Source organism: Pongo pygmaeus, chromosome 11, assembly GCF_028885625.2.
Source record: "Pongo pygmaeus isolate AG05252 chromosome 11, NHGRI_mPonPyg2-v2.0_pri, whole genome shotgun sequence".
NCBI lineage: Eukaryota > Metazoa > Chordata > Mammalia > Primates > Hominidae > Pongo > Pongo pygmaeus.
In genome coordinates, this window is record NC_072384.2 from 4,606,010 (window position 1) to 5,182,725 (window position 576,716).

The following is a 576,716-nucleotide window of genomic DNA, read 5'->3' on the forward strand; positions in this document are numbered from 1 at the left end:
TCCACATTCTATTCCATTCCACAATCCATTCCACTGCATTCCATTCCTCATTCTTTTCCATTCCACATTTCACTGCATTCTGTTCCACATTCCAATCAATTCCATTCCATTCCATTCCACATTCCATTCCATTCCGCATTCCATTCTACTTCATTCCATTCCACGTTCTATTCCATTCCACATTCCATTCCATTCCTTTCCACATTCTATTCAATTCCATTCCATACCATTCCCAATTTCATTCCATTCCTTTTCATTCCACATTCTATTCTGTTCTACATTCCATTCCACTACATTTCACATTCCATTCCATTCCATTCCACATTCCATTCCATTTCTTTCCATTCATTTTCCTTCCATTCCAATTTCTATTCCTTTCCACATTCCAATGCTTTCCTTTCCACATTCCATTCCACTACATTGTATTCCATTCCTACCCACATTCCATTCCATTCGATTCCATTGCACATTCTATTCCATTCCATTCCACATTCCATTCCACAATCCATTCCACGTTCCATTCCACCTTCCATTCCTTTCCATTCCACATACCATTCCATTCCATTCCACATTCCATTCCTCTTTCCATTACATTCCATTCCACATTAAATTCCCTTCCATTCCACATTCCTTTCCATTCTATTCCACATTCCATTCCACATTTGTTTCCATTCCATTCACCATTCCTTTCCACATTCCATCCCATTCCATTCCATTCCACATTCCATTCCACATTCCATTCCATTCCTTTCCACTTTCCGTTCCGCATTCCATTCCATTCCATTGCTCATTCCATTCCACATTCCATTCCATTCAATTTCACATTCCATTCCATCAATTCCACATTCCATTCCACATTCCATTCCACATTCCATTAAATTCCGTTCCACATTCCAATCCATTCCATTCCACATTCCATTCCATTGCATTCCACATTGCTTTCCATTCTATTCCACATTACTTTCCATTGCATTCCACATTCCATTCCACATTCCACTCCACTCCATTCCATATTCAATTGCATTTGATTCCACATTCCATTCCATTACATTTCATTCCACATTCCATTCGACATTCCATTTTATTCCATTCCACATTCTATTCCATTCCATTCCACATTCCATTCCACATTCCACTCCATTCCATTCGATACAACATTTCATTCCCCTTTCCATTCCATTCCATTCCACATTCCATTCCACATTCCACTCCATTGCATTCCACTTTCTGTTGCATTCCGTTTCACATTCCAGTCCACATTCCATTCCAAGTTCCATGCCATTCCATTTAATATTTCATTCCTTTCCATTTCATATGCCATTCCATTCCATTCCATTCCACTCCACAATCCATTCCACATTCCTTTCCAAGTTCCGTTCCACATTCCATTCCACATTCCATTCCTCATTTCATTCTGTTCCATTCCAGTTTCCATTCCACATTCCATTCCACATTCCATTCAGCATTCCATTTTACATTCCATTCCATTCCATTCCACATTCCGTTCTCAATCCATTGCATTCCTTCCCACATTCCTTTCCACTCTCCATTCCATTCCATTCTACATTTCACACCAGATTCAATTCCACATTCCATTCCATGTTCCATTCCACTTTCCATTCCATTTGCCATTCCATTATATTCCATTGCTCGTTCAATTTCATTCCATTCCACGTTCCAATTCATTCCTTTCCACATTCCATTACACATTCCATTTCACATTCCTTTCCAAATTATATTTCACTTTCCATTCCATTCCATTCCATTCCACAGTTCGTTGTAGTCCATTCCATTCCATTCCACCTTTCATTCCATTGAATTCCGCATTCCATTCCATTGCATTCTATTCCATTCCATTCCTTTCCATTCCATTCCATTGTATATTCCACTCCATTCCATTCCATTTCACATTCCATTCCATTCCATTCTACATTCCATTCCACATTCCACTCCATTGCATTCCACTTTCTGTTGCATTCCGTTTCACATTCCAGTCCACATTCCATTCCAAGTTCCATGCCATTCCATTTAACATTCCATTCCTTTCCATTTCATATTCCATTCCATTCCATTCCATTCCACTCCACATTCCATTCCACATTCCTTTCCAATTTGCGTTCCACATTCCATTCCTCATTTCATTCCGTTCCATTCCACTTTCCATTCCACATTCCATTACACATTCCATTCAGCATTCCATTTCACATTCCATTCCATTCCACATTCCGTTCTCAATCCATTGCATTCCTTCCCACGTTCCTTTCCACTTTCCATTCCATTCCATTCTACATTTCATACCAGATTCAATTCCACATTCCATTCCATGTTCCATTCCACGTTCCATTCCACTTGCCATTCCATTATATTCCATTGCTCGTTCCATTTCATTCCATTCCACGTTCCAATTCATTCCTTTCCACATTCCATTACACATTCCATTTCACATTCCTTTCCAAATTATATTTCACTTTCCATTCCATTCCATTCCATTCCACAGTTCGTTGTAGTCCATTCCATTCCATTCCACCTTACATTCCATTGCATTCCGCATTCCATTCCATTCCATTCTATTCCATTCCGTTTCTTTCCATTCCATTCCACGGTATATTCCACTCCATTCCATTCCATTTCACATTCCATTCCATTCCATTCCACATTCCATTACATTCCTTTCCACATTCCATTCCACTTTCCATTCCATGTCGCATTCCATGTTCCATTCCACGTCCCATTCAATGTTGCATCCCTTTCCATTCCACATTCCATTTCATTCCATTACACCTTCCATTCCATTCCATTCCATGTTCCATTCCACGTTCCATTCCACTTTCCATTCCACGTTGCATTCCAAGTTCCATTCCATTCCATTCCATGTTCCATTCCACGTTCCATTCCATTAAATTATACGTTCCATTCCATTCCATTTCAAATTCAATTTCATTTTGCATTCCATTGAATTCCACGTTCTATTCCATTCCATTCCACATTTGATTCCACGTTCTATTCCATTCCATTCCGCATTTCATTCCACTTTCCAATCCATTCAATTCCACGTTCCATTCCACGTTCCATTACTTTCCATTCATCATTCCTTTCCATTCCACTTCACATTCCATTCCATTCCATTCGACACTCCATTGCACGTTCCATTCCATGTTGTGTTCCATGTTCCATTCCACGTCCCATTCCACCTTCCATGCCTTTCCATTCCACATTCCATTCCATTCCATTCCACATTCCATTCCATTCCATTCCACATTCCATTCCATTCCATTCCACATTCCATTTCTCATTCCATTCCTTTCCATTCCACGTTCCATTCAACATTCCAATCCATTCAATTTCACGTTCCATTCCATATTCCATTCCACATTCCATATCACATTCCCTTCCAGTTCCATTCGACGAACCGTTCCACGTTCAATTACAGGAAGCATTGCACGTTCCATTCCACATTCCATTCCATTCCATTCCATTCCATGCCAGCTTGCCTTCCACATTGCATTCCACATTCAATTCCATGTTCCATTCCACATTCCCTTCCATGATCTATTCCACGATCCATTCCAGTTTCCCTTCCATTTCATTCCACGTTCCATTCCACATTCCATTCCTTTCCATTCCACATTCCCTTCCACATTCCATTCCACGCTGCATTCCACATTCCATTCCACGTTCAATTCCACGTTGTATTCCAAATTCCATTCCACGTTACATTCCATTCCATTCCACGTTCCATTGCACATTCCATTCCAGGTTCCATTCTACTCCATTCCGCTTTGCATTCCACATTCCATTCCATTCCATTCCACCTTCCTTTCCACATTCCATTCTACGTTTCATTCCTCGATCCATTCCACGCTCCATTCCATTTCATTCCAAGTTCGATTCCACATTGCATTCCATTCCATTTTCCATTTCACATTCCATTCCACATTCCATTCCACATTCCATTCCACATTCCATTCCACATTGCACTCCGTTCCATTCCACGTGCCACACCACATTCCATTCCACATTCCATTACACTTTCCATTCCACATTCCTTTCCATTACATTCCATTCCATTCCACGTTCCATTCCACATTCCATTACATTCCATTCCACTTTCCATTCCATGTTCCATTCTACGTTCCATTCCTTTACATTCCACATTCCATTCCATTCCATTCCACATTCAATTCCATATGCCACTCCACGTTGCATTCCACATTCCATTCCACATTCCATTCCAATTTCCATTCCAATCCATTCCACGTTCCATTCCATGATCCAATCCACATTCCTTTCAACGATCCATTCCATTACATTAGACGTTCCAGTCCATGTTCCATTCCATTCCATTCTATTCTACATTCCCTGCCTTTGCATAACACGTTCAATTCCACATTCAATTCCACATTCAATTCCACATCCCATTCCGTTCCATTCCACATTCCATTCCATTCCATTTCACATTTCATTCCATTCCACATTCCATTCCATTCCATTTCACTTTGCATTCCATATTGCATTCCATTCCATTCCTCATTGCATTCCACATTCCATTCCACATTCCATTGCACATTCCATTCCATTCCATTGCATATTTCATTCTACATTCCATTTAAATCCATTCCACATTCCATTCCACATTCCATTCCACATCCCATTCTAACTTCCATTCCTTTCCATTCCACCTTCCATACCATTCCATTCCATATTCCATTCCATTCCATTCCACATTCCACTCACTTTCATTCCACGTTGCATTCCATGTTGCATTCCACGTACCATTCCATTCCATTCCACTTTCCATTCCATTCAATTCCACGTTCCATTCCATGTACCATTGCATTCCTTTTCACTTTCCATTCCATTGCACGTGCCATTTCATTCCATTTCACATTCCATTCCACATTGCATTTCACATTCCATTCCACATTCCATTTCACACTCCATTGCATTCCATTCCATTCCATTCCCCATTCCTTTCCATTCAACATTCCATTCCATTCCACATTCCATTCCATTCCACATTCCTTTCCATTCCATCCACATTCCATTCCATTGTATTCCACATTCCTTTCCATTCCACATTCCATTCCATTGCGTAACACATTCCATTGCATTCCACATTCCATTACATTAAATTCCACATTCCATTCCACATTCCATGTCACATTCCATTACACATTCAATTCCTCATTCCGTTCCACGATCCATTCAATTGCATTCCACATTTCACTCCATTCCGTTCAGTTCCACATTCCATTCCATTCCATTCTGCATTCCATTTCATTCCATTCCACATTCCATTCCATTCCATATTGCCTTTCATTCCATTCCACGTTCAATTCCATTCCGTTCCACATTCTATTCCATATTCAATTGCACATTACATACTGCATTCTAGTCCCTTCCATTACACATTCCATTCCATTCCATTACACTTTCCTTTCCATTCCATTTCACATTCATTCCATTACATTCCACTTTCCATTCAACATTCCATTCCATATTCCATTCCGCATTCCATTCCCTTCCGTTAAACATTCCATTTCATTCCATTACTCATTCCATTCCATGTTCCATTGAACTTTTCATTCCACGTTCCATTCCACTTTCCGTTCCACATTCCCTTCCATTCCATTCCAAATTCCATACCATTCCATTCCACATTCCATACCATTCCATTCCATTCCATTGCACGTTCCATTACATTACATTCCATTCCGCATTGCATTTCACATTCCATTCAATTCCGTTCCACACTCCATTCCATTCCTTTCCACATTGCAGTCCATCCCATTCCACATTCCATTGTATTCCATTCCACGTTTCATTCCATGTTCCATTCCATTCCATTCCTCGTTCCGTTCCATTCCCTTCCAATATCTATTTCATTCCATTCCACAATCCATTCCACATTCCATGTCACATTCCATTCCATATTCATTTCCACATTCCATTCCACGATCCATTGCATTCCATTCCACATTCCATTACTATCAATTGCACATTCCTTTCAATTCCATTCCACATTCCACTGCATTCCATTCCACTCCACAATCCATTCCATTCCATTCCATTCCATTCCATTCCATTCCTTTCCCTTCCACATTCCATTCCATTCCACGTTCCATTCCATTCCATTGCACGTTCCATTCCATTCCGATCCACATTCCATTCCATATTCCATTTCACATTACATTCCACATTCCAGTCTCTTCCATTCCACACTCCATTCCATTCCACATTCCTTTCCATTACATTCAACGTTCCATTCCATTCCACTCCACTTTCCATTCCACGTTCCATTCCACATTCCTTTCCGCATTCCGTTCCCTTCCATTCTACAGTCCATTCCATTGCATTACACATTACATTCCACCATCCCTTCCACGTTTCATTGCACTTTCCATTCCACGTTGCATTCTATGTTCCAGTCCAGTTTCCATTCCATTCCATTCCACATTCCATTCCATTCCATTTCACATTTCATACCATTCGATTCGAATCCATTTCGAATTCCATTCCTTTCAATACTACATTCCATTCCATTCCTTTCCACATTCCATTCTATTCAATCCCACATTCCATTCCATTCCATTCCACTTTCCATTCCATTCTATTGCATGTTCCCTTTCATTCCATTCCACAGTCGATTCTACATTCCATTTCACATTCTATTCCACATTCCATTCCACATTCCATTTCATATTCCATTCCACATTCCATTCCACTTTCCATTCCGCATTACGTTTCACTTTTAATTCCACATTCCATTTAACATTCCACATTCAATTCCTTTCCATTTCACGTTGCATTCCATTCCACATTCCATTGCATTCCATTCCAGATTGCATTCCGTTACATTCCCCATTGCATTCAAATCAGTTCCACATTCCATTCCACATTCTAGTCCACATTCCGTTCCAATCCATTCCATTCCACATTCCACTCCAAACAATTCCTCATTCCATTCCATTCCATTCCATTCAATTTCACATTCCCTTCCACATTCCATTCCACATTCCATTCCTTTACACTTTTCTTTCCACATTCCATTCCACTCTATCCCACATTCCATTCGACATTTCATCCCTTTCCATGACATATTCCACTCCACATTGCATTCCATTCCATTTCACATTCCATTCCATGCCATTGCATTCCATTCCATTCCACATGCCATTCCTTTCCACTGAATTCCACAATCCATTCCATTCCATTCCACATTCCATTCCATTTCGTTTCACATTACAATCCACAATCCAATCCATTCCTCGTTACATTGTATTCCACCTTCTGTTCCACATTCCACCACATTTTTCTTTCCATTGCATTCCACATACCATCCCACATTCCAGTCCACATTCCATTCCATTCCATTGCACATTCGATTCCACATTCCGTTCCATTCCACTCCATTCCACATTCCATTCCATTCCATTGAGTTCCATTCCTCATTCCAGTTCAATCCATTGCATTCCACGTTATATTCTATTCCACGTTCCATTCCACATTCCACTCCACATTCCATTCCATTGCATTCCACATTGCATTCCACACTCGATTTCATTTAATTGCACATTCCATGCCATTTCATTCCACATTCTATAACGTTCCATTCCAAATTTCATTCCACATTCCATTCCAAGTTGCATTCCTCATTAAATTCCGAATACCATTCCTTTCCATTTCACATTTCATTCAACATTCCATTCCGCGTTCCTTTCCACATTCCATTTCACATTCCATTTCATTCAATTCCACATTCCACTTCACATTCCATTTCATTCCATTCCACCTTCCAATCCACATTCAAGTCCATCCCACTTTGCATTCCACATTGCGTTCTATTCCATTCCGCATTCCATTCCACATTGCTTTCCATTTCATTCCACGTTCCATTCCACATTCCATTTCATTCCATTCCACATTCCTCTCCACATTCCATTCCACATTACCTTCTGTTCCATTCTCTTCCATAATCCATTCCATTCCGCATTCCATTCCTTTCCATTGCACTTTCCAATCCATTCCATTACACATTCCATTCCATTCCACATTCCATTCCACATTCCATTCCAGACAATTCCACATTCCATTCCATTCCGTATCACATTCCATTGTATTCCATTCCATTCCACATTACATTCCTTTCCACTCCAATTTACATTGTATTGAATTCCATTCCATTCCATTCCATTCCACATTCCGTTCCATTCCATTCCACATTCCACTCCACATTCCTTTCCATTGCATTCCACAATCCATTCCACATTCCATTCCATTCCATTCCACATTCTACTCCACATTGAATTCCATTCCACTTTCCATTACACATTTCCTATCAGATTCCATTCAATTCCATTCCACATTCCATTCCATTCCTTTCTACATTCCATTCAATTCCATTCCATGTTCCGATCCATTCTACTCCATTCCATTCCACATTCCATTCCACATTCCTTTCCTTTCCTTTACACATTCCATTCCACATTCTATTCTATTGTATTCCACATTCCATTCCATTCCTTTCCACATTCTTTTCCATTCCATTCCACATTCCATTCCACATTGAATTCCATTCCCCTTTCCTTTACACATTCCCTTCCAGATTCCATTCAATTCCATTCCACACTCCATTTCATTCCATTCAGTTTCATTCCACATTCCATTGCATTGCATTCCACATTCCATTCCATTCCATTCCACCTTCCATTCCATTCCATTCCACATTCCATTGGATTCCATTCCATTGCATTCCACATTCCATTCTATTCCATGAAACATTCCATTCCATTCCATTCCATATTCCATTCCACACCATTCCACACACATTCCATTCCATTCCACATTCCATTCCATTCCGTTCCACATTGCATTGCAATAACTTCTACATTCCATTCAACATTCCATTCCATTCTATTCCACATTCCATTCCAAACTGTTTCCCATTCCATTGCATATTCAATTCCACATTCCTTTCCATTCCATTCCATTCCATCCCATTCCAGTCCATTCCATTCCACTTTCCATTCCGTTTCATTGAATTCCACATTCCATTCCATTCCATTCCACTATCCTTTCCATTCCATTACTCATTCCATTACATCTTCCATTCTACGTTCCATTGCAGGTTCCATTACACTTTCCATTCCACGTTCCATTCCATTTTCCATTCCATTCCATTGCACATTCCTTTCCATATTCCATTGCATTCCATTCCACATTCCATCCCATTCCATTCCATTCCACATTCATTTCAATTACATCCCGCATTCCATTCTATTTCATTCCACAATCCATTCCATTCTATTCCACATTCCATTCTATTCTATTCCACAATCCATTCCACATTGAATCACATTCCTTTCCATATTCCATGACATTCCATTCCATATTCTATTCCACTTTGCATTCCATTCCATTCCACATTCTGTTACATGCCATTCCATTCCATTCCATTCCACATTCCATTCCGTTCCTTTGAATTCAACTTTCCGTTCCATTCCATTCCACATTCCATTCCATTCCATTCCACATTGTGTTTCGAATTCCAAACCATTCCATTCCACATTCCATTCCATTCAATTCCACATTCCATTCCACATTGCATTCCATTCTATTGCATTCCACATTCCATTCCAGTAAATTTAGTTCCATTCCACATTCCATTCAATTCCATTCCATTCCACGTTATATTATATTCCAGGTTCCATTCCAAGTTGCATTCCACATTCCATTCCGCATTCCATTCCATTGCATTCCACATTACATTCCACATTCCATTCCATTCCATTCCACATTCCATGCAATTCCATTCCACATTCCTTTCCACATAGCATTCCGTTCCATTCGACTTTTCATTCCACATTCCATTCCATGTTCCATTCCACATTCCATTCCACATTCCATTCCATTCTCTTCCACATTCCATTCCATTCCATTCTACTTTAAATTCCATTCCATTCCACACTCCATTTCATTCCCTTCCATTCCACTTTCCATTCCATTCCATTCCACATTCCACTCCATTCCATTTCATTCCATTCCTTTTCACATTCTATTCCATTCCTTTCCATTCACTTCCATTTCAATTTCCATTCCATTCCATTCCAAATTCCATTCCTTTCCATTCCATTGCATTCCACATTCCATTCCTTTCCATTCCATTCCACATTCCAATCCATTCCGCATTCCATTTACCATTATGCTCCATTCCATTCCACTTTCCATTCCACATTCACTTCTATTACCTTCCATTCTACATTTCATTCCACGTTCTAGTCCACTTTCAATTCCACATTTCATTGAACATTCCATTACACATTCCACTCCATTCCATTCCACATTACATTCCAAATTCCATTCCATTCACTACTATTCCATGACACATTTCATTCCATTCCATTCCATTCCAGATTCCACTCCATTCCACATTCCATTCCTCATTCCATTCAATTCCATTCCACATTCCATTGCGCATTCCATTTAATTCCATTCCAATTTCCATTCCATTCCATTCCACATTCCTTTCCATTCCATTCCACGTTCCATTCCATTCCATTCCAGGTTCCATTCAATTGCGTGCTCCCATCCATTCCATTCCACGTTCCATTCCATTCGATACGGCATTCCATTCCATTCCATAACAGCTTCCATTGCATTCCGTTCCACATTCCATTTCATTCCATTTAACATTCAGTTCCACATTCCATTTTACATTCCATTCCACATTCCACTTCACATTCCATTCCACTTTCCATTTCACATTCCATTCCAAATTCCATTTCAAATTTCATTCCTTTCCACATTCCAATCCATTCCGTCCACTTTCCATTCCATTGCATTCCACATTCCATCCCATTCCACTTTCCATTCCACATTCCATTACCCATTCCATTCTATTCCATTCAATTCCACATTCCATTCCATTCCATTCAACGTGGCATTCCTCATTCCAATCCACATTACGTTCCACATTCCATTCCACATTCCATTCCACATTCCATTCCATTCCATTCCACATTCAATTCCATTCAATTCCAAATTCCATTGCATTCCATTCCACATTCCATTCCATTCCACTGTATTCAACATTCCATTGCATTGCACATTCCATTCCACATTCCATTCTTCGTTCCATTCCGTTCCATTCCATTCCACTTTCAATTAAATTCCATTCCACATTCCGTTCCATATTCCATTCCACATGCCATTCCACTTTCCATTCCATTCCATTCCACATTCCATTCCATGGAATTCCACATTCCATTCCATTGAATTCCACATTCCATTCCATACCATTCCACATTCCATTCCATTCCATTCCATTCCATTCCATTCCATTTCATTCCACATTGCATTCCATTGCATTCCATTCCACAATTCATTCCACATTCCATTCCATTCCACATTTCATTCCACATTCCATTCCATAGAATTCCACATTCCGTTCCACATTCCAATCCATTCCATTCCACATTCCAGTATAGATTCCATTACACATTCCATTGCATTCAATTTCTCATTCTATTCCACATTCCATTCCACATTCCATTCCATTCCATTCCACATTCCATTCCACTTTGCCTTCCATTCCATTACATATTCCATTCCACAATCATTTCCATTCCATTCCACATTACATTTCATTTCATTCCATTCCATTCCACATTCCGTTCCATTCCATTGAATTTCACATTCCTTTCCATTCCATTCCACATTCTGTTCCATTCCATTCCATTCCGCTTTCCATTCCACATTTGAATCCATTCCATTCCACATTCCATTCCACATTCCATTCCATTCAATTTCTCATTCATTACCACATTCCATTCAATTCCATTCCACATTGCATTCCACATTCCATTCCATTCCATTGCACGTTCCATTCCACGTTCCATTCCACGATCCATTCCATTCCATTCCACATTCCTTTCAATTCCATTCCAGATTCCTTTCCACATTCATTTCCATTCCATTACACATTCCATTCCATATTCCATTCCATTCCATTCCACATTCCGTTGCATATTCCATTCCATTCCACACCCCATTGCTTTCCATTCCATTCCACATTCCATTCCATTTCACAATCCATTTCTCATTCCACTCCATTCCATTGCGCTATCCATTACACATTCCCTTCCATTCCATTCCATTCCACATTCCAATACACGGTATAGTCCACTATCCATTCCATGTTCCATTCCACACTCAAATCCATTCCATTGCATATTCCATTCCATTCCATTCCACATTCCATTACACAGTCCACTCCATTCCATTTCACATTGCATTCCAAATTCCATTCCATTCAATTCCCTTCCATAACACATTGCATTCAATTCCATTCCATTCCATTCCATTGCAATTTCCTTTTCATTCTACATTTCATTCCTCATTCCATTTAATTCCATTCCTCATTCCATTGCACATTCCATTTCATTCCATACCACATTGCATTCCATTCCATTTCATTCCACTTTCCATTCCTCATTCCATTCAATTCCATTGCACACTGCATTGCACATTCCATTCCATTCCATTCCACAATCCATTCCTCATTCCATTCCATTCCATTCCACATTGCATTGCATATTCCATTTCATTCCATTCCACATTCCATTCCATTCCATTCCACATTCCATTCCATTCCATTCCTCATTCCATTCCACATTCTTTTTCATGTTTTATTCCATTCCATACCAGATTCCATTCCATTCCATTCCACATTCCTTTCAATTCCATTGCATTCCACATTGCGTTCAATTCCATTCCGCATTCCATTCCTTTCCATTGCATTCTATTCCACATTCCATTCCATTACATTCCACTTTGCATTCCATTCCATTCAATTCCCCATCCATTCCACATTGCATTCCACTTTCCATTCCACATTGTATTCCACGTTCCTTTGCATTCCATTCCACATTACATTCCATTGCATTCCACATTCCATCCCATTCCACTCCACGTTCTATTCCATTCCAATTTCCATTCCGTTTCACATTCCATTCCACATTCCATTCATTTATATTGCACTTTCCATTCCACATTCCATTCCACATTCTCTTCCATTCCATTCTTTACCACATTCCATTCCATTCCCTTCCACAATCCACTCCATTCGTTTTCACGATACACTACATTCCATTCCATAATCCACTCCATTCCTTTCCACATTACACTACATTCCATTCCACATTCCATTCCGTTCCATACCACATTCCATTCCATTGAATTTCACATTCCATTCCATTAAATTTCATTCCACATTCCATCGCGTTTGATTCCGCATTGCATTCAATTTCCTTACGTTTTATTCCACTTTCCATTTCATTGCATTCTGTTAAATATTCCATTCCTTATTCCATTCCACGTTCTTTCCACGTTACATTCCATTCCATTCCATATACTATTCCATTCCATACCACATTCCCTTCTATTCAATTCCACATTTTTGACTTTCCATTGCATTCCACATTCCATTCCATTCCATTCCGAATTCCATTCCATTCCATTCCATTCTATTCCACATTCCATTCCATTACATTCCACATTGCATTGCATTCCATTCCATTCCACATTCTATTCCAAATTCCATTCAGCATTTTCTTCCACGTTCCATTGCATTCCATTCCACATTCTGTTCCATTCCATTCCACATTCCATCCCATTCCACTCCACATTCTATTCCATTCCGTTCCATTCCATTCCATTCCACATTCCATACTATTCCATTGCATTCCACATTCCATTCACTTCAATTACACATTACATTCCTTTCCATTGCACGTTCCATTTCATTCCGTTCCACCTTCTATTCCACGTTCCATTCCATTACATTCCACGTTCTATTCCGCCTTCCATTCCCACATTCCATTACACATTCCACTCCATTCCATTCCATATTCTATACCATTCCATTCTATTCCACAATCCTTTCAGCATTTCATTCCAAATTCCATTTCAAATTCCATTCCACATTCCATTCCATTACACATTTCATTCCATTTCCCGTTACCTTCCGCGATATATTCCACATTCCACTCCATGTTCCATTGCATTCCATTTCATGTTCCATTCCACATTCCATTCCATTCCTTTCCACCTTCCATTCCACATTCCATTCTTCATTACATATGCCTGTGCATTCCTTTCCATTCCACAATACATTCCACATTCCATTCCATTACAGTCCACAATCCATTCCACATTCCACTCAAGATTCCATTATACATTCCATTGCATTTCGTTCCACATTCCATTCCATTCCACTCCACATTCTATTGCACATTTCATTCCATTCCATTCCAGATTCCATTGCACATTCCATTCCACATTCCATTCCATTCCTTTCCACATTCTATTCCATGTTGCATTCCATTACATTCCACGTTCCATTCCACGTTCCATTCCACATTCCATTAAACATTCCACTCTACATTCCGTTCCATTCCATTCCACATTCCATTCCACTTTCCATTCCAACTTCCATTTCTCATTCAATTAAACATTCCATTTCACATTCCATTCCATTTCATTACATATTCCACTCCATTCCATTCACATTCCATTCCACTCCATTCCACTTTCCATTCTGTTCCACATTCCATTCCATTCCATTCCAATTCCGTTCCATTACATTCCAGATTCCATTGCACTCCTTTATGTTCAACATTCCATTCAATTCCATTCCACATTCCATTCCATTACATTGCACATTTTATTCCACATTCCTTTCCACATTCCATTCCACTTTCCTTTGCATTCTGTTCCGCATTCCATTCCATTCCATTCCATTCCCCATTCCTTTCCATTCCATTCCACATTCCATTTCATTCAATTTCACATTGCATTCCATTACATTATATTCCACATTCCATTCCATTCCATTCTGCATTCCATTCCATTCCATTCCATTGCATTCTATTCCACATTCCATTCCGTTCCATTCTTTTCCACATTCCATTCCGTTATGTTCCACATTCCATTGAATTACATTCCACATTCCATTCCAAGTACCATTCCAAATTCTACTCCACTTTCCATTCAACTTTCCATTCCACCTTCCATTCCATCCAACATTCCATTTCACTTTCTATTCCATTGCATTCCACATTGCATTCCACATTCCCGTCCATTCCATTCCACCTTCCATTCAATATTCCATTACACATTCCATTCCCCGTTACTTTCCACATTCCATTTCACATTCCATTGCATTCCATTCCATATTCCATACCATTCCATTCCATTCCAAACCACAATCCTTGCCATATTCCATACCATTCCATTCCATTCCACAATCCATTCCATTCCATTGCACATTGCATTAAACATTCCATTCCACATTCAATTCCTTTCCATTCCAAATTCCATTCCATGCCATTCCACATTCCATTCAAACTTCCTCTCAAAATTCCATTCCACCTTCCATTCCAGTACATTCCACATTCCATTTCACATTTCATTCCATTCCATTCCACATTCAATTCCACATTCCACATTGCATTCCATTACATTCCACATTCAATTCCACAATCCATTCCAAATTCCATTCCATTCCATTGCTCATTCCATTACACGTTCCGTGCCATTCCATTCGACGTTCCATTCCACGTACTATTTCATTTCCCATTCCATTACATTCTACATTACATTCCAAATTCCATTCCATTGCATTCCACATTCCATTAAAAATACCATTGCACATTCCATTTCATTCATTTCCACATTCCATTAGACTCTCCATTCCATTCCATTCGACATTTGGTTCTACGTTCTTTTCAACATTCCATTCCACATTCCATTCGACATTTGGTTCTACGTTCTTTTCAACATTCCATTCCACATTCCATTCTACATTCCAATTCATATTCCTTTCCATTCCATTCCGCATTCCATTCCATTCCATTCCACTTTCCATTCAACATTCCATTTCACATTCCATTCCACATTCCATTCCATTCCATTCAAAATTCCATTCCACATTCCATTCCACATTCCATTCCACATTCCATTCCACATTCCATTCCATTCCATCCCACATTCCATTGCACGTTGCATTCCATTCCATTTCACATTTCATTCCACGTTCCATTCCATTACATTCCACTTTCCATTCCATGTTCCTTTGCACGTTCCATTGCACATTCCATTCCATTCCATTCCATATTCTATACCGTTCCATTCCATTCCACAATCCATTCAGCATTCCATTCCACATTCCGTCTCCCAGTCCATTCCACTTTCCATTCCATTCCATTCCACATTTCATTCCATTCCAAGTTCCCTTCCACGATGCATTCCACATTCCACTCCACGTTGGATTCCATTACATTCCACTTTCCATTCCATTCCTTTCCACTTTCCATTCCACATTCCATTCCTCATTACATTCGACAGTGCATTCCTTTGCATTCCACATTACATTCCAGATTCCATTCCCCATTGCATTCCATTCCAATCCACATGCAATTCCACATTGCACTCAACATTCCATTTTACATGCCATTGCATTCCATTCCGCACTCCATTCCTTTCCACTCCACATTCCATTCGACATTTGATTCCATTCCATTCCACATTCCATTGCACATTCCATTCCACATTCCATTCCTTTCCATTACACATTGCATTCCATATTCCATTAAATTCCATTGCATATTGTATTCCACGTACCATTCCACATTCTATTCCACATTCCTTTCTACATTACATTCCGTTCCAATACACATTTCATTCTACATTTCATTCCACAATCCATTCCACATTCTATTCCACAATCCAATGACATTCCATTCCATTCCATTCCTCATTCCATTCCAAATTCCATTCCATTCCATTCCACATTCCATGCCACATTATACTCCATTCTATTCCACATTCCATTCCTCTTTTCTTTCCACGTTCCATTCCACATTCCATTCCTAGTTCCATTCCATTCCATTGCACGATCCATTCCCTTCCATTCCACGTTCCATTTCATTTAATTCGGCCTTCCATTCCACTTTCAGTTCTACCTTCCATTTCACATTCCATTAAACATTCCATTTCACTTTCCATTCCATTGCTTTCCATTCCATTACATATTCCATTCCATTCCAATCCACATTGCACACCATTCCATTCCACGTTCCATTCCGATACACATTCCATTCCATTCCGTTCCACATTCCATTCCATTGCATTCCACATTCCGTTACATCACATTGCAAATTCCATTCCATTCCATTCCACATTCCATTCCATTCCTTTGCATATTCCATTCCACATTCCATTCCAAGTTTCATTCCATTCCATTCCACATTCCATTTCATTCCTTTCCCCATTCATTTCTATTCCACATTCCTTTTCATTCAAATTAATATTCCATTCCAGTCAATTTCACATTCCATTCCTTTACATTGCATTCCACATTCCATTCCATTCCATTCCACATTCCATTCCATTTGATTCCCTTCTATTCCACATTCCATTCCATTCCATTCGATTCCACATTCCATTCCATTCCATTCTATTCCACATTCCATTCCATTCTATTCCACTTTCCATTACATTCCATTCCACATTCCATTCAGTTACATTCCACATTCCATTCCACTTACCATTCCACATTCTATTCCGCTTTCCATTCCAGATTCCAATTCACATTTCATTGCATTCCATCCCACATTCCATTACACTTTCCATTCCATTCCATTCCACATTCCATTCCAATTTTAATTCCATTCAATTCCGCCTTCCATTCCACGTTCCATTCCATGTTCCATTCCCCGTTCCTTTCCACATTCAATTCCACATTCCCATCCATTCCATTGCATATTCCTTACCATTCCATTCCGTTCTTATCCACAATTCATGCCACATTGGTTAACATTCCATTCCATACCATTCCACAATCCATTCCATTCCATTGCATATTCCATTCCACATTCCATTCCACATTTAATTCCTTTCCATTCCACAATCCATTCCACATTCCATTCTGTTCCATTCCACATTCCATTCCGCACTCCATTCCACATTCCATTCCACATTCCATTCCACCTTCCATTCAAAATTCCATTCCACATTGCATTCCATTCCATTCCACATTCCGTTCAACTTTCCATTCCATTCCATTCCACATTCCATTCCACATTTCATTCCATTACGTTCCACATTTCATTCCACAATCCTTTCCACGTTCCATTCCACTTTCCATTCCATGTTCCATTCCATTCCATTCCACGTTCCAAAATACGTTCGATTCCATTCCATTCGACGTTCCATTTCATGTTACACTCGATATTCCATTCCATTCCATTCCACCTTCTATTCCATTTCATTCCACATTCCTTACCATTATATTCCACATTCCATTCCACATTCCATTACATTCCAATCCACATTCCATTCCACATTCCATTCCATTCCACTTTCCATTCCATGTTCCATTCCACCTTCCGTTCCAGGTTCTATTCCACTTTCCATTCCATTCTAATCCACTACACATTCCATTCCATTCCACGTTCCATTTCATTTCAATCCACTTTACATTCCACATTCCATTGTACCTTCCGTTTCACATTCTATTCCACATTACGTTTCACTTTCTATTATATTTCATTCCATTCCATTGCACATTGCATTCCGTTCTATTCGACATTTCTTTCCACTTTCCATTCCACATTATATTCCACATTCCGTTTGTCATTCCATTCCACATGCCATTCCATTCCATTCCACATTCCATTCCATTCATTCCACATTCCATTCCACATTCCATTCCACTCCATTTCACCTTGCATTCCGTTGCATTCCACATTCCTTTCCACTTTCCATTCCACATCCCTTTCCTCAATCCGTTACACATTCCATTCCACATTCCATTCCATTACATTCCACATTGCATTCCATTCCATTCCATTCCGCTTTACATTGCACGTTCGTGTCCACGTTCAATTCCACTTTCCATTCTTCGTTACATAGCATTCCCTTCCATGTTCCATTCCATTCCATTTCACATTCCATTCCACTTTCCATTTCTCATTCCATTCCACTTTCCATTTCATTCCATTTCCCATTCCATTCCAATTCCCATTCCATTCCACATTCAGTTTCACATTGCATTCCACCTTCCATTTCAGATTGCATGCCATTCCATTCCCCATTCCATTCCATTCCATTCCACATTCCATTCCACTTTGCATTCCATTCCTTTCCACATTACATCACACATTCTATTCCATTCCATTCCACGTTACATTCCACGTTCCATCCTAAGTCCCATTCCATTCCATTCCATGTTGAATTCCACACTCAATTCCATTCCATTTCACGTTCCATTCCAAATTCCATTGCATTCCTTTCCACATTCAATTCAATTTAATTCCACATTACATTCCATTGAATTTCACATTCCACTACACTACATTTCATTCCACCTTCCATTCCATTCCATTCCAATTTCCATTCAATTCCATTATATTCTATTCCACATACCATTCCATTCCATTCTATTCCGCATTCCATTGCATTCCATTCCACATTCCATTCAATTACATTCCACATTCCGTTCCACATTCCATACCACATTATATTCCACGTTCCATTACACATTCCATTCCACATTCCATTCCATTCCATTCCACATTCCATTCCATTCAATTTCACATTCCACTACAATAAATTGCATTCCACATTCCATTCCATTCCGCATTCCATTCCATTCTATTTCATTCTTTTCAACATTCCATTCCATTCCATTCTATTCCATATTCCATTGCATTCCATTCCACATTCCATTCATTTGCATTCTACTTTCCATTGCACATTCCATTCCATTCCATCCTACATTCCATTACTTGTTCCATTCCTTTCCATTCCACATTCCATTCCACATTCCATTCCATTCCATTCCACCTTCCATTTCACGTTCCATTCCACTTTCCATTCCACGTTCCTTTCCATGTTCCAATCCACATTCCGTTCCATTCCATTCCATATTCCATACCATTCCATGCCATTCCATTCCACAATCCATTCCATTCCATTCCACATTCATTTCCACATTCCGTTCCACATTCCACTCTGTTCAATTCCACTTTCAATTCCACACTCCATTCCACATTCCATTTCACATTCCATCCATTCCTTTCCACATTCCGTTCTACATTCCATTCTGTTCCATTCCACATTCCATTGTATTGCATTAAACATTCCTTTCTTCGTTCCAATACATTCCAATCCGCATTCCTTGCCATTCCATTCCACATTCCATTCCACATTGTATTCCACATTCCATTCCACATTCCATTACATTCCATGCCATGTTCCCTTTCACATTCTATTCCACATTCCGTTCCACATTCCATTCCACAATCCTTTCCATTCCATTCAACATGCCATACCACAAACCATTTCACATTTCATTCCACTTTTCCTTGCATTCCATTCCAAATTTCATTCCATTCCATGTTCCCTTCCACGTTTCATTGCACGTTCCACAACACGTTCCATTCCAATCCATTCCACGTTCCATTCCACATTCCATTCCATTACATTTGACTTTCCTTTCCACATTATATTCCACTTTACATTTCAGATTTAATTTGTTTTCATTACACATTCCATTCCACATTCCATTCCATTCCATTCCACATTCCATTGCATTCCGTTCCACATTCTATTCCATTGCATTCCACATTCCATTCCATATTCCATTCCATTCAATTCCACATTCCATTCCATTCTATTCCACATTCCATTGCACATTACATTCCACATTTCAATCCATTCCATTCCACATTGCATTCCACTTTCCATTCCATTCCATTCCACATTCCATTCCGCATTCCATTCCGTTCCGTTACACATTCGATTCCACATTTCATTCCACTATCCATTCCGCTCTCCATTCCGCATTCCAACCACATTCCTTTCCATTCCATTCCTTATTCCTTTCCTCATTCCATTCCATTCAATTCCACATTCCATTCCCCTTTCCATTCCACGTTGCATACCATTCCATTCCACATTACCTTCCACATTCCATTTCACATTCCAGTCCACGTGCCATTCCTCATTCCATAACAAGTTCAATTCCACGATTAATTCCACGTTCCATTCCACCTTCCATTCCACTAAATTCCACGTTCCATTCCATATTCCACTCCATTCCATTCCATTCCATATTCCTTTCCATTCCATTCCACATGCCATTCCTTTCCATTCCGCATTCGATTACGTTCCACGTTATATTCCAGAGTCCATTCCATGATCTACTCCACTTTCCTGTCCATTCCATGCCACATTCCTTTCTACATTCCATTCAATTCCATTACACATTCCATTAAACATTCCATAACACATTCCATTCCATTCCATTACACATTCCATTAAACATTCCATTACACATTCCATTCCATCCCACGTCCCATTAAACATTCCATTCGACTTTCCATTCCACATTCCATTCCACGTTCAATTACACATTCCATTGCATTCCTTTGCAAACCACTTTCCATTCCATTCTATTACAAATTCCATTCCACATTTCTTTCCATTCCATTCCACATTGCATTCCATTCCATTGCACATTCCATTCCACATTCCGTTCCATTCCATTCCACATTCCATTCCACATTCTATTCCTTTACATTCCGCATTCCATTCCATTCCGTTCCACTCCACATTCCATTACATTCCTTTCCATTCGACATTCCATTCCACATTTCATTCCAATACAATCCACATTCCATTCCACTGCATTCTAAATTCCATTCCTTTCCACTCCCCATTCCATTCCACATTTCATTTCATTCCATTCCACAATCTATTCTATTTCATTCCACATTTCATTCCACATTCCATTCCACATTCCATTCCACCCCAATCCACATTCCATTCCTTCCCAATCCACATTCCATTCTTCATTCCATGCCCCATTCCTTTCCATTTCATTCCATTTTCCATTCCACATTCCATTCCATTCCACAACACATTCCATACTGTTCCACATTCCTTTCCTTTCCAGTCCTGATACTGTTCCATATTCAATTCCATTTCAATCCACAATCCATTCCTTTCAATTCTACTTTCCATTCCACATTCCATTCCACATTCCATTCCAGATTCCATTCCATTCTAATCCATTCCATTACAAAATCCATTCCTTTCCAGTCCACATTCCAATGCACATTCCATTCCATTCCACATTCCATTCCTTTCCAGTCCACATTCCATTCCACTTTCCATTCCTTTCCATTTCATTCCATTCCGCATTCCATTCCATTCCATCCCATACCACGTTCCATTCCACTGCATTCCACTTTCCATTGCGTTGCATTCTACTTTTGTTTCCATTCCAATGCACTTTCCATTACATTCTATTCCACTTTCCATTCCATTCCATTCCACATTCCATTCCATTCCATTCCACATTCCACTCCATTCCACTCCACATTCCATTCCATTACTTCACATTCCATTTCACATTCCAGTCCACAATCCATTCCATATTCCATTGCATTCCATTCCACATTTCACTCGTTTCCTTTCCATTCCATCTTCCATTCCACATTCCTTTCCATATTCCATTCCATTCCATTCCACTTTCCTTTCCACATTATGTTCCTTTCCATTCCACATTCCGTTCCATTCCATTCGACATTCCATTCCACATTCCATTCCATTCCACATTCCCTTCCACGTTCCATTCCATTCCATTCCACACTCCATTCCATTCCATTTATCATTCCATTCCATTCCATATTGCATTCCATTCATTCCACATTCCATTCCCATCCATTTCTCCTTCCATTCCATTCCAATCCACATTCCAAGTTCCATTCCACATTCCAGTGCTCATTCTTTCCATTCCATTCCAAATTCCATTCTATATTCCATTCCAAGTTCCATTCCCCATTCCAGTGCTCATTCTTTCCATTCCATTTCAAATTCCATTCTATATTCCATTCCAAGTTCCATTCCTCATTCCAGTGCTCCTTGCATTCCATTCCATTCCCAAATCCATTCCATATTCCATTCCACTCCACATTCCATTCCACATTCCGTTTCTTTCAATTCCACATTCCATTACACATTCCATTGCATTTCACTTCCCATTCCACTCCACATTCTAGTGCACTTCACATCCCATTACACATCCGATTCCATTCTGTTCCATTCCATTCCATTCCACATTCCATTCCATTCCCTTCCACATTCCATTCCATTCCATTCCACTCCATTCCAATAAATTCCATTCTATTCAATTCCACCTTCCATTCCATATTCCATTCCATTCCAGTCCACATTCCATTCCATTCGCATTCCATTCCACTCCATTCAACATTCCATTCCCTTCCATCCCAATTTCCCTTCCCTTCAATCCCACATTCCATTCCCTTCCATTACACTCCTCATTCCATTCCATTCCCCTTTCCATTCCATTCCATTCCATTTCATTCCACATTCCATTCCATTACATTCCATGTTCCATTCCATTCCATTCCACTTTCCATTCCATTGCATTCCATTCTTTTCAACATTCGATTCCATTCCATTCCACATTGCATTCCATTCCATTCCACATTACATTACATTCCATTTCACTTTCGATTTCATTCCATTCCATTCAACATTCGATTCCATTCCATTTCTCATTCGATTCCATTCCATTCCATTCCATATTCCGTTACATTCCATTACATTCCTTTTAATTTCACACTACATTCCATTACATTCCATTCCTCATTCCATTTCACATTGCATTCCACATTCCTATCCATTACATTACATGCCATTCCACATCCCATTCCATTCCACATTCCGTTACACATTCCATTCCACATTCCATTCCATTCCGTTACACATTCCATTACACATTCCATTCCATTTCATTCCATTCCTTTACACATTCCATTACGCATTCCATTCCATTTCATTCCATTGCATTACACATTCCGTTACACATTCCATTCCATTCCACATTTAATTGCACATTCCGTTAAATTCCATTCCATTCCACATTCCATTCCAATCTATTACACATTCCATTCCATTCCATTGCACATTCCATTCCATTACATTCCACATTCCATTCCATTCCGTTCCACATTCCAATCCTTTCCATTCTGTTCCATTCCATTGCTCCTTGCATTCTAGTTTCCTTTCCACATTCTATTCAACATTCCATTCCATTCCATTCCAATCCACGTTCCATTCCACATTCCATTGCACATACCATTCCATTCCATTGCACATTGCTTTCCACATGCCATTCCATTCCATTCCATTGCATATTCCATTGCATTCCATTTCATTCCACATAGCATTCCATTCCATTCCACATACGATTCCATTCCATTGCACATTCCATTCCATTCCTCTCCATTCCTGTCCACATTCCATTTCATTGCACTGCATTCCAAATTCCGTTCCATTGCATTCAACATTGCTTTCCATTCCATTCTAAAACCCACTCCATTCCATTCCACATTCCATTCCACGTCCATTCCATGTTCCATTCCTTGTTCCATTCCGCAATCCATTCGAATTTCCATGGCTTTGCATTCCACAATCTATTCCATTCCATTCCATTCCACAGTGCATTCCATTCCATTCCATATTCCATTCATTTCCATTACATTCCATGGTGCATTCCATTCCATTCCACCTCCCATTCCATTGCAATCCATGTTCTTTTCCATTCCATTCCACTTTCCATTCCACATTCCATTCCATTCTGTTCCACTTTCCATTCCATTTCATTCCTGTCAACACTCCATTCCGTTCCGTTCCATTGCACATTCCATTCCATTCCATTCCATTCCACATTCCAATCCAATCCAAATTCCATTGCACTCCATTCCACATCACATTCCATTCCGTTCCACATTCCTTTACATTCCATTCCACATTCCATTGCATTCCATTCCACATTCCATTCCACATTCTATTCCATGCCACATTCCATTCCATTCCATTCAACTTTCCATTCCACATTCCATTCCATTCCGCATTTGATTCCATTCCATTCCACGTTCCATTCCATTCCACTCCGCATTCCATTCTATTCCATTCCACATTCCTTTCCATGCCATTCCACATTCCATACCACTTTCCATTCCATCCCATTCCACTTTCTTTCCATGCCATTCAACATTCCTTTCCACTTTCCATTCCATTACATTCCACATTTCATACCATTCCATTCATTTCCAGGCCATATTCCATTCCATTGCTTTGCATTCCACATTACATTCCATTTCATTCCACATTCCTTTCCATTCCATTCCACAATCCATTCCATTTCATTGCACTTTCCATTCCATTCCATCACACGTTACATTCCACGTTCCATTCCTCTTTCCAATCCACGTTCCATTTCGCTTACCATTCCACATTCCGTTACACTCCATTCAATTCCACATTCCTTTCCTCCTTCTATTCCATTGAATGGCAAATTCAATTCCATTCCATTCCACATTCCATTCCATTCATTCCCAAATTCCATTCCATTCCATTTCCTTCCAAGTTACATTCCGCATTGCAGTCCTTTCCATTCCACGTTCCATTCTGTTCCACGTTACATTCCATTCCACATTCCATTCCATATTCCATTCCAATCCAGTCCACATTACACATTCCATTTCACTTTCCATTCCACTTTCCATTCCATGTTCCATTCCACGTCCCATTCCACGTTCCATTCCATTTCATCCCACGTTCCATTCCATGTTCCATTCCATTCCATTCCAAATTCCATTCCATTCCATTACACCTTCCATTCCACCTTCCATTCTATTCCCTTCCACATTCCATTACATTACATCCCACATTCCATTCCACATTCCATTTCTTTCCATTCTACATTCCATTCCATTCCATTCCACATTCAATTCCACATTCCATTGCATTCCATTCCATATTCCATTCCATCACTTTCCACATTCCATTGAATCACACTCCATTACATTCCACATTGCATTCCACATTCAATTCTATTCCATTCCATTCCACATTACATTCCATTCCAATCCATATTCCATGCCATTCCATTCCACATTACATTCCTTTCCATTCCGCATTCCATTACATTCCCTTCAATTCCACATGCCATTTCACATTTCATTGCATTCCATTTCACGTTCCGTTCCATTCCACTGCATTGAATTCCCTTGCAAATTCCATTCCACATTCCATTCCATTCCACTTTAAATTCCATAACATTCCATTTCATTCCATTCCATTCCACTTTCCACTCCATTCCATTCTACGTTACATTCCTATCCATTCCACATTCCATTCAATTCCATTCCACATTCCATTCCACATTCCACGCCATTCCGTTCTTCTTTCCATTCCAAATTCCATTCCCTTCCATTCCACATTCCATTTCATTCCATTCCACATTCTCTTCCACATTCCATTCCACATTCCCTTCCATTACATTACACATTGCAATCCATTCCATTCCACCCCACATTCCACACTGAAATGCATGTTCCATTCCACTTTCCATTCCACTATTTATTGCATTCCATTCCACATTCAATTCCACATTCAATTTCATTCAATTCCACCTTCCATTCAATTCCATTCTACCTTCAATTCCATTCCATTCCACGTTCCATAACATTCCATTCCACGTTCCATTCCATGCCATTCCACGTTCCTTTCTGTGTTCCATTCCATTCCACATTTCAATCTATTCAATTCCATGTTGCATTCTATTCCATTCCACTTTCCATTCCGCATTCCATTCCGTTCCATTCCACATTGCATTCCATTCCATTCTGTTCCATTCCACACTGCATTCCATTCCATTCCATTCCACATTCCATTAATTTCCATTCCACGTTCTATTTCATTGCATTTGGTGATCCATTCCATTCCATTACACGTTCCATTCCCAATTCCATTCCATTCCAAATTCCGTTGCATTCCACTTTCCATTCCATTCCATTCCACTTTGCATTCCACATTCCATTCATCTCCACTCCACATTCCATTCCACATTCCGTTCCACAGTGCACTTCCATTCCACTCTCAATTCCATTCCATTCGACATTCGATTCCATTCCATTCCACATTAAATTCCACATTAAATTCCATTCCATTCCACATTATATTGCATTCCATTCCACATTGCATTCCAATCAGTTCCGCATTCCATTCCATTCCGTTACGTTCCGCATTGCATTCCATTCCCTACCACATTCCATTCCATTCCATTCCACATTCCATTTCACTTTCCATTCCATTCCATTTCACATAGAGTATAGAATGGAATTTGGAATGGAATCTGCAGTGGAATATAATTGAATGTGGAATGGAATGTGGAATGGAATGGAATGGAATGTGGAATGGAATGGAATGGAATGAGGAATGGAATGGAAGAGAATGGAGAATGGAATGGAATGGAATGTGGAATGGAATGTGGAATGGAATTGAATGCGGAATGGAATGAAATGGAATGTGGAATCGAATGGAAAGGAATGTGGAATGATATGTGGACTGGAATCGAATGGAATTTGGAATGGAAAGTTGAATGAAATGGAAAGGGATGTGTAATGGAATGGAATACAATGTGGAATGGAAAGGAAGACAATGTGTAATGGAAAGGAATGGTATGTGGAATGGAATGTGTAAAGGAATGGAGTGGAATGTGCAAAGGAAAATAGAATGGAATGCATTGGAATGGAATATGGAGGGGAATGGACTGGAATGTGGCATGGAATGGAAATTATGTTGAATGGAACGGAATAGAGTGTTTAATGGAATGTGGAATGGAATGGAATGGAAAGTGGAATGGAATGGAGTGGAATGTGGAATTGAATGGAATGGAATGTAATGTGGGGTGATATGCAATGGAATGTGGAATGGAATGTGGAATGAAATGGAATGGAATGGAATTGAATATACAATGGAATGGAATGGAATGGAATTTGGAATGGAAAGAATGGAATGGAATGGAATGGAGTGGAATGTGAAATGAAAAGTGGAATGGAATGGAATAAAAAGTGGAATGGAATGGAACATGGAATGGAAAGGAATGGAATGTGGAATGGAATGGAATGGAAGTGGAATGAAACGGAATGTAATGGAATGTGGATTGGAATGTAATCGAAAGTGGACTTGAATGTAATTTAATGTGGAATGCAACGTGGAATGGAATGTGGAATGCAACTTTCAATGGAAAGTGGGATGGACTGTTTAATGGAATGTGGAATGGAATGTGGAATTGAATGGATTGTGGAATGTGGAATGGAAAGGAATCGAATGTGAAATGGAAAGCATTGGAATGTTGAATGGAATTGAATGCAATGTGGAATTGAATGGAATGGAATGTGGAATGGAATGGAATGGACTGTGGAAATGAATGGAGTGGAATGTGGAATGGAATGGAACAGAATGGAATGGAATCAAGTGTGGAATGGAATGGAATGGAATGGAATGTGGACTGTAATGGAAAGGAATGTAATGTGGAATGGAATATAATCGATTTTGAAATGGATTGTGTAATAAAATTGAATGGAATGAAATGTGGAATCGAATAGAATGGAAAGGAATGAAATGTGTAATAGGAATGAATGGAATGTGGAGTGGAATGTGGAATGAAATGAGATGGAATGTGGAATGGAAACTGGAATGGAAAGTGGAAAGGAATGTGGAATAGAATGGAATGGAATGTGGAATTGAATGCAGAATGGAATGGAATGGAATGTGGAAGTTGAACGTGGACCGGAATATAATGGAATGGAATGTGGACTTCAATGGAATGGAACGGAATATGGAATGGAACGGAAAGTGGAATGGAATGTTAAATGGAATGGAATACAAGGAGGAATGGAATGGAATGCAATGGATTATGGAATGGAATGTGGAATGCAATGGAATAGAATGAGGAATGGAATGGAATGGAATGTAAAGTGGAATGGAAAGTAGAATGAAATGGAATGGAATGTGTAATGGAATGTGTAATGGAAAGGAATGGAAAATGGAAAGGAATGTGGAATGGAATGGAATGAAATGTGGAATTGAATGGAATGGATCGTGGAATGGAATGGGGAAAGGAATGTGGAATGGAATTGAATGGAACATGGTGTGGAAAGTGGAATGGGACGTGGAATGGAATGGAATGGAGTTGAACGTGGAATGGAATGGCATTGAAAGTGGAATGCAATGAAATGTGTAATAGAATGGAATAGAATGTGGAATCGAATGGAATGGAATGGATTGTGGACTGGAGTGGAATGGAATGGAATGTGGAATGCAGTGAAATCGACTGTGAAATGAAAAGTGGAATGGAATTGAAAGGAATGTAATGTGGAATGGAATGGAATTGAAAGGAATGAAATGTGGAATGGGTTAGAATGGATTGTGGAATGGAATGTCGAAAGGAATGGGATGGAATGTTGAATGGAGTGTGAAATGGAAAGTGGAATGAAATGTGAAATAGAATGGAATGTAACATGTAATGGAATTTGGAATGGAATGGAATGGAATGTGGAATAGAAAGTTCAATGCAATGTAATGGAATGTGCAATGGACTGTGGAATGCAAAGGAATGGAATGGAATGTGGATTGGAATGGAATGGAATGTGGAATGGAATGGAATGGAACGGAATGTAATAGAATCCGGAATGGTATGGAATGGAATGGAATGGAATGGAAAGGAATGTGGAATGGAATGGAAAGTAAGGTAGAATTGAATGGAATAGAATGGAAGGTGGAATGGAATGGAATGTGGAATGGAATGTGGAATGGAATGGAATCGAATGAGGAATGTAATGGAATGAAATGGAATGTGGAATGGAATGTAGAATGGAATGGAATGGAATGTGTAATGGAATGTGTGATGTAATGGAGCGGATTTTGGAATGGAATGTGGAATGGAATGGAATGTGGAATGGAATTTTGACGGGAATGGAATGGAATTAAATGTGGAATGGAATGGAATGGAATGTGGAATGGGTTGAAATGATATCTGGAATTGTATGTGGAATGAAATGGGATGGAATGTGGAATGGAACATGGAATGAATAGTGGAATGGAACGTGGAAAGGAACTTGGAATGGATCATGGAATAGAACGTGGAATGGAAAGTAGAATGGAACACGGAATGGAGTGGAACTGAATGTGGATTGGAATGGAATGAAATGGGGAATAGAAAGGAATGCTATGCGGAATGGAATGGAATAAAGTGGAATGCAGACAGGAATGCAATGGAACAGAACGTAATGTGGAAAGGAATGGAATGGAATGGAATGAGGACAAGAATGCATTGGAATGGAATGGAATGTTGAATGGAAAGGAATGGATTGTGGAATGGAATGTGGAATGTAAAGGACCGGAATGTGGAATGGAATCTGGAACGGAATGTGGAACGGAAGGTGGAATGGAATGCAATGGAAGGAGGAATATAATGGAATGGAATGGAATGGGGAATAGAATGGAATGGAGTGGAATGGAATGCGGAATGGAATGGAATGGAATGTGGAATTCAATGTAATGGAATGGAATGTGAAATTGAATGGAATGGAATGTGGAATGGAATAGAATGGAATGTGGAATATAATGGAATGGAATGGAAGGTGGAATAGAATGGAATGGAGTGGAATGGAAAGCCGAATGGAATGGAAAGGAATGTGGAATGGAATGGAATGGAATGGAATGTGAAATTGAATGCAATGGAATGTGGAATGGAATGGAATTGAATGTGGAATGGAATAGAATGGAATGTGAAATGGAAAGTGGAATGGAATGTGGAATGGAAAGTGGAATGGAATGTGGAATGCTATGGAAGGGAATGAGTAATGGAATGTAATGAATGGTTGAATTGAATGGAATGGAATGGAATGTGGAATGGAATATGGAATGGAATGTGGAATGGAATATGGAATGGAATGTGGAATAGAATGGAAGGGAATGTTGAATGGAATGGAATGGAATTTGGAATGGAATGGAATGGAATGAGAAAAGGAATGCATCGTGGAATGGAATGGAAAGGAATGAGGATTGGAATGGAATGGAATGTGTAATGGAATGGAATGGAATGGATTGGAAAGTGAAAAGGAATGTGGAATGGAATGTGAAATGGAAAGTGGAATGGAATCTGGAATGGAAAGTGGAATGGAATGAATTGGAAAGTGGAATGGAATGGAATGGAAGGTGGAATGGAACATCGGATGGAGCGTGGAATGGAATGTGGAACGAAATGTGGAATGGAATGTGGAAAGGAATGGAAGGTGGAATGGAAAAAGGAATGGAAAGGAATGGAATGTGGTTGGAATGTGGAATGGAATGGAATGGATTGTGGAATAGAATGGAATGGAATGGTATGGAATGTGGAAGGGAATGGAATGGAATATGGAATGGAACGTGGAATGGAACGTGGAATGGAACATGGAATGAAATGCGTAAGGGAGTGGAATGGAATGTGGAATGGGATGTGGGATGGAATGGAATGGAAAGTGGAATGCAATGTTGAATGGAATGTGGAATGGAATGGAAGGGAATGTGGCATGCAATGTGGAATGGAATGTGAAATTCAATGGAATGGAATGTGGAATGGAATGCGAAATGGAAGGGAGTGAACTGTGAAATGAAATGTGGATTGGAATGTGGAATGGAATGTGGAATGCAATGTCGAATGGAATGAGTAATGGATTGAGGAATGGAATATGGAATGGAATGTGGAATGGAAAGGAATGTAACGTGGAAACGAATGGGGAATGGAAAATGCAATAGGAAATGGAATGGAATGGAAAGGAATGTGGAATGGAAAGTGGAATGGAATGGAATGGAACGTGGAATGGAACACTGAATGTAATGATTAGTGGAATGTGGAAAGGAATGTGGAATGTAATGGAATGGAATGTTGAATGGAATGGAATGTGGAATGGAATGTGGAATGGAATGGAATTGAATGTGGAATGTAACATGGAAACAAATGTGAAAGTGAACATGGAATGGAATGGAATGGAATGTGGAATGTAAGGTAATGGAAAGTGGAAAGGAATGTGGAATGGAATGCAATGGAATGTGGAATGGAATGGAATGGAACGTAGAATGGGATGTGTAATGGAATGTGAAATGGAACAGAATGGAATGTGAAATGGAATGTGGAATGGAATTTGGAATGGAATGTGGAACGGAATGTGCAATGAAATGTGGAATGGAATGTGGAAAAGAATGTGGAATGGAACAGAATGGAATGTGAAATTAATTGGAATGGTATGTGGAATGGAATGGAATGGAATGAGGAATGGAATGCAATGGAATGTGGAATGGATTATGGAACGGAATGTGGAATGGAATGTTTAATGGAATGTGGAAAGGAATGTGGAACGTAACGGAATGGAATGTGAAATGGAATGGAATGAAACATGGAATAGAATGTGGAATGGAATGGAATGGAATGTGGAATGCAATGGAATGGAATGTGCAATGGAATGGAACCTGGAATGGAATGTGGAAGGTAATGTGGAATGGAATGTGGAATGGAATGGAATGCAATGTGCAATGAAATGTAGAATGGAAAGTGTAATGAAACGTGGAGTGGAACGGAATGTAATGTGGAACGAAATGTGGAGTTGAGTGTGGAATGAAATGTGGAAAGAAACGGAATGGAAAGTGGAACGGAATGTGGAATGGAATGTGGAATGGAACTTAAAATGTAATGGAATGGAATGTGGAATGGAACAGGTAATGGAATGTGGAAATGATTGGAATGTGGAAAGGAATGGAATGGAATGCGGAATGGAATGGAATGGAATGTTGAATGGAATGGAATGGAATTTGCAATGGAATATGGAATTGAATGAAATGGAATGTGCAATGGAACGTGGAATGGAACGTCATATTCAATGGAATGGAATGTGGAATGGAATGGATTGGAATATGCAATGGAATATGGAATGGAATGGAATGGAAAGTGGAATGGGATGTGAATTGCAATGTGGAATAAAACGTGGAATGGAATATGAAATGGAATGTCGAATGGAATTTGGAATGGAATGGAATGAAATGTGTCATGGAATGTAGAATGGAATTTAATGGAAAGTGGAATGGAAGATGGAATGGAATGTGGAATGTAAAGTGGAATAGAATGGAATGGAATGGAATTTAATGCGGAATGCAATGTGGAATGGGACGCGGAATTTAATGGAATTGAAAGTGCCATGGAACTTGGAATGGTAGGGAATAGAACGCGCAATGTAACATGGAATGGAATGAGGAATGGAACTTGGAATTCAATGTGGAAGGGAGTATGGAATGGAAAGTGGAATGGAATGGAATGGAACTTAGAATGGAATGGAATGGAATGTGGAATGGAAGGGAATGGGACGTGGAATAGAATCTGGAAAGGAATGTGGAATGGAATCTGGAATGTAATTGAACGGAATGTGAAATGATATGGAATGGAATGTGGAATAGAGTCTGGAAAGGAATGTGGAATGGAATCTGGAATGTAATTGAACGGAATGTGAAATGATATGGAATGGAATGTGGAATAGAATGGAATGGAATGGAATGTCGAAGACAATGCAATGGAATAGAATCTGGAATAAAATGGAATGCAATGGAACTGTATGCGGAATGGAATGGATTGGAATGTGGAATGCAATGAAGAGGAATTGAATGTGAAACTGAATGGAACGTTATGTGGAAAGGAATGCAATGGAATGTGGAATTGAATGGAACAGGAAATGGAATGTGGAATGGAATGTGGAATGGAATGGAATGGAATGAGGAATGGAAGGTGGAAAGGAATGTGGAATGGAATGTGGAATAGAATGGGGAATGGAATGGAATGGAAAGGATTTGGAATGGAATGGAATGGAAAATGGAATGCAATGGGATGGAAAGAAATAAGCAATTGAATGGAAAGGAATATGGAATGGAATGTCATGGAAAGTGGAATGGAATGGAATGGAATGTGGAATGGAATCTGCAATGGAACGTGGAAAGGAATCTGGAATTGAACGTGGCATGGAATGTGGAATGGAATGTGCCATGGAACAGAATGGAATGTGGAATGGAATGTGGAATTGAGTGTGAATTGGAACGTGGAGTGGAATGGAATAGAATGTGGAATGGAACATGCAATTGAAGATGGAATGGAATGGAATGGAATGTGGAATGTGAAGTGGAATGGAATTGAAATCAATGGAATGGAATGTGTAATGGAATGGACTGGAAAGTGGAATGGAATGTGGAAAAGAATTTAATGTAAAGTGGAATGGAATGTGAAATGGAATGGAATTTCCAAAGGAATGGAATATAATGTGGAATGGAATGCGCAATGGAATGTGGAATGGAATAGAATCTGGAATGGATTGTGAATTGGAATGCAATCGAATGTGAAATGCAATGTGGAAGGAAATGCAAAGGAATGAGAATGGAATGTGGAATGGAATGCAATGGAATGTGGAATGGATAATGGAAATGAATGTGGAGTGGAAAGTGGAATGGAATGGAATGGAATGTGGAATGGAATGAGGAATGGAATGTGGAATGGTATGTGGAATGGAACGGAATGTAATGTGGAATGGAATGTGGAATGGAAAGTGGAATGGAATGGAATGGAAGGTGGAATGGAACATTAAAGGGAACGTGGAATGGAACATGGAATGGAATGTGGATTGGGATGTCTAATGGAATACGGAATTTAAAACTGAATGGAATGGAATGGAACATAGAATTGAACGTGTAATGGAATGGAGTGGAATGTGGAAGGGAACGAAGAATGGAACATGGAAAGGAATGTGGAAGGGAATGTGGAATGTAATGGAATGGAATGGAATAGAATGTGGAATGCAACCTGCAATGTATCCCGGAATTGAATGTGGAATGGATAGTGGAATGGAACGTGAAATGGAATGTGGAATGGAATGTGGAATGGAATATGGAATGGAAAGTGAAATTGAATGGAATGGAATGTGGAATGGAATGCATTGGAAAGTGAAATGGAATTTGGAATGGAACGTGGAATGGAACGTGGAAAATAATGGAATGGAACGTGGAATGGAATGTAGAATAGAATGGAATGGAATGTGGAATGCAAAGAAATGGAATGTGGAATGGAAAGGAATTGAATGTGAAACGGGATGTGGAATGGAACATGTAAAGCAACGTGGAATGGAACGTGGAATGGAATGTGGATTGCAACGGAATGGAATGTGAAATGTAATGGAAATTAATGAGGAATGGAACTGAATGGAGTGGAATGTGGAATGGAATGGAATGGAATGGAATTCGGAATGCAATGGAATGGAATGTGGAATTGAATGGAATGGAATGGAATGGAATGTGGAATGGAATGGAATGGAATGGAATGTGGAATTTAATTTAATGGAATGAGGAATGAAATGGCTTGGAATGTGGATTGCAGTAGAAAGGATCCTGGAGTGGAATGTGGAATGGATTTTGCAATGGAATGGACAGGAATGGAATCCGGAATAGAATGGAAAGGAATGGAATGAGGAAAGGCATGTGGAAAGGAATGTGCAAGGGAATGGAATGGAATGTGTTATGGAATGGAATGGAATGTAATGGAAAGTGAAATAGAATGTGGAAAGAATTTTGAAATGGAATGTGGAATGGAATGCGGAACGGAAAGAAATGAAACGTAGAATGGAATGGAATGGAACATGGAATAGAATGCAATGGAACGTGGAATGGAGCGTGGAATGCAACATGGAATGGAATGTGGAATGGAATGTGGAATGCAGTTGAAAGAAATGTGGTATGAAATGTGGAATGGAATGAAATGGAATGCGGAATGGAATGTGCAACGTAATTCAATGGAAAGAGAATTGAAGGTGAAATGGAATGGAATCCAATGTGCAATGGAATGTGGAATACAATGGATTGAAATGTGGAATGGAATGTGGAATTGATTGTGGAATGGAACGGAATGGATTGTGGAATAGAATTTTGAATGAAACGTGGACTTGAACGTGGAATTGAATGGAATGGAACTAGCAATAGAATGTGGAATGGAATGCAAGGAAAGGTGGAATGAAATGTGGAGTGTAATGGAATGGAATGTGGAAAGGAATGGAATGGAACGTTGAAAGGAATGAGTAATGGAACGGAATGAAATGTGGAAAGGAATGTGCAATTGAATGTGGAATGGAAATTGGAAGGGAATGGAATGGAATGTGGAATGGAACGTGGAATGAAAAATAATGGAACTTGGAATGGAAAGTAGAATGGAATGTGGAATGGAATGGAATGCAATTTGGAAAGGAATTTGGAATGTAATGGAACGGAATGTGGAATGTAATGGAATGGGATATGGAATGAAATCTGGAATGGAACGTGGAATAGAATCTGGAAGGCAATGTGGAATGGAATGTGGAATGGAACGGAATGGAATGTGGAATGGAATGTGGAATACAAAGGAATGCAATGTGGAATGGAATGTGGAATGGAATGGAAAGCAACGTGGAATGGAACGTCGAAGGGAACGTGGAAAGGAACGTGGAAAGGAAAGTGGAATGGAATGTGGAATGCAATGGAATGGATTGTGGAATGCAATGTGGAATGCAATGTGGAATGGAACGAGGAATGAAAAGTGGAATGGTACGTGGAATGGAATGTGGTATGGAACGTGGAATGGAATGGAATATAACGTGTAGTGGAACATGGAATAAAACGTGGAATAGAAAGTTGAATGGAACGTGGAATGGAACATGGAATGGAATGAAATTCAATGTGGATTGGAATGGAAGGGAAGGTGGAATGGAATCGAATGGAATGGAATGTGGAATGGAATGGAATGGAATGGAATGCAATGAGGAACGGAATGGAATGGAATGGAATACAATGTGTAATGGAATGAAATGGAATGGAAGTGCATGAGGAATGTAGTGGAATGGAATGTGGAATGGAATGGAATGGAATGTGGAAAAGACTAGAATGGAATGGAATGGAAGGTGAAATAGAATGGAATGAAATGTAAAATGGAATTCAAAGGAAGTTGCAACTGAATGGAATGGATTTAGGAATGGAATTGAAAGGAATGTGGAATGGAAAGTGGAATGGAATCAAATGGAAAGTTGAGAGGAGTGGAAGCGATTGCAGAATGGAATGCAATGGAAAGGAAATTGGAGTGGAATGGAATGGAAAGGAAAGGAATGTGGGGTGGAATGGAATGTGGAATGGAATGGAATAGAAAGGAATGGAAGGTGGAGTGGAATGGAAGGGAATGTGGAATGGAATATGGAATGGAATGGAATGGAAGGTAGGTTGTAATGGAATGGAATGTGGAATGGAATGTGGAATGGAATGGAATGTAATTTGTATTGGAATCGAATGGACTGGAATGTGGAATTGAATGAATGGAATGGAATGGAATGTGAATTGGAATGGAATGGAATAGAATGGATTAGAATGGAATGGAATGGAATGTGGAATGGAATGGAATGGGATGGAATGTGGAATGGAATGTGGAATCGAATGGAATGGAATGTGGAATGGAATGTGGGATATAATGGAATGCAATGTAAAATGAAATGTGGAATACAATGGAATGGAATGTGGAAAGGAATGCATTGGAATGTGGAATGGAATGGTATGCAATGGAATGGAATGCGGAATGGAATGGAATGGAATATGGAACGGAATGAAATGGAATGTGGAATGGAATTTGGAATGGAATAAAATTGAATACGAAATGTAATGGAGTGGAATGTAACGTAAAATGGAATTGAATGGAATGCGAAATGGAATGTGGAATAGAATGGAATGGAATGTGGAATGGAATGTAATTGAATGTGAAATGGAATGGATTGAAAGTTAGAAAGGAGGAAAGGAATTGAATGGATTGGAAACTAGAATGAAGGAAAGGATGGAAAGGAATGTGGAGTGGAATGAAAGTGAATGGAAAGTGGATTGGAATGTTCCATGGAATGGAAAGAAATATGGAATGGAATATGGAATGGAATGAGGAATGGAAAGTGGAATTGAAGGGAATGGAATGCAATTGAATGGAATGGAATATAACGTGAAATGTAATGGAGAGGATTGTGGAATGGAATGTGGAATGGAATGGAATGGAATGGAAAGTGGAAAAGACTATGTAATGGAATGGAGTGGAATAGGGATTGGAATGGAAAGGAATATGGTATACAATGTGGAATAGAATGGACTGATGAATGGAATGTGGAATGGAATGGAATGTGGAATAGAATGTTTAATGGAATGGAACGGAATGTGGAATGGAATGGAATGGAATGGTATGTGGAATCGAATGGATTGGAATGTGGAATGGAATGGAATAGAATTTGAAATGGAATGGAATGGAATGTGGAAAGGAATGTAATGGAATGCGGAATGGAAGGTGGAGTGGAATGGAAGGTAATGTGGAATGGAGTATGAAATGGAATGGAATGAAATGGAAAGAAAAGGAAGGGAATGGAATGTGGAATGGAATGGAATATAATGTGGAATGGAATGTGATGGAATGTGGAATGGAATGTGGAATGGAAAGTGGAATGCAATGGAATGAATGTGGAATGGAATGTGTAACTTAATGGAATTGAACGTGTAATGGAATGGAATGGAATGGAATGTGCACTTGAATGGATTGGAATGGAATAGAATGTGGAATGGAATGGAAATGAATGTGTAATGGAACGTATAATGGAATGGAAAGAATGTGAAATAGAATGTGGAATGGATGGAATAGAATGCGGAATGCAATGGAATGGAATGTGGAATGGAATGGAATGGAATGGAATGTGGAATGGAATGGAATGGAATGGAATGGAATGGAATGGAATGGAATGTGGAATGCAATGGAATTGAATGGAATGGAATGTGGAATGGAATGGAACCGAAAGGAATGGAATGCAATGGAATGTGGAATGGAATGTGGAATGAAATGGAATGGAATGGAATGTGCAATGGAGTGTGGAATGCAATGGAATGGAACGTGGAATGGATCGTGGAATGGAATGGAATGGAATGTGGAATGGAATGGAATGGAATGCGGAATGGGACATGAAATGTAATGGAATGAAATGGGGAATGGAACGTGGAACGGAACGTCAAATGAATCGTGAAATGTATTGTGGAGTGGAATGGAATGGAACGTGGAATGAAACGTGGAATGGAACGTGCAATGGAAGGTGGAATGGAAGGTGGAAAGGAATGGAATGCAATGTGGAATGGAATGGAATGTGGAATATAATGGAATGGAATGTGCAATGGAGTGGAATTTGGAATGGTGTGTGAAATGGAATGTAATGGAATGTGGAATGGAAAGTGGAATGGAACGGAATGGAATGGAATGTGGAATGGAATGTGCAATGGAATGGAATGGAATGGAATGTGGAATGGAATGGGGAATGGAATGGAATGGAATGTGGAATAGAACACAATGGAATGTGCAATGGAATGGAAATGAATTTGGAATGCACTCTGGAATGGAATGGAATGGAATACTGACTGTAACCTCGAATGGAATGGAGTGGAATGGATTGTGGAATGGAACGTGGAAAGGAATGGAATGGAATGTGGCATGGAATGCAATGGAATGTAGAGTGGAATGTAGAATGGAATCGAAAGGAATTTGAAATGGAATGGAATGGAATGAGGAATGGAATGGAATGAAACGTGGAATTGAAAGTGGAATTGAATGGAATGGAATGTGGAATGGTATATGAAATGGAATGGAATGTAATGTGGAATGGAATGGAATAGAACATTGAATGAAATGTGGAATGGAATGGAATGGAATGTGGAAGGCAATGCGGAATGGAAAGGAGTGGAACGTGGAAAGGATTGTGGAATGGAATAGAATGGAAAGTGGAATGGAAAATGGAAAGGAACGTGGAATGGAACGGGGAATGGAATGTGGAATGGAATGGAAAGGAATGGAATGGAAAGTGGAATGCAATGGAATGGAATGGAATGTGGAATGGAATGTGGAATGAAATGTGGAATTGAAAGGAACGGAATGGAATGTGGGTTGCAAGGCAATGGAATGGAAAGTGGAATAGAATGCAACGTAATGGAATATGGAAAGGAATGGAATGGAATGGAATGGAATGTGGAATAGAATGGAATTGAATGTGGAATGGAATGGAATGGAATGTGGAATGGAACGTGGAATGGAATGGAATGGAATGTGGAATGGAATGGAATGGAACGTGAAAGGGAATTGAATGGAAATTGGAATGGAATGGAACGGAATGTGGAAAGTGATGGAATTGAAAGCGGAATGAAATGGAATGCAATATGGAATAGAATGGAATGGAATGGAATGTGGAATGGAATGTGGAATGGACTGATATTCAATGCGGAATGGAATGGAATGGAAAGTGGAATGGAAAGGAAAGGAACGTGGAATGTAATGTGGAATGGAATGGAATGGAATGGAATGGAATTTTGAATGGAATGGAATGGAACGTGGAATGGATCGTGCAATTTAACGTGGAATGAAACGTGAAATAGAACGTGCAATGGAATGCGGTATGGAAAGGAATGGAATGTGGAATGAAATGTGGAATGGAATGGATTGGAATGTGGAATGGAATGGAATGGAATAGAATGGAATGGAATGGAATGAAATTTTAAATGGAAGGGAATGGAATTTGGAATGGAATAGAATGGAATGTGTAATGGAAAGCGTATTGGAATCGAAAGTGGAATGGAATGGAATACGAAATGATATGGAATGTGGAATGGAATGGAATGGAATGTGGAATGGAATGGAATGGAATGTGAACTGCAATGGAATGAAATGTGGAAAGGAATGTAATGGAATTTGGAATGGAATGTGCAATGGAATGTAAAGGATTTTGGAATGGAATGGAATGTGGAATGGAATGTGAATGGAATTGAATGGAATGTGGAAAGGAATGGAAAGTAATGTGAAATGGAATGGAATGGAATGTGGAATGGAACGTGGAATGAAATGGAACGGAATGTGGAATGGAATGTGGAATGGATAGAAATGGAACGTGGAATTGAATGTGGAATGGAAAGTAATGGAATGTGGAATGCAATGAAATGGAATGTGGAATGGAATGCAATGGAATGTGTAATGGAATGTTGAACGGAATGGAATGGTATGTGGAATGGTATGTGGAATGCTTGGAATGGAAAGTGGAATGGAATGGAATGGAATCAGAATGGAATGTGGAATGCAATGTAATGGAAAGTGGAATGGAATGTGGAATGAGATGGAATTGAATGTGGAATGGGATGGAATGGAATTTTTAATGGAACGTGAATGGAATGGAATGGAATGCAGAATGGAATGTGGAATGAAATGGAATGGAATGTGCAATGGAATGTGGAATGGAATGGAATGGAATGTGCAATGGTATGTGGAATGGAAAGTGGAATTGTATGGAATGGGATGTGTAACGGAATGTAATGGAAAGTTGAATGGAATGTGGAATGGAATGGAATGGAATGCAATGTGGAATGGAATGGAATGTGTAATGGAATGGAATGGAATGTGAAATGGAATTTGGAATGGAATGGAATGGAACACGTAATGGAATGGAAACGAATGTGAAATGGAATGGAACTTGGAATGGAATGTAACGGAAAGTGGAATGGAATGGAATGGAATGTGGAATGGAATGGAATGGAATGTGGAATGGAATGGAATGGAATGTGGAATTCAATAGAATAGAATGTGGAATGGAATGGCATGGAATGTGAAATGGAATGAAGTGGAATGCGGAATGGAATGTGGAATGAAATGGAATGGAATATTGATGCAATGCAATGGAATGTGGAATGGATTGGAATGGAATGTGTAATGGAATGTGGAATTGAATGAAATGGAATGTGGAATGGAATGTGGAATGGAATGGCATGTAATGTGGAATGGAATGGAATGTGGAATGGAATCGAATGGAATGGAATGGTATGCAATGTGGAATGGAATGGAATGTGGAATGCAATCGAATGGAATGGAATGTGAAATGGAATGGAATGGAATGGAATGCAATGTGGAGTGCAATAAAATGGAATAGAATGGAATGTGGAATGGAATGGTATGCAATGTGGAATGGAATGGAAAGAAATGCTGAAAGGGATGTGGAATGGAATGGAATGGAATGTGGAAAGGAATGGAATGGAGTTTGGAAAGGAATGTGGAATGGAATGGAATGGAATGTGGAATGGGATGGAATGGAATGTGGAATGGAATGGAATGTGCAATGGAAGGTAATGGAATGTGGAAAGGAATGGATTGCAACGTGGAATCGAATGGAATGTCGAAGGGAATCTAATGTAATGGAATATCAAAAGAAATGGAATGGAATGTGGAATGGAATGTGTAATGTAATGGAATGGAATTTGGAATGGAATGTGATGGAATGTGGAATGGAATGGAATGGAATATGGAATTGAATGGAATGGAATGGAATGTGGCATGCAATGGAAAGAATTGGAATGGAATGTGGAATGGAATGGAATGGAATAGAATGTTGCCTAGAATAGAATGGAAGAGAATGTGCAATGGAATGTGGAATGGAATGGAATGGAATGTGGGATGGAATTGATCTTGGAATGGAATGGAATGGAATGTGGATTGGAATTGAATTGAATGGAATTTGGAATGGAATGGAATTGAATGGAATGTGGAATGGAATGGAATGGAATGTGGAATGCCATGTAATGGAATGGAACTTGGAAGTGAATGGAATGGAATGGAACGTTGAATGCAATGGAATGGAATGGAATGTGGAATTGAAAGGAATTGAATGGGGAAAGGAACTTGGAATGGAAAGTGGACTTGAATGTGGAATGGAATGGAATGGAACGTGGAATGTAATGGAATGGAATGTGGAATAGAATGGAATGGAATGGAATATGTAACGGAATGTGCAATGGAATGTGGAATGGAATGTGGAATGGTATGGAATGGAATGTGGAATGGAATTGAACTTGGAATGGAATGCAATGGAATGTGGATTGGAATGGAAAGGAATGGAATGTGGTATGGAATAGATTGGAATGTGGAATGGAATGAGGAATGTAATGTGAAATGGAACGGAATGGAATGTGGAATGGAACGTGGAATGGATCAAGGAATGGAACGTGGAATGGGATGTTCAATGGAATATGGAATGGAAAGTTGAATGGAATGGAATGGAACGTGGAATTGAATGTGGAAAGGAATGGAATGGAATGTGCAATGGAACGTAGAATGAAACATGTAAAGGAATGTGGAATGGAACGTGGAATGGAATGTGGAAGGGAATGTGGAGAGGAATGCAATAGATTGGAAAAGAATGTGGAATGGAACGTGGAATGTATCATGGAATTGAGTATGGAATGGATCGTGGAATGGAACGTGAAATGGAATGTGGAATGGAATGCGGAATGGAATATGGAATGGAACGTGAAATTGAATGCAATGGAATGTTGAATGGAATGCAGAATGGAATGGAATAGAATGTGAAATGGAATGTGGTATGTAATGGATTGGAATGTGGAATGGATTCTGGAAAGGAAAGTGGAATGGAATGGAATGGAATGTGGAATGGAACGTGGAATGTAATGGAATGGAATGTGCAATGGAACGTGGAATTGAAACTGGAATGGAACGAGGAATAGAATGGAATGGAAAGTGGAATGGAACTTGGAAAGAATGGAATGGAACTTGGATTGGAATGTGAAATGGAATGTGGAATGGAACGTGGAATGGAACGTGGAATGGAATCAATTGAAAAGTAGAATGGAATGGGATGGAACTTGGAATGCAATGTGGAATGGAATGTGAAATGGAACGTGGAATGGAAAGTGGAGTTAGATGGAATGGAATGTGGAATAGAATGGAATGTGGAATGGAATGGAATGGAATGTGGAATGGCATGGAATGGAATGTGGAATGGAATGGAATGGAATGTGGAATGGAATGGAATGGAATTTTGAATGGAAAGGAATGGAACGTGAAATGGGAGGTGGAATGGAACAAGGAATGCATCGTGGAATGGAACGTGGAATGGAATGTGGAATGCAATGGAATGGAATGTGGAATCGAATGGAATGGAATATGGAATGGAATTGAATGGAGTGGAATTTGGAATCGGAACGAATAGAATGCAGTGGAAGGCAGAATGCTATAGAATGGAATGTGGAATGGAATGGAATGCAATGGAATGTGGAATGGAATGGTAGAGAATGTGAAATTGAATGGAATAGAATGAGGAATGGAATGCATTAGAATGTGGAATGCAATGGAATGGAACTTGGAATGGAATGTGGAATGGAATTTGGAATGGATTGTGCAATGGAATGGAATAGAATGTGGAATAGAATGGAGTGTAATGGAATGTTGAATGGAATTTGGAAAGGAATGCAGAATGGAATGGAATGGAATGTGGAATGAAATGGAATGGAATGTGTAATGGAATGGAATGGAAAGTGAAATGGAATGTGGAACGGAATGAGAAATGTAAAGTGGAATGGAATGTGGAATGGAATGAAAAGGAACGTCGAATGGAATGGTATGGAACGTGGAATGGAATGGAATGGAACGTGGAATGGAAGGTGGAATGGAACATGGAATGGAAAGTGGAATGGAATGGGGAATGGAATGTGGAATGCAATTGAATGGAATGTGGTATGAAATGTGAAATGGAATGGAATGGAAAGTGGAAAGGAATGTGAAATGTAATGCAATGGAATGAGAAAGGAATGTGGAATGGAATGGAATGGAATGTATGACGGAATGTGGAATGGAATGGATTGGAATGTGGAATGGAATGTGGAATGGAATGCGGAATGGTAGGGAACGGAATGTGAAATGGAATGTGGAACGGAATGTGGAATGAAATGGAATGGAACGTGGATTTGAATGGAATGGAACTTGGAATAGAATGTGGAAGGGAATGGAAGGGAATGTGGAATGAAATGTGGAGTGTAATAGAAAGGAACGTGGAATGGAATGGAATGGAACATTGAATGGAATGTGGAATTGAACAGAATGGAATGTGGAATGGAATGTGCAATGGAATGTGGAATGGAAAGTTTAATGGAATCGAATGGAATGTGGAATTGAACATGGAATGAAATCAAATGGAACGTGGAATGAAAAGTGGAATGGAATGTGGAATGGAAAGTGAAATGGAATGGAATGGAATGTGGAATGGAATGTGGAATGGAATGAGGAACGGAGTTTGGAAAGGAATGGAATGGAATGTGGAATGGAATGTGGCAGGAAATTTAATGGAATATGGAATGGAAAGTGGATTGCAACGTAGAATGGGTTGTGGAATGGAACGTGGAATGGAATAGAATGGAAAGTGGAATGGAACGTGGAATGGAATTGAATGGAAAGTGGAATGGTATGTGGAATGGAACTTGTAATGGAATGGAATGAAATGGAATGTGGAATGGAAAGTGAAATGCAATGGAATTGATCGTGGAATATAACGTCTAATGGAACGTGGAATGGAATGTGGAATTGAACATAGGATAGAATGTGGAATCAAGTGTGGAATGGAACAGAATGGAAAGGAATGGAATGCAGAATGGAATGTGGAATGGAATGTGCAATGGAATGGAATGAAATGTGGAATGAAATGTTTATTGGAATGGAATGGAATGTGGAATGGAATGGAATGGAATGTGGAATGGAATTTAACGGACATTGGAATGGAACGTGGAATGGAATGTGGAATGGAATGTCAAATGGAATGGAATGGAATTTAAAGGAATGTGGAATGGCAGGTGAATTGGAATGCAACGGATTGTGGAATGGAATGTGAAATGAAACACAATGGAATGAGAATGGAACGTGGAATGGAATGTGGAAAGGAATGTGGAAAGAACTGCGGAATGGAATATGGAATGGAATGTGGAATTCAATGGAATGTGGAATAGAATGTGGAATGGAATGTGGAATTAAAGGGAATGGAATGTGGAATGGAATGAAATGGAATGTGGAAAGGAATCTGCAATGGAATGCAGTGGAATGTGGAATGGAATGGAATGGAATGTGGAATGGAATGTGGAATGGAATATGGAACGGAACGGAATGGTATGTGGAATGGAATGTGGAATGGAGTGCAGAATGGAATGTGGAATGGAACAGAATGGAATTTGCAATGGAATGCGGAATCAAAAGTGGAATGGAATGGAATGGACGGTGGAATGGAATGTTATGGAATAGTATGGAATGTGGAATGGAAGGGAATGGAATGTGGAATGGAACGTGGAATGGAATGTGGAATGCAACGCGGAATAGAATGGAATGGAAAGTGGAATGGAATGTGGGATGGAATGGAATGGACCGTGGAATGGAATGTGGAATGGAATGTGGAATGGAATGGAATGGAATGTGGAACGAAACGGGGAATGGAATGTGGAATGGAATGTTGAATGGAATCGAATGAAATGGATTGGAATGTCGAATGGAATGATGAGGAATGTTTACTGGAATGGAGTGGAATGGAATGGAATGTGGAATGGAATGGATGTGGAATGGAGTGGAATGCAATGTGGAAAGGAATGGAATGGAATGCATGGCGGAAATGAATGGAATGGAATGTGGAATTGAATGAAATGTAATGCGGAAATGAATGTTTAATGGAACGTGTAATGGAATGGAATGTAACGTTAAATGGAACGTGGAATGGAACGTGGAATGTGGAATGGAATGGAATGCAATGTGGAATGGAATGGAATGGAATGGAGAGGAATGCAATGTAGAATGGAATGGAATGTGCAACGGAATGGAATGGAATGTGGGATGGAATGGAATGGAATGGAATGTAGAATGGAAAGGATTGGAATGGAATGTGGAATATGAAATGGATTGGAATGGAATGTGGAATGGAATGGAATGGAATGGAATGCAATGGAAAGTGGCATGGAATGGAATGGAATGGAATGGAAGTTGGAATGGAATGGAAAGCAATTGCTTGAAATGTAATATAATGCGGAATGTAATGTATTGGAATGTGGAATGGAATGGAATGGAATGTGAAATGGAAAGGAAATGAATGTGGAATGGAATGGAATGTCTAATGGAATGGATTGGAATATGGAACAGAAAAGAATGGAATTTGTAATGGAATGGAATAGAATGTGGAATGGAATGGAATGGAATGGAATGTGGAATGGAATGGAATGGAATGGAATGTGGAATGGAATGGAATGGAATGGAATGTGGAATGGAATGCAAGGGAATGGGATGTGGAATCGAATGTAATTGAATGGAATGGAATGGAATGTGGATTGGAATGGAAAGGAATGTGGAATGGAATGTGGAAGGGAATGGAATGGAATGGAATGGAATGGAATGTCGAATGGAATAGAATGGAATGGAATGGAGTGGGGACTGGATTGGAATGGAATGGAATGTGGAATGGAATGGAATAGAATGTGGAATGGAATGGAAGGCAATGTGGAATGGAATGGAATGTGTAATGGTATGGAATGGAATGGAATGTGGAAAGTGGAATGGAATGGAATGGAATGGAATGTGGAATAGAATGGAATGTGGAATAGAATGGAAGAGAATGGAATGTGGAATGGAATGGATTGGAATGGAATGTGGAATGGAATGGAATGTTGAAAGGAGTGGAATGAAATGTGGAATGGAATGGAATGGAAAGTAAGGCGGAAATGAATGGAATGGAATGTGGAATTGAATGGAATGGAATGTGGAATTGAATGTGAAATGGAACGTCGAATGGAATGTAATGGAACGTGGAATGAAACGTGGAATATGGAATGGAATGGAATGTTCAATGGAATGGAATGGAGTGTAGAATGGAATGAAATGGAATGTGGAATGGAATGGAATGTGCAGTGGAATGGAATGGAATGTGGAATGGAATGGAATGGAAAGTGGAATGGAATGGATTGGAATGGAATGTGGAATGTGAAATGGATTGGAATGGAATGTTGAATGGCATGGAATGGAATGGAATGCAATTGAATGCAATGGAAAATGGAATGGAATGGAATGGAATGTGGAATGGAATGTGGATTGGAATGGAATGGTATGTGAAATAAATGGAATGGAATGTGGAATGAAATGGAATGGAATGTAATGTGAAATGGAACGGAATGGAATGTGCAATGGAACGGAGTGTCTAATGGTATGGAACAGAATATGGAATTCAACAGAATGGAATGTGGAATGGCATGGAATGGAATGAGGAATGGGATGCAATGGAATTTGGAATGGAATGTGGAATGGAATGGAGTGGAACGTGGAATGGAATGGAATGGAATGGAATGGAATGGGGAATTGATTGGAATGGAATGAAATGTGTAATGGAATGGAATATTATGTGAAAAGGAATGGAAGGCAAAGTGGAATGGAAGGTAATGTGTAATGGAATGGAATGGAATGGAATTTGGAAAGTGGAATTTAATGGAATGGAATGGAATGTGGAATTGAATGGAATGTGGAATCGAATGGAATAGAATGGAACGTGGAATGGAATGGATTGGAATGGAAGGTGGAATGGAATGGAATTTGGAATAGAATGGAATGTGGAATCGAATGGAATAGAATGGAACGTGGAATGGAATGGATTGGAATGGAAGGTGGAATGGAATGGAATGTGGAATGGAATGGAATGGAATGTGGAATGGAATGGAATGGAATGTAAGGTGGAAATGAAAGGAATGGAATGTGCAATTGAATGGAATTGAATGTGGAATTGAATGTGGAATGGAACGTGGAATGGAATGGAATGGAACGTGAAATGGAACGTGGAATGGAACGTGGAATGTGGAATGGAATGGAATGGAATGGAATGTGCAATGGAATGGAATGGAATGGAATGTGGAATGGAATGGAATGTGCAATGGAATGGAATGGAATGTGGAATGGAATGGAATGGAATGGAAGGTGGAATGGAATTTGTTGGAACGGAATGTGGAATGTGAAATGGATTGGAATGGAATGTGGAGTGGAATGGAATGGAACGGAATGCAACGGAAAATGGAATGGAATGGAATAGAATGGAATAGACTAGAATGGAATGTGGAATGGAATGTAAAGGGATTGTTTGGAAGGTAATGTAATGTTGAATGTAATGGAATCGTATGTTGAATGGAATGGAGTGGAATGTGGAACAGAAAGTGGCATGGAATTTAATGGAATGTGGAATGGAATGTGGAATGGAACGGAATGGAACGTGGAATGTAATGTGGAAAAGAATCAAATGGAATGTGGAATGGAATGGAACGTGGAATGGAACGTGGAATGCCAAGTGGAAAGGAAGGTGGAATGGAAAGGAATGGAATGTGGAATGTAATGTGGAAAGGAATTGAATGGAATGTGGAATGGAATGTTTTATGGAATGGAATGAAATGTGGAATGAAATGTGGAATGGAATGTGGAATGGAATGTGGAATGGAATGGAATGGAATGTGGAATGGAATGGAATGGAATGTGGAATAGAATGGAATGGAATGTGGAATGTGAAATGGATTGGAATGGAACGTGGAGTGGAATGGATTGGAATGGAACGCAACGGAAAATGGAATGGAATGGAATAGAATGGAATGGACTAGAATGGAATGTGGAATGGAATGTAAAGGAATTGTTTGGAAGGTAAAGTAATGTTGAATGTAATGGAATCGTATGTGGAATGGAATGGAATGGAATGTGGAACAGAAAGTGGCATGGGATTTAATGGAATGTGGAATGGAATGTGGAATGGAATGGAATGGAACGTGGAATGGAATGTGGAATGGAATCAAATGGAATGTGGAATGGAATGGAACGTGGAATGGAACGTGGAATGCCAAGTAAAAAGGAAGGTGGAATGGAATGGAATGGAATGTGGAATGTAATGTGGAAAGGAATTGAATGGAATGTGGAATGGAATGTTTTATGGAATGGAATGAAATGTGGAATGAAATGTGGAATGGAATGTGTAATGGAATGTGGAATGGAATGGAATGGAATGTGGAATGGAATGGAATGGAATGTTGAATAGAATGGAATGGAAGGTGGAATGGATTGGAATGGAATGGAATGTGGAATGGAATGGAATGGAATGTGGAATGGAATGTGGAATGGAATGGAATGGAATGGAATGTGGAATGGTATGCAATGGTATGGATTGTTATGTGGAATGGAAGGGAATGAAATGTGGAATGTTATGGAAGGGAACGTGGAATGGAATGGAATGGAATGTGGAATGGAATGGAATGGAATGTGTAATGAAATGTGGAATGGAATAGAATGGAATGGAATGTAGTTTGGAATGGAATGGAATGGAATGTGGAATAGAAATGAATGCAATATGGATTGGAATGGAATGGAATGTGGAATGGAATGGAATGGAATGGAATGGAATATAGAATGGAATGGAATTGAATGTGTGATGGAATGGAATGGATGGAATGTGGAATGGAGTGATATGGAATGGAATGGAATGTAAAATTGAATGGAAAGGGTAAAGGAATGTGTAATGGAATGGAACGGAATGGAATGTGGAGTAGAAGGAAATGAAGTAGAGGGGAATGGGTTGAAGTGGAGTGGAATGGGGTGGAGTAGAGTGGAATGCATTGGAGTGGAGTGGATTGGATGCAGTGGAGTGTAATGGAAAGTGACGGAATGGAGTGGAGTTGAATGGACTGGAAAGGAGTGGAATGGAACAGAATGGAATGGCACGGAGTGGAATGGAATGGGGTGGAGTAGAATGGAGTGGAGTAGAGTGGAGTGGAGTGTAGAGAAGTGGAGTGGAGTGGACTGGAATGAAGTGGAGTGGAAAAGAATGGTGTGGATTGGAAAGAACTGGAATGGAGTGTAGTAGAATGGAGTGGAATGGAATGGATTGGAGTGGAATGGAATTGAATGGAGTGGAGTAGATTGGAGTGGAGTGGAACGGAGTGGAGTTTTATGGAATGTAGTGTAGTGTAGTCGATTGCAAAGGAGTTTAGTGGAGTGGAATGGAGTGGAGTATAGTGAAACGGAGTGCAATGTAATGGAATAGAATGGAGTGGAATGAGGTTTTGTGAAGTGGAGTAGAGAAGTGTAGTGGAGTGGAGAGGAATGGAATGGAAGGGAGTGGAATGGAGTGGAATGGAAGGGAGTGGAATGGAGTGGAGTGGGATGGAATGGAATGGAAAGGAAAGGAATGGAACATAGTGGGATGGAACATATTAGAATGGAATGGAACGGAATGGAGTGGAATGGAGTAGAGTGGAGTGGGGTGGAGGGGAGTGGAATGGAGTGCAATGGAATGGAATGTAATGGAGTGGAATGGAATGGAATGGATTGGAATAGAACGGAATGGAATAATGAAATGTGAGCTGAGATAATGCCACTGCACTCCAGGCTTGGAGACATAGTGAGATACTATCAAAAGAAAGGAATGGAATGTAATGGAGTGGAATGGAATGGAATGCAATGGAATGGAATGGAATGCAATGGAATGGAGTGTACTGGAGTGGAGCGGAGTGAAGTGGAGGGGAGTGGAATGGATAGGAAGGGAATGGAATTGAATGAGATGGAATGAAGGGGAGTGGATTGGGGTGGAGTGGAGTGCAGTGGAATGGAGCAAAATGGAATGTGATGGAGTCGAATGGAGTGGAGTGGAGTCCAGTGGAGTGGAGAGGAGAGGAATGAAATGGAATGGAATCGGATGTAATGGAATGTAGTGGAGTTGAGTGCAGTGGAACAGAGTGGAATGGAATGGAAATGAATGCAATGGACTGAAATGGAATGAAATGGAATGGAATGGAATGGAATTTAATGAAATTGAATGCAATGGAATAGAATGAAATGCAATGGAAAGTTGACATGTAATGAGAGTTGAGATCGTGCCACTGCACTCAAGCCAGGGTGACACAGTGACATACTGTTGAAAGAAATGAATGGAATGCAATGGAGTGAAATGCAATGGAATGTTATATAATGGAGTGGACTGGAGTGGAGTGTTGTGGAGTGGAGTGGAGTCGAACGGAGTGGAATGGAATGGATTTGAATGGAATGGAATGGAATGGAATGCAATAGAATGTAATGGAATAGAATGCAATGTAACGGAAAGTTGTCTTGTAATGTGAGCTGCGATTGTGCCACTGCACTACAGCCTGGCTGACACAGTGATATCCTTTGGAAAGAAATGAATGGAATGCAAAGGAGTGAAGTGGAATTGAACGGAATGGAGTAGAATGGAGTGGACTGGAGTGGAGTAGAGTGGAGTAGAGTGGAGTGGAATGGACTCAAATGGAATGAGATGGAGTGGAATGGAATTGTGATGAGTTCAGTGGATTGGATTGAAATAGAATAGAATGGAATGGGATGGAATGGAATGCAATGGTATGATGAAAAGAAAGGTCAGCTGAGATTGTGCCAATGCACTCCAGCCTTTGTGACAGTGTGAGATCTTGTTGAAAGAAAGGAATGGAATGGAACTGAGTGCAATTGAATGGAATGGAATGGAGTGGTGTGGAGTAGAGTGGAGTTCAGTGGAGTGGAGTGGAGTGGAATGAAATGGAGTGGAGAGAAGTAGAGTGGAATGGAGTGGAGTGGAATGGAGTGGAGTGAGTGAAATGGAGTGGAGTGGAGTGGAAGGGAACTGATTTGAGTGGAATGGAATGGAAAGGACTGGAATGCTATGGAATGGCATGGAGTGGAGTGAAATGGAATGAAGAGGAGTGGGATGGAATGGAATGGAGTGGAATGGAATGGAGTGGAATGGAGTGGAGAGGAGAGGAGTGGAATGGAGTGGAGTGGAATGGAGTGATGTGGAGTGGAGTGGAGTGGAATGGAATGGAATGGGGTGGAAAGGAAGGGAATGGAATGGAGTGGAGTGGAATGTAATGGAATGGAGTGGAGTAGAATGTAATGGAATGGAGTGGAGTGGAATGTAATGGAGTGAAGTGGAATGGAATGGAATAGATTTGAATGGAATGGAATGGAATAGAGTTTAATGGAATGGAATGGAATGCAGTGGAATGGAATGCAATCGAATGCAGTGGAATGGAATGGAATGGAATGCAGTGGAATGGAATGGAGTGGAATGGAATGGAATGGAGTGGAATCGAGTGGAGTGCAGCGGAGTGGAGTGGAGTGGAGTGGAACAGCGTGGAATGGAATGGAATTGAATGGAATGGAAAGAAATAGAATGTAGTGGAAAGCAATGAAATGTTATTAAAGAGAATGCAGTGCAAATGGAAAGATGTCCTGTAATGTGAGCTGTCATTTTGCCACTGCACTCTAGCCTGGCTGACCTAGTGTTATCCTGTGAAAAGAAATGATTGAAATGCCATGGAGTGAAATGGAATGGAATGGAATGGAAAGGAGTGGAGTGGAGTGGAGTGGAGTGGAATGGACTCGAATGGAGTGGGATGCAGTGGAATGGAATGGTATGGAGTAGTGTGAAATAGAATGGAATGGAAAGGAATGGGATGGGTTGGAATGCAATGGAATGATGAAAAGAAATCTGAGCTGAGATTGTGCCACTGCACTCCAGCCTTTGTGACAGTGTGAGATCCTGTGGAAAGAAGGGAATGGAATGGAATGGAGTGGAGTGGAGTGGAGTAGAGTGGAGTGGAGTGAAGTGGAATGGAATGGAGTGGAGAGAAGTATAGTGGAATGTAGTGGAGTGGAAAGAAGTGGAATGGAGTGGAGTAGATTGGAATGGAATGAAGTGGAGTGGAATGGAATGGATAGGAGTGGAATGCTATGGAATAGGATGGAGTGGAGAGCAATGGAATGAAGAGGAGTGGAATGGAATGGAATGGAATTAAATGGAGAGGAATGGAATGCAGTGGAGTAGAGTGGAATGGAATGGAGTGGAGTAGAGTGGAATGGAATGGAGTGGAGTAGAGTGGAATACAATGGTGCAGAGTCGAGTGGAATGGAATGGAGTGGAGTGGAATGGAATGGAATGGAGTGGAATGGAGTCGAATGCAATGCAGTGGAGTGGAATGGAATGAAATGGAGTGGAATGGAATGGAGTGGAATCGAGTGGAATACAGTGGGGTGGAGTGGAAAGGAGTGGAGTGGAGTGCAGTGGAGTGGAGTGGAGTGAAGTGGAGTGGAGTGCAGTCGAGTGGAGTGGAGTGGAATTGAGTGGAATGGAGCAGAGTGGATTGAAATGGAATGTGGTGGAATGGAGTGGAGTGGAGTTGAATGGAATGGAGTGGAGTGGACTGGAGTGGAATGGAGTGCACTGGAGTGGAGTGGAGTGGAGTGGTATTCAATGGAGTGGAGTGGACTGGAATGGAATGGAATGGAAAGGAATGAAAAAAAGAAATGTGAGCTGAGATTGTGCCACTGCACTCCAGGCTGGGTGACAGAGAGAGATACTCTAGAAAGAAAGGAATCGAATGGCATGCAGTGGCATGGAATATAATGGAATCAAATGGAGTGGACTGGAATGGAATGGAGTGAAGTGGAGTAGAGTGGAATGGAGAGGAATGGAATGGGTTGGAATGGAATGGAATGAAGTGGAGTGGAGTGTGGTGGTGTGGTGTCCAGTGGAATGGAGCGGATTGGAATGGGATGGAGTGGAATGGATAATAGTGGAGTGCGTTGGAGAGGAGAGGAGTGGAATTGAGTGGAATGGAATCGGAAGTAATGGAATGTAGTGGACTGGAGTGGTGTGGATTTGTACGGAGTGGAATGGAATGGAATTAAGTGGAATGGAATGGAATGGAATGAAAGGCAATGCAATGCAACGGAGTAGCATGAAATATAATGGAAAGTTGACGTGTAACGTGTGCTGAGATTGTGCCACCCCACTTACCCTGGGTGACACAGTGATATCGTGTAGAAAGGAAGGAACGAAATGGAGTGGAGTAGATTGGAATATAGAGGAGTGGAAGAGAATGGAGTGGAGTAGAATAGAATGGAGTGTATTGGAAAGGAATGGAATGGAGTGGAGTGAAATGGAATGGAATGGAGTAGAGTGTATTGGAATGGAGAGGAGTGGAAAGGAATGGAGTGGCATGGCGTGGAGTGGATTGGAATGGAGTCTAATGGAGTGGAGCATAGTGGAATAGAGAGGAATGGAATTTAATGGAGTGGAATGGAGTGGAATGTAATGGAGTGTAGTGGAATGGAATGGAGTGGAGTGGAGTTTATTGGAGTGGAATAGAGTGGAATGAAATAGAGTGGAGTGGAACGCAGTGGAGTGGAGTGGAGTGGAGTGGATTGGAATGGAATGGAGTGGAATAGAATGGAGTGGAATGAGGTGGAGTGGAGTGGATTGGAGTGGAGAGGAATGAAATGGAATGGAGTGGAATGCAGTGGAATGGAATGGATTGGAGTGGAATGGAATGGAATGAAATGGAGTGGAGTGGAATGGAATGGAGTGGAATGGACAGGAATGGAATGGAGTGGAGTGGAATGGAGTATAGTGGAATGGACAGGGATGGAATGGAGTGGAATGGAATGGAATGGAATAGAGTGGAATGCAATGGAATGGAATGGAGTCGAATGGAATGGGATGGAGTTAAGTGGAGTGTAGTGGAGTGGAATGACGTGGAGTGGAATGGAGTCGAATGGAATGGAGTGGAGTGAAATGGAATGGAGTGGAGTGTAATGGAGTGATATAGAATGGAACGGAACTGGATGGAATGGAATGCAATGGAATGATGAAAAGCAAGGTGAGCTGAGACTGTGTCACTGCATTCCAGCATTTGTGACAGAGTGAGATCCTTTGGAAAGAAAGGAAAGGAATGGAATGGAGTGGAATGCAATGGAATGGAGTAGACTGGAATGGAGTGGAGTTGTGTGCAATGGAATGGAGTGGAGCAGAATGTCGTGGAGTGGAATGGATTGGTGTGGAGTGGAATGGAGTTGACAGAAGTGTAATGAAATGGAGTGGCGTGGAATGGAATGAAGTGGAGTGGACTGGAGTGGAGTTGAGTAGAATGGAATGGAATGGAGTGGAATGCAAAGGTTTGGAGTGGAATGGAATGGAGAGGAGTGGAAAGGGATGGTATGGAATGGAGTGGAGTGCAATGGAATGGAGTGGAGTGGAATGGAATGGAGTGAAATGATATGGAATGGAATCGAGTGGAGTGGAATGGCGTGGAGTTGAGTGGAATGGAATTGAGTGGAGCAGAATGGAATGGAGTGGAGTGGAATGGAATGGAGAGGCGTGGAATGGGATGGAATGGATTGGAGTGGAGTGGCATGAAATCTAGAGGAGTGGAATGGAATGGAATAGAATGGACTGGAATGGAATAGAGTGTAGTGGAATGGAGTATAGTGATGTGGAGGGGAGTGGAATGGAGTGGAACGGAATCGGATGAAATAGAAGTAGTGTGTTGGAGTAGAGTGGAGTGGAATGGATTGGAATGGAATGGAATGGAATGGAACAGAATGGAGTGGAACAGAACGGAGAAATGTGTGCTGAGATTGTGCCACTGCGCTACAGCCTTGTGACAGATGGAGATCGTGTTGAAAGAAAGGAGTGAAATGGAATGGAATGGATTGGAATGTAGTGTAGTGGAATTGAGTGGAATGGAATCGATTGAAATGACATGGAGTGGAATGGAATGGAATGGAATGGAGTGGAATGAAATGCAAGGTTGTGGAGTTGAATGTCATGGAATGGAGTGGAAAGAAATGGAGTGGAATGCAACGTAATTGAGTGGAGTGGAGTGGAAAGGATTGGATTGGAGTGGATTGGAGTGGAGTGGAGGGGAGTGGAATGGAGTGGAGTGTAATGGAATTGAATGGAGTGGATTGCAATACAATGGAGTGGAATAGAGTGCAACGGATTGGAATGGAGTGTAATGGAATGGAGTGGAATGGAACGGAATGGAGTGGATTGGAGTGAAGTGGAATGGAATGGAGTGGAGTGTAATGGAGTGGAGTGGAGTGGAATAGAGTGGAGTGCAGTAGAGTGGAATGGAGTCGAGTGCAGTGGAATGGAATGGACTGGAGTGAAGTGGTGTGGAGTGTAGTGGAATGGAGTGGAGTGGAATGGAATTGAGTTGAGTGGAATGGAATGGACTGGAGTGGAATGCTATGGAATGGGATGGAGTGGAATGAAATGGAATGTAGAGGAGTGGAATGTAATGGAATGGAGTGGAATGGAATGGAATGAAGTGGAATGGAATGGAATGGAGTGGAGTGAAGAGGAGTGCAGTGGAATGGAGTGGAGTGGAATGGAGTGAAGTGGAGTGGAGTGGAATGGAACGGAATGGGGTGGAATGGAGTGGAATGGAATGGACTGGAGTGGAATCTAATGGAATGGAGTGGAGTGGAATGGAATGGATTGGAGTGGAACGTAATGGAATGGAGTAGAATTGAATGGAATGAAGTGGAATGGAATGGAGTGGAGTGGAATTGAATGGAGTGGAGTGGAATAGAATGGACTGGAGTGGAATCGAGTGGAGTGGTGTGGAATGGAGTGGAGTGGAGTGGAGTAGCGTGGAATAGAATGGAATTCATTGGAATTAAAAGGAAAGGAAAGGAATGGAAAGCTTTGGAATGTAATGGAATAAAATGCAGTGCAATGGAAAGTTGTCTTGCAATGTGAGCTGAGATTGTGCCACTGCACTAAAGCCTGGCTGACACAGTGACATCCTGTCGAAAGAAAGGAATGGAATGGAATGGAGGGGAATGAAGTGGAGTGCAGTGGAGTGGAATGGACTCGAATGGAAATGGAAGGAGTGGAATGGACTGGTGTGGAGTGGTGTGTAGTGGAGTGAAATTGAATGGAATGGAATGGAATGGGATGGAATGGAATGCAATGGAATGATGAAAAGAAATGTGAGCTGAGATTGTGCTACTGCACTCCAGCCTTTGTGACAGTGTGAGATCCTGTGGAAAGAAAGGAATGGAATGGAATGGAGTTTAATTGAATGAAATAGAGTGGAGTGGAGTGGAGTGGAGTGGAGTGGATTGGAATGGAATGGAGTGGAGTGGAACGGAATGGATAGCAGTGGAATCCTATGGAAAGGGATGGAGTGGAGTGCAATGGTATGAAGAGGAGTGGAATGAAATGGAGAGGAATGGAATGTAGTGGAGTAGAATGGAACGGAATGGAGTAGAGTGGAGTGCAATGGAGTGGAATGGAGTGGAATGGAATGGACTGGAGAGGAGTGGAGTGAAATGGAAAACAATGAGGTGGAATGGAGTGGAATGGAATGGAGTGGAGTGGAATGTAATGGAATGGAGTGGCGTGTAATGGAAAGGAGTGGAGTGAAGTGGAGTGGAATGGAATGGAATGGGGTGGAGTGGAATGGAATGGAATGGAGTGGAGTGGAATGGAAAGGAGTGGTGTGGAATGGAATGAAATGGAGTGGAATGGAATGGAATGGAATGCAGTGGAATGGAATGGAGTGGAGTGGAAATGAATGGACGGGAGTGGAATGGAATCGAATGGAGTGGAATCGAGTGGAGAGGAGTGAAGTGGAGTGGAGTGGAATGGAGTGGAGTTGACTGGAATGGAGTGGAGTGCAGTGGAGTGGAGTGGAGTGAAGTGGAGTGGAGTGCTCTCGAGTGGAATGGAGTGGAATGGAGTGGGATGGAATGGAGTGGAGTGGAATGGAGTGGGGTGGAATGGAGTGGGGTGGAGTGAAGTTGAATTGAATGGATTGGAGTGGTGTGGAGTGGAATGGAGTGCAGTGGAGTGAAGTGTACTGGAGTGGAATGTACTGAAGTGCAGTGGAGTGGACTGTAATGGAATGGAATGGAATGGAATGGAATGAACTGGGGTGGAATGTGATGGAATGGTGTGGAATGGAAGGGAATGGAGTAATGAAATATGAGCTGAGATTGTGAGACTGTGCTCCAGGCTGGATGACAGAGTGAGATAATCCAGAAAGAAAGGAATGCAATGGAATGCAGTGGCATGTATTGGAATGGAGTGGACTTGAGTGGAGTGGAATGAAGTGGAGTGGAGTGTAATGGAGAGGAATGGAATGGGATGGAATGGAATGGAATGAAGTGGAGTGGAGTGTGGTGGTGTGGTGTGAAGTGGAATGGATCGGATTGGAATGGAATGGAGTGGAATGGATAGAAGTGGAGTGTATTGGAGGGGTCAGGAGTGGAAAGGAGTTGAATGGAATCGGATGTAATGGAATGTAATGGAGTGGAGTGGTGTGGAGTGGTACGAGGTGGAATGGAATGGTATTAAATGGAATGAAATGAAATGCAATGGAATTCAACGGAATGCAACGGAATAGCATGCAATGCAATGGAAAGTTGACGTGTCATGTGAGCTGAGATTGTGCCATTCCACTCCAGACTGGGTGACACAGTGATGTCGTGTGGAAACAAAGGAACGAAATGGAGTGGAGTGGGTTGGAATGGAGAGGAGTGGAAGGGAATGGAGTGGAGTTGAATAGAATGGAGTGGATTGGAAAGGAATGGAATGGAATGGAGTGGAATGGAATGGAGTGCATTGGTATGGAAAGGAATGGAATAGAATGGAGTGGCTTGGCATGGAGTGGATTGGAATGGAGTCAAATGGAGTGGAGCATAGTGGAGTGGAGTGGAATGGAATTTAATGGAGTGGAATGTAACGGAGTGGAGTGCAATGGAATGGAGTGGAGTGGAGTGTATTGGAGTGGAATAGAGTGGAATGGAATGGAGTGGAGTAGAATGGAGTGGAGGGGAGTGGATTGGAATGGAACGGAGTGGAATAGAATGGAGTGGAATGGAGTGGAGTGGAGTGGATTGCAGTGGAGAGGAATGAAATGGAATGGAGTGGAATGCAGTGGAATGGAATGGAATGGAGTGGAATGGAATGGATAGGAATGAAATGGAGTGGAATGGAATGGAGGTGAGTGGAATGGAATGGAGTGGAATGTATAGGAATTGAATGGAATGGAGGGGAGTAGAGTGGAGTTGAGTGGATTGAAGTGGAGTGGAATGGAGTCGAATAGAGTGGGATGGAGGGGAATGGAATGGATTGGAGTGGAGTGGAGTGAAATAGAATGGAATGGAATTGGATGGAACGGATTGCAATGGAATGGTGAAAAGAAAGGTGAGCTGAGACTGTGTCACTGAACTCCAGCATTTGTGAGAGAGTGAGATCCTTTGTATAGAAAGGAATGGAATGTAATGGAGTTTAATGCAATGGAATGGAGGGGAATGGAATATAGTGGAGTGGAATGGAGTGGAGTTGAGTGCAATGGAATGGAGTGGAGCAGAATGTCGTGGAGTGGAAGGGATTGGTGTGGAGTGGAATGGAGTTGACTGGAGTGGAATGGAATGCAGTGGCATGGAATGGAATGTAGTGGAGTGGACTGGCGTGGAGTTGAGTAGAATGGAATGGAGTGTAGTGGAATGCAATGGAGTGGAGTGGAATGGAATGGAGAGGTGTGGAAAGGGATGGAATGGAATGGAGTGGAGTGGAATGCAATGGAGTGGAGTTGAATGGAATGGGGTGGAGTGGAGTGGAGTGGAATGGAGAGGAGTGGAGTGGAACGGAATGGAGTGGAAGGAGATGGAGAAGAATGGAATGGAGTGGAGTGGAATGGAGTGGAGTTGAGTGGAATGGAATTGAGTGGAGCAGAATGGAATGGAGTGGAGTGGAATGGAATGGAAAGGCGTGGAATGGGAGGGAATGGAATGGAGTGGAGTGGAATGGAATCTAGAGGAGTGGAATGGAGTGGAATGGAATAGAATGGAATGGAGTGGAATGGAATAGAGTGGAGTGGAATGGAGTGGAGTGGAGTGCAGTGGAGTTGAGGGGATTGGAATGGAGTGGAACAGAGTCGGATATAATGGAATGTAGTGGAGAGGAGCAGACTTGAGGGGAAAGGACAGGAATGGAATGTAACGGAATGGAACAGAACGGAGCGGAATGGAACGGAGAAATGTGTGCTGAGATTGTGCCACTGCGCTACAGCCATGTGTCAGACTCAGATCCTGTCGAAAGAAAGGAGTGAAATGGAATGGAATGGATTGGAGTGGAGTGGAGTGGAATTGAGTGGAATGGAACAGAATGGAAATGCATGGAATGGAATGAAATGGAGTGGAATTGAATGTAAGGGTGTGGAGTGGAATGCAATGGAATGGAGTGGAATGCAATGGAGTGGAATGCAGTGGAATCGAATGGAGTGGAGTGGAGTGGAATGGATTGGATTGGAGTAGATTGGAGGGGAGTGGAGTGGAGTAGAATGGAGTAGATTGGAAAGGAATGGAGTGTAAAAGAGTGCAATGGAGTGGAATGGAGTGGAATGGAATGGATTGGAATGGAAAGGAGTGGAGTGGAATGGAATGGAATGGAATAGATCGGAGTGGAGTGGAATAGAGTGGAATGGATTGGAATGGAGTGGAATGGAATTGAATGGAGTGGATTGGAATGAAATGGAATGGAATAGAGTGCAATGGAGTGGAATGGAGAGTAACTGAATGGAGTGGAATGGAATGGAGTGGAGTGGGGTGAAGTGGAATGGAAAGGAGTGGAGAGTAATGGAGTGGAGTGGAGTGGAATAGAGTGGAGTGGAGTGGAGTGGAATGGAGTGGAGTGGAATGGAATGGAGTGGAATAGAATGGAGTGGAATGAAGTGGAGTGGAGTGGATTGGAGTGGAGAGGAATGAAATGGAATGGAGTGGAATGCAGTGGAATGGAATGGATTGGAGTGGAATGGAATGGAATGAAATGGAGTGGAGTGGAATGGAATGGAGTGGAATGGACAGGAATGGAATGGAGTGGAGTGGAATGGAGTATAGTGGAATGGACAGGGATGGAATGGAGTGGAATGGAATGGAATAGAGTGGAATGCAATGGAATGGAATAGAGTGGAATGCAATGTAATGGAATGGAGTCGAATGGAATGGGATGGAGTTAAGTGGAGTGTAGTGGAGTGGAATGACGTGGAGTGGAATGGAGTCGAATGGAATGGAGTGGAGTGAAATGGAATGGAGTGGAGTGTAATGGAGTGATATAGAATGGAACGGAACTGGATGGAATGGAATGCAATGGAATGATGAAAAGCAAGGTGAGCTGAGACTGTGTCACTGCATTCCAGCATTTGTGACAGAGTGAGATCCTTTGGAAAGAAAGGAAAGGAATGGAATGGAGTGGAATGCAATGGAATGGAGTAGACTGGAATGGAGTGGAGTTGTGTGCAATGGAATGGAGTGGAGCAGAATGTCGTGGAGTGGAATGGATTGGTGTGGAGTGGAATGGAGTTGACAGAAGTGTAATGAAATGGAGTGGCGTGGAATGGAATGAAGTGGAGTGGACTGGAGTGGAGTTGAGTAGAATGGAATGGAATGGAGTGGAATGCAAAGGTTTGGAGTGGAATGGAATGGAGAGGAGTGGAAAGGGATGGTATGGAATGGAGTGGAGTGCAATGGAATGGAGTGGAGTGGAATGGAATGGAGTGAAATGATATGGAATGGAATCGAGTGGAGTGGAATGGCGTGGAGTTGAGTGGAATGGAATTGAGTGGAGCAGAATGGAATGGAGTGGAGTGGAATGGAATGGAGAGGCGTGGAATGGGATGGAATGGATTGGAGTGGAGTGGCATGAAATCTAGAGGAGTGGAATGGAATGGAATGGAATGGACTGGAATGGAATAGAGTGTAGTGGAATGGAGTATAGTGATGTGGAGGGGAGTGGAATGGAGTGGAACGGAATCGGATGAAATAGAAGTAGTGTGTTGGAGTAGAGTGGAGTGGAATGGATTGGAATGGAATGGAATGGAATGGAACAGAATGGAGTGGAACAGAACGGAGAAATGTGTGCTGAGATTGTGCCACTGCGCTACAGCCTTGTGACAGATGGAGATCGTGTTGAAAGAAAGGAGTGAAATGGAATGGAATGGATTGGAATGTAGTGTAGTGGAATTGAGTGGAATGGAATCGATTGAAATGACATGGAGTGGAATGGAATGGAATGGAATGGAGTGGAATGAAATGCAAGGTTGTGGAGTTGAATGTCATGGAATGGAGTGGAAAGAAATGGAGTGGAATGCAACGTAATTGAGTGGAGTGGAGTGGAAAGGATTGGATTGGAGTGGATTGGAGTGGAGTGGAGGGGAGTGGAATGGAGTGGAGTGTAATGGAATTGAATGGAGTGGATTGCAATACAATGGAGTGGAATAGAGTGCAACGGATTGGAATGGAGTGTAATGGAATGGAGTGGAATGGAACGGAATGGAGTGGATTGGAGTGAAGTGGAATGGAATGGAGTGGAGTGTAATGGAGTGGAGTGGAGTGGAATAGAGTGGAGTGCAGTAGAGTGGAATGGAGTCGAGTGCAGTGGAATGGAATGGACTGGAGTGAAGTGGTGTGGAGTGTAGTGGAATGGAGTGGAGTGGAATGGAATTGAGTTGAGTGGAATGGAATGGACTGGAGTGGAATGCTATGGAATGGGATGGAGTGGAATGAAATGGAATGTAGAGGAGTGGAATGTAATGGAATGGAGTGGAATGGAATGGAATGAAGTGGAATGGAATGGAATGGAGTGGAGTGAAGAGGAGTGCAGTGGAATGGAGTGGAGTGGAATGGAGTGAAGTGGAGTGGAGTGGAATGGAACGGAATGGGGTGGAATGGAGTGGAATGGAATGGACTGGAGTGGAATCTAATGGAATGGAGTGGAGTGGAATGGAATGGATTGGAGTGGAACGTAATGGAATGGAGTAGAATTGAATGGAATGAAGTGGAATGGAATGGAGTGGAGTGGAATTGAATGGAGTGGAGTGGAATAGAATGGACTGGAGTGGAATCGAGTGGAGTGGTGTGGAATGGAGTGGAGTGGAGTGGAGTAGCGTGGAATAGAATGGAATTCATTGGAATTAAAAGGAAAGGAAAGGAATGGAAAGCTTTGGAATGTAATGGAATAAAATGCAGTGCAATGGAAAGTTGTCTTGCAATGTGAGCTGAGATTGTGCCACTGCACTAAAGCCTGGCTGACACAGTGACATCCTGTCGAAAGAAAGGAATGGAATGGAATGGAGGGGAATGAAGTGGAGTGCAGTGGAGTGGAATGGACTCGAATGGAAATGGAAGGAGTGGAATGGACTGGTGTGGAGTGGTGTGTAGTGGAGTGAAATTGAATGGAATGGAATGGAATGGGATGGAATGGAATGCAATGGAATGATGAAAAGAAATGTGAGCTGAGATTGTGCTACTGCACTCCAGCCTTTGTGACAGTGTGAGATCCTGTGGAAAGAAAGGAATGGAATGGAATGGAGTTTAATTGAATGAAATAGAGTGGAGTGGAGTGGAGTGGAGTGGAGTGGATTGGAATGGAATGGAGTGGAGTGGAACGGAATGGATAGCAGTGGAATCCTATGGAAAGGGATGGAGTGGAGTGCAATGGTATGAAGAGGAGTGGAATGAAATGGAGAGGAATGGAATGTAGTGGAGTAGAATGGAACGGAATGGAGTAGAGTGGAGTGCAATGGAGTGGAATGGAGTGGAATGGAATGGACTGGAGAGGAGTGGAGTGAAATGGAAAACAATGAGGTGGAATGGAGTGGAATGGAATGGAGTGGAGTGGAATGTAATGGAATGGAGTGGCGTGTAATGGAAAGGAGTGGAGTGAAGTGGAGTGGAATGGAATGGAATGGGGTGGAGTGGAATGGAATGGAATGGAGTGGAGTGGAATGGAAAGGAGTGGTGTGGAATGGAATGAAATGGAGTGGAATGGAATGGAATGGAATGCAGTGGAATGGAATGGAGTGGAGTGGAAATGAATGGACGGGAGTGGAATGGAATCGAATGGAGTGGAATCGAGTGGAGAGGAGTGAAGTGGAGTGGAGTGGAATGGAGTGGAGTTGACTGGAATGGAGTGGAGTGCAGTGGAGTGGAGTGGAGTGAAGTGGAGTGGAGTGCTCTCGAGTGGAATGGAGTGGAATGGAGTGGGATGGAATGGAGTGGAGTGGAATGGAGTGGGGTGGAATGGAGTGGGGTGGAGTGAAGTTGAATTGAATGGATTGGAGTGGTGTGGAGTGGAATGGAGTGCAGTGGAGTGAAGTGTACTGGAGTGGAATGTACTGAAGTGCAGTGGAGTGGACTGTAATGGAATGGAATGGAATGGAATGGAATGAACTGGGGTGGAATGTGATGGAATGGTGTGGAATGGAAGGGAATGGAGTAATGAAATATGAGCTGAGATTGTGAGACTGTGCTCCAGGCTGGATGACAGAGTGAGATAATCCAGAAAGAAAGGAATGCAATGGAATGCAGTGGCATGTATTGGAATGGAGTGGACTTGAGTGGAGTGGAATGAAGTGGAGTGGAGTGTAATGGAGAGGAATGGAATGGGATGGAATGGAATGGAATGAAGTGGAGTGGAGTGTGGTGGTGTGGTGTGAAGTGGAATGGATTGGATTGGAATGGAATGGAGTGGAATGGATAGAAGTGGAGTGTATTGGAGGGGTCAGGAGTGGAAAGGAGTTGAATGGAATCGGATGTAATGGAATGTAATGGAGTGGAGTGGTGTGGAGTGGTACGAGGTGGAATGGAATGGTATTAAATGGAATGAAATGAAATGCAATGGAATTCAACGGAATGCAACGGAATAGCATGCAATGCAATGGAAAGTTGACGTGTCATGTGAGCTGAGATTGTGCCATTCCACTCCAGACTGGGTGACACAGTGATGTCGTGTGGAAACAAAGGAACGAAATGGAGTGGAGTGGGTTGGAATGGAGAGGAGTGGAAGGGAATGGAGTGGAGTTGAATAGAATGGAGTGGATTGGAAAGGAATGGAATGGAATGGAGTGGAATGGAATGGAGTGCATTGGTATGGAAAGGAATGGAATAGAATGGAGTGGCTTGGCATGGAGTGGATTGGAATGGAGTCAAATGGAGTGGAGCATAGTGGAGTGGAGTGGAATGGAATTTAATGGAGTGGAATGTAACGGAGTGGAGTGCAATGGAATGGAGTGGAGTGGAGTGTATTGGAGTGGAATAGAGTGGAATGGAATGGAGTGGAGTAGAATGGAGTGGAGGGGAGTGGATTGGAATGGAACGGAGTGGAATAGAATGGAGTGGAATGGAGTGGAGTGGAGTGGATTGCAGTGGAGAGGAATGAAATGGAATGGAGTGGAATGCAGTGGAATGGAATGGAATGGAGTGGAATGGAATGGATAGGAATGAAATGGAGTGGAATGGAATGGAGGTGAGTGGAATGGAATGGAGTGGAATGTATAGGAATTGAATGGAATGGAGGGGAGTAGAGTGGAGTTGAGTGGATTGAAGTGGAGTGGAATGGAGTCGAATAGAGTGGGATGGAGGGGAATGGAATGGATTGGAGTGGAGTGGAGTGAAATAGAATGGAATGGAATTGGATGGAACGGATTGCAATGGAATGGTGAAAAGAAAGGTGAGCTGAGACTGTGTCACTGAACTCCAGCATTTGTGAGAGAGTGAGATCCTTTGTATAGAAAGGAATGGAATGTAATGGAGTTTAATGCAATGGAATGGAGGGGAATGGAATATAGTGGAGTGGAATGGAGTGGAGTTGAGTGCAATGGAATGGAGTGGAGCAGAATGTCGTGGAGTGGAAGGGATTGGTGTGGAGTGGAATGGAGTTGACTGGAGTGGAATGGAATGCAGTGGCATGGAATGGAATGTAGTGGAGTGGACTGGCGTGGAGTTGAGTAGAATGGAATGGAGTGTAGTGGAATGCAATGGAGTGGAGTGGAATGGAATGGAGAGGTGTGGAAAGGGATGGAATGGAATGGAGTGGAGTGGAATGCAATGGAGTGGAGTTGAATGGAATGGGGTGGAGTGGAGTGGAGTGGAATGGAGAGGAGTGGAGTGGAACGGAATGGAGTGGAAGGAGATGGAGAAGAATGGAATGGAGTGGAGTGGAATGGAGTGGAGTTGAGTGGAATGGAATTGAGTGGAGCAGAATGGAATGGAGTGGAGTGGAATGGAATGGAAAGGCGTGGAATGGGAGGGAATGGAATGGAGTGGAGTGGAATGGAATCTAGAGGAGTGGAATGGAGTGGAATGGAATAGAATGGAATGGAGTGGAATGGAATAGAGTGGAGTGGAATGGAGTGGAGTGGAGTGCAGTGGAGTTGAGGGGATTGGAATGGAGTGGAACAGAGTCGGATATAATGGAATGTAGTGGAGAGGAGCAGACTTGAGGGGAAAGGACAGGAATGGAATGTAACGGAATGGAACAGAACGGAGCGGAATGGAACGGAGAAATGTGTGCTGAGATTGTGCCACTGCGCTACAGCCATGTGTCAGACTCAGATCCTGTCGAAAGAAAGGAGTGAAATGGAATGGAATGGATTGGAGTGGAGTGGAGTGGAATTGAGTGGAATGGAACAGAATGGAAATGCATGGAATGGAATGAAATGGAGTGGAATTGAATGTAAGGGTGTGGAGTGGAATGCAATGGAATGGAGTGGAATGCAATGGAGTGGAATGCAGTGGAATCGAATGGAGTGGAGTGGAGTGGAATGGATTGGATTGGAGTAGATTGGAGGGGAGTGGAGTGGAGTAGAATGGAGTAGATTGGAAAGGAATGGAGTGTAAAAGAGTGCAATGGAGTGGAATGGAGTGGAATGGAATGGATTGGAATGGAAAGGAGTGGAGTGGAATGGAATGGAATGGAATAGATCGGAGTGGAGTGGAATAGAGTGGAATGGATTGGAATGGAGTGGAATGGAATTGAATGGAGTGGATTGGAATGAAATGGAATGGAATAGAGTGCAATGGAGTGGAATGGAGAGTAACTGAATGGAGTGGAATGGAATGGAGTGGAGTGGGGTGAAGTGGAATGGAAAGGAGTGGAGAGTAATGGAGTGGAGTGGAGTGGAATAGAGTGGAGTGGAGTGGAGTGGAATGGAGTGGAGTGGAATGGAATGGAGTGGAATAGAATGGAGTGGAATGAAGTGGAGTGGAGTGGATTGGAGTGGAGAGGAATGAAATGGAATGGAGTGGAATGCAGTGGAATGGAATGGATTGGAGTGGAATGGAATGGAATGAAATGGAGTGGAGTGGAATGGAATGGAGTGGAATGGACAGGAATGGAATGGAGTGGAGTGGAATGGAGTATAGTGGAATGGACAGGGATGGAATGGAGTGGAATGGAATGGAATAGAGTGGAATGCAATGGAATGGAATAGAGTGGAATGCAATGTAATGGAATGGAGTCGAATGGAATGGGATGGAGTTAAGTGGAGTGTAGTGGAGTGGAATGACGTGGAGTGGAATGGAGTCGAATGGAATGGAGTGGAGTGAAATGGAATGGAGTGGAGTGTAATGGAGTGATATAGAATGGAACGGAACTGGATGGAATGGAATGCAATGGAATGATGAAAAGCAAGGTGAGCTGAGACTGTGTCACTGCATTCCAGCATTTGTGACAGAGTGAGATCCTTTGGAAAGAAAGGAAAGGAATGGAATGGAGTGGAATGCAATGGAATGGAGTAGACTGGAATGGAGTGGAGTTGTGTGCAATGGAATGGAGTGGAGCAGAATGTCGTGGAGTGGAATGGATTGGTGTGGAGTGGAATGGAGTTGACAGAAGTGTAATGAAATGGAGTGGCGTGGAATGGAATGAAGTGGAGTGGACTGGAGTGGAGTTGAGTAGAATGGAATGGAATGGAGTGGAATGCAAAGGTTTGGAGTGGAATGGAATGGAGAGGAGTGGAAAGGGATGGTATGGAATGGAGTGGAGTGCAATGGAATGGAGTGGAGTGGAATGGAATGGAGTGAAATGATATGGAATGGAATCGAGTGGAGTGGAATGGCGTGGAGTTGAGTGGAATGGAATTGAGTGGAGCAGAATGGAATGGAGTGGAGTGGAATGGAATGGAGAGGCGTGGAATGGGATGGAATGGATTGGAGTGGAGTGGCATGAAATCTAGAGGAGTGGAATGGAATGGAATGGAATGGACTGGAATGGAATAGAGTGTAGTGGAATGGAGTATAGTGATGTGGAGGGGAGTGGAATGGAGTGGAACGGAATCGGATGAAATAGAAGTAGTGTGTTGGAGTAGAGTGGAGTGGAATGGATTGGAATGGAATGGAATGGAATGGAACAGAATGGAGTGGAACAGAACGGAGAAATGTGTGCTGAGATTGTGCCACTGCGCTACAGCCTTGTGACAGATGGAGATCGTGTTGAAAGAAAGGAGTGAAATGGAATGGAATGGATTGGAATGTAGTGTAGTGGAATTGAGTGGAATGGAATCGATTGAAATGACATGGAGTGGAATGGAATGGAATGGAATGGAGTGGAATGAAATGCAAGGTTGTGGAGTTGAATGTCATGGAATGGAGTGGAAAGAAATGGAGTGGAATGCAACGTAATTGAGTGGAGTGGAGTGGAAAGGATTGGATTGGAGTGGATTGGAGTGGAGTGGAGGGGAGTGGAATGGAGTGGAGTGTAATGGAATTGAATGGAGTGGATTGCAATACAATGGAGTGGAATAGAGTGCAACGGATTGGAATGGAGTGTAATGGAATGGAGTGGAATGGAACGGAATGGAGTGGATTGGAGTGAAGTGGAATGGAATGGAGTGGAGTGTAATGGAGTGGAGTGGAGTGGAATAGAGTGGAGTGCAGTAGAGTGGAATGGAGTCGAGTGCAGTGGAATGGAATGGACTGGAGTGAAGTGGTGTGGAGTGTAGTGGAATGGAGTGGAGTGGAATGGAATTGAGTTGAGTGGAATGGAATGGACTGGAGTGGAATGCTATGGAATGGGATGGAGTGGAATGAAATGGAATGTAGAGGAGTGGAATGTAATGGAATGGAGTGGAATGGAATGGAATGAAGTGGAATGGAATGGAATGGAGTGGAGTGAAGAGGAGTGCAGTGGAATGGAGTGGAGTGGAATGGAGTGAAGTGGAGTGGAGTGGAATGGAACGGAATGGGGTGGAATGGAGTGGAATGGAATGGACTGGAGTGGAATCTAATGGAATGGAGTGGAGTGGAATGGAATGGATTGGAGTGGAACGTAATGGAATGGAGTAGAATTGAATGGAATGAAGTGGAATGGAATGGAGTGGAGTGGAATTGAATGGAGTGGAGTGGAATAGAATGGACTGGAGTGGAATCGAGTGGAGTGGTGTGGAATGGAGTGGAGTGGAGTGGAGTAGCGTGGAATAGAATGGAATTCATTGGAATTAAAAGGAAAGGAAAGGAATGGAAAGCTTTGGAATGTAATGGAATAAAATGCAGTGCAATGGAAAGTTGTCTTGCAATGTGAGCTGAGATTGTGCCACTGCACTAAAGCCTGGCTGACACAGTGACATCCTGTCGAAAGAAAGGAATGGAATGGAATGGAGGGGAATGAAGTGGAGTGCAGTGGAGTGGAATGGACTCGAATGGAAATGGAAGGAGTGGAATGGACTGGTGTGGAGTGGTGTGTAGTGGAGTGAAATTGAATGGAATGGAATGGAATGGGATGGAATGGAATGCAATGGAATGATGAAAAGAAATGTGAGCTGAGATTGTGCTACTGCACTCCAGCCTTTGTGGCAGTGTGAGATCCTGTGGAAAGAAAGGAATGGAATGGAATGGAGTTTAATTGAATGAAATAGAGTGGAGTGGAGTGGAGTGGAGTGGAGTGGAGTGGATTGGAATGGAATGGAGTGGAGTGGAACGGAATGGATAGCAGTGGAATCCTATGGAAAGGGATGGAGTGGAGTGCAATGGTATGAAGAGGAGTGGAATGAAATGGAGAGGAATGGAATGTAGTGGAGTAGAATGGAATGGAATGGAGTAGAGTGGAGTGCAATGGAGTGGAATGGAGTGGAATGGAATGGACTGGAGAGGAGTGGAGTGAAATGGAATACAATGAGGTGGAATGGAGTGGAATGGAATGGAGTGGAGTGGAATGTAATGGAATGGAGTGGCGTGTAATGGAAAGGAGTGGAGTGAAGTGGAGTGGAATGGAATGGAATGGGGTGGAGTGGAATGGAATGGAATGGAGCGGAGTGGAATGGAAAGGAGTGGTGTGGAATGGAATGAAATGGAGTGGAATGGAATGGAATGGAATGCAGTGGAATGGAATGGAGTGGAGTGGAAATGAATGGACGGGAGTGGAATGGAATCGAATGGAGTGGAATCGAGTGGAGAGGAGTGAAGTGGAGTGGAGTGGAATGGAGTGGAGTGGAGTGGAATGGAGTGGAGTGCAGTGGAGTGGAGTGGAGTGAAGTGGAGTGGAGTGCTCTCGAGTGGAATGGAGTGGAATGGAGTGGGATGGAATGGAGTGGAGTGGAATGGAGTGGGGTGGAATGGAGTGGGGTGGAGTGAAGTTGAATTGAATGGATTGGAGTGGTGTGGAGTGGAATGGAGTGCAGTGGAGTGAAGTGTACTGGAGTGGAATGTACTGAAGTGCAGTGGAGTGGACTGTAATGGAATGGAATGGAATGGAATGGAATGAACTGGGGTGGAATGTGATGGAATGGTGTGGAATGGAAGGGAATGGAGTAATGAAATATGAGCTGAGATTGTGAGACTGTGCTCCAGGCTGGATGACAGAGTGAGATAATCCAGAAAGAAAGGAATGCAATGGAATGCAGTGGCATGTATTGGAATGGAGTGGACTTGAGTGGAGTGGAATGAAGTGGAGTGGAGTGTAATGGAGAGGAATGGAATGGGATGGAATGGAATGGAATGAAGTGGAGTGGAGTGTGGTGGTGTGGTGTGAAGTGGAATGGATCGGATTGGAATGGAATGGAGTGGAATGGATAGAAGTGGAGTGTATTGGAGGGGTCAGGAGTGGAAAGGAGTTGAATGGAATCGGATGTAATGGAATGTAATGGAGTGGAGTGGTGTGGAGTGGTACGAGGTGGAATGGAATGGTATTAAATGGAATGAAATGAAATGCAATGGAATTCAACGGAATGCAATGGAATAGCATGCAATGCAATGGAAAGTTGACGTGTCATGTGAGCTGAGATTGTGCCATTCCACTCCAGACTGGGTGACACAGTGATGTCGTGTGGAAACAAAGGAACGAAATGGAGTGGAGTGGGTTGGAATGGAGAGGAGTGGAAGGGAATGGAGTGGAGTTGAATAGAATGGAGTGGATTGGAAAGGAATGGAATGGAATGGAGTGGAATGGAATGGAGTGCATTGGTATGGAAAGGAATGGAATAGAATGGAGTGGCTTGGCATGGAGTGGATTGGAATGGAGTCAAATGGAGTGGAGCATAGTGGAGTGGAGTGGAATGGAATTTAATGGAGTGGAATGTAACGGAGTGGAGTGCAATGGAATGGAGTGGAGTGGAGTGTATTGGAGTGGAATAGAGTGGAATGGAATGGAGTGGAGTAGAATGGAGTGGAGGGGAGTGGATTGGAATGGAACGGAGTGGAATAGAATGGAGTGGAATGGAGTGGAGTGGAGTGGATTGCAGTGGAGAGGAATGAAATGGAATGGAGTGGAATGCAGTGGAATGGAATGGAATGGAGTGGAATGGAATGGATAGGAATGAAATGGAGTGGAATGGAATGGAGGTGAGTGGAATGGAATGGAGTGGAATGTATAGGAATTGAATGGAATGGAGGGGAGTAGAGTGGAGTTGAGTGGATTGAAGTGGAGTGGAATGGAGTCGAATAGAGTGGGATGGAGGGGAATGGAATGGATTGGAGTGGAGTGGAGTGAAATAGAATGGAATGGAATTGGATGGAACGGATTGCAATGGAATGGTGAAAAGAAAGGTGAGCTGAGACTGTGTCACTGAACTCCAGCATTTGTGAGAGAGTGAGATCCTTTGTATAGAAAGGAATGGAATGTAATGGAGTTTAATGCAATGGAATGGAGGGGAATGGAATATAGTGGAGTGGAATGGAGTGGAGTTGAGTGCAATGGAATGGAGTGGAGCAGAATGTCGTGGAGTGGAAGGGATTGGTGTGGAGTGGAATGGAGTTGACTGGAGTGGAATGGAATGCAGTGGCATGGAATGGAATGTAGTGGAGTGGACTGGCGTGGAGTTGAGTAGAATGGAATGGAGTGTAGTGGAATGCAATGGAGTGGAGTGGAATGGAATGGAGAGGTGTGGAAAGGGATGGAATGGAATGGAGTGGAGTGGAATGCAATGGAGTGGAGTTGAATGGAATGGGGTGGAGTGGAGTGGAGTGGAATGGAGAGGAGTGGAGTGGAACGGAATGGAGTGGAAGGAGATGGAGAAGAATGGAATGGAGTGGAGTGGAATGGAGTGGAGTTGAGTGGAATGGAATTGAGTGGAGCAGAATGGAATGGAGTGGAGTGGAATGGAATGGAAAGGCGTGGAATGGGAGGGAATGGAATGGAGTGGAGTGGAATGGAATCTAGAGGAGTGGAATGGAGTGGAATGGAATAGAATGGAATGGAGTGGAATGGAATAGAGTGGAGTGGAATGGAGTGGAGTGGAGTGCAGTGGAGTTGAGGGGATTGGAATGGAGTGGAACAGAGTCGGATATAATGGAATGTAGTGGAGAGGAGCAGACTTGAGGGGAAAGGACAGGAATGGAATGTAACGGAATGGAACAGAACGGAGCGGAATGGAACGGAGAAATGTGTGCTGAGATTGTGCCACTGCGCTACAGCCATGTGTCAGACTCAGATCCTGTCGAAAGAAAGGAGTGAAATGGAATGGAATGGATTGGAGTGGAGTGGAGTGGAATTGAGTGGAATGGAACAGAATGGAAATGCATGGAATGGAATGAAATGGAGTGGAATTGAATGTAAGGGTGTGGAGTGGAATGCAATGGAATGGAGTGGAATGCAATGGAGTGGAATGCAGTGGAATCGAATGGAGTGGAGTGGAGTGGAATGGATTGGATTGGAGTAGATTGGAGGGGAGTGGAGTGGAGTAGAATGGAGTAGATTGGAAAGGAATGGAGTGTAAAAGAGTGCAATGGAGTGGAATGGAGTGGAATGGAATGGATTGGAATGGAAAGGAGTGGAGTGGAATGGAATGGAATGGAATAGATCGGAGTGGAGTGGAATAGAGTGGAATGGATTGGAATGGAGTGGAATGGAATTGAATGGAGTGGATTGGAATGAAATGGAATGGAATAGAGTGCAATGGAGTGGAATGGAGAGTAACTGAATGGAGTGGAATGGAATGGAGTGGAGTGGGGTGAAGTGGAATGGAAAGGAGTGGAGAGTAATGGAGTGGAGTGGAGTGGAATAGAGTGGAGTGGAGTGGAGTGGAATGGAGTGGAGTGGAATGGAATGGAGTGGAGTGGAATGGAATGGAGTGGAGTGGAATGGAATGGAGCAGAGTGGAAAGCAGTGGAGCTGAGTGGAATGGAATGGAATGGAATGGAGTGCAGTGGGATGGAGTAGAATGGAGTGGAATGGAATGTAGAGGAGTGGAATGCTATGGAATGGGATGGAGTGGAATGCAATGGAATGAAGAGGAGTTTAATGGAATGGAATGGAGTAGAGTGGAAAGGAATGGTATGGAGTGGAATGTAATGGAGTGGAGTGGAGTTGATTGGAGTGGAGTGTAGTGGAATGGAATGGAGTGGAATAGAATGGAGTGGAATGGATTGGAATGAAGTGGAGTGGACTGAAATGGAATAGAGTGGACTACAGTGGCATGGTATGGATTGGATTGGAATGGAATGGGGTGGAACGGAATGGAGTGGAATGGACTGGAATGGAATGGAGTGGAGTGGAGTGCAGTGGAATGAAGTAAAGTGGAACAGAATGGAGTGGATTGTAAAGTAATGGATTGGAGTGGAGTGGAATGGAATGGAATGGTGTGGAATGGATTGGAATGGAGACGATTGGAATGGAAGGGAGTGGAGTGGAATGGAATGGAGTGGTTTGGAAAGGAATGTAACGGAGTGGAGTGGAATGGATTGGAATGGAGTGGAGTGTATTGGACTGGAGAGGAGTGGAATGGAATGGAGTGGCATGGCGTGGAGTGGATTGGAATGTAGTGAAATGGAGTGGAGTGGAGTGAAGTGAAATGGAGTTTAATGTGAGTGGAATGGAGTGGAAGAGAATGAAGTGGAGTGGAATGCAATGGAGTGGAGTGGAATGTATTGGAGTAGGGTAGAATGGAATGGAATGGAGTGGAGTGGAATGGAGTGGAGTGGAGTGGAATGGAATGGAGTGGAATAGAATGGAGTGGAATGGAGTGGAATGGAGTGGAGTGGACTGAAATGGAATAGAGTGGACTACAGTGGCATGGTATGGAGTGGATTGAAATGGAATGGAATGGAATGAAATTGACAAGAATGGAATGGAGTGGAGTGGAGTGGAATGGAGTGGAGGGGAATGGAGTGGAATAGACTGGTGTGGAATGGAATGGATTGGAGTGTAATGGAGTGGAATGGAATGGAAATGATAGGAGTGGCATGGAGTGGAGTGGATGGTAGTGGAGTGCAGTGGAGTGGAGATGAGTGGAGTGGAGTGGAATGGAATGGAATGGAATGGAATACAGTGCAATGCAATGGAATGGAATGGTATGAAGTGCAGTGGAATAATGAAATGTGAGCTTACACTGTGCCACTGCACTGCAGGCTTGGTGACAGAGTGGGATACTCTTGTAGGAAAGGAATGGAATGGAATGCAGTGCAATAGAATGGAATGGAATGCAATGGAATTGACTGGACTGGAGTGCAGTGGAGTGAAGTGGAGTGTAGTAGAATGGAGAGGAATGGAAAGGAACGAGATGGAGTGGAATGAAGTGGAGTATATTGCGGTAGAGTGGAGTACAGTGGAATGGAGAAGAATGGAATGTGATGGAATGTAATGTATAGGAGTGGAGTGCAGTGGAGTGGAGAGGAGTGGAAAGGAGTGGAATGGATTCAGATCTAATGGAATGTACTGTAGTGGACTGCAGTGGAGTGTAACGGAACGGAATGGAATGGAACAGAATGGAACAGAACGGAACGGAAAGGAGAAATGTGTGCTGAGATTGTGCCACTGCGCTACAACCTGTGTGACACAGGGAGAGCCTGTTGAAAGAAAGGAGTGCAATGGAATGGAGTGAAATGGAATGGAATGCAGTGGAGAGGAGTGGAATGGAGTGGAATGGAAAGGAATGGAACGGAATGGAATGTAATGGAATGCAAGGGAATAGAACGCAATGCAATGGAAAGTTTACATGTATTGTGAGCTGAGATTGTGTCACTGAACTCCAGCTTGGGTGACAGTGATATCCTGTCGAAAGAAAGGAATGGAATGTAATGGAGTGAAATGGCATGGAATGTTATGCAATGGAGTGGAGGGGAGTGACGTAAAATGGAGTGGAAAGGAATGGAGTTCAGGGGAATGGAGTGGAGTGGAATGCAATGGAATGGAGGGGAGTGAAGTGGAGCGGAGTGGAATGGAGTGGAGAGGAGTGGAATGGCGTGTAATGTAATGGAATGGAGTTGAGTGCAGTGGAATGCAATGGAGTGGAGTACAACTGAAAGTAAGGAGTGGAGTACAACTGAAAGTAAGGAGTGGAGTGAAGTGGAGTGGAATGGAATGGAGAGCAATGGGATGGAATGGAATCAGTGGAGTGAAGTGGAGTGGAATGAAATGGAGTGGAGTGGAGTGCAGTAGAGTGTAGTGGAGTGGAGTGGATTGGAATGGAGTCTAATGGAACGGAGTGGAATGGAATGGAGTGGAATGGAGTTGAGTGGATTGGGGTGGAGAGGAGTGGAATGGAATGGCATGGAGTGGATTGGAGTGGAATGGAAAGGCTAGGATTTGAATGGAAGAGAATGGAATGGAATGGAGAGGAATGGTATGGAATTGAAAGGAATGGAGTGGAATGGATTGGAGTGGATTGGAATGGAATGGAGTTTAGTGGAGTGGAGTGTAATCAAGGTGAGTGGAAGGGAGTGGAGTGGAGTGGATTGGACTGGAGTGGAAAGGAGGCGAGTGAAATGGAGTGGAGTGGAGTGGAGTGGATTTTAGTGAAATGGAATGGAATGGAATGCAATAGAGTGGAATGGAGTGGAGTGGAATAGAGTGGAGTCCAGAGGAATGGAATGCAATGAAGTGGAATGGAGTAGAATGGAATAGAGTGGAGTGGAATGGAATGGATTGTAATGGAATGGAATGGAGTAGAGTGGAGCGCAGTGGAATGGAATGGAGTTTAGTGGAATGGATACGAATGGAGTGGAATGGGATGGAATGGAGAATAATGTATTGGGGAGGAGTGGAACGGAATGGAATGGAGTGGAATGTAATGGAGTGGAGTGGAATGGTGTGGAGCGGAGTAGAGTGGAGTGGAATGGAGTGGAATGGAATGGAGTAGAATGGAGTGGAGTGGAATAGCGTGGAGTGAAGTCGAAAGGAATAGAATGGAGAGGAAAGGAGTGGAGTGGAATGAAGTGGAGTGGGATGGAATAGAATGGAATGAAATGGAGAGGACTGGAATGGAATGGAATGAAATGGAGTGGAATGATGTGGAGTGGAAAGGAATGGAACGGAATGGAATGGAGTGGAGTGGATTGGAGTGGAGTGGATTCGAGTGGAGTGGAAGGGAGTGTAGTGGTGTGGAGTGGAATGGAGTGGAGTTGAATGGAATGGAATGGAGTTGAAACGGGTGGAGTGGAATGGATTGGAATGTAAAGGAGTCGACTGGAGTGGAGTGGAATGAAGTAGAGTGGAATGGAATGGAATGATGTGGAGTGGAATGGAATGGATGGGAGTGGAATGGAATGGAAGGGAAGGGAGTGCAGTGGAATGCAATGGAGAAGAGTGGAATGAAATGGAGTGAAATGGAACGTAGTGGAATGGAATGTAGTGGACTGGAATGGAGTGGAGTACAATGGAGTTGAGTGGAATGGAATGAAGTGGAATGGAATGGAGTGGAATGGAGTGGAGTGGAGTGGAATGGACTGGGTTGGAATGGAGTGGAGTGGAATACACTGGAGTGGAGTGGAATGGAAAGGAATGGAATGGGGTAGAATGGAGTGGAATGTAATGGACTGCATGAGAATGGAATGGAATGCAATGGAATGGGGTGGAATAGAGTGGAGTGGAGAGGAGTGGAGTGGAGAGGAGTGGAGAGGATTGGAAAGGAATGGGGTTGGATAGAATGGAGTGGAATGCAGTGGAGTGGAGTGGAGTGAAATGAAATGGAATGCAGTGAAATGCAGAACAATGGAAGGGAGTTGAGTGGAATGGAATGGAGTGGAATGGAATGGAACAGAGTGGAGTGGAATGGAATGTACTGGAGTGAAATGGAATGGATTGGTGTTTAAAGGAGTGGAGAGGAGTGGAATGGAATGCAGTGCAGTGGAGTGAAGTGGAATGGAGTGGAAGAGAATGGAGTGTAGTGGAATGGATTGGAGTGGGGTGGAAGGAATTGGAGTGCAGTGGAATGGAACGGAGTGAAGTGGAACCTAACGGAGGGGAATGGAATGGTTTGGAATGGAGTGTAGTGGAATGGAATGGAGTGGAATGGAATGGAATGGAGTGGAAAAGAGTGGAGTGGAATGGAATGCAATGGAATGGAGTGGAATGGTATTAAATGGAGTAGAATGGGGTGTAATGCCTATGTCATGAATAGTAATGCCTAGGTTTCTTCTAGGGTTTTTATGGTTTTAGGTCTAACATTTAAGTCTTTAATCCATCTTGAATTGATTTTTGTATAAGGTGTAAGGAAGGGATCCAGTTTCAGCTTTCTACATATGGCTAGCCAGTTTTCCCAGCACCATTTATTAAATAGGGAATCCTTTCCCCATTTCTTGTTTTTCTCAGGTTTGTCAAAGATCAGATAGTTGTAGATATGTGGCATTATTTCTGACGGCTCTGTTCTGTTCCATTGATCTATATCTCTGTTTTGGTACCAGTACCATGCTGTTTTGGTTACTGTAGCCTTGTAGTATAGTTTGAAGTCAGGTAGCATGATGCCTCCAGCTTTGTTCTTTTGGCTTAGGATTGATTTGGCGATGCGGGCTCTTTTTTGGTTCCATATGAACTTTAAAGCAGTTTTTTCCAATTCTGTGAAGAAAGTCATTGGTAACTTGATGGGGATGGCATTGAATCTGTAAATTACCTTGGGAAGGATGGCCATTTTCATGATATTGATTCTTCCCACACATGAGTATGGAATGTTCTTCCATTTGTTTGTATCCTCTTTTATTTCCTTGAGCAGTGGTTTGTAGTTCTCCTTGAAGAGGTCCTTCACATCCCTAGTAAGTTGGATTCCTAGGTATTTTATTCTCTCTGAAGCAATTGTGAATGGGAGTTCACTCATGATTTGGCTCTCTGTCTGTTATTGATGTATAAGAATGCTTGTGATTTTTCTACATTGATTTTGTATCCTGAGACTTTGCTGAAGTTGCTTATCAGCTTAAGGAGATTTTGGGCTGAGACAATGGGGTTTTCTAGATATACTATCATGTCATCTGCAAACAGGGACAATTTGACTTCCTCTTTTCCTAATTTAATACACTTGATTTCCTTCTCTTGCCTAATTGCCCTGGCCAGAACTTCCAACACTATGTTGAATAGAAGTGGTGAGAGAGGGCATCCCTGTCTTGTGCCAGTTTTCAGAGGGAATTCTTCCAGTTTTTGCCCATTCAGTATGATATTGGCTGTGGGTTTGTCATAAATAGCTCTTATTATTTTGAGATACGTCCCATCAATACCTAATTTATTGAGAGTTTTTAGCATGATGGGTTGTTGCATTTTGTCAAAGGCCCTTTCTGCATCTATTGAGATAATCATGTGGTTTTTAAGCAATGGCAACAAAAGCCAAAATTGACAAATGTGATCTAATTAAACTAAAGAGCTTCTGCACAGCAAAGGAAACTGTCATCAGAGTGAACAGGCAAGCTACAAAATGGGAGAAAATTTTCGCAACCTACTCATCTGACAAAGGGCTAATATCCAGAATCTACAATGCACTCCAACAAATTTACAAGAAAAAAACAAAAATCCCCATCAAAAAGTGGGCGAAGGACCTGAACAGACACTTCTCAAAAGAAGACATTTATGCAGCCAAAAAACACATGAAAAAATGCTCACCATCACTGTCCATCAGAGAAATGCAAATCAAAACAACAATGAGATACCATCTCACACCAGTTAGAATGGCAATCATTAAAAACTCAGGAAACAACAGGTGCTGGAGAGGATGTGGAGAAATAGGAACACTTTTACACTGTTGGTGGGACTGTAAACTAGTTCAACCCTTGTGGAAGTCAGTGTGGCGATTCCTCAGGGATCTAGAACTAGAAATTCCATTCGACCCAGCCATCCCATTACTGGGTATATACCCAAAGGACTATAAATCATGCTGCTATAAAGACACATGCACACGTATGTTTAATGCAGCATTATTCACAATAGCAAAGACTTGGAACCAACCCAAATGTCCAACAATGATAGACAGGATTAAGAAAATGTGGCACATATACACCGTGGAATACTATGCAGCCATCAAAAATGATGAGTTCATGTCCGTTGTAGGGACATGGATGAAATTGGAAATCATCATTCTCAGTAAACTATCACAAGAACAAAAAACCAAACACCGCATATTCTCACTCATAGGTGGGAATTAAACAATGAGAACACATGGACACAGGAAGGGGAACATCACACTTCGGGGACTGTTGTGGGGTGGGGGGAGGGGGGAGGGATAGCATTGGTAGATATACCTAATGCTAGATGACGAGTAGGTGGGTGCAGCGCACCAGCATGGCACATGTATACATATGTAACTTACCTGCACGTTGCACACATGTACCATAGAGCCTAAAGTATAATAATAATAATAATAATAATAATAATAATAATAATAATAATAATAATCAAAAAGAAATCAAAAAAAAAGAAAATTGTTGGTAAAAAATAAAAATAAAATAAAAAAAAAGAATGGGGTGTAATGGAGTGGAGTGGAGTGAAGTGGAATGAAATGGATCAGAATCGAATGGATTGGATTGGATTAGAATGGAGTGGAATGGAGTGAAACGGAGTGAAGTGGAGTGGAGAGGAGTGGAATGGAGTTGAGTGTTGTGGAATGGAGTGGAGTGGAGTGGAACGGAGTGGAGTGGAGAGGAACGGAGGGAGGTGGCTAGGAACGTAATTAAGTGGAGTGGAAAGTAAAGGAGAGGAGTGGAATGGAATGGAAAGGAGTGGAGTGGAATGGAATGGAAAGGAGTGGAATGGAATGGAATGGAATGCAATGGAAGGCAATGAAAAGGAATGGAACGCAATGGAATGGAATGCAATGGAATGGAATGGAATGGAATGGAATGCAATGGAATGGAATGGAATGGAATGGAATGGAATGCAATGGAATGGAATGGAATGGAATGGAATGGAATGGAATGGAATGGAATGGGATAAAGAAATGTGAGTTGAAATTGTGCAACTGCACTCCAGGCTGGGTGACAGAGTGAGATACTCTCGAAAGTAAGGAATGGAATGGAATGCAGTGGAATGAAGTGGAATGGAATGGAATGGAGTGGACTGGAGTGAAGTAGAGTGAAGTGGAATGGAGTGGAATGCAGAGGAAAGAAATGGGATGGAATGGAAAGGAATGAAGTGGAGTGGATTTGGGTGGAGTGGACTGCAGTGAAATGGTTCGGAATGGAATAGGATGGAGTGCAGTGGAGTGGTGTGGAGTGGAGAGTAGTGTTATGGAGAGGAATGGAATTGGATGTAATGGAATGCAGTGGAGTGGAGTGGAATGAAACGGAACGGAACGAGACAGAAAGCCACGGAATGGGACGGAACGGAGAAATGTGTGCTGAGATTGTGCCACTGAGCTACAGGTTGTATGACAGGGGGTGATCCTGTCGAAAGAAAGAAGTGTAATGGAATGGATTGGAAAGTAGCGGAGTGGACTTGAGTGGAATGGAATGGAATGGAATGGAATGGAAGGGAATGGAGTGGATTGGAGGAGAGCGGATCAGAAAGGAATGGAACGTTATGTAACGGGATGGAATGTGAGATGAGATTTCGCCACTGTGCTACATACTTGGTGACAGAGTGAGATACTCTCGAAATAAAGGAATGGAATGGAATGCAGTGGAAAGGAATGGAATATAATGGAGTGGAGTGTAGTGAAGGGGAGTGAAATGGAGTGGAATGGAGAGGAATGGAATGGGATGGAATGTAATCGAATGAAGTGGAGTGGATTGGGTTTGAGTGGAGTGGAATAGGATCGGATGTAATGGAGTGGAGTGGAGTGGAGTGGAACGGAGTGGATTGGAATGGAATGGAATACAATGGAATGGAATGCAATGGAATGCAATGGAATGGATAGAATGCAATGAACCGTTGTCATGTAATGTGAGCTGAAATTGGGCCACTGTACTCCAGCCCTGGTCTCACAGTGATAACCTGTTGAAATAAAGGAATGGAATGCAATGGAATGAAATGGAATGGAATGGAATGCATTGGAGTGGAGTGGAGTGGAATGGAGTAGAATGGATTGTGATGGAGTGGAATGGAATGCAGTGGAGTGGAGTGGAGTGGAGTGAAATAGAATGGAATGGAATGGGATGGAATGGTTGCAATAGAATGGTGAAAAGAAATGTAGGCTGAGTTTATGCCACTGCTGTACGGCCTTTGTGACAGAGTAAGATTCCGTGGAAAGAAAGGAATGGAAAGGAATGGAGCGGAATGGAATAGAATGGAGTGGAGTGGTGTTGAGTGGAGTGATACTGAGTGGAGTGGAGAAGGGTGGAAAGGAGTGGAGAGGAGTGGATTGGGGTGGAGTGGAATGGACTGGAGTGGAGTGGAATGGAATGGAATGGAGTGGAATGGATTGGAAAGGAATGGAATGGAGAGTAGTGCAGTGGAATGGAATGGAGTGGAGTGGAATGGAATGGAGTGAAGTGGAAAGGAATGGAATGGAGAGGAGTGTAATGGAATAGAATGGAATGGAGTGGATTGGAATGGAGTGGAGTGGATTGGAATGCAGTGGAGCAGAATTGAAAAGAGTGAATAGTGGTGGAGTGGATTGGGCAGGAGTGGAATGGAGTGGAGTGGAGTGGATTGGAATGGAATAGAGTAAAATGGAATGCAATCAAATAGAGTGGAGTAGAATGGAATGGAGTGGAATGGAAGGGAATGGAATGGAGTGGAGTGGAGTGGAATGGAATGGAGTGAAGTGGAAAGGAATGGAGTGAAGTAAAGTGGAAAGGAATGCAATGGAATGGAGCTGTATGTAATGGAGTGGAGTGGAGTGGATTGTAAAGGAGTGGAGTGGAGTGGAATGTAATGGAATTGAATGAAACGGAATCAAGAAATATGTGCTGAAATTGTGCCACTGCTCTTCAGCCTGTGTGACAGAGTGAGATCCTATCGAAAGAAAGGAGTGAAATGGAAGGGTTTGGAATGGAATGGCATGGAATGGATTCGATTGGAGTGGAGTGGAATTGAGTGGATTGGAGTGGAGTGCAATGGAATAGAATGGAATGGAATGTTGAAATGAAAAGTGAGCTGAGATTGTGCCAATGCACACCAGGATGGGTGACAGAGTGAGATCCTGTCAAAAGAAAGGAATGCAACGGAAGGGAGTGGAATGGAATGAAATGGACTGGAGTGGAGTGGAGTGGAGTGCAAAGGAGTGGAGTTGAATGGAATGGAGGGGAGTGCAATGGAATGGACTGCAGTGGAGTGGAACAGAGAGGATTGGAATGGAGTTGAGGGTAGTGGAGTGCAATGGAATGGAGTGGAGTGGAATGGAAAGGAGTGCAGTGTAATTGGAATGGGATGGAATGGAAAGGACTGGAGTGGACTGGAATGGAGTGGAGTTGAGGGAGTGGAATTGATTGGAGTGGAGTGGAGTGGAATGGAATAGAATGGAAGGGAGTGTTGTGGAGTGGAGTGGAGTGGAATGGAGTGGAATGGAATTTAGTGGAATGGAATGGAATGGAGTGGAGAGGAATGGAATGGAGTGCAGTGGAATGGAGTGGAGTGCAGTGGAATTGAGTGGAGTGGAGTGGAATGGAGTGGAGTAGAATGTAATGGAGTGGAATGGAATGGAATAGCGTGGAGTGGAATGGAATGGAATGAAGTGGAATGGAATGGAATGAAGTGGAATGGAATGGAGTGGAGTGCGGTGGAGTGGAATTCAGTGTAATGGAGTGGAATTGAATGAACTGGAGTGGAACGGAATGGAGTGGAGTGGAGTGGAGTAGAATGGAGTTTAGTGGAATGGAATGGAATGGAGTGGAAAGGATTGGAGTGGAATGGAATGGAGCAGTATGGAATGGATTGGAGTGGAGTGAAATGGAATTTAGTGGTGTGGTGTGGAGTGGAGTGGAGTGGAACAGAATGGAATGGAATGGAATGAAGAAATGTGTGCTGAGATTGTGACACTTCTCTTGAGCCTGTGTGACAGAGGGAAATTCTGTCGAAAGAAAAGTGTTGAATGGAAGGGATTGGAATGGAATAGCATGCAATGGATTGGAGAGGAGTGTAGTGGAATTGAGTGGAATGGAGTGGAGTGAAGTGGAATGGAATGGAATGCAATGGAATGGAATGGAATGTTGAAATGAAACGTGAGCTGAGATTGTGCCACTGCACACCAGGAAGGGTATCAGAGTGTGATCCTGTCAGAAAAAGGAATGGAATGGAATGGAATGGAGTGGAACGGAGTGAAATGGAGTGGAGTGGAGTAGAGTGGAGTGCAAAGGAGTGGAGTTGAAAAGAATAGACTGGAGTGCAATGGAATGGACTGGAGTGGAGTGGAAAGGAAAGGATGGAATGGAGTCTAGTGGAGTGGATTACAATGGAATTGAATGGAGTATAATGGAATGCAGTGGATTGGAATGGAGTGGAGTGGAGTGGAATGGAATGGGATGGAATGGAAAGGAGTGGCGTGTACAGGAATGGAGTGGAGTAGAGGGAGTGGAATTGATTGGAGTGGAGTGGAGTGGATTGTAGTGGAGTGGAATGGAATGGAATGGAATGAAGTAGAGTGGAGTGGATTGGAATGGAGTGGAATGGTGGGCAATGGAATGGAGTGGAATGGAATGGAATGTTGTGGAGTGGAATGGAAAGGATTGGAGTGGAATGGAGTAGAGTGGAATGGAATGGAGTGGAGTGGAATGGAATGGGTGTTGTGGAATTGAATGGAGTGGAGTGGAATGGAGTGGGTGGGGTCGAGTAGAATTTAGTGGAGTGGAATAGAGTGGAATGAAGTGGAATGCAGTGCAGTGGAATGGAATGGAGTGGAATGGAATGGAGTGTAGTGGAATGGAATGGAGTGGAATGGAATGCAATTGTGTGGAGTGGAATGGAATGGAGTGGAAAGGAATGGAATGGAGTGAAGTGGAATGGAGTGGAGTGGAGTAAAATGGAATGGAGTGGAATGGAATGGAATGGAGTGGAGTGGAATGAATTGGAGTGGAGTGGAATGGAGTGGAGTGGAGCAGAATGGAGTGGAGTGGAGCGGAATGGAGTGGAGAGTAGTGGAATGGAGTGGAGTGGAATGGAGTGGAGTGGAGTGGAATGGAATTCAATTGCGTGGAATGGAACGGAATGGAGTGGAGTGGAATGGAAAGATGTGGAGTGGAATGGAATGGAGCGGAGTGGAATGGAGTGGAGCGGAGTGGAATTCAGAGGAATGGAATGGAATGGAATTATATAGAGTGGAATGGAGTGAAGTGGAGTGGAGTTAAATGAAGTGGAATTGAGGGGAATGGAGTGGAATAATGAAATGTGAGCTGAGATTGTTCCACTGTACTCCAGGCTGGGTGAAAGACTGAGACACTCTCGAAAGAAAAGATTGGAATGGAATGCAGTAGAATGGAATGGAATGGAATGGAGTGGACTGCAGTGGAATGGAGTGGAGTGAAGTGGAATGGAGTGGAATGGAGAGGAATGGAATGGAATGCAATGGAAGGGAATGAAGTGGAGTGGAGTGGGGTGATGTGGAGTGCAGTGGAATGGAGCGGAATGGAATGGTATGGAGTTGTATTGAGTGCAGTGGAGTTCAGTGGAGTCTAGAGGAGTGGAATGGAGTGGAGTGGAATCAGATGTAATGGAATGCATTTTAGTGGACTGGTATGGAGCACAACGGAATGGAACAGAATCGAACAGAATGGAACAGAACGGAACGGAATGGAATGGAATGGCGAAATGTGTGTGCAGATTGTGCCACTGCACAATAACCTGTGTGACAGAAGGAGATCCTGTTGAAAGAAAAGAGAGGATTGGAATGGAATGCATTGGTGTGGAGCAAAGTTAAATTCAGTGGAATGGAATGGAATGGAATGGAATGGAATGGAATGGAAAGGAGTGGAATGGATTGGAATGGAATGGAGTGGAATGGAATGGAAAGGAATGGAATGGAGAGGATTGGAGGGGAGCGGAGTGAAGCAGAATGGAATGGAACGGAATGGAATGTCAGCTAAGATTGTGCCACTGTTCTCCAGGCTGTGTGAGACAGTGAGATACTCTCCAAGGAAAGGAATGGAATGGAATGTAGTGGAATGGAATGGAATATAGTGGAATGGAATGGAATAGAATGGAGTGGACTGGTGTTGAGTGGACTGGAGTGAAGTAGAGTAGAATGGAGTGGAGAGGAATGGAATGGGATGGAATGGAATTGAATGAAGTGAAGTGGAGTGGGGTGCAGTGGAGTGCCGTGTAATGGAGCATAATGGAATGGGTTGGAGTTGAATGGAGAGGAGTGGAATGTGGTGGAGTCTGGTGGAGTGGAATGGAGTGGAGTGGAATCGGATGTAATGGAATATAGTGCAGTGGAGGGGAGTGGAGTGGAACGGAATGGGTTTCAATGGAATGTAATCGAATGAAATATAATGGAATAGAACGGAGTGGAATGGAATGAAATGAAATGTAATTTATTGGAACGAAATGCAATGGCTGGCAATAGAATACAATGCAATGCAATGGAAGGTTGACATCCAATGTTATCTGAGATTGTGCCACTAAACTCCAGCCTGGGTGACACAGTGATATCCTGTTGAAAGAAAGAAATGGAACGCAATGGAGTGAAATGGAACGGAATGGAATGGATTGCAGTGGAGTGGAGTGGAGTTGAGTAGAGTGGAGTGGAGTGGAGTGGGATGGAGTGGAATGGAGTCGAATGGAATGCAATGGGGTGGAATGGAATGGAGTGGAGTGGAGTGAAGTGGAGTGAAATAGAATGGAATGGAATGGTATGGAATGGAATGCAATGGAATGGTGAAAAGAACTGTGAGCTGAGATTGTGACACTGCACTCCAGCCATTGTTACAGAGTGAGATGCTGTGCAAAAAAGGAATGGAAAGAATGGATTGGAATGGAATGGAATGAAGTGGAGTGGAGTAGAGTGGAATGAAGTGAGTGGAGTGGAATTGAGGGGAGTGGAATGGAGTGGAGTGTAATGGAAAGGAATGGAGTGGATTGGAATGCAATGGAGTGGAGAGGAATGGAATGGAGTGGAATGGAATGGAGTGGAGTTGAACGGAGTGGATTGGAGTGAAATGGAGTGGAGTGGAGTGGAATGGAATGGGGTGGAGTGGAATGCAATGGAGTGGAATGGAATGGAGTGAAGTGGAACGCAATGTAGTGGAGGGAAATGCAGTGGAGGGAGTGGAATGGAATGGAATGGAGTGGAATGGAATAGAGTGGAGTGGGATGGAGTGTAGTGTAGTGGAGTGCAGGGGAAAGGAGTTGAATGGAATGGAATGCAGTGCAGTGGAAAGGAGTGGAGTGGAATGGAACGGAGTGGAATGGAATGCAGTGCAGTGGAAAGGAGTGGAGTGGAATGGAACGGAGTGGAATGGAATGGAGTAGAGTGTAATCAAACGGATTGGAATGGAATGGAATGGAGTGGAATGGAATGGAGTGGAGTGGAATGGACTGTAGTGGAGTAGAATGGAATGGGTTGCAGTGGAATGGAATGGAGTGGAGAGGTATGGACGGGAGTGGAGTGGATTGGAATGGGTTGGAGTGGAATGGAATGGAGTGGAGTGTAGTGGAGGGGAGTGGAGTTAAATGGAATGGAGTGCAATGGAATGGAGTGGAGATATATGCAGTGGAGTGGAGTGGAATGGAATGGATTGGAGTGGAATGGAATGGAGTGGAATGTAAGGGAGTGGAATGGATTGGAATGGAATGGAGTGGAGTGGGATGGAGTGTAGTGCAATGGACTGGAATAGAATGGAATGGAATGTAGTGGAGTGGAATGGAATGGAGTGAACTTCAATGAAATGGTGTGGAGAGGAAAGGAATGGAATGGAGTGGAGTGGAAGGAAATGGAGTGGAGTGGGGTGGAATGGAATGGAGTGCAGTCGAGTGGAATGGAGAGGAATGGAATGGAATAGAGTGGAGTGGAATGGAATACACTAGAGTGGAGTGGAGTGGAATGTAGTGGAATGGAGTGGAGAGGAGTGGAGTGGAGTGGAGTAGAGAGAAGTGGAGTGGAATAGAGTGGAGTGGAATGGAATGGAGTTGAGTGGAGTGGAGTGGAGAGGAGTGAAATGGAATGGTATAGCGTGGAATGGAGTGGAGTGGAGTGGAGAGGAGTGAAATGGAATGGTATAGCGTGGAATGGATAGGAGTGGACTGGAAGGGAATGGAGTGGAGTGGAAAGGGATGGATTGGGCTGGAATGGAAAGGAATGTGTTGGAGAGGAGTGGAGTGGAGTGCAGTGGAGTGGAAAGGAATGGAATGGAGTGGTGTGGAGTAGAATGGTATGGAATGGAGCGGAATGGAATGGAGTGGATTTTATTGGAATGGAGTGGAGTGGAATGGAACGGAATATAGTTGAGTGGAGTGGAATGGAATTCATTGGATGGAGTGGAGTGGAATGGATTGGAGTGGAGCGGAATGGATTGGAGTGGAGCGGAATGGAATGTAGTCGAATGAAGCAGAATGGAATGGAGTGGAGAGGAAAGGAATGGAGTGAAATGGACTGGAGTAGAATGGAATGGAGTGGAGTGGAAGGGAATGGAGTGGAGTGGAGTGGAAAGGAATGGAATGGAGTGGTGCGGAATGGATTGGAATGGAATGGAGTGGAACGGAATGCAGTGGAGTGGAGTGAACTGAAATGGATTGAAGCAGCAAGAAATGAAGTGGAGTGGAGTGGAAAGGAGTGGAGTGGAATGGAATAGAGTGGAGTGGAGTTGAGTGGAATGGATTGGAGTGGAGTGGAGTGGAGTGAAATGGAATTGAATGGAATGGAATGAAGAAATGTGTGCTTAGATTTTTCCACTGCACTGCAGCTTGTGTGACAGATGGAGATCCTATTGAAAGAAAGGAGTGGAATAGAAGGGATTGGAAAAGCATGGCAAAAAATGGATAGGAGTGGAGTGGAGTGGAGTGCAGTGGAATAAAATGGAATGGATTGGAATGGAATGGAAAGGAATGGAAATAGAATGGAATGGTGAAAAGAAATGTGACCTGAGATTCTGCCACTTCACACAATCCTGGGTGAAAGAGGGAGATCCTGTAAAAAGTACGGAATGGAATGGAATGTAGTGGAATCGATTGAAATGGAGTGGAATGGAGTGGAGTGGGAAAGAGTGGAGTGGAATAGAATGGAGTGGAGTGGAACGGAATGGACAGGAGTGGAGTGCAATGGAATGGAGTGGAATGGAGTGGAGTGGAGTGGAGTGGAATGGAATTGACTGGAGTGGAAAAGAATGAAGTGGAGTGGAATGGAATGTAATGGAGTGGAGGGTAGTGGGGTGGAGTTGAATGGAGTGGAGTGGAGAGGAATGGAGTGGAGTGGAGTGGAATTGATTGGCGTGGAGTGGAAAAGAGTGGAGTGAAATGGAATGGAATGAGATGGAATGGAAAGGAGTGGAGTGGACTGGAATGGAGTGGGGAAGACTGAAATGGATTGGAATGGAGTTCAATGGAATGGAGTGGAGTGGAAACGAATGGAATGGAGTCTAGTGGAATGGAATGGAGTGCAGTGGAATGGAGTGGAGTTGAATGGGGTGGAGTGGAATGGAATGGAGTGCAATGGAATGGAGTGGAATGAAGTGGAGTGGATGGGATAGGATTGGAGTGAATTGGAATAAAGTAGAATGGAGTCGAATGGAATGGGATGGAGTGGAATGGAATGGAGTGGAGTGTAGTGGAGTGAAATAGAATCGAATGGAATGGGATTGAATGGAATGCAATGGAATGGTGAAAAGAAAAGTGAGCTGAGACTGTATCACTGCACTCAAGCATTTGTGACACAGTAAGATCCTGTGGAAAGAAAGTAATGAACTGGAATGGAGTGGAATGCAATGGAATGGAGTAGAATCAAATGGAGTGGAGTGGAATGGAGTGGAGTTGAGTGCAATGGAATGGAGTGGAGTGGAATGGAGTGGAGTGGAATGGATTGGAGTGGAGTCGAATGGAGAGGATTGGAGTGGAATGGAATGGAGTGGAGTGGAACAGAATGGAGTGGAGTGGAATGGAGTGGACTTGAGTGGAATGGGAAGGAGTAGAGTGGATTGGAGTGTAGCGGCGTGGAATGGAGTGGAATGGAGTGGAGGGGAAAGGAATGGAGTGGAGTGGAATGGAATGGAGTGGAGTAGAATGGATTGGAGTCGAGTGGAATGGAATGGAGATGAGTGTAATGGGATGGTATGGAATGGAATGGTATGGAGTGGAATGGAATGGAGAGGAGTGGAATGGCATGGAATGGAATGGAATGGAGTGGAATGGAATAGAGTGGAGTGGAGTGGAATGGAGAGGAGTGGAATGACATGGAAAGGAATGGAATGGAGTGGAATGGAATAGAGTGGAGTGGAATGGAATGGAGTGGAGTGGAGTACAGTGGAGTGGAGGTGAGTGGAATGTAGTGGAAAGGAATCGAATGTAATGGAATATAGTGCAGTGGAGTAGAGTGGAGTGGAATGGAGTGGAATGGAACAGAACAGAAAGGAACAGAACGGAATGGAATGGAACAGAGAAATGTGTGTTGCTATTGTGCCACTGTGCTACAGCCCTGTGATAGAGGGAGATCCTGGTGAAAGAAACGAGTGGAATGGGATGCAAAGGAAAGTAATGGAATGGATTGGTGTGGAGCGGAGTGGGATTGAGTGGAATGGAATGGAATGGAATAGAATGGAATTGAATAGAGTGGAGTGGAAAGGAATGGTGTGGAGTGGAATGCAATGGAATGGAGTGTAGTGGAATAGAATGGAGTGGAGTGGAAATGAGTGGAGTGGAGTGGAATGGAGTAGAGTGGAGTGGAATGGAGTAGAGTGGATTGGAGTGGAGTGAAGAGGAATGGAGTGGAGTAGATAGGAGTGGAGGGGATTGGAATGGAGTGGAATGGAGTGGAAACTAGTGGAAAGGAGTGGAATGGAATGCAATGGATTGGAATGGAATGGAATGGTATGGAGTGGAATAGAATGGAATGGAATGCAATGCAATGGAATGGAATGCAATGGAATGCAATGGAATGGAATGAAAAGGAATGGAATGTAATAGAATTGAATGGAATAACGAAATGTGAGCTGAGATTGTGAAACTGAACTCCAGGCTTGATTACAGAGTGAGATGTTCTCGAATGTAAGGAATGGAATGAAATTCAGTGGAGTGGAATGGAATGGAATGGAATGGAGTGGACTGGAGTGGAGTGGAGTGAAGTGGGGTAGAGTGGAAAGGAGAGGAATGGAATCGGATAGAATGGAGAGGAATGAAGTGGAGTGGAGTGGGGTAGAGTGGAGTGAGGAAGAATGGAGTGGAATGGAAGGGGTTGGAGTGGAACTGAGTGGAGTAGAGTGCAGTGGAGTGGAGAGGAGAATTGAATAAAATGTAATGGAATGTAGTGCAGTGGAGTGCAGTGGAACAGAACGGAATGGAATGGAATAGAATGCAACATAACGAAACGGAATGGAGAAACATATGCTGAGATTTTGCCACTGTGCTACAGCTTGTATGACACGGGGTGACCTGTCGAAAGAAAGGAGTGGATGGGAATGGAATGGAATGGAATGGAATGTATTAGAGGGGATCAGAGTGGAATCGATTGGAATGGAATGGAATGGAATGGAATGGAATGGAATGGGATGGGATGGAATGGAATGGAATGGAATGGAATGGATTGGAATGGAATGGAGCAGACTAGAGAGAAGCAGAATGGAACGGAACGAAATGGAACAGAATGGAATGGAATGGAATGTGAGCTGAGATTTTGCAACTGTGCTACAGTCTTGGTGACAGAGTGAGATACTCTGGAAAGAAAGGCATGGAATGGAATGAAGTGGAAAGGAATGGAATAGAATGGAGTGGACTGGAGTGGAGTGGAATGGAGTGAAGTGGAGTGGGGTGGAGTCAAGTGCAGTGGAATGGAGTGGAATGGAATGGGATGGAGTGGACTGGAGTGGAGTTGAGTGCAGTGGAGTGGAAAGGAGTGGAATGGAATGGGATGGAGTGGAATGTAGTGGAGTTGAGTGCAGTGGAGTGGAAAGGAGTGGAATAGAATCGGATTTAATGGAATGTAGTGGAGTGGAGTTGAATGGAGTGGAATGGAATGGAATGGATTGGAATAGAAAGGAATGGCATGGAATGGAATGAAATGGAATGCAAAGGAACAGAATGCAATGCAATGAAAAGTTGACATGTAATGTGACCTGAAATTGGGCCACTACACTCCAGCCTGAGTTTCACAGTGATAACCTATCAAAAGAAAGAAATGGAATGCAATGGAGTGAAATGGAATAGAATGGAATGGAATGGAGTGGAGTGGAGTGGAGTGTAGTGGAGAGGAGTGGAGTGGAATGGAGTCGAATCGATTGGAATGGAGTGGAATAGAATGGATTGGAGTGGAGGGGAGTGAAATAGAATGGAATGGAATGGGATGGAACGGATTGCAATGGAAAGGGGAAAAGAAATGTGGGCTGAGATTGTGCCACTGCACTCCAGAATTTGTGACAGAGTGAGATCCTGTGGAAGGAAAGGAATGGAATGGAATGGAGTGGAATGGAATGGAATGGAGTGGAGTGGAATGGAGTGGAGTGAAGTGGAATGGAGTGGAGTGGAGTGGAGTGAAGTGGAATGGAGTGGAATGTATTGGAATGGAAAGTAGTGGAGTGGAGGGGAATGGAATGGAGTGGAGTGGAAGGGAATGGAGATGATTGGAATGGAATGGAATGGAGTAGAATGGAATGAAATGGAGAGAAGTGAAATGGAATGGAATGGAATGGAATGCAGTGGAGGGGAATGGAATTGAGTGGAGTGGAGTGTCGTGTAGTGGAGTGCAGTGGAATTCAGTGGACTGGAAAGCATTGGAGAGGAGTGGAGTGGAGTGGAGATGAGTGGAGTGGAATGGAATGGAGTGGAATGGAATGGAGTGGGGTGGAGTGGAATGGAATGGAATGCAGTGGAAAGAAGTGGAATGAAATGGAGTGGAGTGGAAGGGAATGGAGTGGAATGGATTGGATTGAAATGGAATGGAGTGGAGTGGAATGGAATGGAAAGGAATGGAGTGGAGTGGAATGGAATAGAGTGGAGTAGAATGGAATGGAGTGGAGTGGATATGAATGCGGTGGAGAGGAATGGAATGGAGTGAAGTGGAATGGAGTGGACTGGACCGGAGTAGAATGGAGTGGAATCAAATGGAGTGCAGTGGAATGGAATGGACTGGAATGGAATGGAATGGAGTGGAGAGGAGTGGAATGGAATGGAGTGGAGTGGAATGGAATGGAGTGGAGTGGAAAGGAATGGAATGGAGTGGAGTGAAATGGAATGGAATGAAATGGACTGGAATGGAATGGAGTGGAGTGGAGGGGAATGGAATGGAGAAGAATGAAATGGAATGGAATGCAGTGCAATGGAATGGAGTGGAGTGGAGTGGAATTAAATGGAATGGAGTAGAGTGGAATGGAATGGAGTGGAATGGAGTTTAATGGAATGGAGTAGAATGGAATGGAGTGGAGTGGAATGGAATGAAGTGGAGTGGAATAGAATGGAGTGGAGTGGAAAGGAGTGGAGTGGAGTGGAATGGAGTAGAGTGGAGTGGAAAGGAGTGGAGTGGAGTGGAATGGAGTAGAGTGGAGTGGAAAGGAGTGGAATGCATTGGAGTGGAGTGGAGAGGAATGGAGTGGAGTGGAAAGGAGTGGAGTGGATTGGAATAAAGTGGAATGGAGTGGAATGTAATGGAAAGGAGTGGAATGGAATGCAATGGATTGGAATGGAATGGAATGGAATGCAATGCAATGGAACGCAATGGAATGGAATGGAATTGAATGCAATGGAATGGAATGAAAAGGAATGGAATGGAATGGATTTGAATGGAATAACGAAATGTGAGCTGAGACTGTGCCACTGAACTCCAGACTGGGTTAAAGAGTGAGATATTCTCGAATGTAAGGAATGGAATGAAATTCTGTGGAATGTAATGGAATGGAATGGAGTGGACTGGACTGGAGTGGAGTGAAGTGGAGAGGAGTGAAAAGCAGAGGGATGGAATGGAGTGGAATGAAGTGGAGTGGAGTGGGTTGGAGTGGAGTGCGGAAGAATGGAGTGGAATGGAAGGGGATAGAATGGAAGGGAGTGGAGTAGAGTACAGTGGAGTGGAGAGGAGTGAAATAAAGAAGAATGGAATCGGATGTAATGGAATGTAGTGGAGTGGAGTGAAGTGGAACAGAACGGAACGGAAAGGAATAGAATGCAACATAACGGAACGGAATGAAGAATCATGTGCTGAGATTTTGCCACTGCTCTACAGCTTGTATGACAGAAGGTGACCTCTTGAAAGAAAGGAAGGGAAGGGAATGAAATGGAATGGAATGGAATGGAATATATTAGAGGGGATCAGAGTGGAATCGAGTGGAATGGAACGGAATGGATTGGAATGGGATGGAATGGATTGGAATGTAATGGAGCAGATTAGAGAGAAGCCGAATGGAACGGAACGGAACGGTACAGAATGGAACGGAATGGAATGTGAGCTGAGATTGTGCCACTGCGCTACAGGCTTGATGACAGAGTGAGATACTCTCGAAAGAAAGGAATGGAATGGAATGAAATGGAAAGGAATGGAATAGAATGGAGTGGACTGGAGTAGAGTGGAGTGAAGTGGAGTGGAGTGGAATAGAGAGGAATGGAATGGGAAGGAATGGAATCGAGTGAAGTGGAGTGGAGTGGGGTGGAGTCGAGTGCAGTGGAATGGAGTGGAATGGAATGGGATGACGTGGAATGGAGTGGAGTTGAGTGCAGTGGAGTGGAGAGAAATGGACTGGAGTGGAATATAATCGAACTTAATGCAACGTAGTGGAGTGAAGTGGAGTGGAGTGAAATGGAGAGGAATGGAATGGAATGGATTAGAATGGAAAGTAATGGCATGGAATGGAATGGAATTCCATGGAATGCAATAGAACAAAATGCAATGCAATGAAAAGTTGACATGTAATGTGACCTGATATTGGACCACTGCACTCCAGCCTGAGTTTCACAGTGATAACCTGTCGACAGAAAGGAATGGAATGCAATGGTGTGGAATGGAATAGAATGGAATGGAATGGAGTGGAGTGGAGTGGAGTGGAATGGAGTCGATTTGGACTGGAAAGGAGTGGAATGGAATGGAGTGGAGTGGAATGGAGTGAAATAGAATGTAATGGAATGGGATGGAATGGAATGCAAAGGAAGGGGGAAAAGAAATGTGGGCTGAGATTGTGCCACTGCTCCTCAGAAGTTCTGACAGAGTGAGGTCTTGTGGAAAGAGAGGAATGGAATGTAATGCAGTGGAATGGAAAGGAATGGAGTGGAGTGGAGTGGACTGGAGTGGAGTGCAGTGGAATGGAGTGGAGTGGAGTGGATTGGAGTGAAGAGGAGTGGAGTGGAATGTATTGGAATGGAAAGGAGTGTAGTGTAGTGGAATGGAATGGAGAGGAGTGGAAGGCAATGGAGCAGATTGGAATGGAATGGAGTGGAATGGAGTGTAGTGGAATGAAATGGAGAGGAGTGGAACGTAATGGAATGCAATGGAATGCATTGAAGGCGAATGGAATTGTGTGGAGTGGAGTGGATTGCCATGTAGTGGAGTGCAGTGGAATAGAGTGGACTGGAAAGGATTGGAGAGGAGTGGAGTGGAGTGGAGTTGAGTGGAATTTAATGGAGTGGAATCGAATGGAGTGGAAAGGAATGGAGAGGAGTGGAGAGGAATGGAAAGGAATGGGGTGGAAAGGAGTGGAATGGAATGGAGTGGAGTGTTAGGGAATGGAGTGGAATGGATTGGATTGAAATGGAATGGAGTGGAGTGGAGTGGAGTGGAATGGAGTGGAGTGGAGTGGAATGGAATGGAGTGGAGTGGAAAGGATTGGAATGCCATGGAGTGGAACGGAAAGGAGTGAAGTGGAGTGGAGTGGATTGGACTGGAGTGGAATGGAGTGAAATCGAATGGAGTGCAGTGGAATGGAATGGAGTGGAATGGACTGGACTGGAATGGAATGGAATGGAGTGGAGAGGAGTGGAATGGCATGGAATGGAGTGGAGTGGAGTGGAATGGAATGGAGTAGAGTGGAATGGATTGGAATGCCATGGAGTGGAATGGAAAGGAGTGAAGTGGAGTGGAGTGGATTGGACTGGAGTGGAATGGAGTGGAATCGAATGGAGTGCAGTGGAATGGAATGGACTGGAATGGAATGGAATGGAGTGGAGTGGCATGGAATGGAATGGAGTGGAGTGGAGTGAAATGGAATGCAGTGGAGTGGAATTCAATGGAGTGGAATGGAATGGAATGCACTTGAAGGGAATGGAGTGGAGAGAAATAGAATGGAATGGAATGGGATGGAATGGATTGCAATAGAATGGTGAATACAAATGTGGGCTGAGACTGTGCCACTGCACTCCAGCCTTTGTGACATACTGAGGTCCTGTGGAAAGAAAGGAATATAATGGAATGGAGTGGAATGGAATGAAATGGAGTGGAGTGGAATGGATTGGAATGGAATGGAGTGGAGTGGAATGAAATAGTGAGGAGTGGATTGGAATGGAATGGAATGGAATGGAGTGGAGTGGAATGGAATTGAGCAGAGTGGAGTGGATTGGAATGGAGTGGAGTGGAGTGGAATGGAGTGGATTGAAAAGGAGTGGAGTGAATTGGAGTGGAGTGGAGTTGAGTGGAGTGGAATAGAATGGAGTGGAATGGAATGGAGAGGAATGAAGTTGAGTGGAACGGAGTCGAGTGGAGTGGAGTGGAATGGAATGGAATGGAGTGGAGTGGAAGGGGTGGAGTAGAATGGAAAGGAGTGGAATGGATTAGTATGGAATGGAATGGAGTGGAGTGGAGTTGAATGGAATGGAGTGGAGTGGAGTGGAATGGAATGGAGTGGAGTGGAAGGGAATGGAGTGGAGTGGAGTGGAGTGGAATGGAATGGAATGCAGTGGACTTGAAAGAAACTGAATGGAGTGGAGTGGAGTGGAATTGAACGGAGTGGAGTGGAATGGAAAGGAGTGGAGTGGAATGGAATGGAGTGGAGTGGAGTGGAATGGAATGGAACGGAATGAAGTGAAGTGGAGTGGAAGTGAGTCGAGTGGAATGGAATGGTGTGGAGTTGGGTGGAGTGTAGTGGATTAGAATGGAATGGAATGGAATGGAATGGAATGGAATGGAATATAATGAAGAAATGTGTGCTGAGATTTTGACACTGCTTTTCAGCCTTTGTGACAGAGGAAGATCCTGTTGAAAGAAAGGAGTCGAATGGAAGGGATTCAAATGGAATGGCATGGAATGGATGAGTGTGGAGTGGATTGGAATTGAGTGGAGTGGAGTGGTTTGCAGTGGAATGGAATCGAATAGAATGGAATGGAATGGTGAAATGAAATGTAAGCTGAGATTGTGCCACTGCACACCAGGATTGGTTACAGAGTGAGATCCTGTCCAAGGAAAGGAATGGAACGCAATGGAGTGGAATGGAATGAAATGGAGAGGAGTGGTGTGGAGGGCAAAGGAGTGGAGTTGCATGGTTTGGACTGCAGTGGAATGAAATGTACTGGAGTGGAGTGGAAAGGAAAGGTGTAGAATGGAGTGGAGTGAAGTTGAGTTGAGTGGAATGGAGGGGAGTGGAGTGGAATGGAGTGGAGTGGAACGGAATGGAATGGAATGGAGTGGAGTGGAATGGAATTGAGTGGAGTAGAGTGGAATGGAGTGGAGTGGAGTGGAATGGAAAGGAGTGCAGTAGAATGGAATGGAGTGGAAAGTAATGGAGTGGAGAGGAATGGAATGGAATGCAGTGGAATGGAATTCAATGGATTGGAACGGAATGGAATGGAGTGGAATGGAATGGAGTGGAGTGAAATAGAATGGAATGGAATGGGATGGAATGGATTGCAATGGAATGGTGAAAAGAAATGTGGGATGAGATTGTGCCACTGCACTGCTGCCTTTGTGCCAGAATGAGATCCTGTGCAAAGAAAGGAATGGAATGGAATGGGGTGGAATGGAATGGAAAGGATTGGAGTGGAGTGGAGAGGAGTGGAGTGGAGTGGGAAGGAAGAGAGTAGAATAGAATGGAATGGAGCCGACTGGATTGGAATGGAATGGAATAGAGTGAAATGGAAAAGACTGGAATGGATTGGAATGGAATGGAGTTGAGTGGAGTGGAGTGGAATGGAATTGAGTGGAGTGGAATGGAATGGAGTGAAGTGGAGTGGAGTGGATTGGACTGAAGTGGAATGGAGTGGAGTGGGCTGGAGTGGAGTGGAATGGAATGGAATGGAGTGGAATGGAGTGGAATGGAATGGAGTGGACTGGAATGGAATGGAGTGGAATGGACTGGAATGGAATGGAATGGAGTGGAGTAGAGGGAATGAAATGGAGTGCAGTGGAAAGGAATGGAATTAAGTGGAGTGGAAAGGAATGGAATGGAGCTTTATGGAAAGGAGTGGAGTGGAGTGGAATGGAATGGAGCATAGTGAAATGGAATGGAGTGCAGTGGAGTGGAGTGGAATGAAATGGAGTGGAATTGAGTGGAGTGAAGTGGAATTGAGTGGAGTGGAGTGGAGTGGAGAGGAGTGAAGTGGAATGGAATGGAATGGAATGCAATGGAATGAAGAAATGTTTGCTGATATTGTGCCACTGCTCTACAGCCTGTGTGACATAGGGAGATGATGTAGAAAGAATGGAGTGGAATGGAAGGGATTTGGAATGGAATGGCATGGAATGGATTTGGATGGAATGGAATTCAGTGGATTGGAGTGGAGTGCAGTGCAATGGAAGGGTATGGTGAAATTGAATGTGAACTGAGATTGTGCCAATGCACACCAGCATGGGTGACAGAGTGAGACCATGTCTAAAGAAAGGAATGGGATGGAATGGAGTGGAATGGATTGAAATGGAGTGGACTGGAGTGGAGTAGCGTGCAAAGAAGTGGAGTTGAATGGAATGGAGTGTAGTGGAATGGAATGGACTGCAGTGCAGTGGAATGGAACGGAATGGAATGGAGTGGAGTAGAATGGAGTCGAGTGTAGTGGAATGGAATGGAATGAAGAGGAGTGGATTGGAATGCAGTGGAGCGGAATGGAATGCAGTGGAGCGGAGGGGAGTGGATTGGACAGGAGCGGTATGTAGTGGAGTGGAGTGGAGTGGAGTGCAATGGAATGGAATGGAGTGGAATGAAATGGAGTGGAGTGGAATGGAAAGGAATGCAATGGAGTAGAGTGGAATGGAATTGAGTGGAGTGGAGTGGAGTGGAGTGGAATGGAGTGGAGTGGAGTGCCATGGAGTGGAGTGGAGTGCAGTGGAAAGGAACGGAGTGGAATGAAATGGATTAGAACGTAGTATATTGAAGTGGAGAGGAATGGAATGAAATTAAGTGGAGTGGAAGGGAGTGGAGTGGAGTGCAATGGAATGGAATGGAGTGGAGTGGACTGGAATGTAGTGGAGTGGAATGGAATGGAGTTAAATGGAGTGGAGTACATTGGACTGGAGTGGTATGTAGTGGAGTGGATTGGACTGGAGTGGGTGGAGTGCAATGCAATGGAATGGAGTGTAATGGAGTGTTGAGGAATGGAGTGGAGTTGAGTGGAATGGAATTGAGTGGAGTGAAATGGTATGGAATGGAGTGGAATAGAGTGGAGTGGAGTAGAGTGGAGTGCAAAGGAGTGGCGTGGAATGGAATGGAGTGGAGTGGAATGGAGTGGAGTGGAATGGAGTGGAGTGCAATGGAATGGAGTGGAATGGACTGGAGTGGAGTGGAGTGGAATGGAATGGAGTGCAGAGGAATTGAGTGGAATGGAGAGGAACTGAATGGATTGGTGAGGAACGGAATGGAGTGGAGTGGAATGGACTGGAGTGGAGTGGAATGGAATGGAGTGGATTGGAATGGAGTGGAGAGGAGTGGAATGGAGTGGAATGGAGAAGAGTGCAGTGGATTGCAATGGAATGGAGCGTAGTCGAATGGAATGGAGTGGAGAGGAATGTAATGGATTGGAGTGGAATGGAGTGTAGTGGATTGGAAGTGAGTGGAATTGAATGGAGCGGAGTGGAATGGAATATAATGGAGTGGAATGGAGTGGAGTGGAGTGGAATGGAGTGGAATGGGGTTTAGGGGAGTGGAATGGAATGAAGTGGAGTGGAATGGAATGGAATGGAGTAGAATGCAATGGAGTGGAGTGGGATGGAGTGGAGATGAGTGGAGTGGAATAAAATGGAATGGATTCGAATGGAGTGGAATGGAATGGAGTGGAGTGGAATGGAATGGAGTAGAGTGGAGTAGAGGGGAATGGAGTGAAGTGGAGTGGAGTGGAATGCAGTGGAGTGGAATGGAATGGAATGGAGGGAAGAGGAAGTGAATGGAATGGAATGGAATGGAATTGACTGGATTGAAGTACAGTGGAGTGGATAGGAGTGGAGTGGAGTTTAATGGAGTGGAATGGAGTGGAGTGGAAAGGAATGGAATAGAGTGAAGTGAAGTGTAATGGGATGGAATGGAACGGGAGTGAAGTGAAGTGTAATGGGATGGAATGGAACGGGAGTGAAGTGAAGTGTAATGGGATGGAATGGAACGGTATGGTTTGTAGTGGGGTGGAGTGGAAAGGAATGGAGTGGAGTGGAATGGAATGGAGTGGAATGGAGTGCAATGGAGTTCAGTGGAATGGACTGGAGTGGACTGGAATGGAGTGGATTGGAGTGGAATGGAGTGGAGTGAAGTGGAAGGAAATGGAATGGAGTCGAATTGAAAGAAGAAATGTGTGCTGAGATTGTGCTACCGTGCTTACACCTGTGTGACAGAATGAGTTCCTGTAGAAAGAAAGGAGTGGAATGGAAGAGATTGGAATGGAATGGAATGGAACAGATTGGAGAGGAGTGCAGTGGAATTGAATGGAGTTGATAGGAGTGCAGTGGAATGAAATGGAATGGAATGGAATGGTGAAATGAAATGTGAGCTGACATTGTGCCACTGCACACCAGGACGGGTGACAGAGAGAGATCCTGTCAAAAGAAAGGAATGGAATGGAATGGAGTGGCATGGAAGGGAATGGAGTGACATGGAATGAAATGGAGTGGAGTAAGGTGGAGTGGAAAGGAGTGGAGTGGAATTGAATTTAGAGGAGTGAGAAGGAATGGACTGGAATGTAGTGGAATGGAATGGAGAGGAATGGAGTGGAGTGGAGTGGAGTGGAATGAAATGGAGTGCAGTGGAATGCAATGGAGTGGAGTGGAATTTAATGGAATGCGATGCAATGGAAAAGAGTGGAGTGGACTGGAATGGAGTAGAGTAGAGGGAGTGAAATTGAATGAAGTGGAGTGGAGTGGAATGGAATGGAATGGAAAGGGACGGAGTGGAATTTAGTGGACTGGAATGGAATGGAAAAGAGTGGAATGGAATGGAGTGGAATGGAATGAAATGGAGTGGAGTGGAATGGAATGTAGTGGAGTGGCATGGAGTGGAGTTGAGTGTAATGGAATTGAGTAGTGAGGAATGGAGTGGAGTGGAAAGGAATGTAGTGGAGTGGAGTGGAATGTAGTGGAGTGGAGTGGAATGGAGTGGAGTGGCGTGGAATGAAGTGGAAAGGATCTGAATGGAGTGGAATAATGAAATGTGATCTTTAACTGTGACACTGCACTCCAGGCTGGGTGACAGAGTGAGATTCTCTAGAAAGAAAGGTTTGGAATGGAATGCAGTGGAATGCAATGAAACGGAGTGGACTGGAGTGGAGTGGAGTGAAGTCCAGTGGAGTGGAATGGAGAGGAATGGAATGCTATGGAATTGGATGGCCTGAAATGGAATGAAGTGGAGTGGAGTGGGGCGGAGTGGCATGTAGTGGAATGGAGCAGAATGGAATGGGATAGAGTGGAATGGAGTGGAGTGGAGTGCAGTGGAGTGGAGAGGAGTTGAATGTACATAAACGGAATCGGATGTTATGGAATGAAGTGAGTGGAGTGGAGTGGAACGCAGAGGAATGGAATGGAATGGAACAGAATTGAACGGAATGGATCGGAATGAAATGGAGAAATCTGCGTTGGGATTTTGTCACTGAGCTACAGCCTGTGTGACAGAAGGAGATCCTGTCAAAAGAAACGAGTGGAATGGAATGGAATGGATTATAGTGGAACGAAGTGGAATTCAGTGGAATGAAATGGAATGGAAATGAATGTAATGGAGCGAATGGAGCAGAGTGGAGTGGAGTGGAATGGAACTGAATGGAATGTGAGATGAGATTGTGCCACTGCACTCCAGGCTGGGTGACAGAGTGAGATACCCTCGAAAGAAAGGAATGGAATGGAATGCAGTGAAATGGAATGTATTGGAGTGGAGTGGAGTAGAGTGGATTGGAATGGAATGGAGTGGAGTGGAATGGAATGGAGTGATATCGAATGGAAAGGAGTGGAATGAAATGGAGTGGACTGGAATGGAATGCATTGGAATGGAACGGAATGAAGTGGAATGGAGTGGAATGGAATAGCATGGAGTGGAGTGGAGTGGAATGGAATTTAGTGGAATGGAGTGGAGTGGAGTGGAATGGATTAGATTGGATTTGAATGGATTAGGTTGGATTGGAATGGAAAGGAGTGGACTGGAATGGAGTGGAGTGAAATGGAATGGAGTGGAGTGGAATGGAGTGGAGAGTAGTGGAATGGAATGGAGTGGAGTGGATTGGAGTGGAGTGAAATGGAATGGAGTGAAGTGGAATGGAATGGAATGGAGATTAATGGAATGGAGTGGAGTGGAGTTGAGTGCAATGGAATGGATTGGAATGGAGAGGACTGGAGTGTAATGGAGTGGAGTGGAGTGGACTTGAGTGGAGTTGAGTGGAGTGGAACGAAATGGAATGGAATGGAAGGAAGAAATTTGTGCTGATATTGTGCCACTGCACTTCAGCCTGTGTGACAGAGGGAGATCTTGTCAAAGAAAGGAGTGTAATGGGAGAGACTGGAAAGGTATGGGATGGAAGGGATTGGAGTGGAGTAGAGTGGAATTGAGTGGAGTGGAGAGGAGTTCAGTGGAATGGAATGAAATGGAAAGGTGAAATGAAATGTGAGCTGACATTGTATAACTCCACACCAGTATGGGTGACAGAGTGAGATCCTGTCAAAAGAAAGTAATGGAACGGAATGGAGGGAATGGAATGAAATGGAGTGGAGTGTAGCGGAGAGGAATGGAGGGGAGTGGAATGGAGTGGATTGGAATGGAAAGGAATGGAGTGGCATGGAATGGAAAGGAGTGGAGTGCAATGGAATGGAGTGGAGTGGTATGCAGTGGAGTGGAAACGACTGGAGTGGAGTGGAATGAAATGGAGTGGAGTGGAATTGAATGGAGTGGAGTGGAATGGTATAGAAAGGAGTGGAATGGAGTGGGGTGGATTGGAGTGGAGTGGTATGGAGTGGAAAACAGTGGAGCGGAATAGAACGCAGTGGAGTGGCATGGAGTGGAGTGGAATGGAATGGAGTGGAGTGGAATGGAGTGGAGAAGAATAAAGGGAAGTTGAGTGGAATGGGACGGGGTCAAGAGGAATGGTGTGGAATGGAGTGGAATTGAGTGGAGTGGAGTAGAGTGGACTGGAAAGGAGTGGAGTGAAATGGAATGGAATGGAGTGGAATGGAGTGGAGTGGAACGGATTGGAGTGGAATGGAATGGAGTGGAGTGGAACGGAATGTAGTAGAATGGAATGGAGTGGATTGGAATGGAATGGAGTGGAGTGTAATGAAGTGGAGTGGACTGGAATGGAAGTGGAGTGGAGTGGAATGGAATATGATGGAATGGAATGGAATGGAATGGAATGGAGTGGAGTGGAATGGAGTGGAATCAAGTGGAATGGAATAGAATGGAGTGGAATGGAATAGAATGGAGTGGAATGGAGTTGAGTGGAGTGCAGTGGAATGGAGCTGTATGGAATGGAGTGGAGTAGAATGGAATGGAATGTAGTGGAATGTAGTGGAGTGGAACAGAGTGGATTGGAATGGAAAGGAGTGGAGTAGAATGGAATGGAGTGGAGTGGAATGCAATGGAGTGGAGGGGCATGGAATGGAGTTGAGTGTAATGTAACGGAGTGGAGTGGAACGCTATGGAATGGAGGGGAATGGAGTGGAGTGGAGTGGAATGGAATGGAGTTGAATAAAATGTAGTGAAATTTATTGGAATGGAATGGAGTGGAGTGGTATGGAATGGAGTGGAGTGGAATGGAGTGAGGTGCAGTGGAATTGAGTGGAATCGAAAGGACTGGATTGGAATGTAGTGGAGAGGAATGGAATGGAATAGAATGGAGTGGAATGGAGTATAGTGGAATGGAAAGGAATGGAACAGAACGGAAGAGAGTGGAGTGCAGTGGAGAGGAGTGGATTGGAACGGAGTGGAGTAGATTGGAGTGGAATGGATTGGAGTGGAATGGATTGAAGTTAAGTGGAATGGAGTGGAGTGGAGTGCAGTCTAATGGAGTGGAGTTGAGTGGAATGGAATGGAGTGGAGTGGAAAGGAGTGGACAGCAGTGAAATGGAATGGAGTGGAGTGGAGTGTAATGGAAAGGAGTGGAATGGAATGGACAGGAGTGGAATGGAGTGTAGTGGAATGGAATGGATTGGAATGGAATGGAATTAGAGTGAAGAGAAATGGAATGGAGTGGAGGGGAATGGAAAGGAGAGGAGGGCAATGGAGTGGAGAGTAGTGCAATGGAGTGGAGCCTAGTGGAATAGAGTGGAGTGTAGTGAAATTAAGTGTAATGGAATGGAGTGCAGTGAAATGGATTGGAGTGGAGTGTAACGGAATAGAATATAGTGGAAAGGAGTGGAGTTAAGTGGAGTGGAATGGAATGGAGTGGAGTGGAATGGTAGGGAATGGAGTGGAATGGAGAGGAGTGGAGTGGAGTGCAGTGTAATGGAGGGGAAGGGAATGGAGTGAAGTGTTTTGGAATGGAGTGGAGTGGAGTGGAATGGAATGCAGTGGAGTGGTATGGAGTGGAGTGCAGTGGAATTCAGTGGAATTGAATGGAGTGGATTGGAATGGAATGAAGTGGAGTGGAATGGAATAGAACGGAGTGGAATGGAGTGAAGTGAAGTGGATTTGAATGGAGTGGAGTGCAATGGAATAGAATGGAGTGGAATGGAGTGGAGTGGAATTGAATGGAGTGGAGTTGAGTGGAGTGGAGTGGAGTGGAGGGGAATGGAGTGGAATGAAGTGGAGTGGAATGGAGTGGAGTGGAATGGAAGAGAATGGAGTGGAATGTAGTGGAGTGGAATGGAATTGAATGGAGTGGAGTGGAGGGCAGAGGAGTGAAATGGAGTGGAGTGTGGTGGAGTGGAGTGGGCTGGAATGGAATGGAGTGGAGTGTAATGAAGAGGAGTGGAGTGGAATTGACTGGAATTGAATGGAGTGGAGTGGAGTTGAATGGAATAGAATAGAGTGGAATGGAGTGGAGTGGAGTGGAATGGAGTGGAGAAGAATAAAGAGAAGTTGAGTGGAATGGGACAGGGTCAAGAGGAATGGTGTGCAATGGAGTGGAATTGAGTGGAGTGGAGTAGAGTGGACTGGAAAGGAGTGGAGTGAAATGGAATGGAATGGAGTGGAATGGAGTGGAGTGGAACGGATTGGAGTGGAATGGAATGGAGTGGAGTGGAATGGAATGCAGTAGAATGGAATGGAGTGGATTGGAATGGAATGGAGTGGAGTGTAATGAAGTGGAGTGGAGTGGAATGGAAGTGGAGTGGAGTGGAGTGGAATGGAATGGAGTGGAATGGAATAGAGTGTAGTGGAATGGAGTGGAGTGGAGTGGAATGGAAGGGAGTGTAGTGGAATGGAGTGGAGTGGAAAGGAGTGGAGTGGAGTGGAGTGCAGAGGAATGGAATGGAGTGGAGCGGAATGGAAAATGATAGAATGGAATGGAATTTAATGGAGTGGAGTGGAATGGAGTGGAGCAGAGTGGAATGGGTTGGAATTGTATGGAGTGGAGTGGAATGGAGTGGATTCGAGTGGAATGGAATAGAATGGAGTGGAATGGAATAGAATGGAGTGGAATGGAGTTGAGTGGAGTGCAGTGGAATGGAACTGTATGGAATGGAGTGGAGTAGAATGGAATGGATTGTAGTGGAATGGAGTGGAGTGGAACAGAGTGGATTGGAGTGCAATGGAGTGGAGTGGAATGGAATGGAGTGGAAGGGCATGGAATGGAGTTGAGTGTATTGTAATGGAGTGGAGTGGAATGCTATGGAATGGAGGGGAATGGAGTGGAGTGGAGTGGAATGGAATGGAGTTGAATAAAATGTAGTGAAATTTATTGGAATGAAATGGAGTGGAGTGGAATGGAGTGGAGTGCAGTGGAATTGAGTGGCATCGAATGGACTGGATTGGAATGGAGTGGAGAGGAATGGAATGGAACAGAATGGAGTGGAATGGAGTGTAGTGGAATGGAAAGGAATGGAATAGAATGGAACAGAGTGGAGTGCGGTGGAGAGGAGTAGATTGGAGTGGAATGGATTGGAGTGGAATGGAATGGAGTTAAGTGGAATGGAGTGGACTGGAGTGGAGAGGATTGTTATGAATTAGAGTGTGGTGGCGTGGGATGGAGTGGAATGGAATGAAGAGGAGTGGAATGGAATTGAGTAGATTGGAGTGGAATGGAGGGGAGTTGAATGGAGTGGAGTGGAGTGGAATGGAATAGAATGGAGTGGAATGGAGTGGAGTGGAATGGAATGGACAGGAGTGGAATGGAGTGGAGTGGAGTTGAATTGACTGGAATGGAATGGAGTGGAGTCGGATGGAGTGGAGTGGAGTGGAATGGAAGAGAATGGAGTGGAATGTAGTGGAGTGGAGTGGAATGGAATGGATTGGTTTGGAATGGAATGGAATGGAGTGGAATACAGTGGAGTGCAGAAAAGTTGAGTGGAGTGGAACGGAATAAAATGAAATGGAGTGGAATGGAGTGGAATGTTATGGAGTAAAGTGGAATGAATTGTAGTGGAGCAGAGTAGAGTGGAGTGGAGGAGAATGGAGTAGAGTGAAGTGCAGTGGAATGGAGTGTAGAGGAATGGAATTGAATGGAGTGGAAAGGAGTGGAGTGGAATGAAATGGAATGGAATGGAGCAGAGTGGAGTGGAGTGGAGTGGAGTCGCATGGAATGGAGTGGAGTGGAGTGTAATGGAATGGAGAGGAGTGTAATGGAATGGATTGGATTGGAACGGAGTGAAATGGAATGGAGTGGAAGGGAGTGGAGTGGAGGGGAATGGAGCAGAGTTGAGTGGAATGGTATTGGGTGGAGTGAAAAGGAATGTACAGGAGGGGAATGCAGTGGAGTGGAATGTAATGAAGTGGAATGGAACGGAGTAGAGTGGAGTGGAATGGAATGGAGTGGAGTGCAATGGAATGCATTGGAGAGGAATGGAGTGGAGTGGAGTGGAATTGAGTGTAATGGAATGGAGTTGAGTGGAATGGAGTGGAGTGGAGTGCAATGAAATGAAATGGAGTGGAATGGAATGGAGTGGATTGGAGTGGAATGGAGTGGATTGGAAAGGGTTGGAGTTTAATGGAATGGAGTGGAGTGGAGTAGAGTGGAGTGGGAAGGAATGGACTGGAATGTAGTGGAATAGTAGAGTGAAGTAGAGTGGAGTGGAGAATATTGGTGCAAAAATTTGCAAAACGCCTAGCAAACTGAATTAAACAATACATAAATAGGTGATTCATAATGACCAAGTGGGATTTATCCCAGGGATGCAAGGATAGTTCAACATGCAAATCAATGAATGTGATAGATCACATAAAGAGAATGAAGGGGCCAGGAATAGTGGTTCACACCTGTAATCCCAGCAATTTGTGAAGCCGAGGTGGGTGGATCACCTGAGGTCAGGAGTTTGAAACCAGGCTAGCCAACATGGCGAAGCTACGTCTCTACTAAAAATACAAAAATTAGCCAGGCATGGTGGTGAGCACCTGTAATCCCAGCTACTCAAGAGGCTGAAGAAGGAGAATCACTTGAACCCGTGAAGCAGAGTTTGCATTGAGCTGAGATCATGCCATTACACTCCAGCCTGGGTGACAGAGGGAGACTACATCTCAAAAAAAAAAAAAAAAAAAAAAAAAAAAAAAAAAAAAAACAAGGACAAAATCCATATAATCATTTCAATTATGCTAAAAAAGTTTGATAAAATTTAATATTCTTTAATAATAAAAAGCCCTTTGAAAACTGGGTATGGAATGAACATACCTCAACATAATAAAGTCATATATGACAGACCCACAGCTAGTATCACACTAAGTGGGGAAAAACTAAAAGCCTTTTCTCTAAAATCTGGAAGATGACAAGAATGTCCACTTTTACCACTGTTATTCAACATAATGCTGAAAGTCCTATCTGGCGCAATCAGAAAGGAGAAAGCAATAAAACGCATCCCAATTGGAAAAGAAGTCAAATTACCTTTTTTTTTTTTTGCCAATGTTATAATGTTATATTGGAAAAGGCATAAATACTCCTCTGATAGGGTTTGAATGAGTGTTCCCTCCCAAATCTCATATTTAAATGTAATTCTCAATGTTGGAGATGGGCCTGTTGAAAGGTGATTTAACCATTGGGGTGGATTACTATAAATGGCTTAGCACCATCCCATTTGGTGCTATCCTCATGATAGTGAGTGAGTTCCCATAAAATCTGGTTATTTAAAACTGTGTAACAACTCGCCCCTCTGTTTTTTGCTTCTGCTTTTTGCCCTGTGATGTGCAAGATTCTGCTTCAACTTCTGCCATGACTGTAAACTTCCAGAGACCTCCCAAGAAGCATATTCCAGTACTATGTTTTCTCAACAGCCTGTAGAATCATAAGCCACTTAAACCTACTTTGTAAAAAATTAATTATCCAGTCCCACTCTCATAGTGTTGCAAAAATAGCTTAATACAAAAATTGGCACCAAGGAATGGAAAATAGTTATAAGAATACCCCACAATGTGGAATCAGCTTTGTAATAGGGTAAACAGGCAGAAGTTGGAAGAATTTGTGGGATTCAGAAGACAGAAAAATGAGGGAAAGTTGAGATTTTCTTAGAGAGTGGTTGAATGTCTGTGATCAAAATGCTGATAGTGATCTGGACAGTGAAGGCCAGGCTGAGAAGGTCTCAGATGAAAACTAGAAACATATTGGGACTGAAACAAAGGTCATGCATGTTGTCTTAGCAAAGTGGTTGGCTGAATTTCCGTCATGAACTAGGGATATAAAAAGGTTTGAATTTGAAATTGATGATTTAGGGTTTCTGTTGGAAAAATGTCTAAGCAGCAAAGCATTTGTGATGTGACCTGGCTGCCTCTACCAACCTATGCTCACATGTTCTAGCAAAAAGATAAAAATAAAATAAGTAGTAACTTATACTTACAAAAGAAGCATAATGTAAAAGCTTGAAAACTTTGCAGCCTAGTCATATGGCTGAAATATAAAAAGCTTTTATAAGAGAGGAAGTCAAGCAGGATATGTGTCAACCACTTGTTAGAGATAATTGTATAACCTAAAAAAAAGCAAGTGTTGATAGCCAAGACAATGGGAAAGAGGAACTGAAGGCATTCTAGAAATCTGAAAGGCAGCAACCCATCACAGGCCCTGAGGCCTAAAAGAAGAGAATAGTTTGTGTGATCAGGCCTAGGAACTGCTGCCTTGGGTAGCTTTGGAACAAGGCTCACTGCATCCTTGCCACTGCTTCAGCTCCAGGTGTAGCTCATATTGACCCAGTTACAACTCCAGTCACTGCTTCAGAGGGTGCAAGCCATAACCTTGGTAGCTTCCATATGTTGTTAGGCCTGTGTGTTTACCAAATGCGAGTAGTTGAGACTTGGGAGCCTCCACCTTTATTTCAAAGGATGTATGAAAAAGACAGCATGTGCAGGCAGAAGCATGTTGCAGGTGTGGAGCCCTCATGGAGATCCTCTACTAAAACAATGGAGAAAAGAAATGTGGGGTGACAGTCCCCAGGCCGGTTCCCCACTGGGTCATGGCCTAGTAGATCTGTGAGGAGAGGATCACTGTCCTCCAGACCTCAGACCCCAGAATGGTAGATGTAGCTACAGCCTGCACCTTGCACCTTGAAAAGCCAGAGGCACAGTATGCCAGCCCATGCGAGCAGCTGTGGGGGCTGACCCATGCAAAGTCACAAGGTAGAACCTTCCCAAGGCATTAGCATGCCCTGGAAATGGGACACAGAGTCGAAAATAATTATTTTGGAGCCTTACAATTCAATAACTGCCCTTCTGGGTTTCAGACTTTCATAGATCCTGTGACCGCTTTCTTTTGGCTGATTTCTTCCTTTTAGAAGAGGAGTATTTACCCAATGCCTCTGCCTCATTTGTATCTTGGAAGAACCTAATTTGTTTCTTTATGTTACAGGCTTATAGGAGGAAGAAATTAGCTTTGTCTTAGATGAGAGTTTTGACTTTTGAGTTAAGGCTGAAATTAGTTAAGACTTTGGGGATTATTGGGAAGTCATGATTGTATTTTGAATTATGAGAAGTATTTGAGATTTGGAACGGCCAGGGGAAATTGATACAGTTTGGATGTGTATTCCCACCAAAATCTTATATTGAAATATAATCCTCAAGGTTGGAAGTGGGCCTAGAGGGGAGGTGATTGAATCATAAGGGCAAGATTTCCACGAACAGTTTGGCATCATTTCCTTTGGTGCCATTCCCACAATAGTAAGTTTTTTATCAGAGCTGGTTATCTATAAGTGTGTGTAACACTTCCCCCCTGCCCTCGCACTTACCATGTGATGTGCAAGCACTGGATTTATTTTTGACCTTGTCAGTTGTCAGAGGCTTCCCCAGAAGCGGAAGCCAGTGCTATGCTTTCTGTACAGCCTGTAGAAACATGAACCAATTAAACCTATTTTCTTTATAAATTAACCAGTCACTGATTACTTTTTATAGCAATATGAGAATGGCCTAATACATCCATCAAAATCTATTAGAGGTAATAACTTGAGTAAATTTGCAGAATACGAAATCTACACATACAAATCAGTAGGGTTTCTATATGCCAACAGTCAACAAAGTGAAAAAGAATTTAAAAATGTAATACTATTTGCAGTAGCCACAAATAAAACAAAATATGTGGGAATTTACCAAAGAAATAAAAGTTCTCAACAATTAAAACTGTAAAACACTGATAAAAGAAATGAAAAAGGACCCCAAAATTGGAAAGATATTTTTATGTTCACAGATTGGAAGAATCAGTATTTTTTAAAAAATGTCCATACGATCCATGGCAATCTATACATTTCACACCATCTCTATCAAAATAACAGGCCAGGGGCAGTGTCTCATGCCTGTAATCCCAGCACTTTGGGAGGCCGAAGTTGGTGGATCATGAGGTCAGGAGTTCAAGACCAGCCTGGTCAACTTGGTGAAACCCCACCTGTACTAATAATACAAAAAATTAGCCAGGTATGGTGGTGGGTGCCTGTAATCCCAGCTATTCAGGAGGCTGAGGCAAAGAATTGCTTGGACCCAGGAGGTGGAGGTTGCACTGTGCCCAGATCACATCACTGCACTCCAGTCTAGGTGACAGAGCAAGACGCCACCAAAAAAAAAAAAAAAAAAGAAAAAGAAAAAGAAGAAGACATTCCTCACAGATATAGAAAAATAATTCTGAAATTTATATGGAAACATCACAAAACACCATAATAGTCAAAGCTATGCTGAGTATATAAAACAAAACCGGAGGAATTCCATTACCTGGTTTTAAATTATACTACTAAGTTGTAGTAATTAAAACAACACGACACTAGCATAAAAACAGACATAAACACAGATGGAACGAAATAGAGACCTGAGAAACAAACTTATACAGCTAAATTAATTTTCAACAAAAGTGCCAAGAACATACAATAAAAAATAAGACAGTGTTTGTAATAAATATGGTTGGTAAAACTGGCATTCTGTGTGAGGGACAAACATTCAGATGCTCATAGCAGTGTTCTGGAATCCCCTGTGAGGAACAAACATTCAGACCCTTGTAGCAGTGTTCTGGAATCTTATGTGACAAACATTTGGAATCCAGCAGCAGTGTTCTGGAATCCTATGCGAGGAACAAACATTCAGACCCTCATAGCGGTGTTCTGGAATCCTATGGGAGGGGCAGCTAAATTAATTTTCAACAAAAGTGCCAAGAACATACAATAAAAAATGAGACAACTTTTGTAATAAATAGGGCTGGGAAAACTGGCAAGCCATAGGCAGAAGAATAAAACTAGAACCCTATTTCTTGCCACTTACAAAAATCAAATTAAAATGAATTAAAGACTTAAACCAAACGCCTCAAACCATCAAACTTTTACAAGAAAACATTGGAGAAACTCTTTAGGGCATTGGTTTGGGCAAAAATTCCTTAAATAATGCCCCAGAAGCACAGACAACTAAAACAAACATGGACAAATCGGATTACAGAAAGTCAGAAAGCCTTTTTAAAGTGAAAGAAAGAAGAAACAAAGTGAAGAGAAAATCCACAGAATGGGAGAAAATATTTGTAAATTATCCATCTGAAAAGCAATTAATAGCTACATGATATGGTTAGGATTTGTGTCCCCACCCAAATCTCATATTGAATTGTAATCCCCAGATGATGAGGGAGAGGTTGGTAGAAGGTGATTGGATCATGGTGGTGGTTTCCCCCATGCTGTTCTTCTGATAATGAGTGATTTCTCATGAAATCTGATGGTTTTATAAGGGTATCTTCCCCCTTTGCTTCACATACATGCTCTCTCTCCTGCTGTCATGTAAGAGGTGCCTGCTTCCCCATCTGCCATTATTGGAAGTTTCCTGAGTCCTCCCCGGCCATATGGAACTGTGAGTCAATTAATCCAATTTCCTTTATAAATTACCCAGTCTTGCCAGGTGCCATGGCTCATGCCTGTAATCTCACCACTTTGGGAGCCTGAGGAGGGTGGATCATGAGGTCAGGAGTTCAAGACCAGCCTGGCCAAGATGGTGAAACCCTGTCTCCACTAAAAATACAAAAATTAGCCAGGCATGTTGGCAGGTGCCAGTAATCCTAGCTATTCAAGAGCTGAGGCCGAGAATTGCTTGAATCAGAAGGTGGAGGTTGCAGTGAGCCGAGATTGCACCACTTCACTTCAGTCTGGGCAAAAGATCAAGACTACATCTCAGTAAATAAATAGATAACACAGTCTCAGTTATTATTTATAGCAGTGCAGGAACAGACTAATACACTACAATATATTGAGTTCCAAAAATTCCATAGAAAAAAGTAATAACCAAATAAAGAGTGGACAAAAAATTTAAATAGACATTTATGAAAAGAAGACATACAAATGTGAAACAGGCAAATGAAAAGGTGCTCCAGATTACTGATCATCATCGAAAGGCAAATCAAACCCAAAATGAGATATCATTTCACCCTAGTTAAGGTGGCTTTTATTCAGAAGTCAGAAAAAAACAAATGCTGGTGAGTATGTCGAGTGAAGGGAACCCTTGTACACTGCTGTTGGGAGTACATTTAAGGACAGTTTGGATGTTCCTGATATAACTAAAAATAGAGCTACTATATGGTCCAGCAATCCCACTGCTCATTATATGCCTACAAGAAAAAAAATTAGTAAATCAAATTCCTATTGGCACTCTCATGTTTGCTACAGCAAGGTTTATAATAACCAAGATTTGGAAGGAACCTAAAAGTCCATCAACAGATGACTGGATAGAGAAAATGTGGTACATATACACAATGGAGTACTATTCAGCTGTAAGAAAGAATGAGAGGCTTCCATTTGCAATAACATGAATGGAACTGAAAGCCTTTATGTTAAGTGAAATGTCAGGCACAGAAAGAGAAATGTCACATGTTCTCACTATTTGTGGGTGCTAAAATTCAAAACAATTGGTGTCATAGAGGTAGAGAGTATAAGGATGGTTACCAGAGGCTGGGAAGGGCGGGGAGGGAACAAGGGGATAGTGGGGATGCTAAATGGGTAAAAAAACAATTGTTAGAAAGAATGAATAAGACAGCATTTGATAGCTCAACAGGGTGATTATAGTAAAAAATAATTTAATTACACACTTAAAAAAACTAAAAGAGTATAATTGGATTGTTTATAACACAAGCTATAAATGCTTGAGGGGACAGATACCCCGTTTTTTATTATGTATTACTCATTGCATGACTGCATCAAAGTGTGTCATGTACCCCCATGAATATATACACCAACTATGTACCCACAAAAATAAATTGAAAATTGAAATTGAAATTAAAATTAAAACAAAACGGATGAGAGTATAATGAGGCATGTGTGACCCATGGCTTGAACTAGCTTTTCAGGTTAACTTTGGAAAGTCCTTATCCAAGAAGAGAGGTCCATTTAATCAACAGGGGATTAGACATTTATTTTTAGTTTATAAATGGAAAAAAGAAGGATTTTAAATCTTGAGCCATAGTTCTCAGTCAATCAATCATTGCAGGGAACTCTGTTCTTTACTCTGGAGATAAACACTAGTTTTCTTTTCCATGGAATAACATCGCATTTCAAAATGTGGGAAAACATCTTGCAACTAAGAGGTGTGGCCTTATTAAATTTGATTTGGTTTCCATTGTAATTAATTTAATCATATGTGTTCTAGAGTTTGTCCTCAGTCTTCCCCTAGTATAGGCCCATGATCTGTTGAATGTGCTCAGCTCCCTGCTCAACAGCAGGAAATCAGAATTATTTAAAAACCTCATTGTGGCTGGGAGTGGTGGCTCTCGCCTGTAATCCCAGATATTTGGGAGGCCAAGGTGGGCAGATCGCTTGTTGTCAGGGGTTTCAGACCAGCCTGGCCAACAGAGGGAAACCCTATCTCTACTAAAGATACAAATATTAGCTGGGTGTGGTGATTCATGCCTGTAATCCCAGCTACTTGGGAGGCTGAGGCAGAAGAATTGCTTGAACCAGGGAGGCACAGGTTTCAGTGAGCCAAGATAGTGCACTGCATTGCAGCCTGGGCAACAGAGCAAGACTCTTTCTCAAAATAATAATAATAATAATAATAATAATAATAATAATAATAATAATAATAAATAAGTAACAATAAAAATCTCATTTTGTTTCAAACAAAATTTCTTTTGAATATCAACTGTATCAACTTGCATATTAACTGTAATCATTTTGTTTATTTGATATCCAATCTTGAGAAATCTTTGAGGAGTAATTTCACTCTTTTCTGCCATTTTGAAAAATATACCAAATGCCATTAAACAAAATGCACAAAATTCCTGAGAAATACATTTTCTCCTTGAGGAGTAGACTTGCTGTGTTAGAGGAACTCATGGTTACCTAGCTTCTAGTTTAATAAACATGACTAGAATATTCTATCTTAATATGAGTAGCTAGGTACTCACAGGGCATCTAGAAGACTAATGTTCATGGTCTGAAAATAGTCACTTTTTTAACTGGCCACAAATTACAATTGCAGAATATTTGTGGTCATACAAGACATCTTCCAACAAGCCTGAAAAATGTATAAATGTCCTAGGAGTGCAGCATTTTTTGTAAGGATATTATTAATGAGCTAGCTTAGGTCAATGGGTTAATGGTTATTGTTAAAACGAATAGCCACGACTTTAGTGACTACATCTGCACCTTCCAAGTTTAATTATAACTCTTTATCTTTATAGTTACTTATAAGTAGAGACACTAACAAAAGACAATGCATTCCTGCTCTTGTTTTCTGAGGATGTCCAACTCTGTAATGGAGTAATTTCTAATAAACTTGCTTCTTTCACTGTGCTCTCTAACTCACCTCAAATTTTTTCCTGCAGAAGATCTAAGAATCCTACTTTGTGGTCTGTATCATGACCCTCTTTTCCAGCAACATCTTTCAGCAACACCATGAACGGACAACAAGACAAGACCCCCACTCCAACGGAAACAATCCACACAGAATCAATCAGCTGACACCTGGCAAGTGGGCTGTCTTTTAGAGTCGTGAAGCCATTCTGGTGGGCAAGAATATTATTCACTATTATAATACTCAGATTAGAGGCCAAGCCCACAGGGTTAGAGGCCCTGGGGAATATTGAGAAGAATGGATTTGGCTAAACAAGATGTTTGCCACTTTCCCTTTTTGGACTGTCCACCTTGTGCTTTTGGTCCCTCAACTGAGTGCTCTACATCTTGTCACCTTTCTGCTTATCGCCTCTGTTTTGCAGTAGCCTGGAGGCTGCCCCAGGACAGAGGCCCCAAACAATTTAGCTTTTACTTTCCTCAGCGATCATCTGACTCTTAACTGACTGCTTGTTTAATTTGCCACTTATCCAAGTAACATTGAAAAAAAGAATTGTCTTGGAACCTAGTATTTTTGTACCTTAATTATCAGAAAAGATCAGCAGTAACCTCTACATCATGACTGAAGTTGAAATGTGGTATTTAAGAGCTCTACATGATAAGATCAGATATGCCTGTTTAGTGACAGCCTCTTTTATGACAACACTTTGCAAACAATTACCCTCAAGATGGAGAACATGAGACTTTTTCTTAACAGTTTTCTCTCATTTCTTAACCATAACGCCATCTTTGATGAGCTGGTATAGGGCAGCTGGACCCTGCTTTCTTAACCCAGCAGGTCACTTTTTCCTGAGAGAGTTTTGTCAGATTTGTCGTAGCAGTGTGAAAATGGACTAATACCATCAGAGTGAACAGGCAACCTAAAAAATGGGAGAAAATTTTCGCAACCTAGTCATCTGACAAATGGCTAATATCCAGAATCTACAATGAACTCAAACAAATTTACAAGAAAAAAACAAACAACCCCATCAAAAACTGGGCAAAGGATATGAACAGACACTTCTCAAAAGAAGACATTTATGCAGCCAAAAGACACATGAAAAAATTCTCATCATCACAGGCCATCAGAGAAATGCAAATCAAAACCACAATGAGATACCATCTCACACCAGTTAGAATGGAGATCATTAAAAAGTCAGGAGACAACAGGTGCTGGAGAGGATGTGGAGAAATAGGAACACTTTTACACTGTTGGTGGGACTGTAAACTAGTTCAACCCTTGTGGAAGTCACTGTGGCGATTCCTCAGGGATCTAGAACTAGAAATACCATTTGACCCAGCCATCCCATTACTGGTTATATACCCAAGGGATTATAAATCATGCTGCTTTAAAGACACATGCACACGTGTGTTTATTTTGGCACTATTCACAATAGCAAAGACTTGGAACCAACCCAAATGTCCAACAATGATAGACTGGATTAAGAAAATGTGGCACATATACACCATGGAATACTATGCAGCCATAAAACATGATGAGTTCATGTCCTTTGTAGGGACATGGATGAAATTGGAAATCATCATTCTCAGTAAACTATCGCAAGGACAAAAAACCAAACACTGCATGTTCTCACTCATAGCTGGGAATTGAACAATGAGAACACATGGACACAGGAATGGGAACATCACACTCTGGGGACTGTTGTGGGGTGGGGCTGGGGGGAGGGATAGCATTAGGAGATATACCTAATGTTAAATGACGAGTTAATGGGTGCAGCACACCAGCATGGCACATGTATACGGATGTAACTAATCTGTACATTGTGCACATGTCCCCTAAAACTTAAAGTATATATATATATATAAAAGAAAATGCACTAATACATTACAATATACAAGTTACAGCCTTCCTATTTTCCCTGTTTGTTCTGACTCTTATTTTGCAGCTTCATTTGTTTTATAGAAGAGAAACTAAGAGGGAGGAAATACATTATATATAGGCTTCTCTGATGCTTGGTCAGGATAAAAATTTAAAATGGGCTTCTATATGTTTGATGGAGGAAAAGACAAAACAGGGATGGCACATAATTGATTACCCTTTTAATGCTAGTTACTCTTAATATTAGGCTTTTCTTAGCTGGGTCTGAACTTCCCCTGCCAGTCCGAGCACCCCATAAGAACACAATCAGATTCCTTCCAGTTCTAGTGAGGTGTGCAACATATTATTAATTTCTTCTAGTTTTCCAGGGTTATGTAGTGTCCGCTCATCATCTTCTCCCTGCCCTTCGAGTCCTGTCTTATGTACATACCCCACTCTCGAAACACCCGAGCTTCACCAGAACAACATGTAGTGTGGCCTCTTATCAGCTGGCAAAGTTGAATATTTGCCCTCTCTGGGAAGTGACAGATGATAATAGGGACACTATATTGAAGGAGTGGCCCGTCTCTCCACACCTGTGAGCGTTTCTCGTCAGGTAGAACTAGAGGCTTGTGAAAAGAGACGCAGAGACAAAGTATAGAGAAAAAGTGGGCCCAGGAGACAAGAGCTCAGCATACGGAGGACCAGCGCCGGCACCAGTCTCTGAGTTTCCTTAGTATTTATTGATCATTATCGGGCATTTCTCGGAGAGGGGGACGTGGCAGGACAATAGGGTAACAGTGGAGAGAGGGCCAGCAGGAAAACATGTGAACAAATGTCTCTGCAACATAAACAAGGTAAAGAAAAAAGTGCTGTGCTTTTGATGTGTATATACATAAATATCTCAATTACTTAAAGAGCAGTATTTCCTCCAGCATGTCTCACCTCCAGCCCTAAGGCAGTTTTCTCCTGTCTCAGTAGATGGAATATACAATCGGGTTTTACACTGAGACATTCCATTGCCCAGGGACGAGCAGGAGACAGATGGTTTTGTCTTACCTCAACTGCAAAGAGGCTTTCCTCTTTTACTAATCCTCGTCATCACAGACCGTTTACAGGTGTCGGGCTGGCGGATGGTCAGGTCCTTCCCTTCCCATGAGGCCATATTTCAGACTATCACATGGGGAGAAACCTTGGACAATACCTGGCTTTCCTAGGCAGTTGTCCCTGTGGCCTTCCGCAGTGTTTCGCGTCCCTGGGTACTTGAGAATAGGGAGTGCTGATGACTTTTAACAAGCATGCTGCCTTCAAGCATTTGTTTAACAAAGCACATCCTTCATATCCCTAAATCCATTAAACCTAGAGTCGACACAGCACATGTTTCTGTGAGCACAGGGTTGGGGCTAGGGTTACCGATTAACAGCATCTCAAGGCAGAAGAATTTTTCTTAGTACAGAACAAAATGGAGTGTCTTATGTCTACTTCTTTCTACATAGACACAGTAAAAGTCTGATCTCTCTTTCTTTTCCCCATACTATATAGGTAAATGTACACTTTTCTATATCTGAATTAGCCATATGCAAGGAAAAACTAAAACAGTTTTCAGAGGTTCCGGGAAAATTCATAGACAAATTTAAAAGGCTAACCTTGACATATGATCTGACCAGACAGGATTTGCATATATTTATGTTCGCCTGCTGCATGGTAGAAAAGCAGTGCATTATGGGAGTGGCTAGAGCACATGCTAATAGGGTGGCAACCTGCAACCAGGGGCATGACACCTATAAAGTAGGAGGCACAGCAGTGCCTGACTAGGACCCAAAAGAACTAGAATCTAGAAAAAACAAATGAATTAGGAAGAAAGTAGGATATAGAGAGAAAAAATTATGATTCACTCCGTGAAGGAATAAAAAAAAAGTGTGATACAGCTTTTTAATTTTAATAAAGTCTGGAAAATTATTCAGGGAAAAGATGAAAACCTAGCCTTATTACAACGGTGGATAATTTAGACCTTGAGGAAATACACTAACACTGACCCTGACTCCAAAAAGGGACAGGCATTTCTAGGAGTTTAATTTATAGCACGGTCTCCTTCTTATATCTGCAGGAAGCTGCCAAAAGCAGCCTTAGGCTTCCAGACTCCCATGGATCAGATTTTAGACTTGGATTCTGCAGTTTTCCATCAAAGGAATTGAGCAGAGAAAACATAAAATAAAGCAAATCTTCCAAGAGGCCCAGTTCTAGCTGCAGCCTTGTGCTCTCCACCACTTCAGAGGCAGCCCCTTAACCCCTGGCCTTCACAGAGGAAGTGAGAAGGTGAAAATCGCAGTCTGTGCCTCTGGGTCACTGCGCCTTGTGTATAAATCTGTGTGACTTCTGTAGGAAGGTAAGCCTCTGCCGAAGGAAATGCACTGTGCTTCCAAGGGAGCCATCATCAGAGCCCAGCAGACTCAAAAGTGGCAGGGCCTGATACTTCCTACCTCCACTCCCATTGGACTACTAGCTATCGAGAGATGGAGGATCCTCAGGTGGCTCTTGAAGTAGCAGGTAGGAGTATTAACTTCGTATTAGTACTCTGTACTGATTTAATACAATGGTCTCCTGTCTTCTCATGATGGACAAGCCCCAAAACACCCCTTTTTGTATCTTCTAAGTTGTCCTCCAGAGCCTCTAGGTTTCTTGCCTGCCTTTTTAGTACTGTCTGATTGCCTGACCTCTTACTGGGAAGAGGTTTATTGACTGAGGACACCAAGTCATGGTCACCTTCACAGATCATAAAGCATAGAAACTGTTACTTTTGTTCCTGACCCATCAGGGGAAAAATAAGAATGAGCTGTCACATTTACCACCTGAGGTGTTGTCTTAAGTAAATCTTGAGGTTTGGGCCACACAGGCTCTGGGAAACGCACTAAACACCTCCCCCATTGAAATGCAACTTCACCCTAGTACTCCTCGACCTCAGAAGAGACAATATATTTTAAGGCAAGAAGCATGAGGGGAAATTCAACCACTTATTGCCAAATTCTTGCCATATGAGTTATTAAGCCCATGAGAGTCTCCTTACAATACTTGCATGTTACCAGATAAAAAGCCTAATGGCAAGTACAGATTTGTCAGAACCCTTAGAGGATTAAGAAATGCAGTTGTCTCCATACACCTCATTGTCCCCAATACTTATGATGTCCCAGGGGATGCAAACTGGTTTACATTCTTAAATCTGAAAGATGCACTTTTCTGGATCTCAATGCATCCAGATTCATAATATGTTTGCCTTTGAATGGACTGATCCAGATATGCATTCAGCCACAAAACTAACCTGGACAGTCATCTCTGAAGGGTTCTGGGATAGCCCCCACTTATTTGAAATTACTCTAGCTAAGGACTTAACAAATCTATAATTGGAAAGGGACACAATTATTCAGTATGTAGGTGACTTGCTCATTGCTAACCCAACTAAAGAAGACTCATAATAATAATGTTAAGTTGGTAAATTTCCTGGGAACTTGCAGATATAGGGCATCACCACACAGAGCTCAGATTTTGACTGAAAGACTTAAATATTTGGAATCTGTTTTAACCTCTGGAACTGATCAACCTCCCTAGAAGATAAAAAAGTTATTTTAGTCACCCAACAGTCCCTGTCCAAAAAATGACTGTGGGCTTTTTTAAGAGATGGCTGGGTACTGCTGCTTAGGGGTCCCCAGATTTGGGCATGTAGCCAAGCCTTTATATGATACACTAAAGGGAAAGATTTAGAGCTCCTAGAATGTAATGAGAACTGCAAGCAAACCTTCAATACTCTCAAGGAGAAATTGGGCTCTGCTGCAGCCATGGGAGTCCCCAAGTTGGATGAACCATTTTTTCTTTATGTGACCGAAAAGCAAGGCATAAGCCTTGGGTAATCTTGTCCTAAAACTGGGGGACCTTCCAAGGCCAGCAGTCTAATTTTCTAAGCAGATTGACAAGGTGGCCTCAGGGTGGCCTTGATGTCTTAGAGCTATTTCCACTACCACTTTTCTAGCAGGCAAAGCTAATAAACTAACATTAGAACAGCACCTACAGGTTTTTGACCCCACACCAAGGGAAGGTGGTCCTAGAAGCTAAAGGGCAGCAGTGAATAATAAGAGAACATTTATGAAAGTATCAGGGCTTATTGCTAGACACTCCAGACATAACCCTTAAAGCCTGCCAAACCATAAACTCAGCTACTTATCTGCCAGAGTCCACAGGTTCTTCTAGCCTTTCTGGTATACAGGTTGTATTAGACTGTTCTCATGCTGCTAATAAAGACATATCTGAGGCTGGGTAATTTATAAAGAAAAGAGGTTTAATTGACTTACAGTTCCACATGGTCAGGGAAGCCTCACACTCATGACAGAAGGCAAATGAGGAGCAAAGTCACATCTCTTACATGGCAGCAGGCAAAAGAGCTTGTGTAGGGAAACTCCCCTTTATAAACCCATCAGCTGTAATCCCAGCACTTTGGGAGGCCAAGGCAGTGGATGACCAGAGGTGAGGAGTTCGAGGCCAGCCTGGCCAACATGGTGAAACCCTGTCTATACTAAAAGTACAAAAATTAGACAGGCATGGTGGTAGGCGCCTATAATCCCAGCTACTCGGGAGGCTGAGACAGGAGAATCGCTTGAATCCAGGACTCAGAGGTTGCAGTGAGCCAAGATCATGATAATGCACTCCAGCCTGAGCAACAGAGCAAGACTATGTCTCAAAAATAAATTAATAAATAAACCATCAGATCTCATGAGGCTTATTCACTGTCACAAGAACAGCATGGGAAAGATTCATCCCCCGATTCGATTGCCTCCCACTGGGTCCCTCCCACGAAATATAGGAATTATGGGAGCTACAATTCAAGATAAGATTTGACTGTGGACACAGCCAAAGCATGTCACAAGTTATGAAACAAATTTTTTCTAGCAGTCCAGACTTAAGAAAGATGAGCCCCTTGACCATCCCAAGGAAGATTGGTTAACAGATGTAAGTTGTTTTATGCATCAGGAAAACAAGAAGGGTAGGTATGCTATTAGTAGTAGGCACAAGTCTTGCTGGCCTCGACCTCAGCTCAAAAAGCTGAGTTAATTGAACTTACTCAGCCCCTGCAATTGGGAAAGGATTTAAAAGTTAACATTTACACTGATTCCAAGTATGACTTTTTAGTGCTTCATGCTTATGCTGTAATTTGGAATGTGTAGGGACTCCTGACCCGCAAGGGATTTTCCATACAACATCATTCAAATTTTATGCTTGTTAGAATGCTGCTTTGCTGCCAAAAAGTGACTATAATTAATTGCAGAGGACATCAAAAGAGAGACTGACCATGTAAAAAGAAATGCCCTTGTAGATGCCACAGCCAAGGCCCCTGCACTGAAAGGGCCAATGAAGCTTATGGGCGTGCTTTACAGCACACATAGAAGTGGGCCAGAACACTTTGAAGAAGAACAAAAATGGGCCAGGGTTTGCATTTCAGTCCAGGGCCCCTCTGGCTGGCTGAATGATGTTAATAAATTACTAATGCCAAGTACCAATCATAGGAATATAATTCAGCACTTTCATTATTCTTTTCACCCTAGAAGGGATTCTTGGTTTCTGTTAATGTCTCATTTGTTTATAGGGGTAAATCTTTTCAAGACACCAAAACAGGTGACTCAGCCCTGTGAGCTCTTTGCCTGACATGACCCAAATGGCCAGCAATTTTCTCCTTCTCCAGATAAACCTGTCCAAAATTGAGGACCTCTCCAGGTGAGAACTGGCAACTCTAGTTTACTCAGATACCTTTCTGCAGGAGATTCAAATATTTGCTAATGCTTACTGATACCTTCACCGGTTAGATCGAGGTATTTCCCACCCCATCTGAAAAATCTTTACCAGAAGAAATATCTCCTCAGTTTGGGTATTCTAAAAGCCTGCAAAGTGGCCATGGCCCGTCTTTCACAGCAGGTGTATCCCGACACCTATCCTCAGCTTTAAGAATCCAATATTACCTTCACTCTGTGTGCAGACCGCAGTCCTCCGGAAAGGTGAAAGGGCTAATCCTACTCGAAAGAAGAATGTCGCTAAATCAGACGCCTGACTATCTCTAACACCCATAGCTTACTGTGGGTTTGAACTGTTCCAAAGTAAAACTTATAATTAAATCCTGTTGAGTTAACATTCGGAAGACCTTTCCTAAGCACAGATCTCCTAATAGATGAAAAGACTCATCAATTACAACAATATGTTATCAATCTAGGACAGGTGCAAAGGCACTCTGTGAATATGGAAACAAGAGTCTTCCCCTCCCACATGGGAGGAAAATTCAGTTTCAGCTCAACTAGGGATTTAGTCTTACTAAAGATGGGGGAGGAAGTTCTCCAACTGACCAGCTTTCCCCAACGTGGAAAGGACCACAGCAAGGACACCTGAGCTCTCCAATAGACGTTCAACGCCAAGGGATTCACAGGTGGGTACACGTGTGTGGAAGTAAAGCTGTTACTTATCTGGGAGCCGAATCCAAGGCTGAGAGAGGTGGGCGCGGGGCGATTTCAGCGTTGGTGGAGCGCGGGCTGGGTAGCTATGCGTCTGCTCCTCCTTCTCGCTTTCTCCTGCCGCTGTAATCCCGCCTTGGCCATGAAGGAAATCGTGCTCAGGCAGGCCAGGCGGTACGGAACCAGATCGGCGACAAGGTTGTATTTGACTCCATAAAAATTAAAATTTTGTATGAGAGAAAAATGCCTCTAAGTCAAAAGTCAAAAGACTGGGGAAATAGATCTGCAACATACAAGACAGAAAAAAAGCTAATTTGGGATATATAGATATATATAGATATATATAGATATATATAGATATATATAGATATATATAGATATATATAGATATATATATAGATAGATAGATAAATAGATATATTTAAATATCCGTTTTTAACACCATTTAAAATAAATCGTCCTTTCCCCATTGAAAATTGTTGACGCCCTTGTTAAAAATCATGACCACATTTTTTGGTTCTTTATTTCTATTGCATTGGTCTTTGTGTCTGTCTCTATGCTGGTACAGCATTGTTTTGCGTACTGAAGTTTGAAACCAGTTGTTAGTCCTATAACTTTGTTAGTTTTTAACATTGATTTGGCTGCTTGGGGTTTTTTGAGATTTCATCTGAATTTTAGAAGAGGTTTTTCTATTTTTGCAAATATTGGAATTTTTGTAGTGATTTTATTGAATCTGTAAAACACTATAGATAACAATGGCACCTTGACAAGATTTTGTCTTCCCGTCCATAAAAACATGATGTCTTTTCATTTATTTGTGTCATCTTTAATACTTTCATGCCATGTTTATAGTTTTTGCTGTACAGGTTTTTCATTTCCTTGGTTAGGTGGGGTTCTAAGTATTTTATTCTTTTGATGCTGTCATACATGAGACTGTTGTCTTGATTTCTTCTTCAGATAGTTTATTGTTATTGTAGAAATACAACGGATTTTTGTGTATTATTTTGTATTCTGCAGCTTTGCTGAATTTTATTTATTGCATCTGAGAGTTTATTTCACAGAAACTAAAAGATTTTTAATATATAAGGCTATGTCATCTGCAAACAGATAATTTTACTTTTTAAAAAATTGGAATATCTTTAATTCTTTTACTCAGCTTATTGTTTAACTAGAACCTTCAGTACTATATTAAATAGAAGTAGTAAAAGCAGGCATCCTTGTTTTTGCTCTTAGGGTAAAAGCTTTCTGTCTTTCACCATGTTAGCTGTGTTTTTTTGTTTTGTTTTCTTTTTTGTATGGCATTATGTTAAGGGTTTTCTTTCTTTTTATAGTTTATTAAGTATATTTTATCATGAATGTGGGGTAAATTTTGACAAATGCTTTTTCTTCTTTGATTAAGATGATCACATGAGGGTTTTTTCCTTCTTTATGTTAATGTGATATTATGCTGATTTTCATGTGTTGGATCATACTTTTATTTCAGGAGACAATTATACTCATTCATAGTTTATAAACCATTTAATGTACTGCTAATTTTTAGTTGGTGGTATTTTGTTGAAGATTTTTGCATCAGCATTTATAAGGGATGTTTGTTTGTAGTTTTCTTATGGTGCCTTTGTCTGGCATGGTATCAGGGTAAAACTAGCCTCATAGAATAAGTTAGAAAAAATTACCTCCTTTTCAACGTTTTGAAAAAGTTTAAGAAAAAGTGGTGTTAATTCTGCTTTAAACATTGGGAAGAATTCAACAGTGAAGCCATCTGGTCCAGGCTTCTCTTTGTTGCTGGGTTTTTGATTACTGATGCAATGTTCCTGCTGAATCTCCTTGCTGAATAGGTTTATTCAACTTTTCAGATTCAGTCTTAGTAGATTTTTTGTTTCTAGGAATTTGTTCATTTTATTTAGGCTATTCAATTTTTTAGTGTATAGTTCCTTATGGTACCCTCCTACATCCCTTTTTTACTCCAAAAATTTGTTAGTAATGTACCCATTTTATTTTTGAGTTTAGTAATTTGAATATTCCCTTTTTTCTTAGTCAATCTAGATAAAATTTTGTCAGTTTTGATCTTTTTCAGAGAACAAACTTGGTTTTGTTGATTTTTGATATTGTTTTTCTAGTCTCTATTTCACTTATTTAAACTGCTATCTTTATCACTTTTTTAATTTTGCTAGCTTTTAGTCGTCCCTCTTTAACAGTCTCTCTTTTTCCCTCTGTTTTTAGTTCCTTAGGAGTAAAGTTGTTGATTTGGTATCTTATTTTTTATAGTCACTTATAGCTATAAATTTTTCCCTTATGGTACTGTTTTTGATGTATCTCTTAACTTTTGGTATTTCATGTTTTTAATTTGTCTCTAGATATTTTCTATTTTCTCTTGTGATTTCTTCTTTTATCCATCCTTGAGTGTTTCATGCCTATATTTTTAGACATAAAATGTGTAACCTACAAAATTTTCTTGATTTGTTAGTTCTATTTGTTGTAAGTTTTTATTTCAGAATTAAATGTGTGTATCAACATTTGTTATGTTCTCATAAACTTTGTAATACATGGAGATTCCGGGTCCACTTATGTAAGTCTCTACATGAATATTATTTTGAAACATTTAACCTTCTGTTTTAATATTTCAAAGGTCTAAATGAAATTGCGATTTTGGTTTCTGAGATGAAATCATTGTAGATGACTGAGAAACGCTTAAAAATTAGCCAAAACTTAAAATTAAGTAAAGTTTACCTTCAATATTCAACCTGAATAAGTCACCCTGTATTGCTGGTAATAAAGGATAAGTCTTTAATGGTATAAAAGGAAACTTCAGAGAATTTTTTTCCCCAGTTGACATATAAATTAAAAGATGTAAAAACTTTTTATGGCCTTATGCATTTTTTACTTTAGAATTCCAACATTTTATGGTTAAAATTTTTCCAAACAGATTCCTTTGTATTTGAAAGACAGTTTTTTAGTTGAAATGTTTAAGCAGTTAAATAAAGCCATGAAAGTTTCTTGAACTTGTGGGAATCCGTGAGAAAATCTGACATTGTGTTCTATTCTCTTGGAAGGTATAAATATCGTTTGAATTCTGTTTTGCTGACAAGAAATATCCTGAGCAAGGCTACCTGGGACAATGACCTCACACATGGAAAATGTTGGAGCCCATGTGTTTCCAATCCGCTTTTTTTCCAAAAATTAGGGAAGTTCAGTTTTACCTTTGATACCCTCTGTTACTACCAATCCCAATGCCAGGGCTGTCCTACTTCTACAAGTGACAATGACAAATATAGGCCAGAAAAAAGATGAGCTGATGGCATTCCCAGCTTATTACCTCTCCTTGGGGGCCTTATCTTACCTACATGGATTCAACTCATAGACTCAGCTGGGTGAGGATCTATTATTAAGCTACATTAGAAGTGACTGCTTAAGACTCAGGTGTGTGGTGAAATGAGGCAGAATTTTCTCAATGGAGTGTTAGGAGAATTTTCCCCTCATAATTACCATCTTACTATCACTAAATCATAGCTAAAATGAGGAAATTATTCAAGAAGAAATAGAAATGTAATCTTATGAGGACATAAATTTAGAGATTTGTGGAGAGCTCTTCATAATTTAATGGTGTTCTCTTTGAGCTGAGATTATAGTTGACTTTTCATTATAATATATTAGCTGTTCCAGACTATGCATTTATGTAAAGTTTTCTTTGTTGTACTTTAATTTCTGTGATACATGAGCAGAGCATGCAGGTTTGTTACATAGTTATTCACGTGCCATGGTGGTTTGCCGCACCCATCAACCCGTCATCTACATAGGTATTTCTCCTAACGCTATTCCTCCCCTAGCCTCCCACCCCATGACAGGCCCCAGTGTGTGATGTTCCCCTCCCTGTGTCCATGTGTCCTCACTGTTCAACTCCCACTTATGAGTGGGAACATGCAGTGTTTGGTTTTCTTTTCTTTTTTCTTTTTCTTTCTCTCTCTCTTTTTTTTTTTTTTTTTTGAGACAAAGTTTCACTCTTGTTGCCCAGGTTGGTGTGTAATGGCGTGATCTCAGCTCAACACAACCTCTGTCTCCTGGGTTCAAGCGATTTTCCTGCCTCAGCCTTCCAAGTAGCTATGATTAAAGGTATGTGTCAAAATTCCTGGCTAACTGTTTGTATTTTTAGTAGAGACGGGGTTTCTCCATGTTGGTCAGGCTGATCTCAAACTCCCCACCGCAGCCTCCCAAAGTTCTGAGACTACAGGCATGAGTCACTGCTCCTGGCCTGGTTTTGTTTTCTTTTCTTTTGTTAGTTTGCTGAGAATGATGTTCTCCAGCTTCATCCATGTCCCCGGAAAGGACATAAATGCATAGTATTCCATGGTGTATATGTGTCACATTTTATTTATCCAGTTTATCATTAATGGGCATTTTTGTTGGTTCCAAGTCTTTGCTATTGTGAACAGTGTTGAAATAAACATGCAGTGCTGAAATAAACATACAGTGCATGTGTCTTTATAGTATAATAATTTATAATGCTTTGGGCATATACCCTATAATGGGATTGCTGGGTCAAATGGTATTTCTGGTTCTATGTCTTTGAGGAATTTTCACACTGTCTTCCACAATGACTGAACTAATTTACACTCCTACCAACAGTGTAAAAGCATTCCTATTTCTCCACAGTCTCATCAGCATCTGCTGTTTCGTGACTTTTTAATAATCGCCATTCTAACTGGCGTGAGATGGTATCTCATTGTGGTTTTGATTTGCATTCATCTAATGACCAGTGATGATGAGCTTTTCTTCATGTTTGTTGGCCACATAAATGTCTTCTTTTGAGAAGTGTCTGCTCGTTTTCTTTGCCCAATTTTTGATGGGGCTACTTTTTCTTGTAAATTTGTTTAAGTTCTTTGTGGATTCTGGATATTAGCCCTTTGTCAGACAGATAGATTGCAAAAATTTTCTCCCAATCTGTAGGTTGTCTGTTCACTCTGATGATAGTTTATTTTGCTGTGCAAAAGCTCTTTAGTTTAATTAGATCCCATTTGTCAATTTGGGCTTTTGTTGCCATTGCTTTCGGTGTTTTAGTCAGAAAGTCTTTGCCCATGCCTATGTCCTGAATGGTATTGCCTAGGTTTTCTTCAATGGTTTTTATGGTTTTAGGACTTATGTTTAAGTCTTTATTCCATCTTGAGTTATTTTTTGTATAAGGTATAAGGAAGATGTCCAGTTTCAGTTTCTGCATATGGCTAGCCAGATTTCCCAACATGATTTATTAAATAAGGAATAATTTCCCCATTGTTTGTGTTTGTCAGGTTTGTTAAAGATCAGATGGTTGTATGTGTATGGTCTTATTTCAGAGTTCTCTATTCTGTTTCATTGGTTGTTTTTGTACCAGTACCATGCTGTTTTGGTTACTGTAGCATTATAGTGCAGTTTGAAGTTGGGTAGTGTGATGCCTCCAGCTTTGTTCTTTTTGTTTAGAATTGCCTTGTCTATTTGGGCTCTTTTTTGGTTCATGAGAATTTTAAAATACTTTCTTCTAATTCTGTGAAGAATGTCATTGGTAGTTTAATGGGAATAGCCTTGAATTCTTTTATAAATTACTTTGGGCAGTATGGACATTTTCAGGAATGAATTCTTCCCTATCCATGAGCATGGAATGCTTCTCCATTTGTTTGTGTCATATCTGATTTCTCTGAGCAGTGGTTTGTAGTCCTCCTTGAAGAGCTTCTTCACTTCTCTTGTTAGCTGTATTCCTATGTATTTTATTCTGTTTGTAGCAATTGTGAAGGAAGTTCATTCACGATTTGGCTCTCTACTTGCCTGTTGTTTGTGTATAGGAATACTAGCAATTTTTGCACACTGATTTTGTATCCTGAGATTCTGTTGATGAGATTTATCAGCATAAGAAGCTCTTGGGCTGAGATGATGGGGTTTTCTAGATACAAGATCATGTCATCTGCAAACAAAGATAATTTGACTTCATCTCTTCCTATTTAAATACCTTTATTTCTTTCTCCTGCCTGATTGCCGTGGCCAGATATTCCCGTACTAAGTTGAATAGGAGTGGTGAGAAAAGCCATCCTTTTCTTGTACCAGTTTTCAAGGGGAATGCTTCCAGCTTTTGCTCACTCAGTATGATATTGGCTGTGGGTTTTTCATATATGGCTCTTATTATTTTGAGGTGTGATCTTTCAATACCTAATTTATTGAGAGTTTTAAACATGAAGGGATGTTGAATTTTATGGAAGGTCTTTTCTGCATCTATTGAGATAATCCTGTTGTTTTTGTGTTTAGTTCTGTTTATATGATGAATTGCATTTATAGATTTGCCTGTGTTGAACCAACCTTGTATCCCAGGGATGAAGCTGTCTTGATCATGTTGGGTCAAGGTACCCTTATCAGTATTAAGTTTAGTCTTTTTACATAATCCCATATTTCTTGAAGGCTGTGTTGTTCTTTCTTTTTTATTCTTCTTTCTCTATTCTTCTCTTCCTGTCTTATATCAGACAGATAGTTTTGAAGCTCTGAAATACTTTCCTCCACTTGGCCTATTCTGTGAGTGATAGTTGTGGTTGTGTTGTGAAGTTCTCATGTTGTGTTTTTCAGCTCCATCATGTCAGTTATGTTCCTCTCTAAACTGAATATTCTGGTTATCAGCTACTGTGTTCTTTTGTGATTTTTAGCTTCTTGCATTAAGTTAGAACGTGCTCCTTCAGCTCAGAGAAGTTTGTTATTACCCACCTCCTAAAGTCTACTTTTGTCAATTCAGCCATCTCAGCCTCGGGTCTATTCTGTGCCTTGTTTGGGAGGTGTTGTTTTCATTTAGAGGAGAAGACGCATTCTGCCTTTTTGAGTTTTCAGCTTTTTTGTGTTGATGGTTTCTCATCTTTGTGGGCTTATCTACCCTTGATCTTTGACGTTGCTGACCCTTGAACGGAGTTTTTAGTGGGGTCTTCTTGTTGATGTTTTTTTCTGTTTGTTTTTAACAATCAGACCATCTTCCCTAGGGCTAGGACTGCTGTGGTTTTGGGGGGTCCACTCTGGGCCCTAGTCACATCAGTCTCTCCTGCACCTGGAGGTATCACCAGTGAAGGCTGCAAAACTGCAAAGATGGTAACTTGATCCTTCCTCTGGGAGCACCAGTCTAAGAGGGTACTGACTTGATGCCAGCTGGAACGCTCCTGTAGGAGGTATCTGGAGACCCCTGTTGGGAGGTCTCACCCAGTCAGGAGAAACAGGATCAGGGACTGCTTAAAGAAGCAGTCTGGCTGCCCTTTGGCAGAGCAGGTGTGTTGTTCTGACCCCCAGGAGTCTCCAGAGCCAGCAGGCTGGAAAGATTCAGTTGGCTGAACTGGGGAGACAGCAGCTACCCCTCACCCTGGGGACTTCATCCCAGGGAGAAATCAGAGTTCTGTCCATAGAAATCTGGCTGGAGTTGCTAAAATTCTGATGGGGAGGCCCTGTCCAGTGAGGAGGGATGGATTTCGGTCTCACTTAAAGAAGCAGCCTGGCCACGATCAGTCACAACATCTGTACTGTGTTATAGGGTATTCCTCCTGGTCCCTAGTGCCAGCAGGCTAGAGTGGCCAACTCAAATCACAGATAGCAGCTGCCCCTCCCCCTGGGAACTCGGGCCACCTCTGGCTTTCTCCAGCCTGCTGCCAGTGGCCAGCTGGAATTCCAAGCCAATGGGTCTTGTTAGGTGCTGTGGGAGTGGGGCCTCAGAATGTTGTCACTTGGCTCCCTGGATTCAGCCCCCTTCCTAGGGGAATGCACAGATGTATCTCCCAATTTGCTGGAATTCTTGGGGCAGAGTATGCAAAATTCCTGGGTTTCCATGCATGCCCCAGTAAGCCAGCAAGGACTCCACTGAGAATCCACATAGCTCTGTGCTTCAGACCCGAGTCCGTGGTGGCTGAACTCATGAAGGGATCTCCTGATTTGCAGATTGCAAAGATCCATCGGAGAAGCATGGTTTCCTGTGCAGAGTCGTACAATCACTCATGGCCTCCCTTGCCTGCGAGTGGGGACTTGGCTAGCTCCGTGCCACACCTGGGTGGGTCATCGACCCACTTGCTTTTCCTGACTCACTGTGGGTCGAGCTGTCTGCCTAGTCAGTCCCAAAGCAAGAAACTGAATACCTCAATTGAAGGTGCAGAATTCACTCGCAGTTTTCATTGCTCTCTGTGAAATCCACGGGCCACAGCTGCTTCTAATCAGCCAGTTTGGCCCCATCTAAAGTATGATTTCTTAATACATGAGATGTTTTAAATACGTAACAATAATTATATTTATCACAAATATATTTTGTCTCAATGTGATATACAAATTGCTAATAAATCATTTCTTTTTTGGTTACCACAAAGTTATCTGGAAATGTAACGTCTGTCATTTATAAAATTTTTGTAGAGTTAATAGAACTTTACTTGAAGGGAGGCTGGCAATATGCATCATGACTTCAGGCACTGCCAGTGAAGTTGTGGAGTTTGAAGTGGTACTCACATCTTGTTACTGGGATTATAAATTAGTACAAATTATATCAATTGTGATTAAACAAAATATACCAAAATTATAAATGGAAATACTCTCTGATTCAGCATTTTCATTTCCAGAAATTTACCCTACAGACATACTCATGATGCCTGGAATTATTTATGAATGGGAGAAAGTATTATACCACCTTTTTAATTAACAAAAGTCTAGAAATAACCTTAATGTTTATCAATCACATTAATGATTATCACCTTACTCTTTATTGAAATTATGATTATTCATATGATAGAATACTATGCAACTATTTAAAAAAATAAATTTTAAAAGGATGCTCAAAAATGATGTCCAAGATATGTTACAAATTAAAAAACCTGGGTGTAGAGCCAATTGTCTGATATGCCTCGATTCCTATAAAATCAGAGTGTATATAAATGCATAGAGTATCTCTATTAACTGGTAACTGTTACAAAATTCAAAGTTAATGCAAACAAGCCCTTTCTTTTTATGCTAAAACTCCAAGGAACTGCACAACATTTGAGGATTTCCAACACTTGCCAATCTACCTTTGAACCTACAGATTTTAGGAAATGAAGCTCTTGAAAAATGAAGCATTAATATTCCTAGCTACAGTTGTTTGGAACATAATTAGAATGGTCTATTCTTTGAAAGTCTGTAAAATTTGCTCATACAACCATCTGGGCCTAGTCCTTCCTTTGTTAAAGAATTTATTTTACTAGAGGTTTTATATTCTTCATGTTATAGTACTTCTTAGGTTTTCTATTTCTTCTTGATTCTTGAGTCAATTTTGGTACCACTTAGTACCCCACAGGGTGCTTGGGCTCAGAATATATCAGCCAAAGGAAGAGAGAAGAAAGGAAGGCAGGAAGGAGGGAAGAAGAAAGGAAGGAAGGAAGAGGATAAAGAAGGAAAGAGAGAAGGAAGGAAAGAATGAGAGAAGGAAGGATGGAGGGAGAGAAAGAGGGAAAGAGAAAAAAGAAAAGAAACAGGGAAGCAGGGAGGGAGAGAAAGAAGAAGGTAGATTCAGGAAGGAAGAAAGGAAGGGAGAGAGAGAGGGAGGGAGGGAAAGAAAGAGAGAAAGGTGAAAGGTAGGGATGGGAAGAGAAGAGGAGCCATCCACAGGGTACAGGCTGTTTGTTCACTCTTTTAGTTAACCCAGGCAGTTCTGCCTTTTAAATATTCCACCTTCTGCTATGAGTTACACTGTTCAATATTCATTCCTATGACCATTCAAAGGTCTATGTGTGCCCTGCTATGATGGAGCATGGGTTCAGCTCCCAAACTCAACTCTCAGCCAAAATATTCATGATTGGTCTCTCCCATATTCTCATCAATCCCCCATGTATGGTCTTCATGTGTCCCCTGGAGCTCAAGTGTTGGAAATTTAATCCTCTATGTGACAGTGTTGAGAGGTGGGGCCTAATAAGAGTGATTGGGTTATAAGATTCTGCCCCCATGCATGGATTAATGTCACTTTCTCAGGAATAGGTTAGTTATCTTGGGGGTGGGTTAGTTATCTTGGGAGTGGGCTTATATTAAAAGCAAGTTCAGCCCCTTTTGCTCTGTTTCTTTCTCAAAGTCTTGCTCTGCTGCCTTCAGCCATGAGATAACACAGCAAGAAGGCCCTCACCAGATGCAGACCCCTCATCCTTGGACTTCCTAGCCTCCAGAACTCTAAGAAATAAATTTATTTTCTTTATAGATTCCCTAGTCTATGGTATTCTGTTATAGCAGCACAAAATGAGTTAAGATGTCCCATTACATGGAGAGTGCTGATCCACAGCGTTGAGATCATTGACTTAGGAATTGGAGTCTTATACAACACCCCTACGGGAGTTGGCCTCCATATTCCCTAACTTCCAGGAATCTCAAATGGTGATCTCAGACCACAATATAGCACAGATATTTTGCATTTGGCAATATTGCCCACTTTTCCACAACTTTATCGTGGCAGCTTTGATGTGTTCACTTCTATGATCCCTGAAAGGATATGAGTTCAAGATCCTGCAAGGTTGCAATCCAAGGATAGAAGAGCCTAGACAAGAGTTACATCACCTGGTTGATCAGTGCAGAGATATGTCACAAAGCCCCCGTTGGCAGAGCCTAGTCAAGAGTTACATCACCTGGGTGACAGGCAAACAACAATGGCAACTTATTTTCATCCCCACTTCAGTCTTTGAGGTTAGACAGACCTGGATTCAAATCCAATCTCCACCCCTCGCTGTGTGACCTTGCTTATGCTGCTATCCTCTCTGAGACTTGACTCTTCATTTGTAAAATGAGGATAAAGCCCCTTCTCTCAGGGGATGTGCCAAGGATGAAATGAGTCATGCATTGGTCAGGACAGGTGTTGCTGTGTAACAAACAAGCCCCCAAACCTCAGTGGCTTCAACAGCAAAGTTGACTTCTTTTCTTTTTTTTTTCAGGGGGTGGGTTGCGGTGGATGGAGTCTCACTCTGTCAGCCAGGCTGGAGTGCAGTGGTGCAATCTCAGCTCACTGCAACCTCCAGCTCCTGAGTTCAAGAGATTCTCCTGCCTCAGTCTCCTGAGTAGCTGGGACTATAGGCGCCTGCCACCACACCTGGCTAATTTTTTGTGTTTTTAGTAGAGACGGGATTTCACTGTGTTAGTCAGGATGGTCTTGATTACCTGACCTCATGATCTGCCCGCCTCAGCCTCCCAAAGTGCTGGCTTTACAGGCGTGAGCCACCACACCGGGCCTTGACTTCTCCATTGATTTCACATCCATCACGGGTCAACAAGGGGGCTCTGGTGGTCGTAGTCATTCAGAGACTCAAACAGATAGACCCTTATCCCAGAAGATGCTCCCACAGTTCAAGAAACGGTGCAAAGAAAACACAATCAGCCATAAGCCACTTCTTAAATCCCCTGCCCGGAAGGGATACACATTTCTTCTGTCACAGCTGTTGCCCAAAATGTCTCAAGCGGCCAGGCACAGTGGCTCACATCTGTAATCTCAGCATTTTGGGAGGCAGAGGCAGGCAGATCACCTGAGGTCAGGAGTTCAAGACAAGTCTGACCAACATGGAGAAACCCTATCTCTACTATTAATACGAAAATTTGCCGGTTGTGGTGGCAGGTGCATGATAACCCCAGCTACTCTGGAAACTGAGGCAGAAGAATCACTTAGACCCAGGAGGCGGAGATTGCAATGAGCCGAGACCAGGCCACTGCACCCCAGCCTGAGTGACAAAGTGAGAGTTCATCTCAAAAAAAAAAAAAAAAACTCAGGGTATGTCTGAACTAGGAGGGTAGAAAGAATAGTCGTTTTCGCTGCCACCAACCATTGAAACAAAGATGCAGATCATTGACGTAAAATTACAGTTAGTTCTTTCCCACTCCTTTTCAGCTTCTCTTCATTGCTATGAGCCAGCGTCTCCAGTATCAGTTTTCAGTCTGTTTCCTCCCAACCCCTAGTGCACCTTTCAATACGTGCACTGTGATAAACTGGGAAACACTGTTCAATATACCCTCTGGAAGTGAACATTCTGCAGGCATCTAGGTAGAGGATGGAGAGACTGCAAGGGGCAGGAGCTCTCTGGCTGGACCTTGATCATGTTCAAGCCCCAACCACAGACCTAGGCATCGTACTTCAGCCACCTTGTAGCCTTGGCTTGCAACATCTCCACATGGAAACCAAAACGCAGCAGGGCCGATGTGATCTGAAAGATCCTGAAGTTTCCCAGACCCCCTCTTGTACCCCTTGCGCAACATGCACACAGTGACCTGTATTCCAGAGGGTCCGCACAGAGCTGCCTTTCCTTCTGCCAGACCCTGCGGGACTCACGCATTCTGGAGGCTTCCTGCCCTACAAAGGCAGCCAGATTCCCACCATTCATCCCTGCACCAGTGGTTCATGGCCAGCTTCCTCACCTGCACTCCAGAGGCTCATGGCCAGCTCGCTCACCTGCCCCAATGGCTCACGGCCTGCTCCATCCCCTGCACACCAGCGGCTCACGGCCGGCTCCCTCCCTGCATTCCAGCTGCTCAGGGCTGGCCCCGTCACCTGCACCAGCGGCTCACAGCAGTCTCCCTCCCCCGCACGCCAGTGGCTCACGGCCGGCTCCCTCACTTGCACTCCAGTGGGTGGCCTAGTGCTTGTGCAAAAGCCCTGCCCAAATCCACAAACGTCCCTTGTGTGGTGGCTGAACCACATTTTATGACATCTGAACACCTTTCAATTCTGTGCTTCCTTGGGTACCTCCCTCTGCACTAGGGCACCTGGCAGAGTTGCTTTATGTCTTACAGTGACTCTTTTATCATAGTTTCAATCCTTTATACTACACTTCCCCGTTAGACCCACTATGTGGTTTCTATCTCTTGATGGGACCCAGGCTGCTACACAACTTAACCCATGCAATTGCACTTCATTAGTTCCTCACCATTGGCCCAAGATCATGCTCCACCACCCCTCTCTGCCCCCTGGCTTCCTTTCCTTAATTGAAACCCCTAAACGCCCTCTTTGGACCCAAAGCTTACCTGCTCTTCCTTCCCTATATTCTTGGCCAGACATAAAAATCTGATGCTCCGGCAAATGCAGAAATGGGGAGAAGACAGGGGAATCATTTCTCCTCCCTTAGGTAAGTACTGAGAGTTATGTTATTCCATTGTGTGAGGAATAAAAAAATGAGGCATAGAGAGCTGCCGTGATTTGCCTGGACCAAGGACGTTGTCCTGGCAGATGTGAAACCAAGATTTAGGTGTCCCGAATGTCAGTCCAGCTCCTATGCCTTCAGAACGTGCCTTGGAGGGAGACACTGGGGGACCCCCCTCATGCTAAGCACTCAGGGGTACCCAGATGCTGAGAGTGGGGACGTGACTGGCTGAGTTGACTCTGTCCAGTCCTCCTACACCAAATAAGGATGGAAACCCTCCCATAATAGAAGTGAAGAGAGGGAACAAAGCCAGGAACTATTAAGAGGCTGATGCCTGGAAGGCCTGGGCAGAATGACAGGGAGATTGGAGCAGAACAGAGGCCGTAGATGGGGACAAGGGGAAGGAAGTGGCCTCAGTGGCCAAATGGCACCTTCCATCTAGTCTTTGTGAACTACAATCATTCTGCCCTATGGTTCAACGAGTCCTGGAGAAAATGTGTTTTCTGCAGTCTGGGGAGGTGAGAATAAAACAATTCAGCCTTAAGAAGTTGAAAGCCCAGGAAATCATAGCACGTGGAGATGGGATTCATACTTAAACTTCCTGCCCTTGACTTCTGGTTTGGCCACGTGACTCACTTTGGCCAATGGATGTGGTAAAGTGGTAGTCTGCCCATTCTCAGCCTGGGTGGTAAGATGAGACCTTCACATTTCCCTTTGTTCTTTGCACTCCTGCCATTGCCATGAGAAGAAGGCACCCTGGTAGACCCCAAACCCAGGAGGATCAGAGACACTTGGAGCAGATCCAGCTCAGCCAACACAGTTTGAGCTGAAACCTCCCAAGCAACCCCTGCTCATGAGTGAGAAATGGTGGCCTATGGTCGTAGGCCTCTGAGGTGTGGGGTTACTTGTTACCAAGCAAGAGTTAACTAATAGAGATTTCTACCTCACATCCCTACAAATCAAAGAACAAAGGAAATAAAACAGAATCTGAGAAACAGATTTCCAATTTTTAGAAGAAAACAGAGGACAGATTTTATGACACTAAGCAAAGAAAAGCTTTTTTTAATATGACACAAAACACAGACACCATAAAAGAAATTACTGATAAATTCAATCGTATTAAATGCAGAAGCTTTGATCTGACAAAAAAGGCAATGAATAAAGTTAAAACACAAAGACAGTGCATGATATGGTTTGGCTGTGTGTCCCCACCCAAATCTCATCTTGAATTGTCCTCCCATAATTCTCCTGTGTCATGGGAGGGACCTGGTGGGAGATAATTGAAATAATGGGGGTGGTTCCCCCATACTGTTCTCCTGGTAGTGAATAAGTCTCACGAGATCTGATGGATTTATCAGGGGGTTCCACTTTTGCATCGTCCTCATTTTTCTCTGGCCACTGCCATGTAAGTAGTGCCTTTCACCTCCCACTATGATTCTGAGGCCTCTTCAGTCATGTGGAACTGCAAGTCCAATTAAACCTCTTTTTCTTCCCAGTCTGGGGTATGTCTTTATCGGCAGTGTGAAAATGGACTAATACAGTGCACCAATAGGGAAAACATATTTGTAAGGTATTTGGCCAAAAAAGCATTGATATCCAGATCATTAAAATCAAAATTGGCCAGACGTGGTGGCTCATGCCTGTAATCCCAGCACTTTGGGAAGCTGAGATGGGTGGATCACCTGAGGTCGGGAGTTCGAGACCAGTCTGACCAACACGGAGAAACCCTGTCTCTACTAAAAATACAAAATTAGCCGGGCGTCGTGGCACTTACCTGTAATCCCAACTACTCAGGAGGCTGATTCAGGAGAATCGCTTGAACATGGGAGGCAGAAGTTGTGGTGAGCCGCGATCATGCCATTGCACTCCCACCTAGGCATCAAGTGCAAAACTCCATCTAAAAAAAAAAAAAAAAAAAAAAGCACTTACAAGTCAGCAAGGAGAAACCAAAGACCCAACAGACATATGGGCCAGGAGCTATTCACAGAGGAGGAGACCCAAAGGGCTGGGAAACACAAGGCACGCATTCAGCTGCACAGCAAAATCTAGGAACAATATCAGAAAGTGCGATAACAAATATCGATGAAGATGAGTGAAGACGGATGTGGGCACTGCTGGCGAGGGGCATAGTGAGGTCTCCAGCCCCAAGGTCATCTGGCTGTGCTTCCTAGGAAAGAAGGGCTGACAACAGACCTGTCCCAAGACCCCAAGCCTCACCAGGCTATGTGCAGGCCTTGGACCAGAACATCAGCATCAACTTGGGGTGGGGGTTGAATGGGGCGTTGCGCATCCTTTGCTCACCAGAAATGCAGGATTCTAGATTCATCTGGAAGATATTGTTGAAGGAAAAAGCAACTTTCAGGAGAGTATGTACAGACTGATATTTGTATAAAATTGCAAAAACAGACCAAAGAGCACTATCCATTCTTCATGGACAGGCACACTAGGTATTAAACATGGATGGGAAGACACATATTGACTTCAGAATAGTGGGGAGGGAGGCGGTAGCTGGACTAGAAAAGGGATATATAACTCGAGTGTCAGCGTGAACATTATGGCTGAATCCGTAGTTTTCTTCCCTTAAACTCCGAGCAAATGCATCCAAAAGCTACCACGTTTGAATTTTAACTGGGAGGTACATGAAAGTTTGATGTCATTATCCCCTACATAGTCCTGTGTGTTTGTAATATTGAGCCATATTTTTTAAACACTTGACACAGCATGAAAGGAAGCTTGCCTACATGGTAACAATGGTTATCTTTAGGTAGCAGAATTCAAGACTGCTTCTTTTTCTTTTTTTTCCTGCTTGTATATTATCTCTATTTCCCTGTGTGAGGATTTAAGACTGTTGTGTTGAAAAGGCTAGTATTCTAACGCCATGCATCATAAGCATAAACCGTGCCCTGGCTGGCAGGACGGGGAAGAGGGAGCATGTCTATTTACCTGGCCAGCCCTAGGCAACTCTGCAGAGAAAAACACAGGCACTTCCCCTCTGCAGCCAAAGAGTTAAGAAGGCTTGATGTGAAATGAATCATTCCAGGGGAGCTAAATCCCGGCCTTATCTAATTCTGTATCCTGAGGCTGACTAATTTAAATTCAAAAATAAAATAAACATCATCTTTAAATAGGGATTAAATACTCAGCGGGGTCCCTAGTTGAACAAACTCACATACATTTTATGGTATGGATTCAGGGGGCCTGGGGTGGGGCGAGGGGTATCTGTGGGGATGCTCTCTGAGCGAAGGTGAGAAAATCGCCAGTGCTCCTGGATTCCAGAGCGCATTCACCTTTAGCTTCTTTTCTGGATACCCACAGAAAACCAAAGAGCCACGCTGTGGCAGGATCTTCACACAGGAAGTGGGCTTGTGCCCTGTGTCCCTGAGGGAGAAGGGATTAGTGGAGGGAATAGGTGAAGAGTTTGGAGGAAGTCCCTGATGTTCTTAGAAAACAGTAGGAAACAGATTCCCTTGCCTGGGCATTGTTCCCAAATAGGAGACAAGAGCATGAACTAAAAACAGAGACTCCCGGCTCCCTCCATGTTCCCTGAGTTCAGAAGGGAACCCAGGGAGGTGAGGCAAGGAAAACATTGACGGGCTGACATGTGCCTGGAGGGACCCACGAACCTGAGTCAAGCATGAGAGTGGGCAGCTGGTGGATTCTTCCAGGCCTGCATCACAAAGCCATGCGGACGTCCCAAGAACAAGCCATGTCTGCAGAGGCCTCTACTGCATCCCTGCCTCGTGGGCACAATGTCACAGAACAGAATTACATCATGTGGGAGACCATGGGCAGTGTGGTTGTCATAATGGAGCTGGACTCAGAAGGTCCCAGACCCAGGTACAGCTATGTCTCTGCTATAGTCATGTTTTTGTGCCCCTAAAATCCGTGTGTTGAAACTTAACCCCTGATAGGTTAGGTTTGAATTAGGAGGCAAAGACTTTAGGAAGTGATTTCATCATGAAAGCAAAGACCCCATGAATGGGATAAGTGGCCTTGTAAAAGGGAACAAAGGGAGCTTGTTCTCTCCTTCCACCATGTGAGGACACAGCTAGGAGGTGCCTTCTATAAGGAACAGGCCCTCAACAGACACAACCTTGACCTTCCACTTGCCAGCATCCAGACCTATGAGACATAAATTTCTGCTGCTTATAAGCCCCCTAGGCTAAGGTATTTTGTTACGGTAGCCCAAATGGAATAAGACAGCCTCTGACCATCTTGAGCAACTCACTTATCTGCTGAACTCTCCACTGATTTAACTGTGATGAAATCCCTTCAACAGATGTATATTGAACACCTACTGTGTATAAGGACACACTGTGTTATTGGATAGGGTATAAAGCAAGTCACAGTTCACCAGAGGTAGGCCCTGCAATAGCAGAAGAGCAAACCCAAGTTGCTGTGGCCAATGGGGGAAGGGGTGGGTGTCAGAGAAGAAGAGAACATGCTAGAGTCCTTGTCTGCAGCAATATTGGAACGTCTAATGGATGGTTACCAAAGTGGTGACTTCTCATCTTCTTACAAAAACTCATAGTTGTCCCTGTGTAAAGTCTTCCCAGAAGTGCAGGGCAGTTGAGAATATGCAGATCAGAAAAGAGAAGAGGACAGACAGAACACATTGTTGGCATCAGCAGCCACGGACTTCTTGCAGAAAGGAAAGAATTTCTCCTGGATCCCTGGGTAGCAGATAAACGTACTGAAATACATTTGTTGTCTATTTGATACACTGACTTTGAACATTTGCAGACCGAGAGGCTGAGAATCTTCTCCAACCAGATGGTGTGGGGCGTGGAAGTACAGAAAGGGATCAAAGGAGGAGGAAAACAGAGCAATGAGAAGGGAGCTCTCAGCATGACCAACACAGAGACCTGGGTCTCTGCTACTAACAATACAAGCTAATGTATAATGATTGCAGGTCTGCAAACAGCAGGCTTTCCATATCACATATGAGAAGCTCTGATGACAAACCTGTGTGACAGGTATTGTTGTCAGAGGCAGAGAGTTGCTAAATAATCACACGCAACTGGTGGAATGCCAGAGAGTTTGGTTTTAATTGGTCATCTTCCTGTTTGCTTTCTATTTGTCCCATCTGTAGTCTCCTCTCCTTTTCTTCTTTCTCTGACTTCTTTTGAATTTGTTGAGTATTTTTATTTCATTTAATCTTCTTTTTTGGCCTTTTACATCTAACTATTTTTGCTTCATTTGGTTTTGAGTTTTAATCATTGCTCTTTGGTTTATGGTATATCATATGGTTTGGATCTGTGTCCCTACCCAAATCTCAGGTGGAAATGTAATCACCAATGCAAAACGTGGGGCCTGGAGGGATGTGATTGGATCATGGAGCCAGTTTCTCATGGTTTAACACCATCCCCGCTTGGTACCACATAGCGAGTGAGTTCTCACAAGATCTGGTTGTTTAATAGTGTGTGGCAACTCCCCCTCTCTCTCTTCCTCCTGCTCCAGTCACATAAGATGCGCCTGCTTCCCCTTAGCCTTCTGTCATGATTATAAGCTCTCTGAGGCCTCCCCAGAAGCCGAGCACATGACAGAATCACGTTTCCTGTGCAGCCTGCAGAACTGTGAGCCAATTAAACCTCTTTTCATCATAAATTCCCCAGTCTCAGACATTTTTTTTTTTTGAGATGTAGTCTCACTCTATCTCCCAGGCTGCAGTGCAGTGGTGCGATCTCGGCTCACTGCAACCTCCGCCTCCCTGGTTCAAGTGATTCTGCTTCCTCAGCCTCCCAAGTGGCTTAGCTGGGACTACAGGCATATGCCACCAAGCCCACCTAATTTTTTTTTGTATTTTTAGTAGAGACAGGGTTTCACCATATTGGCCAGGATGGTCTCAATCTCTTGAACTCATAATCCACCCGCCTCAGCCTCCCAAAGTGCTGGGATTACAGGTGTAAGTCACCATGCCCAGCCCCAGTCTCAGACATTTCTTTTTTTTAATTTATTTATTATTATTATTAAATTATTGTCATTATACTTTAAGTTTTAGGGTGCATGTGCACAACGTGCAAGTTTGTTACATATGAATACATGTGTCATGTTGGTGTGCTGCACCTATTAACTCGTCATTTAGCATTAGGTATGTCTCCTAATACTATCACTACCCCCTCCCCCAACCCACAACAGTCTCTGGTGTGTGATGTCCCCCTTCCTGTGTCCATGTGTTCTCATTGTTCAATTCCCACCCATGAGTGAGAACAGGAGGTGTTTCGTTTTTTGTCGTTGTGGTAGTTTGCTGAGAATGATGGTTTCCAGCTTCATCCATGTCTCTACAAAGGACATGAACTCATCATTTTTTATGGCTGCATACTATTGCATGGTGTATATGTGCCACATTTTCTTAATCCAGTCTATCATTGTTGGACAGTTGTGTTGACTCCAAGTCTTTGCTATTGTGAATAGTGCCGCAATAAACATATGTGTTCATGTGTCTTTATAGCAGCGTGATTTATAATCCTTCGGGTATATACCCAGTAATGGGATGGCTGGGTCAAATGGTATTTCTAGAAGAATCACCACACTGACTTCCACAATGGTTGAGCTAGTTTACAGTCCCACCAACAATGTAAAATTGTTCCTGTTTCTCTGCATCCTCTCCAGCACCTGTTGTTTCCTGACTTTTTAATGATCGCCATTCTAACTGGTGTGAGATGTTATCTCATTTTGGTTTTGATTTGCATTTCTCTGATGGCCAGTGATGATACTGTGGTTTTGATTCACATTTCTCTGATGGCCAGTGATGATGAACATTTTTTCATGTGTTTTTTGGCTGCATAAATGTCTTATATTGAGAAGTGTCAGACATTTCTTTATAACAGTACAAGAACAGACTAATACAGTATATGTATTTAACTTAGCATTGGCTGCCATCAACATTATACCACTTCACATAGAGGATAAGATCCTTAAAACAGTGTCCGTTCATTTCCCTCCTTTTGGGTTTTGTGTTATTGTTTTCATGCATTTTACTTCTATAAGTGCTGTAAACTCACATTAATTTGTTATCATTTTTTGCCTTAGACCGTCAATTATCTTTTAAAAATGCTTTTTAATGTTGTATTTTTGCTCACACATTTGCCATCCCTGGTGCTCTACATTCTTTTGTGTACATCTGGACTTCCATCTGGTTTCACTTTCCCTCTGCCTGAAGGATTTCCTTTAATATTCCTTGTAGTGAGGACTTGCTGGTAATGTATTCCTCAAGTTTTCAATGTCTGAAAGTCTTTATTGCACTATCATCTTTGAAAGATATTTTTGCTGGGTGTAGAATTGTAGACTGACAATCGTTTCATCCTTAAGTATTTTATAGAAGTCACTTTTACTACCCTCTGGTTTGCATTGTTTCTGTTTTTTTTTTTTTTTTTTTTTGAGACAGTGTCTTTCTCTGTCACCCAGGCTGCAGCGCAGTGGCATGATTTCAGCTCACTGAAACCTTTACTTCCTGGGTTCAAGAAATCCTCTCACCCCAGCCTCCCAAGTAGCTGGGACTACAGGTATGCGCCACCACACCCAGCTAATTTTTGCATTTTATGTAGAGGCCAGGTTTTGCCATATTGCCCAGGCTGGTCTAGAACTCCTGGGCTCAAGTGATCATCCTGCCTTAGCCTCCCAAAGTGCTGGGATAACAGGCATGTGCCATCACATCTGGCTTTGCATTGTTTCTAACCAGATGTCTGCCAACTTTTTTTTTGAGACAGAATCTCACTCTGTTGCCCAGGCTGGAGTGCAATGGCACCATCTCAGCTCACTGCAACCTCCGCCTCCCAGGGTCAAGCGATTCTCCCTGCCTCAGCCTCCTGAGTAGCTGGGGTTACAGATGCGTGTCACCAAGCCCTGCTAATTTTTGTGTTTTTAGTAGAGACGGGGTTTTGCCATGTTGCCCATGCTGGTCTTGAACTCCTGGGCTCAAGTCATCATCCTGCCTCAGCCTCACAAAGTGCTGGGATTACAGGTGTGAGCCACCACACTCAGCCCATTTTCATCTTTGTTCCTCTCTGTATAATGTCCTTTTCCCTTTGGTAACTTTTCAGATTTTCTCTTTGTCACTGGTTTGGGGCAATTGGATTATGATGTGCTTCAGTGTGTCATCCTTATGTCTCTTGTGCTAAGGGTTCCTTGGTTTTTAGATCTCTGGGATTACAGTTTTTCTCAAATTTAAATTTTTTCAGCCACAGTTTTTTGAAATATTTTTTCTTCTACTCCTCTCCACCTTCTTCAGGAACTCCAATTACACATATATTAGTCCTGTTGGTGCTGATTTTCTGTTCAATTTTTTCCATTATTTTCTCCATGTTCCATTTTTGATAGTTTCTACTGCTACATCTTCCAGTTGACTAATCCTCTTTTGTATAACATCTATTCTATTTTAAATGCCATTTAGTATATTTTTCATCTCAGACGTTGTGTTTTTCATCTCTAAAAGTTCAAGCTGGGTCTTCCATGTCTCTACTTCCATGTTCTAGCTTCCCTTTACTTTCTTCTTGTGGAATGTTATCATTACAATAACTGTTTTAATATCATTGCTTATTAATTCCATCTTATTTGTCATTTCTGCATCTATTGATCAAGTTTTCTTCTCATTATTGAGACATTTCCTTTTTCTTCACATGCCTGGTAATTTTCAGCTGGATGGCAGACAACATGAAATATATCTTATTGTGTGTTGGATATTGTTGGGTTCCTATAATATTATTGAGCTATGTTCTAGGATGCAGTTAAATTATCTGGAAAGATTTTGGTTCTTTGAGGGTTTTCTTTGAGGTCTTGTTAATTAGGACCTTAGCAGCCTCGGCCTAGATCTAATCTTCCGCAATGCTGAGGCAATTCTTTTCTGAGTGTTCCATCCAATCGTCTGGAAAGTATAAGATTTGTCCACTGTTGCTGGTGGGAACACCAAATATGCCTGGTTCTGTGGGAGGTTCAAGCATTGTTCTTTCTGTTTCCTTCAGGTATTTTTTCCGCCAGACTTGTAGTTTACACACATACATGTGCTGATAAGTATTTAACTGAAGACTGGAGAGTTTTTGTTTTGTGACTTTGTCTTTTTCAAGCCCTGAATACTCTGCCCTGCAGAGTTTATCTGAGCTTCTTTGGTCTCCCCGGACTCCAGCTTCATCTACTCAACTCAGGACAATCACCAGGCTCAGCCTGGGTTCTCCATCCCTGAGCTGTGGCCTAGAAATGGTCTCCACTCCCTGATTCCTTTCTGTTCACAGCACCTGGGCAGCCCAGAGTCACAAGAAACTCTAGGCCATGTGGCAGAATGCCCATTAGCCCCACTTCACCACACTGTACTCTCTCCATCCAGTGCTAGCTGCAGCCACGCTGTCTCACAGTCCAGAATGCTAGCCAGAGACCAAGCTTTCTGCAGTGCCTTGGCTGGGGCCCACAGATAAGGATGGCCAAGCAGTGCTCACAGAAACCAGCAGATGCCATCAATCGGTTTTACATCCGCCAGGCACTGAGAATCTCTGGACACCAGAAGTGTCCTCTGTTGCCAGAGCTGAACGCTCAAGTGAAGACTCCAGAAGTCCTGAAATGTGGGCAGGCTCCCATCATTGTCTATCAGTGGCCACAAGGACAAACACTCTTTCCATGGCTGGTGAGATGTCCAGCACACTTGGGAATCTGGAAAGCCCCTTTTCAACTTTATGCCTTAGCTGGGCTCTCCATTTACCTCAGGTCCGGCAGTGCACATTATGGGGAACACCACTGGGTGCTGGGATGAGAATGGCACTTGGCATGTGAGCTAGGATTGAGAGCCCACTGCTCTCTTCCCCCGCGAGGCAGTGGCCTGTTACCATCTCTGGCTTCTGTCCCCTTACCAGCCTCCTCTGCTACAATTGCATTTCTGGCAGGCAGTGGATCAGGAAAGCACTGGCAGTTGAGAACCATGTGGAGAACCACTACTGGCCAAGCATTCTAAACCTGAGAGCAGAACAGGAATACAGCAGTGCTGAGGTGAACTTGACAGAGAACTTTGAGAACATGAAGGCAGCCAACACTTCCAACTTACCACAACCTGCCTCTCCCATAGATTTATTGAAGACCAACTCAACCATCTCCATGTCAACAAGAAATGGTCCTCACTCTAAGCCATCACCCTTGGATTTAGATCATGGGACTGTCCTGTCTTTAGTATGGAACTGAAAAGCTTTAATTTCCACAAAAATGTAAGGTTTTGGGCTACAGCCTTATTAAAACAAAGAAATATGAGCATATTGGTCTACAGATGGAATATCTGGGGCTCTAAACAAACTGCTATTTGAAAGTATAATCACTGTCTTTTTGTCTGTTTCTTTAGCGTGGTAGGAAAATATCAGAAATTTCTTTGGTCATAGGGAATATAAACCATAGTTTGAACAAAAGCAGCAATAAAGCTACAAATTATTTTTTGGTGTATTTGCTTAAGTATAAGATAGCTGATTGGGGCTTTATCATGTGATGTTAGTTTGCTTAGTTTTCATTAAGTTTGTTAAACTTGAATTGTGAATAAATATATGGCTGATTCATATTGTAATTAAACTGCACATTGACAAAAACTGTACATTAAAAGTTGCTGCACATTGTCATCCAAAATAATACTTAGGTAAAACCAAAAATACTATAAACCAATGTCAAGGAACCTACCTTAAAATAAAAATACAGTTAACATGGAATTGCAAAACCAGAATGGGAGAAATATTTACCCATAAAATCTTGTTTGGAACATTGATATAACACTAGAAAATAATTTTTCTAAATAACTACAATGTTCAACTGTGAGTGTGCATCTGTGAAGACCAGGCATTTTGAATCATTGCCCTGTAGTGTGTGGCAGTACAATTTTACAGAAATACACTACAGTAATTAATGAAATTCTCTAATGGGAAGATTTAAGTGAATAAGTATTTACACTGTAAATATTTGTAATATTGGTGCTATTATTTCACAAAATAAAAAAGCTGTATTACAGCCTTTAAAAGCAAATAATAGCCTTACATTTCTAAATAAAGAAAAAATATAAATTTTATGAAATATGGTTAAAAGTAATTGATAAAATAAAAATTGGGGCACAAATTATATTATAGTTTGGACAGAGGTTGAAAAAAGTGGATGAAAATTTTAATGAGCCCTTTTTGCCTGCACTAAACTTAATCTTATAGGAGAACATTATAATATATATAGGGTTCCTACTTGCTATGTAATTTACTTTTCACACAATGTATAAATCCTTGCCTATTGGTCTTAATATTTGAACCTAAAATAACACACAAACATACAAGAGAACAAAATAAGGAAGAAATGTATGGAGACAGTGACATTATCAAAGTGGTGGAAGAGGGGGTCCCTACTTTTGTATTCCCCTGCATCAATAAAAACTAATCATCCATCCATCAACCAAAGTAACTTTATGAGAGATCCAGGCACGGGGGCTCATAACAGTAATCTCCTCCATTTAAGATCCTGAGGCAGGAGGACTGCCAGGCCAGGAGTTCAAGAACAGCCAGGGCAATATAGTGAGCTTTGGGATACAGGGCCTTATGAAACCTTGCTAAAACCCAAGATCGAAAATTGTCATTTTGAGAAGGCAGGCCCTTTGGGTAATAAGGGGTCATGTTATCCAAAGCAATCTGTAAGTTAACTCAAATCCCTATCAAAATCCCTGTCCCAATTTTTATAGTAATAGAAAGTGTAAGCCTACAATGTAGGCTGAATCGCCAAACCAATCATGAGGAATAAGAAAAAAGCTGGGGACATCATACTCGTGACTCACACAAAACAGTTCAAAAGTCACTGTTTGTAGATAAACTGGGGAAACCCTGCTAGGTACTCAGTGGAAGCCACACTCAACCACACATCTGCTATTAGTCCCAGCATATAGCAGAACCTGCCCTAGTGCCTGCTCCACAGAACAAAGCCCTGAAAACAATCCAGCCTGCCGAAAAACATGACAGAACTCACAACCATACGTGCTCCTGGCAACAAGCCCACTAAAGGTAAAACTCACTCCAGATTCGGCAGCGACTTTGTGATGCAGCTAGAAGCCTTTTTACTGCAAACCCAGTAAAGATCTCATCAGCCTTGAGACCCAAAAGATGAAGATCTTTACCTACTAAAACCAGTTTATAAAAATGAAAAGAGGTGGCTGGGCACGGTGGCCCAAACCTGTAATCCCAGCATTTTGGGAGGCCGAGGTCAGGTGTTCAAGACCAGCCTGAACAAGATAGTGAAACACTGTCCCTACTAAAAATACAAAAATTAGCCGGGCATGGTTGTTGGCGCCTGTAATCCCAGCTACTCGGGATGCTGAGGCAGAGAATTGCTTGAACCCAGGAGGTGAAGGTTGCAGTGAGCAAAGATCGTGCCACAGCACTCCAGTCTGGGTGACAAAGCGAGACTCCATCTCAAAAACAAAACAACAACAACAAAAAAAAAAAATGAAAAGAGGTGTTTGCTCCTTCAAATGCAAAAACACCAATGCAAGTCTATATTATGCCCATTCTAACGGTTCTATTTTAACATAGAACTGGAAGTCCTACATAGAATAATTAAGTCCTACGTCAAAAACTTAAGCAAGAGAAGCTAAAAGATCCAAACTGAAAATAAGAAATACCGTCACCGTTTGTAGATGACATAATATTATATATAAAAAACATAAATAATACATTTAAATAGTGCATTTAATTCATCTATATATAAATAGTGCATCTAATAAATGCACTCAGTAAAGAAGCAGAATATACAATTAACATACAAATATCAGGTTTGTTTCTGTATGCTAGCAACAAACCAATAAAAAAGAAAAATAATCTCATTCACAATAGCAACAAACTAATAGATTTCTTAGCAATAAATTTAACCAATGTGGTGAAAGATCTTTACAATAAAAAATAAAATATACTGATGAAAAAATTTTAAAAAAATACAAATAAATATAAATATATTATATGTTTATGGATTAGAAGAATATAGTCTAAAAGCCATATTATCCAAAGCAATCTGTATATTAATTTAACTTCCTATCAAAATTCCTGTGTCACTTTTTACAGTAATAGAAAATAAATTCTGCAGTGTATATAAAACTATAAGAAATATTGAAAGGCCAAAGCAATCATGAGGAATAAAACGAAATCTGGGGACATTATACTTTATTATTTAAAACTACATTTCAAGACTACAGTAAACATAATAGAATGGTATGTTTATAGGAACCCACAAGAAAACCAATGGAACAGAATACAGAGCCTATAAGTAAATCTATGCATCTAAAGTTAATCTTTGACAAGGGCACTATGAATACACAATACAAAAAGTGCAGCCTTTTCAATACTTAGTGCTGGGAAAACTGGATACTCACAAGCACAATAATAAAACTTGATCATATTTCTTACGCCAGACACAAAAATTGACTTAAGACAAATTTAATACATAAATTCTTAAAATAAAATCTTTAAAAAAGCATAGGAAAAGCCTCCATGATACTGGTCTTGGCAATTTTTTTAAAATATAATATCAAAAGTATAGCAATAAGATCAGACATAAAGTTGTAGTGTATTAAACTATTGTGCACAGGAAAAGATAAGAAAACTTTTAAGATGAGATAAAATATTTGCAAATCATATATTATAAGAGGATAGTATTCAAAATATAGCAGAAACTCATACAAATCAGAAGCTAAACAATAATAATTATAATACCCAACTAAAAAATAGGCAAAAGACTAAACATTACTTTTTAATATTATTATACTTTAACTTTTAGGGTACATGTGCACAATGTTCAAGTTTGTTACATATGTATACATGTGCCATGTTGTTGTGCTGCACCCTTTAACTCGTCATTTAGCATTAGATATATCTCCTAATGCTATACCCCCCCGCCCCCATCCCACAACAGTCCCCAGTGTGTGATGTTCCCCTTCCTGTGTCTATGTGTTCTCATTGTTCAATTCCCATCTATGAGTGAGAACATGCGGTGTTTGGTTTTTTGTCCTTGAGATAGTTTGCTGAGAATGATGGTTTCCAGCTTCATCCATGTCCCTACAAAGGACATGAACTCATCATTTTTCATGGATGCATAGTACTCCATGGGCTATATGTGCCACATTTTCTTAATCCAGTCTATCGTTGTTGGACATTTGGGTTGGTTCCAAGTCTTTGCTATGGTGAATAGTGCCGCAATAAACATATGTGTGCATCTGTCTTTATAGCAGCATGATTTACAATCCTTTGAGTATATACCCAGTAATGGAATGGCTGGGTGAAATGGTATTTCTAGTTCTAGATCCCTGAGGAAATGACACACCGACTTCCACAATAGTTGAACTAGTTTACAGTCCCACCAACATTGTAAAAGTGTTCCTATTTCTCCACATCCTCTCCAGCACCTGTTGTTTCCTGACATTTTAATGATCGCCATTTTAACTGGTGTGAGATGGTATCTCATTGTGGTTTTGATTTGCATTTCTCTGATGGCCAGTGATGATGACCATTTTTTCATCTGTTTTTTGGCTGCATAAATGTCTTCTTTTGAGAATTGTCTCTTCATATCCTTTGCCCACTTTTTGATGGGGTTGTTCGCTTTTTTCTTGTAAATTTGTTGGAGTTCATTGTAGATTGTGGATATTAGCCCTTTGTCAGATGAGGAGATTGCAAAAATTTTCTCCCATTCTGTAGGTTGCCTGTTCACTCTGATGGTGGTTTCTTTTGCTGTGCAGAAGCTCTTTGGTTTAATTAGATCCCATTTGCCAATTTTGGCCTCTGTTGCCATTGCTTTTGGTGTGTTAGACATGAGGTCCTTGCCCATGCCTATGTCCTGAATGGTATTGGCTAGGTTTTCTTCTAGTGTTATTATGGTTTTAGGTCTAACATGTAAGTCTTTAATCCATCTTGAATTAATTTTTGCATAAGGTGTAAAGAAGTGATCCAGTTTCAGCTTTCTACATATGTCTAGCTAGTTTTCCCAGCACCATTTATTAAATAGGGAATCCTTTCCCCATTGCTTGTTTTTCTCAGGTTTGTCAAAGATCAGATAGCTGTATATATGCGGCATTATTTCTGAGGGTTCTGTTTTGTTCCACTGATCTATGACTCTGTTTTGATACCAGTACCATGCTGTTTTGGTTACTGTAGCCTTGTAGTATAGTTTGAAGTCAGGTAGCATGATGCCTGCAGCTTTGTTCTTTTGGCTTAGGATTGACTTGGCGATGCGGGCTCTTTTTTGGTTCCATATGAACTTTAAAGTAGTTTTTTCAATTCTGTGAAGAAAGTCATTGTTAGCTTGATGGGGATGGCATTGAATCTATAAATTACCTTGGGCAGTATGGCAATTTTCACAATATTTATTCTTCCTACCCATGAGCATGGAATGTTCTTCCATTTGTTTGTATCCTATTTTATTTCATTGAGCAGTGGTTTTTAGTTCTCCTTGAAGAGGTCCTTCCCATCTATTGTAAGTTGGATTCCTAAGTATTTTATTCTCTTTGAAGCAATTGTGAATGGGAATTCACTCATGATTTGGCTCTCTGTTTGTCTGTTACTGGTGTATAAGAATGCTTGTGATTTTTGCACATCGATTTTGTATCCTGAGACTTTGCTGAAGTTGCTTATCAGCTAAACGAGGTTTTGGGCTGAGATGATGGGGTTTTCTGGATATACAGTCGTGTCATCACAAACAGGGACAGTGTGACTTCCTCTTTTCCTAATTGAATACCTTTTATTCCCTTATTCTGCCTAATTGCCCTGGCCAGAACTTCCAACACTATGTTGAATAGGAGTGGTGAGAGAGGGCATCCCTGTCTTGTGTCAGTTTTCAAAGGGAATGCTTCCAGTTTTTGTCCACTCAGTATGATATCAGCTGTGGGTTTGTCATAGATAGCTCTTATTATTTTGAGATACGTCCCATCAATACCTAATTTATTAAGAGTTTTTAGCATGAAATGTTGAATTTTGTCAAAGGTCTTTACTGCATCTATTGAGTTAATCATGCGGTTTTTGTCTTTCGTTCTGTTTATATGCTAGATTATGTTTATTGATTTTCGTATGTTGAACCAGCATTGTATCCCCAAGGATGAAGCCCACTTGATCATGGTGGCTAAGCTTTTGGATGTGCTGCTGGATTCGGTTTGCCAGTATTTTATTGAGAATATTTGCATCAATGTTAATGAAGGATATTGGTCTAAAATTCTCTTTATTGGTTGTGTCTCTGTCCGGCTATGGTATCAGGATGATGCTGGCCTCATAAGATGAGTTAGGGAGGATTTCCTCTTTTTCTATTGATTGGAATAGTTTCAGAAGGAGTGGTACCAGCTCCTCCTTGTACCTCTGGTAGAATTCCGCTGTGAATCCATCTGGTCCTGGACTTTTTTTGGTTGGTAAGCTAGTAATTATTGCCTCAACTTCAGAACCTGTTATTGGTCTATTCAGAGATTCAACTTCTTCCTGGTTTAGTCTTGGGACAGTGTATGTGTCAAGGAATTTATCCATTTCTTCTACATTTTCTAGTTTATCTATATAGAGGTGTTTATAGTATTCTCTGATGGTAGTTTGTATTTCTGTGGGATCCGTGGTGATATCCCTTTTGTCATTTTTTTTTTTTTTGCGTCTATTTGATTCTTCTGTCTTTTCTTCTTTATTAGTCTTGCTAGTGGTCTATCAATTTTGTTGATCTTTTCACAAAACCACCTCCTTGATTCATTGATTTTTTGAAGGGTTTTTTGTGTCTCTATTTCCTTCAGTTCTGCTCTGATTTTAGTTATTTCTTGCCTTCTACTGGCTTATGAATGTGCTTGCTCTTGCTTCTCTAGTTCTTTTAATTGGGATGTTAGGGTGTCAATTTTGGATCTTTCCTGCTTTCACTTGTGGGCATTTAGTGCTATAAATTTCCCTCTACACACTGCTTTGAATGTGTCCCAGAGATTACAGTATGTTGTGTCTTTCTTCTCGTTGGTTTCAAAGAACATCTTTATTTCTGCCTTCATTTCGTTATGTACCCAGTAGTCATTCAGGAGCAGGTTGTTCAGTTTCCATGTGGTTGAGCGGTTTTGAGTGAGTTTCTTCATCCTGAGTTCTAGTTTGATTGCACTGTGGTCTGAGAGACAGTTTGTTATGATTTCTGTTCTTTTACATTTGCTGAGGAGTGCTTTACTTCCAAGTATGTGGTCAATTTTGGAATATGTGTGGTGTGGTGCTGGAAATAATGTATATTCTATTGATTTGGGGTGGCGAGTTCTGTAGTTGCCTATTAGGTCCGCTTGGTGCAGAGCTGAGTTTAATTCCTGGGTATCATTGTTAACTTTCTGTCTCGTTGATCTGTCTAATGTTGACAGTGTGGTGTTAAACCCTCCCATTATTTCTGTGTGAGAGTGTAAGTCTCTTTGTAGGTAACTCAGGACTTGCTTTATGAATCTGGGTGCTCCTGTATTGGGTGCATATATATTTAGGATAGTTAGCTCTTCTTGTTGAAGTGATCCCTTTGCCATTATGTAATGGCCGTCTTTGTCTCTTTTGATCTTTGTTGGTTTAAAGTCTGTTTTATCAGAGACTAGAATTGCAACCCCTGCCTTTTTTTTTCTATTTGTTTGGTAGATCTTCTTCCATCCCTTTATTTTGAGCCTATGTGTGTCTCTGCACGTGAGATGGGTTTCCTGAATACAGCACAATGATGAATCTTCACTCTTTTCCAATTTGCCAGTCTGTGCCTTTTAATTCGAGCATTTAGCCCATTTACATTTAAGGTTAGTATTTTTAAGTGTGAATTTGATCCTATCATTACGTTGTTAGCTGGTTATTTTGTTCGTTAGTTGATGCATTTTCTTCCTAGCCTTGATGGTCTTTACAATTTGGCAAGTTTTTGCAGTGACTGTTACCGGTTGTTCCTTTCCATGTTTAGTGCTTCCTTCAGGAACTCCTTTAGGGCATTTCTGGTGGTGACAAAATCTATCAGCATTTGCTTGTCTGTAAAGGATTTTATTTCTCCTTCAATTATGAAGCTTAGTTTGGCTGGATATGACATTCTGGGTCCAAATTCTTTTCTTTAAGAATGTTGAATATTGGCCTCCACTCTCTTCTTTCTTGTAGAGTTTCTGCTAAGAGATCTGCTGTTAGTCTGATGGGCTTCCCTTTGTGGGTAACCCGACCTTTCTCTCTGGATGCCCTTAACATTTTTTCCTTCATTTCAACTTTGGTGAATCTGACAATGTTGTGTCTTAGAGTTGCTCTTCTCGAGGAGTATCTTTGTGGTGTTCTCTGTATTTTTTGAATTTGAATGTTGGCCTGCCTTGCTTGATTTGGGAAGTTCTCCTTGATAATATCCTGCTGATTGTTTTGCAACTTGGTTTAATTCTCCCGGTCACTTTCAGGTCCACCAATTAGACGTAGATTTGGTCTTTACACATAGTCCCGTATTTCTTGGAGGCTTTGTTCGTTTCTTTTTATTCTTTTTTCTCTAAACTGCTCTTCACACTTCATTCCATTCATTTCATCTTCCATCGCTGATACCATTTCTTCCAGTTGATCGCGTTGGTTACTGAGGCTTGTTTATTCATCACGTAGTTCTGGTGTCATGGTTTTCAGCTCCATCAGGTCCTTTAAGGACTTCTCTGCATTGATTATTCTAGTTATCCATTTGTCTAATTATTTTCAAAGTTTTTAACTTCTTTGCCATTGGTTTGAACTCCCTCCTTTAGCTTGGAGTAGTTTGATCTTCTGAAGTCTTCCTCTCTCAACTCATCAAAGTCATTCTCTATCTAGCTTTGTTCCATTGCTGATGAAGAGCTGCGTTCCTTTGGAGGAGGAGAGGTGCTACGACTTTTAGAGTTTCCGGTTTTTCTGGTCTGTTTTTCCCCATCTTTGTGGTTTTATGTACCTTGGTCTTTGATCATGGTGAAGTACAGATGAGTTTTTGGGGTGGATGTCCTTTCTGTTTGTTAGTTTTCCTTCTAACAGTCAGGACCCTCAGCTGCAGGTCTGTTGGAGTTTGCTAGACGTCCACTCCAGATCCTGTTTGCCTGGGTATCGGCAGCAGTGTTTGCAGAACAGCGGATATTGTTGAATCAAAAATGCTGCTGCCTGATCATTCCTCTAGAAGTTTCATCTCAGAGTAATACCCAGCCTTGTGAGGTGTCAGTCCAACCCTACTGGGGGATGCCTCCTAGTTAGGCTACTCGGGGTTCTGGGACCCACTTGAGGAGGCAGTCTTCTCATTCTCAGATCTCCAGCTTCATGCTGGGAGAACCACTACTCTCTTCAAAGCTGTGGGACAGGGACATTTATATCTGTAGAGGTTATTGCTGTCTTTTGTTTGTCTGTGCCCTGCCTCCAGAGGGGGAGCCTACAGAGGCAGGCAGTCCTCCTTGAGCTGTGATGGGCTCCACCGATTTCGAGCTTCCCAGCCACTTTGTTTACATACTGAAGCCTGAGCAATGGCGGGCGCACCTCCCCCAGCCTCACTGCCACCTTACAGTTTGATCTCAGACTGCTGTGCTAGCAATGAGCGAGGTTCCGTGGGCATAAGAACCTCTGAGCCAGGTGCAGGATATAATCTCCTGGTGTGCTGTTTGTGAAGCCCATTGGAAAAGCACAGTATTTGGGTGGGAGTGACCCGATTTTCCAGGTGCCATCTGTCACCCCTTTCTTTGACTAGGAAAGGGAATTCCCTGACCCCTTGCAGTTCCCCAGTGAGGTGATGCCTCACCCTGCTTTGGCTTATGTGTGGTGCACTGTACCCACTGTCTGGTACCCACAGACTGGCACTCCGCAGTGAGATGAGCCTGATACCTTAGTTGGAAATGCAGAAATCCCCCATCTTCTGCATCTCTCAAGCTGGGATTTGTAGACTGGAGCTATTCCTATTTGGGCATCTTGCCTCCAACGACCAAGACTAAATATTTTTTACAAACATATTCAAAAATCCAACAGGTGTGTAGAAAGATGCTAAACATTACCATTCATGAGAAAATTGCAAATGAAAAGATACCACTTTACAGCAGTTGGAATGGCTAATATCAAAAAAAGAGATATGACAAGTGTTAACAAGGCTGTGACAAAATATTTCTGTACAGTCTTAATGAGTTGTAAACCGGAAGAGTCATTATGAAAATTAGTATGCAGGTTATTTTTAAAAAATTGAACTATTGTACAATCCCCAAATTCCACTTCTGTCTATAAACAAAATAAAATCAGCATCTCAAAAATAATCTGCACCCCTGTATTCAATGCAGCATTATTCACAACTGTCAAGAGTACTTTTTTAAAAAAATGACTTATCTGTAGATGCTGAATGGATAAGAAAAATGTGGTAAAGTAGACAACTGAATATTATTCACCCATAAAAAGGAATGAAATTCTGCTATTTCAACAACATGAATGGACCGGGGTACATTATGCTATGCAAAATAAGCTGGGCACAGAAAAACAAACACTGTATGTTCTCGCTTAAATTGAGAATTTAAAAAGCCTGAATTCACAGAAGCAGAGAGTATAATGGTAATGACCAGGCCTGGAGGTGGAAAAAATGATAAGTTGCTCAAAGAGTACAAACTTTCAGTTATAAGATAAATAAGTTTTGGGGGTCTAATGTATAGCTTTAAAATGTAGTTAATAACAGTTTTTTGTATGCTTAAAATTTGCTACAACAATAGGAGACCTCACATGCTCTCACTACAAAATCATAACCATGTGAGGTGATATAAATGTTCATGAACTTAATTGTATTAAACATTTTACAATATATATCTATCAAATTATTATAATGTAGACAATGCATTATTATGCAATTTTTATTGGTCAAAAAATTAATGTTATGTACACATGCATATATTCACATAAGTGTGTATATACACATATATAAAACATATAGATATATATCAATTACATATGTTGTTATATATATACTTGTGTGTGTGTGTGTATATATATATATATATACACACATACATATCTATGACAAAATCCTAGTAAGCATCAAACTAAACAAGAGAAAATTATAAAATGATAACTATTAAAAAATCAGGAAACAAATGGGTATTTAATACATGCTCAGCAATATTCTAAGTTACTCAATGGCAAAGTACATGTTTTAAATGTAGAAAGTAGATACATTAAACCACGTTACAGTTTAGGAATTATGGCACAGAGTGTTTACAGCTTTACCGTCAATACATAACAAAAACTTAAAATTTTGAAGTAAAATAACATTAGGTTTTATTATATGGGGCAGAGGCTTAGTGTTCTGATAAAATTATTGAGTATGAATTTCTGTAGAATCACATTTGAAACCTTCACAGGATATGAAATTATAAAGCAGAAAACATACGACATCTGGATGTGGTGTTTCTGCGATTTCTATCTAAACCAAATCCCAATATCTCCACTACTCTCACACATTTTAGACAAGACTCAAAATGGAAATTAGACAATGTTTAACATAGAGTTCCTTAAAAATCACAGACGGTCCCATGTCCTCAAAAGCAATAAAAGAGCAAGCAGCCAGGTCCTCCAGTCCCTTGCAAGCCATGCAAAGGGTTTGATTTTCTTTGTAACTTAGATGAATGATCTTTGAAGGGGAAGTCCAGTCCTAGAAAACTGAAGAGCATGGGGCAGAAGATGTCTGTCTCTAATAAAAGCAAGAGAAAGAAACTAGGGCTTCTCAGAAAAGATTTCCATTGGAGTATAGCTTCGCAAACCACACTTTAAGATCTGGCTTTCTCCTTGACCTTTGGACATCTCATCTGTGTCATCTGCCTTATTCACTTCCCCCTCTTTGGATGTTTGGCTACTATCTCCTGTCTCCTCACACTCTGGGGCTTTTTCTTTTTCTCAATGTAGGTGATCAGGTTTAGCTTAGAGAACAGCCAAGGACTCTGTATTAGAAAATGTAATATGACTTATGCTGTGATTTTCCAATTACTACTTAGTACTGTGTTCAGTGGAAAAAAAAAGAACATTATAAAAGAGTCTAAAAATGTAATAACAAATACTATTTCCTCACAGAAACGTTATGATATTTAAAAACTTTTCTAAATTTGTGGGTCCTTAGCTCCACGACCCAGAGCTGCTGAATCAAAACTTGGTGGTGGTTGGCTGGGCATGGTGACTCACACCGCTGATCCCAGCACTTTGAGAGGCCAAGGCAGGCATATCACTTAAGTCCGGGAGTTTGAGGCCAGCCTGGGCAACATGGCGAGACCTAGTCTACGGGTTGAGGGTGGTGAGGAGGGGGACAGGTGATGGTAATGGGAGGTGGTAATGCGATTATAAGGTGTGGACAATCATATTTTGTACCTCTAAATTTGTGGAGTTACCACTAATCTAAAATTAAGGATACATATCAGCTGAAGAAAGAAAAACATTTATGTCGAGATGAAACCTCCTCGTGGGGGTCCGCAGCTGCAATACCGCCAGGAGGCAGCATCCCACCTCTTCTGCCTGGCTGCAGCCTCACCAGGAGCCCGGCTCCAGCTGGGGCGCTGTGGCAGGTACTAGACCCCAAAGGCACAGGCTAGGGTTTCCTGCCCTCCGGGGTGTCTTCCCAATCCCCGGACCCCAGGCAATTCAATTCATTCCTCAAGTGCCACTGCAACTGTCCAAGCTGGGGCAGCAGGTCCCACAGTCGCCAGCCAAGACCTCCACTCCAGAACATGTGGGCTGCTTTCCCCGGGGGAAGGACATTGTTTTCGCCAGCCACGAATAAATCCGTCCCTGTGCACCCTGTTTCCCATTGCCACTGACTTCGTGTAAACTCAAATCCTGAGGACACAAGAGAGACCCAGGCCTGGCCCCGTGGACACGCTTGGTGCCATGGCTTCCACCTGATGGACGGGTGCACTCTACAAATCTCAGGGACCACCACACCTAGGAGACAGAAGGACCCTATGAAACGCACCCCCAAAGCAGCCAACCAATCCAAGAAAAAAAAACCAAACACGTCTCAGGGCTCCGTTGGTTTTCCAACTTGGGCGGTCCTGACCCCCTGTTCTAGCCTGGCCCAAGCACCCTCCACCTCACCCTGGCCTGCTCAAAGTTTCCCTGTCTACCTGAGCAGAGCCTCCTTCTCCAAGGCTCTGTCTCTCTTGCTCTACAACTCCCTCACCGTCTCCCTTTCTCTATTTCCCCCTCCACCTCTCGCTCTTCTGTCACCTTCTGTCTCTCTCCTCTTCCACCTTTCTCTCTCTCCCTACATTTCTATCTCTCCATCCCAGTCTCTGTAGCTCTCTTTCAAGCTGTGTCTCTGTCTTTGCCTGTATGTACTTGTGTGCGTGTCCGTGTGTGTGCTTGTGTGCCTGTGTGCGTGCACGCATGTGTATCTGTGTGTGTGTTGGGGTGGGTTTGCTCGTGGTGTTGGTGTGGTGTGTCTGGATGTCCGTCAGCCCCTCTTTCCCGGGATCAGGCTGCCGGGGATCTAGTGCCAGCGTGGGGCAAATCAGGGCCTACCTTTCCCATTGGCCATGGGCGGGTACTCGTCGGGACAAGCAATGATGGTGTGGGCATTGTGAGAAAAAGGGCTGGGCAGGCTGTTCGCCTCTGGGCAGCCCTGGCAGCTCTGGGTCTGTGGGGCAAGAGGGGGCCTTGCAGGAGGGGCAGCGAGGGATCCAAAACAACTTTTCCGTGGTAAGGCAGAGGACTGGAGGGGATCCCAGAACTGTGGGCCCCGGGCCCTGATGCCTCCGAGCACACCCTGTCCTGAGCCGGCGCAATGTGTTGGAAGCTCGGGAGCTCATGAGCCAGGGGAAGGCCTGGAGTGTCAGTGAAAGGGAGGCCTCCTGGTGGGCCTGGAGCCAGAGCAGGGGACTGAGGCATCACAGCCTGATGATGCATTCCTGTTTGCTGCAACATTGGCAGTCTCCAAAATAGCCTGTTTGGAAACTGCAAAGGAGAGTGAAGACACAATGCTGCTTTTCCATGCTTCGCTGGAGGTTTCTGTGTCCCCACAGAGCTCGGGAAACAAACAGTCCACATGGTCACGCTTTTGGGGGCCAGAGACCAGTGAGCAACAGGCCACCTTGCAGAGGGCAAAGGAACGTGGAATCCGGAATCATGGTTCACTCGGCTTGATTGTGACTCCTGTGTGGATGGGAGTATCTGCCTCGTGCTCTGTTGCAGGCTTAGCATGGGGATATGCCATCCGTGAACCATGTGGATGAAAAACAGACAACGATTCGAGTCTCGGCTCTGCTCTTTGGGGAATTCGCTCATTCCTTGGGAGGTAGAATTCATCTGAATCGCTCCCAGATGAATTAACCCAGGCTGAAAATCCCGAGGGCCGGTGAGGGCACCGTCGGCATACACGGCCTTTGGCCGAGCACTCAGCCTGCACTGGGCACCCAACATTTTCCCAGAATTCGAGGTCCTGCTGGTCCTGGAGGCCGAAGACAGCTTTTCTCTTTGCCTTCCTTTCTCTGTTTCTTGCTCATTTTCTCCCTCTGTCCATCCTTCCCTCTATTCTTCCTTCTCTCCCTCTCTCCCTCCCTCTCTTCTTCTCTCCTTCCCTCTCTCCCTCCATCCATACCTCCATTTCTCCCTCCTTCCCTCCCTCCATTCTTCTCTTTTTCTTTCTCTCCCTCCCTCCATCCCTTCCAAGTTCCCTCCGTTCATCCGTCCTTTCCTCCCTCTGTCACTCCCTCTCACTTTGTCTGCATTCCTTTCCCCATCTCTGCCTGGCTTCACTCCTGCCTAGAAAGAGCAGATCCACAGTTTGAGAGATCTCGGGGTCTACATTTAGTTGCCAGGAATTCCACGTGATGCCAGGGAGTATGGCAGGGCATGGGTGCGCGAGTGATGGTGGATCGGGGAGGCAGTGGAGTTGAGCCATGGAAAAGAGAGCAGGCCTGTCCACTGCCCCGGCCGGTGTTTCCCGGAGTGGAGTTCTCCACTTACACCACTGAAGAACGCGGGGGCGGGGGGGTACAAGGCGTAGGGGGGCTGGGGAAGGGAAGAGAGCCCTGACTGGGCTGGTCCCAAACCCTAGCCGGCTGCCCATGGACCCACGCATGGGCAGTAGACGGCCCATCTCTGAGTACCTGTGCTGGCTCTGAAATCCCTGAGATGCTCAGAAAAGAATGACAGCCCTCCTTTCTGTGGAGTCTCTTGCCGAACCTGGACTCAGGAATCCTAGACAGGTCAGCTGGAAGGGAAGACACAGGTCTCCATACCGAGCCAGAGGTTCACTGCGAAAGAAGGGCCACCCTCCTGTCCCCATCCTTTCCCAACCCTGCGTCTGAAAGCTCCTCCAACTGAGCCCAGTGTTCTTCCTGGCTGAGGAGTGGTTCCAGAAAATAGGGCTCTTCCACGTCCTTCAACTCCCCCAGTGGCTCCATTGCTAGGAAACGATGTGCCTTTTGCTGAAATTCTGGGGTCGACAGGAGTTCATATAGCAGGGTGGATGCGAGTGCAGATGTATGCTCCAGCTCCTGGAGCGGTTGGGAGGGTGTCTGGTTGGCTTACATCTGCTTCTGACAGGCAGAGGCCTCCATGGGCGTGAGCTGCGGAGGTAGATGTGCCTCAGCTTCGCGTCCCCACGTGCCCTGGTGACTTGGAGACCCTGGCCCCAGCCCCAGTACGGACTCATGTGGGACGTGTGCAGTGCAAGCACACCTTGCTCCTGTGACTCAGCCTGAGCGGCTCAAGTTGTCCCACTGAGCAGGTACCTAGAAGGCCACCTTGCTGTGGGTCCTGGTCCCCCTGCCATCTGTTTGACTCAGCGTGAGTGGCCCAAGCTGTCCCATTGAGCACACACACAGAAGGCCACCGTAGTGCGGATCCTGGTCCCCCTGCCGTCTGTTTGGGTGTTGAGGTCACCCAGGTGTCTGAGGGTTGGTCAGCGCCACTTCCGAAGGAGCCAGGACAGCAAACCCAAAATCCCCGTGTTCCACGGCAGGTTGGGAGATTCTGTCTGCCTGGGAAGCCTCGCTGGGCTGCAGTAGAGGGGTGAACATTGCTGCCTGGCTAACGAAATCCCCCTGTACCCCACGCCCTGGTGGGGATGAAGGCGACCAGGGAGGGAGGGTGGCACCCTTGTGGGCTGCATTGCACAGGCCGTCTGCATGCGTGGATTCCCTGCCACCCTGGCCTGGATGCCTGAACCTTCGATTCTGACACGAAATCTGAATCCAGGACTCTAAAAGGCAGGTCTCTCTGGCCAGTTCAGGTAAAGGTTCCACTCAAAGCACGCTGGCAGGGCATCTTTTTCGTTCAGGTTACAAACGAGTCCCTTTGCTGTCCTCGTCCTCAGGCTTCCACGGGGAAAGGGCTGTCAGAAAGTGTCGGGAGAGCCATCGTGGGGGCACCTGGCCGGAATTTCATGGAGAGACAAGGGCAGAGAGTGGCCGGCAGCTCCCGTGTGCCTCAGTTGGCCTTTGTGCTGCATATAGGTCCAGTCAGGAGTCCGACCCCACCAGTGGCACTTATAAAGACCCACCAGCTTCACCCCTTCACGAATATGCATGAGTACCCAAGGGCCCTGGATAACCCGCCCTCTGAAGCCAGAGACCACAAACACAGGGCCAAGTGTGGTAGATGATGAAGGTGGGGCCAGATCGGCCAGGAAAGGGTGGCTTCTGGGGCTGTCTCTCTGAATTCTCCAGAATTCTACGGAAACTGGAAGTTTCTCTCTGGGCTCACACACGATTTCAGGGAGAAACCACCTTGGAAGGGTGGAGTGTAGAACTGAACATCCATGATAGTCTTGAGTTTTTCATGCCCTCTCTGTGGAGGCGGCAATGCCTGTGGGTGTTGCTGTTGCCGTGATAGTCTCACACACGCAGGTGTGTGGATCGCATTCATTTTCTTTTTTATTTAATTTTATTTTTTTATTTCTGCCTCTTAAAGTCAATAATAAAGTCACAAGTGTAAAATGAATGCATTTAAAAACATAAAAATACATTTCAATGACAAGAAGTATGCAATGATCATGAAAATCTACTGTACACTTTGCCAAAGTCAAAGAATGAAAGACATTATGGAAAACCCAATCTTCAAATATATCCTTAACAAAAACTCTCTCCTGCATAGTAAAAGCATCATCTAAACAGCAGTTCCAACAGAGAAAAAAAAACAAAACAGCAGGGTAGATGGGACAGACAACTTTCCCCAGGTTTTCCAGATAAAAACATTTGGTCACCAGGAATTCAAGATAACTTCAAAAGCCACATTTAATTCAGAATAAAATGAACATTTCTGACAGATGACAACAGTATGATACTGATTTTTTTCTTTCCTAGATACAAATCATATGGGGCATTTCTTAGCAGTTTAGCAATCATCTAAGAATAACTGTAGAATTAACCCCAATTCCACCATCCTAGCCACTGGTGTAATACAAATAATCTTCCATTGATACTGCCTTTCACATAACTAAAATATCCTCACTTACTTGGAACAATTTCATGCTTACACATGATCACAAACACTTGTTTTCAGATGTTTTGGAATTATTCGGGCTGAGATTTTTGAAACAATATCTTAATCTTAGCAGAGAGATAATAATCCTTTCATTATACTTTGATTGGGCTTCCTTAACCAAATCTGAGCAACTACTTTAAGAATAATCCTGGTGGTAATCCATGATACTCTCAAATTTTTCCCTTTAAGAAATATATAATCCATGTAACTCTAGCAAATATGTTACATTGCACACTTTCTTAATAAGGAATGGCTGTTTTCAGGCCTTATTAGGAAAACAAACAAGCAAACAATGGCAATTAATACCTGTTTTTTATCACTGATAAGCTACAATAAAGCTCAAATATGGACAGTTTAATTGTGTGATATTAAGTAAAAAATGAAAACCATTATAGTTTTACCAAAAGAAACACAAAAAATATGGGAAGAAGTCAAATGAGCAGGGCATGAGTCCCAAAGATTACACTATGATTCTGAACAGGATTTTCCAAACAAAAGGTATCTAGATACAATTTCTGTGAATATTTCTTGTACTAGAAAGATCCAAAGCAAGTGTAGGCTCAGCCCTACCTTGTCAAGGATAAATATTCAGGTAAACTAGAAGTTCCATCTGCTAAAGTGCATCCACTGACCAGGTCTACCACGGCCCTGCTACTTACAGACATCTAAGAAAGTGGTCTCACTCATGCTCATTCACTTGTTCTGTGGCCTATCAAGAGTCACACATAATGATGATTTTGCTTTTAAAAAAAAAACAAATACTTTATACAGTGAACTATAGAAAAAACAATTCTAAATATAATTTAAAAATTCTAGAGAGTCGGCGCAGCCAAGATAGCTGAATAGGAACAGCTGCAGTCTACAGCTCCCAGTGTGACTGACACAGAAGACGGGTGATTTCTGAATTTCAATCTGAGGTACCGGGTTCATCTCACTAGAGAGTGCTAGACAGTGGGCACAGGGGAGTGAGTGCAGCACGCCATGTGCAAGCCGAAGCAGGGCTAGGCATTGCCTCAATCAGGAAGTGCAAGGGGTCAGCGAGTTCCCTTTCCTAGTCAAAGAAAGGAGTGACAGATGGACCTGGAAAATCGGGTCACTCCCACCCTAATACTGCACTTTTCCGACGGGCTTAAAAAAGGGCAAACCAGGAGATTATATCCCGCACCTGGCTCAGAGGGTCCTACACCCACGGAGTCTCACTGATTGCTAGCACAGCAGTCTGAGATCAAACTGCAAGGCGGCAGCGAGGCTGGGGGAGGGGTGCCGCCATTGTCCAGGCTTGCCTAGGTAAACAAAGCAGCTGGGAACTTCGAACTGGGTGGAGCCCACCACAGCTCAAGGAGGCCTGCCTGCCTCTATAGGCTCCACCTATGGGGGCAGGGCACAGACAAACAAAAAGACAGCAGTAACCACTGCAGACTTAAATGTCCCTGTCTGACAGTTTGAAGAGAGGAATGGTTCTCCCAGCATGCAGCTGGAGATCTGAGAACGGGCAGACTGCCTCCTTAAGTGGGTTCCTGACCCCTGAACTCCAAGCAGCCTAAGTGGGAGGCACCCCCCAGTAGGGGCAGACTGATACCTCACACGGCCGGGTACTCCTCTGAGTCAAAACTTCCAGAGGAACGATCAGACAGCAGCATTCGTGGTTCATGAAAATCTGCTTTTCTGCAGCCACCGCTGCTGTTACAAAGGCAAACAGCGTCTGGAGTGGACCTCTAGCAAACTCCAACAGACCTGCAGCTGAGGGTCCTGTCTGTTAGAGGGAAACTAACAAACAGAAAGGACATCCACACCAAAAACCCATCTGTACATCACCATCATCAAAGACCAAAAGGAGATAAAACCACAAAGATGGGGAAAAAACAGAGCAGAAAAACTGGAAAATCTAAAAAGCAGAGTGCCTCTCCTCCTCCAAAGGAATTCAGTTCCTCATCAACAACGGAGCAAAGCTGGAGGGAGAATGATTTTGACGAGTTGAGAGAAGTCTTCAGATGATCAAACTACTCCAAGCTACAGGAGGAAATACAAACCAAAGGCAAAGAAGTTAAAAAACTTTGAAAAAAAATTAGACGAATGTATAACTAGAATAAACAATACAGAGAAGTGCTTAAAGGAGCTGATGGAGCTGAAATCCAAGGCTTGAGAAATACGTGAAGAGTGCAAAAGTCCCAGGAGCCAATGCAATCAACTGGAAGAAAGGGTATCAGTGATGAAAGCTGAAATGAATGAAATGAAGCGAGAAGGGAAGTTTAGAGAAAAAAGAATAAAAAGAAACGAACAAACCCTCCAAGAAATATGGGACTGTGTGGAAAGACCAAATCTACGTCTGATTGGTGTACCTGAAAGTGACGGGGAGAATGGAACCAAGTTGGAAAACACTCTGCAGGATATTATCCAAAAGATCTTCCCCAATCTAGCAAGGCAGGCCAACATTCAGATTCAGGAAATACAGAGAACGCCACAAAGATACTCCTCGAGAAGAGCAACTCCAAGACACATAATTGTCAGATTCACCAAAGTTGAAATGAAGGAAAAAATGTTCAGGGAAGCCAGAGAGAAAGGTCGGGTTATGCACAAAGGGTAGTCCATCAGACTAACAGTGAATCTCTCAGCAGAAACTCTACAAGCCAGAAGAGAGTGGTGGCCAATATTCAACATTCTTAAAGAAAAGAATTTGGACCCAGAATGTCATATCCGGCCAAACTAAGATTCATAAGTGAAGGAGAAACAAAATACTTTACAGACAAGTAAATGCTGAGAGATTTTGTCACCACCAGACCTGCCTTAAAAGAGATCTTGAAGGAAGCACTAAACATGGAAAGGAACATCTAATACCAGCAACTGCAAAATCATGCCAAATCGTAAAGACCATCTAGGCTAGGAAGACCCTGCATCAACTAACAAGCAAAATAACCAGCTAACATCATAATGACAGGATCAAATTCACACATAACAATATTAACTTTTAATGTAAACGGACTAAATGCTCCAGTTAAAAGACACAGACTGGCAAACTGGATAAAGAGTGGAGACCCATCAGTATGCTGTATTCAGGAAACCCATCTCACGTGCAGAGACACACATAAGCTCAAAATAAAAGGATGGAGGAAGATCTACCAAGCAAATGGAAAACAAGAAAAGGCAGGGGTTGCAATCCTAGTCTCTGATAAAACAGACTTTAAACCAACAGAGATCAAAAGAGACAAAGAAGGCCATTACATAATGGGAAAGGGATCAATTCAACAAGAAGAGCTAACTATCCTAAATATATATGCACCCAATACAGGAGCACCCAGATTCATATAGCAAGTCCTGAGTTACCTACAAAGAGACTTAGACTCCCACACAATAATAATGGGAGACTTTAACACCCCACTGTCAACATTAGACAGATCAACGAGACAGAAAGTTAACAAGGATACCCAGGAATTGAAATCAGCTCTGCACCAAGTGGACCTAATAGACTTCTACAGAACTCTCCACTCCAAATCAACAGAATATACATTTTTTCAGCACCAAACCTATTCGAAAATTGACCACATAGTTGGAAGTAAAGCTCTAATCAGCAAATGTAAAAGAACAGAAATCGTAACAAACTGTGTCTCAGACCACAGTGCAATCAAACTAGGACCCAGGATGAAGAAACTCACTCAAAACTGCTCAACTACATGGAAACTGAACAACCTGCTCCTGAATAACTACTGCGTACATAACGAAATGAAGGCAGAAATAAAGATGTTCTTTGAAACCAATGACAACAAAGACACAACATACCAGAATCTCTGGGACACATTTAAAGCAGTGTAGAGGGAAATTTATAGCACTAAATGACCACAGGAGGAAGCAGAAAAGATCCAAAATTGACACCCTAACATCAGAATTAAAAGAGCTAGAAAAGCAAGAGCAAACACATTCAAAAGTTAGCAGAAGGCAAGAAATAACTAAAATCAGAGCAGAACTGAAGGAAATAGAGACACAAAAAACCCTTCAAAAAATAAATGAATCCAGGAGCTGGTTTTTTGAAAGGACCAACAAAATTGATAGACTGCTAGCAAGACTAATAAAGAAAAAAAGAGAGAAGAATCAAATAGATGCAATAAAAATGATAAAGGGGATACAATCTCCAATCCCACAGAAATACAAACTACCATCAGGGAATACTACAAACACCTCTATGTAAATAAACTAGAAAATGTAGAAGAAATGGATAAATTCCTCGACACATACACCCTCCCAAGACTAAACCAGGAAGAAGTTGAATCTCTGAATAGACAAATAACAGGCTCTGAAATTGAGGCAATAATCAGTAGCTTACCAACCAAAAAAAGTCCAGGACCAGATGGATTCACAGCCGAATTCTACCAGGGTACAAGGAGGAACTGGCACCATTCCTTCTGAAATTATTCCAATCAACAGGAAAAGAGGGAATCCTCCATAACTCATTTTATGAGGCCTGCATCATCCTGATACCAAAGTTGGGCAGAGACACAACAAAAAAAGAGAATTTTAGACCAATATCCTTCATTAACATTGAAGCAAAAATCCTCAATAAAATACTGGCAAACCAAATAAAGCAGCACATCAAAAAGCTTATCCACCATGATCAAGTGGGCTTCATCCCTGGGATGCAAGCCTGGTTCAATATACACAAATCAATAAATATAATCCAGCATATAAACACAATGAAAGACAAAAACCACATGATTATCTCAATAGATACAGAAGAGTCCTTTGACAAAATTCAACAACCCTCCATGCTAAAAACTCTCAATAAATTAGGTATTGATGGGACATATCTCAAAATAATAAGAGCTATCTATGACAAACCCACAGCCAATATCATACTGAATGGGCAAAAACTGTAAGAATTCCCTTTGAAAACTGACACAAGACAGGGATGCCCTCTCTCACCACCCCTATTCAACATAGAGTTGGAAGTTCTGGCTAGGGCAATTAGGCAGGAGAAGGAAATAAAGGGTATTCAATTAGGAAAAGAGGAAGTCAAATTGTCCCTGTTTGCAGATGACACGATTATATATTTAGAAAACCCCACTGTCTCAGCCCAAAATCTCCTTAAGCTGATAAGAAATTTCCGCAAAGTGTCAGGATACAAAATCAATGTACAAAAATCACAAGCATTCTTATGCAGAAATAACAGACTAACAGAGCGAAATCATGAGTGAACTCCCATTCACAATTCCTTCAAGGAGAATAAAATATCTAGGAATCCAACTTACAAGGGACATGAAAGACCACTTCAAGGAGAACTACAATCCACTGCTCATTGAATTAAAAGAGGATAGAAACAAATGGAAGAACATTCCAAGCTCATGGGTAGGAAGAAACAATATCGTGAAAATGGCCATTCTGCCCAAGGTAATTTATAGATTCAATGCCATCCCCATCAAGCTACCAATGACTTTCTTCACAGAATTGGAAAAAACTACCTTAAAGTTCATATGGAACCAAAAAAGAGCCACATCGCCAAGTCAATCCTAAGCCAAAAGAGCAACCCTGGAGGCATCACGCTACCTGACTTCAAACTATACTACAAGGCTACAGTAACCAAAACAGCATGGTACTGGTATCAAAAGAGAGTCATAGATCAGTGGAAGAGAACAGAACCCTCAGAAATAATGCCGCATACATACAGCTATCTGATCTTTGACAAACCTGAGAAAAGCAAGCAATGGGGAAAGGATTCCCTATTTAATAAATGGTTCTGGGAAAACTGGCTAGCCATATGGAGAAAGCTGAAACTGGATCCCTTCCTTACACCTTATACAAAAAATAATTCAATATGGATTAAAGACTTAAACATTAGACCTAAAACCATAAAAACCCCAGAAGAAAACCTAGGCATTACCATTCAGGACACAGGCATGGGCAAGGTATTCATGTCTAAAACACCAAAAGCAATGGCAACAAAAGGCAAAATTGACAAATGGGACCTAATTAAACTAAAGAGCTTCTGTACAGCAAAATAAACTACCATCAGATTGAGCAGGCAACCTACAAAATGGGAGAAAATTTTCGCAACCTACTAATCTGACAAAGGGCTAATATCCAGAATCTAAAATGAACTCAAACAAATTTACAAGAAAAAAACAAACAACCCCATCAAAAAGTGGGCGAAGTACATGAACAGACACTTCTGAAAAGAAGACATTTATGCAGCCAAAAAACACACGAAAAAAATGCTCACCATCACTGAACATCAGAGAAATGCAAATCAAAAACACAATGAGATACCATCTCACACCAGTTAGAATGGCGATCATTAAAAAGTCAGGAAACAACAGGTGCTGGAGAGGTTGTGGGGAAATAGGAACACTTTTACACTATTGGTGGGATTGTAAACTAGTTCAACCATTTTGGAAGTCGGTGTGGTGATTCCTCAAGGATCTAGAAATAGAAATACCATTTGACCCAGCCATCCAATTACTGGGTATATACCCAAAGGACTGTAAATCATGCTGCTATAAAGACACATGCACAAGTATGTTTATTGCAGCATTATTCACAATAGCAAAGACTTGGAACCAACCCAAATGTCCAACAGTGGATTAAGAAAACGTGGCACATATACACCATGGAATACTATGCAGCCATAAAAAATGATGAGTTCATGTCCTTTTTAGGGACATGGATGAAATTGGAAATCATCATTCTCAGTAAACTATCCCAAGGACAAAAAACCGAACACTGCATGTTCTCACTCATAGGTGGGAATTGAACAATGGGAACACACGGACACAGGAAGGTGAGCATCACACTCTGGGGAATGTCGTCGGGTGGGCGGAGGGTGGAGGGTTAACTTTAGAAGATATACCTAATGCTAAATGTCGAGTGCTAAATGGGTGCAGCACACCAGCATGACACATGTATACATATGTAACTAACCTGCACATTTTGCACATGTAATCTAAAACTTAAAGTATAATAATAATAAAAAAATTCTAGAGAGTTAAGATAACCTCATTTTTTAAAATACTGAAAATGTAAAGGGTCCATATAAAAAGTTGTGTTAAGTACATACTTCCTATTTTAATAATTCACTTGCTTTGCTCTTAATAACTCTATGAAAGAAGTCCATATTTTACTCATGTCTTTTGGAAAGAGATTTAAAAGCAAAAGTAGCTGTGCTGTGAAATTTCATAAAATTTGTGGGATTTATGCAAGCTGAATTATTCAGTATTTTGTATTGTTATTACAGTCATATATTGCCCAGAATATATATACAGCAACCCAGCAACAGTGATTGCAACAAAATTAAGGTAAATAGGTCTACAATCATTTGATTTCCTTATTAGATAAATGAAGTTTTCTTAGAGGAAATGCAAATTCAGATCAGGTTACATAAGTTTAACTATTATTTAAACCTTATATAAAATTAAATCTAACCCTCACAACTGCAAATCTGTAAGGAATCACTGTAAGGAATCTACAGGACTTGGCTCGTATTTTCATGTGACCCACACTTAGAAATTTCATAAATGATGAGATGCAGACCAAGGGGATTCCTCAAAGGGCTCCACCCAAAAGGAAAGGAAAGAGAGTTAAACAGAGAATTACCACTTACGTATTTGTGGGTGATCAGCTTATTCCTCAGCCTCTAGACAGTGAGGAGGATGAAAAAATGGAAGAAGATAGCAAAGAAGAGGAAGAAAAAGATCACAGTGAAGCGATGAAGCCAGAGGAGTAACCTCGAAATTTACTGAGAGAAAAAATCGTGAAACTGCCCCTCCCTGAATCTTTAAAAGCTTACTTGACATATTTTAGAGACAAATAACTTAGATCAAGAAGAAAGAATGCCTACTGATAATTCCTTTAGTCCTGAAAATGCAGCATTTGTGAGGAGTTAAAAGAATTATTTCTTTCATCAGAGCAAATTATAGTGGAAAAAATATCACTTGTTACTCTCAGTAACTTAAATTATGTATTGAGTGAATAAAAGAATCCCTTTTATAAAATCTATTTTTCTTTAAATCTTGGAAAACTGTTGTTTTAGCTCAAAGTGATTTCAAAGTGGAATGCAACAGTAGTGAAGACTTGTGTACCATAAATTCTTTTCTGATTCCTTACGAATCTCGTTCATTTTCATGTAGAAAACGAGAGCAAAACTACAGAGAAAAGAAACGCCCGGTGCATCACGGCCTGACGATGGTTTCCTGTTTCCTAAGAAATGGGGAGTCTCCACTATGACCTGTTTCCAAAGAGGAAACTGGAAAGGAGAGCGAAAACAAGATGCTGCTTTTCCACTATTCTCTTGAGGTTTCTGTGTCCCTACAGAGCTCGGGAAACATACAGTCAAAATGTTCACGCTTTCGGGGGCTAGAGACACAAGAGCAACAGGCCCCCTTGCAGAAGACAAAGGAACGTGGAACCCAAAACCATGGTTCAGTCGGCCTGAGTGGGCCGACTCCTGTGTGGGCGGGACTATCCACCTCACGCTCCGCTGCAGGCTCAACGTGGGGCTATCTCATCTGTGAACCATGTGGATGAAAAATGGACAATCATCCGGGTCTCTGCTCATTACTCTCTGGGTAATTCGCTTATTCCTTTGGAGACGAAATTCATCTGAATCGCTCCCAGATGAGGTAACCCAGGCTGGCGATCCAGAGGGCCGGTGAGAGCCCCGCAGACCGACGGGGCTGTGGGCCGAGCACTTAGCCTGCCCTGGGCACCCAACATTTTCCCGGAGTGCAAGATCCTGCTGGTCGTGGAGGAAGAAGACCGCTTTTCTCTCTGCCTTCCCCTCTTTGTTTCTTGCTCCCACCCTCCATCCCTCTTTCCCTCCGTCCCTCCCTCAGTTCCTCCCTTACTCCCTCCCTTCCTCCTTCCCTCTCTCCCTCCTATCCCTCCAAACCTTCCAAGGTCCCTGGGTCCATCCGTTCTTTTCTCCCTCCATCGCTCCCTCCCTTTCTGTCTCCGTTCCTCTCCCCATCTTTGCCTGAGTTCCCTCTCGCGTATAAAGGGCAGCACCCCAGTTTGCGCGTGGTCTCGGGTCTGCATTTAGCTGTCAGAAACTCCACGGTGATGTCGAGAAAGCTGGCTGGGTAAGGGTAGGCGAGTGACGGTGGGGCGGGGAGACAGAGGTGGCGAGACGCGGAAAGAAGAGTAGGCTTGGCACCTGCCCTGGCCAGTGTTTCCCGGGATGGAGGTCTCCGCCCGCCCCACTGAAGAACGCGGTGGGGTCACAAGAGGGAAGGGATGAGAGCTCCGCCTGAGCTGGTTAGAAAACCTAGGCTGCTGCCTGCTAACCCGCGCATGAGCAGTAGACACTCCACCTCCCGGTACCTGGACGGGCCCTGGGATCCCCGGGATGCTCAGGAAAGAATGACAGCCCTCCTCTGAGTGGAGTCTCTCATGGGACCTGGAACTCAGAGATCCTAGGCAGGTCAGCTGGAAGGGAAGACACGCCTCTCCATACCGAGTCAGAGGTTCACCGAGAAAGAGAGGCCGCCGCCCTGCCCCCACCCCGCCCCATCCTCGCGTCTTAAAGTTTCTCCAGCAGAGCCCGGTGTTCTTCCTGGCTGAGGAGTGGTTCCAGTGAGCGGGCTCTTCCACTTCCTTCAGCTTCCCCAATGGCGCCGGATCTAGGAAAGGTTGTGCCTTTTGCTGAAACTCTGGGGTTGACAGGAGCTCATCTAACAGGCTGGAGGTGAGTGTAGACGAGCGCCCCGGCTCCTGAAGCGGTTGAGAGGTGCCTGGATGGCTTGCATCTGTGCTTGATGCGGAGGCCTCTTGGGTCAGTAGCTTCGGAGGTGGAGGTGCCCCTTCTTTGGTTTCCCACACCGCCCTGGCGACCTGGGGCTCCAGACCCACCACAGACTCCGGTGGGACATGGGTGGTGCAAACACACCTTGCCCCTGTGACTCAGCTTAAGGGGGCCCAAGCTGTCCCACTGAGCATGCGCCCAGCAGGCCGCCATGCTGCGGATCCTCATCCTCCTGGCATTTGTTGGGGTGCAGAGGCCACCAAGGTGTCTGAGGGTGGGACAGTCCTACTTCCAGAGGAGCCAGGGCAGTGAACACAAAAATTCCCACGTGCAATGGCAGGTTGAGAGATTCCTTCTGCCTGCACAGCCAGGCTGGGCTGGAGAGGGGGGACGGCCCTTGCTCCCTGGCTCACGAAAGCCCCCTGTGGGAGAGCCCCAGGCATGCAGGACGTGTGTGGTGCAGAAAGCCCCGTTCCCCATGCAGAGATGTGGGCGAACTCGATTGAGGAGTGAGGAGGATGACACCCACTGAGGGTGTTAATTAGTAACCACAGTGGCCTCAAAGAGCTCAAATGGAAGGAAGAATTGCAGTTCTCTCACTTTAAGTAAAGAGCTAGAAATGATTAAGCTTACTGAAGATGTAAAATTTTCATCGCTAGAGAGACTTCAACACTTGGCTTCAAAACTTCAAAGGATGGGCTGACTGTCTTTGAGGACCATTGCAGTTGGTGACTTTAAGTTAGAGCCAATGCTCATTGACCACTCTGAAAATCTCAGTGCTCTTAAGAATTATTCAAAATCTATTCTTTCTGTGCTCTAGAAATGGAACCTCACAGACTGAGTGACAACACAACTGTTAACAGTATGGTTTACTGAATATTTTAATCCCACTATTGAGACCTACTGCTCAGAAAAAAAAAAAAGAGTCCTTTAAAGGGATTGCTGCTTGTCCTGGTGCAGTGGCTCACACCTATAATCCCTGCACTTTGGGAGGCCGAAGTGGTTGGATCGCCTGAGATCAGAAGTTGGAGACCAGCCTGGCAAAAATTATGAAACCCCATGTCTAATAAAAATACAAAAAATTAGCCGGGCATGGTGGATGTACTTGTAATTTCAGCTACTTGGGAGGCTGACACAGAAGAATGGCTTGGACCCTGGAGGCGGAAGTTGCAGTGAGCCAAGACCACGCCACTGCCCTCCATCCTGGGCAACAAGAGGGAAACTATATAAAGGAGAAAAAAAAAAAGGAAAGAAAAGAAAAAAGGAAAAAAGATTGCTGCTTATTAATAATTCTCCTTGCTACCCAGAAGCTTAGATGGAGATGTACTTGGAAATTAATGTTATGTTCATGGCTGCTAATACAATATCTATCCTTCAGCCTGTGGATCAAAGAGTGGTTTTGACTTTCAAGTGTTTTTATTAAATAATAAATGCATTTTGTAAAGGTATAGCTGTCATAGATAGTAATTTCTTTGATGAGTCTGGATAAACTGAATTGAAAACCTTTTGGAAAGGTTTCACCATTAATCCCTTCATGATATTTCAAACTCCTCCTGTGAATCACAAATGTCCTTAATAGCAAATGCCATTAAGAACATTTGTGTTTGATGGGAGGAGGTTGAAATATCAACATAAGAGGTGTTTGGAAGAAGTTGATTCCAGCCCTCATGGATGACTTTGAGGGCTCAGGATGTCAGTGGAGGAAGTCCCCACAGATGTGGTAGAAATCACACGACAATCAAAATTAGAATTAGGTCCTTAAGATGAGATTAAATTGCTGTAAACTCATGATGAAACTTGAACAAGTGGAGAGTTGCTTCTTATGTATGAGCAAAGAAAATATTTTCTTGAGATGGAATCTACTCCAGGTGGAGATGCTATGAACATTGTTGAAATAACAACAAAGGATTTAGAATATTCCATAAACCTAGTGGATAAAGCAGCAGCAGGGTTTGAGAGGGTTTACTCAATTTTGAAGGAAGTTCTACTGTGGATAAAATGTTATCAAACAGCATCACATGCTACAGAGAAATCTTTTGTGAAAGGAACAAACTTCATTGTTTTAAGAAATTGACACAGGTACCCAAACTTCAGCAGCCCCCATACTGATCAGTCAGCAGCCATCAACATAGAGGCAAGACCCTCACTGTAGAGAAAGGAAAGAGAGATCAGACTGTTTCTGTGTCTATATAGAAAGAAAAGACATAAGAGACTCCATTTTGAGAAAGACTTGTACTTTAAACAATTGCTTTGGTGAGATGTTGTTAATTTGTGGCTTTGCCCCAGCCGCTTTGCCCCAGCCACTTTGTCCCAGCCACTCAGACCCAACCTGGAGCTCACAAAAACATGCGTTGTATGAAATCAAGGTTTAAAGGATCTAGGGCTGTGCAGTACGTGCCTTGTTAACAAAATGTTTACAAGCAGTATACTTGGTAAAAGTCATCCCCATTCTCTAATCTTAATAAACGAGGGGCAAAATGCACTGCAGAAAGCCGCAGGGACCTCTGCCCTTGAAAGCGGGATATTGTCCAAGGTTTCTCCCCATGTGAAAGTCTGAAATATGGCCTCATGGGATGAGAAAGACGTGACTGTCCCCCAGCCCGACACCCGTTAAGGGTCTGTGCTGAGGTGGATTAGTAAAAGAGGAAAGCCTCTTGCAGTTGAGATAGAGGAAGGCCACTGTCTTCTGCCTGCCCCTGGGAACTGAATGTCTCAGTATAAAACCCAATTGTACATTTGTTCAATTCTGAGATAGGAGAAAATCCGCCCTATGATGGGAGGGCAGACATGTTTGCAGTAATGCTGCTTTGTTATTCTTTACTCCACTGAGATGTTTGGGTGGAGAGAAACATAAATCTGGCTTACGTGCACGTCCAGTCATAGTACCTTCCCTTGAACTTAATTGACATAGATTATTTTGCTCACATGTTTTTTGCTGACCTTCTCCTTATTATCACCCTGCTCTCCTACTACATTCCTTTTTGCTGAAATAATGAAAATAATAAGCAATAAAAACTTCTCCTTATTATCACCCTGCTCTCCTACTACATTCCTTTTTGCTGAAATAATGAAAATAATAAGCAATATAAACTGAGGGAACTCAGAGGCCGGTGCCTGTGCAGGTCCTTGGTATGCTGAGTGCCGGTCCCCCGGGCCTACTATTGCTTCTCTATACTTTGTCTCTGTGTCTTACTTATTTTCTCAGTCTCTCGTCCCACTTGACTAGAAATACCCACAAGTGTGGAGGAGCAGGCCACCCCTTCACTCACCAGCAAAAACATTATGACTTTGTAAGGTTCAGATATTCATTAGTATTTTTCAGCAATGAGGTATTTTAAGTTAAGGTATGTACATGGATTTTTAGACATAATGTGATTACTAGTTAATTAATTAATAATTATTAAATACTCATTAGACTACAACACAGTTTATGCATAACTTTTATAAGTACTGGGAAACAAAATGTTTATGTGACTAATTTGATTGTAACATTTGCCTTATTGTGGTTGTCTGGAACCAAACCTACACTATCTCTGAGTATTCTTGAAAGTTTTTGGTTGTTCTTTGTTTTGAGAAGGGGTTTTGCTCTGTCACCCAGGCCAGAGTGCAGTGGCATGATCATAGCTCACTGCAGTCTCAAACTGCTGGGTGAAGTGATTGTTCTACCACAGCCTCCTGAGTAGCCGGGACTACAGGCATGCAGCAATATGCTTGGATTTTTTTTTTTTTTTTTTTTGAGACGGAGTCTCGCTCTTCAGCCCAGGCCAGAGTGTAGTGGCTCTTTCTTGGCTCACTGAAAGCTGCACTTCCCGGGTTCATACCATCCTCCTGCCTCAGCCTCCCGAGTAGCTGGGACTACAGGCGCCCACACCAGGCCCAGCTAATTTTCTGTATTTTTAGTAGAGATAGGGTTTCACCGTGTTAGCCAGGATGGTCTCGATCTCCTGACCTCGTGATCCACCCGCCTCAGCCTCCCAAAGTGCTGGGATGACAGGAATGATCCATCGCGCCCGGCCTGTCTTTTCTTTCTAGTGGCACAAGCCCCATGGAGTGTGGTGCGTCTCATCTGCGATGCTTTTGAACAGTGTAGAAAGTGTTGCTGTCTGTATTTAATTTTTTCATACATGTATGGCCGCGATCGATCACAAGATCAATAAGCCCTTCTCCGTATTCTACTTCCCTTTCTATCAATGGAGAACTTTGATTGGATTTTTCCTGCCTACAGGCAGGAATGAGTCTGCTGTTTTGTTTTTTATACCCGAGGGGACTGACCCTGAAGGCCTGGAGCGTGGCCACCCTCCCCCAACCCCCAACTGGTGATTGTGGTGGTGGTGGTGGTTGTTTTGTGTTCCAGCTTCTGTTCTATTGCAGTTGTTGTTGCTGCTGCTGCTGCTGGTGCTGTCGTCGTTGTTTTGGTATTTTACAGACTTAGGGGGTGTACCTGCTTGTTTGTTAGATCAGCATACTACTGCCTCCGGATGTAGAAGTGGACCTCCAGTGTATCCGATACCCACGTGGCGAACGTTGTCTCTGACGGGCGATTTATTCATCCCTCGTCCCCCTGTTGTCCTCCTCCTCCCTTTTGGAGTGTCTGTTATTTCCATCTTGATGACCGTGTGCGTACCCACTGTTTACCTCCCACTTTTAAGCAGAAGGCAGTTCACTGGGTACATACTTGCTTCCAGCTCTATCCATGTTGTGGGAAAAGACGTGAAATCACTCTTTTTTGTGCCTACACCATTAGAGAATTTTAACTTTCTTGGTGATTGTTTTTCTTTTTTCTTTTCTTTTCTTTCCTCCTCCTCCCCCTTTTTTTTCATTTTTTTCAGCTGGGCTCTCCTACTTGTGTTGCTCAGTTGATCAGGTTGGTCTCCTGGCCTTGACACTTCTCCCGTCACATCCACCGCCTGGTTGTTGAAATGAGCATCTCTTGTAAAATGGAAAAGACAAAAAAAAAATAAAGAGAAAGACAAAAAGTATGGGGTGAACGTTTCTCTTGCCACCTCCCAGGGTGTACCTTGGACCCGATAGGACGGAGGGAGCTTGCCTGTGTGGGTTTTCTGTGCTAAATCCTCCCGGGGGCCTCCTTCCCTCTCCCCCTTGTCCCTGCTTCTCCCCCAGCCAAGGCTCCCACCGCCGCTGTGGGATTTTCCGTGGGAGAGGTATCGGAGAGGACTGATGCACCTTCCAGATCTATATCCTGCCTGACGTCTCTGGCTCAGCATCCCCCACTGGCTACCTGGCACCTTCCAGCGAGCTCTGAGGCTGATGCGCCGTCCCCCTTCATGTCCCACCACCCTCTCCTGGCTGGCCGTTGCCTGGTGACCCCAAGGGAACTGCGATGACGTTTTCTTTTTTCTTTTTTTAAATTTTATTATTATTATACTTTAAGTTTTAGGGTACATGTGCAGAACGTACAGGTTTGTTACATATGTATACGTGTGCCATGTTGTTGTGCTGCACCCATTAACTCGTCATTTAGAATTAGGTATATCTCCTAATGCTATCCTTCCACCCTTCCCCCACCTCACAACAGTCCCCGGTGTTTGATGTTCCCCTTCCTGTGTCCATGTGTTTTCATTGTTCAATCCCCACTTATGAGTGAGAACATGCAGTGTTTGGTTTTTTGTCCTTGCGATAGTTTGCTGAGAATGATGGTTTCCAGTTTCATCCATGTCCCTACAAAGGACATGAACTCATCATTTTTTATGGCTGCATAGTATTCCATGGTGTCGAATCCTCCAGTGAAGACTTCCACCAGATACCCCGGGTGGGCCGGATGGGATGAGACTGGGCCACCCCGGACCATGCTGTTCTTGGGGGTATGTTGACATACAGGGTGGACTGGCAGCCCCAGAATTGTAAAGGGTGTCCAGGTATGGAAATGTCACATAGGATGTCCTCCGTCCCGTCAGCCTGCCTTCAGCTTCCTCAGGCATGAAGACAACTTCCCATCAGAACCTCTTTTCTTTCCTTTCTCCACCACACACATGAGACGCATGAGAGGGAGAAACAGCTCAATAGATACTGCTGACCTTCATTTGTGGAATCTTCAGTCATCTACACACAGACAGGTGAATAGGCAGGTACCCAAATCAAACACCATTTCCACGTCCTCATGGTGGGATTGGTCTCTCTCTCTCACACACACACACAATTTCCACATCTAGTTCACAAACCACACTAATTTACCCTTTTCACAGTACGCAGTCTGAGTAAAACCCACCCCACCCTCCACCGTGTGGTTGACAAAACTCCTTCTCTACAATTTATAAAAAAGATCATCTGGGCTGGGCACAGTGGCTCACGCCTGTCATTCCAGCACTTTGGGAGGCCAAGGTGGGTTGATCACTTGAGGCCGGGAATTCAAGACCAGGCTGGCCAACATAGTGAAACCCCATCTCTATGAAAAATAGAATTACCAGTTCTGGTGGCATAGGCTTGTAATCACAACTACTCAGGAGACTGAGGCAGGCGAGTTGCTTGAATTGGGGAGGCCGAGGTTGCAGTGAGCTGAGATCATGCCATGGCAATTATTGAGACAGAGCGAGACTCCCTCTCAATAATAATTATAATATTTTATAAGATTAGTTTTCCGTGGTAATACCTGCCTGTAGTCGCAGCTACTCGGGAGGCTGAGATAAGGAGAAGAACACTTGAGGCCCCACAGGTCGAGGCTTCAGTCAGCTGTATCCTGGGCAGTCACCAGTCAAGGAGATATGCCCCTCCCCGTTTTCTTTTCTTTTCTTTTTCTTCTCTTTTCTTCTCTCTTCTTCTCCCTCCCTCCCTTTCTTTCTTTCTTTCTTCTTTCTTTCTTTCTTTCTTTCTTTCTTTCTTTCTTTCTTTCTTTCTTTCTTTCGTTTCTTCCTTCCTTTCCTGCCTGACTGCCTTCCTGCCTTTCTTCTTTCCTCCCTTCCTCCCTTCCTTCTTTCCTCCTGCCTCAGCCTCCCAATGTGCCGGGATTACTGGCGTGAGGCACCATGCCTGCTTGGCCTAAAGAGACACCCTTTGAAAATAAGACACAGACAGCACCTTCCAGTGATCTGATTGATTGATTGACTGATTTAGAGGCAGCATCTCACTCTGTCAACCTGGCAGTGGTGCCATCATAACTCACTCACTGCAGTGTGGACGCTCCTGGACTCAAGCAATCCTTCCACCTCAGCCTCCAGAGTAGAGTACCTGGAACACAGGCATGTGCCACTCTGCTCAGATAATTTTTATTTATTTATTTATTTTGTTTCCCGAGACAGAGTTTCTCTCTTGTTGCCCAGACTGGAGTGCAATGGCACGATCTTGACCCACCACAACCTCTGCCTCCTGGGTTCAAGTGATTCCCCTGCATCAGACTCCCCAGCAGCTGGGACTGCAGGCATGCGCCATCACGTCTGGCTGACTTTGTATTTTTAGTGCAGACGGGGCTTCTCCATGTTGGTCAGGCTGGTCTTGAACTCCCGACCTCAGGTGATCCGCCCTCCCTGGTCTCCCGAAGTGCTGGGATGGCAGGCATGAGCCACCGAGCCTGGCCTTCATTTTTCAATGTTTTAACACAGATAGGGTTTCATCATTTTGTTGCAACCCACCTGACCCGGTGCCTCAAAGTGCTGGCGTGACAGGCGTGAGCCACTGCGCCTGGACTCTGGGGAATGATTCACGACCACGACCACTGTACTGATTCTTTCTTTCTTTTTTCTTTCTTTCTTTCTTTCTTTCTTTCTTTTCTTTCTTTCTTTCTTTCATTGATGATTTTTTTATTAGTGATTGATTGATTGATTGATTTTGAGACAGAGTCTCGCTCTGGGCGAGGTGAGGCAAGGCGAGGTGCAATGCTTTGGAAGCTGCAGCACTGCCTTCTAAAGCCCCATTCAAATGCACAAAGCCCTATTCGCTTCCTGGACTTGGAGCTGATGCCTTCCATTACCTTGGGTTTCTCTCCATTCAGAAGCTTTTACAGGCACAACCCCACACAGAGGCTGGCTACGGCTGAGGATTACGGGATGTGGTGGGGCTGGAAACTCTTTCCCCTATTGTTGCAAGCTCAGCCAAGATATCCCCCGACCCCCATCGCTTGCTCACCCTTTGAGATCCCCTCCCTCCACCACCTTGGAGGCTGACCTCTTACTTTAATTTCTGTCTTTATTCCTATCCTGCGTTTGAGGAGTGTGTGCAGGAATGAGGGTGTGTAGGGGGAGGGGGAGTGGGGTGGGGACAGAGGGGAACGTCCTAAGGGTCGATTTAGTGTCATGCCTCTTTCACCGCCACCACCGAAGATGAAAGCAACAATCAGTTAAATACCGCGTGTTCTCATCCATAAGTGGGAACTTATAGATGAGAGTTCTGCGTGGGCAGAACGAGGGACACGAGAGACGCGGGAGCCTACTTGAGGGAGGAGGGGTGGAAGGAGAGGCAGCTTCAGGAGAAACCAAAACAAAACGAAACATGAAAACTGTCGAGTACTGCGCTCAGTGTCTGGGTGATGAAATCATTTGCACACTGAATCTCCCATCAGAAATTTACCTATGTAACAATCTTGCACATGTATGCTTGAACAAGAAATGAAAGTTAGAGGAGAAAAAGAGAGAGAGGGAGAGAAGGAAAGAGAGAGAGAGAGAGAAGTGAAACGAAACACCACCTCCTTGACCTGAGTCAGGGGGTTTCCGGCCTTTTGGGGGAACATTTAGCGACAATGTAGTATTTGGGCCTGTTCTTTCTTTTTTTCTTCGTTTCTTTTTTTTTGGACTGAGTCTCTCTCGCTCTGTCACCCAGGCTGCGGTGCAGTGGCGCTGTCTTGGCTCACTGAAACCTCTGCTTTCCGGGTTCCAGTGATTCTTCTTCGGTAGCTGGGATTACAGATGCGCACCATGACAGACGGCTAATTTTTCTATTTTTAGTGGAGATGGGGTTTCTCCATGTTGGCCGCGTTGGTACTGAACTCCTGACCTGAAGTGATTTGCCCTCCTGGGCCTCCCAAAGTGCTGGGGCGACAGGCCTGAGCCGCAGAGAATTCGGCCTTTAAAAGTGCCGGCCCTGCCAACTTTCACTGCGGCCCTTACACTCAGAATGACGTGTCCTCTCTGCCATAGGTTGATTCTTTGAGTCCCCTATGCCATTGCACTGTAGCCTGGGCAGCAAGAGCGAAACTCCGTCCCCCCACCTTCCAGTGCAAAAAATAAACAAATAAATAAGTAAATAAATAAAATAACTACACGTGACTTATAAGTGCGTGTTCCCATGAGTGATTTCTAATAAATGGCACTGTACACTGAAAGCAGTGGCTCACGTCTGTCATCTGAGCACTTTGGGAGGACGAGTTGGGTGGGTCACGAGATCAGGAGTTCAAGACCAGCCTAGCCAACATGGTGAAACCCCGTCTCTACTGAAAATACGATTACAGGTGGAGCAGGCACCTGTAATCCCAGCTACTCTGGAGGTTGAGGCAGGATAATCACTTGAACCTGGCAGTCGGAGGTTGCAGTGACCCGGGATGGCGCCACTGCACTACAGCCTGGACGACAGAGTGAGATTCGGTCTCTAAATAAATAAATAGAAAGAAAGAAAGAAAAGAAAAGAAAGAAAAGAAAAGAGAAGAGAAGAAAAGAAAAAAGAAAAGAAAAGAAAAGAAAACCAGAAAAGAAAGAGAAAATGAAAGAAAAGGCACTATATTGCTACTCGGCTAGGACCTTCTCTCTGTGTTTCTCTCTGTCTCTCTCTGTCTGTCTTTGTCTTTCTCTATCTGTCTCTTTCTCTGTCTGTCTGTCTCTTTCTTTCTCTCTATCTCTGTCTCTCTCTCTCTGTCTGTCTCACTGTGTCTGTCTTCTGTTTAACTCTCTTTCTCTGCCTGTCTGTCTCTCTCTGTCTCCCTCCCTGTCTGTTTCTCTCTCTCTCTGTCTCTCTCTTTCTGTCTGTTTCTCTCTGTCTCTCTCTGTCTCTGTTTCTCTCTGTCTCTCTCTGTCTGTCTCTGTTTTTCTCTGTCTGTCTCTTTCTTTTTCTGAGTCTCTCTGTCTGTCTCTCTCACTCTCTCTCTCTGTGCCTATCTTGTCTTACTGTCTTTCTCTACTCGTCTGTCTCTCTCTCTGTCTGTCCCTCTTCCTCCCTTTCTGTCTCTCTCCCTCTCTCCCTCACTTTCTGTCTGTCTGTCTCTCTTTCTGTCCGTTTCTGTTTCTCTGTCTCATCTCTGTCAGTCTCTCTTTCTGTCTGTCTCTCTCTGCCTGTCTCTCTCAATGTGTCTGTCTTCTGTCTTGCTCTCTTTCTCTGCCTGTCTGTCTCTCTCTCTGCCTGCTTTTCTGTTCTCTCTCGCTCTGTCTCTCTTTCTGTCTCTCTCTGTCTGTCTCTGTTTGTCTCTTTCTCTGTCTGTCTGTCTCTCTCTCTCTTTTTTTTTTCACATGGAGTCTCACTGTGTCGCTAAGGCTAGAGTACAGTGGCACCATCTTGGCTCACTGCAAACTCCGCCTCCCAGGTTCACGCCATTCTACTGCCTCAGCCTCCCGAGTAACTGGGACAATAGGCGCCTGCCACCAAGCCCGACTAATTTTTTGTATTTTAAGTAAAGACGGGATTTCACCAAGTTAGTCAGTATGGTCTCGATCTCCTGACCTCGTGATCCACCCGCCTCAGCCTCCCAAAGTGCTGGGATGACAGGAATGAGCCACCGCGCCCAGCCTGTCTCTCTCTTTCTTTCTTTCCTCTCTCTCTCTCTCTCTGTGTGCCTATCTTCTGTCTTACTCTCTTCTCTGCCTGTCAGTCTCTCTCTGTCTGTCTCTCTCCCTCCCTGTCTGTTTCTCTCTCTCTCTCTCACTCTTGCTCTCTCTGTCTCTCTCTCTTGCTGTTTCTCTCTGTCCGTCTCTGTCTGTCTCTTTGTCTGTCTCTCTCTTTCTTTCTCTCTGTCTCTGTCTCTCTCTCCCTCTGCCTGTCTCTCTCACTGTGTCTCTCTTCTATCTTACTCTCTTTCTCTGCCTGCCTGTCTCTGTCTCCCCCACTCTTTCTGTTTCTCTCTATATATCTCTCACTCTCTCCATCTCTCTCTGTGTTTCTCTCTGTCTCTGTCTTTCTCTGTCTGTCTCTGTCTCTATCCCTCCCTGTCTGTCTGTTTCTGTCTCTTTCTCTATCTCTGTCTCTCTCTGTTTCTCTCTGTCCATCTCTGTCTTTCTCTGTCTGTCTCTTTGTCTGTCTCTCTCTTTGTCTCTGTCTCTTTCTCTCTCTCTCTGCCTGTCTCACTCACTGTGTCTGTCTTCTGTCTTACTCTCTTTCTCTGCCTGTCTGTCTGTCTCTCTCTCCCTCACTTTCTCTCTCTCTCTCTGTCTCTCTCTTTCTGTTTCTCTCTGTCTGTCTCTGTGTGTCTGTCTGTTTCTGTCTTTCTCTGTCTCTCTCTCTGTTTCCTCTCCGTCTGTCTCTGTCTGTCTGTCTGTCTCTCTCTCTGTCTCTCTCCCTCCCCGTCTGTCTGTTTCTCTCTGTCTCTGTCTCTGTCTCTCTCTCTTTCTGTCTGTTTCTCTCTGTCTCTCTCTGTCCATCTATGTCTTTCTATGTCTGTCTCTTTCTCTGACAGTCTGTCAGACCCCCCATGACGGAGAGGGCCCTGCCCCTTCCACGAAAGTGAGAAGGACCTGCTTAGAGAGGCCGAGAGGAATCGAGACAGACAGGCCTTGCTACGCTTCACCACTCGGTGTATGATTTTGGGAGGTCGAGGCCGGGTCCCCACTTGGATGGAAGGGGCATTTTCAGACTTTTCTCTCTGTCACATGTGGCGTCCCTACTTCTCGTATTTCCCTGATAAGCTCCTCGACTCAAAAATACATGGTTAAGGCCAGGCGTGGTGGCTCATGTCTGTCATCCCAGCACTTCCGGAGGCCGAGGCGGGGGATCACTTGAGGTTGGGAGTTCGAGACCAGCCTTGCCACCATGGTAAAACCCCGTCTCTACAGGAAATACTAAACTGAGTCAGGCATGGTGGGGTATGCGCCTGTAATGCCAGCTACTTGGGAGGCTGAGGTGGGAGAATCACTTGAACCTGGGAGGCGGAGACTGCAGTGAGCCGAGATCGTGCCACTGCACTACAGCCCAGGCTGTAGAGTGAGTAGGACTCTCTCTCTAAACAAATAAATAAATAAATAAATGAATAAATAAATAAATAAATGCATTCTTTTCCATGCTGACTGACACTTGCACACATCGGTTGTCTTCGGGCATCATCTAGCGGCCACTGTTCTTGAAAGTCTAGGTGACATGGAGGGAGATCTTGCTTACTTCACTGAGCCTGGGCAACGGGTTTCTCTCTCTCCCTTCTGGAGGTCCCTTCCTCTCTCCCTGGTTGCCTAGGGAACCTCCGCCCTGGCGGGGGCCCTATTGTTCTTTGATCAGCGCTTTAGTTTTCTTTGTGTGTTGGTTTCTTTCATGCACGTAGACTCTTCTACTTGGGTTATAGGAGGGGTCACTTTAATTTTCAAGTTGCCTCCCGGCTCCCCCCACTACGCACGTCCCTTTACCTTCATTTAGTGAGTCAGTTAGGTGGGTTCCCGCCAAACCCCCCACCCCCCGCCTCCCAACACCCTGCTTGGAAACCTTCCAGAGCCACCCTGGTGTGCCTCCGTCTTCTCTCCCCTTCCCCCACCCCTTACCGGCGATCTCGTTCTTGCCAGGCTGACATTTGCAACGGTGGGCATCAGGCCTCACTCGGTGGCCACCATTTTTGAAGATGGGGGTGGCACGGTCCCACTTCCCTGGAGGGAGCTCGGGCTGATGGCATAGCCCTTGACCCGTGTGGGCAAGCGGGCGGGTCTGCTGTTGTGGGGTTTTTCCCCCCACTTCCCTCCTCAGGCCTCCCTCCCTACGAAAGCTTCACCCTGGCTGGGTCTCCATCACCTTTTATCATGATGTTTTAGTTTCTCCGCCCATCAGCCAGTAGTTTCACAATGGGAATGGCATCACAGCTCTAGTCTGGGCGTTGTTAGTATTTGCCCATAATAGAAACGTTTTCTGAAAACTAATACTTTGCTCACTTAAGATTTCCAGGGACGGTGCCTTGGCCCGTGTTTGTTGTTTTGTTTTGTTTTGTTCATGTTTTTCCTTTTTCGTATGTATTTCTTTTCAGGTGAAGTAGAAATCCCCAATTTTCAGGAAGACGTATCTTTTCCCCAAGACACGTTAGGTGCTGTTTTCTCCTGTTGTTAACTAGCACTTTTGTGAATCTCTCAACGTGTAGTGAGAGCCGGTTGATTTTTACTTCAGAACATCTTATTTTCTAGAAATCCATAAGCGAATGCTGCTGCTGCTCTTGCTGCTGCTGCTGCTGCTCTTGTTGCTGTTGTTGTTGTTTTCAAAGCACACCCCGGCCACCCTTTATGGAATCAAAAGCCTTATAAAATATGTGTAATTATTTCCTGACCACACCATTCCTCCTCCTGTCTCTGACTCTCTGTCTCTTTCTCTGTCTCTCTCTCTCTGCCTGTCTATTTTTTTCTCTCTCTCTTTGCCTGTCTCTCTCACTGTGTCTGTCTTCTGTCTTAATCCCTTTCTTTGCCTTTCTGTCTCTCTCTCTCTGCCTGTCTGTCTGTCTCTCTCTCTCCCTGTCTGTCTGTTTCTCTCTGTTCGTCTCTGTCTTTATCTCTGTCTGTCTCTTTCTTTCTCTCTGCCTCTCTGTCTCTGTGTGACTCTCTCTCTGCCTGTCTCTCTCACGGTGTTTGTCTTCTCTCTTTCTTTCTCTGCCTGCCTCTCTCTCTCTCTCTTTCTCTCTCTCTGTCTCTCTCTGTCCATCTCGCCTTTCTCTGTCTGTCTCTTTTTCTGTCTGTCTGTATCTCTCTTTCTGTCTTTGTTTCGCTGTCTCTGACTCTCTCACTGTGTCTGTCTTCTGTCTTATTCTCTTTCTCTGCCTGTCTGTCAGTATCTCTCTCTCTCTCTCCCTGTCTGTCTGTCTCTCTCTGTCCATCTCGCCTTTCTCTGTCTGTCTCTTTTTCTGTCTGTCTGTATCTCTCTTTCTGTCTTTGTTTCGCTGTCTCTGACTCTCTCACTGTGTCTGTCTTCTGTCTTATTCTCTTTCTCTGCCTGTCTGTCAGTATCTCTCTCTCTCTCTCCCTGTCTGTCTGTCTCTCTCTCTCCCTGTCTGTCTGTTTTTTTCTCTCTCTTTGCCTGTCTGTCTCTCTGTCTCTGTCTCTCTGTCTCTCTCTCTTTGTGTCTGTCTTCTGTCTTACTGTCTTTCTCTTCCTGTCTGTCTGTCTCTCTCTCCTTGTCTGTTTCTCTCTGTCTCTGTCTCTGTCTGTCTCTCTCTCTGTCTGTTTCTGTCTCTCCCTCTGTCTGTCTCTTTCTCTCTCTGTCTCGTTCCCTCTGTCTGTCTTTCTCTTTCTTTCTCTCTGTCTCTCCAACTGTCTCTGTCTCTGTGTGTGTGTGTGTCTGCTTTCTGTCTTACTCTATTTCTCTGCCTGTCTGTCTGCCTGTCGATCTGTCTCTCTCTGTCTATCTCTCTCTCTTTCTGCCTCTGTCTCTCTTTCAGTTTCTCTCTGTCTCTTTCCATCTGTGTTTTTCTCTGTGTCTTTATCTCTCTGTCTCTCTCTGTCTTTATCTCTTTGTGTATCTTTGTTTCTCTCTATCTGTCTCTCTGTCTCTGTCTCTGTGTCTCTCTCTCTCTCTTGCTCGCTCACTCTCTGGCTCTCTCTATCTCCCGCCCTCTCTTTCTTGGAAAAATATGTTCAAGTACATCTAATCTAATCCATTACCACGGCCTGAATTCTTAACTTTAGACATCCCAGATGTGATCTCCGTACAAAATGCTGTACAGAACTGGAGAGTTGATTTCTGGACTTGGATACCTCATAGATAGTACATATTAATAAAGATCCAACCCTAAAATCTGGGTTTGCCTCTAGCTCGACTGTCTCAAAAAATCATACCTCTCTTCACCTAGGATGCTGGGAGGGTTTTCTCAATGTGCATCTGCTCATGTCCTTCATGACCTTTGACCAAGCCCTGTCCCTTCTGTCTGAAATATGTATCTGCAAACACTTCTCTCCATTTCCACAACTACCCACGGCCCATTGTGGAACCACTGGCTCTTTGAAAAAAAATCCCAGAAGTGGCTTTGGCTTTTTGGCTAGGAGGTCTAAACCTGCTGAGAACTTTCCTGCCCAGGATTCTGTGTGAACAAAAGTGCTTCTGATGGGAGCTGGGATCCTCAGGACCATGCTTGCTAGCTCTGTATGAGTCTCTGGAAGGACGCACGGGACTCCACAAAGCTGACCTGTCCCACCGAGGTCAAATGGATACCTCTGCATTGGCCCGAGGCCTCCAACTTACATCACTGTCACCAACCGTTACCTTCAGCATCCTTGTGAGCCTGGCCAAGGCCCCGACTCCAGGGAGACTCTTGGGAGCCTGGCCTTCATCAGCTAAAGTCCAAAGGGATGGTGACTTCCACCCACAAGGTCCCCACTGAACTGCAAAGATGTGGAGCGTAGGTCAGAGAGGGGACCAAGAGGGGAGACGTCCTGACAGGCAATGAGTTCCCTAGGCTCTGGCCACCCCACTCACGTCCCATGTACTGAGCACCCACGGGACACCACCGCTTTATCCCCTCCTCTGTCCACAGCCACCACAACGCCACCCCACAACCCAGGCACACACACTGGTGGTTACAAAACCACACGGCCTGAATAGAGCCTGACGGAGTGAGAGCTCATTTCACGAAGCGGGGGGGGTGGGTTGGGGTGGTGTGGGATGGGGGTTGGGGGTCTGTAGAGAGCCTGATTCTCCCTCGTGAGTGGCTACAGGATACAAATGAATATCACTTCTTGGGCGGAGGGGCTTCTTTAGGCCGTCACGTTTGCCTTCAACGTTTGTGGGACTGTCTCTCAAACCCTTCCTTGAGGCCACAAAATAGATTCCACCCCACCCATCAACGTTTCCCCGGCTACTGGATGTATCCTGTCAAGAGACCTGAGCCTGACACGTTGAGTTAAACACCTTTATTGGCTTTCTGTGTTTGTTTGCTTCTGAGATGGAGTCTTGTTCTGTCCCCCCATGGCTGGAGTACAGTGGCGTGATCTCAGCTCACTGCAACCTCTGTCCCCTGGGTTAGAGTGATTCTCCTGCCTCAGCACCACCACACCTGGCTCATTTATTTATTTTTCGTAGACACGCGATTTGACCCTGTTTCATTGGTTTTCACTGGAGATTCTAGATTTGAGTCACACCTCATTGTGTGCCATATAATGACTTCTTTTTTTTTAAAGCACAATATATCTGCTTTATTTGAGTGGCTTTGTATATCGTTATAATTGTGTTATAGATGAAGAAAAGGTATTAAACATGGTGCTAATGATAGTGAAAGTGAAAAGAAAAGAAAGACTACCTATTTTGTAGATAGAACAAAGTTGCTCAGTATTTAGAGTTACCTAAATACGTCAGCATTTAAACTCCTCCTACTAAAAGCTTGCCAGTCTGAATAATCCTCCTTTAAACACAATTTTGATATGGATAAGGTTTTTAAGAATGTGACTCCTGCGGAATAGCTGGACAGACAATACACATTTAAAAAAGAACAGCACAAGGATCCACCAGACTTGGGAAAAAAATCAAAAACAACACAAGCCTTATGAAGAACTGAGTTCTTAAAATATTATGGAGAACATAGCTATTGGAAGAGATGGCAATATTGGCAAGTTGATTGTTACATTGGTTAGCAATAGCTAGCACTATTTTTCTGGCAATCTTTCAGGCACTGCAACTACTACTGCAAAATGATATATAATCCATTAAACAACATAATCACAAATCAAAAAATATTTTAGTAATATAATGCTTCAGATTTAGAAGCAAATCAAGTGTTAAAACTCAACTGCTATATTAACTAACCCCAAAGATAACTGTATCTGACAAAAAAGCTTCTGCAGAGTTACTACTTCAGAATTATACTTTCTCTTGATATTTATTTTATTTTATTTTTATTTTATTTTTTTCTTGAGACAGCGTCTCACTCTGTCGCCCAGGCTGGAGTGCAATGGCATAACCTTGGCTCACTGCAACCTCCACTTCCCAGGTTCAAGCGATTATCTTTCCTCAGCCTCCTGAATAGCTGGGACTACAGACGCCTGCCACCATGCCCAGCTAATTTTTATACTTTTAATATAGGCGGGGTTTCACCATATGGTCTCGATCTCTTGACGTTGTGATCTGCCCACCTTGGCCTCCCAAAGTGCTGGGATGACAGGCATGAGCCACCATGCCTTGCCTTCTCTTGATATTTAAACTTTTAAGTCAGTCCAGAGAAATACAATAAATGTCAACCGTAAGTATGGTGTTGAGGCAGAAGTAGGACCAAACTTTTTCATATGTTATTCAGTTGATAACAATATGACCTGGGTAGTAATTTCCTATGTGTCTACTTATACACAAATACAAAAAAGTAAAACAGAGATACTGCTAAATAAAGAATACATTAAGTTCTTAATAGTAACTCAATAAACTGGAACATTGTCAAAAAGCAACTAGTGAACTTTTTCATTGTTTTTTCTATTATCCAATAAGTGAATTATGCTATTCCTTTCCAATTTCCCAAGCACTTTTTGTCCCAATCACCATTTTTGTGTTCGAAGAAAATGTAACAAATCAAGTAACAAAACTAAACAAGCAAACAAACAAAACACAACTACAGTATCTGCAAAAGTTTTGTAGAAGACTGAAACTGTTGAGTATAAGCATCTCGTATTCTATTATCATTAGTTAACTGAAGAGTTTGTTAAAGACATACATTTCATAAAAAAAGTTAGTTTGAAGTTATTGACCAGTAGGTACCATTCGTAAGTATTAGTAACAAAATTCATGACAATAAAGAGCTATCTAACAAGAAAAATTAGTTACTACCAGCACCATCAACAAGACTTTGTCTTTACAATTCATTACCACTTACCATGCATTGTAATGTCTAGGATTGACTCTGATAGCATTTCAAAAACAAGCTAATGCTTTGTCCAATTCTTCAGTTAAGACAAACCCTCGCCCTAATAAAGTATAGGCATAAGCATAATTTGGTTCCACTTGGATAGCTCTCTGGAAGAATTTATTTGCAATATTGTGTTCCCGTTGCAGACTGAAACAGTTCCCTGCAGCACACCAGGCCTCTGGCGAATTTTTATCCATCTCTGTTAAGTCTTTTGACAGAAATGAAAGAGCGACATCTTTTTGAAGATGCCAAAGTTTTGTAGAGTAGATTTCCATGCCTTCGACTCTATAATTCTCAATCCTTCTAACCTCTGAGAATATTCTTTCAGCTTGCATGTACTCTGAAAGTTCAAAATAGGACCTTCCAATTTGGCACAGTACCCAACCAGTATTGAAGTGGTGAGAAGGTAGATGGCTCGAAATATTTATAGCCTCTTTGCAGTGGTATGAACATAAAGCTAAATAACCTTTCCCCCTTTCACGAAGAAGGCTCATCAAGCCTTCTGCTGCTGCTTTTTGTAGATTAAAAGCCTGAATCTGAGGTGTGATTGTGGATATTTCCTCTTCTGAATTGATGGAAGAGTCCAATTTTGTAATTTCCAGGTTGTCATTTATATTAGATTGAGTTATTCCTCTTTTATTAGTTTTACTTTTTGTTTTTCTGTTTGGGATTTTAGGTGGAAACTTCATTTTTAATTTCTTCCTAATCTCCTTGGTTGTGGAACTGTCACTAGTAAAGACTCATGAACTTCTTCGATGCAGTGCATTTGGGGGAGATGTCATAGTGGGGCTCATTACCTGAGTTGTTGTAGTTATTTATGGACCAGAACTTTCTGTTAGTGAAAGAATTGGAGTGACCTCTCGGCTATTTCCACTCTGCGAGAAGACAGATTTTGCTCCAGTTTGGCCAATTCTGGCAACAGACTTTTTTGAAGGGACTCCAGTGGATGGCACATCAATTACAGAAGGTGTATTACTGTAGTTTTGTAAATAAGATCTATCTCCAGGACTTGGGGTTTCTAATGGCAAAATCCCAAAACTTGGGGTAAATGGACTAAGAGCTGCTGGTCCTGTTAATAAACTTCGACCAGTTTTTGGTTTATTTTGAACCTGTTTAGATAATATGGAAGTTCCTATTCCCAGTGGGATAGTTTCAGGTGAAATTACAGCTGAATCAATAAAAGACACTGGGGAACCTGTATTCAACGAATACTTTGAATTGGAAGATTCTAAATTGACTCTGTTTAATTCAATTGTGTCCTGGGGTATTTCCATAAGAATGGTCTCAGGCTGTCTGTGACATAAACTGTGATTAGGTACTTGTGTTGTGCAAGAGTTGGGCAGAGAGTTGCTAAAGTTCTGTAAAGATGTGAATTTACATGTTTGGTCAGGATCTGGCTTTTCATCTATTTCACATAATGATTCAAAGGGATAACAGAGGAAAGGATTTAAACTAAGTCTCTTTTGGAAACATTCTTATCCTTCGGCAAGCCGATCTGTCTTGCAATATACACATCCTAACAATGGAAGGGGAAAGCAAACTGAATCACCAAACTCAGTAGCAATATCATCATGGCTTTTCTCCTTATTAAACACTCCACCAGATAAGATTTGTTCCCAGTCTGCAAGCTTACTGAGATCAACACAACATTTTGCAAGCAGGTATTTGCATTGCGGTGTAGGACAACTGTGTCTTTTCAAGAGTCTATATGCTTTATAGGCCTTTCCTGGGAGGTAAGAACAAGTCGCCATTAAAAACAAGGCTTCTTCTGAGTGTACTTCTGCATAAAGGCGTTCTGTGAGGAAAACCCCATCTCGGTAAGCATAGTGGTTTAGTGCTTGCCATATAGCAGCCTGGAAGGGTTCCTGCAGCACTGTCATCCTTGAGGCAAAGGCCCAATTTCTGCAGTGCCTCAGGAAACCCCCACCCCACCCACCACCCTCCCCCCTGTAGCGGCTCCGGCCCGGCCAGCCTCGGCTCATTTAAATTCACCAGTTACCGGGGGATGGGGGTGGCCGAGCCAGAATGACTTCTTTATCCTGCGGACTCTGGAAAGCCCGGCCCCTTGTGATCCATTGCAAAGCGAAAGTCACCTCATGTTTGGGAAACAGATCCAATCCCAAGTTCAGTGGAGGGATGTGGCATGTAGGACGAAGGACTCTCTTCCTTCTGATTTGGTCTGCACAGCGGGGCCTAGGGCTGGAGTCCTCTCTGTGAGGACGGCTGACTCCCTCTACTTTGGGTTCCATTGGCCCCACCCTGGGACATGGGCCTTGGCAGATTCTGGCCCTTCCTGGCCTTTAAATTGCTGTCAGAAACCCCATCTCGTGTTCGGATGCCCCAAATAACTGTGGCTCACGCCTCTCTGGAAACATTGGAAATCTCTCCTCTACACATGGTCACCTAAAACCCCAGGAGCTCCGGACACACGTCTGCCATCCACCTCACTGCTTTCGGGAGAGAATGCTGAGAGTCTCTTGCCAACTCTCTCTTGACTTGAGTTCTTCATGGGTGTGAGGTTAAGACGTAGTGAGACCAGATGTATTAACCCAGGCCGGGTGCTGGTGGCTCACGCCTGTAACCCCAACACTTTGGGAGGCCGAGGCTGTAGGATCCCTTGAGGAATAGCCTAACCCTGGGGAGGTTGAGGCTGCAGTGTGTGAGCCATAATGGTGTAATTTGGATCCAGCAGTTTTCTAAACAGTCATTTTGTAGAATCTGCAAAGAGATATTTCTGAGCCCATTGAGGCCTACGGTGAAAAGGGAAATATTTTCAAATAAAAAGAAAACAGAAGCTTTCTGAGAAACTTCTTTTTGATGTGTGTATTCATCTCACCGTGTTGAAACATTTTTATTGAGCAGTTTGGAAACAGTCTTTTTGTAAAATCTGCAAAGGGATATTTCTTAGCCATTTGAGACCTAAGGTGAAAAAGAGATATCTTCACATAAAAACTAGACAGAAGCATTCTGAGAAAGTTCTTTCTGATGTGTGCATTCGTCTCACAGAGTTGAACCTTTCTTTTGTTTGAGCAGTTTGGAAACAGTCTTTTTTTAAAATATGCAAATGGATATTTGTGAGCCCTTCACAGCCTACGATGAAACAGGAAATACCTTGACATAAAAACTAGACAGAATCTTTCTGAGAAAATGCTTTGCAATGTGTGCTTTCATCTCACAGAGTTGAACTTTTCTTTTGATTGAGCAGTTTCTAAGCAGTCTTTTTGTAGAATCCAGAAATGGATATTTGCAGTGCTTTTAGGCCTATGGTGAAAACGGAAATATTTTCACAAAAACACTAAAAAGCAGCTTTCTGAGAATCTTCTTTGTGATGCCTGGATTCATATCACAGAGCAGAACCTTTCTTTTGATTGAGCAGATTGGAAACAGTATTTTTGTACAATCTGCAAATGGATATTACTGAGCCGTTTGATGCCTATAGTGAAAAAGAATTATCTTCACATAAAAACTAGACAGAATCATTCCGAGAAACTTCTTCCTGATGTGTGCATTCATCTCACAGAGTTGAACCTTTCTTTTCATGGAGCAGTTTGGAAACAGTCTTTTTGTAGTATCTGCAGAGGGATAATTGTGAATGCTTTAAGGACTATGGTGAAAAAGGAAATATCTTCACAAAAAAACCAGACAGAAGCATTCTGAGAAACTTCTTTTTTATGTGTGCATTCATCTCACACAGATGAATCTTTCTTTTCATTGAGCAGTATGGAAAGAGTCTTTTGGTTCAATCTGCAAAGGGATATTTCTGAGCAGTTTGAGGCCTATGGTGAAAAAGTAATATCTTCACATAAAAACTAGACAGAAGCATTCTGAGAAACTTCTTTTTTATGTGTGCATTCACCTCACAGGGTTGAAACTTTCGTTTCGTTGAGAAGTTCAGAAACACTCTTTCTGTAGAATCTGAAAGGGATATTTTTGAGTCCATTGAGGCCTGTGGTGAAATAGGAAATATCGTTACATAAAAACTAGACAGAAGCTTTCTGAGAAACTTCTTTGTGATGTGTGCTTTCATCTCACAGAGTTGAGCCTATCTTTTGATTTAGCAGATTGGAAACAGTCCTTTTGTTGTATCTGCAGAGGGATATTTGTGAACGGTTTGAGGCCTATGGTGAAAAAAGAAATACCTTCACATACAAAGTAGACAGAAGCATTCTGGGAAACTTCTCTGTGATGTGTGCATTCAACTCACAGAGGTGAACCTTTCTTTAGATTGAGCAGTTTGGAAACGGTTCTTTTTTAGAATCTGCAAAGGGATATTTCTGAGCCCATTGAGGCCTAGGATGAAAAAGAAATATCTTCACATAAAACTGGATAGATGCATTCTGAGAAAATTCTTTGTGATGTGTCCATTCATCTCACAGAGTTGAACCTTTCTTTGGATTGAGCAGTTTGGAAACAGTCTTTTTGAAGAATCTGCAAAAAATATTTGTGAGCTCTTTATGGCCTACGGTGAAATAGGAAATATCTTCACATAAAAACTAGACAGAAGCTTTCTGAGAAACTACTTTGTGATACGTGCTTTCATCTCACAGAGTTGAACTTTCTTTTGAATGAGCAGTTTGGAAACACTTTTTGTAGAGTCTGTAAATGGATATTTGGAGCACTTTGAGACCCATGGTGAGAAAGGAAATATTTTCACATAAAAACCAGACAGGAGCATTCTGTGAAACTTCTTTGTCATGGGTGTATTCATCTCACAGAGTTGAACATTTCTTTGGATGCAGCAGTTTGGAAACAGTCTTTTTGTAGTATCTGCAGAGGGATATTCATGAGCAATTTATGACCTATGGTTAAAAAGGTTATATCTTCACAAAAAAACCTCGACAGATGCGTTGTGAGAAACATCTTTGAGATGTATGCATTCAACTCACAGAGTTGAACCTTTCTTTGGATTAAGCAGTTTTCTAAACAGTCCTTTTGTAGAATCTGCAAAGGGATATTTCTGAGCCCATTGAGGCCTATGGTGAAAAACGATATATCTTCACATGAATGCTAAACAGAAGCTTTCTGAGAAACTTCTTTGAGATGTGTGCATTCATCTCACAGTGTTGAAACTTTCTTTTGATTGAGCAGTTTGGAAACAGTCTTTTTGTCCAAACTGCAAAGGGATATTTCTGAGCCTTTTGAGGCCTATGGTGAAAGAGAAATATCTTCACTTAAAAACTAGACAGAAACATTCTGAGAAATTTCTTTGTGATGTGTGCATTCATCACACATATTTGAATCTCTCTTTTGATTGAGCAGTTTGGAAACAGTCTTTTTTTAGAATATGCAAAAGGATATTTGTGAGCCTTTACAGGCCTATGGTGAAATAGGGAAAATCTTCAAATAAAAACTGGACAGAAACTTTCTGAGAAACTTATTTGTCATGTGTGCCTTCATCTCACAGAATTGAACTTTTCTTTTGATTGAGTAGGTTGGAAACAGTCTTTTTGTAGAATCTACAAATGGATATTTGCAACGTTTTATGCCTATGGTGAACAGGAAATATTTTCACATAAAAACTAGACAGACGTATTCTGAGAAACTTCTTTGTGATGTGTGCATTCATGTCACAGGGTTGAAACTTTCCTTGGATTAAGCAGTTTGGAAAGAGTCCTTTTGTAGTATCTGCAAAGGGATATTTGTGAGCCCATTGAGGCCTATGGTGAAATAGGAAATGTCTTCACTTAAAAACTAGACAAAAGTTTCTGAAAATCTTCTTTGTACTGTGTGCTTTCATCTCAAAGAGTTGAACCTCTCTTCTGATTGAGCAGTTTGGAAACACTCTTTTTGTAGAATCTGCAAAGGGATATTTGGAGTGCTTTGGGGCCTATGGTGAAAAAGGAAATATCTGCACATAAAAACTAGACAGAAACTTCTGAGAAACTTCTTTGTGATGCGTGCTTTCATCTCAGATTTGGACCTTCCTTTTCATTGAGCAGTTTGGCAACAAGTCATTTTGTAGAATCTGCAAAGGGATATTTGTTAGCAGTTTGATGCCTATGGTGAGAAACTAAATACCTTCACATAATACCTGAACAGAAGTATTTTGAGAAAACTCTTTGTGATGCTTACATTCATGTCACTGAGTTGAAACATTCTGTTCATTGAGCAGTGTGGAAACATACTTTTTGTGCAATCTGCAAAGGAATATCTGTTTGCGGTTTGAGACCTATGGTGAAAAAGTAATATCTTCACATAAAAACAAGAGAGAAGCATTCTGAGAAACTAATTTTTTATGTGTGCATTCATCTCACAGAATTGAACCTTTCCTTTGATGAAGCAGTTCGGAAAGAGTTTTTTGTAGAATCTGAAAAGGGATAGTTGCGATCCCTTTGAGGCCTAAGGTGAAATAGGAAATATCTTCACATAAAAACTAGACAGAAACTTTCTGAGAAACTTCTTTGTGACGTGGGCTTTCATCTCAAAGATTTGAAACTTTATTTTGATTGAGCAGTTTGGAAAGACTCTTTTTCTAGTATCTGCAGAGGGCTATTTATGAGCAGACTGAGGTCTATAGTGAGAAAGGAAATGGCTTCTCAAAAAAACTAGACAGAAGCATTACGAGAGACTTCTATGTAATGTGTGCATTGATCTCACCAAGTTAAATCTTTCTTTTGATTGATCTGTTTGGAAACACGCTTTTTTGTAGCATCTGCAAGGGTATACTTTTGAGCCCTTTGAGGCCTATTTTGAAATATGAAATATCTTCACATATAAACTAGACAGAAGGTTTCTAAGAAACTTCTTTGTGACGTGTGCTTTCACCTCACAGAGTAGAAACTTTCTTTTGATTGAGCAGATTGGAAACACTCTTTTTGTAGAATCTGCAAGTGGATATTTGGAGCGCTTAGATGCTCATGGTGAAAAAGGAAATATCTTCACAAAAAACTAAACAGAAGTTTTCTGAGAAACTTCTTTGGGATGTGTGCATTCATCCCACACATTTGAACACTTCTTTTGATTGCTATGGTGAAAAAGGAAACTTCTTCACATAAAACTATACAAAAGCATTCTGAGAAACTTCTTTGTGATGTGTGCTTTCATCTCACAGAGTTTAACCTTTCTTTTCATTGTGCAGTTTGGAAACAGTCTTTTTGTAGAATCTGCAAAGGGATGTTTGTGAGCAGTTTGAGTCCTATGGTGAAAAAGGAAATACCTTCACATAAAAACCAGACAGAAGCTTTTTGAGAAACTTCTTTGTGATGTTTGCATTCATCTCCCAGAGTTGAATCTTCCCTTTCATTGAGCTGTTTAGAAACAATCTTTTTGCACAATTTGTAAAGAGATATTTCTGAGTGGTTTGAGGCCTATGGTGAAAAAGAAATATCTTCACATAAAAATCAGACAGAAGCATTCCAGGAAACTTCTCTGTGATGTGTGCATTCATCCCACAGATTTGAAACTTTCATTTCATTCAGTAGTTTGGAAAGAATCTTTTCATAGAATCTGCAAAGGGATATTTCTGAGCCCTTTGAGACTTATAATGAAATAGGAAATATCTTCACATAAAAACTAGACAGAAGATTTTTGAGAAACTTCTTTGTGATGCTTGCGAACCTTCTTTTTGATTGAGCAGTTTGGAAACAGTCCTTTTGTAGAATCTGCAAAGGGATATTTCTGAGCCCTTTGAGTCCTATAGTGAAATAGAAAATGTCTTCAAATAATAACTAGACAGAAGCATTCTGAGAAACTTCTTTGTGATGTGTGCTTTCATTTCACAGAGTTGAACGTTTCCTTTGATTGAGCAGTTTGGAAACACTCTTTTTGTAGAATCGGTAAATGGATATTTGGAGCGCTTTGAGGCATAAGGTGAAAAAGGAAATATCTGTACCTAAAAACTGGACAGAAACTTTCTGAGAAACTTCTTTGTGATGCATGCTTTCATCTCACAGATTTGAACATTTCTTTTCATTGAGCAGTTTGGGAACAAGTCATTGTATAGAATCTGCAAATGTATATTTGTGACCTGTTTGATGCCTATGTTGAAAAAGTAAATATTCACATAAAAGCCAGACAGAAACTTTTAGAGATAACTTTTTGTGATGTTTGCATTCATATCAAAGAGTTGAACCTTTCTGTTCATTGAAGAATTTGGAAACATTCTTTTTGTGCAATCTGCAAAGGAATATTTCAGAGTAGTTTCAGGCCTGTGGTGAAAAAGAAATATCTTCACATAAAAACTAGCCAGAAGCATTCTGAGAAACTTCTTTTTCATCTGTGCATTCACCTCACAGAGTTGATCCTTTCTTTTCATTGAGCAGTTTGGAAACAGTCTTCTTGTAGTATCTGCAAATTGATATTTGTGATCCCCTTTAGGCCTATGGAGAAATAGGAAATATCTTCACATAAATACTAGACAGAATCTTTCTGAGAAACTTCTTTGTGATGTGTGCTTTCATCCTACACAGTTGAACCTTTCTTTTGATTGATCACTTTGGAAACAGTCTTTTTGAAGAGTCTACAAATGGATATTTGGGGAGCTTTGAGGCCTAAGGTCAAAAAGGAAATATATTCACATAAAAACTAGACAGAAGCACTTTGAGAAACTTCTTTGTGGTGTGGGCTTTCATTTCAGAGAGCTGAATCTTTCTTTTGTTTGAGCAGGTTGGAAATAGTCTTTTTGTAAAATGTGCAAAGGGATATTTCTGAGCCATTTGAGGTCTATGGTGAAAACGAAATATCTGTACATAAAAAGTAGACAGAAGCATTCTGAAAAACTTCTTTGTGATGTGTCCATTCATGTCGCAGAGTCGAACCTTTCTTTTGATTGAGCAGTTTGGAAACAGTCGTTTTGTAGAATCTGCAAAGAGGTATTTGTGAGCTCTTTATGGCCTGTGATGAAATACGAAATATCTGCACATAAAAACTAGACAGAAGATTTCTGAGAAACTTCTTTGTGATGTGTGCTTTCTTCTCACAGTACTGAACCTTTCTTTTGATTGAGCAGTTTGGAAAGTCTTTTTGCAGAATCTGCTAATGGATATTTGGAGCTATTTGAGTCCCATGGTGAAAAAAGAAGAATCTTCACATAAAAACTAGACAGAAGATTTCTGAGAAACTTCTTTGTGATGCGTCAATTCATGTCACAGAATTCAACCTTTCTTTCAATTCAGCAGTTTGGAAACAGTCTTTTGTAGAAGCTGCAAAGGGAAATTTCTTAGCCTTTTGTGGCTTATGGTGAAAAAGAAATATCTTCACATAAAAACTAGACAGAAGCTTTCTGAGAAACTTCTTTGTGATGTGCCCATTCATCTCACAGAGTTAAACTTTTCTTTTGATTTAGCAGTTTGGAACATGTATTTTCTTAGAATCTGCAAATGGATATTTGTGAGCCCCTTATGGCCTATGTTGAAATATGAAATATCTTCACATAAAAACTAGATAGAAGCTTTCTGAGAAACTTCTTTGTGATGTGCACTTTCCTCTCACAGAGTTGAACCTTTCTTTTTATGGGGTGGATTGGAAACAGTCTTTTTGTAGAATCTGCAAATGGATATTTGGAGCGTTTTGAGGCCTATAGTGGAAAAGGAAATATCTTCACATAAAAACTAGACAGTAGCTTTTTGAGAAAACTATTTGTGACATTTCCATTCATCTCTAATAGTTGACCATTTCTTTTCATTGAGCAGTTTGGAAACAGTCTTTTTGTACAAACTGCAAAGGGATATTTTAGAGTGGTTTGAGGCAAATGGTGAAAAATAAATATCTTCACATGAAAACTAGACAGAAGCATTTTGAGAAACTTCTTTGTGATGTGTGCATTCATCTCACAAATTTGAACGTTTCTTTTGATTTAGCAATTTGGAGAAAGTCTCTTGGAAGTATAAGCGGAGTTATATTTGTGAGCAGTTTAAGGCCTATTGTGCAAAAGGAAATACCTTCATATAAAAAGTAAACAGAAGCTTTCTGAGAAACTTCTTTGTGATGTGTGCTTTTGTCTCACAAAGTTTCACCTTTCTTTTGATTGAGAAGTTTGGAAACATTCTTTTTGTAGAATCTGCAAATGGATATTTGGAACAATTTGAGTCCTATGGTGAAAAAGGGAATATGTTCACATAAAAACTAGACAGAAGAATTCTGAGAAACTTCTTTGTGATGAGTCCATTCATCTCACAGAATTGAAACTTTCTTTGATGGATCAGTTTGGAAACAGTCTTTTTGTAGTATCTGCAGAGGGATATTTTTGAGTGGTTTAAAGACTATAGTGAAAAAGGAAATATCTTCACAAAATAACTAGACAGAAGCATTTTGGGAAACTTCTTTGTGATGTGTGCATTCATCTCACAATGTTGAACGTTTCTTTTGATTTAGCAATTTGGAGAAAGTCTCTTGGAAGTATAAGCGGAGTTATATTTGTGAGCAGTTTGAGGCCTATGGTGCCAAAGGAAATACCTTCATATAAAAAGTAGACAGAAGCTTTCTGAGAAACTTTTTTGTGATGCATGCTTTTGTCTCACAGAGTTGCGCCTAACTTTTGATTGAGCAGTTTGGAAACATTCTTTTTGTAGGATCTGAAAATGGATATTTGGAGCAATTTGAGTCCTACAGTGAAAAAGGAAATATGTTCACATAAAAACTAGACAGAAGAATTCTGAGAAACTTCTTTGTGATGAGTCCATTCATCTCACAGAGTTGAAACTTTCTTTGATGGACCAGTTTGGAAATAGTCTTTTTGTAGTATCTGCAGAGGGATATTTTTGAGCGGTTTAAAGACTATGGTGAAAAAGGAAATATCTTCACATAATAACTAGACAGAAGTATTCTGAGAAACTTCTTTGTGATGTGTGTGTTCATCTCACAGAGTTGAACCTTTCTTTTGATTGAGCACTTTGGAAACAGTCTTTTTGTAGAACCTTCAAAGGAATATTTGTGAGCCCTTTATGGCCTCAGGTGAAATGGAAATATCTTCACATACAAACTAGAAAAAAGCTGAGTAACTTCTTTGTCATGTGTGCTTTCATCTCAGAGAGTTAAAAATTTGTTTTGATTGATCAGTTTGGAAACAGTCTTTTTGTAGAATCTGCAAATGGATATTTGGATCACTTTGAGGCCTATGTTGAGAAAGGAAATATCTTCACATAAAAACAAGACAGAAGATTTCTGAGAAACTTCTTTGTTATATGTGCATTCATCTCACAGGGTTGGACCCTTCTTTTGATTGAGCAGTTTGGAAACCGTCTTTTTGTAGAATCTACAAAGGGATATTTCTGAACGGTTTTATGCCTATGGTGAAAAAGAAATATCTTCACATAAAAACTGGACAGAAGCATTATGAGAAATTAATTTATTATTTCTGCATTCGTCTCACAGAGTTGAAACTTTCGTTTCATGGAGCAGTTCGAAAACTGTCTTTTTGTAGAGTCTGCAAAGGGATATTTGTGAGCCATTTGAGGCTTATATTGAAATAGAAAATATCTTCACAAAACAAGTAGACAGAAGCATTATGGGAAACTTCTTTGTGATGTGTGCTTTCATCTCTCAGATTTGAATCTTTCTTTTCATTGAACAGTGTGGAAACTCTCTTTTTGTAGATTCTGCAAAAGGATATTTGGAGGGCTTTGAGGCCTACGGTGAAAAAGGAAATATTTTCACTTAAAAACTAAACAGAAGCTTTCTGAAAAACTTCTTTGTGATGTGCATATTCATGTCACAGAATTGAACCTTTCTTTTCATTGAGCAGTTTGGAAACCATCTTTTCGTACAATCTGCAAAGGGATATTTCTGAGTGGTTTGTGGTCTATGGTGAAAAAGAAATATCTTAGCATAAAAACTACACAGAGGCATTCTGAGAAACTTCTTTTTCATGTGTGCATTCATCTCCCAGAGTTGAACATTTCTTTTCATTGAGAAGTTAAGAAACAGTCTTTCTGTAGAATCTGCGAAAGGATATATGTGAGTCCATTGAGGGCCATGGTGAAATAGGAAATATCTTCACAGAAAAACTAGACAGAAGCATTCTGAGAAACTTCTTTGTGATATTTGTATTCATCTCACAGAGTTGAAACTTTCTTTTGATTGATCCGTTTGGAAACAGTCTTTTTGAAGAATCTGCAAATGGATATTTGGAGCACTTTGTGGCTTGTGGTGAAAAACTAAATATCTTCACATAAAATCTAGTGAGAAGCTTTCTGAAGAACGTCTTTGTGATGTGTGCTTTTATCCCACAGAGTTGAACTTTCTTTTCATTGAGCAGTTTGGAAGCAGTCTTTTTGTATTATATGCAGAGTGATATTTGGGTGCGGTTTAAGGCCTATGGTGAAAAAGTAAATATCTTCACATAAAAACTATACAGAAGCATTCTGAGAAAGTTCCTTGTGATGTGTACATTCATCACACAGAGTTGAAAATTTCTTTTGATTGAGAAGTTTGGAAACAGTCTTTATGTCCAATCTGCAAAGGGATATTTCTTAGACGTTTGAGGCCTATGGTGAAACAGAAATATCTTCACATAAAAACTAGACAGAAGCTTTCTGAGAAACTGCTTTGTTATGCATCCATTAATCTCATACAGTTGAAATTTTCTTTTGATGGAGCAGTTTGGAAAGAGTCTTTTTGTAGATTCTGTAAAGGGATATTTGTTATCCCTTTATGGCCTAAGGTGAAATAGGAAATATCTTCAACTGAAAACTAGACAGAAGCTTTCTGAGAAATTTATTTGTGATGTGTGCATTCATCACACAGAGCTGAATGTTTCTTTTGATTGAGCAGTTTGTAAACAGTCTTTTTAAAGATTCTGCCAAAGGATATTTGTGAGCCGTTTCAGGCTTATGGTGAAAATGGAAATATCCACTAATAAAATCTGGACAGAATCTTTCTGTGACACTTCTTTTTGATAAGCGCATTCATCTCACAGAGTTGAACCATTATTTTCATTGAGCAGTTTGGAAACAGTCTTTTTGTAGAATCTCCAAAGGGATATTTTAAGTGATTTATGGCTTAAAGTGAAAAAGGGAACATCAACAAATAAAATCTAGACAGAAGCTTACTGAGACACTTTTTTGTGATGTGAGCATTCATCTCACAGGGTTGAAACTTTCTTTTGAGTAAGGAGTTTGTAAATTGTTTTTCTGTAGAATCTGCAAAGGGATATTTTTAAGCAGTTTATGGCTTATGGTGAAAAAGGAAATATCCACAAATAAAATCTAGACAGAAGATTTCTGAGACACTTTTTTTTATGTGAGCATTCATATCACAGTGTTGAAACTTTCTTTTGATTGAACAGTTTGTAAAGTGTCTTTTTGGAAAATCTGCAAAGGGATATTTGTGAGCAGTTTGAGGCCTAAGGTGAGAAAGTAAATATATTCAGGTAAAAACTTGACAGAATCTTTCTGAGAAATTTCTTTGTGATGTCAGCAAGCATCTCACAGTTTGGAACTGATCTTTTGATTGAGCAGTTAGGCAACAGTCTTTTTGTAAAATCTGCAAAGGGACATTTGTGAAAGCTTTGAGGCTAAAGGTGAAAAAGGAAATACATTCACATAAAAGCAAGACAGAAGCTTTCTGAGAAACCTCTATTTGATGAGTGCATTCATCTCAAGAGTTGAACCTTTCTTTTAATTGAGCTGTTTGGAAAGAGTCTTTTGTAGATCTATAAATGGATATTTGTGAGCGGTTTGAGCCCTATGGTGAGAAGGGAAATGTCTACAAATACATACTAGAAAGAATCTTCCTGAGAAACTTCTTTGTGATGTCTGCATTCATCTCATGGAGTTGAACCTTTCTTTTGATTGAGCAGTTTGGAAATAGTCTTTTTGTAGAATCTTCAAAATGATATTTGTGAACGATTTGAGGCTTATGTTGAAAAAGGAAATATCTTCACATAAAAAATAGACAGCAACTTTCTGAGAAGCTTTTTTGTGATGTGTGCATTCATCTCACAGATTTCAACATTGCTGTTGATTGAGCAGTTTGGAAACGGTCTTTTTGTAGATTCTGCAAAGGGATATTTGTGAGCAGTTTGAGGCTTATGGTGAAAATGAAATATCTACAAATAAAATCTACACAGAAACTTTCTGAGAAACTTCTTTGTCATGTGTGCATTCATTTCACAGAGTTGAACTTTTCTTTTGATTGAGCAGTTTGGAAATCATCTTTTTGGAGCAACTCCAAAGGGATATTTGTGAGTGTCTTAAGGCATATGGTGAGAAAGTAAATATATTCACATAAAAACTAGACAGAATATTTCTGAGAAACTTATTTGTGATGTGTGCCTTCATGTCACAGAGTTGAACCATTCTCTTGATTGAGCAGTTTGGAAACAGTCTTTTTGTACAATCTGCAAAGGGATATTTGTGAGTGATAGGAGGCCTATGGTGACAAAGGAAATATCTTCACATAAAAACCAGACAGAAGATTTCTGAGAAACCTCTTTGTGACGTGTGCATTCATCTCTCAGAGTTGAACCTTTCTTTTCATTGAGCAGTTTGTAAACACACTTTTTGTAGAATCTGAAAACTGATATTTCTGAAGGCTTTGAAGCTTATGGTGAAAAAGGAAACATCAGCCCATAACAACTAGACAGAAGCTTTCTGAGAAACTTCTTTGTGGTGTGTGCATTTACCTCACAGATATGAACCTGCCTTTTGATTGAGAAGTTTGGAAACCGTCTTCTTGTAGAATCTGCAAAGAGACATTTGAGAGAGCTTTGAGGTCTATGGTGAAAAAGGAAATATCTTCACATAAAAACTAGATAGAAGCTTTCTGAGAAACTTTTTTGTGATGTGTGCATTTGTCTCACAGAGTTGAACCTTTCTTTTGATTGAGAAGTTTTGAATCAATCTTGTTGTAGGATCTGCAAAGGGATATTTGCGATCCATTTTTGGCCTACAGTGAAAAAGGAAATGTCTTCACATAAAAACTAGGCAAAACTATCCTAAGAAACTTCTTTGTAATGTGTGCATTCATCTCACAGAGTGGAAATTTTCTTCTGATTGAGCAGCTTGGAAGCAGGCTTTTTGAATAATCTGCAGAGGTATATATGTAGGAGGTTTGACATCTATGGTGAAAAATGAAATGTCTTCACATAAAAGCTAGACAGAATCTTTCTGAGAAACTTCTTTGTGATGTGTGCATTCATCACACAGAGTTGAAACTTTCTTTTGATTGAGCAGTTTGTAAACGGTCTTTTTGTAGATTCTGCCAAAGGATTTTTGTGAGCCCTTTCAGGCTTATTGTGAAAAAGGAAATATCCACTAATAAAATCTGGACAGAATCTTTCTGTGAAACTTCTTTGTGATGGGTGCATTCATCTCATGGGTTTGAACCTTTCTTTTGATTGAGGATTTTGGAAACAGTCTTTTGGTAGAATCTGCAAAGTGATATTTCTGGGCACTTTGAGGCATATGGTGAGAAAGGAAATATATTCACATGAAAACTAAACAGAATCTTTCTGAGAAACTTCTTTGGTGTGTATGCATTCATCTCACGGATTTGAAGCTTCCTTTTGATTCAGAATTTTAGGAGCAGTTTTTTTATAGAATCTGCATAGGGATAATTGTGAAAATGTTGGGGCATATGGTGAAAAAGGTAATATATTCACAAAAAAAAACTATGGAGAAGCATTCTGAGAAACTTCTATGTGATGTGTGCATTCATCTCACAGAGTTGAACCTGTCTTTTTATTGAGCTGTTTGGAAACGTCTCTTTGGAGAATCTGCAAAAATATATTTGTGAGCAGTTTGAGGCCTAAGGTGAAAAAGGAAATATCCACAAATAAAAGCTAGAAAGAAACTTTCTGTGAAACTTCTTTATGCTGTGTGCATTCATCTCACAGAGTTGAAACGCTCTTTTGATTGAGTAGTTTGGGAGGTTTTTGTATAATCTGCAAAGTGGTATTTGTGAACAATTTGAGGTTTATGGTGAAAAAAGAAACATCCTCACAAAAAAACTAGACAGAAATTTTCTGAGAAACTTCTTTGTGATGTGTGCATTCATCTCACAGAGTTGAAGCTTCCTTTTGATTGATCCGTTTGGAAGCATTCTTTTTGTAGAATCTGCATAGTGATATTTGTGAACCCTTTGAGGCCCATGGTGAAAAAGGAAATATCTTCATACAAAAACTAGACAGAAGCATTCTGAGAAACTTCGTCATGTTTTGTGCTTTCATCTCACCGAGTTGAACCTTTCTTTTCATTGAGCAGTTTGAAAACAGTCTTTATGTAGAATCCGCATAGGGACATTTGTGAGTGATTTGAGGCCTATGGTGAAAAAGGAAATATCTTCACATAAAAACTAGACAGAAGCATTCCGAGAAACTTCTTTGGGATGTGTGCATTCAGCTCACAGTGTTGAACCCCTTTTTAGATTGAGCAGGTTGGAAACAGTGTTTCTATAGAATCTGCAAAGGGATATCTGTGAGCCCTTCGATGCCTATGGTGAAAAAGGAAATAGTCACAAATAATATCTTGACAGAAGCTCTCTGAGAAACTTCTTTGTGATGTGTGCATTCATCTCACAGAGTTGAATCTTCCTTTCGATTGAGTAGTTTGGAAACAGTCTTTTTGTAGAATCTGCATAGGGATATTTGTGAGCCCATTGAGGCCTTTGTTGAAAAAGGAATTATCTTCACATGAAAACTAGACAGAAGCTTTTTGAGAAACTTCTTTGTGATGTGTGTGTTCATCTCACAGAGTTGAAACACTCTTTTGATTGAGTAGTTTGGAAACAGTCTTTTTTAGAAACTGCAAGGAATAATTGTGAGCAATTTGAAACCTATGGTGAAAAAGGAGTTATCTACAAATAAAATCTAAACAGAAGCTTTCTGAGAAACTTCTTTGTGATGTGTGCATTCATCTCACATAGTTGACCTTTTATTTTGATTGAGAAGTTTTTAAATAGTCTTTTTGTACAATCTGCAAAGAGATATCTGTGAATGCTTTCAGGCTTATGGTGGAAAAGGAAATATCTTCACCTAAACCTATAAAAAAGCTTTCTGAGAAACTTCTTTAGAATGTGTGCATTCATCTCACAGAGTTGAACATTTGTTTTGATTCACCAGTTCAAAAACAGTATTTTTGTAGAATCTGTAAGGAGACATTTTTGAGCTCTTTGAGGCCTATAGTGTAAAAGGAAATATCTTTACATAAAAACTATACAGAAGTTTTCAAAGAAACTTCTCTGAGATGTGTGCATTCATCTCACAGAGTTGAACCTTTGTTTTGATTGAGCAGTTTGGGAAGAGTCTTTTTCTATAATCTGTAAAGGGATATTTGAAGGCGTTTTGAGGCATATGGTGAAAAAGGAAATACCTTCACATAAAAAGTAGACAGAAGCTATCTGAGAAACTTCCTTGTGATGTTTGCATTCATCTCACAGAGTTGAAACTTTCTTTTGACTTATCAGGTTGGAAACAGTATTTTTGTAGAATGTGCAGAGGGATATTTATGAGTGGTTTGAGGTCTGCAGTAAAAAAGGAAATATTTTCACATAAAACCTAGAGAGAAGCATTCTGAGAAACTTCTTCATGATGTGCACATTCGTCTCAGAGAGTTGAACTTTTCTTTTCATTTGGGCAGTTTGGAAACCGTCTTTTTGTAGAATCTGCAAAGTGATATGTTTCAGTGGTTTGAGTCCTATGGTGAAAACGGAAATATTGAAAAATGAAACGTAGACAGCAGCTTTCTGAAAAACTTCTTTGTGATGTATGCATTCGTCTCACAGGGTTGAAACTTTCTTTTGATTGAGCAGTTTGGAAACAGTCTTTTCATAGAACCTGCAAAGTGATATTTGTGAAGGCTTTGAGGCTTATGGTGAAAAAGGAAATATCTTCACATAAAAACTAGACTCATGTTTTCTTGGAAACTTCTTTGTGATGGGTGTATGCATCTCAAAGAGTTGAATCTTTCTTTTGATTGAGCAGTTTGGAAACAGTCTTTTTGGAGAATCTGCAAAGGGATGTTTCTGAGTGGTTTGAGGCATGTGGTGAAAAAGGAAATATCTTCATATAAAAACTAGACAGAAGTATTCTGAGAAACCATTTTGTGATGTGTGCATTCATCTCACAGAGTTGAATTTTCTTTCATTGAGTAGTTTGGAAGCCGTCTTTTTGTAGAATATGCAAAGGGATATTTGTGAGCTTTTTGAGGTCTGTTGTGAAAAAGGAAATATCCACAAATAAAATCTAGACAGAAGCCTTCTGAGAAAATTCTTTGTGATGTGTGCATTCATCACACAGAGTTGAATCTTTCTTTTGATTGAGCAGTTTGGAAACAGTCCTTTTGTAGAATCTACAAAGGGTTATTTATGAGCAGTTTGAGGTCTATGGTGAAAAAAGGAATATCGACAAACAAGAACTAGACAGAAACTTTCTGAGAAACTTCTCTGTGATGTGTGCATTCATCTCACAGACTAGAAAGCTTTCTTTGATTAAGCAGTTTGGAAACAATCTTTTTGTAGAATCTGCAAAGGGACGTATGTAGGTGATTTCAGGTCTATGGTGAAAATGGAAATATCTTCACATAAAAACTACACAGAAGCTTTCTGAGAAAATTCTTTGTGATGTGCTCATTCATTTCACAGATTTGAAGTGTTCTTTTCATTGACGAGTTTGGATGGAGTCTTTTTGTAGAACCTGCTTTGTGATATTTGTGAGCTCTTTGAAGCCTATGGTGAAAAAAGAAATATCTTCACACAAAAACTAGACAGAAGCTTTCTGAGATACTTCGTTGTGATGTGTGCATTCATCTCGAAGAGTTGAAACTGTCTTTGGATTGAGCAGTTTTGAAACAGTCCTTTTGTAGAATGTACAAAGGGATAATTGGGATCCCTTTTTGGCCTATGGTGAAAAAGGAAATGTCTACACATAAAAACTAGACAGAAGCATTCTATGAAACTTCTTTTTGATGTGTGCTTTCTTCTCACAGCTTTGAACCTTTCTTTAGATAGAGCAGGTTGGAAAATGTTTTTGTAGAATCTGCAAAGTGATAATTTGAATGCTTTGAGACTTATGGTGAAAAAGGAAATACCTTCAAATAAAAACTGGACAGAAGCTTTCTGAGAAACTTCTTTGTGATGTGTGCATTCATCTCAAAGAGTTGAAGCTTTGTTTTGGCTGGACAGTTTGGGAACAGTCTTTTTATAAATTCTGTAAAGGGACACTTGTGAGCACTTTGAGGCCTATATTGAAAAAGGAAACATCGTCAAATAAAAACTAGACAGAAGTTTTCTGAGAAACTTCTTTGTGATGTGTGCATTAACCTCACAGAGTTGAACCTTTCTTTTGATTGAATAGTTTGGAAACAGTCTTTTTGTAGAATCTGCAAAGGGTTATTTATGAGTGGTTTGAGGCCTATGGTGAAAAAGGGAGTATCAACAAATAAAAAGTAGACAGAAACTTTCTGAGAAACTTCTCTGTGATGTGTGCATTCATCTCGCAGAGTGGAAACTTTCTTTGAGCCGTTTGGAAACAGTCTTTTTGTAGAATCTGCAAAGGGATATATATAGGCAGTTTGAGGTCTATGGTGAAAAGGGAAACATCTTCACATAAAAACTAACTGCTCAATGGGAGGAAACTTTTACTTCTGTGTGATGAATGCACATGTCAGAAAGGAGTTACTCAGAAAATTTCTTTATACTTTTTATGTGAAGATATTTCCTTTTTCACCATATGCCTCAACGTGCTCCCAGATATCCCTTTGCAAATTCTATGAAAAGAATGTTTCCAAACTGCTCAATAAACAGAGTGGTTCAACACTGTGAGATGAATGTGCACACCACAAAGAAGTTTCTCAGAAAACCTCCTTCTCTTTTTTGTGAAGATATTCCCTTTTTGAACATAGTCCTCAATGCACTCCCACATATGCCTTTGCAGAATCTACAAAAAGACTTTCCAAACTGCTCAATCAAAAGAAAGCTTCAACTCTGTTAGATGAATGCACACATCAGAAAGTAGTTTCTCAGCAAGCTTCTCACTAGTTTTTATGTGAAGATAGTCCCTTTTTCAATGTTTTGCCTTAAAGCACTCAAAAATAACCATTTGTAGATTCTAGAATAGCAGAGTTTACAAACTGCTCAATGAAAAGAAATATTTACCTCTGTGAGATGAATACACATATCTTAAAGCAGCTTCTCAGAATGCTTCTTTCTAGGTTTTATGTGAAGATATTTCTTTTTTCACCATAGGCCTCAATGCGCTCCTAAATATCCCTTTGCAGTTTGAACCAAAAGGATTGTTTTCAAACTGCTCAATCTGAAGAATGTTTCAACTCTGTGAGATGAATGCACACATCATGAAGAAGTTTCTCAGAAACTTTCTTTATAGTTTTTCTTTGAAGATATTTCCTTTTTATCACCTCAAAGCTCTCACAAATGTCCCTTTGCAGATTCTACAAAAAGACTGTTTCCAAACCACTCAATAAAAAGAATTATTGAACACAGTGAGATGAATGGACACAACTCAAAGAAGCTTCTCAGAAACCTTCAGTCTAGTTTTTATGTGAATATATATCCTTTTTCACCATAGGCCTCAAAGTGCTCCAAATATCCATTTGCAGATTCTACAAAAAGACTGTTTCCAAACTGCTCAACCAAAACAAAGGTTTAACTCTGTGTGATGAATGCACACATCACAAGGAAGTTTCTCAGAATGCTTCTGTCTAGATTTTAAGTGAAGATACTTGCTTTTTCACCGCTGTCCTCAAAGTGCTCACAAATATCCCTTTACAGATTCTACAAAAATACTTTTACCAAATTGCTCAATCAAAAGAAAGGTTCAACTCTGTGAGATGTATGCGCACCACAAAGAGGTTTCTCAGAAAGCTTCTCTCTAGTTTTTATGTGAAGATATTTCCTTTTTCACCATAAGCCTCAAAAGGTTCACAAATATCCCTTTGCAGATTCTACAAAAAGACTCTTCACACACTGCTCAATCAAAAGAATGGTTCAACTCTGTGAGATGAATGCTCACATCACCAGAATGTTTCTCAGAAAGCTTCTGAATAGTTTTTATGTGAAGATATTTCCTTTTTCACCATATGCTTCAAAGGGCTCATAAATATCACTTTGGAGATTTTACAAGAAAAGAGTTTCAAATCTTCTCAATGAAAAGAAACAGAAACATCTGGGAGATGAGTGCACATATCACAAAGCAGTTTCTCAGAAACGTTCTGTCTAGTTTTCATGTGAAGGTATTTCCTTTTTCACCACTGGATGCAAAGTGCTCAAAATTGTTTCTTTGCAGATTCTACAAAAAGTCTGTTTCCACACTGCTCATCAAAAGAAAGTTTCAACTCTGTGAGATGAATGCACGTGTCAAAAAGAAGTTTCTCAGAAAGCTTCCATTAAGTTTTTATGTGAATGTTTCCTTTTTAACCATAGGCCTCAATGCCCTCACAAATATCTCTTTGCAGATTCTGCAAAAAGACTGTTTCCAAACTGCTCAATAAAAATAATTATTGAACTTTGTGAGATGAATGCACACACCTCAAAGAAGTTTCTCAGAAACCTTCAGTCTAGTTTTTCTGTGAATATAATTCCTTTTTCACCATAGGCCTCAAAGTGCTCCAAATAGCCTTTTGCAGGTTCTACAAAAAGACTGTTTCCAAACTGCTCAAAGAAAAGAAAGTTTCAAATCTGTGAGATGAATGCACACATCACTAAGAATTTTCACAGGAGGCTTCTGTCTAATTTTTATATGAAGACATTTCCTTTTTCACCATAGGCCTCCATCTGCTCACAAATATCCCTTAGCAGATTTTACAAGAACAGAATTTCCAGACTGATCAAAGAAAACAAATGTTTTCCTCTGTGAGATGAATGCACACATCACAAAACTCTTTCTCAGAAACCTTCTTTATACTTTTTATGTGATATTTCTTTTTTCTCCCTAGGACTCAAAGCACTCAAAAATATCCCTTTGCAGATTCTACAAAAAGATTGTTTCCAAACTGCTCAATCAAAAAAATAGTTCAACTCCATGAGATGAATGTATACATCACAAAGAATTTTATCAGAAACCTTCTTTATAGTTTTTATTTGAAGGTATTTCCTTTTTCACCATAAGCCTCAAATTGCTCAGCAATATCCCTTTGCAGATTCTGCAAAAAGGCGTCTTCCCAACTGCTCAACCAAATAAATGTTTGAACTCTGTGAGATGGATGCACACATCACAAAGAGGTTTCTCAGAAATCTTCTGTCCATTGTTTATGTGAAGATATTTCCTTTTTCACCATAGCACTCAAAGTCCTGAAAAATATCCCTTGCAGATTCTACAAAAAGGCAGTTTCCAGACTGCTCAATCAAAATAATGGTTGAACTCTGTGAGATGATTGCACACATCACAAAGAAGCCACTAAGAAAGCTTCTGTCTAGTTTTTATGTGAAGATATTTTCTTTTTCACCATAGGCCGCAAAGCACTCACAAATATCCCTTTGAAGATTCTTCAAGAACAGAGTTTCCAGACTAATCAGAGAAAATAAACATTTACCTCTGTGAGATCAATGCACACATCACAAAGCTGTTTCTAAGAAACCTTCTTTATACCTTTTATATGAATACATTTCCTTTTTTACCATTGTCCTCAAAATGCTCATAAATATCCCTTTGCAGATTCCACAAACAGATAGTTTCCATACTGCTCAATCAAAAGTAAGTTTCATCTTTGTGAGATGAATTCCCACATCACAAAGACGTTTCTTGGAAAGCCTCTCTCTAATTTTTATGTGAAGATATTTCTTTTCTCACCACAGGCCTCAAAGGACTCATAAATATCCCTTTGCAGACTCTACAAGAACAGTTTCCAGACTGACCAGAGAAAAGAAAAGTTTACCTCTGTGAGATGAATGCTTACATCACAAAGCTGTTTCTGAGAAACCTTGTTTATACTTTTTATGTGAATATGTTTCCTTTTTCACCATAGGCTTCAAAGCACTCATAAATATCCCTTTGCAGATTCTACAAAAAGACTGTTTTCAAGCTGTTCAATCAAAAGAGTGGTTGAGCTCTATGAGATGAATGCACACATTGCAAAGAAGTTTCTTGGGATGCTTCTGTCTAGTTTTTATGTGAAGATATTTCCTATTTCATTATAAGCCTCAAAGCTGTCAAAAATATGCCTTTACAGATTCTACAAAAATACTGTATCCAAATTGCTCAATCCAATTAAAGTTTCAAATCTGTGAGATGAATGCACACATCATAAGGAGGTTTCTCACAAAGCCTCTCTCTAACTTTTATGTGAAGGTATTTCTTTTTACACCATAGGCCTCAAAGGACTCATAAATATCCCTTTGCCGACTCTACAAGAACAGTTTCCAGACTGACCAGAGAAAAGAAAATTTTACCTCTGTGAGATGAATGCTTACATCACAAAGCTGTTTCTGAGAAACCTTGTTTATACTTTTTATGTGAATATATTTCCTTTTTCACCATAGGCCTCAAAGCACTCATAAATATCCCTTTGCAGATTCTACAAAAAGACTGTTTCCAAACTGTTCAATCAAAAGAATGGTTGAGCTCTATGAGATGAATGAACACATCACAAAGAAGTTTCTTGGGAAGCTTCTGTCTAGTTTTTATGTGAAGATATTTCCTATTTCATCATAAGCCTCAAAGCTCTCAAAAATATGCCTTTACAGATTGTGCAAAAATACTGTATCCAAATTGCTCAACCCAATGAAATGTTCAAGTCTGTGAGATGAATGCACACATCTCAAGGAGTTTTCTCAGACAGCTTCTCTCTAGTTTTCATGTGAAAATATTTCCTTTTTCACCATAGGCATCAAAGCATCACAAATATCCCTTTGCAGATTCTACCAAAATACTGTTTACAAACTGCTCAATCAAAAGAATGTTTCAATTCTGTGAGATGAATTCTCGCATCTCCAAGATGTTTCACGGAAAGCTTCTGTCCAGTTTTTACATGAAGATTATTCCTTTTTCACCATAGGCCTCAAAGCGCTGACAAATATCCATTTGCAGATTTTACAAGAACAGAATGTCCAATCTGCTCAATGAAGAGAAATGGTTAACTCTGTGGGATGAAATCAAACATCACAAAGCAGTTTCTCTGAAATATTCTGTCTAGTATTTATGTAAAGATAATTCCTTTTTCAACATAGGACACAAAGTGCTAACTAATAACCATTTGGAAATTCCACAAAATACTGTTTCCAAACTGCTCATCAAAAGAAAGATTCACCTCTCTGGGATGAATACATATATCAAAAAGATGTTTCTCAGAAAGCTTCTATCTTGTTTTTATGTGAACGTGTTTCCTTTTTCACCATGGGCCTCAAAGTGCTCAAAAGTATCCCTTTGCAGATCCTAAAAAAAGACTGTTTCCAAACTGCTGAGTCAAAGGAATGGTTCAACTCTGTGAGAAGAATGCACACATCACAAAGAGGTTGTTCACAAACCTTCTTTATAGTTTTTATGTGAAGATATTTCCTTTTAACCATAGATCTCAAAGCACTCACAAATATACCTTTGCAGATTCTACAAACAGACGGTTTCCCAACTGCTCAATCAAAAGAATTGTTGAAATCTGTGAGATGAATGCATACATCCAAGGCAGTTTCTCAGAATTCTTTAGTCTAGTTTTTATGTGGACATATTTTCTCTTTCACCATAGGCCTCAAAGTGCTCAGAAATATCCCTTTGCAGATTCCACAAAAAGATGTTTCCAAACTGCTCAATCAAAAGAAAGTTTCAATTCCGTGAAATGAATGCACACATCACTAAGAAGTTTCTCAGTAGGCTTCTGTCTTGTTTTTATGTGAAGACAATTCCTTTTTCACCATAAGGCTCTATGCACTCACAAATATCTCTTAGCAGATTCTAAAAACACAGAGTTCCCCAACTGATAAAAGAAAAGAATCATTTACCTCTGTGAGATGAACGAAGACATCACAAAACAGTTTCTCAGAAAACTTCTTTATAGTTTTCTTTGAAGATAATTCTTTTTCTGCATAGGCCTCAAAGTGCTCAAAAATATCCATTTGCAGATTCTGTAAAAATACCATTTCCAAACTGCTCAATCAAAAGAGAAGTTCAAATCTGTGAGATGAATGCACATATCTCAAAGAAGTATCTGAGAAACTTTCTTTTTATTTTGTATGTGAAAATATTTCCTTTGTCAACATAGGCCTCAAAGTGCTCAAAAATACCCCTTTTCAAATTGTACAAGAACAGATTTTCCAGACTGAACAGAGAAAATAAACCCTTACCTCTGTGAGATGAATGCACACATCACAAAGCTGTTTTTAGGAAACCTGCTTTACAGGTCTTTTGTGAAGATATGTCCTTTTCCACCATAGGCCTCACAGCACTCCAAATATCCACTTGCAGATTCTACAAAAAGAGTGTTTCAAAAATGTTCAATCAAAGGAAAGGTTCAACTCTGTGAGATGAATGCAAACAACAGAAAGAAGTTTCTCAGAATCCTTCTTTCTAATTTCTATGTTAAGGTATTTCCTTTTCCACCATATGCATCAAAGTGCTCTAAATATCCACAAGCAGATACTACAAAATGTCTGTTTCCAAACTGCTCAATCAAAAGCGTGGTTTAACTCTGTGAGATGAATACACACATCACTAAGAAGTTTCTCAGAATGCTTCTGTCTAGTTTTTATATGAAGATATTTCCTTTTTCAAAAAAGGCCTGTAATAACAACAAATATCCACTTACAGATTCAACAAAAAGAGTGTTGCAAAGCTCCTCAATAAAAAGAAAGGTTCAACTCTGTGAGATGACTGCACACATCACAAAGAAGTTTCTCAGAATGCTTCTTTCTGGTTTTTATGTGAATATATTTCTTTTCCACTATAAGCCACAAAGCGCTCCAAATATCCACTTGCACATTCTACAAAAAGAGTGTTTCAAAACTGATCAATCAAAAGATAAATTCAACTCTGTGAGTTGAATGCACACATCACAAAGAAGTTTGTCCAAAATCTTCTGTCTCTTTTTTATGTGAAGATATTACCTTTTCCAACATAGGTCTCAAAATACTCTGAATATCCAATTGCAGTTTCTACAAAAACCGTGTTTCATAACTGCTCAATCAAAAGAAAGGTTCAACACTGTGAGGTGAATGCACACATCACAAAGAAGTTTCTCAGAGTGCTTCTGTGTACTTCGTATGTGAAGATACGTCTTTTCCACCATAGGAATCAAAGCGCTCCAATTATTCACTTGCAGATTGTACAAAAAGAGTGTTTCAACAATGGTCAATTAAAAGAAAGATTCAACTCTGTGAGATGAATGCAAACATCACAAAGAAGTTTCTCAGAATGCTCCTCCTTAGTTTTTATGTGAAGATATTTCCTTTTCCACCAAAGGTCCCAAGGCTCACCAAACATCCCCTTGCAGATCCTACAAAAGGACTGTTTCAAAACTGCTCAATCAAAAGAAGGGTTCAGCTCTGTGAGATGAATGCACACATCAAAAAGAAGTTTCTCAGAATGCTTCTGTCAAGTTTTTATATGAAGATACTTCCTTTTCCACCTTAGGCCTCAAAGCGCTCCAAATATCCCTCTGCAGATTCTACAAGAAGAGTGCTTCAAAACTGCTTAATCAAAAGATAGTTTCAACCCTGTGAGTTAAATACACACATCACAAATAAGTTTCTCAGAATGCTTCTTTCTGGTATTTATGTGAAGATATGTCATTTTTCACTGTAGGCCTCAATCTCCTCCAAATATCCATTGGCAGATACTACAAAAAGAGTGTTTCAAAACTCCTCAATCAAAAGAAATGTTCAACTCTGTGAATTGAATGCACACATCAAAAGGGAGTTTTTCACAATGCTTCTGTTTAGTTTTTCTGAAGATATTTCCTTTTCCACCATAGGCCCCAAAGATCTGCAAACATCCACAGGCAGATTCTGCAAAACAGTGTTTCAAAACTGCTCAATCAAAAGAAAGTTTTAACTCTGTGAGTTGAATACACTCATCACAAATAAGTTTCTCAGAATGCTTCTGTCTAGTATTTATGTGAAGATATGTCCTTTTCCACCATATGCCTGAATCTGCACCAAATATCCATTTGAAGATGCTACAAAAAGAGTGTTTCAAAACTGATCAATCGAAGGAAAGGTTCCATTCTGTGAGTTGAATGCACACATCACAAAGAAGTTTCTCAGATTATTTCTGAGTAGTTTTTATGTGAAGATATTTCCTTTTCCATTATAGGCCCCAAAGTTCTCCAAACATCCAAAGGCAGATTCAACAAAAAGAGTGTTTCAAAACTGTTCTACCAAAAGAAATCTTCAACTCTGTGAGATGAACACACACATCAGTAAGAAGTTTCTCAAAATGCTTCTGTCTAATTTTTATGTGAAGATATATCCTTTTCCACCATTGACCTCAAGGTGCTCCAAATATCCACTTGCAGATTCTACAAATAGAGTGTTTAAAAACTGCTCAGTCAAAAGGAAGGTTAAATTCTGTGAGATGAATGCACACATCACCAAAAAATTTCTTAGAATACTTCTGTCTAGTTTTTATGTGAAGATAATTGCTTTTCCTCCATGGGCCTGAAACAGTCCAAATATCCAATTGCAGATTCTACAAAAAGAGTGTTTTAAAACTGCTCAATCAAAATACAGGTTCAACACTGTGAGATCAATGCACACATCACAAAGAAGTTTCTCAGAATGCTTCTGTCTTGTTTTTATGTGAAGATATTTCCTTTTCCACTGAAGGACTCAAAGCGATCCACATATGCACTTGCGGATTCTACAAAAAGAGTGTTTCAAAACTGCTCAATCAAAAGAAAGTTTCAACTCTGTGAGATGAATGTACACATCACAAAGAACTTTCTCAGAATGCTTTTGTCTAGTTTTTACGTGAAGATATTTCCTTTTGCAACATAGGCCTCAAAGTGCTCCAATCACCACTTGCAGATTCTGCAAAAAGACTGCTTCAAAACTGCTTAATTAATAGAAAGGTTCAACTGTGTGAGATGAATGCACACATCACAAAGTAGTTTCTCTGAATGCTCCTGTCAAGTTTTTATGTGAAGATATTTCCTTTTCCAGTAAATGTTGCATATCATGCAGAATATCCACTTGCAGATTCAACAAAAACTGTGTTTTAAAACTGCTCAATCAAACTAAAGGTTAAACCTTGTGTGTTGAATACACACATCACAAAGAACTTTCTCAGAAATCTTCAGTCTAGTTTTCATGTGAAGACATTTCCTTTTCCACCATAGACCTCAAAGCGCTCCAAATATCCAATTGCAGATTGTAGAAAAAGACTGTTTCAACACTGATCAATTAAAAAAATGATTCAACACTGAGAGATGAATGCAAATATCACAAAGGAGTTTCTCAGAATTCTCATGTTTAGTTTTTATGGGAAGATATTACCTTTTTCACCATAGGCCCTAAGGCGCTACAAACATCCACTTGTGGATTGTACAAAAGGACTGTTTCAAAACTGCTCAATCAAAAGAAGGTTTCAACTCTGTGAGATGAATGCACACATCACACAAAAGTTTCTCAGAATGCTTCTGTCAAGTTTTTACGTGAAAATATTTCCTTTTCCACCATAGGCCTCAATCCACTCCAAATATCCATTTGCAGATACTACAAAAAGACTGTTTCAAAACTGCTCAATCAAAAGAAAGTTTCCACTCTGTGAGCTGAATGCGAACAGCACAAAGAAGTTTCTCAGATTACTACTGTGTAGTTTTTATTTGAAGATGTTTCCTTTTCCACCATAGGCCCCAATGCGCTCCAAACATCCACCTGCAGATTCTACAAAAAGAGTGTTTCAAAACTGCTCTATCAGAAGAAAGGTTCAACTCTGTGAGATGAACGCAAACATCACAAAGAAGTTTCTCAGAATGCTTCTGTCTAATTTTTATGTGAAGATATTTCCTTTTCCACCAAAGGGCTCAAAGTGCTCCAAATATCCACTTGCAGATTCTAAAAAAAACAGTGTTTCAAAACTGCTCAATAAATAGAAATGGCCAATTCTTTGAGATGAATGCACACAAGAAAAAGAAGTTTCCCAGACTGCTTCTGTCTGTTCTTTATATGAAGATATTTCCTTTTTCAGCATTGACCTCAGAGATCTTCAAATATCCACTTGCAGATTCTTCAAATAGATTGTTTAAAAACTGCTCAATCAAAAGAAAGTTTCGACTCTGTGAGATGAAGGTAAATATCACATAGATGTTTGTCCGAATTCTTTTGTCTAATTTTTATGTGAAGATATTTCCGTTTCCAACATAGGTCTGAAAGCTCTCCAAATATCCACTTGCAGATTGTACAAAAAGAATGTTTCAAAAATGCTGAATAAAAATAAATTTTCAAGTTGGTGAGATGAATGCACACATCAAAAAGAAGTTTCTCAGAATGCTTCTGTCCAGTTTTTATGTGAAGATATTTCTTTTTCCACCTTAGGCCACAAAGTGCTCCTCATATCCACTTGCAGAGTCTACAAAAAATGTGTTTCAAAACTGCTCAAACAAAAGAAAGTTTCAACTCTGTGAGTTGAAATCAGACACCACAAAGTAGTTTCTCAGAATGCTTCTGTCTTGTTTTTATGAGAAGACATTTCCTTTTCCACAATAGTCTGTAAAGTGCTCCAAATATCCACCTGCAGATCCTACAAAAGGAGTGATTCAAAACTGCTCAATCAAAAGAAAGATTCAACTCTGAGAGATGAATGCACACATAGCAAAGTCGTTTCTCAGAATGATTCTGTCTAGTTTATTGGGAAGATACTTCCTTTTCCACCATAGGCCCCAAAGGGCTCCAAATATCCACTTTCAGATTGCACAAAAAGTGTGTTTCAAAACTGCTTAATCAAAAGAAAGGTTGAACTCTGTGAGATGAACGCAAACATCACAAAGAAGCTACTCAGAATGCTTCTGTCTAGCTTTTATGTGATGGTATTTCCTTTTTCACCATAGGCCTGAAATCACTCAAAATATCTGCTTGCAGGTACTACGAAAAGAGTGTTTCAAAACTGCTCAAACAAAAGAAAGGTTCAACTCTGTGAGATGAATGCACACATCACAAAAATGTTTCTGAGAATGATTCTGTCTGGTTTTTACATGAAGGTGTTCCCTTTTCCACCATAGGCCTCAAAGGGCTCAAATATCCAATTGCAGATTCTATACAAAGATAGTTTAACAACTGTTCAATCAAAAGAAAAGTTCAACTCTCTGAGATGAATGCACACATCACAAAGAAATTTGTCAGAATGCTTCTCTCGAATTTTTATGTGAAGATATTTCCTCTCCACCATAGGCCTCAAAGCGCTCCAAATATCCACTTGCAGATTCAACAAAAAGTGTGTTTGAAAACTTCTCAATCAAAAGAGAGGTTGAAATCTGTGAGATGAATGCATACATCACAAAGAAGTTTCACAGAGTGCTTCTGTCTACCTTTTATTTGAAGAAATTTCCTTTTCCAACATAGGCCACAAAACGCTCCAAATATACAGTTGCAGACTCTAAAGAAAGAGTGTCTCAAGCTCCTCAATCTAAAGAAAGGTTCAACTCTGTGAGTTGAATGCACTCATCAGAAAGATATTTCTTATAATGCTTCTGTGTCATTTTTAAGTGAAGATATTTCCTTTTCTACCATAGGCCTCAAAGCACTCCAAATATCCACTTGCAGATTCTGCAAAAAGAGTGTTTCAAAAATGCTCAATCAAAAGAAAGGTTCAACACTGTAAGATGAATGCACACATCACAAAGGAGTATCTCAGAATGCTTCTGTGTAGTTTTTATGTGAAGACATTTCCTTTTCCGCCATAGGATTCAAAGAACTCTGAATCTCCAATTGCAGATTCTACAAATAGAGTGTTTAAAAGCTGCTCAATCAAAAGAAAGTTTGAACTCTTCGAGATGAAAGTGCACATCATGGAGAAGTTTCTCAGATTCTTCTGTGAAGTTTTTATGTGAAGATATTTCTTTTCCACCATAGGCCTCAAAGCACTCCAAATATCCACTTACAGATTCCACAAAAAGAGTGTTTCAAAACTGTTCAATGTAAAGAGAGGTTCAATTCTGTGAGATGAATGCACACATCACAAAGAGATTTTTCAGAATGCTTCTGTCTAGTTTTTATGTGAAGATAGTTCCTTTTCCACAATAGTCTACAAAGTGCTCCAAATACACATTTGCAGCTTCTGCAAAAAGAGTTTTTCAAAACCACTCAATCAAAAGAAAGGTTCACCTCTGTGAGATGAATGCACAAATCACAAAGAAGTTTCTCAGAAATCTTCTGTGTAGTTTTTATGTGAAGATATTTCATTTTCCACCATTGGCCCCAAAGCACTCCAAATATCCCCAGCAGATTCTATAAAGAGTGTTTCAAAACTGCTCAGTCAAAAGAAATCTTCAACTCTGTGAGATGAACACACATATCACAAAGCAGATTCTCAGAATGTTTCTAATTTTTATGTGAAGATATTTCCTTTTCCACCATAGGTCACAATGCCCTCAAAATATCCACTTGCAAATTCTACAAAAAGAGGATTTTAAACTGCTCAATCAAAAGAAAGGCTCAACTTCATGAGATGAATGAACACATCACAAAGAAGTTTCTCAGAATGCTTCTGTCTAGTTTTTATGTGAAGATATTTCCTTTTCCACTATAGGCCTCAGAGCACTCCAATTATCAACTTGCAGATTCTACAAAAAGAGTGTTTCAAAACTGCTCAATCAAAAGAATGGTTTAAATCTATGAGATGAATGCACATATCACAAAGAAGTTTCTCAGAATGCTTCTGTCTAATTATCATGTGAAGATATTTCCCTTTCCACTAGAGACCACAAAGAACTCCAAATATCCACTTGCAGGTTCTACAAAAACAGTGTTTCAAATCTGCTCAATCAAAATAAAGGTTCAGCCTGGTGAGATGAATGCACACATCTCAAAGTTGTGTCTCAGAATGTTTCTGTCTGGTGTTTATGTGAAGATATTTCCTTTGCACCTTAGGCCCCTATCTACTTGCAGATTCTACAAAAAGATTTTTTCGAAACTACTGTATCTAAAGCAGTGTTCAACGTTGTGAGATGAATGCACACATCACAAAGAAATTTCTCATAATGCCTCTGTCTTGTTTTTAAGTGAAGATGTTTCGTTTTCCATCATAGGCCTCAAATCGATCCAAATATCCACTTGCAGACTCTCCAAAAAGAGTGTTTGAAAACTGCTCTATCAAAAGAAAGTTTCAACTCTGTGAGATGAAGGCACACATCACAATGAAGTTTCTCAGAATGCTTCTGTTTAGCTTTTAAATGAAGATATTTCCTTTTCCACCATAGACCTCAAAGCACTTGAAATATCCACTTGCAGATTCTACAAAGGAGTGTTTCAAAGCTATTGAATCAAAAGAAAGTTTCAACTCTGTGAGATGAATGCACACATTACAAAGAGGTTTCTCAGAATGCTTCTGTCTACTTTTTATGTTAAAATATTTCCTTTTCCACCATAGGCTGCAAATCTCTCCAAATATCCACTTGCAGTTTCTACAAAAAGAGTATTTCTAAACTGCTCAATCAAAAGAAAGGTTCAACTCTGTGAGTTGAATGCACATGTCACTAAGAAGTTTCTCAGAACACTTTTGTCTAGTTTCTGTGTGAAGTTATTTCCTTTTCCACTATACGCCACAAATCGCTAAAAATATCAAGTTGCAGATTCTACAAAAAGAGTGTTTCAAAACTGCTCAATCAGAAGAAAGGTTCAACTCTGTGAGATGAATGCAAATATCGCAAAGAGGTCTCTCAGAATGCTTCTGTCTAGTTTTTATATAAAGATATTTCCTTTTTCACCATGGGTTGCAAAGTGCCCCAAATACCCACATGCAGATTCCATAAAAAGAGGGTTTCAAAACTGCTCAATATATAGAAAGGTTCTACGCTGTGAGATGAATGCACACGTCACTAAGATGTTTCTCAGAATACTTCTATCTAGTTTTTATGTGAAGATATCACCTTTTCCACCTTAGGCCTCAAAACGCTCCAAATATCCACTTGCAGATTCTACAAAAAGAGTGTTTCAAAACTGCTCAATCAAAAGTAAGGTTCCACTCTGTGCGATGAATGCACACGTCACAAACAAGGTTCTGTGAATGCTTCTGTCTAGTTATTATGTGAAGATATTTCTTTTCCACCTTAGCACTCAAAGTCTTGCAAATATGCTCTTTCAGACACTACAAAAGGAGTGTTTCAAAACTGCTCAATCAAAAGAAAGGTTCAACTCTGTGAGAGGAATGTGCACGTCACAAAGAAGTTTCTCAGAATGCTTCTTTGTAGTATTTATGCAAAGACATTTTGTTTTCCACTAGAGGCCACAAAGTGCTCCAAATATCCACTTGCAGATTCTACAAAAAGAGTGTTTCAAAACTGCTCAACCTAAAGAAAGTTTCAACTCTTTGAATTGAATGCCCACTTCACAAAGAAGTTTCTCAGAATGCTTCTGTCTAGTTTTTATGTGAAGATATTTCCTTTTCCACCATAGGCCTCAAAGCGCTCCAAGTATCCAGTTTCAGAAACTACCAAAAGATTGTCTCCACACTGCTCAATCAAAAGAATGGCTCAACTGTGTCAGTTGAATACACACATCACAAGGAAATTTCTCAGAATGCTTCTGTTTTGTTTTTATCTGAGGATATTTCCTTTTCCACCATAGACCTCAAAGCCCTCCAAGTATCCACCTGCAGATTCTATAAAAAGAGTGTTTCAATACTGGTTAAAAAAAAGAAAAGTTCAACTGTGTGAGATGAATGTATACATTAAAACCAGCTTCTCAGAAAGCCTCTGTCAAGTTTTTATATGAAGGTATTTCCCTTTCAACTGTAGGCCTCAAATCGCTCCAAATATCCACTTGCAGATTCTACAGAAAGTGTGCTTCAAAACTGCTCAATCAAAAGAAAGTTTCAACTCTGTGAGTTGAATGCACACATCAGAAAGAAGTTTCTCAGATTACTTCTGTGTAGTTTTTATGTGAAGATGTTTCCTTTTCCACCATAGGCCCCAATGCACTCCAAACATCCACGTGCAGATTTTACAAAAAGAGTGTTTCAAAACTGCTCAATCAAAAAAAAGTTCAATTCTGTGAGATGAACGCAAACATCACAAAGAAATTTCTCAGAATGCTTCTGTCTAATTTTTATGTGAAGATATTTCCTTTTCCAACAAAGGGCTCAAAGAGCTCCAAATATCCACTTGCAGTATCTATGAAAAAGGATTTCAAGACTGCTCAATCAAAAGAAAGTTTCATCTGTGTGAATTGAATGCACACATCACAAAGAAGTTTCTCAGAATTCTTCTGTCTAGTTTTTATGTGAAGATATTTCATTTTCCTCTATAGGCCTCAAAGCACCGCAAATAACCATTTGCATATACTACAAAAATACTGTTTCCAAACTGCTAAATCAAAAGAAAGGTTCAACCCTGTGAGTGGAATGCACACATCACGAAGAAGTTTCTCAGATTTCTTCTGTCTAGTTTTTATGTGAAGATATTTCTTTTTCCACCATAGGTTTCAAAGCTCTCCAAGTATCCAATTGCGGAGTCTACAAAAAGAGTGTTTCAAAAGTCCTCAGACCAAAGAAATGTTGAATTCTTTGAGAGGAATGCAGACATCACATGGTATTTTCTCAGAATGCTTCTGTCTAGTGTTTATGTGATGTTATTTCCTTTTCCACCATGGGCCTCAAAGTGCTCCAAATAACCTCTTGCGGATTTGACCAAAAGAGTGTTTCAAAACTGCTCTGTCAAAAGAAAGGTTTACCTCTGTGAGATGAATGCTCACATCACAGAGAAGTTTCTCAGAATGCCTCTATCTAGTTTTTATTTGAAGATATTTCCTTTCTCACTATAGTCCTCAAAGCTCTCCAAATATCCATTTGCAGATACTACAAAAGACTGTTTCCAAATTGTGCAATCAAAGGAAACGTTCAACTCTGTGAGTTGAATGCACACATCACAACGAAGTTTCTCAGAATGCTTCTGTCTAGTTTTTATGTGAAGATATTTCCTTTTCCACTATAGGCTTCAAAGCGCTCCAAATATCCAGTTGCAGATACTACCAAAAGACTGTTTCCAAACTGCTCAATCAAAGGAAATGTTCAACTCTGTGAGATGAATGCACACATCACAAAGAAGTTTTTCAGAATGCTTGTGTCTAGTTTTTCAGTGAAAATATTTCCTTTTCCATCCTAGGCCTCAATCCGCTCGAAATATCCACTAGCAGATTCCACAAAAAGAGTGCTTCAAAACTGCTGAATCAAAAGAAAGTTTCAACTCCGTGAGATGAAGGCACATATCACAAAGAAGTTACTCTTAATGCTTATGTGTAGTTTTTATGTGAAGATATTTCCTTTTCCACTATAGGTCGCAAAGCTGTCCAAATATCCACTTGCAGATTCTACAAAAACAGTGTCTAAACTGCTCAATAAAAACAAAGTTTCAAATCTGTGAGATGAAGGCACACATAACAAAGAAGTTTCTCTGAATCCTTTTGTCTAGTTTTTATGTGAAGATATTTCCTTTTAAACTGTAGGCCTCAAAGCGCTCCAAATATCCATTTGCAGATACTATAAAAAGACTGTTTTCAAACTGCTCAATAAAAAGAAAGGTTCAACTCTGTGAGTTGAATGCTCACATCAGAAAGAAGTTTCTCTGAATGCTTCTGTGTAGTTTTAATGTGAAGATGTTTCCTTTTCCACGATAGCTGCAAAGCACCCCAAATAGCCACTTGCAGATTCTAGAAGAGTATATCAAAACTGCTCAATCAAATGAAAGGTTCAACTCTGTGCCTTGAATGCACACATCATGAAGAAGTTTCTCAGAATGCTTGTGTCTAGTTTTTATGTGAAGATATTTCCTTTTCCATCATAGGACACATAGTGCTCCAAATATCCAATTGCAGATTCTGCAAAAGGAGTTGTTCAAAACTGCTCAATCAAAAGAAAGTTTCAACTGTGTGAGATGAATGCAAACATCACAAGGAAGTTTCTCAGAAGGCTTCTGTCTAGTTTTTATGTGAAGATATTTCCTTCTCCACCATAGGCCTCAAAGTGCTCCAAATATCAAGTTGCAGATTCTACAAAAAAAGTGTTTCAAAACTGCTCAATTAAAAGAAAAGTTCAACACTGTGATTTGAAAGCACACATCAAAAAGTAGTTTCTATGGTTTTTGGTCTAACGTTTAAGTCTTTAATCCATCTTGAATTAATTTTTGTATAAGTTGTAAGGAAGGGATCCATTTTCAGCTTTCTACATATGGCTAGCCAGCTTTCCCAGCATCATTTATTAAGTAGGCAATCCTTTGAGCTTTGCTTGTTTTTCTCAGGTTTGTCAATGATCAGATATTTGTAGATATGCAGTGTTATTTCTGAGGACTCTGTTCTGTTCCATTGATCTATATCTCTGTTTTAGTACCAGTACCATGCTGTTTTGGTTACTGTAGCCTTGTAGTATAGTTTGAAGTCAGGTAGCATGATGCCTCCAGCTTTGTTCTTTTGGCTTAGGATTGACTTTGCGATGCAGGATCTTTTTTGATTCCATGTGAACTTTAAAGTAGATTTTTCCAATTCTGTGGAGAAAGTCATTGGTAGATTCATGTGGATGGCATTGAATCTATAAATTTCCTTGGACAATATGGCCATTTTCACGATATTGATTCCTCCTACCCATGAGCATGGAATGATATTCCATTTGTTTGTTTCCTCTTTTATTTCATTAAGTAGTGGTTTGTAATTCTCCTTGAAGAGTTCCCTCAAGTCCCTTTTAAGTTGGATTCCTAGGCATTTTATTCTGTTCTAAGCAATTATGAATGGGAGTTCACTCATGATTTGGCTCTCTGTTTGTCTGTTATTGGTGTATAAGAATGCTTGTGATTTTTGTACATTGATTTTGTATCCTGAGACTTTGCTGAAGTTGCTTATCTGCTTAAGGAGATTTTGGGCTGTGACAATGGGGTTTTCTAGATATACAATCATGTCCTCTGCAAACAGGGAAATTTGACTTCCTCTTTTCCTAATTGAATACCCTTTATTTCCTTCTCCTGCCTAATTGCCCTGGCCAGAACTTCCAACACTATGTTGAATAGGAGTGGTGAGAGAGGGCATCCGTGTCTTGTGCCAGTATTCAAAGAGAACGCTTCCAGTTTTTGCCCATCCAGTATGATATTGGCTGTGGGCTTGTCATAGATAGCTCTTATTATTTTGAGATGCATCCCATCAATACCTAATTTATTGAAAGTTTTTAGCATGAAGGGTTGTTGAATTTTGTCAAAGGCCTTTTTGGCATTTATTGAGATAATCATGTGGTTTTTGTCTTTGGTTCTGTTTATATGCTGAATTACATTTATTGATTTGCATATATTGAACCAGACTTGCATCCCAGGGATGAAGCCCACTTGATCATGCTGGATAAGCTTTTTGATGTGCTGCTGGATTCTGTTTGCCAGTATTTTATTGAGGATTTCTGCATCAATGTTCATCAAGGATATTGGTCTAAAATTCTCTTTTTTTGCTCTGTCTCTGCCAAGCTTTGGTATTAGGATGATGCTGGCCTCATAAAATGAGTTAGGGAGGATTTCCTCTTTTTCTATTGAATGGAATACTTCCAGAAGGAATGGTACCAGTTCCTCCTTGTACCTCAGGTAGAATTCGGCTGTGAATCCAAATCATAAAAACCCTAGATGATAACCTAGGCATTACCATTCAGGATATAGGCACGGGCAGGGACTTCATGTCTAAAACACCAAAAGCAATGGCAACAAAAGTCAAAATTGACAAATGGGATCTAACTAAACTAAATAGCTTCTACAGAGCAAAAGAAACTACCATCACAGTGAACTGGCAACCTACAAAATGGGAGATAATTTTGACAACATGCTCTTCTGAGAAAGGGCTAATATCCAGAATCTACAATGAACTAAAGCAAATTTACAAGATAAAAAGAAACAACCCCATCAAAAAGTGGTCACAGGACATGAACAGACACTTCTCAAAAGAAGACATTTACGCAGCCAAAAAACGTGAAATAATGCTCACCATCACTGGCCATCAGATAAATGCAAATCAAAACCACAATGAGATACCATCTCACACCAGTTAGAATGGCATGCATTAAAAGGTCAGGAAACAACAGGTGCTGGAGAGGATGTGGAGAAATAGGCACACTTTGACACTCTTGGTGGGACTGTAAATGATTTCAACCATTGTGGAAGTCCGTGTGGCTATTCCTCAGGGATCTAGAACTGGAAATACCATTTGACCCAGCCATCCCATTACTGGGTATATACGCAAACGAATATAAATCATGCTGCTATAAAGACACATGCACACATATATGTTTATTGTGGAACTATTCACAATAGTAAAGACTTGGGACCAACGGAAATGTCCAACAGAAATACACTGGATTAAGAAAATGTGGCATATATACACCATGGAATACTATGTAGCCATAAAAAATGACGAGTTCATGTCCTTTGCAGGGACATGGATGAAATTGGAAATCATAATTCTCAGTAAACTATTGAAAGGACAAAAAACCAAACACCGCATGTTCTCACTTATAGGTGGGAATTGAACCATGAGAACACAAGGACACAGGAAGGGGAACATCACACTCTGGGGACTGCTGTGCGGTGGGAGGAGGGTGGAGGGATAGCATTAGGCGATATACCTAATGCTGAATGAGGACTTAATGTGGACAGCACACCAGCATGGCACATGTATACATATGTAACTAATCTGCACATTGTGCACATCTACCACAAATCTTAAAGTACAATAAAAAAAAAGAAGTTTCTCAGAATGCATCTGTCTACTTTTTATGTGAAGACATTTCCTATTCCACCCAAGGCCTCAAAGCACTCCAAATATCCACATGCAGATCCTAGAAATAGAGTGTTTAAAAACTGCTCAATCAAAAGAAAATTTCAAATCTGTGAGATGAATGCACACATCACAAAGAAGTTTCTCAGAATGCTTCTGTCTAGTTTTTATGTGAAGATATCTCCTTTTCCACTGTAGGCCTCAAAGCGCTCCAAATATCCATTTGCAGATACTACAAAAAGATTGTTTCCAAACTGCTGAATGAAAAGAAACGCTCAACTCTGTGAATTGAATGCACATATAACAAAGAAGTTTCTCAGAATGCTTCTGTCTAGTTTTTATGTGAAGATATTTCCTAGCCCAACAAAGATCTCAAAGCATTCAAAATATCCACTTGAAGATTCTACAAAAAGAGTGTTTCAAAACTGCTCATTCAAAAGAAAGGTTCAACTCCGGAAGATGTATGCACACATCACAAAGTAGTTTCTCCAAATGGTTCTGTCTAGATTTTATGTGAAGATACTTCCTTTTCCACCATAGGCCACAAAGTGCTCTGAATATTCACTTGCAGGTTCCACAAAAAAAAGTGTTTCCATACTGCTCAATGAAAAGAAAATTTAAACTCCACAAGATTAAGGCACACATCACAAAGAAGTTTTACAGAAAGCTTCTGTGTAGTTTTTATGTGAAGATATTTCCTTTTCCACAATAGGCCTCAAAGCACTTCAAATGTCCACTTGCGGATTCTACAAAAATTTTTTCAAAACTACTCAATCAAAAGAATGGTTCAACTCTGTGGGATAAATGAATACATCACAAAGAAGTTTCTCTGAATGCTTCTGTGTAATTTTTATGTGAAGATATTTCCTTTTCCACCATAGGCCTCAAAGCGCTCAAAATATCCACTTGGAAGTTCCACAAAAAGAGTGTTTCAAAACTGCTTAATCAAACGAAAGTTACAACTGTATGACATGAATGCACACAACACAAGAAGTTTCTCAGAATGATTTTGTGTAGTTTTAATTTGAAGACAATTCCTTTTCCATAGTATACCTCAAAGCACTTCAAATATCCACTTGGGGATTCTACAAAAAGAGAGTTTAAAAACTGCTCCCCAAAAAGAAAGTTTCAACTCTGTGAGATGAATGCACACATCAAAAAGTAGTTTCTCAGAAAGCTTCTGTGTAGTTTGTATGTGAAGATATATCCTTTTCCACCATAGGCTGCAAATGGCTCCAAATATCCACTTGTAGATTCTATAAAAAAGAGATTCAAAACTACACTATCAAAAGTTAGTTTCAATGCTGTGAGTTGAATGCTCACATTACAAAGAAGATTCTCAGAATTCTTGAGTGTAGCTTTTTGTGAAGATATTTCCTTTTCCACAATAGGCCTCAAATTGCTCCAAATATTGACTCGCAGATTCTACAAAAAGAGTGTTTCAAAGCTGCTCAATCAAAAGAAAAGTTCCACTCTGTGAGATGAATGCACACATCACAAAGGAATTTCTTATAATGCTTCTGTGTAGTTTTCATGTGAAGATATTTCCTCTTCCACAATGTGCCTCAAAGAGCTCCAAATATCCACTTCTGGATTCTCCAAAATAATGTTTAAAAACTGCTCAATCAAATGAAAGGCTGAACTCCGTGAGATGAATGCCCACATCACAAAGATGTTTTTCAGAATGTTTCTGTAGAGTTTTCATTGGAAGATATTTCCTTTTCCACCATAGGCTGCAAAGGGTTCCAAATATCCACTTGCAGATTCTACAAAAAGAGAGTTTCAAAACTACTCTGTCAAAAGATAAGTTCAACTCTGTGAGTTGAATGCACACATCTCAAAGCTGTTTCTCAGTATGCTTCTTTGTAGTTATTCTGTGAAGATATTTCCTTATCCACCATAAGCCTTAAAGCGCACCAAATATCCACATGCAGATTCTACAGAAAGAGTGTTTCCAAACTGCTCAATCAAAAGAAAATTTCAACTCTGTGAGATGAATGCACACATCACAAAGTTGTCTCTCAGAATGCTTCTGTGTAGTTTTATGTGAATATATTTCCTTTTCCACAACAGGTATTTAAGCATTCCAAATATTCACTTGCAGATCCTACAAAAAGAGTGTTTATAAACTGCCCAATCAAAAGAAAAATTCAACTCCTGGAGATGAATGCACATACAAAAAGGAGTTTCTCAGAATGCTTCTGTGTTGCTTTTATGTAAAGAAATTTCCTTTTCCACCATAGGCCTCTAAGTGCTCCAAATATCCACTTGCAGATTCTACAAAAAGAGTGTTTCAAAACTGCTTAATCAAAAGAAAAGTTCAACTCTGTGAAATGAATGCACACATCACAAGGAAGTTACTCAGAATGCTTCTTTGTAGTTTTTATGTGAAGATATTTATTGTTCCACAACATTCCTCAAAGAGCTTCAAATATCCACTTGCAGATACTAAAAAAAGAGTGTTTCAAAACTGCTCCATCAAAAGAAAAGATCAACTCTGTGAGAAGAATACACACATCACAAAGAAGTTTCTCAGAATGCTTCTGTGTAGTTTTTATGTGAAGATATTTCCGTTTCCACCATAGGCCTCAAAGTGCTCCAAATATCTACTTGCAGATTATACAAAAACAGTGTTTCAAAACTGATCAATCAAAAGAAAACTTCAACTCTGTGAATGAATGCACACCTCACAAGGAAGTTTCTCAGAATGCTTCTGTGTAGTTTTTATGTGAAGATATTTCCTTTTCCACAGTAGGCCTCAAAGCCCTTCAAATATCCACTTGCAGATTCTATAAAAAGGACTTTTCAAAACTGCTCAATCAAAACAACGTTTCAACTCCGTGAGATGAATGCACACATCACAAAGAATTTTCTCAGAATGGCTCTCTGTAGTTTTTATTTGAAGATATTTCCTTTTGCACAATAGAACTCAAAGAACTCCAAATATCCTATTGTGGATCCTACATAAAGAGGGTTTCCAAATTCCTCAATCAAAGGAAACGTTCAACTCTGTGAGATGAATGCTGATATCACGAAGAAGTTTCTCAGAATGCCTCTGTGTAGTTTTTATGTGAAGATATTACCTTTTCCCGTTAGGCCTCAAACTGCTCCGAATATCCTCTTACAGATTCTACAAAAAGAGTGTTTCAAAACTTCTCAATCAAAAGAAATGTTCAACCCTGTTAGATGAAGGCACACATCACAAAGAAGTTTCTCAGAATGCTTCTGTGTAATTTTTATGTGAATATATTTCCTTTTCCCTAGAGGCCTCAAATCGCTCCAAATATCCACTTGCACACTCTACATAAAGAGTGTTTCCAAAATGGTCAATCAAAAGGAAAGATTAACTCTGTGAGATGAATGCATACATCACAAAGAAGTTTCTCAGAATGCTTCTGTGTTGTTTTTATGGAAGATAATTTCCTTCCAAAATAGGCCACAAGGGCTCTAGTTATCCACTTGCAGATTCTACAAAAAGAGAGATTCAAAGCTGCTCAATCAAAAGAAAGTTTCAATTCTGTATGATGAAGGCACACATCACAACAAGTTTCTCAGAATGCTTCTGTGTAGTTTTTATGAGTAGATAATTCCTTTTCTACAATAGGCTTCAAAGCACTCCAAATATCCACTTGCAAACTCTATAAAAAGATTGTTTCAAAACTGCTCAATCAAAAGAAAGCTTTAACTCTGTGAGACGAATGCACACATCACAAAGAAGTTTCTGAGAATGCTTCCATGTAGCTTTTATGGGAAGATATTTCATTTTCCACTGTAGGCCTCAAATTGCTTAAAATATCCCCTTCCAGATTCTATAAAAGGAGTGCTTCAAAACTGCTCAATCAAAAGAAAATTTCAACTCTCTGAGATGAATGTACACATCACAAAGGAGTTTCTCAGAATGCTTCTGTGTGGTTTTTATGTGAAGATATTTCAATTTCCAAAACAGTCCACATAGGGCTCCAAATATCCTCTTGCAGATTCTACAAAAAGAGAGATTCAAAACTGCTTAATCAAAAGATAGGTTCAACAATGTGAGTTGATTGCACACATCACAAAGAAGTTTCTCAGAATCATTCTGTGTAGTTACTATGTGAAGATATTTCCTTTTAGACAATAGGCATCAAAGTGCTCCAAATATCCACTTGCACATTCTACGAAAAGAGTGTTTCCAATCTGCTGAATCAAAAGAAAGGTTCAACTCTGTGAGTTGAATGCACACATCACAAACAAGTTTCTCAGAATGCTACTGTGTAGTATTTATTGAAAGATATTTCCTTTTCCACAGTAGGCCTCAAAGAGCTCCAAATATCTACTTGCAGATTCTGTAAAATAGTGTTTCCAAACTGCTTAATCAAAAGAAAGGTTCAACTCAGTGAGATGAATGCACACATAACAAAGAAGTTTCTCAGAATGCTTCTGTGTAGTTTTTATAGGAAGATATTTCCTTTTCGGAAATAGGCCTCAAAGGGCTGCAGATATCCACTGGCAGATTCTACAAAAAGAGTGTTTGAAAACTGCTCATCAAAAGAAAATTTGAACTCTGTGAGATGAAGGCATAGATCACAAAGGTGTTTCTCAGAATGCTTCTGTGTAGTTTTTATATGAAGATATTTCCTTTTTCACCATAGGTCACAAAGGGCTCCAAATATCCTCTTGCAGATTATACAAAAAACAGAGTTTCAAAACTGTTCATTCAAAAGATAGGTTCAACTCCATCAATTGAATGCGCCCATCACAAAGAAGTTTCTCAGAATGCTTCTGTGTAGCTTTTGTGTCAAGATATTTCCTTTTCCAACATAGGCCTCAAAGCGCTCCAAATATCCACGTGCATATTCTCCAAAAAGAGTGTTTCCAAACTCCTCAATCAAAAGAAAGTTTCAATTCTGTGAGATTAGTGCACACATTGAAAAGAAGTTTCTCAGAATGCTTCTGTACAGTTTTTATGTGGAAATATTTCCTTTTCCACAACAGGCCACCAAGTGCTCCAAAAATTCACTTGCAGATTCTGCAAGAAGGGTGTTTCAAAACTGCTAAATCAAAAGAAAGATTAAACTCTGTGAGATGAATACATACATCATAAAGTAGTTTCTGAGAATGCTTCTGTGTAGTTTTTATGTGAAGATATTTCCCTTTCCAAAATAGGCTGCAAAGGACAACAAATATCTACCTGCAGATTCTACAAAAAGAGTGATTCAAAACTGCTCAATCGAAAGATAGTTTCAACTCTTTGAGTTGAATGCAAACATCACAAAGAAGTTTCTGAGAATGCTATTGTGTAGTTTTTATGTGAAGACATTTCCGTTTCTACTATAGGACTCAAAGTGCTTCAAATATCCACTTGTAGATTCTACGGAAAGAGTATTTACAAACTGCTCAATCAAAAGAAAGGTTCAACTCCATAAGATGAATTCACACATCACAAAGAAGTTTCTCAGAATGCTTCTGTGTAGTTTTTATGTAAAGATATTTCCTTTTCCACAATAGGCCACAAAGGGCTCCAAATATCCACATGTAGATTCTACAAAAAGACGGTTGCAAAATTGTTCAATCAGAAGAAAGTTTCAAAAAGAAGTTTCTCAGAATATTTCTGTGTTGTTTGAAGGCTGCAAAGGGCTTCAAATATCCACATACAGATCCTGCAAAAAGAGAGATTCAAAACAGCTCTATCAAAAGATAGGTTCAACTCTATGAGTTGAATGCAAATATACCAAAGAAGTTTCTCAGAATGCTTCTGTGTAGTTTTTATATGAAGATATTTGCTTTTCCACAGTAGTCCTCAAAGGGCTCAAAATATCCACATGTAGATTCTACAAAAAGAGAGATTCAAAACTGCTCAATGAGAAGATAAGTTCAACTCTGAGAGTTGAATGCACACTTCACAAAAAGTTTCTCAGAATGCTTCAGTGTAGTTTTTACGTGAAGATATTTCCTTTTCGACAATAGGCCTCAAAGCTCTCCAAACATCCACTTGCAGATTCTGCAAAAAGAGAAATTCAAAGCTGCTCAATCAAAACGTAGTTTCAACTCTTTGAGATGAATGCACACATCACAAAGAAGTTTCTCAGAATGCTTGTGTGTAGTTTTTATGTGAGCATATTTGATTTTCCAAAGTAGACCTCACAGCACTCCAAATATCCGCTTGCAGATTCTACAAAAAGAGAGATTCAAAACTGCTCAATCAAAAGATAGGTTCAACTATGTGTGTTGAATGCACCCATCCCACAGAAGTTTCCCAGAATCCTTCTGTGTAGTTTTTTTGTGAAGATTTTTTTTCCACATTACACCTCAGAGGACTCCAATTATCCATTTGCAGATTCTACAAAAAGAGTGAATCAAAACTGCTCTAACAAAAGAAAGGTTCAACTATGTGAGATGACTGCACACATCACAAAGAAGTTTCTCAGAATGCTTCTGTGTAGTTTTTATGTGAATATATTTACTTTTCCACAATAGGCCTCAAAAGGCACAAAATATCCACTTGCAGATTCTGCAAAAAGAGAGATTCAAAACTACTATATCAAAAGATAGTTTCAACTCTGCGAGTTGAATGCACACATCCCAAAGAATTTCTCAAAATATTTCTGTGTAGTTCTTATGTGAAGGTATTTGCTTTTCCACAGTAGGCCTGAAAGGGCTCCAAATAGCCACCTGCAGATTCTGCAAAAAGAGAGATTCAAAACTGCTCAATGGAAAGATAAGTTCAACAGTGTGAGTTGAATGCACACCTCACAAAGAAGTTTCTCAGAATGCTTCTGTGTAGTTTTTATGTGAAGATATTTCCTTTTCCACAATAGTCCTCAAAGCCCTCCAAACATCCACCTGCAGGTTGTGCAAAAAAAGAGTTTCAAAACTGCTCAATCAAAAGATAGGTTCAAGTCTGTGAGTTGAATGCGTACATCACAAAGAAGTTTCTCTGCATGCTTCTGTGTAACGTTTATTTGAAGATATTTCCTTTTCCACCATAGGGTCCAAAGGGCTCCAAATATGCACGTGCAGATTCTACAAAAAGAGAGATTCTAAAATGCTCAATGAAAAGATAGATTCAACTCTGTGAGTTAAATGCACACAACACAAAGAAGTTTCTTAGAATGCTTCTCAGTAGTTTTTATCTGAAGATATTTCCTTTTCCACAATAGGCCTCATAGGGCTCAAATTATCCACTTGCAGATTCTAGAAAAAGATTGTTTCAAAACTGCTGAATCAAAACAAAGTTTCAACTCAGTGAGTTGAATGCACACATCACAAAGAGGTTTTTCAGAATGCCTCTGTGTAGTTTTTATCTGAAGATATTTGGTTTTCCATGGTAGGCCTCAAAGGGCTCCAAATATTCACTTGAAGATTCTACAAAAGAGTGTTTCAAAACTTCTCAATGATAAGATCAGTTCAACGCTGTGAGATGAGTGCACTCCTCAAAAAGATTCTCTGAATGTTTCTGTGCAGTTTTTATTTGAAGATATATCCATTTCCACCATAGGCCACAAAGGGCTCCAAATATCCTCTTGCAGATTCTGCAAAAAAGAGATTCAAAACTGCTCAATCAAACGAAGGTTCAACTCTGTGAGTTGATTGCACACATCCCAAAGAAGTTTTTCTGAATGCTTCTGTGTAGTTTTTATGAGAAGATATTTGCTTTTCCACAATAGTCCTCAAATGTCTCCAAATATCCACCTGCAGATTCTGCAAAATGAGTGATTCAAAATGGCTAAATCAAAAGACAGGTTCAGCTCTATGAGTTCAATGCATACATCACAAGGAAGTTTCTCTGAATGATTTTCTGTACTTTTTATTTGAAGATATTTCCTTTTCCACCATACGGCACAAAGGGCTCCAAATATCCACTTGCAGATTCTCCAAAAAGAGAGATTCAAAACTGCTCAATGGGAAGATAAGATCAACTGTGTGATTTGAATGTACACCTTGCAAAGAAGTTTCTCAGAATGTTTCTGTGTAGTTTTTTTGTGAATATATTTCCTTTTACACAAAGCCTCAAAGCTCTCCAAACATCCACTTGCAGATTCTCCAAAAAGAGAGATTCAATACTTCCCAATCAAAAGATTGGTTCAACTCTGTGAGTTGAATGCACACATCATAAAGAAGTTTCTCAGAATGCTTCTGTGTGGTTTTATTGGAAAGTATTTTATTTTCCACAGTAGGAGTCACAGCGTGCCAGATATCCACTTGCAGATTCTATGAACAGAGAAATCCAAACGGCTCAATAGAAAGGTAGGAACAACACATTGAGTTGAATGCACACATCACGAAAAGTTTCTTAGAATGCTTCTGAGTAGTTTTCATTTGAAGATATTTCCTTTTCCACAATAGGTCGCAAAGGGCTCAAAATATCCACTTGTAGATCCTTCAAAAAGAGAGGTTCAAAACTGCTCAATGAGAAGATAAGTTCAACTATGTGAATTGAATGCACACATTTCAAAGAAGTTTCTGAGAATGCTTCTGTGTAGTTTTTATTTGAAGTTATTTCCTTTTCCATCACAGGGCACAAAGTGCTCTAAATATCCACTTGCAGATTCTACAAAAAGAGAGATTCTAAACTGCTCCATCAAAAGATAGATTCAACTCTGTGAGTTGAATGCAAACATCACAAAGAAGTTTCTCAAAATGCTTCTGAGTAGTTTTTATGTGAAGATATTTCCTATTCCACAACAGGCCTCAAAGGGCTTCAATTATCCACTTGCAGATTCTACGAAGAGTGTGTCAAAACTGCTCAATCAAAAGAAAGTTTCAATTCTATGAGATGAATACACACATCACAAAGAATTTTCTCAGAATGCTTCTGTGCAGTTTTCATGTGAAGAGATTTCCTTTTCCACCATAGGCAACAAAGGACTGCAAATATTCACTTGCAGCTTCTACAAAAAGAGTGTTCCAAAACTGCTCAATCAAAAGAAAGTTTCAACTCTGTGAGATGAATGCACGCATCCCAAGAAGTTTCTCAGAATTCTTCTGTGTAGTTTTTGTCTGAAGATATTTATTTTTCCACGGTGGGCCTCACAGCGCTCTAAATATCCCCTTGCAGACTGTACAAAAAGACTGTTTCAAAACTGCTCAAGCATAAGTTAGCTTCAACCCTGTGAGATGAATGCACATATCACAATGAAGTTTCTCCGAAAGTTTCTGTGTAGTTTTTATTTGAAGATATTTCCTTTTCCACCATAGGCCATAAAGGGCTAAAAATATCCACTTGCAGATTCTGGAAGAGACAGATTAAAAACTGCTCAATCTAAAGATGGGTTCAACCCTGGGAGTTGAATTCACGCATCACAAAGAATTTTCTCAGAATCATTCTGTGTAGTTTTTATGTGAAGATATTTGCTTTTCCACTATAAGCCTCAAAGGGCTCCAAATAACCACCTGCAGATTCTGCAAAAAGAGAGTTTCAAAACTACTCAATCAAAAGACAGGTTCAACACTGTGAGCTGAATGCACACATCACAAAGTAGTTTCTCTGATTGTTTCTATGTAGTTTTTATTTGAAGATATTTCCTTTTCCACCATATTATGCAAAGGGCTCCAAATATCCACTTGCAGATTCTACAAAATGAGAGATTCAAAACTTCTCAATGAGAAGATAAGTTCAACTCTATGAGTTGAACGCACAGATCACAAAGAAGTTTACAGAATGCTTCTGTGTAGTATTTATGTGAAGATATTTCCTTTTCCACAGTAAGATTCAGAGCTCTCCAAACACCCATTTGCAGATTCTGCAAAAAGGGAGATTCAAAACTGCTCAATAAAAAGATAGGCTCAATTCTTTGAGTTGAATGCACACATCCCAAAGAAGTTTCTCAGAATACTTCTGTGTTGTTTTTATGTGAAGATATTTCCTTTTCCATCATAGAGGTCAAAGAGCACCAAATATCCACTTGCAGTTTCTACAAAAAGAGTGTTTCAAAACTGCTCCATTAAAAGAAAGTTACAACACTGTGAGTTGAATGCGCCCATCAAAAAGCAGTTTCTGAGAATTCTTCTGACCAGATTTTATGTGAAGATCATTCCTTTTCCACTGAAGGCTTCAAAGCGCTTCAAATGTCCACTTACATATTCTACAAAAGGAGTGTTTCAAAACTGCTCAATGAAAAGTTAAGTTCAACTCTGTGAGTTGAAAGCACACATCACAAAGAATTTTCTGAGAATGCTTCTCTCTAGTTTTTATTTGAAGTTATTTCGTTTTCCACCATAGCCCACAAAGCGCTTCAAATGTCCCTTTCAGATTCTAAAATAAGAGTGTTTTAAAACTGTTCTATCAAAAGAAGTGTTCAACGCTGTCAGTTGAATGCACACATCACAAAGTAGTTTCTGAGAATGTTTCTGTCTAGCTTTTATTTGAAGATATTCCCGTTTCCAATGAAGTCTTCAAAGTGCTACAAATATCCACTTTGAGATTCTACAAAAAGAGTGTTTCAAATCTGCTCTATCAAAAGGAAGGTTTAACTCTGTCAGTTGAATGCACACATCACAAAGAAGTTTCTGAGAATGTTTCTGTCTTGTTTTAATGTGAAGATATTTCCTTTTTTGCCGAAGGCCTCAAAGCGCTCCAAATGTCCACTTGCAGATTCTACAGAAAGAGTGTTTCAATACTGCTCTACCAAAAGGAAGTTTCATCTCTGTGAGATGAATCCACTCATCACAAAGAAGTTTCTGAGAATGCTTCTGTCTAGTTTTTATGTGAATTTAATCCCGTTTCCAACCAAGGCCTCAAATCGGTTCAAATATCTACCTTTGGATTCTACAAAAAGAGTGTTTCTAAACTGCTCTATCAAAAGGAAAGTTCAATTCTGTGAGTTGAATGCACCCATCACAAGAAGTTTCTGAGAATGCTTCTGTGTAGTTTTTATTTGAAGATATTCCCGTTTCCAATGAAGGATTCAAAGTGCTCCAAATATCCACTTGCCAATTCTTCAAAAGGGCGGTTTCAAAACTGCTCTATCAAAAGGAAGCTTCAACTGTGTGAGTTGAATGTACACATCACGAAGTATTTTCTGAGAATGTTTTTGTCTAGTTTTTATGGGAAGATATTCCTGTTTCCAATGAGGGCCTCAATACGGTCCAAATATCCCCTTTCAGATACTGCAAATAGAGTTTTTCAAATCTCTTCTATAAAAAGTTATGTTCAACTCTGTGAGTTGAATACACACATCACAAACTTGTTTCTGAGAATGCTTCTGTCTAGTTTTTATTTGAAGATATTCCCGTTTCCAACGAAGTCTTCAAAGCACTCCAAATATACACCTGCAGATACTACAGAAGGAGTGTTTCAAACCTGCTCCACCAAAAGAAAGTTTAAACTCTGTGAGTTGAATACACACATCACAAAGAAGTTTCAGATAATGTTTCTCTCTAGTTTTTATTTGAAGATATTTACTTTTCTACCATAGCCCTCAAAGCGTTAAAAATGTCTATATGCAGATTCTACAAAAAGAGTGTTTCAAAACTTCCCTGTCAAAAGAAATATTCAACACTGTGAATTGAATGCACACAACACAAAACAGTTTCTGAGAATGCTTCTGTCGAGTTTTTATATGAAGAAATTCCCGTTTCCAACAAAGGCTTCAAAATGCTCAAAATATCCATTTGCAGATTGTACAAAAAGAGTATTTCAAAACTGCTCTACCAAAAGGAAGGTTCAACTCTGTGAGTTGAATGCACACATCACAAAGAAGTTTCTGAGAATGCTTCTGAGTAGTTTTTATGTGAAGAGGTTTCCCTTACCACCGAGGGCCTCAAAGCACTCCAAATGTCCACTGGCAGATTCTAAAAAAAATGTGTTTCAAAACTGCTCTATCAAAAGGAAAGTTCAACTCTGTGAGTTGAATGTACACATAACAAAGAAGTTTCTGAGAATGCTTCTATCTACTTTTTATGTGAAGATGTTTCCTTTTCCACCAATGGTCACAAAGCACTCCAAATGTCCACTTGCAGATTCTGCAAAAAAAGGGTTTCAAACGTGCTGTATCAAAAGAAATGTTCAACTCTATAAGTTGAAGGCAGACATCACAAAAATGTTTCTGAGACTGCTTCTGTCTAGTTTGTATGTGAAGGTATTCCCTTTTCTACCATAGGCCCCAAAGCAGTCCAAATATCCATTTGCAGATCCCACAAAGAGTTTTCAAAACTGCTGTATCAAAAGAAAGGCTCAACTCCATGAATTGAAAGCATACATCTCAAAGTAGTTTTGGAGAATGCTTCTGTCTAGTTTTTATTTGAAGATATTCCCGTTTCCAACGAAGGATTCAAAGAGCTCGAAATATCCACTTGGAGATTCTACAATAAGAGTCTTTCAAAGCTGCTCTATCAAAAGGAAGGCTCATCACTGTGAGATTGAATGCACACATCACAAAAAAGTTTCTGACAATGCTTCTGTCTAGTATTTATGTGAAGATATTTCCTTTTGTACCAAAGGTCTCAAAGGGCTCGAAATGTCCTCTTGCAGATTCTACCAAAAATGTGTTACAATATTGCTCTATCAAAACAAAGGTTCAACTCTGTGAGTTGAATACACACATCACAAAGATGTTTCTAAGAATGCTTCTCTCTAGTTTTTAGGTGAAGGTATTCCCGTTTAAATTGAAAGCCTCAAAACGGTCAAAATATCCCCGTGCAGATTCGACAAAAAGAGAGTTTCAAAACTGCTCTATCAAAAGAAAGCTTCAACTCTGTGAGTTGAATGCAAACATCACAAAGAAGTTTCTGAGAATGCTTCTGTCAAGTTTTTATCTGCAGATATTCCCTTTTCCAACGAAGGCCTCAAAGTGGTCTAAATATGCACCTACAGATGCTACAAAAAGAGTGTATCAAAACTGCTCTATGAAAAGTTATGCACAACAATGTGAATTGAATTCACACATCACAAAGAAGTTTCTGAGAATGGTTCTGTCTAGTTTTATGTGAAGACATTCCCATTTCCAATGAAGGCCTCAAATCGGTCCTAATATCCACTTGCAGGTCCTTCAAAAAGAGTTTCACAACTGCTCTATGAAAAGGTGTGTTCAACTCTGTGAGTTGAATGTGCACATAACAAAGAAGTTTCTGAGAATACTTCTGTGTAATTTTTATTTGAAGATATTTCCTTTTCCACCACAGCTCTCAAAGCGCTACAAGCAACCATTTGAAGATGCTGCAAAAAGAGTGTTTCAAAACTTATCTATCAAAAGAAAGGTTCAACTCTGTGAGTTGAATGTACAAATCACAAAACAGTTTCTGGGAATGCTTCTGTCTCTTCTTTATTTGAAGAAATTCCCGTTTCCAATGAAGGCTTCAAATCTCTCCAAATAGCCAATTGTAGATTCTACAAAAAGTGTGTTTCAAAATTGCTCTATAAAAAGGAATGTTCAACCCTGTGAGTTGAATGCACACATCTCAAAGAAGTTCCTGAGAATGCATCTCTCTAGATTTTATGTGAAGATACTTCCTTTCCTAATGTAGGCCTCAAAGCACTCCAAATATCCACTGGCAGATTCTACAAAAAGTGAGATTCAAAACTGCTCTATCAAAAGAAATGCTCAATTTGGTGAGTTGAAAGCACACATTACAAGGTAGTTTCTGAGAATGCTTCTGTCTAGTTTTTATTTGAAGGTATTACCGTTTCCAACGAAGGCTTCAAAGCACTCCAAATAACCAGTTGCAGATTCTACAAAAAGAGTGTTTCAAAACTGCTCTATAAAAAGGAAGGTTATATCGTGTCAGTTGGATGCACACATCACAAAGAAGTTTCTGAGAAAGCTTCTGTGTAGTTTTTATATGAAGATGTTTCCTTTTCTACCTTAGGCCTCAAAGCACTCCAAATATCCACTTGCAAATTCTACAAAAAGAGAGTTTCAAAACTGCTACATGAAAGTGAATGTTCAATCCCATGAGTTGAATGCACGCATCATAAATAAATTTCTGAGAATGCTACTCTGTAGTTTTTATGTAAAAATATTTCCTTTTCCACCTAAGGTGTCAATGCACTCAAAATGTCCACTTGAAGATTCTACAAAAAGGGTGATTCAAAACTGCTCTATGAAACGTTAAGTTCAACTCAATGAGTTTAATGCACACATCACAAAGAAGTTTCTCAGAATGCTTCTGTCTAGTTTTTATATGAGGATATTTCCTTTTCTATCATAGGACTCAAAGTGCTCTAAGAATCCACCTGCAGATTCTACCAAAAGTGTGTTTCGATACTGCTCTATCAAAAGTAAGATTCAACTCTGTGAGTTGAATGCACACATCAGAAAGAAGTTTCTGAGAACCCTTCTGTCCAGTTTTTATGTGAAGATATTTCTTTTTCCAGGAAAGGCCTCAAAGCCTGCCAAATATCCAGTTGCAGATTTTACAAAAACAGTGTTTCAAAACTACCCTATCTAAAGGAAAGTTCAACTCTGTAAGTTGAATGCACACATCACAAATAAGTTTCTGAGAACACTTCTGTCTAGTTTTTATGTGAAGATATTTCCTTTTCTAGCATAGGCCACAAAGCTCTCCAAATATCCACTTTCAGATTCTACAAAAAGAGTGTTTCAAAACTGCTCTATCAAAAGGAAGATTCAACTCTGTGAGTTGAATGCACACATCACAAACCAGTTTCTGAGAATGCTTCTGTCTAGTTTTTATGTGAGGATATTTCCTTTTCCAGCATAGGACTCAAAGCCCTCCAAATATCCACTTGCAGATTCTACAATAACAGTGTTTCAAAACAGCTCTATCTAAAGGAAGGTTCAACTCTGTCAGTTGAATGCCCACAACACAAAGAAGTTTCTGTGACTGCTTCAGTCTAGTTTTTATGTGAAGATATTTCCTTTTCCACTGAAGGCCTCAAAGTGATCAAATGTACACTTGCAGATTCTACAAAAAATGGTTTCAAAGCTTCTCTATGAAAAGTTATATTCAACTCTGTGAGCTGAATGCACATATCACAAAGAAGTTTCTGAGAATATTTCTGTTTAATTTTCTTTGAAGATATTTCATTTTCCACCATAGCCCATGAAGCGCTACAAATGTCCATTTGCAGATTTGACAAAAAGAGTGTATCAAAACTCATCTATGAAAGGTAATGTTCAGCTATGTAAGTTGAATGAACACATCAAAAAGCAGTTTTTGAGAATGGTTCTGTCTTGTTTTTAGTGGAAGATATTCCCGTTTCCAATGAAGGTTTCAAAGTGCTGCAAATGTCCAATTGCAGATTCTACAAAAAGAAAGTTTCAAAGCTGCTCTATCAAAAGGAAGATTCAACTCTGTGAGTTCAAAGCACCCATCACAAAGAAGTTTCTGAGAATGTTATTGTCTAGTTTTTATGTGGAGATATTTCCTTTTCAACTGAATGTCTCCAAGCGCTGCAAACATCCACTAGCAGATTCTACACAAAAAGTGTTTCAAAACTGCTCTATAAAATGGAAGGTTCAATTCTGTGAGTTGAATGCACACATCACAAAGAGGTTTCTGAGAATGCTTCTGTCTAGTTCTTATGTGAAGATATTCCCCTTTCCAACAAAGGCCTCAAAACGATCCTAATATCCTCTTGCAGATTCTACAAAAAGAGTGTTTCAATCTGCTCTATCAAAGGTAAGGTTGAACTCTGTGAATTGAATGCACACACCACAAAGAAGTTTCTGAGAATGTGTCTCTCTAGTTTTTATGTGCAGATATTACCGTCTCCAATGAAGGCCTCAAAGGAGTGCAAATATCCACTTGCAGATTCTACAAAAAGAGTGTTTCAAAACTGCTTTATGAAAACCTATGTTCAACTCTGTGAGTTGAATGCACACATCACAAAGAAGTTTCTGAGAATGCTTTTGGGGAATTTTTAGGTGAAGATATTTCCGTTTCCAATGAAAGCCTCAAATCGGTCCAAATATCCACTCGCAGGTCCTTCAAAAACAGTGTTTCACAAATGTTCTATGAAAAGTTATATTTAACCCTGTGAGTTGAAGGCACACATCTCAACGAAGTTTCTGAGAATGTTTCTGTCTAGTTTTTATGTGAAGTTATTTCCTATACTAACACAGGCCTCAAAGCGCTCCAAATATCCACTTGTACATTCTACAAAAACATTGTTTCAAAACTGCTCTATCAAAAGGAAAGCTCAACTCTGTAAGTTGAATGTACAAACCACAAAGGGCTTTCTGACAATGCTTCTGTCTAGTTTTTATTTGAAGATATTCACGATACCAAAGAAGGCTTCAAACCGTTCCAAATGTCCACTGGCAGATTGTACAAAAAGAGTGTTTCAAAACTGCTGTAACAAAAGGAATGTTCAACTCTGTGAGTTGAATGCACACATCAAAAGGTAGTTTCAAAGAATGCTTCTGTCTAATTTTTATATGAAGATATTTCTTTTTCCACTGAAGTCCTCAAAGCACTCCGAATGTCCACTGGCAGGTTCTACAAAAAATTGTTTCAAAACTGCTCTATCAAAAGGAAGGTTCAAATCGGTGAGTTGAATGACGTCATCAGAAAGAAGTTTCTCAGAATATTTCTGTTCAGATTTTATGTGCAGATATTCCCGTTTTCAACGAAGGGCTCAAATCAGTTCAAATATCCCCTTGCAGATTCTACAAAAAGAGTGTTTAAAAACTGCTCTATCAAACTGAAGTTTCAACTCTGTGAGTTGAATGCACATATCACAAAGAAGTTTCTCAGAATGCTTCTGTCTAGTTTTTATGTGAAGATATACCCGTTTCCAATGAAGTCCTCAAATAGGCCCAAATATCCACTTGCAGGTTCTTCAAAAAGCGTGTTTCACAACTGCTCTATGAAAAGGTATTCTCAATTCTGTGAGTTGAATGCACACATCACAAAGGAGTTTGTGAGAATGTTTCTGCTTAGATTTTTATGAAGATATTCCCCTTTCCAACGAAGGAATGCAACCGGTCCAAATATCACTTTGCAGATTCTACAAAAACAGTGTCTCAAAACTTCTTTACCAAAAGGAAGGTTCAACTCTGTGAGTTGAATGCACACATCACAAAGACATTTCTGAGAATGCTTCTGTCTAGTATTTGTTTGAAGATATTCCCGTTTCCAATGAGGGCCTCAAATTGGCCCAAATATCCACTTTCAGGTTCTTCAAAAAGCGTGTTTCACAACTGCTCCACGAAAAGGTATTCTCAACTCTGTGAGTTGAATGCACACATCACAAAGGACTTTGTGAGAATGTTTCTGCTTAGATTTTTGTGAAGATATTCCCCTTTCCAATGAAGGAACACAATCGGTCCAAATATCGCTTTGCAGATTCTACAAAAACAGTGTCTCAAAACTGCTCTATCAAAAGGCAGGTTCAACTCTGTGAGTTGAATGTACACATCACAAAGACATTTCTGAGAATGCTTCTTTCAGTTTTTATGTGAAGATATTCGCGTTTCCAATGAGGGCCTCAAATTGGTCCAAGTATACAGTTGCAGGTTCTTCAAAAACAGTGTTTCACAACTGCTCTATGAAGAGGAATGTTCAACTCTGTGAATTCAATGCAAAAATCACAAAGAAGTTTCTTAGAATATTTCTGTCTAGTTTTAATTTGAAGATATTTCCTATCCCACCATAGCCCTCAAAGCACTACAATTGTTCACATGCAGATTCTGTAAAAAGAGTTTTTCGAAACTGCTCTATCAAAAGAAATGTTCAACTCTGTGAGTTGAATGCAGACATCACAAAGTAGTTTATGAGAATGCTTCTGTCTATTTTTTATTTGAGGATATTCCGGATTCCAACGAAGGAACCATAGCGTTCAAAATATCCACTTGCAGATTCTACAAAAAGGGGGTTTCAAAACTGCTCTATCAAAAGGAAGGTAAATCTCTGTGAGTAGAATACACATTTCACACAGCAGTTTCTGAGAATGCTTCCCTCAATTTTTTATGTGAAGAAATTATCTTTACCAAAAAAGGCCTCAAATCGGTCCACATATCCCCTTGCGGACTCTACAAAAAGAGTGTTTCAAAACTGCTCTATGAAAAGGTATGTTCAACTCTGTGATCAGAATGCACACATCACAAATAAGTTTCTGAGAATGCTTCTGTCTAGTTCTTATGTGAAGATATTTCCTTTTCCACAGAAGGCCTCAAAGCCCTCCAAATGTCCACTTGAAGATTCAACAAACGAAGTGTTTTGAAACTGCTCTATCAAAAGGAATGCTAAAATCTGTGAGTTGAATGCACACATCACAAAGAAGTTTCTGAGAATGCTTCTGTCTAGTTTTTATGTGAATGTATATGCGTTTCGAATGAAGGCCTCAAAATGGTGCAAACATCATCCTGCAGTTTATACAAAAAGAGTGTTTCATAACAGCTCTATCAAAAGGAAAGTTTAACTCTGTGAGAAGAATGCACACATCACAATGCAGTTTTTGAGAATGCTTCTGTTTAGTTTATATTTGAAGATATTCCCATTTCCAAGGAAGGATTCAAAGTGCTCCAAATATCCACTTGCAGATTCTACAAAAAGAGATTTTCAAGCCTGCTCTATCAAAAGGAAGTTGTAGCTCAGTAAATTGAATGCACACATCACAAAGAAGTTTCTGAGAATGCTTCTGTCTAGTGTTTATGTGAAGATATTTCCTGTTCCACTGAACGCCTCAAAGTGCTCCAAATGTCCACTTGCAGATTCTACAAAAAGAGTGTTTAAAAGCTGCTCTATTAAAAATTATGTTGAACTCTGTGAGTTAAATGCACTCATCACAAAGAAGTTTCTGATAATGCTTCTGTCTACTTTTTATGTGGATATTTCGTATTCCACCGAATTCCTAAAAGTGCTCCAATTGTCCACTTACAGATTCTACAAAAAGAGTGTTTCAAAACTGCTCTATGAAAAGTTATGTTCAGATCTATGAGTTGAATGCACACATCACAAAGCAGTTTCTGAGAATGTTTCTGTCTAGTTTTTATGTGAAGATCTACTCGTTTCCAAGGAAGGCCTCAAATAGGTCTAAGTATCCCCTTGCAGAATCTACCAAAAGAGTTTTTCAAAACTGCTGTATCTAAAGGAAGGTTCAACACTGTGAGTTGAATGCACACATCACAAAGAAGTTTCTGAGAACGCTTCTGTCTTGTTTTTATTTGAAGACATTTCCTTTTCCACCATAATCCTCGAAAAGCTCTGAATATCCACTTGTAAATTCCACAAAAAGATTGTTTAAAACTGTTCTATCAAAAAGAAGGCTGTACACTGTGAGTTGAATGCACACATCACAAAGTAGTTTCTGAAAATGAATCTGTCTAGTTTTTATTTGAAAATACTCACGATTCCAAAGAACGCTTCAAAGCACTCCAAATATCCACTTGCAGATTCTACAAAAAGAGTGATTTAAAAGTGCTCTATCAGAAGGAAGTTTCAACACTGTGAGTAGAATGCACACATCAAGAAGTTCCTGAGAATGCTGTTGTGTAGTTTTTATGTGAAGTTATTTCCTTTTCTACCACAGGCCTCAAAGCGCTCCAAATATCCACTTGCAGATTACACAAAAAGAGCGTTTCAAAACTGTTCTATCAAAAGGAAGGTTCAATTCTGTGAGTTGAATGCACACATCAAAAAGAAGTTTCTGAGAATGCTTCCGTCTAGTTTTTATGAGAAGATATTTCCTTTTCTTCTATAGGCCTCAAAGCACTCCAAATAACCACTTACAGATTCTAGAAAAAGAGTGTTCCAAAACTGCTCTATGAAACATTATGTTCAATTCTGTGAGTGGAATGCACACATCTCAAAGATGTTTCTGAGACTGCTTCTGTCTAGTTTTTATGTGAAGATATACCCGTTTCCAAAGAAGGCCTCAATTCGGTCCAAATATCCACTTGCAGGTTCTTAGAAAGCATGTTTCACAACTGCTGTATGAAAAGATTTTTTCACCTCTGTGAGTTCAATGCAAACATCACAAAGAAGTTTCTGAGAATGCTTTGTCTAGTTTTTATGTGAAGATATTTCCTTTTCTACCATACGCCTCAAACCACTGCAAATATCCACTTGAAGATTCTACAAAAAGAGTGTTTCAAAACTTCTCTATCAAAAGGAAGGCTCAACTCCATGAGTTGAATGCACACACCAAAAATTAGTTTCTGAAAATTCTTCTATCTAGATTTTATTTCAAGATATACCCTTTTCCAATGAAAGCTTCAAAGCACTCCACATATCCCCTTGCAGATTTTACAAAAAGAGTGTTTCAAAATGGCTCGATGAATCGTTATGTTCAACTCTGTGAGTCGAATGCACACATCACAAAGAAGTTTCTTAGGATACTTCTGTGTAGTTTTTATATGAAGATATTTCCTTTTAAACTGAAGGCCTCAAAGAGCTCCAAATTTCCTCTTGCAGATTCTGCAAAAAAAGTTTTTCAAAACTGTTCTATGAAAAGGAAGATTCAACTTGGTGAGTTGAATGCTCACATAACAAAATAGTTTCTGAGAATGCTTCTGTGTACTTTTATGTGAAGATATTCCTGTTTCTGATGAAGTCTTCAAAACGGTCCAAATATCCCATTGCAGATTCTAGGAAAAGAGTGTTTCAAAAGTGTTCTATCAAGAGGAAGGTTCAACTCTGTGAGTTAAAAGCACACATCACAAAGAAATCTCTGAGAATGCTTCTGTCTAATTTTTATGTGAAGATATTCCCGTTTCCAACAAAGGCCTCAAAACGCACCAAATTTCCACTTGCAGATTCTACAAAAACAGTGTTTCAAAACTGCTCTATGAAAAGGAAGGTTCACCTCTGTGAGTTGAATGCACACATCACAAAATAGTTTCTCAGAATCCTTCTGTCTAGTTTTTATGCGAAGCTATTCCAGATTCCAATGAAGGCCTCAAATCGGTCTATCCCCTTGCAGAATCTACAAAAACAGTGTCTCTAAACTCCTCTATCAAAAGGAAGGATCAACACTGTCAGTTGAATGCACACATCACAAAAAAATTCTGAGAATTCTTCTTTCTTGTTTTTGTGTGCAGGTACTCCCATTGCCAAAGAAGGCCACAAAGCATTCCAAGTATTCACTTGCAGATTCCACAAAAAGACAGTTTCAAAACTGTTCTATGAAAAGATATGTACAATTCTATGAGTTGAATGCACACATCACAAAGAAGTTTCTGAGTATGCTTCTGTGTAGTTTTTATTTTACGATATTTCCTTTTCCACCATAGCCCAAAATCACTAAAAGTGTCCATTTGCAGATCCTAAAAAAGAGTGTTTCAAAAATGCTCTTTAAAAAGATAGTTCAACTCCTTGAGCTGAATGCACAAATCACAAAGAAGTTTCTGAGAATGCTGCTGTCTACTTTTTATGTGAAGAATTTCCGGTTTCAAATGAAGGCCTCAAATCGTTCCAAAATTCCACTTGCAGAAGATAGAAAAAGAGTGTTTCAAAACAGCTCTATGAAAAATTATGTTCAACTCTGTGAGTTGAATTCAAACATCAGAAAGAAGTTTAGGAGAATGCATCTGTCTAGTTATTATGTGAAGACATTTCCTTTTGTACCGTAGGCGACAATGTGCTCCAAATATCCACCAGTAGATACTTCAAAAAAAGTGTTTCAAAACTATCCTATCAAAAGGAAGGCTCAACTCTGTGAGTTGAATGCACACATCACAAAGTAGTTTCTGAGAATGCTTCTGTCTAGTTTTCATTTGAAGATATTCCCGTTCCCAATGAAGTCTTCAAAGCGCTCCAAATATCCACTTGCAGATTCTACAAAAAGAGTGTTTCAAAACTGCTGTATCAAAAGGAAATTTCAACACTGTTAGTTGAATGCACACATCACAAAGGAGTTTCTGAGATTGTTTCTGTCTAGTTTTTAAGTGAAGATATTTCCTTTTCTACCATAGGCCTCCAAGTGCTCCAAATATCCAATTTCAGATAATACAAAAAGAGTGATTCAAAACTGGTCTATCAAAACAAAGTTTCAATTCTGTGATTTGAATGCACACATCACAAAGATGTTTCTGAGAATGTGTTTGTCTAGTTTTTCAGTGAAGACTGTTCCTTTTTACCATAGGCCTCAAAACGTTCCAAATGTCCCCTTACAGATTCTAGAAAAAGAGTGCTTCAAGACTGCTCTATAAAAGGGAAGGTTTAACTCTGTGAGTTGAATGCACACATCTTCAAGAATTTTCTGAAAATGCTTCTGTCTAGTTTTTATGTGAAGAAATTCCCGTTTTGAACCAAAGCCTCAAATCGGTGAAATATACCCTTGCAGATTCTACAAAAAGAGTGTTTCAAAACTGCTCCATCAAAAGGAATGTTGAACTCTGTGAGATGAATGCATAGATCACAAAGTAATTTCTGAGAATGCTTCTGTCTATATCTACACATAAAAAATGTGCAGATATTCCTGTTTCCAATGAAGTCCTAAAAGCGTTCCCATTATCCACTTGCAGATTCTAAAAAAAGAAGGTTTCAAAACTGTTCTATGAAAAGTTATGTTCAACTCTGTGAGTTGAATGCACACGTCACAAAGAAGTTTCTGAGAATGCTTCTCTCTAGTTTTTATGTGAAGATATTTCCTTTTCCACCGAAGGCCTGAAATCACTCCAAATGTCCACTTGCACGTTCCAAAAAAAAAAAAAAAAAAAGTTTTCAAAGCTACTCTAGCAAAAGGAAGGTTGAACTGTTTAAGTTGAATGCACACATCAAAAAGTAGTTGCTGACAATGCTTCTGTCTAGTTTTTATGTGGAGATATTCCTGTTTCCAAAGAAGGCCTCAAATTGGTCCAAATATCCCCTTGCAGATTCTACAAAAAGAGTGTTTCAAAACTGCTCTATGAAAAGGTATGTTCAATTCTGTGAGTTGAATGCACACATCACAAAGAAGTTTCTGGGAATGCTTCTGTCTAATTTTTATGGGAAGATATTCCCGTTTCCAATGAATGAATCAAACAGTCCAAATATCCACTTGCAGATTCTACAGAAAGAGTGTTTCAAAACTGTCCTATGAAAACTTATGTTCTACTCTGTGAGTTGAATGCACACATCACAAAGAAGTTTCTGAGAATGTTTCTGTGTAGTCTTTATGTGAAGATTTTCCCGATTAAAACGAAGGCCTCAAATTGGTAAAATTATCCACTTGCAGGATTTCAAAAAGACTGTTTCACAACTGCTCTATGAAAAGGCATGTTCAACTCTGTGAGGTGAATGCAAATATCACAAAGAAGTTTCTGTGAATGCTTCCGTCTAGTTTTTATTTGAAGATATTTCAATTTCCACCATAGCCCTCAAAGCGATACAAATGTCCATTTGCAGATTCTACAAAAAGAGTGTTTCAAAGCTGCTCTATCAAAGGAAATGTTCATCTCTGTGAGTTGAATGCACACATCACAAAGTAGTTTCTGAGAATGCTTCTGATTTTATTTGAACACATTCCCGTTTCCAATGAAGGCTTCAAAGCTCTCCAAGTATCCAATTGCAGATACTACAAAAAGAGTGTTTCAAAACTGCTCTATCAAAAGGAAGATTCAACTCTGGGAGTTGAATGCACACAACACAAAGAAGTTTCTCATAATGCTTCTGTCTAGTGTTTATGTGAAGAGATTTCCTTTTCCAATGAAGTCCTCTAAGCACTCCAATTGTCTACTACCAGATTCTGCAAAAAAATGTGTTTCAAAACTGCTCTATGAAAAGGACGGTTCAACTCTGTGAGTTGAATGCACAGATCACAGAGAAGTTTCTGAGATTGCTTCTGTCTAGTTTTATGTGAAGATGTTGCCTTTTCCACCAAAGACCTCAAAGCACTACAAATGTCCACTTGCAAATTCCATAAAAAAGGTTTCAAACTGCTCTATCAAAAGGAAGTTTCAGCTCTGTGAGCTGAATGCACACATCACAAAGAAGTTTCTGACAGTGCTCAGGTCTTGTTTTTATCTGAAGATATTCCCGTTTGCAACGAAAGCCTCAAATTGGTCCAAATATCCCCTTTCAGATTGTACAAAAAGAGTGTTTCAAAGCTGCTCTGTGAAAAGTTATGTTCAAATCTGTGAGTCGAATGCACACATCACAAATTAGTTTCTGAGAATGCTTCTGTCTAGATTTTATGTGAAGATATTCCCGTTTCCAATGAAGGCTTCACACTGTCCAAATATGCTCTTGCAGATTCTACAAAAAGAGTGTTTCAAAACTGCCCTATGAATAGTTATGTTCAACTCCATGAGTTGAATGCACACATCACAAAGTAGTTTCTGAGAATCCTTCTGTCTAGTTTATATGTGAAGATGTTCCCTTTTTCAATGAAGGCCTCAAATCATTCCAAATATCCACTTGCAGGTCCTTCAAAAAGAGTGTTCAACAACTGCACTAAGAAACTGTATGTTCAACTCCGTGAGTTGAATGCAAACATTCCAAAGTTGTTTCTGAGAATTTTTCTTTGTAGTTTTTGGTTGAAGATATTTCCTTTTCCACGATAGCCCTCAAGGTGCTACAAATGCCCTCTTTCAGATTCTACAAAAAAGAGAGTTTCTAAACTGCTTTATCAAAAGAAAGGTTCAACTCTGTGAGTTGAATGGCCATATCACAAAGTTGTTTCTGAGAGTGCTTCAGTCTAGTTTTCATGTGAAGATATTTCCTTTTCCACCGGAGAACTCAAAGTGCTCCAAATGTCCACTTTCAGATACCTCAAAAAAACTGTACCTAAATGGCTCTATCAAAAGGAAGGTTCAACTCTGTAAGTCGAATGCACACAAAAGAAAGAACTTTCTGAGAATGCTCAGTCTAGATTTTATGTGAAGATATTTCCTTTTCCACTGAAGGCCTCAAAGCGCTCCAATTGTCCACATTCACATTCCACAAAAAAAGGTTTCAAAACTACTCTATCAAAATGAAGGTTTAACTCTTTGAGTTGAATGCACACATCACAAAGAAGTTTCTGACAATGCTTTTGTCTAGTTTTTATGTGACGATATTCAAGTTTCCAACAAAGGCCTCAAATCGGTCCAAATATCCCCTTACAGATTCTACAAAAAGACTGTTTCAAAACTGCTCTATGAAAAGTTATGTTCAAATCTGTGAGTTGAATGCACCCATCACAAAGAAGTTTCTGAGAATGCTTCTGTGTAGTTTTTATGGGAAGATAATTCCGTTTCTAATGAAGCCCTGAAACGGTCCAAATATCCACTTGTGGATTATACAAAAAGAGTGTTTCAAAACTGCTCCATGAAAACTTATGTTCTGCTCCGTGAATTGAAAGCATACATCACAAAGAAATTACTGATAACGCTTCTGTCCACTTTTTATGTGAAGATATTCCTGTTTTTAATGAAGGCCCCAAATCTGTCCAAATATCCACTTGCAGGTTCTTCAAAAACAGTGTTTCACTACTGCTCTGTCAAAAGGAATGTTCAACTCTGTGAGTTGAATGCAAACTTCTCAAAGAAGTTTCTGAGAATGCTTCTGTCTGGTTTTTATTGGAAGATATTTCTTTTTCCACCACAGCCCTCAAAGTCCTACAAATTGTCCTCTTTCAGATTCTACAAAAAGAGTGTTTCAAAACTGCTCTATGAAAAGGATGGTTCAACTCTGTGAGTTGAATGCACAGATCACACAGAAGTTTCTGAGATTGCTTCTGTCTAGTTTTATGTGAAGATATTTCCCTTTCCACCAAAGGCCTCAAACTGTCCAATTGCCGATTCTACACAAAATGTTTCAAAACTGCTCTATCAAAAGGAAGTTTCAAATCTGTCAGCTGAAGTCACACATGAAAAAGAAGTTTCTGAGAATGCTTCTGTCTAGTTTTTATGTGAAGATATTCCCGTTTCCAACGAAGGTGTCAAAGAGGTCTAAATATCCACTTGCAGATTCCACAGAAAGAGTGTTTCAAAACTGCTCTATGAAAAGTTACATTGACCTCTGTGAGGGGAATGCACACATCTGAAAGAAGTTTTTGAGAATGTTTCTGTCAAGTTTTTCTGTGAAGATATTCCTGTTTCCAATGAAGGCCTCAAATCTGTCCAAATAACCACTTGCAGGTCCTTAAAAAAGAGTGTTTCACTACTGCTCTATGAAAAGATATGTTCAACTCTGTGCGTTGCATGAAAACATCACAAAGAAGTTTCTGAGAATGATTCTGTCTAGTTTTTATTTGAAGATATTTCTTTTTACACCAGAGCCCTCAAAGAGCTGTAAATGTCCACTTGCAGATTCTACAAAAAGAGCGTTTCAAAACTACTCTATCATAAGAAGGGTTGAACTCTGTGAGTTGAATATACATATCACAAAGTAGTTTCTGAGAATGCTTCTGTCTTGTTTTTATTTGAAGATAATCCCGTTTCCAAAGAAGGATTCAAAGAGCTCCAAATATCCACTTGCAGATTCTGCAAAAAGAGTGTTTCAAAACTGTTCTATCAAAAGGAAGACTCAAATCATTGAGTTGAATGCACACATCACAGAGATGTTTCTGATAATGTTTCTGTCTAGTTTGTATGTGAAGATATTTCCTTTTCCACCAAAGGCCTTGAAGCGCTCCAAATGTCCTCTTGCAGAATCTACAGAAAGTGGGTTTCAAAACTGATATAGCAAAAGGAAGGTTCAACTCTGTGAGTTGAGTGCACATATCACAAGAAGTTTCTAAGAATGTTTCTGTCCAGCTTTTATGTGAAGATATTCCAGTTTCCAAAGAAGCCCTCAAATATGTCCAAATATCCCATTGCAGATCCTACAAAAACATTGTTTCAAAACTGCTCTATCAAAAGAAAAGTTCAACTCTGTGAATTGAATGAACACATCACAAAGACGTTTATGAGAATGCTTCTGTCTAGTTTTTATGTGAAGATATTCCGTTTCCAACAAAGGCCTGAAATCATTTCAAATTTCCCTTGCAGGTTTCACAAAAAGAGTGTTTCACAACTCCTCTATTAAAAGGTATGTTGAACTCTGTCAGTTGAATGCAAACATCACAAGGATATTTCTGAGAATGCTTCTGTCTAGTTTTTATTTGAAGATATTTCATTTTCCAATATAGTCCTCCAAATACTACAAATGTCCTTTGCAGATCCTAGAAAAACAGTGTTTTATATCTGCTCTATCAAAAGGAAGGTTCAACTCTGTGAGTTGAATGTGCACATCACAAAGAAGTTTCTGAGAATGCTTCAGTCTTGTTTTTATTTTAAGATATTCTCTTTTCCAATGAAGGATTCAAAGCACTCCAAATATCCACTTGCAGATTTTACAAAAATAGTGTTTCAAAACAGCTGATCAACAGGAAAGTTCAACTCAGTGAATTGAATGCACACATCACAAACCAGTTTCTGAAAACCCTTCTGTCTAGTTTTTATGTGAAGACATTTCCTTTTCCTCAGAAGGCCTCAAAGTGCTCCCAATATCCACTTGCATATTCTACAAAAAGAGTATTTCAAAACTGCTCTATCAAAAAAAGAAGGTTCAACTAGGTGAGTTGATTGCACACATCACAAAGAAGTTTCTGAGAAGGCTTCTGTCTAGTTTTAAGTGAAGATATTCCCGTTTCCAACGAATGCCTCAAATCAGTCCAAATATCCCCTTGCAGATTCTACAAAAAGAGTGTTTCAAAACTAATCTATCAAAAAGGAGCTTCAACTCTGTGAGTTGAATGCACACATCATAAAGGTGTTTCTGACAATGCTTCTGTCTGGTTTTTATTTGATGATATTTACTTTTGGAGCACTGGCCTCAAAGTACTCCAAATATTCACCTGCAGATTCTATTAAAAGAGTGTTTCAAAACTGCTCTATCAAAAAAAGTTCAAATTTGTTAGTTGAATGCACTCATCAAAAAGAAGTTTCTTAGAATGCGTCTGTCTAGTTTTTAGGTGAAGATATTTACTTTTAGAGCACTGGCCTCAAAGCGCTCCAAATATTCACTTGCAGATTCTACAAAAATACTGTTTCAAAACTGCTCTATCAAAAGGAAGTTTCAACTCTGTGAATTCAATGCAGACATCACAAAGAAGTTTCTGAGAATGCTTCTGTCTAGTTTTTAAGTGAAGATATTTCCTTTTCCAGCATAGGCCTCAAAGTGCTCCAAATATCCACTTGCAGATTCTAGAAAAAGAGTGCTTCACAACTTCTCTAGCAAAAGGAATGTTCAGCACTGTGAATTGAATGCACTCATCACAAAGAAGTTTCTGAGAATGCTTCTCTATTGTTTTTATGTGAGGATATTCCCTTTTCCAGCTTAGGCCTCAAAGTGCTCTAAGTATTGACACGCAAATACTACAAAAAGAGTGTTTCAAAGCTGCTGTATCAAAAGGATGGTTTAACTCTACATGTTGAATGCACACGTCACAAATAAATTTTTGAGAATGTTTCTATCTTGTTTTAATGTGAAGATATTTCCTTTTCCAGCATAGTCTTCAAAGCACTCCATATATACACGTGCAGATCCTCTAAAAACAGTGTTTCAAAACTGCTCTATCAAAAGAAAAGTTCAGCTCTGGGAGTTGAATGCACCCATCACAAAGAAGTTTGAGAAAACGCTTCTCTCTAGTTTTTAAGTGAAGATATTTCCTTTTCCAGCATAGGCCTCAAAGCACTGCAAATAACCAATTGAAAATTCTACCAAAAAGGTGTTTCAAAACTGCTCTATAAAACAGAAGGTACAAGTCTGTGAGTTGAAAACACACACCAAAAATTAGTTTCTGAGAAGGCTTCCGTCTAGTTTCTTTATGAAGATATTTCCTTTTCCACCAGAGGCACAATCGCTCCAAATATTCACTTGCAGATTCTGCAAAAAGAGTGTTTCAAAACTGCTCTATCAAAAGGATGGTTCAACTCTATGACTTGAATGTAGACATCACAAAGAAGTTTCTGAGAATGCTTCTGTCTAGTTTTCATATGAAGATGTTTCCTTTTCCAGCATGGGCCTCCAAGCGCTCCCAATATTGACTTGGAGATTCTGCAAAAAGATTGTTTCAAAACTGCTCTATCAAAAGAAAGATTCAACTCTGCATGTTGAATGCACACAGAACAAAGAAGTTTGTGAGAATGCTGCTGTCTAGTTTTTATGTTAATATAATTCCTTTTCCAGCATTGGCCTCGAAACACTCCAAATATCCACTTGCAGATTCTACAAAAAGAGTGTTTCAAAACTGCTCTATAAAAACAAAGTTTTAACTTTGATAGTTGAATGCACACATCAAAAAGAATTTCTTAGAATGCTTCAGTCTAGTTTTAAGGTGAAGATATTCCCTTTTCCAGAATAGGAATCAAAGCGCTCCAAATATTCACTTGCAGATTCTACAAAAATAGTGATTCTAAATTGCTCTATCAAAAGGAAGATTCAACTCTGTGAATTGAATGAAGTCATCACAAAGCAATTTCTCAGAATGCTTCTGTATAGTTTTTAAATGAAGATATTTCCTTTTCCAGCATAGTCCTCGAAATGCTCCAAATATCCACCTGCAGATTCTAGAAAAAGGGTGTTTCAAAACTGCTCTATCAAAAGGAATGTTCAGCACTGTGAATTGAATGCACACATCACAAAGAAGTTTCTGAGAATGCTTCTCTCTTGTTTGTATGTGAGAATATTCCCTTTTCCAGCTTAGGCCTCAAAGCGCTCCAAATATCCACTTGCAGATTCTGCAAAAAGAGTGTTTCAAAACTGCTCTATAAATAGGGTGGTTCAGCTCTGTGAGTTGAATGCGTACATCACAAAGAAGTTTCTGAAAATGCAGCTGTCTAGTTTTTATGTGAAGATATTTCCTTTTCCAGCTTAGGCATCAAAGTGCTCTAAGTATTCACATGCAACTTCTTCTTCAAAAAGAGTGTTTCAAAGCTGCTGTATCAGAAGGACGGTTTAACTCTATAAGTTGAATGCACATGTCACAAAGAAATTTTTGAGAATTCTTCTGTCTTGTTTTTATGTGAAGATATTTCCTTTTCCAGCATAGTCCTCAAAGCGCTCCATGTATACACTTGCAGATCCTCTAAAATCAGTGTTTCAAAACTGCTCTATCAAAAGAAAAGTTCAACTCTGGGAGTTGAATGCACACAACACAAAGAAGTTTGTGAAAACATTTCTCTCTTGTTTTTATGTGAAGATATTTCCTTTTCCAGCATAGGCCTCAAAGCGCTGTAAATAACCAATTGAAAATACTACAAAAAAGGTGTTTCAAAACTGCTCTACAAAACAGAAGGTACAAGTCTGTGAGTTGAAAGCACACACCACAAATTAGTTTCTGAGACGGCTTCCGTCTAGTTTCTACATGAAGATATTTCCTTTTCTACCAGAGGCCGCAATCGCTCCAAATATCCACTTGCAGATTCTACAAAAAGAGTGTTTGAAAACTGCTCTATCAAAAGGAAGGTTCAACTCTATGAATTGACTGCACATATCACAAAGAAGTTTCTGAGAATGTTTCTGTCTAGTTTTTTATGTGAAGATGTTTCCTTTTATAGCATAGGCCTTAAAGGGCTTCAAATATTCATTTGCCGATTCTACAAAAAGAGTGTTTCAAAATTGCTCTATCAAAAGGAAGGTTCAACTCTGTGAGTTGAATGCACACATCAAAAAGAAGTTATTGACAATGCTTCTCTCTACTTTTTATGGGAAGTTATTTCCTTTTCCAGCATAGGCCTCAAAGCGCTCCACATATATACTTGCAAATTCTGCAAAAAGAGTGTTTCAAAACTGCTCTATCAAAAGGAAGGTTCAACTCTGTGAGTTGAATGCATGCATCACAAAGAAGTTTCTGAGAATGCTTCTGTCTAGTTTTTATGTGAAGATATTTCGTTTTCCAGGTTTGGCCTCAAATTGCTCCAAATATCCACTTGCAGATTATAAAAAAAGAGTGTTTCAAAACTGCTCTATCAAATGAAGTTTCAACTCTATAACTTGAATGTAGACATCACAAAGAAGTTTCTGAGAATGCTTCTGTCTAGTTTTTAAGTGAAGCTGTTTCCTTTTCCAGAATAGACCTCTAAGCGCTCAAAATATTGACTTGGAGATTCTGAAAAAAGATTGTTTCAAGACTGCTGTATCAAAAAGAAGGTTCAACTCTGTGTGTTGAATGGGCACAGAACAAAGAAGTTTGTGAGAATGCTGCTGTCTAGTTTTTATTTGAATATAATTCCTTTTCCAGCATTGGCCACAAAGCGATCCAAATATCCACTTACAGATTCTACAAAAAGAGTGTTTCAAAACTATTCTATCAAAAGGAAGGTTCAACTCTGTAAATTGAATGCACACATCTCATGGATGTTTCTGATAATGCTTCTGTCTAGTTTTTAGATGAAGATATTTTCTTTTACAGCATTGGCCTCAAAGCGCTCAAAATAACCACTTGCAGATTCTGCAAAAAGAGTGCTTCAAACCTGCTCTATCAAAATGATGTTTCAGCTCTGTGAATTGAATGCACACATCACAAAGATGTTTATGATAATGCTTCTGCCTAGTTTCTATGTGAAGATATTTCCATTTCCAGCATAGACCTTAAAGAGCTTCAAATATACACTTGCAGATACTACAAAAAGCTTTTCAAAGCTGCTGTATCAAAAGGAAGGTTCAACTCTGTGAGTTGAATGCAAACGTCACAAAGAAGTTTCTGAGAATGTTTCTCTCTACTTTTTATAGGAAATACTTATTTTTCCAGCATAGGCCTCAAAGCGCTCCAGATATCCACTTGCAGATTTTACAAAAAGACTGTTTCGAAACTGCTCTATCAAAAAGAATGTTCAACTCTGTGAGTTGAATGCACACATCAAAAAGAAGTTTCTGAGAATGCTTCTGTCTAGTTTTTATGTGAAGATATTCCCTTTTCCAGCTTAGAAATCAAAGTGCTCCAAATATCCCCTTGCAGATTCCACAAAATGAGTGTTTCAAAACTGCTCTATCAATAAAAGGGTTCAACTCCTTGAGTTGAATGCATATATCACAAAGAAGTTTCTGAGAATGCTACTATCTACTTTTTATGTGAAGATATTTCCTTTTCCAGCTTAGACCTTAAACTGCTTGCAATATTCACATGGAGATTCTACAAAAAGAGTGTTTCAAGCTGCTCTATCAAAAGGAACATTCAACTCAGTGTGTTGAAAGCACACATAACAAAGAAGTTCGTGAGAATGCTTCTGTCTAGTTTTTGTGAAGATATTTCCTTTTTCAGCATTGACCTCAAAGCGTTCCGTATATGCACTTGCAGATTCTCCAAAAATAGTGTTCCAAAACTGCTCTATCAAAAGGAAAGTTCAACTCTGTGAGTTGAATGAACACATCTCAAGGATGTTTCTGAAAATGCTTCTCTCTAATTTTTATGTGAAGATATTTCCTTTTCCATCATTGGCATCTAAGGGATCAAAGTATCCACTTGGATAATCTACAAAAAGAGTGTTCCAAAACTGCTCTATCAAAAGGATTGTTCAACTCGGTGAGTTGAAGCCACATATCACAAAGAAGTTTCTGAGAATGCTTCTGTATAATTTTTATGTGAAGATATTTCCTTTTCCAGCATATTCCTTAAAGCACTGCAAACAACCACCTGCAATTTCTACAAAAAGAGTCTTTCTAAACTGCTCTATCAAATGGAAAGTACAAATCTGGAAGTTGAAAGCATGCATCACAAATTAGTTTCTGAGAAAACTTCTGTTTAGTTTTTAAATGAACATATTTCCTTTTCCCCCAAAATCTGTAATCACTCCAAATATTCCCTTGCATATTCGAAAAAAAAAGAGTGTTTTGAAACTGCCCTATCAAAAGGAAGGTTCAACTCTGTGAGCTGTAGGCACACATCACAAAGAAGTTTCTGAGAACGCTTCTGTCTAGTTTTTAGGTGAAGATATTTCCTTTTCAAGCATTGTCCTTAAGGGACTCCAAATGTCCACTTGCAGATTCTATAAAAAGAGTGTTTCAAAACTGCGCTATCAAAAGGAATGTTCAACTCTATGAGTTGAATTCAGACATCACAAAGAAATTTCTGAGAATGCTTCTGTCTAGTTTTTACGTGAAGATATTTCCTTTTCCAGCACAGGCCTCAAGGCGTTGAAAATATCCTCTTGCAGATTCTACAAAAAGAGTGTTTCAAAACTGCTCTATCAAAAGGAAGGTTCAACTCTGTGTGTTGAAAGCACACACACATCACAAATAAGTTTCTGAGAATGCCTCTTTCTAGTTTCTACGTGAAGATATTTCCTTTTCCAAGCACAGGCCTCATAGCCTTCCAAATATCCACTTGCAGATACTTCAAAAATAGTATTTCAAAACTGGTCTATCAAAAGGAAATTTCATCTTTGTGATTTGAATGCACACACCACAAAGAAGTTTCTGAGTATACTTCTGTCTAGTTCTTATGGAAAAATATTTCCTTTTACAGCATAGGCCTCAAGATGCCCCTAGTATCCAGTAGCAGATTCTACAAAAAGAGTGCTTCCAAACTGCACTATCAAAAGGAAGGTTCAACTCTGTGAGCTGAATGCACACATCACAAAGAAGTTTCTGATAATATTTCTGTATAGTTTTTATGTGAAGATATTTCCTTTTCCAGCGTAGGCTTTCAAGGGCTTCAAATATCCAGTTGCAGATTATGCAAAAAGAGTGTTTCAAAACTGTTTTATCAAAAGGAAGGTACAACTGTGTGAGTTGAATGCACGCAGCAAAATGAAGTTTCTGAGAATACATCTCTCTACTTTTTATGGGAAGATATAACCTTTTCCAGCATAGGCCTCAAACCGCTCCAAATATCCTCTTGCAGATTCTGCAAAAACAGTGTTTCAAAACTGCTCTATCAAAAGGAGGTTTCAAAAGTGAAAGTTGATTACACATATCACAAAGAATTTTCTGAGAATGCTTCTCTCTACTTTTTATAGGCAGATATTTCCTTTTCCAGCATAGGCCTATTCACTCCAAATATGCACTTGCAGATTCTATAAAAAGAGGGTTTCAAAACTGCTCTATCAAAAGAAAGGTTCATCTCAGTGAGTTGAATGCACACATCACAAGGTACTTTCTGAGGATACTTCTATCTACTTTTTATTTGAAGATATTCCCGTTTCCAGCAAATGCATCATAGTGCTCCAAATATCCACTTGCAGATTCTAGAAAAAGAGTGTTCCAAAACTGCTCCATCAAAAGGAAGTTTCAACTCTGTGTGCTGAATGAACACATTGCCAAGAAGTTTCTGAGAATGCTTCTGTCTAGTTTTTATGTAAAGATATTTCTTTTTCCACCGAAGGCCTCAAAGCGCCCGAAATGTCCACTTGCAGATTCTATAAAAAGTGTTTCAAAACTGCTCTATCAAAAGGAAAGTTCAAGTCTGTGAGATGAATGCAAATATCACGAAGAAGTTTCTCAGAATTCTTCTTTCTAGTTTTTATTTGAAGTTATTTCATTTTCCACCACAGCCCTCAAAGCTCTACAAATGACCACTTGCAGATTCTAAAAGCAGAGTGTTTCAAATTTGTTCTATCAAAAGAAATAGTCTACTCTTTGAGTTGCATGCATACATCACAAAGTAGTTTCTGAGAATGCTTCTATCTCGTTTTTATTTGAAGATATTGTCATTTCCAGTGAAGGCTTTGAAGCGCTCAAAATATACACTTGCTGATTCTACAAAAAGAGTGTTTCAAAACCGGTCTATCAAAAGGAAGGTTCAACTCAGTGAGTTGAATGGACACATCAAAAAGAAGTTATGAGACTGCTTCTGTCTAGTTTTTATGTGAAGATATTTCCTTTTGTACCGTTGGTCTCAAAGTGCTCCAAATAACCACCTGCAGTTTCTACAAAAAGAGTGTTTCAAAACTGCGCTATCAAAAGGATGGCTCAACTCTGTGAGTTGAATGCACTCATCATGAAGAAGCTTCTGAGAATGCTTCTGTCTAGTTTCTATTTGAAGATATACACGTTTCCAAAGATCTCCCAAAACTGTCCAAATATCCCATTGCAAATTGTACAAAAAGAGAGTTTAAAATCTGCTCTATAAAAAGGAAGCTTCAACTCTGAGAGTTGAATGCACACATCTCAAAGAAGTTTCTGAGAAAGCTTCTGTACAGTTTTTATGTGAAGATATTCCCATTTCCAACAAAGGCCTCAAATAGGTCTAAATATCCCCTTGCAGATTCTACAAAAGGAGTGTTTCAAAACTGCTCTATCAAAAGGAAGGTTCAACTTTGTGAGTTGAATGCGCACATTGGAAAGAAGTTTCTGAGAATGCTTCTGTCTAGTTTTTATGAGAAGATATTTCCTTTTCCACCAAAGGCCTCAAAGCGCCTAAAATGTCCTCTTTCAGGTTCTAAAAAAGAGTTGTTTCAAAACTGCTGTATCAAAAGGAATGTTCAAGTCTGTGAGTTGAATGCACACATCAAAAGGAATTTCTGAGAATTCTTCTGTCCAGTTTTTATGTGAAGATATTCCCGTTTCCAACAAAGACCTCAAAACGCTACAAATATCCCCTTGCAGATTCTACAAAAAGAGTGGTTTGAAACTGCACTATTGAAAGGAAGTTTCAACTCTGCGAGTAGAATGCACACATCACAAAGTAGTTTATGAGAATGCTTCTGTGCAATTTTTATGTGAAGATATTCCCATTTCCAACGAATGCCTCTACACGGTTCAAATATCCCCTTGCACTCCAAATCTACTCTTGTAGATTCTACAAAAAAGGTGTTTCAAAACTGGTCTATCAAAAGGAAGGTTCAAATCTGTGAGATCAATTCACACATCACAAAGAATTTTCTGAGAATGCTTCTGTTCAATTTTTATGTGAAGATATTCCCATTTCCAATGAAGGCCTCAAAACGCTCCAAATATCCCCTTGCAGGTTCTAGAAAAAGAGTGTTCAAAACTACTCTATTGAAAGGAAGGTTCAATTATGCAAGTAGAATGCACACATCACAAATTAGTTTCTGAGACTACTTCCATCTAGTTTTTATTCGAAATTATTCTCATTACTAATGAAGGCCTCAAAGCAGTCCATATATCCAGTTGCAGATTCTACAAAAAGAGTGTTTCAAAACTCTTCAATCAGAATAAAGGTTCAACACTGTGAGTCAAACGACCACATCACAATGAAGTTTCTGAGAATGCTTCTGTCTGGTTTTTATGTGAAGACATTCCCGTTTACAATGAAGGCCTCAAATAGGTAAATATCCAATTGCAGATTGTACAAAAAGAGTGTTTCAATACTGCTTTACCAAAAGGATGGTTCAACTCTGAGCTAAATGCACACATCAAAAAAGAAGTTTCTGAGAATGCTTCTGTCAAGTTTTTATGTGAAGATATTCCCTTTTCCAATGAAAGCCTCAAATTGGTCAACTTCTCCCCTTGCAGATTCTACAAAAAGAGTGTTTCAAAACTGCTGTATGAAAAGTTATGTTCAATTATGTGAGTTGAATGAACACATCACAAAGATGTTTCTGAGAATGCTTCTGTCTAATTTTTATATGAAGATATTCCCTTTTCCAGCATAGGCCTCAAATCGCTCCAAATATCCAATTGCAGATTGTACAGAAAGGGTGTTTCAAAACAGCTCTATCGAAAGGAAGGTTCATCTCAGTGAGTTGAATGCACACATCACAAGGTACTTTCTGAGGATACTTCTATCTACTTTTTATTTGAAGATATTCCCGTTTCCAGCAAATGCATCATAGTGCTCCAAATATCTATCTGCAGATTCTACAAAAGGAGTGTTTCAAAACTGCTCTATCAAAAATAAAGTTCAACTCTGTGAGCTGAATGCACTCATCACAAAGAAGTTTCTGAGAATGCTTCTGTCTACTTTTAATGTGAAGGTATTGCCTTTTTCACCTTTGGCCTCAATGCACTCCTAACATCCACTTGCAGACTCTACAAAAAGAGTGTTTCAAAGCTGTCCTATCAAAAGGAAGGTTCAACACTGTGAGTTGAATGCACCCATCACAAAGTAGTTTCTGATAATGCTTCTGTCTAGTTTTTATGTGATGAGATTCCCTTTTCCAGCATTGGCGTCACATCACTCCAAATATGCACTTGCAGATTCTACAAAAAGGGTGTTTCAAAAGTGCTCTATCAAAAGGAAGGTTCAACACTGTGATTTGAATGCACACATCACAAACAAGTTTCTGAGAATGCTTCTGTCTTGTTTTTATGTGAAGATATTTCGTTTACCTGCATGGGCCTCAAAGCGCTCCACATATACCCTTGCAAATTCTACAAGAAGAGTGTTTCAAAACTGCTCTATCAAAAGGAAGGTTCACGTCTGTGAGTTGAATGCACACATAAGAAAGACGTTTCTGAGAATGCTTCAATCTAGTTTTTATGTGAATTTATTTCCTTTTCCAGTGTAGGTCTCAAAGGGTTCCAAATATCCACTTGCAGATTTCACAAAAAGAGTGTATCAAAACTCTTCTATCAAAAGGAAGGTTCAACTTTGTGAGTTGAATGCACTCATCAAAAAGAAGTTTCTGAGAATGCTTCTGTCTGGTTTTTATGTGAAGATATTTCCTTTTCCGGCATAGGCTTCAAAGCACTCCAAATATCCACTTGCAGATTCTACAAAAAGAATGCTTCAAAACTGTTCTATCAAAAGGAAGGTTCACATCCGTGAGTTAAATGCTCTCATCACAAAGAAGTTTCTGAGAATGCTTCTGTCTATTTTTTATGTGAAGATATTTCCTTTTCCAGCATAGGCATCAAAGCGCTCCAAGTATCCACTTCCACAATCTACAAAGAGAGAGTTTCAAAACTGTTCCATCAAAAGGAAAGTTAAACACTATCAGTTGAATGCACTCATCACAGAGAAGTTGCGGAGAATGCTTTTGTCTAATTTATAAGTGAAGATATTTCCTTTTCCATCATAAGCCTGAAATCGCTCCAAATATCCACTTGCAGATTCTACAAAAATAGTGTTTCAAAACTGTTCTATCAACAGGAAGGTTCAACTGCGTGAGTTGAATGCACTCATCACTAAGAAGTCTCTGAGAATTCTTCTGTCTGGTTTTTATGTGAAGATATTTCCTTTTCCAGCACAGCGCTCAAACGCCCCAAATATCAAATTGCAGATACTACAAAAAGAGTGTTTCAAACCTGAACTATCAAAAGGAATGTTCAAGACTGTGAGTTGAATTCATAAAGCACAGGGAAGTTTCTGACAATGCTTCTGTCTAATTATTATGGGAACATATCTCCTTTTCCACCATAGGCCTCAAGCGCTCCAAATATCCACTTGCCGATACTACAGAATGGGTGTTTCAAAACTGCTGTATCAAAAGGAAGGTTCCACATGGTGAGTTGAATGCATACATCACAAAGAAGTTTCTGAGAATGCTTCTGTCTACTTTTTATGTGAAGATATTTCCTTTTCCAGCATAGGCCTCAAATTTTTCCAAACATCCACTTGCAGATTCTACAAAAAGAGTGTTCCAAAATTGCTCAATCAAAAGATGGTTCAAGTCTTTGAGTTGAATGCACTCATCACAAAGAAGTTTCTGAAATTGCTTCTGTCTAGTTTTTCTGTGAAGATATTTCCTTTTCCAGCATAGCGCTCAAGGCGCCCAAAATATCAACTGGCAGACACTATAAAAAGAGTGTTTCAAACCTGAGCTATCAAAAGGAATGTTCAAGTCTGTGAGATGAATTCATAAAGCACAGGGAAGTTTCTGATAATGCTTCAGTCTAATTTTTATGTGAAGATATTTCCTTTTCCAGCATAGGCCTCAAGCGCTCCAAATATCCACTTGCAGATTCTACAGAAAGGGTGTTTCAAAACTTCTCTATCAAAAGGAAGGTTCAACTCTGATAGTTGAATGCATACATCACAACGAAGTTTCTGAGAATGCTTCTGTCTACTTTTTATGTGGATATATTTCCTTTTCCAGCATAGGCCTCATATTGCTCCAAACATCCACTTGCAGATTCCACAAAAAGTGTTTCAAAATAGCTCTATCAAAAGAAGGTTCAAGTCTTTGAGTTGAATGCACTCATCACAAAGAATTTTCTGAGATTATTTCTGTCTATTTTTTATGTGAAGATATTTCCTTTTCCAGCATAGGCCTCAAAGCCCTCAAAACATCCACTTGCAGATTCTATAAAAAGAATGTTTCAGAACTGTTCTATCAAAAGGAAGGTTCAATTCTGTGAGTTGAATGCATTCATCACAAAGAAGTTTCTGAGAGTACTTCTGTCTACTTTTTATGTGAAGATATTCCCTTTTCCAGTGTAGGACTCATAGCGCTCCAAATATCCACTTGCAGATTCTACAAAAGGAGTGTTCCAAAACTGCTCTATCAAAAGGAAGGTTCAAGTCTGTGAGTTGAAGGCACTCATCACGGATATTCCCTTTTCCATTGTAGGCCTCAAAGCGCTCCAAATATCCACTTGCAGATGCCATAAAAAGAGTGTTTCAAAAATGTTCTGTCAAATGGAAGTTTGAACTCTGTGATTTGAATGCACTCATCACCAAGAAGTTTCTGAGAATGCTTCTGTCTAGTTTCTATGTGATGATATTTCCTTTTTCAGCATAGAACACAAAGCAGTCCAAATATCCACTTGTAGATTCTACAATAACAGTATTTCAAAACTGCTCTATCAAAAGAAAGGTTCAAGTCTGCGAATTGAATGCATAAATCACAGGGAAGTTTCTGTGAATGCTTCTTTAATATTTTTATGTGAAGATTTTCCCTTTTCCGGCACAGTCCTCAAATATCTCCAAATATCCACTGGCAGATTCTACAAAAAGTGTGTTTCAAAACTGCTCTATCAAAACGAATGTTCAACTCTGTGAGTTGAATGCACACATTACAAAGAAGTTTCTGAGAATGCTTCTGTCTAGTTTTTATGTGAGGATATTTCCTTTTACAGCATGGGTCTCAAAGGACTCCAAATATACCCTTGAAGATCCTACAAAGAGAATTTTTCAAAACTCTTCTATCAAAAGGAAGGTTCATCTCTGTGAGTTCAATGCAGTGATCACAGAGAAGTTTCTGAGAATACTTCTGTCTAGTTTTTATTTGAAGATATTTCCTTTTCCAGCATAGGCCTCAAAGCGCTCCAAATATCCACTTGCAGATTCTACAAAAAGTGTCTTACAAAACAGCTCTATGAAAAGGAAGGTTCAAGTCTGTGAGTTGAACACACTCATAACAAAGAAGTTTCTGAGAATGCTTCTGTCTAATTTTCATATGAAGATATTTCCTTTTCCATCATAGGCTTAAACACTCCCAAATATCCACTTGCAGATTCTACAAAAGGGAGTGTTTCAAAACTGTTCTATGAAAATAAAGGTTCAACTCTGCGAGTTCAATGCACTCATCACAAAGTACTGTCTGAGAATGCTTTTGTCTATTTTTTTATGTGAAGATATTTCCCTTTCCAACATAGGCCTCAAAGCGCTCCAAATATCCAATTGCAGATTCCACAAAAGGAGTGTTTCAAAACAGCTCTATCAAAAGGAAGTTCAAGTCTGTCAGTTGCATGCACTCATCATGAAGAAGTTTCTGAGAATGCTTCAGCTTAATTTTTATGTGAAGATATTACCTTTTCCAGCATAGGCCTCAAAGCGCTCCAAATATCCACTTGCAGATACTACAAAACGAGTGTTTCAAAACTGCTCTATCAAAAGGAAGGTTCAAGTCTGTGAGTTGAATGCACTCATCTCAAAGAACTTTCTGAGAATGCTTCTGCTTAGCTGTTATGTGAAGATGTTTCCTTTTCCTGCATAGGCCTATAAGCGCTGCAAATATCCACTTGCAGATTGTACAAAAAGAGTGTTTCAAAACTGTTCTACAAAAGGGAAAGTTCAACTCTGTGAGTTCAATGCTCTCATCACAGAGAAATTTCTGAGAATGCTTCTGTCTAGTTTTTATATGAAGATATTTCCTTTTCCATCATAGGCCTCGAAACGCTCCAAATATCCACTTGCAGATTCCACAAAAAGTGTGTTTCAAAACTGTTCTATCAAAAGTAATGTTCAACTCTGTGAGATGAATGCACTCATCATAAAGAAGTTTCTGAGAATGTTTCTGTCTAGTTTTTATGTGAAGATATTTCCTTTTCCAGCATAGGCCTCAAATCGCTCCAAATATCCACATGCAGATTCTACAATAAGAGTTTTTCAAAACTGCTCTATCAAAAGGAAGGTTCAAGTCTGTGAGTTAAATGCCTAAAGCAAAGTGAAATTTTTGAGAATGCTTCTGTCTACATTTTCTCTGAAGATATTCCCTTTTCCAGCATAGGTCAGAAAGCGCTCCAAATATCCACTTGCAGATTCTACAAAATGTGTGTTTCAAAACTGCTCTATCAAAGGAAAATTGAAGTCTGTGAGTTGAATTCATAAAGCACAGGGAAGTTTCTTAGAATGCTTCTGTCTAGTTTTTATGTGATGACATTCCCTTTTCCAGCATAGGCCAGAAAATGCTCCAAATATCCACTTGCAGATTCTATAAACAGTGTGTTTCAAAACTACTCAATCAAAAGGAAAGTTCAATTCCGTGAGTTGAATCCATAAAGCACAGGGAAATTTCTTAGAATGCTTCTGTCAAGTTTTTATGTGAAGATATTTCCTTTTCCATCATAGGCCTCAAAGTGATCCAAATATCCACTTTCATATTCTACAAAAAGGGTGTTTGAAAACTTCTCTATCTAAAGGAAGGTTCAACTCTGTGAGTTGAGTGCACACATCACAAAGAAGTTTCTGAGAATGCTTCTGTCTAGTTTTTATGTGAAGACCCTTCCTTTACCAGCATAGGCCTCAAAGTGCTCCAAATATCCAATTGCAGATCCAACAAAAAGAGTGTTTCAAAACGACTCTATCAAAAGGAAAGTTCAAGTCTGTCAGTTGAATGCACTCATCATGAAGAAGTTTCTGAGAATGCTTCAGCTTAATTTTTATGTGAAGATATTACCTTTTCCAGCATAGACCTCAAAGCTGTCCAAATATCCACTTGCAGTTTCTTCAGTAAGAGTGTTTCAAAACTGCTCTATCAAAGGGAAATTTCAAGTCTGTGAGATAAATGCATAACACACAGGAAGTTTCTGATAATGCTTCTGTCTTGATTTTATGTGAAGATATTCCCTTTTCCTGCATAGGCCTCAAAGCGCTCCAAATATCCACTTGCAGATTCTACAAAAAGAGTGTTTCAAAACTGCTCTATCAAAAGGAAGGTTCAAGTCTGTGAGTTGAATTTATAAAGCACAGGGTAGTTTCTGAGAATGTTTCTGTCTAGTTCTTATGTGAAGATATTTCCTTTTCCAACATAGGCCTCAAAGCTCTCCAAATATACACTTGCAGATCCCATAAAAAGGGTGTTTCAAAACTGCTCTATCAAAAGGAAGGTTCAACACAGTTGGTTGAATGCGCACATCACAAAGAAGTTTCTGAGAATGCTTCTGTCTAGTTTTTATGTGAAGATATTTCCTTTTCCATCATAGTCCCCAAAGCTCTCCAAATATACACTTGCAGATTCTACAAAGAGAATGTTTCAAAACTGTTCTCTCAAAAGGAAGGTTCAACTCTGTGAGTTGAATGCACTCATTGCAGAAAATTTTCTGAGAATGTTTCTGTGTAGTTTTTATGTGATAATATTTCCTTTTCCAACATCGGCCTCTAAGTGCTCCACATATCCACTTGCAGATTCTACAAAAAGAGCATTTCAAAACTGCTCTATGGAAAGGAAGGTCCAAGTCTGTGAGTTTAATGCACTCATCAAAAGATGTTTCTGAGAATGCTTCTGTCTAGTTTTTATGTGAAGATATTTCCTTTTCCAGCATCGGCCTCAAAGCGCTCCAAATATCCACTTGCAGATTCTACAAAGAGAGTTTTCCAAAACTGTTCTACCAAAACGAAAGTTCAACCCTGTGAGTTGAATGCACCCATCACAAAGAAGTTTCGGAGAAAGCTTCTACTTAATTTTTGTAAGAAGATGTTTCCTTTTCCAGCATAGGCCTCAAAGCACTCCAAACATGCACTTGCAGATTCTACAAAAGGATTGTTTCAAAACTGCTCTATGAAAAGTTAGGTTTAAGTCTGTGAGTTGAATGGACACATCACAGATACTTCCTTTTCCATCATAGACCTCAAAGCACTCTATATCTCCACCTGCAGATTCTTTAAAAACAGGGTTTCAAAACTGTTCTATTAAAAAGAGGGTTCAACTCTGTGAGTTGAAAGCACTCACAACAAAGAATTTGATGAGAGTACTTCTGTCTAGTTTTTATGTGAAGATATTTAATTTTCCAGCATAGTTCTCAAAGCGCTCCAAATGTCCACTTGCAGACTCTACAAAAAGAGTGTTACAAAACTGCTCTAACAAAAGGAAGGTTCAAGTCTGGCAGTTGAATGCACTCATCACAAAGAAGTTTCTGAGAATGCTTCTGCTTATTTTTCATGTGAAGATATTTCCATTTCCAGCATAGGCCTCAGAGTGCTCCAAATATCCACTTGCAGATTGTACAAAAACAGTGTTTCAAAACTGTTCTTTCAAAAGGAAGGTTCAGCTCTGTGAGTTGAATGCACTTATCGCAGAGAAGTTTCTGAGAATGCTTCTGTCTAGTTTTTATGTGAAGATATTTCCTTTTCCATCGTAGGCCCCAAAGTGCTCCAAATATCTACTTCCAGATTCTACAAAAAGAGTGTTTCAAAACTTTTCTATCAAAAGGAAGTTTCAACTCTGTGAGTTGAATGCACTCATCACAAAGAATTTTGTGAGAATGCTTTAGACTAGTCTTTATGTGAAGATATTTCCTTTTCCAGCATAGGCCTCAAAGTGCTCAAAATATCCACTTGGAGATTCTAGGAAAAGAGTGCTTCAGAACTGTTCTATCAAAAGGAAGGTTCAAATTTGTGAGTGAAATGCACTCATCACAAGGTAGTTTCTGAGAATTCTTCTGACTATTTTTAATGTGAAGATGTTTCCATTTCCAGCATAGGCCTCAAAGCGCTCCCAATATCCACTTGCAGATTCTACAAAAAGAGTGTTTCAAAACTGCTCTATCAAAAGGAAGGTTCAAGTCTGTGAGTTGAATGCACTCATCACAAAGGAGTTTTGGAGAATGCTTCTGTCTATTTTTTATGTGAAGATATATCCTTTTAAAGTGTACACCAGAAAGTGCTCCAAATATCCACTTGCAGATTCTACAAAGAGAGTGTTTCAAATCTGTTACATCAAAAGGAAGGTTCAACTCTGTGAGTTGAATGCACTCATCACAGAGAAGTTTCTGAGAATGCTTCTGTCTGGTTTTTATGTGAAGATATTACCATTTCCATCATAGGTCCCAATGCACTCGAAATATTCATTTGCAGATTCTGCAAAAATAGTGTTTCAAAACTGTTCTATCAAAGGGAAGGTTCAACTCTGTTAGGTGAATGCACGCATCACAAAGAAGCTTCTGAGAATACTTCTGTCTAGTTTTTATGTGAAGATACTTACTTTTCCATCATAGGCCTCAAATCCCTCCAAATATTCACTTGTAGATGCTACAAAAAGAGTGTTTCAAAACTGCTCTATGAAAAGGAAGGTTCAAATCTGTTAGTTGAATGCACTCATCATAAAGAAGTTTCTGAGAATGCTTCTGCTTAGTTTTTATGTGAAGATATTTCCCTTTCCAGCATAGGCCTCAAAGCACTCCAAATATTCACTTGCAGATTGTTCAAAAGAGTGTTTCAAAACCGTTCTGTCAAAAGGAAGGTTCAACTCTATGAGTTGAATGCAGTCGTCACAGGGAAGTTTCTGAGAATTCTTCTCTGTAGTTTTTATGAGAAGGTATTTCCTTTTCCATCATAAGCCCCAAAGTTTTCCAAATATCCACTTGCAGATTCTACAAAAAGAGTGTTTCAAAACTCCTCTAACAAAAGAAAGGTTCAAGCCTGTGAGTTGAATGAACACATCCCAAAGTAGTTTCTGAGAATGCTTCCATCTAGTTTTTATGTGAAGTTATTTCCTTTTCCAGCACAGGCCTCAAAGCGCTCCAACATCAACTTGCAGATTGTACAAAAAGAGTGTTTCAAAACTGTTCTATCAAAGGAAGGTGCAACTCTTTGAGTTGAATGCACTCATCACAAAGAAGTTTCTGAAAATCCTTTTGTCTATTTTTTATGTGAAGATATATCCTTTTCCAGCATAGGCCTCAAAGTCCTCCAAATATCCACTTGCAGATTATACAAAAAGAGTGTTTGAAAACTGCTCTATCAAAAGGATGGTTTAAGCCTGTGATTTGAATTCACTCATCACAAAGAAGTTTCTTAGAATGCTTCCGTCAATTTTTTGTGTGAAGATATTTCCGTTTCCAGAATAGGCCTCAAAGTGCTCCAAATATCCACTTTCAGATCCTACAAAAAGAGTGTTTCAAAACTGCTCTATTAAAAGGAAAGTTCAAGTCTGTAAGTTGAATGTGTAAAGCACAGTGAAGTTTGTAAGAATGATTCTCTCTAGTTTTTATGTGAAGATATTTCCTTTTCCAGCATAGGCCTCGAAGTGCTCCAAATATTCAGTTGCAGATTCCACAAAAAGAGTGTTTCAAAACTGCTATATCAAATGGAATGTTCAACTACATTAGTTGAATGCACTCATCACAAAGATGTTTCTGAGAATGCTTCTGTCTAATTTTTATGTGGAGATGTTTCCTTTTCCAGCATAGGCCCGAAAGCGCTCCAAATATCCACTTGCAGATTTTAAAAAAGGTTGTTTCAAAACTGCTCTATCAAAAGGAAGTTTAAACTCTGTGAGTTGAATGCACTCATCTCAAAGAAGTTTCTGAAAATGCTTCTGTCTAGTTTTTATGTGAAGATATTTACTTTTCCAGTATAGGCCTCAAAGCGCTCCAAATATCCACTTGCAGATTCTACAAAAGGGTGTTTGCAAACTGCACTATCAAAAGTATGGTTTAACTCTGTGAGTTGAATGCACACACCAAAAAGAAGTTTCTGATAATGCTTCTGTTTAGGTTTTAGGTGAATATATTTCCTTTTCCAGCACAGGCATCAAATTGCTCCAAATATCCACTTGCAGAATCTACAAAAATGGTGTTCCAAAACTGCTCAATCAAAAGGAAGGTTCAATCCGTGAGTTGAATACAATCATTACAGAGAAGTTCCTTGGAAAACTTCTTTCTAGTTTTTATGTGAAGATATTTCCTTTTCCATCATAGGCTTTAAAGCGCTCCTAATATCCACATGGAGATTCTACAAAAAGAGTGTTTCAAAACACTTCTATGAAAATGAAGGTTCAACTGTGTGAGTTGAATGCACTCATTACAAAGAAGTCTCTGAGAATGCTTCTGTCTAGTTTTTGTGTGAAGATATTTTCTTTTCTAGCATAGGCCACAAAGCCCTCCAATTATAAATTGCTGATCCTACAAAAAGTGTGTTTCAAATCTCTTCTATCAATAGGAAAGTTCAACTCTGTGAGTTGAATGCACTCATCACAAAGAACTTTCTGAGAATGCATCTGTCTAGTTTTATGGATGATATTTCTTTTTCCATCATAGGTCTCAAAGCGTTCCAAATATAAATTTACAGATTGAACAAAAAGACTGTTTCAAAACTGTCCTATCAAAAAGAAGATTCAACTCTGCGAGTTGAATGCACTAATCACAAAGCAGTTTCTGAGAATGTTTCTGTCTAGTTTTTGTGTGAAGATATTTCCTTTTCCAGCATAGGCCCCAAAGCACTCCAAGTATCCACTTGCAGATTCTACAAAGAGAGTGTTTCCAAAGTATTCTATCAAAAGGAAGGTTCAACTCTGTCAGTTTAATGCACTCTTTCTGAGAATACTTCTGTCTAGTTTTTATGTGAAGATATTTCCTTTTCCCGCATAGACCTCAAAGCGCTCCAAATATCCACTTGCAGATTGTACGAAAAGGGTGTTTCAAAACTGCTCTATCAAAAGGAAGGTTCAATTCTGTGAGTTGAATGCACACATCACAAAGAAGTTTCTGAGAATGCTTCTGTCTAGTTTTTATGTGAAGATATTTCCTTTTCCAGCATTGGCCTCAAAGCGCTCCAAATATCCACTTGCAGATTCTACAAAAAGGGTGGTTCAAATCTGCTCTATCAAAAGTAAGCTTCAACTCTGTGAATTGAATGCACACATCTCTATGAAGTTTCTGAGAATGCTTCTGTTTAGTTTTTATGTGAAGATATTTCCTTTTCCAGCTTAGGCCTCAAAGCATTCAATCTATCCACTTGCAGAATCAACTAAAAGTGTGTTTCAAAACTGCTGATTCAAAAGCAAGGTTCAACTCTGTGAGTTGAATGCGCACATCACAAAGAAGTTTCTGAAAATGCTTCTGTCTAGTTTTTATGTGAAGATATTTTCTTTTATAGCATAGGCCTCATAGCGCTCCAAATATCCACCTTCAGATTCTACCAAAAGAGTTTTTCAAAACTGCTCTATCAAAAGGAAAGTTCAACTCTGTGAGTTGAATGCAATCATCACAAAGATGTTTCTGAGAATTCTTCTGTATAACTTTTATGTGAAGACATTTCGTTTTCCAGCATAGGCCTCATAGTGCTCCAAATATCCACTTGCAGATTCTACAAAAAGAGTGTTTCAAAACTTTTCTATCAAAAGAAAATTTCAACTGAGGGAGTTCAATGCACTAATCACAGAGAAGTTTATGAGAATGCTTCTGTCTAGTTTTATGTGAAGATATTTCCTTTTCCATTATAGGCCTCAAAGCACTCCAAATATCCACTTGCAGATTCTACAAAAAGAGTGGTTCAAAACCGTTCTATCAAAAGGAAGGTTCAACTCTGTGAGTTGAATGCACTCATCAAAAAGAAGTTTCCGATAGAGCTTCTATCTTGTTTTTATATGAGGATATTTCCTATTCCAGCATAGGCTTGAAAGTGCTCCAAATATCGACTTGCAGATTCTACAAAAAGAGTGTTTCAAATCTGCTCTATCAAAGGCAGGTTCAAGCCTGTAAGTTGAATGCACACATCTCAAAGAAGTGTCTGAGAATGCTTCAATCTAGTTTTTATGTGAAGTTGTTTCCTTTTCCAGCAAAGGCCTCAAAGCGCTCCAAATAATAACTTGGAGATTCTAGAAAAAGAATGTTTCAAAAGTGTTCTACCAAAAGAAAGGTTCACCTCTGTGAGATGAATGTGCACATCACAAAGAAGTTTCTCAGAATGCTTCTGTCTAGTCTTTATGTGAAAATATTTCCTTTTGCAGCATAGGCCTCAAAAAGCTGCAAATATCCACGTGCATATTCTATAAAAAGAGTGTTTCAAAATTGTTGCATGAAAAGAAAAGTACAACTCTGTAAGGTGAATGCACTCATCACAGAGAAGATTCTGAAAATGCTTTTGTCTAGTTTTTATGTGAAAATATTTCCTTTTCAATCATAAGCCTCAAAGTGCTCCAAGTATCCACTTGAAGATTCTAAAAAAAGAGTGTTTCAAATTTCTTCTACCAAAAGGATGGTTCAGGTCTGTCAATTGAATTCAGTCATCACAAAGAAGTTTCTTAGAATGCTTCCATCGAGTTTTTATGTGAAGATATTTTCTTTTCTATCATAGGCCTCGAAGCGCTCCAAATATCCACGTGTATATTCTACAAACAGAGTGTTTCAAAACTGCTGCATCAAAAGGAAAGTTCAAGTCTGTGAGTTGAATGCATAAAGCAGAGGGAAGTTTCTGAGAATGCTTCTCTCTAGTTTTTATGTGAAGATATTTCCCTTTCCAGCATAGGTCTCAAAGCACTCCAAATATCCACTTGCAGATTCCACAAAAATGGTGTTTCAAAACTGCTATATCAAATGGAAAGTTCAACTCCTTTAGTTGAATGCACTCATCACATAGAAGTTTCTGAGAATGCTTCCGTCTAGTTTTTATGTCATGATATTTCCTTTTCCAGCATAGGCCTCAAAGCGCTCCAAATATCCACTTGCAGATACTACAAAAAGGGTGTTTCGAAACTGCTCTATCAAAAGTAAGGTTCAACGCTGTGAGTTGAATGCACACATCACAAAGAAGTTTCTTAGAATGCTTCTGTTTAGTTTTTATGTGAAGATATTTCCTTTTCCAGCATAGGCCTCAAAACGCTCCTAATATCCACTTGCAGATTCTATAAAAAGTGTGTTTCAAAACTGCTGTTTCAACACGAAGTTTCAACTCTGTGAGTTGAATGCACACATCACAAAGAAGTTTCTGAGAATGCTTCTGTCTACTTTTTATGTGAAGATATTTCCTTTTCTTGCATAGGCCTCATAGCGCTCCAAATATCCACTTTCAGATTCTGCCAAAAGGGTGTTTCAAAACTGCTCTGTTAAAAGAAAGTTCAAGTCTGTGCGTTAAGTGCATTCATCATAAAGAAGTTTCTGTGAATTCTTCAATCTAGTTTTTTGCGAACATATTTCCTTTTCCAGCTTAGGTCACAAAGCGCTCAAAATATCCACTTGCAGATCCTACAAAAAGAGTGTTTCAAAACTCTTCTATCAAAAGAAAGGTTCAACTAAGGGAGTTCAATGCACTCATCACAGAAAAGTTTCTGAGAATACTGCTGTCTAGTTTTTATGTGAAGATATTTCCTTTTCCAGAATAGGCCTCAAAGTACTCCAAATATCCACTTGCAGATTCTACAAAAAGAGTGTTTCAAAACTGCTCTTTCAAAAGGAACGCTCACCTCTGTGAATTGAATGTGCTCATCACAAAGAAGTTTCTGAGGATTTTTCTGTCTAGTTTTTATGTGAAGATATTTCCGTTTCCAGCATAGGCCTCAAAGTGCTCCAAATATCCACTTGCAGATTCTACAAAAAGAGGGTTTCAAAACTGCTCTATCAAAAGGAAGGCTCAAATTGTTGAGTTGAATGCACTCATCACAAAGAAGTTTCTGAGAATGCTACTGTCTAGTTTTAATGTGAAGATAATTCCTTTTCCAGCATAGACCTCAAAATGCTCCAAATATCCACTTGCAGATTATTGAAACACAGTGTTTCAACACTGTCCTATCAAAAGGAGGGTTCAACTCTGAGAGTTAAATGGACTCATCGCATAGAAGTTTCCCAGAATCCTTCTTTTTAGTTTTTATGTGAAGATGTTTCCATTTCTAGCATAGGCCTCAAAGAGCTCCAAATATCCACATGCAGATTTTACAGAAAGGGTGTTTCAAAGCTGCTCTATGAAAAGGAATTTTAAACTCTGTGAGTTGAATGCATTCATTACAAAGAAGTTACTCATAATGCTTCTGTCTAATTTTTATTTGAAGATATTTAATTTTCCAGTATAGGCCTCCAAGTGCTCCAAATATACACTAGCAGATACTACAAAAAGGGTGTTTCAAAACTGCTCTATCAAAAGTATGGTTCACCTCTGTGAGTTGAATGCACATATAACAAAGAAGTTTCTGAAATGCTTCTGTTTTGTTTTCATGAGAAAATATTTCCTTTTCCATCATAGGCCTCAAACCGCTCCAAATATCCACCTGCAGATTCTACAAAAAGTGTGTTTGAAAACTGTTCTATCAAAAGGAAAACTCAGCTCTGTGGGTTGAAAGCACTCATCACAGAGAACTTTCTGAGAATGCATCTGTCTATTTTTTATGAGAAGATATTTACTTTTCGAGCATAGGCCTCAAAGCATTCCTTACATCCACTTGCAGATTCTACTAAAAGTGTGTTTCAAAACTGCTGTTTCAAAAGTAAGGTTCAACTCTGTGAGTTGAACGCACATATCCAAAAGAAGTTTCTGAGAATGCTTCTGTCTAGTTTTTATGTGAAGATATTCAATTTTCTGGCATAAGCCTCATAGCACTCCAAATATCCACTTTGAGATGCTACCAAAATAATTTTTCAAAACTGCTCTATCAAAAGGAAAGTTCAAGTCTGTGAGTTGAAAGCACTGAACACAAAAATATTTCTGAGAATTCTTCTGTCTAATTTTTATGTGAAGATATTTCCTTTTCCAGCATAGGCCTCAAAGGGCTCCAAATATCCACTTGTAGATTCTACAAAAAGAATGTTTCAAAACTGTTCTATAAAAAGAAAGTTTCATCTCAGGATGTTCAGTGCACTCATCACAGAGAAGTTTCTGAGAATACTTCTGTCTAGTTATTATGTGAAGATATTTCCTTTTCCATCATAGGCCTCAAAACGCTCCAAATATCCACTTGCAGATTCTACGAAAAGAGTGTTTCAAAACTGTTCTATGAAAAGGAAGGTTCAACTCTGTGAGTTGAATGCACTCATAAAAAAGAAATTTTCGTGAATGCTTCTGTCTTGTTTCTATGTGAAGATATTTCCTTTTCCAGCGTAGGCCTCATAGTGCCCCAAATATCCACTTGCAGATCCGACAAAAAGAGTGTTTCAAAATTTCTCTATCAAAAGGAAGGCTTAACTCTGTGAGGTGAATGTGCTCATCACAAAGAAATTTCTGAGAATGATTCTGTCTAATTTTTGTGTGAAGATATTTCCTTAACCAGCATAGGCCTCAAAGCACTCCAAATATACACTTGTAGATTCTACAAAAAGAGTGTTTCACAACTGCTCTATTTAAAGGATGTCTTACCTCTGTGAGATGAATGTGCTCATAACAAAGAAGTTTCTGAGCATGCTACTGTCTAGTTTTTATATAAAGATATAACCCTTTCCAGGATAGGCCTCATATCGCTCCAAATATCCAACTGCAGATTCTACAAAAAGAGTGTTTCAAAACTGTTCTTTCAAAAGGAAGGTTCAACTCTGAGATTTGAATGCACTCATCACATAGAAGTTTATCAGAATGCTTCTGTCTAATTTTTATGTGAAGATATTTCCTTTTCCATCCTTGGCATCAAAGCACTCCAAATATCCACTTGCAGATTTTATAAAAGGGGTGTTTCAAAACTGCTCTTAAAAAGCAAAGTTAAACTCTGTGAGTTCAACTCACTCATCACAAAGAAGTTTCTGACAATGCTTCCATCTAGTTTTTATGTGAAGATATTTACTTTTCCAGTATAGGCCTCAAAGCCCTGAAAATATCGACTTGCAGAGCCTACCAAAAGGGTGTTTCAAAACTGCTCTATCAAAAGTATGGTTCCACTCTGTGAGTTGAATGCACACATCACAAAGAAGTTGGTGAGGATGCTTCTGTTTCGTTTTTATGTGAAGTTATTTCCTTTTACCGCATAAGCCTCAAAGCACGCCAAATATACACTTGCAGATTCTGTAAAAACAGTGATGCAAAACTGTTCTATCAATAGGAAGGTCCAAATCTGAGAGTTTGATGCCCACATCATAAAGAAGTTTCTGAGAATTCTTCTATTTAGTTTTTCTGTGAAGACATTTCCTTTTCCAGCATAGGCCTCAAAGCATTCCAAATATCCACTTGCAGATTCTACTAAAAGTGTGTTTCAAAACTGCTGTTTCAAAAGGAAGTTTCAACTCTGTGATTTGAATGCGCCCATCATAAACCAGTTTCTGAGAAAGCTTCTGTCTCGTTTTTATGTGAAGATATTTCCTTTTCCAGCAAATGCCTCATAGCACTCCAAATATCCACTTTCAGATTCCACTAAAAGAATATTTCAAACTGCTCTATCAAAAGGTAAGTTCAATTCCGTGAATTGAATGCACTCATCATAAAGATGTTTTTGAGAATTCTTCTGTCTAGTTTTTATGTGAAGATATTTCCTTTTCTAGGGTAGGCCTCAAAGTGCTCCAAAAATCCACTTGCAGATTCTACAAAAAAGAGTGTTTCAAAACTGTCCTATCAAAAGGAAGTTTCAACTCAGTGAGTTCAATGCAATCATCACAAAGAAGGTTCTGAGAATGCTTCTGTCTAGTTTTTATGTGAAGATATTTCCTTTTCCAGCATAGGCCTCAAAGGGCTACAAATATCCACTTGCAGTTTCTACAAAAAGGGTGTTTCAAAACTGCTCTGTCAAAAGGAATGTTCGATTCTGTGAGTTGAATGCTCACATTACAAAGAAGTTTCTGAGAATGCATCAGTCTAGTTTTTATGTGAAGTTATTTCCTTTTCCAGGATAGACCTCAAAGCGCTCAAAATATCCAGCTGTAGATTCTACAAAAAGGGTGTTTCAAACCTGCGCTATCAAAGGTAAGGTTCTACTCTTTGATTTGAATACATAAAGCACGGGGAAGTTTCTCAGAATGCTTCTGTCAAGTTCTTATGTGAAGATATTCCTTTTTCCAGTGTAGGCCTCAAAGCACTCCAAATATACACCTGCAGATTTTACAAAAAGTGTGCTTCAAAACCGCTTTATCAAAACAAAGGTTCAAATCCATGAGTTGAATGCACTCATCACTAAGAAGTTTCTGAGAATGCTTCAGTCTAGTTTTTACGTGAAGATATTTTCTTTTCCAGCATAGGCCTCAAAGCGCTCAAAATATCCACTTGCTGATTCTGAAAAAAGGGTGTTTCAAAACTGCTCCATCAAAAATACTGTTCAACTCTGTGAATTTAATGCACACATCACAAAAAGTTTTCTGAGAATCCTTTTGTTTAGTTTTTATGTGAAGGTATTTCCTTTTCCAGCATAGGCCTCAATGAGCTCCAAATATTCACTTGCACATTCTACAAAAAGGGTGTTTCAAAACTGCTCTATCAAAAGGAAGGTTCAACTCTTTGACTTCAATGCACTCATCAGAGAGAAGTTTCTGAGCATGGTTCTGTCTAGTTTTTATGTAAAGATATTTTCTTTTCCATCATAGGCCTCAAAGCTCTCCAAATATCCACTTGCAGATTCTACAAAAAGAGTGTTTCAAATCTGCCCTTTCAAAAGGAAGGTTCAAGTCCGTGAGGTGAATCCACTCATCACAAAAGGTTTCTGAGAATGGTTCTGCTTAGTTTTTATGGGAAGATATTTTCTTTTCCAGCACAGGCCTCAAAGCACTCCAAATGATCTCTTGTAGACTCTACAAGGAGAGTGCTTCAAAACTGTTCTATGAAAAAGTATGTTGATCTCTCTGAGTTGAATGCAGTCATCACAGAGAAGTGTCTGAGAATGCTTCCATCTAGTTTTTATGTGAAGATATTTCCTTTTCCAGCATAGGCCTCAAAGCACTCAAATATCCACTTGCAGATTCTACAAAAAGAGTGTTTCAAAACTGTTCTATCAAAAGGAAAGTTCATCTCTGTGAGTTGAATGCACTCATCACAAAGAAGTTTCTGAGAATGCTTTTGTCTAGTTTTTACATGAGTATATTTCCTTTTCCAGCATAGGCTTCAAAGCCTTCCAAATATCTACTTGCAGATACTGCAAAAAGAGTGTTTCAAATCTGCTCTTTCAAAACCAAGGTTCAAGCCTGTGAGTTGAATGCACAAAGTGCAGGGAAGTTTCTCAGAATGCTTCTGTCTAGTTTTTATGTGAAGACATTCCTTTTTCCAGCATAGGCCTCAAATCTCTCCAAATGTCCACTTGCGGATTCTATAAAAAGGGTGTTTCAAAACTGCTCTATCAAAAGGAAGGTTCTACTCTGTTAGTTTAATGCAGTCATCACAAAGTAGTCGCTGAGGATGCTTCCGTCTAGTTTTTATATGAAGATATTTCCTTTTCGAGCATAGGCCTCAAAGCCTTCCAAATATTCACTTGCAGATTCTACAAAAAGAGTGTTTCAAAACTGTTCAATCTAAAGGATGGTTCAACTCTGTGAATTGAATGCACTTATCACAAAGAAGTTTCTGAGAACACTTCCATTTAGATTTTATGTGTAGATATTTCCTTTTCCATCACAAGCCTCAAAGAGCTCCAAATATCCACTTTCAGATTCTACAAAAATAGTGTTTCACAACTGTTCTATCAAAAGGAAGGTTCAACACTGTGAGCTGAATGCATTCATCACAAAGAAGTTTCTGAGAAGGCCTCTGTCCAGTTTCTCAAAGCACTCCAAATATCCACTTGCAGTTTCTACAAAAAGAGAGTTTTAAATCTGCTCTTTCAAAAAGAAGGTTCAAGTCTGTGGGTTGAATGCATAAAGCCCAGGGAAGTTTCTGAGAATGCTTCCGTCTAGTTTTTATGTGAAGATACTCCCTTTTACAGCATAGGCCTCAAATCGCTCCAAATATCCACTTGAAGATTCTACAAAAAGGGTGTTTCAAAACTGTGCTATCAAAAGGAAAGTTCTGCTCTGTTAGATGAATGCAGGCATCACAAAGAAGTTTCAGAGAATGCTTCTGTCTAGTTTTTATCTGAAGATATTTCCTTTTCCAACTTAGGCCTCAAAGCACACAAAATATCCACTTGCGGATCTACAAAAAGTGTGTTTCAAAACTTCTCTGTCAAAAGGAAGGTTCAAGTCTGTGAGTACAATGCACTCATCATAGAGATGTTTCAGAGAATGCTTCTGTATAGTTTTTAGGCGAAAATATTTCCTTTTCCAGTGTAGGCCTCATAGCGCTCCAAATATCCACTTGCAGATTCTACAAAAGGAGTGTGTCAAAACTGCTCTATCAAAAGGAAGGTTTAAGTTTGTGAGTTGAATTCACTCATCAATAAGAACTTTGTGATAATGCTTCTACTTAGTTTTTATGAGAACATATTTCCATTTCCAGCATAGGCCTCAAAGCGCTCCAAGTATCCACTTTCAGATTCTATAAAGAGAGTGTTTCAAAACCGGTCTATCAAAAGGAAGGTTCACCTCTGTGAATTGAATGCACTCATCACAGAGAAGTTTCTGAGAATGCTTCTGTCTAGTTTTCATGTGAAGATATTTCCTTTTCCAGCATTGGCATCAAAACACTCCAAATATACACTTGCAGATTCTACAAAAAGAGTGTTACAAAACTGTTCCATCAAAAGGAAGTTTCAACTCTGTGAGTTCAATGCACTCATCTCAAAGAAGTTTCTGAGAGTGCTTCTGTCTAGTTTTTAGGTGAAGATATTTCCTTTTTCATCATAGGCCTCAAATCTCTTCAAATATCCACTTGCAGATACTACAAAAAGAGTGTTTCAAAACTGCTCAATCGAAAGGAAGGTTCAAGTCTGAGTTGAATGCATAAAGCATGGGGAAGTTTCTGAGAATTCTTCTCTCTAGTTTTTATGTGAAGATATTCCCTTTTTGCAGCATAGGCCTCAAATCGCTCCAAATATGCACTTGCAGATTCTACAAAAAGACTGTTTCAAAACTCTTCTATCAAAAGGAAAGTTCAACCCTGTGAGTTGAATGCACTCATCACAAAGAAATTTCTGAGAATGCTTCTGTCTAGTTTTTATGTGAAGATATTTCCTTTTCCAGCATAGACCTCAAAATGCTCCAAATATCCACTTGCAGATTCTACAAAAAGACGTTTCAAAACTGTTCTATCAAAAGGAAAGTTCAACTCGGTGAGTTAAATGCACTCATCACAAAGAAATTTCTGAGAATGCTTTTGTCTAATATTTCTGTGAGAATATTTCCTTTTCCATCATAGGCCTCAAAGCGCTCCAAATATGCACTTGCAGTTTCTACAAAAAGAGTGTTTCAAATCTGATCTTTCAAAAAGAAGGTTCAAGAGTGTGAGTTGAATGCACAAAGTGTAGGGAAGTTTCTCAGAATGCTTCTGTCTGGTTTTTATATGAAGATATTCCTTTTTCCAGCATAGGCCTCAAATCGCTCCATATGTCCACATGCAGATTCCATAAAAAGTGTGTTTCAAAACTGCTCTATCAAAAGGAAGGTTCTACTCTGTGAGTTGAAATCATAAAACACAGAGAAGTTTCTGAGAATTCTTCTGTCTAGTTTTTATGTGTAGATATTCCCTTTCCAGCACTGGCCTCAAAGATTCAAAAATATCCACGTGCAGATTCTAAAAAAAGGGTGTTTCATAACTGCTCTTTCAACAGGAAGGTTCAACTCTGTGAGTTGAAAACACACATCACAAAGAAGTTTCTGAGAATGCTTCTGTCTTGTTTTTATATGACGGTATTTCCTTTTCCAGCATAGGCCTCAAAGCGCTCCAAATATCCAATTGCAGGTACTACAAAAACAGTTTCAAAACTGCTCAGTCAAAAGGAAGGTTCAAGTCTGTGAGTTGAATTCCTAAAGCACATGGAAGTTTCTGAGAATGCTTCTGTCCAGTTTTTATGTGAAGATATTCCGTTTTCCAGCCTAGGCCTCAAAGTGCTAAAATTATCCACCTGCAGATTCTACAAAATGGTGTTTCAAAACTGCTTTATCAAAAGGAAGTTTCAAGTCTGTGAGTTGAAGACACACAGCACAAAGATGTTTTTCAGAATGCTTCAATATAGTTTTTATGTGAAGTTATTTCTTAATGCAGCATAGGCCTCAAGCACTCCAAATATCCACTTGCAGATTCCACAAAAAGATTGTTTCCAAACTGTTCTATCAAAAGGAAATTTCAACCCTGTGAGTTGGATGCACTCATCACAAAGTAGTTTCTGAGAATGCTTCTGTCTAGTTTTCAGGTGAAGATATTTCCTTTTCCAGCATAGGCCTCAAATCCCTCCAAACATCCACTTACAGATTCTACAAAAAGTGTGTTTCTAAACTAGTCTATCAAAATGAAGGATCAACTCTGTTGGTTGAATGCACTCATCCCACAGAAGTTTCTGAGAATGTTTCTGTCTAGTTTTTAGGTGAAGCTATTTCCTTTTTCATCATAGGCCTCAAATCGCTCCAAATATCCAATTGCAGATTCTACAAAAAGAGTGTTTCAAAACTGTTCTATCAAAAGGAAGGTTCAAGGATGTGAGTTGAATGCATAAAGCACAGGGAAGTCTCTGAGAATGCTTCTGTCTAGTTATTATGTTCAGATATTCCCTTTTTGCAGCATAGGCCTCAAATCGCTCCAAATATACACTTGCAAATTCTACAAACAAAGTGTTTCAAAACTATTCTATCAAAAGGAAAGTTCAACCCTGTGAATTGAATGCACTCATCACAAAGAAATTTCTGAGAATGCTTCTGTCTAGCTTTTATGTGAAGATATTTCCTTTTACAGCATAGACCTCAAAATGCTCCAAATATCCACTTGCAGATTCTACAAAAAGACTGTTTCAAAACTGTTCTATCAAAAGGAAAGTTCAACTTGGTGAGTTAAATGCACACATCACAAAGAAATTTCTGAGAATGCTTTTGTCTATTTTTTCGGTGAGGATATTTCCTTTCCATCATAGGCCTCAAAGTGCTCCAAATATGCACTTGCAGTTTCTACAAAAAGAGTGTTTCAAATCTGCTCTTTCAAAAAGAAGGTTCAAGAGTGTGAGTTGAATGCACAAAGCGCAGGGAAGTTTCTCAGAATGCTTCTGTCTACTTTATATGTGAAGATATTCCTTTTTCCAGCATAGGCCTCAATGAGCTGCAAACAATCTCTTGTAGATTCTTCAAAGAGAGTGTTTCATAACTGACTCATCACAGAGAAATTTCTGAGAATGCTTCCGTCTAGATATTGTGTGAAGATACTTCCTTTTCCAGCAGAGGCCCCAATTCGTTCCAAATATCCACTTGCAGATTCTAAAAAAAGAGTGTTTCAAAACTGTTCCATCAAAGGAAAGGTTCAACTCTGAGGGCTGAATGCATTCATCCCAAAGAAGTTTCAGAGAATGCTTTTGTCTCGTTTTTATGTGAGGATATTTCCTTTTCCAGCATAGGCATCAAAGCGCTCCAAATATCCACTTGCAGATTCTACAAAAAGAGTATTTAAAATCTGCTCTTTCAAAAGGAAGTTTCGAGTCTGTGAGTTGACTGCATAAGGCACAGGGACGTTTCTGAGAATGCTTCTGTCTAGTATTTATGTGAAGATATCCCCTTTTTCACCATAGGCCTCAAATCGCTCTAAATATCCACTTGCAGAGTCTACAAAAAGGGTGTTTCAAAACCGCTCTATCAAAAGGAAGGTTCAAGCCTGTGAGATGAATGCAAAAGGCACAAGGAAGTCTCTGAGAATGCTTCTGTCTAGTTCAAATGTTCAGATATTCACTTTTTGCGACATAGGCCTCAAATTGCTCCAAATATCCACTTGCAAATTTTACAAACAGAGTGTTTCAAAATTGTTCTATCAAAAGGAAAGTTCAACCCTGTGAGTTGAATGCACTCGTCACAAAGAAATTTCTGGGAATGCTTCTGTCTAGTTTTTATGTGAAGATATTTCCTTTTCCAGCATAGGCCTCAAATTGCTCCAGATATCCACTTGTAGATTCTATAAAAAGAGTGTTTCAAAACTGCTCTATCAAAGGGAATGTTCAAGTCTCTGAGTTGAATGCACTCATCACAAAAATGTTACTGAGAATGATTCTGCTTAGTTTGTATGGGAAGATATTCCCTTTTCCATCATAGGACTCAATGCGCCCCAAATAATCTAATGTAGATTCTACAAAGAGAGTGATTCAAAACTCTTCTACCAAAAGGAAGGTTGAACTCTGTGAGTTGAATGCACTCATCATAGAGAAGTGTCTGAGAATGCTTCTGCCTAATTTTTATGTGAAGATATTTCTTTTTCCAGCATAGGTCTCAAAGCACTCCAAATATCCACTTGCAGATTCTGCAAAAGAGTGTTTCAAAACTGTTCTATCAAAAGGAAGGTTCAACTCTGTAAGCTGAATGCATTCATCACAAAGAAGTTTCGGAGAATGGTTTTGTTTAATTTTTATGTGAGGATATACCCTTTTCCAGCATAGGCCTCAAAGCGCTCCAAATATCCACTTGCAATTTCTACAAAAAGAGTTTTTCAAACCTGCTCTATCAAAAGTAAGGTTCAAGTCTGTGAGTTGAATGCATAAAGCACACTGAAGTTTCTGAGAATGCTTCCATCTGGTTTTTATGTGAAGATATTCCCTTTAACACCACAGGCCTCAAACCTTTCCAAATAGACACCTGCAGATTCTACAAAAAGTGTGTTTCAAAACTAGTCTATCAAAAGGAAGTTTCTACTCTGTTGGATGAATGCACGCATCCCAAAGAAGTTTCTGAGAATGTTTCTGTCTATTTTTAAGGTGAAGATATTTCCTTTTCCAGATTAGGCTTCAAAGCACACCAAATATCCACTTGCAAATTCTACAAAAGGAGTGTTTCAAAACTGCTCTATCCAAAAGAATGTTCAAGTCTGTATGTACAATGCGCTCATCATAGAGATGTTTCTGAGAATGCTTCTGTATAGTTTTTATGTGAAGATATTTCCTTTTACAGCGTAGGCCTCATAGCGCTCCAAATATCCACTTGCAGATTCTACAAAAAGAGAGTCTTAAAACTGCTATATCAAAAGGAAGATTTAAGTCTCTGAGTTGAATGCACTCATCACTAAGAACTTTGTGAGTATGCTTCTGCTTAGTTTTTATGAGAACATATTTCCATTTCCTGCATAGGCCTCAAAGCGCACCAAGTATCCACATTCAGATTCTACAAAGAGAGTGTTACAAAACTGTTCTAAAAAAAGGAAGTTTCAACTCTGTGGGTTGAATGCACTCATCACAAAGAAGTTTCTGAGAATGCTTCTATCTAGTTTTTAGGTGAAGATATTTGCTTTTTCATCATAGGCCTCAAATCGCTCCAAATATCCAATTGCACATTCTACAAAAAGAGTGTTTCAAAACTGTTCTATCAAACGGAAGGTTTAAGTCTGTGAGTTGAATGCATGAAGCATGGGGAAGTTTCTGGGAATGCTTCTGTCTAGTTTTTATGTGAAGATTTCTCTTTTTGCAGCATAGGCCTCAAATCGCTCAAAATACCCACTTGCAGATTCTACAAAAAGAATGTTTCAAAACTGTTCTATCAAAAGGAATGTTCAAGTCTGTGAGTTGAATGCACTCATCACACAGAAATTTCTGAGAATGCTTCTGTCTAGTTTTGATGTGAAGATATTTCCTTTTCCAGCATAAACCTCAAAGCACTCCAAATATCCACTTGCAGATTCTACAAAATGAGTGTTTCAAAACTACTCTATCAAAAGGAAGGTTCAAGTCTGTGAGTTGAATGCCCTCATTACAAAAATATCTCTGAGGATGATTCTGCTTAGTTTTTATAGGAAGATACTTTCTTTTCCAGCATAGGCCTCAATGAGCTCCAAATAATCTCTTGTAGATTCTACAAAGAGAGTGTTTCATAACTGTTCTACCAAAGGGAAGGTTGAACTCTGTGAGTTGAATGCACTCATCACAGAGAAGTTTCTGTGAATGCTTCCGTCTAGTTATTATGTGAAGATATTTCCTTTTCCAGCATAGGCCTCAAAGCCCTCCAAATATCCACTTGCAGATTCTACAGAAAGAGTGTTTCAAAACTGTTCCATCAAAGGGAAGGTTCAACTCTGTGAGGTGAATGCCTTCATCACAAAGTAGTTTCGGAGAATGCTTTTGTCTACTTTTAATGTGGGGATATTTCCTTTTCCTGCGTAGGCCTCAAAGCGCTCCAAATATCCACTTGCAGTTTCTACAAAAACAGTGTTTCAAATCTGCTCTTTCAAAAGGAAGTTTTAAGGCTGTGAGTTGAATGCATAAGGCACAGGGAAGTTTCTGAGAATGCTTCTATCTAGTTTTTATGCGAAGATATCCCCCTTTTCACCATAGGCCTAAAATCGCTCCAAATATGCACTTGCAGATTCTACAAAAAAGGTGTTTCAAAACTGCTCTATCAAAAGTAAGGTTCTACTCGGTTAGTTTAATGCACACATCACAAAGAAGATAGGAGAATACTTCTGTCCAGTTTTTATGTGAAGATATTTCCTTTTCCAGCTTAGCCCTCAAATCGCACCAAATATAAACTTGCATATTCTACAAAAAGACTGTTTCAAAACTGCTCTATCAAAAGGAAATTTAAAGTCTGTGAGTACAATGCACTCATCACAAAGAAGTTTCTGAGCATGCTTCTGTCTAGTATTTATATGAAGAAATTTCCTTTTCGAGCACAAGCCTCAAAGCATTCCAAATATCCACTTGCAGACTCTACAAAAAGAGTGTTTCAAAACTGTCCAATCAAAAGGTTGGTTCAGCTCTGTGAGTTGAACTCACTCATCACAATGAAGTTTCTGAGAATACTTCCGTCTAGGTTTTTTGTGAAGAGATTTCCTTTTCCATCATAAGCTTCAAAGAGCTCCAAATATCCACTTTCAGATTCTACTAAAAGAGTGCTTCACAACTGTTCTATCAAAAGGAAGGTTCAACCCTGTGAGCTGAATGCGTTCATCACAAAGTAGTTTCTGAAAAGGCCTCTGTCCACATTTTATATGAAGATGTTTCCTTTTGCAGCATAGTCTTCAAAGAGCTCCAAAAATCCACTTGCGGATTCTACAAAAAGAGCGTTTCAAAACTGCGCTATCAAAAGGAAGGTTCAACTCTGTGAATTGAAATCATAAAACATAGAGAAGTTTCTGAGAATGCTTCTGTCTAGTTTTTATGAATACATATTTCCATTTCCAGCATTGGCCTCAAAGTGCCAAAAATATCCACCTGCAGATCCTACAAAAAGGGCGTTTCCTAACTGCTCTTTCAAAAGCAGGGTTCAACTCTGTGAGTTGAATGCACACATCACGAAGAAGTTTCTGAGAATACTTCTGTCTAGTTTTTATGTGATGGTATTTCCTTTTCCTGCATAGACCTCAAAGCGCTCCAAATATCCACTTCCAGGTTCTACAAAAAGTGTGTTTCCAAACTGTTCTATCAAAAGGAAGTTTCAAGTCTGTGAGTTGAATTCATAAAGCACAGGGAAGTTTCTGAGAATGCTTCTGTCCGGTTTTGATGTGAAGATATAACCTTTTCCAGGCTAGGCCTCAAAGTGCTAAAACTATCCACTTGCAGATTCTACAATATGGTGTTTCAAAACTCTTTTATCAAAAGGAAGTTTCAATTCTGTGAGTAGAAGGCACACATCACAAAGACGTTTCTGAGAATGCTTCAATGTAGTTTTATGTGAAATTATTTCTTACTCCAGCATAGGCCTCAAGCAATCCAAATATCCACTTGCAGATTCTACAAGAAGATTGTGTCAGAATTGTTCTATCAAAAGGAACTTTCAACCCTGTGGGTTGAATGCACTCATCACAAAGGAATTTCTGAGAATGCTTCTGTCTAGTTTTTAGGTGAAGATATTTTCTTTTCCAGCATAGGCCTCAAAGCCCTCCAAATATCCACTTGCAGATTCTACAGAAAGTGTGTTTCAAAACTAGTCTATCAAAAGGAATGTTCAACTCTGTTGGTTGAATGTACTCATCCCAGAGAAGTTTCTGAGAATGTTTCTGTCTAGTTTTTAGGTGAAGATATTTCCTTTTCCAGATTAGGCCTCAAAGCACACCAAGTATCCACTTGCAAATTCTACAAAAGGAGTGTTTCAAAACTGCTCTATCAAAAAGAATGTTCAAGTCTGTATGTACAATGCGCTCATCATAGAGATGTTTCTGAGAATGCTTCTGTATAGTTTTTATGTGAAGATATTTCCTTTTGCAGCGTAGGCCTCATAGCGCTCCAAATATCCACTTGCAGATTCTACAAAAAGAGAGTCTTAAAACTGCTATATCAAAAGGAAGATTTAAGTCTCTGAGTTGAATGCACTCATCACTAAGAACTTTGTGAGTATGCTTCTGCTTAGTTTTTATGAGAACATATTTCCATTTCCTGCATAGGCCTCAAAGCGCACCAAGTATCCACATTCAGATTCTACAAAGAGAGTGTTACAAAACTGTTCTAAAAAAAGGAAGTTTCAACTCTGTGGGTTGAATGCACTCATCACAAAGAAGTTTCTGAGAATGCTTCTATCTAGTTTTTAGGTGAAGATATTTGCTTTTTCATCATAGGCCTCAAATCGCTCCAAATATCCAATTGCGGATTCTACAAAAAGAGTGTTTCAAAACTGTTCTATCAAACGGAAGGTTTAAGTCTGGGAGTTGAATGCATGAAGCATGGGGAAGTTTCTGGGAATGCTTCTGTCTAGTTTTTATGTGAAGATTTCTCTTTTTGCAGCATAGGCCTCAAATCGCTCAAAATACCCACTTGCAGATTCTACAAAAAGAATGTTTCAAAACTGTTCTCTCAAAAGGAATGTTCAAGTCTGTGAGTTGAATGCACTCATCACACAGAAATTTCTGAGAATGCTTCTGTCTAGTTTTGATGTGAAGATATTTCCTTTTCCAGCATAAACCTCAAAGCACTCCAAATATCCACTTGCAGATTCTACAAAATGAGTGTTTCAAAACTACTCTATCAAAAGGAAGGTTCAAGTCTGTGAGTTGAATGCCCTCATTACAAAAATATCTCTGAGGATGATTCTGCTTAGTTTTTATGGGAAGATACTTTCTTTTCCAGCGTAGGCCTCAATGAGCTCCAAATAATCTCTTGTAGATTCTACAAAGAGAGTGTTTCATAACTGTTCTACCAAAGGGAAGGTTGAACTCTGTGAGTTGAATGCACTCATCACAGAGAAGTTTCTGTGAATGCTTCCGTCTAGTTATTAGGTGAAGATATTTCCTTTTCCAGCATAGGCCTCAAAGCCCTCCAAATATCCACTTGCAGATTCTACAGAAAGAGTGTTTCAAAACTGTTCCATCAAAGGGAAGGTTCAACTCTGTGAGGTGAATGCCTTCATCACAAAGTAGTTTCGGAGAATGCTTTTGTCTACTTTTAATGTGGGGATATTTCCTTTTCCTGCGTAGGCCTCAAAGCGCTCCAAATATCCACTTGCAGTTTCTACAAAAACAGTGTTTCAAATCTGCTCTTTCAAAAGGAAGTTTTAAGGCTGTGAGTTGAATGCATAAGGCACAGGGAAGTTTCTGAGAATGCTTCTATCTAGTTTTTATGCGAAGATATCCCCCTTTTCACCATAGGCCTAAAATCGCTCCAAATATGCACTTGCAGATTCTACAAAAAAGGTGTTTCAAAACTGCTCTATCAAAAGTAAGGTTCTACTCGGTTAGTTTAATGCACACATCACAAAGAAGATAGGAGAATACTTCTGTCCAGTTTTTATGTGAAGATATTTCCTTTTCCAGCTTAGCCCTCAAATCGCACCAAATATAAACTTGCATATTCTACAAAAAGACTGTTTCAAAACTGCTCTATCAAAAGGAAATTTAAAGTCTGTGAGTACAATGCACTCATCACAAAGAAGTTTCTGAGCATGCTTCTGTCTAGTATTTATATGAAGAAATTTCCTTTTCGAGCACAAGCCTCAAAGCATTCCAAATATCCACTTGCAGACTCTACAAAAAGAGTGTTTCAAAACTGTCCAATCAAAAGGTTGGTTCAGCTCTGTGAGTTGAACTCACTCATCACAATGAAGTTTCTGAGAATACTTCCGTCTAGGTTTTTTGTGAAGAGATTTCCTTTTCCATCATAAGCTTCAAAGAGCTCCAAATATCCACTTTCAGATTCTACTAAAAGAGTGCTTCACAACTGTTCTATCAAAAGGAAGGTTCAACCCTGTGAGCTGAATGCGTTCATCACAAAGTAGTTTCTGAAAAGGCCTCTGTCCACATTTTATATGAAGATGTTTCCTTTTGCAGCATAGTCTTCAAAGAGCTCCAAAAATCCACTTGCGGATTCTACAAAAAGAGCGTTTCAAAACTGCGCTATCAAAAGGAAGGTTCAACTCTGTGAATTGAAATCATAAAACATAGAGAAGTTTCTGAGAATGCTTCTGTCTAGTTTTTATGAATACATATTTCCATTTCCAGCATTGGCCTCAAAGTGCCAAAAATATCCACCTGCAGATCCTACAAAAAGGGCGTTTCATAACTGCTCTTTCAAAAGCAGGGTTCAACTCTGTGAGTTGAATGCACACATCACGAAGAAGTTTCTGAGAATACTTCTGTCTAGTTTTTATGTGATGGTATTTCCTTTTCCTGCATAGACCTCAAAGCGCTCCAAATATCCACTTCCAGGTTCTACAAAATGTGTGTTTCCAAACTGTTCTATCAAAAGGAAGTTTCAAGTCTGTGAGTTGAATTCATAAAGCACAGGGAAGTTTCTGAGAATGCTTCTGTCCGGTTTTGATGTGAAGATATAACCTTTTCCAGGCTAGGCCTCAAAGTGCTAAAACTATCCACTTGCAGATTCTACAATATGGTGTTTCAAAACTCTTTTATCAAAAGGAAGTTTCAATTCTGTGAGTAGAAGGCACACATCACAAAGACGTTTTTGAGAATGCTTCAATGTAGTTTTATGTGAAATTATTTCTTACTCCAGCATAGGCCTCAAGCAATCCAAATATCCACTTGCAGATTCTACAAGAAGATTGTGTCAGAATTGTTCTATCAAAAGGAACTTTCAACCCTGTGGGTTGAATGCACTCATCACAAAGGAATTTCTGAGAATGCTTCTGTCTAGTTTTTAGGTGAAGATATTTTCTTTTCCAGCATAGGCCTCAAAGCCCTCCAAATATCCACTTGCAGATTCTACAGAAAGTGTGTTTCAAAACTAGTCTATCAAAAGGAATGTTCAACTCTGTTGGTTGAATGTACTCATCCCAGAGAAGTTTCTGAGAATGTTTCTGTCTAGTTTTTAGGTGAAGATATTTCCTTTTCCAGATTAGGCCTCAAAGCACACCAAATATCCACTTGCAAATTCTACAAAAGGAGTGTTTCAAAACTGCTCTATCCAAAAGAATGTTCAAGTCTGTATGTACAATGCGCTCATCATAGAGATGTTTCTGAGAATGCTTCTGTATAGTTTTTATGTGAAGATATTTCCTTTTGCAGCGTAGGCCTCATAGCGCTCCAAATATCCACTTGCAGATTCTACAAAAAGAGAGTCTTAAAACTGCTATATCAAAAGGAAGATTTAAGTCTCTGAGTTGAATGCACTCATCACTAAGAACTTTGTGAGTATGCTTCTGCTTAGTTTTTATGAGAACATATTTCCATTTCCTGCATAGGCCTCAAAGCGCACCAAGTATCCACATTCAGATTCTACAAAGAGAGTGTTACAAAACTGTTCTAAAAAAAGGAAGTTTCAACTCTGTGGGTTGAATGCACTCATCACAAAGAGGTTTCTGAGAATGCTTCTATCTAGTTTTTAGGTGAAGATATTTGCTTTTTCATCATAGGCCTCAAATCGCTCCAAATATCCAATTGCGGATTCTACAAAAAGAGTGTTTCAAAACTGTTCTATCAAACGGAAGGTTTAAGTCTGGGAGTTGAATGCATGAAGCATGGGGAAGTTTCTGGGAATGCTTCTGTCTAGTTTTTATGTGAAGATTTCTCTTTTTGCAGCATAGGCCTCAAATCGCTCAAAATACCCACTTGCAGATTCTACAAAAAGAATGTTTCAAAACTGTTCTCTCAAAAGGAATGTTCAAGTCTGTGAGTTGAATGCACTCATCACACAGAAATTTCTGAGAATGCTTCTGTCTAGTTTTGATGTGAAGATATTTCCTTTTCCAGCATAAACCTCAAAGCACTCCAAATATCCACTTGCAGATTCTACAAAATGAGTGTTTCAAAACTACTCTATCAAAAGGAAGGTTCAAGTCTGTGAGTTGAATGCCCTCATTACAAAAATATCTCTGAGGATGATTCTGCTTAGTTTTTATGGGAAGATACTTTCTTTTCCAGCATAGGCCTCAATGAGCTCCAAATAATCTCTTGTAGATTCTACAAAGAGAGTGTTTCATAACTGTTCTACCAAAGGGAAGGTTGAACTCTGTGAGTTGAATGCACTAATCACAGAGAAGTTTCTGTGAATGCTTCCGTCTAGTTATTATGTGAAGATATTTCCTTTTCCAGCATAGGCCTCAAAGCCCTCCAAATATCCACTTGCAGATTCTACAGAAATAGTGTTTCAAAACTGTTCCATCAAAGGGAAGGTTCAACTCTGTGACGTGAATGCCTTCATCACAAAGTAGTTTCGGAGAATGCTTTTGTCTACTTTTAATGTGGGGATATTTCCTTTTCCTGCGTAGGCCTCAAAGCGCTCCAAATATCCACTTGCAGTTTCTACAAAAACAGTGTTTCAAATCTGCTCTTTCAAAAGGAAGTTTTAAGGCTGTGAGTTGAATGCATAAGGCACAGGGAAGTTTCTGAGAATGCTTCTATCTAGTTTTTATGCGAAGATATCCCCCTTTTCACCATAGGCCTAAAATCGCTCCAAATATGCACTTGCAGATTCTACAAAAAAGGTGTTTCAAAACTGCTCTATCAAAAGTAAGGTTCTACTCGGTTAGTTTAATGCACACATCACAAAGAAGATAGGAGAATACTTCTGTCCAGTTTTTATGTGAAGATATTTCCTTTTCCAGCTTAGCCCTCAAATCGCACCAAATATAAACTTGCATATTCTACAAAAAGACTGTTTCAAAACTGCTCTATCAAAAGGAAATTTAAAGTCTGTGAGTACAATGCACTCATCACAAAGAAGTTTCTGAGCATGCTTCTGTCTAGTATTTATATGAAGAAATTTCCTTTTCGAGCACAAGCCTCAAAGCATTCCAAATATCCACTTGCAGACTCTACAAAAAGAGTGTTTCAAAACTGTCCAATCAAAAGGTTGGTTCAGCTCTGTGAGTTGAACTCACTCATCACAATGAAGTTTCTGAGAATACTTCCGTCTAGGTTTTTTGTGAAGAGATTTCCTTTTCCATCATAAGCTTCAAAGAGCTCCAAATATCCACTTTCAGATTCTACTAAAAGAGTGCTTCACAACTGTTCTATCAAAAGGAAGGTTCAACCCTGTGAGCTGAATGCGTTCATCACAAAGTAGTTTCTGAAAAGGCCTCTGTCCACATTTTATATGAAGATGTTTCCTTTTGCAGCATAGTCTTCAAAGAGCTCCAAAAATCCACTTGCGGATTCTACAAAAAGAGCGTTTCAAAACTGCGCTATCAAAAGGAAGGTTCAACTCTGTGAATTGAAATCATAAAACATAGAGAAGTTTCTGAGAATGCTTCTGTCTAGTTTTTATGAATACATATTTCCATTTCCAGCATTGGCCTCAAAGTGCCAAAAATATCCACCTGCAGATCCTACAAAAAGGGCGTTTCATAACTGCTCTTTCAAAAGCAGGGTTCAACTCTGTGAGTTGAATGCACACATCACGAAGAAGTTTCTGAGAATACTTCTGTCTAGTTTTTATGTGATGGTATTTCCTTTTCCTGCATAGACCTCAAAGCGCTCCAAATATCCACTTCCAGGTTCTACAAAATGTGTGTTTCCAAACTGTTCTATCAAAAGGAAGTTTCAAGTCTGTGAGTTGAATTCATAAAGCACAGGGAAGTTTCTGAGAATGCTTCTGTCCGGTTTTGATGTGAAGATATAACCTTTTCCAGGCTAGGCCTCAAAGTGCTAAAACTATCCACTTGCAGATTCTACAATATGGTGTTTCAAAACTCTTTTATCAAAAGGAAGTTTCAATTCTGTGAGTAGAAGGCACACATCACAAAGACGTTTTTGAGAATGCTTCAATGTAGTTTTATGTGAAATTATTTCTTACTCCAGCATAGGCCTCAAGCAATCCAAATATCCACTTGCAGATTCTACAAGAAGATTGTGTCAGAATTGTTCTATCAAAAGGAACTTTCAACCCTGTGGGTTGAATGCACTCATCACAAAGGAATTTCTGAGAATGCTTCTGTCTAGTTTTTAGGTGAAGATATTTTCTTTTCCAGCATAGGCCTCAAAGCCCTCCAAATATCCACTTGCAGATTCTACAGAAAGTGTGTTTCAAAACTAGTCTATCAAAAGGAATGTTCAACTCTGTTGGTTGAATGTACTCATCCCAGAGAAGTTTCTGAGAATGTTTCTGTCTAGTTTTTAGGTGAAGATATTTCCTTTTCCAGATTAGGCCTCAAAGCACACCAAATATCCACTTGCAAATTCTACAAAAGGAGTGTTTCAAAACTGCTCTATCCAAAAGAATGTTCAAGTCTGTATGTACAATGCGCTCATCATAGAGATGTTTCTGAGAATGCTTCTGTATAGTTTTTATGTGAAGATATTTCCTTTTGCAGCGTAGGCCTCATAGCGCTCCAAATATCCACTTGCAGATTCTACAAAAAGAGAGTCTTAAAACTGCTATATCAAAAGGAAGATTTAAGTCTCTGAGTTGAATGCACTCATCACTAAGAACTTTGTGAGTATGCTTCTGCTTAGTTTTTATGAGAACATATTTCCATTTCCTGCATAGGCCTCAAAGCGCACCAAGTATCCACATTCAGATTCTACAAAGAGAGTGTTACAAAACTGTTCTAAAAAAAGGAAGTTTCAACTCTGTGGGTTGAATGCACTCATCACAAAGAGGTTTCTGAGAATGCTTCTATCTAGTTTTTAGGTGAAGATATTTGCTTTTTCATCATAGGCCTCAAATCGCTCCAAATATCCAATTGCGGATTCTACAAAAAGAGTGTTTCAAAACTGTTCTATCAAACGGAAGGTTTAAGTCTGGGAGTTGAATGCATGAAGCATGGGGAAGTTTCTGGGAATGCTTCTGTCTAGTTTTTATGTGAAGATTTCTCTTTTTGCAGCATAGGCCTCAAATCGCTCAAAATACCCACTTGCAGATTCTACAAAAAGAATGTTTCAAAACTGTTCTCTCAAAAGGAATGTTCAAGTCTGTGAGTTGAATGCACTCATCACACAGAAATTTCTGAGAATGCTTCTGTCTAGTTTTGATGTGAAGATATTTCCTTTTCCAGCATAAACCTCAAAGCACTCCAAATATCCACTTGCAGATTCTACAAAATGAGTGTTTCAAAACTACTCTATCAAAAGGAAGGTTCAAGTCTGTGAGTTGAATGCCCTCATTACAAAAATATCTCTGAGGATGATTCTGCTTAGTTTTTATGGGAAGATACTTTCTTTTCCAGCATAGGCCTCAATGAGCTCCAAATAATCTCTTGTAGATTCTACAAAGAGAGTGTTTCATAACTGTTCTACCAAAGGGAAGGTTGAACTCTGTGAGTTGAATGCACTCATCACAGAGAAGTTTCTGTGAATGCTTCCGTCTAGTTATTATGTGAAGATATTTCCTTTTCCAGCATAGGCCTCAAAGCCCTCCAAATATCCACTTGCAGATTCTACAGAAAGAGTGTTTCAAAACTGTTCCATCAAAGGGAAGGTTCAACTCTGTGAGGTGAATGCCTTCATCACAAAGTAGTTTCGGAGAATGCTTTTGTCTACTTTTAATGTGGGGATATTTCCTTTTCCTGCGTAGGCCTCAAAGCGCTCCAAATATCCACTTGCAGTTTCTACAAAAACAGTGTTTCAAATCTGCTCTTTCAAAAGGAAGTTTTAAGGCTGTGAGTTGAATGCATAAGGCACAGGGAAGTTTCTGAGAATGCTTCTATCTAGTTTTTATGCGAAGATATCCCCCTTTTCACCATAGGCCTAAAATCGCTCCAAATATGCACTTGCAGATTCTACAAAAAAGGTGTTTCAAAACTGCTCTATCAAAAGTAAGGTTCTACTCGGTTAGTTTAATGCACACATCACAAAGAAGATAGGAGAATACTTCTGTCCAGTTTTTATGTGAAGATATTTCCTTTTCCAGCTTAGCCCTCAAATCGCACCAAATATAAACTTGCATATTCTACAAAAAGACTGTTTCAAAACTGCTCTATCAAAAGGAAATTTAAAGTCTGTGAGTACAATGCACTCATCACAAAGAAGTTTCTGAGCATGCTTCTGTCTAGTATTTATATGAAGAAATTTCCTTTTCGAGCACAAGCCTCAAAGCATTCCAAATATCCACTTGCAGACTCTACAAAAAGAGTGTTTCAAAACTGTCCAATCAAAAGGTTGGTTCAGCTCTGTGAGTTGAACTCACTCATCACAATGAAGTTTCTGAGAATACTTCCGTCTAGGTTTTTTGTGAAGAGATTTCCTTTTCCATCATAAGCTTCAAAGAGCTCCAAATATCCACTTTCAGATTCTACTAAAAGAGTGCTTCACAACTGTTCTATCAAAAGGAAGGTTCAACCCTGTGAGCTGAATGCGTTCATCACAAAGTAGTTTCTGAAAAGGCCTCTGTCCACATTTTATATGAAGATGTTTCCTTTTGCAGCATAGTCTTCAAAGAGCTCCAAAAATCCACTTGCGGATTCTACAAAAAGAGCGTTTCAAAACTGCGCTATCAAAAGGAAGGTTCAACTCTGTGAATTGAAATCATAAAACATAGAGAAGTTTCTGAGAATGCTTCTGTCTAGTTTTTATGAATACATATTTCCATTTCCAGCATTGGCCTCAAAGTGCCAAAAATATCCACCTGCAGATCCTACAAAAAGGGCGTTTCCTAACTGCTCTTTCAAAAGCAGGGTTCAACTCTGTGAGTTGAATGCACACATCACGAAGAAGTTTCTGAGAATACTTCTGTCTAGTTTTTATGTGATGGTATTTCCTTTTCCTGCATAGACCTCAAAGCGCTCCAAATATCCACTTCCAGGTTCTACAAAATGTGTGTTTCCAAACTGTTCTATCAAAAGGAAGTTTCAAGTCTGTGAGTTGAATTCATAAAGCACAGGGAAGTTTCTGAGAATGCTTCTGTCCGGTTTTGATGTGAAGATATAACCTTTTCCAGGCTAGGCCTCAAAGTGCTAAAACTATCCACTTGCAGATTCTACAATATGGTGTTTCAAAACTCTTTTATCAAAAGGAAGTTTCAATTCTGTGAGTAGAAGGCACACATCACAAAGACGTTTTTGAGAATGCTTCAATGTAGTTTTATGTGAAATTATTTCTTACTCCAGCATAGGCCTCAAGCAATCCAAATATCCACTTGCAGATTCTACAAGAAGATTGTGTCAGAATTGTTCTATCAAAAGGAACTTTCAACCCTGTGGGTTGAATGCACTCATCACAAAGGAATTTCTGAGAATGCTTCTGTCTAGTTTTTAGGTGAAGATATTTTCTTTTCCAGCATAGGCCTCAAAGCCCTCCAAATATCCACTTGCAGATTCTACAGAAAGTGTGTTTCAAAACTAGTCTATCAAAAGGAATGTTCAACTCTGTTGGTTGAATATACTCATCCCAGAGAAGTTTCTGAGAATGTTTCTGTCTAGTTTTTAGGTGAAGATATTTCCTTTTCCAGATTAGGCCTCAAAGCACACCAAGTATCCACTTGCAAATTCTACAAAAGGATTGTTTCAAAACTGCTCTATCAAAAAGAATGTTCAAGTCTGTATGTACAATGCGCTCATCATAGAGATGTTTCTGAGAATGCTTCTGTATAGTTTTTATGTGAAGATATTTCCTTTTGCAGCGTAGGCCTCATAGCGCTCCAAATATCCACTTGCAGATTCTACAAAAAGAGAGTCTTAAAACTGCTATATCAAAAGGAAGATTTAATTCTCTGAGTTGAATGCACTCATCACTAAGAACTTTGTGAGTATGCTTCTGCTTAGTTTTTATGAGAACATATTTCCATTTCCTGCATAGGCCTCAAAGCGCACCAAGTATCCACATTCAGATTCTACAAAGAGAGTGTTACAAAACTGTTCTAAAAAAAGGAAGTTTCAACTCTGTGGGTTGAATGCACTCATCACAAAGAGGTTTCTGAGAATGCTTCTATCTAGTTTTTAGGTGAAGATATTTGCTTTTTCATCATAGGCCTCAAATCGCTCCAAATATCCAATTGCGGATTCTACAAAAAGAGTGTTTCAAAACTGTTCTATCAAACGGAAGGTTTAAGTCTGGGAGTTGAATGCATGAAGCATGGGGAAGTTTCTGGGAATGCTTCTGTCTAGTTTTTATGTGAAGATTTCTCTTTTTGCAGCATAGGCCTCAAATCGCTCAAAATACCCACTTGCAGATTCTACAAAAAGAATGTTTCAAAACTGTTCTCTCAAAAGGAATGTTCAAGTCTGTGAGTTGAATGCACTCATCACACAGAAATTTCTGAGAATGCTTCTGTCTAGTTTTGATGTGAAGATATTTCCTTTTCCAGCATAAACCTCAAAGCACTCCAAATATCCACTTGCAGATTCTACAAAATGAGTGTTTCAAAACTACTCTATCAAAAGGAAGGTTCAAGTCTGTGAGTTGAATGCCCTCATTACAAAAATATCTCTGAGGATGATTCTGCTTAGTTTTTATGGGAAGATACTTTCTTTTCCAGCGTAGGCCTCAATGAGCTCCAAATAATCTCTTGTAGATTCTACAAAGAGAGTGTTTCATAACTGTTCTACCAAAGGGAAGGTTGAACTCTGTGAGTTGAATGCACTCATCACAGAGAAGTTTCTGTGAATGCTTCCGTCTAGTTATTAGGTGAAGATATTTCCTTTTCCAGCATAGGCCTCAAAGCCCTCCAAATATCCACTTGCAGATTCTACAGAAAGAGTGTTTCAAAACTGTTCCATCAAAGGGAAGGTTCAACTCTGTGACGTGAATGCCTTCATCACAAAGTAGTTTCGGAGAATGCTTTTGTCTACTTTTAATGTGGGGATATTTCCTTTTCCTGCGTAGGCCTCAAAGCGCTCCAAATATCCACTTGCAGTTTCTACAAAAACAGTGTTTCAAATCTGCTCTTTCAAAAGGAAGTTTTAAGGCTGTGAGTTGAATGCATAAGGCACAGGGAAGTTTCTGAGAATGCTTCTATCTAGTTTTTATGCGAAGATATCCCCCTTTTCACCATAGGCCTAAAATCGCTCCAAATATGCACTTGCAGATTCTACAAAAAAGGTGTTTCAAAACTGCTCTATCAAAAGTAAGGTTCTACTCGGTTAGTTTAATGCACACATCACAAAGAAGATAGGAGAATACTTCTGTCCAGTTTTTATGTGAAGATATTTCCTTTTCCAGCTTAGCCCTCAAATCGCACCAAATATAAACTTGCATATTCTACAAAAAGACTGTTTCAAAACTGCTCTATCAAAAGGAAATTTAAAGTCTGTGAGTACAATGCACTCATCACAAAGAAGTTTCTGAGCATGCTTCTGTCTAGTATTTATATGAAGAAATTTCCTTTTCGAGCACAAGCCTCAAAGCATTCCAAATATCCAATTGCAGACTCTACAAAAAGAGTGTTTCAAAACTGTCCAATCAAAAGGTTGGTTCAGCTCTGTGAGTTGAACTCACTCATCACAATGAAGTTTCTGAGAATACTTCCGTCTAGGTTTTTTGTGAAGAGATTTCCTTTTCCATCATAAGCTTCAAAGAGCTCCAAATATCCACTTTCAGATTCTACTAAAAGAGTGCTTCACAACTGTTCTATCAAAAGGAAGGTTCAACCCTGTGAGCTGAATGCGTTCATCACAAAGTAGTTTCTGAAAAGGCCTCTGTCCACATTTTATATGAAGATGTTTCCTTTTGCAGCATAGTCTTCAAAGAGCTCCAAAAATCCACTTGCGGATTCTACAAAAAGAGCGTTTCAAAACTGCGCTATCAAAAGGAAGGTTCAACTCTGTGAATTGAAATCATAAAACATAGAGAAGTTTCTGAGAATGCTTCTGTCTAGTTTTTATGAATACATATTTCCATTTCCAGCATTGGCCTCAAAGTGCCAAAAATATCCACCTGCAGATCCTACAAAAAGGGCGTTTCCTAACTGCTCTTTCAAAAGCAGGGTTCAACTCTGTGAGTTGAATGCACACATCACGAAGAAGTTTCTGAGAATACTTCTGTCTAGTTTTTATGTGATGGTATTTCCTTTTCCTGCATAGACCTCAAAGCGCTCCAAATATCCACTTCCAGGTTCTACAAAAAGTGTGTTTCCAAACTGTTCTATCAAAAGGAAGTTTCAAGTCTGTGAGTTGAATTCATAAAGCACAGGGAAGTTTCTGAGAATGCTTCTGTCCGGTTTTGATGTGAAGATATAACCTTTTCCAGGCTAGGCCTCAAAGTGCTAAAACTATCCACTTGCAGATTCTACAATATGGTGTTTCAAAACTCTTTTATCAAAAGGAAGTTTCAATTCTGTGAGTAGAAGGCACACATCACAAAGACGTTTTAGAGAATGCTTCAATGTAGTTTTATGTGAAATTATTTCTTACTCCAGCATAGGCCTCAAGCAATCCAAATATCCACTTGCAGATTCTACAAGAAGATTGTGTCAGAATTGTTCTATCAAAAGGAACTTTCAACCCTGTGGGTTGAATGCACTCATCACAAAGGAATTTCTGAGAATGCTTCTGTCTAGTTTTTAGGTGAAGATATTTTCTTTTCCAGCATAGGCCTCAAAGCCCTCCAAATATCCACTTGCAGATTCTACAGAAAGTGTGTTTCAAAACTAGTCTATCAAAAGGAATGTTCAACTCTGTTGGTTGAATGTACTCATCCCAGAGAAGTTTCTGAGAATGTTTCTGTCTAGTTTTTAGGTGAAGATATTTCCTTTTCCAGATTAGGCCTCAAAGCACACCAAGTATCCACTTGCAAATTCTACAAAAGGAGTGTTTCAAAACTGCTCTATCAAAAAGAATGTTCAAGTCTGTATGTACAATGCGCTCATCATAGAGATGTTTCTGAGAATGCTTCTGTATAGTTTTTATGTGAAGATATTTCCTTTTGCAGCGTAGGCCTCATAGCGCTCCAAATATCCACTTGCAGATTCTACAAAAAGAGAGTCTTAAAACTGCTATATCAAAAGGAAGATTTAATTCTCTGAGTTGAATGCACTCATCACTAAGAACTTTGTGAGTATGCTTCTGCTTAGTTTTTATGAGAACATATTTCCATTTCCTGCATAGGCCTCAAAGCGCACCAAGTATCCACATTCAGATTCTACAAAGAGAGTGTTACAAAACTGTTCTAAAAAAAGGAAGTTTCAACTCTGTGGGTTGAATGCACTCATCACAAAGAGGTTTCTGAGAATGCTTCTATCTAGTTTTTAGGTGAAGATATTTGCTTTTTCATCATAGGCCTCAAATCGCTCCAAATATCCAATTGCGGATTCTACAAAAAGAGTGTTTCAAAACTGTTCTATCAAACGGAAGTTTTAAGTCTGGGAGTTGAATGCATGAAGCATGGGGAAGTTTCTGGGAATGCTTCTGTCTAGTTTTTATGTGAAGATTTCTCTTTTTGCAGCATAGGCCTCAAATCGCTCAAAATACCCACTTGCAGATTCTACAAAAAGAATGTTTCAAAACTGTTCTCTCAAAAGGAATGTTCAAGTCTGTGAGTTGAATGCACTCATCACACAGAAATTTCTGAGAATGCTTCTGTCTAGTTTTGATGTGAAGATATTTCCTTTTCCAGCATAAACCTCAAAGCACTCCAAATATCCACTTGCAGATTCTACAAAATGAGTGTTTCAAAACTACTCTATCAAAAGGAAGGTTCAAGTCTGTGAGTTGAATGCCCTCATTACAAAAATATCTCTGAGGATGATTCTGCTTAGTTTTTATGGGAAGATACTTTCTTTTCCAGCATAGGCCTCAATGAGCTCCAAATAATCTCTTGTAGATTCTACAAAGAGAGTGTTTCATAACTGTTCTACCAAAGGGAAGGTTGAACTCTGTGAGTTGAATGCACTCATCACAGAGAAGTTTCTGTGAATGCTTCCGTCTAGTTATTAGGTGAAGATATTTCCTTTTCCAGCATAGGCCTCAAAGCCCTCCAAATATCCACTTGCAGATTCTACAGAAAGAGTGTTTCAAAACTGTTCCATCAAAGGGAAGGTTCAACTCTGTGAGGTGAATGCCTTCATCACAAAGTAGTTTCGGAGAATGCTTTTGTCTACTTTTAATGTGGGGATATTTCCTTTTCCTGCGTAGGCCTCAAAGCGCTCCAAATATCCACTTGCAGTTTCTACAAAAACAGTGTTTCAAATCTGCTCTTTCAAAAGGAAGTTTTAAGGCTGTGAGTTGAATGCATAAGGCACAGGGAAGTTTCTGAGAATGCTTCTATCTAGTTTTTATGCGAAGATATCCCCCTTTTCACCATAGGCCTAAAATCGCTCCAAATATGCACTTGCAGATTCTACAAAAAAGGTGTTTCAAAACTGCTCTATCAAAAGTAAGGTTCTACTCGGTTAGTTTAATGCACACATCACAAAGAAGATAGGAGAATACTTCTGTCCAGTTTTTATGTGAAGATATTTCCTTTTCCAGCTTAGCCCTCAAATCGCACCAAATATAAACTTGCATATTCTACAAAAAGACTGTTTCAAAACTGCTCTATCAAAAGGAAATTTAAAGTCTGTGAGTACAATGCACTCATCACAAAGAAGTTTCTGAGCATGCTTCTGTCTAGTATTTATATGAAGAAATTTCCTTTTCGAGCACAAGCCTCAAAGCATTCCAAATATCCACTTGCAGACTCTACAAAAAGAGTGTTTCAAAACTGTCCAATCAAAAGGTTGGTTCAGCTCTGTGAGTTGAACTCACTCATCACAATGAAGTTTCTGAGAATACTTCCGTCTAGGTTTTTTGTGAAGAGATTTCCTTTTCCATCATAAGCTTCAAAGAGCTCCAAATATCCACTTTCAGATTCTACTAAAAGAGTGCTTCACAACTGTTCTATCAAAAGGAAGGTTCAACCCTGTGAGCTGAATGCGTTCATCACAAAGTAGTTTCTGAAAAGGCCTCTGTCCACATTTTATATGAAGATGTTTCCTTTTGCAGCATAGTCTTCAAAGAGCTCCAAAAATCCACTTGCGGATTCTACAAAAAGAGCGTTTCAAAACTGCGCTATCAAAAGGAAGGTTCAACTCTGTGAATTGAAATCATAAAACATAGAGAAGTTTCTGAGAATGCTTCTGTCTAGTTTTTATGAATACATATTTCCATTTCCAGCATTGGCCTCAAAGTGCCAAAAATATCCACCTGCAGATCCTACAAAAAGGGCGTTTCCTAACTGCTCTTTCAAAAGCAGGGTTCAACTCTGTGAGTTGAATGCACACATCACGAAGAAGTTTCTGAGAATACTTCTGTCTAGTTTTTATGTGATGGTATTTCCTTTTCCTGCATAGACCTCAAAGCGCTCCAAATATCCACTTCCAGGTTCTACAAAATGTGTGTTTCCAAACTGTTCTATCAAAAGGAAGTTTCAAGTCTGTGAGTTGAATTCATAAAGCACAGGGAAGTTTCTGAGAATGCTTCTGTCCGGTTTTGATGTGAAGATATAACCTTTTCCAGGCTAGGCCTCAAAGTGCTAAAACTATCCACTTGCAGATTCTACAATATGGTGTTTCAAAACTCTTTTATCAAAAGGAAGTTTCAATTCTGTGAGTAGAAGGCACACATCACAAAGACGTTTTAGAGAATGCTTCAATGTAGTTTTATGTGAAATTATTTCTTACTCCAGCATAGGCCTCAAGCAATCCAAATATCCACTTGCAGATTCTACAAGAAGATTGTGTCAGAATTGTTCTATCAAAAGGAACTTTCAACCCTGTGGGTTGAATGCACTCATCACAAAGGAATTTCTGAGAATGCTTCTGTCTAGTTTTTAGGTGAAGATATTTTCTTTTCCAGCATAGGCCTCAAAGCCCTCCAAATATCCACTTGCAGATTCTACAGAAAGTGTGTTTCAAAACTAGTCTATCAAAAGGAATGTTCAACTCTGTTGGTTGAATGTACTCATCCCAGAGAAGTTTCTGAGAATGTTTCTGTCTAGTTTTTAGGTGAAGATATTTCCTTTTCCAGATTAGGCCTCAAAGCACACCAAATATCCACTTGCAAATTCTACAAAAGGAGTGTTTCAAAACTGCTCTATCAAAAAGAATGTTCAAGTCTGTATGTACAATGCGCTCATCATAGAGATGTTTCTGAGAATGCTTCTGTATAGTTTTTATGTGAAGATATTTCCTTTTGCAGCGTAGGCCTCATAGCGCTCCAAATATCCACTTGCAGATTCTACAAAAAGAGAGTCTTAAAACTGCTATATCAAAAGGAAGATTTAAGTCTCTGAGTTGAATGCACTCATCACTAAGAACTTTGTGAGTATGCTTCTGCTTAGTTTTTATGAGAACATATTTCCATTTCCTGCATAGGCCTCAAAGCGCACCAAGTATCCACATTCAGATTCTACAAAGAGAGTGTTACAAAACTGTTCTAAAAAAAGGAAGTTTCAACTCTGTGGGTTGAATGCACTCATCACAAAGAGGTTTCTGAGAATGCTTCTATCTAGTTTTTAGGTGAAGATATTTGCTTTTTCATCATAGGCCTCAAATCGCTCCAAATATCCAATTGCGGATTCTACAAAAAGAGTGTTTCAAAACTGTTCTATCAAACGGAAGGTTTAAGTCTGGGAGTTGAATGCATGAAGCATGGGGAAGTTTCTGGGAATGCTTCTGTCTAGTTTTTATGTGAAGATTTCTCTTTTTGCAGCATAGGCCTCAAATCGCTCAAAATACCCACTTGCAGATTCTACAAAAAGAATGTTTCAAAACTGTTCTCTCAAAAGGAATGTTCAAGTCTGTGAGTTGAATGCACTCATCACACAGAAATTTCTGAGAATGCTTCTGTCTAGTTTTGATGTGAAGATATTTCCTTTTCCAGCATAAACCTCAAAGCACTCCAAATATCCACTTGCAGATTCTACAAAATGAGTGTTTCAAAACTACTCTATCAAAAGGAAGGTTCAAGTCTGTGAGTTGAATGCCCTCATTACAAAAATATCTCTGAGGATGATTCTGCTTAGTTTTTATGGGAAGATACTTTCTTTTCCAGCATAGGCCTCAATGAGCTCCAAATAATCTCTTGTAGATTCTACAAAGAGAGTGTTTCATAACTGTTCTACCAAAGGGAAGGTTGAACTCTGTGAGTTGAATGCACTAATCACAGAGAAGTTTCTGTGAATGCTTCCGTCTAGTTATTAGGTGAAGATATTTCCTTTTCCAGCATAGGCCTCAAAGCCCTCCAAATATCCACTTGCAGATTCTACAGAAATAGTGTTTCAAAACTGTTCCATCAAAGGGAAGGTTCAACTCTGTGACGTGAATGCCTTCATCACAAAGTAGTTTCGGAGAATGCTTTTGTCTACTTTTAATGTGGGGATATTTCCTTTTCCTGCGTAGGCCTCAAAGCGCTCCAAATATCCACTTGCAGTTTCTACAAAAACAGTGTTTCAAATCTGCTCTTTCAAAAGGAAGTTTTAAGGCTGTGAGTTGAATGCATAAGGCACAGGGAAGTTTCTGAGAATGCTTCTATCTAGTTTTTATGCGAAGATATCCCCCTTTTCACCATAGGCCTAAAATCGCTCCAAATATGCACTTGCAGATTCTACAAAAAAGGTGTTTCAAAACTGCTCTATCAAAAGTAAGGTTCTACTCGGTTAGTTTAATGCACACATCACAAAGAAGATAGGAGAATACTTCTGTCCAGTTTTTATGTGAAGATATTTCCTTTTCCAGCTTAGCCCTCAAATCGCACCAAATATAAACTTGCATATTCTACAAAAAGACTGTTTCAAAACTGCTCTATCAAAAGGAAATTTAAAGTCTGTGAGTACAATGCACTCATCACAAAGAAGTTTCTGAGCATGCTTCTGTCTAGTATTTATATGAAGAAATTTCCTTTTCGAGCACAAGCCTCAAAGCATTCCAAATATCCACTTGCAGACTCTACAAAAAGAGTGTTTCAAAACTGTTCAATCAAAAGGTTGGTTCAGCTCTGTGAGTTGAACTCACTCATCACAATGAAGTTTCTGAGAATACTTCCGTCTAGGTTTTTTGTGAAGAGATTTCCTTTTCCATCATAAGCTTCAAAGAGCTCCAAATATCCACTTTCAGATTCTACTAAAAGAGTGCTTCACAACTGTTCTATCAAAAGGAAGGTTCAACCCTGTGAGCTGAATGCGTTCATCACAAAGTAGTTTCTGAAAAGGCCTCTGTCCACATTTTATATGAAGATGTTTCCTTTTGCAGCATAGTCTTCAAAGAGCTCCAAAAATCCACTTGCGGATTCTACAAAAAGAGCGTTTCAAAACTGCGCTATCAAAAGGAAGGTTCAACTCTGTGAATTGAAATCATAAAACATAGAGAAGTTTCTGAGAATGCTTCTGTCTAGTTTTTATGAATACATATTTCCATTTCCAGCATTGGCCTCAAAGTGCCAAAAATATCCACCTGCAGATCCTACAAAAAGGGCGTTTCCTAACTGCTCTTTCAAAAGCAGGGTTCAACTCTGTGAGTTGAATGCACACATCATGAAGAAGTTTCTGAGAATACTTCTGTCTAGTTTTTATGTGATGGTATTTCCTTTTCCTGCATAGACCTCAAAGCGCTCCAAATATCCACTTCCAGGTTCTACAAAAAGTGTGTTTCCAAACTGTTCTATCAAAAGGAAGTTTCAAGTCTGTGAGTTGAATTCATAAAGCACAGGGAAGTTTCAGAGAATGCTTCTGTCCGGTTTTGATGTGAAGATATAACCTTTTCCAGGCTAGGCCTCAAAGTGCTAAAACTATCCACTTGCAGATTCTACAATATGGTGTTTCAAAATTCTTTTATCAAAAGGAAGTTTCAATTCTGTGAGTAGAAGGCACACATCACAAAGACGTTTTTGAGAATGCTTCAATGTAGTTTTATGTGAAATTATTTCTTACTCCAGCATAGGCCTCAAGCAATCCAAATATCCACTTGCAGATTCTACAAGAAGATTGTGTCAGAATTGTTCTATCAAAAGGAACTTTCAACCCTGTGGGTTGAATGCACTCATCACAAAGGAATTTCTGAGAATGCTTCTGTCTAGTTTTTAGGTGAAGATATTTTCTTTTCCAGCATAGGCCTCAAAGCCCTCCAAATATCCACTTGCAGATTCTACAGAAAGTGGGTTTCAAAACTAGTCTATCAAAAGGAATGTTCAACTCTGTTGGTTGAATGTACTCATCCCAGAGAAGTTTCTGAGAATGTTTCTGTCTAGTTTTTAGGTGAAGATATTTCCTTTTCCAGATTAGGCCTCAAAGCACACCAAATATCCACTTGCAAATTCTACAAAAGGAGTGTTTCAAAACTGCTCTATCAAAAAGAATGTTCAAGTCTGTATGTACAATGCGCTCATCATAGAGATGTTTCTGAGAATGCTTCTGTATAGTTTTTATGTGAAGATATTTCCTTTTGCAGCGTAGGCCTCATAGCGCTCCAAATATCCACTTGCAGATTCTACAAAAAGAGAGTCTTAAAACTGCTATATCAAAAGGAAGATTTAAGTCTCTGAGTTGAATGCACTCATCACTAAGAACTTTGTGAGTATGCTTCTGCTTAGTTTTTATGAGAACATATTTCCATTTCCTGCATAGGCCTCAAAGCGCACCAAGTATCCACATTCAGATTCTACAAAGAGAGTGTTACAAAACTGTTCTAAAAAAAGGAAGTTTCAACTCTGTGGGTTGAATGCACTCATCACAAAGAGGTTTCTGAGAATGCTTCTATCTAGTTTTTAGGTGAAGATATTTGCTTTTTCATCATAGGCCTCAAATCGCTCCAAATATCCAATTGCGGATTCTACAAAAAGAGTGTTTCAAAACTGTTCTATCAAACGGAAGGTTTAAGTCTGGGAGTTGAATGCATGAAGCATGGGGAAGTTTCTGGGAATGCTTCTGTCTAGTTTTTATGTGAAGATTTCTCTTTTTGCAGCATAGGCCTCAAATCGCTCAAAATACCCACTTGCAGATTCTACAAAAAGAATGTTTCAAAACTGTTCTCTCAAAAGGAATGTTCAAGTCTGTGAGATGAATGCACTCATCACACAGAAATTTCTGAGAATGCTTCTGTCTAGTTTTGATGTGAAGATATTTCCTTTTCCAGCATAAACCTCAAAGCACTCCAAATATCCACTTGCAGATTCTACAAAATGAGTGTTTCAAAACTACTCTATCAAAAGGAAGGTTCCAGTCTGTGAGTTGAATGCCCTCATTACAAAAATATCTCTGAGGATGATTCTGCTTAGTTTTTATGGGAAGATACTTTCTTTTCCAGCATAGGCCTCAATGAGCTCCAAATAATCTCTTGTAGATTCTACAAAGAGAGTGTTTCATAAATGTTCTACCAAAGGGAAGGTTGAACTCTGTGAGTTGAATGCACTCATCACAGAGAAGTTTCTGTGAATGCTTCCTTCTAGTTATTATGTGAAGATATTTCCTTTTCCAGCATAGGCCTCAAAGCCCTCCAAATATCCACTTGCAGATTCTACAGAAGGAGTGTTTCAAAACTGTTCCGTCAAAGGGAAGGTTCAACTCTGTGAGGTGAATGCCTTCATCACAAAGTAGTTTCGGAGAATGCTTTTGTCTACTTTTAATGTGGGGATATTTCCTTTTCCTGCGTAGGCCTCAAAGCGCTCCAAATATCCACTTGCAGTTTCTACAAAAACAGTGTTTCAAATCTGCTCTTTCAAAAGGAAGTTTTAAGGCTGTGAGTTGAATGCATAAGGCACAGGGAAGTTTCTGAGAATGCTTCTATCTAGTTTTTATGCGAAGATATCCCCCTTTTCACCATAGGCCTAAAATCGCTCCAAATATGCACTTGCAGATTCTACAAAAAAGGTGTTTCAAAACTGCTCTATCAAAAGTAAGGTTCTACTCGGTTAGTTTAATGCACACATCACAAAGAAGATAGGAGAATACTTCTGTCCAGTTTTTATGTGAAGATATTTCCTTTTCCAGCATAGCCCTCAAATCGCACCAAATATAAACTTGCATATTCTACAAAAAGACTGTTTCAAAACTGCTCTATCAAAAGGAAATTTAAAGTCTGTGAGTACAATGCACTCATCACAAAGAAGTTTCTGAGCATGCTTCTGTCTAGTATTTATATGAAGAAATTTCCTTTTCGAGCACAAGCCTCAAAGCATTCCAAATATCCACTTGCAGACTCTACAAAAAGAGTGTTTCAAAACTGTCCAATCAAAAGGTTGGTTCAGCTCTGTGAGTTGAACTCACTCATCACAATGAAGTTTCTGAGAATACTTCCGTCTAGGTTTTTTGTGAAGAGATTTCCTTTTCCATCATAAGCTTCAAAGAGCTCCAAATATCCACTTTCAGATTCTACTAAAAGAGTGCTTCACAACTGTTCTATCAAAAGGAAGGTTCAACCCTGTGAGCTGAATGCGTTCATCACAAAGTAGTTTCTGAAAAGGCCTCTGTCCACATTTTATATGAAGATGTTTCCTTTTGCAGCATAGTCTTCAAAGAGCTCCAAAAATCCACTTGCGGATTCTACAAAAAGAGCGTTTCAAAACTGCGCTATCAAAAGGAAGGTTCAACTCTGTGAATTGAAATCATAAAACATAGAGAAGTTTCTGAGAATGCTTCTGTCTAGTTTTTATGAATACATATTTCCATTTCCAGCATTGGCCTCAAAGTGCCAAAAATATCCACCTGCAGATCCTACAAAAAGGGCGTTTCCTAACTGCTCTTTCAAAAGCAGGGTTCAACTCTGTGAGTTGAATGCACACATCATGAAGAAGTTTCTGAGAATACTTCTGTCTAGTTTTTATGTGATGGTATTTCCTTTTCCTGCATAGACCTCAAAGCGCTCCAAATATCCACTTCCAGGTTCTACAAAAAGTGTGTTTCCAAACTGTTCTATCAAAAGGAAGTTTCAAGTCTGTGAGTTGAATTCATAAAGCACAGGGAAGTTTCTGAGAATGCTTCTGTCCGGTTTTGATGTGAAGATATAACCTTTTCCAGGCTAGGCCTCAAAGTGCTAAAACTATCCACTTGCAGATTCTACAATATGGTGTTTCAAAATTCTTTTATCAAAAGGAAGTTTCAATTCTGTGAGTAGAAGGCACACATCACAAAGACGTTTTTGAGAATGCTTCAATGTAGTTTTATGTGAAATTATTTCTTACTCCAGCATAGGCCTCAAGCAATCCAAATATCCACTTGCAGATTCTACAAGAAGATTGTGTCAGAATTGTTCTATCAAAAGGAACTTTCAACCCTGTGGGTTGAATGCACTCATCACAAAGGAATTTCTGAGAATGCTTCTGTCTAGTTTTTAGGTGAAGATATTTTCTTTTCCAGCATAGGCCTCAAAGCCCTCCAAATATCCACTTGCAGATTCTACAGAAAGTGTGTTTCAAAACTAGTCTATCAAAAGGAATGTTCAACTCTGTTGGTTGAATGTACTCATCCCAGCGAAGTTTCTGAGAATGTTTCTGTCTAGTTTTTAGGTGAAGATATTTCCTTTTCCAGATTAGGCCTCAAAGCACACCAAATAGCCACTTGCAAATTCTACAAAAGGAGTGTTTCAAAACTGCTCTATCAAAAAGAATGTTCAAGTCTGTATGTACAATGCGTTCATCATAGAGATGTTTCTGAGAATGCTTCTGTATAGTTTTTATGTGAAGATATTTCCTTTTGCAGCGTAGGCCTCATAGCGCTCCAAATATCCACTTGCAGATTCTACAAAAAGAGAGTCTTAAAACTGCTATATCAAAAGGAAGATTTAAGTCTCTGAGTTGAATGCACTCATCACTAAGAACTTTGTGAGTATGCTTCTGCTTAGTTTTTATGAGAACATATTTCCATTTCCTGCATAGGCCTCAAAGCGCACCAAGTATCCACATTCAGATTCTACAAAGAGAGTGTTACAAAACTGTTCTAAAAAAAGGAAGTTTCAACTCTGTGGGTTGAATGCACTCATCACAAAGAGGTTTCTGAGAATGCTTCTATCTAGTTTTTAGGTGAAGATATTTGCTTTTTCATCATAGGCCTCAAATCGCTCCAAATATCCAATTGCGGATTCTACAAAAAGAGTGTTTCAAAACTGTTCTATCAAACGGAAGGTTTAAGTCTGGGAGTTGAATGCATGAAGCATGGGGAAGTTTCTGGGAATGCTTCTGTCTAGTTTTTATGTGAAGATTTCTCTTTTTGCAGCATAGGCCTCAAATCGCTCAAAATACCCACTTGCAGATTCTACAAAAAGAATGTTTCAAAACTGTTCTCTCAAAAGGAATGTTCAAGTCTGTGAGATGAATGCACTCATCACACAGAAATTTCTGAGAATGCTTCTGTCTAGTTTTGATGTGAAGATATTTCCTTTTCCAGCATAAACCTCAAAGCACTCCAAATATCCACTTGCAGATTCTACAAAATGAGTGTTTCAAAACTACTCTATCAAAAGGAAGGTTCCAGTCTGTGAGTTGAATGCCCTCATTACAAAAATATCTCTGAGGATGATTCTGCTTAGTTTTTATGGGAAGATACTTTCTTTTCCAGCATAGGCCTCAATGAGCTCCAAATAATCTCTTGTAGATTCTACAAAGAGAGTGTTTCATAACTGTTCTACCAAAGGGAAGGTTGAACTCTGTGAGTTGAATGCACTCATCACAGAGAAGTTTCTGTGAATGCTTCCGTCTAGTTATTATGTGAAGGTATTTCCTTTTCCAGCATACGCCTCAAAGCCCTCCAAATATCCACTTGCAGATTCTACAGAAAGAGTGTTTCAAAACTGTTCCATCAAAGGGAAGGTTCAACTCTGTGAGGTGAATGCCTTCATCACAAAGTAGTTTCGGAGAATGCTTTTGTCTACTTTTAATGTGGGGATATTTCCTTTTCCTGCGTAGGCCTCAAAGCGCTCCAAATATCCACTTGCAGTTTCTACAAAAACAGTGTTTCAAATCTGCTCTTTCAAAAGGAAGTTTTAAGGCTGTGAGTTGAATGCATAAGGCACAGGGAAGTTTCTGAGAATGCTTCTATCTAGTTTTTATGCGAAGATATCCCCCTTTTCACCATAGGCCTAAAATCGCTCCAAATATGCACTTGCAGATTCTACAAAAAAGGTGTTTCAAAACTGCTCTATCAAAAGTAAGGTTCTACTCGGTTAGTTTAATGCACACATCACAAAGAAGATAGGAGAATACTTCTGTCCAGTATTTATGTGAAGATATTTCCTTTTCCAGCTTAGCCCTCAAATCGCACCAAATATAAACTTGCATATTCTACAAAAAGACTGTTTCAAAACTGCTCTATCAAAAGGAAATTTAAAGTCTGTGAGTACAATGCACTCATCACAAAGAAGTTTCTGAGCATGCTTCTGTCTAGTATTTATATGAAGAAATTTCCTTTTCGAGCACAAGCCTCAAAGCATTCCAAATATCCACTTGCAGACTCTACAAAAAGAGTGCTTCAAAACTGTTCAATCAAAAGGTTGGTTCAGCTCTGTGAGTTGAACTCACTCATCACAATGAAGTTTCTGAGAATACTTCCGTCTAGGCTTTTTGTGAAGGGATTTCCTTTTCCATCATAAGCTTCAAAGAGCTCCAGATATCCACTTTCAGATTCTACTAAAAGAGTGCTTCACAACTGTTCTATCAAAAGGAAGGTTCAACCCTGTGAGCTGAATGCGTTCATCACAAAGTAGTTTCTGAAAAGGCCTCTGTCCAAATTTTATATGAAGATGTTGCCTTTTGCAGCATAGTCTTCAAAGAGCTCCAAAAATCCACTTGCGGATTCTACAAAAAGAGCGTTTCAAAACTGCGCTATCAAAAGGAAGGTTCAGCTCTGTGAATTGAAATCATAAAACATAGAGAAGTTTCTGAGAATGCTTCTGTCTAGTTTTTATGAATACATATTTCCATTTCCAGCATTGGCCTCAAAGTGCCGAAAATATCCACCTGCAGATCCTACAAAAAGGGCGTTTCATAACTACTCTTTCAAAAGCAGGGTTCAACTCTGTGAGTTGAATGCACACATCACGAAGAAGTTTCTGAGAATATTTCTGTCTAGTTTTTATGTGATGGTATTTCCTTTTCCTGCATAGACCTCAAAGCGCTCCGAATATCCACTTCCAGGTTCTACAAAAAGTGTGTTTCCAAACTGTTCTATCAAAAGCAAGTTTCAAGTCTGTGAGTTGAATTCATAAAGCACAGGGAAGTTTCTGAGAATGCTTCTGTCCGGTTATGATGTGAAGATATAACCTTTTCCAGGCTAGGCCTCAAAGTGCTAAAACTATCCACTTGCAGATTCTACAATATGGTGTTTCAAAACTCTTTTATCAAAAGGAAGTTTCAATTCTGTGAGTAGAAGGCACACATCACAAAGACGTTTTTGAGAATGCTTCAATGTAGTTTTATGTGAAATTATTTCTTACTCCAGCATAGGCCTCAAGCAATCCAAATATCCACTTGCAGATTCTTCAAGAAGATTGTGTCAGAATTGTTCTATCAAAAGGAACTTTCAACCCTGTGGGTTGAATGCACTCATCACAAAGGAATTTCTGAGAATGCTTCTGTCTAGTTTTTAGGTGAAGATATTTTCTTTTCCAGCATAGGCCTCAAAGCCCTCCAAATATCCACTTGCAGATTCTACAGAAAGTGGGTTTCAAAACTAGTCTATCAAAAGGAATGTTCAACTCTGCTGGTTGAATGTACTCATCCCGGAGAAGTTTCTGAGAATGTTTCTCTCTAGTTTTTAGGTGAAGATATTTCCTTTTCCAGATTAGGCCTCAAAGCACACCAAATATCCACTTGCAAATTCTATAAAAGGAGTGTTTCAAAACTGCTCTATCAAAAAGAATGTTCAAGTCTGTATGTACAATGCGCTCATCATAGAGATGTTTCTGAGAATGCTTCTGTATAGTTTTTATGTGAAGATATTTCCTTTTGCAGCGTAGGCCTCATAGCGCTCCAAATATCCACTTGCAGATTCTACAAAAAGAGAGTCTTAAAACTGCTATATCAAAAGGAAGATTTAAGTCTCTGAGTTGAATGCACTCATCACTAAGAACTTTGTGAGTATGCTTCTGCTTAGTTTTTATGAGAACATATTTCCATTTCCTGCATAGGCCTCAAAGCGCACCAAGTATCCACATTCAGATTCTACAAAGAGAGTGTTACAAAACTGTTCTAAAAAAAGGAAGTTTCCACTCTGTGGGTTGAATGCACTCATCACAAAGAGGTTTCTGAGAATGCTTCTATCTAGTTTTTAGGTGAAGATATTTGCTTTTTCATCATAGGCCTCAAATCGCTCCAAATATCCAATTGCAGATTCTACAAAAAGAGTGTTTCAAAACTGTTCTATCAAACGGAAGGTTTAAGTCTGTGAGTTGAATGCATGGAGCATGGGGAAGTTTCTGGGAATGCTTCTGTCTAGTTTTTATGTGAAGATTTCTCTTTTTGCAGCATAGGCCTCAAATCGCTCAAAATACCCACTTGCAGATTCTACAAAAAGAATGTTTCAAAACTGTTCTCTCAAAAGGAATGTTCAAGTCTGTGAGTTGAATGCACTCATCACACAGAAATTTCTGAGAATGCTTCTGTCTAGTTTTGATGTGAAGATATTTCCTTTTCCAGCATAAACCTCAAAGCACTCCAAATATCCACTTGCAGATTCTACAAAATGAGTGTTTCAAAACTACTCTATCAAAAGGAAGGTTCAAGTCTGTGAGTTGAATGCCCTCATTACAAAAATATCTCTGAGGATGATTCTGCTTAGTTTTTATGGGAAGATACTTTCTTTTCCAGCATAGGCCTCAATGAGCTCCAAATAATCTCTTGTAGATTCTACAAAGAGAGTGTTTCATAACTGTTCTACCAAAGGGAAGGTTGAACTCTGTGAGTTGAATGCACTCATCACAGAGAAGTTTCTGTGAATGCTTCCGTCTAGTTATTATGTGAAGATATTTCCTTTTCCAGCATAGGCCTCAAAGCCCTCCAAATATCCACTTGCAGATTCTACAGAAAGAGTGTTTCAAAACTGTTCCGTCAAAGGGAAGGTTCAACTCTGTGAGGTGAATGCCTTCATCACAAAGTAGTTTCGGAGAATGCTTTTGTCTACTTTTAATGTGGGGATATTTCCTTTTCCTGCGTAGGCCTCAAAGCGCTCCAAATATCCACTTGCAGTTTCTACAAAAACAGTGTTTCAAATCTGCTCTTTCAAAAGGAAGTTTTAAGGCTGTGAGTTGAATGCATAAGGCACAGGGAAGTTTCTGAGAATGCTTCTATCTAGTTTTTATGCGAAGATATCCCCCTTTTCACCATAGGCCTAAAATCGCTCCAAATATGCACTTGCAGATTATACAAAAAAGGTGTTTCAAAACTGCTCTATCAAAAGTAAGGTTCTACTCGGTTAGTTTAATGCACACATCACAAAGAAGATAGGAGAATACTTCTGTCCAGTTTTTATGTGAAGATATTTCCTTTTCCAGCTTAGCCCTCAAATCGCACCAAATATAAACTTGCATATTCTACAAAAAGACTGTTTCAAAACTGCTCTATCAAAAGGAAATTTAAAGTCTGTGAGTACAATGCACTCATCACAAAGAAGTTTCTGAGCATGCTTCTGTCTAGTATTTATATGAAGAAATTTCCTTTTCGAGCACAAGCCTCAAAGCATTCCAAATATCCACTTGCAGACTCTACAAAAAGAGTGTTTCAAAACTGTTCAATCAAAAGGTTGGTTCAGCTCTGTGAGTTGAACTCACTCATCACAATGAAGTTTCTGAGAATACTTCCGTCTAGGCTTTTTGTGAAGAGATTTCCTTTTCCATCATAAGCTTCAAAGAGCTCCAAATATCCACTTTCAGATTCTACTAAAAGAGTGCTTCACAACTGTTCTATCAAAAGGAAGGTTCAACCCTGTGAGCTGAATGCGTTCATCACAAAGTAGTTTCTGAAAAGGCCTCTGTCCAAATTTTATATGAAGATGTTTCCTTTTGCAGCATAGTCTTCAAAGAGCTCCAAAAATCCACTTGCGGATTCTACAAAAAGAGCGTTTCAAAACTGCGCTATCAAAAGGAAGGTTCAACTCTGTGAATTGAAATCATAAAACATAGAGAAGTTTCTGAGAATGCTTCTGTCTAGTTTTTATGAATACATATTTCCATTTCCAGCATTGGCCTCAAAGTGCCAAAAATATCCACCTGCAGATCCTACAAAAAGGGCGTTTCCTAACTGCTCTTTCAAAAGCAGGGTTCAACTCTGTGAGTTGAATGCACACATCACGAAGAAGTTTCTGAGAATACTTCTGTCTAGTTTTTATGTGATGGTATTTCCTTTTCCTGCATAGACCTCAAAGCGCTCCAAATATCCACTTCCAGGTTCTACAAAAAGTGTGTTTCCAAACTGTTCTATCAAAAGGAAGTTTCAAGTCTGTGAGTTGAATTCATAAAGCACAGGGAAGTTTCTGAGAATGCTTCTGTCCGGTTTTGATGTGAAGATATAACCTTTTCCAGGCTAGGCCTCAAAGTGCTAAAACTATCCACTTGCAGATTCTACAATATGGTGTTTCAAAACTCTTTTATCAAAAGGAAGTTTCAATTCTGTGAGTAGAAGGCACACATCACAAAGACGTTTTAGAGAATGCTTCAATGTAGTTTTATGTGAAATTATTTCTTACTCCAGCATAGGCCTCAAGCAATCCAAATATCCACTTGCAGATTCTACAAGAAGATTGTGTCAGAATTGTTCTATCAAAAGGAACTTTCAACCCTGTGGGTTGAATGCACTCATCACAAAGGAATTTCTGAGAATGCTTCTGTCTAGTTTTTAGGTGAAGATATTTTCTTTTCCAGCATAGGCCTCAAAGCCCTCCAAATATCCACTTGCAGATTCTACAGAAAGTGTGTTTCAAAACTAGTCTATCAAAAGGAATGTTCAACTCTGTTGGTTGAATGTACTCATCCCAGAGAAGTTTCTGAGAATGTTTCTGTCTAGTTTTTAGGTGAAGATATTTCCTTTTCCAGATTAGGCCTCAAAGCACACCAAATATCCACTTGCAAATTCTACAAAAGGAGTGTTTCAAAACTGCTCTATCAAAAAGAATGTTCAAGTCTGTATGTACAATGCGCTCATCATAGAGATGTTTCTGAGAATGCTTCTGTATAGTTTTTATGTGAAGATATTTCCTTTAGCAGCGTAGGCCTCATAGCGCTCCAAATATCCACTTGCAGATTCTACAAAAAGAGAGTCTTAAAACTGCTATATCAAAAGGAAGATTTAAGTCTCTGAGTTGAATGCACTCATCACTAAGAACTTTGTGAGTATGCTTCTGCTTAGTTTTAATGAGAACATATTTCCATTTCCTGCATAGGCCTCAAAGCGCACCAAGTATCCACATTCAGATTCTACAAAGAGAGTGTTACAAAACTGTTCTAAAAAATGGAAGTTTCAACTCTGTGGGTTGAATGCACTCATCACAAAGAAGTTTCTGAGAATGCTTCTATCTAGTTTTTAGGTGAAGATATTTGCTTTTTCATCATAGGCCTCAAATCGCTCCAAATATCCAATCGCAGATTCTACAAAAAGAGTGTTTCAAAAGTGTTCTATCAAACGGAAGGTTTAAGTCTGTGAGTTGAATGCATGGAGCATGGGGAAGTTTCTGGGAATGCTTCTGTCTAGTTTTTATGTGAAGATTTCTCTTTTTGCAGCATAGGCCTCAAATCGCTCAAAATACCCACTTGCAGATTCTACAAAAAGAATGTTTCAAAACTGTTCTCTCAAAAGGAATGTTCAAGTCTGTGAGTTGAATGCACTCATCACACAGAAATTTCTGAGAATGCTTCTGTCTAGTTTTGATGTGAAGATATTTCCTTTTCCAGCATAAACCTCAAAGCACTCCAAATATCCACTTGCAGATTCTACAAAATGAGTGTTTCAAAACTACTCTATCAACAGAAGGTTCAAGTCTGTGAGTTGAATGCCCTCATTACAAAAATATCTCTGAGGATGATTCTGCTTAGTTTTTATGGGAAGATACTTTCTTTTCCAGCATAGGCCTCAATGAGCTCCAAATAATCTCTTGTAGATTCTACAAAGAGAGTGTTTCATAACTGTTCTACCAAAGGGAAGGTTGAACTCTGTGAGTTGAATGCACTCATCACAGAGAAGTTTCTGTGAATGCTTCCGTCTAGTTATTATGTGAAGATATTTCCTTTTCCAGCATAGGCCTCAAAGCCCTCCAAATATCCACTTGCAGATTCTACAGAAAGAGTGTTTCAAAACTGTTCCATCAAAGGGAAGGTTCAACTCTGTGAGGTGAATGCCTTCATCACAAAGTAGTTTCGGAGAATGCTTTTGTCTACTTTTAATGTGGGGATATTTCCTTTTCCTGCGTAGGCCTCAAAGCGCTCCAAATATCCACTTGCAGTTTCTACAAAAACAGTGTTTCAAATCTGCTCTTTCAAAAGGAAGTTTTAAGGCTGTGAGTTGAATGCATAAGGCACAGGGAAGTTTCTGAGAATGCTTCTATCTAGTTTTTATGCGAAGATATCCCCCTTTTCACCATAGGCCTAAAATCGCTCCAAATATGCACTTGCAGATTCTACAAAAAAGGTGTTTCAAAACTGCTCTATCAAAAGTAAGGTTCTACTCGGTTAGTTTAATGCACACATCACAAAGAAGATAGGAGAATACTTCTGTCCAGTTTTTATGTGAAGATATTTCCTTTTCCAGCTTAGCCCTCAAATCGCACCAAATATAAACTTGCATATTCTACAAAAAGACTGTTTCAAAACTGCTCTATCAAAAGGAAATTTAAAGTCTGTGAGTACAATGCACTCATCACAAAGAAGTTTCTGAGCATGCTTCTGTCTAGTATTTATATGAAGAAATTTCCTTTTCGAGCACAAGCCTCAAAGCATTCCAAATATCCACTTGCAGACTCTACAAAAAGAGTGTTTCAAAACTGTTCAATCAAAAGGTTGGTTCAGCTCTGTGAGTTGAACTCACTCATCACAATGAAGTTTCTGAGAATACTTCCGTCTAGGCTTTTTGTGAAGAGATTTCCTTTTCCATCATAAGCTTCAAAGAGCTCCAAATATCCACTTTCAGATTCTACTAAAAGAGTGCTTCACAACTGTTCTATCAAAACGAAGGTTCAACCCTGTGAGCTGAATGCGTTCATCACAAAGTAGTTTCTGAAAAGGCCTCTGTCCACATTTTATATGAAGATGTTTCCTTTTGCAGCATAGTCTTCAAAGAGCTCCAAAAATCCACTTGCGGATTCTACAAAAAGAGCATTTCAAAACTGCGCTATCAAAAGGAAGGTTCAACTCTGTGAATTGAAATCATAAAACATAGAGAAGTTTCTGAGAATGCTTCTGTCTAGTTTTTATGAATACATATTTCCATTTCCAGCATTGGCCTCAAAGTGCCAAAAATATCCACCTGCAGATCCTACAAAAAGGGCGTTTCATAACTGCTCTTTCAAAAGCAGGGTTCAACTCTGTGAGTTGAATGCACACATCACGAAGAAGTTTCTGAGAATACTTCTGTCTAGTTTTTATGTGATGGTATTTCCTTTTCCTGCATAGACCTCAAAGCGCTCCAAATATCCACTTCCAGGTTCTACAAAAAGTGTGTTTCCAAACTGTTCTATCAAAAGGAAGTTTCAAGTCTGTGAGTTGAATTCATAAAGCACAGGGAAGTTTCTGAGAATGCTTCTGTCCGGTTTTGATGTGAAGATATAACCTTTTGCAGGCTAGGCCTCAAAGTGCTAAAACTATCCACTTGCAGATTCTACAATATGGTGTTTCAAAACTCTTTTATCAAAAGGAAGTTTCAATTCTGTGAGTAGAAGGCACACATCACAAAGACGTTTTAGAGAATGCTTCAATGTAGTTTTATGTGAAATTATTTCTTACTCCAGCATAGGCCTCAAGCAATCCAAATATCCACTTGCAGATTCTACAAGAAGATTGTGTCAGAATTGTTCTATCAAAAGGAACTTTCAACCCTGTGGGTTGAATGCACTCATCACAAAGGAATTTCTGAGAATGCTTCTGTCTAGTTTTTAGGTGAAGATATTTTCTTTTCCAGCATAGGCCTCAAAGCCCTCCAAATATCCACTTGCAGATTCTACAGAAAGTGGGTTTCAAAACTAGTCTATCAAAAGGAATGTTCAACTCTGTTGGTTGAATGTACTCATCCCAGAGAAGTTTCTGAGAATGTTTCTGTCTAGTTTTTAGGTGAAGATATTTCCTTTTCCAGATTAGGCCTCAAAGCACACCAAATATCCACTTGCAAATTCTACAAAAGGAGTGTTTCAAAACTGCTCTATCAAAAAGAATGTTCAAGTCTGTATGTACAATGCGCTCATCATAGAGATGTTTCTGAGAATGCTTCTGTATAGTTTTTATGTGAAGATATTTCCTTTTGCAGCGTAGGCCTCATAGCGCTCCAAATATCCACTTGCAGATTCTACAAAAAGAGAGTCTTAAAACTGCTATATCAAAAGGAAGATTTAAGTCTCTGAGTTGAATGCACTCATCACTAAGAACTTTGTGAGTATGCTTCTGCTTAGTTTTTATGAGAACATATTTCCATTTCCTGCATAGGCCTCAAAGCGCACCAAGTATCCACATTCAGATTCTACAAAGAGAGTGTTACAAAACTGTTCTAAAAAAAGGAAGTTTCAACTCTGTGGGTTGAATGCACTCATCACAAAGAAGTTTCTGAGAATGCTTCTATCTAGTTTTTAGGTGAAGATATTTGCTTTTTCATCATAGGCCTCAAATCGCTCCAAATATCCAATCGCAGATTCTACAAAAAGAGTGTTTCAAAACTGTTATATCAAACGGAAGGTTTAAGTCTGTGAGTTGAATGCATGGAGCATGGGGAAGTTTCTGGGAATGCTTCTGTCTAGTTTTTATGTGAAGATTTCTCTTTTTGCAGCATAGGCCTCAAATCGCTCAAAATACCCACTTGCAGATTCTACAAAAAGAATGTTTCAAAACTGTTCTCTCAAAAGGAATGTTCAAGTCTGTGAGTTGAATGCACTCATCACACAGAAATTTCTGAGAATGCTTCTGTCTAGTTTTGATGTGAAGATATTTCCTTTTCCAGCATAAACCTCAAAGCACTCCAAATATCCACTTGCAGATTCTACAAAATGAGTGTTTCAAAACTACTCTATCAACAGAAGGTTCAAGTCTGTGAGTTGAATGCCCTCATTACAAAAATATCTCTGAGGATGATTCTGCTTAGTTTTTATGGGAAGATACTTTCTTTTCCAGCATAGGCCTCAATGAGCTCCAAATAATCTCTTGTAGATTCTACAAAGAGAGTGTTTCATAACTGTTCTACCAAAGGGAAGGTTGAACTCTGTGAGTTGAATGCACTCATCACAGAGAAGTTTCTGTGAATGCTTCCGTCTAGTTATTATGTGAAGATATTTCCTTTTCCAGCATAGACCTCAAAGCCCTCCAAATATCCACTTGCAGATTCTACAGAAAGAGTGTTTCAAAACTGTTCCATCAAAGGGAAGGTTCAACTCTGTGAGGTGAATGCCTTCATCACAAAGTAGTTTCGGAGAATGCTTTTGTCTACTTTTAATGTGGGGATATTTCCTTTTCCTGCGTAGGCCTCAAAGCGCTCCAAATATCCACTTGCAGTTTCTACAAAAACAGTGTTTCAAATCTGCTCTTTCAAAAGGAAGTTTTAAGGCTGTGAGTTGAATGCATAAGGCACAGGGAAGTTTCTGAGAATGCTTCTATCTAGTTTTTATGCGAAGATATCCCCCTTTTCACCATAGGCCTAAAATCGCTCCAAATATGCACTTGCAGATTCTACAAAAAAGGTGTTTCAAAACTGCTCTATCAAAAGTAAGGTTCTACTCGGTTAGTTTAATGCACACATCACAAAGAAGATAGGAGAATACTTCTGTCCAGTTTTTATGTGAAGATATTTCCTTTTCCAGCTTAGCCCTCAAATCGCACCAAATATAAACTTGCATATTCTACAAAAAGACTGTTTCAAAACTGCTCTATCAAAAGGAAATTTAAAGTCTGTGAGTACAATGCACTCATCACAAAGAAGTTTCTGAGCATGCTTCTGTCTAGTATTTATATGAAGAAATTTCCTTTTCGAGCACAAGCCTCAAAGCATTCCAAATATCCACTTGCAGACTCTACAAAAAGAGTGTTTCAAAACTGTTCAATCAAAAGGTTGGTTCAGCTCTGTGAGTTGAACTCACTCATCACAATGAAGTTTCTGAGAATACTTCCGTCTAGGTTTTTTGTGAAGAGATTTCCTTTTCCATCATAATCTTCAAAGAGCTCCAAATATCCACTTTCAGATTCTACTAAAAGAGTGCTTCACAACTGTTCTATCAAAAGGAAGGTTCAACCCTGTGAGCTGAATGCGTTCATCACAAAGTAGTTTCTGAAAAGGCCTCTGTCCAAATTTTATATGAAGATGTTTCCTTTTGCAGCATAGTCTTCCAAGAGCTCCAAAAATCCACTTGCGGATTCTACAAAAAGAGCGTTTCAAAACTGCGCTATCAAAAGGAAGGTTCAACTCTGTGAATTGAAATCATAAAACATAGAGAAGTTTCTGAGAATGCTTCTGTCTAGTTTTTATGAATACATATTTCCATTTCCAGCATTGGCCTCAAAGTGCCGAAAATATCCACCTGCAGATCCTACAAAAGGGGCGTTTCATAACTACTCTTTCAAAAGCAGGGTTCAACTCTGTGAGTTGAATGCACACATCACGAAGAAGTTTCTGAGAATACTTCTGTCTAGTTTTTATGTGATGGTATTTCCTTTTCCTGCATAGACCTCAAAGCGCTCCAAATATCCACTTCCAGGTTCTACAAAAATTGTGTTTCCAAACTGTTCCATCAAGGAAGTTTCAAGTCTGTGAGTTGAATTCATAAAGCACAGGGAAGTTTCTGAGAATGCTTCTGTCCGGTTTTGATGTGAAGATATAACCTTTTCCAGGCTAGGCCTCAAAGTGCTAAAACTATCCACTTGCAGATTCTACAATATGGTGTTTCAAAACTGTTTTATCAAAAGGAAGTTTCAATTCTGTGAGTAGAAGGCACACATCACAAAGACGTTTTTGAGAATGCTTCAATGTAGTTTTATGTGAAATTATTTCTTACTCCAGCATAGGCCTCAAGCAATCCAAATATCCACTTGCAGATTCTACAAGAAGATTGTGTCAGAATTGTTCTATCAAAAGGAACTTTCAACCCTGTGGGTTGAATGCACTCATCACAAAGGAATTTCTGAGAATGCTTCTGTCTAGTTTTTAGGTGAAGATATTTTCTTTTCCAGCAAAGGCCTCAAAGCCCTCCAAATATCCACTTGCAGATTCTACAGAAAGTGGGTTTCAAAACTAGTCTATCAAAAGGAATGTTCAACTCTGTTGGTTGAATGTACTCATCCCAGAGAAGTTTCTGAGAATGTTTCTGTCTAGTTTTTAGGTGAAGATATTTCCTTTTCCAGATTAGGCCTCAAAGCACACCAAATATCCACTTGCAAATTCTACAAAAGGAGTGTTTCAAAACTGCTCTATCAAAAAGAATGTTCAAGTCTGTATGTACAATGCGCTCATCATAGAGATGTTTCTGAGAATGCTTCTGTATAGTTTTTATGTGAAGATATTTCCTTTTGCAGCGTAGGCCTCATAGCGCTCCAAATATCCACTTGCAGATTCTACAAAAAGAGAGTCTTAAAACTGCTATATCAAAAGGAAGATTTAAGTCTCTGAGTTGAATGCACTCATCACTAAGAACTTTGTGAGTATGCTTCTGCTTAGTTTTTATGAGAACATATTTCCATTTCCTGCATAGGCCTCAAAGCGCACCAAGTATCCACATTCAGATTCTACAAAGAGAGTGTTACAAAACTGTTCTAAAAAAACGAAGTTTCAACTCTGTGGGTTGAATGCACTCATCACAAAGAAGTTTCTGAGAATGCTTCTATCTAGTTTTTAGCTGAAGATATTTGCTTTTTCATCATAGGCCTCAAATCGCTCCAAATATCCAATTGCAGATTCTACAAAAAGAGTGTTTCAAAACCGTTCTATCAAACGGAAGGTTTAAGTCTGTGAGTTGAATGCATGAAGCATGGGGAAGTTTCTGGGAATGCTTCTGTCTAGTTTTTATGTGAAGATTTCTCTTTTTGCAGCATAGGCCTCAAATCGCTCAAAATACCCACTTGCAGATTCTACAAAAAGAATGTTTCAAAACTGTTCTCTCAAAAGGAATGTTCAAGTCTGTGACTTGAATGCACTCATCACACAGAAATTTCTGAGAATGCTTCTGTCTAGTTTTGATGTGAAGATATTTCCTTTTCCAGCATAAACCTCAAAGCACTCCAAATATCCACTTGCAGATTCTACAAAATGAGTGTTTCAAAACTACTCTATCAAAAGGAAGGTTCAAGTCTGTGAGTTGAATGCCCTCATTACAAAAATATCTCTGAGGATGATTCTGCTTAGTTTTTATAGGAAGATACTTTCTTTTCCAGCATAGGCCTCAATGAGCTCCAAATAATCTCTTGTAGATCCTACAAAGAGAGTGTTTCATAACTGTTCTACCAAAGGGAAGGTTGAACTCTGTGAGTTGAATGCACTCATCACAGAGAAGTTTTTGTGAACGCTTCCGTCTAGTTATTATGTGAAGATATTTCCTTTTCCAGCATAGGCCTCAAAGCCCTCCAAATATCCACTTGCAGATTCTACAGAAAGAGTGTTTCAAAACTGTTCCATCAAAGGGAAGGTTCAACTCTGTGAGGTGAATGCCTTCATCACAAAGTAGTTTCGGAGAATGCTTTTGTCTACTTTTAATGTGGGGATATTTCCTTTTCCTGCGTAGGCCTCAAAGCGCTCCAAATATCCACTTGCAGTTTCTACAAAAACAGTGTTTCAAATCTGCTCTTTCAAAAGGAAGTTTTAAGGCTGTGAGTTGAATGCATAAGGCACAGGGAAGTTTCTGAGAATGCTTCTATCTAGTTTTTATGCGAAGATATCCCCCTTTTCACCATAGGCCTAAAATCGCTCCAAATATGCACTTGCAGATTCTACAAAAAAGGTGTTTCAAAACTGCTCTATCAAAAGTAAGGTTCTACTCGGTTAGTTTAATGCACACATCACAAAGAAGATAGGAGAATACTTCTGTCCAGTTTTTGTGTGAAGATATTTCCTTTTCCAGCTTAGCCCTCAAATCGCATCAAATATAAACTTGCATATTCTACAAAAAGACTGTTTCAAAACTGCTCTATCAAAAGGAAATTTAAAGTCTGTGAGTACAATGCACTCATCACAAAGAAGTTTCTGAGCATGCTTCTGTCTAGTATTTATATGAAGAAATTTCCTTTTCGAGCACAAGCCTCAAAGCATTCCAAATATCCACTTGCAGACTCTACAAAAAGAGTGTTTCAAAACTGTTCAATCAAAAGGTTGGTTCAGCTCTGTGAGTTGAACTCACTCATCACAATGAAGTTTCTGAGAATACTTCCGTCTAGGTTTTTTGTGAAGAGATTTCCTTTTCCATCATATGCTTCAAAGAGCTCCAAATATCCACTTTCAGATTCTACTAAAAGAGTGCTTCACAACTGTTCTATCAAAAGAAAGGTTCAACCCTGTGAGCTGAATGCGTTCATCACAAAGTAGTTTCTGAAAAGGCCTCTGTCCAAATTTTATATGAAGATGTTTCCTTTTGCAGCATAGTCTTCAAAGAGCTCCAAAAATCCACTTGCGGATTCTACAAAAAGAGCATTTCAAAACTGCGCTATCAAAAGGAAGGTTCAACTCTGTGAATTGAAATCATAAAACATAGAGAAGTTTCTGAGAATGCTTCTGTCTAGTTTTTATGAATACATATTTCCATTTCCAGCATTGGCCTCAAAGTGCCAAAAATATCCACCTGCAGATCCTACAAAAAGGGCGTTTCATAACTGCTCTTTCAAAAGCAGGGTTCAACTCTGTGAGTTGAATGCACACATCATGAAGAAGTTTCTGAGAATACTTCTGTCTAGTTTTTATGTGATGGTATTTCCTTTTCCTGCATAGACCTCAAAGCGCTCCAAATATCCACTTCCAGGTTCTACAAAAAGTGTGTTTCCAAACTGTTCTATCAAAAGGAAGTTTCAAGTCTGTGAGTTGAATTTATAAAGCACAGGGAAGTTTCTGAGAATGCGTCTGTCCGGATTTGATGTGAAGATATAACCTTTTCCAGGCTAGGCCTCAAAGTGCTGAAACTATCCACTTGCAGATTCTACAATATGGTGTTTCAAAACTGTTTTATCAAAAGGAAGTTTCAATTCTGTGAGTTGAAGGCACACATCACAAAGACGTTTTTGAGAATGCTTCAATGTAGTTTTATGTGAAATTATTTCTTACTCCAGCATAGGCCTCAAGCAATCCAAATATCCACTTGCAGATTCTACAAGAAGATTGTGTCAGAATTGTTCTATCAAAAGGAACTTTCAACCCTGTGGGTTGAATGCACTCATCACAAAGGAATTTCTGAGAATGCTTCTGTCTAGTTTTTAGGTGAAGATATTTTCTTTTCCAGCATAGGCCTCAAAGCCCTCCAAATATCCACTTGCAGATTCTACAGAAAGTGGGTTTCAAAACTAGTCTATCAAAAGGAATGTTCAACTCTGTTGGTTGAATGTACTCATCCCAGAGAAGTTTCTGAGAATGTTTCTGTCTAGTTTTTAGGTGAAGATATTTCCTTTTCCAGATTAGGCCTCAAAGCACACCAAATATCCACTTGCAAATTCTACAAAAGGAGTGTTTCAAAACTGCTCTATCAAAAAGAATGTTCAAGTCTGTATGTACAATGCGCTCATCATAGAGATGTTTCTGAGAATGCTTCTGTATAGTTTTTATGTGAAGATATTTCCTTTTGCAGCGTAGGCCTCATAGCGCTCCAAATATCCACTTGCAGATTCTACAAAAAGAGAGTCTTAAAACTGCTATATCAAAAGGAAGATTTAAGTCTCTGAGTTGAATGCACTCATCACTAAGAACTTTGTGAGTATGCTTCAGCTTAGTTTTTATGAGAACATATTCCCATTTCCTGCATAGGCCTCAAAGCGCACCAAGTATCCACATTCAGATTCTACAAAGAGAGTGTTACAAAACTGTTCTAAAAAAAGGAAGTTTCAACTCTGTGGGTTGAATGCACTCATCACAAAGAAGTTTCTGAGAATGCTTCTATCTAGTTTTTAGGTGAAGATATTTGCTTTTTCATCATAGGCCTCAAATCGCTCCAAATATCCAATTGCAGATTCTACAAAAAGAGTGTTTCAAAACTGTTCTATCAAACGGAAGGTTTAAGTCTGTGAGTTGAATGCATGGAGCATGGGGAAGTTTCTGGGAATGCTTCTGTCTAGTTTTTATGTGAAGATTTCTCTTTTTGCAGCATAGGCCTCAAATCGCTGAAAATACCCACTTGCAGATTCTACAAAAAGAATGTTTCAAAACTGTTCTCTCAAAAGGAATGTTCAAGTCTGTGAGTTGAATGCACTCATCACACAGAAATTTCTGAGAATGCTTCTGTCTAGTTTTGATGTGAAGATATTTCCTTTTCCAGCATAAACCTCAAAGCACTCCAAATATCCACTGGCAGATTCTACAAAATGAGTGTTTCAAAACTACTCTATCAAAAGGAAGGTTCAAGTCTGTGAGTTGAATGCCCTCATTACAAAAATATCTCTGAGGATGATTCTGCTTAGTTTTTATGGGAAGATACTTTCTTTTCCAGCATAGGCCTCAATAAGCTCCAAATAATCTCTTGTAGATTCTACAAAGAGAGTGTTTCATAACTGTTCTACCAAAGGGAAGGTTGAACTCTGTGAGTTGAATGCACTCATCACAGAGAAGTTTCTGTGAATGCTTCCGTCTAGTTATTATGTGAAGATATTTCCTTTTCCAGCATAGGCCTCAAAGCCCTCCAAATATCCACTTGCAGATTCTACAGAAAGAGTGTTTCAAAACTGTTCCATCAAAGGGAAGGTTCAACTCTGTGAGGTGAATGCCTTCATCACAAAGTAGTTTCGGAGAATGCTTTTGTCTACTTTTAATGTGGGGATATTTCCTTTTCCTGCGTAGGCCTCAAAGCGCTCCAAATATCCACTTGCAGTTTCTACAAAAACAGTGTTTCAAATCTGCTCTTTCAAAAGGAAGTTTTAAGGCTGTGAGTTGAATGCATAAGGCACAGGGAAGTTTCTGAGAATGCTTCTATCTAGTTTTTATGCGAAGATATCCCCCTTTTCACCATAGGCCTAAAATCGCTCCAAATATGCACTTGCAGATTCTACAAAAAAGGTGTTTCAAAACTGCTCTATCAAAAGTAAGGTTCTACTCGGTTAGTTTAATGCACACATCACAAAGAAGATAGGAGAATACTTCTGTCCAGTTTTTATGTGAAGATATTTCCTTTTCCAGCTTAGCCCTCAAATCGCACCAAATATAAACTTGCATATTCTACAAAAAGACTGTTTCAAAACTGCTCTATCAAAAGGAAATTTAAAGTCTGTGGGTACAATGCACTCATCACAAAGAAGTTTCTGAGCATGCTTCTGTCTAGTATTTATATGAAGAAATTTCCTTTTCGAGCACAAGCCTCAAAGCATTCCAAATATCCACTTGCAGACTCTACAAAAAGAGAGTTTCAAAACTGTTCAATCAAAAGGTTGGTTCAGCTCTGTGAGTTGAACTCACTCATCACAATGAAGTTTCTGAGAATACTTCCGTCTAGGTTTTTTGTGAAGAGATTTCCTTTTCCATCATAAGCTTCAAAGAGCTCCAAATATCCACTTTCAGATTCTACTAAAAGAGTGCTTCACAACTGTTCTATCAAAAGGAAGGTTCAACCCTGTGAGCTGAATGCGCTCATCACAAAGTAGTTTCTGAAAAGGCCTCTGTCCAAATTTTATATGAAGATGTTTCCTTTTGCAGCATAGTCTTCCAAGAGCTCCAAAAATCCACTTGCGGATTCTACAAAAAGAGCGTTTCAAAACTGCGCTATCAAAAGGAAGGTTCAACTCTGTGAATTGAAATCATAAAACATAGAGAAGTTTCTGAGAATGCTTCTGTCTAGTTTTTATGAATACATATTTCCATTTCCAGCATTGGCCTCAAAGTGCCGAAAATATCCACCTGCAGATCCTACAAAAGGGGCGTTTCATAACTACTCTTTCAAAAGCAGGGTTCAACTCTGTGAGTTGAATGCACACATCACGAAGAAGTTTCTGAGAATACTTCTGTCTAGTTTTTATGTGATGGTATTTCCTTTTCCTGCATAGACCTCAAAGCGCTCCAAATATCCACTTCCAGGTTCTACAAAAATTGTGTTTCCAAACTGTTCCATCAAGGAAGTTTCAAGTCTGTGAGTTGAATTCATAAAGCACAGGGAAGTTTCTGAGAATGCTTCTGTCCGGTTTTGATGTGAAGATATAACCTTTTCCAGGCTAGGCCTCAAAGTGCTAAAACTATCCACTTGCAGATTCTACAATATGGTGTTTCAAAACTGTTTTATCAAAAGGAAGTTTCAATTCTGTGAGTAGAAGGCACACATCACAAAGACGTTTTTGAGAATGCTTCAATGTAGTTTTATGTGAAATTATTTCTTACTCCAGCATAGGCCTCAAGCAATCCAAATATCCACTTGCAGATTCTACAAGAAGATTGTGTCAGAATTGTTCTATCAAAAGGAACTTTCAACCCTGTGGGTTGAATGCACTCATCACAAAGGAATTTCTGAGAATGCTTCTGTCTAGTTTTTAGGTGAAGATATTTTCTTTTCCAGCAAAGGCCTCAAAGCCCTCCAAATATCCACTTGCAGATTCTACAGAAAGTGGGTTTCAAAACTAGTCTATCAAAAGGAATGTTCAACTCTGTTGGTTGAATGTACTCATCCCAGAGAAGTTTCTGAGAATGTTTCTGTCTAGTTTTTAGGTGAAGATATTTCCTTTTCCAGATTAGGCCTCAAAGCACACCAAATATCCACTTGCAAATTCTACAAAAGGAGTGTTTCAAAACTGCTCTATCAAAAAGAATGTTCAAGTCTGTATGTACAATGCGCTCATCATAGAGATGTTTCTGAGAATGCTTCTGTATAGTTTTTATGTGAAGATATTTCCTTTTGCAGCGTAGGCCTCATAGCGCTCCAAATATCCACTTGCAGATTCTACAAAAAGAGAGTCTTAAAACTGCTATATCAAAAGGAAGATTTAAGTCTCTGAGTTGAATGCACTCATCACTAAGAACTTTGTGAGTATGCTTCTGCTTAGTTTTTATGAGAACATATTTCCATTTCCTGCATAGGCCTCAAAGCGCACCAAGTATCCACATTCAGATTCTACAAAGAGAGTGTTACAAAACTGTTCTAAAAAAACGAAGTTTCAACTCTGTGGGTTGAATGCACTCATCACAAAGAAGTTTCTGAGAATGCTTCTATCTAGTTTTTAGCTGAAGATATTTGCTTTTTCATCATAGGCCTCAAATCGCTCCAAATATCCAATTGCAGATTCTACAAAAAGAGTGTTTCAAAACCGTTCTATCAAACGGAAGGTTTAAGTCTGTGAGTTGAATGCATGAAGCATGGGGAAGTTTCTGGGAATGCTTCTGTCTAGTTTTTATGTGAAGATTTCTCTTTTTGCAGCATAGGCCTCAAATCGCTCAAAATGCCCACTTGCAGATTCTACAAAAAGAATGTTTCAAAACTGTTCTCTCAAAAGGAATGTTCAAGTCTGTGACTTGAATGCACTCATCACACAGAAATTTCTGAGAATGCTTCTGTCTAGTTTTGATGTGAAGATATTTCCTTTTCCAGCATAAACCTCAAAGCACTCCAAATATCCACTTGCAGATTCTACAAAATGAGTGTTTCAAAACTACTCTATCAAAAGGAAGGTTCAAGTCTGTGAGTTGAATGCCCTCATTACAAAAATATCTCTGAGGATGATTCTGCTTAGTTTTTATAGGAAGATACTTTCTTTTCCAGCATAGGCCTCAATGAGCTCCAAATAATCTCTTGTAGATCCTACAAAGAGAGTGTTTCATAACTGTTCTACCAAAGGGAAGGTTGAACTCTGTGAGTTGAATGCACTCATCACAGAGAAGTTTTTGTGAACGCTTCCGTCTAGTTATTATGTGAAGATATTTCCTTTTCCAGCATAGGCCTCAAAGCCCTCCAAATATCCACTTGCAGATTCTACAGAAAGAGTGTTTCAAAACTGTTCCATCAAAGGGAAGGTTCAACTCTGTGAGGTGAATGCCTTCATCACAAAGTAGTTTCGGAGAATGCTTTTGTCTACTTTTAATGTGGGGATATTTCCTTTTCCTGCGTAGGCCTCAAAGCGCTCCAAATATCCACTTGCAGTTTCTACAAAAACAGTGTTTCAAATCTGCTCTTTCAAAAGGAAGTTTTAAGGCTGTGAGTTGAATGCATAAGGCACAGGGAAGTTTCTGAGAATGCTTCTATCTAGTTTTTATGCGAAGATATCCCCCTTTTCACCATAGGCCTAAAATCGCTCCAAATATGCACTTGCAGATTCTACAAAAAAGGTGTTTCAAAACTGCTCTATCAAAAGTAAGGTTCTACTCGGTTAGTTTAATGCACACATCACAAAGAAGATAGGAGAATACTTCTGTCCAGTTTTTGTGTGAAGATATTTCCTTTTCCAGCTTAGCCCTCAAATCGCATCAAATATAAACTTGCATATTCTACAAAAAGACTGTTTCAAAACTGCTCTATCAAAAGGAAATTTAAAGTCTGTGAGTACAATGCACTCATCACAAAGAAGTTTCTGAGCATGCTTCTGTCTAGTATTTATATGAAGAAATTTCCTTTTCGAGCACAAGCCTCAAAGCATTCCAAATATCCACTTGCAGACTCTACAAAAAGAGTGTTTCAAAACTGTTCAATCAAAAGGTTGGTTCAGCTCTGTGAGTTGAACTCACTCATCACAATGAAGTTTCTGAGAATACTTCCGTCTAGGTTTTTTGTGAAGAGATTTCCTTTTCCATCATATGCTTCAAAGAGCTCCAAATATCCACTTTCAGATTCTACTAAAAGAGTGCTTCACAACTGTTCTATCAAAAGAAAGGTTCAACCCTGTGAGCTGAATGCGTTCATCACAAAGTAGTTTCTGAAAAGGCCTCTGTCCAAATTTTATATGAAGATGTTTCCTTTTGCAGCATAGTCTTCAAAGAGCTCCAAAAATCCACTTGCGGATTCTACAAAAAGAGCATTTCAAAACTGCGCTATCAAAAGGAAGGTTCAACTCTGTGAATTGAAATCATAAAACATAGAGAAGTTTCTGAGAATGCTTCTGTCTAGTTTTTATGAATACATATTTCCATTTCCAGCATTGGCCTCAAAGTGCCAAAAATATCCACCTGCAGATCCTACAAAAAGGGCGTTTCATAACTGCTCTTTCAAAAGCAGGGTTCAACTCTGTGAGTTGAATGCACACATCATGAAGAAGTTTCTGAGAATACTTCTGTCTAGTTTTTATGTGATGGTATTTCCTTTTCCTGCATAGACCTCAAAGCGCTCCAAATATCCACTTCCAGGTTCTACAAAAAGTGTGTTTCCAAACTGTTCTATCAAAAGGAAGTTTCAAGTCTGTGAGTTGAATTTATAAAGCACAGGGAAGTTTCTGAGAATGCGTCTGTCCGGATTTGATGTGAAGATATAACCTTTTCCAGGCTAGGCCTCAAAGTGCTGAAACTATCCACTTGCAGATTCTACAATATGGTGTTTCAAAACTGTTTTATCAAAAGGAAGTTTCAATTCTGTGAGTTGAAGGCACACATCACAAAGACGTTTTTGAGAATGCTTCAATGTAGTTTTATGTGAAATTATTTCTTACTCCAGCATAGGCCTCAAGCAATCCAAATATCCACTTGCAGATTCTACAAGAAGATTGTGTCAGAATTGTTCTATCAAAAGGAACTTTCAACCCTGTGGGTTGAATGCACTCATCACAAAGGAATTTCTGAGAATGCTTCTGTCTAGTTTTTAGGTGAAGATATTTTCTTTTCCAGCATAGGCCTCAAAGCCCTTCAAATATCCACTTGCAGATTCTACAGAAAGTGGGTTTCAAAACTAGTCTATCAAAAGGAATGTTCAACTCTGTTGGTTGAATGTACTCATCCCAGAGAAGTTTCTGAGAATGTTTCTGTCTAGTTTTTAGGTGAAGATATTTCCTTTTCCAGATTAGGCCTCAAAGCACACCAAATATCCACTTGCAAATTCTACAAAAGGAGTGTTTCAAAACTGCTCTATCAAAAAGAATGTTCAAGTCTGTATGTACAATGCGCTCATCATAGAGATGTTTCTGAGAATGCTTCTGTATAGTTTTTATGTGAAGATATTTCCTTTTGCAGCGTAGGCCTCATAGCGCTCCAAATATCCACTTGCAGATTCTACAAAAAGAGAGTCTTAAAACTGCTATATCAAAAGGAAGATTTAAGTCTCTGAGTTGAATGCACTCATCACTAAGAACTTTGTGAGTATGCTTCAGCTTAGTTTTTATGAGAACATATTCCCATTTCCTGCATAGGCCTCAAAGCGCACCAAGTATCCACATTCAGATTCTACAAAGAGAGTGTTACAAAACTGTTCTAAAAAAAGGAAGTTTCAACTCTGTGGGTTGAATGCACTCATCACAAAGAAGTTTCTGAGAATGCTTCTATCTAGTTTTTAGGTGAAGATATTTGCTTTTTCATCATAGGCCTCAAATCGCTCCAAATATCCAATTGCAGATTCTACAAAAAGAGTGTTTCAAAACTGTTCTATCAAACGGAAGGTTTAAGTCTGTGAGTTGAATGCATGGAGCATGGGGAAGTTTCTGGGAATGCTTCTGTCTAGTTTTTATGTGAAGATTTCTCTTTTTGCAGCATAGGCCTCAAATCGCTCAAAATACCCACTTGCAGATTCTACAAAAAGAATGTTTCAAAACTGTTCTCTCAAAAGGAATGTTCAAGTCTGTGAGTTGAATGCACTCATCACACAGAAATTTCTGAGAATGCTTCTGTCTAGTTTTGATGTGAAGATATTTCCTTTTCCAGCATAAACCTCAAAGCACTCCAAATATCCACTTGCAGATTCTACAAAATGAGTGTTTCAAAACTACTCTATCAAAAGGAAGGTTCAAGTCTGTGAGTTGAATGCCCTCATTACAAAAATATCTCTGAGGATGATTCTGCTTAGTTTTTATGGGAAGATACTTTCTTTTCCAGCATAGGCCTCAATGAGCTCCAAATAATCTCTTGTAGATTCTACAAAGAGAGTGTTTCATAACTGTTCTACCAAAGGGAAGGTTGAACTCTGTGAGTTGAATGCACTCATCACAGAGAAGTTTCTGTGAACGCTTCCGTCCAGTTATTATGTGAAGATATTTCCTTTTCCAGCATAGGCCTCAAAGCCCTCCAAATATCCACTTGCAGATTCTACAGAAAGAGTGTTTCAAAACTGTTCCATCAAAGGGAAGGTTCAACTCTGTGAGGTGAATGCCTTCATCACAAAGTAGTTTCGGAGAATGCTTTTGTCTACTTTTAATGTGGGGATATTTCCTTTTCCTGCGTAGGCCTCAAAGCGCTCCAAATATCCAATTGCAGTTTCTACAAAAACAGTGTTTCAAATCTGCTCTTTCAAAAGGAAGTTTTAAGGCTGTGAGTTGAATGCATAAGGCACAGGGAAGTTTCTGAGAATGCTTCTATCTAGTTTTTATGCGAAGATATCCCCCTTTTCACCATAGGCCTAAAATCGCTCCAAATATGCACTTGCAGATTCTACAAAAAAGGTGTTTCAAAACTGCTCTATCAAAAGTAAGGTTCTACTCGGTTAGTTTAATGCACACATCACAAAGAAGATAGGAGAATACTTCTGTCCAGTTTTTGTGTGAAGATATTTCCTTTTCCAGCTTAGCCCTCAAATCGCATCAAATATAAACTTGCATATTCTACAAAAAGACTGTTTCAAAACTGCTCTATCAAAAGGAAATTTAAAGTCTGTGAGTACAATGCACTCATCACAAAGAAGTTTCTGAGCATGCTTCTGTCTAGTATTTATATGAAGAAATTTCCTTTTCGAGCACAAGCCTCAAAGCATTCCAAATATCCACTTGCAGACTCTACAAAAAGAGTGTTTCAAAACTGTTCAATCAAAAGGTTGGTTCAGCTCTGTGAGTTGAACTCACTCATCACAATGAAGTTTCTGAGAATACTTCCGTCTAGGTTTTTTGTGAAGAGATTTCCTTTTCCATCATATGCTTCAAAGAGCTCCAAATATCCACTTTCAGATTCTACTAAAAGAGTGCTTCACAACTGTTCTATCAAAAGAAAGGTTCAACCCTGTGAGCTGAATGCGTTCATCACAAAGTAGTTTCTGAAAAGGCCTCTGTCCAAATTTTATATGAAGATGTTTCCTTTTGCAGCATAGTCTTCAAAGAGCTCCAAAAATCCACTTGCGGATTCTACAAAAAGAGCGTTTCAAAACTGCGCTATCAAAAGGAAGGTTCAACTCTGTGAATTGAAATCATAAAACATAGAGAAGTTTCTGAGAATGCTTCTGTCTAGTTTTTATGAATACATATTTCCATTTCCAGCATTGGCCTCAAAGTGCCAAAAATATCCACCTGCAGATCCTACAAAAAGGGCGTTTCATAACTGCTCTTTCAAAAGCAGGGTTCAACTCTGTGAGTTGAATGCACACATCATGAAGAAGTTTCTGAGAATACTTCTGTCTAGTTTTTATGTGATGGTATTTCCTTTTCCTGCATAGACCTCAAAGCGCTCCAAATATCCACTTCCAGGTTCTACAAAAAGTGTGTTTCCAAACTGTTCTATCAAAAGGAAGTTTCAAGTCTGTGAGTTGAATTTATAAAGCACAGGGAAGTTTCTGAGAATGCGTCTGTCCGGATTTGATGTGAAGATATAACCTTTTCCAGGCTAGGCCTCAAAGTGCTAAAACTATCCACTTGCAGATTCTACAATATGGTGTTTCAAAACTGTTTTATCAAAAGGAAGTTTCAATTCTGTGAGTTGAAGGCACACATCACAAAGACGTTTTTGAGAATGCTTCAATGTAGTTTTATGTGAAATTATTTCTTACTCCAGCATAGGCCTCAAGCAATCCAAATATCCACTTGCAGATTCTACAAGAAGATTGTGTCAGAATTGTTCTATCAAAAGGAACTTTCAACCCTGTGGGTTGAATGCACTCATCACAAAGGAATTTCTGAGAATGCTTCTGTCTAGTTTTTAGGTGAAGATATTTTCTTTTCCAGCATAGGCCTCAAAGCCCTCCAAATATCCACTTGCAGATTCTACAGAAAGTGGGTTTCAAAACTAGTCTATCAAAAGGAATGTTCAACTCTGTTGGTTGAATGTACTCATCCCAGAGAAGTTTCTGAGAATGTTTCTGTCTAGTTTTTAGGTGAAGATATTTCCTTTTCCAGATTAGGCCTCAAAGCACACCAAATATCCACTTGCAAATTCTACAAAAGGAGTGTTTCAAAACTGCTCTATCAAAAAGAATGTTCAAGTCTGTATGTACAATGCGCTCATCATAGAGATGTTTCTGAGAATGCTTCTGTATAGTTTTTATGTGAAGATATTTCCTTTTGCAGCGTAGGCCTCATAGCGCTCCAAATATCCACTTGCAGATTCTACAAAAAGAGAGTCTTAAAACTGCTATATCAAAAGGAAGATTTAAGTCTCTGAGTTGAATGCACTCATCACTAAGAACTTTGTGAGTATGCTTCAGCTTAGTTTTTATGAGAACATATTCCCATTTCCTGCATAGGCCTCAAAGCGCACCAAGTATCCACATTCAGATTCTACAAAGAGAGTGTTACAAAACTGTTCTAAAAAAAGGAAGTTTCAACTCTGTGGGTTGAATGCACTCATCACAAAGAAGTTTCTGAGAATGCTTCTATCTAGTTTTTAGGTGAAGATATTTGCTTTTTCATCATAGGCCTCAAATCGCTCCAAATATCCAATTGCAGATTCTACAAAAAGAGTGTTTCAAAACTGTTCTATCAAACGGAAGGTTTAAGTCTGTGAGTTGAATGCATGGAGCATGGGGAAGTTTCTGGGAATGCTTCTGTCTAGTTTTTATGTGAAGATTTCTCTTTTTGCAGCATAGGCCTCAAATCGCTGAAAATACCCACTTGCAGATTCTACAAAAAGAATGTTTCAAAACTGTTCTCTCAAAAGGAATGTTCAAGTCTGTGAGTTGAATGCACTCATCACACAGAAATTTCTGAGAATGCTTCTGTCTAGTTTTGATGTGAAGATATTTCCTTTTCCAGCATAAACCTCAAAGCACTCCAAATATCCACTGGCAGATTCTACAAAATGAGTGTTTCAAAACTACTCTATCAAAAGGAAGGTTCAAGTCTGTGAGTTGAATGCCCTCATTACAAAAATATCTCTGAGGATGATTCTGCTTAGTTTTTATGGGAAGATACTTTCTTTTCCAGCATAGGCCTCAATAAGCTCCAAATAATCTCTTGTAGATTCTACAAAGAGAGTGTTTCATAACTGTTCTACCAAAGGGAAGGTTGAACTCTGTGAGTTGAATGCACTCATCACAGAGAAGTTTCTGTGAATGCTTCCGTCTAGTTATTATGTGAAGATATTTCCTTTTCCAGCATAGGCCTCAAAGCCCTCCAAATATCCACTTGCAGATTCTACAGAAAGAGTGTTTCAAAACTGTTCCATCAAAGGGAAGGTTCAACTCTGTGAGGTGAATGCCTTCATCACAAAGTAGTTTCGGAGAATGCTTTTGTCTACTTTTAATGTGGGGATATTTCCTTTTCCTGCGTAGGCCTCAAAGCGCTCCAAATATCCACTTGCAGTTTCTACAAAAACAGTGTTTCAAATCTGCTCTTTCAAAAGGAAGTTTTAAGGCTGTGAGTTGAATGCATAAGGCACAGGGAAGTTTCTGAGAATGCTTCTATCTAGTTTTTATGCGAAGATATCCCCCTTTTCACCATAGGCCTAAAATCGCTCCAAATATGCACTTGCAGATTCTACAAAAAAGGTGTTTCAAAACTGCTCTATCAAAAGTAAGGTTCTACTCGGTTAGTTTAATGCACACATCACAAAGAAGATAGGAGAATACTTCTGTCCAGTTTTTATGTGAAGATATTTCCTTTTCCAGCTTAGCCCTCAAATCGCACCAAATATAAACTTGCATATTCTACAAAAAGACTGTTTCAAAACTGCTCTATCAAAAGGAAATTTAAAGTCTGTGGGTACAATGCACTCATCACAAAGAAGTTTCTGAGCATGCTTCTGTCTAGTATTTATATGAAGAAATTTCCTTTTCGAGCACAAGCCTCAAAGCATTCCAAATATCCACTTGCAGACTCTACAAAAAGAGAGTTTCAAAACTGTTCAATCAAAAGGTTGGTTCAGCTCTGTGAGTTGAACTCACTCATCACAATGAAGTTTCTGAGAATACTTCCGTCTAGGTTTTTTGTGAAGAGATTTCCTTTTCCATCATAAGCTTCAAAGAGTTCCAAATATCCACTTTCAGATTCTACTAAAAGAGTGCTTCACAACTGTTCTATCAAAAGGAAGGTTCAACCCTGTGAGCTGAATGCGCTCATCACAAAGTAGTTTCTGAAAAGGCCTCTGTCCAAATTTTATATGAAGATGTTTCCTTTTGCAGCATAGTCTTCCAAGAGCTCCAAAAATCCACTTGCGGATTCTACAAAAAGAGCATTTCAAAACTGCGCTATCAAAAGGAAGGTTCAACTCTGTGAATTGAAATCATAAAACATAGAGAAGTTTCTGAGAATGCTTCTGTCTAGTTTTTATGAATACATATTTCCATTTCCAGCATTGGCCTCAAAGTGCCAAAAATATCCACCTGCAGATCCTACAAAAAGGGCGTTTCATAACTGCTCTTTCAAAAGCAGGGTTCAACTCTGTGAGTTGAATGCACACATCATGAAGAAGTTTCTGAGAATACTTCTGTCTAGTTTTTATGTGATGGTATTTCCTTTTCCTGCATAGACCTCAAAGCGCTCCAAATATCCACTTCCAGGTTCTACAAAAATTGTGTTTCCAAACTGTTCCATCAAGGAAGTTTCAAGTCTGTGAGTTGAATTCATAAAGCACAGGGAAGTTTCTGAGAATGCTTCTGTCCGGTTTTGATGTGAAGATATAACCTTTTCCAGGCTAGGCCTCAAAGTGCTAAAACTATCCACTTGCAGATTCTACAATATGGTGTTTCAAAACTGTTTTATCAAAAGGAAGTTTCAATTCTGTGAGTAGAAGGCACACATCACAAAGACGTTTTTGAGAATGCTTCAATGTAGTTTTATGTGAAATTATTTCTTACTCCAGCATAGGCCTCAAGCAATCCAAATATCCACTTGCAGATTCTACAAGAAGATTGTGTCAGAATTGTTCTATCAAAAGGAACTTTCAACCCTGTGGGTTGAATGCACTCATCACAAAGGAATTTCTGAGAATGCTTCTGTCTAGTTTTTAGGTGAAGATATTTTCTTTTCCAGCAAAGGCCTCAAAGCCCTCCAAATATCCACTTGCAGATTCTACAGAAAGTGGGTTTCAAAACTAGTCTATCAAAAGGAATGTTCAACTCTGTTGGTTGAATGTACTCATCCCAGAGAAGTTTCTGAGAATGTTTCTGTCTAGTTTTTAGGTGAAGATATTTCCTTTTCCAGATTAGGCCTCAAAGCACACCAAATATCCACTTGCAAATTCTACAAAAGGAGTGTTTCAAAACTGCTCTATCAAAAAGAATGTTCAAGTCTGTATGTACAATGCGCTCATCATAGAGATGTTTCTGAGAATGCTTCTGTATAGTTTTTATGTGAAGATATTTCCTTTTGCAGCGTAGGCCTCATAGCGCTCCAAATATCCACTTGCAGATTCTACAAAAAGAGAGTCTTAAAACTGCTATATCAAAAGGAAGATTTAAGTCTCTGAGTTGAATGCACTCATCACTAAGAACTTTGTGAGTATGCTTCTGCTTAGTTTTTATGAGAACATATTTCCATTTCCTGCATAGGCCTCAAAGCGCACCAAGTATCCACATTCAGATTCTACAAAGAGAGTGTTACAAAACTGTTCTAAAAAAACGAAGTTTCAACTCTGTGGGTTGAATGCACTCATCACAAAGAAGTTTCTGAGAATGCTTCTATCTAGTTTTTAGCTGAAGATATTTGCTTTTTCATCATAGGCCTCAAATCGCTCCAAATATACAATTGCAGATTCTACAAAAAGAGTGTTTCAAAACCGTTCTATCAAACGGAAGGTTTAAGTCTGTGAGTTGAATGCATGAAGCATGGGGAAGTTTCTGGGAATGCTTCTGTCTAGTTTTTATGTGAAGATTTCTCTTTTTGCAGCATAGGCCTCAAATCGCTCAAAATGCCCACTTGCAGATTCTACAAAAAGAATGTTTCAAAACTGTTCTCTCAAAAGGAATGTTCAAGTCTGTGACTTGAATGCACTCATCACACAGAAATTTCTGAGAATGCTTCTGTCTAGTTTTGATGTGAAGATATTTCCTTTTCCAGCATAAACCTCAAAGCACTCCAAATATCCACTTGCAGATTCTACAAAATGAGTGTTTCAAAACTACTCTATCAAAAGGAAGGTTCAAGTCTGTGAGTTGAATGCCCTCATTACAAAAATATCTCTGAGGATGATTCTGCTTAGTTTTTATAGGAAGATACTTTCTTTTCCAGCATAGGCCTCAATGAGCTCCAAATAATCTCTTGTAGATCCTACAAAGAGAGTGTTTCATAACTGTTCTACCAAAGGGAAGGTTGAACTCTGTGAGTTGAATGCACTCATCACAGAGAAGTTTTTGTGAACGCTTCCGTCTAGTTATTATGTGAAGATATTTCCTTTTCCAGCATAGGCCTCAAAGCCCTCCAAATATCCACTTGCAGATTCTACAGAAAGAGTGTTTCAAAACTGTTCCATCAAAGGGAAGGTTCAACTCTGTGAGGTGAATGCCTTCATCACAAAGTAGTTTCGGAGAATGCTTTTGTCTACTTTTAATGTGGGGATATTTCCTTTTCCTGCGTAGGCCTCAAAGCGCTCCAAATATCCACTTGCAGTTTCTACAAAAACAGTGTTTCAAATCTGCTCTTTCAAAAGGAAGTTTTAAGGCTGTGAGTTGAATGCATAAGGCACAGGGAAGTTTCTGAGAATGCTTCTATCTAGTTTTTATGCGAAGATATCCCCCTTTTCACCATAGGCCTAAAATCGCTCCAAATATGCACTTGCAGATTCTACAAAAAAGGTGTTTCAAAACTGCTCTATCAAAAGTAAGGTTCTACTCGGTTAGTTTAATGCACACATCACAAAGAAGATAGGAGAATACTTCTGTCCAGTTTTTGTGTGAAGATATTTCCTTTTCCAGCTTAGCCCTCAAATCGCATCAAATATAAACTTGCATATTCTACAAAAAGACTGTTTCAAAACTGCTCTATCAAAAGGAAATTTAAAGTCTGTGAGTACAATGCACTCATCACAAAGAAGTTTCTGAGCATGCTTCTGTCTAGTATTTATATGAAGAAATTTCCTTTTCGAGCACAAGCCTCAAAGCATTCCAAATATCCACTTGCAGACTCTACAAAAAGAGTGTTTCAAAACTGTTCAATCAAAAGGTTGGTTCAGCTCTGTGAGTTGAACTCACTCATCACAATGAAGTTTCTGAGAATACTTCCGTCTAGGTTTTTTGTGAAGAGATTTCCTTTTCCATCATATGCTTCAAAGAGCTCCAAATATCCACTTTCAGATTCTACTAAAAGAGTGCTTCACAACTGTTCTATCAAAAGAAAGGTTCAACCCTGTGAGCTGAATGCGTTCATCACAAAGTAGTTTCTGAAAAGGCCTCTGTCCAAATTTTATATGAAGATGTTTCCTTTTGCAGCATAGTCTTCAAAGAGCTCCAAAAATCCACTTGCGGATTCTACAAAAAGAGCATTTCAAAACTGCGCTATCAAAAGGAAGGTTCAACTCTGTGAATTGAAATCATAAAACATAGAGAAGTTTCTGAGAATGCTTCTGTCTAGTTTTTATGAATACATATTTCCATTTCCAGCATTGGCCTCAAAGTGCCAAAAATATCCACCTGCAGATCCTACAAAAAGGGCGTTTCATAACTGCTCTTTCAAAAGCAGGGTTCAACTCTGTGAGTTGAATGCACACATCATGAAGAAGTTTCTGAGAATACTTCTGTCTAGTTTTTATGTGATGGTATTTCCTTTTCCTGCATAGACCTCAAAGCGCTCCAAATATCCACTTCCAGGTTCTACAAAAAGTGTGTTTCCAAACTGTTCTATCAAAAGGAAGTTTCAAGTCTGTGAGTTGAATTTATAAAGCACAGGGAAGTTTCTGAGAATGCGTCTGTCCGGATTTGATGTGAAGATATAACCTTTTCCAGGCTAGGCCTCAAAGTGCTGAAACTATCCACTTGCAGATTCTACAATATGGTGTTTCAAAACTGTTTTATCAAAAGGAAGTTTCAATTCTGTGAGTTGAAGGCACACATCACAAAGACGTTTTTGAGAATGCTTCAATGTAGTTTTATGTGAAATTATTTCTTACTCCAGCATAGGCCTCAAGCAATCCAAATATCCACTTGCAGATTCTACAAGAAGATTGTGTCAGAATTGTTCTATCAAAAGGAACTTTCAACCCTGTGGGTTGAATGCACTCATCACAAAGGAATTTCTGAGAATGCTTCTGTCTAGTTTTTAGGTGAAGATATTTTCTTTTCCAGCATAGGCCTCAAAGCCCTTCAAATATCCACTTGCAGATTCTACAGAAAGTGGGTTTCAAAACTAGTCTATCAAAAGGAATGTTCAACTCTGTTGGTTGAATGTACTCATCCCAGAGAAGTTTCTGAGAATGTTTCTGTCTAGTTTTTAGGTGAAGATATTTCCTTTTCCAGATTAGGCCTCAAAGCACACCAAATATCCACTTGCAAATTCTACAAAAGGAGTGTTTCAAAACTGCTCTATCAAAAAGAATGTTCAAGTCTGTATGTACAATGCGCTCATCATAGAGATGTTTCTGAGAATGCTTCTGTATAGTTTTTATGTGAAGATATTTCCTTTTGCAGCGTAGGCCTCATAGCGCTCCAAATATCCACTTGCAGATTCTACAAAAAGAGAGTCTTAAAACTGCTATATCAAAAGGAAGATTTAAGTCTCTGAGTTGAATGCACTCATCACTAAGAACTTTGTGAGTATGCTTCAGCTTAGTTTTTATGAGAACATATTCCCATTTCCTGCATAGGCCTCAAAGCGCACCAAGTATCCACATTCAGATTCTACAAAGAGAGTGTTACAAAACTGTTCTAAAAAAAGGAAGTTTCAACTCTGTGGGTTGAATGCACTCATCACAAAGAAGTTTCTGAGAATGCTTCTATCTAGTTTTTAGGTGAAGATATTTGCTTTTTCATCATAGGCCTCAAATCGCTCCAAATATCCAATTGCAGATTCTACAAAAAGAGTGTTTCAAAACTGTTCTATCAAACGGAAGGTTTAAGTCTGTGAGTTGAATGCATGGAGCATGGGGAAGTTTCTGGGAATGCTTCTGTCTAGTTTTTATGTGAAGATTTCTCTTTTTGCAGCATAGGCCTCAAATCGCTCAAAATACCCACTTGCAGATTCTACAAAAAGAATGTTTCAAAACTGTTCTCTCAAAAGGAATGTTCAAGTCTGTGAGTTGAATGCACTCATCACACAGAAATTTCTGAGAATGCTTCTGTCTAGTTTTGATGTGAAGATATTTCCTTTTCCAGCATAAACCTCAAAGCACTCCAAATATCCACTTGCAGATTCTACAAAATGAGTGTTTCAAAACTACTCTATCAAAAGGAAGGTTCAAGTCTGTGAGTTGAATGCCCTCATTACAAAAATATCTCTGAGGATGATTCTGCTTAGTTTTTATGGGAAGATACTTTCTTTTCCAGCATAGGCCTCAATGAGCTCCAAATAATCTCTTGTAGATTCTACAAAGAGAGTGTTTCATAACTGTTCTACCAAAGGGAAGGTTGAACTCTGTGAGTTGAATGCACTCATCACAGAGAAGTTTCTGTGAACGCTTCCGTCCAGTTATTATGTGAAGATATTTCCTTTTCCAGCATAGGCCTCAAAGCCCTCCAAATATCCACTTGCAGATTCTACAGAAAGAGTGTTTCAAAACTGTTCCATCAAAGGGAAGGTTCAACTCTGTGAGGTGAATGCCTTCATCACAAAGTAGTTTCGGAGAATGCTTTTGTCTACTTTTAATGTGGGGATATTTCCTTTTCCTGCGTAGGCCTCAAAGCGCTCCAAATATCCAATTGCAGTTTCTACAAAAACAGTGTTTCAAATCTGCTCTTTCAAAAGGAAGTTTTAAGGCTGTGAGTTGAATGCATAAGGCACAGGGAAGTTTCTGAGAATGCTTCTATCTAGTTTTTATGCGAAGATATCCCCCTTTTCACCATAGGCCTAAAATCGCTCCAAATATGCACTTGCAGATTCTACAAAAAAGGTGTTTCAAAACTGCTCTATCAAAAGTAAGGTTCTACTCGGTTAGTTTAATGCACACATCACAAAGAAGATAGGAGAATACTTCTGTCCAGTTTTTGTGTGAAGATATTTCCTTTTCCAGCTTAGCCCTCAAATCGCATCAAATATAAACTTGCATATTCTACAAAAAGACTGTTTCAAAACTGCTCTATCAAAAGGAAATTTAAAGTCTGTGAGTACAATGCACTCATCACAAAGAAGTTTCTGAGCATGCTTCTGTCTAGTATTTATATGAAGAAATTTCCTTTTCGAGCACAAGCCTCAAAGCATTCCAAATATCCACTTGCAGACTCTACAAAAAGAGTGTTTCAAAACTGTTCAATCAAAAGGTTGGTTCAGCTCTGTGAGTTGAACTCACTCATCACAATGAAGTTTCTGAGAATACTTCCGTCTAGGTTTTTTGTGAAGAGATTTCCTTTTCCATCATATGCTTCAAAGAGCTCCAAATATCCACTTTCAGATTCTACTAAAAGAGTGCTTCACAACTGTTCTATCAAAAGAAAGGTTCAACCCTGTGAGCTGAATGCGTTCATCACAAAGTAGTTTCTGAAAAGGCCTCTGTCCAAATTTTATATGAAGATGTTTCCTTTTGCAGCATAGTCTTCAAAGAGCTCCAAAAATCCACTTGCGGATTCTACAAAAAGAGCGTTTCAAAACTGCGCTATCAAAAGGAAGGTTCAACTCTGTGAATTGAAATCATAAAACATAGAGAAGTTTCTGAGAATGCTTCTGTCTAGTTTTTATGAATACATATTTCCATTTCCAGCATTGGCCTCAAAGTGCCAAAAATATCCACCTGCAGATCCTACAAAAAGGGCGTTTCATAACTGCTCTTTCAAAAGCAGGGTTCAACTCTGTGAGTTGAATGCACACATCATGAAGAAGTTTCTGAGAATACTTCTGTCTAGTTTTTATGTGATGGTATTTCCTTTTCCTGCATAGACCTCAAAGCGCTCCAAATATCCACTTCCAGGTTCTACAAAAAGTGTGTTTCCAAACTGTTCTATCAAAAGGAAGTTTCAAGTCTGTGAGTTGAATTTATAAAGCACAGGGAAGTTTCTGAGAATGCGTCTGTCCGGATTTGATGTGAAGATATAACCTTTTCCAGGCTAGGCCTCAAAGTGCTAAAACTATCCACTTGCAGATTCTACAATATGGTGTTTCAAAACTGTTTTATCAAAAGGAAGTTTCAATTCTGTGAGTTGAAGGCACACATCACAAAGACGTTTTTGAGAATGCTTCAATGTAGTTTTATGTGAAATTATTTCTTACTCCAGCATAGGCCTCAAGCAATCCAAATATCCACTTGCAGATTCTACAAGAAGATTGTGTCAGAATTGTTCTATCAAAAGGAACTTTCAACCCTGTGGGTTGAATGCACTCATCACAAAGGAATTTCTGAGAATGCTTCTGTCTAGTTTTTAGGTGAAGATATTTTCTTTTCCAGCATAGGCCTCAAAGCCCTCCAAATATCCACTTGCAGATTCTACAGAAAGTGGGTTTCAAAACTAGTCTATCAAAAGGAATGTTCAACTCTGTTGGTTGAATGTACTCATCCCAGAGAAGTTTCTGAGAATGTTTCTGTCTAGTTTTTAGGTGAAGATATTTCCTTTTCCAGATTAGGCCTCAAAGCACACCAAATATCCACTTGCAAATTCTACAAAAGGAGTGTTTCAAAACTGCTCTATCAAAAAGAATGTTCAAGTCTGTATGTACAATGCGCTCATCATAGAGATGTTTCTGAGAATGCTTCTGTATAGTTTTTATGTGAAGATATTTCCTTTTGCAGCGTAGGCCTCATAGCGCTCCAAATATCCACTTGCAGATTCTACAAAAAGAGAGTCTTAAAACTGCTATATCAAAAGGAAGATTTAAGTCTCTGAGTTGAATGCACTCATCACTAAGAACTTTGTGAGTATGCTTCAGCTTAGTTTTTATGAGAACATATTCCCATTTCCTGCATAGGCCTCAAAGCGCACCAAGTATCCACATTCAGATTCTACAAAGAGAGTGTTACAAAACTGTTCTAAAAAAAGGAAGTTTCAACTCTGTGGGTTGAATGCACTCATCACAAAGAAGTTTCTGAGAATGCTTCTATCTAGTTTTTAGGTGAAGATATTTGCTTTTTCATCATAGGCCTCAAATCGCTCCAAATATCCAATTGCAGATTCTACAAAAAGAGTGTTTCAAAACTGTTCTATCAAACGGAAGGTTTAAGTCTGTGAGTTGAATGCATGGAGCATGGGGAAGTTTCTGGGAATGCTTCTGTCTAGTTTTTATGTGAAGATTTCTCTTTTTGCAGCATAGGCCTCAAATCGCTGAAAATACCCACTTGCAGATTCTACAAAAAGAATGTTTCAAAACTGTTCTCTCAAAAGGAATGTTCAAGTCTGTGAGTTGAATGCACTCATCACACAGAAATTTCTGAGAATGCTTCTGTCTAGTTTTGATGTGAAGATATTTCCTTTTCCAGCATAAACCTCAAAGCACTCCAAATATCCACTGGCAGATTCTACAAAATGAGTGTTTCAAAACTACTCTATCAAAAGGAAGGTTCAAGTCTGTGAGTTGAATGCCCTCATTACAAAAATATCTCTGAGGATGATTCTGCTTAGTTTTTATGGGAAGATACTTTCTTTTCCAGCATAGGCCTCAATAAGCTCCAAATAATCTCTTGTAGATTCTACAAAGAGAGTGTTTCATAACTGTTCTACCAAAGGGAAGGTTGAACTCTGTGAGTTGAATGCACTCATCACAGAGAAGTTTCTGTGAATGCTTCCGTCTAGTTATTATGTGAAGATATTTCCTTTTCCAGCATAGGCCTCAAAGCCCTCCAAATATCCACTTGCAGATTCTACAGAAAGAGTGTTTCAAAACTGTTCCATCAAAGGGAAGGTTCAACTCTGTGAGGTGAATGCCTTCATCACAAAGTAGTTTCGGAGAATGCTTTTGTCTACTTTTAATGTGGGGATATTTCCTTTTCCTGCGTAGGCCTCAAAGCGCTCCAAATATCCACTTGCAGTTTCTACAAAAACAGTGTTTCAAATCTGCTCTTTCAAAAGGAAGTTTTAAGGCTGTGAGTTGAATGCATAAGGCACAGGGAAGTTTCTGAGAATGCTTCTATCTAGTTTTTATGCGAAGATATCCCCCTTTTCACCATAGGCCTAAAATCGCTCCAAATATGCACTTGCAGATTCTACAAAAAAGGTGTTTCAAAACTGCTCTATCAAAAGTAAGGTTCTACTCGGTTAGTTTAATGCACACATCACAAAGAAGATAGGAGAATACTTCTGTCCAGTTTTTATGTGAAGATATTTCCTTTTCCAGCTTAGCCCTCAAATCGCACCAAATATAAACTTGCATATTCTACAAAAAGACTGTTTCAAAACTGCTCTATCAAAAGGAAATTTAAAGTCTGTGGGTACAATGCACTCATCACAAAGAAGTTTCTGAGCATGCTTCTGTCTAGTATTTATATGAAGAAATTTCCTTTTCGAGCACAAGCCTCAAAGCATTCCAAATATCCACTTGCAGACTCTACAAAAAGAGAGTTTCAAAACTGTTCAATCAAAAGGTTGGTTCAGCTCTGTGAGTTGAACTCACTCATCACAATGAAGTTTCTGAGAATACTTCCGTCTAGGTTTTTTGTGAAGAGATTTCCTTTTCCATCATAAGCTTCAAAGAGTTCCAAATATCCACTTTCAGATTCTACTAAAAGAGTGCTTCACAACTGTTCTATCAAAAGGAAGGTTCAACCCTGTGAGCTGAATGCGCTCATCACAAAGTAGTTTCTGAAAAGGCCTCTGTCCAAATTTTATATGAAGATGTTTCCTTTTGCAGCATAGTCTTCAAAGAGCTCCAAAAATCCACTTGCGGATTCTACAAAAAGAGCATTTCAAAACTGCGCTATCAAAAGGAAGGTTCAACTCTGTGAATTGAAATCATAAAACATAGAGAAGTTTCTGAGAATGCTTCTGTCTAGTTTTTATGAATACATATTTCCATTTCCAGCATTGGCCTCAAAGTGCCAAAAATATCCACCTGCAGATCCTACAAAAAGGGCGTTTCATAACTGCTCTTTCAAAAGCAGGGTTCAACTCTGTGAGTTGAATGCACACATCATGAAGAAGTTTCTGAGAATACTTCTGTCTAGTTTTTATGTGATGGTATTTCCTTTTCCTGCATAGACCTCAAAGCGCTCCAAATATCCACTTCCAGGTTCTACAAAAAGTGTGTTTCCAAACTGTTCTATCAAAAGGAAGTTTCAAGTCTGTGAGTTGAATTTATAAAGCACAGGGAAGTTTCTGAGAATGCGTCTGTCCGGATTTGATGTGAAGATATAACCTTTTCCAGGCTAGGCCTCAAAGTGCTGAAACTATCCACTTGCAGATTCTACAATATGGTGTTTCAAAACTGTTTTATCAAAAGGAAGTTTCAATTCTGTGAGTTGAAGGCACACATCACAAAGACGTTTTTGAGAATGCTTCAATGTAGTTTTATGTGAAATTATTTCTTACTCCAGCATAGGCCTCAAGCAATCCAAATATCCACTTGCAGATTCTACAAGAAGATTGTGTCAGAATTGTTCTATCAAAAGGAACTTTCAACCCTGTGGGTTGAATGCACTCATCACAAAGGAATTTCTGAGAATGCTTCTGTCTAGTTTTTAGGTGAAGATATTTTCTTTTCCAGCATAGGCCTCAAAGCCCTCCAAATATCCACTTGCAGATTCTACAGAAAGTGTGTTTCAAAACTAGTCTATCAAAAGGAATGTTCAACTCTGTTGGTTGAATGTACTCATCCCAGAGAAGTTTCTGAGAATGTTTCTGTCTAGTTTTTAGGTGAAGATATTTCCTTTTCCAGATTAGGCCTCAAAGCACACCAAATATCCACTTGCAAATTCTACAAAAGGAGTGTTTCAAAACTACTCTATCAAAAAGAATGTTCAAGTCTGTATGTACAATGCGCTCATCATAGAGATGTTTCTGAGAATGCTTCTGTATAGTTTTTATGTGAAGATATTTCCTTTTGCAGCGTAGGCCTCATAGCGCTCCAAATATCCACTTGCAGATTCTACAAAAAGAGAGTCTTAAAACTGCTATATCAAAAGGAAGATTTAAGTCTCTGAGTTGAATGCACTCATCACTAAGAACTTTGTGAGTATGCTTCAGCTTAGTTTTTATGAGAACATATTCCCATTTCCTGCATAGGCCTCAAAGCGCACCAAGTATCCACATTCAGATTCTACAAAGAGAGTGTTACAAAACTGTTCTAAAAAAAGGAAGTTTCAACTCTGTGGGTTGAATGCACTCATCACAAAGAAGTTTCTGAGAATGCTTCTATCTAGTTTTTAGGTGAAGATATTTGCTTTTTCATCATAGGCCTCAAATCGCTCCAAATATCCAATTGCAGATTCTACAAAAAGAGTGTTTCAAAACTGTTCTATCAAACGGAAGGTTTAAGTCTGTGAGTTGAATGCATGGAGCATGGGGAAGTTTCTGGGAATGCTTCTGTCTAGTTTTTATGTGAAGATTTCTCTTTTTGCAGCATAGGCCTCAAATCGCTCAAAATACCCACTTGCAGATTCTACAAAAAGAATGTTTCAAAACTGTTCTCTCAAAAGGAATGTTCAAGTCTGTGAGTTGAATGCACTCATCACACAGAAATTTCTGAGAATGCTTCTGTCTAGTTTTGATGTGAAGATATTTCCTTTTCCAGCATAAACCTCAAAGCACTCCAAATATCCACTTGCAGATTCTACAAAATGAGTGTTTCAAAACTACTCTATCAAAAGGAAGGTTCAAGTCTGTGAGTTGAATGCCCTCATTACAAAAATATCTCTGAGGATGATTCTGCTTAGTTTTTATGGGAAGATACTTTCTTTTCCAGCATAGGCCTCAATGAGCTCCAAATAATCTCTTGTAGATTCTACAAAGAGAGTGTTTCATAACTGTTCTACCAAAGGGAAGGTTGAACTCTGTGAGTTGAATGCACTCATCACAGAGAAGTTTCTGTGAACGCTTCCGTCCAGTTATTATGTGAAGATATTTCCTTTTCCAGCATAGGCCTCAAAGCCCTCCAAATATCCACTTGCAGATTCTACAGAAAGAGTGTTTCAAAACTGTTCCATCAAAGGGAAGGTTCAACTCTGTGAGGTGAATGCCTTCATCACAAAGTAGTTTCGGAGAATGCTTTTGTCTACTTTTAATGTGGGGATATTTCCTTTTCCTGCGTAGGCCTCAAAGCGCTCCAAATATCCAATTGCAGTTTCTACAAAAACAGTGTTTCAAATCTGCTCTTTCAAAAGGAAGTTTTAAGGCTGTGAGTTGAATGCATAAGGCACAGGGAAGTTTCTGAGAATGCTTCTATCTAGTTTTTATGCGAAGATATCCCCCTTTTCACCATAGGCCTAAAATCGCTCCAAATATGCACTTGCAGATTCTACAAAAAAGGTGTTTCAAAACTGCTCTATCAAAAGTAAGGTTCTACTCGGTTAGTTTAATGCACACATCACAAAGAAGATAGGAGAATACTTCTGTCCAGTTTTTGTGTGAAGATATTTCCTTTTCCAGCTTAGCCCTCAAATCGCATCAAATATAAACTTGCATATTCTACAAAAAGACTGTTTCAAAACTGCTCTATCAAAAGGAAATTTAAAGTCTGTGAGTACAATGCACTCATCACAAAGAAATTTCTGAGCATGCTTCTGTCTAGTATTTATATGAAGAAATTTCCTTTTCGAGCACAAGCCTCAAAGCATTCCAAATATCCACTTGCAGACTCTACAAAAAGAGTGTTTCAAAACTGTTCAATCAAAAGGTTGGTTCAGCTCTGTGAGTTGAACTCACTCATCACAATGAAGTTTCTGAGAATACTTCCGTCTAGGTTTTTTGTGAAGAGATTTCCTTTTCCATCATATGCTTCAAAGAGCTCCAAATATCCACTTTCAGATTCTACTAAAAGAGTGCTTCACAACTGTTCTATCAAAAGAAAGGTTCAACCCTGTGAGCTGAATGCGTTCATCACAAAGTAGTTTCTGAAAAGGCCTCTGTCCAAATTTTATATGAAGATGTTTCCTTTTGCAGCATAGTCTTCAAAGAGCTCCAAAAATCCACTTGCGGATTCTACAAAAAGAGCGTTTCAAAACTGCGCTATCAAAAGGAAGGTTCAACTCTGTGAATTGAAATCATAAAACATAGAGAAGTTTCTGAGAATGCTTCTGTCTAGTTTTTATGAATACATATTTCCATTTCCAGCATTGGCCTCAAAGTGCCAAAAATATCCACCTGCAGATCCTACAAAAAGGGCGTTTCATAACTGCTCTTTCAAAAGCAGGGTTCAACTCTGTGAGTTGAATGCACACATCATGAAGAAGTTTCTGAGAATACTTCTGTCTAGTTTTTATGTGATGGTATTTCCTTTTCCTGCATAGACCTCAAAGCGCTCCAAATATCCACTTCCAGGTTCTACAAAAAGTGTGTTTCCAAACTGTTCTATCAAAAGGAAGTTTCAAGTCTGTGAGTTGAATTTATAAAGCACAGGGAAGTTTCTGAGAATGCGTCTGTCCGGATTTGATGTGAAGATATAACCTTTTCCAGGCTAGGCCTCAAAGTGCTAAAACTATCCACTTGCAGATTCTACAATATGGTGTTTCAAAACTGTTTTATCAAAAGGAAGTTTCAATTCTGTGAGTTGAAGGCACACATCACAAAGACGTTTTTGAGAATGCTTCAATGTAGTTTTATGTGAAATTATTTCTTACTCCAGCATAGGCCTCAAGCAATCCAAATATCCACTTGCAGATTCTACAAGAAGATTGTGTCAGAATTGTTCTATCAAAAGGAACTTTCAACCCTGTGGGTTGAATGCACTCATCACAAAGGAATTTCTGAGAATGCTTCTGTCTAGTTTTTAGGTGAAGATATTTTCTTTTCCAGCATAGGCCTCAAAGCCCTCCAAATATCCACTTGCAGATTCTACAGAAAGTGGGTTTCAAAACTAGTCTATCAAAAGGAATGTTCAACTCTGTTGGTTGAATGTACTCATCCCAGAGAAGTTTCTGAGAATGTTTCTGTCTAGTTTTTAGGTGAAGATATTTCCTTTTCCAGATTAGGCCTCAAAGCACACCAAATATCCACTTGCAAATTCTACAAAAGGAGTGTTTCAAAACTGCTCTATCAAAAAGAATGTTCAAGTCTGTATGTACAATGCGCTCATCATAGAGATGTTTCTGAGAATGCTTCTGTATAGTTTTTATGTGAAGATATTTCCTTTTGCAGCGTAGGCCTCATAGCGCTCCAAATATCCACTTGCAGATTCTACAAAAAGAGAGTCTTAAAACTGCTATATCAAAAGGAAGATTTAAGTCTCTGAGTTGAATGCACTCATCACTAAGAACTTTGTGAGTATGCTTCAGCTTAGTTTTTATGAGAACATATTCCCATTTCCTGCATAGGCCTCAAAGCGCACCAAGTATCCACATTCAGATTCTACAAAGAGAGTGTTACAAAACTGTTCTAAAAAAAGGAAGTTTCAACTCTGTGGGTTGAATGCACTCATCACAAAGAAGTTTCTGAGAATGCTTCTATCTAGTTTTTAGGTGAAGATATTTGCTTTTTCATCATAGGCCTCAAATCGCTCCAAATATCCAATTGCAGATTCTACAAAAAGAGTGTTTCAAAACTGTTCTATCAAACGGAAGGTTTAAGTCTGTGAGTTGAATGCATGGAGCATGGGGAAGTTTCTGGGAATGCTTCTGTCTAGTTTTTATGTGAAGATTTCTCTTTTTGCAGCATAGGCCTCAAATCGCTGAAAATACCCACTTGCAGATTCTACAAAAAGAATGTTTCAAAACTGTTCTCTCAAAAGGAATGTTCAAGTCTGTGAGTTGAATGCACTCATCACACAGAAATTTCTGAGAATGCTTCTGTCTAGTTTTGATGTGAAGATATTTCCTTTTCCAGCATAAACCTCAAAGCACTCCAAATATCCACTGGCAGATTCTACAAAATGAGTGTTTCAAAACTACTCTATCAAAAGGAAGGTTCAAGTCTGTGAGTTGAATGCCCTCATTACAAAAATATCTCTGAGGATGATTCTGCTTAGTTTTTATGGGAAGATACTTTCTTTTCCAGCATAGGCCTCAATAAGCTCCAAATAATCTCTTGTAGATTCTACAAAGAGAGTGTTTCATAACTGTTCTACCAAAGGGAAGGTTGAACTCTGTGAGTTGAATGCACTCATCACAGAGAAGTTTCTGTGAATGCTTCCGTCTAGTTATTATGTGAAGATATTTCCTTTTCCAGCATAGGCCTCAAAGCCCTCCAAATATCCACTTGCAGATTCTACAGAAAGAGTGTTTCAAAACTGTTCCATCAAAGGGAAGGTTCAACTCTGTGAGGTGAATGCCTTCATCACAAAGTAGTTTCGGAGAATGCTTTTGTCTACTTTTAATGTGGGGATATTTCCTTTTCCTGCGTAGGCCTCAAAGCGCTCCAAATATCCACTTGCAGTTTCTACAAAAACAGTGTTTCAAATCTGCTCTTTCAAAAGGAAGTTTTAAGGCTGTGAGTTGAATGCATAAGGCACAGGGAAGTTTCTGAGAATGCTTCTATCTAGTTTTTATGCGAAGATATCCCCCTTTTCACCATAGGCCTAAAATCGCTCCAAATATGCACTTGCAGATTCTACAAAAAAGGTGTTTCAAAACTGCTCTATCAAAAGTAAGGTTCTACTCGGTTAGTTTAATGCACACATCACAAAGAAGATAGGAGAATACTTCTGTCAAGTTTTTATGTGAAGATATTTCCTTTTCCAGCTTAGCCCTCAAATCGCACCAAATATAAACTTGCATATTCTACAAAAAGACTGTTTCAAAACTGCTCTATCAAAAGGAAATTTAAAGTCTGTGGGTACAATGCACTCATCACAAAGAAGTTTCTGAGCATGCTTCTGTCTAGTATTTATATGAAGAAATTTCCTTTTCGAGCACAAGCCTCAAAGCATTCCAAATATCCACTTGCAGACTCTACAAAAAGAGAGTTTCAAAACTGTTCAATCAAAAGGTTGGTTCAGCTCTGTGAGTTGAACTCACTCATCACAATGAAGTTTCTGAGAATACTTCCGTCTAGGTTTTTTGTGAAGAGATTTCCTTTTCCATGATAAGCTTCAAAGAGCTCCAAATATCCACTTTCAGATTCTACTAAAAGAGTGCTTCACAACTGTTCTATCAAAAGGAAGGTTCAACCCTGTGAGCTGAATGCGCTCATCACAAAGTAGTTTCTGAAAAGGCCTCTGTCCAAATTTTATATGAAGATGTTTCCTTTTGCAGCATAGTCTTCAAAGAGCTCCAAAAATCCACTTGCGGATTCTACAAAAAGAGCGTTTCAAAACTGCGCTATCAAAAGGAAGGTTCAACTCTGTGAATTGAAATCATAAAACATAGAGAAGTTTCTGAGAATGCTTCTGTCTAGTTTTTATGAATACATATTTCCATTTCCAGCATTGGCCTCAAAGTGCCAAAAATATCCACCTGCAGATCCTACAAAAAGGGCGTTTCCTAACTGCTCTTTCAAAAGCAGGGTTCAACTCTGTGAGTTGAATGCACACATCAAGAAGAAGTTTCTGAGAATACTTCTGTCTAGTTTTTATGTGATGGTATTTCCTTTTCCTGCATAGACCTCAAAGCGCTCCAAATATCCACTTCCAGGTTCTACAAAAAGTGTGTTTCCAAACTGTTCTATCAAGGAAGTTTCAAGTCTGTGAGTTGAATTCATAAAGCACAGGGAAGTTTCTGAGAATGCTTCTGTCCGGTTTTGATGTGAAGATATAACCTTTTCCAGGCTAGGCCTCAAAGTGCTAAAACTATCCACTTGCAGATTCTACAATATGGTGTTTCAAAACTGTTTTATCAAAAGGAAGTTTCAATTCTGTGAGTAGAAGGCACACATCACAAAGACGTTTTTGAGAATGCTTCAATGTAGTTTTATGTGAAATTATTTCTTACTCCAGCATAGGCCTCAAGCAATCCAAATATCCACTTGCAGATTCTACAAGAAGATTGTGTCAGAATTGTTCTATCAAAAGGAACTTTCAACCCTGTGGGTTGAATGCACTCATCACAAAGGAATTTCTGAGAATGCTTCTGTCTAGTTTTTAGGTGAAGATATTTTCTTTTCCAGCATAGGCCTCAAAGCCCTCCAAATATCCACTTGCAGATTCTACAGAAAGTGTGTTTCAAAACTAGTCTATCAAAAGGAATGTTCAACTCTGTTGGTTGAATGTACTCATCCCAGAGATGTTTCTGAGAATGTTTCTGTCTAGTTTTTAGGTGAAGATATTTCCTTTTCCAGATTAGGCCTCAAAGCACACCAAATATCCACTTGCAAATTCTACAAAAGGAGTGTTTCAAAACTGCTCTATCAAAAAGAATGTTCAAGTCTGTATGTACAATGCGCTCATCATAGAGATGTTTCTGAGAATGCTTCTGTATAGTTTTTATGTGAAGATATTTCCTTTTGCAGCGTAGGCCTCATAGCGCTCCAAATATCCACTTGCAGATTCTACAAAAAGAGAGTCTTAAAACTGCTATATCAAAAGGAAGATTTAAGTCTCTGAGTTGAATGCACTCATCACTAAGAACTTTGTGAGTATGCTTCTGCTTAGTTTTTATGAGAACATATTTCCATTTCCTGCATAGGCCTCAAAGCGCACCAAGTATCCACATTCAGATTCTACAAAGAGAGTGTTACAAAACTGTTCTAAAAAAAGGAAGTTTCAACTCTGTGGGTTGAATGCACTCATCACAAAGAAGTTTCTGAGAATGCTTCTATCTAGTTTTTAGGTGAAGATATTGGCTTTTTCATCATAGGCCTCAAATCGCTCCAAATATCCAATTGCAGATTCTACAAAAAGAGTGTTTCAAAACTGTTCTATCAAACGGAAGGTTTAAGTCTGTGAGTTGAATGCATGGAGCATGGGGAAGTTTCTGGGAATGCTTCTGTCTAGTTTTTATGTGAAGATTTCTCTTTTTGCAGCATAGGCCTCAAATCGCTGAAAATACCCACTTGCAGATTCTACAAAAAGAATGTTTCAAAACTGTTCTCTCAAAAGGAATGTTCAAGTCTGTGAGTTGAATGCACTCATCACACAGAAATTTCTGAGAATGCTTCTGTCTAGTTTTGATGTGAAGATATTTCCTTTTCCAGCATAAACCTCAAAGCACTCCAAATATCCACTTGCAGATTCTACAAAATGAGTGTTTCAAAACTACTCTATCAAAAGGAAGGTTCAAGTCTGTGAGTTGAATGCCCTCATTACAAAAATATCTCTGAGGATGATTCTGCTTAGTTTTTATGGGAAGATACTTTCTTTTCCAGCATAGGCCTCAATGAGCTCCAAATAATCTCTTGTAGATTCTACAAAGAGAGTGTTTCATAACTGTTCTACCAAAGGGAAGGTTGAACTCTGTGAGTTGAATGCACTCATCACAGAGAAGTTTCTGTGAACGCTTCCGTCCAGTTATTATGTGAAGATATTTCCTTTTCCAGCATAGGCCTCAAAGCCCTCCAAATATCCACTTGCAGATTCTACAGAAAGAGTGTTTCAAAACTGTTCCATCAAAGGGAAGGTTCAACTCTGTGAGGTGAATGCCTTCATCACAAAGTAGTTTCGGAGAATGCTTTTGTCTACTTTTAATGTGGGGATATTTCCTTTTCCTGCGTAGGCCTCAAAGCGCTCCAAATATCCAATTGCAGTTTCTACAAAAACAGTGTTTCAAATCTGCTCTTTCAAAAGGAAGTTTTAAGGCTGTGAGTTGAATGCATAAGGCACAGGGAAGTTTCTGAGAATACTTCTATCTATTTTTTATGCGAAGATATCCCCCTTTTCACCATAGGCCTAAAATCGCTCCAAATATGCACTTGCAGATTCTACAAAAAAGGTGTTTCAAAACTGCTCTATCAAAAGTAAGGTTCTACTCGGTTAGTTTAATGCACACATCACAAAGAAGATAGGAGAATACTTCTGTCCAGTTTTTGTGTGAAGATATTTCCTTTTCCAGCTTAGCCCTCAAATCGCATCAAATATAAACTTGCATATTCTACAAAAAGACTGTTTCAAAACTGCTCTATCAAAAGGAAATTTAAAGTCTGTGAGTACAATGCACTCATCACAAAGAAGTTTCTGAGCATGCTTCTGTCTAGTATTTATATGAAGAAATTTCCTTTTCGAGCACAAGCCTCAAAGCATTCCAAATATCCACTTGCAGACTCTACAAAAAGAGTGTTTCAAAACTGTTCAATCAAAAGGTTGGTTCAGCTCTGTGAGTTGAACTCACTCATCACAATGAAGTTTCTGAGAATACTTCCGTCTAGGTTTTTTGTGAAGAGATTTCCTTTTCCATCATATGCTTCAAAGAGCTCCAAATATCCACTTTCAGATTCTACTAAAAGAGTGCTTCACAACTGTTCTATCAAAAGAAAGGTTCAACCCTGTGAGCTGAATGCGTTCATCACAAAGTAGTTTCTGAAAAGGCCTCTGTCCAAATTTTATATGAAGATGTTTCCTTTTGCAGCATAGTCTTCAAAGAGCTCCAAAAATCCACTTGCGGATTCTACAAAAAGAGCGTTTCAAAACTGCGCTATCAAAAGGAAGGTTCAACTCTGTGAATTGAAATCATAAAACATAGAGAAGTTTCTGAGAATGCTTCTGTCTAGTTTTTATGAATACATATTTCCATTTCCAGCATTGGCCTCAAAGTGCCAAAAATATCCACCTGCAGATCCTACAAAAAGGGCGTTTCATAACTGCTCTTTCAAAAGCAGGGTTCAACTCTGTGAGTTGAATGCACACATCATGAAGAAGTTTCTGAGAATTCTTCTGTCTAGTTTTTATGTGATGGTATTTCCTTTTCCTGCATAGACCTCAAAGCGCTCCAAATATCCACTTCCAGGTTCTACAAAAAGTGTGTTTCCAAACTGTTCTATCAAAAGGAAGTTTCAAGTCTGTGAGTTGAATTTATAAAGCACAGGGAAGTTTCTGAGAATGCGTCTGTCCGGATTTGATGTGAAGATATAACCTTTTCCAGGCTAGGCCTCAAAGTGCTAAAACTATCCACTTGCAGATCCTACAATATGGTGTTTCAAAACTGTTTTATCAAAAGGAAGTTTCAATTCTGTGAGTTGAAGGCACACATCACAAAGACGTTTTTGAGAATGCTTCAATGTAGTTTTATGTGAAATTATTTCTTACTCCAGCATAGGCCTCAAGCAATCCAAATATCCACTTGCAGATTCTACAAGAAGATTGTGTCAGAATTGTTCTATCAAAAGGAACTTTCAACCCTGTGGGTTGAATGCACTCATCACAAAGGAATTTCTGAGAATGCTTCTGTCTAGTTTTTAGGTGAAGATATTTTCTTTTCCATCATAGGCCTCAAAGCCCTCCAAATATCCACTTGCAGATTCTACAGAAAGTGGGTTTCAAAACTAGTCTATCAAAAGGAATGTTCAACTCTGTTGGTTGAATGTACTCATCCCAGAGAAGTTTCTGAGAATGTTTCTGTCTAGTTTTTAGGTGAAGATATTTCCTTTTCCAGATTAGGCCTCAAAGCACACCAAATATCCACTTGCAAATTCTACAAAAGGAGTGTTTCAAAACTGCTCTATCAAAAAGAATGTTCAAGTCTGTATGTACAATGCGCTCATCATAGAGATGTTTCTGAGAATGCTTCTGTATAGTTTTTATGTGAAGATATTTCCTTTTGCAGCGTAGGCCTCATAGCGCTCCAAATATCCACTTGCAGATTCTACAAAAAGAGAGTCTTAAAACTGCTATATCAAAAGGAAGATTTAAGTCTCTGAGTTGAATGCACTCATCACTAAGAACTTTGTGAGTATGCTTCTGCTTAGTTTTTATGAGAACATATTTCCATTTCCTGCATAGGCCTCAAAGCGCACCAAGTATCCACATTCAGATTCTACAAAGAGAGTGTTACAAAACTGTTCTAAAAAAAGGAAGTTTCAACTCTGTGGGTTGAATGCACTCATCACAAAGAAGTTTCTGAGAATGCTTCTATCTAGTTTTTAGGTGAAGATATTTGCTTTTTCATCATAGGCCTCAAATCGCTCCAAATATCCAATTGCAGATTCTACAAAAAGAGTGTTTCAAAACTGTTCTATCAAACGGAAGGTTTAAGTCTGTGAGTTGAATGCATGGAGCATGGGGAAGTTTCTGGGAATGCTTCTGTCTAGTTATTATGTGAAGATTTCTCTTTTTGCAGCATAGGCCTCAAATCGCTGAAAATACCCACTTGCAGATTCTACAAAAAGAATGTTTCAAAACTGTTCTCTCAAAAGGAATGTTCAAGTCTGTGAGTTGAATGCACTCATCACACAGAAATTTCTGAGAATGCTTCTGTCTAGTTTTGATGTGAAGATATTTCCTTTTCCAGCATAAACCTCAAAGCACTCCAAATATCCACTTGCAGATTCTACAAAATGAGTGTTTCAAAACTACTCTATCAAAAGGAAGGTTCAAGTCTGTGAGTTGAATGCCCTCATTACAAAAATATCTCTGAGGATGATTCTGCTTAGTTTTTATGGGAAGATACTTTCTTTTCCAGCATAGGCCTCAATGAGCTCCAAATAATCTCTTGTAGATTCTACAAAGAGAGTGTTTCATAACTGTTCTACCAAAGGGAAGGTTGAACTCTGTGAGTTGAATGCACTCATCACAGAGAAGTTTCTGTGAATGCTTCCGTCCAGTTATTATGTGAAGATATTTCCTTTTCCAGCATAGGCCTCAAAGCCCTCCAAATGTCCACTTGCAGATTCTACAGAAAGAGTGTTTCAAAACTGTTCCATCAAAGGGAAGGTTCAACTCTGTGAGGTGAATGCCTTCATCACAAAGTAGTTTCGGAGAATGCTTTTGTCTACTTTTAATGTGGGGATATTTCCTTTTCCTGCGTAGGCCTCAAAGCGCTCCAAATATCCACTTGCAGTTTCTACAAAAACAGTGTTTCAAATCTGCTCTTTCAAAAGGAAGTTTTAAGGCTGTGAGTTGAATGCATAAGGCACAGGGAAGTTTCTGAGAATGCTTCTATCTAGTTTTTATGCGAAGATATCCCCCTTTTCACCATAGGCCTAAAATCGCTCCAAATATGCACTTGCAGATTCTACAAAAAAGGTGTTTCAAAACTGCTCTATCAAAAGTAAGGTTCTACTCGGTTAGTTTAATGCACACATCACAAAGAAGATAGGAGAATACTTCTGTCCAGTTTTTATGTGAAGATATTTCCTTTTCCAGCTTAGCCCTCAAATCGCACCAAATATAAACTTGCATATTCTACAAAAAGACTGTTTCAAAACTGCTCTATCAAAAGGAAATTTAAAGTCTGTGAGTACAATGCACTCATCACAAAGAAGTTTCTGAGCATGCTTCTGTCTAGTATTTATATGAAGAAATTTCCTTTTCGAGCACAAGCCTCAAAGCATTCCAAATATCCACTTGCAGACTCTACAAAAAGAGTGTTTCAAAACTGTTCAATAAAAAGGTTGGTTCAGCTCTGTGAGTTGAACTCACTCATCACAATGAAGTTTCTGAGAATACTTCCGTCTAGGTTTTTGTGAAGAGATTTCCTTTTCCATCATAAGCTTCAAAGAGCTCCAAATTTCCACTTTCAGATTCTACTAAAAGAGTGCTTCACAACTGTTCTATCAAAAGGAAGGTTCAACCCTGTGAGCTGAATGCGCTCATCACAAAGTAGTTTCTGAAAAGGCCTCTGTCCAAATTTTATATGAAGATGTTTCCTTTTGCAGCATAGTCTTCAAAGAGCTCCAAAAATCCACTTGTGGATTCTACAAAAAGAGCGTTTCAAAACTGCGCTATCAAAAGGAAGGTTCAACTCTGTGAATTGAAATCATAAAACATAGAGAAGTTTCTGAGAATGCTTCTGTCTAGTTTTTATGAATACATATTTCCATTTCCAGCATTGGCCTCAAAGTGCCAAAAATATCCACCTGCAGATCCTACAAAAAGGGCGTTTCCTAACTGCTCTTTCAAAAGCAGGGTTCAACTCTGTGAGTTGAATGCACACATCAAGAAGAAGTTTCTGAGAATACTTCTGTCTAGTTTTTATGTGATGGTATTTCCTTTTCCTGCATAGACCTCAAAGCGCTCCAAATATCCACTTCCAGGTTCTACAAAAAGTGTGTTTCCAAACTGTTCTATCAAGGAAGTTTCAAGTCTGTGAGTTGAATTCATAAAGCACAGGGAAGTTTCTGAGAATGCTTCTGTCCGGTTTTGATGTGAAGATATAACCTTTTCCAGGCTAGGCCTCAAAGTGCTAAAACTATCCACTTGCAGATTCTACAATATGGTGTTTCAAAACTGTTTTATCAAAAGGAAGTTTCAATTCTGTGAGTAGAAGGCACACATCACAAAGACGTTTTTGAGAATGCTTCAATGTAGTTTTATGTGAAATTATTTCTTACTCCAGCATAGGCCTCAAGCAATCCAAATATCCACTTGCAGATTCTACAAGAAGATTGTGTCAGAATTGTTCTATCAAAAGGAACTTTCAACCCTGTGGGTTGAATGCACTCATCACAAAGGAATTTCTGAGAATGCTTCTGTCTAGTTTTTAGGTGAAGATATTTTCTTTTCCAGCATAGGCCTCAAAGCCCTCCAAATATCCACTTGCAGATTCTACAGAAAGTGTGTTTCAAAACTAGTCTATCAAAAGGAATGTTCAACTCTGTTGGTTGAATGTACTCATCCCAGAGATGTTTCTGAGAATGTTTCTGTCTAGTTTTTAGGTGAAGATATTTCCTTTTCCAGATTAGGCCTCAAAGCACACCAAATATCCACTTGCAAATTCTACAAAAGGAGTGTTTCAAAACTGCTCTATCAAAAAGAATGTTCAAGTCTGTATGTACAATGCGCTCATCATAGAGATGTTTCTGAGAATGCTTCTGTATAGTTTTTATGTGAAGATATTTCCTTTTGCAGCGTAGGCCTCATAGCGCTCCAAATATCCACTTGCAGATTCTACAAAAAGAGAGTCTTAAAACTGCTATATCAAAAGGAAGATTTAAGTCTCTGAGTTGAATGCACTCATCACTAAGAACTTTGTGAGTATGCTTCTGCTTAGTTTTTATGAGAACATATTTCCATTTCCTGCATAGGCCTCAAAGCGCACCAAGTATCCACATTCTGATTCTACAAAGAGAGTGTTACAAAACTGTTCTAAAAAAAGGAAGTTTCAACTCTGTGGGTTGAATGCACTCATCACAAAGAAGTTTCTGAGAATGCTTCTATCTAGTTTTTAGGTGAAGATATTGGCTTTTTCATCATAGGCCTCAAATCGCTCCAAATATCCAATTGCAGATTCTACAAAAAGAGTGTTTCAAAACTGTTCTATCAAACGGAAGGTTTAAGTCTGTGAGTTGAATGCATGGAGCATGGGGAAGTTTCTGGGAATGCTTCTGTCTAGTTTTTATGTGAAGATTTCTCTTTTTGCAGCATAGGCCTCAAATCGCTGAAAATACCCACTTGCAGATTCTACAAAAAGAATGTTTCAAAACTGTTCTCTCAAAAGGAATGTTCAAGTCTGTGAGTTGAATGCACTCATCACACAGAAATTTCTGAGAATGCTTCTGTCTAGTTTTGATGTGAAGATATTTCCTTTTCCAGCATAAACCTCAAAGCACTCCAAATATCCACTTGCAGATTCTACAAAATGAGTGTTTCAAAACTACTCTATCAAAAGGAAGGTTCAAGTCTGTGAGTTGAATGCCCTCATTACAAAAATATCTCTGAGGATGATTCTGCTTAGTTTTTATGGGAAGATACTTTCTTTTCCAGCATAGGCCTCAATGAGCTCCAAATAATCTCTTGTAGATTCTACAAAGAGAGTGTTTCATAACTGTTCTACCAAAGGGAAGGTTGAACTCTGTGAGTTGAATGCACTCATCACAGAGAAGTTTCTGTGAATGCTTCCGTCCAGTTATTATGTGAAGATATTTCCTTTTCCAGCATAGGCCTCAAAGCCCTCCAAATGTCCACTTGCAGATTCTACAGAAAGAGTGTTTCAAAACTGTTCCAACAAAGGGAAGGTTCAACTCTGTGAGGTGAATGCCTTCATCACAAAGTAGTTTCGGAGAATGCTTTTGTCTACTTTTAATGTGGGGATATTTCCTTTTCCTGCGTAGGCCTCAAAGCGCTCCAAATATCCACTTGCAGTTTCTACAAAAACAGTGTTTCAAATCTGCTCTTTCAAAAGGAAGTTTTAAGGCTGTGAGTTGAATGCATAAGGCACAGGGAAGTTTCTGAGAATGCTTCTATCTAGTTTTTATGCGAAGATATCCCCCTTTTCACCATAGGCCTAAAATCGCTCCAAATATGCACTTGCAGATTCTACAAAAAAGGTGTTTCAAAACTGCTCTATCAAAAGTAAGGTTCTACTCGGTTAGTTTAATGCACACATCACAAAGAAGATAGGAGAATACTTCTGTCTAGTTTTTATGTGAAGATATTTCCTTTTCCAGCTTAGCCCTCAAATCGCACCAAATATAAACTTGCATATTCTACAAAAAGACTGTTTCAAAACTGCTCTATCAAAAGGAAATTTAAAGTCTGTGAGTACAATGCACTCATCACAAAGAAGTTTCTGAGCATGCTTCTGTCTAGTATTTATATGAAGAAATTTCCTTTTCGAGCACAAGCCTCAAAGCATTCCAAATATCCACTTGCAGACTCTACAAAAAGAGTGTTTCAAAACTGTTCAATCAAAAGGTTGGTTCAGCTCTGTGAGTTGAACTCACTCATCACAATGAAATTTCTGAGAATACTTCCGTCAAGGTTTTTTGTGAAGAGATTTCCTTTTCCATCATAAGCTTCAAAGGGCTCCAAATTTCCACTTTCAGATTCTACTAAAAGAGTGCTTCACAACTGTTCTATCAAAAGGAAGGTTCAACCCTGTGAGCTGAATGCGCTCATCACAAAGTAGTTTCTGAAAAGGCCTCTGTCCAAATTTTATATGAAGATGTTTCCTTTTGCAGCATAGTCTTCAAAGAGCTCCAAAAATCCACTTGCGGATTCTACAAAAAGAGCGTTTCAAAACTGCGCTATCAAAAGGAAGGTTCAACTCTGTGAATTGAAATCATAAAACATAGAGAAGTTTCTGAGAATGCTTCTGTCTAGTTTTTATGAATACATATTTCCATTTCCAGCATTGGCCTCAAAGTGCCAAAAATATCCACCTGCAGATCCTACAAAAAGGGCGTTTCCTAACTGCTCTTTCAAAAGCAGGTTTCAACTCTGTGAGTTGAATGCACACATCAAGAAGAAGTTTCTGAGAATACTTCTGTCTAGTTTTTATGTGATGGTATTTCCTTTTCCTGCATAGACCTCAAAGCGCTCCAAATATCCACTTCCAGGTTCTACAAAAAGTGTGTTTCCAAACTGTTCTATCAAGGAAGTTTCAAGTCTGTGAGTTGAATTCATAAAGCACAGGGAAGTTTCTGAGAATGCTTCTGTCCGGTTTTGATGTGAAGATATAACCTTTTCCAGGCTAGGCCTCAAAGTGCTAAAACTATCCACTTGCAGATTCTACAATATGGTGTTTCAAAACTGTTTTATCAAAAGGAAGTTTCAATTCTGTGAGTAGAAGGCACACATCACAAAGACGTTTTTGAGAATGCTTCAATGTAGTTTTATGTGAAATTATTTCTTACTCCAGCATAGGCCTCAAGCAATCCAAATATCCACTTGCAGATTCTACAAGAAGATTGTGTCAGAATTGTTCTATCAAAAGGAACTTTCAACCCTGTGGGTTGAATGCACTCATCACAAAGGAATTTCTGAGAATGCTTCTGTCTAGTTTTTAGGTGAAGATATTTTCTTTTCCAGCATAGGCCTCAAAGCCCTCCAAATATCCACTTGCAGATTCTACAGAAAGTGTGTTTCAAAACTAGTCTATCAAAAGGAATGTTCAACTCTGTTGGTTGAATGTACTCATCCCAGAGAAGTTTCTGAGAATGTTTCTGTCTAGTTTTTAGGTGAAGATATTTCCTTTTCCAGATTAGGCCTCAAAGCACACCAAATATCCACTTGCAAATTCTACAAAAGGAGTGTTTCAAAACTGCTCTATCAAAAAGAATGTTCAAGTCTGTATGTACAATGCGCTCATCATAGAGATGTTTCTGAGAATGCTTCTGTATAGTTTTTATGTGAAGATATTTCCTTTTGCAGCGTAGGCCTCATAGCGCTCCAAATATCCACTTGCAGATTCTACAAAAAGAGAGTCTTAAAACTGCTATATCAAAAGGAAGATTTAAGTCTCTGAGTTGAATGCACTCATCACTAAGAACTTTGTGAGTATGCTTCTGCTTAGTTTTTATGAGAACATATTTCCATTTCCTGCATAGGCCTCAAAGCGCACCAAGTATCCACATTCAGATTCTACAAAGAGAGTGTTACAAAACTGTTCTAAAAAAAGGAAGTTTCAACTCTGTGGGTTGAATGCACTCATCACAAAGAAGTTTCTGAGAATGCTTCTATCTAGTTTTTAGGTGAAGATATTGGCTTTTTCATCATAGGCCTCAAATCGCTCCAAATATCCAATTGCAGATTCTACAAAAAGAGTGTTTCAAAACTGTTCTATCAAACGGAAGGTTTAAGTCTGTGAGTTGAATGCATGGAGCATGGGGAAGTTTCTGGGAATGCTTCTGTCTAGTTTTTATGTGAAGATTTCTCTTTTTGCAGCATAGGCCTCAAATCGCTGAAAATACCCACTTGCAGATTCTACAAAAAGAATGTTTCAAAACTGTTCTCTCAAAAGGAATGTTCAAGTCTGTGAGTTGAATGCACTCATCACACAGAAATTTCTGAGAATGCTTCTGTCTAGTTTTGATGTGAAGATATTTCCTTTTCCAGCATAAACCTCAAAGCACTCCAAATATCCACTTGCAGATTCTACAAAATGAGTGTTTCAAAACTACTCTATCAAAAGGAAGGTTCAAGTCTGTGAGTTGAATGCCCTCATTACAAAAATATCTCTGAGGATGATTCTGCTTAGTTTTTATGGGAAGATACTTTCTTTTCCAGCATAGGCCTCAATGAGCTCCAAATAATCTCTTGTAGATTCTACAAAGAGAGTGTTTCATAACTGTTCTACAAAAGGGAAGGTTGAACTCTGTGAGTTGAATGCACTCATCACAGAGAAGTTTCTGTGAATGCTTCCATCCAGTTATTATGTGAAGATATTTCCTTTTCCAGCATAGGCCTCAAAGCCCTCCAAATGTCCACTTGCAGATTCTACAGAAAGAGTGTTTCAAAACTGTTCCAACAAAGGGAAGGTTCAACTCTGTGAGGTGAATGCCTTCATCACAAAGTAGTTTCGGAGAATGCTTTTGTCTACTTTTAATGTGGGGATATTTCCTTTTCCTGCGTAGGCCTCAAAGCGCTCCAAATATCCACTTGCAGTTTCTACAAAAACAGTGTTTCAAATCTGCTCTTTCAAAAGGAAGTTTTAAGGCTGTGAGTTGAATGCATAAGGCACAGGGAAGTTTCTGAGAATGCTTCTATCTAGTTTTTATGCGAAGATATCTCCCTTTTCACCATAGGCCTAAAATCGCTCCAAATATGCACTTGCAGATTCTACAAAAAAGGTGTTTCAAAACTGCTCTATCAAAAGTAAGGTTCTACTCGGTTAGTTTAATGCACACATCACAAAGAAGATAGGAGAATACTTCTGTCCAGTTTTTATGTGAAGATATTTCCTTTTCCAGCTTAGCCCTCAAATCGCACCAAATATAAACTTGCATATTCTACAAAAAGACTGTTTCAAAACTGCTCTATCAAAAGGAAATTTAAAGTCTGTGAGTACAATGCACTCATCACAAAGAAGTTTCTGAGCATGCTTCTGTCTAGTATTTATATGAAGAAATTTCCTTTTCGAGCACAAGCATCAAAGCATTCCAAATATCCACTTGCAGACTCTACAAAAAGAGTGTTTCAAAACTGTTCAATCAAAAGGTTGGTTCAGCTCTGTGAGTTGAACTCACTCATCACAATGAAGTTTCTGAGAATACTTCCGTCAAGGTTTTTTGTGAAGAGATTTCCTTTTCCATCATAAGCTTCAAAGGGCTCCAAATTTCCACTTTCAGATTCTACTAAAAGAGTGCTTCACAACTGTTCTATCAAAAGGAAGGTTCAACCCTGTGAGCTGAATGCGCTCATCACAAAGTAGTTTCTGAAAAGGCCTCTGTCCAAATTTTATATGAAGATGTTTCCTTTTGCAGCATAGTCTTCAAAGAGCTCCAAAAATCCACTTGCGGATTCTACAAAAAGAGCGTTTCAAAACTGCGCTATCAAAAGGAAGGTTCAACTCTGTGAATTGAAATCATAAAACATAGAGAAGTTTCTGAGAATGCTTCTGTCTAGTTTTTATGAATACATATTTCCATTTCCAGCATTGGCCTCAAAGTGCCAAAAATATCCACCTGCAGATCCTACAAAAAGGGCGTTTCCTAACTGCTCTTTCAAAAGCAGGGTTCAACTCTGTGAGTTGAATGCACACATCAAGAAGAAGTTTCTGAGAATACTTCTGTCTAGTTTTTATGTGATGGTATTTCCTTTTCCTGCATAGACCTCAAAGCGCTCCAAATATCCACTTCCAGGTTCTACAAAAAGTGTGTTTCCAAACTGTTCTATCAAGGAAGTTTCAAGTCTGTGAGTTGAATTCATAAAGCACAGGGAAGTTTCTGAGAATGCTTCTGTCCGGTTTTGATGTGAAGATATAACCTTTTCCAGGCTAGGCCTCAAAGTGCTAAAACTATCCACTTGCAGATTCTACAATATGGTGTTTCAAAACTGTTTTATCAAAAGGAAGTTTCAATTCTGTGAGTAGAAGGCACACATCACAAAGACGTTTTTGAGAATGCTTCAATGTAGTTTTATGTGAAATTATTTCTTACTCCAGCATAGGCCTCAAGCAATCCAAATATCCACTTGCAGATTCTACAAGAAGATTGTGTCAGAATTGTTCTATCAAAAGGAACTTTCAACCCTGTGGGTTGAATGCACTCATCACAAAGGAATTTCTGAGAATGCTTCTGTCTAGTTTTTAGGTGAAGATATTTTCTTTTCCAGCATAGGCCTCAAAGCCCTCCAAATATCCACTTGCAGATTCTACAGAAAGTGTGTTTCAAAACTAGTCTATCAAAAGGAATGTTCAACTCTGTTGGTTGAATGTACTCATCCCAGAGAAGTTTCTGAGAATGTTTCTGTCTAGTTTTTAGGTGAAGATATTTCCTTTTCCAGATTAGGCCTCAAAGCACACCAAATATCCACTTGCAAATTCTACAAAAGGACAAAACTGCTCTATCAAAAAGAATGTTCAAGTCTGTATGTACAATGCGCTCATCATAGAGATGTTTCTGAGAATGCTTCTGTATAGTTTTTATGTGAAGATATTTCCTTTTGCAGCGTAGGCCTCATAGCGCTCCAAATATCCACTTGCAGATTCTACAAAAAGAGAGTCTTAAAACTGCTATATCAAAAGGAAGATTTAAGTCTCTGAGTTGAATGCACTCATCACTAAGAACTTTGTGAGTATGCTTCTGCTTAGTTTTTATGAGAACATATTTCCATTTCCTGCATAGGCCTCAAAGCGCACCAAGTATCCACATTCAGATTCTACAAAGAGAGTGTTACAAAACTGTTCTAAAAAAAGGAAGTTTCAACTCTGTGGGTTGAATGCACTCATCACAAAGAAGTTTCTGAGAATGCTTCTATCTAGTTTTTAGGTGAAGATATTGGCTTTTTCATCATAGGCCTCAAATCGCTCCAAATATCCAATTGCAGATTCTACAAAAAGAGTGTTTCAAAACTGTTCTATCAAACGGAAGGTTTAAGTCTGTGAGTTGAATGCATGGAGCATGGGGAAGTTTCTGGGAATGCTTCTGTCTAGTTTTTATGTGAAGATTTCTCTTTTTGAAGCATAGGCCTCAAATCGCTGAAAATACCCACTTGCAGATTCTACAAAAAGAATGTTTCAAAACTGTTCTCTCAAAAGGAATGTTCAAGTCTGTGAGTTGAATGCACTCATCACACAGAAATTTCTGAGAATGCTTCTGTCTAGTTTTGATGTGAAGATATTTCCTTTTCCAGCATAAACCTCAAAGCACTCCAAATATCCACTTGCAGATTCTACAAAATGAGTGTTTCAAAACTACTCTATCAAAAGGAAGGTTCAAGTCTGTGAGTTGAATGCACTCATTACAAAAATATCTCTGAGGATGATTCTGCTTAGTTTTTATGGGAAGATACTTTCTTTTCCAGCATAGGCCTCAATGAGCTCCAAATAATCTCTTGTAGATTCTACAAAGAGAGTGTTTCATAACTGTTCTACCAAAGGGAAGGTTGAACTCTGTGAGTTGAATGCACTCATCACAGAGAAGTTTCTGTGAATGCTTCCGTCTAGTTATTAGGTGAAGATATTTCCTTTTCCAGCATAGGCCTCAAAGCCCTCCAAATATCCACTTGCAGATTCTACAGAAAGAGTGTTTCAAAACTGTTCCATCAAAGGGAAGGTTCAACTCTGTGAGGTGAATGCCTTCATCACAAAGTAGTTTCGGAGAATGCTTTTGTCTACTTTTAATGTGGGGATATTTCCTTTTCCTGCGTAGGCCTCAAAGCGCTCCAAATATCCACTTGCAGTTTCTACAAAAACAGTGTTTCAAATCTGCTCTTTCAAAAGGAAGTTTTAAGGCTGTGAGTTGAATGCATAAGGCACAGGGAAGTTTCTGAGAATGCTTCTATCTAGTTTTTATGCGAAGATATCCCCCTTTTCACCATAGGCCTAAAATCGCTCCAAATATGCACTTGCAGATTCTACAAAAAAGGTGTTTCAAAACTGCTCTATCAAAAGTAAGGTTCTACTCGGTTAGTTTAATGCACACATCACAAAGAAGATAGGAGAATACTTCTGTCCAGTTTTTATGTGAAGATATTTCCTTTTCCAGCTTAGCCCTCAAATCGCACCAAATATAAACTTGCATATTCTACAAAAAGACTGTTTCAAAACTGCTCTATCAAAAGGAAATTTAAAGTCTGTGAGTACAATGCACTCATCACAAAGAAGTTTCTGAGCATGCTTCTGTCTAGTATTTATATGAAGAAATTTCCTTTTCGAGCACAAGCCTCAAAGCATTCCAAATATCCACTTGCAGACTCTACAAAAAGAGTGTTTCAAAACTGTCCAATCAAAAGGTTGGTTCAGCTCTGTGAGTTGAACTCACTCATCACAATGAAGTTTCTGAGAATACTTCCGTCTAGGTTTTTTGTGAAGAGATTTCCTTTTCCATCATAAGCTTCAAAGAGCTCCAAATATCCACTTTCAGATTCTACTAAAAGAGTGCTTCACAACTGTTCTATCAAAAGGAAGGTTCAACCCTGTGAGCTGAATGCGTTCATCACAAAGTAGTTTCTGAAAAGGCCTCTGTCCACATTTTATATGAAGATGTTTCCTTTTGCAGCATAGTCTTCAAAGAGCTCCAAAAATCCACTTGCGGATTCTACAAAAAGAGCGTTTCAAAACTGCGCTATCAAAAGGAAGCTTCAACTCTGTGAATTGAAATCATAAAACATAGAGAAGTTTCTGAGAATGCTTCTGTCTAGTTTTTATGAATACATATTTCCATTTCCAGCATTGGCCTCAAAGTGCCAAAAATATCCACCTGCAGATCCTACAAAAAGGGCGTTTCCTAACTGCTCTTTCAAAAGCAGGGTTCAACTCTGTGAGTTGAATGCACACATCACGAAGAAGTTTCTGAGAATACTTCTGTCTAGTTTTTATGTGATGGTATTTCCTTTTCCTGCATAGACCTCAAAGCGCTCCAAATATCCACTTCCAGGTTCTACAAAAAGTGTGTTTCCAAACTGTTCTATCAAAAGGAAGTTTCAAGTCTGTGAGTTGAATTCATAAAGCACAGGGAAGTTTCTGAGAATGCTTCTGTCCGGTTTTGATGTGAAGATATAACCTTTTCCAGGCTAGGCCTCAAAGTGCTAAAACTATCCACTTGCAGATTCTACAATATGGTGTTTCAAAACTCTTTTATCAAAAGGAAGTTTCAATTCTGTGAGTAGAAGGCACACATCACAAAGACGTTTTTGAGAATGCTTCAATGTAGTTTTATGTGAAATTATTTCTTACTCCAGCATAGGCCTCAAGCAATCCAAATATCCACTTGCAGATTCTACAAGAAGATTGTGTCAGAATTGTTCTATCAAAAGGAACTTTCAACCCTGTGGGTTGAATGCACTCATCACAAAGGAATTTCTGAGAATGCTTCTGTCTAGTTTTTAGGTGAAGATATTTTCTTTTCCAGCATAGGCCTCAAAGCCCTCCAAATATCCACTTGCAGATTCTACAGAAAGTGTGTTTCAAAACTAGTCTATCAAAAGGAATGTTCAACTCTGTTGGTTGAATATACTCATCCCAGAGAAGTTTCTGAGAATGTTTCTGTCTAGTTTTTAGGTGAAGATATTTCCTTTTCCAGATTAGGCCTCAAAGCACACCAAATATCCACTTGCAAATTCTACAAAAGGAGTGTTTCAAAACTGCTCTATCAAAAAGAATGTTCAAGTCTGTATGTACAATGCGCTCATCATAGAGATGTTTCTGAGAATGCTTCTGTATAGTTTTTATGTGAAGATATTTCCTTTTGCAGCGTAGGCCTCATAGCGCTCCAAATATCCACTTGCAGATTCTACAAAAAGAGAGTCTTAAAACTGCTATATCAAAAGGAAGATTTAAGTCTCTGAGTTGAATGCACTCATCACTAAGAACTTTGTGAGTATGCTTCTGCTTAGTTTTTATGAGAACATATTTCCATTTCCTGCATAGGCCTCAAAGCGCACCAAGTATCCACATTCAGATTCTACAAAGAGAGTGTTACAAAACTGTTCTAAAAAAAGGAAGTTTCAACTCTGTGGGTTGAATGCACTCATCACAAAGAAGTTTCTGAGAATGCTTCTATCTAGTTTTTAGGTGAAGATATTTGCTTTTTCATCATAGGCCTCAAATCGCTCCAAATATCCAATTGCAGATTCTACAAAAAGAGTGTTTCAAAACTGTTCTATCAAACGGAAGGTTTAAGTCTGTGAGTTGAATGCATGAAGCATGGGGAAGTTTCTGGGAATGCTTCTGTCTAGTTTTTATGTGAAGATTTCTCTTTTTGCAGCATAGGCCTCAAATCGCTGAAAATACCCACTTGCAGATTCTACAAAAAGAATGTTTCAAAACTGTTCTCTCAAAAGGAATGTTCAAGTCTGTGAGTTGAATGCACTCATCACACAGAAATTTCTGAGAATGCTTCTGTCTAGTTTTGATGTGAAGATATTTCCTTTTCCAGCATAAACCTCAAAGCACTCCAAATATCCACTTGCAGATTCTACAAAATGAGTGTTTCAAAACTACTCTATCAAAAGGAAGGTTCAAGTGTGTGAGTTGAATGCCCTCATTACAAAAATATCTCTGAGGATGATTCTGCTTAGTTTTTATGGGAAGATACTTTCTTTTCCAGCATAGGCCTCAATGAGCTCCAAATAATCTCTTGTAGATTCTACAAAGAGAGTGTTTCATAACTGTTCTACCAAAGGGAAGGTTGAACTCTGTGAGTTGAATGCACTCATCACAGAGAAGTTTCTGTGAATGCTTCCGTCTAGTTATTATGTGAAGATATTTCCTTTTCCAGCATAGGCCTCAAAGCCCTCCAAATATCCACTTGCAGATTCTACAGAAAGAGTGTTTCAAAACTGTTCCATCAAAGGGAAGGTTCAACTCTGTGAGGTGAATGCCTTCATCACAAAGTAGTTTCGGAGAATGCTTTTGTCTACTTTTAATGTGGGGATATTTCCTTTTCCTGCGTAGGCCTCAAAGCGCTCCAAATATCCACTTGCAGTTTCTACAAAAACAGTGTTTCAAATCTGCTCTTTCAAAAGGAAGTTTTAAGGCTGTGAGTTGAATGCATAAGGCACAGGGAAGTTTCTGAGAATGCTTCTATCTAGTTTTTATGCGAAGATATCCCCCTTTTCACCATAGGCCTAAAATCGCTCCAAATATGCACTTGCAGATTCTACAAAAAAGGTGTTTCAAAACTGCTCTATCAAAAGTAAGGTTCTACTCGGTTAGTTTAATGCACACATCACAAAGAAGATAGGAGAATACTTCTGTCCAGTTTTTATGTGAAGATATTTCCTTTTCCAGCTTAGCCCTCAAATCGCACCAAATATAAACTTGCATATTCTACAAAAAGACTGTTTCAAAACTGCTCTATCAAAAGGAAATTTAAAGTCTGTGAGTACAATGCACTCATCACAAAGAAGTTTCTGAGCATGCTTCTGTCTAGTATTTATATGAAGAAATTTCCTTTTCGAGCACAAGCCTCAAAGCATTCCAAATATCCACTTGCAGACTCTACAGAAAGAGTGTTTCAAAACTGTTCAATCAAAAGGTTGGTTCAGCTCTGTGAGTTGAACTCACTCATCACAATGAAGTTTCTGAGAATACTTCCGTCTAGGTTTTTTGTGAAGAGATTTCCTTTTCCATCATAAGCTTCAAAGAGCTCCAAATATCCACTTTCAGACTCTACTAAAAGAGTGCTTCACAACTGTTCTATCAAAAGGAAGGTTCAACCCTGTGAGCTGAATGCGCTCATCACAAAGTAGTTTCTGAAAAGGCCTCTGTCCACATTTTATATGAAGATGTTTCCTTTTGCAGCATAGTCTTCAAAGAGCTCCAAAAATCCACTTGCGGATTCTACAAAAAGAGCGTTTCAAAACTGCGCTATCAAAAGGAAGCTTCAACTCTGTGAATTGAAATCATAAAACATAGAGAAGTTTCTGAGAATGCTTCTGTCTAGTTTTTATGAATACATATTTCCATTTCCAGCATTGGCCTCAAAGTGCCAAAAATATCCACCTGCAGATCCTACAAAAAGGGCGTTTCATAACTGCTCTTTCAAAAGCAGGGTTCAACTCTGTGAGTTGAATGCACACATCACGAAGAAGTTTCTGAGAATACTTCTGTCTAGTTTTTATGTGATGGTATTTCCTTTTCCTGCATAGACCTCAAAGCGCTCCAAATATCCACTTCCAGGTTCTACAAAAAGTGTGTTTCCAAACTGTTCTATCAAAAGGAAGTTTCAAGTCTGTGAGTTGAATTCATAAAGCACAGGGAAGTTTCTGAGAATGCTTCTGTCCGGTTTTGATGTGAAGATATAACCTTTTCCAGGCTAGGCCTCAAAGTGCTAAAACTATCCACTTGCAGATTCTACAATATGGTGTTTCAAAACTGTTTTATCAAAAGGAAGTTTCAATTCTGTGAGTTGAAGGCACACATCACAAAGACGTTTTTGAGAATGCTTCAATGTAGTTTTATGTGAAATTATTTCTTACTCCAGCATAGGCCTCAAGCAATCCAAATATCCACTTGCAGATTCTACAAGAAGATTGTGTCAGAATTGTTCTATCAAAAGGAACTTTCAACCCTGTGGGTTGAATGCACTCATCACAAAGGAATTTCTGAGAATGCTTCTGTCTAGTTTTTAGGTGAAGATATTTTCTTTTCCAGCATAGGCCTCAAAGCCCTCCAAATATCCACTTGCAGATTCTACAGAAAGTGTGTTTCAAAACTAGTCTATCAAAAGGAATGTTCAACTCTGTTGGTTGAATGTACTCATCCCAGAGAAGTTTCTGAGAATGTTTCTGTCTAGTTTTTAGGTGAAGATATTTCCTTTTCCAGATTAGGCCTCAAAGCACACCAAATATCCACTTGCAAATTCTACAAAAGGAGTGTTTCAAAACTGCTCTATCAAAAAGAATGTTCAAGTCTGTATGTACAATGCGCTCATCATAGAGATGTTTCTGAGAATGCTTCTGTATAGTTTTTATGTGAAGATATTTCCTTTTGCAGCGTAGGCCTCATAGCGCTCCAAATATCCACTTGCAGATTCTACAAAAAGAGAGTCTTAAAACTGCTATATCAAAAGGAAGATTTAAGTCTCTGAGTTGAATGCACTCATCACTAAGAACTTTGTGAGTATGCTTCTGCTTAGTTTTTATGAGAACATATTTCCATTTCCTGCATAGGCCTCAAAGCGCACCAAGTATCCACATTCAGATTCTACAAAGAGAGTGTTACAAAACTGTTCTAAAAAAAGGAAGTTTCAACTCTGTGGGTTGAATGCACTCATCACAAAGAAGTTTCTGAGAATGCTTCTATCTAGTTTTTAGGTGAAGATATTGGCTTTTTCATCATAGGCCTCAAATCGCTCCAAATATCCAATTGCAGATTCTACAAAAAGAGTGTTTCAAAACTGTTCTATCAAACGGAAGGTTTAAGTCTGTGAGTTGAATGCATGGAGCATGGGGAAGTTTCTGGGAATGCTTCTGTCTAGTTTTTATGTGAAGATTTCTCTTTTTGAAGCATAGGCCTCAAATCGCTGAAAATACCCACTTGCAGATTCTACAAAAAGAATGTTTCAAAACTGTTCTCTCAAAAGGAATGTTCAAGTCTGTGATTTGAATGCACTCATCACACAGAAATTTCTGAGAATGCTTCTGTCTAGTTTTGATGTGAAGATATTTCCTTTTCCAGCATAAACCTCAAAGCACTCCAAATATCCACTTGCAGATTCTACAAAATGAGTGTTTCAAAACTACTCTATCAAAAGGAAGGTTCAAGTCTGTGAGTTGAATGCACTCATTACAAAAATATCTCTGAGGATGATTCTGCTTAGTTTTTATGGGAAGATACTTTCTTTTCCAGCATAGGCCTCAATGAGCTCCAAATAATCTCTTGTAGATTCTACAAAGAGAGTGTTTCATAACTGTTCTACCAAAGGGAAGGTTGAACTCTGTGAGTTGAATGCACTCATCACAGAGAAGTTTCTGTGAATGCTTCCGTCTAGTTATTAGGTGAAGATATTTCCTTTTCCAGCATAGGCCTCAAAGCCCTCCAAATATCCACTTGCAGATTCTACAGAAAGAGTGTTTCAAAACTGTTCCATCAAAGGGAAGGTTCAACTCTGTGAGGTGAATGCCTTCATCACAAAGTAGTTTCGGAGAATGCTTTTGTCTACTTTTAATGTGGGGATATTTCCTTTTCCTGCGTAGGCCTCAAAGCGCTCCAAATATCCACTTGCAGTTTCTACAAAAACAGTGTTTCAAATCTGCTCTTTCAAAAGGAAGTTTTAAGGCTGTGAGTTGAATGCATAAGGCACAGGGAAGTTTCTGAGAATGCTTCTATCTAGTTTTTATGCGAAGATATCCCCCTTTTCACCATAGGCCTAAAATCGCTCCAAATATGCACTTGCAGATTCTACAAAAAAGGTGTTTCAAAACTGCTCTATCAAAAGTAAGGTTCTACTCGGTTAGTTTAATGCACACATCACAAAGAAGATAGGAGAATACTTCTGTCCAGTTTTTATGTGAAGATATTTCCTTTTCCAGCTTAGCCCTCAAATCGCACCAAATATAAACTTGCATATTCTACAAAAAGACTGTTTCAAAACTGCTCTATCAAAAGGAAATTTAAAGTCTGTGAGTACAATGCACTCATCACAAAGAAGTTTCTGAGCATGCTTCTGTCTAGTATTTATATGAAGAAATTTCCTTTTCGAGCACAAGCCTCAAAGCATTCCAAATATCCACTTGCAGACTCTACAGAAAGAGTGTTTCAAAACTGTTCAATCAAAAGGTTGGTTCAGCTCTGTGAGTTGAACTCACTCATCACAATGAAGTTTCTGAGAATACTTCCGTCTAGGTTTTTTGTGAAGAGATTTCCTTTTCCATCATAAGCTTCAAAGAGCTCCAAATATCCACTTTCAGACTCTACTAAAAGAGTGCTTCACAACTGTTCTATCAAAAGGAAGGTTCAACCCTGTGAGCTGAATGCGCTCATCACAAAGTAGTTTCTGAAAAGGCCTCTGTCCACATTTTATATGAAGATGTTTCCTTTTGCAGCATAGTCTTCAAAGAGCTCCAAAAATCCACTTGCGGATTCTACAAAAAGAGCGTTTCAAAACTGCGCTATCAAAAGGAAGCTTCAACTCTGTGAATTGAAATCATAAAACATAGAGAAGTTTCTGAGAATGCTTCTGTCTAGTTTTTATGAATACATATTTCCATTTCCAGCATTGGCCTCAAAGTGCCAAAAATATCCACCTGCAGATCCTACAAAAAGGGCGTTTCATAACTGCTCTTTCAAAAGCAGGGTTCAACTCTGTGAGTTGAATGCACACATCACGAAGAAGTTTCTGAGAATACTTCTGTCTAGTTTTTATGTGATGGTATTTCCTTTTCCTGCATAGACCTCAAAGCGCTCCAAATATCCACTTCCAGGTTCTACAAAAAGTGTGTTTCCAAACTGTTCTATCAAAAGGAAGTTTCAAGTCTGTGAGTTGAATTCATAAAGCACAGGGAAGTTTCTGAGAATGCTTCTGTCCGGTTTTGATGTGAAGATATAACCTTTTCCAGGCTAGGCCTCAAAGTGCTAAAACTATCCACTTGCAGATTCTACAATATGGTGTTTCAAAACTGTTTTATCAAAAGGAAGTTTCAATTCTGTGAGTTGAAGGCACACATCACAAAGACGTTTTTGAGAATGCTTCAATGTAGTTTTATGTGAAATTATTTCTTACTCCAGCATAGGCCTCAAGCAATCCAAATATCCACTTGCAGATTCTACAAGAAGATTGTGTCAGAATTGTTCTATCAAAAGGAACTTTCAACCCTGTGGGTTGAATGCACTCATCACAAAGGAATTTCTGAGAATGCTTCTGTCTAGTTTTTAGGTGAAGATATTTTCTTTTCCAGCATAGGCCTCAAAGCCCTCCAAATATCCACTTGCAGATTCTACAGAAAGTGTGTTTCAAAACTAGTCTATCAAAAGGAATGTTCAACTCTGTTGGTTGAATGTACTCATCCCAGAGAAGTTTCTGAGAATGTTTCTGTCTAGTTTTTAGGTGAAGATATTTCCTTTTCCAGATTAGGCCTCAAAGCACACCAAATATCCACTTGCAAATTCTACAAAAGGAGTGTTTCAAAACTGCTCTATCAAAAAGAATGTTCAAGTCTGTATGTACAATGCGCTCATCATAGAGATGTTTCTGAGAATGCTTCTGTATAGTTTTTATGTGAAGATATTTCCTTTTGCAGCGTAGGCCTCATAGCGCTCCAAATATCCACTTGCAGATTCTACAAAAAGAGAGTCTTAAAACTGCTATATCAAAAGGAAGATTTAAGTCTCTGAGTTGAATGCACTCATCACTAAGAACTTTGTGAGTATGCTTCTGCTTAGTTTTTATGAGAACATATTTCCATTTCCTGCATAGGCCTCAAAGCGCACCAAGTATCCACATTCAGATTCTACAAAGAGAGTGTTACAAAACTGTTCTAAAAAAAGGAAGTTTCAACTCTGTGGGTTGAATGCACTCATCACAAAGAAGTTTCTGAGAATGCTTCTATCTAGTTTTTAGGTGAAGATATTGGCTTTTTCATCATAGGCCTCAAATCGCTCCAAATATCCAATTGCAGATTCTACAAAAAGAGTGTTTCAAAACTGTTCTATCAAACGGAAGGTTTAAGTCTGTGAGTTGAATGCATGAAGCATGGGGAAGTTTCTGGGAATGCTTCTGTCTAGTTTTTATGTGAAGATTTCTCTTTTTGCAGCATAGGCCTCAAATCGCTCAAAATACCCACTTGCAGATTCTACAAAAAGAATGTTTCAAAACTGTTCTCTCAAAAGGAATGTTCAAGTCTGTGAGTTGAATGCACTCATCACACAGAAATTTCTGAGAATGCTTCTGTCTAGTTTTGATGTGAAGATATTTCCTTTTCCAGCATAAACCTCAAAGCACTCCAAATATCCACTTGCAGATTCTACAAAATGAGTGTTTCAAAACTACTCTATCAAAAGGAAGGTTCAAGTGTGTGAGTTGAATGCCCTCATTACAAAAATATCTCTGAGGATGATTCTGCTTAGTTTTTATGGGAAGATACTTTCTTTTCCAGCATAGGCCTCAATGAGCTCCAAATAATCTCTTGTAGATTCTACAAAGAGAGTGTTTCATAACTGTTCTACCAAAGGGAAGGTTGAACTCTGTGAGTTGAATGCACTCATCACAGAGAAGTTTCTGTGAATGCTTCCGTCTAGTTATTATGTGAAGATATTTCCTTTTCCAGCATAGGCCTCAAAGCCCTCCAAATATCCACTTGCAGATTCTACAGAAAGAGTGTTTCAAAACTGTTCCATCAAAGGGAAGGTTCAACTCTGTGAGGTGAATGCCTTCATCACAAAGTAGTTTCGGAGAATGCTTTTGTCTACTTTTAATGTGGGGATATTTCCTTTTCCTGCGTAGGCCTCAAAGCGCTCCAAATATCCACTTGCAGTTTCTACAAAAACAGTGTTTCAAATCTGCTCTTTCAAAAGGAAGTTTTAAGGCTGTGAGTTGAATGCATAAGGCACAGGGAAGTTTCTGAGAATGCTTCTATCTAGTTTTTATGCGAAGATATCCCCCTTTTCACCATAGGCCTAAAATCGCTCCAAATATGCACTTGCAGATTCTACAAAAAAGGTGTTTCAAAACTGCTCTATCAAAAGTAAGGTTCTACTCGGTTAGTTTAATGCACACATCACAAAGAAGATAGGAGAATACTTCTGTCCAGTTTTTATGTGAAGATATTTCCTTTTCCAGCTTAGCCCTCAAATCGCACCAAATATAAACTTGCATATTCTACAAAAAGACTGTTTCAAAACTGCTCTATCAAAAGGAAATTTAAAGTCTGTGAGTACAATGCACTCATCACAAAGAAGTTTCTGAGCATGCTTCTGTCTAGTATTTATATGAAGAAATTTCCTTTTCGAGCACAAGCCTCAAAGCATTCCAAATATCCACTTGCAGACTCTACAGAAAGAGTGTTTCAAAACTGTTCAATCAAAAGGTTGGTTCAGCTCTGTGAGTTGAACTCACTCATCGCAATGAAGTTTCTGAGAATACTTCCGTCTAGGTTTTTTGTGAAGAGATTTCCTTTTCCATCATAAGCTTCAAAGAGCTCCAAATATCCACTTTCAGATTCTACTAAAAGAGTGCTTCACAACTGTTCTATCAAAAGGAAGGTTCAACCCTGTGAGCTGAATGCGCTCATCACAAAGTAGTTTCTGAAAAGGCCTCTGTCCACATTTTATATGAAGATGTTTCCTTTTGCAGCATAGTCTTCAAAGAGCTCCAAAAATCCACTTGCGGATTCTACAAAAAGAGCGTTTCAAAACTGCGCTATCAAAAGGAAGCTTCAACTCTGTGAATTGAAATCATAAAACATAGAGAAGTTTCTGAGAATGCTTCTGTCTAGTTTTTATGAATACATATTTCCATTTCCAGCATTGGCCTCAAAGTGCCAAAAATATCCACCTGCAGATCCTACAAAAAGGGCGTTTCATAACTGCTCTTTCAAAAGCAGGGTTCAACTCTGTGAGTTGAATGCACACATCACGAAGAAGTTTCTGAGAATACTTCTGTCTAGTTTTTATGTGATGGTATTTCCTTTTCCTGCATAGACCTCAAAGCGCTCCAAATATCCACTTCCAGGTTCTACAAAAAGTGTGTTTCCAAACTGTTCTATCAAAAGGAAGTTTCAAGTCTGTGAGTTGAATTCATAAAGCACAGGGAAGTTTCTGAGAATGCTTCTGTCCGGTTTTGATGTGAAGATATAACCTTTTCCAGGCTAGGCCTCAAAGTGCTAAAACTATCCACTTGCAGATTCTACAATATGGTGTTTCAAAACTGTTTTATCAAAAGGAAGTTTCAATTCTGTGAGTTGAAGGCACACATCACAAAGACGTTTTTGAGAATGCTTCAATGTAGTTTTATGTGAAATTATTTCTTACTCCAGCATAGGCCTCAAGCAATCCAAATATCCACTTGCAGATTCTACAAGAAGATTGTGTCAGAATTGTTCTATCAAAAGGAACTTTCAACCCTGTGGGTTGAATGCACTCATCACAAAGGAATTTCTGAGAATGCTTCTGTCTAGTTTTTAGGTGAAGATATTTTCTTTTCCAGCATAGGCCTCAAAGCCCTCCAAATATCCACTTGCAGATTCTACAAAAAGTGTGTTTCAAAACTAGTCTATCAAAAGGAATGTTCAACTCTGTTGGTTGAATGTACTCATCCCAGAGAAGTTTCTGAGAATGTTTCTGTCTAGTTTTTAGGTGAAGATATTTCCTTTTCCAGATTAGGCCTCAAAGCACACCAAATATCCACTTGCAAATTCTACAAAAGGAGTGTTTCAAAACTGCTCTATCAAAAAGAATGTTCAAGTCTGTATGTACAATGCGCTCATCATAGAGATGTTTCTGAGAATGCTTCTGTATAGTTTTTATATGAAGATATTTCCTTTTGCAGCGTAGGCCTCATAGCGCTCCAAATATCCACTTGCAGATTCTACAAAAAGAGAGTCTTAAAACTGCTATATCAAAAGGAAGATTTAAGTCTCTGAGTTGAATGCACTCATCACTAAGAACTTTGTGAGTATGCTTCTGCTTAGTTTTTATGAGAACATATTTCCATTTCCTGCATAGGCCTCAAAGCGCACCAAGTATCCACATTCAGATTCTACAAAGAGAGTGTTACAAAACTGTTCTAAAAAAAGGAAGTTTCAACTCTGTGGGTTGAATGCACTCATCACAAAGAAGTTTCTGAGAATGCTTCTATCTAGTTTTTAGGTGAAGATATTGGCTTTTTCATCATAGGCCTCAAATCGCTCCAAATATCCAATTGCAGATTCTACAAAAAGAGTGTTTCAAAACTGTTCTATCAAACGGAAGGTTTAAGTCTGTGAGTTGAATGCATGAAGCATGGGGAAGTTTCTGGGAATGCTTCTGTCTAGTTTTTATGTGAAGATTTCTCTTTTTGCAGCATAGGCCTCAAATCGCTCAAAATACCCACTTGCAGATTCTACAAAAAGAATGTTTCAAAACTGTTCTCTCAAAAGGAATGTTCAAGTCTGTGAGTTGAATGCACTCATCACACAGAAATTTCTGAGAATGCTTCTGTCTAGTTTTGATGTGAAGATATTTCCTTTTCCAGCATAAACCTCAAAGCACTCCAAATATCCACTTGCAGATTCTACAAAATGAGTGTTTCAAAACTACTCTATCAAAAGGAAGGTTCAAGTCTGTGAGTTGAATGCCCTCATTACAAAAATATCTCTGAGGATGATTCTGCTTAGTTTTTATGGGAAGATACTTTCTTTTCCAGCATAGGCCTCAATGAGCTCCAAATAATCTCTTGTAGATTCTACAAAGAGAGTGTTTCATAACTGTTCTACCAAAGGGAAGGTTGAACTCTGTGAGTTGAATGCACTCATCACAGAGAAGTTTCTGTGAATGCTTCCGTCCAGTTATTATGTGAAGATATTTCCTTTTCCAGCATAGGCCTCAAAGCCCTCCAAATATCCACTTGCAGATTCTACAGAAAGAGTGTTTCAAAACTGTTCCATCAAAGGGAAGGTTCAACTCTGTGAGGTGAATGCCTTCATCACAAAGTAGTTTCGGAGAATGCTTTTGTCTACTTTTAATGTGGGGATATTTCCTTTTCCTGCGTAGGCCTCAAAGCGCTCCAAATATCCACTTGCAGTTTCTACAAAAACAGTGTTTCAAATCTGCTCTTTCAAAAGGAAGTTTTAAGGCTGTGAGTTGAATGCATAAGGCACAGGGAAGTTTCTGAGAATGCTTCTATCTAGTTTTTATGCGAAGATATCCCCCTTTTCACCATAGGCCTAAAATCGCTCCAAATATGCACTTGCAGATTCTACAAAAAAGGTGTTTCAAAACTGCTCTATCAAAAGTAAGGTTCTACTCGGTTAGTTTAATGCACACATCACAAAGAAGATAGGAGAATACTTCTGTCCAGTTTTTATGTGAAGATATTTCCTTTTCCAGCTTAGCCCTCAAATCGCACCAAATATAAACTTGCATATTCTACAAAAAGACTGTTTCAAAACTGCTCTATCAAAAGGAAATTTAAAGTCTGTGAGTACAATGCACTCATCACAAAGAAGTTTCTGAGCATGCTTCTGTCTAGTATTTATATGAAGAAATTTCCTTTTCGAGCACAAGCCTCAAAGCATTCCAAATATCCACTTGCAGACTCTACAAAAAGAGTGTTTCAAAACTGTCCAATCAAAAGGTTGGTTCAGCTCTGTGAGTTGAACTCACTCATCACAATGAAGTTTCTGAGAATACTTCCGTCTAGGATTTTTGTGAAGAGATTTCCTTTTCCATCATAAGCTTCAAAGAGCTCCAAATATCCACTTTCAGATTCTACTAAAAGAGTGCTTCACAACTGTTCTATCAAAAGGAAGGTTCAACCCTGTGAGCTGAATGCGTTCATCATAAAGTAGTTTCTGAAAAGGCCTCTGTCCACATTTTATATGAAGATGTTTCCTTTTGCAGCATAGTCTTCAAAGAGCTCCAAAAATCCTCTTGCGGATTCTACAAAAAGAGCGTTTCAAAACTGCGCTATCAAAAGGAAGGTTCAACTCTGTGAATTGAAATCATAAAACATAGAGAAGTTTCTGAGAATGCTTCTGTCTAGTTTTTATGAATACATATTTCCATTTCCAGCATTGGCCTCAAAGTGCCAAAAATATCCACCTGCAGATCCTACAAAAAGGGCGTTTCCTAACTGCTCTTTCAAAAGCAGGGTTCAACTCTGTGAGTTGAATGCACACATCACGAAGAAGTTTCTGAGAATACTTCTGTCTAGTTTTTATGTGATGGTATTTCCTTTTCCTGCATAGACCTCAAAGCGCTCCAAATATCCACTTCCAGGTTCTACAAAAAGTGTGTTTCCAAACTGTTCTATCAAAAGGAAGTTTCAAGTCTGTGAGTTGAATTCATAAAGCACAGGGAAGTTTCTGAGAATGCTTCTGTCCGGTTTTGATGTGAAGATATAACCTTTTCCAGGCTAGGCCTCAAAGTGCTAAAACTATCCACTTGCAGATTCTACAATATGGTGTTTCAAAACTGTTTTATCAAAAGGAAGTTTCAATTCTGTGAGTAGAAGGCACACATCACAAAGACGTTTTTGAGAATGCTTCAATGTAGTTTTATGTGAAATTATTTCTTACTCCAGCATAGGCCTCAAGCAATCCAAATATCCACTTGCAGATTCTACAAGAAGATTGTGTCAGAATTGTTCTATCAAAAGGAACTTTCAACCCTGTGGGTTGAATGCACTCATCACAAAGGAATTTCTGAGAATGCTTCTGTCTAGTTTTTAGGTGAAGATATTTTCTTTTCCAGCATAGGCCTCAAAGCCCTCCAAATATCCACTTGCAGATTCTACAGAAAGTGTGTTTCAAAACTAGTCTATCAAAAGGAATGTTCAACTCTGTTGGTTGAATGTACTCATCCCAGAGAAGTTTCTGAGAATGTTTCTGTCTAGTTTTTAGGTGAAGATATTTCCTTTTCCAGATTAGGCCTCAAAGCACACCAAATATCCACTTGCAAATTCTACAAAAGGAGTGTTTCAAAACTGCTCTATCAAAAAGAATGTTCAAGTCTGTATGTACAATGCGCTCATCATAGAGATGTTTCTGAGAATGCTTCTGTATAGTTTTTATGTGAAGATATTTCCTTTTGCAGCGTAGGCCTCATAGCGCTCCAAATATCCACTTGCAGATTCTACAAAAAGAGAGTCTTAAAACTGCTATATCAAAAGGAAGATTTAAGTCTCTGAGTTGAATGCACTCATCACTAAGAACTTTGTGAGTATGCTTCTGCTTAGTTTTTATGAGAACATATTTCCATTTCCTGCATAGGCCTCAAAGCGCACCAAGTATCCACATTCAGATTCTACAAAGAGAGTGTTACAAAACTGTTCTAAAAAAAGGAAGTTTCAACTCTGTGGGTTGAATGCACTCATCACAAAGAAGTTTCTGAGAATGCTTCTATCTAGTTTTTAGGTGAAGATATTTGCTTTTTCATCATAGGCCTCAAATCGCTCCAAATATCCAATTGCAGATTCTACAAAAAGAGTGTTTCAAAACTGTTCTATCAAACGGAAGGTTTAAGTCTGTGAGTTGAATGCATGAAGCATGGGGAAGTTTCTGGGAATGCTTCTGTCTAGTTTTTATGTGAAGATTTCTCTTTTTGCAGCATAGGCCTCAAATCGCTCAAAATACCCACTTGCAGATTCTACAAAAAGAATGTTTCAAAACTGTTCTCTCAAAAGGAATGTTCAAGTCTGTGAGTTGAATGCACTCATCACACAGAAATTTCTGAGAATGCTTCTGTCTAGTTTTGATGTGAAGATATTTCCTTTTCCAGCATAAACCTCAAAGCACTCCAAATATCCACTTGCAGATTCTACAAAATGAGTGTTTCAAAACTACTCTATCAAAAGGAAGGTTCAAGTGTGTGAGTTGAATGCCCTCATTACAAAAATATCTCTGAGGATGATTCTGCTTAGTTTTTATGGGAAGATACTTTCTTTTCCAGCATAGGCCTCAATGAGCTCCAAATAATCTCTTGTAGATTCTACAAAGAGAGTGTTTCATAACTGTTCTACCAAAGGGAAGGTTGAACTCTGTGAGTTGAATGCACTCATCACAGAGAAGTTTCTGTGAATGCTTCCGTCTAGTTATTATGTGAAGATATTTCCTTTTCCAGCATAGGCCTCAAAGCCCTCCAAATATCCACTTGCAGATTCTACAGAAAGAGTGTTTCAAAACTGTTCCATCAAAGGGAAGGTTCAACTCTGTGAGGTGAATGCCTTCATCACAAAGTAGTTTCGGAGAATGCTTTTGTCTACTTTTAATGTGGGGATATTTCCTTTTCCTGCGTAGGCCTCAAAGCGCTCCAAATATCCACTTGCAGTTTCTACAAAAACAGTGTTTCAAATCTGCTCTTTCAAAAGGAAGTTTTAAGGCTGTGAGTTGAATGCATAAGGCACAGGGAAGTTTCTGAGAATGCTTCTATCTAGTTTTTATGCGAAGATATCCCCCTTTTCACCATAGGCCTAAAATCGCTCCAAATATGCACTTGCAGATTCTACAAAAAAGGTGTTTCAAAACTGCTCTATCAAAAGTAAGGTTCTACTCGGTTAGTTTAATGCACACATCACAAAGAAGATAGGAGAATACTTCTGTCCAGTTTTTATGTGAAGATATTTCCTTTTCCAGCTTAGCCCTCAAATCGCACCAAATATAAACTTGCATATTCTACAAAAAGACTGTTTCAAAACTGCTCTATCAAAAGGAAATTTAAAGTCTGTGAGTACAATGCACTCATCACAAAGAAGTTTCTGAGCATGCTTCTGTCTAGTATTTATATGAAGAAATTTCCTTTTCGAGCACAAGCCTCAAAGCATTCCAAATATCCACTTGCAGACTCTACAGAAAGAGTGTTTCAAAACTGTTCAATCAAAAGGTTGGTTCAGCTCTGTGAGTTGAACTCACTCATCACAATGAAGTTTCTGAGAATACTTCCGTCTAGGTTTTTTGTGAAGAGATTTCCTTTTCCATCATAAGCTTCAAAGAGCTCCAAATATCCACTTTCAGATTCTACTAAAAGAGTGCTTCACAACTGTTCTATCAAAAGGAAGGTTCAACCCTGTGAGCTGAATGTGCTCATCACAAAGTAGTTTCTGAAAAGGCCTCTGTCCAAATTTTATATGAAGATGTTTCCTTTTGCAGCATAGTCTTCAAAGAGCTCCAAAAATCCACTTGCGGATTCTACAAAAAGAGCGTTTCAAAACTGCGCTATCAAAAGGAAGCTTCAACTCTGTGAATTGAAATCATAAAACTTAGAGAAGTTTCTGAGAATGCTTCTGTCTAGTTTTTATGAATACATATTTCCATTTCCAGCATTGGCCTCAAAGTGCCAAAAATATCCACCTGCAGATCCTACAAAAAGGGCGTTTCATAACTGCTCTTTCAAAAGCAGGGTTCAACTCTGTGAGTTGAATGCACACATCACGAAGAAGTTTCTGAGAATACTTCTGTCTAGTTTTTATGTGATGGTATTTCCTTTTCCTGCATAGACCTCAAAGCGCTCCAAATATCCACTTCCAGGTTCTACAAAAAGTGTGTTTCCAAACTGTTCTATCAAAAGGAAGTTTCAAGTCTGTGAGTTGAATTCATAAAGCACAGGGAAGTTTCTGAGAATGCTTCTGTCCGGTTTTGATGTGAAGATATAACCTTTTCCAGGCTAGGCCTCAAAGTGCTAAAACTATCCACTTGCAGATTCTACAATATGGTGTTTCAAAACTGTTTTATCAAAAGGAAGTTTCAATTCTGTGAGTTGAAGGCACACATCACAAAGACGTTTTTGAGAATGCTTCAATGTAGTTTTATGTGAAATTATTTCTTACTCCAGCATAGGCCTCAAGCAATCCAAATATCCACTTGCAGATTCTACAAGAAGATTGTGTCAGAATTGTTCTATCAAAAGGAACTTTCAACCCTGTGGGTTGAATGCACTCATCACAAAGGAATTTCTGAGAATGCTTCTGTCTAGTTTTTAGGTGAAGATATTTTCTTTTCCAGCATAGGCCTCAAAGCCCTCCAAATATCCACTTGCAGATTCTACAAAAAGTGTGTTTCAAAACTAGTCTATCAAAAGGAATGTTCAACTCTGTTGGTTGAATGTACTCATCCCAGAGAAGTTTCTGAGAATGTTTCTGTCTAGTTTTTAGGTGAAGATATTTCCTTTTCCAGATTAGGCCTCAAAGCGCACCAAATATCCACTTGCAAATTCTACAAAAGGAGTGTTTCAAAACTGCTCTATCAAAAAGAATGTTCAAGTCTGTATGTACAATGCGCTCATCATAGAGATGTTTCCGAGAATGCTTCTGTATAGTTTTTATGTGAAGATATTTCCTTTTGCAGCGTAGGCCTCATAGCGCTCCAAATATCCACTTGCAGATTCTACAAAAAGAGAGTCTTAAAACTGCTATATCAAAAGGAAGATTTAAGTCTCTGAGTTGAATGCACTCATCACGAAGAACTTTGTGAGTATGCTTCTGCTTAGTTTTTATGAGAACATATTTCCATTTCCTGCATAGGCCTCAAAGCGCACCAAGTATCCACATTCAGATTCTACAAAGAGAGTGTTACAAAACTGTTCTAAAAAAAGGAAGTTTCAACTCTGTGGGTTGAATGCACTCATCACAAAGAAGTTTCTGAGAATGCTTCTATCTAGTTTTTAGGTGAAGATATTTGCTTTTTCATCATAGGCGTCAAATCGCTCCAAATATCCAATTGGAGATTCTACAAAAAGAGTGTTTCAAAACTGTTCTATCAAACGGAAGGTTTAAGTCTGTGAGTTGAATGCATGGAGCATGGGGAAGTTTCTGGGAATGCTTCTGTCTAGTTTTTATGTGAAGATTTCTCTTTTTGCAGCATAGGCCTCAAATCGCTCAAAATACCCACTTGCAGATTCTACAAAAAGAATGTTTCAAAACTGTTCTCTCAAAAGGAATGTTCAAGTCTGTGAGTTGAATGCACTCATCACACAGAAATTTCTGAGAATGCTTCTGTCTAGTTTTGATGTGAAGATATTTCCTTTTCCAGCATAAACCTCAAAGCACTCCAAATATCCACTTGCAGATTCTACAAAATGAGTGTTTCAAAACTACTCTATCAAAAGGAAGGTTCAAGTGTGTGAGTTGAATGCCCTCATTACAAAAATATCTCTGAGGATGATTCTGCTTAGTTTTTATGGGAAGATACTTTCTTTTCCAGCATAGGCCTCAATGAGCTCCAAATAATCTCTTGTAGATTCTACAAAGAGAGTGTTTCATAACTGTTCTACCAAAGGGAAGGTTGAACTCTGTGAGTTGAATGCACTCATCACAGAGAAGTTTCTGTGAATGCTTCCGTCTAGTTATTATGTGAAGATATTTCCTTTTCCAGCATAGGCCTCAAAGCCCTCCAAATATCCACTTGCAGATTCTACAGAAAGAGTGTTTCAAAACTGTTCCATCAAAGGGAAGGTTCAACTCTGTGAGGTGAATGCCTTCATCACAAAGTAGTTTCGGAGAATGCTTTTGTCTACTTTTAATGTGGGGATATTTCCTTTTCCTGCGTAGGCCTCAAAGCGCTCCAAATATCCACTTGCAGTTTCTACAAAAACAGTGTTTCAAATCTGCTCTTTCAAAAGGAAGTTTTAAGGCTGTGAGTTGAATGCATAAGGCACAGGGAAGTTTCTGAGAATGCTTCTATCTAGTTTTTATGCGAAGATATCCCCCTTTTCACCATAGGCCTAAAATCGCTCCAAATATGCACTTGCAGATTCTACAAAAAAGGTGTTTCAAAACTGCTCTATCAAAAGTAAGGTTCTACTCGGTTAGTTTAATGCACACATCACAAAGAAGATAGGAGAATACTTCTGTCCAGTTTTTATGTGAAGATATTTCCTTTTCCAGCTTAGCCCTCAAATCGCACCAAATATAAACTTGCATATTCTACAAAAAGACTGTTTCAAAACTGCTCTATCAAAAGGAAATTTAAAGTCTGTGAGTACAATGCACTCATCACAAAGAAGTTTCTGAGCATGCTTCTGTCTAGTATTTATATGAAGAAATTTCCTTTTCGAGCACAAGCCTCAAAGCATTCCAAATATCCACTTGCAGACTCTACAAAAAGAGTGTTTCAAAACTGTCCAATCAAAAGGTTGGTTCAGCTCTGTGAGTTGAACTCACTCATCACAATGAAGTTTCTGAGAATACTTCCGTCTAGGATTTTTGTGAAGAGATTTCCTTTTCCATCATAAGCTTCAAAGAGCTCCAAATATCCACTTTCAGATTCTACTAAAAGAGTGCTTCACAACTGTTCTATCAAAAGGAAGGTTCAACCCTGTGAGCTGAATGCGTTCATCACAAAGTAGTTTCTGAAAAGGCCTCTGTCCACATTTTATATGAAGATGTTTCCTTTTGCAGCATAGTCTTCAAAGAGCTCCAAAAATCCTCTTGCGGATTCTACAAAAAGAGCGTTTCAAAACTGCGCTATCAAAAGGAAGGTTCAACTCTGTGAATTGAAATCATAAAACATAGAGAAGTTTCTGAGAATGCTTCTGTCTAGTTTTTATGAATACATATTTCCATTTCCAGCATTGGCCTCAAAGTGCCAAAAATATCCACCTGCAGATCCTACAAAAAGGGCGTTTCCTAACTGCTCTTTCAAAAGCAGGGTTCAACTCTGTGAGTTGAATGCACACATCACGAAGAAGTTTCTGAGAATACTTCTGTCTAGTTTTTATGTGATGGTATTTCCTTTTCCTGCATAGACCTCAAAGCGCTCCAAATATCCACTTCCAGGTTCTACAAAAAGTGTGTTTCCAAACTGTTCTATCAAAAGGAAGTTTCAAGTCTGTGAGTTGAATTCATAAAGCACAGGGAAGTTTCTGAGAATGCTTCTGTCCGGTTTTGATGTGAAGATATAACCTTTTCCAGGCTAGGCCTCAAAGTGCTAAAACTATCCACTTGCAGATTCTACAATATGGTGTTTCAAAACTGTTTTATCAAAAGGAAGTTTCAATTCTGTGAGTAGAAGGCACACATCACAAAGACGTTTTTGAGAATGCTTCAATGTAGTTTTATGTGAAATTATTTCTTACTCCAGCATAGGCCTCAAGCAATCCAAATATCCACTTGCAGATTCTACAAGAAGATTGTGTCAGAATTGTTCTATCAAAAGGAACTTTCAACCCTGTGGGTTGAATGCACTCATCACAAAGGAATTTCTGAGAATGCTTCTGTCTAGTTTTTAGGTGAAGATATTTTCTTTTCCAGCATAGGCCTCAAAGCCCTCCAAATATCCACTTGCAGATTCTACAGAAAGTGTGTTTCAAAACTAGTCTATCAAAAGGAATGTTCAACTCTGTTGGTTGAATGTACTCATCCCAGAGAAGTTTCTGAGAATGTTTCTGTCTAGTTTTTAGGTGAAGATATTTCCTTTTCCAGATTAGGCCTCAAAGCACACCAAATATCCACTTGCAAATTCTACAAAAGGAGTGTTTCCAAACTGCTCTATCAAAAAGAATGTTCAAGTCTGTATGTACAATGCGCTCATCATAGAGATGTTTCTGAGAATGCTTCTGTATAGTTTTTATGTGAAGATATTTCCTTTTGCAGCGTAGGCCTCATAGCGCTCCAAATATCCACTTGCAGATTCTACAAAAAGAGAGTCTTAAAACTGCTATATCAAAAGGAAGATTTAAGTCTCTGAGTTGAATGCACTCATCACTAAGAACTTTGTGAGTATGCTTCTGCTTAGTTTTTATGAGAACATATTTCCATTTCCTGCATAGGCCTCAAAGCGCACCAAGTATCCACATTCAGATTCTACAAAGAGAGTGTTACAAAACTGTTCTAAAAAAAGGAAGTTTCAACTCTGTGGGTTGAATGCACTCATCACAAAGAAGTTTCTGAGAATGCTTCTATCTAGTTTTTAGGTGAAGATATTTGCTTTTTCATCATAGGCCTCAAATCGCTCCAAATATCCAATTGCAGATTCTACAAAAAGAGTGTTTCAAAACTGTTCTATCAAACGGAAGGTTTAAGTCTGTGAGTTGAATGCATGAAGCATGGGGAAGTTTCTGGGAATGCTTCTGTCTAGTTTTTATGTGAAGATTTCTCTTTTTGCAGCATAGGCCTCAAATCGCTCAAAATACCCACTTGCAGATTCTACAAAAAGAATGTTTCAAAACTGTTCTCTCAAAAGGAATGTTCAAGTCTGTGAGTTGAATGCACTCATCACACAGAAATTTCTGAGAATGCTTCTGTCTAGTTTTGATGTGAAGATATTTCCTTTTCCAGCATAAACCTCAAAGCACTCCAAATATCCACTTGCAGATTCTACAAAATGAGTGTTTCAAAACTACTCTATCAAAAGGAAGGTTCAAGTGTGTGAGTTGAATGCCCTCATTACAAAAATATCTCTGAGGATGATTCTGCTTAGTTTTTATGGGAAGATACTTTCTTTTCCAGCATAGGCCTCAATGAGCTCCAAATAATCTCTTGTAGATTCTACAAAGAGAGTGTTTCATAACTGTTCTACCAAAGGGAAGGTTGAACTCTGTGAGTTGAATGCACTCATCACAGAGAAGTTTCTGTGAATGCTTCCGTCTAGTTATTATGTGAAGATATTTCCTTTTCCAGCATAGGCCTCAAAGCCCTCCAAATATCCACTTGCAGATTCTACAGAAAGAGTGTTTCAAAACTGTTCCATCAAAGGGAAGGTTCAACTCTGTGAGGTGAATGCCTTCATCACAAAGTAGTTTCGGAGAATGCTTTTGTCTACTTTTAATGTGGGGATATTTCCTTTTCCTGCGTAGGCCTCAAAGCGCTCCAAATATCCACTTGCAGTTTCTACAAAAACAGTGTTTCAAATCTGCTCTTTCAAAAGGAAGTTTTAAGGCTGTGAGTTGAATGCATAAGGCACAGGGAAGTTTCTGAGAATGCTTCTATCTAGTTTTTATGCGAAGATATCCCCCTTTTCACCATAGGCCTAAAATCGCTCCAAATATGCACTTGCAGATTCTACAAAAAAGGTGTTTCAAAACTGCTCTATCAAAAGTAAGGTTCTACTCGGTTAGTTTAATGCACACATCACAAAGAAGATAGGAGAATACTTCTGTCCAGTTTTTATGTGAAGATATTTCCTTTTCCAGCTTAGCCCTCAAATCGCACCAAATATAAACTTGCATATTCTACAAAAAGACTGTTTCAAAACTGCTCTATCAAAAGGAAATTTAAAGTCTGTGAGTACAATGCACTCATCACAAAGAAGTTTCTGAGCATGCTTCTGTCTAGTATTTATATGAAGAAATTTCCTTTTCGAGCACAAGCCTCAAAGCATTCCAAATATCCACTTGCAGACTCTACAGAAAGAGTGTTTCAAAACTGTTCAATCAAAAGGTTGGTTCAGCTCTGTGAGTTGAACTCACTCATCGCAATGAAGTTTCTGAGAATACTTCCGTCTAGGTTTTTTGTGAAGAGATTTCCTTTTCCATCATAAGCTTCAAAGAGCTCCAAATATCCACTTTCAGATTCTACTAAAAGAGTGCTTCACAACTGTTCTATCAAAAGGAAGGTTCAACCCTGTGAGCTGAATGCGCTCATCACAAAGTAGTTTCTGAAAAGGCCTCTGTCCACATTTTATATGAAGATGTTTCCTTTTGCAGCATAGTCTTCAAAGAGCTCCAAAAATCCACTTGCGGATTCTACAAAAAGAGCGTTTCAAAACTGCGCTATCAAAAGGAAGCTTCAACTCTGTGAATTGAAATCATAAAACATAGAGAAGTTTCTGAGAATGCTTCTGTCTAGTTTTTATGAATACATATTTCCATTTCCAGCATTGGCCTCAAAGTGCCAAAAATATCCACCTGCAGATCCTACAAAAAGGGCGTTTCATAACTGCTCTTTCAAAAGCAGGGTTCAACTCTGTGAGTTGAATGCACACATCACGAAGAAGTTTCTGAGAATACTTCTGTCTAGTTTTTATGTGATGGTATTTCCTTTTCCTGCATAGACCTCAAAGCGCTCCAAATATCCACTTCCAGGTTCTACAAAAAGTGTGTTTCCAAACTGTTCTATCAAAAGGAAGTTTCAAGTCTGTGAGTTGAATTCATAAAGCACAGGGAAGTTTCTGAGAATGCTTCTGTCCGGTTTTGATGTGAAGATATAACCTTTTCCAGGCTAGGCCTCAAAGTGCTAAAACTATCCACTTGCAGATTCTACAATATGGTGTTTCAAAACTGTTTTATCAAAAGGAAGTTTCAATTCTGTGAGTTGAAGGCACACATCACAAAGACGTTTTTGAGAATGCTTCAATGTAGTTTTATGTGAAATTATTTCTTACTCCAGCATAGGCCTCAAGCAATCCAAATATCCACTTGCAGATTCTACAAGAAGATTGTGTCAGAATTGTTCTATCAAAAGGAACTTTCAACCCTGTGGGTTGAATGCACTCATCACAAAGGAATTTCTGAGAATGCTTCTGTCTAGTTTTTAGGTGAAGATATTTTCTTTTCCAGCATAGGCCTCAAAGCCCTCCAAATATCCACTTGCAGATTCTACAAAAAGTGTGTTTCAAAACTAGTCTATCAAAAGGAATGTTCAACTCTGTTGGTTGAATGTACTCATCCCAGAGAAGTTTCTGAGAATGTTTCTGTCTAGTTTTTAGGTGAAGATATTTCCTTTTCCAGATTAGGCCTCAAAGCGCACCAAATATCCACTTGCAAATTCTACAAAAGGAGTGTTTCAAAACTGCTCTATCAAAAAGAATGTTCAAGTCTGTATGTACAATGCGCTCATCATAGAGATGTTTCTGAGAATGCTTCTGTATAGTTTTTATGTGAAGATATTTCCTTTTGCAGCGTAGGCCTCATAGCGCTCCAAATATCCACTTGCAGATTCTACAAAAAGAGAGTCTTAAAACTGCTATATCAAAAGGAAGATTTAAGTCTCTGAGTTGAATGCACTCATCACTAAGAACTTTGTGAGTATGCTTCTGCTTAGTTTTTATGAGAACATATTTCCATTTCCTGCATAGGCCTCAAAGCGCACCAAGTATCCACATTCAGATTCTACAAAGAGAGTGTTACAAAACTGTTCTAAAAAAAGGAAGTTTCAACTCTGTGGGTTGAATGCACTCATCACAAAGAAGTTTCTGAGAATGCTTCTATCTAGTTTTTAGGTGAAGATATTGGCTTTTTCATCATAGGCCTCAAATCGCTCCAAATATCCAATTGCAGATTCTACAAAAAGAGTGTTTCAAAACTGTTCTATCAAACGGAAGGTTTAAGTCTGTGAGTTGAATGCATGAAGCATGGGGAAGTTTCTGGGAATGCTTCTGTCTAGTTTTTATGTGAAGATTTCTCTTTTTGCAGCATAGGCCTCAAATCGCTCAAAATACCCACTTGCAGATTCTACAAAAAGAATGTTTCAAAACTGTTCTCTCAAAAGGAATGTTCAAGTCTGTGAGTTGAATGCACTCATCACACAGAAATTTCTGAGAATGCTTCTGTCTAGTTTTGATGTGAAGATATTTCCTTTTCCAGCATAAACCTCAAAGCACTCCAAATATCCACTTGCAGATTCTACAAAATGAGTGTTTCAAAACTACTCTATCAAAAGGAAGGTTCAAGTCTGTGAGTTGAATGCCCTCATTACAAAAATATCTCTGAGGATGATTCTGCTTAGTTTTTATGGGAAGATACTTTCTTTTCCAGCATAGGCCTCAATGAGCTCCAAATAATCTCTTGTAGATTCTACAAAGAGAGTGTTTCATAACTGTTCTACCAAAGGGAAGGTTGAACTCTGTGAGTTGAATGCACTCATCACAGAGAAGTTTCTGTGAATGCTTCCGTCCAGTTATTATGTGAAGATATTTCCTTTTCCAGCATAGGCCTCAAAGCCCTCCAAATATCCACTTGCAGATTCTACAGAAAGAGTGTTTCAAAACTGTTCCATCAAAGGGAAGGTTCAACTCTGTGAGGTGAATGCCTTCATCACAAAGTAGTTTCGGAGAATGCTTTTGTCTACTTTTAATGTGGGGATATTTCCTTTTCCTGCGTAGGCCTCAAAGCGCTCCAAATATCCACTTGCAGTTTCTACAAAAACAGTGTTTCAAATCTGCTCTTTCAAAAGGAAGTTTTAAGGCTGTGAGTTGAATGCATAAGGCACAGGGAAGTTTCTGAGAATGCTTCTATCTAGTTTTTATGCGAAGATATCCCCCTTTTCACCATAGGCCTAAAATCGCTCCAAATATGCACTTGCAGATTCTACAAAAAAGGTGTTTCAAAACTGCTCTATCAAAAGTAAGGTTCTACTCGGTTAGTTTAATGCACACATCACAAAGAAGATAGGAGAATACTTCTGTCCAGTTTTTATGTGAAGATATTTCCTTTTCCAGCTTAGCCCTCAAATCGCACCAAATATAAACTTGCATATTCTACAAAAAGACTGTTTCAAAACTGCTCTATCAAAAGGAAATTTAAAGTCTGTGAGTACAATGCACTCATCACAAAGAAGTTTCTGAGCATGCTTCTGTCTAGTATTTATATGAAGAAATTTCCTTTTCGAGCACAAGCCTCAAAGCATTCCAAATATCCACTTGCAGACTCTACAAAAAGAGTGTTTCAAAACTGTCCAATCAAAAGGTTGGTTCAGCTCTGTGAGTTGAACTCACTCATCACAATGAAGTTTCTGAGAATACTTCCGTCTAGGATTTTTGTGAAGAGATTTCCTTTTCCATCATAAGCTTCAAAGAGCTCCAAATATCCACTTTCAGATTCTACTAAAAGAGTGCTTCACAACTGTTCTATCAAAAGGAAGGTTCAACCCTGTGAGCTGAATGCGTTCATCACAAAGTAGTTTCTGAAAAGGCCTCTGTCCACATTTTATATGAAGATGTTTCCTTTTGCAGCATAGTCTTCAAAGAGCTCCAAAAATCCTCTTGCGGATTCTACAAAAAGAGCGTTTCAAAACTGCGCTATCAAAAGGAAGGTTCAACTCTGTGAATTGAAATCATAAAACATAGAGAAGTTTCTGAGAATGCTTCTGTCTAGTTTTTATGAATACATATTTCCATTTCCAGCATTGGCCTCAAAGTGCCAAAAATATCCACCTGCAGATCCTACAAAAAGGGCGTTTCCTAACTGCTCTTTCAAAAGCAGGGTTCAACTCTGTGAGTTGAATGCACACATCACGAAGAAGTTTCTGAGAATACTTCTGTCTAGTTTTTATGTGATGGTATTTCCTTTTCCTGCATAGACCTCAAAGCGCTCCAAATATCCACTTCCAGGTTCTACAAAAAGTGTGTTTCCAAACTGTTCTATCAAAAGGAAGTTTCAAGTCTGTGAGTTGAATTCATAAAGCACAGGGAAGTTTCTGAGAATGCTTCTGTCCGGTTTTGATGTGAAGATATAACCTTTTCCAGGCTAGGCCTCAAAGTGCTAAAACTATCCACTTGCAGATTCTACAATATGGTGTTTCAAAACTGTTTTATCAAAAGGAAGTTTCAATTCTGTGAGTAGAAGGCACACATCACAAAGACGTTTTTGAGAATGCTTCAATGTAGTTTTATGTGAAATTATTTCTTACTCCAGCATAGGCCTCAAGCAATCCAAATATCCACTTGCAGATTCTACAAGAAGATTGTGTCAGAATTGTTCTATCAAAAGGAACTTTCAACCCTGTGGGTTGAATGCACTCATCACAAAGGAATTTCTGAGAATGCTTCTGTCTAGTTTTTAGGTGAAGATATTTTCTTTTCCAGCATAGGCCTCAAAGCCCTCCAAATATCCACTTGCAGATTCTACAGAAAGTGTGTTTCAAAACTAGTCTATCAAAAGGAATGTTCAACTCTGTTGGTTGAATGTACTCATCCCAGAGAAGTTTCTGAGAATGTTTCTGTCTAGTTTTTAGGTGAAGATATTTCCTTTTCCAGATTAGGCCTCAAAGCACACCAAATATCCACTTGCAAATTCTACAAAAGGAGTGTTTCAAAACTGCTCTATCAAAAAGAATGTTCAAGTCTGTATGTACAATGCGCTCATCATAGAGATGTTTCTGAGAATGCTTCTGTATAGTTTTTATGTGAAGATATTTCCTTTTGCAGCGTAGGCCTCATAGCGCTCCAAATATCCACTTGCAGATTCTACAAAAAGAGAGTCTTAAAACTGCTATATCAAAAGGAAGATTTAAGTCTCTGAGTTGAATGCACTCATCACTAAGAACTTTGTGAGTATGCTTCTGCTTAGTTTTTATGAGAACATATTTCCATTTCCTGCATAGGCCTCAAAGCGCACCAAGTATCCACATTCAGATTCTACAAAGAGAGTGTTACAAAACTGTTCTAAAAAAAGGAAGTTTCAACTCTGTGGGTTGAATGCACTCATCACAAAGAAGTTTCTGAGAATGCTTCTATCTAGTTTTTAGGTGAAGATATTTGCTTTTTCATCATAGGCCTCAAATCGCTCCAAATATCCAATTGCAGATTCTACAAAAAGAGTGTTTCAAAACTGTTCTATCAAACGGAAGGTTTAAGTCTGTGAGTTGAATGCATGAAGCATGGGGAAGTTTCTGGGAATGCTTCTGTCTAGTTTTTATGTGAAGATTTCTCTTTTTGCAGCATAGGCCTCAAATCGCTCAAAATACCCACTTGCAGATTCTACAAAAAGAATGTTTCAAAACTGTTCTCTCAAAAGGAATGTTCAAGTCTGTGAGTTGAATGCACTCATCACACAGAAATTTCTGAGAATGCTTCTGTCTAGTTTTGATGTGAAGATATTTCCTTTTCCAGCATAAACCTCAAAGCACTCCAAATATCCACTTGCAGATTCTACAAAATGAGTGTTTCAAAACTACTCTATCAAAAGGAAGGTTCAAGTGTGTGAGTTGAATGCCCTCATTACAAAAATATCTCTGAGGATGATTCTGCTTAGTTTTTATGGGAAGATACTTTCTTTTCCAGCATAGGCCTCAATGAGCTCCAAATAATCTCTTGTAGATTCTACAAAGAGAGTGTTTCATAACTGTTCTACCAAAGGGAAGGTTGAACTCTGTGAGTTGAATGCACTCATCACAGAGAAGTTTCTGTGAATGCTTCCGTCTAGTTATTATGTGAAGATATTTCCTTTTCCAGCATAGGCCTCAAAGCCCTCCAAATATCCACTTGCAGATTCTACAGAAAGAGTGTTTCAAAACTGTTCCATCAAAGGGAAGGTTCAACTCTGTGAGGTGAATGCCTTCATCACAAAGTAGTTTCGGAGAATGCTTTTGTCTACTTTTAATGTGGGGATATTTCCTTTTCCTGCGTAGGCCTCAAAGCGCTCCAAATATCCACTTGCAGTTTCTACAAAAACAGTGTTTCAAATCTGCTCTTTCAAAAGGAAGTTTTAAGGCTGTGAGTTGAATGCATAAGGCACAGGGAAGTTTCTGAGAATGCTTCTATCTAGTTTTTATGCGAAGATATCCCCCTTTTCACCATAGGCCTAAAATCGCTCCAAATATGCACTTGCAGATTCTACAAAAAAGGTGTTTCAAAACTGCTCTATCAAAAGTAAGGTTCTACTCGGTTAGTTTAATGCACACATCACAAAGAAGATAGGAGAATACTTCTGTCCAGTTTTTATGTGAAGATATTTCCTTTTCCAGCTTAGCCCTCAAATCGCACCAAATATAAACTTGCATATTCTACAAAAAGACTGTTTCAAAACTGCTCTATCAAAAGGAAATTTAAAGTCTGTGAGTACAATGCACTCATCACAAAGAAGTTTCTGAGCATGCTTCTGTCTAGTATTTATATGAAGAAATTTCCTTTTCGAGCACAAGCCTCAAAGCATTCCAAATATCCACTTGCAGACTCTACAGAAAGAGTGTTTCAAAACTGTTCAATCAAAAGGTTGGTTCAGCTCTGTGAGTTGAACTCACTCATCACAATGAAGTTTCTGAGAATACTTCCGTCTAGGTTTTTTGTGAAGAGATTTCCTTTTCCATCATAAGCTTCAAAGAGCTCCAAATATCCACTTTCAGATTCTACTAAAAGAGTGCTTCACAACTGTTCTATCAAAAGGAAGGTTCAACCCTGTGAGCTGAATGTGCTCATCACAAAGTAGTTTCTGAAAAGGCCTCTGTCCAAATTTTATATGAAGATGTTTCCTTTTGCAGCATAGTCTTCAAAGAGCTCCAAAAATCCACTTGCGGATTCTACAAAAAGAGCGTTTCAAAACTGCGCTATCAAAAGGAAGCTTCAACTCTGTGAATTGAAATCATAAAACTTAGAGAAGTTTCTGAGAATGCTTCTGTCTAGTTTTTATGAATACATATTTCCATTTCCAGCATTGGCCTCAAAGTGCCAAAAATATCCACCTGCAGATCCTACAAAAAGGGCGTTTCCTAACTGCTCTTTCAAAAGCAGGGTTCAACTCTGTGAGTTGAATGCACACATCACGAAGAAGTTTCTGAGAATACTTCTGTCTAGTTTTTATGTGATGGTATTTCCTTTTCCTGCATAGACCTCAAAGCGCTCCAAATATCCACTTCCAGGTTCTACAAAAAGTGTGTTTCCAAACTGTTCTATCAAAAGGAAGTTTCAAGTCTGTGAGTTGAATTCATAAAGCACAGGGAAGTTTCTGAGAATGCTTCTGTCCGGTTTTGATGTGAAGATATAACCTTTTCCAGGCTAGGCCTCAAAGTGCTAAAACTATCCACTTGCAGATTCTACAATATGGTGTTTCAAAACTGTTTTATCAAAAGGAAGTTTCAATTCTGTGAGTTGAAGGCACACATCACAAAGACGTTTTTGAGAATGCTTCAATGTAGTTTTATGTGAAATTATTTCTTACTCCAGCATAGGCCTCAAGCAATCCAAATATCCACTTGCAGATTCTACAAGAAGATTGTGTCAGAATTGTTCTATCAAAAGGAACTTTCAACCCTGTGGGTTGAATGCACTCATCACAAAGGAATTTCTGAGAATGCTTCTGTCTAGTTTTTAGGTGAAGATATTTTCTTTTCCAGCATAGGCCTCAAAGCCCTCCAAATATCCACTTGCAGATTCTACAAAAAGTGTGTTTCAAAACTAGTCTATCAAAAGGAATGTTCAACTCTGTTGGTTGAATGTACTCATCCCAGAGAAGTTTCTGAGAATGTTTCTGTCTAGTTTTTAGGTGAAGATATTTCCTTTTCCAGATTAGGCCTCAAAGCGCACCAAATATCCACTTGCAAATTCTACAAAAGGAGTGTTTCAAAACTGCTCTATCAAAAAGAATGTTCAAGTCTGTATGTACAATGCGCTCATCATAGAGATGTTTCTGAGAATGCTTCTGTATAGTTTTTATGTGAAGATATTTCCTTTTGCAGCGTAGGCCTCATAGCGCTCCAAATATCCACTTGCAGATTCTACAAAAAGAGAGTCTTAAAACTGCTATATCAAAAGGAAGATTTAAGTCTCTGAGTTGAATGCACTCATCACGAAGAACTTTGTGAGTATGCTTCTGCTTAGTTTTTATGAGAACATATTTCCATTTCCTGCATAGGCCTCAAAGCGCACCAAGTATCCACATTCAGATTCTACAAAGAGAGTGTTACAAAACTGTTCTAAAAAAAGGAAGTTTCAACTCTGTGGGTTGAATGCACTCATCACAAAGAAGTTTCTGAGAATGCTTCTATCTAGTTTTTAGGTGAAGATATTTGCTTTTTCATCATAGGCGTCAAATCGCTCCAAATATCCAATTGGAGATTCTACAAAAAGAGTGTTTCAAAACTGTTCTATCAAACGGAAGGTTTAAGTCTGTGAGTTGAATGCATGGAGCATGGGGAAGTTTCTGGGAATGCTTCTGTCTAGTTTTTATGTGAAGATTTCTCTTTTTGCAGCATAGGCCTCAAATCGCTCAAAATACCCACTTGCAGATTCTACAAAAAGAATGTTTCAAAACTGTTCTCTCAAAAGGAATGTTCAAGTCTGTGAGTTGAATGCACTCATCACACAGAAATTTCTGAGAATGCTTCTGTCTAGTTTTGATGTGAAGATATTTCCTTTTCCAGCATAAACCTCAAAGCACTCCAAATATCCACTTGCAGATTCTACAAAATGAGTGTTTCAAAACTACTCTATCAAAAGGAAGGTTCAAGTGTGTGAGTTGAATGCCCTCATTACAAAAATATCTCTGAGGATGATTCTGCTTAGTTTTTATGGGAAGATACTTTCTTTTCCAGCATAGGCCTCAATGAGCTCCAAATAATCTCTTGTAGATTCTACAAAGAGAGTGTTTCATAACTGTTCTACCAAAGGGAAGGTTGAACTCTGTGAGTTGAATGCACTCATCACAGAGAAGTTTCTGTGAATGCTTCCGTCTAGTTATTATGTGAAGATATTTCCTTTTCCAGCATAGGCCTCAAAGCCCTCCAAATATCCACTTGCAGATTCTACAGAAAGAGTGTTTCAAAACTGTTCCATCAAAGGGAAGGTTCAACTCTGTGAGGTGAATGCCTTCATCACAAAGTAGTTTCGGAGAATGCTTTTGTCTACTTTTAATGTGGGGATATTTCCTTTTCCTGCGTAGGCCTCAAAGCGCTCCAAATATCCACTTGCAGTTTCTACAAAAACAGTGTTTCAAATCTGCTCTTTCAAAAGGAAGTTTTAAGGCTGTGAGTTGAATGCATAAGGCACAGGGAAGTTTCTGAGAATGCTTCTATCTAGTTTTTATGCGAAGATATCCCCCTTTTCACCATAGGCCTAAAATCGCTCCAAATATGCACTTGCAGATTCTACAAAAAAGGTGTTTCAAAACTGCTCTATCAAAAGTAAGGTTCTACTCGGTTAGTTTAATGCACACATCACAAAGAAGATAGGAGAATACTTCTGTCCAGTTTTTATGTGAAGATATTTCCTTTTCCAGCTTAGCCCTCAAATCGCACCAAATATAAACTTGCATATTCTACAAAAAGACTGTTTCAAAACTGCTCTATCAAAAGGAAATTTAAAGTCTGTGAGTACAATGCACTCATCACAAAGAAGTTTCTGAGCATGCTTCTGTCTAGTATTTATATGAAGAAATTTCCTTTTCGAGCACAAGCCTCAAAGCATTCCAAATATCCACTTGCAGACTCTACAAAAAGAGTGTTTCAAAACTGTCCAATCAAAAGGTTGGTTCAGCTCTGTGAGTTGAACTCACTCATCACAATGAAGTTTCTGAGAATACTTCCGTCTAGGTTTTTTGTGAAGAGATTTCCTTTTCCATCATATGCTTCAAAGAGCTCCAAATATCCACTTTCAGATTCTACTAAAAGAGTGCTTCACAACTGTTCTATCAAAAGAAAGGTTCAACCCTGTGAGCTGAATGCGTTCATCACAAAGTAGTTTCTGAAAAGGCCTCTGTCCAAATTTTATATGAAGATGTTTCCTTTTGCAGCATAGTCTTCAAAGAGCTCCAAAAATCCACTTGCGGATTCTACAAAAAGAGCGTTTCAAAACTGCGCTATCAAAAGGAAGGTTCAACTCTGTGAATTGAAATCATAAAACATAGAGAAGTTTCTGAGAATGCTTCTGTCTAGTTTTTATGAATACATATTTCCATTTCCAGCATTGGCCTCAAAGTGCCAAAAATATCCACCTGCAGATCCTACAAAAAGGGCGTTTCATAACTGCTCTTTCAAAAGCAGGGTTCAACTCTGTGAGTTGAATGCACACATCATGAAGAAGTTTCTGAGAATACTTCTGTCTAGTTTTTATGTGATGGTATTTCCTTTTCCTGCATAGACCTCAAAGCGCTCCAAATATCCACTTCCAGGTTCTACAAAAAGTGTGTTTCCAAACTGTTCTATCAAAAGGAAGTTTCAAGTCTGTGAGTTGAATTTATAAAGCACAGGGAAGTTTCTGAGAATGCGTCTGTCCGGATTTGATGTGAAGATATAACCTTTTCCAGGCTAGGCCTCAAAGTGCTAAAACTATCCACTTGCAGATTCTACAATATGGTGTTTCAAAACTGTTTTATCAAAAGGAAGTTTCAATTCTGTGAGTTGAAGGCACACATCACAAAGACGTTTTTGAGAATGCTTCAATGTAGTTTTATGTGAAATTATTTCTTACTCCAGCATAGGCCTCAAGCAATCCAAATATCCACTTGCAGATTCTACAAGAAGATTGTGTCAGAATTGTTCTATCAAAAGGAACTTTCAACCCTGTGGGTTGAATGCACTCATCACAAAGGAATTTCTGAGAATGCTTCTGTCTAGTTTTTAGGTGAAGATATTTTCTTTTCCAGCATAGGCCTCAAAGCCCTCCAAATATCCACTTGCAGATTCTACAGAAAGTGGGTTTCAAAACTAGTCTATCAAAAGGAATGTTCAACTCTGTTGGTTGAATGTACTCATCCCAGAGAAGTTTCTGAGAATGTTTCTGTCTAGTTTTTAGGTGAAGATATTTCCTTTTCCAGATTAGGCCTCAAAGCACACCAAATATCCACTTGCAAATTCTACAAAAGGAGTGTTTCAAAACTGCTCTATCAAAAAGAATGTTCAAGTCTGTATGTACAATGCGCTCATCATAGAGATGTTTCTGAGAATGCTTCTGTATAGTTTTTATGTGAAGATATTTCCTTTTGCAGCGTAGGCCTCATAGCGCTCCAAATATCCACTTGCAGATTCTACAAAAAGAGAGTCTTAAAACTGCTATATCAAAAGGAAGATTTAAGTCTCTGAGTTGAATGCACTCATCACTAAGAACTTTGTGAGTATGCTTCTGCTTAGTTTTTATGAGAACATATTTCCATTTCCTGCATAGGCCTCAAAGCGCACCAAGTATCCACATTCAGATTCTACAAAGAGAGTGTTACAAAACTGTTCTAAAAAAAGGAAGTTTCAACTCTGTGGGTTGAATGCACTCATCACAAAGAAGTTTCTGAGAATGCTTCTATCTAGTTTTTAGGTGAAGATATTTGCTTTTTCATCATAGGCCTCAAATCGCTCCAAATATCCAATTGCAGATTCTACAAAAAGAGTGTTTCAAAACTGTTCTATCAAACGGAAGGTTTAAGTCTGTGAGTTGAATGCATGAAGCATGGGGAAGTTTCTGGGAATGCTTCTGTCTAGTTTTTATGTGAAGATTTCTCTTTTTGCAGCATAGGCCTCAAATCGCTCAAAATACCCACTTGCAGATTCTACAAAAAGAATGTTTCAAAACTGTTCTCTCAAAAGGAATGTTCAAGTCTGTGAGTTGAATGCACTCATCACACAGAAATTTCTGAGAATGCTTCTGTCTAGTTTTGATGTGAAGATATTTCCTTTTCCAGCATAAACCTCAAAGCACTCCAAATATCCACTTGCAGATTCTACAAAATGAGTGTTTCAAAACTACTCTATCAAAAGGAAGGTTCAAGTGTGTGAGTTGAATGCCCTCATTACAAAAATATCTCTGAGGATGATTCTGCTTAGTTTTTATGGGAAGATACTTTCTTTTCCAGCATAGGCCTCAATGAGCTCCAAATAATCTCTTGTAGATTCTACAAAGAGAGTGTTTCATAACTGTTCTACCAAAGGGAAGGTTGAACTCTGTGAGTTGAATGCACTCATCACAGAGAAGTTTCTGTGAATGCTTCCGTCTAGTTATTATGTGAAGATATTTCCTTTTCCAGCATAGGCCTCAAAGCCCTCCAAATATCCACTTGCAGATTCTACAGAAAGAGTGTTTCAAAACTGTTCCATCAAAGGGAAGGTTCAACTCTGTGAGGTGAATGCCTTCATCACAAAGTAGTTTCGGAGAATGCTTTTGTCTACTTTTAATGTGGGGATATTTCCTTTTCCTGCGTAGGCCTCAAAGCGCTCCAAATATCCACTTGCAGTTTCTACAAAAACAGTGTTTCAAATCTGCTCTTTCAAAAGGAAGTTTTAAGGCTGTGAGTTGAATGCATAAGGCACAGGGAAGTTTCTGAGAATGCTTCTATCTAGTTTTTATGCGAAGATATCCCCCTTTTCACCATAGGCCTAAAATCGCTCCAAATATGCACTTGCAGATTCTACAAAAAAGGTGTTTCAAAACTGCTCTATCAAAAGTAAGGTTCTACTCGGTTAGTTTAATGCACACATCACAAAGAAGATAGGAGAATACTTCTGTCCAGTTTTTATGTGAAGATATTTCCTTTTCCAGCTTAGCCCTCAAATCGCACCAAATATAAACTTGCATATTCTACAAAAAGACTGTTTCAAAACTGCTCTATCAAAAGGAAATTTAAAGTCTGTGAGTACAATGCACTCATCACAAAGAAGTTTCTGAGCATGCTTCTGTCTAGTATTTATATGAAGAAATTTCCTTTTCGAGCACAAGCCTCAAAGCATTCCAAATATCCACTTGCAGACTCTACAGAAAGAGTGTTTCAAAACTGTTCAATCAAAAGGTTGGTTCAGCTCTGTGAGTTGAACTCACTCATCACAATGAAGTTTCTGAGAATACTTCCGTCTAGGTTTTTTGTGAAGAGATTTCCTTTTCCATCATAAGCTTCAAAGAGCTCCAAATATCCACTTTCAGATTCTACTAAAAGAGTGCTTCACAACTGTTCTATCAAAAGGAAGGTTCAACCCTGTGAGCTGAATGCGCTCATCACAAAGTAGTTTCTGAAAAGGCCTCTGTCCAAATTTTATATGAAGATGTTTCCTTTTGCAGCATAGTCTTCAAAGAGCTCCAAAAATCCACTTGCGGATTCTACAAAAAGAGCGTTTCAAAACTGCGCTATCAAAAGGAAGCTTCAACTCTGTGAATTGAAATCATAAAACATAGAGAAGTTTCTGAGAATGCTTCTGTCTAGTTTTTATGAATACATATTTCCATTTCCAGCATTGGCCTCAAAGTGCCAAAAATATCCACCTGCAGATCCTACAAAAAGGGCGTTTCATAACTGCTCTTTCAAAAGCAGGGTTCAACTCTGTGAGTTGAATGCACACATCACGAAGAAGTTTCTGAGAATACTTCTGTCTAGTTTTTATGTGATGGTATTTCCTTTTCCTGCATAGACCTCAAAGCGCTCCAAATATCCACTTCCAGGTTCTACAAAAAGTGTGTTTCCAAACTGTTCTATCAAAAGGAAGTTTCAAGTCTGTGAGTTGAATTCATAAAGCACAGGGAAGTTTCTGAGAATGCTTCTGTCCGGTTTTGATGTGAAGATATAACCTTTTCCAGGCTAGGCCTCAAAGTGCTAAAACTATCCACTTGCAGATTCTACAATATGGTGTTTCAAAACTGTTTTATCAAAAGGAAGTTTCAATTCTGTGAGTTGAAGGCACACATCACAAAGACGTTTTTGAGAATGCTTCAATGTAGTTTTATGTGAAATTATTTCTTACTCCAGCATAGGCCTCAAGCAATCCAAATATCCACTTGCAGATTCTACAAGAAGATTGTGTCAGAATTGTTCTATCAAAAGGAACTTTCAACCCTGTGGGTTGAATGCACTCATCACAAAGGAATTTCTGAGAATGCTTCTGTCTAGTTTTTAGGTGAAGATATTTTCTTTTCCAGCATAGGCCTCAAAGCCCTCCAAATATCCACTTGCAGATTCTACAAAAAGTGTGTTTCAAAACTAGTCTATCAAAAGGAATGTTCAACTCTGTTGGTTGAATGTACTCATCCCAGAGAAGTTTCTGAGAATGTTTCTGTCTAGTTTTTAGGTGAAGATATTTCCTTTTCCAGATTAGGCCTCAAAGCACACCAAATATCCACTTGCAAATTCTACAAAAGGAGTGTTTCAAAACTGCTCTATCAAAAAGAATGTTCAAGTCTGTATGTACAATGCGCTCATCATAGAGATGTTTCTGAGAATGCTTCTGTATAGTTTTTATGTGAAGATATTTCCTTTTGCAGCGTAGGCCTCATAGCGCTCCAAATATCCACTTGCAGATTCTACAAAAAGAGAGTCTTAAAACTGCTATATCAAAAGGAAGATTTAAGTCTCTGAGTTGAATGCACTCATCACGAAGAACTTTGTGAGTATGCTTCTGCTTAGTTTTTATGAGAACATATTTCCATTTCCTGCATAGGCCTCAAAGCGCACCAAGTATCCACATTCAGATTCTACAAAGAGAGTGTTACAAAACTGTTCTAAAAAAAGGAAGTTTCAACTCTGTGGGTTGAATGCACTCATCACAAAGAAGTTTCTGAGAATGCTTCTATCTAGTTTTTAGGTGAAGATATTTGCTTTTTCATCATAGGCGTCAAATCGCTCCAAATATCCAATTGGAGATTCTACAAAAAGAGTGTTTCAAAACTGTTCTATCAAACGGAAGGTTTAAGTCTGTGAGTTGAATGCATGGAGCATGGGGAAGTTTCTGGGAATGCTTCTGTCTAGTTTTTATGTGAAGATTTCTCTTTTTGCAGCATAGGCCTCAAATCGCTCAAAATACCCACTTGCAGATTCTACAAAAAGAATGTTTCAAAACTGTTCTCTCAAAAGGAATGTTCAAGTCTGTGAGTTGAATGCACTCATCACACAGAAATTTCTGAGAATGCTTCTGTCTAGTTTTGATGTGAAGATATTTCCTTTTCCAGCATAAACCTCAAAGCACTCCAAATATCCACTTGCAGATTCTACAAAATGAGTGTTTCAAAACTACTCTATCAAAAGGAAGGTTCAAGTGTGTGAGTTGAATGCCCTCATTACAAAAATATCTCTGAGGATGATTCTGCTTAGTTTTTATGGGAAGATACTTTCTTTTCCAGCATAGGCCTCAATGAGCTCCAAATAATCTCTTGTAGATTCTACAAAGAGAGTGTTTCATAACTGTTCTACCAAAGGGAAGGTTGAACTCTGTGAGTTGAATGCACTCATCACAGAGAAGTTTCTGTGAATGCTTCCGTCTAGTTATTATGTGAAGATATTTCCTTTTCCAGCATAGGCCTCAAAGCCCTCCAAATATCCACTTGCAGATTCTACAGAAAGAGTGTTTCAAAACTGTTCCATCAAAGGGAAGGTTCAACTCTGTGAGGTGAATGCCTTCATCACAAAGTAGTTTCGGAGAATGCTTTTGTCTACTTTTAATGTGGGGATATTTCCTTTTCCTGCGTAGGCCTCAAAGCGCTCCAAATATCCACTTGCAGTTTCTACAAAAACAGTGTTTCAAATCTGCTCTTTCAAAAGGAAGTTTTAAGGCTGTGAGTTGAATGCATAAGGCACAGGGAAGTTTCTGAGAATGCTTCTATCTAGTTTTTATGCGAAGATATCCCCCTTTTCACCATAGGCCTAAAATCGCTCCAAATATGCACTTGCAGATTCTACAAAAAAGGTGTTTCAAAACTGCTCTATCAAAAGTAAGGTTCTACTCGGTTAGTTTAATGCACACATCACAAAGAAGATAGGAGAATACTTCTGTCCAGTTTTTATGTGAAGATATTTCCTTTTCCAGCTTAGCCCTCAAATCGCACCAAATATAAACTTGCATATTCTACAAAAAGACTGTTTCAAAACTGCTCTATCAAAAGGAAATTTAAAGTCTGTGAGTACAATGCACTCATCACAAAGAAGTTTCTGAGCATGCTTCTGTCTAGTATTTATATGAAGAAATTTCCTTTTCGAGCACAAGCCTCAAAGCATTCCAAATATCCACTTGCAGACTCTACAAAAAGAGTGTTTCAAAACTGTCCAATCAAAAGGTTGGTTCAGCTCTGTGAGTTGAACTCACTCATCACAATGAAGTTTCTGAGAATACTTCCGTCTAGGTTTTTTGTGAAGAGATTTCCTTTTCCATCATATGCTTCAAAGAGCTCCAAATATCCACTTTCAGATTCTACTAAAAGAGTGCTTCACAACTGTTCTATCAAAAGAAAGGTTCAACCCTGTGAGCTGAATGCGTTCATCACAAAGTAGTTTCTGAAAAGGCCTCTGTCCAAATTTTATATGAAGATGTTTCCTTTTGCAGCATAGTCTTCAAAGAGCTCCAAAAATCCACTTGCGGATTCTACAAAAAGAGCGTTTCAAAACTGCGCTATCAAAAGGAAGGTTCAACTCTGTGAATTGAAATCATAAAACATAGAGAAGTTTCTGAGAATGCTTCTGTCTAGTTTTTATGAATACATATTTCCATTTCCAGCATTGGCCTCAAAGTGCCAAAAATATCCACCTGCAGATCCTACAAAAAGGGCGTTTCATAACTGCTCTTTCAAAAGCAGGGTTCAACTCTGTGAGTTGAATGCACACATCATGAAGAAGTTTCTGAGAATACTTCTGTCTAGTTTTTATGTGATGGTATTTCCTTTTCCTGCATAGACCTCAAAGCGCTCCAAATATCCACTTCCAGGTTCTACAAAAAGTGTGTTTCCAAACTGTTCTATCAAAAGGAAGTTTCAAGTCTGTGAGTTGAATTTATAAAGCACAGGGAAGTTTCTGAGAATGCGTCTGTCCCGATTTGATGTGAAGATATAACCTTTTCCAGGCTAGGCCTCAAAGTGCTAAAACTATCCACTTGCAGATTCTACAATATGGTGTTTCAAAACTGTTTTATCAAAAGGAAGTTTCAATTCTGTGAGTTGAAGGCACACATCACAAAGACGTTTTTGAGAATGCTTCAATGTAGTTTTATGTGAAATTATTTCTTACTCCAGCATAGGCCTCAAGCAATCCAAATATCCACTTGCAGATTCTACAAGAAGATTGTGTCAGAATTGTTCTATCAAAAGGAACTTTCAACCCTGTGGGTTGAATGCACTCATCACAAAGGAATTTCTGAGAATGCTTCTGTCTAGTTTTTAGGTGAAGATATTTTCTTTTCCAGCATAGGCCTCAAAGCCCTCCAAATATCCACTTGCAGATTCTACAGAAAGTGGGTTTCAAAACTAGTCTATCAAAAGGAATGTTCAACTCTGTTGGTTGAATGTACTCATCCCAGAGAAGTTTCTGAGAATGTTTCTGTCTAGTTTTTAGGTGAAGATATTTCCTTTTCCAGATTAGGCCTCAAAGCACACCAAATATCCACTTGCAAATTCTACAAAAGGAGTGTTTCAAAACTGCTCTATCAAAAAGAATGTTCAAGTCTGTATGTACAATGCGCTCATCATAGAGATGTTTCTGAGAATGCTTCTGTATAGTTTTTATGTGAAGATATTTCCTTTTGCAGCGTAGGCCTCATAGCGCTCCAAATATCCACTTGCAGATTCTACAAAAAGAGAGTCTTAAAACTGCTATATCAAAAGGAAGATTTAAGTCTCTGAGTTGAATGCACTCATCACGAAGAGTTTTGTGAGTATGCTTCTGCTTAGTTTTTATGAGAACATATTTCCATTTCCTGCATAGGCCTCAAAGCGCACCAAGTATCCACATTCAGATTCTACAAAGAGAGTGTTACAAAACTGTTCTAAAAAAAGGAAGTTTCAACTCTGTGGGTTGAATGCACTCATCACAAAGAAGTTTCTGAGAATGCTTCTATCTAGTTTTTAGGTGAAGATATTTGCTTTTTCATCATAGGCCTCAAATCGCTCCAAATATCCAATTGCAGATTCTACAAAAAGAGTGTTTCAAAACTGTTCTATCAAACGGAAGGTTTAAGTCTGTGAGTTGAATGCATGGAGCATGGGGAAGTTTCTGGGAATGCTTCTGTCTAGTTTTTATGTGAAGATTTCTCTTTTTGCAGCATAGGCCTCAAATCGCTCAAAATACCCACTTGCAGATTCTACAAAAAGAATGTTTCAAAACTGTTCTCTCAAAAGGAATGTTCAAGTCTGTGAGTTGAATGCACTCATCACACAGAAATTTCTGAGAATGCTTCTGTCTAGTTTTGATGTGAAGATATTTCCTTTTCCAGCATAAACCTCAAAGCACTCCAAATATCCACTTGCAGATTCTACAAAATGAGTGTTTCAAAACTACTCTATCAAAAGGAAGGTTCAAGTCTGTGAGTTGAATGCCCTCATTACAAAAATATCTCTGAGGATGATTCTGCTTAGTTTTTATGGGAAGATACTTTCTTTTCCAGCATAGGCCTCAATGAGCTCCGAATAATCTCTTGTAGATTCTACAAAGAGAGTGTTTCATAACTGTTCTACCAAAGGGAAGGTTGAACTCTGTGAGTTGAATGCACTCATCACAGAGAAGTTTCTGTGAACGCTTCCGTCCAGTTATTACGTGAAGATATTTCCTTTTCCAGCATAGGCCTCAAAGCCCTCCAAATATCCACTTGCAGATTCTACAGAAAGAGTGTTTCAAAACTGTTCCATCAAAGGGAAGGTTCAACTCTGTGAGGTGAATGCCTTCATCACAAAGTAGTTTCGGAGAATGCTTTTGTCTACTTTTAATGTGGGGATATTTCCTTTTCCTGCGTAGGCCTCAAAGCGCTCCAAATATCCAATTGCAGTTTCTACAAAAACAGTGTTTCAAATCTGCTCTTTCAAAAGGAAGTTTTAAGGCTGTGAGTTGAATGCATAAGGCACAGGGAAGTTTCTGAGAATGCTTCTATCTAGTTTTTATGCGAAGATATCCCCCTTTTCACCATAGGCCTAAAATCGCTCCAAATATGCACTTGCAGATTCTACAAAAAAGGTGTTTCAAAACTGCTCTATCAAAAGTAAGGTTCTACTCGGTTAGTTTAATGCACACATCACAAAGAAGATAGGAGAATACTTCTGTCCAGTTTTTGTGTGAAGATATTTCCTTTTCCAGCTTAGCCCTCAAATCGCATCAAATATAAACTTGCATATTCTACAAAAAGACTGTTTCAAAACTGCTCTATCAAAAGGAAATTTAAAGTCTGTGAGTACAATGCACTCATCACAAAGAAGTTTCTGAGCATGCTTCTGTCTAGTATTTATATGAAGAAATTTCCTTTTCGAGCACAAGCCTCAAAGCATTCCAAATATCCACTTGCAGACTCTACAAAAAGAGTGTTTCAAAACTGTTCAATCAAAAGGTTGGTTCAGCTCTGTGAGTTGAACTCACTCATCACAATGAAGTTTCTGAGAATACTTCCGTCTAGGTTTTTTGTGAAGAGATTTCCTTTTCCATCATATGCTTCAAAGAGCTCCAAATATCCACTTTCAGATTCTACTAAAAGAGTGCTTCACAACTGTTCTATCAAAAGAAAGGTTCAACCCTGTGAGCTGAATGCGTTCATCACAAAGTAGTTTCTGAAAAGGCCTCTGTCCAAATTTTATATGAAGATGTTTCCTTTTGCAGCATAGTCTTCAAAGAGCTCCAAAAATCCACTTGCGGATTCTACAAAAAGAGCGTTTCAAAACTGCGCTATCAAAAGGAAGGTTCAACTCTGTGAATTGAAATCATAAAACATAGAGAAGTTTCTGAGAATGCTTCTGTCTAGTTTTTATGAATACATATTTCCATTTCCAGCATTGGCCTCAAAGTGCCAAAAATATCCACCTGCAGATCCTACAAAAAGGGCGTTTCATAACTGCTCTTTCAAAAGCAGGGTTCAACTCTGTGAGTTGAATGCACACATCATGAAGAAGTTTCTGAGAATACTTCTGTCTAGTTTTTATGTGATGGTATTTCCTTTTCCTGCATAGACCTCAAAGCGCTCCAAATATCCACTTCCAGGTTCTACAAAAAGTGTGTTTCCAAACTGTTCTATCAAGGAAGTTTCAAGTCTGTGAGTTGAATTCATAAAGCACAGGGAAGTTTCTGAGAATGCTTCTGTCCGGTTTTGATGTGAAGATATAACCTTTTCCAGGCTAGGCCTCAAAGTGCTAAAACTATCCACTTGCAGATTCTACAATATGGTGTTTCAAAACTGTTTTATCAAAAGGAAGTTTCAATTCTGTGGGTAGAAGGCACACATCACAAAGACGTTTTTGAGAATGCTTCAATGTAGTTTTATGTGAAATTATTTCTTACTCCAGCATAGGCCTCAAGCAATCCAAATATCCACTTGCAGATTCTACAAGAAGATTGTGTCAGAATTGTTCTATCAAAAGGAACTTTCAACCCTGTGGGTTGAATGCACTCATCACAAAGGAATTTCTGAGAATGCTTCTGTCTAGTTTTTAGGTGAAGATATTTTCTTTTCCAGCATAGGCCTCAAAGCCCTCCAAATATCCACTTGCAGATTCTACAGAAAGTGTGTTTCAAAACTAGTCTATCAAAAGGAATGTTCAACTCTGTTGGTTGAATGTACTCATCCCAGAGAAGTTTCTGAGAATGTTTCTGTCTAGTTTTTAGGTGAAGATATTTCCTTTTCCAGATTAGGCCTCAAAGCACACCAAATATCCACTTGCAAATTCTACAAAAGGAGTGTTTCAAAACTGCTCTATCAAAAAGAATGTTCAAGTCTGTATGTACAATGCGCTCATCATAGAGATGTTTCTGAGAATGCTTCTGTATAGTTTTTATGTGAAGATATTTCCTTTTGCAGCGTAGGCCTCATAGCGCTCCAAATATCCACTTGCAGATTCTACAAAAAGAGAGTCTTAAAACTGCTATATCAAAAGGAAGATTTAAGTCTCTGAGTTGAATGCACTCATCACTAAGAACTTTGTGAGTATGCTTCTGCTTAGTTTTTATGAGAACATATTTCCATTTCCTGCATAGGCCTCAAAGCGCACCAAGTATCCACATTCAGATTCTACAAAGAGAGTGTTACAAAACTGTTCTAAAAAAAGGAAGTTTCAACTCTGTGGGTTGAATGCACTCATCACAAAGAAGTTTCTGAGAATGCTTCTATCTAGTTTTTAGGTGAAGATATTTGCTTTTTCATCATAGGCCTCAAATCGCTCCAAATATCCAATTGCAGATTCTACAAAAAGAGTGTTTCAAAACTGTTCTATCAAACGGAAGGTTTAAGTCTGTGAGTTGAATGCATGGAGCATGGGGAAGTTTCTGGGAATGCTTCTGTCTAGTTTTTATGTGAAGATTTCTCTTTTTGAAGCATAGGCCTCAAATCGCTGAAAATACCCACTTGCAGATTCTACAAAAAGAATGTTTCAAAACTGTTCTCTCAAAAGGAATGTTCAAGTCTGTGAGTTGAATGCACTCATCACACAGAAATTTCTGAGAATGCTTCTGTCTAGTTTTGATGTGAAGATATTTCCTTTTCCAGCATAAACCTCAAAGCACTCCAAATATCCACTTGCAGATTCTACAAAATGAGTGTTTCAAAACTACTCTATCAAAAGGAAGGTTCAAGTCTGTGAGTTGAATGCCCTCATTACAAAAATATCTCTGAGGATGATTCTGCTTAGTTTTTATGGGAAGATACTTTCTTTTCCAGCATAGGCCTCAATGAGCTCCAAATAATCTCTTGTAGATTCTACAAAGAGAGTGTTTCATAACTGTTCTACCAAAGGGAAGGTTGAACTCTGTGAGTTGAATGCACTCATCACAGAGAAGTTTCTGTGAACGCTTCCGTCCAGTTATTATGTGAAGATATTTCCTTTTCCAGCATAGGCCTCAAAGCCCTCCAAATATCCACTTGCAGATTCTACAGAAAGAGTGTTTCAAAACTGTTCCATCAAAGGGAAGGTTCAACTCTGTGAGGTGAATGCCTTCATCACAAAGTAGTTTCGGAGAATGCTTTTGTCTACTTTTAATGTGGGGATATTTCCTTTTCCTGCGTAGGCCTCAAAGCGCTCCAAATATCCAATTGCAGTTTCTACAAAAACAGTGTTTCAAATCTGCTCTTTCAAAAGGAAGTTTTAAGGCTGTGAGTTGAATGCATAAGGCACAGGGAAGTTTCTGAGAATGCTTCTATCTAGTTTTTATGCGAAGATATCCCCCTTTTCACCATAGGCCTAAAATCGCTCCAAATATGCACTTGCAGATTCTACAAAAAAGGTGTTTCAAAACTGCTCTATCAAAAGTAAGGTTCTACTCGGTTAGTTTAATGCACACATCACAAAGAAGATAGGAGAATACTTCTGTCCAGTTTTTGTGTGAAGATATTTCCTTTTCCAGCTTAGCCCTCAAATCGCATCAAATATAAACTTGCATATTCTACAAAAAGACTGTTTCAAAACTGCTCTATCAAAAGGAAATTTAAAGTCTGTGAGTACAATGCACTCATCACAAAGAAGTTTCTGAGCATGCTTCTGTCTAGTATTTATATGAAGAAATTTCCTTTTCGAGCACAAGCCTCAAAGCATTCCAAATATCCACTTGCAGACTCTACAAAAAGAGTGTTTCAAAACTGTTCAATCAAAAGGTTGGTTCAGCTCTGTGAGTTGAACTCACTCATCACAATGAAGTTTCTGAGAATACTTCCGTCTAGGTTTTTTGTGAAGAGATTTCCTTTTCCATCATATGCTTCAAAGAGCTCCAAATATCCACTTTCAGATTCTACTAAAAGAGTGCTTCACAACTGTTCTATCAAAAGAAAGGTTCAACCCTGTGAGCTGAATGCGTTCATCACAAAGTAGTTTCTGAAAAGGCCTCTGTCCAAATTTTATATGAAGATGTTTCCTTTTGCAGCATAGTCTTCAAAGAGCTCCAAAAATCCACTTGCGGATTCTACAAAAAGAGCGTTTCAAAACTGCGCTATCAAAAGGAAGGTTCAACTCTGTGAATTGAAATCATAAAACATAGAGAAGTTTCTGAGAATGCTTCTGTCTAGTTTTTATGAATACATATTTCCATTTCCAGCATTGGCCTCAAAGTGCCAAAAATATCCACCTGCAGATCCTACAAAAAGGGCGTTTCATAACTGCTCTTTCAAAAGCAGGGTTCAACTCTGTGAGTTGAATGCACACATCATGAAGAAGTTTCTGAGAATACTTCTGTCTAGTTTTTATGTGATGGTATTTCCTTTTCCTGCATAGACCTCAAAGCGCTCCAAATATCCACTTCCATGTTCTACAAAAGGTGTGTTTCCAAACTGTTCTATCAAAAGGAAGTTTCAAGTCTGTGTGTTGAATTTATAAAGCACAGGGAAGTTTCTGAAAATGCGTCTGTCCGGATTTGATGTGAAGATATAACCTTTTCCAGGCTAGGCCTCAAAGTGCTAAAACTATCCACTTGCAGATTCTACAATATGGTGTTTCAAAACTGTTTTATCAAAAGGAAGTTTCAATTCTGTGAGTTGAAGGCACACATCACAAAGACGTTTTTGAGAATGCTTCAATGTAGTTTTATGTGAAATTATTTCTTACTCCAGCATAGGCCTCAAGCAATCCAAATATCCACTTGCAGATTCTACAAGAAGATTGTGTCAGAATTGTTCTATCAAAAGGAACTTTCAACCCTGTGGGTTGAATGCACTCATCACAAAGGAATTTCTGAGAATGCTTCTGTCTAGTTTTTAGGTGAAGATATTTTCTTTTCCAGCATAGGCCTCAAAGCCCTCCAAATATCCACTTGCAGATTCTACAGAAAGTGGGTTTCAAAACTAGTCTATCAAAAGGAATGTTCAACTCTGTTGGTTGAATGTACTCATCCCAGAGAAGTTTCTGAGAATGTTTCTGTCTAGTTTTTAGGTGAAGATATTTCCTTTTCCAGATTAGGCCTCAAAGCACACCAAATATCCACTTGCAAATTCTACAAAAGGAGTGTTTCAAAACTGCTCTATCAAAAAGAATGTTCAAGTCTGTATGTACAATGCGCTCATCATAGAGATGTTTCTGAGAATGCTTCTGTATAGTTTTTATGTGAAGATATTTCCTTTTGCAGCGTAGGCCTCATAGCGCTCCAAATATCCACTTGCAGATTCTACAAAAAGAGAGTCTTAAAACTGCTATATCAAAAGGAAGATTTAAGTCTCTGAGTTGAATGCACTCATCACTAAGAACTTTGTGAGTATGCTTCAGCTTAGTTTTTATGAGAACATATTTCCATTTCCTGCATAGGCCTCAAAGCGCACCAAGTATCCACATTCAGATTCTACAAAGAGAGTGTTACAAAACTGTTCTAAAAAAAGGAAGTTTCAACTCTGTGGGTTGAATGCACTCATCACAAAGAAGTTTCTGAGAATGCTTCTATCTAGTTTTTAGGTGAAGATATTTGCTTTTTCATCATAGGCCTCAAATCGCTCCAAATATCCAATTGCAGATTCTACAAAAAGAGTGTTTCAAAACTGTTCTATCAAACGGAAGGTTTAAGTCTGTGAGTTGAATGCATGGAGCATGGGGAAGTTTCTGGGAATGCTTCTGTCTAGTTTTTATGTGAAGATTTCTCTTTTTGCAGCATAGGCCTCAAATCGCTGAAAATACCCACTTGCAGATTCTACAAAAAGAATGTTTCAAAACTGTTCTCTCAAAAGGAATGTTCAAGTCTGTGAGTTGAATGCACTCATCACACAGAAATTTCTGAGAATGCTTCTGTCTAGTTTTGATGTGAAGATATTTCCTTTTCCAGCATAAACCTCAAAGCACTCCAAATATCCACTTGCAGATTCTACAAAATGAGTGTTTCAAAACTACTCTATCAAAAGGAAGGTTCAAGTCTGTGATTTGAATGCCCTCATTACAAAAATATCTCTGAGGATGATTCTGCTTAGTTTTTATGGGAAGATACTTTCTTTTCCAGCATAGGCCTCAATGAGCTCCAAATAATCTCTTGTAGATTCTACAAAGAGAGTGTTTCATAACTGTTCTACCAAAGGGAAGGTTGAACTCTGTGAGTTGAATGCACTCATCACAGAGAAGTTTCTGTGAATGCTTCCGTCCAGTTATTATGTGAAGATATTTCCTTTTCCAGCATAGGCCTCAAAGCCCTCCAAATGTCCACTTGCAGATTCTACAGAAAGAGTGTTTCAAAACTGTTCCATCAAAGGGAAGGTTCAACTCTGTGAGGTGAATGCCTTCATCACAAAGTAGTTTCGGAGAATGCTTTTGTCTACTTTTAATGTGGGGATATTTCCTTTTCCTGCGTAGGCCTCAAAGCGCTCCAAATATCCACTTGCAGTTTCTACAAAAACAGTGTTTCAAATCTGCTCTTTCAAAAGGAAGTTTTAAGGCTGTGAGTTGAATGCATAAGGCACAGGGAAGTTTCTGAGAATGCTTCTATCTAGTTTTTATGCGAAGATATCCCCCTTTTCACCATAGGCCTAAAATCGCTCCAAATATGCACTTGCAGATTCTACAAAAAAGGTGTTTCAAAACTGCTCTATCAAAAGTAAGGTTCTACTCGGTTAGTTTAATGCACACATCACAAAGAAGATAGGAGAATACTTCTGTCCAGTTTTTATGTGAAGATATTTCCTTTTCCAGCTTAGCCCTCAAATCGCACCAAATATAAACTTGCATATTCTACAAAAAGACTGTTTCAAAACTGCTCTATCAAAAGGAAATTTAAAGTCTGTGAGTACAATGCACTCATCACAAAGAAGTTTCTGAGCATGCTTCTGTCTAGTATTTATATGAAGAAATTTCCTTTTCGAGCACAAGCCTCAAAGCATTCCAAATATCCACTTGCAGACTCTACAAAAAGAGTGTTTCAAAACTGTTCAATAAAAAGGTTGGTTCAGCTCTGTGAGTTGAACTCACTCATCACAATGAAGTTTCTGAGAATACTTCCGTCTAGGTTTTTTGTGAAGAGATTTCCTTTTCCATCATAAGCTTCAAAGAGCTCCAAATTTCCACTTTCAGATTCTACTAAAAGAGTGCTTCACAACTGTTCTATCAAAAGGAAGGTTCAACCCTGTGAGCTGAATGCGCTCATCACAAAGTAGTTTCTGAAAAGGCCTCTGTCCAAATTTTATATGAAGATGTTTCCTTTTGCAGCATAGTCTTCAAAGAGCTCCAAAAATCCACTTGCGGATTCTACAAAAAGAGCGTTTCAAAACTGCGCTATCAAAAGGAAGGTTCAACTCTGTGAATTGAAATCATAAAACATAGAGAAGTTTCTGAGAATGCTTCTGTCTAGTTTTTATGAATACATATTTCCATTTCCAGCATTGGCCTCAAAGTGCCAAAAATATCCACCTGCAGATCCTACAAAAAGGGCGTTTCCTAACTGCTCTTTCAAAAGCAGGGTTCAACTCTGTGAGTTGAATGCACACATCAAGAAGAAGTTTCTGAGAATACTTCTGTCTAGTTTTTATGTGATGGTATTTCCTTTTCCTGCATAGACCTCAAAGCGCTCCAAATATCCACTTCCAGGTTCTACAAAAAGTGTGTTTCCAAACTGTTCTATCAAGGAAGTTTCAAGTCTGTGAGTTGAATTCATAAAGCACAGGGAAGTTTCTGAGAATGCTTCTGTCCGGTTTTGATGTGAAGATATAACCTTTTCCAGGCTAGGCCTCAAAGTGCTAAAACTATCCACTTGCAGATTCTACAATATGGTGTTTCAAAACTGTTTTATCAAAAGGAAGTTTCAATTCTGTGAGTAGAAGGCACACATCACAAAGACGTTTTTGAGAATGCTTCAATGTAGTTTTATGTGAAATTATTTCTTACTCCAGCATAGGCCTCAAGCAATCCAAATATCCACTTGCAGATTCTACAAGAAGATTGTGTCAGAATTGTTCTATCAAAAGGAACTTTCAACCCTGTGGGTTGAATGCACTCATCACAAAGGAATTTCTGAGAATGCTTCTGTCTAGTTTTTAGGTGAAGATATTTTCTTTTCCAGCATAGGCCTCAAAGCCCTCCAAATATCCACTTGCAGATTCTACAGAAAGTGTGTTTCAAAACTAGTCTATCAAAAGGAATGTTCAACTCTGTTGGTTGAATGTACTCATCCCAGAGATGTTTCTGAGAATGTTTCTGTCTAGTTTTTAGGTGAAGATATTTCCTTTTCCAGATTAGGCCTCAAAGCACACCAAATATCCACTTGCAAATACTACAAAAGGAGTGTTTCAAAACTGCTCTATCAAAAAGAATGTTCAAGTCTGTATGTACAATGCGCTCATCATAGAGATGTTTCTGAGAATGCTTCTGTATAGTTTTTATGTGAAGATATTTCCTTTTGCAGCGTAGGCCTCATAGCGCTCCAAATATCCACTTGCAGATTCTACAAAAAGAGAGTCTTAAAACTGCTATATCAAAAGGAAGATTTAATTCTCTGAGTTGAATGCACTCATCACTAAGAACTTTGTGAGTATGCTTCTGCTTAGTTTTTATGAGAACATATTTCCATTTCCTGCATAGGCCTCAAAGCGCACCAAGTATCCACATTCAGATTCTACAAAGAGAGTGTTACAAAACTGTTCTAAAAAAAGGAAGTTTCAACTCTGTGGGTTGAATGCACTCATCACAAAGAAGTTTCTGAGAATGCTTCTATCTAGTTTTTAGGTGAAGATATTGGCTTTTTCATCATAGGCCTCAAATCGCTCCAAATATCCAATTGCAGATTCTACAAAAAGAGTGTTTCAAAACTGTTCTATCAAACGGAAGGTTTAAGTCTGTGAGTTGAATGCATGGAGCATGGGGAAGTTTCTGGGAATGCTTCTGTCTAGTTTTTATGTGAAGATTTCTCTTTTTGCAGCATAGGCCTCAAATCGCTGAAAATACCCACTTGCAGATTCTACAAAAAGAATGTTTCAAAACTGTTCTCTCAAAAGGAATGTTCAAGTCTGTGAGTTGAATGCACTCATCACACAGAAATTTCTGAGAATGCTTCTGTCTAGTTTTGATGTGAAGATATTTCCTTTTCCAGCATAAACCTCAAAGCACTCCAAATATCCACTTGCAGATTCTACAAAATGAGTGTTTCAAAACTACTCTATCAAAAGGAAGGTTCAAGTCTGTGAGTTGAATGCCCTCATTACAAAAATATCTCTGAGGATGATTCTGCTTAGTTTTTATGGGAAGATACTTTCTTTTCCAGCATAGGCCTCAATGAGCTCCAAATAATCTCTTGTAGATTCTACAAAGAGAGTGTTTCATAACTGTTCTACCAAAGGGAAGGTTGAACTCTGTGAGTTGAATGCACTCATCACAGAGAAGTTTCTGTGAATGCTTCCGTCCAGTTATTATGTGAAGATATTTCCTTTTCCAGCATAGGCCTCAAAGCCCTCCAAATGTCCACTTGCAGATTCTACAGAAAGAGTGTTTCAAAACTGTTCCAACAAAGGGAAGGTTCAACTCTGTGAGGTGAATGCCTTCATCACAAAGTAGTTTCGGAGAATGCTTTTGTCTACTTTTAATGTGGGGATATTTCCTTTTCCTGCGTAGGCCTCAAAGCGCTCCAAATATCCACTTGCAGTTTCTACAAAAACAGTGTTTCAAATCTGCTCTTTCAAAAGGAAGTTTTAAGGCTGTGAGTTGAATGCATAAGGCACAGGGAAGTTTCTGAGAATGCTTCTATCTAGTTTTTATGCGAAGATATCCCCCTTTTCACCATAGGCCTAAAATCGCTCCAAATATGCACTTGCAGATTCTACAAAAAAGGTGTTTCAAAACTGCTCTATCAAAAGTAAGGTTCTACTCGGTTAGTTTAATGCACACATCACAAAGAAGATAGGAGAATACTTCTGTCCAGTTTTTATGTGAAGATATTTCCTTTTCCAGCTTAGCCCTCAAATCGCACCAAATATAAACTTGCATATTCTACAAAAAGACTGTTTCAAAACTGCTCTATCAAAAGGAAATTTAAAGTCTGTGAGTACAATGCACTCATCACAAAGAAGTTTCTGAGCATGCTTCTGTCTAGTATTTATATGAAGAAATTTCCTTTTCGAGCACAAGCATCAAAGCATTCCAAATATCCACTTGCAGACTCTACAAAAAGAGTGTTTCAAAACTGTTCAATCAAAAGGTTGGTTCAGCTCTGTGAGTTGAACTCACTCATCACAATGAAGTTTCTGAGAATACTTCCGTCTAGGTTTTTTGTGAAGAGATTTCCTTTTCCATCATAAGCTTCAAAGAGCTCCAAATTTCCACTTTCAGATTCTACTAAAAGAGTGCTTCACAACTGTTCTATCAAAAGGAAGGTTCAACCCTGTGAGCTGAATGCGCTCATCACAAAGTAGTTTCTGAAAAGGCCTCTGTCCAAATTTTATATGAAGATGTTTCCTTTTGCAGCATAGTCTTCAAAGAGCTCCAAAAATCCACTTGCGGATTCTACAAAAAGAGCGTTTCAAAACTGCGCTATCAAAAGGAAGGTTCAACTCTGTGAATTGAAATCATAAAACATAGAGAAGTTTCTGAGAATGCTTCTGTCTAGTTTTTATGAATACATATTTCCATTTCCAGCATTGGCCTCAAAGTGCCAAAAATATCCACCTGCAGATCCTACAAAAAGGGCGTTTCCTAACTGCTCTTTCAAAAGCAGGGTTCAACTCTGTGAGTTGCATGCACACATCAAGAAGAAGTTTCTGAGAATACTTCTGTCTAGTTTTTATGTGATGGTATTTCCTTTTCCTGCATAGACCTCAAAGCGCTCCAAATATCCCCTTCTAGGTTCTACAAAAAGTGTGTTTCCAAACTGTTCTATCAAGGAAGTTTCAAGTCTGTGAGTTGAATTCATAAAGCACAGGGAAGTTTCTGAGAATGCTTCTGTCCGGTTTTGATGTGAAGATATAACCTTTTCCAGGCTAGGCCTCAAAGTGCTAAAACTATCCACTTGCAGATTCTACAATATGGTGTTTCAAAACTGTTTTATCAAAAGGAAGTTTCAATTCTGTGGGTAGAAGGCACACATCACAAAGACGTTTTTGAGAATGCTTCAATGTAGTTTTATGTGAAATTATTTCTTACTCCAGCATAGGCCTCAAGCAATCCAAATATCCACTTGCAGATTCTACAAGAAGATTGTGTCAGAATTGTTCTATCAAAAGGAACTTTCAACCCTGTGGGTTGAATGCACTCATCACAAAGGAATTTCTGAGAATGCTTCTGTCTAGTTTTTAGGTGAAGATATTTTCTTTTCCAGCATAGGCCTCAAAGCCCTCCAAATATCCACTTGCAGATTCTACAGAAAGTGTGTTTCAAAACTAGTCTATCAAAAGGAATGTTCAACTCTGTTGGTTGAATGTACTCATCCCAGAGAAGTTTCTGAGAATGTTTCTGTCTAGTTTTTAGGTGAAGATATTTCCTTTTCCAGATTAGGCCTCAAAGCACACCAAATATCCACTTGCAAATTCTACAAAAGGAGTGTTTCAAAACTGCTCTATCAAAAAGAATGTTCAAGTCTGTATGTACAATGCGCTCATCATAGAGATGTTTCTGAGAATGCTTCTGTATAGTTTTTATGTGAAGATATTTCCTTTTGCAGCGTAGGCCTCATAGCGCTCCAAATATCCACTTGCAGATTCTACAAAAAGAGAGTCTTAAAACTGCTATATCAAAAGGAAGATTTAAGTCTCTGAGTTGAATGCACTCATCACTAAGAACTTTGTGAGTATGCTTCTGCTTAGTTTTTATGAGAACATATTTCCATTTCCTGCATAGGCCTCAAAGCGCACCAAGTATCCACATTCAGATTCTACAAAGAGAGTGTTACAAAACTGTTCTAAAAAAAGGAAGTTTCAACTCTGTGGGTTGAATGCACTCATCACAAAGAAGTTTCTGAGAATGCTTCTATCGAGTTTTTAGGTGAAGATATTTGCTTTTTCATCATAGGCCTCAAATCGCTCCAAATATCCAATTGCAGATTCTACAAAAAGAGTGTTTCAAAACTGTTCTATCAAACGGAAGGTTTAAGTCTGTGAGTTGAATGCATGGAGCATGGGGAAGTTTCTGGGAATGCTTCTGTCTAGTTTTTATGTGAAGATTTCTCTTTTTGAAGCATAGGCCTCAAATCGCTGAAAATACCCACTTGCAGATTCTACAAAAAGAATGTTTCAAAACTGTTCTCTCAAAAGGAATGTTCAAGTCTGTGAGTTGAATGCACTCATCACACAGAAATTTCTGAGAATGCTTCTGTCTAGTTTTGATGTGAAGATATTTCCTTTTCCAGCATAAACCTCAAAGCACTCCAAATATCCACTTGCAGATTCTACAAAATGAGTGTTTCAAAACTACTCTATCAAAAGGAAGGTTCAAGTCTGTGAGTTGAATGCACTCATTACAAAAATATCTCTGAGGATGATTCTGCTTAGTTTTTATGGGAAGATACTTTCTTTTCCAGCATAGGCCTCAATGAGCTCCAAATAATCTCTTGTAGATTCTACAAAGAGAGTGTTTCATAACTGTTCTACCAAAGGGAAGGTTGAACTCTGTGAGTTGAATGCACTCATCACAGAGAAGTTTCTGTGAATGCTTCCGTCTAGTTATTAGGTGAAGATATTTCCTTTTCCAGCATAGGCCTCAAAGCCCTCCAAATATCCACTTGCAGATTCTACAGAAAGAGTGTTTCAAAACTGTTCCATCAAAGGGAAGGTTCAACTCTGTGAGGTGAATGCCTTCATCACAAAGTAGTTTCGGAGAATGCTTTTGTCTACTTTTAATGTGGGGATATTTCCTTTTCCTGCGTAGGCCTCAAAGCGCTCCAAATATCCACTTGCAGTTTCTACAAAAACAGTGTTTCAAATCTGCTCTTTCAAAAGGAAGTTTTAAGGCTGTGAGTTGAATGCATAAGGCACAGGGAAGTTTCTGAGAATGCTTCTATCTAGTTTTTATGCGAAGATATCCCCCTTTTCACCATAGGCCTAAAATCGCTCCAAATATGCACTTGCAGATTCTACAAAAAAGGTGTTTCAAAACTGCTCTATCAAAAGTAAGGTTCTACTCGGTTAGTTTAATGCACACATCACAAAGAAGATAGGAGAATACTTCTGTCCAGTTTTTATGTGAAGATATTTCCTTTTCCAGCTTAGCCCTCAAATCGCACCAAATATAAACTTGCATATTCTACAAAAAGACTGTTTCAAAACTGCTCTATCAAAAGGAAATTTAAAGTCTGTGAGTACAATGCACTCATCACAAAGAAGTTTCTGAGCATGCTTCTGTCTAGTATTTATATGAAGAAATTTCCTTTTCGAGCACAAGCCTCAAAGCATTCCAAATATCCACTTGCAGACTCTACAAAAAGAGTGTTTCAAAACTGTCCAATCAAAAGGTTGGTTCAGCTCTGTGAGTTGAACTCACTCATCACAATGAAGTTTCTGAGAATACTTCCGTCTAGGTTTTTTGTGAAGAGATTTCCTTTTCCATCATAAGCTTCAAAGAGCTCCAAATATCCACTTTCAGATTCTACTAAAAGAGTGCTTCACAACTGTTCTATCAAAAGGAAGGTTCAACCCTGTGAGCTGAATGCATTCATCACAAAGTAGTTTCTGAAAAGGCCTCTGTCCACATTTTATATGAAGATGTTTCCTTTTGCAGCATAGTCTTCAAAGAGCTCCAAAAATCCACTTGCGGATTCTACAAAAAGAGCGTTTCAAAACTGCGCTATCAAAAGGAAGGTTCAACTCTGTGAATTGAAATCATAAAACATAGAGAAGTTTCTGAGAATGCTTCTGTCTAGTTTTTATGAATACATATTTCCATTTCCAGCATTGGCCTCAAAGTGCCAAAAATATCCACCTGCAGATCCTACAAAAAGGGCGTTTCCTAACTGCTCTTTCAAAAGCAGGGTTCAACTCTGTGAGTTGAATGCACACATCATGAAGAAGTTTCTGAGAATACTTCTGTCTAGTTTTTATGTGATGGTATTTCCTTTTCCTGCATAGACCTCAAAGCGCTCCAAATATCCACTTCCAGGTTCTACAAAAAGTGTGTTTCCAAACTGTTCTATCAAAAGGAAGTTTCAAGTCTGTGAGTTGAATTCATAAAGCACAGGGAAGTTTCTGAGAATGCTTCTGTCCGGTTTTGATGTGAAGATATAACCTTTTCCAGGCTAGGCCTCAAAGTGCTAAAACTATCCACTTGCAGATTCTACAATATGGTGTTTCAAAACTCTTTTATCAAAAGGAAGTTTCAATTCTGTGAGTAGAAGGCACACATCACAAAGACGTTTTTGAGAATGCTTCAATGTAGTTTTATGTGAAATTATTTCTTACTCCAGCATAGGCCTCAAGCAATCCAAATATCCACTTGCAGATTCTACAAGAAGATTGTGTCAGAATTGTTCTATCAAAAGGAACTTTCAACCCTGTGGGTTGAATGCACTCATCACAAAGGAATTTCTGAGAATGCTTCTGTCTAGTTTTTAGGTGAAGATATTTTCTTTTCCAGCATAGGCCTCAAAGCCCTCCAAATATCCACTTGCAGATTCTACAGAAAGTGGGTTTCAAAACTAGTCTATCAAAAGGAATGTTCAACTCTGTTGGTTGAATGTACTCATCCCAGAGAAGTTTCTGAGAATGTTTCTGTCTAGTTTTTAGGTGAAGATATTTCCTTTTCCAGATTAGGCCTCAAAGCACACCAAATATCCACTTGCAAATTCTACAAAAGGAGTGTTTCAAAACTGCTCTATCAAAAAGAATGTTCAAGTCTGTATGTACAATGCGCTCATCATAGAGATGTTTCTGAGAATGCTTCTGTATAGTTTTTATGTGAAGATATTTCCTTTTGCAGCGTAGGCCTCATAGCGCTCCAAATATCCACTTGCAGATTCTACAAAAAGAGAGTCTTAAAACTGCTATATCAAAAGGAAGATTTAAGTCTCTGAGTTGAATGCACTCATCACTAAGAACTTTGTGAGTATGCTTCTGCTTAGTTTTTATGAGAACATATTTCCATTTCCTGCATAGGCCTCAAAGCGCACCAAGTATCCACATTCAGATTCTACAAAGAGAGTGTTACAAAACTGTTCTAAAAAAAGGAAGTTTCAACTCTGTGGGTTGAATGCACTCATCACAAAGAAGTTTCTGAGAATGCTTCTATCTAGTTTTTAGGTGAAGATATTTGCTTTTTCATCATAGGCCTCAAATCGCTCCAAATATCCAATTGCAGATTCTACAAAAAGAGTGTTTCAAAACTGTTCTATCAAACGGAAGGTTTAAGTCTGTGAGTTGAATGCATGAAGCATGGGGAAGTTTCTGGGAATGCTTCTGTCTAGTTTTTATGTGAAGATTTCTCTTTTTGCAGCATAGGCCTCAAATCGCTCAAAATACCCACTTGCAGATTCTACAAAAAGAATGTTTCAAAACTGTTCTCTCAAAAGGAATGTTCAAGTCTGTGAGTTGAATGCACTCATCACACAGAAATTTCTGAGAATGCTTCTGTCTAGTTTTGATGTGAAGATATTTCCTTTTCCAGCATAAACCTCAAAGCACTCCAAATATCCACTTGCAGATTCTACAAAATGAGTGTTTCAAAACTACTCTATCAAAAGGAAGGTTCAAGTCTGTGAGTTGAATGCCCTCATTACAAAAATATCTCTGAGGATGATTCTGCTTAGTTTTTATGGGAAGATACTTTCTTTTCCAGCATAGGCCTCAATGAGCTCCAAATAATCTCTTGTAGATTCTACAAAGAGAGTGTTTCATAACTGTTCTACCAAAGGGAAGGTTGAACTCTGTGAGTTGAATGCACTCATCACAGAGAAGTTTCTGTGAATGCTTCCGTCTAGTTATTAGGTGAAGATATTTCCTTTTCCAGCATAGGCCTCAAAGCCCTCCAAATATCCACTTGCAGATTCTACAGAAAGAGTGTTTCAAAACTGTTCCATCAAAGGGAAGGTTCAACTCTGTGAGGTGAATGCCTTCATCACAAAGTAGTTTCGGAGAATGCTTTTGTCTACTTTTAATGTGGGGATATTTCCTTTTCCTGCGTAGGCCTCAAAGCGCTCCAAATATCCACTTGCAGTTTCTACAAAAACAGTGTTTCAAATCTGCTCTTTCAAAAGGAAGTTTTAAGGCTGTGAGTTGAATGCATAAGGCACAGGGAAGTTTCTGAGAATGCTTCTATCTAGTTTTTATGCGAAGATATCCCCCTTTTCACCATAGGCCTAAAATCGCTCCAAATATGCACTTGCAGATTCTACAAAAAAGGTGTTTCAAAACTGCTCTATCAAAAGTAAGGTTCTACTCGGTTAGTTTAATGCACACATCACAAAGAAGATAGGAGAATACTTCTGTCCAGTTTTTATGTGAAGATATTTCCTTTTCCAGCTTAGCCCTCAAATCGCACCAAATATAAACTTGCATATTCTACAAAAAGACTGTTTCAAAACTGCTCTATCAAAAGGAAATTTAAAGTCTGTGAGTACAATGCACTCATCACAAAGAAGTTTCTGAGCATGCTTCTGTCTAGTATTTATATGAAGAAATTTCCTTTTCGAGCACAAGCCTCAAAGCATTCCAAATATCCACTTGCAGACTCTACAAAAAGAGTGTTTCAAAACTGTCCAATCAAAAGGTTGGTTCAGCTCTGTGAGTTGAACTCACTCATCACAATGAAGTTTCTGAGAATACTTCCGTCTAGGTTTTTTGTGAAGAGATTTCCTTTTCCATCATAAGCTTCAAAGAGCTCCAAATATCCACTTTCAGATTCTACTAAAAGAGTGCTTCACAACTGTTCTATCAAAAGGAAGGTTCAACCCTGTGAGCTGAATGCGTTCATCACAAAGTAGTTTCTGAAAAGGCCTCTGTCCACATTTTATATGAAGATGTTTCCTTTTGCAGCATAGTCTTCAAAGAGCTCCAAAAATCCACTTGCGGATTCTACAAAAAGAGCGTTTCAAAAAACTGCGCTATCAAAAGGAAGGTTCAACTCTGTGAATTGAAATCATAAAACATAGAGAAGTTTCTGAGAATGCTTCTGTCTAGTTTTTATGAATACATATTTCCATTTCCAGCATTGGCCTCAAAGTGCCAAAAATATCCACCTGCAGATCCTACAAAAAGGGCGTTTCCTAACTGCTCTTTCAAAAGCAGGGTTCAACTCTGTGAGTTGAATGCACACATCACGAAGAAGTTTCTGAGAATACTTCTGTCTAGTTTTTATGTGATGGTATTTCCTTTTCCTGCATAGACCTCAAAGCGCTCCAAATATCCACTTCCAGGTTCTACAAAAAGTGTGTTTCCAAACTGTTCTATCAAAAGGAAGTTTCAAGTCTGTGAGTTGAATTCATAAAGCACAGGGAAGTTTCTGAGAATGCTTCTGTCCGGTTTTGATGTGAAGATATAACCTTTTCCAGGCTAGGCCTCAAAGTGCTAAAACTATCCACTTGCAGATTCTACAATATGGTGTTTCAAAACTCTTTTATCAAAAGGAAGTTTCAATTCTGTGAGTGGAAGGCACACATCACAAAGACGTTTTTGAGAATGCTTCAATGTAGTTTTATGTGAAATTATTTCTTACTCCAGCATAGGCCTCAAGCAATCCAAATATCCACTTGCAGATTCTACAAGAAGATTGTGTCAGAATTGTTCTATCAAAAGGAACTTTCAACCCTGTGGGTTGAATGCACTCATCACAAAGGAATTTCTGAGAATGCTTCTGTCTAGTTTTTAGGTGAAGATATTTTCTTTTCCAGCATAGGCCTCAAAGCCCTCCAAATATCCACTTGCAGATTCTACAGAAAGTGTGTTTCAAAACTAGTCAATCAAAAGGAATGTTCAACTCTGTTGGTTGAATGTACTCATCCCAGAGAAGTTTCTGAGAATGTTTCTGTCTAGTTTTTAGGTGAAGATATTTCCTTTTCCAGATTAGGCCTCAAAGCACACCAAATATCCACTTGCAAATTCTACAAAAGGAGTGTTTCAAAACTGCTCTATCAAAAAGAATGTTCAAGTCTGTATGTACAATGCGCTCATCATAGAGATGTTTCTGAGAATGCTTCTGTATAGTTTTTATGTGAAGATATTTCCTTTTGCAGCGTAGGCCTCATAGCGCTCCAAATATCCACTTGCAGATTCTACAAAAAGAGAGTCTTAAAACTGCTATATCAAAAGGAAGATTTAAGTCTCTGAGTTGAATGCACTCATCACTAAGAACTTTGTGAGTATGCTTCTGCTTAGTTTTTATGAGAACATATTTCCATTTCCTGCATAGGCCTCAAAGCGCACCAAGTATCCACATTCAGATTCTACAAAGAGAGTGTTACAAAACTGTTCTAAAAAAAGGAAGTTTCAACTCTGTGGGTTGAATGCACTCATCACAAAGAAGTTTCTGAGAATGCTTCTATCTAGTTTTTAGGTGAAGATATTTGCTTTTTCATCATAGGCCTCAAATCGCTCCAAATATCCAATTGCAGATTCTACAAAAAGAGTGTTTCAAAACTGTTCTATCAAACGGAAGGTTTAAGTCTGTGAGTTGAATGCATGAAGCATGGGGACGTTTCTGGGAATGCTTCTGTCTAGTTTTTATGTGAAGATTTCTCTTTTTGCAGCATAGGCCTCAAATCGCTCAAAATACCCACTTGCAGATTCTACAAAAAGAATGTTTCAAAACTGTTCTCTCAAAAGGAATGTTCAAGTCTGTGAGTTGAATGCACTCATCACACAGAAATTTCTGAGAATGCTTCTGTCTAGTTTTGATGTGAAGATATTTCCTTTTCCAGCATAAACCTCAAAGCACTCCAAATATCCACTTGCAGATTCTACAAAATGAGTGTTTCAAAACTACTCTATCAAAAGGAAGGTTCAAGTCTGTGAGTTGAATGCCCTCATTACAAAAATATCTCTGAGGATGATTCTGCTTAGTTTTTATGGGAAGATACTTTCTTTTCCAGCATAGGCCTCAATGAGCTCCAAATAATCTCTTGTAGATTCTACAAAGAGAGTGTTTCATAACTGTTCTACCAAAGGGAAGGTTGAACTCTGTGAGTTGAATGCACTCATCACAGAGAAGTTTCTGTGAATGCTTCCGTCTAGTTATTATGTGAAGATATTTCCTTTTCCAGCATAGGCCTCAAAGCCCTCCAAATATCCACTTGCAGATTCTACAGAAAGAGTGTTTCAAAACTGTTCCGTCAAAGGGAAGGTTCAACTCTGTGAGGTGAATGCCTTCATCACAAAGTAGTTTCGGAGAATGCTTTTGTCTACTTTTAATGTGGGGATATTTTCTTTTCCTGCGTAGGCCTCAAAGCGCTCCAAATATCCACTTGCAGTTTCTACAAAAACAGTGTTTCAAATCTGCTCTTTCAAAAGGAAGTTTTAAGGCTGTGAGTTGAATGCATAAGGCACAGGGAAGTTTCTGAGAATGCTTCTATCTAGTTTTTATGCGAAGATATCCCCCTTTTCACCATAGGCCTAAAATCGCTCCAAATATGCACTTGCAGATTCTACAAAAAAGGTGTTTCAAAACTGCTCTATCAAAAGTAAGGTTCTACTCGGTTAGTTTAATGCACACATCACAAAGAAGATAGGAGAATACTTCTGTCCAGTTTTTATGTGAAGATATTTCCTTTTCCAGCTTAGCCCTCAAATCGCACCAAATATAAACTTGCATATTCTACAAAAAGACTGTTTCAAAACTGCTCTATCAAAAGGAAATTTAAAGTCTGTGAGTACAATGCACTCATCACAAAGAAGTTTCTGAGCATGCTTCTGTCTAGTATTTATATGAAGAAATTTCCTTTTCGAGCACAAGCCTCAAAGCATTCCAAATATCCACTTGCAGACTCTACAAAAAGAGTGTTTCAAAACTGTCCAATCAAAAGGTTGGTTCAGCTCTGTGAGTTGAACTCACTCATCACAATGAAGTTTCTGAGAATACTTCCGTCTAGGTTTTTTGTGAAGAGATTTCCTTTTCCATCATAAGCTTCAAAGAGCTCCAAATATCCACTTTCAGATTCTACTAAAAGAGTGCTTCACAACTGTTCTATCAAAAGGAAGGTTCAACCCTGTGAGCTGAATGCGTTCATCACAAAGTAGTTTCTGAAAAGGCCTCTGTCCACATTTTATATGAAGATGTTTCCTTTTGCAGCATAGTCTTCAAAGAGCTCCAAAAATCCACTTGCGGATTCTACAAAAAGAGCGTTTCAAAAAACTGCGCTATCAAAAGGAAGGTTCAACTCTGTGAATTGAAATCATAAAACATAGAGAAGTTTCTGAGAATGCTTCTGTCTAGTTTTTATGAATACATATTTCCATTTCCAGCATTGGCCTCAAAGTGCCAAAAATATCCACCTGCAGATCCTACAAAAAGGGCGTTTCCTAACTGCTCTTTCAAAAGCAGGGTTCAACTCTGTGAGTTGAATGCACACATCACGAAGAAGTTTCTGAGAATACTTCTGTCTAGTTTTTATGTGATGGTATTTCCTTTTCCTGCATAGACCTCAAAGCGCTCCAAATATCCACTTCCAGGTTCTACAAAAAGTGTGTTTCCAAACTGTTCTATCAAAAGGAAGTTTCAAGTCTGTGAGTTGAATTCATAAAGCACAGGGAAGTTTCTGAGAATGCTTCTGTCCGGTTTTGATGTGAAGATATAACCTTTTCCAGGCTAGGCCTCAAAGTGCTAAAACTATCCACTTGCAGATTCTACAATATGGTGTTTCAAAACTCTTTTATCAAAAGGAAGTTTCAATTCTGTGAGTGGAAGGCACACATCACAAAGACGTTTTTGAGAATGCTTCAATGTAGTTTTATGTGAAATTATTTCTTACTCCAGCATAGGCCTCAAGCAATCCAAATATCCACTTGCAGATTCTACAAGAAGATTGTGTCAGAATTGTTCTATCAAAAGGAACTTTCAACCCTGTGGGTTGAATGCACTCATCACAAAGGAATTTCTGAGAATGCTTCTGTCTAGTTTTTAGGTGAAGATATTTTCTTTTCCAGCATAGGCCTCAAAGCCCTCCAAATATCCACTTGCAGATTCTACAGAAAGTGTGTTTCAAAACTAGTCAATCAAAAGGAATGTTCAACTCTGTTGGTTGAATGTACTCATCCCAGAGAAGTTTCTGAGAATGTTTCTGTCTAGTTTTTAGGTGAAGATATTTCCTTTTCCAGATTAGGCCTCAAAGCACACCAAATATCCACTTGCAAATTCTACAAAAGGAGTGTTTCAAAACTGCTCTATCAAAAAGAATGTTCAAGTCTGTATGTACAATGCGCTCATCATAGAGATGTTTCTGAGAATGCTTCTGTATAGTTTTTATGTGAAGATATTTCCTTTTGCAGCGTAGGCCTCATAGCGCTCCAAATATCCACTTGCAGATTCTACAAAAAGAGAGTCTTAAAACTGCTATATCAAAAGGAAGATTTAAGTCTCTGAGTTGAATGCACTCATCACTAAGAACTTTGTGAGTATGCTTCTGCTTAGTTTTTATGAGAACATATTTCCATTTCCTGCATAGGCCTCAAAGCGCACCAAGTATCCACATTCAGATTCTACAAAGAGAGTGTTACAAAACTGTTCTAAAAAAAGGAAGTTTCAACTCTGTGGGTTGAATGCACTCATCACAAAGAAGTTTCTGAGAATGCTTCTATCTAGTTTTTAGGTGAAGATATTTGCTTTTTCATCATAGGCCTCAAATCGCTCCAAATATCCAATTGCAGATTCTACAAAAAGAGTGTTTCAAAACTGTTCTATCAAACGGAAGGTTTAAGTCTGTGAGTTGAATGCATGAAGCATGGGGACGTTTCTGGGAATGCTTCTGTCTAGTTTTTATGTGAAGATTTCTCTTTTTGCAGCATAGGCCTCAAATCGCTCAAAATACCCACTTGCAGATTCTACAAAAAGAATGTTTCAAAACTGTTCTCTCAAAAGGAATGTTCAAGTCTGTGAGTTGAATGCACTCATCACACAGAAATTTCTGAGAATGCTTCTGTCTAGTTTTGATGTGAAGATATTTCCTTTTCCAGCATAAACCTCAAAGCACTCCAAATATCCACTTGCAGATTCTACAAAATGAGTGTTTCAAAACTACTCTATCAAAAGGAAGGTTCAAGTCTGTGAGTTGAATGCCCTCATTACAAAAATATCTCTGAGGATGATTCTGCTTAGTTTTTATGGGAAGATACTTTCTTTTCCAGCATAGGCCTCAATGAGCTCCAAATAATCTCTTGTAGATTCTACAAAGAGAGTGTTTCATAACTGTTCTACCAAAGGGAAGGTTGAACTCTGTGAGTTGAATGCACTCATCACAGAGAAGTTTCTGTGAATGCTTCCGTCTAGTTATTATGTGAAGATATTTCCTTTTCCAGCATAGGCCTCAAAGCCCTCCAAATATCCACTTGCAGATTCTACAGAAAGAGTGTTTCAAAACTGTTCCGTCAAAGGGAAGGTTCAACTCTGTGAGGTGAATGCCTTCATCACAAAGTAGTTTCGGAGAATGCTTTTGTCTACTTTTAATGTGGGGATATTTTCTTTTCCTGCGTAGGCCTCAAAGCGCTCCAAATATCCACTTGCAGTTTCTACAAAAACAGTGTTTCAAATCTGCTCTTTCAAAAGGAAGTTTTAAGGCTGTGAGTTGAATGCATAAGGCACAGGGAAGTTTCTGAGAATGCTTCTATCTAGTTTTTATGCGAAGATATCCCCCTTTTCACCATAGGCCTAAAATCGCTCCAAATATGCACTTGCAGATTCTACAAAAAAGGTGTTTCAAAACTGCTCTATCAAAAGTAAGGTTCTACTCGGTTAGTTTAATGCACACATCACAAAGAAGATAGGAGAATACTTCTGTCCAGTTTTTATGTGAAGATATTTCCTTTTCCAGCTTAGCCCTCAAATCGCACCAAATATAAACTTGCATATTCTACAAAAAGACTGTTTCAAAACTGCTCTATCAAAAGGAAATTTAAAGTCTGTGAGTACAATGCACTCATCACAAAGAAGTTTCTGAGCATGCTTCTGTCTAGTATTTATATGAAGAAATTTCCTTTTCGAGCACAAGCCTCAAAGCATTCCAAATATCCACTTGCAGACTCTACAAAAAGAGTGTTTCAAAACTGTCCAATCAAAAGGTTGGTTCAGCTCTGTGAGTTGAACTCACTCATCACAATGAAGTTTCTGAGAATACTTCCGTCTAGGTTTTTTGTGAAGAGATTTCCTTTTCCATCATAAGCTTCAAAGAGCTCCAAATATCCACTTTCAGATTCTACTAAAAGAGTGCTTCACAACTGTTCTATCAAAAGGAAGGTTCAACCCTGTGAGCTGAATGCGTTCATCACAAAGTAGTTTCTGAAAAGGCCTCTGTCCACATTTTATATGAAGATGTTTCCTTTTGCAGCATAGTCTTCAAAGAGCTCCAAAAATCCACTTGCGGATTCTACAAAAAGAGCGTTTCAAAAAACTGCGCTATCAAAAGGAAGGTTCAACTCTGTGAATTGAAATCATAAAACATAGAGAAGTTTCTGAGAATGCTTCTGTCTAGTTTTTATGAATACATATTTCCATTTCCAGCATTGGCCTCAAAGTGCCAAAAATATCCACCTGCAGATCCTACAAAAAGGGCGTTTCCTAACTGCTCTTTCAAAAGCAGGGTTCAACTCTGTGAGTTGAATGCACACATCACGAAGAAGTTTCTGAGAATACTTCTGTCTAGTTTTTATGTGATGGTATTTCCTTTTCCTGCATAGACCTCAAAGCGCTCCAAATATCCACTTCCAGGTTCTACAAAAAGTGTGTTTCCAAACTGTTCTATCAAAAGGAAGTTTCAAGTCTGTGAGTTGAATTCATAAAGCACAGGGAAGTTTCTGAGAATGCTTCTGTCCGGTTTTGATGTGAAGATATAACCTTTTCCAGGCTAGGCCTCAAAGTGCTAAAACTATCCACTTGCAGATTCTACAATATGGTGTTTCAAAACTCTTTTATCAAAAGGAAGTTTCAATTCTGTGAGTGGAAGGCACACATCACAAAGACGTTTTTGAGAATGCTTCAATGTAGTTTTATGTGAAATTATTTCTTACTCCAGCATAGGCCTCAAGCAATCCAAATATCCACTTGCAGATTCTACAAGAAGATTGTGTCAGAATTGTTCTATCAAAAGGAACTTTCAACCCTGTGGGTTGAATGCACTCATCACAAAGGAATTTCTGAGAATGCTTCTGTCTAGTTTTTAGGTGAAGATATTTTCTTTTCCAGCATAGGCCTCAAAGCCCTCCAAATATCCACTTGCAGATTCTACAGAAAGTGTGTTTCAAAACTAGTCAATCAAAAGGAATGTTCAACTCTGTTGGTTGAATGTACTCATCCCAGAGAAGTTTCTGAGAATGTTTCTGTCTAGTTTTTAGGTGAAGATATTTCCTTTTCCAGATTAGGCCTCAAAGCACACCAAATATCCACTTGCAAATTCTACAAAAGGAGTGTTTCAAAACTGCTCTATCAAAAAGAATGTTCAAGTCTGTATGTACAATGCGCTCATCATAGAGATGTTTCTGAGAATGCTTCTGTATAGTTTTTATGTGAAGATATTTCCTTTTGCAGCGTAGGCCTCATAGCGCTCCAAATATCCACTTGCAGATTCTACAAAAAGAGAGTCTTAAAACTGCTATATCAAAAGGAAGATTTAAGTCTCTGAGTTGAATGCACTCATCACTAAGAACTTTGTGAGTATGCTTCTGCTTAGTTTTTATGAGAACATATTTCCATTTCCTGCATAGGCCTCAAAGCGCACCAAGTATCCACATTCAGATTCTACAAAGAGAGTGTTACAAAACTGTTCTAAAAACAGGAAGTTTCAACTCTGTGGGTTGAATGCACTCATCACAAAGAAGTTTCTGAGAATGCTTCTATCTAGTTTTTAGGTGAAGATATTGGCTTTTTCATCATAGGCCTCAAATCGCTCCAAATATCCAATTGCAGATTCTACAAAAAGAGTGTTTCAAAACTGTTCTATCAAACGGAAGGTTTAAGTCTGTGAGTTGAATGCATGAAGCATGGGGAAGTTTCTGGGAATGCTTCTGTCTAGTTTTTATGTGAAGATTTCTCTTTTTGCAGCATAGGCCTCAAATCGCTCAAAATACCCACTTGCAGATTCTACAAAAAGAATGTTTCAAAACTGTTCTCTCAAAAGGAATGTTCAAGTCTGTGAGTTGAATGCACTCATCACACAGAAATTTCTGAGAATGCTTCTGTCTAGTTTTGATGTGAAGATATTTCCTTTTCCAGCATAAACCTCAAAGCACTCCAAATATCCACTTGCAGATTCTACAAAATGAGTGTTTCAAAACTACTCTATCAAAAGGAAGGTTCAAGTCTGTGAGTTGAATGCCCTCATTACAAAAATATCTCTGAGGATGATTCTGCTTAGTTTTTATGGGAAGATACTTTCTTTTCCAGCATAGGCCTCAATGAGCTCCAAATAATCTCTTGTAGATTCTACAAAGAGAGTGTTTCATAACTGTTCTACCAAAGGGAAGGTTGAACTCTGTGAGTTGAATGCACTCATCACAGAGAAGTTTCTGTGAATGCTTCCGTCTAGTTATTATGTGAAGATATTTCCTTTTCCAGCATAGGCCTCAAAGCCCTCCAAATATCCACTTGCAGATTCTACAGAAAGAGTGTTTCAAAACTGTTCCGTCAAAGGGAAGGTTCAACTCTGTGAGGTGAATGCCTTCATCACAAAGTAGTTTCGGAGAATGCTTTTGTCTACTTTTAATGTGGGGATATTTTCTTTTCCTGCGTAGGCCTCAAAGCGCTCCAAATATCCACTTGCAGTTTCTACAAAAACAGTGTTTCAAATCTGCTCTTTCAAAAGGAAGTTTTAAGGCTGTGAGTTGAATGCATAAGGCACAGGGAAGTTTCTGAGAATGCTTCTATCTAGTTTTTATGCGAAGATATCCCCCTTTTCACCATAGGCCTAAAATCGCTCCAAATATGCACTTGCAGATTCTACAAAAAAGGTGTTTCAAAACTGCTCTATCAAAAGTAAGGTTCTACTCGGTTAGTTTAATGCACACATCACAAAGAAGATAGGAGAATACTTCTGTCCAGTTTTTATGTGAAGATATTTCCTTTTCCAGCTTAGCCCTCAAATCGCACCAAATATAAACTTGCATATTCTACAAAAAGACTGTTTCAAAACTGCTCTATCAAAAGGAAATTTAAAGTCTGTGAGTACAATGCACTCATCACAAAGAAGTTTCTGAGCATGCTTCTGTCTAGTATTTATATGAAGAAATTTCCTTTTCGAGCACAAGCCTCAAAGCATTCCAAATATCCACTTGCAGACTCTACAAAAAGAGTGTTTCAAAACTGTCCAATCAAAAGGTTGGTTCAGCTCTGTGAGTTGAACTCACTCATCACAATGAAGTTTCTGAGAATACTTCCGTCTAGGTTTTTTGTGAAGAGATTTCCTTTTCCATCATAAGCTTCAAAGAGCTCCAAATATCCACTTTCAGATTCTACTAAAAGAGTGCTTCACAACTGTTCTATCAAAAGGAAGGTTCAACCCTGTGAGCTGAATGCGTTCATCACAAAGTAGTTTCTGAAAAGGCCTCTGTCCACATTTTATATGAAGATGTTTCCTTTTGCAGCATAGTCTTCAAAGAGCTCCAAAAATCCACTTGCGGATTCTACAAAAAGAGCGTTTCAAAACTGCGCTATCAAAAGGAAGGTTCAACTCTGTGAATTGAAATCATAAAACATAGAGAAGTTTCTGAGAATGCTTCTGTCTAGTTTTTATGAATACATATTTCCATTTCCAGCATTGGCCTCAAAGTGCCAAAAATATCCACCTGCAGATCCTACAAAAAGGGCGTTTCCTAACTGCTCTTTCAAAAGCAGGGTTCAACTCTGTGAGTTGAATGCACACATCACGAAGAAGTTTCTGAGAATACTTCTGTCTAGTTTTTATGTGATGGTATTTCCTTTTCTTGCATAGACCTCAAAGCGCTCCAAATATCCACTTCCAGGTTCTACAAAAAGTGTGTTTCCAAACTGTTCTATCAAAAGGAAGTTTCAAGTCTGTGAGTTGAATTCATAAAGCACAGGGAAGTTTCTGAGAATGCTTCTGTCCGGTTTTGATGTGAAGATATAACCTTTTCCAGGCTAGGCCTCAAAGTGCTAAAACTATCCACTTGCAGATTCTACAATATGGTGTTTCAAAACTCTTTTATCAAAAGGAAGTTTCAATTCTGTGAGTAGAAGGCACACATCACAAAGACGTTTTTGAGAATGCTTCAATGTAGTTTTATGTGAAATTATTTCTTACTCCAGCATAGGCCTCAAGCAATCCAAATATCCACTTGCAGATTCTACAAGAAGATTGTGTCAGAATTGTTCTATCAAAAGGAACTTTCAACCCTGTGGGTTGAATGCACTCATCACAAAGGAATTTCTGAGAATGCTTCTGTCTAGTTTTTAGGTGAAGATATTTTCTTTTCCAGCATAGGCCTCAAAGCCCTCCAAATATCCACTTGCAGATTCTACAGAAAGTGTGTTTCAAAACTAGTCTATCAAAAGGAATGTTCAACTCTGTTGGTTGAATGTACTCATCCCAGAGAAGTTTCTGAGAATGTTTCTGTCTAGTTTTTAGGTGAAGATATTTCCTTTTCCAGATTAGGCCTCAAAGCACACCAAATATCCACTTGCAAATTCTACAAAAGGAGTGTTTCAAAACTGCTCTATCAAAAAGAATGTTCAAGTCTGTATGTACAATGCGCTCATCATAGAGATGTTTCTGAGAATGCTTCTGTATAGTTTTTATGTGAAGATATTTCCTTTTGCAGCGTAGGCCTCATAGCGCTCCAAATATCCACTTGCAGATTCTACAAAAAGAGAGTCTTAAAACTGCTATATCAAAAGGAAGATTTAAGTCTCTGAGTTGAATGCACTCATCACTAAGAACTTTGTGAGTATGCTTCTGCTTAGTTTTTATGAGAACATATTTCCATTTCCTGCATAGGCCTCAAAGCGCACCAAGTATCCACATTCAGATTCTACAAAGAGAGTGTTACAAAACTGTTCTAAAAAAAGGAAGTTTCAACTCTGTGGGTTGAATGCACTCATCACAAAGAAGTTTCTGAGAATGCTTCTATCTAGTTTTTAGGTGAAGATATTGGCTTTTTCATCATAGGCCTCAAATCGCTCCAAATATCCAATTGCAGATTCTACAAAAAGAGTGTTTCAAAACTGTTCTATCAAACGGAAGGTTTAAGTCTGTGAGTTGAATGCATGGAGCATGGGGAAGTTTCTGGGAATGCTTCTGTCTAGTTTTTATGTGAAGATTTCTCTTTTTGAAGCATAGGCCTCAAATCGCTGAAAATACCCACTTGCAGATTCTACAAAAAGAATGTTTCAAAACTGTTCTCTCAAAAGGAATGTTCAAGTCTGTGAGTTGAATGCACTCATCACACAGAAATTTCTGAGAATGCTTCTGTCTAGTTTTGATGTGAAGATATTTCCTTTTCCAGCATAAACCTCAAAGCACTCCAAATATCCACTTGCAGATTCTACAAAATGAGTGTTTCAAAACTACTCTATCAAAAGGAAGGTTCAAGTCTGTGAGTTGAATGCACTCATTACAAAAATATCTCTGAGGATGATTCTGCTTAGTTTTTATGGGAAGATACTTTCTTTTCCAGCATAGGCCTCAATGAGCTCCAAATAATCTCTTGTAGATTCTACAAAGAGAGTGTTTCATAACTGTTCTACGAAAGGGAAGGTTGAACTCTGTGAGTTGAATGCACTCATCACAGAGAAGTTTCTGTGAATGCTTCCGTCTAGTTATTATGTGAAGATATTTCCTTTTCCAGCATAGGCCTCAAAGCCCTCCAAATATCCACTTGCAGATTCTACAGAAAGAGTGTTTCAAAACTGTTCCATCAAAGGGAAGGTTCAACTCTGTGAGGTGAATGCCTTCATCACAAAGTAGTTTCGGAGAATGCTTTTGTCTACTTTTAATGTGGGGATATTTCCTTTTCCTGCGTAGGCCTCAAAGCGCTCCAAATATCCACTTGCAGTTTCTACAAAAACAGTGTTTCAAATCTGCTCTTTCAAAAGGAAGTTTTAAGGCTGTGAGTTGAATGCATAAGGCACAGGGAAGTTTCTGAGAATGCTTCTATCTAGTTTTTATGCGAAGATATCCCCCTTTTCACCATAGGCCTAAAATCGCTCCAAATATGCACTTGCAGATTCTACAAAAAAGGTGTTTCAAAACTGCTCTATCAAAAGTAAGGTTCTACTCGGTTAGTTTAATGCACACATCACAAAGAAGATAGGAGAATACTTCTGTCCAGTTTTTATGTGAAGATATTTCCTTTTCCAGCTTAGCCCTCAAATCGCACCAAATATAAACTTGCATATTCTACAAAAAGACTGTTTCAAAACTGCTCTATCAAAAGGAAATTTAAAGTCTGTGAGTACAATGCACTCATCACAAAGAAGTTTCTGAGCATGCTTCTGTCTAGTATTTATATGAAGAAATTTCCTTTTCGAGCACAAGCCTCAAAGCATTCCAAATATCCACTTGCAGACTCTACAAAAAGAGTGTTTCAAAACTGTCCAATCAAAAGGTTGGTTCAGCTCTGTGAGTTGAACTCACTCATCACAATGAAGTTTCTGAGAATACTTCCGTCTAGGTTTTTTGTGAAGAGATTTCCTTTTCCATCATAAGCTTCAAAGAGCTCCAAATATCCACTTTCAGATTCTACTAAAAGAGTGCTTCACAACTGTTCTATCAAAAGGAAGGTTCAACCCTGTGAGCTGAATGCGTTCATCACAAAGTAGTTTCTGAAAAGGCCTCTGTCCACATTTTATATGAAGATGTTTCCTTTTGCAGCATAGTCTTCAAAGAGCTCCAAAAATCCACTTGCGGATTCTACAAAAAGAGCGTTTCAAAACTGCGCTATCAAAAGGAAGGTTCAACTCTGTGAATTGAAATCATAAAACATAGAGAAGTTTCTGAGAATGCTTCTGTCTAGTTTTTATGAATACATATTTCCATTTCCAGCATTGGCCTCAAAGTGCCAAAAATATCCACCTGCAGATCCTACAAAAAGGGCGTTTCCTAACTGCTCTTTCAAAAGCAGGGTTCAACTCTGTGAGTTGAATGCACACATCACGAAGAAGTTTCTGAGAATACTTCTGTCTAGTTTTTATGTGATGGTATTTCCTTTTCCTGCATAGACCTCAAAGCGCTCCAAATATCCACTTCCAGGTTCTACAAAAAGTGTGTTTCCAAACTGTTCTATCAAAAGGAAGTTTCAAGTCTGTGAGTTGAATTCATAAAGCACAGGGAAGTTTCTGAGAATGCTTCTGTCCGGTTTTGATGTGAAGATATAACCTTTTCCAGGCTAGGCCTCAAAGTGCTAAAACTATCCACTTGCAGATTCTACAATATGGTGTTTCAAAACTCTTTTATCAAAAGGAAGTTTCAATTCTGTGAGTAGAAGGCACACATCACAAAGACGTTTTTGAGAATGCTTCAATGTAGTTTTATGTGAAATTATTTCTTACTCCAGCATAGGCCTCAAGCAATCCAAATATCCACTTGCAGATTCTACAAGAAGATTGTGTCAGAATTGTTCTATCAAAAGGAACTTTCAACCCTGTGGGTTGAATGCACTCATCACAAAGGAATTTCTGAGAATGCTTCTGTCTAGTTTTTAGGTGAAGATATTTTCTTTTCCAGCATAGGCCTCAAAGCCCTCCAAATATCCACTTGCAGATTCTACAGAAAGTGTGTTTCAAAACTAGTCAATCAAAAGGAATGTTCAACTCTGTTGGTTGAATGTACTCATCCCAGAGAAGTTTCTGAGAATGTTTCTGTCTAGTTTTTAGGTGAAGATATTTCCTTTTCCAGATTAGGCCTCAAAGCACACCAAATATCCACTTGCAAATTCTACAAAAGGAGTGTTTCAAAACTGCTCTATCAAAAAGAATGTTCAAGTCTGTATGTACAATGCGCTCATCATAGAGATGTTTCTGAGAATGCTTCTGTATAGTTTTTATGTGAAGATATTTCCTTTTGCAGCGTAGGCCTCATAGCGCTCCAAATATCCACTTGCAGATTCTACAAAAAGAGAGTCTTAAAACTGCTATATCAAAAGGAAGATTTAAGTCTCTGAGTTGAATGCACTCATCACTAAGAACTTTGTGAGTATGCTTCTGCTTAGTTTTTATGAGAACATATTTCCATTTCCTGCATAGGCCTCAAAGCGCACCAAGTATCCACATTCAGATTCTACAAAGAGAGTGTTACAAAACTGTTCTAAAAAAAGGAAGTTTCAACTCTGTGGGTTGAATGCACTCATCACAAAGAAGTTTCTGAGAATGCTTCTATCTAGTTTTTAGGTGAAGATATTGTCTTTTTCATCATAGGCCTCAAATCGCTCCAAATATCCAATTGCAGATTCTACAAAAAGAGTGTTTCAAAACTGTTCTATCAAACGGAAGGTTTAAGTCTGTGAGTTGAATGCATGGAGCATGGGGAAGTTTCTGGGAATGCTTCTGTCTAGTTTTTATGTGAAGATTTCTCTTTTTGCAGCATAGGCCTCAAATCGCTGAAAATACCCACTTGCAGATTCTACAAAAAGAATGTTTCAAAACTGTTCTCTCAAAAGGAATGTTCAAGTCTGTGAGTTGAATGCACTCATCACACAGAAATTTCTGAGAATGCTTCTGTCTAGTTTTGATGTGAAGATATTTCCTTTTCCAGCATAAACCTCAAAGCACTCCAAATATCCACTTGCAGATTCTACAAAATGAGTGTTTCAAAACTACTCTATCAAAAGGAAGGTTCAAGTCTGTGAGTTGAATGCACTCATTACAAAAATATCTCTGAGGATGATTCTGCTTAGTTTTTATGGGAAGATACTTTCTTTTCCAGCATAGGCCTCAATGAGCTCCAAATAATCTCTTGTAGATTCTACAAAGAGAGTGTTTCATAACTGTTCTACCAAAGGGAAGGTTGAACTCTGTGAGTTGAATGCACTCATCACAGAGAAGTTTCTGTGAATGCTTCCGTCTAGTTATTATGTGAAGATATTTCCTTTTCCAGCATAGGCCTCAAAGCCCTCCAAATATCCACTTGCAGATTCTACAGAAAGAGTGTTTCAAAACTGTTCCATCAAAGGGAAGGTTCAACTCTGTGAGGTGAATGCCTTCATCACAAAGTAGTTTCGGAGAATGCTTTTGTCTACTTTTAATGTGGGGATATTTCCTTTTCCTGCGTAGGCCTCAAAGCGCTCCAAATATCCACTTGCAGTTTCTACAAAAACAGTGTTTCAAATCTGCTCTTTCAAAAGGAAGTTTTAAGGCTGTGAGTTGAATGCATAAGGCACAGGGAAGTTTCTGAGAATGCTTCTATCTAGTTTTTATGCGAAGATATCCCCCTTTTCACCATAGGCCTAAAATCGCTCCAAATATGCACTTGCAGATTCTACAAAAAAGGTGTTTCAAAACTGCTCTATCAAAAGTAAGGTTCTACTCGGTTAGTTTAATGCACACATCACAAAGAAGATAGGAGAATACTTCTGTCCAGTTTTTATGTGAAGATATTTCCTTTTCCAGCTTAGCCCTCAAATCGCACCAAATATAAACTTGCATATTCTACAAAAAGACTGTTTCAAAACTGCTCTATCAAAAGGAAATTTAAAGTCTGTGAGTACAATGCACTCATCACAAAGAAGTTTCTGAGCATGCTTCTGTCTAGTATTTATATGAAGAAATTTCCTTTTCGAGCACAAGCCTCAAAGCATTCCAAATATCCACTTGCAGACTCTACAAAAAGAGTGTTTCAAAACTGTCCAATCAAAAGGTTGGTTCAGCTCTGTGAGTTGAACTCACTCATCACAATGAAGTTTCTGAGAATACTTCCGTCTAGGTTTTTTGTGAAGAGATTTCCTTTTCCATCATAAGCTTCAAAGAGCTCCAAATATCCACTTTCAGATTCTACTAAAAGAGTGCTTCACAACTGTTCTATCAAAAGGAAGGTTCAACCCTGTGAGCTGAATGCGTTCATCACAAAGTAGTTTCTGAAAAGGCCTCTGTCCACATTTTATATGAAGATGTTTCCTTTTGCAGCATAGTCTTCAAAGAGCTCCAAAAATCCACTTGCGGATTCTACAAAAAGAGCGTTTCAAAAAACTGCGCTATCAAAAGGAAGGTTCAACTCTGTGAATTGAAATCATAAAACATAGAGAAGTTTCTGAGAATGCTTCTGTCTAGTTTTTATGAATACATATTTCCATTTCCAGCATTGGCCTCAAAGTGCCAAAAATATCCAACTGCAGATCCTACAAAAAGGGCGTTTCCTAACTGCTCTTTCAAAAGCAGGGTTCAACTCTGTGAGTTGAATGCACACATCACGAAGAAGTTTCTGAGAATACTTCTGTCTAGTTTTTATGTGATGGTATTTCCTTTTCCTGCATAGACCTCAAAGCGCTCCAAATATCCACTTCCAGGTTCTACAAAAAGTGTGTTTCCAAACTGTTCTATCAAGGAAGTTTCAAGTCTGTGAGTTGAATTCATAAAGCACAGGGAAGTTTCTGAGAATGCTTCTGTCCGGTTTTGATGTGAAGATATAACCTTTTCCAGGCTAGGCCTCAAAGTGCTAAAACTATCCACTTGCAGATTCTACAATATGGTGTTTCAAAACTGTTTTATCAAAAGGAAGTTTCAATTCTGTGGGTAGAAGGCACACATCACAAAGACGTTTTTGAGAATGCTTCAATGTAGTTTTATGTGAAATTATTTCTTACTCCAGCATAGGCCTCAAGCAATCCAAATATCCACTTGCAGATTCTACAAGAAGATTGTGTCAGAATTGTTCTATCAAAAGGAACTTTCAACCCTGTGGGTTGAATGCACTCATCACAAAGGAATTTCTGAGAATGCTTCTGTCTAGTTTTTAGGTGAAGATATTTTCTTTTCCAGCATAGGCCTCAAAGCCCTCCAAATATCCACTTGCAGATTCTACAGAAAGTGGGTTTCAATACTAGTCTATCAAAAGGAATGTTCAACTCTGTTGGTTGAATGTACTCATCCCAGAGAAGTTTCTGAGAATGTTTCTGTCTAGTTTTTAGGTGAAGATATTTCCTTTTCCAGATTAGGCCTCAAAGCACACCAAATATCCACTTGCAAATTCTACAAAAGGAGTGTTTCAAAACTGCTCTATCAAAAAGAATGTTCAAGTCTGTATGTACAATGCGCTCATCATAGAGATGTTTCTGAGAATGCTTCTGTATAGTTTTTATGTGAAGATATTTCCTTTTGCAGCGTAGGCCTCATAGCGCTCCAAATATCCACTTGCAGATTCTACAAAAAGAGAGTCTTAAAACTGCTATATCAAAAGGAAGATTTAAGTCTCTGAGTTGAATGCACTCATCACTAAGAACTTTGTGAGTATGCTTCTGCTTAGTTTTTATGAGAACATATTTCCATTTCCTGCATAGGCCTCAAAGCGCACCAAGTATCCACATTCAGATTCTACAAAGAGAGTGTTACAAAACTGTTCTAAAAAAAGGAAGTTTCAACTCTGTGGGTTGAATGCACTCATCACAAAGAAGTTTCTGAGAATGCTTCTATCTAGTTTTTAGGTGAAGATATTGGCTTTTTCATCATAGGCCTCAAATCGCTCCAAATATCCAATTGCAGATTCTACAAAAAGAGTGTTTCAAAACTGTTCTATCAAACGGAAGGTTTAAGTCTGTGAGTTGAATGCATGAAGCATGGGGAAGTTTCTGGGAATGCTTCTGTCTAGTTTTTATGTGAAGATTTCTCTTTTTGCAGCATAGGCCTCAAATCGCTCAAAATACCCACTTGCAGATTCTACAAAAAGAATGTTTCAAAACTGTTCTCTCAAAAGGAATGTTCAAGTCTGTGAGTTGAATGCACTCATCACACAGAAATTTCTGAGAATGCTTCTGTCTAGTTTTGATGTGAAGATATTTCCTTTTCCAGCATAAACCTCAAAGCACTCCAAATATCCACTTGCAGATTCTACAAAATGAGTGTTTCAAAACTACTCTATCAAAAGGAAGGTTCAAGTCTGTGAGTTGAATGCCCTCATTACAAAAATATCTCTGAGGATGATTCTGCTTAGTTTTTATGGGAAGATACTTTCTTTTCCAGCATAGGCCTCAATGAGCTCCAAATAATCTCTTGTAGATTCTACAAAGAGAGTGTTTCATAACTGTTCTACCAAAGGGAAGGTTGAACTCTGTGAGTTGAATGCACTCATCACAGAGAAGTTTCTGTGAATGCTTCCGTCTAGTTATTATGTGAAGATATTTCCTTTTCCAGCATAGGCCTCAAAGCCCTCCAAATATCCACTTGCAGATTCTACAGAAAGAGTGTTTCAAAACTGTTCCGTCAAATTGAAGGTTCAACTCTGTGAGGTGAATGCCTTCATCACAAAGTAGTTTCGGAGAATGCTTTTGTCTACTTTTAATGTGGGGATATTTTCTTTTCCTGCGTAGGCCTCAAAGCGCTCCAAATATCCACTTGCAGTTTCTACAAAAACAGTGTTTCAAATCTGCTCTTTCAAAAGGAAGTTTTAAGGCTGTGAGTTGAATGCATAAGGCACAGGGAAGTTTCTGAGAATGCTTCTATCTAGTTTTTATGCGAAGATATCCCCCTTTTCACCATAGGCCTAAAATCGCTCCAAATATGCACTTGCAGATTCTACAAAAAAGGTGTTTCAAAACTGCTCTATCAAAAGTAAGGTTCTACTCGGTTAGTTTAATGCACACATCACAAAGAAGATAGGAGAATACTTCTGTCCAGTTTTTATGTGAAGATATTTCCTTTTCCAGCTTAGCCCTCAAAACGCACCAAATATAAACTTGCATATTCTACAAAAAGACTGTTTCAAAACTGCTCTATCAAAAGGAAATTTAAAGTCTGTGAGTACAATGCACTCATCACAAAGAAGTTTCTGAGCATGCTTCTGTCTAGTATTTATATGAAGAAATTTCCTTTTCGAGCACAAGCCTCAAAGCATTCCAAATATCCACTTGCAGACTCTACAAAAAGTGTGTTTCAAAACTGTCCAATCAAAAGGTTGGTTCAGCTCTGTGAGTTGAACTCACTCATCACAATGAAGTTTCTGAGAATACTTCCGTCTAGGTTTTTTGTGAAGAGATTTCCTTTTCCATCATAAGCTTCAAAGAGCTCCAAATATCCACTTTCAGATTCTACTAAAAGAGTGCTTCACAACTGTTCTATCAAAAGGAAGGTTCAACCCTGTGAGCTGAATGCGTTCATCACAAAGTAGTTTCTGAAAAGGCCTCTGTCCAAATTTTATATGAAGATGTTTCCTTTTGCAGCATAGTCTTCAAAGAGCTCCAAAAATCCACTTGCGGATTCTACAAAAAGAGCGTTTCAAAACTGCGCTATCAAAAGGAAGGTTCAACTCTGTGAATTGAAATCATAAAACATAGAGAAGTTTCTGAGAATGCTTCTGTCTAGTTTTTATGAATACATATTTCCATTTCCAGCATTGGCCTCAAAGTGCCAAAAATATCCACCTGCAGATCCTACAAAAAGGGCGTTTCCTAACTGCTCTTTCAAAAGCAGGGTTCAACTCTGTGAGTTGAATGCACACATCACGAAGAAGTTTCTGAGAATACTTCTGTCTAGTTTTTATGTGATGGTATTTCCTTTTCCTGCATAGACCTCAAAGCGCTCCAAATATCCACTTCCAGGTTCTACAAAAAGTGTGTTTCCAAACTGTTCTATCAAAAGGAAGTTTCAAGTCTGTGAGTTGAATTCATAAAGCACAGGGAAGTTTCTGAGAATGCTTCTGTCCGGTTTTGATGTGAAGATATAACCTTTTCCAGGCTAGGCCTCAAAGTGCTAAAACTATCCACTTGCAGATTCTACAATATGGTGTTTCAAAACTCTTTTATCAAAAGGAAGTTTCAATTCTGTGAGTAGAAGGCACACATCACAAAGACGTTTTTGAGAATGCTTCAATGTAGTTTTATGTGAAATTATTTCTTACTCCAGCATAGGCCTCAAGCAATCCAAATATCCACTTGCAGATTCTACAAGAAGATTGTGTCAGAATTGTTCTATCAAAAGGAACTTTCAACCCTGTGGGTTGAATGCACTCATCACAAAGGAATTTCTGAGAATGCTTCTGTCTAGTTTTTAGGTGAAGATATTTTCTTTTCCAGCATAGGCCTCAAAGCCCTCCAAATATCCACTTGCAGATTCTACAGAAAGTGGGTTTCAAAACTAGTCTATCAAAAGGAATGTTCAACTCTGTTGGTTGAATGTACTCATCCCAGAGAAGTTTCTGAGAATGTTTCTGTCTAGTTTTTAGGTGAAGATATTTCCTTTTCCAGATTAGGCCTCAAAGCACACCAAATATCCACTTGCAAATTCTACAAAAGGAGTGTTTCAAAACTGCTCTATCAAAAAGAATGTTCAAGTCTGTATGTACAATGCGCTCATCATAGAGATGTTTCTGAGAATGCTTCTGTATAGTTTTTATGTGAAGATATTTCCTTTTGCAGCGTAGGCCTCATAGCGCTCCAAATATCCACTTGCAGATTCTACAAAAAGAGAGTCTTAAAACTGCTATATCAAAAGGAAGATTTAAGTCTCTGAGTTGAATGCACTCATCACTAAGAACTTTGTGAGTATGCTTCTGCTTAGTTTTTATGAGAACATATTTCCATTTCCTGCATAGGCCTCAAAGCGCACCAAGTATCCACATTCAGATTCTACAAAGAGAGTGTTACAAAACTGTTCTAAAAAAAGGAAGTTTCAACTCTGTGGGTTGAATGCACTCATCACAAAGAAGTTTCTGAGAATGCTTCTATCTAGTTTTTAGGTGAAGATATTTGCTTTTTCATCATAGGCCTCAAATCGCTCCAAATATCCAATTGCAGATTCTACAAAAAGAGTGTTTCAAAACTGTTCTATCAAACGGAAGGTTTAAGTCTGTGAGTTGAATGCATGAAGCATGGGGAAGTTTCTGGGAATGCTTCTGTCTTGTTTTTATGTGAAGATTTCTCTTTTTGCAGCATAGGCCTCAAATCGCTCAAAATACCCACTTGCAGATTCTACAAAAAGAATGTTTCAAAACTGTTCTCTCAAAAGGAATGTTCAAGTCTGTGAGTTGAATGCACTCATCACACAGAAATTTCTGAGAATGCTTCTGTCTAGTTTTGATGTGAAGATATTTCCTTTTCCAGCATAAACCTCAAAGCACTCCAAATATCCACTTGCACATTCTACAAAATGAGTGTTTCAAAACTACTCTATCAAAAGGAAGGTTCAAGTCTGTGAGTTGAATGCCCTCATTACAAAAATATCTCTGAGGATGATTCTGCTTAGTTTTTATGGGAAGATACTTTCTTTTCCAGCATAGGCCTCAATGAGCTCCAAATAATCTCTTGTAGATTCTACAAAGAGAGTGTTTCATAACTGTTCTACCAAAGGGAAGGTTGAACTCTGTGAGTTGAATGCACTCATCACAGAGAAGTTTCTGTGAATGCTTCCGTCTAGTTATTAGGTGAAGATATTTCCTTTTCCAGCATAGGCCTCAAAGCCCTCCAAATATCCACTTGCAGATTCTACAGAAAGAGTGTTTCAAAACTGTTCCATCAAAGGGAAGGTTCAACTCTGTGAGGTGAATGCCTTCATCACAAAGTAGTTTCGGAGAATGCTTTTGTCTACTTTTAATGTGGGGATATTTCCTTTTCCTGCGTAGGCCTCAAAGCGCTCCAAATATCCACTTGCAGTTTCTACAAAAACAGTGTTTCAAATCTGCTCTTTCAAAAGGAAGTTTTAAGGCTGTGAGTTGAATGCATAAGGCACAGGGAAGTTTCTGAGAATGCTTCTATCTAGTTTTTATGCGAAGATATCCCCCTTTTCACCATAGGCCTAAAATCGCTCCAAATATGCACTTGCAGATTCTACAAAAAAGGTGTTTCAAAACTGCTCTATCAAAAGTAAGGTTCTACTCGGTTAGTTTAATGCACACATCACAAAGAAGATAGGAGAATACTTCTGTCCAGTTTTTATGTGAAGATATTTCCTTTTCCAGCTTAGCCCTCAAATCGCACCAAATATAAACTTGCATATTCTACAAAAAGACTGTTTCAAAACTGCTCTATCAAAAGGAAATTTAAAGTCTGTGAGTACAATGCACTCATCACAAAGAAGTTTCTGAGCATGCTTCTGTCTAGTATTTATATGAAGAAATTTCCTTTTCGAGCACAAGCCTCAAAGCATTCCAAATATCCACTTGCAGACTCTACAAAAAGAGTGTTTCAAAACTGTCCAATCAAAAGGTTGGTTCAGCTCTGTGAGTTGAACTCACTCATCACAATGAAGTTTCTGAGAATACTTCCGTCTAGGTTTTTTGTGAAGAGATTTCCTTTTCCATCATAAGCTTCAAAGAGCTCCAAATATCCACTTTCAGATTCTACTAAAAGAGTGCTTCACAACTGTTCTATCAAAAGGAAGGTTCAACCCTGTGAGCTGAATGCGTTCATCACAAAGTAGTTTCTGAAAAGGCCTCTGTCCACATTTTATATGAAGATGTTTCCTTTTGCAGCATAGTCTTCAAAGAGCTCCAAAAATCCACTTGCGGATTCTACAAAAAGAGCGTTTCAAAACTGCGCTATCAAAAGGAAGGTTCAACTCTGTGAATTGAAATCATAAAACATAGAGAAGTTTCTGAGAATGCTTCTGTCTAGTTTTTATGAATACATATTTCCATTTCCAGCATTGGCCTCAAAGTGCCAAAAATATCCACCTGCAGATCCTACAAAAAGGGCGTTTCCTAACTGCTCTTTCAAAAGCAGGGTTCAACTCTGTGAGTTGAATGCACACATCACGAAGAAGTTTCTGAGAATACTTCTGTCTAGTTTTTATGTGATGGTATTTCCTTTTCCTGCATAGACCTCAAAGCGCTCCAAATATCCACTTCCAGGTTCTACAAAAAGTGTGTTTCCAAACTGTTCTATCAAAAGGAAGTTTCAAGTCTGTGAGTTGAATTCATAAAGCACAGGGAAGTTTCTGAGAATGCTTCTGTCCGGTTTTGATGTGAAGATATAACCTTTTCCAGGCTAGGCCTCAAAGTGCTAAAACTATCCACTTGCAGATTCTACAATATGGTGTTTCAAAACTCTTTTATCAAAAGGAAGTTTCAATTCTGTGAGTAGAAGGCACACATCACAAAGACGTTTTTGAGAATGCTTCAATGTAGTTTTATGTGAAATTATTTCTTACTCCAGCATAGGCCTCAAGCAATCCAAATATCCACTTGCAGATTCTACAAGAAGATTGTGTCAGAATTGTTCTATCAAAAGGAACTTTCAACCCTGTGGGTTGAATGCACTCATCACAAAGGAATTTCTGAGAATGCTTCTGTCTAGTTTTTAGGTGAAGATATTTTCTTTTCCAGCATAGGCCTCAAAGCCCTCCAAATATCCACTTGCAGATTCTACAGAAAGTGTGTTTCAAAACTAGTCTATCAAAAGGAATGTTCAACTCTGTTGGTTGAATGTACTCATCCCAGAGAAGTTTCTGAGAATGTTTCTGTCTAGTTTTTAGGTGAAGATATTTCCTTTTCCAGATTAGGCCTCAAAGCACACCAAATATCCACTTGCAAATTCTACAAAAGGAGTGTTTCAAAACTGCTCTATCAAAAAGAATGTTCAAGTCTGTATGTACAATGCGCTCATCATAGAGATGTTTCTGAGAATGCTTCTGTATAGTTTTTATGTGAAGATATTTCCTTTTGCAGCGTAGGCCTCATAGCGCTCCAAATATCCACTTGCAGATTCTACAAAAAGAGAGTCTTAAAACTGCTATATCAAAAGGAAGATTTAAGTCTCTGAGTTGAATGCACTCATCACTAAGAACTTTGTGAGTATGCTTCTGCTTAGTTTTTATGAGAACATATTTCCATTTCCTGCATAGGCCTCAAAGCGCACCAAGTATCCACATTCAGATTCTACAAAGAGAGTGTTACAAAACTGTTCTAAAAAAAGGAAGTTTCAACTCTGTGGGTTGAATGCACTCATCACAAAGAAGTTTCTGAGAATGCTTCTATCTAGTTTTTAGGTGAAGATATTTGCTTTTTCATCATAGGCCTCAAATCGCTCCAAATATCCAATTGCAGATTCTACAAAAAGAGTGTTTCAAAACTGTTCTATCAAACGGAAGGTTTAAGTCTGTGAGTTGAATGCATGAAGCATGGGGAAGTTTCTGGGAATGCTTCTGTCTAGTTTTTATGTGAAGATTTCTCTTTTTGCAGCATAGGCCTCAAATCGCTCAAAATACCCACTTGCAGATTCTACAAAAAGAATGTTTCAAAACTGTTCTCTCAAAAGGAATGTTCAAGTCTGTGAGTTGAATGCACTCATCACACAGAAATTTCTGAGAATGCTTCTGTCTAGTTTTGATGTGAAGATATTTCCTTTTCCAGCATAAACCTCAAAGCACTCCAAATATCCACTTGCAGATTCTACAAAATGAGTGTTTCAAAACTACTCTATCAAAAGGAAGGTTCAAGTCTGTGAGTTGAATGCCCTCATTACAAAAATATCTCTGAGGATGATTCTGCTTAGTTTTTATGGGAAGATACTTTCTTTTCCAGCATAGGCCTCAATGAGCTCCAAATAATCTCTTGTAGATTCTACAAAGAGAGTGTTTCATAACTGTTCTACCAAAGGGAAGGTTGAACTCTGTGAGTTGAATGCACTCATCACAGAGAAGTTTCTGTGAATGCTTCCGTCCAGTTATTATGTGAAGATATTTCCTTTTCCAGCATAGGCCTCAAAGCCCTCCAAATGTCCACTTGCAGATTCTACAGAAAGAGTGTTTCAAAACTGTTCCATCAAAGGGAAGGTTCAACTCTGTGAGGTGAATGCCTTCATCACAAAGTAGTTTCGGAGAATGCTTTTGTCTACTTTTAATGTGGGGATATTTCCTTTTCCTGCGTAGGCCTCAAAGCGCTCCAAATATCCACTTGCAGTTTCTACAAAAACAGTGTTTCAAATCTGCTCTTTCAAAAGGAAGTTTTAAGGCTGTGAGTTGAATGCATAAGGCACAGGGAAGTTTCTGAGAATGCTTCTATCTAGTTTTTATGCGAAGATATCCCCCTTTTCACCATAGGCCTAAAATCGCTCCAAATATGCACTTGCAGATTCTACAAAAAAGGTGTTTCAAAACTGCTCTATCAAAAGTAAGGTTCTACTCGGTTAGTTTAATGCACACATCACAAAGAAGATAGGAGAATACTTCTGTCCAGTTTTTATGTGAAGATATTTCCTTTTCCAGCTTAGCCCTCAAATCGCACCAAATATAAACTTGCATATTCTACAAAAAGACTGTTTCAAAACTGCTCTATCAAAAGGAAATTTAAAGTCTGTGAGTACAATGCACTCATCACAAAGAAGTTTCTGAGCATGCTTCTGTCTAGTATTTATATGAAGAAATTTCCTTTTCGAGCACAAGCCTCAAAGCATTCCAAATATCCCCTTGCAGACTCTACAAAAAGAGTGTTTCAAAACTGTCCAATCAAAAGGTTGGTTCAGCTCTGTGAGTTGAACTCACTCATCACAATGAAGTTTCTGAGAATACTTCCGTCTAGGTTTTTTGTGAAGAGATTTCCTTTTCCATCATAAGCTTCAAAGAGCTCCAAATATCCACTTTCAGATTCTACTAAAAGAGTGCTTCACAACTGTTCTATCAAAAGGAAGGTTCAACCCTGTGAGCTGAATGCGTTCATCACAAAGTAGTTTCTGAAAAGGCCTCTGTCCACATTTTATATGAAGATGTTTCCTTTTGCAGCATAGTCTTCAAAGAGCTCCAAAAATCCACTTGCGGATTCTACAAAAAGAGCGTTTCAAAACTGCGCTATCAAAAGGAAGGTTCAACTCTGTGAATTGAAATCATAAAACATAGAGAAGTTTCTGAGAATGCTTCTGTCTAGTTTTTATGAATACATATTTCCATTTCCAGCATTGGCCTCAAAGTGCCAAAAATATCCACCTGCAGATCCTACAAAAAGGGCGTTTCCTAACTGCTCTTTCAAAAGCAGGGTTCAACACTGTGAGTTGAATGCACACATCACGAAGAAGTTTCTGAGAATACTTCTGTCTAGTTTTTATGTGATGGTATTTCCTTTTCCTGCATAGACCTCAAAGCGCTCCAAATATCCACTTCCAGGTTCTACAAAAAGTGTGTTTCCAAACTGTTCTATCAAAAGGAAGTTTCAAGTCTGTGAGTTGAATTCATAAAGCACAGGGAAGTTTCTGAGAATGCTTCTGTCCGGTTTTGATGTGAAGATATAACCTTTTCCAGGCTAGGCCTCAAAGTGCTAAAACTATCCACTTGCAGATTCTACAATATGGTGTTTCAAAACTGTTTTATCAAAAGGAAGTTTCAATTCTGTGAGTAGAAGGCACACATCACAAAGACGTTTTTGAGAATGCTTCAATGTAGTTTTATGTGAAATTATTTCTTATTCCAGCATAGGCCTCAAGCAATCCAAATATCCACTTGCAGATTCTACAAGAAGATTGTGTCAGAATTGTTCTATCAAAAGGAACTTTCAACCCTGTGGGTTGAATGCACTCATCAAAAGGAATTTCTGAGAATGCTTCTGTCTAGTTTTTAGGTGAAGATATTTTCTTTTCCAGCATAGGCCTCAAAGCCCTCCAAATATCCACTTGCAGATTCTACAGAAAGTGGGTTTCAAAACTAGTCTATCAAAAGGAATGTTCAACTCTGTTGGTTGAATGTACTCATCCCAGAGAAGTTTCTGAGAATGTTTCTGTCTAGTCTTTAGGTGAAGATATTTCCTTTTCCAGATTAGGCCTCAAAGCACACCAAATATCCACTTGCAAATTCTACAAAAGGAGTGTTTCAAAACTGCTCTATCAAAAAGAATGTTCAAGTCTGTATGTACAATGCGCTCATCATAGAGATGTTTCTGAGAATGCTTCTGTATAGTTTTTATGTGAAGATATTTCCTTTTGCAGCGTAGGCCTCATAGTGCTCCAAATATCCACTTGCAGATTCTACAAAAAGAGAGTCTTAAAACTGCTATATCAAAAGGAAGATTTAAGTCTCTGAGTTGAATGCACTCATCACTAAGAACTTTGTGAGTATGCTTCTGCTTAGTTTTTATGAGAACATATTTCCATTTCCTGCATAGGCCTCAAAGCGCACCAAGTATCCACATTCAGATTCTACAAAGAGAGTGTTACAAAACTGTTCTAAAAAAAGGAAGTTTCAACTCTGTGGGTTGAATGCACTCATCACAAAGAAGTTTCTGAGAATGCTTCTATCTAGTTTTTAGGTGAAGATATTTGCTTTTTCATCATAGGCCTCAAATCGCTCCAAATATCCAATTGCAGATTCTACAAAAAGAGTGTTTCAAAACTGTTCTATCAAACGGAAGGTTTAAGTCTGTGAGTTGAATGCATGGAGCATGGGGAAGTTTCTGGGAATGCTTCTGTCTAGTTTTTATGTGAAGATTTCTCTTTTTGCAGCATAGGCCTCAAATCGCTGAAAATACCCACTTGCAGATTCTACAAAAAGAATGTTTCAAAACTGTTCTCTCAAAAGGAATGTTCAAGTCTGTGAGTTGAATGCACTCATCACACAGAAATTTCTGAGAATGCTTCTGTCTAGTTTTGATGTGAAGATATTTCCTTTTCCAGCATAAACCTCAAAGCACTCCAAATATCCACTTGCAGATTCTACAAAATGAGTGTTTCAAAACTACTCTATCAAAAGGAAGGTTCAAGTCTGTGATTTGAATGCCCTCATTACAAAAATATCTCTGAGGATGATTCTGCTTAGTTTTTATGGGAAGATACTTTCTTTTCCAGCATAGGCCTCAATGAGCTCCAAATAATCTCTTGTAGATTCTACAAAGAGAGTGTTTCATAACTGTTCTACCAAAGGGAAGGTTGAACTCTGTGAGTTGAATGCACTCATCACAGAGAAGTTTCTGTGAATGCTTCCGTCCAGTTATTATGTGAAGATATTTCCTTTTCCAGCATAGGCCTCAAAGCCCTCCAAATGTCCACTTGCAGATTCTACAGAAAGAGTGTTTCAAAACTGTTCCATCAAAGGGAAGGTTCAACTCTGTGAGGTGGATGCCTTCATCACAAAGTAGTTTCGGAGAATGCTTTTGTCTACTTTTAATGTGGGGATATTTCCTTTTCCTGCGTAGGCCTCAAAGCGCTCCAAATATCCACTTGCAGTTTCTACAAAAACAGTGTTTCAAATCTGCTCTTTCAAAAGGAAGTTTTAAGGCTGTGAGTTGAATGCATAAGGCACAGGGAAGTTTCTGAGAATGCTTCTATCTAGTTTTTATGCGAAGATATCCCCCTTTTCACCATAGGCCTAAAATCGCTCCAAATATGCACTTGCAGATTTTACAAAAAAGGTGTTTCAAAACTGCTCTATCAAAAGTAAGGTTCTACTCGGTTAGTTTAATGCACACATCACAAAGAAGATAGGAGAATACTTCTGTCCAGTTTTTATGTGAACATATTTCCTTTTCCAGCTTAGCCCTCAAATCGCACCAAATATAAACTTGCATATTCTACAAAAAGACTGTTTCAAAACTGCTCTATCAAAAGGAAATTTAAAGTCTGTGAGTACAATGCACTCATCACAAAGAAGTTTCTGAGCATGCTTCTGTCTAGTATTTATATGAAGAAATTTCCTTTTCGAGCACAAGCCTCAAAGCATTCCAAATATCCACTTGCAGACTCTACAAAAAGAGTGTTTCAAAACTGTTCAATAAAAAGGTTGGTTCAGCTCTGTGAGTTGAACTCACTCATCACAATGAAGTTTCTGAGAATACTTCCGTCTAGGTTTTTTGTGAAGAGATTTCCTTTTCCATCATAAGCTTCAAAGAGCTCCAAATTTCCACTTTCAGATTCTACTAAAAGAGTGCTTCACAACTGTTCTATCAAAAGGAAGGTTCAACCCTGTGAGCTGAATGCGCTCATCACAAAGTAGTTTCTGAAAAGGCCTCTGTCCAAATTTTATATGAAGATGTTTCCTTTTGCAGCATAGTCTTCAAAGAGCTCCAAAAATCCACTTGCGGATTCTACAAAAAGAGCGTTTCAAAACTGCGCTATCAAAAGGAAGGTTCAACTCTGTGAATTGAAATCATAAAACATAGAGAAGTTTCTGAGAATGCTTCTGTCTAGTTTTTATGAATACATATTTCCATTTCCAGCATTGGCCTCAAATTGCCAAAAATATCCACCTGCAGATCCTACAAAAAGGGCGTTTCCTAACTGCTCTTTCAAAAGCAGGGTTCAACTCTGTGAGTTGAATGCACACATCACGAAGAAGTTTCTGAGAATACTTCTGTCTAGTTTTTATGTGATGGTATTTCCTTTTCCTGCATAGACCTCAAAGCGCTCCAAATATCCACTTCCAGGTTCTACAAAAAGTGTGTTTCCAAACTGTTCTATCAAAAGGAAGTTTCAAGTCTGTGAGTTGAATTCATAAAGCACAGGGAAGTTTCTGAGAATGCTTCTGTCCGGTTTTGATGTGAAGATATAACCTTTTCCAGGCTAGGCCTCAAAGTGCTAAAACTATCCACTTGCAGATTCTACAATATGGTGTTTCAAAACTCTTTTATCAAAAGGAAGTTTCAATTCTGTGAGTAGAAGGCACACATCACAAAGACGTTTTTGAGAATGCTTCAATGTAGTTTTATGTGAAATTATTTCTTACTCCAGCATAGGCCTCAAGCAATCCAAATATCCACTTGCAGATTCTACAAGAAGATTGTGTCAGAATTGTTCTATCAAAAGGAACTTTCAACCCTGTGGGTTGAATGCACTCATCACAAAGGAATTTCTGAGAATGCTTCTGTCTAGTTTTTAGGTGAAGATATTTTCTTTTCCAGCATAGGCCTCAAAGCCCTCCAAATATCCACTTGCAGATTCTACAGAAAGTGGGTTTCAAAACTAGTCTATCAAAAGGAATGTTCAACTCTGTTGGTTGAATGTACTCATCCCAGAGAAGTTTCTGAGAATGTTTCTGTCTAGTTTTTAGGTGAAGATATTTCCTTTTCCAGATTAGGCCTCAAAGCACACCAAATATCCACTTGCAAATTCTACAAAAGGAGTGTTTCAAAACTGCTCTATCAAAAAGAATGTTCAAGTCTGTATGTACAATGCGCTCATCATAGAGATGTTTCTGAGAATGCTTCTGTATAGTTTTTATGTGAAGATATTTCCTTTTGCAGCGTAGGCCTCATAGCGCTCCAAATATCCACTTGCAGATTCTACAAAAAGAGAGTCTTAAAACTGCTATATCAAAAGGAAGATTTAAGTCTCTGAGTTGAATGCACTCATCACTAAGAACTTTGTGAGTATGCTTCTGCTTAGTTTTTATGAGAACATATTTCCATTTCCTGCATAGGCCTCAAAGCGCACCAAGTATCCACATTCAGATTCTACAAAGAGAGTGTTACAAAACTGTTCAAAAAAAAAGGAAGTTTCAACTCTGTGGGTTGAATGCACTCATCACAAAGAAGTTTCTGAGAATGCTTCTATCTAGTTTTTAGGTGAAGATATTTGCTTTTTCATCATAGGCCTCAAATCGCTCCAAATATCCAATTGCAGATTCTTCAAAAAGAGTGTTTCAAAACTGTTCTATCAAACGGAAGGTTTAAGTCTGTGAGTTGAATGCATGGAGCATGGGGAAGTTTCTGGGAATGCTTCTGTCTAGTTTTTATGTGAAGATTTCTCTTTTTGCAGCATAGGCCTCAAATCGCTGAAAATACCCACTTGCAGATTCTACAAAAAGAATGTTTCAAAACTGTTCTCTCAAAAGGAATGTTCAAGTCTGTGAGTTGAATGCACTCATCACACAGAAATTTCTGAGAATGCTTCTGTCTAGTTTTGATGTGAAGATATTTCCTTTTCCAGCATAAACCTCAAAGCACTCCAAATATCCACTTGCAGATTCTACAAAATGAGTGTTTCAAAACTACTCTATCAAAAGGAAGGTTCAAGTCTGTGATTTGAATGCCCTCATTACAAAAATATCTCTGAGGATGATTCTGCTTAGTTTTTATGGGAAGATACTTTCTTTTCCAGCATAGGCCTCAATGAGCTCCAAATAATCTCTTGTAGATTCTACAAGGAGAGTGTTTCATAACTGTTCTACCAAAGGGAAGGTTGAACTCTGTGAGTTGAATGCACTCATCACAGAGAAGTTTCTGTGAATGCTTCCGTCCAGTTATTATGTGAAGATATTTCCTTTTCCAGCATAGGCCTCAAAGCCCTCCAAATGTCCACTTGCAGATTCTACAGAAAGAGTGTTTCAAAACTGTTCCATCAAAGGGAAGGTTCAACTCTGTGAGGTGAATGCCTTCATCACAAAGTAGTTTCGGAGAATGCTTTTGTCTACTTTTAATGTGGGGATATTTCCTTTTCCGGCGTAGGCCTCAAAGCGCTCCAAATATCCACTTGCAGTTTCTACAAAAACAGTGTTTCAAATCTGCTCTTTCAAAAGGAAGTTTTAAGGCTGTGAGTTGAATGCATAAGGCACAGGTAAGTTTCTGAGAATGCTTCTATCTAGTTTTTATGCGAAGATATCCCCCTTTTCACCATAGGCCTAAAATCGCTCCAAATATGCACTTGCAGATTCTACAAAAAAGGTGTTTCAAAACTGCTCTATCAAAAGTAAGGTTCTACTCGGTTAGTTTAATGCACACATCACAAAGAAGATAGGAGAATACTTCTGTCCAGTTTTTATGTGAAGATATTTCCTTTTCCAGCTTAGCCCTCAAATCGCACCAAATATAAACTTGCATATTCTACAAAAAGACTGTTTCAAAACTGCTCTATCAAAAGGAAATTTAAAGTCTGTGAGTACAATGCACTCATCACAAAGAAGTTTCTGAGCATGCTTCTGTCTAGTATTTATATGAAGAAATTTCCTTTTCGAGCACAAGCCTCAAAGCATTCCAAATATCCACTTGCAGACTCTACAAAAAGAGTGTTTCAAAACTGTTCAATCAAAAGGTTGGTTCAACTCTGTGAGCTGAACTCACTCATCACAATGAAGTTTCTGAGAATACTTCCGTCTAGGTTTTTTGTGAAGAGATTTCCTTTTCCATCATAAGCTTCAAAGAGCTCCAAATATCCACTTTCAGATTCTACTAAAAGAGTGCTTCACAACTGTTCTATCAAAAGGAAGGTTCAACCCTGTGAGCTGAATGCGTTCATCACAAAGTAGTTTCTGAAAAGGCCTCTGTCCAAATTTTATATGAAGATGTTTCCTTTTGCAGCATAGTCTTCAAAGAGCTCCAAAAATCCACTTGCGGATTCTACAAAAAGAGCGTTTCAAAACTGCGCTATCAAAAGGAAGGTTCAACTCTGTGAATTGAAATCAAAAAACATAGAGAAGTTTCTGAGAATGCTTCTGTCTAGTTTTTATGAATACATATTTCCATTTCCAGCATTGGCCTCAAAGTGCCGAAAATATCCACCTGCAGATCCTACAAAAAGGGCGTTTCATAACTGCTCTTTCAAAAGCAGGGTTCAACTCTGTGAGTTGAATGCACACATCATGAAGAAGTTTCTGAGAATACTTCTGTCTAGTTTTTATGTGATGGTATTTCCTTTTCCTGCATAGACCTCAAAGCGCTCCAAATATCCACTTCCAGGTTCTACAAAAAGTGTGTTTCCAAACTGTTCTATCAAAAGGAAGTTTCAAGTCTGTGAGTTGAATTCATAAAGCACACGGAAGATTCTGAGAATGCTTCTGTCCGGTTTTGATGTGAAGATATAACCTTTTCCAGGCTAGGCCTCAAACTGCTAAAACTATCCACTTGCAGATTCTACAATATGGTGTTTCAAAACTCTTTTATCAAAAGGAAGTTTCAATTCTGTGAGTTGAAGGCACACATCACAAAGACGTTTTTGAGAATGCTTCAATGAAGTTTTATGTGAAATTATTTCTTACTCCAGCATAGGCCTCAAGCAATCCAAATATCCACTTGCAGATTCTACAAGAAGATTGTGTCAGAATTGTTCTATCAAAAGGAACTTTCAACCCTGTGGGTTGAATGCACTCATCACAAAGGAACTTCTGAGAATGCTTCTGTCTAGTTTTTAGGTGAAGATATTTTCTTTTCCAGCATAGGCCTCAAAGCCCTCCAAATATCAACTTGCAGATTCTACAAAAAGTTTGTTTCAAAACTAGTCTATCAAAACGAATGTTCAACTCTGTTGGTTGAATGTACTCATCCCAGAGAAGTTTCTGAGAATGTTTCTGTCTAGTTTTTAGGTGAAGATATTTCCTTTTCCAGATTAGGCCTCAAAGCACACCAAATATCCACTTGCAAATTCTACAAAAGGAGTGTTTCAAAACTGCTCTATCAAAAAGAATGTTCAAGTCTGTATGTACAATGCGCTCATCATAGAGATGTTTCTGAGAATGCTTCTGTATAGTTTTTATGTGAAGATATTTCCTTTTGCAGCGTAGGCCTCATAGCGCTCCAAATATCCACTTGCAGATTCTACAAAAAGAGAGTCTTAAAACTGCTATATCAAAAGGAAGATTTAAGTCTCTGAGTTGAATGCACTCATCACTAAGAACTTTGTGAGTATGCTTCTGCTTAGTTTTTATGAGAACATATTTCCATTTCCTGCATAGGCCTCAAAGCGCACCAAGTATCCACATTCAGATTCTACAAAGAGAGTGTTACAAAACTGTTCTAAAAAAAGGAAGTTTCAACTCTGTGGGTTGAATGCACTCATCACAAAGAAGTTTCTGAGAATGCTTCTATCTAATTTTTAGGTGAAGATATTTGCTTTTTCATCATAGGCCTCAAATCGCTCCAAATATCCAATTGCAGATTCTACAAAAAGAGTGTTTCAAAACCGTTCTATCAAACGGAAGGTTTAAGTCTGTGAGTTGAATGCATGAAGCATGGGGAAGTTTCTGGGAATGCTTCTGTCTAGTTTTTATGTGAAGATTTCTCTTTTTGCAGCATAGGCCTCAAATCGCTCAAAATACCCACTTGCAGATTCTACAAAAAGAATGTTTCAAAACTGTTCTCTCAAAAGGAATGTTCAAGTCTGTGAGTTGAATGCGCTCATCACACAGAAATTTCTGAGAATGCTTCTGTCTAGTTTTGATGTGAAGATATTTCCTTTTCCAGCATAAACCTCAAAGCACTCCAAATATCCACTTGCAGATTCTACAAAATGAGTGTTTCAAAACTACTCTATCAAAAGGAAGGTTCAAGTCTGTGAGTTGAATGCCCTCATTACAAAAATATCTCTGAGGATGATTCTGCTTAGCTTTATGGGAAGATACTTTCTTTTCCAGCGTAGGCCTCAATGAGCTCCAAATAATCTCTTGTAGATTCTACAAAGAGAGTGTTTCATAACTGTTCTACGAAAGGGAAGGTTGAACTCTGTGAGTTGAATGCACTCATCACAGAGAAGTTTCTGTGAACGCTTCCGTCTAGTTATTATGTGAAGATATTTCCTTTTCCAGCATAGGCCTCAAAGCCCTCCAAATATCCACTTGCAGATTCTACAGAAAGAGTGTTTCAAAACTGTTCCATCAAAGGGAAGGTTCAACTCTGTGAGGTGAATGCCTTCATCACAAAGTAGTTTCGGAGAATGCTTTTGTCTACTTTTAATGTGGGGATATTTCCTTTTCCGGCGTAGGCCTCAAAGCGCTCCAAATATCCACTTGCAGTTTCTACAAAAACAGTGTTTCAAATCTGCTCTTTCAAAAGGAAGTTTTAAGGCTGTGAGTTGAATGCATAAGGCACAGGGAAGTTTCTGAGAATGCTTCTATCTAGTTTTTATGCGAAGATATCCCCCTTTTCACCATAGGCCTAAAATCGCTCCAAATATGCACTTGCAGATTCTACAAAAAAGGTGTTTCAAAACTGCTCTATCAAAAGTAAGGTTCTACTCGGTTAGTTTAATGCACACATCACAAAGAAGATAGGAGAATACTTCTGTCCAGTTTTTATGTGAAGATATTTCCTTTTCCAGCTTAGCCCTCAAATCGCACCAAATATAAACTTGCATATTCTACAAAAAGACTGTTTCAAAACTGCTCTATCAAAAGGAAATTTAAAGTCTGTGAGTACAATGCACTCATCACAAAGAAGTTTCTGAGCATGCTTCTGTCTAGTATTTATATGAAGAAATTTCCTTTTCGAGCACAAGCCTCAAAGCATTCCAAATATCCACTTGCAGACTCTACAAAAAGAGTGTTTCAAAACTGTTCAATCAAAAGGTTGGTTCAACTCTGTGAGCTGAACTCACTCATCACAATGAAGTTTCTGAGAATACTTCCGTCTAGGTTTTTTGTGAAGAGATTTCCTTTTCCATCATAAGCTTCAAAGAGCTCCAAATATCCACTTTCAGATTCTACTAAAAGAGTGCTTCACAACTGTTCTATCAAAAGGAAGGTTCAACCCTGTGAGCTGAATGCGTTCATCACAAAGTAGTTTCTGAAAAGGCCTCTGTCCAAATTTTATATGAAGATGTTTCCTTTTGCAGCATAGTCTTCAAAGAGCTCCAAAAATCCACTTGCGGATTCTACAAAAAGAGCGTTTCAAAACTGCGCTATCAAAAGGAAGGTTCAACTCTGTGAATTGAAATCAAAAAACATAGAGAAGTTTCTGAGAATGCTTCTGTCTAGTTTTTATGAATACATATTTCCATTTCCAGCATTGGCCTCAAAGTGCCGAAAATATCCACCTGCAGATCCTACAAAAAGGGCGTTTCATAACTGCTCTTTCAAAAGCAGGGTTCAACTCTGTGAGTTGAATGCACACATCACGAAGAAGTTTCTGAGAATACTTCTGTCTAGTTTTTATGTGATGGTATTTCCTTTTCCTGCATAGACCTCAAAGCGCTCCAAATATCCACTTCCAGGTTCTACAAAAAGTGTGTTTCCAAACTGTTCTATCAAAAGGAAGTTTCAAGTCTGTGAGTTGAATTCATAAAGCACACGGAAGTTTCTGAGAATGCTTCTGTCCGGTTTTGATGTGAAGATATAACCTTTTCCAGGCTAGGCCTCAAACTGCTAAAACTATCCACTTGCAGATTCTACAATATGGTGTTTCAAAACTGTTTTATCAAAAGGAAGTTTCAATTCTGTGAGTTGAAGGCACACATCACAAAGACGTTTTTGAGAATGCTTCAATGAAGTTTTATGTGAAATTATTTCTTACTCCAGCATAGGCCTCAAGCAATCCAAATATCCACTTGCAGATTCTACAAGAAGATTGTGTCAGAATTGTTCTATCAAAAGGAACTTTCAACCCTGTGGGTTGAATGCACTCATCACAAAGGAACTTCTGAGAATGCTTCTGTCTAGTTTTTAGGTGAAGATATTTTCTTTTCCAGCATAGGCCTCAAAGCCCTCCAAATATCCACTTGCAGATTCTACAAAAAGTGTGTTTCAAAACTAGTCTATCAAAAGGAATGTTCAACTCTGTTGGTTGAATGTACTCATCCCAGAGAAGTTTCTGAGAATGTTTCTGTCTAGTTTTTAGGTGAAGATATTTCCTTTTCCAGATTAGGCCTCAAAGCACACCAAATATCCACTTGCAAATTCTACAAAAGGAGTGTTTCAAAACTGCTCTATCAAAAAGAATGTTCAAGTCTGTATGTACAATGCGCTCATCATAGAGGTGTTTCTGAGAATGCTTCTGTATAGTTTTTATGTGAAGATATTTCCTTTTGCAGCGTAGGCCTCATAGCGCTCCAAATATCCACTTGCAGATTCTACAAAAAGAGAGTCTTAAAACTGCTATATCAAAAGGAAGATTTAAGTCTCTGAGTTGAATGCACTCATCACTAAGAACTTTGTGAGTATGCTTCTGCTTAGTTTTTATGAGAACATATTTCCATTTCCTGCATAGGCCTCAAAGCGCACCAAGTATCCACATTCAGATTCTACAAAGAGAGTGTTACAAAACTGTTCTAAAAAAAGGAAGTTTCAACTCTGTGGGTTGAATGCACTCATCACAAAGAAGTTTCTGAGAATGCTTCTATCTAGTTTTTAGGTGAAGATATTTGCTTTTTCATCATAGGCCTCAAATCGCTCCAAATATCCAATTGCAGATTCTACAAAAAGAGTGTTTCAAAACTGTTCTACCAAACGGAAGGTTTAAGTCTGTGAGTTGAATGCATGAAGCATGGGGAAGTTTCTGGGAATGCTTCTGTCTAGTTTTTATGTGAAGATTTCTCTTTTTGCAGCATAGGCCTCAAATCGCTCAAAATACCCACTTGCAGATTCTACAAAAAGAATGTTTCAAAACTGTTCTCTCAAAAGGAATGTTCAAGTCTGTGAGTTGAATGCACTCATCACACAGAAATTTCTGAGAATGCTTCTGTCTAGTTTTGATGTGAAGATATTTCCTTTTCCAGCATAAACCTCAAAGCACTCCAAATATCCACTTGCAGATTCTACAAGATGAGTGTTTCAAAACTACTCTATCAAAAGGAAGGTTCAAGTCTGTGAGTTGAATGCCCTCATTACAAAATATCTCTGAGGATGATTCTGCTTAGTTTTTATGGGAAGATACTTTCTTTTCCAGCATAGGCCTCAATGAGCTCCAAATAATCTCTTGTAGATTCTACAAAGAGAGTGTTTCATAACTGTTCTACCAAAGGGAAGGTTGAACTCTGTGAGTTGAATGCACTCATCACAGAGAAGTTTCTGTGAACGCTTCCGTCTAGTTATTATGTGAAGATATTTCCTTTTCCAGCATAGGCCTCAAAGCCCTCCAAATATCCACTTGCAGATTCTACAGAAAGAGTGTTTCAAAACTGTTCCATCAAAGGGAAGGTTCAACTCTGTGAGGTGAATGCCTTCATCACAAAGTAGTTTCGGAGAATGCTTTTGTCTACTTTTAATGTGGGGATATTTCCTTTTCCGGCGTAGGCCTCAAAGCGCTCCAAATATCCACTTGCAGTTTCTACAAAAACAGTGTTTCAAATCTGCTCTTTCAAAAGGAAGTTTTAAGGCTGTGAGTTGAATGCATAAGGCACAGGGAAGTTTCTGAGAATGCTTCTATCTAGTTTTTATGCGAAGATATCCCCCTTTTCACCATAGGCCTAAAATCGCTCCAAATATGCACTTGCAGATTCTACAAAAAAGGTGTTTCAAAACTGCTCTATCAAAAGTAAGGTTCTACTCGGTTAGTTTAATGCACACATCACAAAGAAGATAGGAGAATACTTCTGTCCAGTTTTTATGTGAAGATATTTCCTTTTCCAGCTTAGCCCTCAAATCGCACCAAATATAAACTTGCATATTCTACAAAAAGACTGTTTCAAAACTGCTCTATCAAAAGGAAATTTAAAGTCTGTGAGTACAATGCACTCATCACAAAGAAGTTTCTGAGCATGCTTCTGTCTAGTATTTATATGAAGAAATTTCCTTTTCGAGCACAAGCCTCAAAGCATTCCAAATATCCACTTGCAGACTCTACAAAAAGAGTGTTTCAAAACTGTTCAATCAAAAGGTTGGTTCAACTCTGTGAGTTGAACTCACTCATCACAATGAAGTTTCTGAGAATACTTCCGTCTAGGTTTTTTGTGAAGAGATTTCCTTTTCCATCATAAGCTTCAAAGAGCTCCAAATATCCACTTTCAGATTCTACTAAAAGAGTGCTTCACAACTGTTCTATCAAAAGGAAGGTTCAACCCTGTGAGCTGAATGCGTTCATCACAAAGTAGTTTCTGAAAAGGCCTCTGTCCAAATTTTATATGAAGATGTTTCCTTTTGCAGCATAGTCTTCAAAGAGCTCCAAAAATCCACTTGCGGATTCTACAAAAAGAGCGTTTCAAAACTGCACTATCAAAAGGAAGGTTCAACTCTGTGAATTGAAATCATAAAACATAGAGAAGTTTCTGAGAATGCTTCTGTCTAGTTTTTATGAATACATATTTCCATTTCCAGCATTGGCCTCAAAGTGCCGAAATTATCCACCTGCAGATCCTACAAAAAGGGCGTTTCATAACTGCTCTTTCAAAAGCAGGGTTCAACTCTGTGAGTTGAATGCACACATCACGAAGAAGTTTCTGAGAATACTTCTGTCTATCTTTTATGTGATGGTATTTCCTTTTCCTGCGTAGACCTCAAAGCGCTCCAAATATCCACTTCCAGGTTCTACAAAAAGTGTGTTTCCAAACTGTTCTATCAAAAGGAAGTTTCAAGTCTGTGAGTTGAATTCATAAAGCACACGGAAGTTTCTGAGAGTGTTTCTGTCCGGTTTTGATGTGAAGATATAACCTTTTCCAGGCTAGGCCTCAAAGTGCTAAAACTATCCACTTGCAGATTCTACAATATGGTGTTTCAAAACTGTTTTATCAAAAGGAAGTTTCAATTCTGTGAGTTGAAGGCACACATCACAAAGACGTTTTTGAGAATGCTTCAATGTAGTTTTATGTGAAATTATTTCTTACTCCAGCATAGGCCTCAAGCAATCCAAATATCCACTTGCAGATTCTACAAGAAGATTGTGTCAGAATTGTTCTATCAAAAGGAACTTTCAACCCTGTGGGTTGAATGCACTCATCACAAAGGAACTTCTGAGAATGCTTCTGTCTAGTTTTTAGGTGAAGATATTTTCTTTTCCAGCATAGGCCTCAAAGCCCTCCAAATATCCACTTGCAGATTCTACAAAAAGTGTGTTTCAAAACTAGTCTATCAAAAGGAATGTTCAACTCTGTTGGTTGAATGTACTCATCCCAGAGAAGTTTCTGAGAATGTTTCTGTCTAGTTTTTAGGTGAAGATATTTCCTTTTCCAGATTAGGCCTCAAAGCACACCAAATATCCACTTGCAAATTCTACAAAAGGAGTGTTTCAAAACTGCTCTATCAAAAAGAATGTTCAAGTCTGTATGTACAATGCGCTCATCATAGAGGTGTTTCTGAGAATGCTTCTGTATAGTTTTTATGTGAAGATATTTCCTTTTGCAGCGTAGGCCTCATAGCGCTCCAAATATCCACTTGCAGATTCTACAAAAAGAGAGTCTTAAAACTGCTATATCAAAAGGAAGATTTAAGTCTCTGAGTTGAATGCACTCATCACTAAGAACTTTGTGAGTATGCTTCTGCTTAGTTTTTATGAGAACATATTTCCATTTCCTGCATAGGCCTCAAAGCGCACCAAGTATCCACATTCAGATTCTACAAAGAGAGTGTTACAAAACTGTTCTAAAAAAAGGAAGTTTCAACTCTGTGGGTTGAATGCACTCATCACAAAGAAGTTTCTGAGAATGCTTCTATCTAGTTTTTAGGTGAAGATATTTGCTTTTTCATCATAGGCCTCAAATCGCTCCAAATATCCAATTGCAGATTCTACAAAAAGAGTGTTTCAAAACTGTTCTACCAAACGGAAGGTTTAAGTCTGTGAGTTGAATGCATGAAGCATGGGGAAGTTTCTGGGAATGCTTCTGTCTAGTTTTTATGTGAAGATTTCTCTTTTTGCAGCATAGGCCTCAAATCGCTCAAAATACCCACTTGCAGATTCTACAAAAAGAATGTTTCAAAACTGTTCTCTCAAAAGGAATGTTCAAGTCTGTGAGTTGAATGCACTCATCACACAGAAATTTCTGAGAATGCTTCTGTCTAGTTTTGATGTGAAGATATTTCCTTTTCCAGCATAAACCTCAAAGCACTCCAAATATCCACTTGCAGATTCTACAAAATGAGTGTTTCAAGACTACTCTATCAAAAGGAAGGTTCAAGTCTGTGAGTTGAATGCCCTCATTACAAAAATATCTCTGAGGATGATTCTGCTTAGTTTTTATGGGAAGATACTTTCTTTTCCAGCATAGGCCTCAATGAGCTCCAAATAATCTCTTGTAGATTCTACAAAGAGAGTGTTTCATAACTGTTCTACCAAAGGGAAGGTTGAACTCTGTGAGTTGAATGCACTCATCACAGAGAAGTTTCTGTGAACGCTTCCGTCTAGTTATTATGTGAAGATATTTCCTTTTCCAGCATAGGCCTCAAAGCCCTCCAAATATCCACTTGCAGATTCTACAGAAAGAGTGTTTCAAAACTGTTCCATCAAAGGGAAGGTTCAACTCTGTGAGGTGAATGCCTTCATCACAAAGTAGTTTCGGAGAATGCTTTTGTCTACTTTTCATGTGGGGATATTTCCTTTTCCTGCGTAGGCCTCAAAGCGCTCCAAATATCCACTTGCAGTTTCTACAAAAACAGTGTTTCAAATCTGCTCTTTCAAAAGGAAGTTTTAAGGCTGTGAGTTGAATGCATAAGGCACAGGGAAGTTTCTGAGAATGCTTCTATCTAGTTTTTATGCGAAGATATCCCCCTTTTCACCATAGGCCTAAAATCGCTCCAAATATGCACTTGCAGATCCTACAAAAAAGGTGTTTCAAAACTGCTCTATCAAAAGTAAGGTTCTACTCGGTTAGTTTAATGCACACATCACAAAGAAGATAGGAGAATACTTCTGTCCAGTTTTTATGTGAAGATATTTCCTTTTCCAGCTTAGCCCTCAAATCGCACCAAATATAAACTTGCATATTCTACAAAAAGACTGTTTCAAAACTGCTCTATCAAAAGGAAATTTAAAGTCTGTGAGTACAATGCACTCATCACAAAGAAGTTTCTGAGCATGCTTCTGTCTAGTATTTATATGAAGAAATTTCCTTTTCGAGCACAAGCCTCAAAGCATTCCAAATATCCACTTGCAGACTCTACAAAAAGAGTGTTTCAAAACTGTTCAATCAAAAGGTTGGTTCAACTCTGTGAGCTGAACTCACTCATCACAATGAAGTTTCTGAGAATACTTCCGTCTAGGTTTTTTGTGAAGAGATTTCCTTTTCCATCATAAGCTTCAAAGAGCTCCAAATATCCACTTTCAGATTCTACTAAAAGAGTGCTTCACAACTGTTCTATCAAAAGGAAGGTTCAACCCTGTGAGCTGAATGCGTTCATCACAAAGTAGTTTCTGAAAAGGCCTCTGTCCAAATTTTATATGAAGATGTTTCCTTTTGCAGCATAGTCTTCAAAGAGCTCCAAAAATCCACTTGCGGATTCTACAAAAAGAGCGTTTCAAAACTGCGCTATCAAAAGGAAGGTTCAACTCTGTGAATTGAAATCATAAAACATAGAGAAGTTTCTGAGAATGCTTCTGTCTAGTTTTTATGAATACATATTTCCATTTCCAGCATTGGCCTCAAAGTGCCGAAAATATCCACCTGCAGATCCTACAAAAAGGGCGTTTCATAACTGCTCTTTCAAAAGCAGGGTTCAACTCTGTGAGTTGAATGCACACATCACGAAGAAGTTTCTGAGAATACTTCTGTCTATCTTTTATGTGATGGTATTTCCTTTTCCTGCATAGACTTCAAAGCGCTCCAAATATCCACTTCCAGGTTCTACAAAAAGTGTGTTTCCAAACTGTTCTATCAAAAGGAAGTTTCAAGTCTGTGAGTTGAATTCATAAAGCACACGGAAGTTTCTGAGAGTGCTTCTGTCCGGTTTTGATGTGAAGATATAACCTTTTCCAGGCTAGGCCTCAAACTGCTAAAACTATCCACTTGCAGATTCTACAATATGGTGTTTCAAAACTGTTTTATCAAAAGGAAGTTTCAATTCTGTGAGTTGAAGGCACACATCACAAAGACGTTTTTGAGAATGCTTCAATGTAGTTTTATGTGAAATTATTTCTTACTCCAGCATAGGCCTCAAGCAATCCAAATATCCACTTGCAGATTCTACAAGAAGATTGTGTCAGAATTGTTCTATCAAAAGGAACTTTCAACCCTGTGGGTTGAATGCACTCATCACAAAGGAACTTCTGAGAATGCTTCTGTCTAGTTTTTAGGTGAAGATATTTTCTTTTCCAGCATAGGCCTCAAAGCCCTCCAAATATCCACTTGCAGATTCTACAAAAAGTGTGTTTCAAAACTAGTCTATCAAAAGGAATGTTCAACTCTGTTGGTTGAATGTACTCATCCCAGAGAAGTTTCTGAGAATGTTTCTGTCTAGTTTTTAGGTGAAGATATTTCCTTTTCCAGATTAGGCCTCAAAGCGCACCAAATATCCACTTGCAAATTCTACAAAAGGAGTGTTTCAAAACTGCTCTATCAAAAAGAATGTTCAAGTCTGTATGTACAATGCGCTCATCATAGAGATGTTTCTGAGAATGCTTCTGTATAGTTTTTATGTGAAGATATTTCCTTTTGCAGCGTAGGCCTCATAGCGCTCCAAATATCCACTTGCAGATTCTACAAAAAGAGAGTCTTAAAACTGCTATATCAAAAGGAAGATTTAAGTCTCTGAGTTGAATGCACTCATCACTAAGAACTTTGTGAGTATGCTTCCGCTTAGTTTTTATGAGAACATATTTCCATTTCCTGCATAGGCCTCAAAGCGCACCAAGTATCCACATTCAGATTCTACAAAGAGAGTGTTACAAAACTGTTCTAAAAAAAGGAAGTTTCAACTCTGTGGGTTGAATGCACTCATCACAAAGAAGTTTCTGAGAATGCTTCTATCTAGTTTTTAGGTGAAGATATTTGCTTTTTCATCATAGTCCTCAAATCGCTCCAAATATCCAATTGCAGATTCTACAAAAAGAGTGTTTCAAAACTGTTCTACCAAACGGAAGGTTTAAGTCTGTGAGTTGAATGCATGAAGCATGGGGAAGTTTCTGGGAATGCTTCTGTCTAGTTTTTATGTGAAGATTTCTCTTTTTGCAGCATAGGCCTCAAATCGCTCAAAATACCCACTTGCAGATTCTACAAAAAGAATGTTTCAAAACTGTTCTCTCAAAAGGAATGTTCAAGTCTGTGAGTTGAATGCACTCATCACACAGAAATTTCTGAGAATGCTTCTGTCTAGTTTTGATGTGAAGATATTTCCTTTTCCAGCATAAACCTCAAAGCACTCCAAATATCCACTTGCAGATTCTACAAAATGAGTGTTTCAAGACTACTCTATCAAAAGGAAGGTTCAAGTCTGTGAGTTGAATGCCCTCATTACAAAAATATCTCTGAGGATGATTCTGCTTAGTTTTTATGGGAAGATACTTTCTTTTCCAACATAGGCCTCAATGAGCTCCAAATAATCTCTTGTAGATTCTACAAAGAGAGTGTTTCATAACTGTTCTACCAAAGGGAAGGTTGAACTCTGTGAGTTGAATGCACTCATCACAGAGAAGTTTCTGTGAACGCTTCCGTCTAGTTATTATGTGAAGATATTTCCTTTTCCAGCATAGGCCTCAAAGCCCTCCAAATATCCACTTGCAGATTCTACAGAAAGAGTGTTTCAAAACTGTTCCATCAAAGGGAAGGTTCAACTCTGTGAGGTGAATGCCTTCATCACAAAGTAGTTTCGGAGAATGCTTTTGTCTACTTTTCATGTGGGGATATTTCCTTTTCCTGCGTAGGCCTCAAAGCGCTCCAAATATCCACTTGCAGTTTCTACAAAAACAGTGTTTCAAATCTGCTCTTTCAAAAGGAAGTTTTAAGGCTGTGAGTTGAATGCATAAGGCACAGGGAAGTTTCTGAGAATGCTTCTATCTAGTTTTTATGCGAAGATATCCCCCTTTTCACCATAGGCCTAAAATCGCTCCAAATATGCACTTGCAGATCCTACAAAAAAGGTGTTTCAAAACTGCTCTATCAAAAGTAAGGTTCTACTCGGTTAGTTTAATGCACACATCACAAAGAAGATAGGAGAATACTTCTGTCCAGTTTTTATGTGAAGATATTTCCTTTTCCAGCTTAGCCCTCAAATCGCACCAAATATAAACTTGCATATTCTACAAAAAGACTGTTTCAAAACTGCTCTATCAAAAGGAAATTTAAAGTCTGTGAGTACAATGCACTCATCACAAAGAAGTTTCTGAGCATGCTTCTGTCTAGTATTTATATGAAGAAATTACCTTTTCGAGCACAAGCCTCAAAGCATTCCAAATATCCACTTGCAGACTCTACAAAAAGAGTGTTTCAAAACTGTTCAATCAAAAGGTTGGTTCAACTCTGTGAGTTGAACTCACTCATCACAATGAAGTTTCTGAGAATACTTCCGTCTAGGTTTTTAGTGAAGAGATTTCCTTTTCCATCATAAGCTTCAAAGAGCTCCAAATATCCACTTTCAGATTCTACTAAAAGAGTGCTTCACAACTGTTCTATCAAAAGGAAGGTTCAACCCTGTGAGCTGAATGCGTTCATCACAAAGTAGTTTCTGAAAAGGCCTCTGTCCAAATTTTATATGAAGATGTTTCCTTTTGCAGCATAGTCTTCAAAGAGCTCCAAAAATCCACTTGCGGATTCTACAAAAAGAGCGTTTCAAAACTGCGCTATCAAAAGGAAGGTTCAACTCTGTGAATTGAAATCATAAAACATAGAGAAGTTTCTGAGAATGCTTCTGTCTAGTTTTTATGAATACATATTTCCATTTCCAGCATTGGCCTCAAAGTGCCGAAAATATCCACCTGCAGATCCTACAAAAAGGGCGTTTCATAACTGCTCTTTCAAAAGCAGGGTTCAACTCTGTGAGTTGAATGCACACATCACGAAGAAGTTTCTGAGAATACTTCTGTCTATCTTTTATGTGATGGTATTTCCTTTTCCTGCATAGACTTCAAAGCGCTCCAAATATCCACTTCCAGGTTCTACAAAAAGTGTGTTTCCAAACTGTTCTATCAAAAGGAAGTTTCAAGTCTGTGAGTTGAATTCATAAAGCACACGGAAGTTTCTGAGAGTGCTTCTGTCCGGTTTTGATGTGAAGATATAACCTTTTCCAGGCTAGGCCTCAAACTGCTAAAACTATCCACTTGCAGATTCTACAATATGGTGTTTCAAAACTGTTTTATCAAAAGGAAGTTTCAATTCTGTGAGTTGAAGGCACACATCACAAAGACGTTTTTGAGAATGCTTCAATGTAGTTTTATGTGAAATTATTTCTTACTCCAGCATAGGCCTCAAGCAATCCAAATATCCACTTGCAGATTCTACAAGAAGATTGTGTCAGAATTGTTCTATCAAAAGGAACTTTCAACCCTGTGGGTTGAATGCACTCATCACAAAGGAACTTCTGAGAATGCTTCTGTCTAGTTTTTAGGTGAAGATATTTTCTTTTCCAGCATAGGCCTCAAAGCCCTCCAAATATCCACTTGCAGATTCTACAAAAAGTGTGTTTCAAAACTAGTCTATCAAAAGGAATGTTCAACTCTGTTGGTTGAATGTACTCATCCCAGAGAAGTTTCTGAGAATGTTTCTGTCTAGTTTTTAGGTGAAGATATTTCCTTTTCCAGATTAGGCCTCAAAGAACACCAAATATCCACTTGCAAATTCTACAAAAGGAGTGTTTCAAAACTGCTCTATCAAAAAGAATGTTCAAGTCTGTATGTACAATGCGCTCATCATAGAGGTGTTTCTGAGAATGCTTCTGTATAGTTTTTATGTGAAGATATTTCCTTTTGCAGCGTAGGCCTCATAGCGCTCCAAATATCCACTTGCAGATTCTACAAAAAGAGAGTCTTAAAACTGCTATATCAAAAGGAAGATTTAAGTCTCTGAGTTGAATGCACTCATCACTAAGAACTTTGTGAGTATGCTTCTGCTTAGTTTTTATGAGAACATATTTCCATTTCCTGCATAGGCCTCAAAGCGCACCAAGTATCCACATTCAGATTCTACAAAGAGAGTGTTACAAAACTGTTCTAAAAAAAGGAAGTTTCAACTCTGTGGGTTGAATGCACTCATCACAAAGAAGTTTCTGAGAATGCTTCTATCTAGTTTTTAGGTGAAGATATTTGCTTTTTCATCATAGGCCTCAAATCGCTCCAAATATCCAATTGCAGATTCTACAAAAAGAGTGTTTCAAAACTGTTCTATCAAACGGAAGGTTTAAGTCTGTGAGTTGAATGCATGAAGCATGGGGAAGTTTCTGGGAATGCTTCTGTCTAGTTTTTATGTGAAGATTTCTCTTTTTGCAGCATAGGCCTCAAATCGCTCAAAATACCCACTTGCAGATTCTACAAAAAGAATGTTTCAAAACTGTTCTCTCAAAAGGAATGTTCAAGTCTGTGAGTTGAATGCGCTCATCACACAGAAATTTCTGAGAATGCTTCTGTCTAGTTTTGATGTGAAGATATTTTCTTTTCCAGCATAAACCTCAAAGCACTCCAAATATCCACTTGCAGATTCTACAAAATGAGTGTTTCAAAACTACTCTATCAAAAGGAAGGTTCAAGTCTGTGAGTTGAATGCCCTCATTACAAAAATATCTCTGAGGATGATTCTGCTTAGCTTTATGGGAAGATACTTTCTTTTCCAGCGTAGGCCTCAATGAGCTCCAAATAATCTCTTGTAGATTCTACAAAGAGAGTGTTTCATAACTGTTCTACGAAAGGGAAGGTTGAACTCTGTGAGTTGAATGCACTCATCACAGAGAAGTTTCTGTGAACGCTTCTGTCTAGTTATTATGTGAAGATATTTCCTTTTCCAGCATAGGCCTCAAAGCCCTCCAAATATCCACTTGCAGATTCTACAGAAAGAGTGTTTCAAAACTGTTCCATCAAAGGGAAGGTTCAACTCTGTGAGGTGAATGCCTTCATCACAAAGTAGTTTCGGAGAATGCTTTTGTCTACTTTTAATGTGGGGATATTTCCTTTTCCTGCGTAGGCCTCAAAGCGCTCCAAATATCCACTTGCAGTTTCTACAAAAACAGTGTTTCAAATCTGCTCTTTCAAAAGGAAGTTTTAAGGCTGTGAGTTGAATGCATAAGGCACAGGGAAGTTTCTGAGAATGCTTCTATCTAGTTTTTATGCGAAGATATCACCCTTTTCACCATAGGCCTAAAATCGCTCCAAATATGCACTTGCAGATTCTACAAAAAAGGTGTTTCAAAACTGCTCTATCAAAAGTAAGGTTCTACTCGGTTAGTTTAATGCACACATCACAAAGAAGATAGGAGAATACTTCTGTCCAGTTTTTATGTGAAGATATTTCCTTTTCCAGCTTAGCCCTCAAATCGCACCAAATATAAACTTGCATATTCTACAAAAAGACTGTTTCAAAACTGCTCTATCAAAAGGAAATTTAAAGTCTGTGAGTACAATGCACTCATCACAAAGAAGTTTCTGAGCATGCTTCTGTCTAGTATTTATATGAAGAAATTTCCTTTTCGAGCACAAGCCTCAAAGCATTCCAAATATCCACTTGCAGACTCTACAAAAAGAGTGTTTCAAAACTGTTCAATCAAAAGGTTGGTTCAACTCTGTGAGCTGAACTCACTCATCCCAATGAAGATTCTGAGAATACTTCCGTCTAGGTTTTTTGTGAAGAGATATCCTTTTCCATCATAAGCTTCAAAGAGCTCCAAATATCCACTTTCAGATTCTACTAAAAGAGTGCTTCACAACTGTTCTATCAAAAGGAAGGTTCAACCCTGTGAGCTGAATGCGTTCATCACAAAGTAGTTTCTGAAAAGGCCTCTGTCCAAATTTTATATGAAGATGTTTCCTTTTGCAGCATAGTCTTCAAAGAGCTCCAAAAATCCACTTGCGGATTCTACAAAAAGAGCGTTTCAAAACTGCGCTATCAAAAGGAAGGTTCAACTCTGTGAATTGAAATCATAAAACATAGAGAAGTTTCTGAGAATGCTTCTGTCTAGTTTTTATGAATACATATTTCCATTTCCAGCATTGGCCTCAAAGTGCCGAAAATATCCACCTGCAGATCCTACAAAAAGGGCGTTTCATAACTGCTCTTTCAAAAGCAGGGTTCAACTCTGTGAGTTGAATGCACACATCACGAAGAAGTTTCTGAGAATACTTCTGTCTATCTTTTATGTGATGATATTTCCTTTTCCTGCATAGACTTCAAAGCGCTCCAAATATCCACTTCCAGGTTCTACAAAAAGTGTGTTTCCAAACTGTTCTATCAAAAGGAAGTTTCAAGTCTGTGAGTTGAATTCATAAAGCACACGGAAGTTTCTGAGAGTGCTTCTGTCCGGTTTTGATGTGAAGATATAACCTTTTCCAGGCTAGGCCTCAAACTGCTAAAACTATCCACTTGCAGATTCTACAATATGGTGTTTCAAAACTGTTTTATCAAAAGGAAGTTTCAATTCTGTGAGTTGAAGGCACACATCACAAAGACGTTTTTGAGAATGCTTCAATGTAGTTTTATGTGAAATTATTTCTTACTCCAGCATAGGCCTCAAGCAATCCAAATATCCACTTGCAGATTCTACAAGAAGATTGTGTCAGAATTGTTCTATCAAAAGGAACTTTCAACCCTGTGGGTTGAATGCACTCATCACAAAGGAACTTCTGAGAATGCTTCTGTCTAGTTTTTAGGTGAAGATATTTTCTTTTCCAGCATAGGCCTCAAAGCCCTCCAAATATCCACTTGCAGATTCTACAAAAAGTGTGTTTCAAAACTAGTCTATCAAAAGGAATGTTCAACTCTGTTGGTTGAATGTACTCATCCCAGAGAAGTTTCTGAGAATGTTTCTGTCTAGTTTTTAGGTGAAGATATTTCCTTTTCCAGATTAGGCCTCAAAGCACACCAAATATCCACTTGCAAATTCTACAAAAGGAGTGTTTCAAAATTGCTCTATCAAAAAGAATGTTCAAGTCTGTATGTACAATGCGCTCATCATAGAGGTGTTTCTGAGAATGCTTCTGTATAGTTTTTATGTGAAGATATTTCCTTTTGCAGCGTAGGCCTCATAGCGCTCCAAATATCCACTTGCAGATTCTACAAAAAGAGAGTCTTAAAACTGCTATATCAAAAGGAAGATTTAAGTCTCTGAGTTGAATGCACTCATCACTAAGAACTTTGTGAGTATGCTTCTGCTTAGTTTTTATGAGAACATATTTCCATTTCCTGCATAGGCCTCAAAGCGCACCAAGTATCCACATTCAGATTCTACAAAGAGAGTGTTACAAAACTGTTCTAAAAAAAGGAAGTTTCAACTCTGTGGGTTGAATGCACTCATCACAAAGAAGTTTCTGAGAATGCTTCTATCTAGTTTTTAGGTGAAGATATTTGCTTTTTCATCATAGGCCTCAAATCGCTCCAAATATCCAATTGCAGATTCTACAAAAAGAGTGTTTCAAAACTGTTCTACCAAACGGAAGGTTTAAGTCTGTGAGTTGAATGCATGAAGCATGGGGAAGTTTCTGGGAATGCTTCTGTCTAGTTTTTATGTGAAGATTTCTCTTTTTGCAGCATAGGCCTCAAATCGCTCAAAATACCCACTTGCAGATTCTACAAAAAGAATGTTTCAAAACTGTTCTCTCAAAAGGAATGTTCAAGTCTGTGAGTTGAATGCACTCATCACACAGAAATTTCTGAGAATGCTTCTGTCTAGTTTTGATGTGAAGATATTTCCTTTTCCAGCATAAACCTCAAAGCACTCCAAATATCCACTTGCAGATTCTACAAAATGAGTGTTTCAAGACTACTCTATCAAAAGGAAGGTTCAAGTCTGTGAGTTGAATGCCCTCATTACAAAAATATCTCTGAGGATGATTCTGCTTAGTTTTTATGGGAAGATACTTTCTTTTCCAGCATAGGCCTCAATGAGCTCCAAATAATCTCTTGTAGATTCTACAAAGAGAGTGTTTCATAACTGTTCTACCAAAGGGAAGGTTGAACTCTGTGAGTTGAATGCACTCATCACAGAGAAGTTTCTGTGAACGCTTCCGTCTAGTTATTATGTGAAGATATTTCCTTTTCCAGCATAGGCCTCAAAGCCCTCCAAATATCCACTTGCAGATTCTACAGAAAGAGTGTTTCAAAACTGTTCCATCAAAGGGAAGGTTCAACTCTGTGAGGTGAATGCCTTCATCACAAAGTAGTTTCGGAGAATGCTTTTGTCTACTTTTCATGTGGGGATATTTCCTTTTCCTGCGTAGGCCTCAAAGCGCTCCAAATATCCACTTGCAGTTTCTACAAAAACAGTGTTTCAAATCTGCTCTTTCAAAAGGAAGTTTTAAGGCTGTGAGTTGAATGCATAAGGCACAGGGAAGTTTCTGAGAATGCTTCTATCTAGTTTTTATGCGAAGATATCCCCCTTTTCACCATAGGCCTAAAATCGCTCCAAATATGCACTTGCAGATCCTACAAAAAAGGTGTTTCAAAACTGCTCTATCAAAAGTAAGGTTCTACTCGGTTAGTTTAATGCACACATCACAAAGAAGATAGGAGAATACTTCTGTCCAGTTTTTATGTGAAGATATTTCCTTTTCCAGCTTAGCCCTCAAATCGCACCAAATATAAACTTGCATATTCTACAAAAAGACTGTTTCAAAACTGCTCTATCAAAAGGAAATTTAAAGTCTGTGAGTACAATGCACTCATCACAAAGAAGTTTCTGAGCATGCTTCTGTCTAGTATTTATATGAAGAAATTACCTTTTCGAGCACAAGCCTCAAAGCATTCCAAATATCCACTTGCAGACTCTACAAAAAGAGTGTTTCAAAACTGTTCAATCAAAAGGTTGGTTCAACTCTGTGAGTTGAACTCACTCATCACAATGAAGTTTCTGAGAATACTTCCGTCTAGGTTTTTAGTGAAGAGATTTCCTTTTCCATCATAAGCTTCAAAGAGCTCCAAATATCCACTTTCAGATTCTACTAAAAGAGTGCTTCACAACTGTTCTATCAAAAGGAAGGTTCAACCCTGTGAGCTGAATGCGTTCATCACAAAGTAGTTTCTGAAAAGGCCTCTGTCCAAATTTTATATGAAGATGTTTCCTTTTGCAGCATAGTCTTCAAAGAGCTCCAAAAATCCACTTGCGGATTCTACAAAAAGAGCGTTTCAAAACTGCGCTATCAAAAGGAAGGTTCAACTCTGTGAATTGAAATCATAAAACATAGAGAAGTTTCTGAGAATGCTTCTGTCTAGTTTTTATGAATACATATTTCCATTTCCAGCATTGGCCTCAAAGTGCCGAAAATATCCACCTGCAGATCCTACAAAAAGGGCGTTTCATAACTGCTCTTTCAAAAGCAGGGTTCAACTCTGTGAGTTGAATGCACACATCACGAAGAAGTTTCTGAGAATACTTCTGTCTATCTTTTATGTGATGGTATTTCCTTTTCCTGCATAGACCTCAAAGCGCTCCAAATATCCACTCCCAGGTTCTACAAAAAGTGTGTTTCCAAACTGTTCTATCAAAAGGAAGTTTCAAGTCTGTGAGTTGAATTCATAAAGCACACGGAAGTTTCTGAGAGTGCTTCTGTCCGGTTTTGATGTGAAGATATAACCTTTTCCAGGCTAGGCCTCAAACTGCTAAAACTATCCACTTGCAGATTCTACAATATGGTGTTTCAAAACTGTTTTATCAAAAGGAAGTTTCAATTCTGTGAGTTGAAGGCACACATCACAAAGACGTTTTTGAGAATGCTTCAATGTAGTTTTATGTGAAATTATTTCTTACTCCAGCATAGGCCTCAAGCAATCCAAATATCCACTTGCAGATTCTACAAGAAGATTGTGTCAGAATTGTTCTATCAAAAGGAACTTTCAACCCTGTGGGTTGAATGCACTCATCAAAAAGGAACTTCTGAGAATGCTTCTGTCTAGTTTTTAGGTGAAGATATTTTCTTTTCCAGCATAGGCCTCAAAGCCCTCCAAATATCCACTTGCAGATTCTACAAAAAGTGTGTTTCAAAACTAGTCTATCAAAAGGAATGTTCAACTCTGTTGGTTGAATGTACTCATCCCAGAGAAGTTTCTGAGAATGTTTCTGTCTAGTTTTTAGGTGAAGATATTTCCTTTTCCAGATTAGGCCTCAAAGCACACCAAATATCCACTTGCAAATTCTACAAAAGGAGTGTTTCAAAACTGCTCTATCAAAAAGAATGTTCAAGTCTGTATGTACAATGCGCTCATCATAGAGGTGTTTCTGAGAATGCTTCTGTATAGTTTTTATGTGAAGATATTTCCTTTTGCAGCGTAGGCCTCATAGCGCTCCAAATATCCACTTGCAGATTCTACAAAAAGAGAGTCTTAAAACTGCTATATCAAAAGGAAGATTTAAGTCTCTGAGTTGAATGCACTCATCACTAAGAACTTTGTGAGTATGCTTCTGCTTAGTTTTTATGAGAACATATTTCCATTTCCTGCATAGGCCTCAAAGCGCACCAAGTATCCACATTCAGATTCTACAAAGAGAGTGTTACAAAACTGTTCTAAAAAAAGGAAGTTTCAACTCTGTGGGTTGAATGCACTCATCACAAAGAAGTTTCTGAGAATGCTTCTATCTAGTTTTTAGGTGAAGATATTTGCTTTTTCATCATAGGCCTCAAATCGCTCCAAATATCCAATTGCAGATTCTACAAAAAGAGTGTTTCAAAACTGTTCTACCAAACGGAAGGTTTAAGTCTGTGAGTTGAATGCATGAAGCATGGGGAAGTTTCTGGGAATGCTTCTGTCTAGTTTTTATGTGAAGATTTCTCTTTTTGCAGCATAGGCCTCAAATCGCTCAAAATACCCACTTGCAGATTCTACAAAAAGAATGTTTCAAAACTGTTCTCTCAAAAGGAATGTTCAAGTCTGTGAGTTGAATGCACTCATCACACAGAAATTTCTGAGAATGCTTCTGTCTAGTTTTGATGTGAAGATATTTCCTTTTCCAGCATAAACCTCAAAGCACTCCAAATATCCACTTGCAGATTCTACAAAATGAGTGTTTCAAGACTACTCTATCAAAAGGAAGGTTCAAGTCTGTGAGTTGAATGCCCTCATTACAAAAATATCTCTGAGGATGATTCTGCTTAGTTTTTATGGGAAGATACTTTCTTTTCCAGCATAGGCCTCAATGAGCTCCAAATAATCTCTTGTAGATTCTACAAAGAGAGTGTTTCATAACTGTTCTACCAAAGGGAAGGTTGAACTCTGTGAGTTGAATGCACTCATCACAGAGAAGTTTCTGTGAACGCTTCCGTCTAGTTATTATGTGAAGATATTTCCTTTTCCAGCATAGGCCTCAAAGCCCTCCAAATATCCACTTGCAGATTCTACAGAAAGAGTGTTTCAAAACTGTTCCATCAAAGGGAAGGTTCAACTCTGTGAGGTGAATGCCTTCATCACAAAGTAGTTTCGGAGAATGCTTTTGTCTACTTTTAATGTGGGGATATTTCCTTTTCCTGCGTAGGCCTCAAAGCGCTCCAAATATCCACTTGCAGTTTCTACAAAAACAGTGTTTCAAATCTGCTCTTTCAAAAGGAAGTTTTAAGGCTGTGAGTTGAATGCATAAGGCACAGGGAAGTTTCTGAGAATGCTTCTATCTAGTTTTTATGCGAAGATATCCCCCTTTTCACCATAGGCCTAAAATCGCTCCAAATATGCACTTGCAGATTCTACAAAAAAGGTGTTTCAAAACTGCTCTATCAAAAGTAAGGTTCTACTCGGTTAGTTTAATGCACACATCACAAAGAAGATAGGAGAATACTTCTGTCCAGTTTTTATGTGAAGATATTTCCTTTTCCAGCTTAGCCCTCAAATCGCACCAAATATAAACTTGCATATTCTACAAAAAGACTGTTTCAAAACTGCTCTATCAAAAGGAAATTTAAAGTCTGTGAGTACAATGCACTCATCACAAAGAAGTTTCTGAGCATGCTTCTGTCTAGTATTTATATGAAGAAATTTCCTTTTCGAGCACAAGCCTCAAAGCATTCCAAATATCCACTTGCAGACTCTACAAAAAGAGTGTTTCAAAACTGTTCAATCAAAAGGTTGGTTCAACTCTGTGAGCTGAACTCACTCATCACAATGAAGTTTCTGAGAATACTTCCGTCTAGGTTTTTTGTGAAGAGATTTCCTTTTCCATCATAAGCTTCAAAGAGCTCCAAATATCCACTTTCAGATTCTACTAAAAGAGTGCTTCACAACTGTTCTATCAAAAGGAAGGTTCAACCCTGTGAGCTGAATGCGTTCATCACAAAGTAGTTTCTGAAAAGGCCTCTGTCCAAATTTTATATGAAGATGTTTCCTTTTGCAGCATAGTCTTCAAAGAGCTCCAAAAATCCACTTGCGGATTCTACAAAAAGAGCGTTTCAAAACTGCGCTATCAAAAGGAAGGTTCAACTCTGTGAATTGAAATCATAAAACATAGAGAAGTTTCTGAGAATGCTTCTGTCTAGTTTTTATGAATACATATTTCCATTTCCAGCATTGGCCTCAAAGTGCCGAAAATATCCACCTGCAGATCCTACAAAAAGGGCGTTTCATAACTGCTCTTTCAAAAGCAGGGTTCAACTCTGTGAGTTGAATGCACACATCACGAAGAAGTTTCTGAGAATACTTCTGTGTATCTTTTATGTGATGGTATTTCCTTTTCCTGCATAGACCTCAAAGCGCTCCAAATATCCACTTCCAGGTTCTACAAAAAGTGTGTTTCCAAACTGTTCTATCAAAAGGAAGTTTCAAGTCTGTGAGTTGAATTCATAAAGCACACGGAAGTTTCTGAGAGTGCTTCTGTCCGGTTTTGATGTGAAGATATAACCTTTTCCAGGCTAGGCCTCAAACTGCTAAAACTATCCACTTGCAGATTCTACAATATGGTGTTTCAAAACTGTTTTATCAAAAGGAAGTTTCAATTCTGTGAGTTGAAGGCACACATCACAAAGACGTTTTTGAGAATGCTTCAATGTAGTTTTATGTGAAATTAATTCTTACTCCAGCATAGGCCTCAAGCAATCCAAATATCCACTTGCTGATTCTACAAGAAGATTGTGTCAGAATTGTTCTATCAAAAGGAACTTTCAACCCTGTGGGTTGAATGCACTCATCACAAAGGAACTTCTGAGAATGCTTCTGTCTAGTTTTTAGGTGAAGATATTTTCTTTTCCAGCATAGGCCTCAAAGCCCTCCAAATATCCACTTGCAGATTCTACAAAAAGTGTGTTTCAAAACTAGTCTATCAAAAGGAATGTTCAACTCTGTTGGTTGAATGTACTCATCCCAGAGAAGTTTCTGAGAATGTTTCTGTCTAGTTTTTAGGTGAAGATATTTCCTTTTCCAGATTAGGCCTCAAAGCACACCAAATATCCACTTGCAAATTCTACAAAAGGAGTGTTTCAAAACTGCTCTATCAAAAAGAATGTTCAAGTCTGTATGTACAATGCGCTCATCATAGAGGTGTTTCTGAGAATGCTTCTGTATAGTTTTTATGTGAAGATATTTCCTTTTGCAGCGTAGGCCTCATAGCGCTCCAAATATCCACTTGCAGATTCTACAAAAAGAGAGTCTTAAAACTGCTATATCAAAAGGAAGATTTAAGTCTCTGAGTTGAATGCACTCATCACTAAGAACTTTGTGAGTATGCTTCTGCTTAGTTTTTATGAGAACATATTTCCATTTCCTGCATAGGCCTCAAAGCGCACCAAGTATCCACATTCAGATTCTACAAAGAGAGTGTTACAAAACTGTTCTAAAAAAAGGAAGTTTCAACTCTGTGGGTTGAATGCACTCATCACAAAGAAGTTTCTGAGAATGCTTCTATCTAGTTTTTAGGTGAAGATATTTGCTTTTTCATCATAGGCCTCAAATCGCTCCAAATATCCAATTGCAGATTCTACAAAAAGAGTGTTTCAAAACTGTTCTACCAAACGGAAGGTTTAAGTCTGTGAGTTGAATGCATGAAGCATGGGGAAGTTTCTGGGAATGCTTCTGTCTAGTTTTTATGTGAAGATTTCTCTTTTTGCAGCATAGGCCTCAAATCGCTCAAAATACCCACTTGCAGATTCTACAAAAAGAATGTTTCAAAACTGTTCTCTCAAAAGGAATGTTCAAGTCTGTGAGTTGAATGCACTCATCACACAGAAATTTCTGAGAATGCTTCTGTCTAGTTTTGATGTGAAGATATTTCCTTTTCCAGCATAAACCTCAAAGCACTCCAAATATCCACTTGCAGATTCTACAAAATGAGTGTTTCAAAACTACTCTATCAAAAGGAAGGTTCAAGTCTGTGAGTTGAATGCCCTCATTACACAAATATCTCTGAGGATGATTCTGCTTAGTTTTTATGGGAAGATACTTTCTTTTCCAGCATAGGCCTCAATGAGCTCCAAATAATCTCTTGTAGATTCTACAAAGAGAGTGTTTCATAACTGTTCTACCAAAGGGAAGGTTGAACTCTGTGAGTTGAATGCACTCATCACAGAGAAGTTTCTGTGAACGCTTCCGTCTAGTTATTATGTGAAGATATTTCCTTTTCCAGCATAGGCCTCAAAGCCCTCCAAATATCCACTTGCAGATTCTACAGAAAGAGTGTTTCAAAACTGTTCCATCAAAGGGAAGGTTCAACTCTGTGAGGTGAATGCCTTCATCACAAAGTAGTTTCGGAGAATGCTTTTGTCTACTTTTAATGTGGGGATATTTCCTTTTCCTGCGTAGGCCTCAAAGCGCTCCAAATATCCACTTGCAGTTTCTACAAAAACAGTGTTTCAAATCTGCTCTTTCAAAAGGAAGTTTTAAGGCTGTGAGTTGAATGCATAAGGCACAGGGAAGTTTCTGAGAATGCTTCTATCTAGTTTTTATGCGAAGATATCCCCCTTTTCACCATAGGCCTAAAATCGCTCCAAATATGCACTTGCAGATTCTACAAAAAAGGTGTTTCAAAACTGCTCTATCAAAAGTAAGGTTCTACTCGGTTAGTTTAATGCACACATCACAAAGAAGATAGGAGAATACTTCTGTCCAGTTTTTATGTGAAGATATTTCCTTTTCCAGCTTAGCCCTCAAATCGCACCAAATATAAACTTGCATATTCTACAAAAAGACTGTTTCAAAACTGCTCTATCAAAAGGAAATTTAAAGTCTGTGAGTACAATGCACTCATCACAAAGAAGTTTCTGAGCATGCTTCTGTCTAGTATTTATATGAAGAAATTTCCTTTTCGAGCACAAGCCTCAAAGCATTCCAAATATCCACTTGCAGACTCTACAAAAAGTGTGTTTCAAAACTGTTCAATCAAAAGGTTGGTTCAACTCTGTGAGTTGAACTCACTCATCACAATGAAGTTTCTGAGAATACTTCCGTCTAGGTTTTTTGTGAAGAGATTTCCTTTTCCATCATAAGCTTCAAAGAGCTCCAAATATCCACTTTCAGATTCTACTAAAAGAGTGCTTCACAACTGTTCTATCAAAAGGAAGGTTCAACCCTGTGAGCTGAATGCGTTCATCACAAAGTAGTTTCTGAAAAGGCCTCTGTCCAAATTTTATATGAAGATGTTTCCTTTTGCAGCATAGTCTTCAAAGAGCTCCAAAAATCCACTTGCGGATTCTACAAAAAGAGCGTTTCAAAACTGCACTATCAAAAGGAAGGTTCAACTCTGTGAATTGAAATCATAAAACATAGAGAAGTTTCTGAGAATGCTTCTGTCTAGTTTTTATGAATACATATTTCCATTTCCAGCATTGGCCTCAAAGTGCCGAAATTATCCACCTGCAGATCCTACAAAAAGGGCGTTTCATAACTGCTCTTTCAAAAGCAGGGTTCAACTCTGTGAGTTGAATGCACACATCACGAAGAAGTTTCTGAGAATACTTCTGTCTATCTTTTATGTGATGGTATTTCCTTTTCCTGCATAGACCTCAAAGCGCTCCAAATATCCACTTCCAGGTTCTACAAAAAGTGTGTTTCCAAACTGTTCTATCAAAAGGAAGTTTCAAGTCTGTGAGTTGAATTCATAAAGCACACGGAAGTTTCTGAGAGTGTTTCTGTCCGGTTTTGATGTGAAGATATAACCTTTTCCAGGCTAGGCCTCAAACTGCTAAAACTATCCACTTGCAGATTCTACAATATGGTGTTTCAAAACTGTTTTATCAAAAGGAAGTTTCAATTCTGTGAGTTGAAGGCACACATCACAAAGACGTTTTTGAGAATGCTTCAATGTAGTTTTATGTGAAATTATTTCTTACTCCAGCATAGGCCTCAAGCAATCCAAATATCCACTTGCAGATTCTACAAGAAGATTGTGTCAGAATTGTTCTATCAAAAGGAACTTTCAACCCTGTGGGTTGAATGCACTCATCAAAAAGGAACTTCTGAGAATGCTTCTGTCTAGTTTTTAGGTGAAGATATTTTCTTTTCCAGCATAGGCCTCAAAGCCCTCCAAATATCCACTTGCAGATTCTACAAAAAGTGTGTTTCAAAACTAGTCTATCAAAAGGAATGTTCAACTCTGTTGGTTGAATGTACTCATCCCAGAGAAGTTTCTGAGAATGTTTCTGTCTAGTTTTTAGGTGAAGATATTTCCTTTTCCAGATTAGGCCTCAAAGCACACCAAATATCCACTTGCAAATTCTACAAAAGGAGTGTTTCAAAACTGCTCTATCAAAAAGAATGTTCAAGTCTGTATGTACAATGCGCTCATCATAGAGGTGTTTCTGAGAATGCTTCTGTATAGTTTTTATGTGAAGATATTTCCTTTTGCAGCGTAGGCCTCATAGCGCTCCAAATATCCACTTGCAGATTCTACAAAAAGAGAGTCTTAAAACTGCTATATCAAAAGGAAGATTTAAGTCTCTGAGTTGAATGCACTCATCACTAAGAACTTTGTGAGTATGCTTCTGCTTAGTTTTTATGAGAACATATTTCCATTTCCTGCATAGGCCTCAAAGCGCACCAAGTATCCACATTCAGATTCTACAAAGAGAGTGTTACAAAACTGTTCTAAAAAAAGGAAGTTTCAACTCTGTGGGTTGAATGCACTCATCACAAAGAAGTTTCTGAGAATGCTTCTATCTAGTTTTTAGGTGAAGATATTTGCTTTTTCATCATAGGCCTCAAATCGCTCCAAATATCCAATTGCAGATTCTACAAAAAGAGTGTTTCAAAACTGTTCTACCAAACGGAAGGTTTAAGTCTGTGAGTTGAATGCATGAAGCATGGGGAAGTTTCTGGGAATGCTTCTGTCTAGTTTTTATGTGAAGATTTCTCTTTTTGCAGCATAGGCCTCAAATCGCTCAAAATACCCACTTGCAGATTCTACAAAAAGAATGTTTCAAAACTGTTCTCTCAAAAGGAATGTTCAAGTCTGTGAGTTGAATGCACTCATCACACAGAAATTTCTGAGAATGCTTCTGTCTAGTTTTGATGTGAAGATATTTCCTTTTCCAGCATAAACCTCAAAGCACTCCAAATATCCACTTGCAGATTCTACAAAATGAGTGTTTCAAAACTACTCTATCAAAAGGAAGGTTCAAGTCTGTGAGTTGAATGCCCTCATTACACAAATATCTCTGAGGATGATTCTGCTTAGTTTTTATGGGAAGATACTTTCTTTTCCAGCATAGGCCTCAATGAGCTCCAAATAATCTCTTGTAGATTCTACAAAGAGAGTGTTTCATAACTGTTCTACCAAAGGGAAGGTTGAACTCTGTGAGTTGAATGCACTCATCACAGAGAAGTTTCTGTGAACGCTTCCGTCTAGTTATTATGTGAAGATATTTCCTTTTCCAGCATAGGCCTCAAAGCCCTCCAAATATCCACTTGCAGATTCTACAGAAAGAGTGTTTCAAAACTGTTCCATCAAAGGGAAGGTTCAACTCTGTGAGGTGAATGCCTTCATCACAAAGTAGTTTCGGAGAATGCTTTTGTCTACTTTTAATGTGGGGATATTTCCTTTTCCTGCGTAGGCCTCAAAGCGCTCCAAATATCCACTTGCAGTTTCTACAAAAACAGTGTTTCAAATCTGCTCTTTCAAAAGGAAGTTTTAAGGCTGTGAGTTGAATGCATAAGGCACAGGGAAGTTTCTGAGAATGCTTCTATCTAGTTTTTATGCGAAGATATCCCCCTTTTCACCATAGGCCTAAAATCGCTCCAAATATGCACTTGCAGATTCTACAAAAAAGGTGTTTCAAAACTGCTCTATCAAAAGTAAGGTTCTACTCGGTTAGTTTAATGCACACATCACAAAGAAGATAGGAGAATACTTCTGTCCAGTTTTTATGTGAAGATATTTCCTTTTCCAGCTTAGCCCTCAAATCGCACCAAATATAAACTTGCATATTCTACAAAAAGACTGTTTCAAAACTGCTCTATCAAAAGGAAATTTAAAGTCTGTGAGTACAATGCACTCATCACAAAGAAGTTTCTGAGCATGCTTCTGTCTAGTATTTATATGAAGAAATTTCCTTTTCGAGCACAAGCCTCAAAGCATTCCAAATATCCACTTGCAGACTCTACAAAAAGTGTGTTTCAAAACTGTTCAATCAAAAGGTTGGTTCAACTCTGTGAGTTGAACTCACTCATCACAATGAAGTTTCTGAGAATACTTCCGTCTAGGTTTTTTGTGAAGAGATTTCCTTTTCCATCATAAGCTTCAAAGAGCTCCAAATATCCACTTTCAGATTCTACTAAAAGAGTGCTTCACAACTGTTCTATCAAAAGGAAGGTTCAACCCTGTGAGCTGAATGCGTTCATCACAAAGTAGTTTCTGAAAAGGCCTCTGTCCAAATTTTATATGAAGATGTTTCCTTTTGCAGCATAGTCTTCAAAGAGCTCCAAAAATCCACTTGCGGATTCTACAAAAAGAGCGTTTCAAAACTGCACTATCAAAAGGAAGGTTCAACTCTGTGAATTGAAATCATAAAACATAGAGAAGTTTCTGAGAATGCTTCTGTCTAGTTTTTATGAATACATATTTCCATTTCCAGCATTGGCCTCAAAGTGCCGAAATTATCCACCTGCAGATCCTACAAAAAGGGCGTTTCATAACTGCTCTTTCAAAAGCAGGGTTCAACTCTGTGAGTTGAATGCACACATCACGAAGAAGTTTCTGAGAATACTTCTGTCTATCTTTTATGTGATGGTATTTCCTTTTCCTGCATAGACCTCAAAGCGCTCCAAATATCCACTTCCAGGTTCTACAAAAAGTGTGTTTCCAAACTGTTCTATCAAAAGGAAGTTTCAAGTCTGTGAGTTGAATTCATAAAGCACACGGAAGTTTCTGAGAGTGTTTCTGTCCGGTTTTGATGTGAAGATATAACCTTTTCCAGGCTAGGCCTCAAACTGCTAAAACTATCCACTTGCAGATTCTACAATATGGTGTTTCAAAACTGTTTTATCAAAAGGAAGTTTCAATTCTGTGAGTTGAAGGCACACATCACAAAGACGTTTTTGAGAATGCTTCAATGTAGTTTTATGTGAAATTATTTCTTACTCCAGCATAGGCCTCAAGCAATCCAAATATCCACTTGCAGATTCTACAAGAAGATTGTGTCAGAATTGTTCTATCAAAAGGAACTTTCAACCCTGTGGGTTGAATGCACTCATCAAAAAGGAACTTCTGAGAATGCTTCTGTCTAGTTTTTAGGTGAAGATATTTTCTTTTCCAGCATAGGCCTCAAAGCCCTCCAAATATCCACTTGCAGATTCTACAAAAAGTGTGTTTCAAAACTAGTCTATCAAAAGGAATGTTCAACTCTGTTGGTTGAATGTACTCATCCCAGAGAAGTTTCTGAGAATGTTTCTGTCTAGTTTTTAGGTGAAGATATTTCCTTTTCCAGATTAGGCCTCAAAGCACACCAAATATCCACTTGCAAATTCTACAAAAGGAGTGTTTCAAAACTGCTCTATCAAAAAGAATGTTCAAGTCTGTATGTACAATGCGCTCATCATAGAGGTGTTTCTGAGAATGCTTCTGTATAGTTTTTATGTGAAGATATTTCCTTTTGCAGCGTAGGCCTCATAGCGCTCCAAATATCCACTTGCAGATTCTACAAAAAGAGAGTCTTAAAACTGCTATATCAAAAGGAAGATTTAAGTCTCTGAGTTGAATGCACTCATCACTAAGAACTTTGTGAGTATGCTTCTGCTTAGTTTTTATGAGAACATATTTCCATTTCCTGCATAGGCCTCAAAGCGCACCAAGTATCCACATTCAGATTCTACAAAGAGAGTGTTACAAAACTGTTCTAAAAAAAGGAAGTTTCAACTCTGTGGGTTGAATGCACTCATCACAAAGAAGTTTCTGAGAATGCTTCTATCTAGTTTTTAGGTGAAGATATTTGCTTTTTCATCATAGGCCTCAAATCGCTCCAAATATCCAATTGCAGATTCTACAAAAAGAGTGTTTCAAAACTGTTCTACCAAACGGAAGGTTTAAGTCTGTGAGTTGAATGCATGAAGCATGGGGAAGTTTCTGGGAATGCTTCTGTCTAGTTTTTATGTGAAGATTTCTCTTTTTGCAGCATAGGCCTCAAATCGCTCAAAATACCCACTTGCAGATTCTACAAAAAGAATGTTTCAAAACTGTTCTCTCAAAAGGAATGTTCAAGTCTGTGAGTTGAATGCACTCATCACACAGAAATTTCTGAGAATGCTTCTGTCTAGTTTTGATGTGAAGATATTTCCTTTTCCAGCATAAACCTCAAAGCACTCCAAATATCCACTTGCAGATTCTACAAAATGAGTGTTTCAAAACTACTCTATCAAAAGGAAGGTTCAAGTCTGTGAGTTGAATGCCCTCATTACAAAAATATCTCTGAGGATGATTCTGCTTAGTTTTTATGGGAAGATACTTTCTTTTCCAGCATAGGCCTCAATGAGCTCCAAATAATCTCTTCTAGATTCTACAAAGAGAGTGTTTCATAACTGTTCTACCAAAGGGAAGGTTGAACTCTGTGAGTTGAATGCACTCATCACAGAGAAGTTTCTGTGAACGCTTCCATCTAGTTATTATGTGAAGATATTTCCTTTTCCAGCATAGGCCTCAAAGCCCTCCAAATATCCACTTGCAGATTCTACAGAAAGAGTGTTTCAAAACTGTTCCATCAAAGGGAAGGTTCAACTCTGTGAGGTGAATGCCTTCATCACAAAGTAGTTTCGGAGAATGCTTTTGTCTACTTTTAATGTGGGGATATTTCCTTTTCCTGCGTAGGCCTCAAAGCGCTCCAAATATCCACTTGCAGTTTCTACAAAAACAGTGTTTCAAATCTGCTCTTTCAAAAGGAAGTTTTAAGGCTGTGAGTTGAATGCATAAGGCACAGGGAAGTTTCTGAGAATGCTTCTATCTAGTTTTTATGCGAAGATATCCCCCTTTTCACCATAGGCCTAAAATCGCTCCAAATATGCACTTGCAGATTCTACAAAAAAGGTGTTTCAAAACTGCTCTATCAAAAGTAAGGTTCTACTCGGTTAGTTTAATGCACACATCACAAAGAAGATAGGAGAATACTTCTGTCCAGTTTTTATGTGAAGATATTTCCTTTTCCAGCTTAGCCCTCAAATCGCACCAAATATAAACTTGCATATTCTACAAAAAGACTGTTTCAAAACTGCTCTATCAAAAGGAAATTTAAAGTCTGTGAGTACAATGCACTCATCACAAAGAAGTTTCTGAGCATGCTTCTGTCTAGTATTTATATGAAGAAATTTCCTTTTCGAGCACAAGCCTCAAAGCATTCCAAATATCCACTTGCAGACTCTACAAAAAGAGTGTTTCAAAACTGTTCAATCAAAAGGTTGGTTCAACTCTGTGAGCTGAACTCACTCATCACAATGAAGTTTCTGAGAATACTTCCGTCTAGGTTTTTTGTGAAGAGATTTCCTTTTCCATCATAAGCTTCAAAGAGCTCCAAATATCCACTTTCAGATTCTACTAAAAGAGTGCTTCACAACTGTTCTATCAAAAGGAAGGTTCAACCCTGTGAGCTGAATGCGTTCATCACAAAGTAGTTTCTGAAAAGGCCTCTGTCCAAATTTTATATGAAGATGTTTCCTTTTGCAGCATAGTCTTCAAAGAGCTCCAAAAATCCACTTGCGGATTCTACAAAAAGAGCGTTTCAAAACTGCGCTATCAAAAGGAAGGTTCAACTCTGTGAATTGAAATCATAAAACATAGAGAAGTTTCTGAGAATGCTTCTGTCTAGTTTTTATGAATACATATTTCCATTTCCAGCATTGGCCTCAAAGTGCCGAAAATATCCACCTGCAGATCCTACAAAAAGGGCGTTTCATAACTGCTCTTTCAAAAGCAGGGTTCAACTCTGTGAGTTGAATGCACACATCACGAAGAAGTTTCTGAGAATACTTCTGTCTATCTTTTATGTGATGGTATTTCCTTTTCCTGCATAGACCTCAAAGCGCTCCAAATATCCACTTCCAGGTTCTACAAAAAGTGTGTTTCCAAACTGTTCTATCAAAAGGAAGTTTCAAGTCTGTGAGTTGAATTCATAAAGCACACGGAAGTTTCTGAGAGTGCTTCTGTCCGGTTTGATGTGAAGATATAACCTTTTCCAGGCTAGGCCTCAAACTGCTAAAACTATCCACTTGCAGATTCTACAATATGGTGTTTCAAAACTGTTTTATCAAAAGGAAGTTTCAATTCTGTGAGTTGAAGGCACACATCACAAAGACGTTTTTGAGAATGCTTCAATGTAGTTTTATGTGAAATTATTTCTTACTCCAGCATAGGCCTCAAGCAATCCAAATATCCACTTGCTGATTCTACAAGAAGATTGTGTCAGAATTGTTCTATCAAAAGGAACTTTCAACCCTGTGGGTTGAATGCACTCATCACAAAGGAACTTCTGAGAATGCTTCTGTCTAGTTTTTAGGTGAAGATATTTTCTTTTCCAGCATAGGCCTCAAAGCCCTCCAAATATCCACTTGCAGATTCTACAAAAAGTGTGTTTCAAAACTAGTCTATCAAAAGGAATGTTCAACTCTGTTGGTTGAATGTACTCATCCCAGAGAAGTTTCTGAGAATGTTTCTGTCTAGTTTTTAGGTGAAGATATTTCCTTTTCCAGATTAGGCCTCAAAGCACACCAAATATCCACTTGCAAATTCTACAAAAGGAGTGTTTCAAAACTGCTCTATCAAAAAGAATGTTCAAGTCTGTATGTACAATGCGCTCATCATAGAGGTGTTTCTGAGAATGCTTCTGTATAGTTTTTATGTGAAGATATTTCCTTTTGCAGCGTAGGCCTCATAGCGCTCCAAATATCCACTTGCAGATTCTACAAAAAGAGAGTCTTAAAACTGCTATATCAAAAGGAAGATTTAAGTCTCTGAGTTGAATGCACTCATCACTAAGAACTTTGTGAGTATGCTTCTGCTTAGTTTTTATGAGAACATATTTCCATTTCCTGCATAGGCCTCAAAGCGCACCAAGTATCCACATTCAGATTCTACAAAGAGAGTGTTACAAAACTGTTCTAAAAAAAGGAAGTTTCAACTCTGTGGGTTGAATGCACTCATCACAAAGAAGTTTCTGAGAATGCTTCTATCTAGTTTTTAGGTGAAGATATTTGCTTTTTCATCATAGGCCTCAAATCGCTCCAAATATCCAATTGCAGATTCTACAAAAAGAGTGTTTCAAAACTGTTCTACCAAACGGAAGGTTTAAGTCTGTGAGTTGAATGCATGAAGCATGGGGAAGTTTCTGGGAATGCTTCTGTCTAGTTTTTATGTGAAGATTTCTCTTTTTGCAGCATAGGCCTCAAATCGCTCAAAATACCCACTTGCAGATTCTACAAAAAGAATGTTTCAAAACTGTTCTCTCAAAAGGAATGTTCAAGTCTGTGAGTTGAATGCACTCATCACACAGAAATTTCTGAGAATGCTTCTGTCTAGTTTTGATGTGAAGATATTTCCTTTTCCAGCATAAACCTCAAAGCACTCCAAATATCCACTTGCAGATTCTACAAAATGAGTGTTTCAAAACTACTCTATCAAAAGGAAAGTTCAAGTCTGTGATTTGAATGCCCTCATTACAAAAATATCTCTGAGGATGATTCTGCTTAGTTTTTATGGGAAGATACTTTCTTTTCCAGCATAGGCCTCAATGAGCTCCAAATAATCTCTTGTAGATTCTACAAAGAGAGTGTTTCATAACTGTTCTACCAAAGGGAAGGTTGAACTCTGTGAGTTGAATGCACTCATCACAGAGAAGTTTCTGTGAATGCTTCCGTCCAGTTATTATGTGAAGATATTTCCTTTTCCAGCATAGGCCTCAAAGCCCTCCAAATGTCCACTTGCAGATTCTACAGAAAGAGTGTTTCAAAACTGTTCCATCAAAGGGAAGGTTCAACTCTGTGAGGTGAATGCCTTCATCACAAAGTAGTTTCGGAGAATGCTTTTGTCTACTTTTAATGTGGGGATATTTCCTTTTCCTGCGTAGGCCTCAAAGCGCTCCAAATATCCACTTGCAGTTTCTACAAAAACAGTGTTTCAAATCTGCTCTTTCAAAAGGAAGTTTTAAGGCTGTGAGTTGAATGCATAAGGCACAGGGAAGTTTCTGAGAATGCTTCTATCTAGTTTTTATGCGAAGATATCCCCCTTTTCACCATAGGCCTAAAATCGCTCCAAATATGCACTTGCAGATTCTACAAAAAAGGTGTTTCAAAACTGCTCTATCAAAAGTAAGGTTCTACTCGGTTAGTTTAATGCACACATCACAAAGAAGATAGGAGAATACTTCTGTCCAGTTTTTATGTGAAGATATTTCCTTTTCCAGCTTAGCCCTCAAATCGCACCAAATATAAACTTGCATATTCTACAAAAAGACTGTTTCAAAACTGCTCTATCAAAAGGAAATTTAAAGTCTGTGAGTACAATGCACTCATCACAAAGAAGTTTCTGAGCATGCTTCTGTCTAGTATTTATATGAAGAAATTACCTTTTCGAGCACAAGCCTCAAAGCATTCCAAATATCCACTTGCAGACTCTACAAAAAGAGTGTTTCAAAACTGTTCAATCAAAAGGTTGGTTCAACTCTGTGAGTTGAACTCACTCATCACAATGAAGTTTCTGAGAATACTTCCGTCTAGGTTTTTAGTGAAGAGATTTCCTTTTCCATCATAAGCTTCAAAGAGCTCCAAATATCCACTTTCAGATTCTACTAAAAGAGTGCTTCACAACTGTTTTATCAAAAGGAAGGTTCAACCCTGTGAGCTGAATGCGTTCATCACAAAGTAGTTTCTGAAAAGGCCTCTGTCCAAATTTTATATGAAGATGTTTCCTTTTGCAGCATAGTCTTCAAAGAGCTCCAAAAATCCACTTGCGGATTCTACAAAAAGAGCGTTTCAAAACTGCGCTATCAAAAGGAAGGTTCAACTCTGTGAATTGAAATCATAAAACATAGAGAAGTTTCTGAGAATGCTTCTGTCTAGTTTTTATGAATACATATTTCCATTTCCAGCATTGGCCTCAAAGTGCCGAAAATATCCACCTGCAGATCCTACAAAAAGGGCGTTTCATAACTGCTCTTTCAAAAGCAGGGTTCAACTCTGTGAGTTGAATGCACACATCACGAAGAAGTTTCTGAGAATACTTCTGTCTATCTTTTATGTGATGGTATTTCCTTTTCCTGCATAGACTTCAAAGCGCTCCAAATATCCACTTCCAGGTTCTACAAAAAGTGTGTTTCCAAACTGTTCTATCAAAAGGAAGTTTCAAGTCTGTGAGTTGAATTCATAAAGCACACGGAAGTTTCTGAGAGTGCTTCTGTCCGGTTTTGATGTGAAGATATAACCTTTTCCAGGCTAGGCCTCAAACTGCTAAAACTATCCACTTGCAGATTCTACAATATGGTGTTTCAAAACTGTTTTATCAAAAGGAAGTTTCAATTCTGTGAGTTGAAGGCACACATCACAAAGACGTTTTTGAGAATGCTTCAATGTAGTTTTATGTGAAATTATTTCTTACTCCAGCATAGGCCTCAAGCAATCCAAATATCCACTTGCAGATTCTACAAGAAGATTGTGTCAGAATTGTTCTATCAAAAGGAACTTTCAACCCTGTGGGTTGAATGCACTCATCACAAAGGAACTTCTGAGAATGCTTCTGTCTAGTTTTTAGGTGAAGATATTTTCTTTTCCAGCATAGGCCTCAAAGCCCTCCAAATATCCACTTGCAGATTCTACAAAAAGTGTGTTTCAAAACTAGTCTATCAAAAGGAATGTTCAACTCTGTTGGTTGAATGTACTCATCCCAGATAAGTTTCTGAGAATGTTTCTGTCTAGTTTTTAGGTGAAGATATTTCCTTTTCCAGATTAGGCCTCAAAGCACACCAAATATCCACTTGCAAATTCTACAAAAGGAGTGTTTCAAAACTGCTCTATCAAAAAGAATGTTCAAGTCTGTATGTACAATGCGCTCATCATAGAGATGTTTCTGAGAATGCTTCTGTACAGTTTTTATGTGAAGATATTTCCTTTTACAGCGTAGGCCTCATAGCGCTCCAAATATCCACTTGCAGATTCTACAAAAAGAGAGTCTTAAAACTGCTATATCAAAAGGAAGGTTCAAGTCTGTGAGTCGAATGCACTCATCACAAAAAAGTATCTCAGAATATTCTGCTTATTTTTTTATGGGAAGATACTTCCTTTTCCAGCGTAGGCCTCAATGTGCTCCAAATGATCCCTTGTAGATTCTACAAAGAGAGTGTTCCATAACTATTCTACAAAAAGGAAGGTTGAACTCTGTGAGTTGAATGCACTCATCACAGAGAAGTGTCTGACAATGCTTCCATCTAGTTTTTATGTGAAGATATTCCCTTTTGCAGCACAGGCCTCAAAGCTCTCCAAATATCCACTTGCAGATTATACAAAAAGAGTGTTTCAAAACTGTTCCATCAAAAGGAAAGTTCAACTCTGTGAGCTGAATGCATTCATCATAACGAGTTTCAGAGAATTCTTTTGTCTAGTTTTTATGTGAGGATATTTCCTTTTCCAGCGGAGGCCTCAAAACGCTCCAAATATCCACTTGCAGTTTCTACAAAAACAGTGTTTCAAATCTGCTCTTTCAGAAGGAAGTTTCAAGTCTGTAAGTTGAATGCATAAAGCAGAGAGAATTTTCTGAGAATGCTTCTATCTAGTTTTTATGTGAAGATATCCCCTTTTTCAGCATAGGCCTGAAATCTCTCCAAATATCCACTTGCAAATTCTACAAAACGGGTGTTTCAAAAATGCACTATGGAAAGGAACGTTCTACTGTGCTATTTGAATGCACACATCACAAAGAGGTTTTGGAGAATGTTTCTGTCTAGTTTTTACGTGAAGGTATTTCCTTTTGCTGCTTAGGCCTCAAAGCACACAAAATATCCACCTGCAGATTCTACAAAAAGAGTGCTTCAAAACTGCTCTTCCAAAAAAGAAAAGTTAAAGTCTGTGAGTTGAATGCACTCATCACAAAGAAGTTTCTGAGAATGCTTCTGTCTAGTTTTTATGGGAAGGTATTTCCTTTTCCAGTGTTGGCCCCCTAACAATCCAAATATCCAATTTCACATTCTAGAAAAAGAGTGTTTCAAAACTGCTCTACAAAAAGGAAGGTTCAACTCGGTGAGTTGAATGCGCACATCAGAAAAAGTTTCTGAGAATGCTTCTGTCTAGTTTTTATGTGAAGATAATTCCTTTTCCAGCATAGGCCTCAAAGTGCTCCAAATAAACACTTGCAGAATCTCCAAAAAGAGTGTTTCAAAACTGTTCTGTCAAAAGGAAGGTTCAACTCCGTGAGTAGAATACACTCATCACAAAGAAGTTTCTGAGAATGCTTCGGTCTAGTTTTTATGGGAAGAAATTTCCTTTTCCAACATAGGCCTCAAAGCGCAAAAATATCCACTTGCAGATTCTACAAAAAGAGTGTTTCAAAACTATTCTATCAAAGGAAGGTTCAACTCTGTGAGTAGAATGCACTCATCACAAAGAAGTTTCTGAGAATGCTTCGATCTAATTTTTATGGGAAGATATTTCCTCTTCCAACTTAGGCCTCAAAGCGCTTCAAGTAAACACTTGCAGATTCTTCAAAAAGAGTGTTTCAAAACTGTTCTATCAAAAGGGAGGTTCAACTCTGCGAGTAGAATGCAATGGAATGGAATGGATTGGAATCTCCAATGCACTCTACACAGTTTTCGTAGAATCTGCAAGTGTTTATTTAGAGCACTTTGAGGCCTATGTTGGAAAAGGAGAGTTTCAAAACTGCGCTTTCAAAAGGAAGGTTCCTCTCTATGACTTGAATGCATAAAGCACAGGGAAGTTTCTGAGAATGCTTCCATCTAGTTTTTATGTGAAGACATTTCCTTTTCCAGTGTTGGCCTCTTAACACTCCATATACCCACTTGCAGATCCTACTGAAAGAGTGTTTCAAAACAGCTATATCAAAAGGAAGCTTCAACTCTGTCAGTTGAATGTGCACATCACAAAGAAGTTTCTGAGAATGCTTCTCTGTAGTGTTCAGGTGAAGATATTTCATTTCCCAGCAAAAGTGTCAAAACGCTCAAAATATCCACTTGCAGATTCTACAAAAAGAATGTTTTCAAAACTGCTCTTTCAAAACGAAAGTTAAAGTCTGTGAGTTGAATGCACTCATCACAAAGAAGTTTCTGAGAACGCTTCTGTCTAGTTTTTATGGGAAGATATTTCGTTTTCCAGCATAGCCCTCAAATTGCTCCAGACATCCACTAGCAAATACTACAAAAAGAGTGTTTCAAAACTGTGCTTTCAAAATTAAGGTTCCTCTTTGTGACTTGAATGCATAAAGCACAGGGAAGTTTCTGAGAATGTTTCTATCTAGTTTTTATGTGAAGATATTTCCTTTTCCAGCATAGGCCTCAAAGCATTCCAAATGTCGCCTTGCAGATCCTACGAAAAGAGATTTTCAAAACTTTTCTATGTGGATTGAATGCAGAAAGCACAGGCATGTTTCTGAGAATGCCTCTGTCTAGTTTTTATGTGAAGATATTTCCTTTTCCAGTGTTGGCCTCTTCGCACTCCAAATATCCCCTTGCAGATTCTACTGAAAGAGTGTTTCAAAACTTCTCTATGAAAAGGAATGTTCAACTCTGTGAGCTGAAAGCACTCATCACGAAGAAGTTTCTCAGAATGCTTCTGCCTAGTTTTCATGTGATGATATTTCCTTTTCCAGCATTGCCATAAAAACCCTTCAAATATCCACTTACAGATGCTATTAAAAGAGTGTTTCAAAACTGCTCTATCAAAAGGAAAGTCCAAGTGTGTGAGTTGAATGCACTCATCATGTAGAAGATTCTGAGAATGCTTCTGTCTCACTTTTATGTGAAGATATTTCGTTTTCCATCACAGGCCTCAAAGCACTCCAAATAAACACCTGCAGATTCTACAAAAGGAGTGTTTCAAAACTGTTCTATCAAAAGGGAGGTTCAAGTACGTGAGTTGAATGCACTCACCACACACAAGTTACTGAGAATGCTTCTGTCTAGGGTTCCTGTGAAGATATTTCCTTTTGCAGTGAAGGCCTCAAATTGCTCCAAATATCCACTTGCAGATTTTACAAAAAGGATGTTTCCAAACTGCTCTATCAAAAAGCAGGTTCAACTCTGTGAGTTGAATGCACACATTGCAAAGTAGTTTCTGAGAATGCTTCTGTGTAGTTTGCAGGTGAAGATATTTCATTTCCCAGCAAAGGCCTCAAAACGCTCCAAATATCCACTTGCAGATTCTACAAAAAGAGTGTTGCAAAACTGCTCTTTCAAAATGAAGGTTCAAGTCTGTGAGTTGAATGCACTCATCACAAAGAAGTTTCTGAGAATGCTTCTGTCTAGTTTTTATGGGAAGATATTTCGTTTTCCAGCATAGGCCTCAAATCGCTCCGAACATCCACTAGCAAATTCTACAAAAAGAGTGTTTCAAAACTGCACTTTCAAAAGGAAGGTTCCTCTCTGTGACTTGAATGCATAAAGCACAGGGAAGTTTCTCAGAATGCTTCCGTGTAGTTTTTATGTGATGATATTTTCTTTTCCAGTATTGACCTCTTAACACTCCAAATATCCAATTTAAGATTCTACTAAAAGAGTGTTTCAAAACAGCTATATAAAAAGGAAGCTTAAACTCTGTGAGTTGAATGTGCACATCACAAGCAAGTTTCTGAGAATGCTTCTATCCAGTTTTTATGTGAAGATATTTCCTTTTCCATCATAGGCCTCAAAACGTTCCTAATGTCGACGTGCAGATTTTATGAAAAGAGTTTTTCAAAACTATTCTATCAAAAGGAAGATTCAACTATGTGAGTTGAATGCAGAAAGCACGGGGAAGTCTCTGAGAATGCTTCTGTCTAGTTTTTATGTGAAGATATTTCCTTTTCCAACATAGACCTCAAAGCCCTCCAAATAAACAGTTGCAGATCCTACAAAAGGAGTGTTTCAAAACTGTTCTATCAAAAGGAACGTTCAACTCTGTGAGTTGAATGCACTCATCATGAAGTCGTTTCTGAGAATGCTTCTGCCTAGTTTTTATGTGATCACATTTCGTTTTCCAGCATTGGCATAAGACCCCTCCAAATTTCGACTTACAGATGCTACTAAAAGAGTGTTTCAAAACTGCTGTATCAAAAGGAAAGTTCAAGTGTGTGAGTTGAATGCACTCATCACACAGAAGGTTCTGAGAATGCTTCTATCTCTTTTTTATGTGAAGATATTTCCTTTTCCATCATAGGCCTCAAAGTGCTCCAAATAAACACTTGCAGATCCTACAAAAGGAGTGTTTCTAAACTGTTCTATCTAAAGGAAGGTTCAAGTCTGTGAGTTGAATGCACTCATCACAAAGAAGTTCCTGAGAATGCTTCTGTCTAGGGTTTCTGTGAAGATATTTCCTTTGGCAGCATAGGACTAAAATCGCTCCAAATATCCACCTGCAGATTTTACAAAAGGCTGTTTCCAAACTGCTCTATCAAAAGGCAGGTTCAAGCCTGTGAGTTAAATGCACACATCACAAAGAAGTTTCTGAGAATGATTCTGTGTAGTTTTCAGTTGAAGATATTTCATTTCCCAGCAAAGGCCTCAAATCACTCAAAATATCCACTTGCATATTCTACAAAAAGAGTGTTTCAAAACTGCTCTTTCAAAATGAAGGTTCAAGTGTGTGAGTTGAATGCGCTCATCACAAAGAAGTTTCTGAGAATGCTTCTGTCTAGTTTTTATTTTAAGATATTTCGTTTTCCAGCATAGGCCTCAAATCGCTCCAAACATCCACTAGCAAATCCTACAAAAATAGAGTTTCAAAACTGCGCTTTCAAAAGGAAGTTTCCTCTCTTTGACTTGAATGCATAAAGCACAGGGAAGTTTCTGAGAATGCTTCTGTCTAGTTTTTATGTGAAGATATTTCCTTTTCCAGTGTTGGCCTCTTAGCACTCCAAATATCCACTTGCAGCTTCTTCTGAAAGAGTGTTTCAAAACAGCTATATCAAAAGGAAGCTTCAACTCTGTGAGTTGAATGCACACATCACAAAGAAGTTTCTGAGAATGCTTCTATCTACTTTTTATGTGAAGATGTTTCCTTTTCCAGCATAGTCTACAAAGCGCTCCAAATATCCACTTGCAGACTCCACAAAAACAGTGTTTCAAAACTGTTCTTTCAAAAGGAATGTTCAACTCTGTGAGTAGAATGCACACATCATAAAGGAGTTTCTGAGAACGGTTTTATCTAGTTTTCATCTGAATGTATTTCCCTTTCCACTAGATGCCTCAGTGCACCAAATATCCACTTGCAGTTTCCACAACAAGAATGTTGCGGAACTGCTCTATGAAAAGGAAGGTTCAACTCTGTGAGTTCAATCCCCAAATGACAAAGAATTTTCTGAGAATGCTTCTTTCTAGGGTTTATGTGGAGATATTTCTTTTTGCAGCATAGGTCTCAAATCGCTCCAAATTTCCACTTGCAGATTTTACAAAAAGGCTGTTTCCAAACTACTCTATCAAAAGGCAGGTTCAACTCTATGAGTTGAATGCACACAGCACAAAGAAGTTTCTGGGAATGCATCTGTCTAGTTTTTATGGGAAGATATTTCGTTTTCCAGCATAGGCCTCAAACCACTCCAAACATCCGCTAGCAAATTCTACAAAAAGCGTGTTTCAAAACTGCGCTTTCAAAAGGAAGGTTCCTCTCCGTGACTTGAATGCATAAAGCACAGGGAAGTTTCTGAGAATGCTTCCGTCTAGTTTTTATGTGAAGATATTTCCTTTTCCAGTGTTGGCCTCTTAGCTCTCCAAATATCCACTTGCATATTCTACTGAAAGAGTGTTTCAAAACAGCTATATCAAAAGGAAGCTTCAACTCTGTGAGTTGAATGCCACATCACAAAGAAGTTTCTGAGAATGCTTCTGTCTTGTTTTCAGGTGAAGATATTTCATTTCTCAGCAAAGGCCTCAAAACGCTCAAAATATCCACTTGCAGATTCTACAAAAAGAATGTTTTCAAAACTGCTCTTTCAAAAGGAAAGTTAAAGTCTGTGAGTTGGATGCACACAGCACAAAGAAGTTTCTGAGAATGCTTCTGTCTAGTTTTTATGGGAATATATTTCGTTTTCTAGCATAGGCCTCAAATCGCTCCAAACATCCACTAGCAAATTCTACAAAAGAGTGTTTCAAAACTGTGCTTTCAAAAGGAAGGTTTCTCTCTGTTACTTGAATGCATAAAGCACAGGGAAGTTTCTGAGAATGCTTCCATCTTGTTTTTATGTGAAGATATTTCCTTTTCCAGTGTTGGCTTCTTAGCCCTCCAAATATCCACTTGCAGATTCTACTGAAAGAGTGTTTCAATACAGCTATCTCAAAAGGAAGTTTCAACTCTGTGAGTTGAATGCCACATCACAAAGAAATTTCTGAGAAGCTTCTGTCTAGTTTTCAGGTGAAGATATTTCATTTCCCAGCAAAGGCCTCAAAACACTCAAAACATCCACTTGCAGATTCTACAAAAAGAGTGTTTTCCAAACTGCTCTTTAAAAAGGAAAGTTGAAGTCTGTGAGTTGAATGCACAGAGCACAAAGAAGTTTCTGAGAACAGTTCTATCCGGTTTTCATCAGAATGTATTTCCTTTTCCACTATATGCCGCAATCACACCAAATATCCACTTGCAGTTTCCACAACAAAAGTGTTCCAGAACTGCTCTATGAAAAGAAAGGTTCAACTCTGTGAGGTCAATCCCCAAATAACAAAGAAGTTTCTGAGAATGCTTCTGTCTAGGTTTTATGTGGAGATATTTCTTTTTGCAGCATTGGTCTCAAATCGCTCCAAATATCCACTTGCAGATATTACAAAATTACTGTTTCCAAACTACTCTATCAAAAGGCAGGTTCAACTCTGTGAGTTGAATGCACACAGCACAAAGAAGTTTCTGAGAATGCTTCTGTCTAGTTTTTATGGGAAGATATTTCGTTTTCCAGCATAGGCCTGAAATCGCTCCAAACATCTATCAGCATATTCTACAAAAAGAATGTTTCAAACCTGCGCTTTCAAAAGGAAGGATCCTCTCTGTGACTTCAATGCATAAAGCACAGGGAAGTTTCTGAGAATGCTTCCATCTAGTTTTTATGTGAAGATAATTCCTTTTCCAGTGTTGGCCTCTTAACATTCCAAATATCCACTTGAAAATTCAACTGAAAGTGTGTTTCAAAACAGCTATATCACAAGGCAGCTTCAACTCTGTGGGTTCAATGTGCACATCACAAACAGGTTTCTGAGAATGCTTCTATCTAGTTTTTACGTGAAATATTTCCTTTTCCAGCATAGGCCTCAAAGCCATCCAAATGTCGACTTGCAGATTCTACGAAAAGAGATTTTCAAAACTTTTCTATCAAAAGGAAGGTTCAACTATGGGTTGAATGCAGAAAGCACAGAGAAGTTTCTGAGAATGCTTCTGTCTAGTTTTTATGTGAAGATATTTCCTTTTCCAGTGTTGGCCTCTTAGCACTCCAAATATCCACTTGCAGATTCTACTGAAAAAGTGTTTCAAAACTGTTCTATCAAAAGGAACGTTCAACTCTGTGAGTTGAATGCACTCATCATGAAGAAGTTTCTGAGAATGCATCTGCCTAGTTTTTATGTGATGATAATTCCTTTTCCAGCATTGCCATAAAAACCCTTCAAATATCCAATTACAGATGCTACTAAAAGGGTGTTTCAAAACTGCTCTATCAAAAGGAAAGTTCAAGTGTGTGAGTTGAATGCACTCATCACACAGAAGGTTCTGAGAATGCTTCTGTCTCGTTTTTATGTGAAGATATTTCGTTTTCCATCATAGGCATCAGAACGCTCCAAATAAACACCTGCAGATTCTACAAAAGGAGGGTTTCAAAACTGTTCTATCAAAAGCAAGGTACAAGTCCGTGAGTTGAATGCACTCATCACACAGAAATTCCTGAGAATGCTTCGGTCTAGGGTTTCTGTGAAGATATTTCCTTTTGCAGCATAGGCCGCAAATCGCTCCAAATATCCACTTGCCGATTTTACAAAAAGGCTGTTTCCAAACTGCTCTATCAAAAGCAGGTTCAACTCTGTGAGGTGAATGCACACATTGCAAAGTAGTTTCTGAGAATGCTTCTGTGTAATTTGTAGGTGAAGATATTTCATTTCCCAGCAAAGGCCTCAAAACGCTCCAAATATCCACGTGCAGATTCTACAAAAAGAGTGTTTCAAAACTGCTCTTTCAAAATGAAGGTTGAAGTCTGTGAGTTGAATGCACTCATCACAAAGTAGTTTCTGAGAATGCTTCTGTCTAGTTTTTATGGGAAGATATTTCGTTTTCCAGCATAGGCCTCAAATCGCTCCAAACATCCACTAGCAAATTCTACAAAAAGAGTGTTTCAAAACTGCACTTTCAAAAGGAAGGTTCCTCTCTGTGACTTGAATGCATAAAGCACAGGGAAGTTTCTGAGAATGCTTCCGTCTAGTTTTTATATGAAGATATTTTCTTTTCCAGTGTTGACCTCCTAACACTCCAAATATCCACTTAAAGATTCTACTAAAAGAGTGTTTCAAAACAGCTATATCAAAAGGAAGCTTCAACTCTGTGATTTGAATGCGCAAATCACAAGCAAGTTTCTAGGAATGCTTCTATCCAGTTTTTCTGTGAAGATATTTCCTTTTCCAGCATAGGCCTCAAAGCGTTCCAAATGTCGACTGGCAGATTCTACGAATCCTCATTGTATTCCACATTCCATTCCACATTCCATTCCTTTCCATTCCACATTCCACTCCATTCTTTTCCACATTTCATTGCATTCCATTCCATTGCATTCCACATACCATTTCATATTCCATTGCATTCCATTCCACACTGCATTCCACATTCCATTCCATTCCACATTATATTCCAATCCATTATATATTCCATTCCATTCCACTTCATTCCAAATTCCATTCCATTCCATTCCGTTATACATTACATTCCATTCCACATACCATTTCACATTCCATTCCACTTTCCATTCCATGTTCCATTCCATTGCATTCCACATTGCATTTCATTCCATTACACATTCCATTACATTGTATTCCACATTCCATTCCATTCCATTCCAAGTTCCACTTTACATTCCATTCCATTACATTCCACATTACATTCCCCATTCCATTCCATTCCATTCCATTCCTCATTCCATTCGGCAATTCATTCCATTCCACATGCCATTCTGCATTCCACTCAATTCCATTCCATTCCACATTCCATTCCACATTCCATTACATTCCATTCCACATTCCATTCCATTGCATTCCACATTACATTCTATTCCATTCCACGTTCCGTTCCACCTACCATTCCACTTTCCATTCCACATGCCATTCCATTCCATTTCATGTTTCATTCCTCATTCCACTCCATTCCATTCCACATTTCATTCCATTCCATTCCACATTGCAGTCCATATTCAATTCCATTACTTTCCATTCCACATTCCATTCCACATTCCATTCCATTCCACATTCCATTCCATTCCATACTATTCAACATTCCGTTCCATTCCATTCCAAATTCCATTCCACATTCCATTCCAATCCATTCCACATTGCGTTCCATTCCACTTCACGTTCCATTCCATTTCATTCCAATCCACATTCCATTTAATTCCTTTCCACATTCCATTCCATTCCATTCCACATTCCATTCCATTCCATTCCATTCCATTCCGCATTCCATTCCATTCCAAATTCCATTCCATTCCATTCTATATTCCATTCTATTTCATTCCATTCCATTCCAAATTCCATTCCATTCCATTCTATATTCCATTCTATTTCATTCCATTCCATATTCTATTCCATTCCACATTCCATTCCGTTTCACTCCACATTCCATTCCATTCCATTCCACATTCCATTGCATTCCATTCAATTACGCATTCCATTGCACTCAATTCCATTCCATTCCACATTCCATTCCACATTCCATTACAATCCATTCCACATTCCTTTCCATTGCATTCCACATCACATTCTATTCCATTCCACGTTCCGTTCCACGTACCATTCCACTTTCCATTCCACATTCCATTCCATATTCCATTTCATGTTCCATAACACGTTCCATTCCACATTCCTTTAAAAGTTACATTTCACGTCCAATTCCATTCAATTCCACATCCATTCCATTCCATTCCACATTGTATTCTACATTCTATTCCACATTCCATTCCATTACATTCTATACCACATTCCATTACATTCCATTCCACATTGCATTACATTCCATTCTACATTCCATTCCACATTCCATTCCACGTTCGATTCCATTCCACATTCCATTCCATTTTATTACACATTCCATTGTACATTCCATTCCATTCCACATACCATTCCACTTTCCTTTCCACATTCCATTCTACCTTCCTTTCCACATTCCATTCAGCATTCCTTTCCACATTCCATTTCACATTCCATTCCTCGTTCCATTCTACTTTCCATTCCACGTTCCTGTACACGTTCGATTCCACTCAATTCCACGTTCCATTCCACTTTCCATTCCGTTACATTCCACTTTCCTTTCCACATTCCATTCCACATTTCATTACACATTACATCCTATTGCAGTTCCACATTCCATTACAAATTCCATAGCACATTCGATTCCATTCCATTCCATATTCCATTCAACATTCCACTCCACTTTCCATTACACATTCCATTTCATTCCATTCCGCATTGCATTCCACTTTCTGTTCCATTCCATTCCACATTGCATTCTACATACCATTCCATTCCATTCCACACTCCATTTCACATTGAATTAAATTCCATTCCACGTTCTATTCCACGTTCCATTCCACATTCCATTCCAAATTCCATTCCACGTTCCATTCCATTCCATTCCACGTTCCATTCAACATTCCATTCCATTCAATATCACTTTCCCTTCCATATACCATTCCACATTCTATTCCTCATATCTTTCCACATTCTATTCCACGATACAAACCACGTTCCATTCCACGTGGTATTCCATTCCATTTCGTGTTCCATTCCACATTCCATTCCACTTTCCATTCCATTCCATTCCACATTCCATTACACATTCCATTCCACTTTCCATTCCATTCCATTCCGCATTCCATTCCACATTCCTTTCCATTCCATTCCACATTCTATTCCACAATCCATTCCACATTCCAAGGCATTCCATTCCACATTCCATTACATATTCCATTCCTCGTTCCATTCTATGTTCCACTTCATGTTCCATTCCAAATTCCATTCCATTGCATTACACGTTCCATTTCATTCCGTTCCACGTTCCATTCCGCATTCTTTTTAACATTCCATTCCACATTACATTTCACCTTCCCATCCATTCCATTCCACATTCCATTGCATTCCATTTTACATTCTTTTCCATTCCATTCCACATTCCATTCCACATTCCCCTCCATTCCTTTCTATTCCACATTCTATTCCATTTCATTCCATTCCACATTCCATTCCATTATAATACGCATTCCATTCCATACCATTCCATTCCATTCCATTACACATTCCATTCCATTCCACATTCCATTCCATTATATTCCGCATTCCATTCCATTCGATTCCATTCCATTCCAAATTCCACTACATTCCATTCCATTCCACATTCCATTCCATTCCGTTCGGCATTCCATTCCATTGCATACAACATTGCATTCCACGTTCCATTCCACATTCCATTCCGCTTTCCATTCCACATTTCATTCCATTCCATTCCACATTCCATTCAACATTCCATTCCATTGCATTCCACATTCCATTCCACATTCCATTCCACATTCCATTCCACATTCCATTCCACATTCCATTAAATTCCATTCCACGTTTCATTCCACGTTCCATTCCACAATCAATTCCACGTTCCAATCCACTTTCCATTCCATTCCATTCCACGTTCCATTCCACTTTCCATTGTCTTTGTTTCAACATTCCATTCCACATTCTATCGCACATTCTATTCCACGTTCCAGTCCACGTTCATTTTCACGTTCCCTTCCACGTTCCATTCCATTCCATTCCACGTTCCATTCCACATTCCATTCAATTCGATTCCACATTCCATTCTACATTCCATTCCTCGTTGAATTTCACGTTCCATTCCATGTTCCTTTCCACGTTGCACTCCCTTACATTCCACATTCCATTCCATTCCATTCCACTTTCCATTGCACATTGCATTCCACGTTGCATTCCACATTTCATTCAGCATTCCATTCCACGTTCCATTCCTTTCCACTCCACATTCCATTCCATTGCATTCCACATTTCATTGCATTAAATTCCAGATTACAGTCCACGTTCCATTCCGTTCCGCATTCCATTACACATTCCATTCCATTCCATTCCATTCCATTCCACATTCCATTCCATTTCATTTTATTCAACATTCCATTCCATTCCATTCCACATTCCGTTCCATTCCATTTCACATTCCATTCCATTTGATTCCATTCCACATTCGATTCCATTCAACATTCCTTTCCATTCCATTCCACATTCCATTCGGCAATTCATTCCATTCCACATGCCATTCTGCATTCCACTCAATTCCATTCTATTCCACATTCCATTCCACATTCCTTTCCATTTCATTCCACATTCCATTCCATTCCATTCTATATTCCATTCTATTTCATTCCATTCCATATTCTCTTCCATTCCACATTCCATTCCATTTCGTTCCACATTACATTCCATTCGATTCCACATTCCATTGCATTCCATTACATTCCACATTCCATTCCATTCATTTCCAAATTTCATTGCATTCCATTACATTCCACATTCCATTCCATTCATTTCCACATTTCATTGCATTCCATTCCATTCCATTAAACATTCCATTTCATGTTCCATTGTATTCCATTCCACATTGCATTCCACATTCCATTCCATTCCATTCCATTCCACATTCCATTCCATTCCATTCCACATTCCATTCCATTCCATTCCTTTCCATTCCACATTCCATTCCATTCCATTCCATTCCACATTTTATTCCATTACATTCCATTCCACTTTCCATTCCACGTTGCATTCCACGTTGCATTCCACGTTTCATTCAGTGTTCCATTCCACGTTCCATTCCTTTCCCCTCCACATTCCATTCCATTGCATTGCACATTTCATTCAATTCCATTCCAAATTACAGTCCAACTTCAATCCTATTCCATTCCAAATTCCATTCAACATTCCATTCCATTCCATTCCACATTCATTTCCATTTCTTTTTATTCCACATTCAATTCCACTCCATTCCTCTTTCCATTCCATTTCATTTCACATTCCATTCCATTTCATTCCATTCCACATTCGATTCCATTCCACATTCCATTCCATTCCATTCCACATTCCATTCCATTCCATTCGACATTCCATTGCATTCAATTCCATCACACATTCCATTCCTTTCTGTTCCACATTCCATTCCATTCCTTTCCGCATTTCATTCCATTCCATTCCATTCCATTAAACATTCCATTTCATGTTCCATTGCATTCCATTCCACATTCCATTCCATTCCATTCCATTCCACATTCCATTCCATTCCATTCCTCATTCCATTCAATTCCATTCCATATCATTTCATACCATTCCACATTCCATTCCAAATCATTCCATTCCACATTGCATTCCATTCCATGTTCCATTCCACATTCCATTCCACGTTCCATTCCACGTTCCATTCCACACCATTCCACATTTCATTCCACGTTCCATTCCACGTTCCATTCCACAATCAATTCCACGTTCCAATCCACTATCCATTACATACCATTCCACGTTCCATTCCACTTTCCATTGCCGCCCATTCCACTTTCCAATCATCATTCCATCGCACATTCCATTCCACGTTCTTTTCCACGTTCCCTTCCACGTTCCATTCCATTCCATTCCACGTTCCATTCCACATTACATTGCATTCAATTCCACATTACATTCTACGTTCCATTCCACGTTGTATTCCACGTTCCATTCCACGTTCCATTCCACTCCATTCCACATTCCATTCCACGTTCCATTCCACGTTCCATTCCACAGTCAATTCCACGTTCCAATTCACTATCCATTACATACCATTCCATGTTCCATTCCACTTTCCATTGCCTTCCATTCCACTTTCCAATCATCATTCCATCGCACAGTCCATTCCACGTTCCATTCCACGTTGCATTCCACGTTCCATTCCACGTTCCATTCCACGTTGCATTCCCTTCCATTCCACATTTCATTCCATTCCTTTCCACTTTCCATTCCACGATGCATTCAATAATGCATTCCACGTTTCATTCAGCGTTCCATTCCACATTCCATTCCTTTCGACTCCACATTCCATTCCATTCCCATCCACATTCCATTGCATTCCATTCCATTCCATATTCAATTCCTTTCAGTTCCACATTCCATTCCATTACATTCCACATTCCATTCCATTCATTTCCAAATTTCATTGCATTCCATTCCATTCCATTAAACATTCCATTTCATGTTCCATTGCATTCAATTCCACATTGCATTCCACTTTCCATTCCATTCCATTCAATTCCATTCCACATTCAATTCCATTCCACCTTCCATTCCATGTCATTCCATTCCTTTCCACATTCCATTCCATTTCATTCCATTCCCCATTCCGTTCCATTCCACTTTCCATTCCACATTCCATTCCACATTCCATTACACGTTCCATTCCACGTTCCGTTCCACATTCCATTCCACATTCCATTACATGTTCCCTTCCATGTTCTATTCCACAATCCTTTGAAGGTTCCATTCCACGTTCAATTCCATTCCATTCCATATTCTATTCCATTCCATTCCACATTCTATTCCAAATCTATTCCACATTCAATTCCATTCCATTCTATTCCACATTCCATTACCTTCCATTCCACATTGCATTACATTTCATTCCACATTCCATACCACATTCCATTGCACTTTCCATTCCACGTTCCATTCCATTCCATTCCATTCCACATTCCATAACATTCCATTCCACATTCCATTCCATTCCATTCCACGTTCCATTCCATTCCATTCCAGATTCCATTGTACATTCCATTCCATTCCATTCCACATTCCACTCCACATTCAATTCCATTGCATTCGACATTCTATTCCACATTCCATTCCACATTCCATTCCACGTTCCATTCCACATTCCATTCCTCGTTCCATTCCACGTTCAATTCCACGTTCCTGTCCAAGTTCCATTCCATTGAATTCCACATTCCTTTCCACATTCCATTCCATTACATTCCACTTTCTGTCCACATTCCATTCTACATTTCCTTCCACATTAAATTCTGTTGCATTCCACATTCTATTCCACATCCCATTCCACATTCCATTCCATTCCATTCCACATTCCATTCCACATTCCATTTCACATTCCATTCCATTCCATTCCACAATCTATTCCACATTCCATTCCATTCCATTGTGCATTGCATTCCACTTTCTATTCCATTCCATTCCACATTGCATTCTACATTCCATTCTGTTACATTCCACACGCCATTCCAGATAAGATTCCATTCCATTCCATATTGCCTTCTAGATTCCATTCTGTTACATTCCACACGCCATTCCAAATATGATTCCATTCCATTCAATGTTCCATTCCACTTTCCATTCCACTTTGCATTCCACATTCCATTCCACTTTCCTTTCCATTCCATTGCACGTTGCATTTAACATTCCATTCCATTCAATATCACGTTCCATCACATATTCCATTCCACATTCCATTCCTCATAGCATTCCACGTTCCATTCCACGATCCAAACCACGTTCCATTCCTAGTTGCATTCCATTCCATTTCGCGTTCCATTCCACATTCCATTCCACTTCCCATTCCATTCCATTCCACCATCCATTCCACCTTCCATTCCTTTCCATTCCACAATTTATTCCATTTTCCATTCTGCATTCCATTCCATTCCATTCCACATTCCACTGCATTCCATTCCAAATTCCATTCCACGTTCCTGTCTATGTTCCATTCCATGTTCCATTCCATACCATTCCACGTTCCATTGCCTTGCATTCCACGTTCCATTTCATTCCGTTCCACATTCCATTCCACGTTCGTTTCCACATTCCATTCCAAGTTACAATTCACCTTCCATTTCATTCCATTCCATTCGATTCCACATTCCATTTCATTCCATTCCACATTCCTTTCCATTCAATTCCACGTTCCATTCCACATTCCATTCCACATTCCATTACATTCCTTTCTATTCCACATTCCATTCCATTTCATTCCACATTCCATTCCATTATATTCTGCATCAATTCAATTTCATTCCATTCCATTCTACATTCCATTCCAATACAATCCACTTTCCACTCCACGTTCCACTCCATGTTGCATTCCACGTTCCATTCCACGTTCTATTCCAAATTCCATTCCCTTCCATCCCACATTCGATTCCATTCCATTCCACTTTCCATTACACCTTCCATTCCGCATTCGATTCCATTCCATTCCACTTTCCATTCCACGTTCCATTCCACATTGCATTCCACGTTTCATTCCTGGTTCCATTCCACATTCCATTCCTTTCCACCCCACTTTCCATTCCATCGCCTTCCACATTCCATTCCTTCCCATTCCATTCTATTCCACATTCCATTTCATATTCCACTCCCTTCCATTACAGATTCCATACCATTCCATTCCACATTCCATTCCGCATTCCATTCCATAGTCCATTCCATGTTCCATTCCATTCCATTCCACATTCCATTCCACATTGCATTCCATTCCAATCCATATTCCTTTCCACATTCCATAACTTTCCATTTAAACATTCCATTCCATTCCATTCCACATTGCTTTCTGCATTCCATTTCATTTCACTCTCCATTCCACATTCCATTCCACATTCCATTCAATTCCAGTCCACATTCCATTTCACATTCCAATCCGTTCCATTCAACTTTCCATTCTACGTTCCATTCCACAGCCCATTCCGCATTCCTTTCCACATTTCATTCCATTCCATTCCACAATCCATTCAACATTGCTTTCCACTGCATTCCACATTCCATTCAAGATTCTATACCATATTCCATTCCACATTCCATTCCATTCCATTCCACGTTTCATTACACTCCCCATTCCACAATCAATTCCACGTTCCATTCCACTTTCCATTCCATTCCATTCCACGTTCCATTCCACTTTCCATTCCATTCCATTCCACGTTTCATTCCACTTTCCATCGTACATTCCATTCCGCATTCCATTCCACATTCCATTCAGCGTTCATTTCCACCTTCCATTCCATGTTCCATTCCATTGCATTCCGCTTTCCATTCCACATTCCATTACATTTCATTCCACATTCCATTCCACATTTCATTCCACACTCCATTACATTACATTCCACATTCCATTCCACATTCAATTCCACATTCCATTCCATTCCATTGAACAATCCATTCCACATTCCCTTCCACATTGCATTCCATTACATTCCACATTCCATTCCACATTCCTTTCCATTCCATTGCACATTTCATTACCCCTTCCATTCCACGTTCCCTTCCATTCCTTTGCACATTCCATTCCACATTCCATTCCATTCCGTTCCACATTCCATTCCACATTCCATTCCATTCCACTACACGTTCCATTCCACCTTCCATTCCTTTCCATTGCACGTTCCATTCCACATTCCATTCCATTCCATTCCACATTACATTCCACATTCCATTGCAAGTGGCATTCCACATTCCATTCCATTCCATTCCAAATTCCATACCACATTCCATTCTAAGTTCCATTCCACATTCCATTCCACGTTCTGTTCCATTCCATTCCAAGTTCCCTTCAACATTCCATTCCACATTCCTTTCCATTCTATTCAACACTCCATTCCACATTCCATTACATTCTTCATTCCATTCCAGTTTCCATTGCACATTCCATTCCACATTCCTTTTTACATTCCTTTCCATTGCATTCCAAATTTCTTTCCATTCCATTCCACATTCCATTCCATATACCATTCCATTCCTTTCCACATTCCTTTCCACATTCCATTCAGCTTTCCATTCCATTCCAATTCACGATCCATTCCACCATCCCTTCCATATTCCATCACACTTCATTCAAGAAGCCATTCCACATTCCATTCTATTCCATTTCACTTTGCATTCAACATTCCATTCCACATTCCATTCCATTCCATTCCACACTCCATTCCACATTCCATTCCACACTGCATTCCACATTCCATTCCACATTCCATTCCACATTCCATTCCACATTCCATTCCATTCCATTCGACAATCCATTCCACATTCCATTACTTTCTACTTTCCATTTCACATTCCATTCCACATTCCATTCCACAATCCTTTTCACATTCCATTCCATTGCATTCCACATTCCATTCCATTCCATTCCACATTACATTCCATATTCCATTCCATTCCTTTCCACATTCCTTTCCACATTCCATTCCACGTTCCATTCCATTCCAATCCACGATCCATTCCACGTTCCCGTTCATGTTCCATCACAATTCATTCCACGTTCCATTGCACATTCCATTCCATTCCTTCACTTTGCATTCAACATTCCATTCCACATTCCATTCCGTTCCATTACACATTCCATACCACACTCCATTCCACATTACATTCCACATTCCATTCCATTCCATTACACTTTCCATTCCACATTCAGTTCCATTCCATTTCACGTTACATTTCACATTCCATTCCATTTCATTCCACATTCCATTCCAAACTCCATTACTCATTCCATTCCACATTCCATTCCCTTCCATTCCACATTCTATTCCACTTTCCATTCCACATTGCATTCCACATTGCATTCCACTCCATACCACATTCCATACCACATTCCATTCTATTCCATTCCACATTCCATTCCATTCCATTCCACATTCCATGCCACATTTCATTTAACATTCCATTCCACATTTCATTTCAGATTCCATTCCATTTCATTCCACATTCCAATCCATTCCATTCCACCTTCTGTTCCACCTTCCATTCCATTGCTTTCCACATTCCATTCCACATTCCATTCCACGTTCCATTCCACATCCCATTGCGTTCCATTCCACATTCCATTCCACATTTCATTACATTCCCGTCCACGTTCCATTCCACATGCCTTTCCATTCCATTTAGAAATTCCATTCTTTCCATTCCACATTCCATTCCATTTCACATTCCATTACACATTCCATTCCACATTCCATTCCACATTCCATTCCATCACATTCCACATTCAGTTCCACATGCCATTCCATTCCATTCCACGTTCCATTCCACTTTCCTTTCCACAATCAATTAAACGTTCCATTCCACGTTCCATTCCATTCCATACCACGTTCCATTCCACTTTCCATTCCACGTTCCATTCCATGTTCCGTTCCAAGTTCCATTGCATTCCGTTGCACATTCCATTCCACATTTCATCCCATTGCAATCCACATTCCGTTCCACATTCCATTCCATTCCATTTAGACATTCCATTCTTTTCCATTCCACATTCCTTTCCACAGTCCATTCCATTTCACACTCCATTCCACATTCCACTCCACTCCACATTACATTCTACATTCCGTTCCACATTCCATTCCATTACATTCCACATTATATTCCACATTCTATTCCATTCCATTACACGTTCCATTCGACGTTCCATTCCACATCCCATTCCACCTTCCATTCCACATTCCATTCCATTCCATTCCACATTCCATTTCACATTCTATACCATTTCACTCCATTCCATTGCGGATTCCATTCTGTTCCACTCCACATTCTATTACATTTTAATTTACATTCCATTCCACATTCCATTCCATTCCATTCCACATTCCATTCCCTTCCATTCCACATTAGATTCCTGTCCATTCCACATTCCATTCGACGTTCCATTCCAGTTTCCTTTCCACATTCCATTACACATTCCATTCCACGTTCCACTCCGTTCCATTCCACGTTTCATTCTACGTTCCATTCCGCATTCCATTCTACGCTCCGTTCCACATTCAATTCCATGTTCCATTCCACTTTACATTAAAAGTTACATTCCACCTTCCATTCCACGTTCCATTCCATTCCATTCCACACTTCATTCCACATTTTGTTCCATTCCATTCCACTTTCCATTCCACATTCCATTCCACAATCTGTTCCTCAATCCGGTCCATTCCATTACACTTTCCATTTCGCATTCCATTCCACATTCCTTTCCACATACCCCTACTTTTCTTTCCACATTCTATTGCACATTCCATTCCACATTCCATTGTATTCCATTCCATATTCCATTCCACATTCCATTCCATTCCATTACATATTTCATACCACATTCCATTCCATTCCATTCTACATTTCATTCCATATTCCATTCCACTTTTCATTCCATGTTCCTTTCCACATTCCATTCCACGTTCCATTCCACGTTTCATTCCCTTCCATTCCACGTTCCGTTCCATTCCATTCAGTTTTGCATTTCATTCCGTTCCACGTTCAATTACACATTAAATTTCACATTCCATTCCACATTCTATTTCACTTTCCATTCCATTCCATTCCATTCCACATTCCTTTCCATTCCTTTAATCTTTCCATTCTACATTCCATTACATTCCATTCTCTTCCTCATTCCATTCCATTGCATTACACAATCCATTTCACATTCTATTCCACGTTCCATTCCATTGCATTCTGCCTTCCTTTCTATTCCATTCCATTCCATTCCATTCCATTCCACATTCCACTCAATTCCATTCCATTCCACATTCCATACCATTCCATTCCACATTCCCTTCCATTCCATTCCACATTCCATTACATGTTTCATTCCACGTCGCATTCCAGGTTCCCTTCTACGTCCCATTCCACTTTCCATTACTTTCCATTCCACATTCCATTCCATTGCATTCCACATTCCATTCCATTCCATTCCACATTACTTTCCACGTTTCTTTCCATTCCATTACACTTTCCAGTCCACGTTCCATTCCACAATCCATGCCAGATTGCATTCCAAGTTCCATTCCTTTCCATTCCACATTCCATTCCACGTTCCATTACATTCCATTCCATGTTCCATTCCACGTTCCAATCCAAGTTCCACTCCTTTACATTCCATATTCCATTCTATTCTATTCCACATTCCATTCCATTCCATTCCACATTCCATTCCACGTTCCATTCCTGTTTGCATTCCATGTTCGATTCCACGTCACATTCCACATTCCACTCCATTCCATTCAATTTATTTCCAATTTCTACTCCATTCCACATTCCGTTCCATTCCACTCCATATTCCGTTCCATTCCATTCCACATTCCGTTCCATTCCATGCCATTCCATTTCTCACTGCATTCCATTCCATTATAGATTCCAATCCATTTCACTCCATTCCACATTCTATTCCATTCCACAACACATTCCATTCCACATTCCAGTCCACATTCCGTTACATGCCATTGCCCATTCCATTCCATTCCATTCCACATTATATTTCATTCCATTAAACTTTCCACTCCACATTCCATTCCATTCCATTCCACATTACATTCCATTCCATTCCACAGTCCATTACAGATTGCATTCCATTCCATTCCACTTTCCATTCCACGATCCAATCCACATTCCATTGCAGATTCCATTCCACGTTCCATTCCACTTTCTATTCCATGACCCATTCCACGTTCTATTCCATGTTCCATTCCATTCCATTCCACGTTCCATTCCTCAATCCATTCCACATTCCTTTCCATTCAATTCCACATTAGATTCCACATTCCATTCCATGTTCCATTCCAAGTTCATTTCCATGTTCCATTCCTTTCCATTCCACGTTCCATTCCACATTCCATTCCATTCCATTACACTTTCAATTCCACATTCCATTCCACCTTCCAAGGCGTTCCATTCCACATTCCATTTCTCATTCCATTCCCCATTCCGTTCCGTTCCATTCCACATTCCATTCCATTCCACATTCCATTCCAGTCCACATTGCATTCCACATACCTTTCCATTCCATTTAAACAATCCATTCCATTCCATTTAACATTCCATTCCACATTCCATTCCATTCCATTCCATATTCCATTCCATTCCATTCCACATTCCATTCCAGATTCTATTCCACATTTCATTCCATTCCATTCTATTCCACGTTCCATTCCATTCCATTCCAAATTCCATTCCACAATCCACTCCACGTTCCATTCTATTCCATTCCACTTTCCATTTCACATTCCATTCCATTCCATTCCACATTACGTAAATTTGCATTCCATTCCATTCCACATTCCATTCCATTCCATTCCACATTCTATTATACATTAAATTCCATTCCATTCCACATTCCATTCCACATTCCGTTCCATTCCCATCCACATTCCATTCCATTCCATTCCACTTTCCATTCCATATTCTATTCCACGCTGCATTCCACACTGCATTCCACATTCCATTGCACGTACCATTCCAAGTTCCATTTCGCGTGCCATTCCATTCCATTCCACATTCCATTCCATATTCGAATCCCTTCCATTCCACATTCCATTCCTTTCCATTCTACATTCCATTCAACGTTCCATTCCACGTTCCATTCCACTTTCAATTCCATTCCATTCCACACTCTACTCCACATTCCAATCCATCCGATTCCACATTCCATACCATTCCATCCCATTCCATTCCATTCCACAATCCATTCCATTCCATTCCACATTCCATTCCACATTGCATTAAATTTCATTTCACATTCCATTCCATTCCATTACGCATTCCATTCCGTTCTATTCCACATTGCATTCCACATCCCTTTCCATTCCATTCCACATTGCATTGCCTATTTCATTCCATTCCATTTCAAAATCCATTCCTCATTGTATTCCATTCCATTCCGCGTTCCTTTCCACGTTCCATTTCACGTTTCATTCCACATTCCATTCCACTTTCCATTCCATTTATTTCCATTTCTCTTTCCATTTCATTCTGTTCCACATTCCATTCCACATTCCATTTCACATTCCATTCCACATTCCATTTCACATTCCAATCCACATTCCATTTCACATTCCATTGCATTCCATTCCATTCCATTCCACATTCCATTCCATTCCATTCCTCATTCAATTCCATTCCATTCCACATTCCATTCCACATTCTATTCCACATTCCATTCCCTTCCATACTATTCTACATTCCAGTCCTTTCCATTCCACATTGCATTACATTCCATTGCACATTCCGTTGTACATTCCATTCCACTTTCCATTAAACATTCCATTCCACATTCCATTCCTCATGCCATACCATTCCATTACTAATTCCATTCCATTCCATTCCACATTCCATTGTACATTTCTTTCCACTCCATTCAATTCCACATTCCATTCCACATTCCATTCCATTGCATTCCACATTCCATTCCACTTTCCATTCCATTTCATTCCACATTGCATTCCACATCCCATTCCATTCCATTCCACATAACATTCCATATTTCATTCCATTCCATTTCAAATTCCATTCCACATTGGATTCCATTCCATTCCGCGTTACTTTCCACGTTCCATTTCCCATTCCATTCCACATTCCATTCCACTTTCCATTCCATTAAATTCCATTCCACGTTCCATTTCATTCTTTTCCACTTTCCATTCCACATTCCATTTCACATTCCAATCCACATTCCTTTTCACATTCCATTCCACATTCCATTCCATTCCACATTCCATTCCATTCCATTCCTCATTCCATTCCATTCCATTCCACATTCCATTCCATATTCTATTCCACATTCCATTCCATTCCATTCTATTCTACATTCCAATCCATTCCATTCCAAATTGCTTTACATTGCATTCCACATTCCATTGGACATTCCATTCCAAATTCCATTAAGCGTTCCATTCCACATTCCATTCCACATTCCATACCATTCCATTACTAATTCCATTCCATTCCATTCCACATTCCGTTGTACATTTCATTCCACTCCATTCCATTCCACATTCCATTCCACATTCCATTCCATTGCATTCCACATTCCATTCCATATTAAATTCCACATTCCATTGTACGATCCATTCGACATGTCATTCCACATTCCATTCCAAGTTCCATTCTACGTTCCAATCCATTCCATTCCACGTTCCATTCTACGTTCCATATCACTCCATTCCACTTTACATTCCATTGAATTCCAAGTTCCATTTCATTCCATTCCATGTTCCATTCCAGTTTCCATTTCACATTCCATTCCAACTTCCATTCCAGATTCCATTTCACATTCCATTCCACCTTCCATTGCTTTCCATTCCCCATTCTATTCCCCATTCCATTTCATTCCATTCCACTTACCACTCCATTCAATTCCACATTGTTTCCATTCGAATTGATTCCATTCCATTCCATTCCGCATTCCATTCCATTCCACTTTCCATTGAGTTCCATTCCACATTCCATTCCATTCCATTACACATTCCATTACATTCCATTTCATAGCACATTTCATAACATTCCATTCAATTCCACATTCTATTCCATTCCATTCCACATTCCATTCCATTCCAATCCATTCCATTACATTCGACATTCCATTCCAGAATCCATTCCCTTCCATTACACATTCCATTTCAATCTATTCCATATTCTATTCCACGTTCCATTCCATTCCATTCCACATTCCTTACCATTCAATTCCATTTCGTTCCTGATTCCATTCCATTCCATTCCACATTCTATTGCACACACCATTCCATTCCACTCCTCATTCCATTCCATTCGTTTCAACATCCCATTCCTTTCCAATTCTCATTATATTCCACATAACATTCGATGTTCCATTCCATTCCCTTCCACGTTCCATTCCATTGCATTCCATGTTCCACTTCACATTCCATTCCATTCCATTCCACATTACATAACCTTCCATTCCAGTCCAATCCACATTCCATTCCATTCCATTCCACGTTTTATTTTACGTTAAATTCCATTACATTCCACATTCCATTCTACATTACATTACATTCCAATTCACATTCCATTCCATTCGACATTCCATTCCACTTTCCATTCCACTTTCTATTCCATGCTGCATTCCACATTGCTTTCCACATTCCATTGCACGTACCATTCCAAGTTCCATTCCATGTTCCATTCCATTCCATTTCACGTTGCATTCCACATTCCACTCCATTCCGTATTCCATTCAATTGCATTCCATTCCACATTCCATCCCATTCCATTCCGCATTCCATTCCATTCCATTCCACATTCAATTCCATTCCCTTCCATTCCATTCCATTCCATATTCGAATCCCTTCCATTCCACATTCCATTCCATTTCATTCTACATTCCATTCAACTTTCCTTTCCACATTCCATTCCATATTCCATTCCACGTTCAATTCCATTCCATTCCACACTATTCCACATGCCATTCTATCCGATTCCACATTCCATATCATTCCATTCCATTCCATTCCACAATCCATTCCATTCCATTCCATTCCATTCCACATTCCATTCCACATTCCCTTCCATTCCATTCCACATTCCATTCCATTTCATTCCATATTCCATTCCATTCGATTCCACCCTCCATTCCATATTCCATTCCATTCCATTCCACATTGCATTTCACATCCCATTCCATTCCATTCCACATTGCATTCCACAACACATTCCATTCCATTCCACATTGCATTCCACATTTCATTCCATTCCATTTCACATTCCATTCCACATTGGATTCCACTCCAATCCGTGTTCCATTCCACATTCCATTCCACATTCCATTCCTCTTTACATTAAATTCTATTCCATTCAACGTTCCATTTCATTCCGTTCCACATTCCATTCCACATTCCATTTCACATTCCATTCCATTCCATTCCATTCCATTTTCGTTCCATTCCATTCCACATTCCATTCCACATTCTATTCCACATTCCATTCCATTCCATTCTATTCTACATTCCATTCCATTCCATTCCACATTGCATTACAATCCATTCCACATTACTTTGGACATTCCATTCCACTTTCCATTCCACGTTCAATTCCACATTACATTCCACATTCCATACGATGGCATTACAAATTCCATTCCATTCCATTCCACATTCCACTGTACATTCCATTCCACTCCATTCCATTCCACATTCAATTTCACCTTCCATTCTTTGCATTCCACATTCCGTTCCTTTGCATTCCACATTCCATTCCACATTCCACTCCATATTCAATTCTACATTCCATTTTACGATCAATTCCACATGCCATTCCAAATTCCATTCCAAATTCCATTCCATGTTCCATTCCATTCCATTTCATGTTCCTTTCTATGCGCCATACCTTTCAATTCCATTTTCCATTCCAGTTCATTCCACGTTCCATTTCATTAAATTCTATGTTCCATTCCAGATTCCATTTGACTTTCCATTCCACCTTCCTTTCTTTTCCATTCCCCATTCTATTACCCATTCCATTCCATTACTTTCCACTTCCCATTCCTTTCAATTCCACATTCTTTCCATTCGATTACATTCCATTCGACATTCCTTTCCATTCCATTCCGCATTCCATTCCATTCCATTAGACATTCCATTAAACTCAATTCTGTTGCACATTCCATGCAATTTCATTCAATTCCGCATTCTTGCCATTCCAATCCACATTCCATTGAATTCCACATTCCAATCAATTCCAATCCATTCCATTCCACATTCCATTCCGTTCCAATCCATTCCATTACACTTGACATTCCATTCCACATTCCATTCCCTTCCATTATACATTCAATTTCATTCAATTCCACATTCCATTCCACGTTCCATTCCACATTCCATTCCATGTTCCATCCTATGTAGCATTCCATTCCTTTCCACATTCCATACCATTCCGTTCTATTTCAATCCAGATTCCATTCCATTCCATTCCATTCCACGTTCTATTCCACATACCATTCCATTCCACTCCACATTCCATTCCATTCATTTCCACATTCCATTCCTTTCCAATCCACATTATATTCCACATAACATTCCGTGTTCCATTGCACATTCCATTCCACGTTCCATTCCCTTCCATTCCACGTTCCATTCCACGTTCGATTCCACTTTCCATTCCATTCCATTCCAAGATCCATTCCACTCCATGCAACTTTCCTTTCCACATTGCATTCTACATTCAATTCTATTCCATTTCACTTTCCATTCCACATTGCATTCCACATTCCATTCCATATTCAATTCCATTCCATTCCACTTTCCATTCCACATTGCATTCCATTCCAGACCACATTCCATTCCACATTCCATTCAATTCCTTTCCACATTCCATTCCACATTACAATCCATTCCATTCCACATTCCATTCCATGTTCCATTCCACAATCCATTCCAGATTCCATTCCACGTTGCATTCCATTCCATTCCACGTTCCATTCCACTTTCCATTCCATTCCATTCCACGTTCCTTTCCACATTCCATTTCCCATTCCATTCCACGTTTCATTGCACATTCCATTCCACTTTCCATTCCACGTTCCATTCCTCATTGCATTCCACGTTCTATTCCATTTTACATTGCATTCCATTCCATGTTCCATTCCACATTCCATTGCCCATTCCATTCCACGTTCCGTTCCACATTCCATTCCACTTTCCATTGCATTACATTCCCCATTCGATTCCACATTATATTCCAATTCATTCCACTTTCCATTCCGCATTCTATTCCATATTCCTTTCCATTCCATTGCCCATTCCATACCATTCCATTCCATTCCATTCCACAAAACATTCCCTTCCTTTCCACATTCCATTCAACATTTCATTGCATTCCAGACCACATTCCATTCCACATTCCATTCCATTCCATTCCACATTCCATTCCACCCTCCAATCCATTCCATTCCACTTTCCATTCCACGTTCCATTCCACACTCCATTACAGATTCCATTCCACGTTCCATTCCATTATATTCCACGTTCCATTTCACTTTCCATTCCATTCCATTCCACGTTCCATTCCACATTCCATTGCCCATTCCATTCCACTTTCCATTGCACAGTCCATTCCATGTTCCATTCCACGTTCCATTCCACGTTCCATTCCACGTTCCATTCCATTCCATTTTATTCTATTCCAGATTCCATTCCACTTTCCATTCCACTTTCCATTCCATTCCATTCCACATTGCATTTCATTCCCGTCCATTACACATTCCATTCCATTCCATTCCTTTCCATATTCCGTTGCATTCCAATGCCCATTGCATTCAATTCCATTCCGTTCCACGTTCCATTCCATTCCGTTGAAAATTCCATTCCGTTGAACATTTCATTCCACATTCCATTACATTCAATTCGACATTCCGTTCCATTCCATTCTACATTCCACTCCTTTCCATTATTTGTTCCATCCATTCCACATTCCTTTTCATTCCTTTCCATTCAAATCCAAATTCCATTACACATTCCCTTCAATTCCCTTCCACATTCCGTTCAATTCCATTCCAAATTTCATTCCATTCCTTTCCAATCTATTCTAAATTCCATTCCACATTTATTTCCATTCCATTCCACATACCATTCCATTCCATTAAACATTCAATTCCATTCCAGTCCACATTCCATTCCATTATATATTCCATTCCATTCCATTCCACATTCCATTACATTCCATCCCATTCCATTCCACATGACATTCCATTCCTTTGCTCTTTCCGTTTCATTCAGTTCCAGATTCCATTCCACTCCATTCCACATTACATTCTATTCGATTCCATTCCAAACTTCATTCCCTTCCATTCCATTCCACATTTCATTCCATTCAATTCCACATTGCATTCCATTCCATTCCACATTTAATTCCATTCCTTTCCATTCCACCTTCCATTCCATTCCATTCCACATTCCATTCCACATTCCATTCCTTTCCATTCCATTCCACATTCCATTGCACATTCCAATCCATTCCCTGCCACATTCCATTCCAAACTCCATCCCATTCCATTCCACATTCCATTCCATGATCCATTCCTTTCCAAATTCCATTCCACATACCATTTTATTCCACTCCACAATCCATTCCACATTCCATTCCATTCCATTTCACTTTTCATTCCATTGCATTCCATTCCAAATTCCATTCCATCTGATTCCGCATTCCACTACATTCCATTCCATATTCCATTCCATTCCATTGCACACTCCATTCCCTTCCATTCCACATTCCATTCCATTCCACATTGCATTCCATTCCATCCACATTCCATTGCCTTCCATTCCACATTAAATGGCATTCCATTCCACATTCCATTCCATTCCACATTCGATTCCATTCCATTCCACATTGCATTCCATTCCATTCCATTCCACATTGAATTCCATTCCTTTCTATTCCAAATTCCATTCCATTCCATTCCACATTCGATTGCATTCCATTCCACATTGCATTCAATTCAATTCCATACCTCATTTCATTCCATCCAATTCCATTCAATTGCACATTCCTTTGCACATTCCATTACATTCCATTCTATATTCCATTCCACATTCCATTCCATTCCATTCCACGTTCCATTCCATTCCACATTCCATTTCATTCCTTTCCATTGAATTCCAAATTCCATTCCACATTCCATTCTACATTCCATTCCATTCCATTGCTTTCCATTCCTCATTCCATTCCATTCAATTCCAAATTCATTCCCCATTCCATTCCCCATTCCATTCCCCATTCCATTCCATTCCATTGCTTTCCATTCCTCATTCCATTCCATTCAATTCCAAATTCATTCCCCATTCCATTCCCCATTCCATTCCCCATTCCATTCCATTGCATTCCACATTCCCCTCCACAATCCATTCCACATTCCATTAAATTCCATTCCACATTCCATTCCATTCACTTCCAAATTCCATTCCCGATTCCGTTTCATTGCATTCCACATTCCTTCCACAATCCATTCCACATTCCATTCCATTCAATTCCACTTTCCACTCCCCATCCCATTCCACTTTCCATTCCACACTCCTTTCCATTCCATTCCACGTTCCACTCCACAATCCATTCCACATTCTATTCCATTCTATTCCACACCCCATTCCATTCCATTCCACATTCCTTTCCACTTTGCATTCCATTCCATTCCACATTCCATTCCATTCCATTCCACATTCCATTCCACTGTCCATTTCATTCCCTTCCATTGAATTCCAAATTCCATTCCACTTTCCATTCTACATTCCATTCAATTCCATTGCACATTCCATTCCATTCACTTCCAAATTCCATTCCCCATTCCATTTCATTGCATTCCACATTCCACTCCACAATCCATTCCACCTTCCATTCCATTAAATTCCACTTTCCACTCCCCATCCCATTCCATTTTCCATTCCACATTCCTTTCCATTCCATTCCACGTTCCATTCCACTTTCCATTCCACATTTCATTCTAAGTTCCATTCCACATGCCATTACATATTCCATTACACGCCTTACCACATTCCATACCATTACATTACTTTCTGTTTGACATTTCATTCCATTCCATTCCACATTCCATTCCAAATTCCATTTCATTGTTTTCCACATTCCATTCCATTCCATTCCACATTGCATTGCATTCTATTCCACATTCCATTCCTTTCCATTCCACTCCTTTCCATTCCACATTTCATTTCACTTTCCATTCCACATTCCATTCCACATTCCATTAGGCGTTCCATTCCATTCCATTGCAGGTTTCTTACCAACTTCCATTCCATTGCATTCCACTTTCCATTGCACATTCCTTTCTACATTACATTCGATGTTCCTTTCCGCATTCTGTTGCACATTCCATTCCACGTTCCATTCCACATTCCATTCCACATTCCATTCCACTTTCCATTCCACGTTCCATTCAACGTTCCATTGCATTCTATTCCACATTCCATTCCACATTCCATTGCATTCCATTCCACATTCCACTGCATTCCATTCCTCATTCTATTCTACATTCCATTCCATTCCATTCCATTTTCCATTCCATTGCATTATACATACCATTCCACATTCCATTCCATTCCATACCACATTCCATTCCACATACCATTCCATTCCATACCACATTGAATTCCATTCCATTCCACACTCCTTTAAAGATTCCATTCCATTCCATTCCAAATTTCATTCAAAATTCCATTCCATGTTCCATTCCACATTCCAATCCATTCAATTCCACATTCTGTTCCACATTCCATTGCACATTCCATTCCATTCCATTCCACATTCCATTCCACATTCCTTTGCTCATTCCATTCCATTCCATTCCACTTTCCATTCCACGTTCAGTTAAATATCGTTGCATTACATTCCACTTTCTATTTCATTCCATACCACATTACTTTCCACGTTCCATTTCACATTCCATTGCACATTCCATTTCACTTTCCATTCCATTCCATTCCACATTCCATTTTTCATTCGATTCCACATTCCATTCCATTCCATTGCACGTTCCATTCCACATTCCTTTCCACATCCCATTCCACGTTCCATTCCATTCCATTCCACATTCCAATCCACATTCCATTTCACATTCAATTCCATTCAATTCCACATTCCATTCCACAATCCATTCCATTCCATTCCACATTCCATTGCACGTTCCATTCTACGTTCCATTCCTCCTTCCATTCCACGTTCCTTTCCATGCCATTCCACGTTCCATTCCATTCCATTCCATGTTCCATTTCATTCTATTCCACGTTCCATTCCACATTCCATTCCACATTCCACTTCACAATCTATTGCGGATTCCATTGCATTCCATTCTGTTCCATTCCACATTCCATTCCATTGCAATCCACTTTGCATTCCATTCCATTCCACATTCCTTTCCATACCACAATCCGTTCCATTCCATTCCACTTTCCTTTCAATACCACAGTCCATTCTATTGCAATCCACATTCCATTCCAAATTCCCTTCCTTTCCATTCCACGTTCCATTCCATTCCATTCCACATTCTATTCCACATTCCCTTACTTTCCATTCCACATTCCCTTACTTTCCATTCCACATTCCATTCCACTTCATTCCACATTCCATTTCACATTCGCTTCCTTTCTATTCCACTTTCCTTTCCATTCCATTCCACATTCTTCCCACTTTCCGTTCCATATTCCATTCCATATTCCATTCCACTTTCCTTTCCACTTTCCATTTGACGTTCTATTCCATTCCACTCCACGTACCACTCCTTTCCTTCCCACTTTCCATTTCATTCCGTTCCACATTCCATTTCACATTCCATTCCACAATCCATTCCATTACATTTTACATACCATTCCGCATTCCATTCCATTCCATAGCACACACCATTCCACATTCCATTCCATTCCATTCCACATTCCATTCCATTCCATTCCATTCCACATTCCATTCCTTTCCATTCCACAATCCGTTACATTCCAATCCATATTCCATTCCATTCCATTCCACGTTGCATTCCATTCCACATTCCATTGAATCCCACATCCCATTGCGTTCCACATCACATTCCATTCCATTCCACTTTCCATTCCATTCCATTCCACATTCCATTCCACATTCAATTCCATTCCACACCACATTCCATTCCACATTCCATTCCGCGTTCCATTGCATGTTCCATTCCATGTTCCATTCCACTTTCCATTCCACGTTCCTTTCCATGCCTTTCCACGTTCCATTCCATTCCATTCCATGTTCCATTTCATTCTATTCCACGTTCCATTCCACATTCCATTCCACATTCCGCTTCCAGTCTATTGCGGATTCCATTGCATTCCATTCCATTCCGATCCGCTTTCCATTCCATTCCATTCCACTTTCCTTTCCATACAACAATCCGTTCCATTCCATTCCACTTTCCTTTCCATACCACAGTCCATTCCATTACATTCCACATTCCATTCCACATTCCCTTCCTTTCCATTCCACGTTCCATTCCATTCCATACCACATTCTATTCCACATTCCCTTGCTTTCCATTCCACATTCCCTTCCTTTTCATTCCACATTCCATTCCATTTCATTCCACATTCCATTCCACATTCGCTTCCTTTCCATTCCACTTTCCTTTCCATTCCATTCCACATTCTTCCCACGTTCCATTCCACATTCCATTCCACATTCCGTTCCACTTTCCTTTTGACATTCTATTGCATTCCATTCCACGTTCCACTCCTTTGCTTTCCACTTTCCATTTCATTACATTCCACATTCCATTTCACATTCCATTCCACATTCCATTCCATTACATTTTACATACCATTCCACATTCCATTCCATTCCATACCACATACCATTCCACCTTCCATTCCATTCCATTCCATTCCACTTTCCATTCCATTGCATTCCACATTCCATTAAATTCCATTCCATTCCATTCCATATTCCATTCCATTGCATTCCACATTGCATTCCATTCCACATTCCATTGAATTCCCCATCCCATTGCGTTCCACATCCCATTCCATTCCATTCCACTTTCCATTCCATTCCATTCCACATTCCATTCCACATTCAATTCCTTTCCACACCACATTCCATTCCACATTCCATTCCACGTTCCATTGAATGTTCCATTCCACGTTCCATTCCACATTCCATTCCACATTCCATTCCATTACATTACATATTCCATTCCTTTCCATTCCACATTCCATTCCACATTGCACTCCACGTTCCATTCCACATTTCATTGTACGTTTCATTTCCTTACATTCCACCTTCCATTCAATTCCATTCCATGTTCAATTCCAAGTTCCATTGCATTCCATTCCACATTCCGTTCCACATTCCATTCCATTCCATTCCACATTCCATTCCACGTTTCATTTGACACTGCATTCCAAGTTCCATTCCACTCTCCACTCCATTCCATTCCACTTTCCATTCCAGGTTCCCTTCCACGTTCCATTACACGATCCACTCCACGTTCCTTTACATTCCATTCCACGTTTCATTCCTTTGCATTCCGCATTCCATTAAACATTCCGTTTCACATTCCATTCCACATTTCATTGCACATTCCATTACATTCCATTCCACTTTCCATTCCATTCCATTCCACATTCCATTCTACATTCCAATCCATCCTCTTCTCATTTCATTCCACATTACATTCCACATCCCATTCCATTCCATTGCACATTCCATTACACAATTCATTCCATTCCATTCCACATTCCATTCCATTCCACCTTCCCTTCTATTCCATTCCACATTCCATTCTGTTCCATTGCATTCCATTCCACATTCCATACCAATCCCTTCCAATCCACATTCCATTCCTTTCTATTCCACAGTCCATTGAATTTCATTAAACATTCCATTCCTTTCTATTCCACATTGTATTCCACGTCCATTGCTTTCCATTTCAGATTCATTCCATTCCCTTCCACATTCCATTCAACGTTGCATTCCATGTTCCATTCCAAGTTCCATTCCATTCCATTCCACATTCCATTCCAGATTCCATTCCATTCCATTCTACATTCCATGCCATTCCATTCAATTCCATTCCATTCTGTATTCCTTTCCATTCCTTGCCAGATTGTATTCCACATTCCATTCCATTCCATTCGACATTCCATTCCATTCCATTATGCATTCCTTTCCATTCCATTCCACATTCCATCCCTTTCCATTCCATACCACATTCCACATTCCATTAAACGTTCCTTTCCACGTTCCATTCCACTTTCCATTCCACGTTCCTTTCCATTCCACTCCACATTGCATTCCACGTTCCGTTCCACATTCTATTCCACATTCCTTTGCACAGTTCATTCTATATTCCCTTCCATTTAATTCCACATTCGATTCTGAATTCCAATCCGTTCCATTCCACATTCCATTCCAAATTCCATTCCACATTCCATTCCATTCCATTCCACTTTCAATTCCATATCATTCCACATTCCATTCCATTCCACATTCTATTCCATTCCACTTTCTTTTCCATTCTATTCCACTACATTCCACTTTCCATACCACTGCCTTGCATTCCATACTCCATTCCTTTCCATTCCATATTCCATTGAATTTCATGCCACATTCTATTCCATTCCATTCCACATTCCATTCCACATCCATTCCCTTCCATTCCAGATTCCATTCCATTTCCTTCCACATTCCATTCCACGTTTCATTCCATGTTCCATTCCACTTTCCATTCTATTCAATTCCACATTACATTCCAGATTCCATTCCATTCCATTCCAGCCTCCATACCATACCATTCCATTCCATTCTGTATTCCATTCCATTCCATTCCACATTCTATTACAGATTCCATTCCATTCCATTCCACAATTCATTCCACATTCCGTTCCATTCCATTCCACATTCCTTAACATTAAATTCCATTCCATTCCACATTCCATTCCATTCCATTCCACCTTCCATTCCAGATTCCGTTGCATTCCATTCCACATTCCCTTCCACATTCCATTCTCTTCTATTCCCCATTCCATTACATTCCATTCCACATCCCATAACTTTCAATTCAACATTCCTTTCCACATTCCATTCCACGTTCCATTCCACATTCCTTTCCACATTCCGTTCCACGTTCCATTCCATTCTACTCCACATTCCATTCCATTAGATTCCACATTCCATTCCATTCCATTTTATTCCATTCCACATTCCATATCAATCCATTCCACTTTCCGTTCCATTCCTTTCCACATTCCATTCCACATCCCATTGAACTACAGTCTACATTCCATTCCACATTCCATTCCATTCCATTCAACATTCCATTATATTCCAATCCACATTCCTTCCGCATTCCATTCCATTCTATTGCCCATTGTATTACACATTCCATTACACATTCCATTCCGTTCCATTGCACATTCCATTCCACATTTCATTCCATTCCATTCCACCTTCCATTCCACATTCCTTTCCACGTTCCATTCCAGGTTCCGTTCCAAATTCAATAGCACGTTCCATTCCACTTTCAATTCCAAGTTACATTCCATTTTCCATTCTATTCAAATCCACGTTGCATTCAAAATTCCATTCCATTGCATTCCATTTCATTGCATTCCTCATTCCATTCTATTCCATTTCACATTACATTCAATTTCATTGCACATTCCATTCCATTCCATTCCACATTCCATTACATTTCATTCCACATTCCATTCCATTCTATTCCACATTCCATTCCAAGTTCCATTCCACGTTCCTTTGCTCCTTCAATTACAAGTTCCATTCCACATTCCTTTCCACAAACCATTCCAAGTTTCATTCCATTCCATTCCACATCCAATTCCAATCCATTCCACTCCCCATTCCATTCCATTCCAAATTACATTCCACATTCCACTCCATTCCATTCCGGATTCCATTCCACCTTTCATTCCACAGTCCACTCCTTTCCATTCCGTTCCACATTGCATTCCATTCGATTACACAATCCTTTCCACATTCCGGTCCATTCCATTCCACATTCCTTTCCACATTACATTCTATTCCATTCCAAATTCAATTCAACATTCCACATTCCTTTCCACATTATATTCTATTCCATTCCAAATTCAATTCCACATTCCACTTCATTACATTATATTCCACATTCCATACCACATTCCATTCCATTCCACTACACATAGCATTCCTTTCCTTTCCATATTCCATTCCATTCCATTCCATTTCAACTTCAATTCCACATTCCATTCCATTCCATTCCATTCCATTCCACCTGCCATTCCACATTGCATTCCTTTCCATTCCACATTCCATTAAATTCAATTCCACATTCAATTCCACATTCCATTCCACATTCCTATCCATTCCATTCCACATTCCATTCCACATTCAACTACATTCCTTTCCACATTGCATTCCGTTCCATTCCACATTCTATTCCACATTCCATTCCGCCTTCCATTCCATTCCACATTTCATTCCAACTTCCATTGCACGTTCCTTTCCACTTTGCATTCGACGTTCCATTCCTTTCCATTCCACGTTCCATTCCAACTTCCATTCCATATTCCGCTCCTTTCCATAGCATTCCAGGCCACATTCCATTCCATTCTATTCCACATTTCATTCCATTCCTTTCCACATTCCCTTCCTTCCATTGAACATTCCATTCCACATTCCATTTTACTTTCTATTCCACATTCCGTTACACATTCAAATCCACTTTCCATTCCATTCCATTCCGCTTTCCATTCAACGATCCACTCCACATTCCATTCCACGTTCCATTCCATTCCATTCCACTTTCCATTTCAAATTCCATTCCACATTCCATTCCATGTTCCATTCCACACTCCATTCCACTTTCCATTCCATGTTTCATTCCAAGTTCCGTTCCACTTTCCATCCATTTCATTCCACCTTCCATTCCACGTTCCATTCCATTCCATTACACTTTCCATTCCGCATTCCATACCACATTCCATTCCACTTCCCATTACGTTCCATTCCATATTAAATTCCACATTCCATTTCACATTCTATTCCACATTCAATTCCACATTCCATTCCTTTCTATTCCACATTCCATTACACATTCCTTTCCACATTCCATTCCACATTACATTCCACATTACATTCCACATTCCATTGCATTCCATTCCAAGTTGCTTTCCACATTCCTTTCCACATTCCATTCCATGTTCCTTTCCATTCCATTCCACGTTCCGTCCCACATTCCATTCCACATTCCATTCCACTTTCCTTTCCTTTCCATTCCACTTTCCACCCCTACTTGCATTGCATTCCATACGACATTCCATTCCACATTCCATTCCACATTCCATTCCTTTCCATTCCACATTCCATTCCATTCCACTTTCCAAAACATTCCATTCCACATTCCATTCCACCTTCCTTTCTTTCCATTCTATTCCACGTTCCATTCCTTTCCGTTCTATTCCACAATCCATTCCAGTCCATTACGCATTCCATTCTATTCCATTCCATATTCCAATCCACATTCCATTCCACGTTCCACTCCACGATCCATTGCTTTCCATTCCATATTCGATTCCTTTCCATTCCACGTTCCATTCTATGTTCCATTCCATTCCTTTTGACATTCCTTTCCATTCCATTCCACATTCCGTTTCGCATTCCATTCCACATCCCATTCCATTCCACATTACGTTCCACATTCCATTCCATTCCATTCCATATTCCTTTCCACTTTCCCCTCCATTCCATTCATCATACCATTCCATTCCGTTGCTGATTCCACGTTCTTTCCACGTTCCATTCCATTCAATTCCATGTTCAATTCCACAATCCATTCCATTCTATTTCACGTTCCATTGCACTTTCCATTCCATTCCATTCCATGTTCCATTCCACGTTGCATTGGATGTTCCATTCCACGATCCATTCCACGTTCCATTCCATTCCATTCCATGTTGCATTCCATGTTCCATTCCATTCCGTTCCATTCCTTTCCACGTTACATTATATTCCATTGCACGTTCCCTTCCACTTTGTATTACACATTCCATTCCATTCCACATCCCATTCCGCAATCCATTCCACTTTTCATTCCATTCCATTCCACATTCCATTCCTTTCCATTCCACATTCTATTCCATTCAATTCAACATTGCATTCCATTCCATTGCATTCCACATTGCATTCCATTCCATTCCGCATTAAATTCCATTCCATTAAATTCCATTCCACATTACAATCCATTCCTTTCCACATTTCATTCCAATCCTTCCCACATTCCATTACACATTCCATTCCATGTTGCATTCCATTCCATTCCATTTCAGTACACGTTCCATTCCTTTCCATTGCATTCCACATTCCAATCCATTGCATTCCTTTCCATATTCCTTTGAATTCCATTCCACATTGCATTCCATTACATTCCATTCCACATTGCATTCGATCCCATTCCATTTCACATTCCATTCCAGATTGCATTACATTCAATTCCACATTCCATTGCATTCCCTTCCACATTCCTTTCCACAATTCTTTACACATTCCATTCCACATTTCATTTCGTTGCATTCCACATTCTATTCCACTTTCCATTGCACATTGCATTTCTCTTTCCATTCCATTCCATTCCATTCCATTCCACTTTCCATTCCACATTCCATTCCATTCCGTTCCACATTCCTTTCCACATTCCATTCCTTAGTCCATTCCTTTCCATTCTATTCCACTTTCCATTCCATTCCATTCAACATTCCATTCCATTCCATTCCACATTCCATTCCAATCCATATTTCTTTCCAACTTCCATTCCACGTTCCATTCCATTCCATTCCACATTCTATTCTATTCCATTACATTCCACATTCCATTTCATTCCGTCCAATTCCATTAAACATTCCACTACATTCCATTCCATCCCAGATTCCTTTCCAAATTCCATTCCTCATTCCATTCCACATTCCATTCCTTTCCATTCCACATTCCATTCTACTCCATTCCATTCCACATTCCATTCCATTCCATTCCACATTCCATTACATTCTGTCCCATTCTACTCCACATTACACTCCATTCAATTCAATTCCACATTCCATTCCACATTCCATTCCACGTTCCCTTCCATTCCGTTCCACATTCCATGCTATTCCATTGCCTTCCACATTCCATTCCATTCCATTCCACATTTAATTCCATTACGTCCCATTCCACTCCGCATTCCACTACGTTCTATTTCATTCAACATTCCATTCCATTCCATACCACATTCCATTCCGTTCCATACCACATTCCATACTATTCCATTCCACATTCCATTTTTTAAACTCCATTCCACTACACATTCCATTCCACGTTCCATTCCCTTCCAATCCACATTCCATTCCATTTCATTCCATTCCACTTTAAATTACACGTTCCATTCCACATTCCATTCCACTTTCCATTTCAAGTTCCATTCAATTCCAATGCACCTTCCATTCAACATTCAATTCCATTCTATTCCACATTCCATACAATTCAATTACATTCCATTCCACATTCCATTACACTCCATTCCACATTCATATCCATGGCATTCCACATTGAATTCCACATTCCATTGCATTCTACTTCCCATTCCACATTCCATTCCATTCCATCTCACATTGGTTTCCACATCCCATTCCATTCCATTCCTTTTCACATTCTGTTCCATTCCATTCCACATTCTGTACCATTCCATTCATTTCCATTCCACAATACATTCCGTTCCATTCCAGATTCCATTCCACATTCCATTCCATTCCATTCCATGTTCCATTCCACATTTCATTCCGTTCCATTCCACATTCCATCGCAATACCTTCCCCATTACTTTCCACTTTCCATTCACTTCCATTTCACATTCCATTCCATTCCATTCCATTTTCCCTTCGACTTTCCATTCCACATTCCATTCCACATTCCATTACACGTTCCATTCCATTCCATTCCACATTCCATTCCGTTCCACATTCCATTCCACATTCCATTTCACATTCCATTCCTCATTCCATTCCATTCCATTCCACATTCCCTTCCATTCCAATCCACATTCCATTCCATTCCATTCCACATTCCATTACGCCTTCCATTAACTGTTACATTCCACTTTCCATTCCACCTTCAATTCCATTCAATTCCACGTTGTATTCCACATTACTTTCCATTCCATTTCACTTTCCATTTCACATTCCATTCCAAGTTCAATTCCACGTTCCATTCCACGTTCCATTGCACATTCCATTTCACATTCCATTCCACATTCAAACTATTCCATTCCACATTCCATTCCACATTACATTGCATTCCATTCCATATTCCATTTCATTCCTCTCCACATTCCATTCCACATTGCATTCCATAACAAATTCCACTACACATTCCATTCCACATTCCATTCCATTCCGTTCCACATTCATTTCCACATTCAATTCCAGGTTCCATTTCACATTCCATTGCACATTCCATTCCATTCCATTCCACTTTCAATTGTACTTTCCATTACACATTCCATTCCACGTTCCATTCTAATACTTTCCACGTTTCATTTCACTCCATTCCACATTCCAATCCACATTACTTTACACATTACATTTCACATTCCAGTCCACATTCTACTAAATTTTCCATTCCAATCCACTTTACATTCCATTCCATTCCCCATTTGACTTCATTCCATTCCACCTTCCATTCCATTCCATTCCACATTCCATTCCACTTCGTATTCCACATTCCATTCCATTCCACATTCCTTTCCACTTTGCATTCCACATTCCATTCCATTCCACATTCCTTTCCACTTTGCATTCCACATTCCATTCCATTCCACATTCTATTCCACATTCCATTCCATTCCATTGTATTCCACATTCCATTCCGTTCAATTACAGATTTCATTCGATTCCATTCCACATTCCATTCCACATCCCCTTCCACATTCCATTCTTCATTCCATTCCACGTTCCATTCCTTTCCACATTCCATTCCATCCCATTCCACATCCTATTCCACATTCCATTACTTTTCATTCCACATTCCATTCCATTCCATTCCAATTTCCATTGCATTCCATTCCATATCCCATTGCATTCCATTCCACATTCCATTCCTTTCCATTCCACTTTCCATTACACATTCCATTCCACGTTCCATTCCCTTCCATTACACGCACCATTCCACCTTCCATTCCACGTTGCATTCCACGTTGCCTTCCACGTTCCATTCCATTCCATTCCACGAACCATTCCAAGTTCCAGTCCACATTTCATTCCACATTCCATTAAACATTCCATTCCACATTCCATTGCATTCTATTTCACATTCCATTCCATTCCATTCCACATTGCATTCCATTGCAGCCCACATTCTATTCCACATTCCAGTCAGTTCCACTTAAATATTCCATTCCATTCCATTCCACATTCCATTCCACCTTCCATTCCATTCAACATTCCATTCAACATTACTTTCCACATTCCATTCCACCCTCCATTCCTTACATTCCACATTCCATTCCGCACTCCATTCCATATCATTCCACATTCAATTCCACATTCCATTCCACATTCAATTCCATTACTTTCCGTTACATTCCACATTCTATTCCAGATTCCATTCTATTACATTCCACATTCCATTCCACATTCCATTCCGCATTCCATTCCATTCCACTCCACGTTCCATTCCACGTTCCATTGCACATTCCATTCCACATTCCATTCCACATTCCATTCCAATCCTTTCCACGTTCCACTCCAGTATCCATGGCATTACATTCCACGTTCCATTCCAACATCCGTTGTACATTCCATTCCAAGATCCACTCCACATTCCATTCCACGTTCCATTCCATTCAAGTTCCATTTCACCTTCTATTCCATTCGATTCCACGTTCCATTCAACATTCCATTCCACGTTCCATTCCACGTTCGATTCCACATTCCATTGCACAGTCCATTCCACATTTCTTTCCACATTTCATTCCACATTTTGTTCCACGTTCCATTCCATTCCATCTTCCATTCCACAGTCCTCCATTCCATTCTATTCCACATTGCATTCCATTCCATTCCACAATCCATCCCACATTCCAGTCCATTATATTCCAATTTCCGTAATATTCCATTCCAACTTCAATTCCAATTTCCACTACATTACATTACATTTCACATTCCATACCACATTCCATTCCATTCCATTACAAATACCGTTCAATTCCATTCCACATTACATTTCTTTCCATTCCATTCCATTCCAACTTCATTTCCACATTCCATTCTATTCCATTCCATTCCACATTCCATTCCACATTCCATTCCACAAACCATTCCATTCCATTCCACATTCCATTCCATTCCATTCCGCATTCAATTCCATTCCATTCCACATTCCATTCCATTCTATTCCATTCCACATTCAATTCCACGTTCCATTCCATGTTCCATTCCAAATTCCATTTCACATTCCATTCAAAATTCCATTCCAGATTCCATTCAATTCCGTTCCCCATTCCATTCCACATTCCGTTTCATTCCATTCCACAATCCATTCCACGTTCCATTCCCTTTAAATTTATGCTCCATTCCACTTTCCATTCCACATTCCATTCCTCATTCCATTCCACTTTCTGTTACGTTCTATTCTACATTGCCTTCCACATTCCATTCATCATTCCATTCCACTTTCCATTACGTTCTATTCTACATTGCCTTCCACATTCCATTCCACATTCCATTCCACTTTCCATTCCATTACATTGCACATTCCATGCCACTTTCTAATCCATTCTATTAAACATTCCATTCCAAAATCCATTCCTCATTCCTGTCCATTTCATTCCACATTCCATTCAACATTCCATTCCTATCAATTCCACATTCCATTCCATTCCATTCCACATTCCATTGCGATTTCCATTCCACATTTCTTTCCCCATTGCATTCCATCCCAGTCAACATTCCATTCCACATTCCATTCCATTCCATTCCATTCCATTCCACATGCCAGTCCACATTCCATTCCATTCCATTCCACATTCTATTCAACTTTCCATTCCACATTCCATTCCAATATCCATTCAATATTCCATTCCACATTCCATTTTACGTTCCATTCCGTTCCATTCCACGTTACATTCCACATTCCATTCCATTCCATTCCACATTCCATACCATTCCATTTCATTCCACTCCGCATTCCATTCCATTCCGTTCCACATTCCATTCCACATTCCATTCCATTCCATTCCATATTATGTTCCATATTCCATTCCATTCCATTCCATTCCATTCCACGTTCCATTCCTTTCCATTCCACATTCCATTCCACTCCGCATTCCACATTCCATTCCACTTTCCATTCCACGTTCCATTCCACGTTCTATTCCACTTTCCATTCCATTCCATTCCAAGTTCCATTGCACATTACATTCCTTTCTATTCCCCATTGCACATTCTATTCCACATTCCATTCCACTTTCCATTCCAACACATTCCACGTTCCATTTCACGTTCCATTCCACAGTCCATTCCGCATTCCATTCCACGTTCCATTCCCTTCCATTCCACATTCCACTCCACTTTCCATTCCTTTCCATTGCAGGTTCCACTCCTCATTCCATTGCACATTCCATTCCACGTTCCATTCCATATTCCATTCCATGTTCCATTCCACTTTCCATTCCATGTTCCATTCCACTTTCCATTCCATCCCATTCCACGTTCCATTTCACATTTCATTCCATTCCATTCCACCTTCTTTTCCATTCCATTTCATTCCATTCCATATTCCATTCCATTCCTTTGGACATTCTCTTCCACATTCCATTCCATTCCTTTGCAAATTTCATTCCACATTCCATTCCATTCCATCCAGATTCCATTCCATTCCATTCCACCTTCCATTCCACATTGCATTCCATCCCATTCAACGTTGCAATCCATTCCATTTCACTTTCCATTCCACGTTCCATTCCACATTCCAACCCACAATCCATTCCTTTCCACCCCATTCCATTCCACTTTCCATTCCACATTCTATTCCACATTAATTTCCGCATTCCATTCCGTTCCATTCCAGAGTCCATTCCACATTCCTTTCCACATTCCATTCCACATTCAATTCCATTACTTTCCACATTCCATTCCACATACCATTCCACATTTCATTCCATTCCATTCCACGTTCCATTCCACTTTCAATTCCGTTACATTCATCTTTCCATTCCACATTCCATTGCACATTCCATCATACGTTCCATTCCACAATACATTCCACGTTCCATTCCACATTCCATTGCATTCCATTCCACTTTGCTTTCCATTCCGAGGTCAATTCCACATTCCATTCCACATTCCATTCCACATTGCACTCTGTTCCATTCCACGTGCCACTCCACATTCCATTCAACGTTCCATTCCATATTCCATTCCATTCAATTCCACATTACCTTCCATTCCATTCCACATTCCATTCCATTCCATTCCACATTCCATTCCGCATTCAATTCCATTCCATTCCACATTCCATTCCACTTTCCATTCCATTCCATTCCATATTCCATCCAACATTACAATCCATTCCATTTCACAGTCCATTCCCTTCCATTCATATTCCTTTCATCATTCCATTCAACGCTCCATTCGACCTTCCATTCCACGTTCAATTTCACTTTCCACTCCACGTTCCATTCTACTTTCCACTCCATTCCATTCCACGATCCATTCCACCTTCCATTCCACGGTCAATTTCACATTCCATTCCACTCCATTCCACCTTCCATTCCATGTTCCATTGCACATTCCATACCATTCCATTCTATTCCATTCCACTTTCCATGCCATTCCATACCACATTCTATTCCACAATCCAATCCATTCCATTCTCATTCTTTTCCCTTCCATTCCACATTCCATTCCACTTTCCATTCCACGTTCCATGCCACGTTCCATTCCACGTTCCATTTTGCATTTCATTCCATTCCATTCCATTCCATTGTGGATTCCATTCCATTCCATTACACATTCTGTTCCACATTCCGTTCCATTCCATTCCACATTCCATTCCACATTCCTTTCCACATTCCATTCCACATTCAATTCCATTCCGTATTCCATTGCATACCATTCTGCATTCCATTGCATTCCATTCCATTCCACATTCGATTCCATTCCATTCCACATTCCATTCCATTCCATTCCACATTCCATTGCACAATCCATTCCACTTTCCATTCCATTCCCTCCACATTCCATTCCCTTCCATTCCTCGTTCCATTCCACTCCTTTCCACATTCCATTCCACGTTTCATTCAACGTTCCAGTACACTTTCCATTGCATTCCATTCCAAGTTCCATTCAACGTTCCTTTCCACGTTCCATTCCATTACATTCCATTTCATTCCATTCTGGATTCCTTTCCATTCCATTCCACATTATATTCGCAATCCATTCCATTCCATTCCACATTCCATTCCATTCCATTCCACATTCCATTCCATTCCATTCTACACTCCATTCCTTTCCATTTCACATAACATTCCACTTTCCATTCCACATTCCATTACACATTCCATTCCACGTTCCATTCTACTTTCCACTCCATTCCATTCCACAATCCATTCCACCTTCCATTTCACTTTCCATTACACGTTCCATTCCACTTTCCAGTCCATTGCATTCCACATTCCATTCCAACATCCATTCCATTCCATTCTATTCTGTATTCCATTCCCTTCCATTCTATTGCACATTCCATTGCATTCCATTACACATTCCATTCCATTACAATCCACATTCCCTTCTGCAATCCATTCCACGTTCAACTCCACGATCCATTGCATTCCATAACACTTTCCATCAATTCCATTCCACATTAGATTCCATTCCATTTCATTCCACATTCCATTCCATTCCATTCCACATTCCATTCAACTATCCTTTCCACATTCCATTCCAATCCATTCCATATTCCATTCCATTCCATTCCACATTCCATTCCACATTGCATTCCATTCAATTTTTCATTGCATTCCACTCCATTCCAAATTCCATGTTCCATTCCACGTTCCATTCCACGTTCCATTGCATTCCATTCCATGCTCCATTCCACATTCTGTTCCATTCCATTTCACATTCAATTCTACATTCCATTCCACCTTGCATTTCAGATTCCATTCATCCTTGCATTCCACAGTCCATTCCATATTCTATTTCTTTCCATTCTACATTCCATTCCACATTCCATTCCATTCCACATTCCATTCCATTCCATATTCCATTCCATTCCAATTTCCATTCCATTCCATTCCACATTCCATTGCACATTCCTTTCCATTGCGCATTCCATTCCATTCCACATTCCATTCCATTCCATTCCACATTTCATCCCTTTCCATTTCACATTCCATTCCTTTCCACTCCACTTTTCATTCCATTCCAGATTCCATTGCATTCCATTCCACATTCCATTCCATTCCATTCCACATTGCATTCCATTCCATTCCAAATTCCATTCCATTCCATTCCAAATTCCATTCCATTAAATTTCACATTCCATTCCACATTCCCTTCCATTCAATTGCACAATGAATTCCACATTCCATTCCCTTCCATTCCACATTAGATTCCATTTCAATTCATTACATACTGCATGCCATTCTATACCAATAAATTCCAAATTCCATTCCATTCCATTTCACATTCCATTCCATTCCATTCGATTCCATTCCATTACACATTCCATTGCATTCCACATTCCACTCCTTTCCATTCCATTCCACATTCCATTCCAAATTCCATTTCATTCCTTTCCACATTCTACTCCAGATTCCAGTCAACATTACATTTCATTCCACTCTACATTGATTCCACATTCCATTCCATTCAATTACACTTTGCATTTCACATTCCCTTCCACATTCCATTCCATTCCATTCCACATTCCTCCCATAATCCGTTCCATTCCCTTCCACCTTCTGTACCACATTCCATTCCATTCCATTCCAATCCGGTCCATTCCATTCAACTAAATTCCATTCCATATTCCATTCCATAGCATTCCGCATTCCATTCCATTCCATTCCATTCCATTCAATATTCCTTTACATTCCATTCCATTCCATATTCAATTCCATTCGTTTCCAAATTCCATTCCATTGCATTCCACATTCCTTTCTATTCCTTCCATTCCATTCCACATTCCATAGCATTCCATTCCATTCCATATTCCATTCCACATTCCATTCCCTTCCATTGCACATTCCATTCCAGTCGATTCCACATTCCATTCCACGTTCCATTCCACGTTCCATTTTACGTTCCATTCCATTTCATTCCACGTTTCATTCCACATTCCATTCCTCATTCCCTTCTATTCCATTCCACGTTGCATTCCACCTTCCTTTCCACATTCCATTCCGTTCCATTCCACATTTCTTTCCATATTCCATTCCATATTCCAATCCATATTCTGGTCAATTCCATTCCGCATTCCATTCCATTATTTTTCACATTATATTCCACATTCCATTACACATTCCTTTCCACATTCCCTTCCACATTGCTTTCCATTCCATTCCACATTCCATTCCATATTCCATTCGATTCAATTCCACATTCCATTCCATTCCTTTCCATTCCATTCCACGTTCCATTCCACGTTCCATTCCACATTTAATTCCACATTTCATTCCACATTCCGTTCCATTCCATTCCAAACTCCATTTAACATTCCATTGCATTGCATTCCACATTCCATTCCACATTGCATTCCACATGCCATTCCATTCCACTTCACGTTCCATTCCGCGTTCCACACCAAATTCCAATCCACGTTACTTTCCACGTTCCATTCCATTCCATTCCACATTCCATTCCAGTTTCCATTCCATTCCATTCCACGTTCCATTCCACATTCCGTTGTATATTCCATTCCAAGTTCCATTCCAGATTCCATTCTACGTTCCATTCCACGTTTCATTCCACGTTCCATGCCTTTCAAATTCCATTCAACATTTCATTTCACATTCCATTCCACGTTACATTCCACATTCCATTGCACATTCCATTTCACGTTCCATTCCACATTTCATTCTACGTTCCTTTTCACTTTCCATTTCACGTTCCATTTCATTCCATTTCACGATCCATTCCTCATTCCATTCCATTCCATCCCACTTTCCATTCTAGATTCCATTCCATGTTCCATTCCACGTTCCATTTCTTTCTATTTAACGATCCTTTCCTCATTCCATTGCATTACATTACACTTTCCATTCCACATTCCACTCCACGTTTCATTCCACGTTCCATTACACGTTCCATTCCATTCCATTCCACGTTCCATTCCACATTGCATTCCATTCCACGTTCCATTGTACATTCCATTCCACATTCCATTCCATTCCATACCACTTTCCATTCCACATTCCATTCCACATTCCTTTCCACATTCCATTCCACATTCCTTTCCACATTCCATTCCTCATTCCATTCCACATTCCATTCCCTTCCATTCCACATGCCATTCCACATTCCATTGCATTCCATTCCACATTCCATTCCACATTCCGTTCCATTCCATTCCACGTTTTGTTCCACATTGCATTCGCCATTCCCTTTCACATTCCATTCCACATCCCATACCACATTACATTCCACATTTCATTCCACATTCCATTCCACGTTCCATTCCTTTCCATTCCACGTTCCATTCTACAATCCATTAGACGTTTCATTCCATTCCATTCCACTTTCCATTCTACGTTCTGTTAGAGGCTCCATTCCGCATTCCATTCCACGTTCCATTCCATTAAATTCCACGTTACATTCCAGATTCTATTCCATTCCTTTCCACATTCCAATCCACTCCATTCAACATTCCACTCCATTGCGTTCCACGTTCCATTCCACTTTCCATTCCACGTTCCTTTCCTGGTTCTATTCTGTTCCATTCCAAGTTCCGTTCCTTTCCATTCCACGTTCAATTTCATTGCATTCCAGGTTCCATTGCACATTCTATTTCACATTCCGTCACACCTTACATTCCATTCCGTTCCACATTCTATTCCACTCCATTCCACATTCCATTCCAATCCATTCCATTCCATTACATGTTCCATTCCATATTCCATTCCCTTCTATTCCATATTCCATTCCATTCCATTACACATTCCATTCCACCTTCCATTCCACATTCAATTCCACGTTCCATTCCATTCCAATCCATTCTATTCCATTCTGAATTCCTTTCCATTACATTCCAAATTATATTCGACATTCCATTCCATTCCATTACACATTCCTTTCCATTCCATTCCATTCCACATTCCATACCATTCCATTCAATTCCACATTCTATTCCATTTCATTCCACATTTCATTCCATTCCAATCCTTTTCATTCCATTCCACATTCCATTCCACATTCCATTCCCTTCCGCTACACATTCCATTCCATTCCATTCCACGTTCCATTCCACGTTCCATTTCTTGTTCCATTTCACGTTCCATTCCATTCCATTCCACGTTCCATTCCATTCCATTCCGCTTTCCATACCATTCCATTCCATTTCATTCCGTATTCCATTCCATTGCACTCCACTTTCTATTCCACCTACCATTCCATTCCACATTCCATTCCATTCAATTCCACATTCAGTTCCTTTCCAATCCACATTCCATTCCACATATCATTCCGTGTTCAATTCCACATTCCATTACACGTTCCATTCCAATTTCCATTCCATTCCATTCCACGTTCCATTCCACGTTCCATTCAATTCCATTCCACATTCCAATTCATTCCATTTCACATTCCATCCCACATTCCATTCCACATTAAATTCCATTCCATTCCATAATCCATTCCACATTACAATCCATTTCATTACACGTTTCATTACACGTTACATTCCACAATCCATTACACATTCCACGGCACGTTTCATTCCATTCCATTCAACGTTCCATTCCATTTTCCATTCCATTCCTTTCCCCGTTCCATTCCACGTTCCATTCTACATTCCATTCCACTTTCCATTCCATTCCACTCCCCGTTCCATTCCACATTCTGTTCCACTTCATTCCACTTTCCGTTCCACATTCCATTCCACATACCATTCACTTCCATTCCACATTAAATACCATTCCATTCCATTCCTTTCCAGATTCCATTTCACATTGCATTCCATTCCATTCCACTTTCCATATCATTCCATGCCATTCCATTCCAGAATCCATTCCATTCCATTCCAAATTCCATTCCACGATGCATTCCACATTCCATTCCTCGTTCCATTCCATTCAATTCCATGTTCCATTCCACATGCCATTCCATTCCAGTTTCCATTCCACATTCCATTCCACATGCCATTCCAGTCCACTTTCCTTTACACATTCCATTCCACATTACATTCCGCGTTACCTTCTTTTCCACTCCACAATCCATTCCACATTCCATTCCACATTCCATTCCATTCTATGTCACTTTGCATTCCACGTTCCTTTCAACATTCCATTCCACATTCCATTCCATTCCTTTCCAAATTGCATGGCACGTTCCTTTCTATTCCATTCCACGCTCCTTTTCACAAGCGATTCCATTCCTTTCCACGTTCCATTCCAATTTCCATTCCACAATGCATTTCATATACGATTCCACGTTCCACTCCATTCCTTTGCAGGTTCCATTCAACTTTCCATTCCATTCAATTTCACGTTCCATTCCATAATACATTTCACTTTCCATTCCACATGCGATTCCACGTTACATTCCATGATCCATTCCACGTTCCATTCCACGTTCCATTTCACAATCCATTCCACATTCAATTTCATTGCACATTCCGTTCCACATTACATCCCACATCCCATTCCATTCCATTTCTCATTCCATTCCACATTCCATTCCACATTTTATTCCACATTTTATTCCACATTTCATTCCGCATTCCATTGCAAATTGCATTACATTCCATTCCACATTCCATACCACATTACATTCCATTGCATTCTATTCTACTCCATTCCACATTCCACTCCATTCTATTCCATTCCACCTTCCATTCCATTCCATTCCTTTCCACATTCCATTCCGTTGCATTCCGCATTCCATTCCACTTATTTCCACATTTCACTGCATTCCATTCCATTCCATTCCGCATACCATTCCATTCCATATTCCATTCCAAGTTCCATTCCACGTTCCATTCCATTCCATGCCACATTCCATTCCATTCCATTTCACATTGCATTCCATTCTATTCCACACTGCATTCCATATTTCATTCCACATTTGATTCAATTCCATTCCACATTCCCTTACACATTCCATTGCGTTTCATTCCATTCCACATTCCATTCCACATTCCATTCCACATTCCATATTCCATTCCACATTCCATTCAACATTCCATTCCATTCCATTCCACATTCCATTCCACATTCCATTCAATTCCATTCCAGAGTGCGTTCCACATTCCATTGCATTGCATTCCATTCCACATTCCATTCCACATTCTATTTCATTCTATTCTATGCCGCATTCCATTCCACATTCCATACCATACTCCATTCCATTCCATTTCACTTTCCATTCTATTAATTCCACATTCCATTCCACATTCGATTCCACATTCCATTCCATACCATTCCACATTGCATTCCACATTTCATTCCCCTTCTTTCCATTCCACATTCCATTCCATTCCATTCCACATTGCAATCCATTCCATTCCACATTCCATTCAATTGCATTCCACATTCCTTTCCATTCCATTCCACATTCCATTCCATTCCATTCCTCATTCCATTCGACATTCCATTCCACATTCCAATGCATTCCATTCCACATTGCATTCCATTCCATTCCATTCCACATTCCCTTCCATTCCATTCCTTTCCATATTCCATTTCATTCCATTCCACATTCCATTCCATTCCATTCCATTCCATACCATTGATTCCTTTGCACATTCCTTTCCACATTCCATTACCTTCAATTCCACATTCCATTCCATTCAATTCCACTTTCTATTCAATTCCACATTCCATTCCATTCCTTTGCATTGAAATCCTGATTCCATTCCACATGCCTTTGCATTCCATTCCACATTCAATTCCATTCCATTACACATTCCATTACATTCCATTCGTTTCCATATTCCTTTCCATTGCATTCCACATTCAATTCCATTCCATTGCATTCCATTCCACATTCCATTACAAATTCCATTCCATTACACATTCCTTTCCATTCCACTCTACATTCAATTTCATTCCATTCCAAATTCCATTAAATTCCATTCCTTTACATATTCCCTTCCATTCCATTCCATATTCCATTCCATTCCATTCCATTCTATGCCAGATTCCATTCCACATTCCATTCCATTCCATTCCGTATTCCATTCCATTCCATTCCACATTCCATTTCAATCCATTCCATTGCACATTACATTCCATTCCATTCCTTTCCATATTCCATTGCATTCCATTCCACATTGCATTCCATTCGCTTCCATTCCACGTTCCATTCCATTCCATTCCATAGAACTTTCCATTCCACATTCCTTTACATTCAATTCCACATTCCTTTCCATTGCATTGCACATTCCATTCCGTTCCATTCCAAATTCCATTCCTTTCCATTCTACATTCCATTCTGTTCCACGTTCCATTCAATTTATTTGCATTCAAATCCAAATTCCATTCAACATTCCATTCCATTCCTTTCCACGTTCCTTTAAATTCCATTCCTCATTTCATTCCATTCATTTCCATTCTATTCTGAATTCTATTCCATATTCAAATTCATTCCATTCCACATTGCATTCCATTCTGTTAAATATTCAATTCCATTCCAATCCACATTGCATTCCATGAAATATTTCATTGCATTCCATTCCACATTCCATCCCATTCCATTCCATTCCACATTCCATTACATTCCATTCCACATTCCATTCCATTTAATTGCATATTCCATTGCATTCAATTCCACATTCCATTCCACTCCATTCCACATTGCATTCCATTCAATTCCATTCCAAATTCCATTCCTTTCCATTCCACATTCCATTCCATTCCATTCCACTTTCCAATCCATTCCATTCCACATTCCATTCCATTCCATTCCATTCCACATTCCATTCCATTCCATTCCACATTCCATTCCATTCCGTTCCATTCCATATTCCACTCAATTGCATTCCACTTTACATTTCATTCCATTCCATTCCATTCCACATTCATTTCCATTCAGTTCCAAATTGCATTCCATTCCATTCTTTAAACTTTCCGTTCCATTCCATTCCAAATAACATTCAATTCCATTCCACAATACATTGCACATTATATTCCATTGTACATTCCATTCCAGGATCCATTCCATTTCACTTTCCATTCAACATTCCATTCCATTGCATTCCACATTCCATTCAACATTACATTCCATTCCATTCCATTTCTTTCCATTCCAAATTCCATTCCTCTTTCCTTTCCATTCCATTCCACATTCCTTTCCTTTCCATTCCACATTCCATTCCTTTCCATTCCACATTCCATTCCATTCCACATTCCATTCCATTACTTTCCATTCAAATTCAAATTCCATTCCAAATTCCATTACATTCCATTGAACATTCCATTACATTCCATTCCATATTCAATTCCATTCCATTCCACATTCCATTCCACTCCATTCCATTCCAAATTCCATTCTATTTATTCCACATTGCATTCCATTCCATTCCACATTCCATTCCACATTCCATTCCATTCCATTTCACATGCCCTTCCACATTCCATTCCATTCCACATTGCATTCCACATTCCATTCCACATGCAATTACATTCCATTCCGCTTTCCTTTCAACATTGCATTCCATTCCACACCACATTGCCTTCCACTTTCCATTCTGTTCCATTCCTCATTCCATTCCAATTTCCAATCCATTCCATTCCACGTTCCATTCCACATTCCATTCCACAATCCATTCTAGATTCCATTCCACGTTCCATTCCATTACATTCCACGTTCCATTCCACTTTCCATTACATTCCATTGACGTTCCATTCCATATTCCATTGCCCATTCCATTCCAAGTTCCATTGCACTTTCCATTCCACGTTCCATTCCATGTTACATTCCACGTTCCATTCCAAGTTCCATTCCACTTTAGATTCTAATCCATTCCAAGTTCCATTGCACTTTCCATTGCCCACTCCATTGCACGTTCCATTCCACATTCCATTCCACTTTCCATTCCATTCCATTCCCCATTCCATTCCACATTTTATTCCAATTCATTATACTTTCCATTCCACATTCCATTCCACATTCCATTCCATTCCTTTGCACATTCCATACCATTCCTTTCCATTCCATTCCACAATCCATTCCATTCCTTTCCACATTCCATTCCACATTGCATTCCATTCCATTCCACATTCCATTCCACATTGCATTCCACGTTCCTTTCCACATTCCTTTCCTCTTCACGTTCCACGTTGCATTCCACTTTCCATTCCATTTTCAATTCCATTCAATTCCAAGTTCCATTCCACATGCTATTCCACTCTATTCCAATTTCCTTTCCACATTCCATTCCAAGTTCCATTCCATGTTGCATTCTCTTCCACTCCACATTCCATTCCACATTGCATTCCACATTCCATTCCATTCCTTTCCACGTTCCATTTCACATTCCATTCCATTCCATTCCGCGTTGCATTCCACATTCCATTCCATTCCTTTCCAAATAGCTTTGCACATTCCATTCCATTCCATTCTACACTCAATTTCACATTTGATTTCATTACATTCCTCGTTCCATTCCGCGTTCCATTCCACATTCCATTCCACATTCCATTCCACGTTCCACTCCATTCCATTCCACGTTGCATTCAACATTAAATTCCATTCAATTTCACGATCCATTCCATACTACATTCCAGATTCCATTCCACATACCATTCCACGTTCCATTCGCGCATCCATTCCACGTTCCATTCCACGTTGCCTTCCATTCCATTTCGCGATCCATTCCACATTCCATTCCACGCTCCATTACACATTCCATTCCACATTCCATTCCACAGTACATTCCATTCAATTCCACATTTCATTCCACATTCCATTCCATTCTATTCCCCCTTCCATTCCATTCCATTCCGCATTCCATTCGACATTCTATTCTACATTCTATTCCATTATATTCTATTCCACGTTCCATTACATTCCATTCCTCATTGCATTACATTCCATTCCACCTTCCATTCCACATTCCAATCCACATTCCATTCCATGTTCCATTCGATTTCATTCCATTCCACTTTTCGTAACATTCCAGTCCACATTGCATTCCATTCCATTCCATATTCCATTGTATATGACATTGAATTCCATTCCATTCCACATTCCATTTCACAATCCATTCCATTGCATTCCACCTTGCATTCCACATTCCATTCCACTTTCCATTCCACATTCCATTCCAAGGTCTTTTCCATTCCATTCCATTGCATTCCACGTGCCATTTCATTCCATTCCATGTTCCATTCCACCTTCCATTTCACGTTCCATTCCACCTTCCATTTCACATTCCATTCCACCTTCCATTCCTTTCCAGTTCCCATTCTATTCCCCATACCATTCCATTCCTTTCCACTTCCCATTCCTTTCAATTCCACAATACTTTCCATTCCATTACATTCCATACCACATTCCATTCCATTCCATTCCTTTCCACATTCCATTCCATTCCATTCCTTTCCATTCCACATTCCATTAAGTTTGATTCCATATTCCATTCCATTCCATTACACATTCCATTACATTCCATTCAATTCCACATTCTATTCTATTCCATTCCACTTTCCATTCCCTTCCCATCCATTCCATTCAATTCCACATTCCATTCCACATTCCATTCTCTTCAATTTCACATTCCATTCCATTCCATTCAACATTCCATTCCACGTTCCATTCCACGTTCCTTTCCACGTTCCATACCATTCCATTTCACATTCCATACCATCGCGTTCCATTTCCTTCCATATTCCATTCCATTCCATTCCATATTCTATTCCACATACCATTCCATTCCATTCCACTTTCCATTCCATTCAACTCCACATTCCGTTCCTTTCCAATCGACATTACATTCCACATATCATCAAGTGTTAAATTCCACATTCCATTAAACGATCCATTCCACAATCAATTCCATTCCATTCCATGTTCCATTCCACGTTCCATTCCACTTTCCATTCCACATTCCATTCAATTCCTTTCCACATTCCAATCCATTCGATTTCACATTCCATTTCGCATTGCATTCCACATTCCATTCCATTCCTTTCCAGATTCCATTCTACATTACAATCCATTGCATTCCACGTTCCATTACACGTTCCATTCCACAATCCATTCCACATCACATTCCACGTTCCATTTCATTCCATTGCAAGTTCCATTCCACATTTCATTCCCCATTGCATTCCTCGTTCCATTCCATTCCATTCCACATTCCATGACATTGCATTCCGCTTCCCATTTCATTCAATTCCACATTCAATTCCGTTCCATCACATTCCATTCCAAATTCCATTACATACCATTCCGCATTCCATTCCATTCCATTCCACATACCATTCCATTCCATTCCTTTTCATTCCGAATTCCATTCCATTCCATTCCACATTCCATTCCATTCCACTCCACATTCCGTTCTATTGCGTTCCACATTCCATTCCATTCCATTCCTTTACATTCCGCATGCCGTACCCTTCCATTCCATTCCACATTGCATTCCTTTCCATTCCACATGGCATTCCTTTCCATTCCACATTCCATTCCATTATATTCCACATTCCATTCCACATTCCATTCCACATTCCATTAAACAATCCCTTCCAAATTCCATTTCAACCCATTCCATATTCCATTCCGTTCCATTCCACGTTGCATTCCATTTCACTTTCCATTGCATTCCACATCCCATTCCGTTCAATTCCGCATTCCATTCCGTTCCTTTCCACATTCCATTCCACATTCCATTGCATTCCATTCTATTCCACATTCTATTCCTCATTCCATTCCACATTCCATTCCATATTTCATTCCAGGTTCCACTACATATTCCATTCCACGTTCCATTCTATTCCATTCCATTCCACGTTCCATTCCATTCCATTCCGCATTCCACATTCCATTCAATTCCATTCCATTCCACATTCCATTCAATTCCATTCCACATTCCATTCCATTCCATTCCATATTCCATTCCATTCCATTCCATATTCCATACCATTCCATTAAATTACAAATTCCATTCCTTTCCATTCGACATTCGATTCCATTCCATTCCATTCCACATTCCATTCAATTCCATTCCACATTCCATTCCTTTCCATTCCACATTCCATTCCATATTCAATTCCATTCCATACCACATTTCATTCGACATTCCATTCCACGTTCCATTTCATGTTCAATTCCGTGATCCATTCCACATACCATTCCATTCCATTCCACATTCCATTCCAAATTGCATTCCACCTTCCATTCCACATTCCATTCCACATTTCATTCCCTTCCATTCCAACTTCCATTCTATTACATTCTACGTTCCATTCCATGTTCAATTCCATTCCATTGCAGTTTCCATTCCACATTCCCTTCCATTCCATTCCACTTTCTATTCCACGTTACATTCCACCTTCCATTCCACATTCCATTCTATTCCATTCCACATTCCATTCCTTTCCATTCGACATTCCATTACACATTGCACTCCACTTTCCATTCCATATTCCATTACACGTTTCTTTCCCTTCCATTCCACCTTCCATTCCATTCCATTCCATTTCACGTTCCATTCCATGTTGCATTCCATTCCATTCCACTTTGCATTCCACACTACATTCCATTCCATTCCACATTCCATGCCACGTTTCATTCCACATTACGTTTCACGTTCCATTCCACTTTCCATGCCATTCCACTCCACATTGCATTCCATGTTCCATTGAACAATCCATTCCAAGTTCCATTCCTTTCCATTCCATGTTCCATTCCATTCCATTCCACCTTCCATTCCACGTTCCATTTCACATTCCATTTCACATTGCGTTTCACATTCCATTCCATTCAATTCGACATTCCATTCCATTCCATTCCACATTCCATTCCACGTTCCATTCCACGTTCCATTCGACATTCCATTGCACGTTTCATTCCATTCCATTCCACTTTCCATTCCACATTCCATCCCATTCCACATTCCATTCCATTCCACATTCTATTCCATTCCTTTCCATTCAATTCCAAATTACCTTCCACATTCCATTCCATTCCATTCCCCGTTCCATTAGATTCCACTCCACATTCAATTCCATTCCCTTCCACATTCCATTCCATTCCATTCTAATCCATATTCCATTCCATTCCATTCCTTTCCACTTTCCATTCCATTCATTTCCACATTCCCTTCCATTCCATTCCATTCCGCATTCTATTAATTTCCATTCCACATTCCATTCCATTTCACTCCTCATTGCGTTCCATTACGTTCCATTCCACATTCCATTCCACATTGCATTCCATTCCATTCCACATTGCATTCCGCATTCCACATTCCACTACATTCCATTCCACTTTCCATTCCACGATCCATTCCATTCCACGTTCCACTCTACATTCCATTCCTTTCCACATTCCTTTCCACATTCCAATCCATTCTATTCCACATTCCATTCCATTGCATTCTATGTTTCTTGAAACATTCCATTCCACTTTCCATTCTTTTCCATTCCACATGGCATTCCAATTTCCATTCCACATTCCATTCCACAATTCATTCCATTCCATTCCATTCCACATTTCATTCCACATTCTATTCCACATTCCATTCCATATTCCAATCGATTCCATTCCACATTCTATTCCACATTCCATTCCATTCCATTCCACATTCCGTTCCACTCCTTTCAACTTTCTATACTATTCCATTCCACATTCCAGTCCACATTCCATTCTAATCCATTTCACATTGCATTCCACATTCCATTCCATTCCATTTCACTTTCCAATCCGCATTCCACTCAACGTTGCATTGCATTCCATTCCACGTTGCATTCCAAGTTCCATTCCACGGTCCATTCCATTCCATTCCACGTTCCATGCCATTCCATTCCACGTTCCATTCCATTCCATTCCATGCCCCATTCCACCTATAATTCCATGTTCCCTTCCACATTCCATTCCATTCCTTTCCACCTTCCATTCCATGTTCCACTACATTCCATTAACTTTCCATTCCACATTTCATTATATTCCATTCCACACTGCATTCCACATTGCATTCAATTCCACTCCACAATCCATTACACATTCCATTACATTACCTTTAGCAATTACATTCCATTCCATTCCACATTCCATTCTACATTCCATTCCATTCCATTCCACATTCCACTCCACATTCCATTCTTTTCCATTCCACTATCCATTCCACTTTCCATTCCACAATCAATTCCACTTTCCATTTCACATTTAATTCCATTTCTCATTCCATTCCAGATTCCATTCCATTGCATTCTACATTCCATTCCACTTTCCATTCCACTTTCCTTTCCACATTCCATAGCATTCCACTCCATTCCATTCCGTGTTCCATTCCATTCCATTCCACATTCTTTTCCACATTGCATTCCATTGCATTCCACATTCCATTCCAAATTCCATTGCATTGCATTCCACATTCTATTCCTTTCCATTCCACGTTCCATTCGTTTCCATTCCACATTACATTCCACATTCCAATCCACGTACCACTCCACATTCCATTCCACGTTCCATTCCACATTCTATTCCACGTTCCATTCCACGTTCCATTCCATTCCATTCCAGGTTCCATTCCAAGTTCCATTCCGTTCCATTCCACGTTCCATTCCGCATTCCATTGCTCATTCTATTCCATGCTCAATTCCACCTCCAATTCCATTTTTCCTCCCACATTCCATTTCACATTCCATTCCGTTTCATTCCGTATTCCATGAAATTCCATTCCATTGCATTCCATTCCTTTCCAATACACATTCCATTCCACAATCCAATCCCTTCCTTTCCACATTCCATTCCATTCCATTCCACATTCCATTCCACCTACCATTCCACTGTCCATTCCACTTCCAATTTCATTACTTTCCCTTCCATTCCATTCTGGATTCCTTTCCATTCTATTCCACATTATATTCGACTTCAATTCTATACCATTCCACATTCCATTCCATTCCATTCCACATTCCATTCAATTCCATTTCAAATTGCATTCCTTTAACTTCCACAATACATTCCACTTTCCTTTCCATATTCCATTCCACATTCCATTCCACATTCCATTCTGCGTTCCAATCCATTCCATTCCACGTTCCATTTCACGTTCCATTACACATTCCATTCCATGTTCCATTCCACGTTCCATTCCTTTCTATTGCACTTTCCATTCCACGTTCCATTCCATAACATTCCACATTTAATTCCGTTCCATTCCATTCCATTCCATTCCACATTCCATTCCACATTCCATTTACTTCCATTCCACATTCTTTTCCATTCCATTCCACATTCTTTTCCATTCCATTCCACTTTCCGTTGCATTCCATTCAACATTCCATACCATTATATATTCCATTCCATTCCATTCCACATTCCAATCTACATTCCTTTCAATTCCATACCACTTTCCATTCCATTCCATTCCACATTCCATACAATTCCTTTCCACATTCCATTCCATACCATTCCATTCCACTTTCCATTCCATTCCACATTCCTTTCCATTCTATTCCATTCCCTTTCCATTGCATTCCGTTCCACTCCATTCCACTTTCCATTCCATTCCATATTCCATTCCATTCCATTGCATTCCCTTTCCATTCCATTCCATTTCACATTCCATTCCATTCCACATTCCACTCCATTCAATTCTACATTCCATTTAATTCCATTACATTCCTATTTCCATTCCATTCCACATTCCTTTCCATTCCACATTCCATTCCACTTTCCATTCCACGTTCCATTCCACCTTCCATTCGATATTCCATGTCATTCCATTCAACATCCCATTCCATTCCACATTGCATTCCACATTCCATTCCCTTCCATTCCACATTCCATGTCACATTCCATTCCATTCCATTCTACAATCCATTCCACATTACATTCCACTTCATTCCACATTCCATTCCACATACCATACCTTTCCATTCAATATTATTCCACATTCCTTTCCATTTCATTCCACACTCCATTCTATTACATTCCACATTCCATTCCATTCCATTCCACATTCCATTCCATTCCTTTCCACATTCCATTCCATTCCACATTCCATTCCATTCCATTCCACAGTCCATTCCACATTTCTTTCCATTTCATTCTATTCCACATTCTATTCCATTCCATTCCACATTCCATTCCATTCCATTCCACATTCCATTCCACATTCCTTTCAGCGTTACATTTAATTCCATTCCACATTCCATTCCATTCCCTTTCACATTTCATTCCATTCAATTCCACATTCCATTCCATTCCATTCCATTCCATTCCTCATTCCATTCTATTCCATTCCACATTGCATTACATTGCATTCCATTCTAATCCACATTGTTTTCCATTCCTTTTGAGATTCCAGTCCACATTCCATTCCACTTTATATTCCACATTACCTTCCATGTTCCATTCCACTTTCCATTCCACATTCCATTCCATTCGATTTCACATTCCATACCATTGCATTCAATTCATTCCGCATTCCATTCCATTCCATTCCGCATTCCATACCATTCCATTCCATTTCATTGCACATTCCAGTCCATTCCATTCCACATTCAAATCTACTTTCCATTCCATTCCATTATACTCCACTTTCCATTCCTTTCCGTTGCACGTTCCCTTCCACGTTACATTCCACGTTCCATTCCACATATCATTCCACAATCCATTCCACGTTCCATTCTACGTTCCATTCCTAACATTCCACGTTCCTTTCCACGTTCTATTCCATTCCATTCCAGGTCCCATTCCAAAATCCATTGCACTTTCCATTCCACGTACCGTTCCACATTGCATTCCAACTTCCATTACACGTTTCATTCCATACCAATCCATGCTGTATTCCACATTCCACTCCATTCCATTCCACGTTCCATTCCACCCTCCATTCCGCATTCTATTCCACATTCCATTTCACATTCCATTCCAATCCGTTTCACATTCCATTTCACATTCCATTAAACATTCCATTCCATTCCACTCCACATTCCATTTAACATTCCATTCCATTTAACTTCACATTACATTTCACATTCCAGTGCATTCCATTCCACATTCCAGTCCATTCCATTCCACATTCCATTCCACATTCCATTTAACATTCCATTCCATTTCACACCACATTCCATTTCACATTCCAGTGCATTCCATTCCATGTTCCATTCCACGTTCCATTCCATTCCATTCCACTCTCCATTTCATTCCAATCCATGTTCCATTTCATTCCATTACACATTCTGTTCCACATTCCATACCACATTCCAATTCATTCCATTCCACTTTCCATTCCACATTCCATCCCGCTTTCAAATTCTATTCCATTCTATTCCATTCCCCATTCCATTCCACATTCCATTCCACATTCCATTCCACATTCCATTCTATTCCATTATACATACCATTCCACGTTCCATTCCATTTCATTCCATTAAACTTTTCATTCCATTCCATTCCACATTCCATTCCAGATTCCATTCCATGTTCCATTCTACGTTCCATTTGACGTTCAATTCCACGTTCCATTCCACGTTCCTTTCCACGTTCCATTCCACATTCCATTTCATTCCATTCCACATTCCATTCCACGTTCCATTCCAGGTTTCGTTGCACGTTCGATTCACGTTCCATTTCACTTTCCTTTCCATGTCCCATTCCACGTCCCTTACCATTCCATTCCACATTCCATTCCACCTTCCATTCCACGTCCCATTTCACGTCCAATTCCAATCCATTCCATATTCCATTCCATTCAATTCCACATTCCTTTCCATTTCTTTCCATTCCTTTCCACATTTTATTGCATTCCATTCCATTCCACATTCCATTGCATTCCATTAAAAATTCCATTCCGTTCGATTCCACATTCCATTCCACATAACATTCCCTTCTATTCCACATTCCATGCCATTTCATTCCAAGGATCTATTTCCCGTTCCATTCCACGTTCAATTGCACGTTCCATTGCACGTTCCATTCCATTCCATTCCACTTTCCATTGCATTCCATTCCATCTTCCGTGCCATTCCGTTCGATGTTCCATTCCACGTTCCATTCCTTACCATTCCGCGTTCCATTCCATTATATTCCGTTCCAATCCATTCCAGATTCCATTCCATTCCATTCCATTCCGCATTCCATTCCATTCCATTCCGTTGCAATCCATTCCACATTGTATTCCTTTCCATTCCATTCCACTTTCAATTCCATTCCATTTCATTCCATTCAATTCCGTTTCACATTCCATTCCACATTCCATTCCAAACCATTGCACAATCTATTCCACATTACTTTCCATTCCATTCCAATCCATTTCACATCCATTCCACATTCCATTCGATTCCATTCCATATTCCATTCCAGATTCCATTCCAATCCATTCTACATTCTATTCCAAGTTCCATCCCATTCCATTTCATATTCCATTCCATTCCATTCCGAATTCTATTCCATTCCATTTCAAATTCCATTCAATTCCAATCCACATTCCATTCCATTCCACATTCCATTCTACCTTGCATTTCTTTCCATTCCATATTCCATTCCATTTCATTCCACATTCCATTCCAATCTATTCCACATTGCATTCCATTCCATTCTACATTCCATTCGATTCCACATTCCATTCCATTCCTTTCCATTAAATTTTAAATTCCAGTTAACTTTCCATTCCATTCCACTCCACATTCCATTCCATCGTGTTCCACATTCCATTCCATTCCATTCCGTTCAATTCCATTCCATTCCATTCTAAGTTCCATTCCAAGTTCCACTCCATTCCATTCCACATTCCATTCCATTCCAATCCATTCCATTCCATTCCACGTTGCATTCCATGATCCATTCCATGTTCCTTTCCTTTCCATTCCACATTCCATTGAACGTTCCAATCCACGATCATTTCCAATGAATTTCACATTCCATGCCATTCCATTCCACATTCAATTCCATTCAGTTCCACATTCCATTGCATTCCATTCCATATTCCATTACATTCCATTGCACATTCCATTCAATTCCATTCCACTTTCCTTTCAATTCCATTCCATATTCCATTTCATTCCATTCCACATTAAATTCCATTGCATTCCATTCCATTCTGCGTTGCTTTCCACATTCCATTCCATTCCATTCCACATTCCATTCCATTCCATTCCACATTCCATTCCATTCCCTTCCACATTTCTTTCCATTGGATTCCAAATTGCCTTCCATTACATTCCATTCCACATTCCTTTCCATGCCATTCCACATTCCATTGCATTCCACATTCCATTCGATTATACATTCCATTCCATTCCACATTCCATTCCATTCGATTCCACATTCCATTCCATTCCACATTCCTTTCCATTCCTTTCCATTTAATTCCAAATTCCATTCCACATTCCATTCCATTCCATTCCCCATTCCATTAGATTCCACTCCACATTGAATTCCATTCCATTCCACATTCCATTCCATTCCATTCCATTCGATATTCCATTCCATTCCGTTCCACATTGCATTCCATTCCATTTCACATTGCCTTCCATTCCATTCCATTCATCATTCCATTCCTTTCCATTCCACATTCTATTCCTTTCCTTTCCACATTGCATTCAATTCCATTCCGTTCCACGTTCCATTCCACGTTCATTTCTATTCCATTCCACATTCCATTCCACCTTCCATTCCATATTCCATTTTGTTCCATTCCACATTCCATTCCACATTCCCTTCCATTCCATTCCACAATGCATTCCGCATTCCACATTGCATTACATTCCATTCCACTTTGCATTCCACGATCCATTCCATTCCACGTTCCACTCTACATTCCATTCCTTTCCACATTCCATTCCACATTCCAATCCATTCTATTCCACATTTCGTTCCATTCCATTCCATTCCATATTCCATTCCATTCCATTCCACTTTGCATTCGATTCCATTCCATTCCACTTTCCATTCCACATTCCAATTCGTGATCCGTTCCATTCCACATTTCTTTCCATTCCATTCCACATTCCATTCCACATTCCACTCCATTCCATACCACATTCCATTCCTTTCCACTCCATGCCACATTCCATTCCACATTAATTCCATTCCATTCCACATTCCATTCCATTCACATTGCATTCCATTCCATTCCATTCCACATTCTATTCCATTCCATTCCACATTCCACTGTGTTCCATTCCAGATTGCATTCCGTTCCATTTCTTTCCACTTTCCAATCCATTCCTTTCCATATTCCTTTGCCTTCCATTTGAAATTGCACTTCATTACATTGCATTACACATTCCATTCCATTCCAGTGTACATTCCATTCCACATACCATTAATTTCAATTCCACATTCCATTCCATTCCATTACACATTCTATGCCGTTCCACATTACATTCAGTTCCACATTCCATTCTATTCCTTTCCATTGAAATCTTAATTCCATTAAACATTCCATTTCATTCCATTCCTCATTCAATTCCATTCCATTCCACATTGCACTCCATTCCATTCCTTTCCATATTCCATTCCATTGCATTCCACATTCCATTCCATTCCATTTCATTCTTCGTTCCATTCCGTTCCATTCCACATTCCATTCCATTCCATTCCACATTCCACTCCATTCCATTCCATTCCAATCCATTCCACATTACATTCATTTCATTCCACATTCCATTCCATTACCTTCCATTCCTCATTGCATTCCATTCCATCCCCATTCCAATCCATTCCATTCCGCTTTCAATACCATTCTATTCCACATTCCATTCCGTTCCATTCCTTTCCATTCCACATTCCATTCAGCATTCCATTCGATTCCATTCCACGTTCCATTCTACATTCCATTCCATTTCATGCCTCATTCCATTGCTTTCCATTCCGCATTCCATTCCACATTTCATTCCATTCCATTCCATGTTCCATTCCACATTCCATTCCATTTCATGCCTCATTCCATTCCACATTCTATTCCATTCCATTCCACATTCCATTGCATTCCATTCCACATTGTATTCATTCCATTCCGTTCCTCATTTCATTCCGTCCAATCCAATTCCATTGCACATTCCATTCCACATTCCATTACATTCCATTCTACCTTCCATTCCATTCCATTCCACATTAAATTTCATTCCACATTCCATTCCATTCCACCTTCCATTCCATTCCACATTCAATTTCATTCATTTCCATTGAATTACAAATTCCATTCCACATTCCATTCTACATTCCGCACCATTCCATTCGATTCCATTCCATATTTCACTCCATTCAATTCCAAATTCACTTCCCCATTCCATCCCACTTTCCATTCCCTATTCCATTCCATAGCATTCCACATTCCACTCCACAATCCATTCCACATTCCATTCTATTCAATTCCACACTCTACTAGCCATTCCATTCCACATTCCATTCCACATTCCATTCCACATTCCATTAAACATTCCCTTCGAAATTCCATTCCAACCGATTCCATATTCCATTCTGTTCCATTCCACGTTGCATTCCATTTCACTTACCATTGCATTCCACATCCCATTCCATTCCATTCTGCATTCCATTCGGTTCCTTTCCACATTCCTTTCCACACTCCATTCCATTCCATTCTATTCCACATTCTATTCCACATTCCATTCCAGGTTCCACTCCATATTCCTTTCCACATTCCATTCTATTCCATTCCATTCCATATTCCATACCATTCCATTCCGCATTCCACATTCCATTCAATTCCATTCCGCATTCCACATTCCATTCAATTCCTTTCCATTCCACATTCCATTCGACATTCCATTACATTCCATTCCACATTCCATTCCATTCCATTCCACATGACATTCCACATTCCATTCCATTTCATTCCATATTCCATACCATTCCATTGAATTACAAATTCCATTCCTTTCCATTCGACATTCTATTCCATTCTATTCCATTCCACATTCCATTCAATTCCATTCCACATTCCATTCCATTCCATTCCACATTCCATTCCACATTCAATTCCATTCCATACCACATTTCATTCGACATTCCATTCCACGTTCCATTTCACGTTCAATTCCATGATCCATTCCACATTCCATTCCATTCCTTTCCACATTCCATTCCTTTCCATTCCACATTCCATTCCACATTGCATTCCACCTTCCATTCCACATTCCGTTCCACGTTTCATTCCCTTCCATTCCAACTTCCATTATATTCCATTCTACGTTCCATTCCGTGTTCAATTCCATTCCATTGCAGTTTCCATTCCATATTACATTCCATTTTATTCCACTTTCCCTTCCACGTTGCATTCCACCTTCCATTCCACATTCCATTCCATTCCATTCCACATTCCATTCCTTTCCATTCCCCATTCCATTACGCATTGCACTCCACGTTCCATTCTACATTCCATTACACGTTTCATTCCCTTCCATTCCACCTTCCATTCCATTCCATTCCATTCCACGTTCAATTCCATGTTGCATTCCATTCCATTCCACTTTCCATTCCACATTACATTCCATTCCATTCCACATTCTATGCCACGTTTCATTCCACATTACATTTCACATTCCATTCCACGTTCCATTCCATTCTACTCCACGTTCCATTCCATGTTCCATTACGCAATCCATTCCACGTTCCATTCCTTTACATTCCAAGTTCCATTCCATTCCATTCCACCTTCCATTCCACATTCCATTTCACTTTCCATTTCACATTGCATTTCACATTCCATTCCATTCAATTCCACATTCCATTCCATTCCATTCCACATTCCATTCCATTCCATTCCACATTCGATTCGACTTTCCATTCCTTTCCATTCCACATTCCATTCCACGTTCCATTCCATGTTCCATTCGACTTTCCATTGCACATTTCATTCCGTTCCATTCCACATTCCATTCCACATTTCACCCCATTCCACATTCCATTCCATTCCTTTCCATTCAATTCCAAATTCCATTCCACATTCCATTCCATTCCATTCCCCATTCCATTAGATTCCACAGCACATTCATTTCTATTCCCTTCCACATTCCATTCCATTCCATTCTAATCCATATTCCATTCCATTGTGTTCCGCATTCCATTCCATTCATTTCCACATTGCCTTCCATTCCATTCCATTCCGCATTCTATTAATTTCCATTCCACATTCCATTCCATTTCACTCCACATAGCATTCCATTACGTTCCATTCCATATTCCATTCCACATTGCATTCCGCATTCCACATTCCACTACATTCCATTCCACTTTCCATTCCACGATCCATTCTATTCCACATTCCACTCTACATTCCATTCCTTTCCACATTCCATTCCACATTCCAATCCATTCTATTCCACATTCCATTCCATTCCATGTTCCTTTAAACGTTCCATTCCACATTCCACTCTGTTCCATTCCACATGCCATTCCAATTTCCATTCCACATTCCCTTCCACATTCCATTACATTGCTTTCCACTTTCCATTCCACATTCCGTTCCATTCCACGTTCCTTTCCACATTCCATTCCATACTGCATTAGATTCGATTCCACATTCCATTCCAAATTCCATTCCATTCCATTCCACTTTCCATTCCACATTCCAATCCATTCCACTCCACGTTCCTTTAAACATTCCATTGCACATCCCATTCTGTTCCATTCCACATGGAATTCCAATTTCCATTAAACATTCCATTCCACATTTCATTCCATTCCATTCCATTACACATTTCATTCCACATTCTATTCCACATTCCATTCTATATTCCAATCGATTCCATTCCACATTGTATTCCACATTCCATTCCATTCCATTCCACATTCCATTCCAGTCCTTTCCACTTTCTATACTATTCCATTCCACATTCAAGTCCACATTCCATTCTAATCCATTTCACATTGCATTCCACATTCCATTCCATTCCATTTCACTTTCCATTCCGCATTCCACTCAACGTTCCATTGCATTCCATTCCACGTTCCATTCCACATTCCGTTCCACGTTGCATTCCACGTTCCATTCCACGATCCATTCCATTCCATTCCACGTTCCATGCCATTCCATTCCACGTTCCATTCCATTCCATTCCGTGCCCCATCCCACCTATAATTCCACGTTCCCTTTCACGTTCCATTCTATTCCTTTCCACGTTCCATTCCATGTTCCACTACATTTCATTAACTTTCCATTCCACATTTCATTATATTCCATTCCACATTGCATTCCACATTGCATTCCATTCCACTCCACGTTCCATTACACATTCCATTACATTACCTTTAGCAATTCCATTCCATTCCATTTCACATTCCATTCTACATTCCATTCCATTCCACATTCCATTCCATTCCATTCCACATTCCACTCCACATTCCATTCCTTTCCATTCCACAATCCATTCCACTTTCCATTCCACAATCAATTCCACTTTCCATTTCACATTTAATTCCATTTCTCATTCCATTCCAGATTCCATTCCATTGCATTCCACATTCCATTCCACTTTCCATTCCACTTTCCTTTCCACATTCCATAGCATTCCGCTCCATTCCATTCCGTGTTCCATTCCATTCCATTCCACATTCTTTTCCACATTCCATTCCATTGCATTCCACATTCCATTCCACATTCCATTGCATTGCATTCCACATTCTATTCCTTTCCTTTCCACATTCCATTCGTTTCCATTCCACATTCCATTCCACATTCCAATCCACGTACCATTCCACATTCCATTCCACGTTCCATTCCACGTTCCATTCCATTCCATTCCACATTCCATTCCAAGCTCCATTCCATTACATTCCACGTTCCATTCCACATTCCATTTCTCATTCAATTCCACGCTCAATTCCACCTCCCATTCCATTTTTCCTTCCACATTCCGTTTCACTTTCCATTCCGTTTCATTCGGTATTCCATGAAATTCCATTCCATTGCATTCCATTCCTTTCCATTACACATTCCAATCCACATTCCATTCCCTTCCTTTCCACATTCCATTCCATTCCATTCCACATTCCATTCCACGTACCATTCCACTGTCCATTCCACTTCCAATTTCATTACTTTCCCTTCCATTCCATTCTGGATTCCGTTCCATTCTATTCCACATTATATTCGACATTCCATTCTATTCCATTCCACATTCCATTCCATTCCATTCCACATTCCATTCAATTCCATGTCACATTCCATTCCTTTAACTTCCACAATACATTCCACTTTCCTTTCCATATTCCATTCCACATTCCATTCCACGTTCCATTCTGTATTCCAATCCATTCCATTCCACGTTCCGTTTCACGTTCCATTACACATTCCATTCCGTGTTCCATTCCACGTTCCATTCCTTTCTATTGCACTTTCCATTCCACGTTCCATTTCATAACATTCCACATTCAATTCCATTCCATTCCTTTCCATTCCATTCCACATTCCTTTCCACATTCCTTTCCACATTCCATTTACTTCCATTCCACATTCTTTTCCATTCCATTCCACATTCCGTTCCGTTCCATTCCACATTCCATACCATTATCTATTTCATTCCATTCCATTCCACATTCCATTCTACATTCCTTTCAATTCCATACCACTTTCAATTCCATTCCATTCCAGATTCCATACAATTCCTTTCCACATTCCATTCCATTCCATTCCACATTCCATTCCATTCCACATTCCATTCCATTCCATTCCATTCCCTTTCC